Source organism: Globicephala melas, chromosome 10 (assembly GCF_963455315.2).
Source record: "Globicephala melas chromosome 10, mGloMel1.2, whole genome shotgun sequence".
In the NCBI taxonomy this organism is placed as follows: Eukaryota; Metazoa; Chordata; class Mammalia; order Artiodactyla; family Delphinidae; genus Globicephala; species Globicephala melas.
The window spans coordinates 45,832,848-46,258,362 of record NC_083323.1 but is presented as its reverse complement, the minus strand read 5'-3'; the positions used below and the strand labels follow the sequence as shown (position 1 = coordinate 46,258,362).

At 39.2% G+C, this 425,515-nt stretch overlaps 2 protein-coding genes across 3 annotated transcripts; both read right to left on the bottom strand.

Annotated features, from left to right (window-relative positions):
- Positions 1-17,403: 17,403 nt before the first annotated feature.
- Positions 17,404-135,325, bottom strand: PTPRB (protein tyrosine phosphatase receptor type B). 2 transcript variants are annotated; one of them, XM_030866282.2, is made up of 34 exons: positions 134,593-135,325; positions 132,931-133,326; positions 123,537-123,787; positions 106,945-107,218; positions 94,794-95,069; positions 93,634-93,891; positions 91,757-92,020; positions 89,395-89,664; positions 88,125-88,385; positions 79,432-79,698; positions 75,227-75,490; positions 70,945-71,208; positions 70,149-70,412; positions 69,092-69,355; positions 66,669-66,938; positions 62,817-63,080; positions 60,735-60,998; positions 59,710-59,991; positions 55,826-56,104; positions 55,161-55,310; positions 52,707-52,950; positions 46,137-46,243; positions 43,161-43,260; positions 42,239-42,322; positions 42,121-42,138; positions 41,917-41,998; positions 40,260-40,350; positions 39,437-39,513; positions 37,405-37,539; positions 35,991-36,113; positions 35,641-35,804; positions 33,942-34,077; positions 24,987-25,107; positions 17,404-23,055 (listed from the first exon to the last, which is right to left on the bottom strand). In XM_030866282.2, the coding sequence occupies exons 1-34, from the start codon at positions 134,645-134,647 to the stop codon at positions 23,033-23,035; spliced, it is 6,642 nt and encodes a 2,213-aa protein (XP_030722142.1). In that variant the 5' UTR covers positions 134,648-135,325; the 3' UTR covers positions 17,404-23,032. The 2 variants fall into 2 exon arrangements, with proteins under 2 accessions (XP_030722142.1, XP_030722143.1); XM_030866283.2 differs by lacking the exons at positions 123,537-123,787; positions 132,931-133,326; positions 134,593-135,325 and adding an exon at positions 107,560-107,698.
- A 104-nt stretch (positions 135,326-135,429) lies between these two features.
- Positions 135,430-389,985, bottom strand: PTPRR (protein tyrosine phosphatase receptor type R). Its single transcript, XM_030866278.2, has 14 exons — positions 389,561-389,985; positions 368,288-368,586; positions 252,127-252,240; positions 248,993-249,148; positions 241,602-241,712; positions 230,901-231,163; positions 182,294-182,480; positions 179,408-179,492; positions 169,925-170,004; positions 169,360-169,497; positions 156,507-156,617; positions 155,037-155,194; positions 151,354-151,467; positions 135,430-136,523 (listed from the first exon to the last, which is right to left on the bottom strand). Exons 1-14 carry the CDS (start codon positions 389,610-389,612, stop codon positions 136,430-136,432), a joined length of 1,962 nt encoding a protein of 653 aa, XP_030722138.1. The 5' UTR covers positions 389,613-389,985; the 3' UTR covers positions 135,430-136,429.
- Between the last annotated feature and the right edge of the window lie 35,530 nt (positions 389,986-425,515).

Below are 425,515 nucleotides of genomic sequence, written 5' to 3'. Positions count from 1 at the left end.
GAGGAGTTTGGGAGCTAGCTATTTCCTTTTAAGGAAGCTCCACCCATCACTGTACTCAGAGTCCATTCGTGAATACTGACTACATAACTATACCTGGCTTCAAGGACTGCTGGAACATGTTATCTCCAGCTAGATGGACATATGTCCTACTAAAACTCTGGGGGAAAAAAAAAAAAGGAGAGAGTGAATACTACAGTAAAAGACAGGAATGATGGGCAGCTGTCCATGGCCGGTGCCATGATGAACATCTGAGCAGGGATGACAAAGATCTCTTGCCCTGGCAGGATATACAGTCCTTGGTAAGACTTTGCTCTCTGGGAGGAACTCCCTTGACCACTGCCTTCTGTGGCCTCTAATTGACTTCCAGGAAATTCTTGCTCTTCAGATCACGTAGCCACGTTCGAAACTTTTGGGAGGCGTCACAGCTTTTGCAGGCCCCTGCCTGCTGGTGGAGATTTGTAGACCTAGATTTCTTTAGAGACTGAACAAATGTAGATTTTTATAGTTTATAGGATTGTTGTTTAATTGACTGTTGTACGGAGTCTGACTCCATTTTCGATGTTTGACTGATAACAGCTTTCCCTTTCTGCTCCCCATTCCCTTTCCCCTTCTGTTCCACATCTGGGCAAGCTGATTAGAGAGCCTGGGTACCCCCTGCTTTGGACTGGCTGGGAAGTTCAAACCACACAAGCCCTGGCCTGCTCGCAGGAAACCTCTCCCTGCCCCACACCCTAAGAAGAATAAAAGCCAAGCGAGTCAAGTCATTTTTGGATCTCCTCGGGAACTGCCCCACTCTCCCAGAAAGTGTCATTCATTATGTGAATAATAAACCTTTTCATACCCTCTTGATGTGTGTGTGGTTATTAGTCTCAACACCCAAACCAAATTTTGGGTAACGGGGTCCGTCTGGCCTCTGAGGGGTGCTTACAACATTGGTGATAAAATTTCATCAAAACATGGTTTTTGGTCTTTTTGCTTTCAGTTTTGTTAGTTCAGATGAAAGTATTCGCAGCCAAAGGGCTACTCTCATTATATCTGGAGTTCTTAAGGTAGCAGCATCTTATTTACTGTGTCTGTGCTTGGCCTGTATCTCCAGCCCTTAATCGAGTGGCAGCCGCTTTGAAGCCTTCTAGAGAAGTGGGTTTAAGTAAGAATGCAGTGCCCTTTAGCTGGTCTTTTCTGCTCAACTGACTTCCATTGTCCAGCCAGTAGTACTTAATGGAGACTTTTGAGAAAAACTGCATAATAATCTGCTGTTTGGAGTATAGAAGCCGTAGGGCTACAGGATATAGGCCCAGCTCTTGTAACAAAGCTGAGTTACCTAGTTGTAACTAGTTTTTCTTGTTTCACTGTTTTTCACGGTTCTTCACTATAAAAAACATCATAGCTCTGCTTTTCTCTAACTACTTTCCCCATAGCTACATGTCTGCCTTTCAAGTTGCTAGTGCCAGTTTTACCTAATGGTTAGTCAAAGCATAACAAGGGTCTCTAGTTTTCCATCTTGCAGTATCTATTTCCTTGCTGCCTGGCAACAATGCAAAGCCACATATTTTAGACTTTTGTTATGATGGGGATATAATTGACATTGCCTTTTTCTGAATGGTCTCATCTGATGATCTCAGCTGGTGATTCCCAGATCTATTATCTCCTGCCCTTACCTGTTTTGAGCTCTGAATGTATTTGCAATAGCTCTGATGCATTCTTTTTTTTTTTTTTAACATCTTTATTGGAGCATAATTGCCTCACAATGGTGTGCTAGTTTCTGCTCTACAACAAAGCGAATCAGTTATACATACACACATGCCCCCACATCTCTTCCCTCTTGCATCTCCCTCCCTCCCACCGTCCCTATCCCACCCCTCCAGTGGTCACAAACCACCTAGCTGATCTCCCTGTGCTATGCGGCTACTTCCCACCAGCCATCCATTTTACGTTTGGTAGTGTATACAGTCCATGCCACCCTCCCACTCCGTCACAGCTCACCGTTTCCCCTCTCCACATCCCCAAGTCCATGCTCTAGCAGGTCTGTGTCTTCACTCCCGTCTGATGCATTTTTAGGTCTCTTTCTCAAGTGTGGTGATGGGCAGACAATGCAATGACGATAAGTAATGGGACAAAATATTACCAAACAACATGGATAAGGAACCGTTTACCTGGCTCAGATAATTTGTCCTTTTGAAAAATTACTGAAATATATCAATCCATTATAACAACATTTTCCTAATATCTCAACATTCCTGATACCTGCTGTGCAGTTCAGAGGCACTGTACTCTCCATGGTCCTGTCCCATGGCTTGGGCCTCTCCTTTCACCATATTTGTAAATCTGGTTCTTATTCATCAGATCTGAGCTTAAATATTGACTTTTCCTAGAAGCCTTCACTAAATCCTATACAAGTAGATTTCTCCTGTCATCCTCTTCCTCTTCATCCTTCTTTCTTTCTTCCTTTGTAGTACCTACTGCTGCTTATACTTACTTGTTTACTTGTCTATTATTTATCTCTCTCATTAGATGATAAGATCCGTAAGAACAATGTTGATGGAATTTTTTCCCCACAACTGGCATAGTGCCTGACACATTAAGGTGCTAAATAAATGGATAAATTCTCCCCAGATGCATTATGTCCTTTGTACATACTGTTTCCACGTCCTTTCCAACAAGAAACTAATTGATCTTTTTATCCATAATGTCCACAATAATAATAACCCCCAATTAACTCTTATTAAGTGGTTTCCACGTGCATCTAAATGCCTTGTCAAACCGCTTTCTAAGTTCTTCACCAAAGCTGGGCAGAGTAAGACACTTAGCGTAGTACCCAGGGCATAATTAACCCTGGAAAAAATTAAAATTAATGAATAAACAAATATATATTGCAACTGTAGCCTTAAAATGAAAAAGTTATAAAACAGATAAGCTTATGTTTTTGTATTTAAATATCATATGCTATCCTTTAAACAAGTGAACCGTAGAATAATCATTCGACTGTTATCACATTATTCTAAAAGTTAAGCAGCTTAATACAACAAACACTTATTTTCTCATATCGTTTCTGAAAGTTAGGAATCAGGAAGTAGCTTAACTGTAATTCTAAATTATTCTTGGTGAAATTTTGCCACTTAGAAAGATAAGTGCATGGGTTAGGGTTATAGTGGAATAAATGGAAGAAGCAGGGGTTCAGCAGAATGATAGTGGGGAACTTTTGATAAGACACAATTGTCCATTAGCCAGGCACCTTAGAATAAAAAGTGAGCAAAGTTCAGTTGTCTGCATTTTTTGATTAATGTGAAGAAGCTTCCAAAGAAGCTATTGGAGACTTCAGGAATAGACTTTTCAATAGCGTAGATAGCTTTCAAGAGTAGATACTGAAGCATATGTAACCCTTGCCCTTTCCTCACTTTTTGTGAATAATCTTAAGCCAGAAAAAGGGGATTTCACATGTAAACAAAGACTGAAATTGGAAATAGCCCCATTGCCAGATCTTAACACCTCCTCAGGGAAAATTTTCAAAGAGCCCCGGAGACCTAAGACTTAGAATAAACCAGTATTCTTACATATAAAACTACTATATGCTTCAAGGGAGGGAAACAAAGATGTCTGTAGATGTTGTAAACAGAAAAGATACTGGAAAAGCAACTGTGATAGTTAACAAGCTGAAGAAAGGAAAAATAAAGTGAGTGAATAATGAAGGTCCTCTGAGAGGGGCGAACCAAGTACCCACTTAGCCCTTTACTCTTAAATTTCACAGGTTGAAATTTCTTTAAATATTAAATGGCAGTTATGCAAATGTTTTTTTGATAATGGACTGCAGGAGAGAAAAAAGTTTTCCTCAACACTATTAGGGTCCCTGGCTAGGTCTAAACATTAAACTGACAAAAGACAGATTAACAGGAGAAATGCATACAAATTTTTACATGTACCTGGGAGCCTTCACAGGAGAATGAAGACCTGAAGAAGTGACCAGAGCAGGAAGCTTTTATACCTTTTAGACAAAGAAACAATAAATTTGTGAAGAATTGACAAGATAAGGGGATTTGGGCTAGGGGTAGTAAATGGTAAAGAATAACTAGGAAGATAAGGGTTAGTTTAACAAGGCTGGTTGGTTCAGATTTCTCAGCCCCAAATGTCTTCCTTCTTCCTGGTACAGGGAGGGTACCTTTTACAAGGGAAATTTATCTCCTGCTTTTAGGGGACAAGGGCAAGTGAGGGGGGAGGTCATAGTGACCTTCTTGCTTCTGCTGTTTTCTCAAACTCCTTCAGCTTAAGATACTTAATATGCCAAGGTGCCATTCTGGGGGATAGCGTGTTCTGAACCCCATCAGCATGCTACAGTACCAACCTGAAACTCAGTGGGTGAGGGTATAGACTTGTTTAGGACCTCAGGATCATAAATAAAATAGCCATTCTTTACTTCCCTCCTGTGGTACTAAACCCAAATGCTATTTTATCATGGGGTTACATATTCTAGACTCATAAATCTGTGCTATGCTTTCTTTAATAGTTCCTTAGTTTAGATTGAAATGGTTAATCCCGCTCACCCTTTCCTGGAAAGCTGAGCAGTGTGCCTTGACAGTTATGCTTCAGTGATTTATTTAATGAGGTGCCCTCCTGCCTTTTTTTCATAAGACCCTGACTAAGACCTTATAGACCTTAACTTTCCTTGCAATTCTGTTCTTACCCAATATATGGATGACCTCTTGACCTTTTATTAGATTCTGAAGATGAGTTGAGCTCTCTCAATTAATTTCATTAATCTTCTCAACAGTTTTAACTCAAAAAGGACTTTAAGTTAGAAGGAATGTTATAATTTTGTCAAAATAAAATGTATCACCTATGACAAGATTTATCCCAAGGAGGCCAGTCCATCACTTTGGACAGACTAAAAGCCATTCAAAAATTTTCCAGGCCAGTTATTCAGACTTAATTCAGAGTAAATTAAGAGGATTTCCTGGGTTTGATAGCTAGTGTAGGCAGTTTCCAACTGTTCTAAAATCACTAGGTCTCTTGGTGATTTAATCAAGTTATCAGTAATCAAAATCCTTCCTTGAGAACGTAAACAGGAGCTGACATTTTGTGATTTAAAATTAGCTTTTCAGATGCAAACTATTATATATAGATTGGATAAACAAGGTCTCACTGTATAGCACAGGGGACTGTATTCAATATCCTGTGATAAACCATAATGGAAAAGAATATGAAAAAGAATATATATATATATGTATAACTGAATGACTTTGCTGTACAGCAGAAATTAACACAACATTGTAAATCAACTATACTTCAATAAAATAAATTTAAAAAAATAAAATAAAACGAGCTTTTTAACATCTTTCTACTCTGGGTCAACTTAAGTATCTTAAGCCTTTCGACCGATTCATGCATAAACAATCTGGACGAACCCTCAATGTTTTGACTCAGCTTCATGTTATTTATCAGAGAAAAGTTTACTATGGCTTTTTTCTTGACCCTATGTTAAAAGTTCCACTTCCTGGTTGCAGGTTAATAGTCACTAAAGCTAAATTAGTGGAGGCTATTGCTAACTAGTAACTCCTTCAGACTTGCACCCTCATGATATACAGTCTTTGTTGCCTACTGAAAAGACACTCTATTTCTTAGCAGGTAGCCTTACCTCACGTAAAATTCTATTATTTTCTCCCTCACCCGTTTCCTTCCCTGGTAGTAATACTTTAAATCCTGCTACTTTCCTTCTTTTACCGGAAGGAGTAACTCATGACTATCTAACCTCTGTCCAAGAACAGTCTATGCCCTGAACAAATATATTAGAAACTCATCTAGAAAACTCAGAGTTAACCTTGTTTGTTCACAGGTCATACCCTAAGATGAAAACATTAAGGGAGGTGGAATGAACTGGGAGATTGGGATTGACATATATACACTAATATGTATAAAACAGAGAACTAATAAGAACCTGCTGTATAGCACAAGGAACTCCACTTCCCTGTACAGTAGAAACTAACAACATTGTAAAACAACTATACCCCAATAAAAAAATTTTTTTTAATTAAATTACTAGGCTGGATATGTCAAAACAGGTCCCAACTTACTCCTAAAATAATGATCCTTTACTGGAGCCAAAGTCACCCAGAAGGCAGAACTCATTGTACTCACCAGGACTTGTCAACTGAGTAGACATAAAGACAGTTAATAGCAATGGTGGGAGGTGGAGAATGTTTTGGAAATAACAAAGGATCTTGATCTATATAGGAAAAAACAAACAAAAATGGTCAAAAGACTAAGAAACTCTAAAGTGTTCTAATGTTTCTTAAGGAGGTGGAATGCCATATAAAAAGGGATAATGGGAAGGTTGAAAGAAATGCCCTACCAGCTTATTATGTGAGACAGGCAACTCCTTCTAAGGATCCTGTTTCCATAATGCCCTGGAGGGCCAAACCTTTGGAGAAGTTCAAAGAATCTATTACAGAATACCAGGGATTGGCTCCAAAATCGGAAAAAAAGCTTACTTATTAAGGACAATAATCAAGATTTTTCTCATGACCTTCACCTTATTGATTCATTATCTTATGAATTTGGTTCAGTCCCAATAAATTCTGCACCTTAAAAGAGCTACCTTAAACCACTTGAATGCAGATTCCCCAATCCTACAAACACTCTTTCCTTACTTTCTCTTTTTGTGTGACTACCAAGACTTTGTCAAGGTGGTCTCCGTTGCTGCTGTAAATTTCATAAACTCACCTCTGTTTGCTCAACAGCTTTTTCTGGGATCTCCAACAAAATTCATTTTGTTGGAGTCATAAAGCATTATTTGGTTTCTTTAAAGCTTATTTACTATTATTAACCATATTGTCTAAATCTCTTTCTTGGAAGTGTGTAAAGACATTTTAAGAAGCGTATTTAGGGCTTCCCTGGTGGCGCAGTGGTTGAGAGTCCACCTGCCGATGCAGGGGACACGGGTTCGTGCCCCGGTCCGGGAAGATCCCACTTGCCGCGGAGCGGCTGGGTCCGTGAGCCATGGCCGCTGAGCCTGCGCGTCCGGAGCCTGTGCTCCACAATGGGAGAGGCCACAACAGTGAGAGGCCCACGTACCGCAAAAAAAAAAAAAAAAAAAAAAAAAAAGCAGCGTATTTACTCTTCTGAGCCATTTAGTTAAGGTAATTGGTGAGATCATGTGTGGAAGATAACATATGCAAAATGCTTCATGCTTAATAGAGTTCCTGGCCCAATATGTTCAGGTGTTCGGTGAATGTTAGCTAATTATAATCCCCTAACTCCCCAGTCCTTCCTTACCCAGATCTCCGAGCAGCCTGCAAAATTAAGCCTCCAGGTTAATTGTCTCTGATTATAGAGTTCCGATTATAGGTCATCACTGGTTTCTCTTGATTGGCAAGGATCATCTGTTACCCCTCCCTCCCTCCCTCCCTCCCTCCCTCCCTCCCGGTGTTTTTTTGTTTTTTTGTTTTTTTTTTTTTGTTTTTTTTTTGTTTTTTTTTTTTTTGCAGTACGCGGGCCCCTCACTGCTGTGGCCTCTCCCGTTGCGGAGCACAGGCTCCGGACGCGCAGGCTCAGCGGCCATGGCTCACGGGCCCAGCCGCTCCGCGGCATGTGGGATCCTCCCGGACCGGGGCACGAACCCGTGTCCCCTGCATCGGCAGGCGGACTCGCAACCACTGCGCCACCAGGGAAGCCCCCTCCTGGTGTTTTGACTCTGTTCCCTTTCTGACCCACCAGCGAGCTGAGGGAGGAATTCAGTTCTTTATATTTGCACTCCTTAGGCCCCCTCAAGGTGACTTTTTCTTGGGGGGCACTGCCTGAGTGGAGGTCCTCCGTGCAGTGACATTTGATTTTAACAATGAAAAGTGAAAAATACTTTACCCCTGATATTTGAACAGATTTCCTTTTCTGCCACTTTTCCCAAATAAATGAACAAACCTAACAACTTCTCTAAAGCATTTTGGATGAGGTTGTGTCTAAACAAGGAAATCTTGATTAAGCTACAAAGTTAATGAAATTGGAATTCTAGAGGAAACCTCAGAACTTATTTTTAATTAAAGAGCTACAGTACCATGGACATAAAAGGTGATATAGGAAGGAGGATACCCGGGGAGGTTTCCATACTGTCCCATATATCAGAGACCAAGAGACACCAAAAGCACTGCAGTATCCTCATTAGTTCTTTTTTTTTTTTTTTCGCGGTACGCGGGCCTCTCACTGTTGTGGCCTCTCCCGTTGCAAAGCACAGGCTCCGGACGCGCAGGCTCAGCGGCCATGGCTCACGGGCCTAGCCGCTCCGTGGCATGTGGGATCCTCCTGGACCGGGGCACGAACCCGTGTCCCCTGCATCGGCAGGTGGACTCTCAACCACTGTGCCACCAGGGAAGTTAGTTCTTATATTTCTCGTTAGTTCTTATATTTCTCCTTTCTGAGACAGCATACCCCTAAATGCCAACTCTATGTTATTATGAAATTCAAATCTACTCTGAAATTTAAAGAGGTAACAGATGAGATATAAATGTGTGAATAAAATTTCCAAGCCCCCCCCAAAAAAATGTTTAAAAGAAAAAAAGTCCTACCGAGAGGCTTACTTTGCCCTTTATAATTATTGGATGAAATGATGAGGCTGACAACTTCCCTCCCTCACGGGGTGAATGGGTTGCAATGTTTGTGTGGTTGGGCTGTAGCGTGGAAAGGTTTACTGATGGCAAGTGGCATGCTGGTAAATGTTTGACACTCAGCCATGGCTGAGAGAGATGCCCCCATTCATAGCCGTTACAGATATCTGTGGTGTAAATCCACCCACTGTGGCTGATCGCAGAGCCATCAGTGTCACACCACTGAACTCGGAATTTGGCATAGCTGTGCAGTGGCACACCATTATAGTTTTTCACCCATACAGATCTAGTAGACAAAAATAACCTCAAGAGCAGAGATAATAGTAAAAGGTGGTAAAAGAATTAGGAAGTGATGAGTTTTGAGTATTTATTGCCTTTGTTTTTAATATGATTTATGAAGTTGCAAGTTTATGTAATTTAATTTTTAGTACTGGCTGTGTTTAACAGCTGGTTCAGAAATTGTAACATTTGGCTGTTGTGCACCACACCAAAGCACCACTGTGGGAGCTGAGTGTGTCCCTCTATCTCTGCTTTCCCAGTTGTGGTGTATTTGCAGTCCTTATTGGCCATGAGGGCTATTTCAAAGCCGAAGGCTCCGTGTTCCACCCACTTTTTCTTATAGTAGAGACTTTGTCTCTAATAAAAACATGTGGTCCCATTGAATCTCAGTTGTAGGCAACAGCTGATCTCTCTGGGTGGGGCAAAGGTGGCCAGGTGGACTTTCAAATGCACACTCTTCCAAAGGGGCATTATTACCTCCAGAATCTGAGAGTTGGCACGGGAAGGCAAGAAGGAAGCCTGAACCGTTACAGCTACAGTTAGGTGTTGGGACTATTATGGGATGATCTATGTAGGGACAGAGCAATGGCCCTTTTCTCAGAGTGATGTGGACCCGGCTGCTCAAATACATTAATGTTCCAATGCAAATGACTCATTTTGTAGGAACATTAAGTTCACAGCCAATTTGTCAATATAAGAAAACTACCACCTCATTTTTTTTTTAAACTCAAAAAGTAGTGTTTAAATTTTATGAGTTATAAATTCCATTTCGGCAAAAGACAAATTGAAACACACAAAGGTGGTATTGGAGCCTCCCTGGCACCGTGTTCAGCTTGGCCGCCATATTTTCCAGGATGGTTAGGGGACCTTAAACTGTCATCTGAGGATTGTTAAAGAAATTTTGGGTTTTCCTAGAGAAGACTAAAGGAAGACATGGTATCTACTTACAAATATTTGAAAAGCCGTCATGTAGAAGAAGAGATTAGAACTTGTTTTACAACTTATCATGGTAGGAGAAATAGGGGCTTTGTATTATAGAGACTCCAGCTTCAGTTTTGGCTTCATCACTTACTGCTTACATGACCTTGGACAAACTATATAAACTCTAAACCTCAGATCTGTTATCTGTAAAATGGGGTATATTAGTTTCCCATTGCTATTGTAACAAACTTTCATGAATTTAGTGGCTTAAAACAACCTAAATTTATTATCTTACAGTTCTGGAGGTCAGACTCCGAAATGGGTCTCACTGGGCTAAAATCAAAATGTCAGCTGGGCTGCATCCCTTCTGGAAACTCTAGGGAAGAATCCATGTTTTTTCTTTATCCAGCTTCTGGAGGCCATCCACATTCCTTGGCTTGTGGCCCTTTTCTTCCATCTTCAAAATCAGAAATGTTGCGCCGAGTTCTTCTCACACTGCTATCATCTCTCTGGTTCTGTTTCTCCTGCTTCCCACTTCCATTTATAAGAACTCTTGTGGTTACGCTGGGTCCACCCAAATAATCCAGGATAATCTCTCCATCCCAGAGTCAGCTGAGTAGCAGCTTCATTCCATCGGCAACTTTGATTCCCCTTTGCCGTGTAGCCTAACATATTCATATTCATATCTTTCCAGGTCCATTATTCTTTCTACCATATGAGGATAAAAATGTCATGAGTGTGTATCTAAGATTCCATGCAGGTGAGAGATCATATGCATTTTGAGGCAAACCCAAACTAGTATCAAGTTCAAAATAAATCCAAGTTTAGGTAAGGAGAGACTTTATTTGAAAACACTACTGCAAATGATGGGTAGAGTGGAGAGGGATGGTTGTAATGGGAGAAGCAGACCGTTGCAAGAGGAGAAGTTCCATCCATCAGATTTGCAAGCATTTCCACTGTCAGGCAGCAAAAGGCTTTTCTTTTACAGAGGAATAAACAAGGTTAGAAAGAACTGTGTGTGGGGAAGTGGGCTGAGCTGGTGATGGTGTGACTAGATAGTTGATCAGGGAATGTTGTGCCCTGAGCTCAACCTGTTCTCAGGACAGCCGTTCTGGAGGGGTTGTTTGCTGGCTCAGCTATGAGTAGATTACTGATTTCTCTGAACCCATTTCCTCATTGTAAAATTGTGCAAATACAGAGCTTGTCAGCAGGCTTCTGTGAACCCAGATGGTCTCAAAATTCTGTGCTCTTCCAGAGAAAAGACCAATGATTACAAATGCAAACTCAGTCTTTACAAAGTCCGCTTTAAAGTTGAATCCTTTTAAAAAGCTGCAAATTTATTTTCTGAAATATGATTATCTATTTAATGACATGAAATCATCCTCAAAGAATTTAATGAAATAGCTTTCAGATTTTTGCTTCATTATTTTTTATAACACCAGAGCATAGTGTAAATGCTCTGATTTAGAAACTTTGTGAAGGGGACCCAGCAATCTGTGTTTTATTAATAAGTTCTCCAGGTAATTCTGATACACACCAAAGTTTGAGAACCGCTGGTAGATTGGTTGACACCCTCTCTGAAGCCAGATTGCCAGGGTTTGAATCCTGACTGCTGTTTATTGGCTGTGTTATTAGGGTTCATTTTCTCATCTCACAGGGTTTTGGAGAGGATTGAGTTAATTAAGTGTGTGAGAATAAAATGAATGATTCCCGGCACTTTGTTGAAATGTGTCTATTTCAATTATATAATTACTCCATTATTATTATTATCATCATAATATCTGGAATCAATCTCAAATTTGTTCACTTGGTGCCTTGGAGAGCGTGTTCTAGAAACTATGAAGTCTCATAGAGAACACAGAACAAATTATTCCAACATAATATGGCATTATGCATGACAAATGAAAAATGTCTCTGTGGGTACAGAAGTAATGCTGGGGTGAAGCAGAGTTTGGGGAGACAAGTTAGCGAACTGGTGAGCAGTCAGATAACCAACAAGGACCTACTGTAAAAAAAATAAATTAAAAAATAAAGGGTCAATGGAGGTCACTGCCATTTTTGAGACTTCCGGGTATAGGAAAAAAAAAAGAAAAGGAAAAAAATTTAAAACATGTCTGAAGAGGGTTATAAAAATTGCTTAATTCACAAAATAATGAAAGGATTTCTTTAAAAATATTTCTTTATAAAACATTATAGGCAAATTGATCTGATAATGAGCCCGAGTTGAAAGTTATATGAAGCTTGTCTTCGTTTCTCGTTCCCGTCTGCATCTCTGCGACTCTACATTTAACTTTACTTGTATGTAAATCAAAGGGCTATGTTTGTGACCCTTTGTGAGGGTGAAGCCTGGGCTAATGACCTTCCTGCCCCCTGTGCTGGGTCCTGGGTGTCAGAGAAGAGGTGAGAACGATTTCAGGGGGGAGAAAAAGGAATATACCAAAGCAAAAATGTACAGAACAGCAGCATATACCCTAGAAACCACAAGCGTTTGAGACAGTGAAGCATAAATTGCAGGGAGAGGAGTGGCTACAGCTACAGCTGGGGAGGAAGGCACAGGCCAAGTCATCAAAGGCTTTCTATGGCCACTAAGGATCCTGGACTGCATCTTGTGTATAATTGGGAGGCACTCGTCAATTTCAGGAGAACCATGGTCAGTTTTGTATTTTAGATCAATCACTTGGGTGGCAGTGTGGAGGTGGGGGGGACTGGAGTGCCAGACAGAGGCACAGGGACCATACAGAGGACCTCTGCCTTTGCTGAGATGATGAGATGTGAACCCAGGCAGACGGTGATCTAGAGAAGGGCCGGCTATCTAGAAGGTTAATAGAAACAGCAACACATACAGAAACTGCTGATGACTTGCTGTTTGGAGATATGGATGGAAAAGACAGCTCGTCCTTGAAACTTAATAAAGTCACACAGCTTTTAAGTGGGCCTAAATATACTGCTCTACCCCCAATCCTGTGGCAAGCTGTCCATGCAAGTGTGTGCACAGCCTTGAGTGCTGAGGCCCTGGGAAGCTGCTCAGAGGTGGTGGGTCCAGGGAAACCCCAGTGGAGCCAGGAAGACCGCCCACTTCTTGGTCATTCGTCCCTTTGCTGAGCTCTGCTCATACCCTTTTGAGCATGCCATCCGTTTCCTGCTGGACCTCTGTCTGATGGATTGGTGCTATCTTTACCCAAGTGGAAGTGATGAGTGAGAGTTCTATCCCAAATTCCTTGTTCATGGCTAGGGCCTGGGGGACACAGTGGCAGTGGTACCTTTGAGGTCCTGACCTCCCTGTCCTTCATTCCGTCTCACTCTTCACAGCCTAAGTCATGCTTGCTTTCTTTGTCTTGCTTGTTCTAAACAGTGTTGCTGAGGCCCGTCCCTGTTCCTCTCCTTTCCCCGCCGGTTCAGCAGTCATCTGGGCCTGACCTTCATAGCCTCTAGTTGTTAGAATCTCTGAGAGTTGGAAGCTGCCTTTTAGGGCCCATTTCTTCCACCTTATTTGGGGATTCCTCTCTGTGGTGACTTCCCTTTCTTTATGTCTCCCATCCTGTGTTGACATGCCACTTCTGCTCGGGACAACCACTGTCCCTTTCCCCTAAGAATTGACTGTCATCCTGAGAATTGTTTACCAGCATGTTTCTGGGCCCCAGAGGGAACAAATGGGATTACGTTTAGAGTAGATGACTCTGCTATCATGTTCAGTCCACAATGCTGGGGGGGACATAAGAATCAAGGCTAATGGATTCATGGACCTTTTAGCAAAAGTGAACAGGGTCAGGCTGGAGGGAAGTGATTTGCAGCACATAAATGAGTCTGCAAAGCTGAACTGAAAGCTCAAAGTTGAATTTAATTCAAGCTATGGAGATTAATCAACCTTTTCTCCAACCTGTGGGATGGGAGGAAGTGGTTAAGAACACAGGCTTCAGAATTACTCTGTCCATGTTCAAAGTAAGACTATGACATTTGCCAGCTCTATGACATTTGCCAGCTCTGTGACCTATGGCCAGATACTCACTCTCTCTCTGTGCCTCAGTTTCTTCATCTGTAGAATGGAAATAATTATAGGCCCTGCCTTATTTAGTTTTGCAAAAATTAAATGATATAACACGGGTAAGGCTGTACAGAGTGCTACCTGGAACATAATAGTAATAGTTGCTAACGTTTATTAAGTGCTTATTATGCACTAGGGGTCAAAAATATTACACACTACTCTTCCTCTTTGTCATACGGGGTTCGACAGAGTTTCTTCTCAAAGAATTAGATTTGGCTGACAAGAAACTGCAAAGCAGAGAGGCTCCACGCAGAAAAGCATGCATCTGATCACATTGGGGGCTTGTTAAAAACACATTCCTGGGCTTCATCCCCACAGTTTCAGATTCAACAGGATTGTGAGGGTGTCAGTCTGAGAATTTGCATTTCTAACCAGGTCCCATTTGGGGACCAAACTTTGGGATACACTGGCGTAGAGGTTAAGAGGCCGCATTTTGAAGTCAGAAGGATTCAGATTGGAAACTGAGCTCTGGCATTGTATGGCCTTGGGCAAATTACTTTGTCTCTTTAGACTTCAGTTTCCGTGTCTCCAATATAAGTCTAAGAACTAGGCTGTGTGAAGAGTTAAATTAGATGATACTATAGTTAGCGCATAACATGCATTAACTATTATTCCTATTCTTCTGCTAAATTTTGGGCACTATCCTGGTCTTCTCTGTGCCTCTACTTTATTATCTATAAAGTAGAAACATTCACTAATCAGTAGTATATGGCAGATGAAGGCACTCAATAAGATAATAGCCTTGAGTCAAACTATTAGTGACCATTCTAGAGATTAAACATGCAGTCCCCTTCTGTAGCACTTTAAACAGGACTTGGAATGTCTTCCTCTTTTTTTTCTTAATATTTATTTGTTTACTTATTTTTTGCTGTGTTGGGTCTTTGTTTTTGCGTGTGGGCTTTCTCTAGTTGTGACAAGCTGGGGTTACTCTTCCTTGTGGTGCGCGGGCTTCTCATTGCGGTGGCTTCTTTTGTTGCAGAACACGGGCTCTAGGCGCGCCGGCTTCAGTAGTTGTGGCTCGCGGGCTCTAGAGCGCAGGCTCAGTAGTTGTGGCGCATGAGCTTAGTTGCTCCATGGCATGTGGGACCTTCCCAGCCCAGGGATCGAACCCATGTCCCCTGCATTGGCAGGCAGATTCTTAACCACTGTGCCACCAGGGAAGTCCGGAGTGTCTTCCTCCTAAATGAGAAAATCCTCTGCTACTGCAAGGGGTCTAAGACTCCCAATAGAGCCTTCAGATTCTAGCTCTCACCTTTAATTTTACTCCCTCTTTGCCTTCTTCCTCATATTTTTCCACCAAAGCGGGAGCATTCATTTTATTTCTCTTGGTCCTGGTTTGCCTTTATTTATTGCTGATGTGTTATCCTTTGCAGGTAGACAGTTGTTTCCTTCCCCAGCCATCTGTCATGAGTCGGGAAGGAACACCTACCTGAGTGAAGACTGGGTCAGGGTTCACTGGAAAGTTCTTTAGGAGTGAAATATGGCTTGAACATTTAATTTATATCTCTTACAAATGGTATTTTCTTTTCTTTCCTTTTATTTATTTATATTTTTTGCGGTACGTGGGCCTCTCACTGTTGTGGCCTCTCCCGTTGCGGAGCACAGGCTCTGGTCACGCAGGCTCAGCGTCCATGGCTCACGGGCCTAGCCGCTCCGTGGCACGTGGGATCTTCCCAGACCGGGGCAAGAACCCGTGTCCCCTGCCTCGGCAGGCGGACTCTCAACCACTGCGCCACCAGGAAAGCCCACAAATGGCATTTTCTGATTGAGGTTAGATTTAGGAATGTTCCCAGACTTCTGAACTTTTCCACTTTTCATGCCCTTTGTTTCTATAGTTGTATTGTCAGCTTTTTGGTTCTGATTTTTGTTCTTGTTTTTTACCTTATCTCCTCTGCAAGCCGTAAGACACAGAAACTTCTTAGCCACCAACAGCTTGCAGCAGGGTAGCAGAGACAGGAAACATATTTCATTGCTGGTTCTTTCTTAAAGACTGAAATAGATGCCAAGTTTCTTCCTGGGATCAAGAGCTCCAAAAGCAAAGAGAAAAGCAATTTAATATTAAGACACTTTACACAAAGGTTCTTGCATCATTACAATAAACCCCAGAAAAAAAGGCAAGCTTTACTTAGATCAACAATTCTTTAAAATAATAGTACAATTTTCCGTGGGAGATACTGGGTTAGGGAGATATTTTAGTGAGCATGGCCTTTGGTGAATGTTAACGCCTACACAGAACCATCCCTGCACGGTTTTTCTATGTTACTCAAGCTTGAATTTTACCAGTTAATTTTGTACACGTCTATTATGAATGCTCCTTTTATTGGCAACATTAAAAGCCTTGCCAATTCTTTCAAAATCTAGTGGCAGAACCTCTTCTGGGTTTTAGGTGTTTTGATTTAATTAGCCTTAATAAAAATGTTTTATAATAGTATTATGTTTAAAAAATCATGTTTTCTCCTTTTCTGTTCTATACTATTTCAGCTTTAAGATTGTGACGACTTTTGCTAAAGTATGGCTCTAAATTAACAGTCTGAAACTTGTTTAGCAAATGGATGTCTCCAGACATATGAGATGCAAAAAATGAAAGGAATAATCACACACAATGTTTCAAGTTCCACTGAAGGTTCTGTCTCAGTGTTGGAGATGGCTTCTGCAGCCACTGGGTCTGAGAAGCTTTCTTCTTTGTCTGTATTTACGTGTAGACAGGTCTTCCCCCACAAGTAATAGGAAAACAAGTTTCAATTCTAGCACTATCCTATTTTGCTGTGTCATTTTAAACTTAGGTCTTGGTTTCCATTATTGTCCATCCCTAAGGTGGCCCTTCCAGCTCTAACATTTTATGATTGTGGAGGATGTTATCAGCAGAGTTACTAAGTGATTAGTTCATATCATAAGATTCTCTTTTTCTTTAAGAGTAAATTCCATCAAACAAACAGCTACTTTGGAAAAAAAAGAAGGGTCAAGCCTCATAGGGCAAATTATTTTGCTAACTTAATCTGAATCCAGAAACTGTTTTTCAAAAAAAAGGATGGCTTTGATTTAATGGTTTTACATGTAAATCTATTGCACACTTTTAAAAAATAAAGATTTCTGTAAGTAAGTTGTAGAAAAATGAAATACTGGAGTTGTGAAGGACACTAATTTTTCAACTTAAATATGAAAAAGACAAAATAATAATTCTGGAGATAGACACAGCAGCTCTTAACTAAACATCACACCACCCGCTTATATGTGAAGTGCCTCTGAAGGGCTCAGGGGATCCAGCTGTGGCAGCGCCTCTGCGAATACACCAGCACTGTTGGTGAAAGATGACATTTTGGTTACTAATGAACTAAAGAACTGAAACCAAGAATTTAGTTGGAGAGAGATAACCAACTCAGCACTCACAGGAACAAAGGTTAAGACAACCATGTTCTTCATGATGATGTCCCAGAAGATTTTTCTCATTTAGAAGCAGTCACTTCTGACCTTTTTCCTGAGCAGACAGATGATAGAAATTGATAAATGAGAAACAGGCAAATAGAAGACAGAACACTTTCCTTCAACAAACAGTTTTATTCCTGTACTAGTGAGAAGGTGTGTAAGACACTATATAGATTTTTTTGACCATAGTTACAAATATGAAAATATATTAAGCAAATACATAACTTAAATAGAAAGATGAAGGAAGTGCTTTCTTCAAATAGAGTTGGTTAGAGACACAATATTTTGGGGAGGTACTACCATAAGAAAAGCATAGAATCATCTACTGCCATTTTAAATAACCAGATTTGCAGAGAAAGAATACATGGTATCAAAAACGTAAAAGTGCTCTATTATAAAACATAATAAGCTCAGTTGCTAGATGTATTTACATTATTTATTTAAGCTTCACACAAATCAAGGAACAGCCAGAAGAGCCTCCATGGACAATAACGTTATTAGATATTGACTACCTAACATCCGAAGTATTGGGCCAGGTGGACATATATACACTACCAAATGTAAAATAGATGGCTAGTGGGAAGCAGCCGCATAGCACAGGGAGATCAGCTCGGTGCTTCGACCACCTGGAGGGGTGGGATAGGGAGGGTGGGAGGGAGACGCAAGAGGGAGGAGATATGGGGATATATGTATATGTATATCTGATTCACTTTGTTATAAAGCAGAAACTAACACACCATTGTAAAGCAATTATACTCCAATAAAGATGTTAAAACAGAACAAAATAAAAAAAACAAAGTATTGGGTCAGGAGCAATTTCCCCTCAAAAGAAGTGTATGTTGAATGTCTATGAGCTGTGCACTAATTTCTATAAGGCGGGAGTAGAAATGAGTTTAAAGACTTGGTTCTTGTCATCGTAGAGTTTATAAGCCTGATGGGTCCCACCTGGGAAACCAGAGATTAAGGACTCTTCAGGTAAGAATATTGGTGTACCTGGTTGTTAGTGTGGCTGAGATTAGGAGATTTCACGAAGGCCACTGTAGACTCTCCCAGTAGCTCACAGGGGAACACCACCCAACTCTAGGGCATACTCCTAAAGCCACAGTTGCATCTGCTCCTTTCTTGTTGGGATGCTTACCTGCTCACTCAGCTATGAAAACACAACATCTCAAACATAGCAAAAAGCTTGCTCTTAGGATGAAGATAGTTTTTCTTAAAAGCAATTACTTAAGGCAGAAAGCAGCCATAACTAAACTCTCTTGTGAATATTCTAGAAGGAACATGTTACATTTGTCTGATATTATTCACCATTTTCAACAACTTATTTTGGTATCTTACATAAGATCATGTACAGTGGCATATAGGTTATAAAAATAATCTTTGGTAACTCTGTTAATAGATCTTTTTATTTCTATTACATAAACCTTTATTTTAAGAGCATTCACCAACAATTTTCTTATTTCATGAATGCAACTATATAGACAACCTTTAAAAAAATAAAATGCCTCATTTTTGTTGCATACATTTATTCCTAGGGAGCCTCCCTATAAGAAGAGTATTCTTTTAGTCAGAAATATTTCCATTGCTAGAAACATTTTTAGAACAGAACAGATTTTTGCTATTATCATGGCTGCATTAAATGTTACCCTGCATTTTAACTAAAATGGCCAAACATTTTCAAAGGCATCATCCACTACAAGAATCTAAGGTGGTGTGTTCAGAATTCCAAACTCAGTTTCATCAAACACCTGGTCAATTCACAAAACTAAATGAATCAATTCAATTGCTTAATCAGCTAAATCATCTGGCCAGCATAGTCAAAGTGAACCACCCCCCCCCCCCAAAGGATAATACGCCCTAACAGAAGCATATGACATCTCCAAAGAACAGTCTGGACATACAGAAGGAATGGCATTTCCTCCTCCTGATGGTGTCTGCTTAGAGCCCCCTTTTCAAATATTTTTCCTTCTTTACATCATTTCACTCATTTTCTGCAGTCACGGTTTATAGATTTTTTTCCCTTGATGTGAAACAATCTTTGAATACTTGATATGATTTGAAATCTCAGGTTAAAAATACTCAGAACCTTAACAGCGCATTTGGGCTGATAACAGCCTTTTCCACTCTGTCTCTTCAGAAATGAGGTACTATTGAATCCTTGCTCACAGCCACTTTGGGGAGGATCAGCCATTCCTGCTTGCCACTGTGTCTTGATGATCAATTACTTTCATTTCTTCAGCGAAATGGAACCTGGAAAGTCCTTGAACTGCTACCTCAAACAAGCAGCTTATTACCTATTTCTTTTTCCCACCAGGGCAGGTTTGGTCTGGCTTACATGTGTGAACTAAAACTCTAGAGCACCCCAGAGTTGGGGCTCAGATTCTATCACTCACTGTCATCCAGATCTGGCAGGTTTATGATTCCAGGATTCCAACCTTAGAGACGCAGAAAGCTAAGTGAATGAGAATTTAGTATATATACGGCTGATAGCTTTCTTGCAAGAAGTAAGGAGAGTGTTTAAATACAAGAACCTAGATCCTGAGACACTAAGAGAATCAGAGTGTGAAGTACAACATGTGAAGTCTAATTTTGTATTGCTGGACATCTGCTTAGTGGTTTCATATTATTTTCACATGTCATGTTGGGCTTTCTTCCAAGATGTAATAAAATTAATTAAAGACCCTCCCAAATAAAACTGTCCCCAATATGCTGTGTGCTGTGGCCATTTTAGTGTTTAAAAGTGAAATCATCATCATCTCTTCTATAATGTGGAGCCTGAAAAGACTATGAAATACCAAAGGGTATGAGGAGATAAGATGAACAGAAAATAAAATCACCTTCTACTAGGAAAGCAAACACATTCAAAAGGGAGAAGGGGAAGAGTAGTGAAAAAGAGGGACTCAGAAGTGTTAAGGGCTGGTGAATTATTTAGGACAAGTATGTGCAGAGCCAGACAGGAAGATGAGCCTTAGAAAAATCTGATTCAAGAGCTGAAAAACTGGCTGCTATCCAGAGAAAACAGAATAATACGAAATTGATTTAATGAGTAGAGATTAAAGGAGTTAATTATAAAGAACTTGGATAAATAATTATTAAGATGCAAGATGGGACCCTTCTGAGATTTGATAGCTCAATAACACTTTGAAGGCTTGATGATTAAAGTGTACCGCACAGGTGCACTGCCAGGATGCCCACCACGACAGGAAACGGAGTGTTTACCAAGACATAACACATCATGGGATTAAATTAAAAGACATCCAATTGAGCTGAATGTCAAGGAAACCTTTTTTTCCTCCTCCTAAATTTAATAAATAGATCAACTAGATTATGTATTTAGTCTTCGGTGGTGGTGGAAGGGAAGATAGTGAAATATTTGTTGCTAAGGAGATTTAAAATTAGACAGGTGGAGGGTAGGAATAAATATGTCCTGCATTAGACCAGAAGAACATACAGTTTTCCCTTGTCACGTCCATTTTTATGACTCCGATTCCACCCCAGATATGCCAGGGTATTTACTTTTACAGACATGTATGTTTTTTATGGTTTGAATTCTTGATTTGTTCAATTAATTGCTTTCTCTTTTTGGTCCAGCGATTTGCTAGAGAAGCAGCATCAGCTCTTGCCAGTGTGTGGTCCGCGGAAGGCTGCCGCTGCCCTGGTGCTCGGTAACCTCACTGCCTCACTGAGGCCCTCTTTCAGGCTTAACTGAAAATAGTAACAATAACCCCAGCATTATTACTGTGATGCTTTCTCTGTATTAAGTAGAAACGTGTAGTTTCTAGGACAGTGCCTAGCAAGTTGCAGGCACTAAAACTTTTCTGAATAAATGAAAAGCCAAAAATGAATTTCTTTCCATGTCTGAATGTGCTTTGTGCCCAGCGACGTTAGCTTAAAATTCTGTTTTTCTAAATTTCTTGCTTTTTCTTATTAATACAGGGAAAGTTATTCCTAACAGACACCACATCTCATAAATCTCCGACCTTTATTTTCTCCCTGGTGGTACCGCTGCCACACTCACATGTATGTTGTTCCTTTTCATTTCTAGAAGAGCCACCTGGTTTCCCGAAACAGGGTCAGAGACTAACACTGTCATTTCACAAGGGCATTGAGCACAATGATACTGTGAAAACTTGGAATCCTCTTCGCATTCATTCTTATAAAGTTTTTTCCTGTTTCCATAAACTTCAAAGAGCCCTGGAAATTTTTCCAGTTTGGGTGGAGCTTTACTTAACTATAAATAACTCTTTTAGGAATATTTAATGATTTTCCATTACTATGCCAAGGACACCCATTGTATTACTTATGGGACTCTATAGTATATAGCAAAAATATACATTTTGAAAAGAAATGGACTCTTTCTGCAAATGAAGCTGTGAGATCAACAACCTTGATTTCTAATTCTTAAGTTTATTTCAGAGAAATTTGTAGTGAGAAAAAGGCAAACATTCCTGACTCATCTCTCAGATAGCCATGAGGATAACCGTGCAGATGCCTGTCAAATTCTCTCCAGGAAGACCCTCGGAACTGGACCTTGGGGAGGGCAATGCCCACTTTCTGACTCACTGAAATTTGTTATAGTCGAAATAGGCACACACACTGAAGATCAACTTGGTAGAGTACGTAGTGCTTTTTATATTAAATGCAACTGAAGGTGTCTACCCTATATTGTGACCTCAATGATTTACTAAAAAAGGCTTTTGGAAAATTTTATACTAAGCACCACTGAATTTTTGTGTTTTTTAAATTAACGATATATGATGTTTGAGGACATTTCTATAGACATTGATGTTAGGCCCTTTGATCAGGAGTATAATATGCCACCGCAATATTCTTTTAATGGGAAAACCAAGTATGACGGGTGCAATTTTGACTTTTCCAGGAATGCAGCCCCCAAGAAATGAGACAAAGACGAGCACGTGTCCCTTGGGCAACACACACATCCCAGTGTGGGAGGCGGGTTCGCACAGCACACTGTGGATGCAGTGAAACAGTTTCCCATCACTATGGATGGCACTCTGCATGGTGACTAGGTTTCCAGTCAGGAGGGCAGATGGCATGCTTCTTCATAGGGGGAATTCATCACTTCTGTTTGGGTCGTTCTCTCTCAGAACCCTCAGCCCTGCAGCCTGGACTTGCTCAGCAAGTTACGTGGCCCCTGAGCTGACCACGTTGGCTTGAACCTCAGGCAGGAGAAAGGGGAGAGACTAACCACCTGAGGGACAACCACCGATGTAACCTTTGGTGCTGCTTGATCGCATCTCCCCGGTCCTTTCTTTTGATTGTTATATTTGTCCAAATCGCATTTGGATCATCTTTGGATCCTAAGATTCATGGGACGGCAGTGCAGCCAAGCCCGCTGTACTCCCTGCTCTGTCCAGCCCTGCCCTTCATCCTGTCCAGTAAGGATTAAAACGGGTAAAAACCACGGCCCCACCACAGCAAGCACCTGCGTACACTTTTTACCAGTCATCCTGTGATACACGTTGAATTAGTTTATGTAGAACAAGCCATGAACACTTTAGTGTGGAAAAATAGTATTATATAAAGCTTAATATTAAACATTATGAAAAAATACATATTTACAGAAGAAACTACAAAATACAACTATGTACAATAATATCTGTTACCTTTAAATTACATAAATTCTTTAAAATTCTCCAGATTAATAAATTATACATAGTATCAACAGAAACAGCTGGCACCTCTGTAGGGCATGAAGCAAGTTTTTAAAAAGAAATCACACAGTGAATAGTTTTGATCCAGGAGATCTCCGGGTGCATTCTCAATGCCTTGAATAACCCGCATCTGAAAGGAAGGACACCAGAATTAGAGGCTGTAGCAGGGTGTGTCACAGTTGTTTCTTCTGTGTATGAAAATGACAAATGGCAAAGACTCACAGAAACGACGGAAACTCAATATGGTTTAGGATGAGACCATCCCAGGTCATTGCATTCAGAACCATAGATTACTAGAACTGGAAAGGACTACTGATTCCAGTCTATCCCCTCTGGCTTTACAGGTGAGCCCACAGACCCAGAGAGGCACAGAAACTCACTCAGGGTTACACGGCTTGTGAATGCTAGTTAGTTCCAGAGCTGTTCCTGAATCCTAATTTTCAGATGCCTGAAGCTAACCGTACCATAGTTAGCTTCTTTCAGGAGCACCCAGGATCACACTAAAAAAAGACTCTTAAACAAGTCAAAACAATACAAAGGAACCTCCAAGATCCTCCAGAGCCCCCTCCATCCTGGAGCTTCTTAAAGAATCTGCCAGGCAAAAACCTCAGTTTACTACACAGATAAATTAGGGGGTAATTATTTACAAAACAAAAGGATTATCTGATTTACAAAGAACTCCCTTCAAGTAGCAGCCCTCTTATGTATGGGTGCTTTACAGGTTATTAACTATTTTACATACTGGCTAGATGGGTGGGTATAGAGGGTGCAGAGAACTAAATAAAACTGAAGAGCATTTAGAAATGGTGATAAAAGAGCTCTAAAATAATGTTTGTCTCCCTCCCACAAAAAATAAATCTATAGGTGGATATTGGTCCGTGTGGCAAGAAACTGAAACTTATGACAACAGCTACATGAGTGAACATCTTGAAGTGAGCACTCCAGCCCCAGTCAAGCCTTCAGATGACTGTAGCCCTGGCCAATGTCTTGACTGCAACCTCATGAGAGACCCTGGGCCAGATCCACTCAGCTAAGCCCCTCCCAAATTCCTGATCTACAGAAACTATGAGATAATAAACATAGAGGTAAGCTGCTAAGTTTTGGCGTAATTTGTTAGCTGGTAATAAATAATACAATGTAACTTCAAATTTGCAATTAGCCAATGTGCTAAATTAGATCTTAATGATGGTCCTGAGTAGGAAAAGGCAGACCCTTCATGTGTCAATTAACTATTGTCTGATCAAAGCAGTGCCTTACAAAGTTTATACATACTTTTTACTGAATTTGTCATTTAAAAAATGTAACGTGCTTGTTCTAGGAAATTTAGAAAAAACATAAAATGGAAGAAAAATCATATATTATTTTACTGCTCAGAGAAATTTATTTAGTATTGTGGTATATTTCTTTCCAGTCTTTTCTTTTCCCCTTATGTGTTATTTTTGTTTGTTTTACGTTCTTCGTTTCTTACTTAACTTATTTATGAGAATATCTATACTATTGTAATATCTTTAAAAATATCATTCTTAATGACTGCATCGTGTTCTACTCAGTGGACGCACTGTGGTGTACTTAGTCCTCCACTGTTAAACATTTAGATTTTTTCACTCAGACCTTTAACTATGAAAAGCTTCATGCATAAAGCTTTTGCAGTACTTAGGGTGGCAGTAGAAATACTGGGTGAAAAGAACCTATTAAGGACCTTGATACACGTGGCCAAGTTCTTCTCCAAAGGGATTGTACAATTTGAACTCCCAGTTGCTATTTCAAAGCATCCTCCTTAGCACTGAGCCTTATCCCTTAGAAATGTTAAGCCGAGTCCTGAGTAGAGGGCACCCCAGGCCTAGGAAGAGATACCACGTGAAATCTGTGCTCCACTATGGGGGCTCTCCTCCCCACTCTGCCTCTCTTCCCTGTTGCCACTTTGTGAGGGCATTTCCCTCAAGCCTTTGGGTAGAAGAAGAGATGCGCGGTGCACGTTGGAAAAGCTTGAGGTTTTTAATGGTTTCCAGATCCACTGTATTTTGATAAATAAACTTATAAATTAGTGAAGTAAGCTCCTACCTCTGTGATACTCTGGATTCACATTTTCGTAGATTGGAAACAAGGGGTTTTCTTGTTCACTCCGTAGCTTCCTTGCTCTGAGAACATCTCTTACACACTGATGTAGGTATACATACTGACACTATGAAAAAGCAGAAGACATGTCAGAGGAAGGCAAATTTTCAAGCATAAGAAAGACAAGGGGGGGCTTCCCTGGTGGCGCAGTGGTTAAGAATCCGCTTGCCAATGCAGGGTACATGGGTTCGAGCCCTGGTCCGGGAAAATCCCACATGCCGCGGAGCAGCTAAGCCCGTGCGCCACAACTACTGAGCCTGCGTGCCTAGAGCCCGTGCTCTGCAACAAGAGAAGCCACCGCAATGGGAAGCCCGCGCACCGCAACGAAGAGTAGCCCCTGCTCACCACAACTAGAGAAAGCCCGTGTGCAGCAACGAAGACCCAATGTAACCAAAAATAAATAAAATAAAATAAATTAAAAAAAAAAAAGTAAGACAAGGGAGTCTCACCAAACCTCAACAGTAATGGGATTCTATATGGTTAGCAAATTTCTTGATCATCCCTTCACTAATGGTCTCTAGTATGTAGAAGAGTGACTGCTTTCTATTACCACAGAGGATAGAATAATGATAATGGGCAGAGAGGTGGTGTTTATTCATCTTTTTTTCTGTACGTGCGGATTTAGAGTATGTTCTGTGAGGGCCTACAACTATGTCTGGCCATAGTAGGTCCTCCACAAATAGTTATTAAATATACAAATGAATGCCAAAAACTGTGCAATGCATTTTACATAAATCATCTCCTTTGATTATTTTGACAGCCTCATATAGCAGATATAATCATCCATGTGAGTGGAGACTCAGAGAAGTTAAGTAACTGCTTCAAGGTCACATAGCTGAGAAATGGGACCCTAGGATTTAATCCTGGGTGTGTGAGCCCAAACTTCATGTCTTTTTCACTACACCAGTTTTCTTAGATGAAACCTAATGTCATTGCATTGTTGAATGAGAAAATCATTTCACTGCATACTGTGCTATTTCATTCCCTTTTGAGGGGGAGTATGGTGAGAAAAAGGAGGTGTATACAATAGGTGTGTACATCTTGGTTCTCTCAGCATCTGAGTCTGACTCATGGAAGAATCTCAGATATGTTGGCTGACTGCAGAAAACCACAGAGGCTTACACAGTGAGGACAGACCCACCTGTCAGCTCTCTGGAAGCTACTTTTTTTTTTTTTTTTTTTTTTTTGCTGTCCCTTTGGAGAAGGTTGTGCTCTCCTTTGTGCAGCTTTTCTTTATTTTAGGAAATGCTTAAATTCTTTACAAATAGAATGATATTTTTATGCATGGTCTGCCGATGATGGCTCTGCTTCAAGAGATGAGAATTCTTTTAGTTCAAATTTCTAAGCTGCTTCGACACCTCTCCTTGGGTCAGAATTTGAGCGAAGAGTTAACCAGATGTAATGTTTAAAATGAGTTATAAAGAACAAGACAAAACTAAATTTCAAGCTATGAAATCTGGTCACATATCAGAGTTATTTTCATAAAAAGAGTCATGGACACTAATTCAGCACACTCTCATTTCGACCTGTATGAAAACAAGTCTATCCGGAATTTTTGAAGCAAGTATTGTAAGCAGAATCTAAATATAATTATGTGTTTGTGTGAGAAAGTGACAAATTTTGTGTTGCTTTGAAGCCTTATCAGACTCTCCTAGATTGGAAAAGCAATTTCTGTCTCCTCTGAATGTCTGTGTGGCCCATTTACCAGGGCATAGTGATATGGGTCTGGTCGTTGCTGACCTAAGTCACCACTTGGGTGCAGGAGCATCGTGCGTCTTGTCTGTGGTTTAGAAACTAACTACTTTGAAATAGAAACAAGTATAGAAGAGTCAGTGTTTTGGTGACCAAAAGCACACCACAAAGACCTCCACTGACAACAGAAGCTCAGCCATAGGCGGCTAAACTTGTGCATTGGGCCCCCTTCCTTACTACCAACCGAGCTGTCTAATAAGGGAATGAATGATTGAGTTTCTGTGCCTCTCTGGGTCTGTGTCAGATGAGGGACCCTGGGCTTGCAGTCTGCCACCAGCTGGCCTAGATGGGGATCTCAGTTTCCCCATCTATAAAACAAGGAGAGCAAGGTCTCTTCTACAGCTAACATCTTTTGACTATTAATGGTTTGTATTAGACTTCGTATTGCTGTCAATTAGATGGATATTGAAAAACATTACTAGACCCTATATTTAAGGTGATCCATGTGGTCAGCTTTGGAGTATTATCAAGGTTTGAGACACAAAGGGAGACTATAGAATCTTACCTCATCAATGATCTTTAAAAGTGAACAAGTATTTATTTTTATGGGTTGACACTAGGCATTGCCCCTGGCTGCATGGTCATCTACTCATTGGACCTCATCATATAGGTCTGGTATAATCATTAGATTAGGATATTTCAAAGAAATCAATCAATCATAAGTGAGGCCTGTGTTAATATTAATAACTATTCTCTGCATTTCTGCTCAGAAACCGCGCTCACTTGTTATGAGTGTTTTATGACACCTTGATCTTGAAAATTCAAGAAGAGTACTCTCCTGAAAATGGTTTTTAGTATAGGCAATCATTTTTGTCATCTTGAAAACAATCTACCAAATTATAGACTGACACTTCCCTGTTTTCTCCCATCCAAAGTATAATTCATATTTTCAATTCTACTGGGATACTAAATGAGTTTGAGAACTTAGAGTTTGGCTGTGAATGAGCTCTCGTACCTCTATGCTACGTCTTATTAATAAATTCTTCAACGGTGATCCACCCTGGGCTTTGAAACCAGTTAAAATTCATTAATTTGCCTTGTCTTAAATATAAATTCTTCTTTTCCCTACAGAATACCCCTTTGAAAATGATTACTACTAAAACCTTCAGATTGTTAATGTGCTTCCCACTTTCTTCTTTTCTTGTGAATTCCTTTATTCCTTATTCACATTTCATCTCTCTTCTTTGTTCTTGGATCTTTAAATCTTAAAGGCAGTTACAATACTTGACCTAGTAATAATGGTAGTTCATGTTCTTCAGTCAAATACTGGGTCTATCCTACTGGTAAGGGCAATACATTGATGGTTTCTTTTGGAAAACATACAGTCAAATCGGAGTACAAGAAAGCATTAAACTTTAGAATCAAAATCTACCCTGAATTTCTCCCTGGCTTGTGCTTTATTAAAACTTTCCTTTATTATTATTATTTTTTTGTTGTGCTTCTCTCTCTCTCTCTCTTTTTTAAACATCTTTATTGGAGTATAATTGCTTTACAATGGTGTGTTAGTTTCTGCTGTACAACAAAGTGAATCAGCTATATGTATACCTATATCCCCATATCCCTTCCCTCTTGTGCCTCCCTCCCACCCTCCCTATCCCACCCCTCTAGGTGTCACAAAGCACCGAGCTGATCTCCCTGTGCTATGCGGCTGCTTCCCACTAGCTATCTATTTTACATTTGGTAGTGTGTATATGTCCATGCCACTCTCCCACTTCGTCCCAGCTTACCTTTCCCCCTCCCCGTGTCCTCAAGTCCATTCTGTATGACTGTGTCTTTATTCCTGTCCTGCCCCTAGGTCCATCAGAACCATTTTTTTTTTAGATTCCATATATATGTGTTAGCATATAGTATTTGTTTTTCTCTTTCTGACTTACTTCACTCTGTATGACAGACTCTAGGTCCATCCACCTCATTACAAATAACTCAATTTCGTTTCTTTTTATGGCTGAGTAATATTCCATTGTATATATGTGCCACATCTTCCTTATCCATTCATCTGTCAATGGGCATTTAGGTTGCTTCCATGTCCTGGCTACTGTAAATAGTGCTGCAATGAACATTGTGGTACATGTCTCTTTTTGAATTATGGTTTTCTCAAGGTATATGCCCAGTAGTAGGATTGCTGGGTCATATGGCAGTTCTATTTTTAGTTTTTTAAGGAATCTCCATACTGTTCTCCATAGTGGCTGTATCAATTTACATTCCCACCAACAGTGCAAGAGGGTTCCCTTTTCTCCACACCCTCTCCGGCATTTATTGTTTGTAGACTTTTTGATAATGGCCATACTGACTGGTGTGAGGTGATACCTCATTGTCCCACTTTATTCTTAATGAAAAGTAGATAAAGTCTAATGTATGAACTTCACATCATAAAAGATCATTTTTCCTATGTCCAGCCAGCTGGTGAAGCCTTAGTTCCATTCAACTTCACCAATAGCTGTAGTACGAGATAATATTTATAGGATTATACTTATAGCCTTTCATGGTCTCTGAATGCACAGTTTAGCAGAGGGGCAGGTATGTGGACAAATAACTATAGAGTGATAAACGTAAGACAGAACTGTTTATAAAGCTTCACACATGAGAAGAAGCCATCAGGTTCACTTTGGAGGGAGGAAAATATGGAGCTAGAGAGAAAAAGCGACATTTGTTAAGAATTTGAGCAAAGAAATAGGATATTCCAAATGATGTAAATAACACAAAAGTTCAAATATATTCTGAAAGCTGTGAGGAGTCTAGTGTAGTTAAAATGTAGGGTGCATAGGTCATGGGAAACTCCAGGACAATCCCCCAAATGAGCACTGAGTCCCATAACATCCCACTGTTTCCTCCTCGTGGGAAGCAGATGAGATAGATGGACAGTTACTATCACCTATTGTTCTTTAACAAGTTATTGCTCCGTCTGAGTGTCTCTCTCAGAGTCAGGCTGCAAACATGCCCCAAGCCAGGCTAGAAGAAGGAGGGACACACTCAGCAGCTAAAAGAAGGAGGGACACACTCGCAAACTCCCTGTCTAATGCCTCCTTGTTTAGAAACCTTTGCTCTTTAATATATTTATCAAAACTTGTGAAGCCCTGCACCCCTTTGTCTCTCAAATAAGGTAGAATAAAGTTGAGGTTGACTCTCTCTGCGGACCCAGAAAAGTAATACAGGGGATGTCAGAATGTCCTTTTTCCTTTGCTGGAACCATCACCCACAAGGGCTCAGCTGTGGATCGCACCCCTTTGCACTCACTCTCAGAACCAAGTGAGCGGTGCCGGTTCTGAGCATCTAAGACTGTAGAAGGAGCCCACCTTCAGCAGAGCCTTCAAGCAAGACAGATAATATCTGGATATTGTTTGGGATTTTGTTTGATAAAGGAAAAGGAAAGAGAAAATTTCTATCTTATTGCAATCTTTATTCAGCATGATCAAAAGAATTGTTGATTCTGGCCCAGAGAGGGAAGCCTTCCTTAATTTTGACAGACCCTAAAACAGTGGGGATGGGTGGCGTTATGACGTGAAACTGGGGAAATAAGTTGGAACCAGGCTACGAAGAGCTTGAGCTTCATTTTAAAGCAATGAAGAGCTTTCCACGATTTTTATGCAGGGAGTTGACACAGCGAGAGAGCACTTTGGTGGTGGCAGTGGTGATGGAGCTGTTAGGGCAGAAGCTAGAGGCAGGAGAGCCACAAGGAGGCTACTGCGAAGGCCCGCTGGGAGTTAGTGAAGAGCTGGGCAAAGGCAGGGGTGAGAGACTAGAACAAGGAGAAAGATGCTTGGTAGAATGTACAGGGCTTAGTCACTGCTCGGATGTAACTATGGGAACTGCGGGAACAGAAGTCAGATCCCCAACCAGGGATCAAACCTGGGCCCCCTGCAATGGAAGCACAGAGTCCTAACCACTGGACCGCCAGGGAAGTCCCTGTTGTTTACGTTTTTAAAGAAAGATAATGAGTTCGGTTTTGAGGGTTTTGAGTTGGAGATGAGATGACTGTAAAGCTTCCAGGTGGAACTGCCCAGGAGGCAGGTACTCAGGTGAATGCTGGGGAAGGAGAATGAGATTTGGGAGATGTGAGCACCTACGTGGTTCCCAAAGCCACGGGAGTGGAGGACATCACAAAGAATGAAGATGGAGAGAAAGAAGAGCTGTGCCTTGAGGACAGACCCTTGGGAACTCGAACACTGAAAAGGCAGGCTGAAGAACAAGAACCATAGACTCCACAGAGGTTAGGAGGAGAAGGGGAAGAGAACAGGGGAAAGAGGAGTTATGTCCAAGGAGGAGGGAGAGCTTTGGCATATCGTGTTGCCCCTGCCCTGGAAGTTAGCCAGTGATATTTACAGTAGGGGGTGCCTGCTCTTTGCCAAAATGCATCTCCAGAGTTCTGAGCAGGTGTACAGAAGTGATACATGGCCCAAGAAGCTCTGACAATAACCAGGGAGCCTGAATCCCACCCCCCGCCACACACACACCCCTTGCGATTATTTATAATGTGATAATCTCCTCTTCTCCAAATTACAAATTAAGTATGGTTTGAGTTTGTGAAAATGAAAACAAATTAGTAATGGAACATTGATGCTGACTTTTTAGCAGCATAATTGTAGGATATTTGTTCATTCATTTAATAGATTAAAAAAATATTGAGGTTAGGGCAAAGGAAAACAAGTTCCTACCCTCTAGGAACTTGTAGTCTTGTGGAAAAAGCTGAAGGAAAACAATTATGATATAGTGTGATATAATTCCACAACCCTTAATTAAAGAACAGAGCTAGACAGTGGTCATCAGTGGCTGCCAAAACCGTTAAGCGAAAGGCTGATGGGAAACGTTACAGTGGATGACCATTGTCATTTCATCAGCATGGAGAAGAGACACAGACAGGAACTGCCTCCTGATATGATGCAACAGGAAGTACTCAGCACCACCCACGAAGCATGTGGTGGTAAAAAGGAACCCAGACTTCATGAAGTCTCTAGATCTAATGACCCACTGACAAAAATTATGGGAAATAGAGGAATACATTACCTTACGTTATGAAAAATGGAATACATTATGAGGAAGCAGTCAGCCACATTCAGAACGTGGGAAAATCTATGGAAAATGAACTGATTTCTTTAACAAATAAATGGCACAGAAAACAAATCAGAGGGAGGACTGTTATAGATGAAAAGAAATTTAAAAGAGACTTCAACCAAACGCAATGTATGGACTTTGGATTCTAACGCAAACTAAGTGTAAGAAGCAATTTTTGAGATAATTAGGGATATTTTAACACTGACTAGATATTAGATGTTATTAAGGGATTATGATTAAAATTGTTAGGTGTGATAATGGTACTGTGGTCATGATTTTTAAAGAGTCCTTAACTGTAAAAAAATATATATATAACTGTAAAAATATATATGTAGTAAAATATATAATATTATTAATAATGCATAATATATAAATATATAAAATATAAAAATATATTATATTAAATATATATGTTTTTAAATACACAATATTAGTAGGATTTGCTTTAAAATATTCCAGTGAGGTCATGGGCTGGGGGAACAGTGTATGTGGGCTATAAATGCAAAAAGAACACAGAATACTGATAACTGTAGAGACTGAGGTTTGGACATTCATTATACTATTTTCCCTAGTTTCATGTATTTTTTAAAAATTTCATAATAAAATATTTAAAATTTTATTATGGAATTGGGGATAGAGGGTCCTGGGTGTGGACCCTGCCTGTATGAGGCAATGACGACAGTGTTTTCCCAAACGTGTAACAGAATATGAGAATCTGCAGGATATTAATATGTGCTATACAACAAGGGGATCCAGGGGCTTCCCTGGTGGCACAGTGGTTGGGAATCTGCCTGCCAATGCAGGGGACACGGGTTCGAGCCCTGGTCCGGGAAGATCCCACATGCCACAGAGCAACTAAGCCCATGCACCACAACTACTGAGCCTGCGTTCTAGAGCCCGAGAGCCACAACGACTGAAGCCCGCGCGCCTAGACCCCATGCTCCGCAACAAGAGAGAAGCCACCGCCATGAGAAGCCCGTGCAACGCAACGAAGAGTAGCCCCCGCTCGTCGCAACTAGAGAAAGCCTGCGCGTAGCAACAAAGACCCAACGCAGCCAAAAACAAATATAAATAAATAAATAAATTTATTTTTAAAAAAAAAGAAGGGAACCTTGGGGGGGGTCAAAGCAGTTCCAGCAATAGTGGGCTCAACCAAGCTCGAGGGGAGCCTTTGCTGCAGGACATCTCCGTTTTGTGGAGCATGGCCACCTGCACAGCTTTCATGTATCCTGTGACTAACAGGGGACATGGTAGCATGAAGAACTTTTCACCTTTTTGACCATAGGCAATTTTTTTCTTTAATAGAGGACTTTGCAGAGCTACTTGGGAAACACAAGGGCAAGAGAACTTGGGCCTGGTAAGGCAATGATACAGAGGAATGACAGGCTTGGTCTCTCTGAGGACATAGATTTGACTCAGGCTGTGGGGCAGGGCACGTGGGGCTTAGGGCTTGTGATTCTCTAGAACAGGGTTCAAGTCCCAGCTCAGCCACTTCATAACGGTGCAAAGCCCTTTAGCCTCTCAACTTCAGTTTTCTAGCCTGGAAATGGAAAATAATACTTCTCTCATCTGTTTTTTTTTTTTTTTTTTGGTGAAAACTTAATGAGATAACATGTTCAGAAATGCCCTGCAAATGTCAAAGGACTGTATAAATGGAAGCATTTATCCTTCACAATTAATGTACACTCCTTGGTGTGGGGTTGCAGCTGGGGTGGGCTGAAGGAGAGAAGAGATTAGAATCTGTTTCCTCTTTACTAACTGAAGTTCTTGTGCTCAATCACCAGCCTATCTTAAAATGACCTTCATGATGAACTAGCTGACCTTTCTCCATGTTAATGCATTGATTAAAAAAAAAAATCCATTTTTCTTCCTACCCACCTAAAGAAGATGGGCAACCAGTTCAGTAAAGATAAGAATATACATCATCCTCAAGGTCACTGAAATTGGTTTCAAAATAAAAAGTCCCAGAAAACATCAATATTCAATTCTCTTTCTTCTCCTAAAGAGTCGTAGTTCTTTCCCCTTATCAGATTAAAACCCTGGACATTTTAGAGGAGGGAGACAGACAGGCTGGTCTGTGTCCTTCAGCCGGACTCTTACCTCAGTCTGGACCATGTGAACCCTGTGAAGTCTTAGGTCATGCACTGCTCCATAAATGTCCACAGAATCTTTGGAATCTAATTGCTGGAGGATTCGGTCCAATGCGATAAAGGTTCCAGTCCTACCCACACCGGCACTAGAAGAGAGCGTAAAGAAAGACTGAGCCTTTTTAATTAAACTGGCCTTTCTGGACTGCATCCAGAGACTCTAGCACAATCTTTCCTTTCCCTTCCAAGTTAGAGGAGACTATAGGAATACTTCTTTCTCTCAATGTGCTCTCTCAAAGAAATATAACCCAAGGCTCTGGCCTTCCATCTTTCCTCCTTCCTTCCTCCATCTTCCCACCCGGCCAGAGGTAAGGACTTGCTATGTACCATTTCCATGCATGCTTTCATACTCTTCCTATATTCATGTAAATCCACACACAATATATTCTTTCAGTGTGTTTCCAAAATTTACTAAAATGGTAACATGTTTTATGTATTCTTTTGCTAACATTTCTATTGAATATTTTTTTGAAATTTGTCTACATTGTTACATGTAGGTCTAATTTCTTTTGTAGAGTTCAGAAACCACCACTAATCCATTCCCTACTGATAGACAGTGAGATCATTTTTAGTTTTTCTCTATTGCAAATAGTTTTTCTCTATTACAAACAATGATGTTGCAGTGAACATCATTGTGCACATGTGTGGGGATTTCTCAAGGGTTGATATGTAGAAGCAGAACTGCTGGATCATAGCAATATGAACACCTTCAGCTTTACCAGGGATTGTCAAATTGCTCCCTAAAGTGATGGCACAACCTGGGGATTTTTGATGCACATATTTTAAGATAAAGAAGAACAGTTTTTCAGTGGTATTGGGTGAAAATGCCCGCCATTCTTTAGAAAGCAGGAAGCTCTTGAGAGCCTCACGTTCCTATTAAAAGCATCAGGGTTCCAATGACATATAAAAGCTGGGCTCCTAGGGTACTGGGCAGATTTGGAGAAAATGAGTACATTTGACATTTCTCTTACTGTAGCAGTTCCCTGCTTTTTATTTATTAGTGCCATTCAGTTAGGGCTATCAGAGTGTTTCTGCAAACATTAATTAGCTAAACACCAGGCTCCCCAGGGAGAAAGACAGTGACAGACTGCTTGTTAGCTTGATTTTATGGACGTACAGACTGAAGCAAAGACAAGTCAAGAGAGAACAGAAATTTAAGAGCAAAATTGGGTTGCCACATATGGCAAGTACCACTTGACTTGGCAGGAAGTCTAGAGCAGGGATCCTGAAGGCTGGTTAGGTTTTACACAGGTGGAGGAGAGAGAGAAGGCCATTCCAGGAGTAAGAATGGTAAGAGGCAAGGATGAGTGTGAGCTGTCTCCTCCCTGGCTACAGTGGGAGGGGAGCCTCTGAGCATTTGGATAGGGGGGTGAGATGGGGCCTAATTATGAGGGACCTGGCAGTCACAGAAGAACTTTGCATTTGCTATAGTAGGAAAAAGAGCAAGAGGGAGAGAAAGATGGAGAGTGAGGGTGAGAGACAGTGCAAAGGAATGAGGCTGGAGAGGAGGGGGTGGAAGACGGTGGAAGAACATCCCCTGGGCCTCTGTAGACTGGTTGGGTAGACAAATCCTCCAGCCACTAGATTCTTCAGGCTTACACCCTTATTTCTACTCCTGGCTGCCACTTTGTTGGCTCCGGGGGGCGGAGTACCTGCAGTGCACCGCGGTGGGCCCGGCCCCCGGGGTCCTGTTGATGTAGTCCCTGACAGTTCTCACAAACTGGATCAGGGACTGGGTGGTCTCCGGGACTCCGTGGTCTGGCCACACCGTATAGTGAAAGTGGCGGATGAGTCTGTGCGCGTCCAGCTGTTCCTCCTGTAAGAGCAGAGCGACTAATAAGAGGAACGGCCCGAGGCAAACCTTCAAATTTGACAACCGTGCCCATGCAGGGATTCCTATGAGCGAAACTACAGGAGGAGAAACCAACAGAAAATAGGATTGACGGGTGTTCTTCATCTGCCCAAGCTGTGTTATTAAACGAAGTCAAACAAACCAACATACGCTGCATATCCGAAACTCCCGGATGGTCCACTCGGGCAGCACAGACTCCGAGAGCATCTGCAGGATGAGGTCCCCGTAGTAGAGGGAATCCTGGTCCGCTGGCCAGTAATGGTCACACTTTACCTAGAGGAAGGCGGGCAGGAAAAAAAAAGTGAGTCCGGAAACGCGCCTCCTCCATGAACCTGTACTTTCCCTCCTCGAAATGTCTTCCTGAGTTGGAATCCAGGGTGAGCTGCTGAGGCAGTCTGACCATCTTTTTCGCATTAACCTGCTCATGGCCAGGGCTGAAGCTGGGCTGCTGCTCCAAGTGAAGGAGAGACACCGTTCAAGGAGCAACACCCCCCCCCAACCTTTGGATTCATTTTCCTTTCAGGTTCAGTGTTCTATGGCTTTTGTTGAGTTTTTATTGATTTCCTCAGCATTTCAATTCCACTAGCACATAAGCCATGTCTTACAATTTCTCGGTTTTGTTTGTTTTTCTGAAGAAAGATCCAGTTGCAAAGAGGAAGGCATTGTCTCCCTGGTCCTTTTCTGTTTATATTTTGATATCGTTGTCCCAACCTGGGTCCAGTGCCATGTGATCTTTGGAAAGTCAGCACATTTAGCCAAGCTCACATTCACAGGTGGAGACAGGCGAAAGAAGACTGTGGACATATAATTACTGCGCACAGTTACTGGGCACTTCATGTAATCTCTCTTTCTAATCCTCAAAGTAACCATACAAAGTAGAGGATTATAAATGCCAGTACAAGAGGTTTGCTTAGTTTGCCCAGATAACTACCTTACTTTGTTTCTGCAGACACAGCCTAAAAGTCACTTCCCCTTCTTTCCTGAAAGTAGGCACAGCGCCAGTGACTCGGCCAGTTTATCTCTTCTCTCCATACAGCAGAGAATGGAGCAGACGAGAGGCCAGGTAATCCTTCTGTGTCATGGGCGCTTCTGATAATCCCAGTTGTCAAATGCAAACATCTTTGACTGAAACTTCAGACCCAGAATCAGAATTGGGCATCACCTGGGTTTACGATAGAGCCTTTTATAACCAAGTGGTTTTAATTCACTAACAGTGTTCTTACATGACCCCTACTTGGCTTTTACGGTCTTTAACTTCTTTTTATTCTTTTTTTTTTTTTTTTTCTGTACGCGGGCCTCTCACTGTTGTGGCCTCTCCCGTTGTGGAGCACAGGCTCCGGACGCGCAGGCTCAGCGGCCACGGTTCACGGGCCCAGCCGCTCCGTGGCACGTGGGATCTTCCCGGACCGGGACACGAACCCGCATCCCCTGCATCGGCAGGCGGACTCTCAACCACTGCGCCACCAGGGAAGCCCTGGTCTTTAACTTCTGATGGAGATGGGGAGTAGAATTACACCAGGTGGAGGAAAGCGAGGTTGGTATGTCAGGAAGACCGTTTACTCACTCGGCCCTTCTCCACACACTGGGTCACCATGACGATGTTGTGAACATTCTGTTCCCACGCCATTTTCCAGAAGTCATCCTTGGTGCCGGGAAGAGGTCCCTGAGTAGCGATGTATTCTCTCCTGAAGTTGTTGCCCTGCAATGAATTTACAATGTGGAGAGTCAGAAACAATGGGTCTCTTCACAACTCTAAACAAAGGGTTAGCTCTGTAGATTAGGTGAGATGTAAGTCTTTGCCAGGGCCCTGACTTGAGAAAAAAGATACTAACACGCGTCAAGGCTTGGAAGCAGGAAGGACAAAGGCCGGAACACTGAACTACTGTTAAGAGCCAAGTTGTTTTTTATTAGGTTGTGTTTATTCTTAAAGGCAGTGGAGGACTCAGGCAATAATTCAGATAACACTTCACCCTCAATTATGAGTGTAAATATATATACTTGTGTGTACGTGCGCGCGCACGCGTGTGTGTGTGTGTGTATGGACTGTCTGAGGAACTAACATTGATCAGGCTCTTTCCCTATTTAACACAGAAGAGTCTTAGTCATTTCAGGTACTTGACTTTGGGTTGTTGGTAAGAGATACCATGCAAGGGAAACTTAAGGGAAGAGAACCCACTGTTTATTGAGCATCCACCCTATAACATGTTGTGGGTCAGGATTTTCACAGATCTTATTTAATTGTAACCACAACTCTATGAGCTAGGATATTTTCACCCACACATCCTGCACTCCAGCAGCGTGGAATTACTTGCAGATCCCAGTAAAAGCTCTTTCTCTCTTTGCCTCTCCTCAGGACCTCTACGCTGTGTCACCTCTGCCGCCCCCATCCCCGCTCTACCCACTGCCTCTCGTCTGGTGAATCCTTATTTATCCTCCAAGTCTCAGCATGGTGCCTGCTCTGCTGAGCCTTCCTTTATCTTTCTTCCTGTTGGAGGATGTTCTCCCAGAAGCTCCTGCAGCAACCTATAGCCTCTCGCTACTCAGAGAGTGGTCCTCAGACCAGTGGCACAGGGATCATCTGGGAACCTGTTAGAAATACAGAATCCCAGGTCCCACCCCAGTCCTGCTGAATCAGAAGCTGCATTTTTTTTTTCTTTTGGCCGAGACGTGCAGCATGTGGGATCTTAGTTCCCCAACCAGGGATCAAACCCGTGCCCCCTGCAGTGGAAGCACAGAGTCTTAATCACTGGACCGCCAGGAAAGTCCCGTCAGAAGCTTCATTTTAACAAGACCCGCAGATCATGTGGATATATGTTAATGTCGGAGAAGCACCATACTAGCCTGTCAAGGGCATCGCCCACCTTGTCATTTCCTGATGCCACAACTCTGCTGAGAGTTCCCTGAGGGTTAGGATTCCATCTGACCCTCTCCTTGTACACAGCTCAGAGTCTGACTTACAGTTAGCACTTTACTATATAGTGTTTATGGAGTGAATGGAGGATTATTTGAGGTAAATATTATCCTCACTTTTTTTGGAAAAGGAAATGGAGGCCCAAAGAATTGACATAACTTGCCCGAGGTCCTAGAGTCAGCAAGGGGCAGAGATGGGATTCAAACAGGGTCTGTCTGACCTTAAAGCTTTTTCCACCGTAGGTGCTGTAGGAAGCTGGAGAAATGCTAGCCAGAATCTGAGCCCAAAGGTTTGACACAACCTTTGAGTTGTGTCTGTGGTTTTCAAAAATCCACATAACTTTGAATCAGCTTCCCTAGCTAGGCAGCCTTAGCCGTGGAGGTCTAGCTTCCTCAGGGAGCTCTAATCTTGACTAAGGGCTGCAGAGCGAAAATGACCTTTGAAAATGCCTCCTGGGCTCATTATAATCATATGTGACTATAGCCATTTTGAAAACTGGGCCTTAGCAGTGATTGAATAGGACAGCCTGTGTTTTACGGCAATCAGACATATCTTTTTTTCTCTAAAACTGACATGTTTCCAGACCTAAGAACGGTGGGGGCGTGTTGGAGGAGGGTTGTCTCCAGCATAGCCACCCGTCAAAGCTTCATCCCAGTTACTACGGCCCCGTGGTTGGTTCACTTACAGGGATGTAGCTGGCATTAATATAGTCAGAGCATGGGTCATCATCCACATGGGACAGCTTCACTCGAGAGGCATCATCTGCAAGGAAATTTATTGACAGAGATTTGTCAGCGAGTCATGGTGATTCTCCTACTGTTTACAGAATGCTTGGTATTTGATGTGCGTGAGCTCTGACCCCCCTGACAGCCCCACAGGGGAGGTATTCTCATCTCCATTTTGCAGATGAGGCTTAGACAGGATCACTCACTTGCCTCTGGTTGCACAGGTGGCCCAGAAACACACAAGCAGACGAGCCAAATGCTCTCTGAAGCCCCCTCTGTGCTTTCCTTTGTAATACCATATCATTTGCCCGACGGAGTGGCCAGCTCCCTTTCACTGCTAGAATGAATACAGTCCAGAAAAACTAGCTTCTATTGCTTCACCTAATTGGGTAAGGATAACATATAAATATAGTACATATATAAATAAACAAACAAACAAACAAAAATATATATAAAATTGCTAACTACAGACTTTAAGTAAACCCAGCTTGGCCCTTATTGTTAACCCTGTTACTGCTCTTAGGCCTCTATAAGGAGAAGCATTAGGACCACATGGTGAAATGTCAACAGCGTAAGAGGCCTCTCAGAGCCAGAATCTCAGCTGGTTGTTATCTCCCTGGAGGGAAGTGCAATAACATACAGGTCATTTCTTTTTAAAGACTTTTCAGAGCCTCTGATCTCCCATATCCAGCTATACCATATTGCTTTGCCCCATTTTACTCGTGGAAAAGAGAAAAAATGGCTAGAGGAAGACAGTATTACAAATTTCAACACAAAACTTACAGGGCAATATATTGTTGTATCGATTTTTCCCTCTATTCTCTGGCAAGAGTGCAATGTCACATGATTGGTTTCGACCCACGTCTTTTAGGTCCTGTTAGGTCAAAAGTAAGTTTCCAGGTGAAGAATGTGAGATAGAAAAGGGCAAATCAGACAGTCCCTGAGATACATAATCCTATAACCATATGTTACACTAGCTGCATTTGTGGAATGTCTCCTATCCAACCTCTGTGCATCAGCTCTGATCCCCACGAGAGCCCCACAGGAGGTAGTCTCATCTCCATTTTACAGATGAGGCTCAGACAGGATAATTCACTTGCCCCAGGTCACACAGGTGGCAAAGCTGGGAACTGAATCCAAAGCCTGGGCACTTTTCACCAAACCACATTGTCTCCCAGGCCAGCAAAAAGCCAGCTTAAATAACTGACAGCAATCTGTATAAAACAAACGCATGAAAGATGCTCAGCATCACTAATCATTATAGAAATGCGAATCAAAACCACAATGAGGTGTCACCTCACAGCGGTCAGAATGGCCAGCATCAAAAAATCTACAAACGATAAATGCTGGAGAGGGTGTGGAGAAAAGGGAACCTCCTGCACTGTTGGTGGGAATGTAAATTGATACAGCCACTATGGAGAACAGTATGGAGGTTCTGTTCTGTTTTTTAGTTAAAAAACTAAAAATAGAATTACCATACGACCCAGCAATCCCACTACTAGGCATATACCCTGAGAAAACCATAATTCAAAAAGAGTCATGTACCACAATGTTCATTGCATCTCTATTTACAATAGCCAGACATGGAAGCAACCTAAATGCCCATCAACAGATGAATGGATAAAGAAGAAGTGGTTCATATATACAATGGAATATTACTCAGCCATAAAAAGAAACGAAATTGAGTTATTTGTAGTGAGGTGGATGGACCTAGAGTCTGTCATACAGAGTGAAGTAAGTCAGAAAGAGAAAAACAAATACCTACGCTAAAATGTATATATGGAATCTAAAAAAAAAAATGGTTCTGATGAACCTAGGGGCAGGACAGGAATAAAGACACAGATGTACAGAATGGACGTGAGGACATGGGGAGGGGGAAAGGTAAGCTGGGACGAAGTGAGAGAGTGGCATGGACACATATACACTACCAAATGTAAAATAGATAGCTAGTGGGAAGCAGCCGCATAGCACAGGGAGATCAGCTCGGTGCTTTGTGACCACCTAGAGGGGTGGGATAGGGAGGGTGGGAGGGAGGCACAAGAGGGAGGGGATATGGGGATATATGTATACATATAGCTGATTCACTTTGTTATACAGCAGAAACTAACACAACATTGTAAAGCAATTATACTCCAATAAAGATGTTAAAAAAAAAACAACTGACAGCATTGGTTTGCATTTGAAGTTTGTCAATTCTTTCTTACCATCTGGTCTGGGTAGTGCTTTGTCTGCTGTACTATTCCAGAGATCAAAATGGCCTCTGAGACTAGGTGGTATATTGTGCAGGGAATGGATTCAGGCACAAAAGAATGCTCAGCTGAGACCTCAAGTGCCAACCTAACTCCTGAGCCCAATCAGCCTGTGATTCCACAGTGAAGGCTTGGAGGGAAATCCTGCTAAGGACCAGGGGTGCTAAAGCATCACTGCCTCTGAGCTGTACCTCGTATTCCTTGGACAGAAGGTAGTTGGAGTCGGCCTGCAGCTTCATGAAGTGTCCTTCAAACTGATTTACTTTTATGGGGCTATAGTTAAAAACATAATAGAAGGAAAAGAAAATTACTGAAGAACAGGGAAAATGCCATACCCAGCCCCAGTTACATTTCAAAAGCAGATAATACAGTAACTAATGAGTTCTCTCTCTTACCAAGAAGTCTTCCGGTTACTGTGAAGAAAAGCCAAAAGGAGAAAGATCTCATTAGCAAATGTCATGTAATACAGTCAACTCATCCTTCAATAAATGAAGTGAAGGAAAACGTGCTCACCCTTTTTGGCCCAGGTTCAAGTGGACAGACAGTGGTCGATCCCGACGAATACTCAGGCGGGCAGAGGGCCTTTCTCGACCATGGCTGCAACCCAAGGGAGAGGACTTATATTCTGATTATGAAATAATTTAAACAAATGTCTCCATGTATGGTAAGGCTGTGCATGTTTGTGCAAATATGGATTTTTCAGTACGTGTATATTTTACACTCAGCCAACATCCCTTTGAGGGAGGGAAAAGTGAGGGAGCACATAAAGAAGAAATAGATTTTTCCCACTCGGAAACCATCCTGCAATAGCTGGAGATTTGTCTTCTGGTTTTTGGCTACAGGTCATAATCACTTCCCACAGTCTCAGTAAAGCTTTCTATAAACACACACACACACAGAGTAAACCTTAGAGGCAAGACACGACTGGAAGAGAGAGGACGTGCCAAAAAAAAGAAATTCCCTACGAGAAGAGGGCATGGCACTGGGGTCACATGCTGTTTAGTTCTTTTTGGTCCCTTCTTAAGTTAGCATGGCAGATATGAGCCACAAAATGGAGATGTCAACCATACTTTTCAGCATATTTCAGAAAAGTATTCGGGCACACAATTTGCAGACATCTCTGTCTTCGGGAGGTAACTGAACCACACACACGATTTTTTTTCCTGTGCCAAAGGAGCTATTTCACATCCAAATGAGGCTACAGATGGCCCCTCAGTCATTTGGTGAGGGCAAGACTCAGCAGTGGTTATGTAGAGAGGCTGAAAAAAGTGAGTCATGGTTTTAGGGTTTGATTCTTGTTTTTCTGAACAAACAAAGGTGATTTAACCTGGAGAAATTAAATGATTTTTCCCTCCTTACTTTTCAGGCTAAAGAGCATTTTCAGTTGCATCTTTAAAATTGTGGACCCAATTGCCAAAGGGATCTTTGTACTCACCTGGCTTTCTGTCTGCAGATTAATAAGGCAACAACAGCTACCAGCATGCCAATTAAGAACAGACCAGCACTCACACCTTCAATAACTCCAAACAAAGGCTCTACAATAATCCAGAGGGCAACAACAAACCCAGGTGGGAAAATTAGTGTTAAAGAACCAGTAAGATAGCTATTGGAACCCTATCTCCCTAGGAACGTTATTACAGAAGGATTCAAACGATGGCCACACTAATGCATTTACTATCGAAAGGCTAAGCGGTACGCAGCTGAACAGATGAGACATTGGCTACTACCAAGTGACAGCAGGTTGGTCATTATACTTTTGGAGTCAATGGTGTTCAGCTTATAAAGGAATTTGGGACTTCATCTATGCTTGTATGTAAAGCTTTGGGGCACTTGAGATAAAGGCCAGCAGTTTGCCACCAAGGTAAAGATGCTATTTCACTTGTATGAAACGTGTTTTACAGCATCTGGGACATTGGCAAATCCAGTGAATGGCTCAGAATTATTTTAATGAAATGCCATTTTTATTATCTGGTTCGATACTGCCACTGGGAGTTTATGAACAGGTAGCCCATTTTAAAAACAGTCTATTGAAATATAATGCATATGCCATACTATTTACCAATTTAAACCGCGCAATTCAATTATTTTACATTCAATTTTATAACATTTTCATCACCCCCCTAAAAGAATCCCCAATGCCCCTTAGCAGTCATTCTTCATTCCCTCTCCCTAGACCCTGGCAACCACTAATCTACTTTGCCTTCATAGATTTGCCTATTCTGGACAATAAATTGAGTAATAAATATGCGCTTTGTTTGTGATTGGCTTCTTTCACTTAGCATGTTTTCAAGGTTCATCCATGTTGTGGCATGTATCAGTATTTCATTCCTTTTTATGCTGAATAATATTCCACTGTGTGGATATATCACATTTTGTTTATCCATTCAGCCATTGATGGACATTTGGGTTCTTTCTATTTTTTTGGTTATTATGAATAAAGCTGCTATGAATCTCCATATACGAGTTTTTACTTTAATTTTTCTTGGGTATACACTTAGGAGTGGAATTGCTGGGTCACAGGGTAACTCTAGGTTTAATATTTTGAGAAACTGCAAAACTGTTTTCCAAAGAAGTTACACCATTTTGTTGATACATTCTACAAGCAATGTATAAGGGTTCAGATTTCTCCATATCCTTACTAACGCTTGTTATTGTCTTTTTGATGATAGCCATTCTAGTGGGTGTGAAGTAGTATTTTATTGTGGTTATGATTTGCATTTCCCTAATGTCTAATGATGTTGAGCATCTTTCCATGTGCTTATCGGACATTTATGTATTGTCTTTGGCGAAATGTCTATTCACATCCTTTACCCAATTTTAAATTGTGTTGTCTTTTTATTATTGAGTTGTAAGTGTTCTGTATGTTCTGGATACTTGACCTTTATCAGATATATGATTTGCAAATAGTTTCTCCCATTCTGTGGGTTGTCTTTTCACTTTCTTTATGGTGTCCTTTGAAGCACAAGAGTTTTGAATTTTAATTAAGTCCCATTTACCTAGTTTGTTGTTGTTGTTGCTTGTGCTTTTGGTATCATAGCTAAGAAACCATTTCCTAAGTCGAGGTCACAAAGATTTACTCCTGTTTTCTTTTAAAAGTTTGATCATTTTAGCTCTTACATTTAGGTCTGTGGAGTAGTCCATTTCTGAAGTTGCATTTTAAGCCCTTGGATTTGTTTATTCAATGTGCTTTTCAAGACTTACCAAATCAACACAGTCATGTTTCTTTTACTGTGGTTAATATTCTTTTTCGGATATATGTTTACTATCTTCCTTTATTGGACTACATACAATTTTTGTTGTATAACAATAATTTAAATAGGGAAGAATTGTGTTTACAAATCCCTTACTTAACATTAAATTATAAGCAAACACATCTAAATCCTCCTGTGTTCTGATCCCTTTTTGGTTTGAAAAGTGGGAGATTATCCCTATATTTGGCATTAATAGATGGCAGTGTTTGTGAGGCTGAGTCATCTTTTGTCCTACAGCATGAGAGACTGTTTTAGCTATAAAGAAGAACTTCCTGAGACCAAGCATTGTGGAAGGCTGGGTACAGGGAAAGGCTGGGCAGATAATGGTATCAAAGAACAATGTGCTAAAAAATAAAGCCATTCTCAGCATGTTGGAAATATTCTGAATCCGAGCAGTGCAGAGGTTAAGAGGTCAGGCAGAAAGGGCCAGAATTGCAGCTCTGCTATCTTGGGCAAGTTACATAAACTCTTGTATCTCAAATCCTCACCTTTAAAATGGGGATGATAATAAGATCTACCTCAAAAGGTGGTAGTGAGGATCAGGTATATTCTAAGCACGATGCTTAAAACTGCTGCTCCACAGGATGAAAAGTAAAATTAGCTACTATTATTACTCAGGCTTTCCCTCTAACATAAATTTATGTAAAGCCAAGTTAACATTTTGTATCATGTAAAAGCAACGTATAATAAACAAAAGGGAAAAAGTCACCTGTAATCCCACTACTCTGAGATATTCATCATTAATACTTTGGTGTTTTTTCCTTCCAGTCTTTTTTTCCTATGCATTTCTATGTATATATTTCATATACACATTCCCACTAACGACTTGAAAGCCTTTTGTACCTACTTCTGTTTTGGCCTGTGCAAGCTCTTGATCTGAATGTTTTTTTAAAAAATTCATGTTTAATAGGAAAAAAAATCTGGTATTTCTTTCTACCTTCTTTACACGATTAATCCCCTTTCAGTCCATTCTGCTACAGAAGTTGTGAAATTCCTCTAATCCTCATCAATCCATGATCATATAAAGATTAAAATCCAAGCAAAAATAAATGTTCCCCTTACCACCATCAGCCAAGTCCCCAGATCTCCCCACTAGAGGCTCTTGTAGGTGACATGGTGTTTGGCAGACTATGTAAAGTCGATGGAAAGGTTAGCCTTACCTGACTCAGTGGTGATGGGCAAAGAGAAAAATGTGTCTGAATAGAGTGGCTTTGTGAATTCCTTCAGGTCCTCATCAAATAGCTGGGTAAAGGCCCGAATGCTGATTCTGAAAAGAAAACCAATTTATTTAAGTACAAATTCGTGACTCACCACAGTAGGGTCAAGGAGAAACAGGGTGGTCACCTGGTCAATATGTATGTAGGGTAGGGTATGAATTATGAAATCAGATAGCCCTGGGTTCGTGCATTCATGCATTCATTCATTTATTCATCAAATATTTATTGAGCCCCTACTGTGTGCCAGTACCTGTCCAGGAGCTGGATATACTGCAAAGAATAAGTCCCTACCACCTCGAGGTTTACATTCTTGAATGTAAAACTAAGCTTAGTAGGCTGAAGTCACAGGGCGATATGGGAACAAAAAATCACTTTCTAACATCTAGAGTATGAGCTACCTCACAGGCAGTGAGCTTCCAGTCATTGAGGGTGTGTAAGCAGAGACTGGAGAACCAGCTCTCAGGGAATCTGTAGGACAGCAGCCCTGCACTAAGTTATAGATTGGCTTGGGTGACCTCTTCAGTATGTTCTATCCTGAAGTTTCCTAGACTATAGGTTTACTGAGAGTATGAGGATCAGTTTATATGGGAAAACTTTTTCTAGGGTTAATTTAAATCGTAGGAAAAGTAATGGACGATTCTTTTTTCCTTAAAAAAAAAATCTAGATTTGCTCAACCCAAAAGTATCTGGGCACATCCTGTAATAATGCTGAAGCAGTACCAACATTAGTACCAGCCAGGACAAATTGTTCCGACCTTTTGCCCTCTCCTTCTCACTCATGCCCAGGTCCAGGTATCATCTTCAAGCTGATACTCATCAATTTCCATTTCTAAAAAAACCTTCCAAGTCAAAAGTTGTACTTCCAGGAATAACAGACTGTTGATGGAGGTATTGTGCAATGTCCCCAAAGGGTAACAAGCAGTCAACACACATTAAGTGGGAGGGGAGGAGTTGGTGTGTGTTGCTAATGTATTATACCTTTGGACATTGAAAGGAGTCTCTCCCATGAAAAGAGTTTCTTTTACAACCCTCAGAATGGGAGAAAATATTTGCAAACGAAGGAACTGTCAAAGGATTAATCTCCAAAATGTACAAGCAGCTCATGCAGCTCAATATCAAAAAAACAAACAACCCCATCCAAAAATGGGCAGAAGACCTAAATAGACACTTCTCCAGAGAAGATATACAGATTGCCAACAAACACATGAAAGGATGCTCGACATCTCTAATCATTAGAGAAATGCAAATCAAAACTTCAGTGAGGTATCACCTCACACCAGTCTGAATGCCCATCATAAAAAAACCTACAAACAGGGCTTCCCTGGTGGTGCAGTGGTTAAGAATCCGCCTGCCAATGCAGGGGACACGGGTTTGAGCCCTGGTCCGGGAAGATCCCACGTGCCGCGGGGCAACTGGGCCCGTGAGCCACAACTGCTGAGTCTGCGCGTCTGGAGCCTGCGCTCCGCAACGAGAGGCTGCAACGGTGAGAGGGCCGCGCACCGCGATGAAGAGTGGGCCCTGCTCGCTGCAACTAGAGAAAGCCCTCGCATAGAAACGAAGACCCAACACAGCCAAAAATAAATAAATAAATAAATACATTTATTTAAAAAAAAAAACAGAAAACCTACAAACAGTAAATGCTGGAGAGGGTGTGGAGAAAGGGAACCCTTTTGCACTGTTGGTGGGAATGTAGATTGATACAGCCACTATGGAGAACAGTATGGAGGTTCCTTAAAAAACTAAGAGTAGAACTACCATACGACACAGCAATCCACTACTGGGCATATACCCTGAGAAAACCATAATTCAAAAAGAGACATGTACCACAATGTTCATTGCAGCACTATTTACAATAGCCAGGACATGGAAGCAACCTAAATGTCCATGAACAGATGAATGGATAAAGAAGATGTGGCACATATATACAATGGAATATTACTCAGCCATAAAAAGAAACGAAATTGAGTTATTTGTAGTGAGGTGGATGGACCTAGAGACTGTCCTACAGAGTGAAGTAAGTCAGAAAGAGAAAAAGAAATACTGTATGCTAACACATATATATGGAACTTAAAAAAAAAAAAGGTTCTGAAGAACCTAGGGGCAGGACAGGAATAAAGATGCAGACATAGAGAATGGACTTGAGAACACGGGGAGAGGGAAGGGTAAGCTGGGACGAAGTGAGAGAGTGGCATGGACATATATACACTACCAAATGTAAAATAGCTAGTGGGAAGCAGCCGCATAGCACAGGGAGATCAGCTTGGTGCTTTGTGTCCACCTAGAGGGGTGGGATAGGGAGGGTGGGAGGGAGATGCAAGAGGGAGGAGATATGGGGATGTATGTATATGTATAGCTGATTCACTTTGTTATGCAGCAGAATCTAACACACCATTGTAAAGCAATTATACTCCAATAAAGATGTTAAAAACAGTTTCTTTTATTTGTATAGTGATTTGTAAGTGTGAAGAACTTTTATAAATATGATTCTATTTGACCATCTCCAACCTCTCCAATATAAGAAGGTTATGATATTATTTCACAGATTTGGAACCTGAAGCTTGGGGAGATTCCATTTCTCACTCAAGATCATAGAGAAAGCTGGTAAAAGAGAACCAAACTCAGGACTTTCTGACTCGTAGTCCAATTCTCTTTCTCTTATTTCCTCTTGGCTTAGTTTTGGTTTAACAGCAGTGACTTCTGTTGGAGGGGTGGCAAAAAGGGCCTGGAGTAGGAAGCATAGGGCTTGAGGTCTAGCTCTCACTGTCACTGATTAGGTGAATGGTTCCCAAAGTTCTTTATGCCTCAGTTTTCTCAACTGTGAAAATAAAAGCATTGGGTATAACAACCTTGACAGGTCCTGCTCTGGAATTCTGGGATTCGTAGGTGCAAATGCAAAGTACAAAATGGATGCAGATGAATAAGGGCCTTTAGGAACCCTGGAAGGAGATAATGACTTACTGTAGGCTTCGCTTAAAACTAGCAGGTCCACAGGAACTCTGCCCTTAAACCCTTCCAGTAATGGACACCACAACCACATCTCCTAGCCCAGCAATTAGCACCTATTCAGAATCCTGTCCCATCCTATCTTCCTGCTTTTGTCTTCCCCACTACCCCTCTACATGACCCCCACTTTCAAATGGGAGTATTTGCTTTTCTCTAAACAATCTGTGTATTTCTGCCTCTGCACTGTGAATCTCCTCTTGCCTCTATCGCCATAGTTTCAAATTCTTCCCTACTTTTCAGCGCCCAGCCAAAATGATACCTCCTTCAAGAAGCCTTTTGAAACTTCATAGCATTTATTTACCTATACCCTTCTTATGTCCTTCAACATTTCTGCCCATATTTTACAGACATGTCTTCTGTTTATGTATATAAGATTATTTTAATGAACTGATATCTGATAGTAAGTTTTTCAACTTTACATGTGTCCAAAATCAGAATTCTATAGCACAAAGTTACAGATCACGTGGTTCAATTTCCTTCATTTGAGGAAAATGAGGTCAAGAGAAGCTGAAACCTGATCGTGGTCACATTGCTATTCTATTTAGAATAGAAACAAAAACAGATCAGCACTTCCCCAACCACCAAACTGCTTCTCACCCATCATGATCCGCCCATTCTCTTCCCATACGGAACAACGCTAATTATATACCCGGATAGTAGGAACCCAACAATGAATGGAAACACATTATACATTCGTTGACATAATAAACTTGCATATCAGCTAAACCTAGCATTTCTCATTTCTTTTCAATCCTAATTTTTCTTTTTCCATGTTCCTTCCTGTCTACCTGTTCTCTCTGAAGAAAAAGATGCCTGAGAGCATTGAGGATCACCATGGTGATTATCGTCGCGAGACAGGCAGAATTCTGCCTGCACAGAGCCTGGGTTCAGCAGCTACCACACGGGGGTCACTCAGCGTGCAGTTCTCTGTGCTCGTATCAAGCATCATCTGCCTGGCATGCTGTTCACAGGAGTGAACGAAATGTGGAGAAATAGAGGAAAGCTGTGTCCTAGAAAACAAATTAGTGCGGCAGGAGGTGATTAAGCTATAATAAGAATGTGTAACCCTTCATAGAGCATCTTGGCTCATTTCCTTGTTTGTTCATAACACTTAATGGCGTCTCTTTTGTGCCCGGTACTTGCCATATTGTTTTGTGACCGATGTCACGTCTGTCTCCCCTATTGGACTGTGAGCTCTTGAAGCCTAGTGAAGAGGGTAGGCTATTAAACAAAGGGCTAAAAACCACTGCTAACTGGAGGATTAGAGGGGTGTAGAGACTGGGTGCTGTGGAAATGTAGCTGAGGGCCCTGCTGCCCAGCTGTGGGTTAACAGGGGTGGCGCGGGCTAGTTGCAGGTTGAGCTGGCCTTTAAAGTGTATGAAGCAATTCACCAGTCAGACGGGAGAGTGGAGGGCGTCCCAAATAGAGTGAAAAGGATGTGCAAAGGCTCAGGGGGCTAAGAGAGCCAGATTTAAGGGAACTCAGAGGAACAGGGCAAAGCAAAAGGGCAGAGTGTACTTGGGGCAAATGGCGGGAGACAAAGCTGGCGGGGCAGGCAGGAGGGAGGAGGCGGGGGCTTTGTGTGCCCTGCTCTGGAATCTTCACTTGCTCCTGGAAATGAATGGGAACCACTGAAAGACCTTAATCTAGAAGGGACATGGCTAGGTTTGATCTGTCACCTACATGACTCCTCAGGACATTCCTGTGATGTTTTGCAGATGAGGAAAGTGAGAATTAGAGAACTGAAATGCCATTTACAAGGTTACACAGCTGAAAAGTGGCAGTGCTGGAACTCCAATTGCAGGGCCTCTTCCTAGGACCTTCCTATGGACAGGAAGGAGTGTGCTGGGAGACTGGGGGCCTGGTCCACACATGAACTCTCTCTAGCTTCTTGTTCTCTTACTTTTTTTTTTTTTGCAGTACACGGGCCTCTCACTGTTGTGGCCTCTCCCGTTGCGGAGCACAGGCTCCGGACGCGCAGGCTCAGCGGCCATGGCTCACAGGCCCAGCCACTCCGCGGCGTGTGGGATCTTCCCGGGCCGGGGCACAAACCCGTGTCCCCTGCATGGGCAGGCGGATTCTCAACCACTGAGCCACCAGGGAAGCCCCTTGTTCTCTTTCTTAAACATAGTAATGAGTCATCTTCTCTCCTTCTCTTTCAAAAAGCAAACCAGAAAACAAACAAAAACAGCCTCAACTTTCCAACCCACAAAGAGAAAATAGCCCTTAGGAGACTTTTCCTCAAATTTCCTGGAGCCCAAGTGACCAAGGAGCTGAGGCATCTCTTGATTCTAATAGGAACTAAAGGACCCTGGCGTTCTGATCTCTTTTATATTTCTCCTTTGCTCTGTCTGAGATCTCATCTCCTTCAGGTAAGCTCCTATGGCCTTTTCCTCAAGCAAATGTCACTAATAAGTGTGTGTGTGTTTACTTTGGAGGTGCCAACCTTGGCTGTGTGGCAGTAGCACTTTTGTGGTGAGTCCTGGGCAGAGGTAGCTATACAGAGTTCCTGCTCAAAGTGAGTCCTCTGTTTTAGGGCAACTGTTGGCCTGCCTTTGTTGATGCAAGGGAGGGGCTAAGAATGACATGATGCCGTGTCACTGTCTCCTTTTGGAGCTGGCAGAAAAGTTTCTGCTGAAATTCAGGGGTGATACTCAAAATATGCAAGTGTTAATAAGACCTGGACACTGCCAACCAGAATGGACACTGGCCCATAGAGAACCTGACTGACTGCCATACTGGCTGGATATCAGCTCTGCCAACACCCAACAGAGAAGGCACATCCTCTGCAGAAGTATTAATCTTGGATGTTATCTTATATCCAAGATGGAAGCCTAGGTTCTCTATCTCTTGGGGATCCTGGTTTGGGGGGCTGTGTATACTTATACCTGCTTTCGGGGAGCATAGTGTAGATGAAGGGCACAGACAATTCCTACAGATGGAAGGGCCTGTTGGCTGTAGTAGTGCTCCCTGGGGCCAAACCAAAGAGCTGCTCCTTTTCATCTGCCATCTTACTGGGAGGAGAGGGTGCTTCCACTCATTCAGGGGCCTTTCCCTTCAAGGGTTCTATCTGGACCAAAGAGCACTTTCGTCTTTTACGCCTTAGAAGGTAAATTCCAGTCCTCACTAAAAGTGGAAGATAAAACCTCATATGTCTTGAGTCTCCCTGAACTCAATCTTTCTATTTGGACATTTTCACAATTGTTAACATGGTAAGTAAATTGTCTGATTCATACTAGAGAAGTTTTAGGAGAAAGGACAATCTATTAAGAACCTTCAATTCTTCACATAACGAATGGGAGCTTTTGCACCATGCGAAAGCCTTCTTTACACATTACCTGTGAATGCAGGCAGGAACACAACTTTTATAAATTACCTAGTAAAATGTAGAGCACTCTTGTAACGCAGGTTATTAATCTACAGGAGCTCGTGTGCATCAGAGGCCCAGACAGCTGAGCGCCCAGTGATGGAGCACGTCCCTTCTAGCAAAATGACGGTAACACATCTAACCTGTAGGCCGTGCGTGGCTTCAGCGGGCCGTCACAGAATTTTTGCTGATTGGGATCACATTTTCCACCCAGGCTCTCCATCTCTGCACCAAGCTTAATGTTAAAACTCTTAGAGTTGCTGTCAGGACTTTCCGCACATTTGCTGGCAAAATAGTCAGTCTGGTACACCCGAATGGAGGCATTGTGCCTGTATTCCAGGTAGGAGGGCAGAGGGTGCTGCTGTTCTGGCTTCAGCTCATCACTGCCTGGAGGGAGAAAACCCACAGTGAAGCACTGACTTCCTTGTGACTTCAGTCATGTCTAACCAGGTTTCTGAGGTTACCTCCTCACCCACTATCTCTAGTCATCCCTGGAGTGCAGAATCTGTCATCTCAAAGGATGCTATGGAATTCTCCCAATGAAATTAATTTAATTCACTTTTTCTAAAATAAGCAAAAATTAAAAATAAATAGTGCATATACAAAATTTTATATATGCATATTCATCTACACCGACACACACACACACACACACACTATCATTTTTCTAGTTAAGAAAATATGTGTGAACGAGAGGGTGGCTCACGCATCAAATGATAATGTGTCCGTAACTCCAGAAAGTTGGACACTCCCCACCGTGAGAGTCAAGCCACTCGAAAAGGTCTCTACCTTGCCAATAACCATTGTAGCTGAGCGAATAAGGAGATCCCTATGACCTGGGAAATAGGGAAGAGATAAGAGCAATCAGGTCTGAGGTCAGAGCAGTCGCCTCATAGGCACGCTCCCCGTGCCGTGCCCAGTCTGATAATTGCTCCGTGTCCTGCTCTGTTATCTTGAGTACAGCTTAATCCTGGCTTGAATTTGGTCCCTCGTGCAGAACACTTCCCAGAACTCTTCCCCTGTCCACCCAGCCTGCTGTGTGTTTTGGCACTGCAAACTCGTTTTGATGTTGGCTGGAGGAAAGCATAATTAGGAAGGAAAATATTATAGAGATTGGATACCATTTACAGTGAACTTTAAGGAGTGGTAGTGTGGGGCTTCTTTGTGTCCTGGACTCAACCTCAATTTATTAAACTTTTATTGTTTAATAAAATTTGCTCAAAAATGAATGGATCTTAGAAACATTATCCTGTTGGCAGTAATTAAAAGGAAGGTTGCCTTTAGGAAGAGTAAATATGCTCGAAATGACACTTATGTGAGAGGGCTTGTTATCTTAGACCACCAGGGGGAGCACAGCCCATCTCCATGGACATCAGTAATTGAAACCCACCTGGCTGGAGCACACGAGGCTGAATTCTGGGGTATTACTTTTTTTCAGCTACTGCCTTATATTCAGGTAGGAAAACACTGTCTTCAGGGCAGCCTACTTAAATTTAAAGTCTCTCTACAGTTCACCTATTTATCTCCAATTAGGATGTGTGAGGAAACTTGGAATGCAGCACTGACCCTTGAAATTATTGAATTAATTATGCATAACCAGCTCTAGTACAATTAAATAAAATGTAAAAATACACAGTGAGAACGAAATACTGTTTAGCTCCAACATTTGTCATGGCAGGTTTAAAGCTTCCCACTGCCCACAAATGGGTTAAAATAGTCAAAATAGTCTGAGATGCTTAAGAAACTCCAGTGCAGCACCTTAAACAATTTTGAAAAATATAAGACATGTAGAATATATTAATGTCATTCCAGACACAGACATCTGTTTTGGAGAAATAACACACAAGACCTCAGTGGCAAATACACATATGGACATGTGTGTCCCCAGATACAGCACTCCTGCAGATGATTTGATAAATGCTGATGTAATAAGCTCTAAAGATCATACCGGGTGGTTGTATGGAATGTTATTATAAGAATTACCTAGTATTTCCCTGATCCATAAGAACTGGGTAACACTGAATAATTTAGTGGACTAGATAATGAAACATATTATTGAAAATTCAGTAGAGAAAGGAGGAATGCTCTTCATGATCATTTTTTCCCCTCTTTTAATCTTTTGAATATTTTTGTGAATTGGTGGGTGGTTTGGGAGTGTATGATTGGTGCAGGTATTGAGACAGGAAATGGAGAAGGCAGATGAAGCATATAGCTGCTTAACGGCAGAACAAGGGAGCTGAACGGGACTGAATAAGTAGCAAAGAAAACTGAATGAGTCAATACATGCCATGCACTTCCAACAGTGCCTGGCACATAGTACGGGCTCAAGAAATGATGGTTACTGTTATTACTGATGTAGTTGCTACTAATATTACTCACCCATTTAATAATTAAACCCAGCAGATAATAGGCTTTATTGCGGAAAGAACCTTTGAGCAGTTTTCTGTTACACCTCCCTGCATCCAGCAGAGAGAAAGTGAAATGACTTAAAAATTCAGTTTTCTTCTTTTAAAAACTTGTCACAAAAGGAGCTCCCACAGTGACTTTTGGGAAAGTAATCCTGTGTCTTACAGCAGAGTTAATTCGTGATCACTTACCGTCAGCCTCTCTCACCACCACTGTGAAGTATTTCACAGCTCCATTGGTGTCGCTGAACCAGCTGCAGTTGAAAGTAAAGTTGATGGAAGATTTGCTAATTAGCACATCCTTTTTATTCACCCGAATATGTGGAGGTGGAGGAGGAGGGCCTGGAAGAAGGGTGGGGAGGGAACCAAGAAGGGTCACAACTATGCTTTTACGTATAAACTATCAGTGAAATGAAGATCTCTACTCACCTACATCAGACTGTGTGCGTGTGTGTGTAATGCTTGGAATCAAGAAAACCTCCTCCTCTCCTGAAGGGAAGCAGGCAGAGGAAGTGATTTGCCAGTAGCACATTAAACATAATGAAAGAGGCAGCTCCTCAGCAGGATTTCCTGGAGTTGTAGCATCAAACTGCTTAAAAGCTCCATTATGGCTCTAACTGTGTCAGGCAAAGAGATGTATTTAAATACTAACTCATTCAGGTTCTTTAAGATCATTTAACTTGTTTGCTGCCAGGATGCGTTACACAGAGAAGTGTTTCTACTTCCCAGAGCCTTTCAGATCCTCTTCAAGTGACAACAAGACACACTAATGTGGGTGAGCCATATGCACGTGAACAGGGGTGGTGGATACCACAGAGAAAGGCACACGCCCTGTGCCCGCCTCCGGGGACACTTACGGTCTATCATGGTGATGGTGCTGTCTTCGACCACCTCACTGCTCATGCCGGCTGACTGCACCTTGATGGACACCAGGTATCTCTTATGGGGCACTAGCATCATGATGTTAAGCAGAGATTTTTCTTTCTCCAACTTTCTGGAGAACTCAACTTCTTGAGTGTCCATTTTCCGGCACTCAATGCTGTACCCATCAAAGTCAGAATCGGGAGGGATCCAAGAACAGGCAATGGCCGTGGAGTTCTGAGGACGGCAATGCAGATTCTGTATCTTGTCTGGCTCTAAAGGAGACAGGAAGAGACACTTTTCACAACTCTGTGAGACATCCTTTTAGCTCCTTTGGCTCCAAGTAGCTCAGAGACCTAAACAAATAATTCTCAATCTTCATGTGAATTGTCTTTCATAGATGTCCAAGGGGATTTCTGCCTAGGAGACTCCACTTTGAGAAACACTAAACATTAAAATTCTGTCCCTTTAGAAAAATCACCGGGTACCATTGTGACTGGAAACACGTGGGCACTGAAATCAAGTGGCAGAAGTCAGATAGAAGGTGGGGCAGAGTAGCCGAGAGGTGCAGCTTGATCTGCCTGAATTCAAATTCTATTTGCCAGCGACCACTCGTGGGCAGGTGATTTAACATATCTGTGCCCTATCTGTAAAGTGGGGAAATGAAGAATACCTACTTCCTATGGTTACTGTAACGACTCAGTGAGCTGAAACATGCACAGCCACCCAGCACAGTGGCTGGCGCGCTAACTGCTCAATAAATGTTAGTTCTTAAAATGAGGAAAGAAATGGCATTGCTGACGTTTTTACCTTCTGCATCTGGCTTCTGTCCCTGTCTTCCATTTTTCGCCTGCCCCTCCCTGCTCACACGCCATGCTCCAGGGACTGAACTGCTGTGATTCCCCACATATGCCAGACTCTTCCATCCCCCTGTTTCATCCCCCTGTGCTTACGGTCGTTCACTTTCCTCTGCCTGACAGAGTGCCTGACTCAGTAGGGACTTGAATGGCAGCTGATTTGTTCCTGTGAGTGACACAACCATGAGTCTGAAAGAAAAGCAGTCACGTGACCGTGCAAGTTAACAACCAAACCGTGTAGGTTACCCCGTTATATATGCTCTTCTGGGAACTATGTGTAGACCTACTTGGCCCTCCCAGCGGCAGCACCTGTTGCTCTGGTTTGGAGCACGACCCCCCTTCCCCTGACACGTGCTTTGTTACAGGAGTCACTGTCCTCACCAAACACTCGGCATCTGCGTGCTACTGAGCGAATTCCTGTCTCATATCAAGGTCTATAAATGTAAGCTAAGTCACAGCAGGTTAGATGAGGATGATTTAGGAAAAAAAATCAAGCCGAGGATTTTTCAGGATAGAGGAAGAATTGGCCTTTGAGGCAGACAATAATTGTGTCTTTTCAAACATTAATTGCGTGTTAATCTTTTGAGCTCCCTTCAAACCAAGTCACAGCTGAGACCCAAAGACACCTCCTCTTTCAGCTTTGGAGAAATTCTTTGAAAACATCCTGCCTAATCCATAATTCTGATAATTTACACAAAGTATAATATGGAAATTTGCTTTGATCTCTTCCCTCAGTTCCTTGTCTCTCCTCCTTTTCACCTCTAAATCCTGCCTGTTTTCCAAGACTCAGGTTACATCTCCATTCACTAAGAAACAAGTACCTACTGTGTGCGATGTGCCCTTCTAGAGACTGTCAACAGAACAGAAGTGAATAAGATATTAGCTGTAACCTCTAGGAAGGGAGATGAGTCCAAACCAGTCATAATACAAGGTAGAAAAGAGAATGTACCAGAAGAAATGGGGAAGAGGATGCTGTGTGAAGTGACAGACAACTTTCTGCTTCCGGCGTTAGCGGTGGAGTTAGCAAAGCCTTTCTGGCAGAGATGACACCTCGCCTAGATATTGGGAGAGGGGCATTTTAGGCAGAGAAAACCACGAACCTGGGCACCAAGGGTGGTGCTGGGAGGAGTGGGAAGGTGGCTGGTGGAGCAGTGCAAGCTGTTCAGCATGGCTGGAGTGTGTTTGTGAGAAATGGGGCACTGGAATGATTTTACATGAGAATTCTCAACTTCTGTTTTGTTTAATCCTCTGGTCTTCTGTTACCCACAGCCAAACCCAATCTGAACTAATGCAACCCTCACAGTTCATTCCGCCATTCCCCGTAAAACTCAGCATCGAGCCCCTCTTGGCGCCGGCTGCTTTCCTCTTGGGCACGCCCCATTTGGTAAATGCTTCTCTTAAATTCTAGCATCCAGGACCGAATACAATATTCCAGATGCGATCTGACCAGCCCAACCTCAACTGAGCTCTCGGATTCTAACACCTGTGATTCAATCACACAGCCCACAATACGCCACTGCAAACCCCTCTTGATCTGGCTATAAACTAAAACTCTTCGTTCTTTTTCACATATTTCTCTTGACACACACCTATCTGATCCCAAACTGCTCTTTGGATACAATATCCAAAGAGTTATAATTTTTGTAGCATGAATGTTTGTTGAATTAACATAACAGCTACTGGCTTAAATTTCTAATTTTCAACTTCGTATTTTATCAATAACCAATAACTATTTGATCTGATCTCAGAAACTACATTTACTGGGTATTATTGAAAAATAAATATTTGGATTGAGGTTCCTATACCAAAAACTTCTGTTTCTTTGAGGTCTGTGGTATTTATCTCAAAATGCCTTGTGTGGGGGCTTCCCTGGTGGCGCAGTGGTTGAGAGTCCACCTGCCAATGCGGGGGACGCGGGTTCGTGCCCCCGGGAGGGTCCCACATGCCGTGGAGCGGCTGGGCCCGTGAGCCATGGCCACTGAGCTTGTGCGTCCGGAGCCTGTGCTCCGCAACGGGAGAGGCCACAACAGTGAGAGGCCCGCGTACTGCAAAAAAAAAAAAAAAAAAAAAAAAACCCTTGGGGAAGAAACTGATATGTACTTTATTGTTGAAGTATTTTCATCTTTAGAATTTACAGCAGTATGTCCTAACCAGTCCCTCTGTTTCTAGTTTGCCCCTTTCGATCTGTTCTCTGTTCCACCCCCATAGTGACTTTCTAAAATGCAAATTTGATTATATCTCGGCTGAAAATCCTTCAGTGGCTCCAATGGACTGAGGTTCAAAATCATCACCATGGCTCATAAGACATTGTATGACCTGTTTCTCCTAATCCTTACCTATTATCCTCTGGCCAACTAAACTCCTTTCTATTCTGCCTCCTGCCTGGTTTTGGAATCTTTTATTCTCTCTACCTGGAACATTCTTTACTTCTTTCTTCATCTCCACCCAGTGAGTCTTACTCTTTCCTTGGGTTTTTTTTTTTTTTTTGCGGTACGTGGGCCTCTCACAGTTGTGGCCTCTCCCATTGCGGAGCACAGGCTCCGGACGCACAGGCCCAGTGGCCATGGCTCACGGGCCCAGCCACTCCGCGGCATGTGGGATCTTCCCGGATCGGGGCACGAACCCGTGTCCCCTGCATCGGCAGGCGGACTCTCAACCACTGTGCCACCAGGGAAGCCCTTTCCTTGGGTTTTGATTTGGATGTTTCTTCTTCTAGGAAGCTCCCTTTTATTGGGTCAGATGCCTTTACCCTGTGTTTCTCTAGTGCCAAATACTTCCTTCATCACACCCAAAATGTCTTGTTAATGATAGTACCTCCCACTCAACTGTAAGCTCCATGAGGGCAGAGATTATTTCTTGTTGTTAAAGTTGAATAAATGAACAAATCTATATAGAACTTCTGTCTGAATTGAAATCTAACCTATTTCAGGTAAAAATGTGGATTTAAACCAAGCCCCATTGGAATAAGATGTTGCAACACATACTTCCTCCCCACTTCATCTGAGAATCAAGACATGTCATACTTGTCCTCACAGATCCAAAAATTGGTTTGCTGTAGGTTTTCCAGGAATCACCACTGACAGTCTTGACACTGAATTGATAAGATCTCCCTGGACGAAGGCCATACACGATGCGTCCTTCTGATTTTCTGTTGCTGTAGGGGTTGAAGACTGTGACGGCATCTCTGGGGAACCACTGCAGCTCAAAGTCATCATAGTCTGTCCAGTCCGGTGGCCCTTTCCAGGTGATGGCCAACGATGTGTTCGCAACATCAGCAAATGACATAAGACTGGGAGGACTTGGGGCTGTATGTATGAGCAAGTAAAAAATCATGCAATCACTTCTATGCCATAACATATATAAATAAGATAGCTGAGCGACATCAGACATACGTTTAACGTACTTCATAGGAAGAGGTAATATGATAACATAATAATAAGAGCTTCCATTGACAGTGTTTACTACGTGTGAGACACTGTCCTCAAGTGTTTTATGTACATTTTCTTTAATTTTTATAACCAGAGGGTTTTTACCAGGGTGCTGTGGAGCATGAGCTTGCCCTGAATGGATTACAAGTATGAGAAGATATTTATTCCATCAGATTTGGGGATGTGAAGGCTAGAGTCCACAGACAGTTATATCCAATTGCAGAGAGCCTTGTTCATTGACCCCAGGGTGGTACACAGATACCAATGTTATCTGTGTGTGCCCAAGAAATAAGAAAATTTAGAAAGCACTGATCATAGTAACACAATGATGATGTATATGACTATCCCCATTTTACAGATAAGAAAGCTGAGGCTTAGAGATGCTCGGTGACTTGCCCAGCTTCACACAGGTAAGTAGTAGAGCTAAGCCAAGGACCTAGATCTTTTCACCCAAAGTCTGTCTCCTTCACCCATTCTATCACAGAGCCTTCCCAAGTTCAGGGGCTAGCACATGGTACATCATTACCGATTTTATTTCTTATTAATAAAACTGTAATTAAAACATGCCTGCGGAAGCTACTTCCCACCAACACTTGGCCATTGGCCACTGGGCTTCTTACCTGTTCTGCTCTCCCCCGTGACCTTGTTGCTGAGATCTCCACTATGAGTTATCACACACAGCGTGTATTTCCTTCCGGGAACGAGGCCATGGAAACGCCACTCCGTCAGGTCCTTGTCTTTCCAGTTTTCCTTCTTTGTGCCATTGGGGTTATAGAGAATCAGTTCATAAAAGTCGAAGTCCCCAGAGGCTGGACTCCAGCTGAACCAGAGACTGTCTGTCATGTTTCGATTGGATCCCTTGAGGTTACTCACAGAGGCTGGGACTTAAGAGAAGGACAACCTTTACTAAAAACAAGACAGATAGAAACAAAGGCATTTTGGCCCACAGGTGAAAACATGAGCTGTGTTGGGTGTACAGGTGAGTAGCGCTTATTGTAGAGTCAGATTTTGCTTCTACTTCAGGTCACTTGAGTTTAGGGGCATGTGGTCTAGAGACCTGGCACAAATTAAAATAAAACAAAGCACAAGAGGTGGTGACTTCTGTATGCTCGCTACATGTCTTCTGATAAACATATAAAGTGAAATCTTCAGAAATGACTAAGACTGGTCAAATAGTTCATAACTTAGGATATAAAAAGCCCTGAAAGTTGTTCATAAAATGTTCCTGCCCCTTCCAGTCTGGCCCATCTCACTTGGGCCACCATCCCATAACATCCCTCTCTGGGCCTCTTTACTTCCTCTCCATCCTCTCTTAGGTTCTCAGTTCTCTCTCTCAGCCCTTTCTTCCCCCAAAATCTATACTGATGGAACCTCACTTGGGAAGTGAAGTGTTAACAGTCATTTCTACCATAGTATAAATTAGTCAGGCTGGCACTTGTCCCGTGTGTATGTAAGCTTCATGATTCTTTGGAGAGTGAAGACTGTTGCCCCTTGTTGGAGGAATTTTAAACATTAATGAGCAGATAAGGGAAGACGTGCCTAGGGCAGATGGCCCTGAAGATGGTAACATCTAGGAAATTCCACTCATGGCTTATCCACTGCTCTTTTTCATTCCCTCAGAAGACAAGCTGAGAACTCCTGCTGAGTGACTAAAATGAGCTCTTCCCATGGCTCCTCTCACCTTCGGGTCTCAGCTGAAAAGCCTTCTCTGTCTAAAGGGGTCTCTAAGTCTTGTCCTGCCGAGTCACGCTGTGTCATAACATAATGTTTATTTCCTTCAGAGGATTTAAGGCGTTCCAAAATCATCACCCTTTAAAATCTGCAGTCCCGTCCCCTCCTCCTCTCTGCTAGTGTAGAGCCCTGTGAGGTCAGGGGCCCTGTGAGTCTTGTTTACTCTCCTAGTGCAACAGTGAGCCCAGTGCCTGGCACACAAGAGCACTCAAAAACAACTGTCAATTAAGAATAAAAATTGGGGACTTCCCTAGTGGTCCAGTGGCTAAGGTTCAGCGCTCCCAATGCAGGGGGCCGGGGTTCCATCCCTGCTCAGGGGACTAGATCCCACATGCATGCTTCAACTCAAGAGATCACATGCCGCAACTAAGACCCGGCGCAGTCAAATAAATAAATAAATATTTTCAAAAAGAATAAAAATTGAATAGAAAAAATGAGATAATGGACTCAAATTATGGAGAAAGAGTAGATTCAGTTTCTTATTTGCAAAACCCAGAGATGTTTCTCTCTCTCATTTTCCTGGAACTCTTGTGTTCACTTCATCTAGTGCTGTGTTTCTGATTCACAGCAGTCTTTGCTTGTTGGCCCCATTTGTAGCTGCCCTTCTTTGGACCTGCTCTCCACTCCATCTATTTCCTGTAGAAAGCTGAAAGGCACAGCTTGAATTGAGCCCTGATGGGTTATAACCCTCGCGTAGCAGTTTGCTGGCAAGTAGAGGAGCCAGATTCATTTTTCTCACTAAACTCTATGAGGTAAGCACGTGTAGGAAACAAAGCAAAAACCAGTGCAAAAACTATTCTGATATATAATCAAAGGTCTGATTTAGGGTCAGAAATTTCATATAAAGGTCACAAATTTCATACAAAGCTACACCCTGGGTAGAACAGGAAACTAAGGACAAATCAAGGAAAAGCCAGTGAGTACTGTGACAATTTCCCTGCTATTCATTACAGCTTGGGTTCAGGTCTTACCTGTTCTACCGAATATGGAAGACTCATTAGACAGCTCCCCACTGTGAGTTACAATCACCATTTTGTACATTCGACCTTGTAGCAAGTTCTGGAAAGAGAAGCTCTGGACTTGCGGGCCAACTTGAGCTCGCTCCTGAAGAGTTCGATCTGGGTTGTACAGAAAGATGTTGTACCATTTGAGCTCCCCCTCTGAGGGGGTCCAGCTGAAGGACAGGTGTCTGGTGGCGTTCTCTGTGATCCTCAGGTTGGTGACAGCTGCTGGGACTAGAAAGGTTGAGGAGAAAGAGAATGAGACTGAGTTTTGGTACAGCCCACCCTGACCCAGCCCGGGGTTGGTGCCTAGATGGCCACACTCCATCAAGCAGCTCAAAACACACCATCCCTGCCTTTAAGAATATTGACTACATGGAGACCCCAGAGCAAAGAAATCCGAATAATGTGAATTAGCGAGGCTGAAGCCGTTAATGTTAAAAAGCAAAACCACAAGAGAACAACAACAACAAAAAACCCCACTAATGGAAAACTATCTTTAAAGACATTTTTTGCATGTAAAATAAATGTTAGTCTGACCTGTGTGACTAAATGTTTTTCCAGTACTAGGAACTAGATCAGAGACCAGCAATCTATCTCTGAGTGCCCTCTGAGAGCTAAGAAATGACCATTGGAGGGAAGGGCAGTGGGAAGGAGAGACTAGGTATGAAAGAAAGGGAAAATCAGGCAGAAAGAGAAAACTAGATTCAGAGACATGGGAAAGAGAAGGAAGAGGAAAAGCCAAAACCATTTTTTAAAAAAGGTTTACATTAGGATTTTGGAACCTTTTTGGCCTTCCGTGCTACCTGCTGGCAAGGTGAAATGACCTGCTTCCAAACTGTTGGCACAGATGCTGTCTGATACCATGGAAGTCTTAAGATGCCAGTGGAAATAGAACAGGACATCTGTCTCCTCTCTCCTGGGTTCTCTTCTCCAAACACTTTCTCAGGCTCTTTTGCTTTTCCCCTCTCCTTACGCCAGATCCTTAAAAGTTGGTATTTCCCATGGTTTCAGCCTTTGTCTCCTTCATATTCTATAACATTAGCGAAACAGTCAGTCTCATTCACTTTATGGCTCGCTATGGCCTGCATGTTTGTGTCTCCACCCCTACCCTCCTGGAAATTCATGTTGAAGCCTAAAGGCCAAAATGATGGTTTCAGGGGGTAGCGAATGGAAGATGATTAGGCCATGAGGGTGGAGACCTCATGAGTGGGATCAGTGCCTTATAAAAGAGACCCCAGAGGGCTCTCTCATCCTTCCCACCATGTGAGGACACGGTGAGAAGATGCTCGCTGTGATCCAGAAAATGGGCCCTCACCAGACACCAAATCTGCTGGAGCCTTGACCTTGAACTTCCAGCCTCCAGAAATAATGTCAGTTGTTTAAGCCACCCAGTTTACAGTATTCTCATTATAGCATCCTGAACAGACTAAAACATGGATTTAACTAGAATTTTTGTCCAAATCTTTATCTCCAGCTCACTTTTCTGAGCTCAGGACGCCTATTATCAATAACCTATTGATCACCTCTCTCTGCAAGACATTCAGACATCACAAACTCAGTTCAGAACTGAGCCCTGTATCTTTTTCCTTGACACTCTCTCCTCCTGCTTCTCTTATCTCAGTTAATAGAATCATCTTCTGCCAGGTAGAAACTGTAGAATCTTCTTCTGTTCCTCCTTTTATACTCTGCTCAGCCTCCAAATGCCATCTTACCTAATGCAGGACTATTTCTTGACTATATCTACTATTCTGCATCAGGGCCCCTGCATTAGTTTTGCTTTGGACCCTTATCGTTTCTATGACTGCCATCACCTTAGGACCCCAGTTACCTCTCTGACCACCCCCCCTCACTTTGCTGTCACTCACTGTGCTCTACCAATAGTGGCCTCATTGCTGCTTCTCCAACGCCCCCACCTCAGGTTCTTCGCCTTGCTGTTTGCTCTGCTTCGGGATGCTCTTCCCCAGATATCTACATGGTCCTCTTTCTCACTTCTTTCAGACCTTTACTCAAATGTCACCTTCTCAACAAAACCTTTCAGGACTGTACTATCGAAAATTGTTAGCGTCTAGCACTTGCTAACCCACTTCCTGTTTTAATTTTCTCCTCAGTATTTATTACCATTTAACGTACTACATTTTTTACTTCTTTATTTTCTTCATTGCCTTTCTCCCCTACTAGAATAGAGGCTTCATGACTATGAGGGCTGTTTTATTCATTTCTGTGTATCCAGCATTTAGGACAGTGCCTAGCACACAGTAGGTGATCAATAACAAGTTCATTTATGAGCCTGTCTCCCCACCTTTGGTCTCTTCTCCATTCAATCTATCCCCCATCGCCATCTGATTTACCTTTTTCTTTTTTTTTTTTTTTTCGGTACGCGGGCCTCTCACTGTTGTGGCCTCTCCCGTTGCGGAGCACAGGCTCCGGATGCGCAGGCTCAGCGGCCATGGCCCACGGGCCCAGCCGCTCCGCGGCACGTGGGATCCTCCCGGACCGGGGCACGAACCCGTGTCCCCTGCATCGGCAGGCGGACTCCCAACCACTGCGCCACCAGGGGAGCCCCTACCTTTTTCTTTTTTAAAGTACAAATTTTTATTACAGAACATTCACTGTCTGGCTGAAAAACTTTTATTGTCTCCTTTTATTTATTTTATAAGATGAAAAATAAATTCCTGAGGAAGGCACGCCAGGCACTATCTAATCTGGCCCGAACCCGTCTTTCCAGCCTCACGTCTCCACCATGTAACACACACTTCGGCCACCGCAAAATCTCCCTGCTCCTTCTCACACCTCCCTGCCTTGGCACGTGGTCATCTGTCTGCACTGGGTGTCCTTCTAGCTTTTCTCCACGTGGAGAATTGCTTCATCCTTCATGACAGTACTGAAAGGTCACTTTCAAGAAGACTTCCCAATTCCACCTGACTCCATGCTCCCCTTGATGCTGGACATTCCTCTCTCACAAACAACCCTTATCACAATGTACTGACATTATTTGTCCATGTGTCTGTCTCCCCCAATTGTCAGTCACTTCTTCCAGGGCGAGAAGCATGCCTAACTTAGCTTTATGTCCCTATCGACATCAAACCCCTTTCAGACCTGGGTGCTTAATAAATAAATGATCAGTTAGACCAGTGGTGCTGTCTGAATGATGGCCCCCAAAGATGCCCATGTCCTAATCCCCGAACTTGTGAATACGTTACCTTATGTGACAAAAGGGACTTTGCAGATGTGGTTAAGTTCAGGATCTTGAGATTATCCTGGATTGTCTGAGTGGTGACCAATGTGATCACAAGAGTCCTTAAAAGATGGAAGAGGGAGGCAAGAGAGCAGAGAAGGCGATATGGTGACAGACACAGCGGTTGGACTGAGGCCACTGCTGGAAGGAATGTGAGTGGCCTCTAGAAGCTGAAAAGGGTGAGGAATGGCTTCTCCCCACGAGGTCTCTAGAAGAAACACAGTCCTTTTGTGACCTGATGCCTTGATTTTAGCCCCATAAAACCTATTTTCAGATTCTGATCTCCAGAACTATAAGATAATAAATCTGTGTTGTTTGAAGCTGCAAAGTTCGTGGCAATTTATTACAGCAGAAATAAGAAATGAATAGAGCCAGTTTTGATGCAAAATCTGAATTGGAGTGTGGTGGGCTGAAAGCTGTGTGAATAGGCCGACTGGCGGAAGTGGCAAATCACGGTGAATGTCCCTGCTGTGTCAAGAAATATATATCATCTCCCAGTGTTGCTTCATCCCTTTGGCCCTACAGTTCTTAAGGAATAGCAAGACAGGGAGGTGTTGTACGAAACAACAAGCTGTGCGAATTACCTGTCCGGCCTTCAGTCTGGGCTTCCTTGCTAAAGAGGCCTCCACTGACGGTTAGGATCTGTATCTTGTATTTCTTTCCTGGTGTTAGGTCTTCAAATTTGTGCTGTTTAGTCGTGGCTGCCTCTGATGTGTTACTTAGGAGGATCCCATTTTCACTTAGAAGCAGGATATCATATCTTTCTGCCACGCCAACAGCTTTCTGCCAACTTACTACTAAGGAGTGACTGCTGTATGCATTGTCTGCAGTTATTCCCTGGACGGACGCTGGGACTGCAAAGAAAAGAGAGGCCAGTTCCATCACTTAGGGTTAAGTAACCAATTGAGAAAAACTTCCCTAAATCAACTGCAGATGGAAGATGATGCCTCATGGTTGCATCATCGACACTTTCCATGTGCCCTTAGGAGAAAGTATTTCTTGGCCTGAATAATCTGTATAACTGCTTAGATTCTCTTTTTTTTTTTTCTCTGATTTAGACGGATCTTGAAGTCAAACAAGTAGAAAAATTAGTGGAAGTGACACTGATAAATATGCAGAGAGATGCATATCGATGTATCTAGAAAGTGGAAGAATGCTGAACAAATTTACATTCAATGAATACAGTTTGGATGACTGAATGGTGTTGCTTGTTTAGACTTTCATTCCCAAGATTAACTCAGGTCAAAGCTTTAAGCGTTGACCTAAGCAGTAGCATATAACAGTGTTTGTACTACAGCTCCTGATGTGAAAGGCCAGATAGTATTATTTGTTAATAATATTTTATGTCCTAAGCTTATATTTTTTCTCATTCTACATAATATCCTTAAGAGATCTCATACACTCCCATGGTTTGAATTGTTAGCCATGTGGTGCTGACTCCCAAATTTAAACTCTCAGTTCAGATCTCTCATCTATTTTTGCAAATGACATCCCTCTCTGGATGTTCCACAGACACCGCCCCCCCAACCCTCAAGATGCCCAGACTGAACCGCTCATCTCTCTCCCACCACCTCCTCATTGCCCTTTGTTGGTCCAAGTCTTGGTCCAAGTCTTGATCCAAGCCAGAAACTTGTCACACTCACCTTTCTACAGAATCAGACACGAGTCTTGTCATTCCTGTCTCCTAAATCTTACATCTCTTGGGTCTTTCCACTTCTCTCCTTCTCTTCCTCACTAGCCTAGGACACTATCATCTCTCACCCACAGTACTGCAAGTCTCTTGTTTCCTCACTTCCCACTGTTTCTAACTGTACACAGTGTCTGGCAGATTCTCATAGCATGCCATGCTGATGGCCCTTTAATCGCTATCCACAATTCTAAACCCTTTAACAAGGCATACAAGGCCCTTCGAAATTAGGTCCATCTACCTACTTGGCCACATGGCTCACATCGTTATTCTAGCATAAGTAGTGTATAGCTCCGCAAATGTGCCATGCTTTCTCTTCCGTCCAGGCCTTTGCTTTTCTGCTGGAACCAGATCAACACATACTTCACCAGGATAATTTCTTAGTATCTTTTAAAATGTTACCTCCTCCTGGAAGCCTTCCCTGACTCTTTTTGTTTGCTCCTATAGTATCCTGACATTACTTTTATTTTAGCACTTATCATGCTATACTTTAGTTGCCTTTTACCTGACTCCACTATATTGTAAGCTTCTTTGGTCAGGGGCTCTATCTTGCTGCTGAATTCCCATTTTCTAACATAGTGCTTGACATATAGTTGGAGATATACGTACATGAAACAGACACAGAGAAGGGCACAGTACAGAGGCCCATGCCCCACAACTAAATAAGTGGTCATGAGAACGGAAGACATCTAGTACATATTGTATCACAGTAGAGAGAGCATGACGCTTGGAGCCAGACAGACCTAGATTTGAATTATAGCTCTAGGTCTTATTACATGTATCCTTGATAATGTTTTATAAACTTTCTAAGCCTTACTTTCCTCATCTATAAATTGAAGATAATGATCTCTACCTTGTAGTATGGTTAAAGATCATTTTAAATGCCTGGCATTTATAGTGGTGCTGATAGCTTATGTTTGTTTTGAAAGTACTATGTGAATAGTGATATTAATATAAATAAACAGATACATTATTAATTCATCACCTAGATGGCATAGGTGTGTTTTTCTTTAAACAATTTTGAGAAAGGGGTAAAATTTTGAAACACGCAGAGTTAGAGAATCAACTACTATATCCCTTAGCAAGTATAAAAATCTATTCACATGATTTCGTTTCTAATTACCTTTCATTTGTTTTTGAATCACTCTATTCAGAAACAAAAATGCAAAGAAAAAAAATATGAGAAAGGCTCTTGAAACCACATTGAATTGTACGAACTTAGTGGTTTTGAATTTGGGTATTTTCCATTTGTGAGTGGCCAAGCCCATCCATCGTCCCATTATGGAGAACTATTTGGCCCTTCTCCAGGGGGACGCTTACCTGTACGCCCGAGCGCATCTACCTGGTTCTTCTGGGACCCGCTGACCGAGGCGATCACGATCCGGTACTGCTCCCCAGCCTCCAGCCTGTGGAACGTGTGCTCAGAGACAAGCTTGGGGACGGTCTGAGACTCAACCTTTTGATTCTGCCTGAACGCTGACACCGTGTAGGAATCCACGTCCCCTCCACCTGGAGTCCAGTTCACCGTCAGGCTATCTGTCGCCCCGTTGGGAGAAACGTGAATATTTTTGACAACACTAGGAACTAAAAAAGAGAATAAATTTAAAAACCATCACTTAGAGAATGAACTGTGGAAATTTTCAACTAAAAGTTTCGTGCTTCCTACCTTTTGGCATCTACTGAAAAAATACATATGAAAAATATTGGTATCAATCTACCATTTTTCTCTGACTTTTCTGCTTGAGCTGAAGTTGATGGGGGAAGTTTAGAGGGACATCAAGGCCAGTGAGTGGAAATGAAGAATGCCAGTTATATAGTGGGCGCTAACTAGATTGACTTGGTCCAAATCTTGGTTTTCTTATCTACTAGTTGTGGGACTATAGGCAAACTGCTTAACCCTTGTAAGTTTCAGTTTCCTTACCCGAAAAACAGCAATGATAATAATAGCGACCAGCCCACGAAATTGTTAGGACTGAACAAAATGTACATATAAAGTACTTGGCTGTGTGTCTAGTTCACAGTAAACTCTTAATAAATGTTAACTATTATAGCAACACTCCTAATAGAGTTCCAAAGAAGGACTATCCAACCAACCAATCAGGTTATTTATATTTAATCTGTAAGCCTCACAGGCAACAGCTATTTATATCAATTCAATGTTATTTTCCAGAAAGCTTTTTTTTCTCCCCCTACATCATACTTTAGTTTTGCTAAACCAGCTCGGACAACATTATTGTCACTATCAAGATAACCTTCTCCCTTCTTGCCACCCCCCAACCCCTTAGCCCTTTAAATCCTCAACCAAAACGCCTGGCTACCCAACATGCTAAATACACCACAGTATCTAGTCAGGTTCTAGAGCCAGATTTCCAATTACCTGTGAAGCCCTCAATGAAGGCTGACTGCTGCACATCTCCACTGATCGTCAAGACAAGAATTTTATACTGGCGCCCTGGTGTGAGGGAGGTGAATCGATACTCAGTTGCGGTATTGACAAGGTGAAAAGGAGGAAATACTTTCATATCGTTGAAGAGCAGTTGGATCTCATACTGGTCGACGTCCCCATCAGCTCGTGTCCATGTCACCTGAAGGTCCTCAGTGCTCCTGTTGTGCAATGTGAGATCCTTAACAGCCTCCGGGACTATGAGAAGACATTTCAGGGAAGTGACTGATCAGAGTTTACTACACAATAATTTATGAATCACATTCACAGAACTGGCAAACATCTCCCTTTCCCGAATAAACCACTTCAGCTACTTCATGCATAATTAAACAAGAAAAATTGGAAGCAACTATTACAATTGTAATTTTTTTTCTGGCATAAATCTTATATGCTAAGTATTGGTAGAATATAATTGTAAAATGAGTTTTGATCTCAATCCTAGGATAAAACAAGACATCTAGAACTTTAAATGCCACAATGCAGGAGGACAGGGAAGAAAAATGAGAAACTTGGTGTTCCTGCTACCCCACTATGCTTGCTTTCATCTGCCAATAAATATTCTGTAATTACAGGCCATGGCTTGGCTGAACGATGTTGGCTCCAACTGAGACTAACTGGGAATGTAATTTACTGATCAGTAAGCAGAGAAAATTCAAGGTTCAGATAAATTATTTACTCGATGACCTTCAAGTCCCAACCAACTACCAAATTTTGCAATCTTTCCACTTACTTGTTCTTCCATTCCCTTGTTCACTGGCTTCATATTGTCCACTTTTTGTAGTAACAGTGACACTGTACAACCGTCCAGGGACTAGCTTAACAAATATACACTCGTTTTCAGACTTGGGAATGCTTTTCGTCTGAATGAAGTTGTTTTTGTTTTTAATGGTGACTTCATAGTGATCAAAGTCTCCGGTGGCATGTACCCAGGATACCTTTAAATAGTCACTCCTGGCTGAGTTGCTGATACTGACTCCTTGGACCTTGTCAGGCACTGCAAAAGAGAACAGAAAACAGCTAGGGATTTAATGGTTCTGAGGGAGCAATTGATCACAGATGACAACACGGGACGATAAAGGAAAGTGAGTAGATTTTTACTGTGTGCATTTAAAAGAAAAATCTTAGACCTTCAGATCACAAATTTCTGGAGGGGAAAGATTGTTATCAGTTTAACTGATTAAATGGATCTTTTTACAGACCTGATGAATTAATTCTAATCCTGTTCTTAGCCTACACAAAGTGTCATGTACAAAACGGAGCATTAAACATAATAACTGATGATTAATATGAATGATGGCAATGATATTAACAATTCCAGCATACCTTGGTGACTCAAGATATGACACTAAGTTACCAAGAAGAGTATAAACAATCCAAAAGAAAAATGGAAGATGAGGAAACACATATGGTAACTAATACATGAAAAGATGTTCAACGTTGTTGGTGATCAAGGGAAATGCAAGTCAGGGCCGTGGCACAATACCATTTTACATCCATTTGGTTGGCAAAACTAAAAACTTGATAAAACCAAGTGTGAGAGAGGATGCCCATCTACAGGAGATTGGATGAATTAAATGGTATATGAACACAGTGAAATACTATACAGCAGTCACAATTTTTCTTAACTCAAAACACAAAAATATGGATTTTGACCTTAATATCAAAACACAAAATATGGATGAATCTTATCAAGATAATACTAAGTGAAAAATCTTAGTCCCCAAAGATTACATACTGCATAAAAAATACCTTTTTTTATATTAAAACAACTAAAATTTAAAAAATATAATTTTAGGATTACATAAATAATAAAACTGCAGGATGGAAGGCAAGAGAGAAAAATAAGAGTGAAGATGATGGTTACTTTGGGATGGACCAGTGAGGTGTGAAATACATGATCTGATATAGATTATTATCAAGTCCCTAGCTTTTATTTTGGGTAGTGGTTTCTCAAGTACATATTAAATTACTAAAAATTATTAACTAAATGTCTAAATTTAATTAAATGCCATAAAAACAAATAGCAGTGGCAACTGACCCACAGGATCCTGAACCAAGAATTATGATTAATCCAACTTTGTGCACCTGACATTCCCCATAAACATATAAACAAACGAACAAACCAATCTGTGCACCCATGGGTTTTTTCTCAATTGATCAATCAATCAATCAGTGCTTGTTAACAGGAACACTGTAAAATAAGGCAATTCTGTATTTTGAGCATGATATTAAGCATATTCTATTTTTTCATTTGGGGCTGTATTTTAATTCAAAAGTAGGCCCTAGATTCATTACTATTTGGCTATAACCGGATTTTATAAATAATAATGAGACGGAGCATTGAAAAGAAGTATGAACTCAATCAGATCCAGGGTCCTAAATTTCTATCTTAATACTAGCATGTTCTCTGGACTGGGTAGCCTCTGTCTGTGTCTGGTTTATGTTAAGGGATTTCTGCTCTGACCACATGCCACGCCTATGTCCAAGTTTTCTCTTCCACTTTCTTCCAAAGCATGAAATGACCCAGAAATTTCAATATTTTGGTATCTAAGCTACATTTTTCATGAAGCTTCTTAACACCTACAAGTTGCATTACTATCCTTTGTTGGCTTATGTGTGCTGGTTTTTGTACTGGAATATATCTCACCACAGATATGCAGCAAGGGCAGGTGTGCTTTTTTTCAAGATATTTATCTGGAACCAATCAGAGTGTTGCTAGAATTTAGTCATCACAGACTTGTACAGAAGAAATTCTGAAGTGACACTGTAAGTATGGGCTAAGAAAGGTCAACGATCCAGGCAATTTACTGAAGGCAAAGCAGGAAGAAAAACCAGACTGAATACCATGCTAAGTCAGTAAGGGGCTCTCCAGGTGGAACTGCGGGTAATTTGTGGGACTTGCCTTGCTGTATGGTGAGATGATGTGATACGGAATAAGAAATATTGACACTTTCACCCGAAATGTAGAAGGCATTGAGACAATCAGCCAAAATCAACAAGGCAACAACTCAGACACGACTCTCCAGTTAAACTGACTTGTCAGGGGCAGTGGTTTGCCTTGATTAGTCACGTGCCAAATCCAAGTTCATGTTGGTAAAGCATCAAAAGGGTGCTTTGAATAAAGGATCACTTTTCTTGCATTTAAAATCAATCCTAGCACAAGGCCTTGCAATATGAAGGTCATGTGAATAGGAAACATTCATGAATTGACACCAAGGGGCAGCAAGGGGCTAGTGGTTGGATGACATATCCTTTAATTGCTGGCAATTTTTAGGCTCCAAATTAATCAACAGAAGACACTGACATAAGGCTGCTTTGTAAATAAAAATCAGATCTCAGTCAGTATCGCGCTTATCAGCACAATACGTAATAATTTGAGGGTAGGGACTATCTCTTTATATTCCTGACTAGTGCTTTCAGGGAGAGCATGACGTAGTGGAAACAGCCCTGGAGTGCAGTAGGGCTTGGCTACTGCTCAACCGTGTGACCTTGGAGAAGCCACAGTTTCTCTCTGGGACTTTAACTCAAATGAGATGGGATTAGATCATTCTTTTTTTTTTTTTTTTTTTTTTGCGGTATGCAGGCCTCTCACTATTGTGGCCTCTCCCGTTGCAGAGCACAGGCTCCAGACGCGCAGGCTCAGTGGCCATGGCTCACGGGCCCAGCCGCTCCGCAGCACGTGGGATCCTCCCGGACCGGGGCACAAACCCATGTCCCCTGCATCGGCAGGCGGACTCCCAACCACTGCGCCACCAGGGAAGCCCGGGATTAGATCATTCTAAGGACATTTTCAATGCTAGCATGCTGTAACAATGTAAATCAGTGGTTCTTAACTTTCTGAGGTCACAGAAACTATGAGAATCTGATAAAAGCCATTCACTCTCTTTCCAAAGAAATGCACATACCTGCCCTATCCCCAACAAGTTCACGGACAATTTGGGGGTTACTACTTTCCTAAGGTCTACCCACGAAGCACTGGGTGAAAACCCCTGATCTAGGGGATTTCTGATTATTCATTTACCAAACATTCATTACTCAATGAATGACTCTGGAGCCTACTAGGCTCCAGACCCTGTGCTGGGGCACTGGATGGTGTCAGTTGTCCCAGATTCTCATGGAAAAACTGACATTTTAAAATGCAAATATCAAACCATAGATCAGCAGGAAAGATTTGATAAAATATTAACCTCACCTTAAGCAGAAATCTCAGATGTAAACCCCAGGAAGCATAAGTATATTAGGAAAACGGTAGTTGTCTAAACTTAGCTCTTTCCAGCACATCGAAGACCAACCAGGCCTGCAAAGCCTTTGCTAAGAGTTTGCTCTTAGTCTCAGAATTATAAAGGTTCACATCTTCACCTTGTGTGAAAAAGGATGAACAGTGGTCTTGACCAACAGACATTTCAGGAAGGATTTCAGGACAGAGAGCTTTGTAGGCTCTGGAGTCATTCAGAACTGGGTTCAAATCCAGGATCTGAAGTGCACCGGCTGTTTAACAAGTTAAACAGTTGGACAAGTTACCCTGAACCTTGGTTTTCACCCAGTGCTTCGTGGGTAGACCTTAGGAAAGTAGTAACCCCCAAATTGTCCGTGAACTTGTCGGGGATAGGGCAGGTATGTGCATTTCTTTGGAAAGAGAGTGAATGGCTTTTATCAGGTTCTTATCAGAATCTGTAAAATGGGAATAATAACCACAACTACCTCAATAAGGACTTTATAAGGATTAAATTAGTGAACATCCATAGAGCCAGGGTCTAGCAACCCTAAACAGAAATACCTGTTACTATATTTGAATATACTATGAATTCTAGCCACGAAAATGGTGTTCATCTTACTTTAAAGGTAACATCTGCTCACATAAGGAACTTCTTGTGTGAAAATATGAAGATGCCATAATAATGTGATCTCAACGGTCTTTAATCCCCTCATTACAGAATTGCTGCAGATCTGTGATGCCCTGAACCACATAGCCGGCTGGCTCTCATAGAGCCTGAACCTCCTGAGATCCTCACCTGTCCGCTCTTGGCCGAAGGAGTGATTTTCATACTTGCCACTCCTCGTCGTTATGGTCACATTGTAGAGGCGACCCGGGGTGAGGGAGCTGAAGGAACATTCGCTGACAGACTTGGCAATCACGAGGGACTGAACCACCCTGCCATCGTGGGAGAGTGTCACCACGTAGTTATCCACGTCTCCAGGAGCAGGCAGCCAGGATATACTGAGGTAGTCATTGCGACCAGAGTTGTTCACCCTTACTCCACTCACACTGGAAGGGACTGGGATTTGACAGGGGGAGAAAATTTAAAAAGAAAGGCACAGTCAAAAGTCTGAGTCATCTATTGCGGTGGGCAAAAACAGTGTGGACTCAGGAGATCTGATTACCTATGAGGTCAAGGAAGGGTGACGATTTCACTGTAGCTTCTGGAAGCTGAGAGTTCTTACATCATAAGATTAACCAAGATAAAAATCCAAGGAAGTCTTTTGGATGCCTCTTAAATACAAGGATGCTGTTACTGCATTTTTATGGTGTGGTTGTTTGTAAAGTATTTTAAGTGGAGGTTTTTTTATGTGAACGTGTCAGGAAGTCCCCTATGTAGGAAAGGGAACAGACATTAACTATCTAAATGAAAGAGCTTGAACCAAACCCATCAATAAAGAAAGGTTTTTGAGGGGAAAGGTGAAGAGTGCAATAGCTTTTCTAAAAGTCTTAGACATTGGGATAGCTTCGACCTTCTTGTGATTAATTTATTTATTCCTGGGGAGTCTAATCATTTACACAGGGGAAGGGGTTGTATTTCCCTTCGCAAAGCATTTCCTGCCCTCTAGTGGTGAGAAATAAACCTAAACGCCTATCCTGGAAGCAATAAGTCTGGAGACCGGACTTGAGGGCAGAAAGACATGCTGTGGCAATAATGGCCTTTCTAATGTCCACCATAATTATGTGCTTCTCTCAGTTGGGGTTTTAGCGTCACAAGCATTTACTAAGAACCAACTATTTTCCAAGTATACAAAAATGGAAAAGATGTGGATGACTGTAAAGAGTTCCCTGCCTAGAAGTACAGTCTGCAAATTAAGAATCATGGTATTGAATAATAGTTGTTCCATGTATTAGAAATAAATGCATGACAAATAGTACTGTCAGTAGTGAATATAAGAATAAAATATATAGTATATATGAACTGCGCTACTGTTTTCATCATTGGTTGACTGACTTCAGCTATATATTTTCATATAATTGTCAATATCCCTACATCACATATAATGGACGGGATTCGGCTAGATGACCTCTGAGAATCCTTCTCATCTAATATGCTCTGACTTTGCGGTTTAATCCCCAAAGTCTTCTGTGCATTTACAAGCACTTATCCATCACCAAAATTATAAACAGCACTCTACTAAATAATTCTGCTAATGCTGTTCCACGCATATGGACATTTCCCAGATATAACATTGAACTTTTAGCCATTCTATTTATGTATTGATGCCTTCCGTCCTTTTTTTTTCCCTGTCCTTATTTCGTCCATCTAACCATCTGTATATCCCTTGGTTGTTCTCAGAATAACTATGCTTGTTTTTCAAAACTGCTGGGAATATTTGCAACTATTAACATTTTACTAGAAAAGATATAATTATTAAAAGTTTCACCAAAAATATAAATTCATGTTTACAAAAAAGATATAATATTTATTTTTTTCTTTAGAATGAGCATTTTCTCAGGTTAGAATTAGATTTGTTAAGCACATCTGATATCTTCAATTTTAAATATTTTGCCACCTTATCTAAGCTGGGAGGGTTTATATATATGTTTCAACTCTGTGGAAATATAAGTGAATTATTTCAACCTTGACTAATACTTCAGTAATTTGAGTAGATGGTAATGATTATCTAGGTTTTAGCCATTGAATTTTTTTACAATCTACCATGTACAGAATTTACTAATTGAGGCACCTTTCAAAATCTCTAGTTATTGTGCTTCTATAGTAATATCCCGTTTTTCTCTTTTCTCATGATAATGTCTGCACTCAATGTGTTTGAATAAAATAACTGATGTTTATATTTATTCATATCTTGTCCTCTCCTTAAGACTTTATTATCATTCTTCAAAGAATTTCTTGTCTCGTTTTTGCATACTTCTGTTATATAATGGTCAAATATTGATACCTCTGTTGTCATTAAAATATAGGTATAAAAATAATTACAAGTCCCACTTATCAAGTGATCTCAGATATCAAACTATTTTAGTATAGCACCATACGCTGCAGAGTCCTTGTGGTATTTTAAGTTGGGAATTAACCTGTGTGGCGGCATCTGACTACTTGCTCACAAAACCATTTCCTTTTCCTCTTGGACACACAGCTAGACTGTATTTCCCAGCCGCCCCTGCAGTTAGGTGTAGTCATACAACTGTGTTCCCGTTAATGGAATGTGGGTGGAAGTGATGTGTTTACTTCCAGCTTTAGTAGTCTTCCGCCTCCCCATAACCTCCATTCTCTGAAGAAATGGAGAGACCTCTGAGAACCTAGAGGAAGGAAGAACCACAGATGGTAGGAGCCTGGGTCCCTTAATTACTGCTTAGAGAAGAACCAACCAATAGAGTTGTCCCGTCAGGAACACCCACATTGTACAGTTGTATAAGCAGGAAATAAGCCAGCCTAATCTGACTAATACAACTGCAAGTCACTGGGAAATGGATGCAAGATCCTTTTCAACTCCTCTCCACAACTTGTTATTTCTCCTTCCCCACTCTGACACCCGGTGTTGGGGTGACTTACTGGGGATGGAAGAGAAAATGAAGCCTTAGATAGATAAGTGAATGGCAGAGCTAGCACCAGAATCTAGGCCTCTTGATTCCCCAACTAAGCTTTTCAGTCCCTCACCCCCAATTATGCTACATTGATGGATGGTGCCAAGAACCATTAAAAGAGAAGAAGGAAGGTATCAGGAAGAACACAGGCAACAGTATCAGTTGCCACAGAATGACAGAAATGGGCAGACATCAGTGAATTTCTACCTAGACTATAAAATATCTTTTCAATGACTTAGTTGCTCTTTTGGGAGAATTAATGAAGTTAATGGTCCTTGGGTTCATTAAGCAGGTGAGATTCATGATTTTGGAAAAGGATATATCTATGGATACCTGACGCTGATACTCAGAATCTGAGCATTGGAAATATAGAGGGAGGAGACTGACATCCAACTTAACATAATCATATGAAATTAAACGGGCAAAGTCACTGACCTGAATTCACTAATAATTATTAAAGCTTCTATTGGATTTATTTAATTGTATATCTTTCTAAGAAACTGGAACATACATTTTATATTGTTTGTTTATGTTCTTTCTTTGTGTTGTGTAGAAAATTGTATTCCCTTCTCTGGTGCTGCACCTCTGCCTGACACATATGACCACATGACATTTGATTACTTAGCTCTCTGCCCTATTTGACTATGAGCTCTTTAAGGTCAAGCAACATTGTTTAGGTGGCGTACAGTATTAAGCACGTTTAATGTTGCTTGTGAAAATATATGGGATTGGGTAATTTTATTAGCTTAACTTTTTTTGTTTGTTTGTTTTTGTTTTGTGGTACGTGGGTCTCTCACTGTTGTGGCCTCTCCCGTTGCAGAGCACAGGCTCCGGACGCGCAGGCTCAGCGGCCATGGCTCACGGGCCCAGCTGCTCCACGGCATGTGGGATCTTCCCGGCCCAGGGCACGAACCCGTGTCCCCTGCATCGGCAGGCAGACTCTCAACCACTGAGCCACCAGGGAAGCCCTATTAGCTTAACTTTTGACCATGAAAGTTGGAGATCATTTTTTTTTCTGTCTTGAAACCAAGAATATGAAAGAGAATGGAAGATACTTTTTTAAAAAAGTTCATGACTTGTTTACCTTAATCGGACATAAATATTTCAAAGAAAATCAGCTAGATGAAGGAATAAGCTTAGGTAGCAGATGACTATCATGTCATCGCAAAGGGTTTTCTAGGAGTTCTGACACATGTATTGGAGATTTTAGAAAATTTAGAATTCATTCTCTCCTACTCTCACCCATCATCCAATTTCCATTCCTGGGAGATCAACATGTACTGTCTGGATAGCACTGAAACTTGGCTTTTAGGAAGATCAGAGTTGGGTCTGTCTTTAGGATGTTTTAAAACACCTAGGATATACCCTGGAGGTTCCACGTGCTCAGATCGCCGTAGGTCACACTCTTCTTACCTGTCCTTCCCTCCACCACCACTTGTCGGGAAGAGATTCCTCCGCTTACTGTGGTTACCACCATGGAGTAGAGGCTGCCCGATTTGAGGGAGTGGAAGCTGTATCTGCTGGTCTCACTGGAGACACTTTCATTTTTGATGACCACGTTTTCATGGATCAGTAAGACTTGGTAGAAGTCTATGTCTCCCAATGCTTGGGTCCAGTTAGTGAAGAGACTGCTTGTTGTCCCTTGGTTGGCCACATGCAAACCGGTCACTTGGGCAGGCACTAAAACAGAGTAGACAGGGAAGAAAAAACAGATGATACTTCGTCACCCTAAGGAAGTGTAACAAAAATGAGTAAAAAATGGAGACAGTCTTGAAAATGCTAAAAAAAAAATATATTTTTTGATATAGACACTCAGCTTTATTTCCTGTGAAATATGGAGAACTATTCCCCTACAGAGACTCTACCATTCTGAAAAAGCTGCTTATATGGGAAATCAAAATTATTTCAGATCCAAGGATAAGATGATGCAAGCCTATTACGTAGTCTTGATTTTTAAATTTTAAATAATAAAAGGCTGCTATTTTTTTTATTATATGATATTGCTTATATGTGAATTCTAAAAAAGAATACAAATGAACTTATTTACCAACAGAAACAGACTCACAGACATAGAAAGCAAACTTATGGTTACCAAAGGGGAAGGAGAGGGAGGGATAAATTAGGACTATGGGATTGGCAGATACATAAAATGCTGCTATTTTTGAAGACTGCTTACTTAATGTTATTTTATCTGTCCCTACCCCGTGAGAACTCAAAGCCACATGATCTACTGGAGCTAATGGTTGTTACGGGGTGGTATTGGGAAATCCCTTTAACCTGATGATTAGATTGTAGTCTAGGAGACTGGTAATTCTTTATTGGCACATTCTCAAGAGGACTATTCTTACACATGAAAATGCTACAATGCTATATGTTATAGTATTATATAATAATAATAATGATAATGAAAATGATAACAACTGATTGCCTGTTATGTGCCAGTTATGGACTCTATGCTTTACAGATGTTATATTATTGGTTACTCATTCAAAACTCTATAGAGTTGATTTTTTAAATTCCCTTTACAGAGGAGGAAACCAAGGATCATAATGTAAGTAACTTAGCCTATACAACAGTGCGAACAAATTGTCATTCTGGCGTCCAAAGCCTGATTTGTCTCACCTGTGAGCCTGTACCCTTTACCTAATTAACAACTACTGTGACTTTTAACCTGTCCATTGACAAATCTTTTACACAGATCTTGAAGTTGGCACTTGATCAACATACATCTCTTTTGTGCCTCTTCCCAGAATTATGATAATCAAAGGGAGTGGAACCTTGCACAACGCTTCTCAGAAATCACTGACTTGTGGATTTAGGTACAAACATACTTATTAAAAGACATTACTGTACATGGATCAAAAGATTCAATTCCAATTCTAAATTTCATATGGAAAGCAAAGGAATTAATATGCCAAAACAGTTTTGAGAAAGAAGAATAAAGTTGGAGGACTAACATCATCTGATTTCAAAACTTCTAGAAAGCTACAGTAATGAAGACAGTGTGATACTGGCAAAAAAGTAGACACATAGACTGATGGAACAGACTTGAAGGTCCAGAAATAGACCAAACACATATATAATCGATTGATTTTTTTTTAATAGAGATGCAAGGGCAATTCAGTGGAGAAAGGAGAGTCTTTTCAACAAATAGGACTGGAATTATTAGATATGCATAAGCAAAGAAATAAACTTCCCCCCATATCTCACACATATACAAAAATTAACTCAAAATTGATTATACACCTAAATTTACAACCTAAAACTATGAAACTTCTAGGAGAAAATTTTGGTGACCTTGTGTTAGACAAAGGTTTCTTAGGTATGACACCAAAAGCATGATTCATGAAAGAAAAAACTGGTAAATTGACATCAAAATTAAAAACTTATATTCTGCAAGACATACTAATAAATTAATGAAAAGACAAGCCAGGGGAGGAGATCAAGATGGTGGAGTAAGAGGACAGGGAGCTCACCTCCCTGTCACCAAAAATATATCTACATGTGGAGTAATTATCACTGAAAACTAATTGGAAACTGGCAAAAATACTCCTGTACAACCAAGACTATAAGAAAGATACACACGTAATAGGGTAGGAAGGGAACAGAATTGATTGGGTCAGGACCTGTGCCCCTCAGAGGGGACTCAGAGGACAAGGAGATGACATTGGTGGACACTCAACCTGGGGAGTGAGCAGGTTAAACCAAGTTTGGGCATCTCAGTCCTGGTGTCCTACATGAGGAGACAAGCCCCCTTAGCTGGTTGGAGAACTGCTGGGACAAAGAGAAGAGCTGAGGAAGTCTGGACTCCACTCAAGAGGGGCACAAACATGCTGGCTAACCCCCAAGGCAGAGTAGAGAAAGGTCTGCTCTAGTGGCTGCCGAGTTTCCCATGACCACCTGGGACACGTACCAGCCCAAGCCAAGCGAACATTCCGACCCCACTCACTTCATGCCACAATGTGGCACTGGATCTGGGGCAGCCATGGCTGGGGAAGAAACTTGACTGTGGGACCCAGAGGTGACAGGGAGCAGCTCCACCCCGGGGTGGAGGCTGGGTGGGGCAGCACGTCTATACTTGGTGCTTACTCAAGCAGTGCCTCAGACTACCCAGATTTCTGACGGGGTGGCCACTCCACCACAGCTAACCTCCAGATACACGTAGAGCTCACATGGGTCCCACCTGCCCTGTGGAGCATTTCCGCGACAGGGTGGGGGCAGCGGATGCAGGCAGTAGTGATCAGGTGGGAGAGACAAAGGTGGGACCTTTGTCACAAAGATGTACCAGAGGCTGCATCTGAGTGGAGCCATAGACACCTACACGGGCAGCACATTGGAACTCTGTCTGCACACAGGCCCCACTTGCTTCAGCACTCCCCTCCTCTGGGGTAAAGGTCCCGGTGCTGGGAGAGGGAAAAACACACACTTAAAGTGAACAAAGTCAGCTCGAGCCTGATCCTCAGGGTTTCTGCCCAGCAACTTGGGATCAGACCCCACCCCTGACAGGGCAATGATGGCCACTGAACAGAGAGGAAGTCCCACCTCACACCTGGCACCAGCTCTAGCCCCTCCACCTCCAGCCCAACCTCTACCAAGGTGACAGCTGCCAGCTATCACCCTAAAACAACACCCTGAAGAAAGATGTAACTTGCATTCATGTCAAATCCAGCTCTCTCACCAAAGACACTGGGCGAACACAGCCCGTATAGGGAGGCTCCCACATAAGAACACCCCTTTAAGACCACAATAGGTAACTGTTTCACCTAAATTCATAGAGGCAGAGATAAGCAAAATGAAAAAGCAGAGGAACTACTCTTAAGTGAGAGAGCAAACAAAACCCCCTAAAAAAATAAATAATGAAACAGAAATAAACAATTTACCAGGTAAAGGATTAAAAACATTGGTAATAAAAATGTTAACTGAATTAGGGAAAAGAATTTATCTAAACAGTGAACATTTTAACAAGGAACCAGAAGATATAAAAAAGATCCAATCAGAAATGAATAACTCAATAGCTGAACTAAAATAAACGTACTAGAAGGAATGAAGAGCAGACTAAGTGGTACATAAGTGATCTGGAAGATAGAATAATGTAAATCACCCAATCAGAATAGCAGAAAGAAAAACAAATTTTAAAAATGAAAGCAATTTAAGCGATCTCTGGGATAACATTAAGTGTACCAACATTTGCATTATAGGGATCCCAGAGAAGAGAGAGAGAAGAGGACTGAAAATGTATTTGATGAAATTATGGCTGAAAACTTCCCAAACTTGAAGGAGGAAACAGATATCCAGGTTCAGGAAGTGCAGGGGGTCCCAAACAAGACAAACCCAAGTAGAGCCACACCACATATCGTAATTAAAGTGGCAAAAGCTAAAGAGAGAATTCTAAAGGCAACAAGAGAAAAACAAAGAGTCATATACAGGGGAATCCCCATAAGGCTATCAGCTGATTTCTCTGCAGAAATATTCCAGGCCAGAAGGGAGTGGCATGATATATTCAAGTGCTGAAAGGGAAAAACCTGCAACCTAGGATACTCCACCCAGCAAGATTATCATTTAGAATAGAAGTAGAGATAAAGAACTTCTCAGACAAGTAAAAACTAAGAGTTCATCAATACTAAATCTACCCTAAAAGAAATGTTGAAGGGTCTTCTCTAAATAGAAAAGAAGTAAGAATCTAAATGAAAGGGAAAAATCTCACTAGGAAAGGCAAATATATAATAATGATGGAGGATCAACTACTTAAATAAGATAGTACATACGTTAAAAGACAAAAAATTGTAAAAACAACTATAATAACACTATACAGTTAAGGGATAAGCAGAAGATGTAAAATATGGCATCAAAACCACAAAATGTGGGGGAGGAGAGTAAAAAATGTAGGTCTTTTAGAATGTGTTTGAACTTAAATGACTACCAGTTTAAAACAAGTAGATATAATTGTAGGTCAGCATATGTGAATCCCATGATAACCACAAATCAAAAAGGATAAAATATCTAGGAATAAACTTAACCAAGGAGGTGAAGTATAAACTCTGAAAACTATAAAAACATTGATGAAATAAACTGAAGACGATACAAAGAAATGGAAAGACATTCCATGCTCTTGGATTGGAAGAATTAATATTGTTAAAATGGTCATACTACCCAAAGTAATCTATAGATTTAATCCTTATCAAAATACCCATGTCATTTTTCACAGAACTAGAACAAATAATCTTAAAATTCACATGGAATCACAAAAGACTGTGAATTGTCAAAGCAATCTTGAGAAAAAAGAACAAAGCTGGAACTATCATATGCCCAGACTTCAGATTATACTACAAAGCTACAGTAATCAAAACAGTATGATACTGACACAAAAACAGACACATAGATCAACGGAACAGGATAGAGAGCCTGGAAATAAACCCACACACCTATGGTTATTTAATCTATGGCAAAGGAGGCAAGAATACGCATTGGAGAAAAGACAGTCTTTTCAGCAAGTGGTGCGGGAAAACTGGACAGCTACATGTACAACAATGAGATTAGAACATTTCCTCACACCAGATACAAAAATGAACTCAAAATTGATTAAAGACCCAAATGTAAGACTGGAAATCATAAAGCTCCTCGAACAGAACATAGGCAGAACACTCCTTGACATAAATCGTAGCAATATTGTTTTTGGATTTGTCTCCTAATGCAAAAGAAATAAAAGCAAAAATAAACAAATGAGACCTAATTAAACATAAAAGCTTTTGCACAGCGAGGGAAATCACTGACAAAAAGCCAAACCTATAGAATGGGAAAAGATATTTGCAAACGATATGACTGACAAGGGGTTAATATCCAAAATATATAAACAGCTCGTATAACTCAGTATAAAAAACCAAACAACCCAATCAAAAAATGGGCAGAATACCTGAATTTTTTCCAAAGAAGACATACAGGGGGCTAACAGGCACATGAAAAGATTCTCAACATTGTTAGTTATTAGAGAAATGCAAATCAAAACCACAATGAGCTACCACCTCACAGCTGTCAGAATGGCTATCATCAAAAAGTCTACAGATAACAAATATCGGGAGGATGGGAAGAAAAGTGAACCCTCATGCACTGTTGGTGGGAATGTGAATTGGTGCAGCCACTATGGAAAACAGTATGGAGGTTCCTCAAAAAACTAAAAATAGGGCTTCCCTGGTGGCGCAGTGGTTGAGAGTCTGCCTGCCGATGCAGGGGACACAGGTTCATGCCCCGGTCTGGGAAGATCCCACATGCCGCGGAGCGGCTGGGCCCGTGGGCCATGGCCGCTGAGTCTGCGCATCCGGAGCCTGTGCTCCGCAACGGGAGAGGCCACAACGGTGAGAGGCCTGCATACCGCAAAAAAAAAAAAAAAAAAAACTAAAAATAGAACTCCCATATTACTCCCAGTAATTCCATTACTCCCAGTAATTCCACTCCTGGGTATATATCTGGAAAAAATGAAAACACTAATTTGAAAACATACATGCACCCCAATATTCATAGCAGCACTATTTACAATAGCCAAGATATGGAAGCAGCCCAAGTGCCCATCAACAGACGAATGGATAAAGAAAATGTGGTATAAGGACTTCCCTGGTGGTGCAGTGGTTAAGAATCCACCTGCCAGTGCAGGGGACACAGGTTCGATCCCTGGTCGGGGAAGATCCCGTATGCCACAGAGCAACTAAGCCCGTGCACCACAACTACTGAGCCTGCGCTCTAGAGCCCACGAGCCACAACTACTGAGCCCGTGTGCTACAACTACTGAAGCTCGCACGCGTAGAGCCGTGCTCCACAACAAGAGAAGCCACCACAATGAGAAGCACATGCAGTGCAATGAAGAGTAGCCTCCACTCACTGCAACTACAGAAAGCCCAGGTGCAGCAATGAAGGCCCAAAGCAGCCAAAAATAAATAAGTAAAATAAATAAATTTATTTAAAAAATAAAAGACAATTTACCTTTGAAAATACTGTTAATGAATGCAGTCCAAGTCCATGCCATTGTTAAAAAACAACAAAAAAAAGAAAATGTGGTATATATACACAATGCAATATTACTCAGCCATGTAAAAGAATGAAATTCTGCCATTTGCAGCAATGTGGATGTACCTAGAGAATATTATGCTTAGTGAAATAAGTCAGACGGAGAAAGACAAATACTGTATGATATCACTTATATGTGGAATCTAAAAAATAATACAAATGAGTGTGTGTGCAAAACAGAAACGGACTCACAGATATAGAGGACAAACTAGTGGTTACCAAAGGGATGAGGAAAGGGTAGAGAGGTAACTTAGGGGTATGGGATTAAGAGATACAAACTACTACATATAAAATAGGTAAGCAACAAGGATATATTGTATAACATAGGGAATTATAGCCATTATCTTATAATAACTTTTAATGGAGTATATTCCATAGAAATGCTGAATCACAATGCTGTACACCTGAAACTAATATAATACTGTAAATCAACTATACTTCAATAAAATAAAAAGACAAGTCATAGACTGAGAGAAAACGTTTCAACACACATTTTTGACAAAGGACTTATTCTGGAATAAAGAATTCTCAAAACTCAATGATAAGAAACAAAGAACCCTATTAAAAAATGGGCAAAACATTTGAAAATATAAAAGATAAGTGGATGGTAAATAAGCATATGAAAAAAATGCTTGAAACCATTAGTCATTGAGAAAAGGCAAATTAAAATCACATGAGATACCTCTACACATTTATTAGAATGGCTCAAATTTAAAAAACCAAACAAACTGAAAATACCAAGTGTTGCTGAGAATACGGAGGAACTGGAAATATCATACATTGCTGGTGGGAATGTAAAATTTTACAACCACTTTGGAAAGCAGCTTGGTAGCTTCTTACAAAGTTAAACGTTCACTTACCATATGACACAGCAATATGAGTGGTGGGAATAATGAAAATGATCTTAAGTCTAAAACAATGCCTTGGACTTTCATTGCTGGCACAAACCATGAAAATCCCCCCAATACACGCAACTGCACATGTTGGATAAAACATAAAAATGTAAATGCATGAATGAGTCGTCAAGAATGTAAGGAATTCTCAGAGACCTGTAAGAAAGTGACAGAGAGGTAACTGGATCACTGAAGCAGACTGTCACCATGAGGGCATCTTTCAAACATAAATTTAAGCTTTGATTTTATAGCTTTGCAAGAGCTATGAATAGGACTTTCCCAGGGTGAGGAACCTCATAGGTGACTCTGCAAAATATTGGATCCTGAAACTTTATATTCTAAGCATAAGTGAAATAAATATTTCCTCTCTATTCCCCATATACTGCAGCCTCCTTAATACTAGGTGGAGAAGAAAAAATTTCCACTGAGAATTCATAATGTCAGGACGGCTTCAGTGAGTTTGCAACCCAAATTCATAAAACCCTGGGTGATCAAAAAACCTCAAGTTGACAATTTAGATTGAAATAGGTCTGGGTTGATAGAAATCCTGTGCACCTGAAAGAATCAAGTGAAAAGAAAATTCTTTCTGAAACCCACCTTCAAGAAAGGCCCCAAAGAATTCCCACAGAATAAAATCCCAAGGTATATGAGTTTAGAATAAAACATCACAAACATTTAAGGCAGTAAGCACCATGAGCAAAAGGCAGAGAACTCAGTAAACAACAGCACTGACTCCTGAATATTTCAGATATTATACTGATCAGACAGAATGAAAATAAAAATCATTAATTTGCTTATAGCAATAAAGGAGGAGAATGGAAAGAGCAACAGAAAACTAAACATATTTGGAAGAGAACCAAAGAATATGTTTAACAGTGAAGAACATAACAATTAAATTTTAAAACTCAGTGGGTGGATTTTAAAATAGATTAGATAGAATTAAAGAAAGATAGATTAGATAGAACTAATGAACTAAAACTAAGAGCTGAGGAAATTATCCAGACTATAGCCCAGAGATCAAATACATGGAAAACATGAAAAAAAAATGTATACAATGCCCAGTACAGAACAGCCCTTTAATGAACATTTATAAGTTGAATGTTAGACAATTCAGCAGACAGGATACTTTTAAAGCCTAAAATTTATAAAAAATGTTACCTGTTCTTCCTTTGGTTGAAGATGAATTTTTTAGGTCTCCACTAATACTGCTGACTGTAGCTATGTATTTTCGTCCAGGCACCAGGTCAGTAAAAGTGAATTCTTTGGCATCTTTGGGGAGCAACTTGTGGATGAGTAAAAGGTCTCTGTCGATTAGTGAAATGATGTATTTCTCCCATTCTGCTGCAGGGGTCTGCCACATGACACCCAGTGACGTTTCATTGGCGTGTTTGACACGAAGCTGAAGGACGGCCAGGGGGACTGGGGAAAAAGCAATGGACATTCGGGTCATTGATCAACTTGGATACACTCCAGTATTCTTTAGAGATCTTTTCTCTTCCATCCACAGGAGTGTTCTAGTTGAGCATTTCTCTTCTGAATGCTTCTGAGCATTTAGGGAAAAAAAGCTAATCACAAAAAAACTTTGTTCGTGTAACATAACCAGAAATAAGGACTCAAAAGAATACTCTTGGAAAATACTTTACTGGGTCATTTATTTTTGATCATCGTCCAGCAGATATTAATATCTGGAAAATGAAGAGATAACTGGAAGACACAGAGGGCAAGCTAAAGACGTTTCTTGGTCCATTTCTTTGACGTTCTTCTAAGAACATTGCGTCAGTGTAGTTATTTCCTTATTATCAGGCAAGACTAAAAGAGAACATATTTGAATTTCACTCCAAGTATGCAGCATTCCATGTCACAGGGATTTTCATAGAAATGTTGAGTTTAGTAGGTCAACTCTCTTATTTGAAAGTTGAGGAAATGGACTCAGAGAGGTTGTGACTTGCCCAAGGAATTACAGTATAATGGTGACAGCAAGAATACCAAAACCCATGTCTCAGTAGCCTCCCTCTCCTCTGCCCTAGAATCTGAATATATTCCTCTCCACTTTAACAACTCTTCCTCGGTACCTGAAAATCCCCCATTAGTCAACAGTGGGTCAAGGCAGTGGTTCTCTAACACTGATCACCAGCAAAAGGTTATCAATTATCTACTTTGTGGGGAGGATTCTCTCAGATTGTTTCCTTCCTGTTCTTTTGGTGTTAGAAAGGTCTTTCTTTTCAAAAACAATGAACCTATTAGTGGAAGTGATTTCTAATACTCTAATTTGACAAAATTAAACATTACCAACCTATTTCAGTTTGTCAGTCTATAATGTCTCAAATACAGGGAACCCTGGGATATGACATTGACGGTTACCTGGCTTACTTGGAAGAAGGACCGAATTAAGGTTCCATCAGTCATTAACACCTTGATATTTGCTTACCTGTCCTGCCATGGCAACGCTTAGAATTCTTCAGATTTCCGCTCTCAACAGTGACTTCGACCTCATACTGTCTTCCCGGTATGAGCCCCACATCACGTATGACGTAGTGTGTTTCCTCCTTTCCCACGGTGGTGTTGAGCAGCACCGAAGAATCATTCAAGAGCAGGATACGGTACTGCTCCCAGTCTCCAGCAGGGGGCGACCAGCTCACCACCAGGGACCTTGTAGAACCATTGCTGTTTGCCTCCAGGTCTCCAACTTCCTCTGGAACTAAACAGTGAAATGATGTCAAAAGGAGATACTAAAATCCAAAAGTAAGGATGCTCATTCACTTTTCATGGGCAACAGTAGATAAGAGACCTAATAGCTGCAATTCAAAACATTTATATCGAATGGCCTTGAGGACGCAGGAAGGGGGAAGGGTAAGCTGGGACGAAGTGAGCGAGTGGCATGGACATATATACACTACCAAATGTAAACTAGATAGCTAGTGGGAAGCAGCCGCATAGCACAGGGAGATCAGCTCTGCTTTGTGTCCACCTAGAGGGGTGGGATAGGGAGGGTGGGAGGGAGACTCAAGAGGGAGGAGATATGGGTATATATGTATATGTATAGCTGATTCACTTTGTTATACAGCAGAAACGAACACACCATTGTAAAGCAATTATACCCCAATAAAGATATTGAAAAACAAAACAAAACCCCCATTTCTATCCCCTCCTGATGTTTGTGAATTGCAAATGAGCATTCTGGAGCCATTGGACACTCGAGAAATGCATGTTAAAATCATTTTAGTAATATATCAGTAATGTGATCTTCTGTGACAGTGTTAATAACCTAGTGATACAAACGCTGTGTTTTTCTGATTGCATACCAGCCCTAGAGACAATACTGATGTTGCTTATAATGATGGTGACAGTGATGAATGTGGCATCTTTTAGAAGAGACCCTGGATGTGTGGTCACAAAACATGCCTCTCTTCCAACGGAAAAGATTAATCTTGCAATACAACTCTGATTTTATTATCCTTTGCTCAAAAACATTTAAGGTTTCTCCATTAACTACAGAATAAAACATCAAGTCCTTGGTGTGGTGTTTGTAGCCCTCCCAAATCAGACCCCATATCCTGCCAGTCTTCACTCTGACTACTCCCTGCAGCCCCCCTCCCTCGTTCCCCACTCTTGAATGCTGGCCTCCAGTTTCGCGTTCTGTAGACCTGTAAGTCTCCTGGTCTCTTCCGCCTCGGTGCCTTTGCTTGTGTTATTCCTTCCACCTCAAATGCCCTTCCCTCTTTTCCCTCTCAACTTGCCAAGAGCTTCATATTTTTAAAGTACCAGTTAAAGGCCATTTCCTCCCAGAAGTCTTTACTGATCTTCTGGAAGAGAGTTTGTTTCTCTTTTCTTTCTGACCATATATATGGCTCTTACTTGGGATCTCCAATAGCACAGACAATGGACTCTGGAATAGGACAGCCTGGTTTAAACCCCACCACTTATTGGCTGGATGACTATGGACATGTTATTTGACCTCTTCGAATTATCTATAAACTGGTGATAATATCAGGACCTCTCTTGTGGTTTTGGTGAGAACTGAATGAAATAATGGTGTAAACTGTTTAGTCAGTGCCTGATCCATGGAAATATCAATATCATTACCATTATTAAAATATAATAATATTTTTATTTTGTGTGTGTGTATTTTATTTTGTGTGTGTGTGTATTCTACATTTGTGTGATTAAAATGTAACTTCCTTAAAATTGAGGGTCAGCAAAGTAAATATTTCAGGCTTCTTCGGCCACATATGGTCTCTGCGTCATATTTTTCTTTCTTTTTTAAAAAACTCGTTAAAAATGTAAAAAGCACCCTTAGTTTGGGGCTATACAAAAACAGGTCACAGGCCATATTTGGCTGAAGGGTGCAGTGTGCTGAACTCTGCCGTCTTAGTAACTCTCCAAGCTCATAATACGGTAAATTACAGGAAGAAGGCACTGGATAAATGTTTGGTGACATAAATAAAATAATTTATGGGAAACATGGGTAAGTGCTAACTGGCCTTCATTATAAGAGTCGATCAGAAATGTTTTATTCATTAGTATCAATGCTAATTCATTTATGCTACTTAAGTGGTGTGACATGAAATAGCACAGGGCATCACTCCAAATACATTTGCTTAAATAATCAGACGAATGCAATTAACCCTCGCTTGACTCTGTATAGCGGGGCCTGGCCCACAGACACCCCGAGTCATGTAGACCATACTTCCCAGGATGGGAAAGGGATTTTCCTTCTAACTTATCCTGTTCTAAGGTGGGTCAGAGAGTGATTTGAGCCAACTAAGGAATTTCTGGAGCCTTAGACTCACCTGTTCTGCCCACTGCCATCTTATGAGCAGACAATTCACCAGAGACACAGCTGATGGTGACTTGATAAAGTCGTCCAGGGGCTAAGTCTTTAAATTGAGTTTCAGTAATCTGGGGTGCTAATATTCTGGATTCTTTGATGGTCCCTTGGTGAGACAGTGTAATGTTATAGAAATCCACATTTCCAGAAGGTCTTTGCCACTTGACTTTTAAAGAGGTCAAAGTGCCATCATTTGTCACCTTCAGATTTGAGACTTCCATGGGGGCTAATTAGGAAGAAAGGGAAAGAGACTTTAACTCAGGATATCATACCACTCTTATGGCCAAATTTCGCCCTGTGTCTTAATCTCTACAAGTCACACTCCCTGCTCTGAAGAAAACAACTTCACAAGGTAAAAATAATACTGCAAAACCAAAGAAAGGTTGTCTGGCTAGTGGACAGAGGACAAACATGGCAGTCAGGAGCCTAGATTCTGCCTCAGACTTGGCCATTGGTTGGCTGGGCAACCCTGGGCAGCTCTGTCTATCTTACTAAGCCTAGGGGTCCTTACTGCCTCATGATGGCTTGATCAAAAAAAACTTAAAATGGCCTTTTCCAGTTCTGAAAATCTTTAAGTGGAATCCTCAAAGAATGTCATCTGCCTAATTTCTTCCTGTCTTTATGTATTTAATAATAGCAAGTACATAATAAATAGGTTGGTTGACTGATTGGCCATCATAAATTTTTTTGTGCTGAAAATAGTTTCTTTTTCATATTGAATCATGATAAAGTTAAAGCTTAGGAGTTGTGTCATTATTTCATCAGAGGAAAATGATTACAAAGGAGAGACATTTTGGTGAATATATTTTCTACCTTTTGCTTATGCTATAATTTTGGGCCTCACTAATGGCATAATATAAATTCACAATGTTTCATTAAAATAATGGGCGTGGCACATTGCTTTTGCATATGCCAGTTAGAAGTGCAATTTGCTCTTGATATACATAAATAATTCTTAAAATATATGGTACATTTTTGTTGGGAATATATATATATATATCTTTGAGGTGTGATACGAAAGGTATGTAAATATATAGGTGTCCCCAAATATCTTTCCCACCAACCTATTATTTCAGGAACTCTCCTCCCTAGAGTAATGTCTAAGGCACTACATATTTTAGAGTTTCTCTTAAAATTACATAGCTTCCCAAAGGAGGGGATTTATTAACACATTAGACCCACCAGAAGCATTAGAATGCACTTGAATGTAAGCTCCATGAGGGGAAAGACTTTGTCTCTCTTGGACATTGTTATATCCACAGTGTCTGGTATATAGTTTACACCTAATAAATATCGATTTAATGAACTAATGAATGAATAATATGTATATAAATGATTCATTAAAACTTAGCACAGATTAGTTTTCTGGCTATGTTAGGCTATGAGAACAGGTTCTATGGAATTGGGTCTCAGGAGATGTTTTGTTGGATAGAGGGTTTGGGCAATGGCTGTTTCTTTATACAAAGACCTAAGAGTAGGTCTTTGTATAGCACTGAGAAGAGTAATCCTGGTTCATTGTGAGTGATGTCACAAAGGCAGGGGATGATGCCTGTTTAAGTGAAGGAAGTAGGAATCCTTAACTAAAAAGAGAAGCTAAGATTATATCAGTGATTAACTCTGCTATTTCACAAGGTTGTCAAGGACGAGCCTAAACTTTAGAATGAAAGGGAATCCCTCTTTCTCTAAGTAGAAAAGTGGATACATATTAAGGTCTTCTACAACATATGCATTTCCATTTGTCCTATACTACCATTATCCAAATAATTTAATAAACCTTGTTTATTAAACATTTCCTTGATTTGCGTTTTATTCTTGTTCAGAATAGCTAGGGAAACTTACTTGTCCTGGCTGGTTTCCATCTGTAGTTTTGCAGCCCTGCAGCCTCGGTAACAATGGTGACATTATAGAGGTGACCAGGTATCAGTCCATGAAAAGCATAGGAAGTAGTAGCTTTGTCCACGGCAAAACTATGAACTAGAATTCCTTTATCCATTAGTATCAGCTGGTATCTTTCCACGTTCCCAGAGCCACGTGACCAGGAAATCAGGAGAGAATTCGTTTTCGCTGAAATACCAATATCTTCCACTGGCGATGGCGCTAGTGGGATACAATGCATTTCCAAACTGTCATTCATAATTTCCTTATAGAAGGTATAGACGCATTTCATTTGAAACCACACATCCATTTATGCTTCTCTGTACATCTAACTTGTGTAATAACTAATGAAAATAGCACTCTTGAAGTTTTATTGGAACCTGGATTAATGCTCTTTTCAAAGTCCACAGCCTAAAGCTACATCATAGTTTATCTGTCTCTCCCACTTAATAGGTATCAAGGTAGATTTTGTCAATGAAGTATGATGTGGCATAGCGGTAAAGGGAAAAGAGAAAGGAAAGAACTGTAGACGTTGAAAAATGGAAAGAGAGCAACAGAGCAGGAGAGAAAATGAGGGGAGAGTGAATGATAAGAAAGTAAGTTATGGAAGGAAATGGTAATGTGTCATTGATTTTGGGATGTATGGGTGCAAGAAAAGACTGGTTCCAAACATAGGAATATTCAGGAAACACCATGACTTGATGTTAAGAGAAGAATATACAGGGGAGGGAAAACATTTAAAAAATAATTTTCATTTTGCACAAACTCAGAAAATGAGGCAGAAAATCCTGTTGCCTAACATTTGAGTTAGAAGGGTCATTAGGAAACATCTTCCTCATTTTGGAGAAAGTTCCAGTCCCAGAGAAGTTCCATGACTTGTTCAAAATCACCCAGCAAGCTAGCAGCACAACCCCACCTCCTTGTTTCCAGTCCAGTCTTTCCTCTGTATCAAACAGAATTTATTTGTCTCTCTGTCTATCTATCTATCTACCTACCTACCTATCTATCCACCTATCTATTTATTGTTGATCTTGGGGCATTCTTACTCCCATTTCCTGAATGTAATATAATTTCAAAAGAATCATAGACTACTAAATACGCAACTATCCGTAAACAGGTCTTACCTGTTGATCCATTGGCATAAATTGTAGAGGAACGTTTATCCCCAGAAACAGCTGTGACGGCAATTTTGTATTTACTACCAGCAGTGAGGTTTAAAAATGTATATTCATTCTGTGAAGTTCTTTCTTGAATTTGGGCCCCCTGTGTCTTTTGGTTATCATCAAGTAACTGCACCTCATACCAGGTGACTTTCCCGGAAGAAGGAGCCCACCAGACATGCAAACTGGTGGAAGTACTTTTCTCTTTATTGACTTCCAACCTAGCAGGAGGTAAAGGATCTGCAGAGCAAAAAACAAAAAAAAGAAGGTGGCTTGAAGAATTTTGCAGATACACGCTTACCTTGCTGTAATCCAGATGCATTTTCCTTCAAAACTTTAAGAATCTGCAGCTCATGATACAAATGGGCATTTTATGCCACTCCTAAACTTACTATTTTACTTAAAAAAGAAATCCACCTTGGCTACTAGTCATATAAGCTCCTTTTTTTTCTAATAAACCTTTTTTTTGTTACGACAGCTCTGAGCTTGGAAATCCAAGCAAGGTTATATTTTCTTTGGCTTACAAGTTTTGCACTTTTCAAACATTGACAAACATCCAGGCTCTGCCTGGATAAATACTGAAAATCTCAACAGAAAATACAGATATTAAGAAATAATTTTAAAATGTGTATTTGTACTAAACTTTCCCCTTTTTAGGTTGTGGGGTTTGGGGGGGTTATGTATACAAAACGTTGGGCTGTTTTTAGATATCAGAAAACCATGAAAGATACAGACCTGATTATGAGCCTAGGCGAGGTGTGCTCACCAAAATGAATTCTCCCAACAACTGGGATTCCCTATGTCCCTAGATTTTCTAAACTTGAGTTCTGGGACATTTTGGAGCTGCCAGAGCTCCCAGAGCAGGTGGGTTAGTCCTGTACCTGGCTGTTTACTTAGTTTCAGTTCTCAAAGCCATGGGTCAATTTGAGAAGTCCTGTTTCCCATGTATTGAATCTTCACTGTAGAGCTTGAAATAGGATGAATAGCACGTCTCTAGGTTAGGAGCTAAATCTATAACATTTAGTGAGCAGATGATGCAGTGGGACCATCCGAGAAATGAGGCTCTCCCTACCCTGAATGTTGGGAGTAGAAACGTTGACATTTACATATGAGTAATTTTCAGAAGTCTTATGTGGTTCTTGGTCTAGAAAGTGAGATAAAGATAATGGAGACTAAATTTCAAGAGTCAGGTTAGATGTTTTAGTGACATGGCTATAGAGATCTCAGTTCTTTACCTCCTGGTAAATTATATCTTACTCATGAAAGAAATTGAGGAACTCTAGCATCTACTTAGAACAGTATATGTTTTAAGAAAGTCTTCACTTGTGACTAACATTAGTACAAATAGGAACAAGGTAATCTTATTCTATATTCAGAAGGCATTTATAGCCAGACAGCTCAGTAGACTACGGGTCACCTATAGACTCCATACGTAGGCTAGATAAGGCCAAGCCAAGACAGAAACTTTGAGAGCCCAAAGCACAGGTGAGCTTAGAGGATCAGGTTGTGTGGTTTATATCCTAGAGCACAGGTTCACCTGAAGAGTGTAGGCTCTAGAGTCTGGTGGCCTGGGCTTGAATCTGGGTCTCCCACTTTGTAGCTGGGTAGCAATTCCTTAACCTCCTCGCGCCTCAGCAGTCTCCTCTGTGCAATGCTGATAACAACGCTATCTTTTCAGTAGAATTGTTATGGAGATTAAGTTGAGTATTTTATCTAGAGCACTCAGAACAGCATCTGGCACATAGTGAGTGTTCAATGTTAGCTAGTATTAGTATTAGTATTCCGCCTATAATTGGGATGATCTTGTCATAGAGGCAGGGAGGTGAAGTGGCAGAGAGCATGGGCTTTGGAGTCAGAACTCAATTCAAATTGCAGCTCCCTCATGTATCAGTAACTTGGGGAAGTTACTTAACCTTCTAAGCCTCCATTTCCCCCTCTGTCTGGGGAGTGTAATAATAGTACTTATATTCTTGGATGTTTGGAGGAGTAACAAGATAGAGAGGAGACTTTACATGGTACACAGTGGGCACTCCGTAATATAAACTTATTCTGTCTACATGATCATAAAAAGAAACTTCCTCTGAATCACTGACAAAATGGAGGCAAAAATGGAATACCATTTCTTGGGAAACTAAACTGATAATAGCTTTAATTGCCTTCTTCTTCTTCAAAAAAAAACACTTGGAAAAATCTTATCAGTTTATTCCCATGAACTAACATTCTAACCCTTAAGATAAAATAAAAAAAAAATTCCCAAGATGATTTTCATTTATGGGTTCTTGAGGAAAAACAGTACGGGTTTTTTTGTGTGTGTGTTTGTGTGTGTGTGTGTGTGTGCGGCAATATTATTTAAATTTTCTATCCTACATAACACTCTATAATTAAGGACGTCATCATAAAAGGAAAGGACATAATTTCCCCTCACAGCAAGTTTTCTTGTTACCATGCGATTCTAATAGCCAGAGAAACTCAAGAGCAACCTTGTCATAGCCAACTGAGGTGACACATTTTTGCGGAAGAGGCATTTTAAGGACAAGGATGAGAGGGACAGCTGCTTTCCAGTGATTGTTCAAAAGGGATCAATACTATCACTTACATGCACAACCCAGCCAGATAAAGGTTAAAGAAAATGATCTCATGATCGGTATAATCTAAACATATATAATCTGCAAAATATGATCTATAGAAAATGAATTTTAAGGTTGCGTGCCTAGAGGGTGAAGTTCAGAAATGCAGACTTTATCTAATCTCTCTGAGCCAGAAAACAAAACAGTCAATCCTTTGTACATCCGCTAGAACAAAGGAACAATGAGATTGGGAAGTGCCTGGGCTGCAAGAACCTGCACTGGAAACAAACACTTAAAACCCCATTTATGCTGTGATAAAGCCCTTTGCTGGCAGTGGTCCACTATTGCTATGCATGCGGCAGGAGTTCAGTAGTTTTCAGACTTTGTTTCAATCTAACTAAGCCCAAGGAAAACTCTGCTGTATTAAAAAAATGTTTTCAATATTTTATTAGAAATAAATTAGATACTTCCATCAGGGTGCTATTTTCATCTAGCATCTATCTATCTATCTATCTATTTATCTATCTACCTACCTATCTATCATCTACCTATCTAGATATCTAGATAGATATATGAAAGAGAGAGTTTTAATGCTATTTGAAAATTTAGTTGTAGGTCTGTAATCTTCTGATCGTGTGACAGGTCATATGTAATTGGAAAACGCTACTTGACTTACATAATTTATGCTGATGGCTGGAGATATCAATGCACACGTGTGCATTTATAGCCTTTCTGGTTTTCCCACCCACTGCTCTCATACATACAGTAACCAGTGAAGTATTATAAGCTTTGAGAACTGTTGAAAACCATAAATCAATAATTTAATCTCAATCAATATATCAAAATTGATCATTAGCCATCAATTTAAGACATCTTTGTATTTATTTCCAGAAGGATCTGGAATATTGAATGCCAAATGCAAAATTCCATAGCATTCAGCTGCTGTATTTCAATGAATCTACCAGTATCAGGAAGCCCCAGAATTTCATAAGTAGGTTTGCTGTCAACCCACTTTTTCTGATAAAGTTTAGCTAAATTCCTGAACCAAAATGGATTCTTCCTTTTTTCCCTTTTAAAAAAATCTGACTTAAGAAGAGGGAGACACCCATATGTATAAAATGGAAGTGATATTTGCTTTAAAAATTCTTTTGTATGGTCATTAAAACATTATTATCTACTGCTATAGGAATTTGCAGAGTGTTTAGAATTCAAAATGATAGTATTTATTTTGGAAATAAACTTAGCCTTACAACAAGAGAGTAGGGAATCCATAAGTTAGTGCCAAAAACTTTTTTTGAAGTCATAATAGCGCACAACATATCTGTGTAGGATCTGATCGTTTACAATGTGTTTTCTTAGTTGTAATAAGGGTCAGAGGCATTAAGTGACTCATTTACATCACATAGGTAACAAGTAATTCAGCTGAGCTTCTAACACTTGACTCCAAGTCGTGAGATCTTTTCTATCACACCTTAGTTGTCCCAGGGTGGAAAATGATGTCATGAGTCGCACAGTCAGTATAACAACAAAAAAACCAAACCAGATCTCTATGAAAAATAACAGACAAATTTACAGGACTTTCATTTGATAGTTTGGATAGTGTAGCATAGGTAAATGAATAACAACACTAATAATAGCTAAATCTAATCCTGCCGCCAGGAAAGTTCCATTGATTTTTTAAAACTAATGTTTTTCTTCTCCGTTTCTTTTTTCCCCCTAATCTTACTGCCTTAGCCTGGTGTTCCATCACCTTGTGTCTGGATTACTCTGAGTTTTCTGGGTGTCTGCCTTATTTTCTCTCTTTTTTCCACTATTGCCGAATAACCGCTTTGTATCTCTCCCATCTGCCATCCTCATCCCCTAGGGAGCACCAAGAACTTTTCATGAGATAAAGTCTAAGTTTCTCCACAGGAACTCAAGGTCTCCTCAACCAGGATATTATCCTCCACCCACCTCTCCAAAACACACCTTATCTTTCAGCACTAACTCCAGGACAAGAGATCAATTTTTTATGGATTACAGATTCAATTTCTGTACCTTTACAGGAATTAGGATACAATTCTAGTTAAAAGCAGACTGGCTAGGAGACTGGAAGCTGCATTTATGTAGCATTCTATATAAAATGGAGTGAACATCAACTATTCCTATAAACTAATTGCTTATTTTCTCATGGAAACCAGGGTAAGGGTGGGGGAAAAGCCACAAACCATTCCTTGGTGCAGGTTTTTTAAAATGGGCAGAAGGAGAAAACAAGAAAGCAATTGCCCACAATCTGTAGTTAATTAAATAGATTTATAGAGATGTAATTTTCTTTTATTTTTGTAATTGTTGCTGTTTGACTATAGTCAGCTTTCTGACTTATAAGATGATATACTATATTATGCTAATATATCAGATTAACATGCATTTCATTTATCAACTTTATACACTAAATATAAAGTTCAGGTAGTGAGGAACTTTCAAAGTTTTAACAGCATCGCAATTAAAGCAGCTTTGACAATCATTTGCATCATGATTAACACGAGTGAGGAATGCCACGTTATTTTATGGGTCATCATACTTGGCTTCTGAGAATCTACAGTTTACTCAGGCATTTAAGACATATGTGAAAAAGGTAAACACAAAGGTAACTTATCAGGGAGGCTGACTTTGACGTCAGACTAAACCTGGTTCAAATCTCAACACTATCACTTCAAACAGTGACTTTAGGCAAACTGCTTAACCTCCCCGAGGCTAAGTTTCCTCATCTGTAAAATGGGACTAACAATACTTACTTTACAGAGTTGTAAGTGTTAAGAGGTAATGGAGCCAAAGTGTTAAGTGCAGCCCTGGCGCATGGTGGGGCCTCAGTAAATGGCAGTTGGTGTGAGTATTGCAGCTGTTCTTGCTGTTAAGGGTAACACAGGTCAGCACCAATGCTGAATATGCAAAAGGAGAATGATACCAAGGGGAAGGTCTCAGAGGTGGGCTTGAAATGAACTTGAGCAAGTTGGAAGGTCAAGTAGGACGCAGAAATCAGAGAGAAGAGAGGCCATTGCAGAATGAGAGAGCAGTTTAAGCAAAAGCACTGAAAAGCTCACTTCTGTCGAGTATTAGAGAACCACGTCAGCACGGAGGGGACAATGACAGCTGACAGAGACTTTAACACCCTCATGCCGTCATCCTTCAGCAGCCCTACTCCTCCTCTCTTTGATATTAACAATGGAGGTTTTCTTGGGAATTCCCTGGTGGTCCAGTAGTTAGGACTTGGAGTTCTCACTTATGGGGCCCCGGGTTCGATCCCTGGTCCAGGAACTAACATCCTGCAAGTCACGTAGCGCAGCCAAACAAACAAACAAACAAGAACCACTTGAGGTTTTCTCAATATTATTTAAATGCTACATAAATGCAGTACAAAGGGAAATCCTTTGGCCTCCTCTTCCAGACTGTTGCCTAGAAGCTGCTCTCATGTAGAAATTCATGAGCTGTCGCTTGATGTGTGCTGCCGAACCTGGACATCTAGATACTAAGGAATTACTGTCAATGTTAGGTACGATACTGACATTGTCGTTATGTTAAAAATAATGCTTATCATTCAGAAATGCATACTGAAATATTTATAAATGAAATTAAATGATGACTTGGACTGTGTCAAAATGATATGCGGCGGGGGAGTGGGTGAGGATATAGATGAAACATGATTGTTTGTCAGTTGGTAACTGTTGAAGGTAGGTGATGAGTACATGCTCGTTCCTTATACTATTCTGTTTACTTTTTATGTATTTGAACTTTTCCATCTAGAGGAAGAAAAACAAAATCAAAACCCCAAATCCCTGGAAATCTGTATGTATACCTACCATGTTAATTTTAGTTGCATAGATTCATCTTTGTTTATACACATTCATACATTTAGAATGGGTTTGACCTCTCCTACAAGGTCAGAAAGTGGTCAGTATTATCCTTTATCCCCCAGGGGGATTCCAGGGAATTGGTGTCCAGGAATGGAAGGTGCAACAAATTTTCTTCCATTCTGTCTGGACAAATTAGATTTTATTTCTTGCTAATCTGTAGAATGCCAGGCCCACCTACAGAAGTCAGACAAATGGAAGAAGCTTCCAAACACACAAAAAGTCAAGTGCAGAGAACTAGGTTGGTTGATTCCCTATACAGAGCTCAGCTTGATCTTAGAATTCCTGAAATAACTATACTGCAAATGGCTGATTCCTAAATACTGAAGTCCATCACCAGAAGTTCAACACAATCAAAATCAATATTATTTCAGTACACTAACACACATTTAATCATTATTCTACTGTTGTGTAGGCTAAGTAACTATAGATTTAAAGTATTTCATAATATATTTTTTTCTTTTTAAAAGTTGAATTGAAAAGTAACAACAAACTATCATATGTAATCTGAAAGAACAAAAACCAACTTAAAAATTATGTCCATTCTACAGAGTAGTGGAAAGAATTGGAGTTGGGGCCAGTAAATCTGGGTTCAAGGTCTAGGTCTACCATATATTATTAGCTCTATGGATTTGTGATTAGTTAATTCTTAGGAATGTCAATCTCATCTCCAATCTGAAAGTAATAATAGGAAACTTACTACACACTTAGTATGTGACAAAAAGTGTTCTAGAATTTATGTATGAATCAATTAAAACCTCAAAATGACCCTAGGAAGTGAGCATTGTCTTTATTATTGTCCCTATTTTATAGATTAAAAGAGGTGAGGAACTTGTTCAAGGCAACTTGGTTGGTAAGTGATGGAGGCCGCTGCTTTCAGAACTCAACTCTTAACCACCTGTGCCTTCACGATACTCCCTCCACAGGATTGCCTTGTGGCTATAATTAAACAATATATGGTCAGTATAATATATATTTTATACTCTTACCTACTAAACAAGGTAGGTGAAAGTATTTTACATACTATAAAAGCACAAGACAAATATTAGAAAATATTATTTTCTTCCTGGGAAAGACAACAAATATTCCTAGGCATTACAGATTTAACCAGGCATAAAAAGGAATGGTACCAAAATCTTAATGCCAATGAATAATAGAAAAACGATGTCAACAGCTCTTAAACTTCAGTGTGCATTGATTGACTTTGATATTTGTTTAAAATCAGATACCCTAGGCTCCACTCTTTCTAAATTCATTATATATGAGGTAGAAGCCAAGAACATGCTTTTATAACAAATTCTGCAAGAGAGTTTAATGCCAGTAGCTTACAGACATTATTGAGAAATAATGGCCTGTGTTTAAAGCCATGTAAGTGTTATGGACTGAATTGCATCCCTCTAAAGTTCATATGTTGAAGCCTTAACCACCAATACTTCAAACTGTGACTGTATTTGGAGATAAGACCTCTAAAGAGGTAACTGAGTTAAAATGGGATCTTTAGGGTGGGCCCCAATCCAATATGACTGGTGTCCTGAGAAGATTAGACACAGACAACACAGATGGACGACCATGTGGGGACATAGTGAGGTGGTCATCCGCAAGCCAATCAGAGAAGCCTCAGAAGAAACATGCTGACAACTTGAGCTGGGACTTCTAGCCTCCAGAACTGTGAGAAAATAAATTTGCTGTTTAAGCCACCCTATCTGTGGTGTTCTGTTACAGAAGCCCTGGTAAACCAATACAAGAAGCAACATTTTGAGGTGGAAATAATAGCTGATATGGTGATTTGGTAATTAAAGCTCTTAAAATTTTTTTAAATTAAAGAGAGGAAGGAGCCATGTATAAAGAGCTAAATTTTTTTTTTTTGCCTTTTGCTCTAGGCTGATTAATAAGTACCTGAAACTGACTAAGAAGTCATATGCCACTAAGGTATTCTTCCTGTAGGTAAAGTTCTCTATGACTAGACTTCTTCCCTGGGCTCCACAACTTACCCATAACCCAAGGAGAATAGATCATATTTTTAAATACATTCTCCCACTAAAATATTCATTTTATTTACTAATATTTGTCTGTTATCATCTACCTATTCATCCATAGACCCACTCATTCATCTCCCCATTCATTCATCCATCTACCCATCCAGTTAATATTTATTGAACACCTACCATGGGTTAGATGCCATTTTAGGTACTGAAAAACTACTTCTTATTGGTGGGAAGATAAAAATCCCCCCAAATTTCTAAATGAAAACTCTACAGTTTCATTTAAACAAACTCAAATGTCCTTAGGATACATTCAGGTAAGGAAATAAATGAAGTGGTCCAGGGGGATTCCAGTGAATTTGTATCTGAAAAGAGAGAAACCGCAACTCAGCTCTAGAGAGTTCTAGGCAGCCTGGCCGAGTTTTGCCAGATCTTCCAGTATTTTAAGAGAATCCATACATCTGGTATTTATGTGAATTTTCTGCTCAATGCTGGTGAAATAATCTGAATTTTTCACAAACATTATGTGAGCCAAACAAAACACGTCTATTATTTAGACACCCAGACACCCCCAGGGGCCACTTTGCAGCCTCTGCTCTAGACTCTGAGGACACAGTGTTAACAAAAGTGTTGAGGTCTTCAATATCTGTTACCTTCATAATCTATTTCTGATGAATTCACAACTAAATAATTTGGCTTTCAATTTATTACAGTTGTTGCATTGACCATTTATGACCGAACACACCTGAGAGAGGCAGGGCAAGGTCTTCACCCAAGAAAGAAGTGGTAAAGCTCTGTCACCACTTTCATCCTGACCTTCTGTCACCTCTGTACAAGACTACAAGGGCAGAGACCATGCTTTGTTTGTCATCTTTATAAGCTCACCAATCACTGCCTGGTGTAACTCCCTGCAGTACCCATGCCTGATAAATGTTTGCTGGACTGAACTTGAATCCACATAGGTTTTTCAATTCTGATTTTAAATCTGGAGTGAAAACTGATTGGTGCTGAAATAGTTCTGATTTAGTTGAAATTTTTGATCTTTAAGGTCATGTCTACATTATGTTATTTTAGATAATTTACCAGGGTAAACAACCAGACAAATCACACTTGGAACGATACAGAATGATTACAGAGATAATCTAAGCAACTGTTGTATCTCCAGCCAAATCATGCCTTGCTCTCACCCTATTTTACTCTATACTGATAAGATAGGCATAATGGAATAAGAAAAGCACAACACATTTGAGTGACTTTTTTTGTTTGAAGTTATATCTCAGACTTAATATTATGCTACTAGTTGATCCTGCTTTAATAACAGTAAAATATGATTTCTGACACTCATCTTTGTAGCTTAGCAGTTAATATAGAGGAATACTAGTACTTTCTCTTAACTTAAAAGAAAACTCAGATATGTCCTTAAAATATAGAAAGCAAAAAAAAAAAAAAAAAAGTGCTGACAAAAAATAAATACCAACCAAAAATATTCTCCCTGAAACATTAAAAAAAAAATCTTAACTTAAAAAAGTTTATTTAAATAAAATTATTTTAAAAATATAGAGAGGGCTTCCCTGGTGGCGCAGTGGTTGAGAGTCCGCCTGCCGATGCAGGGGACACGGGTTCGTGCCCCGGTCCGGGAAGATCCCACATGCCGCGGAGTGGCTAGGCCCGTGAGCCATGGCCGCTGAGCCTGCGCGTCCGGAGCCTGTGCTCCGCAACGGGAGAGGCCGCAACAGTGAGAGGCCCGCGTACCATCAAAAAAAAAAAAAAAAAAAATATATATATATATAGAGAGAGAGAGAGAGAGAGAGAGAGAGAGAACTCAAGTAGGGTTATACCATCACACAAATAAGTATGAAAAAATTATTATTATACAAACATCACTTTTGGTCAAATTTCATTCTTCACATTTGGCATGGAGCTCATAAAATTTGTGGTGAAAAGTATATTTGTGGTACTGTAAAAAGTAACTCCTTAAGAAAAATGATAAGACACTGAACACTAACAATTGGGCATGCTAACTCTTTTTTAAATTAAACATAGTCAATAAAATGCAAACATTTCTTACATTTCACAAATGTCTCTGGACTTGAAACACCTACATGCATAATTAAACTCAAAACATATTCTAACTAGTAACACCCACAGTGAGTCCTTTTTCATCAATGTTTTTTCCAAAAAAGTAAAACCTCTGGGTTAAATCAGTATATTCTGGCTTAATGTCTTCATCTTTTCTCCCAGAAGCTTCTGATGGCTCACCTGTTTTTAAACATCATTCTGCCCCATTCAATACAGACACCTTATCAAATGTAAAGAACACATCTGGAAGTTCTATGTCACAAATTTCACATTATTAGCAATCTGAGTGTTCACATCTTCACATACCAAGAAACCAAGAACTTTATAACTAAAAACCCAGCCACTTAAACTCCTGAAAAATGTTCTAATTACGTGGTTGATTTCAGTCTCTCTTTGATTCCCTGTAAAAACACAACCACATTCTTAACAAGTGGTGTCTCTTTTCAATTCAAGTTCCTGCAAATCTCAGAAATTATCTAACATTCCTCTGAAGTAAGTCAAGTGATGTAATTGGGCATTCTTAATTAGTAAGAGAACAATTCATTGACTTATTACCAGGACCTAGTCACATTTCCTGACCTTACTGTAACTGCCCTGATAACGGACTGTTCTCTCACCTCTTCAAAGAACTATAGCTAAAGAAGTGATCTTTGTTCAGGTTGAATGTGAAAGAATAGCAAGGACGACACATTTCTAAATTTAACTTCTGGAATTTTTCAGTTAAATTTGACTTTCTCCATGAAAGTAAGGCTTCTCTATTGCAACAAATACGTTAAAAGGAAGACTAATGAAGTCATAAAACATCGAAGTCATTAGAGAATTCCGAGCACATCTGAGGGTGGCTCTGGGGATTAATGAGGTAACATGCATTGCAGCCCCTACCTAAGTAGGCACTTGGTTGGAACCTGGACCTGAATGACCAAGTATAACACTCTCATTTTACAGATAAGAAAACTGAGGCAGGAAAGACAAACTCTTACCACATACGCATGGAAGGGTTTACCAAAAGTGAACAGAAAATGATTGACTTAAGGTGTAGAGTAACCAAAAGATGATCTGTGATACTGGCGTGGTTTTAGTTACACAAGTGATAAAAAATAACTTTCATACCCTCATCTCAAGGGACTTTTCTGATTTCCCCCTAAGAGTGACTCTATTCCTGATGATTTTATGTCCTGGTTCCAAAAATAAAACTAAGTCGAGGAAAGTCATATCCCTAATCATTGCACTTCCATTATTTATTCTAAAAACATTTACTTAAAATTATTCCAAGGCTTGACAATTTAATGCGATGGAAGCTCAAACCACATCACTTTAACAAATTCCCTCCACAGCCCACAGTTTCTCTTTGCTGCTCTCCCCGTTTAAGTGGCTAGTCCGCTGTTTTCAGCACTAAGGAAGTCTCTGAAAGTCAACCAAGCTGCTTCTGGCCAGATCTGAGGAGACTAGAAATCTTTGTCAATAGTTATCTTCACAGGTGTTTTTACCTTTATTATTATTAGTATTTTGTATGCCTGGAACTCAAGTGAAACATCAGCTTGAAAAGGCAGGGCTCAGCCGGAAGTGGCCTGGCCGTCCAACCGCACCTGTCACTTTTTACCTGTTTGCAAGACCACAGTTTTCTCTTCTCCATCCAGAGACATAATACTGAAATTATAGATGGTTCCCGCTTGTAAATCCTTGGGGTTACATCCATAGATGGTGTTGTCTATCCGCACGGGGTGGCAGCACGCGACCCCCGACGTGTCACTGCTGCAGATGAGGCTAAAGTTACAGGGTGACGCCAAAGTTCTCCACTGGAGAGACACGGACCGGCTGGAGACCCTGGACTCTGTCAGGGTGAAGTTGCATCTCACTGGCTCCCCCAGTCCAGTCTGAAAAGGAAGCAGAACAACAGCTGAAGCCCGCTGTCTAGACCTGCCCAGAGACGAGTCCGTAGCAAGCTGCCCAAACTGCTCCACTCACCCCTGGCCCCCAGCCTGAGCCCATCCATCCTTTGGCCCCCCAGCCAGAGAAGAGGCCCGCAGCCCAGGAGGGTGGCCACCTTCTCCCTAGCTGCTTTTTCTCCGGAGCAGCTGGAAAGAGAAGGTGGCTTGTTGCCTTTGACAGTGGCACGAGCTGTCAGTCTGGCTGGGGGCTCAGAAAAGGATGGCTCATTCTTCCCCAGGGAGAGGAAAAAATTCCGCCTGCGGGGACCTCTTCTCGGGTCCCTCACCTGCAGCAGGCTCAGCGCGGTCCACAGGGCCAGCCCGGCTCCATGGCTCCGCATGGCGCTCAGCGGTTCCCCCTGACTCGACCGCTGGGCTGGGACGCGGGGCGGCCCCGACGGCCTGCGGAGCGGGGACCACTTGTTGCGCGCGCTCAGCGCGCCCCGCGGGCGCAGAGCGCTGGCCTCCGGGCTGACGACGCGCGGGGGCCGCCGCCGCCGCCGCCGCTGATGTTGCTGCCGCCCCGGGCCGGCTGCGGACGCGAGAGGCGGCGGGGGCCGGCAGCGCGCCGCCCTTCCCACGCTGCCATTCTGACCCGCGCTGCCTCGCCCCGAGCCCCGGCCGCGGACTTCCGCAATCAAAAGGCAATTTCCTCGTCTCCCGGCAAAGGAACAATGCGCCGGCGAGGGAGGGAGCCCCGAGGAGCCAACGCCTGAGGCTGCCAAGGGGGCCCGAGGCGGGCCAAGATGCCCCCGCCTCTCCCGCCGGGGGTCCCGGCCGGGTCTGCGGAGCTCTGCCTCCTTCTCCGCCTCCCCGCCCGACTTTCACTTTTTCCCAGTCCGTGGTCCTCAACACCACCGTCTCAGCCGCAATAAGACTTGCGCCCTCTCACTTTCCATCTCCGCACCCCGCCCCCTCCCTCCTTCCACACCCTGCGCCTGCCGCTCCCTATCTTCCTCATCTGCTTTCTCCAGGGCCTCTTTTCCCAGGATTAAACTTGACCACAGCAGATTTCTCTAGGTCGCCTCACTCTTTCCTGAAGCCTTTTATTAGAGTGCTTTTGCCCTTCTCACCTCAAAGCATTCATTTGTCCCAACGTGTATCCCCCTGACACCATCAAGAGAGAAAGACCCCGAAAGGATGGTGTCCATTGTCAACTTGACCTTCATTTTTTCCTGCTATTCACTTTCCCCTTTCTCTTGTGTAGAGGTCTGTGCCCTCCCTAAATCTTACGCACATGGTGCTAACCAAGAACAAGTATAATCACCACCAATCGTCCAGCCCACAAGCAAAGCAGCTTCATCACTGACCATCCAGTAGTTAAAGTCATTTCATCCATAACTGTCCAAGCAATATAAGAAAGCAATACGAGCTCTCGTTTGTGGAAAATACGCTTGACGGCTCAGCTTCCCACATATTACAAGAAAGTGAAATTCACTTAGTTTTTAGCACTAACTTTATGCTAACTTTTAGCAGCTGCCTCAGTACCTGAGTGATCATGTATCTGAAAATGGATTTTAAAAGAGTTCCTGATAACCGAAGAACAAAAATGTTTAATTGGTCATAGGTGATAGTAGGAAAATATTGCAACAACCTTAATAATGTTTGACTGCTTTTCTTTGGGTGTCATCCCTGACAACTGCCGGAAGAGAGGAGATTTTTCAAAACAATATTTGAGCTACATCAATGGGAAGGATGGCATATTCTTTTCTTTTTCAAATAGATTATACATAAAGCTATATTATTGACTGCTATATCAAAGGTACCTACGTGGAGGAAAAGCAGAAAAAAACGAAAAAGTGAAAATTATTTCAATTCTTTTAGAAAACTTGTGTTTTTAAAAAATTTTTTTAATGAAAAGATGAAGTTTCTACTCCTTCGAAGATTCTATGGGCTTTTAATCTGCAGCCAGACTAGAGATCTTAAATTTCTTTTTCAAGTTAGCAGACACTCAAAGAAGTTCAAACCTAAAACACGTGTGTATTTCTAGGAAAATGGAATCTTTCTTATTTCTCTGCCCAGGTCACTTGTCTTACCAAAGAACTTTTGCCCTCCATATTTTGCCCCCAACTTCAACGAATTTTCACAGCCTGGCATTCCTTCCGGCATCATCAGAGATACTCCTCTTCTCCCCCCCTTAGAGACTGCAATCCTACAGGCTGCCTCCAGCCTTTACAGGGGTCTTTTTCAGCTTTATTCCTTTTTCACATTACTGTTTTCTTTTCTGGCTATATTCAGAAGACAATGTGATCTCCTCGTCTGTAAAACTGCAATAATATCTACTCTAAATACTTCCCAGAGCTGTTATGAAGAATAAGATCACATATGTTAAAGCACCTTTGCAAACTTTAATGTGCTGTCCAATTGTCAGTTTGCCTAGTGATAGGTTGCATCCAAATCACACAGTTTGCTCTCTTTCAAATTCATCCATCACATAGGTCCCACTTACCTAACTTCTGCTGCCCATCCTTCTCTTTGTCAAAAACCAAAGAGGTTTTTACATTTTTCTCATAGATTGACCCTCAGATTTGAAACATTCCTTCCCAAATTCACTAAATATCCCTCTGTCCTTTGCAGAAATCTTCTATAAATCCTGTCTTTTTCAAGTTCTCCAAGGTTTCTCACATATTTTTTTTAAACTACATGTTACCAACCTACTATACCTTGACAGTTAATTTTAAAATAGTATTTGATATCCAATACACTGTCTGACTATAATGCAGTATACTGCCTTATAGTAGAGGCAACTGCAACAAAAAGGCAAAATGTGAAGAGGACTAATCAAACAAGGCAATAACAAAATATGCTCGTAACACTCTTCAGATGCTTCCAAATTCTGTTATTAACAGTGACCTGCTAATAATAACCCTGGGAATAGGAATTAGAAAAAGAAGGAGCAATTTCTTCAAATACAATTATTTAATTTTTGATCTATCAGAGAGACATATACATTTAGAGTCTTGTGCTTTTTATCTATTTTGATACCAATGTATATGAAGAATTATAGCAATCTGTGAAGGAAAGGACTGGGAGTCAGAGATATTTCTTTCCCAAAGGTATATAACAGCTGGTTCTTTTTTTGGAGAATCTTAAGGCTCACAGCAAAGCTCCCAATTAATTAGTGGGTCCTAAATAACCTATAGGAATGAATATACTACGAAACAAGGAGAGAAAGTTTACACTCAGGTTTTTACTGATTACATTTTAAAAGCTGATTTACCTTTTAAAAACACTTATATTAATATGAAAAATTAGAGAGATGTGTAATAGATTCAAGGCAGTAAGAAACTGGGAAAAGCTGCCAGATAACATCTCTTCCTAGAGGAGTTTATTTGAAACTACTGTACAAAGTACAAATAAGATGATTCATTTTATTCTTTGTTCTCATCTTTGTTTGGAATTCCTCAACTTCTTTTGAATCTATTTATCCTGTGTAATGACACTACATTTGCTTTAGAAGTTACTGCATTCCAGGAATTTGGAATCAGCCTCTCTGTAACTTTTCAGGGGACAACCTCTTCTCTTTGCCACTAGGAAACCTTTCCCAGACTGCAGGGGAAGGGTGGGACTGCTTTTGGTTAGACATGAGTGCCTAATGTTAAACCGTTGGTTAAACAGCTGCCTTTTAAACAAATAGTCATAACAATTAATGAATAATTGTTCTAATTTATATATTCATTAATTATGATTTCATGGATGAAAGCATGGCTCTTATCATGTCATGAACATACATGTTGAATGATACAACCGATCATCAGGGGTTCCAGGGTCACATTTTGAGAGCTGTTACTTTACATCAGGGTTTGAGCTGGGTGCAGAGAAGGTTGGGGGCTGAAGGGAGAGTGGATTGGTAAAGTTGATTGGTTAATTCAAAATCCTCACTCATGACCTAAAACGCCTTTCATGACCTGGCCCCTGCTTACTCCATGCCTCTCTCCTGCTTGCCTCCTATGCTCCAGTGGCCTGGGTCTAATAATTCATTTACTCATTCATTCAGCAAATATTGACTGAGCACCTACCGTGTGCCAGGCCCTGGTTTAGGTTTTGGAGACACCCCCAAGAAGCTGACTCTTTCCTGCCCCAGGGCCTTTGTGCCTGCCATTTCCTTTTCTTGGACCACTCCTGCCCAGGAGGTCTGCTTATCTGTCTTTCTCCCAATCTTTAGGTCTCAGCTTAAACACATCTCCATGGGGCCAGGCCCTTTCTGACCTCATAGGGGAAAAGTGTGCTGTTATCAATCTTCATCTCAGCAACCCATTTATTTAATTCTGAACGTTAGTGACACTTGGTAATAATCCAGTTATTTATATGTTTGTATACAGTCTGCCTTCCCTAGCCATATGGAGAATTCCTTTAGGGCAGAGTCTTTGTCTGTCTTGCTCTTCTTGCACAGAGTTTGGCATACAGTGGAGTTTCAACAAATATTTGTTGAGTGAGTAGATGAATGAATGAATGATTGAATGAGTGAACCTTTGTAGCTGCTCAATAAATATTATTATCTGAATAAACACTGTAAACAAGTCCTTCTAGACATATTCCTGCCGGATGCCTCAAATATCATCTTGAAAGGGAGGGAGGGATGGAGCAGAGGAATAAAAGAGGGAAGGGCAAAGGAATAAAAGAGAGGAAGAAGAGAAGATTGATTTTGAAGAGGAAGAGGTGGGAAAAGATGAATGGGAGGGAAGATGAAGGGAGGAAAAGGAGAAAGGGGAAGGAGGTAGTAACATTTAGGACAGTGGTTCTCAAAAGCTAGTATCAGCATCATCTGAGAACTTGCTAGAAACATAAAATCTAAGGGTCCTACTACAACCTGAGGAATTTGAAATGTTCTGTTGGAGCCAAATAATCTCTGTGTGTGCCTGTGTATGTATGTGTGTGTGTGTGTGTGCGTGTGTGCCTCTGTGTGTGTGTGTGTGTGTGTGTGTGTGTGTATTTAACAAGCCTTCCTGCTCTAGTTGGTGAAAAAGAGCTATCCAAATTCCAAACAAAAGCCTTAGATTGTCAATCCCCTACTCTAAACTCTGATCCAGTTGTCATTTTTTTTCTTTTTTTTTTTTGCGGTATGCAGGCCTCTCACTGTTGTGGCCTCTCCCGTTGCGGAGCACAGGCTCCGGACGCGCAGGCTCAGCGGCCATGGCTCACGGGCCCAGCTGCTCCGCGGCATGTGGGATCTTCCCTGACCGGGGCACGAACCCGTGTCCCCTGCATCGGCAGGCGGACTCTCAACCACTGTGCCACCAGGGAAGCCCAACCCCTAGATATTTTTAAAAAGAAGAAAGCCTAGCAATTAGGTTATGTGTCAGTTAAAAACAATTACAAGATGGCAAAATCCTTTTCTCCGTTTCAATCTGAAACTGTTTCAATAATACATTACAGCAAAAGTGAATACGATTTTTAACCTGCAGCCGGTGTCATGCATTTAAAAAGAGATTTATTAAAATTTAAGGTAAGATAATTTTGATAAGCAATTTTTAAAAAAGGGCTGTGACTTTTGTGTTTAGAGATACTGTTCTGGGATATGTATATTTCAAGGAATCTTTCTAGCTTCCTAGGTTGTAACCTTCCTAGGTCATAGCTCTCCTGGAAAATGGAAATCATACAGGCATTTGGGGGTGGTTTAATGAGGGGGCGGATAAAATGAGAAGGTGCATGTTATATTTATAGCACCTCCCTGGCTAAAGGATGATAGTATGTTAGATAGTATGATTATTAGTACTAATAATAGTAGATGAATAACAATAAATCATGGATTCTGAGCACCCAGCAATGCTAGAGAGAATGACAAAGTCCACGGACAAGAATGTCTTTCTGAGAACATCCAAATAATCATAAATTACCATTGCTGTCAATCCCATACTCAAGAGAAATTCCTCAAGAGATCAGCACAGAAGACATTTACCGGCTGCTCTGACTGTCGGCAGTGCCAGGATTTTTTTAAATCCTGGAAGGGAGGGGTGGGAGTGCTGGATGTGTCTCTAACAGCAGCTCCACCATCTCTCCCAGACACATCTCTAAGGTTTCTTGGTATTCTCTTTCTACATCAATTTTTTACCCTCTTCCCTTCCCCCACTTTTTTTTTTTTTTTAAATCTGGAGGAAATGAACTTTGCATAGCTCTTGTCAGAGCTTTGTAACTGTACACAGACGAATGACTTAAAACCAGATGTGACTGTAAACGAATCACTTTTTCAACCTCAAGCACTTCTGCTGCATCTTCATTCCCACTTTTCCGGTGCTACTACCCCACCCTCGGAAATGAGTCGGCCCACACACGAACGGAATCAAGGCGTTAATGCGGCCAGTGGGGCTGCCTGTATGGGCGTGACTGCTATACATTCTGGTTTCAGGAGCAAGGTCATGATTCTCGTGACTATCCAAGCCCTAGGATAGTAAATAAACAAAACATGGCTAACATTGGCTTTAAGGGAAAGGAGAGTAAAAACAAAAGAAATGATCACACATCTCATCTCCCTTAGACAGTGATGATTGGAGGGTAAAGATTCTGTCTTCTTTTTTTCTGTGTATCATGTCGTTAGAACATCATTTCACATGAATTCACTGGAGCTCGCAAACAGAGGGCTCCCTATTTGACCAGCACATACGCCTTTTCTGGCTTTTATAGTGTGATCTTAATATAGTTTTCTAAAAATGGAATAAGCAGGTAATGTTGAGAAAAACAGGAGATTTTAAAGGGGAAAAATATCTGGATTTTTCACTTTTCATTAAAAAAATTAAAAGGTGGAGGCATGCTGGGCCAGCATTCTGCCCACCTTGTCCACACAGCGCATCTCAGACTCCCCTGACTGTTGAAGCTGAGAGTGATCAAAGTGGAAGATCAAAGGATCTTACCATGTTTTTCAAAAATATAATGATAAAACCATCAGCTAGATTAGAAACCTCTTGATGGAAGGAGTCATGGCTCTTCGTTATCTCTCCCACATGTCCAGGTTGTGGAGACTCAATGTCTGTTCATCTATTGACAGTAAATATTCACAGCTCACCACTAAACAAGGACATGGCTAAGTACTGGGGAATCTTAAAAGCAATTGTATTCTTCGGTTGCTCCAATGCAGACCTGTAACCCTTAGCATCACAGAATCCAATAATACCTAGCACCTAAGCCTTAGGATAGGCTAGTGCACAAGCAGCCTCTGACTCCATGGAAGACCAAATCCTTCTAGAATAATCCAGAGGTCATTGGATTCAGGCCACCAAGGTCAAAACTCTTAGCAAAGCATCTACTGCGGTATCCTCTCCACAGCTTTGCTGTCCTGGGCTGGAAGTACAGCCTTGCACAAAGAGGAGCAAACAACAAATGTTTGCAGACACACAGATGAAGGGCAAGCACCTGGTAAAGCTACACTGGTGGTGTGTGTTCATTGGCCCAGATCTATTAGAGATCCAGATCAGAAGAGCTTTGATGAAAAAACAGGTACCTCCTGTGTACTTTCCAAATAAAAATCACCCTAGTGGTGATCTCATCTGGATTTTTTAGTAGGATTCTGTTGCCAGCTCCCCCAGAGGGTGGGAAGGATGAAAAGGATCTTCCCTTCAAAGACAGCCCCTGGAATTCATAGCATTTCCCCTTTCAGTGACTTTTCACTGTATTTCATAACTGGTTTTCAAAGCTGTTATTCTGTGAGTGGAATGAATACGTGGGCACAACCAATATGTAACTGGGGTAAATTACAGGGATTTAAAGTACTTAGCAATCTTTTCCAGAGTTTATTTATCTTATCTTCATACTTATCATCCAGCTCATTCACCAGTTCTGACCCTTGGATTTACTGCTCTTTCTTGCAAATTCATCATCATTTCTCACGGTGTTTGCTCTCCTCTCCCCCCATCCACCCCCTCTCTCCTCCTGGTCCTTGAAGAAGATGGACAGGTCTTTGTAAGTCTGAGCCACTGGTCTACCCCTAACTCAGGAGCATGCCTTGGATTCTACCCTATAAAAGCCCTTAAGCAAAATACTCTTTTTATTTTTTAAACTTTTTTGTTTGGAAATAATTTCAAACTTACAGATAAGCGGTGAAAATTATATGGAGTGCTACGACATATCCTTACCAAGACCCACTCATCTTTTTTCTTTGAGCATTCCCCCACATTTGCTTTATTATCATCTTTTTCTCCCTCTATATGATACTTTTACCTAAACCATTTCAGAGTGGGCTGCATATCTTCTGAATTAAGTTTGTAATCTCAGTAAAGATATCAAATTTAAGAAATGCAAAAATTGATACAATGCTTTAATCCACAATCCGTATTTCAACTTCGCCAGTTGACTCAAGCATGTCCCTTTAGCATTTTTCGTTGTTGTTGTTTTTTGTCTGTTAAGGAGCCCACCCAGGATCCTGTGTTATATTTAGTTGTCAAGTCTCTTAATCTTCCATAATCTGGAACAATTCATCAGCCTTTAAAAATGATTTTTATGACACTGACTTTTTTGCATGATACAGGTTAGTTATTTCTATGGTACGTGTTTACCTCCATTTGCATTTGTCTAATGTTTCCTGATAATTAGATTCAAGTTATAGATACATCTCCAGCAGAACTGTTCCTCTTCTCTTGTGTTCAATGGTTTTTTCTAACAGGTTGACTATTCAATTATTCTCCAATGGATCATAAACATAATTGCACATTAGAATCAATGGGGAGATTTTTACACTCTGGTGCTGATGTCCTGTGTCAGTAAATTCTGATTCAGTAGGTCTGAGGGAGAATTTTGGAACCTGCATCTTCAAAAAGCTTCCCAGGTGATTCTGATGTATGTAAGACCAGGGCCGAGAGCCACAGACTTCCTATCTCAATTTGTACATCCTGGTTTCTCCTTCGATCTCATTTCCCCTCCTTTGCTATGTTCTCTCCTCTCTGCATCAACCCTCATCTGGGCTTGACCTCAACTGCTGAGAGAAACCCATGTGTCAGAGAAATACTGGCAGGTTAAAGAGCCCATTTCAATGCACATATTCTGTTTGATGGTTGCATTTTATGGGCATGTGATTTATATTGTGACAAAATATGAACCCAGTCTTTTGGTGCACAAAATGGAGCGTCAGGCAAATCCCCTATAACTAAAAGAAAATGAAAGAAAAGAAAAATCCTTGCGATTTTAAAGCCAGAGAGGGTCGAGCGAATTGTAAACCATATTATGCTGTTGGCACCTAGTAATCCATATTAGTGGGCCATCTGAGAGAACTGCAGCCCTTTGTCAGAATTAGACTTGAATGATGCTAATTATAAATTAGGGTCTTCAGGAACACATCCCTCCCGCAATATCGTACCCGCCAGAATGGACTTCCTGTACTAGGGGCAGTCTCAGAAAAGTCTGTTTGTCTTTTATCCCATTCACTCTGGACAATCTAAGAACTACCCTTGGTCCTGAGGAATCATTAGGAGATGGTGTGGGGTGCTTTGTTTTGCTGCATCTTTGTACTTCTCCTTCTAGGTGTTTGTCTCAGTGAAGGGGAATATTGTCCCATCTTTAGTTCTGGCCACAGAGCGGTGGTGGCAGTGGAGAGACTCCCCTGTGTTTAAGTAGCACGATAAAGGGCTCTGGGGTGGGAGGAGGTGGAGGTGTTTTGCATTTGCCACCGCACTTATTTGGAGACTCACGTTGGTTTGTGATGTCTCTGAGGGCCAACTGGAAGGAAGCACAGAGCCGTTAAACTCAGACCAGCACCACAATGGCTATTCATGAACTGAGGAAATGTGGTCCGTCTCCCGGGCCCAGGCCAGGGCAGGGTGGGGAAGGGAAGAAGGGGGTGTGCCTTCAAACCAGATTGAGGGATGTTGAGTAGAATCAGAACCAGCCAGTAACATTTTTAATGCATGTTCAAGGCTTGATTCCTTTGAAAGCAGTTTCACATAATAACGCTGGTCCATCTGGTTCTTAGAACAACCCTGTGATGCAGGCAGGGTAGGGGTGATGAAACAACAACAGGAAGTTAGTATTGCTTGCGAACATTATTGAGTACTTATCGTGTATAGCCAAGGCACTAAGCACTTTTCTTAATCAGATTTTAATCCTCACAACTGTTTTATGAGGCAGATAGAGTACCTTAATTATCCTTATTTTAGAGAGGAAACAAGTATGACGAGTGACTAGTAGGTGACACCACTTGCATTTACACCAGCTTTCTCTGACGTGAGAGCCCTAGCTCTTTACCGCTTTATCAAACCGCCTCCCCCCGAGGTCACATGGCTGAGAGGGGATCCAGACTGGACCTCTCTTGAGAGTTCACTGCTCAAATGATAAATGAAGGCTGCTCAGATTTTGATGCTAAACAAAATTCCAAGGCCTGGCTTCCCTCCCTTTGGAGGACACTTCTGCACATTTAACTCTTCCCCTTGTATCTCATGCTCAGGTCCCCAAAAGATTGACTTCCTGCTGCCTCCAGCCCTGACTGTCTCTCCTTGCCCATAGGGAATAGCTAATACATGCAGGGTACACTTCTCACACCTACCTCTGGCCTGATCTACAACTGGACTTGTGCACAAGCACACAGGATATCTCTGTGGATGTAGTACGCAGGGATGCCTGGCTGAGGGCGTGCACAGGTGCTGAAATCCAGCTGATGTTCCAATACAGAGTCTCGTGCATTCCCGGTGGAACCATGTGCCTGGAACCCCCTTTTTCTAGAACACAAAAAGCCTAGAGTCTAGCAGCAGTTCTCTATCTCCCCAGGCTCCACTCACCCACCCTGGGTCCCATTCCTTCAATGTTGTACACTCTGCAAAGTCACAGCAGGAGGCTGGAATTAGATACATTAATTTCTGCTACTTGATTGTTTAGCTTTTATGTCGCCACCCCCTCTCATCCCCTCATGACACATGCACAAAAGTGCCGTCAGTGGTGGGAAACTAAGGCGTTTAGAAGTCCATGGGACAGATATTGTGGGTGAAGGACAAGATTTATCTCGATCAGTGGTTCTGGAATTTAAAAGTACACCTCTGTGTGACTTAGAGGGCTTGTTAAAACAGATTGCTGGGCCTTACAGCCAGAGTTTCTGATTCAGTTGGTCTAGGGTAGGGTCCAAGTGGTTGCATTTCTAACAAGTTCTGAATCTCGGTCCATACTTTGAGAACCACTGAGCTAGATATTTCCTGACTCATACTGTAGACAAGCTTCTTGTTCCACCAACTTTGTCCTTGTAAAGACACACACTGCCACATAATACTGTGATGGTAACAATAATAACAGTAGTAGCTAATGTTAATTAAACACTATTTTTCCAGGCAGTACTGTAGGCACATGATACATGTTGATTCATTTAATTCATGTCCAGGTTGAGAGGAGAGTTTTGAAGCCATGTACTGGGTCAGGTTCACAACCTTCCAAACTGGCATAAGACAATGTGACGAAAGAGAAGGAAAAGGAAAAAGGTAGGGAAAATGCTGCTCCAAAGAGAGTCAACTTAGGACAACTTTGCAGTAGCATTAATGAGTGATGCTGGATTCCAAATCATGTCCTTTTGGCATTTACCTTCATTAATAAGAGCTCTGTGCAAGAGAATAAGGTGACTAGATGTGCAGGGTGTGTGTGTGTGTGTGTATGTGTACTCTCCTCCTTGCTCTGCTATTCTTTAATCATTTGACCTTGGGTGAGTCCTTGCCTCTTTAAGTTTAAACTAGGCATCTACAAAATAATAATCAATTAATAAATACTATGGTAGATTGTTTAATGACCACAGATTCCTCCCACCCAATATGTATGCCCCTTTTCAATGTGACTTTGCAGCTCTTCCCATCAAGAAGCGGGGTCTGTTCCTCCACCTTATGAATCTGGCCTGGTTCGTGATTCCCTTGACTGGTAGAATGTGGCAGAAGTAATGTGTGGTTACAGAGCCTAGGTCTCACTAGGCTTGTAGCTTCCATGTTTCCTCTCTTGCAAAGCTTTCTGAAACCATCACGTAAAGAAGCTGGTATAGTCGAGTGGAGGATGAGAGGCCAGGTGGAGAACCAAGCCTGCAGCCACCATCAACTGCTAGCCATGCAAGAGAGGCTATTGTGAAACTTCTAGCTCGACGCTGAATGCAACTGCAAGGGTGAGCCCAGGTGAAACCAGCGGAGGAACGCCCTCGCTCCCTGCCCCAGCCAACAAAACCGTGAGAAAAATAAGCTGTCATTGTTTAAAACTACTAAGTTTTGGGGTAGTTTGTTACACAGTGATGGAAAATGCATACAAGTACCCACCTCCCAGAGTATATGAAGGTGCTTAGCATAGTTGCTGGCACACAAATTTTAGCTATTATTTTTATCCCTTAGATTCTCTTCTTTGCAAATGGTGTATAGCATCTCTTCATGTTTCCTTCCTCATAACTCAAAAGAACTCTTGATGGAAGGGAAAACACAAATACATTCCACTTTCTCATTGAAAATGTATTGTGATATCCCACCCTCCATTCCCAATCCTACGTTCCAATCCTAATTCATCCTTTGCTTGCGGATCGAGAACACTGCTCACTTCATAAATGTGAGTTAGTAGTAATGACATTGCCTTTCCAAGTAAAAGGTCTTAGTATTTCAGTTCTTTTTCTTTCTTCGCTCGATTTCTCTTTCAGGTCAAGTGTGCTAAATTCTACATAGTGGCTACATATGTATGGGGACAAAAGTAATGACAGATAATCTAATAGTGTCAGTGATTAAAATAACAAGTAGGAACTAGTGTCTGTTTCTGGATGAAGACTGCATTTCAAAACATGTGTTTGAAATGTTCATCGATATATGTTCAGTATCTGTATGTGTGAGAATTATTACAGAGCTCTCATACTAAGTCTTTTATTCAGTCTTAACAGATTGCTGATCCTATACTCAATGATTCTATGTGCTTCTGTAATGCCATCTTTATTATTTATTTTTCACATCCCCCACAATGTCTGGCAGATAGTAGGTGCTCAAAAAACAAGTATGGAATGTGTGATTGGATTGAAGTGATAAAATTCCCAAATTTCTTAAAAAATACTAATTTTAGGTGAAAGTTTAAATCACTTCTAACTTTCCATCCTGTCCCATCTCAGCTCTTACACATCCCTCCCTCCCCACTCCCCCACCTCTTATTGGTTTAACTCCTATACTCCGTGAAGCTCAGTTCAGATATTCCCTCCTCCAGAAGACATTAACCTACTGCACACTTACTAAAACCTCCACACTAGTCAGGAACCTCTCTCTTGTATTCCACAGAAGCCCGTGTAATCTCCATCTCCCTCAACACCTCAGCAGGTGGTGAGTTCCTTCAGGGCAACAACTTGTCATTCATCTTTGTGTCCCAGTAAAAAATAGCAATAACAGCTATTCCTTCTTAAGTGCTTACTAAGGATCAGGTACTGCGGTAAGCGTTTTACAGGCATTGTCTCTCCTGGCCTTCACTACAGCCCTAAGAGTTGGAGGTTCATTTTATAGACGAGGAAACTGAGACTCGGTCACCAGCTAGTAAGAGGCAGTCAGACCTTTGACCTCAAAGCCCGAGTTCTTAACCACTCTGTTCTGACACTAGTTAAGTTGTCAGGAAATATTTGTTGGATGCATGAACATTTTCCAAAGTCACTAGACAGTCATCATTGCTTCCTTCTCCTTTTTCTTTTACACTTTTTTTTCCTTTTTGGTGGTGGGGGGCAGTTGAAGGGCGATTAAGAGATGAAATGGGAGAAACTAGAAAGGAGAAAAAGGAACTGAATAATTAGCCCCTGAATGAAACTATATATATATATATATATATATATATATATACACACACACAGTATTAGATAATAGAAACATATTAAATACTAGATACACACAAACTTCGAATACGTAGGCAATATAAAAAAACATAGTTACTCAGCATGACCATCACACCTTGGCAGTAGATGGACATTGGCAGTAGATGTGTCATTTGTTACCCAAGTGTTCAACAGTTCCACCCACTTCTATATCACTTCAATGAACTCAATACCCTAGCACTCCATCCCATTCTCCCCATTCCATTTCACTCCCCTCTGCTTAATTTCACTCCACTCCATTCCATTCCATTTCACTCTCCAGTTCCACTCCATTTTGCTCCATTCCACTCTACACCTTTCTTTCCTTTCCTTTCTACACACCTTTATTAAGCATTAAGCATTATGTTCAGGTGCTGGAGCTACAAAGTTGAATAATTACAGTCCCTACCCTCCAAAAGCTCACATTCAGATTTTTCCTATCATCACCGACCACTCCAACTCATGGCCCAACTACAGTAAGTCAATCCAAAATCCTCCCAAACCAGGAGCTAGCTGATAAAGAAAATAACTGACACACAAAGATTTTCTTTACACAAATCCAAGCGATTAGGTTGAACAATTTTATTCCTCTCTAATACTCTTCTAGGTGTTGAGGCAGAGTACCTTGCAAAATTACTTTTAAAGGACAGGGATTTTACCTCCCAAGTGACCCATTTTTACTTTTCAAAGTATTTAACTACAGCTGTTTATAACAGACTGTTATAAAGTAAATGCTCGCACTAAATCAAATGATGATCTAGCAGGGTTGCCTCACCTAAGGCATGAGAGTCATGGCAAACTGCGGTTTTAGAAACTGCCTTTGGAAAGAGCATAGCTTTTATACATTCAGCTTCCGAGGACATAGTTAAGGTTTTGCCTGAGCTTCAAGAAAAAAATGGAACATGAGATCTTTGGCTGCAGTCATTCTGGTGCTCCATCTGGGAGCTCATGTAAACTTTAGAGTGAACTTCACTTTAGAAAAATACTAAAAATCAAAAACCAGAAAACCCTACAGAGTAGTTGCCACAGCCCAAGGCTGCAAACCTAGCTCTAGGGCTGGACCACGTGGGCTCTGTAACACGGTGCTGGGTCGGCCCCCGGGACTGGTATGCTGGCAACAGAGCTCTAGGGCTGGCTGTCCTTGACTCATTGCAGTGAGCCTGGACATGTCTGGGAGCTCTCTGTGTCTTTGTTTCACAATGGTCCGACTTGGGCAAAGATGGGGAAATATTCTTTTTGCTAAAAGACAATGCTTTAGTGTTCAGGCAGATATGTTTCTATTGTAGTTTTTATTCAGCATGTTTCTTATTTGACACAGTTTTTTTTTTGTACTAGTATCTGTCTCTATGTGTATATCTGTAGGTATACTGATAAAAATTAGTACATATATACTGATATCACTACATGTATACTGGTATGTATCAGTACATATATATATATATACACACACACACATCAGTACAGAAAAAATAGATATAAATTTTTTGTTTGTTTGTTTTGGCAGTACGCGGGCCTCTCACTGTTGTGGCCTCTCCTGCCGCAGAGCACAGGCTCCGGACGCGCAGGCTCAGCGGCCATGGCTCACGGGGCCCAGCCGCTCTGCGGCACGTGGGATCTTCCCGGACCGGGGCACGAACCCGTGTCCCCTGCATCGGCAGGCGGACTCTCAACCACTGTGCCACCAGGGAAGCCCTGGCTCTATTTGTTTTGTGATCAATAATGAGGTATGTGTTCACTAGTCGGGAGTCATGTGCAATATTCATTTCTGCACAATGCAAAAGAAACCAGAGCACTAAAATGCATGTCATATGCATAGTGTTGGGCTTTTACTCTCTAAATTATTTGGATTGCTTATTAGGAAACAGCTAAATATTGCCAAATGAAACCTTAGCTTTTAAAATTTGTTTTAATTACACTGTTACTGTCTAAAATGATAGCCTAAAACCCTGAGTGGAAAGCAAAACTGAAGAGATGAACATCTGAAATGGAAACACTATGTGAACAGACTCTATGGCTGTGTCATTGCTGCTTCTCAGCCATTTATCTGTCCTCTTGCGGATGTTGATGTGAAATTGCTATGAGACTCAGCTTATCCTCCTCCATGTTCACAAATCCATTATAGTGATTGCTGAATCTTCCATTGCTTTGTGACTCTCTCCCCTCCCTTATAAGCATAAACGATTGTGAAATATATCCAGGGGGACCTGCAAGGGACTGATTTCAAATTTTATTTCCTGGTTTTAGGTTATCGTAAGCCTATGAACCCTGACGTCGGTTCAGAAATGTGGCCAACCTACAGGAGTGCAGTTATAATTCTCTTCAGCTTATAAAGGTGTAGCAATTTTAATTCTATCCCAAAGATTTTCTCATTACACAGAATGCATTCATATACAATTAGCACCCAGGACACAGAGTGCCTGATCTCCCGCTTGAGTAGCAGTATTTCCAGCAAAGCAAAACTTTTCAACCAATGGGCTTTCTGAGACCTTACCAAACCACACTCCATCCCCTCCCCTCTCCCCTTACCTCTTCAGTGGTGCTGGAGAAGGGTTGAGTAGTCCAGGGAACCCAAGATGTAGTTCCAGCCATCTGCAGATTGGGGTGCTGCCTCTGGCTGCTGTTTTGGCTGTAGTTTTCTGTAGTACTTCTCGTGAAGGTCTCTGTGGTATTACTAATAAGGTGTCCCGGGCTATATGGAAGTGCATTAAAAGTAGTGGGGATTTGGGGAGGAGTTGTGTTTCTAGTACTCCTTACTGAGACTTCTGCTCCCAGGCCAGCTGAGGTAAAGAAAGGACAGTTGCTAAAATTACCCTCATGTTTTAGGGATTCTTCACATAAAAGCAACTTTACTTAGAAAAAGACCGCTTTAACAATGGGCATGTAGATAAGCTTCAGTTATACGAAAAATAGAAGATACTTTGAGTATGACCATACTCATTTGCCCTGTCCATTTCACCCATCTATCAATTTTATCCATCTATCAATTTTACAGGGTGCAGGGAGAGTTGTGGAAACTGTGCTATCAGGGCTATAACTGTGCTATAAGCATACAAAGAGGCTCAAAATGGAAACGGTATTTTTTAACATTTAGCAAGATGTAAATATCAGCTGTTCTCTTAAATGTAAATAAAATAATCATTACCATTAAGCGTCTTTTCCTTGAGATGTGGAGGGTTGTGCAGAGTACCCTGTATACAGTGTGGCCAAATTTTAGCAAATAAAAATATGTGATGCCCAGTTAAATTAGAATTTCACACGAATAACCAATAATTCAGTATATTTAATAACCTCCCCAATATACAACATTACATTATATTATATTATATATTAGGAATATGCTTATGCAAAAAAATTGTCATTTATCTGAAATTCAAATGTAACTGAATGTTGTATATTTTATCTGGCAACCCTACCTGCACATCTACCAGATCTAGGCTTTGATAAATGTTTAGACATTCTCCCTAGTTTCTGTTTGTTTTTATCTTCTTGAATCCTGTGCCAATATCACTTCCATTGTGCCTGGCAGACCAGATTCATTTATCCCTGGGGTGTCTTCTATAGGACAAACCCAACTGTACTATTAGCAATATGCCTTTACAACAAATTCCAAGAAGCAGTCTTAATTCTGCAGTCTTAATTGAGTTAGGTGTTAGAATGTCCTTTTACATAGATATTGATCTATTGTTGGGATGTAAACATTTCTGTATGTGGAGATTAGTATTTTGGTCATTTTGAGCTTTGGCCAATGCCAGTCCCCTGAGTTGACAGGGGATTTCAATTTTAGCTGTGACAATTTTAGCTCTCAGACCCTCAAAAAAAAAAAAAAAAAGATTTAATGATGAGGTGAGGACAGAGACAAGCTTCCAAATACCTAGCATGTAATTATATGTCTTAGCATGTCAACCTATGATTACTCTTCTTCACTAAGGAGCAGTTGGTAAGTTCTCATCCTCAGAACTATTTTTTTTTTAGTCAGCTTACAGAATTAATTCAATGGATGAAACAAGACTTCCCCCAAATTCGGTAAATGATCAAAACACTCTTGAAATTTCTTCTGCAAATAACATAGCTTATCGCCATTGCGTGTAGCTTTGGAATATCTTGTGGAAAAATTTTTACTCTTCTGTAATTGTCTTTAATTAACCTTCTAAATGTATTTTTAAAACCCTCCAAACCAAACAAGTCCATTTTCCATTTTAGGCCACCACTTTTTTTCCAAAGAAAGGACCTACAGAATATTCAGGTCCGGTACCCCTTCACTTTGTGCCTATGTTTTTAACTTGTGCTATTTAAGAAGCAGGAAGGAAACTTTAGTCTTAACATTCGATTTCCAAATTTCATGAATTTCAAAGCAGTGATCTGCAAACTTTGCTAGGCATCACATCACCTTTGGGGCTTGTTAGACAACTGAAGCCTAACCGCCCTACCACCTTCCACCCCCGAAATTGTGATTTAGTAGATCTGGTGTGGGAACCAGCGCCTGCATTTCTAATAAGTTTCTCAGGTGTAATATACATCCAAGTATATAATTTTATCCATATATACAATAAGAGGCAAAGCTGAATTCTAATCATTTCTTATGTGGACATTGAAGGATTATAAAGTAGATGACAGGAAAGAAAATCCATCATAGAAATATATAAGGTGATGAAAATAAGTTCATCTTTCCATTGCCTGAACTCTTTGTTGAAATGGGTGCTATGAAATTATACTAAAAATAGTAGATCTTTGGATGTTTTGGGTTCTATAATTCTTCTGATGTTCTTTGAAAAGGTATATACATTTTACAGTTCATGAAAGAACAAGATACATTTTGACAAATGCAAGGAAAAGTTCTTACACAATGGAACAATATGTTGAAGCTATTTTTAAAAAGCTTTATTGTACCATTGCCACTACATTGTTTCCACATTATACACAATTCCTCTTAGAACACAATTCAAAATAAGGCAGACCATCCTGGGTCCAATCTCAGAAGTTTTAGCACTTAATGTGTGAAAAATAAAGTTTAGCACTGATAGCTCACCTATAAGATGATTTGCAATGACTGCATCATATCAAGCCCATATTTCAAATACATTTCTTAAAAAAGCAATATGTATTTTAGTTTATTAATTCATCTATGATTGCCTCAGAAAAAATCAATAATAGAAATGGAATTTTTGTATGATGATAATAAAGACAAAACACAATTTGTTAGTTTCCCCTGTTTTAAATGATACAAAAAACTTTCGAGCATATTGAAAGAAATAACTTGAATAAAGCTCATTTTGGAGATAGAACATTTTAACTACATTGATACTTTCCATTCTGTAGGAAGACACCAAATGTAATGTGCCCTTTAAAAGTGCGAAAATAATCTGGAGAAGAGTTAGGAAATGAAACAGAAGATACCTTAGAAAAATGATGATTTGTGTATATATATCTATACATAAATATTTACATTTAATATATAAAATATTTTAAACAAGATTGGGATAGAATAAAGATAAAGTGAAAGGTCTGGGAATTATAATAGTCTAAATAATTATTAGAAATGGTAAAATGAATAATTAACATTTCAGAAAATGTAGCCAATGAAATAAAGGATACATTAAAAAATACACATGCCTAAAATTTGAAAAGGTGAGTAAGGAAGTGAAAAGTTGTTGAAAAGAGTACCAAAGATGGAGAATTTACAAACAACGGGAGACACAACAAATGAGAAGGCATACATAATCAGAGGTTAAATTTTTTTTTTTTACAGACCTTAAAAAAGTTGCAAGATTAGAAAAAAGTAAAATTAATAAATGGAAATTGATACCAGGACATAGCATAGTAAAACATCAAAGCATAGCATAGTAAAAAAAGTAGGTTAAAAAAAATAAATGAAAGCTTAGCCAATCAAAGAAATACTTTTCAAAAGCCAATTACTACTCAACTACTGTACTATGGGTTGCCTTATGAAGATGTGCCTGGTTTATCCTAATGCCCCATGCTTTCTTTTGGGAAGGTACAAACACATACATTGGAAAAGGATAAGATGGTGGGGTAGAAAGATGGAGGGGGAAGAATGGCTTAAAAGTTCATGGCTACCAGGCTGTGGGAGAGACATGCTGAGCCAGAGGCTACTTAAACAGGGTCAGGGCAAGGGCAGATGGAAAGTGGGTGAATAACTTGGTGTGTCCAGGGCTGGCTCATCCATTAGGCACATTGGAACATTGCCTAGGGCCCATGATTTTAGGGCCCATGAAATGATTTAATTTCTTTGAAAATAATTTTTCATAAAGAACTTTCACAGTCAAAGAAAATGTTAAAAATTTTTTTCACATATCATGAAAGAATGAGAATGTTAGGACACATGAAAATCTATTAACTTATTTTATTTTTCCCAGTGGAGAAAGGGACCCACAAATATATAAGAGCACATATGAAAGTCATTTGTGGCCCTGGTTACAGGGCCCTGATAAGTTCATTGATGTGTCACAGGTTGAAAATCGTTGGGGGACTCTGGATACTGTGTTAGATATTTTTTAATGATCGTATAAAGCATGTATTAATAATCATGACCAGATGATTTTCAATGATCATGTAAATAAATGGTTAATTGCAGGACCCATGTTGTTATAATGATGCTAGGAGAAAAACTCTAAAATGGCTGTGACAGCCAATTTGGTCAAAGTAGAGTCTGTATATACAAAAGACACTTTCGGTTTTGCTTTGTTCATTTCCCATCAAGCTCCCTGTATTTACAAGCACTCCAACAATCCCTAAAGGAAATAAGTTACTAAAACCCTGTCTCCCAAGAGCATACATGATTGTTTACCTATTACAATGCTTATTCCCTCACCTGTATGAATACAATTAAACAATTACTTTAACCAACAGGTATATCAAGCCAGCCAACAGTATGATTTACTTCAGCAGTGAAATCTCTTTTAACGATTTTACTAACTCAGCTATATCAGGGATATTGAAAATATGTCTGCAAAAATTCGCCTGTCCTCAGATAAATATGAGAGCTGAATGAATGAATCTGTAGTAGATGCTGAATAAATGTTGACTGGTTGGCTGACATATACAATGTTTCTCTTCATACAATATGAAACATCTTAGTGAAAGTAACAATTTTAGACAACCATCCAGGTGTTTATACTTGTAGGGAGACTTGGCATTCCTTGGAATAGGTATCCAAAGGCTAGACGGAATTTTGTACTCTTCATCCAGAAGACCTAGAACTACATGAGCATAGTCTACCTGCCAATAGATTTGTGCTGGTGCTGTGGAAACTTTTCAAGTTTAGAATGCTTTTATTTCCCTCTCCTAAGGATTATTTGCTTAGATATGCTTGCAGATCAGTAATATCCTTTGAGTAGATTTCTCTGTTACCCATATAAAAGAGGGGGCCAATGAATGAGTTATTTTCCAGATCATGTAGGTCCATAAAACTTCAATGATTCGGCCACTGTAATCTTTGTTGTCTGCTTGTGGTGTCAAGACTATTTCCGGTTGGAATAGATGCAACTGTAACTTTTGATTTAAAAATTCTTCTTAACTTGGGAAGAAGAGAAAAGTAACAGTCATGACTTCAATAGTGGCATAAAGTAGTCCTTAGCTTTCCTTTATTGTTCCCAATAACTTTGATATTCAGCACCTTTTAGAAATTGAAACATTTACTAATTTAGACAGCATTTATTGACCAAGGGAACCAAGATTACCTTGAAAGGAGATGAAGATTTCTAAGTTATGATCCCTGTTAACAGGTTTATAGCACAGTAATTTAGTTTTTCTAACTCTTTTCCTTTTGCATCTCCTGTATATACAAAAGACTTGGTCATGGAAAAATGATCTTTTCAATTGAATTTCTAGTGAACTTTCCTAGAAATGTACAAGGACCCCCTAAACTGTAGACCAATATAATTTTCACTTTAGCTTATAAGGTTTTTGCTATGCAGGAAGCCCTTTACTTAGGAGTGCTATGTTTTAAGAGCTTGTAAATTAGAGATTTGAGCCTCAGAATGCATTTTTACTACTAAAGTAATAATAATCCTTAAAAAAGTCAAATGTGTGATTATTTAAAATTGCTATACTGTTGAACAAAACACAATTTGGTTTTTCCTTATTGCATTATTGACCACTGCCTTGTGTGAATTTATAGAGACTGAGAAATTATACACAAAATATTTCTAAAAGTCATACTCTTAATACAGTGACTCTAAGGATGTAGCTATACAATATAACACCAAAATATAGGGAGGAAAAATTAGAATCTATCAATCACTTGTTTTATTGACACCTTGCTAAAGGTAAGATGGTTTCCAGATAACTGGATATCTGGCAACTGATTGACAAAAGAATATATGTGGAGAATGAAATTTTGTAATTTTTAGCCAGATGTGTTGGCATTTTGGAGGCAATTCTTTTTATTATTACTCTTACTATTCAGAATAATAGCTATAAGCCTCTAATTTTTAAAAAATTGATCTTAAAAGTTTGAATTTTTATAAAAGAGTCTGTCTACCAGGTACACTTTTTTTTTTTGTCCAGGATGAAGATGTGTAGTATATTCTTTAAGGGTAAACTTGAAATTCAGAGGGAATGGCAAAAATCTCAATCCATCTTTTCTTTAGTTTGGTATTCTACTATGTACTGGTGATCCTGGTTCTACACAATCTATATATTCTTTTTAATTAGATTCCCATTAATTAGGTCCCATTAAATTCTATTTGTCCATTAAAAGCTTGTTTTAAGGGGTTTTATTTATTTATTTTTTAAGTCTTTATTGAATTTTTTACAATATTGCTTCTGTTTTATGTTTTGGTTTTTTGGCTGCAAGGCATGTGGGATCTTAGCTCCCCAAGCAGGGATCGAACCTGCACCCCCTGCATTGGAAGGCAAAGTGTCAACCACTGGACCACCAGGGAAGTCCCAAGGGGTTTTAAAGAAATATAAATTATATGAAAAATTTTAAATACAGGTCAATTTTACATTCTTCTCCTAATAAAAAATCATTGCAGTAGCGCTGATTATTTGAGGAAATCTGACCCTACTTAGTATAGGTCCTTCTCTCAAAAACCTTCACCTTAACTTTTGAATTGAATTTTAACCCACTTTGGAAGCCTATTCAATTCACCCTCCCTGTATAGAGGGACTCGAGTAAAGGAGAGGTAGAAGAAGAAAAAAGGTGTCTTATTGAGAATGAAGCATAGCTAAATTATGACAAAATCCAGTGGGCACTCAAAGGATTGTTTAAAAAATATCCAATTTAAGAATTATCTTTTAAATGAAAAAAAAAAACAAACCCCACAGTGGCTTAATGTGACACACTGGCAAGAATATATATTGGAGGGAGGGGTATTTTTTTTTCCTACTTACACTCTATTGTAATTAATTATTTACCTATTTGCCTTCCCCATTATCCTAAGAAGCAAGATGTATTTAGTGATTCTCAACTTCGGCTGCACATTAGAATCACCTTGGAAGCATTTAAAAATTATAATGCCTGAGTTAGTTGGCCTAGAGGATGAAGCCTGGCTATTAATACTATTTCAAAGGGCCCATTGGGATTCTGATGTGAAGCTTGGGTTGAGAATCACTGGTGTAGAGTACTTCAGTTACTAGCACGAGCTCTGGCACCTAGTAGGTAATAGAGAAATATTACTTAGATACTTGAATGGCATCATGAATGTTTCCTCTATGAAACAAATATGAAATGTATGGTTCAGATTTTGACCTTCACAGGTATGCTTTTACTGAAGAACCTAATTTAAAAAATCACATCCTATGGATTAACAACATGCATATTTGTACTGCTTAAGAGTACAGTATTTAGTTATCAACTCTTTAAGAAAGGACATTTGGAATCATTCATCACAAACATCTGCATGCAATTTAATTTTTCACAATGGACTCTCTAGAAAATCAGTGAGTGTTCATGCTATGGGTCAACCAATATTCCGTGTGGATTGAGAAGAAAAATGTGTCTGTTAGCTTATAACCATGTTAAGGCAAAAGTATATATTGTACATATGCATATTCAAATATAAGATTTTTTTTAAACTAGAATCATGCAAATTTTAGCTCTGCTTTTTCTAGAAGTCCATTTTTTTTCCAACACACATTATCAGGCATTTTTGGATATGGAATGTTCAGTGGTTAACTGTAACTGATATATTGTATCTACTTTACTTTTGAAGTGAAGTCCATCACTGGGCATGTTTTGTATGAAGGTCAAAGGAGATAGTTTTTCCATGAATTATCTTCTATCTTAAATAACCCATATTTTTTCCATGAATTTTCTTCTACCTTAAATAACCCATATCTACTGAATCCATATGTGCTTTTAAAAAGTTCTAATGAAAGAATATTCTTCTAAATAAGGTTTGATTAGGATTTGGGGAGGAATCTCACTTCTTGTGAGAAGAACTGAAATATTTACAATGTTTCTGTGTTGTTTAGGACAGGCCTAGTTAGATGAACTACAGGAAAGGAATTGTATGAACTGGTGCTATATGCTGTATACTCTCTGATAAAGTTGAATTTTCTAATTAACTTTTACATGTTTTTTATCTTACTCTCATATCAGAAATTTTATAAGAACAGGGACTCTTCTTGTATTGTAGAAGAGCCCATGCATTTAACTGGCACCTAATTAGATGTTTGTCTAATTTTTGAAGTGAATGAATGACAGATAACTGTTCAAAGATCAGTGTGGTGAAAAAAACTCATATAAGCCTCAAAAATCAACACCTAATAAAAAGATTTAAAGGTACAGTGGATGTTGATCCCCAGATGAGGTGAATCAAAATTATTTGGGGAACTTTTAAAAAAATATCAAGTATCATGCCCAAATATAGATTTCTTGGAATCAAATCTTGGAGATGGTCACAGAGGAAGAAATGATGGCAATGATTCCCTCTACTCCGTCTCCCCACCAGATGATTCTGGATGTAGCCAATTGGGCAAGAGTCTGTGTAAGCATTTGGGAAGTACTATAAAATGGAACATGTACTGGTTGAAGACTCAAGAAACTTGGGTTCTAATCATACCTCTGCCACTTAATTATCTGGGACAAATCCCTTAACCTTGACAAATTTTAATCTTAATGAACGGCTTCATTTCTACAGAATTCCTCCAGTGACTTATACCTAATATGTAATAATTCTTTTATCCTTCATGACTTCCTAAAGCAAACCTCTAATAGAGGAGTAAATAAGCAATAAGATGATTCAATAAAACAGAAAATTAAGCCATATCCACAAATAAAAATTCCTAGTGTAGGACTGAACTGTATGTTGTACCAAAAATGTATGCACGTGTATACAAGTTTTTATATGTGTCCATCAGCTAGGTTATATCCATCAATGATCAACAAATTAGAAAACTCTGTGGCTGCACATTGGTTCTTACCATTCCAAAATATGTTATCTCCAAAAAATATCTACCCTTAAACATTAGTACAAGAGATTGTCAAAAGCATAATTTATTATCTTCCCAGTCTTAGCAAGCACCATTATGATGTTGTAATAGTTCCTCATAATCAGAGAATAGAAGTGTCTAAATCAGCAAAAATATTAATTGCCTGATCATTGGTTTTAGTCATTGCATATACATATGTACGTAGAGCTACATACCCACATTTAGTAGTACTTAACCAAAGTGCTTAATGTCTGGAACAAAAGAGAAGCTCGGGAAATATTTGTTGAATTAACAAAAGAAGCAAGAAAAAAAGGAAGGAAGAATGAGAGATAGAAAAAGCTGAGCTTATTTTAATGAAGATAATGAAGTTTTCCAAGTCAGTGGGTACCATGTGATCCATTTCCATTAGCTTATGAATCTTCCATAGGAATTTTGTTGGGGCATGTGGACTTCCCTTGAATGTGAAAAAACAAGACATTTAGCAGAAAAACTTTCAGAATCGATTCTGAAAGGAAGAGCTCACCTTTTTTAGAGCAGAGGCTTTCATTGACTGGTTTTCCCTCTTCGTTGACATCTATTTTCATCCAGCTGTGGAGGTACTTCCTGCCCTTCTTGACCACTACCCTGAAGCCTTGTTTCTTGAGAAAGAGAGAGGCATTTTTCACCTCAAGGAACCCTTCCGTCTCATAGCAAGTCCATCGAGGTGCCCGGGAGCAGGGGGCAAAGATGGCGGATCGGGAAGGGCCACCAGAAGAATCAGAGATGCCCAGGCACAGAGCAGATTTAACATGAAGGAGCTTTCCATCCTCAGTCCACATCCACTGCTGGTTCTGGCTGGTCCCATTGCACAAGTCCATGACCACTCTCTCATTTTTGAAAAGGCACTGTTGTTTCTGGACATGGACAATCTGAAACCCCTCTGGAAGATGAGAAGCTCATCAAGTACTACGTAGCAAATCATAAGGCCCACCAGGAAACAAAAACAACCCACCCGCAAATCAGCCAGGTCAAAATACGAGGTTTACTTATCTTTTGCAATTGCTATCATTTCAAGTGACTATTCCCAGATTCAACACATGTGATTTAAAATCCCAAAGCAGACAATGTCAAAATGTCACACTTAGCTCCCTTTCTTTTCCTTTCACATGGCTTAGGGAAGAAAATACACCCCCACTGAAATAATGAAAGGAAGCTTGGAAAAGAAACAAAACCATCCAAAGAGTATGGTGCGATATTTTAGCCCAAATAATTAAATATGTTAAAGTTATAAAAAACCCAGTTCCTGTTTTAACCATTTCACTCCTTCCACCTCACCTCCATCCCCCACTCTAAAAAAGCAACCCTTTTTCCAAACCTTAAATTACTATTGCAATAAGTGTTAGTATACAAATGGACTAGTTTGAACATAATTTTTAAAAATTGGATATATTTATCCACAAATAAAATTTCTCATTCCTCTTAGCACACCCTCCTAGCTAATAGCAACCAAATGAAAGTATTAATTATCACAAACTAATTTTTTTATAATCCTAGGGAGAAGCATTTCTCTATTTTGTGACAGTATCTACAGTCTTCCTTCAAATGCTAATAGATTAAAAAAATCACCTCTTCTCCATGTAAGGAAACTAAATACCCAATTGTTAAACATCAGGATTAAAAAATGAGATATTCAGGCTCAAAAACCATTTTCAAGGTGCTTTTACTTAATTTTCTCAGCTCGCCCATGAAAATATTCAGACGTTCCAAATAACAACTTCCAAATAAAACACACCACAGTTCCCCAACCCCCTTTAAATCATATTTCGCATATTTTCTTTCTTTAACACAAAGGAAACAAAACTAGAGCCTGACAGGGAAAAAGCATGGAGATGCCACAGACTGTTACATAATGATACATTCTTCCCCCCTCAGGGTTGCTTTACTCTCTGCTGTAAGGATGCCATTTCAGGAGCTGCCTGAGGCATTTGGAAGACACAAGAGAAGGCCATTTATTTTCTTTTGGAGAGAAATCTCAACTGTGTGGGCATGGCAGGCTCTTTTTATTCCCCCTCCTCATTGTCTTTGGCTAAACTGCCATGGAGACCCGGCTCCATTTCCGCCTTGTTTCAGACACTTTTCAAAGGACAGAGACTGCACTGCAGGCTGTTGGAGAAATGCCTCAGGAAACTGAGGCAGACCCACTCACCTGAGTTCCCGAAGATGAAGCAGGTAAGAATCGCCACGTAAAATTCAGCCTCCATTTTCCACTTAACGACTGTTCATGCTTCGCTTGGAGGAAAAAAAAAATCTCCCAGATAAGAGAAGCAAAGACTAGGAAGGAAATGTGCCTTCATGGTGGGGGGAAAAGTCAGTGACGAGCACTTCCTCCTATTGAATTGTTTGGGGGAAGTTTTACACCAGTTGTCCTTTTCTGTTTCCTTAGAAAGAAGGGATTATGATCGCCTCTCTTTTTTTATGTAGAAAATATTCCAGCCTTCAGGAGCAGAATAAAACTTGTAAGTTTTCTTCTACCATCCCTGTGGCACATGACTACTTAAGCTCAAGAAGGAAGAAAGGAATTGTAATCTTAGGTAACTGAATGTTCCTACATTACATCTCTTCAGGTGATGTGATTCTGCTGAACAAACAGAAATCGTGTAATTTATGAGAGTCTGCGACAAGCGATACAAAGACATAAACATGTACTGTTTGTATAGGGATAGCTGGGAGCCTATCGAGGAAAACCACATAATGATAGCACTTCTAGATCATTATCTCTCAAGTGTTGACAATACTACAGTTTGAAATAGCCATCTCCACTGGGGAGAGGCAGACTAAAATTAAACCCATCCCACTATCGACTTCAGGCTTTCCCCAAAAGATAATGGTCTCTCTTCAAATAGGAAAAAAGAAGTCCATGCCTTACTCAACATTTAGTATTAAGAGTAGTTTATTGGCAGTAGGAAACAAAGTCAACATTAAATGCATTAGCTGCATTAAAAATTCATATTTGAGCAGAACATCTAGTGTTTGCTGAGTGTAGTTTTTTTTTTTTTTTTTAAGCTTTATTTGTCTCTTGAGGATTAAATCCTTTCAGAGATTTAAGGATATCCATGGCAGCATCCTTTTAAAGAACCTCTGGAAATGAGACAGGTTACATCATTCCCAAAGGCATCTGCCTTTTGCGGGGAGAGAGATTTCAGGTAGACAGCATATTCAAAAATTCTTTCTTAGTAAAAGAGAGACAAGTATTTAAAATTCGTAACACATCATAGTTGCTACAAATTTGTTTTTCCCTTTGAAAGTAAAATGACTCACAATGTAGAAATACAGTGGGTAGAATTCTGGAGCAGAAACCACCTCTATGCCCAATAGTAGAGAGTAAATACATATACACCCAATGACAATCATTGTGCTCTGTAACTGATTGGTACGAGGTACTGATAAATACACATTTAATAGATAATATTTTCAAGACACATTTCCATATAAAATAGTTACTGCTTCTGATTTTTTTTTCGAAAACAAGGACTTATTTGTTAAAAATCCATTTTCAATCACAACTTTAGCGGCAAGATTCTGGTAACTGAGAAAGGAATTAGCACTTAAAACAGGAACAGTTTAACAGCTGACAGTCCATTCACAAGACAGAGTTTTTACAAACATAAAAGCATCTAAACACACAATAATAATTTCTTCAGCAGCTCTTCAAGTCGTCATCTGATGACATAAATTTCATACATATATTCTGTGTGGCAGATAGTCAATACAGACAAAACAAAATCCTCCTTAGCTGTGTGAGAAATCAATCATACCTCCATCAGCAAAGGACCTTCAAAATAATTTCGGGGATGCTTACAAATGCATTCATATACACAAGAGGCTGGCAGTCTTGAATATGTTGCCATCTTCCACAATCCATGCCCCAGCTTGGCTTCACATCTTCTCTTTGCTTCCACTGCAGGAAGCTCCTTCCAGAAGCCTCAAGTGGGTAATTGACTAATCACCCCTAGAGAGCGATGGTCTGGTAAGTCTTCAGAGAATCACTGGACAGTTTCTGCCGCAAGTCTGCTCTCGTACAGGCACAGAGCGTGATGCACAAATTCATACTGCTCACTGGTTTGGACCATTCCACCCCTGCAAGGAAGAGATAATATAATAATTTATTGCTAACGTCCCACAGTCTCAAGAAACTCAGCGACCACACCCAAACGCAGGTGTTAGCCTAAAGACACACAGAACAGTTGGCCTGGTGATTCTTGTTACCTCTCTTACCTACGTCCAGATGACCCAACTGGTGAATTTAATATGCTAATGTATATAAAGGGATTAACACAGTGCCTAGTACACAGTAGGCATTTGATTAATTTTACCAACATATTGTCACTGGAGAGGCAGTACAGCCTCATGGTTAGGTACTTGGACTTTGGAACCAGACTGAGTTCAAGTCCCTCCTGTGCCAAATCTTAGTTGTGTGATCTTGGCCAAGTTCCTTAAAACCCTTTGTGTCTCAGTTTCCTCCTCTGTTAAAGTGGGAGAATAACAGCACCTATTTCATAGGATTGTTTTGAGGGTTAAATAAATTCATGTATCTGGAGTGTTAGTATTACTTCTCGGGTGCCTTATCATTCATTTTATACAGATTTATGCACTTGGATTAAAATTGATTGATGTAGGTTTACTAAACAAAACTCAACTGTGAAATGTTGCTCTTTCTACGAGTAAAAAAACTACCTTGGAATGGTCTATTTGAGTATGTTGTGTGGAAGCAACCTTTGGGGGTGGTGTGCCGAGTATCTAAACACAATAGCAGATACTATGTATAAAATAGACAACTAATGAGAACATACTGTATAGCACGGGGAACTCTACTTAATGCACTGTGGTGACCTAAATGGGAAGGAAATCCAAAAACGAGGGGATGTATGTATACGTATAGCTGATTCACTTTGCTGTACAGTAGAAACTAACACAACATTGTAAAACAACTATATCCCAATAAAAATTAATGAAAAAAACCCACAATAGCAGGTGGGTCCTTATATGAGTTGGAAAGAGAATTGGTTCTTGCTTTTTTCCCTTTGTCATTTTCATTATCATCCCTAGATACCTTATGGTTTTTTTTTTTTTTTTTTTTTTTTTTTTTTTTTGCGGTACGTGGGCCTCTCACTGTTGTGGCCTCTCCCGTTGCAGGGCACAGGCTCCAGACGCGCAGGCTCAGCGGCCAGGGATCACGGGACCAGCCGCTCCGCGGCACGTGGGATCTTCCCGGACCGGGGCACGAACCCGTGTCCCCTGCATCGGCAGGCGGACTCTCAACCACTGCGCCACCAGGGAAGCCCAATACCTTATGTTTTAGCTTAGTAGAAGGTATCTGACTTCATGAGAAGTAATGATGCTTCTCGTTATACTTTTATACATAAAATAGCTATACGGCATTTTGTTTTTTTGATAATGGTTCTTTTACGTGGCAAAGCTACTGATAGTTGTGTAAACGTTACATATTTTTTCTGCTCACTGAATAACTACATCCCTATTAGTAACTATTTGAAGTCTTATCATCTTCATAACTCTACAACCAATGCTACAACCGATTTTAAACTTATGTTTTAGCTAGTTCTTCCTAGTGGCTGTTGTTACCATTCGAAATAATTATTTTGAGGCCTTTGAGCTCTTCAACTTAAAAAACGAAATATACTGCCTCACTGTAGTGTGATTTCTAGTTAATGGTAATAACTAAAACTGGGCTTGTACCTATGTTTACTTGCCCACCTCTATAAACACAAGCTCACAAGATACTAAAGCAGTAAGATTTCACCCTTTTAAACTAAGCAGTGATATTAAGTTAGTAACACTTCACCCTTTAAGACGACACTAAATTGGTCGACATAATGCCCAAATGATGTATTTGGCAAGAAATAAAAAGGTAAATATACGTTTTTTGGTGACTGCAACTTATTGGCAGAAATATTTCATCGGTCCTCTTCCCTAGAACTGCACATTTTGTTGTACTGAAGGCAACTTTCTGGCCAAAGTGTTCCTTGATCCTAAGTTGACAACAGGAATGGCCAACTGAGGATGTGGTGACTTTTCCTCTTCTTAGCTGATGACATCTGGGCACACCTAAAAACAGCAGGTGTCCGGAATATGCTGGCTTTGACTGTGAAGCTTGGGAGATCCAGCCACGGTAAATATTGAGGCGGCTCCAGGGAGCTGAGAGGTGCCTCCCTTCCTCTGGCATCCTCACAGCTCATTAGTCCCCCTCCTTGAGCTGCAGATGGTATGTGGAGCCTTATATGTGCTCCATCTCACAGACTCTGGTCTGTGAACTTCTTCCCACCATTTACTTCACACTGAGGCAAGATTTTCCCCTGATTGTATGCTCTGGTGAACACTGGTATTTACATGTCCAACTGGTGAATGAATGAAGGCACAGTCTAGGTTTTAATTACCATTTTTACCCCAGATAGGTTAGCAGTGTATTTTAATGCTTGGGGGATACTTACTATGACATTCTGTTAACTAAGTCAATGTTGTTTCTGCCAGTGAAGTTGGAGAAGATGGGGAAATGAACTCATTAGTTGTAGGCTAGCAAAATTCTTGTGGGTCTCAAGGCTTAAGGAAGGTATAGGAAAAGTTAGGTTATTTCCCACTTGTTTTGAAAAATAAAAGGGAGAGCACTGACATCAGAGGGATCCTCTGAGATCATGTATTCCAACTGCCAACAAAATGTTGCCTTTCCAAAAGGGAGCAGTCTACATGGTAGATGGTCAGCTAATTTCTGCTGGAGTGCTCAGGCTTTGCCAAGGTTGGCAGGGAAACTTCTGAAGGCATCAGAACGAATCTGCCCCTCTCTAACTTTCACCCGCCCCATTGGTCCAACTGAAATAACCCCAAAAAACCTTAAGGCTCCTCTTATAGTCACACAATAGTCTCTAAATGCTGGAAAACAACCATCAAAGTCCCGTAATCTTTTCTTCTCTAGACTAAACATCCTGTGGTCACTCAATATTTCTATGCAGGCTGGTTTCCCTGTCACTCACCAATCTAGTCTCCCCTTTCTACAGGCTGTTTTTATCAAATATGACCTTCTTAGAGTGTTGTGTCTACTCCCAATGAGATCCAGTCAGTGGGAATATTTTCCCCCTTGAACTCCACGTTATAGACCAATGAGTTTGCATCTACAGGTGCACTGGGTGGAAAGATCCCACAGTGCCTACCTAGTGCCTGGCGCTTTGCAAGCATTTTAGGATAGTAAGTGAAGCTTTGGGTTAATGAAAAAGTCCACAGGATTTTTTTGAATGTGAAAATTACAGCTCTCTTCCATCCTGTACTTATGCTACTGAGTTTTTTCAAACTAAATGCAGAACTTTTTGTTTATTCCTATTAACTTCAACTTGTTGGTTTCAGCACAAAGTTCTTATTTACTGATATCACTATTTCTATCATTCAGTATATTAGCCTCTATTTCTCACCCCCAGATTAGTGTCTCCCAGATAGTTAACAAGCATGCCTTATGTCTTTTTTATCTGTCATTTATAAGGTAGTAGAGAAAGACAGGGCTAAGACAGGGTCTTTATTATAAGTAATTTGATATCGTGTGATATACTGTCTAATCCCATTCCAAAATTATGTCTAACTAGGTTTTAGATCCTTTAAGAGCAGGCATGATGTTATAGTCTTTGCATATTTGCAAAAGTGAAAAGCACTTACTAGTCCTAAGTAAACACCTGTCAAGTAAGTTACCCAGGCCATGCTGTCTCACGTTATACGAAAACATATAAACTCCAGACTAAAAGAAGGCAAGGGACATCCCAGAATACATTAACTGGAGGCTGACTCAAAATCAGGAACTCATTACACTCATCTTTTAAAATATTAAATTTCCAATTGAATATATTGGTATGTAGAATTCTCTGTTGATCTTTGTAAGAACTTGAATTCTAGGATTACCCTGCAGATCTTATTCTGTTATGGGACAAATACAGTCTTCTTTAGGCTGGCCATAGTGAAAAATACTCAAGAAGCTAATATAGTGCCTATATACAAAATACATTTATGGAATAAATAAACAACGTGAGATTAATCATGAACCCTCAAGAGAGCCCTGTACTGATTCAGCCTCCAGGAGAGCTCTGACTTGGACTGCAGGTACCTTTCAGGTCAGACAGGGCTCCATGGACTTGCTGAGGCCTGGATCTATAAGTTCCTAAGCAAGCTGGTCTTCGAAGGTAAGAAGCAGGGATGCTCTTTTTATTACTTTAAAAGGCATTATCCAACTCCCTTTTAAAGAGCAGGCACTAAATAATCTTTGACCTCCAACAGATCACAGTTTAAACTTGACCAAAGTTAAGATTTTAAAAGATTTCCATGGTGATCAAGATGCTGCTTCAGTGGAGAAAAGTTGTCATCAGTCGGGCAGCACGCTGACATCACCACCATTACCTAGTACATTATATTAAAGCATCGTCTTCTCATTGGAGAATCCTCTTTGGGCACAAATCTTTTCCCAGGGGGTATAATGCATTAAGCTACAATATCTACTGCCAAACAGCAATCAGATTATCAAAAAAGGGTGAGGTCATATAAAAGCAGGGCAAGGCAACCCAGTTAGCTGTGAGAGTCACTGTGAGTTTGAAAAGGCACTTAGAATGCCAAAGCATCACGTTCATTACCAGTAGGGACCAAAGTGTGTTAAGAGGTTAAAAGGCACCATACACTGTTGTCAAGACAAATCCTGTCACTACCACTTACTAGCTGCTTTACCTTTATTACATAATCTTTGCAGTGCTGTTCTCTTATCTGCAACATGATGAGGTATTCAAAGAGTACCTGCCTCATAGCACTGTTGTGAACTATAAATGGGACAGTCCATTTAAACTGTTTATTAGCACATAGCTAAGCACTTGCAGGTACCATAGTGCTAACTGTTTTTATTACTATTACTCTTTGGTGCTACCTGGTCAAACAGGACTAGTTGGAAGGCTCTGGGATGAGTCCTCTGAGGACCTTGTAGAACTAAGAGCACACCTGGCAGAGGACAGCTCTGCCATATTGCTCAGGTTGGGCAAGCCAAGATGGAAAGATCCCAATATGTTTCTAAATATTAACCAGCCTAGAAGCCACCTACAGTGGAGGTAGATGACCTAGTGGCAAGAAGTGGACTTGGAGTCTGACAGAGTCAAGTTTGAATCCTTGCTTTTGAACCTATCAGCTATAGGATTTTGAACAAATCATTTGTTCCTCCCAGCTGGGTTTTCCTGACCTATAAAATGACATCAATGACAAACCTCATCAAGATTGTGAGGATTAAATGAGTCAGAGCCTATCAATGTCTAGCCAAAGGCTATTCACAGAATTCCCAGGAGCCCAGGGTTCTACAGTGGTGCCTGTAGTGGAGAAGGAGGGTGGGCCTTTAGGACTGGCTTCTAATCACAGTTTTGACCAGGGCAGCAGTTCTCCTTTTTACAGTTTTTCTTTTTCTTTCTCTCTTTCTTTCCTTCTTCCTTCCTTCCTTCCTTCTTTTCTTTTCTTTCTTTCTTTCCTTCCTTCCTTCCTTCCTTTCCTTCTTTCTTTTATTAATTATTGTTAATGGTTTTCCATATTGGTGTTTTGTAGAAGATTTTGTCTTCCCAATGTTTTGTTTCCTGTTGTTCACTAAAAAAAAGTTTAAAAACCACTGGCCTGGCAAACGGTGTTTACCTAATAAAGTTTCACTTTTTGCAAGGTTTAAATGAGATAATCCATAAAATGCTTAGCACAGTGGCATTTAGAGTACTAAATAAATGCCACGTGTTCTATTTCTTATTCTGTTGGTAAATGCTTAGTTAACATAAGCCCTTAGGGTGATCATGCATCTGGTTTGCTTGGGACAGTCCTAATTTACTCCTGTAAATGGTGTAATTTTTTTTTTTTTTTTTTTTTGCAGTACATGGGCCTCTCACTGTTGTGGCCTCTCTTATTGCAGAGCACAGGCTCCGGACGCGCAGGCTCAGTGGCCATGGCTCACGGGCCCAGCCGCTCCGCGGCATGTGGGATCTTCCCGGACCAGGGCACGAACCCGTGTCCCCTGCATCGGCAGGCGGACTCTCAACCACTGCGCCACCGGGGAAGCCCAATGGTGTAATTATTAATAAAGCCCCATTTCACTCTCAGAAGTGCCTGGGTTTGGATGACATATTATTTGTTCACCCTAATTCTGCCCCATTTCATGCTTTGGAAGAAAGTCACTTCTTTTACTGCAGAAATGGTGTTGGGTGCAAGGCTCTGATTTCTTTGTGGCCACAGAATATGAACAGTGTGTATGGCCAGGCCAGAGAGGATTCAGATATACTGCCCTTCCAGAAATGTCAGATAGCACATGTCACCTTAGCCCCGTCGAACAAAAAAATCAGTGTCTTCTCGGACGCTCTGCAGAAAAGCACATAGCTTTGTCAGCTGAGGGTAAACTCAGGTTAGAAGAGAAAAAACTATATATTTTTTCACCTTCGCTACTGGGAGGGTGTGTTGAAAAAACCCCTTCCAGATGCCCAGGAGAGAGATTTGGTTTTTAACATGTTAAAATTGTGACCTTTTGTGACTATTAACTCACACGTACAAAGAGCAACAAGCCTTTCCTGCTGCACCGCCCAGAGCGTATCCGGTCTAATCAGTAGACAGAAGAAATGCTGCAGCGGTGACTCACTTCTGGGCTAACAATGGAACTTACGCTCCTTGGCTTTTTATTATTTTTGAATCTGGAATTCTTTTGGTAAAGTTTGGTACAGTAAATTTAGAACAAAAGTTGTGGATGTTAATGTGCCTCATGGGTCTGATAGCTTGGGCATGAGTCAAACAAGGCTAACGTCTGGGGCTGAACTTGGGGTGTCTCAGACAGACATCTTCCCTGTGTCTATATACCATGTCATTTCAAGGACGAAGAACTTAAACATTTTGATTGTTTCTGACCAGGTGTTTTGAATATAGATACTTTTTTCTACAAAGTATTTGTAGGGCATAAAAGCCAACACAAGTCAAATGATAATTCAATGCACTAGCATACCTTGAGTTCCATTTTTTTTTTTCCTGAAAACTAGCCAATCTTCTTCTGAACACCCAGGTTAACACTCAATTGACTCCTAGCTGAGAAGAAGGAAAAGGTCGTCCTGACAACCACTTGGAAGATTCGGTTGGCATTATCTGTTTTACGAGAGGACGTCTTGTTGTGGTCTCAAGAACTGTGATGTCAAGTAAATCCAAACCAATTTCTAAGCTTTACCTTCAAGTGTTCTGAAAATAAGTAGACCAAAATGTTCAATCCCTGATCTTCAAATGAGATCGTTGAAATTCACTAATTAAGGGGAATCTCTGGGATTAGTTGGGATTGCAGAAGGATATGGCTAAATGTAAGACAAAGGTTGGTAAAAATTATACCAAGAGGTGAAAATGTTAGCTTTGGAATTATTTTAACCTAGTTTTGCTAATATGGACACATATTAGGAAACTGGTGGCATATGTATTCCTCTTCTTAGGTTGTTATAGTTAAAAAAAAAATCGTCAAACTAAAGTGATTAATCAAAACATTTAAACAATGATATGACGCACACTGGAAGCATTTTTTCTATCCTGTCTGGGAAGCCACAAGTAAGGTCTTTGGATGTCATTCCAATTTAAGGCCTCCAAGGTAAGGATGTATGTACAAAGACAACTGCAGATTTCACTACTGACTCTCAAAAGGGTGGATTAGACAGATTGTTTCCTGTTTCTGGGGAAGGAAAAAAAAGAGGGAAAGAGGAGAAAAAAAAAGGCTTTGGGATCACAAATTATTTTATGTGTTTCACTTCCCAAATTCTGTTTTCAAGTTCTTCCAGAGTTCAGAGGTGTCGAGTGGGATGAAAAGAAATACAGTGAGGAAAAGATTGCCTGAGGTCAACCTACAATGGAACACGTTCTTTGCCTCCCTGCCTAGACGTCTTCTGGTGTCCCCACCTTGCTCCTTAGTCATTCTCCATATGCATGTGAGGCAGTCTCTGAGTATCCTGGGCCATTTTATTATTATGCATTATTATTATTACTTTTAAAGGGACAAGTGCATCTCTCAGACTCAATGTGTAAATGACCTTCATCACTATCTCACATCATGAAAACAGTATACACAAGCCTAAATGAATCTCTTGTAGCCGGCTCTAAATATGATGAAAGTGTTGGTTTAGCTTTAATAGCAACTGGAATTCTTAATTCGGTGGTATCGTCACAATAATTTAGTGATATTTAAGATGAGAAGATTTAAGCAAGCCATGGAAGGGCTAAATAATAAAACAGGATTCATTTATAAGCATTATGGGATTCAAAGTATAACCATCAGGCTGGGGTCCACGAAATATTCCACTCTTGTAAAGGGGTCCTCAGACCAGATGAGGTTGGAGGCTTCTGATATGCACCACTTCTCTTTCTCCATATGTAGACACAGAGGCTTAGAGTGACAAGTGGTCACACTGGAAATTAGGGTCAGAGCCAGGATTAGCACCAACATCCTCGACATCTGGTCCAGGAATCTCTGGCACCTCTTTCTCTAGTGGCTGCCTGCTCCCCACTCCCACCAGCCAGTGCTCTGTCCCAATTGCCTGCTACTACCTTCGTCTTTTAATTAAAAATGAATATCATGGCAATGAAGGAATGATCCATGAACACACTGCTAAATAAAACACCTGTGGGTGCCCTGCACTGAATCTGAACTCCTATTTGGAAAAAAGAAATCCCATTTTAGTTCAAAATATGCTCAAAAGTATTATTAATAGGAGAATCACAGACTCATGAATCTGCAGTGAGAACTGTAGTATCTATTAATAGAAGTTGCCTGAAAGCCAATAAAAATAATGTCTTGCCAGAGAGTGAGGAATCCACTAAATGGTTCTGTCATTGTTGTTACACTGGAAACATCCATTCAGCATAACACACTCATCTCTAAACCAGACCATCTGAATTTATTGCTAAAATGCAGACTTGTGATCTGAGTACAAATTGCCCGTTTATGTTATGTTGAATAACAATGATCAAGCATTGTAATTTTTTTTCTTTCTTTCTTCCTTCTTTCTCTCTCTCTCTGTTTTTTTTTTTTTTTTTGATAAGGTCTTTGATCCTACTCAATGCTCAAACTGTTGATTTATCAATCATGGAAGCCATTTCCAGTACCAAAACCACTTTCTTTTTCTTTGCTGTGAGCCAGGCTCTGGACTTCTCAGAGGAGGCACATAAAAGTGGTGGGGGGTAAACTATAAAAAACATGCAATGTGCAGCCTTGGATCACTGGTGGGCAGAGGCCATTGCTAAGGAGGGTATGGGAGGATAGGAAAAATTCTATGGAGCTGGACCCTGCAGAGTACAAAATATTAGCCCTCTGATATATTGGCTCTGTCTTTTGTAGCCCTTATTATGCTCAGCTGGATGCTTCCAATTAGTCCCACCCTTTCCTTTCCCCTTTTTAATGGTCTCCACCCAGGCTCAAATTCCTACGCCGTCTCTAGTCTTCTCTTCGCCACCAAACTTCTTGAAAGAATAGCTTATATTTATTATTTTACAACTTCTTTCCCTCCCTTTTAGATAGTGTCTGAGGAAAGTTTTGTGTGGTCAAATAAATGTGAAAGAGTCCTTCAAGGAAGTGTAATAGATTTCCATGCTGGGGGACACTTCAGATCCTTTAATGCTTTAATACTTTTTGTGAATATCCAAGTGGAGAGGGGTTCTAAGAAATATAGCATATAGCTTTTTCTCAAAATGAATTGAGAAGCTTTTAAATTTTATTTTATTATTATTTTTTTTTGCCTGAGTACAGGCTAAGAGAGTCTGACACTTAGCGGGTTCTCATAGTGTAATTAATCGTTAAAATGTGCCCTGAGAAACACAGTCTGGAAAAGTCTGTTAAGGAATCCAACTTGCTCCACCCAGGTGCCTGATGCATGTTCAGCAGTAGATGTTTAGTAAATGTTTGTTGAATGAATGACCGTATGCATGATTCAGGAGGACTGCTCTGAGCAGAGAGCGTGGGTGACTGTTCCACAGGACACAGAATTCACACCCATCTACAAACATCCATCCTAAAACATCCCCCGACAGGGTCGACTGCATGGACTCGACATGCTCAGTCACACCAGCCCCATCTCCCTGTGCTGAGAAGGACCCCGTATTGGCTTCAAGCTTTGCTGTTGCCACCCTGAAACAGTTAATCATTTTTAAAAATGGGGCTCCACATTTTCGTTTTGCACTGGGCCCTGCAAATCAGGTAGCGGTCTTGCAGCTCTTCTGCCCTCACCTCCCCAATGCCCAGAGCTGTCTATCAGTCTCCTCAATGACAGGGCCTCTTCTGGAGCCCTCTCTTCAATTCCTCTTCATCAAGACCTCAGTTCTGAACGTCTTCCCGATGTGTGGAGTTACACACTCTCTAGCTAACATACCCTCTAGCTAACATACCCTAACTGGAAAAGGATAGATCACCCTGTTTAAAGTGTTAATAGCCAGGAAGACATAAGGTATCACTCTCACCTCTCAACTGTAGGTTCAAGAAACTTGAAAAAGGAATGACTCTTTAAACCAAAGGTTGGCTCTCTAATAGTAGTCTTTTAAACATTCACTACACACAGATATTTTAGGCACCCTCCATAGATAGATATTTTGGGATGAGGCAAATTCTCCATGTTCCTCAAATTATATTTTTAAGGCAACTGCTGACAATATCACTTTATCTATTCATGAAACAGCTCTCCTTCATATTAACCATTGTTTTAAAAATTATAGTGTCATTGCATTTTTTTTATTGGCAAAGAATGATCAAAGAGCTAAGTTTTTGTCTAGCAATTCTGCAATAAACATATTCCAAAAGATTTTTTACTATCAAAAACAGTCGTACCTTTTGAGTTAGAAATCAGAAGTCCCAGATGCCAAAGAGGTCTATTTCACTAGTTTTCTCAGCTAGGTGACACTGGGCAAGTTACTTGCTATCTTGAATTCTTTGTTTCCTTATTTTAAAAAAGTGAGGCCAAGGAATATCTCTTTTCTGACTCTTGGGTTCACTTTGGGAGTTAAATGAGGCATGTGCTTTGAAGACCATGGTGCAGTGACCATCATTAAATAAACCTCTGCTGTCAACAGTGCATTCTGGAATGTTTTGAAGACAAAATTGAAGGCAAGGACCGCCACAGAGACCAGGATTGGGTGCAAGGTTTGAAGAACTGATGAATAACAATAAGCTGCAAGAGCAGAAGGACAGGCATTTGGATTTTCTGAGGCCACTTTTCCCTTTACCAATATGAGTTAAAGCCATGGTCGACAGCAGCAGTCACCTACAAACTGGAATTCTGAAAGTGAAGTATGACAAGAAAAGAATGAAAAAATGAAGCAAGATGCAAGAAGGATGGAAAGAAGTTGGATGGAGACAAAGAAAGGAGGGAGTTTTCTGTTTTGCTTTTTATAATAACTAAGGAAGTGCACAACAGAAGGAAGAGACAAGAAAAAGAAAATCTGTTAATCCTGTGAAGGAAGGAAGGCAAAGGAAAGACTTTTCAAGGAAAGTTTCAAGGAGACGATCTGCTTCATAAACAACAGAAGCAGCGGCTCAGAATTTATGTAGAAGGGATCTTGATGAATAAATCAGTTAGAATGATATCAAGACACATATTGGCAGTAATTCAGATCCAGGGGGTAGGGAATCCATAGGCTTTAGATCAGCAGAGAAGTTGAATATGTTTTGAAAATCCTATCAGGAGTAAAAAGACAAGCCTTGTGGGAGACCTTGGTGGTGATGGAAGGCCAAGGCTAAAAATTTCTGCCCATTTGCTTTAGGAAGGAAGGAGCCGATAGAGGAGGCTTTGTGATATGGTTTTAAAAATGTATTTGTAAAAAAAAAAATGTATTTGTGATTCTCTTCAAAGCTAGAGAACAATTTGGTAGACTTGACAGAGTAATGTGACCGGGAAGTGGAAACCAAGGTGGAGGTCAGGCTATAGAAGCCAGTGGGGGAGGAGGGAGATGGGAGGGCGAATAGACAAGATCTAAGAGTAACAAGAGCCCAAACAACGAGCAAACCAAGCCCCCCTTTTTTTTCAGGGTGTTGTTCCAAATAGGGTCAGAACAGGTGTTGGACATCAACTTGGAGTCCGTTTAGATCTATGTATTTGGCATTCATGGAGCTCTGGCTCTAGCTAATAGGAAAGTGGGTGCACGGACATGAACTGGAGTCCCTGGGGGATATGTGGGTCCCATGCAGGAGCCTTGTTTACAGAAGCACAAAGCAGAAGAGATCAAGGTCACCGCAGACTGACTGGGTACTGTCCCTCACTCTCTGACATAGGTCTGACATAGGTCCCCTCTTCTTGGTGAAGTTAGGTCGCGGAGTCTGAAGTGAAGCAAATGGGTCCTATTCCAGTTGGGGTGGGCAGTAGTGGATGGAAGGCAAGGGGGTTTCAGGAAACCAAGACAGCAATTATAAGAGGAGGGGGAGAGAGAATTGAAGCTGATCTTCTTATGCACAAAAAGTAGACATTTTTGGAAGTAGTTACATGCGGGGTATGGAAAGGCAGAAGTGGGGAGGGGGGTAGAGAGAGGGTAAGAAACCTAGACTAAATGTTCTACTCAGTACTCCACAGGTATAATCTCCTCTTAATGTTACTGCAACCCTGTGGCGTATATATTATTAGTTCCAATTTATAGATACATGTTCAGGTTCTTGCTATATTTATTGATAATAACTGTGGCTAACCTTGGTTGCATGCTTAAGTGCCAGCCACTTTACAGATTATCTCTTAATCCTTATAACAACATAAGAAGTAGATACTATTATTACTTCCATTTTCCAGATGAGAAAATCAAGGCATGGGGAAGTCTTATAATTTGCCCAAGGCCACACAACCAGGAAATGGTGGGAGCCAGGATGCAAAGCCAGGTAATAGATTTCCAGAGTCCCTAATCTTAATCATCAAGGTAAACAGCTTCTAATAAGCCAAAGTTAAGAGAAAAATAGAGGGAAGATACACTGACAAAGACTTAGAAATTACTATTTAAAAGGAAACAAAGAACGATAGTGATGGGGAGGGAAAACCTCATCTGGAAAGGAGATTTGAATGTTTAGTTTTTAGAGACTGGAGAAACTTCACTGATGATTTTAATAGTAATGAAGATGATAGTAACGAAGTGAACATTTATTGAAAGGCTTCCCGGGTGCCAGACTCTGTTCTGAGTGCTTTGTATATATTTTCTCGTTGAATTTTCTGAACAATTCTTTTGTCTCTATTGAAATTCTAGGACCTAGTACCTAGTAGGGGCTCAACAAATATTTATTGCATGACTTAAAAATGTGACTTTTGTAGTTTTACTTTTAGGAAACTCTAGGTCACAGGGCTAAATTCCAGGAGGCTCAGATCCTGTGACTCTTGTTTTATTACCGCAGAGCATTTATCTCTGTCTGAAATCGTCCTGTTTATTTCTGTGCTGTTTATTATCTCTTCTCTTCTCTCTGTTAGCATCTAAACTCTAGGAGAGCAGAGCCACACTCATCTCTTTTAAGTACGTGCAGCATCCAGAAAAATGTCTTGCGTTTAGGAGATGATTCATAAATATTCGCTGTGCGAATGAAAGAAGAGAAACCATAGCTCAGCTCTCAGAACAACTCTTCATCCACGATAGCACAGCAAACTGCAGAGCAGGGAGGTCCACTGCTCATGTGCCCATACAGCATCTTCCTCTCTGTGCCTGCTCTCAATGAGCACCTGTGCACGTTCTCGGTCACTGACTCAACTGTTCATTTCCCCAGGCTTAGTTGTGGAGCAAGGAAGAAAAGAAATTACTTGTTTGTTCTGTTTCCAGTGCATAAACAGACATCATCACAAAGGTGATCAAACCATCTATACATAAAAATGACTCTTCCAACTCACACCCATTAGGATGGCCACTACAAAAAACAAAACTAAACAGACAGAAGTTGGAACCCCTGTACACTGTTGGTGGCACTGTAAACGGTGCAGCTGCTGTGGAAACCAATATGGTATTCCTTGAAAAGTTTAAAATATTACCATATGGTGCAGCCATCTCATTTCTGGGTATATACTCCAAAGAACCTCAAATAGCTATTTGTACATCCATGTTCATAGCAGCATTATTCCCAGCAGCCAAAAGGTGGCAGCAAACCAAGTGTCCATTGACACATGAATGGATAAACCAAATATGGTATATGTGTACAATGGAATATTATTTAGCCTTAAAAAGGAAGGAAATTCTGACACGTGCTACAGTATGGATGAATCTTGAAGATATTACGCTAAGTGAAAGAAGCCAGTAACACAAGGACAAATACTGCATGATTCCACTTACATGAGGCACCTAGAGTAGCCAAACTCATAGAGTGAGAAGGTAAATAGTGGTTGACAAGAAATGGGTACTTGTTGTTTAATGGGTACAGAGCTTTTCAAGATGAAAAGAGTTCTGGATTAGGTTGCAGGACAATGTGAATGTACTTAACACTCTGAACTGTACTCTTAAAAATGGTTAAGATGGTAAATTTTGTTATCTGCATTTTGTGCAATTAAAAAAGGAACAGTGAAAAAAAAGACGATTCTTGGTATTATGACATATGCCTCATTTTTAAGGATCAAGATCCTAAAGTGAATGATTCACTTAAGTCCCATGAAAATGCAAAGTCCCTATGGAGGAACAGAGGTGTGAGACTAAGAAGGAACAGCTACCACCATAAACAACCTGCAGCAAAGACAAGGAAGGGTTAAGCATAAGCTCTTGGCTTTGGACTCCTGAGAGTGAGTGTTGCAAATAACAGTTTCTTCGATGGCTTTTTAATGTAATGTACATTCCTAAGCATTTTACACAAACCTCTACAGAGAGTTAGGACTTCAGAGCCTGTGGTGTTGACAAAGTCAGGCTGATCGGATTAGGTTGTGACGATGACGCTGCTCTGAAGTGTCTCTCACCCTCTGCCCCTGACACTCACCTGTCCACACGCAGCTGGCAGACGATGCTCAGCACGTCCACAACTCCTTCTTCTCTCAACTGTCGACAGCCGATGGATGTAGCAATAAAACACCCCGTCCTGCCTATCCCTGCACTGAGAAGAAAAGGTAACGCATTAAAAGGTGCAGGAAAAATAGCGAAGGTAAAATATATTCTTTTAAAAAGGTACTTTTAAAATTGGAAACAATTGCGATTAATAATAGTAATTACAGCAGCAACAGCTCTCATGTACTGAGTGTACAAACCCGGCTCTGTGCTGAGTGCTTTAACGGCAATTCTTCCCTTTAGGTCTAAGCAGTAGGATGAATGGGGTGGAGGGAGGTAGTAGGGGGGGAGAGAATAGTGAAAAAGGTACTAGTTGTTCTACAAAGAAGAATTAAGGCCTGAAATTAGGTAAGGTATGGGCAGTAGCAAGGAGGGGAAAGACTTATACACATCATAAATGTGAGTGTGGAAGAGTGGAGCTGAACTGTGAGAAAAGCAAGAAGTCCAAGGTGACTCGCCTGGAGGACTGGAAGAATGGCAGCGTTTGTCGAGAGGAAGGGGGAATTCTGGAATGAGGGCTGATTTGAGGGAGAGAGTGGGGACGTTGGTCTTGGATATACTGATGTGGAAGATGCTAGTGAATAACTGAAGATTCAATTCAGTTAAGGAGAGAGGATGTGGCTAGAAGCACATATTTCCAAGTTTTCTTTCTTTTTTTTTTTTTTTATCAAGGTAACAGTTAAACAGACATACTACCTGTCATGGAAGGTTTACTCATGAATCTCCTTCAGACGGTAAGTCATCAACTTAACAAACAAGCTTTCTCTCTCTCTCTCTCTCTCTCTCAGCAATTTCAACCACAAATGTAAATTTCTCTCAGATCTACACTTAAATTCCCCAAGTTTCTCCTAAACTCTAGATTGGCATTCCACCTCCTAGCTGGCACTCTTGCTGTTGCTTTTTTACACTTGCTGCATTTCAATGTATCTAAATTCAGTGTATCTAAAACAGAATTAATTATCTTTTTCCTCAATGGCATTACCAGGCAGCCACAAGTTTTCCAGCCTAGAAATCTTGGAGCTATTTTCAACATCTCCCCCTCTCTCAACTCCCACAACCAATCTGTTACCAATTCTTATATTTTCCACCTCTGCGGAGCTGTTGTGATCCATGCTTTCCTTTCTATAAACTGTGCTCACGTTTTTGAAATCTTACTTTATGATTAGCAATGATCTCATTATGGTTTCCCAGGCTCAAGACTCTTCCTGGGCTAATTCATGATATACACAGCTACTAGGTTCATCTTTCTAAAACAGGGACCGGATCATATTACGCGCTACTCAAAAACTGTAGATGGCTCCCAGTGGTCACAGCACAATGTCTAAGCACCCTTCCATGGTATTCAGGCCCTTACATAATATGACTGTGACGAACTTTCAAGCTTTTTGCTGTCAACTTTGTACCCTTTGCGTCATCGTTTTCATTTGAATCATTGCAAAAAACTCCTATTTTCTAATTTTTCTTTTTGTGTTAATGGATATTTCTCCAGTCAGAAATGCCCTCCCTACCACCTTTTAAAACCACAAACATTGGACCTCTTTTCAAGATCCTGTTCAACTTTATTCCAACTTTTAGAGGCTTTTTCAATCCTCATGGTTTGAATGAATAATTCCCCTCTTGGCACTCAAGTAGCACTATTTCTCCTACATGGCATTTACTTCCTGTTGAATGTGGGTGCAGAGGAATTCAGATGAGGCATGAGTCCCTTTTAGTTGAAGTGTCTATGGAGACTTTGTCTCAATAAAGAGACAGGACTTGAACTATACCCTGTGAATGGCAGGCATTTGGGTTATCATGAAGGAGAGAGAATGTTCCATGGATGAGAATGGTAAAAGGAAAGAATTGCTGCAGAATAGAGTGACAATGAGTAGGCTAGTTTGGCTTAAAGAGAAAGTTACATTAGAGGAACAGTGGGAAATAAGACTGGGAAGGTACAGTGGGGTCTATAAAGGATCTTAAATGGAAAGCTGAAAGGTTTGGACATCATCCGGTAAAAGAATGGTAGTCTTTTTTCTTCCTTTTTTTTTTTTTTTTTAGAATTTGTTGAAAACAATGAGTTTTCACTCCCAGGAAATTCACCTAACTTCATGTACTCAAATCTGTTCAAGTCATTTCAAGTTCACTGGCCCTCATAGCTAATCCACAGATCCGAGGTTGAGAACTTCTGCTCTAGGGAATGGGAAGCCTTTGAGAAGTGTTGAGCGTAGACTCCATGTGATGAAAGAGGATTTTAGGCACCTCATCCAAGAGGAGTGCACAGAATAGGCTGTAGTAGGGGTGGAGCATGGGGAAGTGGGGTGTGTATGTGCAATTAGACGACTTCTTCTAAAATACATGGGTGAGGTCATAAGGGCCTGAACTTGGGTGGTTGGGCAGGAAGTGATGATTATGGGAGAAGCTTTGAAGGGAAAGCCAATCTGGTGACTGATTAGATATGGAGGCTGGAATTGAGAGAAGGGCCAAAGATAACTGTCAACATTTGATGTTGAGTGCCTGGAAAAAAGATGGTCTCATTCTTAGAAATAGCAATCAGAAGGGGAGCTGGTTTCACAGGGGAAATGGTAGGTTCATTTTAGACATCCTGACTGTTTTATGATTTGGGTGGGGGACACTTCCAGCCCTAAAGTATGGCCAGTTAGGTATTTTTCTTCAGCCCCGAGCTAAGTTTAGGATGAGGCCTAATGTTAGAAACTAGATAATGATACTTTGGATAAACAGACATGTAGTAAATTTTACCCTTAATTAAACCACAAAGGTTCAAAAGAAGGCTAAAATTATAATCTAAAATAATATATTTTATTTCTTAACAATATCAAAAACTATCTTACAAGACTTAGGAGGGTCAATAAAGTAACACCAATTATTTGGAGAAAGTATGGAGACTAAATGGCCAGTTATATAAATAACCTTAAAATATATGCTTTAGTTTGGGCACACTAACGGGAAAACAGGGGGAAGAGGTATAATTTAAAGGAGAAGACCTTTAAGCTAGACGTTAGGGAAGGGAACCACTGCGGACATCTGTCACTGTGTTGGCCCAGCCTCCAGTACCGCATGTTCTGGCAACAGCACTTTGTTCTCCTTTTGGCGAATTACCACTTGCCCACTTCCCATTTCATAAATTTATTTCCATCTGTTTTTCATGAGGTAACTTTTAGAATAGTTGACTGGTTTTCACCAAATTTGACATAATAATAAATGTTATCAAGATACAATCCTAGTAAAGTCCAGGGGCCATCTTGAAACAACAAAAGGCTGTTGATAATTAAAAAAACCATATGTGATTCCTAGCATACGTGAGACTGATGAGACTAATTGAATCCATCTACGTTTCAAGGTAGAGGACTGAGTGAATAAGTTCTCCTGTTCCCTGAGCTATTAATTAGAAGTGATATTTTCTCCACTGTGTGACTGTTCGCTGAAAATATGCTAATGATGTCACTTCATTTCTGTTAAGTATCATCTCGGTCAAGCCACAAGTATGAGGAAGTTAATCATTTTCAATACATATTTAATTTATCAGCCAAGTCAGAACCAGGAAGTAAAACCCAACTTCCACCTGCTCTATGACTTTACAAAGGACAGCTGCTTAGGCAGAAAGGACAGCTCATCCCTTACCTGCAGTGGACAATCACAGGCCCTCGGCCCACGGAGGCAAGTCTGTCTTCTTCCACATCCAGCATGAGCTGTAGAAGGGGCTGGGCACTGGCTGGAGTCTTGTGATCAGGCCATGAGGTGTACCAGTAATGCTTCACGTGTTGCGTGTGACTTCCTTGCTGAAAATAGGAACAGCCACCAGATGCTTCATTGTCCTGTGGAACTAAAAGTCACCCAAACCACAATACTGAATGCCTTCTATCACTCCCATCTTGCTGGCAACTGATTTCTAGGCGGAAAAAAAATCTAGGAGATTTTTGAAGAATACTCTTTCACCCTGAGAAAACTTTACTGTAACTATGCTGATGCCAAAGTTTGACAGCCTTGCTCTGTTAAATGATAAATATGTATTTAGTACATATGTTTAAGATATATTTAATATAGAAAACATACATATGCTAAATATATGTTTGTAATTTGTTATAATAAACATAATGGATGTTAGATGAAGATATAGCCAAGAAAGAGTCAGGATATAGTGCGTTTCCTGCTCTTTGAACATTCCTGAGACGTTATTATAAACATATTGACCAGTATAAGAACGCTTAATTTTATAGTCAGTCTCTCTAATAATTCTACACTCATCCCAAATTCCAGTTTTTCACAGCAGTGAGGAATTCCTGTAGTAAAGGAGCGACAAGGGGGGTCACTAGATTAGAAATGCTTTGAGTGAGGGTCCATGCACATCACGTCAAAACCCAGTGGGGGGCCTGGTGTGGACGAGGCACTTGAGAACACCGTGTTGAACAGGTCTCAGTAAGTGCCTCGCGGCTCTGCATCTACCCTCTTCCTCTCTGCGGTGATTCTGTCCCAGTAATGAGGCTCTAGATAGAACTGGAATCTTTGGGATGATTGCTCTCCAGAAGTAAAAACAATACCATGGCAACATTCCTCAGCATCTGCTGCCCCAAATTTAAATAACTTTTCTATGACATAATGTGGTCCGGGAAAGTCCCCATAAATGACTGTGACTCCAGGTTTTGGGAGATCTCATCAACACTTCAGGCTTTTCTTGCCTCCCACAAGCGCAGATTTTCCCTTTCACAGTTTCCAGGCCTTACTTAAATCTGCTTAGACCAAAGGGACATTAAAAAAAGAAATCATGGTACAGTCTCTAGCACAAGCCTTTAGTTAAAGGCATTCAAAAGGTTAAATCAGAGACGTCATATTTATGCAGAGTAGAAGACCTGAGCCTCCCACTTAGTGAATTTCCTTAATTGCTGCTTATATTAATTTAATAATTCCACATACTAATAGTGCCGATAACAAAGAAATCCTTAAGGGAGTGATTATAATTTCTCCTTGATCTTGACATTATTTAATTTATTTAAATTGAATCTGCAGTACTTATTAGGATAAATAATTTCAAAGTAGAAATGTAATCCTCCAACATCGTCTACTTTGTAGATAGCTACAGCTCCACAGTTTTACCTTTAAGACAAGGTTTCGAACGGTGTAGTTATCACATTCATTTACATTGATAACCAGAACCTCGACTTTCCCATATATTCCTCTCTTTTCTGGCCAGTAAAGCACACATTTCTGGAGGAGGGGAAAGAAGAACAAATATTAAAGAAGCAAATATTAATGGTTTTCATTGGCCTTGGAGTATTTTTTATTCAAGCATCTGAAAATTTTCTATTTAGTTAATCTAAAAAAGTCAAGTATCAATTTTTACAGTTCTGTAAATGAGCTAAAACCACTGAACCATATATTTTAAATGGGTAAGCTTTATAGTATGTATAGTGTAGTATAAATTATATCTCAATGCTTTTTAAATAAAATATCAATTTTTACATATGTCTGCCCAACACTATTAATCCCACACCAAAAAATAATTAAGGCAAGATTTTCCAAATCCCCATAGAGAAATTAAGGACTAATTAAGAACTGAATTAAGAATTAGGAAACTAAGATCCAAATATTAGAGTTTATCCTGTGATGACTAGGATTAAAACGAATGTTTTCCCACAGTGACTGAGGCAAGTCACATTTCCTGCTTCATCCAAAAAAAGTCTCTAATTAGAGTATCTGTGATGTGTTAGGTGCCACAGGATCCAGTTTCCCTTGTATGTAAAGCAGATGTAATGACCATTAATACACCTAAGGTATTATATTTTCTAGGACCGATGACCCTTTCGCCTATGGGATCCATTGAAATAAATGTATAGCAAAATTATTTAAAAAATCTTTATGATGGATCCTCTTTGAAGGGTTTAAGAGCAGTAATAATAATTACATGGCGAGCAAGAAAATATAATGTGGTGGTTAAGGTGCAAGCTTTGGAGTCAGAGAGCCTGGGGCCAAATTTTGGTGCTACCATTTATCTGTGAATCCATAAACAGGATACTTAATCTCTCTGGACTCAGTTTCCTCAAGATTTAATACATGGAAAGCACTTAAGACAAAGCCAGGCATACAGTAGGCATTAAAAACATGATGTTATTATTATTATTGTTATTTTACAACTACTCAGTTATGGAATGGGTTTTTGATCTAAAGTGATTAGATTATTACTTAAATATGCATTAGACCATGCATTAAATATTATATTATTTTTATGATATCCAAGCTACATTATTTAAAAAACTACAAAATGAGACTCAAGCATACATATAAGCTCATATTATTTATTATTTTGCCTTTTAAACAACTGCAAAAGAGCTATTAATTTCTTGCCACATATTTTAATGACTAAGAATGTAAAGTGTGAAAGTTGACGTTTTATTTTCAGTGCCCAGGGAAGCAATTTAATTTTAGAAATATTGTTTAAATAGAATTCATGATTTTCTTTCAAACACACATGCATATTTATAGAGAAATTCTTTCACTTCTTGCCTTCAACAGGGACTTTGAGGTCCTCAGGACACTTGTTTCTTTACATCTATGTCAAAGGCACGTGACCAAACTTGAAAAAAATTAAGTACTTATAGATTTAAAAGAGTAGCAGCAAAAACATTACAGAATTACAGAACTAAAGGAAAAGACACATAAAGTATCAGAAACACACCTCTGGGGCTCTATCATGCTAAGTACCAAGTACCCTATGTGATAAAGCCACAAGGAAGTCACTTCACCTAGTGGAATCAGTGTTTTTCATCCACTACAATAAAAACACATTTGCATCCTCTACGTTCTGGTCCTTTTCCAAACAAAGTAAATCATTTTCACCTCTATTTACACGCCACCCCACACCCAAGACTGTCAAGCAATCAGGCTAAAGGCTTACCCTGGCTAATATAACATTAACATTAAAAAAAGAAATCTTTAGCACAGGGAACTATACTCAAAATCTTGTAATAACCTATAACGGAAAAGAATCTAAAAAAGAATTATACATATATATATATGTATATATATATGTATAACTGAATCACTTTGCTGTACACCTGAAACTAACACAGCATTGTAAATAACTATATTTTAATAATTTTTTTAAAAAAGCAATCTTTTAAAAATACAGCAATTTCTTTCCCTCCTCATTTACGAGTTGCCAAATGTCTCAAATTCCCCCAGTTTGTTAAAGGTAATCATACTAACCAATTTGCCTGGTTTCTTTCAATGGAGCATCAATTATGTCGCTGCAAGACCCGAGCTATTTTGTGTCTTAAAACCCATGCCTCCTGGATGAATTCAAGAAGAGTGACAAAGAATCTTGAAAAAGGTACTGAACAAAGAAAGTGGCATTCAGTGGCCCAGCAGTCTGGCATACGTGGCCCCATTGTCCAAGATCACGTCTGAGGAGCAGGCCCCTCTTTGGGAAGGTGGCTCTTGAAACCGGTAAGAAAAGCTGCGAGGCAGGAGCTCTCAGCCTGCACCCTGACTCTTAACAATACAATCCAGGCTTGTGCACCTACTTGATAAATGGAAGCGCTGCTCGCTTCTCTCCCAAGCTTGCCGGGGCCCTCTTGAATGTTTTTCTTGACTCTTTACCAAAAATGAAATTGGCAGCGGGCTCCCAGTAGACAATGCAATGTGACTTGTTCATTCAAACAACCCTTAATTAGCATGGCATCTCCTTTCTGAGATACAATAGCTTATTTCTACACACCGAATACATTTTTTCCCCCTTTTAGGAGAACGTAGAAAAAGAGACCAGAGAAGTGTGGGTGCTTTTGAATATGAAGTGAGGGAGAGTGGCAAACGTAGTTGTTTCTAAGAGCACAAGTTCATGTTCAAATTATTTTTGTGAAGAGCTTTTTAGGGTTTCTTTATTGTGGTGCTAACAATGATATAAAAAAGGAAAATGCAAGGAAGGAAAATGCTCTCTTACAGATAATATTGTGAAACCATAATAATTGTAGGTAATTCGAAATAGCACGCTATCTAGCAGTATGCAACCCCAAATCATCACTATTCTTCTGCTAGATGGGCTGATTCTTGCAGTAAAATTGTCTATTAATTCCAAGAATTCATAATTTGGAGGACAAAGAGGTTTCCAGAAGGTCATGTGTCTCTTGTGCAAACAAGCAATTAGTGAACCCTAACTAAAGATTCTGGACATCAACCAATGTTTCATAATCAGTGGTTTACAGCAAAAGTAGAACGCAATGCAAAGCAAACTGATATTTTTATAATCTTTTTTCTTTGACCATCCCTCTCACACCCACATTAGGACTATTTGTGTATAAAGAAGGAACAGGTCTAGCTAGTATTTTAGTTGCCTGAAAAAAAAATCTATTTTTAAGTTACTTTCTTTTTAAATTCCATGCACTTAAAATCAAAGAGATTTTGCTCTATGAGCTAAAGACTATCATCACATAGAAAGTGGCTCTAAATAAACAAAAAGAAGATACTCAGTTGCATTTGGGTTACATTTGCATATAAGACAGAATGGGTCAGATTGTCTAAAATTATTATGGTTTTGGTTACTCTAATTCTTAGTGTTCCAATTAAATATTAGTAACATAGGTGCAGCAATTTAATATTAAAAGCACCTTCACCAACCTTATATCACTGAATCCCTTCCACGATCATTTGCGTTAGGTAGAGCAGAGAGTAGATATTGTTGTTATTATTATTTTTTTTTATCATTTTACAGCTGAGAAAACTGAAGCTCAGGTGTTTTCATAAGGTTTTCTGGGACCATCCTCTTGGGGCTAGGACCCTCTGAGCAAATATCACTTTATACATTCAAGTTTCTGTCTTTGATTTCTGCACTAATAACCGACACTTCTTTTTACAGCAATAACCAATGCCCTCTCTTCCCTCTATGAAATATGCTGATGCTCGTGGAACACTGAAAGCCCTCTGTCCGCTCTCTTACTAAGTCCAGCAAGTCTGTCACTATCTGCTGAGCTGTATGTTCAACAAGTGGTATTTATATCCGAACCTCTTAATGACAGTTGTACTTGTTATTAGAGCCCAGTAATTTTTTTTTTTTTTTTTTTGAGGTACGCGGGCCTCTCACTGTTGTGACCTCTCCCATTGCGGAGCACAGGCTCCGGACGCACAGGCTCCGTGGCCATGGCTCACAGGCCCAGCCGCTCTGCGGCATGTGGGATCCTCCCGGACTGGGGCACGAACCCGCGTCCCCTGCATCGTCAGGCGGACTCTCAACCAATGCGCCACCAGGGAAGCCCAGAGCCCAGTAATTTAATGAAACTTTACATAAATCAATGAAACATGAGGGTGGAAAGAAAAAAAGAATTGTTCTATGAAATAATTGCATAAGTTAATTAGGTTTTCGCTGGGGAGAAAAAGTAAATCAGCAAAGAAAACTGTGGTCAAATCAGGTACAGGTGAGACCATTATAAAAGGGCAAAGTTTGAAAATATAGACAGGATTCTGCATTCATATTGCTTTACAAATTTTTCTATGTTCTCTCACATTTCAAAGAAAAATGGGACATTTCAATGACGTATAAAGGGCATAATTTACACAAACTATATGACCGAGAGCCAATATTAAAAATAAAAAAAGACAGTCCCATAATAAAATAATGAACAAATTTGAATGTGAACAAATGTACCTGTTTTAAGACAAAGTAAAACATTAGAGTTTTTTTGTGTGTTTGAGTCTCCACTTTTTTTTTTTTTTGGATTAACTGTGTCAAATAAGAAGGCTTCTAACTATAGTTAGAAGTAAAGCAGGCTACAGCAATTGAATAGAACCTAGCAGATTAAAAATTAAGGTGCCAAGTTATATTTGGAATGTAAGCATGTTTGAAAGGACAGGTGAGTAATTTTTCTTAGGGGCCGTCAGCCTCTGAATTTCTGGCTACTCTTAATTGCTTGGGTAGCATAACTGTCAAGCCCCTGGTCTTTCAGGAAATGAGCTTAGGCTGCTCGGCATTGCTGGGCAGTGCTAGGTCAGGGTGCTTCTCTAGATACCAAATATCTAATTCTGGTCTTCCAGGACAGCAGAATACCAGTCAGTGGGTCTCCACTGTCTTGCAAATTACCCTCCCTGACCTTGTTTGTACAGACACTCTGATTATGGGACTTTGCTCGTTTCTTTTCATTCTTGGTACAAAATGTGAATCCTCTTGTCCACCCCACACTTCAAAGACTGACCTCTAACTTCAGCATGACTCCCCCATCACAGTTCCAATCCACACTTTCAAATTGTCCACTACTTTGTTTTTTTTGTTTGTTTGTTTTGCTTTATTTTGGCCGTGTCGGGTCTTAGTTGCGGCATGCTGGATCTTCGTTGAGGTACGCGTGATCTTTTGCTGCGGCGCACAGACACTGCCTTGGGGTGCGCGGGCTTCTCTCTAGTTGAGGCGTGCAAGCTCAGTAGTTGTGGCTCGTGAGCTTAGTTGCCCCGCGGCACGTGAGATCTTAGTTCCCTGACCAGGGATCGAACCCACGTCCCTTGCATTGTAAGGAGGATTCTTTACCCCGGACCACCAGGGAGGTCCCCTTGTCCACTACTTTGAATGAGCAGATCTGACACTTTTTGTTTCTTTAAACCAAATCAAAATGCCTTGTTCATCTCCTCTTTCCTTCCTGGAGAGAACGGTTAGAGATTTTAATCTGGACTGTAAGCAATCCCGCACACTTTTCTCTGGCCACAATCACTGCTTGGACTGGAACTTTCTCCCTTCCCACCCTAAGTAGGGAGAAGATTTGAGGAGCGTGTATATAGTGGTGAGGAGTTGGGAGTCAGGTTGCTAGCCGTTTGCCCTTGGGCAGGTTGCTTAACCTCCCTGTGTCTCCGTGTCCTCTTTTAGTGGGATTTACAGATACGTTTATTGTAAAGATTGCTTTCTAAGCACATTGTTAGTGCTCAATAAATATTACTTATTTGGAAGATCAAACAGCCCAGTTTCTAGACTTTCTATGTATATTTGGTGAACTTTCTAGATTATCTAACTTAAACTCTAATTTTTTTAGCTAACTTTAAATAGCTGAGAAGATGTATTTTCATTTCATTCATTTAGAATATAACATAGAATAATTAACATTTAATTACGAGTGTTTTATCAGAAAACTTTATTTTCTCTTCAAATGTACAGCTTAAAAAGGTCTACTTTATTTTTAAGTATAAGTTACTTATATATTGAATAGCCAGTCATTCCCAACTGAATACCCATCAGATTTTATCATGAAACTTAAGGTCAACATGGGATATAATTAATACTTATATTGCAAAAAAACCCCCTACCTTTTCTGGATGTATTTAATTAAGTAAAGATATCTAGAGTAGCTGTGGCTTGACTCAATGAAGTCATTGCTTATCTTCTTTTGTATTCACAAAATTCTTACAGGCTGCCATTTATAAATTTTAAAATGACCTCCTTATCTCATTGCAAACTGTCTTCCATCTCTCTTACTCTACCATATGTTTGTTTTCTCCACCCCCCATAGCACCTAACATTTTGTACCTGTATACAATATTTTAAAATTTTGTTTCTTGTGTATTGTGTCTCCCCTTTTAGATTGTAACTCCATGAAAGGAGGGATCTTTGTCTGTTTTGTCAATAAAGATATAATCCAAGCACCTACACTGGTGCTTGACGGTTGACAGTTGATAAATATCTGTCAAATGAATGAATGAATGTGCACAAATACAGCATTGGATGTTTTATAAAGAGGAATGTACTGAATGTCTTCAAGGTTAGCTGGAGAATTCCAGATGCTAAAGATGTGATACAGTTAGATATATTTCTGGAAAACATGTTTTTTCAAAAGTCCACAGCATTTAGCCAGGTCGTTGGGAATACGTTTTTTCAAAAGTCCACATCATTTAGCCAGGTCATTTCACACCTAAAAATATACATTAATTAAATAATCAAAGATGTGGGTAAAAAGATTGGAAATGACTTAAATATCTCTTAATAAGGAAATGATTACATACGTTTTAGCATGCACACAATGAAATTCTAGCAGTCATTTAAAATCATGTTTTTTATGAGTTACTAATGACATGGAGAGCACTCATAATATAATGTTAAAAGCAGAATATACAATGAATACAGAACCCTCTTTTATTCTCTATATTCGTCAGCAAAATTTAACATTCCCGTCCTATCTCTCTTCACTCTCTACTATGCCCAGACAACATCAAACGGCTCAATTCACGCATGCTATGTGGTGTCTTGTCTGCCTCTGTGTGCTGTTGCTTTGCCTGGTTTATGTTCCCTGGTGCACTTACTTACTCTGCAGCCCCTACTGAAAAACTGTAAGGCACCATATGAGCTGTACGGACAAAGAAATGTAATTAAAATAAATCCTTTCCATAATTTTACCAGAGAGAGAAAGGAAGGGAATGAAAACAGAGAAGACTTAAAACACGATTTATTTATTTCACTTTCTGAGGTCAAACTGCTTGCAAAGTGTGAATAGGTCAATGGGCAAAATGGGGTTTGTAAGTATTTAAGTCACATAGCTGAATCCAGATGAAAAAATGTAAATATTAAGAAAGAATACGGCTGTGTTAAATACTTGAGAGAAGTATTTTGTTAGGCCAAATGACCAAGTAATTCCCTCATTTCCTGAAGATAAATTCAGTGTCTTACTGCTCCCTGAAGCCAACAGTGGGTCCCTTGTCTTCTAATGTCTTGTACCCTTATTTGGCCCGTTTATTATGTTGGGGCAGTGATTAAGTACATGAGCTTTGGAATCAAATAAACCTGTACTAAAATTTGGACTCTATCACTCACTTACTTTGAGGCTGTAGGCAAATGGTCTAAGCTCTGAGCCTCAAGTTTCTCATCCATAATATAGGGATAGTAGATCGTGCTTTGTAGAGTTAGAGTGAAAATGCACAGAATGAACTGTGCTTACTACGTATATTTAATAAATGGCAGTCAGTAGAAAATATCTTCCACAGTATGTATACTATGACCAACATTCATACTGCTTCTCTTCTTTCCTAGGAGAAAGTCTGAGCTAGTCTGAGGACTTTGGAAATATGCAAATGATTCCTGTCCTGCTTAGATTGATCTAACTCCAGCTTTGCAGATTTTGGCCACTGTGCCTTCTCTAGTCAAGCAATAGTTCACCTTGAAAGTTTGAACACTGTGTTTCCAATGTTTTATTTCTTTCAAAAGGAATTCCCTTCTTGAGATTTATCTAAATGAAGAAATCAAATTTACCAGCAATAAAAATCTCTTCTCCTTTCTTGCCATAGAAGATAACTGATTCTTCAGCTCTATTTTAAAACTTTTTTATTCTCATTTTATAAAGTAACTATGAGAATATTGGGATTATTGAATAAGAACTGGCAACTATTCACTTATTCCTTTATTTATGTATTAGAAAATAGAAAGGTTCATGAAAATATAAAGCCTGGGAATTTCTAAAGATAACTCCACCTTCACATATTTTTGGAGGAAATGATTTTTGTCTGTTCCAAACAATGACGCTTAACACAATTGAAAGTTGGCACATTTTTGGTAAACAGCATCTTCCTGGCAGTGTGAAGTCTACTGCCTATTTCTTTTGAGCCAGACTTCTCAGTATCATTTTGATCTGTAAAACATCAAAGTTTCCTCCATAGTATTGTATTTACATCTTTAGAGAATCTGGACGGAAAGGAATTTTTATTTTAATTTAATGGGTAATCAACAATAACAGAAGTCAAAATCTTTACTGCAATATTTGGAATTATGACTGGCCACGGGAAAGTACATGTAGCAAATTACACATAGAAAACATGTAACATAATCTATTTACTTTGATATTTCCAGAAGATATATCCCAGACATTTAAAAAGGCAAGAGGCTAAAAATGGTAAGAAAAAAATAATACCTCTTCAATTTCTGAATTATGCAGCCAAAGAGAAAAATAAAAACCTCAATCACCCTTTATGTGGCCATTATTATTATTATTACTTTTTGCGGTACGCGGGCCTCTCACTGTTGTGGCCTCTCCCGTTGCGGAGCACAGGCTCCGGACGCGCAGGCTCAGCGGCCATGGCTCACGGGCCCAGCCGCTCCGCGGCACGTGGGATCCTCCCGGACCGGGGCACGAACCCGCGTCCCCTGCATCGGCAGGTGGACTCCCAACCACTGCACGTGGCCATTATTTTTTTAAAATTCTGGCTTTTCAAAAGATCTACTTGGCTCTCCTATGGAGAACGTGAATTCTGAGAATGGTACCAACAGGTTAACTCCAAGTATGATGCACTTGAAAAAGAAAGAACAAGATGGGCTCTATTCCTCCGCACATTCAGAATGGAGATGTCTGAGCATCATCAGTAAATCAACTCAGTGTCACTTTGAAATACATATTTATCTCATACAGCAGTTCTTTTAGAATCACAACTTTGGTCTTGGGGACAGAAGGGAAGAATATAACTGTCTGTTGGGGCTTTGGCATATTTGCCAAGTGTTCAATCTATCTTTGTTGGACTTCTTTAAAATATGTCACATCCTACTCAACTTCTAGGGAATTCTTTCTCACTAACCATCAATCTTGGCTTCTTCTGTCCTGATGAAACCCTGATTCAAGAACAAGTTAAAGCACTATTGGTGTATTTCTGACTTTTTGTCTAAGGCAACAAATATATCACAAAATTTGAGGATTGAAATGCTCAAGACACCAAAATTATAATTTATCTTACACAGTTACTACAACCTATTTGCTAATCCTTGTTAGATATTGTTTCACATATGCTTTGCCAAATATTAATCCTTAATAAATATGTAAAAAGAAAGTAATGTTTTCTGTGGAAAATATAACTTGTTTCAAAACATTTACATACTTATATTTATGTAACTGCATACATCACAGTGCTTTTTCTATGTTGATTTTATAAGATTTTATTTTTAATAGAAGAAATAGAATTAATAAGGGTATGAATGTGCTTTGAGAAAACACATCGTGACAATCTATTCAGAAAATTGTAATTCAAACCAAAGTGGGCAGGAGTAGTACAGTCTATTCAGATCTAGGAAATGTTGCTAAATCCTGTGTGAGTTCTGGGTTGTCTGTGATTTTCTCTCGTTCCTCTGTGGGTATTATTCTACTGATTTTTGGCTATTGAGAAGTCAATTGTTAGTCACTCTGGTTGTTAAAATAGTCTCTGTAGTGTTTTTCAGTTCCACAGATGTGTCTAGTTGTGGATTTATTTTTACTTATCCAGCCTAGAATTTACTGTGCTTTTCAAATCTGAGAGCTCAAGTCTTTCACCAGTTTTGGAAAATCTTTAGCCATTATTTCCTCAAATATTACTTCTTTTTTTAATATTCTCCTTTTTCATCTTCTAAAATATCCATTAGACATATATTGGACATCTAAATACTGTCCTCTATATGTCTGAAACTCTCTTTCATATTTTTGGTCATTTTGATCTTCTAGGTAATTTCCTTAGTTCTATTTTTTAATCCAGTAATTATTTATTCAGCTGTGTCCAGCTTGCTAATAAAACTATCTCATGATGTTTCTTTTTTTCATTTTAATGTCTGTATAATATTTATTTCTAGGACTCTTTGGTTTGTTTTTAAATCTTCCTAGTCTTTTGTTGTTGTTGTTTTTTTTTTTTCTCGGTACACGGGCCTCTCACTGCTGTGGCCTCTCCCATTGCGGAGCATAGGCTCCGGATGCGCAGGCTCAGCGACCATGGCCCATGGGCCCAGCAGCTTCGCGGCATGTGGGATCTTCCCGGACCAGGGCACAAACCCGTGTCCCCTGCATCGGCAGGCGGACTCTCAACCACTGCACCACCAGGGAAGCCCTTCCTAGTCTTTTTTGATAGTAACTTGTTCTTTTGTCAAGTTTTTAAATTTTATATTTTGTGTGCTTAATTATAAAACAGCCTCTATTATTTCAATTTCTTGTGGGTCTATTTCCACTATTTGTGGCCTCTTCTGCTTTTTACTTATGTTGCTTATTTACATGTGTGTCTCAGAATTTTGACTTCTGAGCTTACGTTTGGCTGGGCTTTTTCTTTTGAAATTCTGTGTAGTGTATGCCGAGAGTACATGCATCCAGAAAGTTTTTGCCTTTGTTTTTGTAAAGTGCCACAAGAGCATTACCAATGCAGTATTACTTTTTATATTATTACTTAAATGAATATAAATTAGTTTATAAATGATTTATATAAATAAAAGAATCACTAATGTATATTAATCATTTAACACTTGGTGTTTCCGGGGTTTTGAATTCTGAATACTCGAGAGTACCTCTTTATTGATCCCACGAGAAGGCCAGACTTCGCTGGATTCATTTCCTCTTATAATCCTATTTTGGTAGGTAGGTTTATTTTTGTGGTTCACCCTTTCACTGAAGGCCTAGCCCTTGAAGGTGTTCACTTCATGGAAGGTCTCAGTTCCAAGTCCTGGTTCCTACAAGCCCAAGGCTTTGTCTCCAGTTCTTATATTGTCATTAAAACACAAGTAACCTGTAATTCTCTGGTTTTATGCCTTTTATTCAGTTTTTGACTGATTTACCTTTTTCCTCCCAAGCTCTGCTATGCATGCTGTATCATATTTCACCCAGTATGACTGGTTTTTCAGATTATCTAGTCTGCCATATTACATAAGTTCTATGTATGTATGTATGGGTGTATATACACAGACAGTACACCTTTAAAACTTGAAGAATATTTTCCTACCTTGAAGGTAAATTGTCGCAGATATTAAACAACTGTGCAGGAATTGTCAGTAGCTTATTATGTTGACAGATTGATAGTGGGTGAAACACCTGAGAATATTAGGTTATTTTTATTATGCCACCTCAGGCTTTCATATAAGATTCATAGAAATGCATTTATTTAGTGAGCATATAGTTAATGTAGTATAAAACTTCATCTACTGGCCAAAAAATGTACTTTTTTTCCAGGATAAATTTCAGAAAAAGATCCTTTATCTATTGCAGCAAAAATGGAAGAAAACAACAAACTTTAAAAAACTTTAAATTGCTGTTTGTGAGCCTGAATTTTCTTGATTAGCAGCAGAGTTATAGTATAATCAAAGGTTATGACTCACCAAAGGAGTATAAAGGAAAGTTCAGTTTTCTTAAATTCTGATTGTCCTGGTGAGGCCCTGGTATAGTAATTTTGACAAGCAAATAATCACAAATGCTGACTAAAATCAGACTGGAACTTATCTCAATAAGATGCCATGAGATGTTAAAGGAAAAAAGAAAGATGCCATGAAATGTAAGCAGTGCCTAGGAAAGCACCCTTTAGGAATTACACAACTTTATTTTTATTTTATTTTATTTTATTTTTGTGGTACGTGGGCCTCTCACTGTTGTGACCTCTCCCGTTGCGGAGCACAGGCTCCGGACGCGCAGGCTCAGCGGCCATGGCTCACGGGCCCAGCCGTTCCGTGGCATGTGGGATCTTCCCGGACCAGGGCACAAACCCGTGTCCCCTGCATCGGCAGGCAGACTCCCAACCACTGCGCCACCAGGGAAGCCCTAATATGCTATATTTTTATGAAATTATGTTTTTTGTTTGTATCTCCCCAACTAGAAAGTTAAAATCTACCAAGGGCAGGAATCTTTGTGTTTGTTTACTAATATATTGCCAGCAACTAAAATAGTATCTCAGTTAGTAGGTGCTCAAAAATTGTTTGGGATGTAAATGAACAATTTTTTATTTCCCTGCCTCTAAATCAGAATGATAATTCATGGCCCCTCATTTCCTTACAGAGATACATGGGTACAAATGTGATCCGTGTATGCCAAGTACATTGATTTAACTGAAAGGAAGTCGTCATTCATAGAACACCAATTACCGTTTTTTGGAAGCATTAAGTGGCCTAGCCTTTAAATGTCTTAATGTTTCCATCTTAAATCTGTTATTAAGTATACGGCAATTTTCCTTAAACAATCTCTCTTCTATAGCAACAGAAAAAATATAATGTTCCGTACTTGGGTAAAGGTCATACCTCATTTTTTTCCTTGAGTTTTGTGATCATAACAATCACAGGACTGTCTTCCTGCCAAACCATCTGCCAGAAATCATTCACGGTGTTGATCATGGGGCCCTGCGTGGCGATGAACGCTTTCTCTTTGCCACTGTAGCCCTAGTGTGAGAAAGGAGACAGAAATGTTGGCTTTGAAGTTCATGCCTTGCACTGAAAGTTTAGGTGAAAGATCTTCAAAACAAAATAGCTCTGATAATCCAAAAGCAACACAGACTTTTGCAGCTTTATTGATTCTAGCACCACAATTCTTGGGGTTGTTCTCCCAGCAAGTCAGGCACAGCATATGGTACTGAGGTTTCTAAATCTCAATCCTCCCCAGAGCACCTCAGAGGGAGCACTATAGCCACAGACACACAGGAAAGGAAGACTTACTATAAATGACCCACTACCAAGGTTGATTATGACCAAGCAAGCAAAAAAAAGCAACAAACTTGCTAGTAACCAACTCTGAGGGAAAATAAAAAAACAACTAACAATTCTAAATAGTAAATTGACATGCTCATCAGAAAGAAATTTATTTACTTACCCTAATATAATTAGCATTAATGTAGGTGCTCAAAGAATTAGTTACATTTTTTGGTCTTAAACATACTCTGCTGAGGGGATCTAATGAAGAAAACAAGAAAGACTGTGTTAACCAGATTTACTCTTTTAAGTTTCTTAGAACATCAATAACCAGTACATAGCACACTTATATACTGACCATCTGGCATGTGTCAATGTTTTTTGTTGGTGTGGCTGTGTGTCTGTCTTTTTTTTTTTAACATCTTTATTGGAGTATAATTGCTTTACAGTGGTGTGTTAGTTTCTGCTGTATATTTGCAAATGAAGCAACTGACAAAAGATTAATCTCCAAAATATGTGTGTCTGTCTCTTGATCTGTGTTTATTGAGGGACATTTGAGACCATCTTTACCCCTTGTCCTGACACAGATCTCGTCCATAAGCCCAAGATGATGAGTTTCTACTTTACGCCATTTTTGGTGGGTTTCAGATTCTTGACCCCATTTCTCATTTACGCTCCTTTTCTTATTCTTTGCATTTGGAATTTGCACCATATCTCCCTACTCAAGTCTCTCTTCTGTCCTCCGCAACAGCAAACACTTGGTCCAGTCCAAATCTCCTCTCACTACCTGGAAGAAGCTGTCTTTACCATGTGTTTGTTCACTGACATCACAAATATCTGATATCGGATAGATTATTACAGTATTAAATTCTAAAATCACTTTCCATCAAGAAGAGTTGAAAGGCTCTTTGTGAACCACGGTGGTGATTTTTACCAACATTTACGTAAATAATCCCTTTGTGATTTCTTTCACCCAGTTACACTCTGAGCCTCTTGAAGGCCAGGATGGGGATTTTTCATGATCTGTGTAAGACCTGGTGTCTAGCACAGTGCTTATATATGTAATAGACATTCAGTAAATGTCTATCGCATTGATTTAAATGGCTCCTTCCATTTTTTAAGAAGTCAGTTCTATGCATTCCTCTCTAGCAATTGCTCTGTTGTTCTTCTTCTCCCGACAGGTGAAGTCTGAGTGTGTATTTTGCCCACCTCCTCACCTACACTTCAATCCTTCTTGCGTACACTCCAATCTATCCTAACCCTAGTCTTATGCAGACACGGCTCTTGCTCTTGCCGCTGGTGACACTTTTGCTACTAAACCCAATGGTGGTATTTATTTTTTCACGTCCTCTGTGTAGAATTAAAAAATTGTAGATCATATATCTTTTTATGGAGTTTTCTATGGAGTTTTCTCTTCCCTTGGATGCTGCGTCACAGCATTCTGGGTTTCCTGCTACCTATTCGATGGTCTTTTTTCAATCTTTTGCTTATTTCTTCTGCCTCCTTTAGTTTATTTATTTATTTATTTATTGGCTGTGCTGCACGGCGTATGGGATCTTAGTTCCCCAACCAGGGATTGAACTCGTGCCCCCTACAGTGGAAGCGTGGAGTCCTAACCACTGGACTGCCAGGGAAGTCCCTCGTCTGCCTCCTTTAATGTTGCTGATTCTAGGATTCAACTTGACCCTCTTCTATGCTCACTTGACACTGCCTTGTTGGGTGATTGATTCATCCCCATGATTTCGTACCCATATCCTGCAGACTCCCAAATATATATCTTACACCAGACTACTCTCCTCACTTATAGACCACATTTTACATTTTTTCATTTCCTTCTGGATATACTACAGCTTTGTGAAACTTCATATGATCACGTGCTCCTGACAGCCCTGTGTTATTCTATGTTGTGTGTGCTACCACAGCTCCTGAGTCCATGTTTGAAAACTAGTTGGACTAGTCTCCATATTCATGTTCTGTCCATTTGGTTTTCTGAAACTCGCTAGGATTTATCTTGCCTCCCTCTTCCCAAGGCTTTCTTCTTAGGCTAGGACCTGAGCATCCCATCTGGTCTAACTGCCTTCAATCTTGTTCTTTACCCACCCATCCTTCTCATAGCTGGCAAGGCGGTCTTTGTAAAATAAAATCTGATCGCATCATTCCCTTGCCTAAATGCCATCCATGGTTCCTAATTGTCCACAGCAGTATTTCCCAACTGTTATCTGTAAATCATTTCTTTTATAACATATAGAATTAGGTCATATAACTTGTAAATTAGATCATCCTTAAAAAGGGGGTTCAGTAATCAAATAAATATGGAAAACACTGAATTCAACAAACTTGAACAACAATCTTTTCACTGCAGAATTTCTCAGGGTCTATATTATGCTAATATACTCTGTGAATTTCCAAGAAGGTATTATTTATAAACTTATTTGCCCACTGCATTCATTTTATTATGAATACTTATTGACAATTCGACAGTCCAGAGCAGCATTGCCCAACAGAACTTTCTGTGATAATGGAAATGTTCCTTATCTGTGTTGCCCAAAATTGTGACCACTAGCCATGTTGGCTATTGAGTACTTGAAATGTGGCTAGTACACACTGAGGAACTAAAGTTTTCATTTTATTTAATTTTAATTCATTTAAATTTACTTAGCCATATGTGGCTGGTGGTTGCTCTACTGGACAGTGCAGATCTAGGGGATGAAATCTCCTTAGTGGGTCCAACAAGTCTTTATCTTTCCCACAGCCTCATCAGTAATCACTTTTCTACGTGTACATGCTCTAGTCATATGGGCCCAGGGAAATCTCTCAAATACTCCACATCCTTGCAGAGTCTATGTTTTTGCATGTATTGTTTCCCTGCCGTCTCTGCATGGTTAAAGTCTTCCTCATTTTTCAGAGAGCTCAGTTCAAGCAATACCTCCTTTCGGAAGCCCTCCCTTGTCCTCCTGGTGGAATTAGGCATTCCCTTCTTTGCTCAGGCTGCCTGAGTTTTATTTTAGAATTTAACATCTTGTATTTTAAGTGCTTAAATGTTTGCTTGCCCTCAATGGTTTGTGATGAGCCCCTTGAGAGCAAGGGCTGTCTTTAATTAACGTTTGTATCCTTTGTGATTTCTATTTGGTATGTGGCTGAGAGAGTGTTTAACATTAGAATTAATTTCGATTAGGAAGAGTTAAAACAATGCTTTTTTTCAATTTTTTTCTTTTCATAGCAAAGGGGACAGGAAAACTTCCATTACTTTTCAGTATCCACTGATTATTAAAAGTTTCCACAAACGCCCTAAACCACTCAGACTTGAAAAGAGGCCCACTTCCTTCAGTTTTTATAATGCCTACGATATATATGATCTACTGGGAACTCAACCCGAAAATTGCTTAGAAACAGGTGTCCTGTCACGCTTAATTAAGTTTATGTTGTAAATTGGTAATTTATAGTATTTCCAAGTATTCAGAGATTTCCAAATATTAAAACAAAAACAAAAACAAGAATACAACATATGATGGAGTAGGGGAAAATAAATTTGGCTCCAACCAAAGCCTTTTTAGTGTTTTTAGTCTAATAAAAATGTCAAGGATTAAAAAAACAAAATTTTGTCATCATCAGTTATTATTTTCATCTTTATTGTTATAAGTTTATTCATGTGATACATTTTAAGTCTACATATTAGTCAAATTCACTATGATAATTTTTTTCAGAATTGGTATTTCTGAATTATATGTTAAATGCTTAGCATACCATTTATGATTCATCTGGGCAGTATCAATAATAACTACAAATATTACATTGAGCACTGATGACTTTTCCTCCCTGTCTTCTGCTCTTCCCTTTTTATTCAGTATTTCCTTCTTTCCTTCCTTTGCTTTCTTCCTCTTTCATTCCTTTTTCCCCTCCCTTTCTCCTTAGATCCCTTTCCTCCCTTCCTCCCTCCCTCCCTTCCCTTCCTCTCCTCTACCTTCTTCCCTCCTTCTTGTTTCTTTTTTCCTCTCAACAAATTATTGAACACATAAAGTTTTGGTGTATAGAACACATGAAATTTCCCCACTTTGATCTCTTTAAAATACCCTCTGGCAATCTTAAGTCTTCTTTTTAACAGACAAAATGGTACCTGGATTCTGAGTTGAAGATTTCCTCTCCAGGAGGAAATGTGTTTAAGGTTTGAAGTCAGAGAAGAAGCTATTAGATGAGGGAAAAGTGTATCACTCCCAGTGATGGGCAAAGGCAGGAATGAGAGGAATAGGATAGTTTTCAGAGATGAATTTAAGATAAGTGGGAAATGGAAGGAAAGCAGGGACTGGCCACACCTTCAAGATGATTGGGAATCATCTTCAAATTTGTTGGAAGAGAGAGAAGACTCTAGGCCTGTGTTGTCCATTACGGTAGCCACTAGCCACATGTAGGCAAATTTAAGTTAATTAAAATATAATAAAATTTAGAAGTCAGTTCCATGAGTGCACTAGCTATACTTCAAGTGCTCATTGCCACATGCAGCTAACGGCTATCACACTGGAGATACAGAATATTTCCATCATTGTAGAGAGTTTTAGTGGACAGTGCTGAATTTGGCAATGCAGTGATAGATTATGTGAAATTCACTTTTTAACATGCATGTGAACATTATAAGAGAAAACAGGGCTCTTCAATACTGTTTTTGAAACTGTAAACATTTCTCTCCAAGGTTAGTGTTCTTATTTTCTGGAATTGTTTCTGGGGTTAATGATGGATTCAGTTAGGTAGAGAAGGAAAGGAGAAACTAACATTAGCTGAGGGTTTACTATTAGTTGGAACTTTCCTAGCCATTTTTCATACCTTTATTTGATTCTTTCAATAGCCTTACAGGGTAGTATCACTATTACTATTTTTAGGGACAAAGAAAGGATGGCACAGAAAGATTAAGTATCTTTCCATAAATTGTAAATGTTTTTGCCAGGATAGGAAATCAAGTCTAAACTCCAGTATTTTGCTGAGTCACACAACTCGTTGCTTTAATGAGTGGTTCACTTATTTGTATATTTACTCTGTTCTAGGCACTTTATACAGTGAAATGGAAAACATAATGTAAGTAGGAAACATTACTAGACTTTAAATTTTTAAATATAAAATGATGGTCCGAGTAAATAGGGTTTTAAATTTTGATTTATATTGTTTTATAGTTGTATAAATAAATTGGCTGCATGGAAAAAAATATACATAAAATTTCTTGTTATACTTCTTTGTTATACAAATAATTTCACATTGATATATGATCAGTTTTTTCCCATTGCTCTTGTGTTTAGGACATAGATAAATTTTTATCACAAATATTTGTTTATATTGTAAAGTAATTTGATATAAACTTGACCTAAGCACTTTAATCTACCACTTAAGAATGTTCTGAGCCAGGCTGACACTGTCCTTAGAAAAAAAGCTACAATTTAATTGGTTCTTGGCCATCCATATTTCTGCTGCAAAACATCCTCCAAATTATACAAACTCACTAATATGTACAAAGCTGGAAGCTTTTAAACTTGAGAGTTTATTGTAGGCTAAAACAATAAAAACAACTGTAATATTTAAAATATTAATCATTTTAAGATTATTATTTTATGTAATGTTTCAAATTTACGCCATATTACAGTCTAAAATAAACCATAAAGAGCAGCTTTTCATATTCATTCCAGTCTTTTCTGATGATTTTCCAGCCAGTGATGTGGCTTGTCCAAGCTATATTTACTAGATTATATTCTGTGCAACAGGGGGTGGGTGGGGTATTCAGGCTATAGACATTTTCAACAGAAAATCTGTTATTTGCAACATCAGTTGTCAGCACAGGTGCCCTGGTTCAAGCGACCCACCCAGTTCTGGGAATGGAAAAGCTGACACAGGACTGTGAAGCAGTTGTCTGATAGCATCTGGCAGGAAACAGAGAAGGCTGAACTTTAAAATAGTCCTAATAATTTCCAAATCCTTCTGAGATTAGGTGGTTAAGTATAATACTTGCAATACATGTATATGCCCTAATTACTTATGGTTGGTAAATTTCAGATGAAAAGTCCTGAGAGAGAGTCGGGGGTGGTGGGCGGGGGCGGGGGGGGGGAGAGAGAGAGAGAGAGAGAGAGACCAGTTGTAACACACAGCACTTTCATCCCCTTCAGCCAATTATAGTTATAAAATATCTTTCAACAGTGACTATATCTTAGGTAAATAGGTTTAACTATACAGACCAATTAAAAATATGTTACAGTGGAGTAACTGTTACAATGTGTTTCCGAAACAACTCCAACAGAAGGGGAAGCCCAAGGACACTATTAACAGTAATTCTTGCTCTATTACTATAAATATGAAGAATTTGGTGTTTTATGAGTGAATTAATGAACTGAATTATGAATACTCTACTCTTTCAATGTCAATACTCTAAAACAAATCTTCGTGGCTCCATCTTTCCAGAGCTATTGCCTTGAGATGTTTATGGATTTTTGCCCAAATCCCAACTATATCTTTGTTTAGTGATTGACAATATTGCTTCTTCTCCAAAGTATTTTTGCCTTTCTAGGCAGAATTATTCAGTCCTCCTACACCGGTTAGGCAAGATCTCTATTCAGGCTCTTACATTGAACATAATTACTTATTTACATGTCTCTCCTCTGGTCTGTGACCTCCTTGATCTTATATGCTGCTCCTTATTCCTTACTGGTTCCGGGCATCTAGCTCACTGCTTGACATCGATAAATTTCATGGAGTTAAATTTAGTTTTAACATAGTCTAAAAGTGTTTCTCAAAGTGTGGTCCTGCTATCACCTGTATCAGAATCAGCTGGGTGTTTGCTAGAAGTACAGATTCCTGGGCCCAACAGAACCCACTTAGACAGAATCCCCAGGGTGGGGCACAGGACTGGATTTTTAACAAGCACTCTAGGTGATTGTTATGCACAATGAAGTCTTTTGGTAACAGCTTTTTTGAGATATAATTCATATACTATACAACTCACTCGTTTAAAATGTGCCATCACATAATTTATTTTTATTTGTTTAATCCACAGAGTTGTGCAACTATCAGTGGTGGAAAGCATGGGGGCAGATGTGTTTGGATTTGAATGTTGCTTCTTTACTATCTATAAGCCTCACTTTCCTCCTCTGTAAGAAAGGAACAATAATATCTTTCTGAGTTAGGATGAGAATAGCTAACATTGAGCACTTTATCATGTGCAAAGCACTGGGCTCTACAACAACCCTGTGAGGTGGCTACTACTACTCCCATTTCACAGATGAAGTTAAGACATTTACCCACGGCCATACAGGAAGTGGTGCAGCTGGATATGAACCCCAGCAGATTGGCTCTGGAGGCAGCCCTATAGCTACTAGACTCTTCTGTAAGGGTACAAGATAGTATATAGAATGTTTCTAGCAGGGATGGCATTTTAATTATCTCCCAAAAAAACTCATACCCTTTAGTAGTCATTTCTCATGCCTCTCACCACTAGGCAACAACTGTAGTTTCTATGTCTACAGATTTGCCTAACCGGACACTTCATATAAATGGCATTATGCAGTATGAGTTCATTTGTGATGGCTTCTTTAAAAAAAGAGGTACCTCATAAAAAAAAATACCTCATTACTTTAAAAAATAATTAATTAATTAATTTTATTTATTTTTTTGGCCGCATTGGGTCTTCATTGCTGCACGCGGGCTTTCTCTTGTTACGGCAACCGGGTCTACTCTTCGTTGTGGTGCACGGGCTTCTCTTTGCGGTGGCTTCTCTTGTTGTGGGGCATGGTCTCTAGGCACTCGGGCTTCAGTAGTTGTGGCACGAGGGCTCAGTATTTGTGGCTCTAGAGCACAAACTCAGTAGCTGTGGCACACGGGCTTAGTTGCTCCGCGGTATGTGGGATCTTCCCTGGACCAGGGCTCTAACCCGTGCCCGCTGCATTGGCAGGAGGATTCTGTTTTTTTTTTTAGCATCTTTATTGGAATATAATTGCTTTACAATGGTGCGTTAGTTTCTGCTGTATAATAAAGTGAATCAGCTATACATATACATATATCCCCATATCCCCTCCTTCTTGCGTCTCCCTCCCACCCCTCCTATCCTACCCCTCTTAGGTGGACACAAAGCACCGAGCTGATCTCCCTGTGCAATGCAGCTGCTTCCTGCTAGCTATCTATTTTACATTTGGTAGTGTATATATGTCCATGCCACTCTCTCACTTCGTCCCAGCTTACCCTTCCCCCTCCCCGTGTCCTCAAGTCCATTCTCTACATCTGCGTCTTTATTCCCGTGGCAGGTGGATTCTTAACCACTGTGCCACCAGGGAAGTCCAGTACCTCATAACTTTTTATTGCTGAATAACATTATGTTGTGTGAATATACTACATTTTATTTATCCATTCATCAGTTGATGGATATTGTCATTATTTCTACTCTTTGGGCTATTACAGATAATACTGTTACAAATATTTGTGTACAGCTTTTGTGTGGATACATGTTTTTATTTCTCTTGTGCATATACCTAGGAGTAGAAAGTCTGAGTCATATAGTCAGTCTAGGTTTTACCTTTTGAGGAACTACCAGACTGTTTCCTCAGTAGTTGTACCGTATTACATCCCTACCATCAAAGTATGAAGGTTCCAATTTCTCTACATCCTTGCCAACACTTTCTATTGTCTTTTAAATTATAATCATGTGGTTATGAAGTGTTATCTCACTTCGGTTTTGACTTCCCTGATGCCTAATTGTGTTGAGTATCTTTTCATATGCTCATTGGCCATTTGTATATCTTTTATGGAGAAATGTCTATTCAAGTCCCTTGCTCATTTTAAAACTGGGCTCTTTGTCTTTTTATAATTGCGTTATAAGTGTTCTTTATATATTATAGATACAAGTCTTTTATTAGATGTATAATTTATAAATATTTTCTCCCATTTTGTGTCATTATCATCTTTTTAGTTTCTTGATGGTGTCCTTCGAAGCACAAAACTTTGAAATTTTGTTCAAGTTCAATTTACCTATTTTTTTCTTTCGTTGCTTATACTTTTGGTGTCATATCTAAGAAATCATTGACTAATTCAAGGTCATGAGATTTACATCTGTTTTATGTGAAAAGTTTTATAGCTTTAGCTCTTACAGTTAGGCCTCCGATCCATTTTGAATTAGTTTTAGTATGCTGTGTGGGGCAGGGTCCAACTTCAGTTTTTTTTGCATGTGGCTACTGAGTTGCTTCAGCATTACTTACTGAAAAGACTAGCCTTTCCCCACTGAATTGTTTGACACCCTTAGTGAAAGTCACTTGACCATAATGTGTGCCACAGTAAAGTTTTAGAACCATGTGTCTACTGAAATTATGAGCAGACCATTATTTTAAGAGTAATACAAGATAAAGTTATTAACCTTAGACCACTTTAATGATTATTAGTCTTTTTTTTTTTTTTTTTTGGCTGCACCACTTGCGGGATCTTAGTTCTCTGACCAGGGATTGAACCCGGGCCCTGGCAGTGAAAGCGCAGAGTCCTAACCACTGGACCACCAGGGAATTCCACTTTAACGATTATTAGTCTTGAGATGTGTTTGCAATTCCAAATTTGGTGTGTATATGGAAGTTGTGAGGATGGGAAATGGTGAGGTAGGGGTGGATGGGGAAGGCTTGCGCTTTACAACACAAACTATTTAATTCAAGAAACTTACTTGGCAAAATGGTCTTATAGCGATTTTTAGTTCCATGACATGGAATGTCAATTTCTTTGGGATCCACAAAGTTCATTGGTATTTCCTGCAAAAATAAATGATATCAAATACTGTATTTAATGCTGTCACAAAGAAAATCTTCACGGGGGGCCATCTGATCCAGAGCTCTACTGGACTTCAAAGTCATTTATGAAACAACAGACTACCACCTCTGGTTGACCAACACCCTTCCCTTCATAAACACATCAGCTGCACCCTGACAAGCTGACTCCAAGAAACGGCTTTGTGTGTTAGAAAGTATTATTTGATATGTAGTTCTTAAAGAGACATAGAAAACTTTGGTTAGGTTTTAAGAATCCTGTTCTGACATAATTGCTGGAAATATATAAACAGGCAGCTGAAAAATTGCTTTTTCTTAAACAATGTATTCAGATTTCTTCCTATCTTTGTGTAGATTCAGTACCAAAAATTTTATTATGATAGATTCTCTTTTAACAATAATTGTGACTCTTTTAGGATTATGAAAACCTTCCTCCCCAAATGGTAAATATAAAGGGCATTTTTGCTGATTTAAGTGACGATGATATGATGCATTTTTTTGGATGAAGAAATGGTTTATAATTGTACTGTTCCATTTGTGGTTGTAAATGCAACATTTGTAGTGAAGGGCATTTAGGCACTGTCCTCTCGCACTTAACAAGAACACAAATATTTTTATTAAGTCAGAATATATGTCAAATGATGGAGGAGGGAACAATTAAAGCAGAAGTTGCTCTGTGTGTCAGACAGAAAAGGTGGGCGTCTGATGCTGACTGGGACAAAGGAAACAAAAAGCCAACGTTTTCAAAAGGGTCTGAACAAATATTTAAGGAGTTGATTATACAAAATAGTATGTTTTCTAACTTAAAATTCTGCAAAGGATTGCTTAGATAAGGTCAATGTGCATTAAAATACCTTTTGTCCCTAGATCACATAAAATAATATTTTTGTTATCTACACTTTCTCCTACAGAAAATAGAACTTGACAGCTTAATATTCATTGAAATGAAAGAAATTATCTACAAATTTATTTAAATTGTCCTTGTTTTCAGTCAATCTGAAAATTCAAGAAAAGCCTGACTACTGTGAATTTAAGACTCGGTCCAGTGAGAGGAGTAGCTTACTTTTAAAATATTGTTTCCTAAGCTTGCATTATTTTAGGTATTTACGATATTTATTCCTACTCTCTGCTCCAACTAAATGTTGTAAGTTCTCAGTTCCAAGTTACCAAAATAAGCAAAATTGTTGAATGTTCAGTAGAAACCACATGTTCATGCTTGGGAATTTCCAACAAGTTAGTCTGTTTTAGCAAAGCCGTGAATATCTTTATTCCTCCCCGATCTTTCCTGTTTTCTGACACACACTGACAATTTGTCATCATCCAGCATTATCTCTCTCCTCGGCATTCCTTGCTGGCCTCACCTCTCAGGGAAGTAGACTGTGTTAAGGGCTTATCTCATAGAACAAAGAGCTATCTGTGGTTGTAGAAAAGAATACTAGGTGTACCCTTGGCCACTTCTGTGATCACTGACTGGTTCTTTTATTCTTCCCAGTTCTCCTTTTTTTCATACATAAAAGATGATATGCTATGAAGTCTAATTTTTAAAACAACATGCTTGTATTTTAATAATAGTTGATGAAGCTGATAGATCTAACCTATTGTTGTCTCTCGTCATTAGGGTGGTTGCAAACACCTGAACTGACCCTGAAGTCGTCAACTTATTATACCCATCAGCTATGGCTTAAATGTACAACTGCTTTAAGATGCAAGGGGTTCTATAAAATGGATATTCCCCTTGGGCAACAGTGAGACCTAAGAAGGTCTAATCTGTCTCCATGCTCTCTAGATTGAAATGTGTGTTCATGCATTATCACCAGCAACACTGATGGGTCAGCATCATTTTTAGCTGAATGAAACTCACCATCATTTTTAGCTCACATTGGGTCTTCCTCTTGTGTTCCTTATTTCATTAAATGACAATACATGCACGCTGTTGCTCAAGTCTAAAAATGGGGGTGTTATCCCTGACTTTTCCTTGGCCGCCTTAGCCTATTAAGCCCACTTCTTGTAGGTGCCTATAGACCCTCCCAAATTTTTTTTTTTTTTTTTTTCAGTACGTGGGCTTCTCACTGTTGTGGCCTCTCCCGTTGCGGAGCACAGGCTCCGGACGCGCAGGCTCAGCGGCCATGGCTCACGGGCCCAGCCGCTCCGCGGCATGTGGGATCTTCCCAGACCGGGGCACGAACCCGTGTCCCCTGCATCGGCAGGCGGACTCTCAACCACTGCACCACCAGTGAAGCCCCCCTCCCAAATTTTCACTGCTACTATTTTAGTTTTGACCACCATCACAGCTCCACAGGATTATGTCTACAAGTCTCCAAAATACCTCTTTCTAATGCTGACTCTACTGCAGATAGTGATCTTTTTAAAACACAAGATAAGTCCAAACCCTTAAATATGTATTAAGACTTGGATTTCTTTTATATCTGAAACTCATTTTCTGTCACTTCCCACCTTAATTTCAATGCTCCTGTCAAACTGCACAATTTAATTTCCTGAACAGTGACAGCAAGGCTGTTCCTTCATCCTGGAATGCTCAGCTCCTTCTTGTCACTTTGCCTGGCCAGCCCTTAAATACTCTGCCGCAATTCACATTCTAGTTTGAACACTTACCAATAGTTGATGAGATGCAGGGTGGATCTAAAATCCTTGCACTTAACCTTTTGAACTGTAACCATTTTACCGTAAGCTGCCTGAGTGGAAGACAGTGTCATTTTAGAATGTGCCTCTAGTGCCTAGTATATCAAAATACCTACTGAAGAGTGAATCATAAATAGCAGGCTCACCATGAATTCACTTTGGAGTAAATGTGAACTTGCCACGACGTCCCTGAGCTGTGACCTTGTGAGAATACGGCTGGCTGACTGCAGATACTCCATTGCTACCTTCTCCCGTGGGGTTGGTGTGGCCACAAAGGGTTCAACATTCCCCAAGCTACTCATGTCCAGGGTAAGAGATACGTTGGACCCTCGTCTACATTGGAGAAAAATGTTATTAGGTTTAAATACTGCATGAATTATTGTGAGCAGATCAGTTTGTCTTTCTGTACATACATATAATTCAGTGAGAACTATTACAGAAATAAGGACCCAATATCTTCTTTTATGGTACCATAATTGACTATAGCAACTACTCATAGTTTCTTAAGAAACGGACAGTTTTGTTGTTGGAAATAACTCTGAATTGAGAAAATGCACTATAGTTTATTAAGGGGTATAGTTGCTACAGAAATAATAACATGGCTAATAAATTAAGTGAAAAATTTAGGAAAAGTAAACACAGCATTTGAATTGAGGAATGAGATGTAACGCAAACCTACCTTATTTATCTGTATATCTGAGAGTCCAGTATATAAATTCTATATCCACCCTAATTCTTCTGATATCCATATACCATACCCATGATTTTATTGAACACAGGAAGCTCACAGGAGAAAAATAATCTTTTTATTTTAGTTCAAATGATTGTCATTGAAATAGAACTTAAAAGTTTAAAATGTACATATTTTTTATAACTTCTGATTTATCCCTAAAAGATAGGTTTTTCATCCTCCATTTATGTATGTATGTAACGTATATGTAGGTCTATGTGTGTAATTGCATATGCATATATGTATTTATTTAATTCTGTGATAAACTTACCAGGGACCATAAAGACCACAGACCCTCGTACTAAATTACAATTGATTCTTCCTCTGTGATTTCCCTCCTCTTGTTGGGAGGCAAGGTGGTGTTCTTCCAACATATAAAGGCTCCTTGTGTCCTGAAAGAAGGTGTGAGTGCCTCTTACTAGTAATATTGGCTGTGTGGAACCAAGAATTAACTATAAAATAGCATATGCTGAGGGTCAAAGTCAGAAATTGTACTTAAAGAAACGTTAAATTTAAAGGGGCCTGAAGTGAGCATCAGGCGATCAAATATGGTGCCAACTGGTTGGTGTCCCAAGGTAATAGAGAACCGGCAAATACAGGTCAAAACAAATGTGAGTAGAGAGAATACAAGAAGACACCAGGCCCAGCATATTATTTCCTTGGAATGGTATTTTACATGTATGGAACACTACCTCAGGAAATACTGAAGTGGCTACAGCTTAATTTTAAGGAATGCAAAATTGTTAGAACATACAACAAAAACCCCAGTAAACAAAAACATATCAGTTCTTTCCTCCTATGAATCTGCTTCTGGTCGTAGCTTTGGTGTCATTCTATAGTTTGATATATAATGTTGTCATTTTTGTTAATTTCTAAATGGTTTGTAATTGTAGTTTTAATTCTTGCTTTAACTCAATGGTAACTAAGTGTTTGCCCATTTATTGTCCTTATTAATGTCTAGTAAGAGTACATGCAAATCAGTGAATGGATTTCTAATTACTGGAATTTCTTGATTCTTTCTTTGAGACAAATACTCTAAAAAATTTTCTAAATATTTCATACATACTTCTGCTGGCAGCTGCTTTGTTTATCTATCTATGTATCTATTGACATATATCTCTATATATCATATATAAGCACATATGTACATATATAGCACCTTATATATTATATTATGATATATTATTAAAGATATTATTCCAATCTATTTTTTTCCTTACTTTTTTCCTACTGGATTTCTCATAGCCTGAGATATGTATGTGACTCTTCCACAGTAACTGTTTTTGTTATTTTTCCTTATATTTCTAACAGCTTTTACTTTATATATTCAGCCATTACGTTATTTGATGAGATTCATAATTATATCTTCACTGTAAATTTTATCAATATCAAATACTTTCTCAATTTTATGTTTGGCCTCACATTTGACTTTTGCTTCCCAGTTTTATTGAGACCCAATTGACGTACGGCATTGTGTTAAGTTTAAGGTGTTTGACTTACATATATTATAAAATGATTATGCACTAAATTCAGTTAACATTCATCACCTCATATAGATACCAAAAACAAACTTTTTCCCTGTGATAAGAACTCTTAGGAACTACTCTCTTAACACTTTCAAATACTGTATACCACATAGCAGTGTTAACCATAGTCATCATGTTGTACATTACATCCGTAGTATTTATCTTATAACTGAAAGCTTGTACATTTTGACCACTTTCATCCAATTCATCCTCCCTCCACCCCTCACATCTGACTTAAAAAAAATTAATATTGACATACCTGCTTTTTTTTTTCTTGGCATGTTCCTGAAAATCTTTTCTAGTTTCTATTATTATTTTTAACCCTTTTGAATCACTGTACTAGGGATTAGGGGATAGCATTTTGGACACCCCATAAAATATCACCTACCTGATAAGAGGGACGGTTGCCCCCCACCATGTTTTCTTTTTGGTGGCTGCTGGTGGTGACCGACAGGGCTCCTTTCTTTCTGAGTAGGGGGGAAACAGCTGAGGAGGAGCAAAGGGTGGTTCTCCTTTCAGGCCAAGAATTTTAATCTTTTTTTTTTTTTTTTGCGTTACGCGGGCCTCTCACTGTTGTGGCCTCTCCCGTTGCGGAGCACAGGCTCCAGACGCGCAGGCTCAGCGGCCATGGCTCACGGGCCTAGCCGATCTGCGGCATGTGGGATCTTCCCGGACCAGGGCTCGAACCCGTGTCCCCTGCATCGGCAGGTGGACTCTCAACCACTGCGCCACCAGGGAAGCCCTTTAATCTATTTTTAATGGGAAAGTGGTTTTTAAAGTTTCTCAATCCAGTTCTTTTGGCCTTTAAATTGCAGAAATTCCTTCCTAATTCTGATAATAGTTTGCCTATTGGTCTTAGATTTTAGCGTATTTGTGAGAATTTGACTTTTGCTGGTTACATAGATAGTTGAGTAAGGAGCTGGGAGAAGCAGCTTAGGGGACTGCTAATCAGATGCCATTTTAAACCACTATTCCATTCCGTCCTTTTTCAGCCCTAAAATACAAAAGTATGTACAAACCTGTGAACTGAGGGATACTCAGTGCTACAATGGTTTAGCAGAAAGTGAGGTCTCTTCCGTCCAGAGTGGTCGGAGCAGATGTATGAATGAGGATGAATTGAGTTGGGTCTTGAAGATAAAAGATAAATTTTGAGTAGATGGTTATTTCAGAGAGAGAGTCTGGCAGGAAAAAAAAAAGTGTGGGAGCAGGAAATGATAAGGCATCTTTGAGAAATCTCGTATCATCAGTTTGAGCTAGAGTTCAGTTGTGTAAAATGTATTTTGGAACCAGGGGGCAGGGTTATGTAGGAGAGTTGAAAGAGAAGCAAGAGTCATAGAAACAAGAGTATAAAAAGCCTCCTGAATCCAGAAAAGAGAGAATTCAGAGCATCAAGTTATATCAGCCTCTGTTTTGGCTTCTCGCAGCATACTCTGCCGAAACCTGGAGGATTAAAAGCCTCTGGGATCCCTGTCTAAGGTCTTTTTGATCTTATGAGTAAATTTTCTAAGGATTCTGTGATAAACTGAGAGCGCTGGAAGCATTTTCATGCAAACTGACTTGGTCAGGAAGAGCCACTTTTGTTTGTCAAGGGAAGGAAGAAGGAAACGAATATTATTTATTCAACATCTACTATTTGCCAAGCACTGTTCTAAGCACTTCCACATATGGTATCTCAATCTTCAGAGCATCCCTCTGAGGTATTATTTTCCCCCATTTCACAGGTGAAGAGATAACTCATAGGAACATGATAGCAGAATAAAGATTCAATCCAAGTTAGAACATAGAACCCAAGCTCTTTCTGCTTTGCCACCCAAAAGCAAGGGTAAGGTGGGCAGATTATGTTAGACTGTGCAGTGCCCTATGAGAGTAGAGTTGGGGTCAGTTGTTGGGGGGAAAGTTAGGATTACTGAATTATAATGTGGAGACAGTGCAGTATTCAAGGTACAAATTCAATCTTTACAGGCATACTTGTCTGGGCTCAAACCCTGCCTCTCTCATGTCGTCGTGGTGGACCTTTGGTCTGGCTATTTAGACTTGTTACATCTCAACTTCCTCCTCTTTTGTGAAATGAATAATTCAGTGTACCTACTTCAGAGGATTAGTACAAGGATTAACCAGATAGTTTAAGTAAACTGCTTTTAAATAAGATGCCTGGCTACTAATAAATTTGGGTCATAATGAATAAAGTCCTATATAACTCTCACCTTCTACTTCTCTAAGAGACCCATTTTAAGAGATCTTCACAAAAACTCGAAAATTCTTTACACTGAGATTAACGTTTTGAAATCAATGGATAGATTCTATAGCTTGTCACTAAAGAAAAACACATCCTTCTTGATAACCTCTTTCTCTTAAAATTTCTTTTTATTATGGCAAAGCCATCTTCCCTGAACCCTAAACAATTCCAGAACACTTCACCTCAATGCCTCAGACAATGTCTTAAAGTTTAATTATGGAGTCGAACTGGTACAGGCTGTTGACCTTACAGAAAACACTTTCCACAAAACAGCCCTTATCATGAGGGCTCTTTTATCCTGGCCATGAAATATTACCATATGATGTCATTAGCTTGGAAAAATCTCTGCTTTTGTTAATTCTTATTTTCAAGGAACAACCAATATCTAGGTTAACTGAAATATAGTGGAATTAGGAAACAGAATCAGTAGAATCCACTTAAAAAGGTGTACACTTCTTAGTCATGTCTTGGGTTGGAGAGAAGAGATTAAATACACATCCACATATATATATATATATATATATATATTTTTTTTTTTTGCGGTACGCGGGCCTCTCACTGTTGTGGCCTCTCCCGTTGCAGAGCACAGGCTCCGGACGCGCAGGCTCAGCAGCCATGGCTCACGGGCCCAGCCGCTCTGCGGCATGTGGGATCTTCCCGGACCGGGGCACGAACCCGCGTCCCCTGCATTGGCAGGCGGACTCTCAACCACTGCGCCACTGGGGAAGCCCCACATATATTTTAAAGTGTTAATTTTTCTGTTATAAAAGTAACACATGTTCATTGTAGAAAATTTTAAACTTAGGAGTTTCAGGGACTTCCCTGGTGGTGCAGTGGTTAAGAATCCGCCTGCCAATGCAGGGGACATGGATTCGAGCCCTGCTCAGGGACAATCCCACATGCCATGGACCAACTAAGCCCATGCGCTACAACTACTGTGCCTGTGCTCTAGAGCCTGCGAGCCACAACTACTGAGCCTGCGTCCCACAACTACTGAAGCCCGTGCCCAGAGCCCGTGCTCCACAACAAGAGAAGCCACCGCAATGAGAAGCCCGCGCAAAGCAACGAAGAGTAGCCTCTGCTTGCTGCAACTAGAGAAAGCCTGCTCACAACAATGAAGACCCAATGCAGCCAAAAGTAAATAAATTAGTTAATTAATAAAGCTTAAGAGTTTCAAAAAAGAAATTAAAACCACTCAGTCTCATAAACATCACTAACATTTAAATTGACGTTTCAAATTTGCGATTTTATAGGCAGTACTGGGAATGATTTATTGTTTTAATTTTTATTTCTTTGGTTATAGATGAGGATAAACACTTTCAAATGACTATTGTTCATTTATTGGTCATTACCTTTGAGAACTGTCTGTTCATCCTCTTTCTTAATGTTTATATTGTGGCATTAATGTACTTATTATTGATTGCTATGATAAGTAAGATACTATTTTTCAGACCCTATTGCATATATACATCTTATTGTTACTTTAAAATACTAAGGATTTTTTTTAAAGTATATTTACATTTAGTCAAACACATTAAATTCTACAAATTAAATATTAAACTAAAAAGGAAAAGGTATCAATCTTTTCTTTTGTGGTTTCTTGCATTGCTTTAAAATCCATAGAAATTCTTCTCCTGGAAGTTTAGATATTTTTTAAAAACTTAATCTTTTAATCGATTTATAATTTATTTGGGGGTATGGTAAAGGTAAGAATAACCTAGGTTTTGTTTTTTTTTTTCCCCAAATAGGTTATCCATGTTTCTAACACTATTTACTAAACAATCTAGAGAAGGGATGTGTTTTATAAATATGGGAATATTAGGTTTTTAACTAGCTATCCCTGACTAATGATCTGGAGGAGAAAAATACCACTTTACTGAACTAAGAGAACGTACTTCTTCTCCACAGTATCCATAAACCAAATGGTAAGAAGTGAGGTGAGAATCAGAAAGACATCTCAAGAAGAAGACAAAACCGATGTAAGAAATTAAGAGAAAATTTAAACTAAGGGATGGGAACAAAAAATCTAAAGGATTTAGAGAAAATAATCAACAAAAATAACAGAAGGAGATCTGGACCTTTAATAAAAACGGAATGCGGAAAACTAAGAACACAAAGTCTTATTAAAAACTTTGCTTCTTTTTTTGTTACGTAACTCTGGCAAACTGTTTAGAATTTTTTTATACCTTATGACTGCTGTTGGACAAAAGGGAACATAATGAAAAGCTTTATCACACTCCCACTGTAGCACCAATTTTTATTTATGCCAAAAAATAAATAAGAGGGAGGAAATTCAAAAGATACCAATGCAAACAATTGAAGGAAAAAGCAAATTCTTAAGGAAAGGTAAAAGGAATGCAATAAACAGCATGCTAATTACAATTAAGTAAAAAGAAAAACATGTATAAATATTATGGGCCAGGGCCACACATTCATTTCAGCAAGAGAATATAAACATCTGTTGAAATTGTTCAGTTTTTGCCTTGCTGTTCCTAATGACCAAGAGGTGAAAAGAAAATACAAGCTAAAAATACAAGAACAGTTGAGTGCTGGAATATCTCAGAAACTAGGCATTTCTTTTCCTGGTAGTTGGGACAATATGCTGCAGTTCAGAAGCTGGATTTAGGCAGAAAGGCTACAGTTTCCAGCATTGTGACCATGGCTCTAATCCTCAGATATGGCTGCTTTTTGCGGTACCTTGGCCACCAAGAACAGTGAGACTTCAAGTGTGGCCCCTCATTTTGTGCCCAACAAAGAATGGAAATGGGAGTAAGAGAACAAAATGAAACAGTGATCCTTCTGCCTGGAGTCCAGAAAGATGTACTTCTGAAACTACTGAGCTATGAAATTACATTTCAGTGGGAAATGGTGGCAGCTGCTTATCTCGAAGCACTTGAAACGGGAATGGAAAAAGATGCATCGAAAAATTATGAGAATAATTTAGTACAGAATGAAGGTGAACAGTTCTCTGAGAACTTTTCCAGTCTTATTTTTTTTGTTCTGTCAAAAATATGCATAATTTGTTCAGAGCTGTCTATCAGTATACACATCTAATCCTACATGATGAGAAGAAAGAAGTTTAATATTGAAGTCCTCTCCAGATCTGAAATGTTGTGAGTCTGAGACCTTCAGGCCAACAGTTCCTCCCTGTGCATTAAAATCATAATGATCACGAACCTGATAATCTTGGCTTGATTGTTATGGTGTGCTTAAGACCCCTGCCCACCTACTTGATTTTTCTGAATTCGTTTTGCTCATTAAATTTGTCCACATATTAAGTTTTCTAGGAGATTTCTAATAAAGACAACAGAAAAAGAAAAGAAAAAGAAGCTCTAACTCATTTGAATAACAAAAGAAAAACATCGAGATACAGAGATGGAATTCCTTTACTATGCATAGATTGACTGGCCTCCACAGTTCTTTTTTTTTTTATGAATTTTTTTTCTTAATTAATTAATTTATTTAGGGCTGTGTTGGGTCTTCGTTTCTGTGCGAGGGCTTTCTCTAGTTGTGGCAAGCGGGGGCCACTCTTCATCGTGGTGCGTGGGCCTCTCACTATCGCGGCCTCTCTTGTTGCAGAGCACAGGCTCCAGACGCGCAGGCTCAGTAGTTGTGGCTCACGGGCCTAGTTGCTCCACGGCATGTGGGATCTTCCCAGACCAGGGCTTGAACCCGTGTCCCCTGCATTAGCAGGCAGATTCTCAACCACTGTGCCACCAGGGAAGCCCCTCCACAGTTCTTTGAAACTCCAGATTCTATGATTTTTAAGTTCTAAGGGTAATGGAATTAATGAATGGTTTGCTGTTTCCTTCCATCTCTTTACCTTCAAATAAATTATGTATAGTGCTAACCCCTATCCTGGATCTCTTGACAGATGAGAGGGCAAATTAAAAAAAGAGAAAAAAAAAGAGAAAAAAAAAAGAGGAGGATATGGAGTGCTAAGTTAAATTGTGACAAATTCAAAGCTCTTGGAAAGTTAAATGGTGACATAAATGCAGTATTACTAACTTCTAGAAGCTGAAATAAATGAATAGGTATTGTGACCATCTATAATAAAATTTCCCAAAGGAAATCCTGTAGGCAAGACATGTATTAAGTATAAAAGATACCAGGCCCAGGCCCAGGAAGATGAAAAACAAATTTCACTCTAAAGTAAAAAGAAAAATCTTACAATGTAGAGAAAATTTTTGGTTTGATAAATGATTGATTTCCTTACTTGAAAGCACCTGTTTCACTAGGTAGAACATTCCTGACCCTTTTGAGTGATTAAATAAATATTTTTTAATTCATACAATGATATCTGACCTTTTATATATGTACAGCATGAGGTAAAATTTACTACACCCTTCTTTCATTATTTTAAAAAATAAAAATCAAAACAATCATTAAAAAAATAAATTGAACTTGTTACATTGTTCTTTGAGCATTGACCTTGGAATCTGAGTTTAAATCAATGCTCTGGGGCTTCCCTGGTGGCGCAGTGGTTGAGAGTCCGCCTGCCGATGCAGGGTACATGGATTCGTGCCCCGGTCCGGGAAGATCCCACATGCCGTGGAGCGGCTGGGCCCGTGAGCCATGGCCGTGGAGCCTGTGCGTCCGGAGCCTGTGCTCTGCAACGGGAGAGGCCACAACAGCGAGAGGCCCGTGTACCGCAAAAAAAAAAAAAAAAAAAAAAAAAATCAATGCTTTGCACTTCACTAAGCTCTTTCAGCCTCAGACTCCTTAATCTGCAAATGGGGACAATAATAAAACTCACAGGATTTGTTCACATTTTAAAAGATAAAGAAGCAAAAATATATGCACATTTCTAGCCTAATAACTGGCATATAACATAATATGTGAATGATTATAGTAATTAATAATGATCATGTGATAATTCTTATTTCACTCCATGCACACATGGCTGTGTGGCAGCTATATGGCATACACTGATAAACATTTGAAGAAGGCAAGGTTAGGAAAGTTGGTTAGTGATGAAGAGTCAGTAGCAGTGTTACATATGCAAAGTCAGTGGTCACCTACGTTGGGACCATTTTTCATTCCTCAAGCCCTTAAAATTCTTACCTTAATAACTTTTTTCAGATTCAAAAATAATGCATAGTCACCATGAAAATTAAAAATATAGATACAAGAAAGAAAAATATCCTATAATACCAACATGAAGAGTAATTGCTAATAACATTTTAAGTGTCTGTCCTTCAAGTTTTAAACATGTATATATATGCATGACAAAAATCTAGATTTTTTAGTCTACATATTCTTTTATGGCTTGCTTTTAATTTAACTAAATATATCACAAATATATTTATTTGTGTCTTTGTGTCTTCAAATTTATTTACACACGAATTGCCAACACTATATAGCACTCCATTGGACGGATGTATCAGTCTGTATGTACCCCTAGGTCTGAAGTGGGTTTCTTCTAGACAGCATATATACAGGTCTTCTTTTTGTATCCATTCAGCCAGTCTACGTCTTTTGGTTGGAGCATTTAATCCATTTACATTTAAGGTAATTATCGATATGTATGTTTCTATTACCATTTTCTTACTTGTTTTGGGTTTGTTATTGTAGGTCTTTTCCTTCTGTTGTATTTCCTGCCTAGAGAAGTTCCTTTAGCATTTGCTGTAAAGCTGGTTTGGTGGTACTGAATTCCCTTAACTTTTGCTTGTCTGTAAAGGTTTTAATTTCTCCATCGAATCTGAATGAGATCCTTGCTGGGTAGAGTAATCTTGGTTGTAGGTTTTTCTCTTTCATCACTTTAAATATATCCTGCCACTCCCTTCTGGCTTGCAGAGTTTCTGCTGAAAGATCAGCTGTTAACCTTATGGGGATTCCCTTGTATGTTATTTGTTGCTTTTCCCTTGCTACTTTTAATATTTTTTCCTTGTACTTTATTTCTGATAGTTTGATTAATATGTGTCTTGGCGTGTTTCTCCTTGGATTTATCCTGTATGGGACTCTCTGTGCTTCCTGGACTTTATTAACTATTTCCTTACCCATATTAGGGAAGTTTTCAACTATAATCTCTTCAAATATTTTCTCAGACCCTTTCTTTTTCTCTTCTTCTTCTGGGACCCCTATAATTCGAATTTTGGTGTGTTTAATGTTGTCCCAGAGGTCTCTGAGACTGTCCTGAATTCTTTTTATTCTGTTTTCTTTATTCGGCTCTGCTGTAGTTATTTCCATTATTTTGTCTTCCAGGTCACTTATCTGTTCTTCTGCCTCAGTTTTTCTGCTACTGATTCCTTCTACAGAATTTTTAATTTCATTTATTGTATTGTTCATGATTGTTTGTTTGCTGTTTAGTTCTTCTAGGTCCTTTTTAAATGTTTCTTGTATTTTCTCCATTCTATTTCCAAGATTTTAGATCATCTTTACTATCATTATTCTGAATTCTTTTTCAGGTAGACTGCTTATTTCCTCCTCATTTGTTACGTGTGGTGGGTTTTTACCTTGCTGTTTCATCTGCTGTGTGTTTCTCTGTCTTCTCATTTTGCTTAACCCACTGTGTTTGGTGTCTCCTTTGCACAGGCTGCACATTCATGGTTCCCATTGTTTTTGGTGTCTGCCCTCAGTGGCTAAGGTTGGTTCAGTGGGTTGTGTAGCCTTCCTGGTGGAGGGAACTAGTGCCTGTGATTTGGTGGATGAGGCTGGATCTTGTCTTTCTGGTGGGCAGGTCCATGTCTGGTAGTGTGTTTTGGGGTGTCTGGGACCTTATTATGATTTTAGGCAGCCTCTCTGCTAATGGGTATGGTTGTGTTGCTGTCTTGCTTGTTGTTTGGCATAGGGTGTCCAGCACTGTAGCTTGCTGGTTGTTGAGTGGAGCTGGGTCTTGTCGTTGAGATGGAGATCTCTGGGAGATTTTTGCCATTTGATATTATGTGGAGCTGGGAGGTCTCTGGTGGACCAATGTCCTGAACTTGGCTGTCCGCGCTCAGAGGCACTGCCCTGACACCTGGCTGGAGCACTGAGAGCCTGTCATCCACACCACTCAGAATAAAAGGGAGAAAAAAAGAAAAAGATAAATTAAAATAAAATGAAAAAGTTATTAACATAAAAAACAAAAAATAAGTATTAAAAATTTTTTTGAATTAAAAAGAAAGAAAGAAGAGAACCACCAAACCAAAAAAAAAATCCACCAATGATAACAAGCACTGAAAACTATACTAAAACAAACAAACAAACAAAACCGGACAGACAGAACCCCAGGACAAATGGTAAAAGCAAAGCTATACAGACAAAATCACACACAGAAGCATATGCATACACACTCACAAAAAGAGAAAAAGGGAAAAAAATATATATATCTTTGCTCCCAAAGTCCACCTCCTCAATTTGGGATGATTCGTTGTCTCTTCAGGTATTCCACAGATGCAGGGTACATCAAGTTGATTGTGGAGATTTAATCAGCTGCTTCTGAGGCTGCTGGGAGAGATTTCCCTTTCTCTTCTTTGTTCGCACAGCTGCTGGGATTCAGCTTTGGATTTGGCCCTGCCTCTGCATGTAGGTCGCCTGAGGGCATCTGGTCTTCGCTCAGACAGGACAGGGTTAAAGGAGCAGCTGATTAGGGGGCTCTGGCTCACTCAGGCCATGGGGAGGGATGGGTACAGCAGAGGCCAGTGTGACACTGCACCAGCCTGAGGCAGGCCATGTGTTCTCCTGGGGAAGTTGTCCCTGGATCAAGGGACCCTGGCAGTGGTGGGCTGCACAGGCTCCAGGAAGGGGAGGTGTGGATAGTGACTTGTGCTCGCACACAGGCTTCTTGGTGGCTGCAGCAGCAGCCTTAGGGTCTCATGCCTGTCTCTGGGGTCTGCGCTGATAGCCACAGCTTGCACCCGTCTCTGGAGCTCCTTTAAGTGGCACCGTTAATTCCCTCTCCTTGCGCACCAGGAAACAAAGAGGCAAGAAAAAGTCTCTAGCCTGTTCGGCAGTTCCAGACTTTTCCCCGGACTCCCTCCCGGCTAGCTGTGGGGCACTAGCCTCCTTCAGGCTGTGTTCACGCAGCCAACCCCAGTCCTCTCTCTGGGATCCAACCTCCAAAGCCCGAGCCTCAGCTCCCAGCCCCAACCCATCCTGGCGGGTGAGCAGACAAGCTTCTTGGGCTGGTGAGTGCTGGTCGGCACCAATTGTCTGTGCGGGAATCTCTCCACTTTGCCCTCTGCACCTCTGTTGCTGCGCTCTCCTCTGTGGCTCCGAAGCTTCCCCCCTCCGCCACCCGCAGTCTCCGCCCACGAAGGGGCTTCCAAGTGTGTGGAAACCTTTCCTCCTTCACAGCTCTCTCCCAGTGGTGCAGGTCCTGTCCCTATTCTTTTGTCTCTGTTTTTTCTTTTTTCTTTTGCCCTACCCAGGTACGTGGGGGGTTTCTTGCCTTTTGGGAGGTCTGAGGTCTTCTGCCAGCATTCAGTAGGTGTTCAGTAGGAGTTGTTCTACATGTAGACGTATTTCTGGTGTATTTGTGGGGAGGAAGGTGATCTCTGAGTCTTACTCTTCCGCCATCTTGAAGCTCCTCCTCCACTTGCAGAGTTTCTGTTGAAAGATCAGCTGTTAACCTTATGGGGATTCCCTTGTATGTTATTTGTTGCTTTTCCCTTGCTGTTTTTAATATTTTTTCTTTGTATTTAATTTTTGATAGTTTGATTAATATGTGTCTCGGTGTGTTTCTCTTTGGGTTTATCCTGTATGGGACCCTCTGTGCTTCCTGGAGTTGATTGACTCTTTCCTTTCCCATGTTAGGGAAGTTTTTGACTATAATCTCTTCAAATATTTTCTCAGACCCTTTCTTTTTCTCTTCTTCTTCTGGGACCCCTATAATTCAAATGTTGGTGCATTTAATGTTGTCCTAGAGGTCTCTGAGGCAGAGGTCTCAATTCTTTTCATTCTTTTTTCTTTATTCTGCTCCCTGGCAGTTATCTCCACTGTTTTATCTTCCAGCTCACTTATCCATTCTTCTGCCTCAGTAATTCTGCTATTGATTCCTTCTAGAGTATTTTTAATTTCAGTTATTGTGTTCATCACTGTTTGTTTGGTCTTTAGTTATTCTAGATACTTGTTAAATGTTTCTTGTATTTTCTCCATTCTGTTTCTGAGATTTTGGATTATCTTTACTTTATTACTCTGAGTTCTTTTTCAGGTAGGTTGCTTATTTCATCTTCATTTATTGGTCTTGTAGGTTTTTACCTTGCTCCTTTGTCTGTAACATATTTTCTTGTCGTTTCTTTCTTTTTTTTTTTTTTTTTTGATGGGTGGGGCTGTATTCCTGTCTTACTGGTTGTTTGTCCTGAGATGTCCAGCACTGGAATTTGCAGGCAGTTGGATAGAGCTGGGTCTTGGTGCTGAGATAAGGACCTCCAAGAGGCCTCACTCCAATTAATATTCTCTGGGGTCTGTGGTTCTCTGTTAGTCCAGCAGTTTGGACTCAGAGCTGCCACCTCAGGAGCTCAGGCCCAACCTCTGGCCTAGGAACCAAGATTCCGCAAGTGGTCTCTGGGGGTTCCTCCCATCCCCTTAGGTGTCCTTGGTCCCCCACCAGTGCCTGGTAGGTGCCCTAGTTGTGTGGAGACATGAATTCCATGTCCTCCTAGTTCGTCAACTTGACTCTGCCCTCCAATGGATGTGTCATAGTTTACTTAACTAATACCTTATTTTTGGACACTAAGTTGTTTTCAGTTTTTCACCATTATAGACAAGACTACAAATGAATATCCTTGAATCTAATGTTTGTATATTTCCATGATTATTTTTAGGTCAAGGAGTTTTAAAAACTCACTCAAAATCTCTGAGTTTGGATAAATCACTGGATACATGGAGAATGGAAGAAACATGAAGACTGACTCTTGGGGTTCACTGACATTGAATTAGCTTAGACCCTCTTCATCTCTTGTTCAGACTTTGCAGTAGCTTCCTAGCAAACTTTCCTAACTCTAAAGTCTCCTAGTCCAATGCATTTTGTTCCAGATTTCACCAGAATGATGTCTGAGTACTGAAAAAATGATAATAAAACCCATGTATAGCTGCCCTTGGACATGAATTGCTTTCTCATCTATTCCCTATATATTTCCCCAGCCTCATCTCCTCTCACATCCTTATCTAGATCTGTGCTCCAGGCAGGCCAATCAACCTGCAACTCTGCTTTCTATGTCTGAAATGCACTTGCCCAAATGCTATGGTCTCTTCCCTCTGAATCCTCTTAACAATTTTTTTCCAAAATGTCTCTAGTAATATCATATTCACTAGAAATGATATATCTTAAAGTGTGAATTCCTTGAGGGCAAAGATTTTGACTTTAGTCTTCCCTCTGTATCTAGTCTTGAACACATGGAAAGCAACACTTTTGTCATATGCATGTATAAATAGTTGCAAATGAATTGGTTACGGTAATTCTATGTGTAATTACTGTGCTCCACTGGCTTTTCCAACTCTCTGAAAACAGGGGAAATGGGAAATCATGTTAGACAGGAGTTTGAAAATTTAAAATGGAGAGCCAAGCTTATCTAGGTACTGTAAATGTTACAGCGGGTATTTAGTTTGAGTCTTAATGAATATCAATGATGTCTGAGCATTAACATCCTAAAGTGCTATGGTGATTTCGTTTGTAAAAAAGAGAAAAAAAAGTAGTGCTTTGTCTTGTATCCAAGTATGATTAATTTTTTCTCTTTTTTTGGCATTTGGTATTGTTTTGACTGTCACTCATGGTGAGGAGGCTGTTTCCCTTTTAACAAAAGAACAAAATGACGGTAGTTCTAATTTTAGTTCCCAAGTTTACTTTTTCCAAGTTCATATGTTAAGAAAAAGATGATGCTGAGGAAACATTAATAAATGTCAATGAATAAACCATTCTTTCTGAAATGAGAAATCTTTCTTTGAATTTTAGCTGATTTATATACAAACATACATACATACACACTCACACAATGATGTTTCCTAAGTAACACAATACAATTAATAACTCCCTGTCTCTTGAAGTAACCAATTACCAAAGAACCCTTTTAGTACTGAACATTACAACTCAATTAAATACATTCACTTACTTTCAAGACCAGAAATGACACACACGATTACAATGACCCATACAGCCCAGCTAAAATGCCAATCATCAAAAAATATACAACTTCTCAGATGCTTCAGTTTTTTTTAACAACATCTGGTGGTTCAGCCCAAGTTTTTTAAACCAAACTCTGCAATTCTTACAGAAATCTAGCTGCTTTTTAGTTTAAGACTACTTTTTAAGTTTTAACTAGCAATGAAGGCACAGTTTTATTCCTCAGTGGTACAACATGAAATATAGCTATAAAGCAACATAACTGATATTGCTAAGTCTGTATGTAAGAGAATTTAAGTGCAAAAATGTAGTAGAGCTGTAAGTATTTTCACCTCTGGCTGCAGCTAGAGTGAATGCTGATAGTACATCTCAGGAAAGAAACCTACATAGAAGATTCAAATATTTTGCTGCCTGTTACGGAATAGAATAATGACTAGGAAGTTATAGGGGTAGAGAATATTTATTTATCTTTAAGAGCACATTGCTTTATACCAAACCCTCGAAGTTCCTTTTAATCACTGGAGAAGAACATTCATAAAATTAAAATTTCACAAAGAAAAATTTCACATTTAATGGAAAGAATTAGATATTTTGAAAAAGTAATTCAATTTAATGTCTATCTGAAAGCTTCTAGAAGTCCTTCTCAGTTATTTGATGTGAGAAGCAGGTGTCTTAAGCCTTTAGCTGGAGTCCATCATGGTCTCCCTTTACCTAAAATGAACTCAGTCAAAATTATGAAAATCTACTGCCTCCAGAGCTTCCCCAGATGTTTATCCAAGAACAGTAATTTATTTAAATATACATTCCTGTGTTTGTTCAGTGTTCATTTAAAAGTGCACCACCCAGCAATGCCGTCGCGGGCCTTGGTCAGTTCAAATGCTTTAGGAATAAACCAGGATGATGGTGGCCAGCTAAAGTCATTGGCCTTTCACCTTGGAATTTTGGAGTAGGGAGTTGCTTCCTCTTGGCCAGTGAAGAGTAAATGATTTTGCTGGGTTACTTTGTGGCCATGGATTGTATCTAAAGTGCCATCAGTTCTCAGGTGGAAGGAAGGCCTCAATTACCTGGAAGAGTTGTGTTAGTGATAAACGAAGAGAGTGACACTTGATCATGAGGATTTCATTCTTGCCAATGTAAATACACAATCATGCTATCAGTCACGCCTACTACAAGGATAGATGTTTAAATATAAATTATTGAACAAAGTTGCTAATAGTTAAAACAAGCCTTCCCCCCCTCAAGTAACTGGGATTTGTTGATCTGATGCCATTCATAATAATTCATTTTTATTTCTGGGTCTTCTCTTATCCACTGTCAGATGAAATAAGTGCAAGATAACTCTGAAAATAGAATAGCCATTCACCCAAGGAGAGATATCATGCATACCAGACAAAGTAAAGAATTCTTACTTTGGATTCTGTGTTTTATTATCTATATTATGTTCAAGGAGCAGATGGACTGGTAAAAAATAAATATTTCTGGAATGCAAAATGCCATACACATTTTTAAGAGTGAACTGAAATTTGTCATGTAAAGGATACTTTTATACTTGTTGTAGGAAATACATCCCTTTCCTTTTCCATAAATAAAAATGTTCTAAATTATCACATTTCAACCAAATCAAATAAAGTGGAAAAAATGTCAGAAGCACCATCCAACTAATTTTCTAGAAATAGCCAACATTTTGCTATAAAATTAAAGTTATATATACTTCCCCCTTTGTTATTGAGGTGTAATTTACATACCATAAAGTTTTCTTTTTTAAAGTGTGCAATTCAATAGTTTTTCGTAGAGTTTATATGTCGTGTAAACAACACAATAATCAATTTTACAAGTTGACCCTTGAACAACATAGGAAAATCCACGTATTTATTGAAAAAAAATCCATGTACAAGAGGACCTGTGCAGCTGAAATCTGTGTTGTTCAAGAGTCAACTGTATAACATTTTCCTCACCCCAAAAGGAACTCCCTACTCATTAGAGGCTACTCCCCATTCCTCCTTTTCCCAGTCCCTGGAAACCACTAATCTACTTTCTGTGTCTATGAATTTGCCTATTTTGGACATTTCATATAAATGGAACCATACAACATATGGACTTATGCATCTGACTTCTTTTACTTAGTTTAATGTTTTCAAGGTTCATCCATGTTGTAGTAGCTATCAGTACTTCACTCCTTTTTACGGCACAGTATATTCTATTGTATGGCTATACCACATTTATTTATTCATTTATCAGTTGATGGACATTTGGATAGTTTCCACTTTGGGCTGTTATGAATAATGCTGCTAGGAACATTTGTGTACAAGTTTTTTTGTGTGTGGCCATATGTTTTCATTTCTTCTGGGTATACATGTTGGAGTGGGATTGCTTGGTCATATGGTAACTCTAGGTTTAACTTTATGAGAAACTGCGAAATGTTTTTCTAAAGTGGCTGACCATTTTACATTTCCACCAGCAATATATGAGGGCTCTAATTTCCCCACATCCTTGCCAATGCTTGCTATTGTCTATAGTTTTGATTGAGGCTATCCTAGTGGGTGTGAAGTGGTCTGTTATTTGGTTTTGATTGCATTTCCTTAATGACTAATGAGGTTGAGCATCTCCTTATGTGCTTACTGGTGACTTGTATACAGTGCCTTCTATGGAGAAATGTCTATTCAAACACTTTGCCCATTTTAAAACTGGGTTATTTGTTTTTTTTATTTTTGAGTTGAAAAGTTATTTATACATTCTGGATGCTAGACCCTTATCAGATATAAGATTTGCCAATATTTTCTCCAATTTTGTGCATTGCCTTTTTATTTTCTTGAGAGTATCTGTGATGGTTAATTTTATGTGCCAGGGGATGCCCGGATATTTGGTCAGTCATCATTCTAGGTGTTCTGGGGTGAGACTAACATTTAAATCAGTTGACTGAGTAAAGTAGATTGCCTTCTTTCCCTCCATAATATAAGTGGGTCTCATCTAATCAGTTGAAGGCCTGAGTAAAACAAAAAGGCTGACTTCTCCTAATTAATAGAGAATTCTTCCTGCCTGACAGCCTTTGAACTAGGAAATCAATTTGTTCCTGCCTTTGGACTTGAACTGAAACACTGACTCTTCCTGGGTTGCAAATCTGCCAGCCTACACATACTGGAACTACATCAGCTCTCTGGGTCTCCAGCTTGCCCACTCACCCTACAGATCTTGGGACTTGCGAGCTTCCATAATCACGTGAATCTCTTTACATACGTGTGTGTGTGTGTGTGTGTAAATACATCCTATCAGTTGTTTCTCTGGAGAACCCTGACTTACATACTCTCCTTTGAAGCACAAACATTTTTATTTTGATGAAGTCCAAGTTACCTATTTTTTCTTTGGTGGTTGTGTTTTTGGTGTCATAACTGAGAAATCATTGCCTAATCCAAGGTAATGAAGACTTACGCCTATGTTTTCTAGGAGTTTTACAGTTTTATCTCTTACATTTAGGTATTTGAGATGTAGTAAGGCAGAAAGATACATACTTTGGGGTATCATTTGTATAGAGTTTATGAAAAATTATACTATATATTGTTTATGTTTTATATATTATTTATGATATACACTACATATTATGCTATATATGAGATACATATTTATCAAGTAAAAGTGTAACAATAGTTATGGGAACGATTAAACACCAAATGTAGAATAGTGATTGTCTTTGAGGGATAGGAAAGGGAATTAGATTAGTTAAAAGCAACCAGAGTTCCTATTGTATTTATAATAAAATGTTTTATTAATTAAGCTTGATGGTAGAAGCTTATATTTCATATTGTAATACTGTATATATTTGTAAATGAAATATATCATAATAAAAGAAGCCAGTGTAATATCAAGAATCACATGAGGGATGCTAATTAAAGCTATGTCCGCGTAGCATAGATTGAAGTGTAGTTTTGTCACTGCTTGGTTATTCTTACATAGACACTCAAAGCTACATTCCTGGCCTTAAAGACTGTGTCTACTTACATTATCATTCAAATAATGTGGTTACTGTTCCACTCCCACTTCATTCTATCTTGAGTAGACATACCTATGCTATAAATATCTATTAATTCAAAGAAAGCAATAACTTAATTTTTAAAACATTAACAATTATAAAATTAATATGTACTTACAGTAAAGTTTTCAAATAAAAAAACGGAAAAAAAAGTCCCTTCCCCCTTAGTTCCTCCCATCTCCTGATTTTCTGGTTCTACTTTTCAGAGCTCACCACTGTTCAGGTTCTTATGCACTCTTTCTGAAATTATCAGTGCATTTACAAAGAGAAACGTGTATGTTTTTTAAAATATATTGGATCATAAAATTCCATACAGTTTTGCAACTATTTTTCCATTTTCCATTATATATTAGAAAGCTTATCTTATTAGAGTAGCAATGTAGATTTCATAAATAATAAATATATAATGATGTATATGTGTTGATGAATATCTAATAATAGCTATTTACCTCCAATTCTTTTTGCTATTAAAAACAATGTTACAGGGCTTCCCTGGTGGTGCAGTGGTTAAGAATCTGCCTGCCAATGCAGGGGACACAGGTTCAAGCCCTGGTCCGGGAAGATCCCACATGCCGCGGAGCAACTAAGCCCATGCACCACAACTACTGAGCCAACGCTCTACAGCCTGCGAGCAACAACTACTGAGCCCATGTGCTACAACTACTGAAGCCTGTGTGCCTAGAGCCTGCGCACTGCAATGAAGAGTAGCCCCTGCTCGCCACAACTAGAGAAAGCCCATGCGCAACAGCAAAGACCCAATGCAGCCAAAAATAAATAAAATAAGTAAATTAAAAAACCCCAAAAACCAGTGAATTGTTTAAAAAAACCCCAAAAAGGCAAAACAAAAAACAAAAATACAATGTTACAATGGATACTCTTGAACTATATCTTTGGTTATTTGTGCAAATGTATTTGTAGGAACAATTATGAGAGATATAATTAATATAAGTTTCTGGTATATATCAAGTACAATGAAAGTAAATTATCTTTGTTACTTAAGAATTACAAAAAGCAACCTCTTTACAACTTTAATTTCCCCCTCCATCAGCTTCTAAGACTTTAAAACAGGATAGAGTCATTAGAATATTGGGATTATGGACACACTATAAAATACTTGGATTGATTTCACTATATTTGCACTTTATCTCCCATTTTCAGGTAGAATTATTAGTAATTTTCAATTTTTTCTATTGTTTACCCTTGTAAGTGAAAAAAAGTAGGTGCACATCCACTGAAGTTTATTTATTTGTAAATTATATGTGTGTGTGTGTGTACTGCAAATTATAAAACATTTACAAGGTTTGAAATAGGAAAGGGCAAGATAAAAACAAAATTTTTTTAATACTTTTTTTACACCCCAAGGACCAGTCTGCACATTCCCTGGGGTGCACATACCCACTCTGAGGCCTTGCCTCAATTATCTAGACTTACATATGTGTGTGGTGGCTTCTTCCAACTGCTTTGGATATGTAAGAGCGTATGCACTTGAGATGCTGCAACAGAATATCTACCAGATCAGCCATTATTCATGAAATAACTTTTTTTTTTTTTTGGTTTATCATGGAAGCCACTTCAATCTGCCCTCTGGATAGGCAACTGGTAGTCACTAAGTTTTCACCATAAGAATTTGCCATCCAAATGACATCTATAACTGTAAAGAAAAAATTAAGATGTTCTAAACTTAATATTTTCAGCAGCACTTCTCCAAGGCAGATGGCAGTGGAGAATATGTAAAAACAGGCTTTTAAACCACAGCTACAAGAATATTCCTTGTTTCTCTAACAAACTATTCTCCTTCAGATATTGTTTTATAAGTTAATTCATTATTTCTCTGCAACAGAGACCTCAACATAGAAATCCTAATATTTATCTAGACAACTCTTAACCTCTGAGATATTCAATAATGACATTTTAATTAGATGCCCAGGACATGTTTCGTGAATGATGTGATAATGAACAAAGAAAATATGTATATTTATCACCTTTCAGAAAAAGGGAGAACATAAGACTAGAATGACTTTAAATACCAACTAACTCTGTCATCTGAGCATGCTAAATGGTCCTCAGCTATACCAGTGACACTTCATTCTAAAAATGGTCATTTCTGATGATGAGTAGACTTAAGAAATATACAAATGAGTCTACTTACTAAAAGACTCTTAACAAGGGATGACAAAGTGTAGGGTCACCAGATTTAGCAAATAAAAAAACACAGGGGGACTTCCCTGGTGGTGCAGTGGTTAAGAATCCACCTGCCAATGCAGGGGACATGGGTTTGAGCCCTGGTCCAGGAAGATCCCACATGCCATGGAGCAACTAAGCCCGTGCACCACAAATACTGAGACTGTGCTCTAGAGGCCGTGAGCCACAACTACTGAAGCCCACGTGCCACAACTACTGAAGCCTGCACACCTAGAGCCCGTGCTCCACAACAAGAGAAGCCACCACAATGAGAAGCCCGTGCACCGCAACGAAGAGTAGCCCCCGCTCGCTGCAACCAGAGAAAAGCCCGGGTGCAGCAATGAAGACCCAACACAGCCAAAAAGAAATAAATAATAAATAAATAAATAAAAACCTCGAGAATATTTAAAAAACAAAACACAGGATGCCCAGTTAGATTTGAAAAATAGCTCTAACTGCCAAATTTTTGTAATTTAATGAAAAAAGCTGAATAGAGGACATTTAGGGTGTCCTGACAAAGTCAATACAAGACGCCAGAACAAAATCATTAAAATACAGGACATATATATATATACAGAACGCCTGCCAACACGACCAGGGTGGAACATAATTGACCTAATTTCAATTCCTTCTATGCATCTGTGCTTCTCTTCTACATGCGTCAGAGATTTGTAGACGTGGAAAAGGAAATAAGAATTAAGTACCAGGAGATTTTCAAGACTGACTAGAAATAAATTGGTTCTTATATTTATCATGATGTTTTTCATTGATTCCAAAGAAAAAAAGTAATATTTGCTTTTACTGGTGCACCAATTATAATATAAAATGTGATAATAATAACATAAAACTTATAGCCTAACAATATAAAACTTTATATTCCTGTAATAATGCTTCTTGATTTCTGGTATGAATAGGGATCCATGCTAAGAAATGAAAAATAAAATCTTCTTTTAAAAAATCCCACACAGCGACAGTATTTGAAAGGTCTCTCAAATGATCTGATTCAGAACGAGTTTTAGAAAATCTGTTATTTTGATTTGAATATTATATTATTTGTATCAATAGTATTTGGAACTGCTTCTTGACTGCTGGACATTTGGAACTATAATGTACTAGAAGCCTTAACACTGGCAGTTATATTTCTAAGAAGGATTTATTTTTTTAAAAAAAAGACAAATGTCATGGTCCACTGCTTTATATACAAACATACACCCTTTTTGTGCCTTACCATTTTGGGTTGACTATCTGGTAGAATATTTTGAAAAGCTGAATGTTACATTAATTCTTTGTATTTCATGTGAAGAAAATTTATTCACTCTAAAAACAGTCTTCAACAATCTAAATATTTTGAGTTCGAATTTCAATATTATACGTAGATGAGGTGAAATATTTATAAAACATAAGAAATGCAATCATAATGGGGAATAGAAGAATACATAATTTTGTAGATTAAAACGTTTACAGCAGTTTGCATTTGTTTGAAATACTGTATAGAAACAATTTGAAGATAAGTCCTTTGAATTTTTTTTTAAACCTTCATTTGTCTGAATTATCAATGTATGCATTTTCCACCAATAATTCTCCATGTCAGATGAGGACAGTCAGAACTGCAAATGATATAGAAATGAGACACTTAAGACAATCTGTTCCTGGAGTTCGGGTCCACACCTAACAAATTCCAAAAGTTCTTCAGACCTCAGCAAGTCAAAATACACTACGGAAATCGTTTGTGACAGGAACTCTTGGGCCAAGCTTTAAGTAATCAGTATCTGGTTAGGACAGGAATCACCCAGTATCCTGTGGAGGAAAACAGCTGACATGAGGGCCATTTCAGCTTTCCCTCTTATAATCATGCTTTCTAATGTACTGCCAATTTGCTCCTGGGCTGCCCTCGATAAGGCCTGTAGCATTACGGGAATCCAGGGTTCACGAATGCAAACTTCTCAAGGCTCCCACCCCCATCTTTTCCTGCAGATCATTTCTACAGTGCAATTGCGCTTTATCACAGAAATCCCTTTTATTTATTTATTTATTTGCAGTACGCGGGCATCTCACTGTTGTGGCCTCTCCCGTTGCGGAGCACAGGCTCCGGACGCGCAGGCTCAGCGGCCATGGCTCACGGGCCCAGCCGCTCCGCGGCATGTGGGATCTTCCGGGACCGGGGCACGAACCCGTGTCCCCTGCATCGGCAGGCGGACTCTCAACCACTGCGCCACCAGGGAAGCCCCAGAAATCCCTTTTAAATGCAAATCCTAATGAATCTTATAAGACTCCCTGATTAAACTGCATCATTGTTTTGTTGGAGGTGGGGGGGGGGGGAAGAAGGTAACACTTCCTTTCTTTTTTAAACTGAAAACTGCAAAGGCAGAAACACCCAAATTCTGTTGCTTCCATATAACATAAACCTTTATCATCGCTAACAAAGAAGAAATAAAACCCCTTCTGATTAATACCAAACCAGAATCTTCTAAAGGCCATGAACATCGTAGCTGGGTAACCCTGTTGAGTACATTTGCTGTCTGAACAAATACAGGGACTGCCTTCTAAGGGTGATAAGGTACCCCTGGGAGGGAAGGCTTCTCAGACTCCCTGTGAGCTTTAGGATCGTTACATGGTCCTCTCCTTCTTTGATTTGGCTTTAAATCTTAAAATGGCAACATATATTGTAAATCAACTATACTTCAATAAAATAAAAATGTGAAAAAAGGCAACATATTCCTCAAGCAGGATTTTTGAGGACAGAGAAACGATCTGCTTAAAGGTCCTTTGAACAAAAGCAAGAGCTCAACCTGCTATTGACCCTGAATTTTCTTCTGTTTGTGGCACACAGGTGCCACCTAGGGGTGGAAAGCGGCACCACCGGCTCTTCTCCAAGTGGGATGGGTTTATGACCGCTAGAAGGAACAAATTCTTTCGTTTTAGAATGTTTCTATTTCTCCACTGACAAAATTGAACACAGCCCAATCATGAATACAGAAAAGGCAAAAACAGAAGAATTACAGGATGCCTTGGGCATCAGGAGAGGCAGGAAACAGGGAAGAGTGTGAGCTTTGGTGGTACACAGACATGGGCTCAATCCCATCTCTGCAGCTTGTGGGTTCTATGATGTTTATTGTGTCTGCGTCTCACTTAAAATTGAGACTATAAAATCTGCCTCTCTGCGATGGTTATCAGGAGCAAATGATACTACATAGTTGAAATGCATCTTGTACAGTTCCTGACACATAGCAGCTGCTCAACAAATCTTAGGTATTGGCAGAGCCATATCCAGGTTTTTCTCGTTTCTGGGACTTTTTCATATTGGTGTTGACACTAGACCATAATAGTTTATCCTATATTTAAATATGCCCAATAAATGATCTCACTGCCCCCCACCCGCGTATCTTTGCCCCAGCAACTTTTTCTATCTGGGTTCAGATTAAAGTGCAGGTTGGGTTCTTCACTGTATAGGGTTTGCCTATACAGAAAGCCACCCCAGAACAGTAATGCTTTCTATACTAAGCAAGTCAAGAGAAGTTAGGTACTTAAAACACATGTTTTATGTAAACAAGATCATCCAGAAAAATACACTTGCCATAAGTTCTTGAAAGAAGTGCGTTTGCAGATATTTATCTATTGTTATCTCTATTGCTTGGATGCCCCACAAAAGCTCTTACTTATTCACACTACTGCCAAACGTCCTAAAGCTCTCAGCTTAGTAGGTTAGAAATGATGCTAAAGAACCAAAGGAACAGTTTTGATTACGATCAAAGTCAGTCCACATTGCACACGGGTATATTGCACACATTGCTATACCTGGACAGTCCACTGCTGTCCAGGTATAGACACTCCTCTATCCTGGTCTAACGTCTGATGAGGGGTACCCACCACTACTGCGGACAGCCACCTGCCTTGGGCATAATCCTTTCCACTGCTGATGGGGATGCAGGTGGAAAGAAGAGCAGGTGCACAGCAGATTGCTCCTGTTCAAATAGACTGTCATGCATATCAAAAGGGAACTGATATGAGCGCAAGAGGAGAGATTTGTAAGTGCTTTTCAAATGCATTTTAGGTTTGCTACAGGATTCTATTTGGGGTCACCACCAGATTTCTTATAGGGCCTTGGCAAATGCTTAAAAATACTTACTTAACGTCTTGAGTTTTCCTTCTACTTGGTTATTGGTAAAACCGGGATTATAGCTCTGCAAAATGGGTAGGATTCAAAACATTGCAAAATGCTGCTAGCCCTTCATCTTTATTTCACAGCCCTAGCCTCTCTATGGAAGATATTTTAGTGAAAAAGTACAACAAGTGGATCAAAATTCCCCCTACTAGTGCATCAAGGAAAGAAATCTTTGGGAGGGCAGTTGGATGATATTGAATTTGCAGGGTTAGCAAGGGCAGCGAACTCTCAACGAGCATGCTTACCAATTCTGTGGTGTCTCTGTGGCCTGAGTCAACCCCAATTTTAAATGTATCCAATTTTTGGTGTGGAAAATATTAGGAAAGAACAAACTAACAGAGTTTGTTCTCAAAATACAGGAGACATGGATGTATTTCTACCCTTTGGGAAACTTGCCCTGGTTATGGACCCACCACGGACACTTCCTCTCCCACCCACTTCTTTCCTGCTTCGTTACCACCACAACCCAGGGTACTTTTAGGTCTTGCGCCTAGGACTTGCAAACGCCTCGGGTGGATAAGAATGCTTTTCCTGTATAAGAACACAAGACATTTTAGGAACAGGAAAAGCCTATCCGGTCCAACATACCTGCCCTTTTTAGGTTTATCTTAATCTCACCTTCCTGCATTGTTACCTTCCTTCATCTTCCTACACAGAAAAAAAAAAAAAAAAAAAGCATTTCTTGTCCATTTCTCATGATCTTTACTATCATTAGACCTGATAACATCAGACATCCATTTTAGTATCACTGTCTTTAAACTAATGATTTCTAAAAAAACACTTTGCAAAGCAAGTAGACAGCGGATAATTTTTCTTTCATAGAGTCATAAACCGTGAGTTTGAAAGAGGAGGCTGCACAGCAGCTTGGCTTCGAGGGATGGGAAGGTCATCTGGCTTGATTTTATGCTTAGCTTTTAATTTTGAGTTCTGTTACTTGTCATGTTCTGGGTACCAACATTTGCTTTCAGTGTGTTTAGTGATAAGGGGTATGTTTATGCAGAACAGGACTTACTATGGAGAAAATATGCAGGTGGCTAAAGTTAATCACAAACAGCAGAGACCTGTTAAAAAGCTTACCATTCTCTGAGCCCTTCCTTGTCCCTGTTCCACATTTCATCTCTGGAATTTACAATAGGGTGAGGTAAGCCACTGACCATCATAAAAAAGGTGAAATATTTATTCAACAGATGTTTCATTACTCGAGAAAATTCACATTTTCAATTAAAAAGCCAAAAGATGGGCTTTCCACGCAAGCCCTTATAAGGGATCCTTGGCAGCATTTATTTTTAGTGCATACAAGTTTTTTGCACTGAATTTTTACTTTTTAACTGTGCAGGTCAACAAATCACTGAGAAGACACCAAAACTGTCTGCCAGATGTTGACCACTGATTAATGTGTCTTAAGGTCAGCCAAAAGGGAAGAAAATATGATGGGTGGAGCGTGAACAGCCAGCACAATCAACATCTGACCAACCAGGGTTTCCTGTCACCTTGGGAAAAAAATTGATTGGCACTGGTTTCCTGTGTACAAGTTAAAAACCAGTAGCAACTGCAGTAACAAGAATAAACTACAGATAAGAGACTTGGAAATTAAATCAAGTCATATCACCAAAACTTCAGCTTGAAACTGAGCAGAAAAGTCCTAAGATGACTCTTAAGGGCACTTTTTCCTTTTAAGTTATTTTATATTTAAAGTATATTGACTTCTAGTTTTGCCATTTCTGGCAGTCTGAAATCATTAAAAAGGACACAAGAATTATAACTTATGTTAGGGGTCATATATTTTGCCCAAGACTCAATATTTCCCATCATCCAAAAGATTACATTTTACTAGTGCACGGGAGTGAATTTTTGTTTCAGGTTTTACTCTATCTTGAATGATAGCTTTCAGGGGGCAGAGGAAATCTTTTCTACAAGGACAGTCCAAGTGTACAAGCAGATTAAATATTATGAGTATTATTTGTAATCTAACCGTTCAAAATCTGGAATTATGGAAGGCAAAACAGAACCGAAATAGAACCAAAGCGTCAACAACATTCACCTTTTTAGGTTTTTTCTTATCCCCTTTGCTCCTGTTGCCATCAGCATTAAACAGCATTCTTATTACAGTCATACGTGTTTGGTCCAGCACAGTTTTATTTGCCATCAGTGTGGATTCTGAAATTTTATTTCTTATTTCTTTATTCATTCATTCACAAATACTTATTAAGCACAAATACTCCATATATCTAAATACACGGAGGCACATCTATAAGCTGAGGATATGACAAATTAAGCAGCACCGTTCATTTGCCTTTTATTTTTTAAGAAACTGCAGTCAGAGACTCCAAAATGTTAGACAAGTATACAAAGGGATAGGGGCAAATTGTTGAGGACTAATGAAATAGGGAAGTAAAAATGTTTGCAAAATATATTATCTTTGAAAGACAGTTTAAGTTGAAAATTGTAAGAAATGGCCATTTTAGCGATGTTTTTTGGTAGTTAGTTCATATCTTCTTATTCTATTTTTCTAATTTCAGAATCACTCTCAAAATTCATTCATTCATTATATAAATATACACATATAAATTATAAAATACTCCTCATACTGTATTTTAGAATTCATGCTTCTTCTGCTATTACTACCAGGGTCGTGGTTAAGAGTGGATTATGGAACCAGACTAGCTGGGGTTCAGATTCAGGTTCTGCCCTTTAAGACTGTGTGATCTTGGGCAGTTTACTTCACTGGAATGTACATCAGTTTTCTCATCTGTAAAACGATGATACAACTAATACACTTACTTCATTAGATTATTGTGAAAATTAATTGAGATAACATACGTGAAACACTTAGAAGAGTACTTGGTACATAATAAATGCTATGTAACTCTTACCTGGCGTTTTTAATATTATTACTGCTACTACACTTCTATTGCTGTTGCTTCTGTTGCCAAGACTTTTTTCAACACAGCTGCTACAATTACCACAGCTTTCTCTGCAGTTATGGCGATTGTGGCTATGGACTCTCTTGTTATTGCTATTGCTGGCTTACCTTTGGTAGCTAACACTGCTGCTGCTACTGTTAGAACTATTGTTGCTGCTTTTTCTTGCGCCTGATGCTACCATTGCTGTCATGGTTATCAGCAATTACGAGAGGTGTGGTGTGTGTGTGTGTATGTGTATGTGTGTCTGTGTAATTCTAGAGGGACATACACAAAATGTTAATGGTGGTTACCTCTGGTGGTGGGACTGACCGTGAAGTAATTTCTATGTTTTTGTTTTGCCTTAAATATGCTTTCAACATTTCTGCAGGGTAAGAACATATTATTTGTATAGTTCATTAAGAATCAAAAAAAATTAATAAGGGCTAGAGATACACCAAGGTCTCATATTTACCAATATTTTATACTGCCTTATGGTCAATACTACCTTTCTGAGAAAGGAAGGGTGTCGAGGGTACTCTTCCCAGTGCACAGATGGCATCTTATATATCCTCCTATTATAACGTCTGCACGAAGAGACAGGGCTGGGAGACACGATTTATCTGCCATCTAACTACGCACTAAGATCACATAAGACATTTAGTCACTGACTTATTTTGTTATTTTTATCTCATGTCAAACCTTTCCTCATTTATCTTCATGTTTAAGAAGAGATATTTTTGATAAGAGAAGAGATCTTTTGTATATTTTAGCCTAACTGTTCCCAGGAGAATGCCCTTGGGTTGGCCCATAGCTCAGTTCTGAACAATTAACCTGACATTATCCAGAAAACAATCCCCTCAAGTTCTACTAAGAATAAATAAAGCACAATAGAGTAAAATTATCCACTAAATCTAGGAAAAGCAGCCATATTTTAGTCAGGAAATCTAAATCTTTTCTTTTCAATGAATTACGTTCTTATGCTTCTGTCATTAAACCTTTAGTGGAAAAAATTCTGATTCCCCAGGTATTGATTTTGGAGCTGAATACTGGGGAAAAATGTGCCAATAGCCAACTTGGGTGAGTTTGTATACACTGACAATTGTCCTTGCCGTACAGTACGAACAGTTTTAGTAGAACAGAGAAAATGGAGGAAAAGAATGGAAAAGCATTCAGAACAAGGTGATTTTTGTTTAGAATAATGACAAAGGAACACAATCTATTTACTATTTCCCTTACCAACTGTCCCGAAACTTTAAACATCAAAGGGTTAAACATGTGGCTCTGAGACAGGTGAGCCGAACGATGACTTTATTTCTTGACTATTTGTCAAGGTCTAGGATGAATGGATTCACACTTCAGGACTCTAGCAAAACTCTGATTGAAGGCAAACTCAGTAAGTTTGTCTCTCTTTGCTAATGGAGGGCCTTTCTCGGGCCTAAGCCTGAATAGGAAAATCGTAGTTAAATAGTATTGCTTCTTATGTAGACTCACATCAGAGATTGATCATTATGACAGGTGATGTTTTCAACATAACTTTTAGACATCGTCCAGGGGACCCAAGGTGAAACCCAGTAAAGAATGATGCCTCTCCCCCTCCCCCCCATCCTCCTCCTCCTTTTTTTAAGACTGCTTAATCTTTTTGTTTATATTTTAGTCAATTTAATTCAGGAATATTTCATCAAAAATCCAATTCAATGCGACAAATATCTATCATGTGCCTATTGTAAGCAAGACATTCTCAGGCAAAAATCAGGCTTCAAGTTTGGGTAGAAGTTTAATGCCCTAGAAATGTATGTACAACAGTTGACAGCTTGGGGTCTGGAGCCAGACCACCTGTATTCTTCCCATGGTTCTCATGACCAGCTAGGTGCTTTGAGCAAGTGACAAAACCTTTTGGGGCCATGGTTCCTGCTGTGAAACAGGGATAATAATAGTAGGATTGTTCTGTATTTGAATTATACATGTAAAGCATTTGGAACAGTGGCTGGAATGTAGGAAGTGCTCGATAAAATGTTAACTGTTATTACTATTATCATCATGGGATAGCTTGCATTTAAAAAGTAGGGTTCCTTCCTATTTATTTCCATTTCCTCCTTTCTATTTTTTTTTTTCCAAAATTTTGGTATATATAGGGGAGAAGGTGGGGAAGAGATGGGGGTGGGGTGGGATCAGTTTTTGGTAGAAAGAATACGTATGTTAAAATTCCTACTAGTGTTAAAGATGTCACATATTATTGCTGTATATTTGATCATACATGGCTGGCTTCTGATTGCAATATAGTGGAAGAAGGAAACTTGAAACTGTCTCACAAATTTTTAAGGGCCCCATTGCTGGATGAGACTGAGTTCTGGGTCCTAGTCCTCATTTTTCCTCTCTCAAAAGATTAGAACACTCTGACACTCATTTTTGTTTGTTTGTTTTTTGCAGTACGCAGGCCTCTCACTGCTGTGGCCTCTCCCGTTGCGGAGCACAGGCTCCGGACGCGCAGGCTCAGCGGCCATGGCTCACGGGCCCAGCCGCTCCGCGGCATGTGGGATCTTTCCGGACCGGGGCACGAACCCGTGTCCCATGCATCGGCAGGTGGACTCTCAACCACTGCGCCACCAGGGAAGCCATCTGACACTTATTGATACAAAAGTCCTCCGGGACAGAGATTTTTGCTGAACATTAAAAAACGGAATTACTTTTGAGAAAAGGTGATTGAAGACTTTAATTATAATGATAAGGTAAAATACCAACATTAGAATGGATTATAAGGATAAAAGAACAGAATAATTAACTTTTAAGCATAAATGATATATAACATATTAAAGTTAATCCGTAAAGAATTATAAAAGAAAACTTCATACAAGAACTTCTAAGAGAAATTATCAGACACCTTTTTTTACTGCAATCAGGTTTCCATGTGGCCAATGAAAAATGTATCTGAGAGTAAGCAACAGCTTTTCTAGGAATTATTTTTGGATTTATATTCATTGTAAACAGCCCTAGAAAAGTCTAAAAATGTCTCAGATACACTGAGGGGAATGATAGGTGGGTAGAACATAGTCTAGCTACTTCACTGCACCAATAAAGAGGAACCAGACCCGAAGAGTCATAGAAAAGTTCTTCCAAACAGAGCAACTGGCATGAACACAAAAGTGCCAGGGTGTGAGAAAGACACATGTACCAGAACATAACGTGACCTGTGTTCACCCTCAGGTCTCTGACTCCACCTGAAGAGGTTTATCCCTATCTGAGGAAACAATTATATTGGTGGTCTTCAAACTCTTTTCAAAACTTGGGGCTCTAGGTTAAGAAAGAAAAGAAGACCTTTCCTGCAAAGCCAATATGCAGAACAAGTGTATGCAGAGCTGGGCTCACTGGGGAGCCTGAGGAGGGCCCAGGCCCCTCCAGCCCACCTCTCCACTAAGGCGCTATGGGACATAGTTGAAAACCACTGATTTAGGTCAAAATGTGGAATAACCTATAGCTAGCCACGAATCCAGCCACGATTCAATGAAGAACCCAATTCTGACAGATGGTTCCCATAGGATTTACAGCTCTTTGTGAACAAGTCATTTAACCTTGTCTCAGTTCTTTCATTAGTCAAACACTAAGGAGGGCATGTTCCGGCACCCACATCTTGTGATCCGAATAATTTTAGTAATAAATTCAGCTCCAGGAGCCCAGTGTTAAGTGAGCAGGTAAGAGCTATTGGGGGAGTGTGGGGCGAAAGTGAACCTGGGTTTAGACAATCATTGGGAAAGTTTCCAGGTTTGCAATTGATGAGATTTCAACTTCAGAGCTCTGCTTCCAATAAGGTGTGTGACCACTCTTTCCATGACAGAAGCTCTGCCACCAGCTGCATAATTACAGGAACATCCCCGGGATTTGGACCAGGACTGCTAAGATCATGGTTCTCAAACGTGAGTGATTTAAATATGTAAATATATAGTAATTTAAGTATATTTGAGTATACACAGGCACTTAAATACATGTATGGAAATGTGCACATATTTGAATATATGCATTTAAATGTATATATTTTAAAATATATACGTATGTGTTTATATTGATGTATATCTATCATGTATATATCTATATCTATATCCATATCTGTTTCCTCAACTCTGCTCCAGAGCTATTGAGGTAAAGATTTGAGTTTGTTTTGACTCTAGAATATTTTCTATCTAGAAATTCTATCTAGATAGAAAAAAAAATTTTTTTTTCTATTTAGAATATTTAGAAATTTTACAAATATCTCTAGGGGAGGATGATATAAAATCAAGTTTGGGAACCCCTGCTCTAAGGTTCTTCTCAACTCTAAAATGTTGTATTTTTGAATTTTCAAGAAGCCCCTAGAGCTCTACTATACCACCACCCACTTCCAGACTGTCACCATGCCCACCACGACCACTGCCACCAACAGCAAGTGGGAATGAGGGAGGGGATTCAGTGTTTATTAAGGTCTAATGTGCCCCAGGCACCTTGATAGACAATATGAATAAAAATGATGTAAGACATTATCCTTATCCCACGGAGCCTACGGTTTCATTTACTGAATTACACAGTTTAGTATTTTGAAGAATAATGTCTGGGGTCAAATAATCATGTTTAAGCCATGTTTTAATTATTTTACTTATTAATATTTTTAGGCTCTTGGCAATCTAATGCCGTTTGATTTTGTGCATACCCTCCCACCTCGGGGCTGGATGACACGTAACAAACGTATTTCAGCGAGACTCCTGACACCATATTCAAGATTTCATGAGACACCCTCCCCACCCTTGATTTCACTGGTATCACTGCAGAGGATGTACAGCCGAGCTTGGGAATTTCTGTCACACACAAGAGGAGCAGATTTTCACTTTCAGGGTATATTGTTGTTTCCGTGCTCCCCCTACAGGTCATATATGGAAGGATATTTAAATTAGAAATCTTTGGGTCACCACTTCTTAAAAAAGTATTTGCTGAGCATGTCCATCACGGCTCTCAAGGATTCAACATTTAATGCAGGAACCAAGTGCTCTAATAATATCTCTGTGCACATGCTTCCAAAATATCTACCAACCAAGCTCTTGGACTCAATCTGCCCAAATAACAAAATACATAAATTCTCCCCCAACATCTAGTATATGCATAATACTTTATTCCTTACATTCTTTGATTCTCACCCATTCAACTGGAAGGCAATTCACTCTACTCTGAACTGCTCCAGTACCTAAGCCCTTCCCTTATACAGATTTTGGCTAAAATAGGATTTTTTCCGATATATTTAACACTCCATGAATTATGAGGATGGAGTGGGCAATAGAACACTTTTAAAGTTGAGATAATACACTGTAAAGGCTGGTTTAAAAAGTGAAATAAAACAGAGCAATGATGGCAAATCAAGCCTTTATCACCAAGGTCAAGATTATAAGGATCATCTGGAACAAGAAGGTGGCTGGAAGAGTCTTCCCTCTGCAAAATGTTCATGATTGTTTTTTTTAAAAAAAGAAGGTGGACGTTTTAAAATGCCTAATAGGAAAGTAAAGGCAGGGATAAGGAGAGTCACCCGTACAAAGCTCTACATAATGTTCAAAGATGAAGAAATCTTGCCTCTTCTGGAGAAACTTGAAATCTTGTTATCTGAGACCTCTGTCTAGATTTCTAAACCATTATTTTACAAATGTGGAACCATTCAGCTGCATGATGCTTCTTGCTCAAATGTCTTGATGCATATTTGTGCTGTAATAACAGGTTCAGGATAGACCCTCTTTAATTTTACAAGACTCTTCATTAACCAGGAGCAGACAGGCCTAAAAAACTTTAAAAAATTCATTGGTCACATTAAGTGGTTGGAGAAAGTAAGCACCCAGGAATGAAACAGGAAGTGAGCAGCTTCCCCTGCCCTGGAGCTTTCTAGAACTAAATGGACATTTCAGAGCTGAAACAGATGACTGAGGCTAACGTTGGATCATTTAACCAATATTTAAAGAACCCCAACTATATGTGTGGAACAAGGAAGTCAGAAAACAGATGAATGAGCTCTTAAGAGATTCAACATGTGTGTGTGCGTGTGTGTGTGTGTGTGTGTGTGTGTGTGTGTGTGTGTGTGTGTAGGTATTTGTAGGGTCAGGAAAGGGAATTTAAGAATAGTACAGATCTGGAAAAGCTGCTTTGAGCAACGAGAAAGAGAGCTGATTGGAAAAAGACAGACTGTAAAAAGGATGCAGTGTTGAGTGTCCATCAGAGACTAATGTGGCCAAGGATACACATTGGAGGTCTATTCCTTCAGGCTATACAGCAGGTCTTTGCTATACTTCTAACGTATTCACTCTCATAGATCCTTTAGCACTCAATCACTTCTACTCACATTATTGCTTAAGGTGGGTTTAAAAATTCCACTGTGTTTCTCAGAATCCTTAGGTAGACTAAGGATTCTCTCAGGAGAAGAATAGTTGCCTGGATAGAGATTTAGGAACAAGATGCTAACTTAAAATTAATTACTTTTTAAACCAGCCTTTAAAGTGTTTATCTCAACTTTAAAGGAGCCAAAATTCAACAGCAAATAAAACATAACAAGAGTAAAACTAATCAATCAGGAGACCATACTCAGAGCAGGAGAACGAAGGTTTTTAAGCTCCCCTTAGTGGCCTGTGGTGCAGCGTGCTATCGACGACAGGCAACAGGAGCAGCTCAGAGACCCTCGTGGTGGCTCGTGAGGCCAGGCAGCACCAGAGACTTCTCTCTGTAGGGCAGTGGAGTGATGATAGGGATCATCTGCTCTTTCTTTCTTTTTTTTTTTTAAAGCATTTCTTTCCATAAAATGGACCTAATTTTAAGAACTTGTTCCTTTTTTCATATAGAGACTTAACAAATATCTATGGAACATGTACTATGTGTCAGGCATTGTGCTATAGACACCTCCTTGTGGGGAAATCAGATTCAAGAGGGAAAAGGTGGGAAATGAGAAATGAGGCAGGCAGGCTTGGGAAAGGGAAGAATTATTGAGGCTTGTATTTAAACCTCTGACTTAGGAAAAAAATTGACTCCTAAATAAAATGATTCATATATTATAAGACATACTAGGCAATAATAATTTCATTTGACACACTGTCCTTAAAATTACTTGTGGATTTAATGAGACATGAAAGTGATTGGAAGCTAAGCAATTTTAGAAAGCACATCATATTTGAAAACGTTCACACCAATTTGTTATTTCTCAAGTTATAGCTCTTTCATCACTACGCTGAGACCTTTTTCTCTAGTATCTGCCAAAAGAGATCATGCTTCATCTGCCAGAGAGGACATTAAAGTCATTATGGATTGTTTTTTATTTTTTACAAAAACTAGAGCCAGCTTCCTTTTCCCTGTATGAAACTAGCTAGTAACAGCTTCAACATGCGGTTCTCCACTAGAGGGCACTATTTCCACACAGTACTACAATTAGATGGGCTTCAACTGGGGTGGCTTCAGAACTTATGAGAACAGAGCCCTGACCTATGTTTAAATCACACCCAGATAATCATGGCGCGTTGCTCAATGGAGATGACATTTTAATGTTTGTAATATACTTACAGGTGAAAACCAAACAAACCCATCAGTTGAAAAATAATTTTGCTAAAGTCATCTGCCATGAGTGATCTGTGATTTTTCAGTGTTTTGCTACAGAGTCATGTATCAACAGCTGGGAAAATCTGATGAGAACAGAGTGGAGCATCATTTCATAAGAAAACAATGTTCAAGCAGTTCATTAAATGCAAAGAGTGGGACCCTGAGCTGTAGCTTCATGACACGTTTCAAATAACTCCAAAAGCGAACGTCTCTGCCTACAAGGTAAAAATCTCCTGACACAGTAACTGAGATTCAGAGCTGGTCTTTCCCCAAATAGGAAGCCAATACTCTGGGAACTGTCTGTGCCTGCCCTGATTAAAATGCTTCTACAGAAACAGCTATTCTACCTAATCCAGTCAACCTGTACATCAAGATCTGGAACATGGTCCCCTAGCAAAGACTTGAATTCTGACTTTAGAGAAAGATAAATATCATATGATATCGCTTATATGTGGCATCTAAAACAAAATGATACAAATGAACTTATTTACAGAACAGAAACAGACTCACAGACTTAGAGAAAAAACTTATGGTTACAGTGGGGGAAGGATGGTGGGGAGGGATAGATTGGGAGTTTGAGATTGACACGTACACAGTACTATATATAAAATAGATAACACAGGGAACCCTGCTCAATATTCTGTAATAACCTAAATGGGAATAGAATTTGAAAAAGAATAGATACATGTATATGTATAACTGAATCACTTTGCTATACACCTAACACAACAGTGTTAATCAACTATACTCCAATATAAAATAAAAATTTTAAAAAGCAGTGCATTTAGAAATATCCACAGTAAAACTCTAATTTGATCACGGGAAGAGGAATTGGTGAACACGAACCTCAAACAATTATACCGCACAATCTCTTCTTTAGGGTGAGGACAAGAACTCTGGAGAAATGCTACCATCACGCAGCTAGGGGAAGCATATAACTCTCTCTAAAAATAGGTCATATGCTACAGAATGGCTCTAAGAGTTCCCAAAAGGTAACTGGAGTTTGCCCCTCATAGCGTGAGTGGACATGGAGACCACCTAGGAAAGCTGGAAGCCAGTGTCAGGATCAGGTTGCAAGTTCATGGATGTTGAAGGATGGGGGGCGATGGTGTGCTGAGAAGCCCTTTCTGCTTGAATCTCAGGACAAGGCAGCCTGTGTGATGGGTGGTCTGGTGGAAGATATAGTAGTAAGAGGACCCAATGGGACTTCTGTTACTCTGCCAGGGGCCACGAGTGAGAAATGAAGGAAGGTGGAGAGAGGAAAGGAGCTATTACAGTGATTGCTATTAGAGCTGCTTCCAGGTCCGCACTCTTGGGGCTTACTCACAAAGGCTCAAACATTTCAGTCTGCTTGGAGAGAAGCTAGGTCTGTGCTTGCCAATAAGTAATGACCAATTTTTACCTTTTTAGGCAGAACTTTGCTATATTTAAGTCCTTAAAAATACATCTTGATTTCTGCTCTACTCTCCCTGGGTTGTATCCACTGTCATTTCTTTCATTTACCACTATTACCTTTTGTCTCATTTGCCATAAATTTTTAGGCAGATTTAAAACCTTTTGCCTCCATTTTTTCAATCCCAGTGTTTTTTTTTTAAATAATAAAAGAACCATTTAAAGTTTTTTTCTAACCCTTCAGAACTCCAATCCACCTTTATAAAAATGGAATTGTGTCTATCCTACACATAAAGAAGAAAACAGCTTGAGGTACACCATTAATGCAGGGCTGGAGTATGTTTCCAATGCCTCCCCAAATCTGGACATCCCCATAAAAATATTTTATAAAGATATGATTATAAAATAAGAGAAGCTTAAAATGTTATCATCTGTATCATCTAGGAGGAGGTAGGACAGAGTGGATATGTGCAGATTTCGGAGCCAGGCTGTCCAGATTTGAATCGTCAACTCCATCTTTATTTCTTTGTGACACTGTGCATGATATTCAATCTCTCTAGGTCTCTGTTAGCTCACCTGCAAGAAGGACATAAAAATAGTACCTGCCTCAAGGGGTGTTGTGAAGAGTGGATGAGATAATATGTTAGCCTGGTGGTTGGCATGTGGTAGATGAGCAGTCAATACGTTAGCTTTTATTATGCGTTCTCTCTTCCCACGCATGGGCAGCAGCTTGCTGGAGGAGCATGGACACGTGCCCTCCCTCGTCCCCTGTCCACTACACACACACAGCGACATGGGCTCAGTTATTATCCGGGCTGTTTGAACAATAGAGAGACCTCCCTGCCACAATCCTTGAGAACAGTTTTCAACTTGAGTTTTCTGGGTTATTGCCTCATGTCTTTCTCTCCGCTTTCTTTACTATATCCATGTTTGCCGCCATCTTGGTCCTTTGTGTTGGAGTGGCACCTGGTCTCTAGAACAGGAGCAACCAAGTGCAAGAAAAAACTGAGACCAACAGTGAGCTTCTAGACTGGCCATGAAATGTTTAACTGCCTTGAGTATTTTAAAACTACCTCATAAAACTGAATTCTAGGGGAATTCCCTGGTGGTCCAGTGGTTAGGACTCCATGCTTTCACTGCCGAGGGCCCGGGTTCAATCCCTGTTCGGGGAACTAAGCTCCCACAAGACGCACAGCACAGCCAATACATACATATATACATAAATAATAAAACTGAATTCTACTTGACTTAGAATCTGAGTGGTGGTGGTGGGATGAATTGGGAGATTGTGACTAACATATATACACTAATATGTACAAAATAGATAACTAATAAGAACCTGCTGTATAAAAAAATCAATAAAATTAAACTTAAAAATTAAAAAAAAAATCTGAAAAACATTCTGAAAGCCAAACGTGAAATTTGCTGAGAGGAATAACAGCATGACACAACATGATGTGCCTACTTACTAAACATATTGATTTGTAATGTATTTTTCACTTATTTTCCATAAAAGATGGGAATGTGCTCCCGCCCCCCAACAATATAGGGCTAGTTAGGAGTACAGCCTCTGGAGCCAGACTGCTTGGGTTCAAAGTCTATTGTCAGCCTCACACCCCCGGTAATTTACTATTCCGTTATTTCAGCAATAACGTAAACTCTCTGAGCATTAGTTTCCTCACTGTAAGGAGGGGATAATAAGTCCCTTGTGAGGATTAAATGCGATAAGGCACGTAAAGGGTCACTACATCTTATCGAGTTGTTACTTTTAGTGATGTTACTTGGCGTTCAGTAGGATTGACTTCTAAATGGTTGTTTGCTACGTTATGATCCCCATACTGTCAGGCTGAGAAAACAAGCTGTGGTTGATAGACTGTGTTGCATGGTGTGGGTCATAGGTTTCGCTAGAATGAACGGTGTTTGTCTGAAGGAGGCTATGTTGCATGTGCATAACAGCCTGGAAAGATCAAGGAAACCTAGAATATAAACTTAGCTCTGTTATAACTAGTGTTGTAACCTGTGGTAAGTGTAGTAAAGCTGTTGGTGTCCCACCTAGATCACCTTTACCGGGCTGGTTCCCCTCCACTGTTGCTGGGAGTATTGGCCATGGATGGCACACAGCTGCCACTTCTCTGGAGAAATCACCCTTGGCTGTTGAGAGTGGCCTAGTCCAGAGGTGCCTGGGAAGTTATGCCTCCACCATCCCCAGGTGGCCTGACGTCAATGGCTGACTGACATGGGGTACAGATGCCCCGCCCACTGGCCACAAGGTGGAACAACTCATGCTCCATCTCTCCCTGTGTGATCAGCCTGAGGCCAGACGTCAGTAGAAATCACCTCTTTGCTTGGCTTCGTCTCCTCTGTTTTGCTTCCCTTACTTTCCTTTAGGTTTCTCCTGGAACCTTCCTCTCCAATCACTTGGGACAAGAATCCTCGTCTCAGGCTACTTTTGGGGAACCTCACCTAACACCTAAAAGAGGAGATTCTGGGTCTCAGTTTCACATGACAGAAAATGAGGGCGTTGAATCCATTTTTCACCAATGGGTCCATTTCGTGAATACAGATTTTAATTTCCCGAGTATTTTGTATGCTTTGTACCCTCATATTCAGTTGTATGCATTCTACACTCTTTCCCGTACTGATATAGCCAAAGGGAGATCAGTTGAGGAACAGTTAAGTATATATCGCCTAAGTTAAAATTTTTGAGCACTGAAATGTTTTTCTGCTAGGGAGAGCAGGGGACAGAGGTCAGGACATTGCCCCTTGCCTGGAGGAAATTACAGTAAACAGAGGCTTTGAGCTTAGGTTGCTTCCGCCACTGCAGACATCTTTCTGGCTGCGACAGAAATCTCCCAGGCTCCGCCAGGTTGAAACCCCTAAGAAAACCTTTCAACTCACATACCTGGGTGCTGTATCATCACTTGCACAGTATTTATGGACACCAAAACAAAGCATGTTATGGTACAGTGTAAAGAAAAGTTAGAGAATGATTGCTCATTGGGTATCAGCAACCCTTGGGGGCCTGGGGAGGCCTTGGTTATGATAGGAAGAAAACCTCCATTTATGCCATATTCCTACTGGCACACTCACTGATTTCTGAGGCAAATTTAAGTCAGGAGTGAAACTGCCTTGTTATAATGAGGCCACCCCTCCTTTCTGGACGGTTCTCTAATTGTCTTTGCTTGCTTTTTACCTCCAATAAAAAATCAGATGAGAAAAATGAGGAAATAATGTGAATCTACCTGTTGATTTCCTTTCCATAAAATTGGCTATTAGTCATACAGTAGCCTAAAGGGGAAATCTGCAGAAACTCATATGTACAAGTTCTCTGTCTTCCTACGGAAGAAAATGTGTCGTTCTAGGGTCTGAATGTGATCTCTTGTTTACTGGGCATTTGGAAGCTGGCAAAAGCCAGCTATAAAAGTACAGTTCCCTTGAGAGTGACAAGTGAGGAATTTGAGGAGGACAGGAATGGGACAAAAGAACAAGGAACAGGAGCTAACTGTGGCCTCCTGCTATGCCAGCCATGTGACATTTGTTGTGTGGCTTAACTGTCACAAGAACTGTGCAGGGCATGTGCTATTCTTCTCATCACAGATGAACAAACAAGTTCCAAGTTATACATGGAGTAGGTGTGGAGCAGTCATCTGAATGTGTTTCCCAAATTCATGGACTCACTATGGGAAATAAGTTCATCTGTTAGATGAGAATAGATTTAATTTGGTATTAATAGTTATTAAATAACATTAAATGGCCCAATTTATAAACAGGATGAGAAAACCTGTAAGTCAATTGACAGTTAAAAAATATTTATTATGTCAAATGGCAGGTTCAACTGTATCAATTCAGTTTAAAAAAAGTTTCCCTGTTCCTGAGTTCAAAAATATAACTGACCGAGTATAGGCTTGTGGAATGGAATCAGAGAATAAAAAACGAAAAGAGTACTAGATTTACGTTCCTTTTCCTTCTCAGAGGCACAATACCATTTTATATTGCTTGTTAATTCTATGGTACCCTTTGAAAAAAGGTGGAACAGATATTATCATACCTATTTTGTAGATTAGGAAAGCTATACCAAAAGGACTTAATTAACCTGTTGAGTCACTTATTTAGTAAATGTCAAGTAACATTAGCACAGAGACTCAGCCCTGTAGTTTATCATTAGGCTATTTGTTTTTATGGAATTAAAAAAAATAAATATATGAGATCCTCAGATGTAAAGGAGCATTAATGAATTAACTCCATAATATTTTTCAAGTGTTTACAATGTATCAGGCTTACAGGAACCATGGAACACACAAGAATATCTTGAGCCTGTACCTGTCCTTAAGATTCTCACAAGCTGGTGAAGGGACAGGACAATCCATCAGAAACCAGTTTCAGTCCCTTTCTAAATTATTCTTTAATTAAAATCACTACTAGAGGAGCGGTACATGTGAAAATTCAGAGGTGTTAAAAATCACCATGGGCTTCGGTAGGTGTCATGGACAAAGGTAGAAGGTATGTTTCGTGTTGGGATTTGGAGACTAGAGAGAGATATAAGAAGGCTGAAGAGGAGCTAGGTGAACAAAGGAGTACATGTGGACAGGGACATGACACACTGAGAACAGACTGGAGGGTTTATTTGGGGGCAGAGTGGCAAACAGATTTGGAGAGAATGATCAGAGCCAGATGGTACAGGACCTCTGAGGCTCAGCAAGGTATTCTGTGCCTTATCCTATAGGCAAAGGGGAGCTATTGAGGATTTTTACACAGCAACAGAACATAATGCAAGTATTCCTATAGCGAGATAAATCTGAAGAGTGTATAGTATGAATTGAGGGAGAGAAAAGAATTAGGTCAGACAGAAAAGATGAAATAAAGTAATACATGTGAAATATCTAACACCATTAGTCCTGATGTCATTTTTATAATCATAAGACATAATAATTCAAATATAAAGCTAATGACAGCTGGGTCCAGAGTGATGGTTACAAAGAGAGGAATTGATAATGAGAAAATCCAAGTAGCAAGAATCAGTATGACCTGGTGACTAGTTGGAAATAGGGAGAAATGAGGGGACTGCTCTGTCCCTCACCTTATAATTCTTTAATCTTCAGAACTTTCAGGGTATATCCTTTGTACTCAGTTAAGCATATGCAATAAGTCTATATTTTCTCTTATTTAATTTTAATTTAAAATTATGTTTTATTATCAATTATGTCAGAGTAATACATTCTCTCCATCAGGGATGACAGATTTATATGGCATGACCCAAAAGATTTTTGGGGACAAATGACTCATAATACAGCCTTTATGGTCTCATGGTGATTTTAATGAAGCCAGACTTTCATGCAATAAACAGAGGATTATTATTTCACTCCGGGATCAGGAGATGGAAGGCTGTAAAACACAAGGCTATTTTCAAAGCGCCATTAGAACATATAAACATAAATTAAGTTTTAAGGCTTAAAACTCTCATGAAAGTTTTCTTACTACATGGAACACTGTATGTCTCTCATCTTTTATCACTCTTAAAACTCATCACTATGTCATCTTAGCAAGGGAATTATGGTAGAAAAGCAGGGTGAAAATAGGGATGGTGGAATAAGCAAAGTGTTTCCCTACAACTACTGGCCGTTAACCTGAGAATTATTCACTATAACACTCATTCATTCATTTAAGCATTTATTTCCAGGAGCTCTTGCTTTTTAGGAATTATGTTCTATATGAAAGAGACAAAGACAATTCAATCATGTATGTGCCCTAAAGAAGCTTAGAGTTTACAGGGTAAGACAGATTAGTAAATGAAAATTTTACCTATACCTAAGAAGTTTATAAATCCTGTATGCACACAAGGCTATGGGACTCGGGTAGAGAGGAATGGAGGAGACCGAGCTGAATCCATGTTGGTAGGTGGGCTACAGGAAGAAGGGAAGGAGGTAATGGCTTACAAGAGAAAGTGATGTTTGAATTACCCTCTCCATATTCCTTGCCCATTGATCACTTCTACTGCTCACCCCAGGACCGCTTCTCTCCTTTCTGGGTAATCCAACCACAGCCTCTTCTTCTCTTACTGCCTTTTACATGGTTGATTCCTAAAGGAGTACCTCCAGCTCAATCTACCTGTTTGATAAAACTCTGAAGTTAAGGGGAGAAAGGAGTGTGTGTGTGTGCCTAAAGGTAACCACCCAAGAACCGGAAAAGTAATGTCTTGGAGGCCAAAGAAAGAGAGTTTCAAAGAGGAAGTAAGCATTAGGGTTGGATGTGAAAAGAAACGAAACGTGTGCTTTGACTTTGGTGGTTATACCATTGATATACTTGGCAAGCATATGTGAGAGAAACAGTGGATGCAGGACCTGAAGAAGACCGATGAGGCACCAAATAAACTCTGCTCATTTAAGACACATCTGAACAAGGAAGAGAAGACAAGACCATAGGAGGAATTGCATTAAGGGAGTTTCTTTGATACCAGAGAGAACCATTTTCATGCTGAGGGTATAGCATTAGCAAAAAGGTTGCACTTGAACATAGAGGAAGAAATTTGATGGAGTAGTCATCAGCGTTGGGAGGAAAGGACATGGAGCCCTTGTGGAAAGAAGAGCTTTCTCCTGCTCTGAGGCAGGAAGGAAGTGGGAGGTGATGGGTGGGAATGACCAGGGCGTAGGGAATCCACTTAACACTGATCACACACTTACTCTCTACAGTCTCCCATGTGGACCAAAAGATGAGCAAGACACCATCCCTGTGCTCTCCTTTCTCAAACATTCACTTCATTTAAATGAATTAATGGATACTTAACCTTATGTTCCTCGTAATTCAAACATGCCCAGCAGTAGCCTATGAAGGGCAGGATGCTGGGAATAGGTACTCCCCGAAGGACTGAACCACTGACTTTGCTCAGAATTGGTGGTGCATGATGATAATAAAAATTAGTCTGACTTTCAGTCAGTTTTATGATCATATTTAAATCATCTGTAGAAAGTGACCCTCTTATCACTTTCATCTGAGCAGATCTTTTCTGCCACCCTGCCCTTGCTACACCACCAGTACTCAGATGCCTGCTTCAAGGTTTCTCTTTGAAGCAAACATAAAGGCATGAAACTAATTTAGGTAACAAGAGTAAAAGAGCCTGAAGGAAGTGAAGAAGTCAAGTTTAACCCCTTCATATTACAGAAGAAGAAAAACGAGGCCCAGATAGGTGAATGATTCATCTGAAGCCACTCAAACCAAAAATGGCAGAGCTGGGTCTGGAGTCCAGTTCTCCTGACTCCTAGTTGGCCTTAGGGAGAAAGTCCATCTTGTCTACCTTTCCAGACTGCAGCTGAGACAGCAATTTGGTGGCATCCAAGTAAGAGAATGGTCCATGTAGACTCATGGATTCATAAGGAAACCAAAAAGTCTTTTGGGGAAGGAGGTAGGAAGGATGACTTGATTGTTCTCCATTTCCCTTCCATTATGGAGTCAAAGTGTTCTCCTTTTATAGAACTCTGGAGATCACTGCAACAAATCCCTTTCTTTTCACTTCATTCATTATTCTTTGACAATACTTTCAAAGAAATTTGAATTACCCACTTGGTCTTTTGCAGTTCTTAAAGCCCCAAACTATATTTTCTGAAATGATATATGGGGTGTGTGTGTTTGTGTGTGTACGTGCATGTGATGGAAAATATAATAAAAATGTGTATACATGATCTAAAAACCTAAGGCAACAACAAGGACAGTGACAGAAAATGGAGATCCAGGAAAATAAGTGGAGAATGAACCTGGGAGAGTACCCTGAGAAGCTCTTAGTTCCCCACTACCCTGATGTGCAATGTTGGATATAATACCAATCATATTTTAAATATAAACATGAAGCTTCTTATTTTAAGACATACCATGGGAAAGCTTTGCTTAATATTTTGGGGAAGCAAAGAATTAGCCCCTCATTTAAACATTTTGCATATTCTAGTTTTCCTATTTAAATTTGCTTTAAATGAGAATGTATCAGTGTAAGTACATCACAAAGGCAGGTAAGGCAACAAAGATAATGTCATGAAGCTTGAGATATTTACTGTTTGTTTTGCTCAAAGGAAGCAGAGGGAAAACTTTATAAAAATTAATTTGTGGTATATACTCCTTCTACCTTACTACAAAGAATGTGGTCTTTGGTGGGAAAGACTCTAAGTTTATTTCCAGTCTTTCTATCTACCAGAGTTTTGATGACGATTAAACAAGATTAAATGGTTATAGAAGTTGTCCTGTAGTTGATGAAGACTCGGCTTGGGTCTATACCAGCTTATGAAAATCAGATGTGACTAAAAGATTATTGATAACAGAGCAAGACTCTTTTAGGCGGCAAGAAAGACTACTTCCTCCTGGTGTTTATTTGGTTAAGGTTAGGGTTCTACCCAATATGCCAATCATCTCTAGTTCTATCTTTTTCAGTTGGTGAATACTCTACCAAAAAAAAAAAAAAGTGAGGAGGGATCTTCAATATGGCGGAGGAGTAGGACATGGAGATCACCTTCCTCCCTACAAATACAACAAAAATACATCTACATGTGGAACAACTCCTACAGAACACCTACTGAATGCTGGCAGAAGACCTCAGACCTCCCAAAAGGCAAGAAACTCCCCACGTACCTGGGTAGGGCAAAAGAAAAAAGAAAACACAGAGACAAAAGAATAGGGACAGGGCCTGCACCAGTGGGAGGGAGCCGTGAAGGAGGAAAGGTTTCTACACACTAGGAAGGCCCTTCACTGGTGGAGACTGCGGGTGGCGAAGGGGGGGAGCTTCGGGACCGTGGAGGAGAGCACAGCAACAGGGGTGCGGAGGGCAAAGAGGAGAGATTCCCGCACGGAGGATCGGTGCCGACCAGCACTCACCAGACTGAGAAGCTTGTCTGCTCACCCGCCGGGAGGAGTTGGGACTGGGAGCTGAGGCTTGGGTTTTGGAGGTTAGATCCCAGGGAGAGACCTGGGGTTGGCTGTGTGAACACAGCCTGAAGGGGGCTAGTGCACCATGGCTAGCTGGGAGGGAGTCCAGGAAAAAGTCTGGAACTGCCTAAGAGGCAAGGGACCATTGTTTCTGGGCGCGTGAGGAGAGGGGATTCAGAGCACCGCCTAAACGAGCTCCAGAGATGGACATGAGCTGTGGCTATCAGCGCGGACACCAGAGACTAGCATGAGACGTTAAGGCTGCTGCTGCAGCCACCAAGAAGCCTGTGTGCAAGCACAGGTCACTGTCCACACCTCCCCTCCCAGAAGCCTGTGCAGCCCACCACTGCCAGGGTCCCGTGATCCAGGGACAACTTTCCCAGGAGAACACACAGTGCACCTCAGGCTGTTGCAACATCACGCCAGCCTCTGCTGCCACAGGCTTGTTCTGCATTCCGTACACCTCCTTCTCCCCAGCTTGAGTGAGCCAGAGTCCCTGAATCAGCTGATACTTTAACCCCGTCCTGTCTTGGCGAAGAACAGACGCCCTCAGGCAACCCACGTACAGAGGTGGGGCCAAATCCAAAGCTGAACCCCAGGAGCTGTGCGAACAAAGATGAGAGAGGGAAATTTCTCCCAGCAGCCTCAGAAGCAGTGGATTAAATCTCCACAATAAACTTGATGTACCCTGCATCTGTGGAATACCTGAATAGACAACGAATTATCCCAAAATTGAGGCAGTGGACTTTGGGAGCAACTGTAGACTTGGGGTTTGTTTTCTGCATCTAATTTGTTTCTGGTTTTATGTTTGTTTTCATTTAGTATTTAGAGCTTATTATCATTGGTAGATTTGTTTATTGATTTGGTTGCTCTCTTCCTTTTTTTAAAAACAAAATATATTTTTTCTTTTTCCTCTTTTTGTGAGTGTGTATGTTTATGCTTCTTTGTGACTTTGTCTATATAGTTTTGCTTTTACCTTTTGTCCTAGGGTTGTGTCTGCCTGTTTTGTTGTTGTTTTTTTAGTATAACTTTTAGCACTTGTTATCATTGGTGGATTTGTTTTTTGGTTTGGTTGCTCTCTTCTTTCTTTCTCTTTTTTTTATTATTTTTAACAATTAAAAGATTTTTTTGATTTTAATAACTTTCTTTTCTTTCTTTCCTTCCTCCCTTCCTCCCTCCCTCCCTCCCCCCCCCTCTCTCTTTCTTTCTCTCTCTCCCTTTTCTTCTGAGCTGAGTGGCTGACAGGGTCTTGGTTCTCTGGCCGGGTGTCAGGCCTGAGCCTCTGAGGTGGGAGAGCCGAGTTCAGGACATTGGTCAACCAGAGACCTCCCGGCCCCACGTAATATCAAACAGCAAAAGTTCTCCCAGATATCTCTGTCTCAACGCTAAGACCCAGCTCCACTGAACAACCAGCAAGCTCCAATGCTGGACAACCCGTGCCAAACAACTAGCAAGACAGAAACACAACCCCACCCATTAGCAGAGAGGATGCCTAAAATCAAAATAAGGTCACAGACACCCCAAAACACACCACCGGATGCAGTCCTGCCCACCAGAAAGACAAGATCCAGCCTCATCCACTAGAACACAGGCACCAGTCCCCTCCACCAGGAAGCCTACACAACCCACTGAACCAACCTTACCCACTAAGGGCAGACACCAAAAACAACGGGAACTAAAAAAGGTCTGAAGAACATAAGAGCGGTAGAGGAATAAAGACACAGATGTAGAGAATGGCCTTGAGGACACCGGGAGGGGGAAGGGTAAGCTGGGACGAAGCGAGAGAGTGGCATGGACATATATACACTACCAAATGTAAAATAGATAGCTAGTGGGAAGCAGCCGCAGGGCACAGGGAGATCAGGTCGGTGCTTCGTGTCCACCTAGCGGGGTGGGATAGGGAGCATGGGAGGGAGATGCAAGAGGGAGCGGATATGGGGATATATGTATACGTATAGCTGATTCACTTTGTTATACAGCAGAAAATAACACACCATTATAAAGCAATTATACTCCAATAAAGGTGTTTAAAAAAAACAAAAACAACATGTAGGGGGATCCCGTAAAACCTCTTACCTCTCCTGAAGTCCTATGGGCTTCATTTTGAAAGGAGAAGGGCAGACAGAGGTGGTGGCTTTGATCTCAGGAGTGTATTGGCCTTGAGGGTCCACGACCACATTCAGTACCTTTGGAACCTGCTCAGGTTGGACCATACTGTTGGCTGTCTTGGCCTCAGACTGTGCTGGCTGTAATGCAATGGGTGATAGGTGGATCTCCTGATTTTTCTCTTTATCTTGTCTCAGGGAAAGCTGAAATTTTTCTTTTAATCTGTAAAGAATCTATAGAAGGAGATATAAAGGGTTCCTGTCACATTTTTTCATGTTCAACAACAAAGTATGATCTCCTCCATCCCAACCTAGAAGACAAACCAAAATAAGGTTTGATGATAATACAAGGAAGGAAAGCTTTCTGGGATGATTTCTCAGTTTTATGGTATTGAGGATTTTCCTCAAAAAGATATGCTATTTGTTTCTCGTTATGGAGGACAAACATATTAAATATATACATACATGATCTACTCCTCAAATATAATTCAAAAGAAAATATGGCTAATTTTATAAAAGTGTCAGATGTCAGTTTGATCACATGTAAGCTCTTACTCAAAGTGACTGAAATGGAAAACTTATAGAAGGAATAGCCATGAAATGGGGGTTTGTGACATGTATAGAAACAGAGATTTGTATCCAGTACAACAAATACTTGAAAAAAATTAAATTTAGGATATGTGTCAAAGAATAATTTGGGCAACCAGCATTTCCTTTCTTACCCCTTGCTCCTTTAAATTTTTAATGCATGTAGAAAAACCGCAGAAGTATCATGTTCCTTCATTCTCAGAGCTCTTTCTGGAATTGGCTAATTCAATCCAGAAAACTTTTAAAAGAATTAGACTGACTTTGCTGGGACACTTCAGTGGACCAAGTTTGTCCTTCCTGTCCTCAGTCTTCCCTTTTTATCAGCCTTCCCCCCCCCACACCTTTCTCTCCTTTCTTTTAAAAATACTTATTAACTGTTATATTTTTATATATTTTTAATTTATTTTATTTTTTCAGTTTTATTAAGATATAATTGACATGTAACATTGTACATGTTTAAGATGTACCATGTAATGATTTCATATTTTTTCTCTTTTCTTGATAATAACTCCTTTACTCCAGTTCCTACAGAGAGTAGATGTCCTTGTGTTTCTTCAAGTCTGTTCTCAGGGAGGTGATTTGATAAGTTATTCACATGAAGTGGTGACTCAACCTGTAATCTGCAATTACAGCACTGATGACAGCAGCATCATAAAAAACCTTAGGCCAATCAAACTCCCCTGTTTAATTTCTGGAGTCCATTAGCTGAATGACTTATATTAGGGGAGAGGGCAGTCCTGGCACTTGTCAACCACATTTACTCTAACTAGACTTGAGGCTAATTTTTTCTTTCCAATTGCCTTTAAATTCTAGTCACCTCTATATTTGAAATCTATTGAAAATATATAAGATTGAAATATATATTTTTTCTTGTTAAAGGATGAACACTGATGAGAATTTATTTCAGGAAAATTTTAGAAAATCTTTGTCCGGTATTCTCAGAATATACTGGTAAAGAACAGTCTATTTGACAAAATATGATTATAAAAAAAAGAATCAGGATGAAATAAAAACACAACAATCTAAGATGAGAAGGTATCAGACTGAGATTAAGAAGAAAAGAATTCAAAGAACTGAAAACTCAGCAGCAGGGTGTAAATCTTCTTTTAAGCAATAAAGAACAGAGCTGACAATGCAGAAAATACAGTCAGTGGTGGATACGGCAAAGTTGAGAGACTGCCTGGAATTTATAGCAAAGGATAAACAAATGAAGATGAAAACAAGAGAAAAGACGGGATATGGATGTCAGAGAAGAGTCATGGTAAATAATAAACAAGAATAAATGAGAGGGAAGCAGGTCATTCAAAACTATTTTTCAGTGCCCACTTACGTTATGCCTTGTGTGAGGTACAGGGTATTCCGTTGTGAACAGAATAGAGTGTACCCTCTTCTTATGGAATTTAGGGATATGGAATGAAAAAAGTTCTTAGTTTTATTTTTTTTTAAGTGTGTCAATTGAAAGAAGAGTAAATGTGAGAAGAAAATCGAGCAATTTTTGTGACTTGAGAAAAAACGAACATTACTGAGGATGCATGAACCCCGTACCTAGATAAATTGATGTTCATGTGAATAAAGCCAACAGAAAGAATTTCTCAGATACACAGCATCTCAGAAAATATATTACCTGTCTACTTTTCTTGAAAATTTTACTCAAAATCATGAGAAATATGACTCAGAATAAAGAACTGAAGACGTAGAAATTGTAATATGAAAGGGAGCTCTGGAATTATTTAAACACAGAATGAAAATGAAATTTAATTATGTCTCAGTTCCAACATCTCAGGTTGTGATAACAGTAAAGAAGTTTGAGGAAGGCAGAGAAATAAAAACTAGGGGTGAATGTATGTTAAGTGACTTTTTAGTTAGGGATACAGAGGGAATGGGAGTTAGAGCGGTCACTAGAGGTCCTTCTGACCTAATTATACATTAAAGAAATTGCAGTCTAGCTAAATAACGTTTAGCTGCCGGTCCAAAGTCAGCAGTTAGCCGTGGCAGAGCCAAACTCAAAGGCAGCTCTGCCTCACAGGCCTGATCACTTCCCACCCCTTACATGCTCTTCGCCACACCATCCTTCTTAAAGATTGACTCTGAAATCACATCGGCTGCCGATGTGATTCTCACCACTGGGTTTCAACAGCACCAAATCTGAGTATATCTTTTGTACATTGAAAGCTCTCTTTAAGGAAAAGGACTCTATGAACATATAAGGTGTAACTAGATATACATATTAAAATATGAAGATGAATACCCTTACCCCGTGCATAATGCCTAAGGATGGGGAGGTTTTTTCCAACTTACTGCTTCTTTTCAGTTTCTATAACCCTCAAAAGGCAATTTGCCGCCATTCTGCACAAACAAAAACCACACTAGAACAATATCAATCAGATGACACATCTGTGTTAAGCTAAATATCTAATTACTAAAAAAATGAGGCAATTAGAATTTAAGGTGGGACAGCTTTTTATTTTTTTAATTGTAAGCAAGTTATTTTCCTGAATGAGAAAAACAGACATATCTGTAACTTTACAAAAATATATTTAATAGAAGATAATGCATATATTGTATATTCTAAGTTTTTCACATCTAACTATAATATGTAAATAAAACACTCACTTGCCTGTTTACATTTGGGTTTTGGAGAAGCATATTTCAAAAATGGAAATGAGAAAGCCAAGAAAATGTTGACCTTCTCCCTATTTCCTGACAGGTGACTTTTATGATGATGTTAGTGTAAAACTAGTTCAAGTCCGAAGTCCTTCTTTACCATTCGTGAGCTTATGTTCTTGATGGAGAACCTTTGCCACATATTTTACAGTCATCTGTTTACTTTATCTCTGTTTAGAGGTCAATTTTTTTTTTTGCGTTACGTGGGCGTCTCACTGTTGTGGCCTCTCCTGTTGCGGAGCACAGGCTCCAGACGCGCAGGCTCAGTGGCCATGGCTCACGGGCCCAGCCGCTCCGCGGCATGTGGGATCTTCCCGGACCGGGGCACGAACCCGTGTCCCCTGCATCGGCAGGTGGACTCTCAACCACTGCGCCACCAGGGAAGCCCTAGAGGTCAATTTTTAAATCTATATCTAGGTAGTACGTGTAAAAACTGATTTATACATCTTTAATTAGGGAAAAGCAGAACTTGGAGAATATACAGTGTTTCTAAGCAGAGAGATTTGGGCTGTCTGACAAAATGTGGAAAGAATTGGAGAGGTTGCTACTTGGCAATAGAGCAATTGTCATGGAATTAAGCTCTAACCGAGTGTTTCTCAACCGGCAGGGATTTTGCCCTTCAGGGGACATTTGGCAACGTCTGGAGACCTTTTTTGGTTGTGGTACTGGGGTGTGTGCAGGGTGCTACTGGCATCTAGCGGGCAGAGGCTGGAGAAAATGCTAAGTATCCTACAATACACAGGACAGCCCCTTTCCCCCCGACAGAATTAGCCAATCCAAAGTGTCAGCAGTGCTGCTGTTGAGAAACTGGCATAAGGGATCTTAAAAATAATCTGGTATAATCTCTTCACTTCACATTCAAACCCAGAGCAGCTGAATAATTTATGGTAGGTTAGAAATGAAGTCTAGGATCTGGGCTTCCTGACTTATGCCTGTAACCATTCTACTCTACTGTGTCTTCTAAATCCCCACAGCTTTCTTCCCAACCTCTTTTCCAAAGCCTCTGGAAAAGTGATGTCAGAAATTTTTCTCTGCACAGATAAAGATCTGGAATATACCATATGCATGTTTCTCTATATGAATGCACTTTGTTTCCAAACTCAACCTAAAAGCTGCCATAGGAATGGCAAGTCTATATATATATATATTTTTTCTTTTTTTCTTTTTTTTGCTGTACGCGGGCCTCTCACTGTTGTGGCCTCTCCCGCTGCGGAGCACAGGCTCCGGATGCGCAGGCTCAGCGGCCATGGCCCACGGGCCCAGCCGCTCCGCGGCATGTGGGATCTTCCTGGGTCGGGGCACGAACCCGTGTCCCCTGCATTGGCAGGCGGACTCTCAACCACTGTGCCACCAGGGAAGCCCACAAGTCAATATTTTTGACTTTCCCTTTAAGAGCTTGTTGTTTCAATCTCGGGATGCAATAGAGTCACTTGGTAATTTGAAAAAAGAAAGAGAATGGAATATTGAATGAAAGGATCTGTAAAACTCAAAACTATAGCAGGAGAAAAAAATAATAGCAGGAAGAAGAGAACCAGAGAAACACAGTAATGAGAGGAAGCTAAAAAAAAAAAATCCTATAAAGTTATTTTGCAGCTTATAATTTTCATTTAAAAAATCTTATTAAGTGGTACACCTTAAATTTACACAGTGTTATATGTCAAATATATTTCAATAAAACAACACATAGGTGGGTAACACACAAAACATCTGCTTGGATTAAAATATGTTCAAATCTCAAAATGATGCCACCAACTAACAGTCATAGCATTTGTCCTTTGCAGTAGTTTACAGTTAGTTCTGAAATAGTTCATTCATTCATTTCTTTTAGTTTAAATGTGAATCAATTGTTACTACGTTCCAGAAACAACATTGTGGATGCAAAGATAGCACACAATCCTCGCTTTTGGGAGTTCACTGGCTTCCAGAAGAGAGATGGGTAAAAATGATGTCCAGTACCAGATACTAGGTGCAAAAACAGAGATGTGTCAACAGCAGGTATGGTGTGGTACACACTTATCACCTCTGTCTGGGTTGAATGTCTCTGATTAACACAGGCATTCCCATTTATTCCTGGACCCCTTTGTGGCCAGAAACAGATGTTCACAAGATAGTGTGACAGGACTGGAAGAAACTAACAGTGTGACTCCTTTATACATGAGATCGCGGTAAAGAGCCCAGACTTTTAATCCAGATAGACTTGGGTTCGAATGCCAATGCCTCTCCTCAGACACCCACACACATATACCCACCCACTGCTTGTTCTTGGTCAAGTCACTTATCTTCTCTGATTCTTGGTTTCCTCTTCAGTAAAATTAGGAAACTAAAATACATTAAGTGTTTATACATAGGGCCTATAATTAATAATACTGTATTGTATACTTAAAAGTTCGCTAAGAGGATAGATCTTACGTTAAGTGCTCTTATCACAACACAAAATAATAATAATAAATAAATAGGGCAGGAGGAAACTTTTGGAGGTGATATATATGTTCATGACATAGATTGTGGTGATGGTTTTATGGATGTGTGCTTATCTCCAAACTCGAGTTGTTTACATTAAACATGTACAGCTTTTTGTATGTCAATAAAATGGTTTTAAAAATACATTGTTTAGTACCAGGCAGTAAATTTAGTACCAGTAAATGGCAGTAAATTTAATACCAGTAAATGGAAGAAAATAATCGTTATTATTGTTATTATTATTTTTCCTATTATCGAGAGGGTTGTATTTTGAGCTAAATGGTTTTTATTAACCAGAAAAAAATTGAAAATTAGTTTGAGACATGCCTACTTTGGTAAATGGTTCTGTAAACAAAGCGTTTCAGCTAGGAACCTAGTCCCATTTTCCTCAATCCCTAGGAATTATATATAACATATTAGAAAAGTATGGCTATTTATGTCCACCTTTGACATGCATTTTCTTTGTGATGCTTGGGCTGTAGTAGGTAGTCTGATAAAGAATTTCCTGCCTCAGCTACCAAGACCATGACTAGAGAAACTCTTTGGATGACACATGAATGGCTCTTCTATGGGTCTAACAAGCCAGAGCTTTTATGGACCCAAACAGCTCTTTTTTATGTGTTTTCTAAAATTGCTTTTCAGTAGCGATCTGGTTTATAGACAGATCTACCTACATTCCATAAATACCTTTTCACTTGTTAATAAACCTCTAAGTGCACTGAAGATCTAATGTAGTTGATAAATGGTGTTCTTTCTATTATTTATTCCAACTTAGGGACTAATTCTTCTTAGTAATATATTCCTCCACCTAAAGCAGACTGAATGGATTGGAAGTTGCCCACACATCTTTTCTTGGAAAATTGTATTTGTCTATTTGTTGCACCACCCACTCTACATTCACATTTGAGAGGTGCTAAATAAGTCACACATTTGAAAATGTCATGCATGTCTAATTTTATGCCTGGCAACACACATTTTTTCTTAAATTTTAAGGAAAGTAAATAATATGCCACATTTCAAAAAATTTGCCAAGGCTTATGTTATTGTTACAGAGCACATAAGCCTCCATGACAGCAATTCACCTATATAATTTCAGAATAAAACCACATGCTTTTCATTTCTATGATATGAGAAAGGCTTGGACACAAATAATGGCATTCGATCTTTCATAAACATAATTAATGCCAGAGGGAAATTTCTGAGTGATATCTTTTCCTTTGCCATGGAATCAACAAAATTATGGGAAACAGAAACCAGAATATACTTGTTTGAAAATCACAAAAGTGATAGTATAACTATTACTGACAGATCCAAGGAAAAACTTACTTTAAATCAAGATCAGTATCAAAAACATTTGAACAAGTACAAAGATAAGCTTATTTTAGAGAATCACATTTGACTAGTCCTTAAATGTGAACTGTTTACTTGTCAGTGGTTAAGCTGTATCAGATAAATATAACTTCATCTTAATCCTGTCTATCAGGTAGTATTTATTTTTCCATCAATATTAATTCCTTTCTGTACTACTGGTTCCCCTGTTATTTTATTTTATTTTTTTGCAGTACGCGGGCCTTTCACTGTTGTGGCCTCTCCCATTGTGGAGCACAGGCTCCAGATGCACAGGCCCAGCGGCCATGGCTCACGGGCCCAGCCGCTCCGCGGCATGTGGGATCTTCCCGGACCGGGGCACGAACCTGTGTCTCCTGCATCGGCAGGCGGACTCTTAAGCACTGCGCCACCAGGGAAGCCCCCCCTGTTTTTTTTTAAAATGACTCTTTCACTTTAAAAAGTAAGACAGTGTTTGAAATATATCATTCTACTACTTTTATTTATTCAAGAACTGTTGGAATACAAATCAAAATGTGTTTCTTCTCTCTCACTACTCGCCATCTCCAATGCATTCCTCTCCCAGGAAATGGAAGCACCACCCATCCAGGTAGTCAGTCAAATAATGTAGGAGTCACCCTTCATTTTTCTCTTTCTTCCTCCCAGAGAATCAGTACACAGCAAGTCCTGTCAGTTCCACCTGCAGATGAATCTCCATCCTTCACCCCTCTCCATCTACACCACCACCCTCTACTCTGGGCCGCCATCATATTTCTCATCAGCCTAATACAGCAGCTGCCAGAAGGGTCCTCCTACTCCCACACTTCACCCCAAGCTCTGTCCCCGACCACTTGCCACCAACAGAGACCACAATCTTTTAAAATATACAAATCAGATCACATCAAAGCTCTGCCTAAAACACTCAGCTTACAGCCTTCTCCTGGAAACCAGCGAGGCCCAGCTGCCCCACCTGCCGTATCCTCTGCCAGGGAGCCCCTTCCCTACATGTTCGTATGTCTCAGATGTCTCCAATTGCTCCACTACCTATTGCTTCAGCTCACTATCATCTCTTCATGGCCCTTAAGGCTTTTGAGTTTCTACAAAATTAATAAACTTTATTTTTTAAAAGCAGTTTTAGGTTTACAGAAAAACTGAGCAGAGAGCACAGAGTTCTCATATACCGCCTCTCCCATAGCTCCCTCAGCAACTTTCCCTGTCATTAACGTCCTGCATTCGCATGGCGTACTTGTTACTCTTGAGCCTACACTGATATGCTATCATTAATGAAGTCTAGAATGTGGATTAGGGCTCACTCTCAGTGTTGTACATTCTATGGGTTTTGACAAATCCCTAATGTCATGCACGCACCATTACAGTATCATACAGAATAGTCTCACTGCCCTAAAAGTCCAACTATTCATCCCACAGCTTCTGGCAACCACTGATCTTTTTACTGTCTCTATAGTTTTGCCTCTGGCAGAATGTCATATACTCGGAATCACAGAATACGGTCACTACTTGATTTTTTAAAATGTTCATGTAATTACTGTCTGGGTACCCCTCTGGACTATAGGACTCATGAACACAGGGACCTCATCTGTCTTGTTCCTTCCTTTGTCCACAGGGCCAACAACAGGCTCACAGAGAGCCCTCTGCAGGAATTCCTGGATTGAATGAATGGATGAATCTACCTACCAGCCCAGTAGGGAGCGATCACCTTCATACTTCTGAAACATTCCTTTCTCAGTCTGTTCTAGTAACTTTGGAGTAGCCTTATTTAGATTTTTGAATTTTACATGGATGTTTTGCAGACACTGGGAAAGGAAGAGTTAGTTGTTCCCTGGCCCCAGGTAGTTGAGGGTGTGGCTACTACAAGTCCTGTTACTACTTGCGATCAGTATGTCAGGCAGGAGTTCATCCAGCCATGGTGGATACAGGGGCGCTCCCTGAGCTGGAGATGCAGAATCTGGACCATATCTAACAAGTGAACGGTTGCTCTGCTCTGTCTCTCTCAGCCCTCTAGGACTCACCAGCTGCTCCGGAATCTGCTTTCCCACTTTCCTCCTTGCCTTTGCTCTTCTGAATTGTAAGTATTTACTCCCTGAATAATCTCTATTTTTATCACTCTGTATCCCTTTCTATCCTCCCCTTCCTTCCAACGTTCCAAGCAGAAAAATACCCTAATTGTGACTTATGAGAGGGAGGACAACACTCGAGATTTCCTTTATTTAAAAAAGAAGAACCACATATTTTAAAACACAAGGAACCATAACAAGGAACCACACCCTCTCTACCTAAAAAATGCCCAGGGGTCTCTGCCAAAATTTCCATAAAACCTCCAACTTTCATTAAAATTCTTTACCCTTAATCTCCACTATTTAAGATATAAAAATCTTAAATTATTCTTTTGTTGATATTGTCACAATTTTTAGAAATCTTCTCTCTTAGTGCCTGGCCCATAGGAGATGCCTCTAAATTCATGATAATAGAAACTTCAGAGTGCATGGGAGCTTGTTACTTTCTGTATTTTAGATTCTAGGAAATATGCCCATCTTCACACTATTCAAGGCCTTAATTGTTTTATATCCTTCAAGTTGAGACCCACTCAGCCTCTGTTTTCCAAACGGAGCCCTAACCTTTCTAACATAAACCTCTTCCAGGAGGAGGAGCAGAAATAAACAAAATCCATTAAGACACTTCGCAACACTATTGCTTGTGGGAAGAATAATTAGCATGATGTCTTTGGGGGGGGGGGCTGTTAAAAACTAAGGAAGGAATGTTTTTAAAAATGTGCAAAATTAAAAAGAACATAGCACACAGGAAGAAAAGATATTAAAACCCATCTGCAAACTTTAAATATTTTAAGTTATATCACAGAATTTTCAAAAGAATAGGAAAATCTTATCATTCTATTAGAAACGTACCTGTTAACTCATTCAGTACCAAAGAGCACTGCCTAGTCTAGTGTGTTTAGGTTTATTTGGGGTTCTATGTTTTTAATATGAAATACACTTTTAAAGTCTTCATATCTATAATTTGTAATTTACAGAGCTATTTGCAGTGTATTCTTTCATACTTTTACGTTATTCATTCACCTAAAAAATTAGTTGATTATGGATTGTTTAGCCCTTTAGCCTATAATCATCTCCTTTTCATGCCTGGAATTTCATATATTACTTTCAAGGCCCTTTAAAAATAAGAAAACCTTATTTTTACTCATTAAGAAGTAAGCTTGCCCCAAGACATATTTCTTTATAAAATTTTCCCCAAGTTGCACAAAGATAATATAAAAGAAGAAATAAAGCAAGTCCAAAGTGTACCCATGAGACTTAAATGGCTTTGAGGATTCCACTGACCTCGGTAAATCACTTTCTAAAACTTCGTTCTCAGGGTTGATCAAGTTACGAAAAGCCTCAGTGCAATTACAGCCTTATTCTGCAGGTCAGAATCCATAATTCCGTAGGTTTTCCTTTAGCTATCACTCTGCTGTCAGATGTGAGATATTCCCAACCTATCAGGGTCATAGTCTTGCTTCTGTTCTCAGTCTTTTCAACATTCTTTTGAATGGCAATATATCAAATATATTAAGCAGTGGGCTCAGTAAAGGATAAAATATATAAAGAAGCAAACTTACCATCAAACACGTTACTATAATAACAAATATGCTGAGAAAAATGACAACAGCATAAAATCCTTCTTTGCTCCAGATTTTGTCCGCTTCATGCTGCCCTTGTAAAACATTTTTCTTTGAAAGCAAAACAGAAAGTCCGATGTTAAATGAGAGCTTGAGGAGACTGGCGTTCTTATCAGACACTAAACATATTTTTAGCTTGATTCCATTCAGTGTAGAACACACCTACATCCCCCGCTGCCAGAGCTGCTTCTCAATCTGATCTAAGACATTGGATTGCCGTTCTTATACGTTAAGACGCTATTTTATCTCCTGTACAGGAGCAAGCATGCCCAACATGGCATATAGGTCCTTAGGCTTTGTGAGTGTCCCTCAGGGTCTCTCTTGGAAACTACCTGGTTCACAGGTGAGAGAGTTCTGTTCTTTTCTGTGCTGAGGAAATTGTTTATGAAGCTCTCCTTACTCTGCTTTCAGGCTCCTCCCATAACATCAACACCCTGCTTTACGTGCTGTAATACTGCTCTCTGCTTTTAAACAGAAGTGAAACAGGTGCAAACAAAATCTCATGATGCATCAAGAAACAGAGCAACAATGTCGGCATCATTGCCTTTTTTTTGTTTTCTTTTATGAAATCTTTTTTTAAAAAATGCAGTCTATTTTGTCAAAATCTGATTAATGTACCACTTTAATCACATAAATTGTTAGGGTTTTATATTTTATTTAAAGCAACAGGGAACACCAGAATGTCCAGAATTATTTGGCACTATAAGGGAAAATAGTTTTACTTTAATTTATTTCTCTCTTTGTTTATTTACTTAGCTTACTATTTGAAGGGTGGAAGGGTAGAGAAAAAGCATGAATAACATGTGAATGAGTGGTTTAGTTTTATTTTACCCATTCTTTTTAAAAAAGCACATCTACTAAAATCACATCTTATAATAAGGCAATGAAATTTAATAATTCAGTGAAATTTATAGATTTATGGTTAAAGAAAATTGAGCTTGAAACCAAATGGTCCACAATTAGGAAAAAAATATAAAGGCTAAATCAAGTCAAATGCTCCCACTCATCTAAAATTACATTTTGTTGGAGTCTGCTTTTTCCCCTTTTGGTTGAGATGTCTCTAATGATTAAGAAAGCCTTGAGAAGCATGATAGTGGATGATGAAAGGCCACATGGAGAGTGGCCCTGGAGAATGAGAGGTCGTCTTGTGCATTCCAGCGTCAGATGAATTCCCAGCTTAATGTAACCCCTGGGATGACTTCAGCCTATACTATGTGGAAAAGAAGAACCACCCAGCTGATCCTAGTCAACCTACAGAATCATGAGAAATAAATAGTAGTTGTCTCAAAAAGAAAAAAAAAAAAAGCCTTCAGCAAAACCTGTACTTGTAGGTGTCTGAACCTGGAAATCACTGTTAATTATTTTTCAAGACTTAAAAAAAATAAAATGCATTCCACATTTGTAAACTAGACAAAAAGAAATATTTGCCTTGAAAAATATTTTATGAAAACTTTTATCCTGAAACTCAAGCGAGTCTTGGTGGGGAGTTGAACAAAACAGAATGGAAAGGATCTCTGAGTTCAATTGTGGTTACAATAACTATGTGAGGAAGACTTCTATTGCTTGAAGTAGTTGAGTTTCCATTTCCTTTGCTTGTAAAATATAGATATGCTCACTGTAATATCTTGCCTTCTTTAAGACACAGACACATTTATAGATGCAAGAAATGATTTATGCATGTTTTTAAAATACATAAATGGTAAGTTGATGGAGAATCTGAAAATACTTGCTGGATGAAATGAGTAGAAACCAATATGTCCTGAAAAGGAAATCTTGGGGTCAAGTGACAACGTGTCTTTTACTCATTGACCTTAGCCAGATCATATTTTATTCCTATGTCTCTGTACACATAGCTGGAAACTAAGAGAAAACTCTTGTAGAAATCAAGTATAAATATGGAAATGAGTTTTTTTGCAGGCAAATAAATAGCATCTATTGCTTGCTATAAAAGCAAGCCACTTAAGCCTTCAAGTAGGTAGCATAAACTTGTCAAATTTAAGTGTGAGAATCTGAGCTTTAGTTCATGTAAAATTTGGATTAAAAAAGGAGTGGTTAGGTGGGTGGAAAGAGATTTTGTGTTCCTAACCTGATTTGGTTCCTTTCTTGTTTTTCCTACTATAGTTCCACACCTCCTGGAATACCAACAGGTTCCTTTCTGCTTAAGACAAATCTATTTTGCTTTCTCTTTTAACCAAAGCAGTAACGATGGAGGAATTAACCTCCCACCTCTCCATCCCCCGCCAGCACTTAGAAAGACACATGTTTTGAACTCCTAGAACTTAGCCACTGCACTTTCTTGGTAAATAGATTTCCTTCTGAGTCATGCTAGCCCTGCTGAGCACTGCTATATTTGTACAGAGATCTAAAAACCTTGATAAGGGCAGGGTAATAAATGGAAAAGTTTGTGGTTAAGATCCCACAAGTCATAAGATTGTAATTCACAAGAATCTCCAATCTAACCTTTGTATAAGGTTAATGTGATGCCTTTCACATTTTTTTTTTTTTTTTTTTTTTTTTGCGGTACGCGGGCCTCTCACTGTTGTGGCCTTTCCCGTTGTGGGGCACAGGCTCTGGACACACAGGCTCAGAGGCCATGGCTCACGGGCCCAACCGCTCCGCGGCATGTGGGATCTTCCCGGACGGGGCACAAGCCTGTGTGCCCTGCATCGGCAGGCGGACTCTCAACCACTGTGCCACCAAGGAAGCCCATTCCTTTTACATTTTGACAGGGGACTGCAGGTTCAATAATTCAGAGGCTCCATGGCTGGGTCAAACCAATGCGCTGTATCATCTTAACGTCTTATGTCACAACGATATCACTTTCCCTTTAGCTTTGTGGCAGTGAAAGAAGCTGCTGGGTTTTGTTTTGTTTGATTGTATAAAATTTGGGCAGTTTCTGGTACCGATAGCAATGGCTTCTCTATATCCTGTTTAATAATTTGATATACTAGAGTTTTCTTTTCTTTTCTTTTTATTAAAACCAATTCTGACCCCAAATGCTGGGAGAGATGATACAGAGACTTTCAGAGCTACATCTCTTTAGAGACATGGAGCACAAAGAATAAGAATAAAGTGGAAATGTTATAAATTAGCTGGTTAATTAATTGATTTAGGCAGATAAGTGAGTTGTATCCTACAACAATATGGTTTTGTTAGATAAATGCCAAACTTCCACTGTATCATGCACAAGGTAAACAATTCGGTCTGAGAGATCTGACCCATGTTAACATTGATTGCATTCCTCCTCGGCACTGTATGGCTAGGACTATATAATTCTTTAGACTGCTGGCTAATGTTTAAAGGAACAATCACTAAACTCGTGGATTATGATTATATTTATTTGGTATGATTTTTTTTCTCTTTGTAAACATGCCATGAAAGTATCAGTCAGTATATTGTCCTGTTATTTAAAGAAGGTAACTTCCTCCTTTGAAATATAAGACCTGTGAAACTGTGGTAATTTGCAACTGAACAACAAAAAAATCCTAAATCATTTTTTTCACTATCATTGCAAAATTACTGCTTCAATAGACATTTAAGTTTGTAAAAACATCTAAAAATAGAAACTAAAACAATGCATTTAATTTTATTTCCCTGAGATTTAACTTATTAGGCAAGAGGAAGTCTGGTTTTTAATTTTTAGGAGCATCTTATTATAAAATAATATTTGAGGTCCTCCAATGTTCTAGGTACCATATATAAATATATAAAAGAAATAATGTCTTTGTCTCTCAAGAAACTTAAATTTGAAATAAAAATAGATGAATAAGCGAAAGGAAATCTCTATTTGGTAACTGTCTTTGTTTCCCAAGAGTCGTTTCTGACTTAAATAAAATCAAGCAAATAAAGAAATGGCAACAACAAAAAACACACCCTTCCCTAAAAGTAATTAATAAAAGTGTAGGAAGAGATGCTTTGAGACAGCATTCACCATGTTCTGTAATCCATGTAAAGGATGAAAACCCCAAATACCAATATTCCTTTTTTTGTTCTGGTAATAAACATGTTACCATAACAGAGCTATAATTTGGAGATAGAAATGTGAAAGAATGGGTTGAGGCATAAGCTGTTACTCCACATTCACCACAAATGATGAATAAAGAAGTGGGAAAACTCACAGAATACCTATCAGCTTAAACAACTATCAACAAATGCTTTTGCGGCGCCTCTGGGACTGTATGTGTCTGAAGCTCCCTCTGAGGGCCTGTGCACACTGCAGACGGCTCTCTCCTGTCTGCAGTTAGAGCTTCCGATCAGAGGGTACCGCTGGGCCCATTCTACAAGTGACAGAACAAAACGCTCAAACAATACACCAGTCCCTGATGAAATGCTCCTTATATCCAATTAAAATACTTCCCCGTCTCCTGTAATATAATAGTTTCTAGATTCTAGATTGCCTAGATTTTTAGATTCCCAGAATTTTATAAGAAAATATCATATTTTGATCATCAAATACTTTCATTATTCAAATGCAATACAGACCTATGGTCTATTGAGGGCTAATCGTTCTGTGACAGGCATTCAGGCTAAGCTCCTTGCCTTCACCAGTCTGAGGTATGTTGGAGGACCCCCAAATACTTGAGTTTAATTAATTTTTTGGTATGGTGAGCTTCTCTTGGTCTGCAAAGCTGGCTGACTCACTAAGCTGCCATACTCCTAAAGCCTTCAGAATGGCATTTAAACTCAGAATAAAGCAACAGGGTGAAATGCTTATTTTATTCACTGAAAGCTTATGGGAAGCAGAATAAATTAATCTAATGGTCTTTTAAAATTTTAAAGAAGAATTGTCCAGAGCAAGATGTGTGGAAGTCAGTCTGTGAGGGGCTTGAACTGTGGGCATGGAGTTTGGTTTGATGTACAAAAGGGAGCCCCTTCAGAGTCACATGCAGGGAGGGCTGGGGAGGGGTCTGGGTGTTTAAGCTCATGTTGACCTTTCTCCTGGTCTCTCTGAAGCATGAAGGGACCTCCTCTTTCTCAAAACTCCCATGGCACAGTGCGGTTATGTTATCATAGCCCTGTATTTTCCTTATCTGCTTGTCTCTTGTTGCCTTATTAGAACTCATTGAAAGCAAAAATCTTATTTTATTTATGTGTGTGTTTGCTTATTCATTTATTTTTCTGACTTTGGACACCACCTAACCCAGCGCTTGGCTATTTGTACGCCTACTGTATGCCAGGCCCTGAATGAAGGCACTGAAGACACAGATAAAATGAAATGAAATGCTCTCAAGGAACGACGGTGCAGAGATGGACATGAAGGCCAACGTGGGGTATGGGGTTTTTGTATAAGCTCCATGAGAACACAAAGACAGCGCCCACATCTGTGGAGGTACAAGGGAAGGCTTCACTATACAGTAGACTGATCTTGAAACATGAAAGGTGCACAGATGGACCAACATACACACAGGCTTGGAGGGAAGAAATGATGTGGGGTGTCCTGGTGCCTATTAAGTTTGGAATGGCTGAAGCATAAACTAAGAGAGTGTTGTTCAACAGTGATAAACTCAGCACACAAAGAACCATATACCACATTAAGAAATCCAGACTTGATTCTACAGGATTTAGGAAGCCAAAGAAGAGTCATGACATTAGGAGGGCATGGCCAGATTTGCTTTTAGAAAAGTTACTCTGGTGGCAAGAAAGAAAACACTGTGTGCATGTGTGGATGTGTGCATGTGCACGTGCGTGTGTGAGCTGGGGTTGGCAGCAGAGACAGCAAGGAGGGAAGCAACACTAAATGCAGGAAGACCAGTTGGAGGTTGTTATTACAGTCGTGGTTCAATGATGAAATACATTTTCATTCTGCAGTCAAATTACATTTGTTCAGTGCCTACGCTTTGTGAAGATTTCCATGTTTTTTTTTCTTTTTTTTTTTTTTTTTGCGGTATGCGGGCCTCTCACTGTTGTGGCCTCTCCCGTTGCGGAGCACAGGCTCCAGACGCGCAGGCTCAGCGGCCATGGCTCACGGGCCCAACCGCTCCGCGGCATGTGGGATCTTCCCGGACCGGGGCACGAACCCGTGTCCCCTGCATCGGCAGGCGGACTCCCAACCACTGCGCCACCAGGGAAGCCCTTCATGTATTTTTTTTAAATTTAAAAATTTTATTCATATTTCAAGTTTATAAGATAAGGACTCTACCCATTTTTCCTTTCCTTTCCTTTTCTTTTCCTTTCTCCCTTCCTTCTTTTTTTCCTTCCTTCCTTCCTTTCTTCCTCCCTCCCTCCCTCCCTTCTTTTTTTCCTTCCTTCCTTCCTTTCTTCCTCCCTCCCTCCCTCCCTCCCTCCCTTACTTTTTTCCTTCCTTCCTTTCTTTTTCTATACTCATTTAGGATATGAAGAAACTGAGGCTCAGAGAGGTTGATACTATGTAAAGACAGACTTAATCTCACAGAGATTAAATCACCCAAGGTCACACACATTTTAAGTGCTGGCTTTGGGATCCAAGCTCAATCTTGTACCAAAGCTTTTTATACCATACCTGTGGCATTTGCTGTAATGAGAGGCAGTGTGCTTTACTGCAAAGGGAAATAGACTAGGAATAAGGTATCTAGATTTTAAATATTGCTTTATACCTCATTTGCTTTGTCACCTTGATGAAATCACTTAATTTCTACGGGCCTTACTTTCTGTATCTTTAAAATGTTCGCATGTGTTCCCTCAAGGTCTAATGCTTTGATTCTGTGAATTTAATTACATATGTTTGGGATGATGTTCATTCTAGCAAGTTTGGAGTGGGATGGAGTAGGTGAAGTAAAAAAGAGACTGGATTTATTCAGGAATGAGAGTATTGGAGTGGTGGGGGAAATCTGAAAAGTGCCGAATTTAGAAAGCACTATGAAGGAGATATTCATAGTTCTTAAGACTGGGTTCCTCAGCAAAAGAAAAATCACATTTCAAATTAATCCCAAGGTAGTGGAAAAAAGGGACCATTTTGACAATGACGGCAATGAGGAGTAAACCTGTTGAGGAGGAAAGATTTGAGGGTGTTTTTGGGGACACCCAAAATTCACTAAAATTCAGTAAAAGTAATCAATTGACAAATATATCTAAGTGGCTTTTCTTCTGGACAATATGTTGGATAAGTCAAAATAAATTATAAGGCCATAAAGATTGGAGAAGAAAGTGTCAAAAAGGGAACTCTGACATGAAAATGAACTTCCTTAAGGAAGAAACATACGCAATGTGAAATCAGAGAATTTTGACCCTTAGGGAGATTTTTATATTATCAAATAACACACGATAAACAGCTTTCATCTCAAAGGCTCCTAAATTGGGTCATGTCATGCTAACCGTGCAAATTTTTAAATGAAATATTCCATGAAACAGCCTACCTCGGGGGAGACTTCTGTAATTCCAAACTGGGATAAACTTTGATGCAAAACATTGATATTAAGTGAACGCAGCACTTCCTCAGACGGCAGAGCATCAGAAATTCCTGCTTTCCCGTTTATGGGAGACACAAATAGTTCAACACTGTTCTTCTTTCCCTAGTAAAAGCAGATCATTTGTATATGTTAATAGACATTTTAAACAACTTTGGGAAATATTTTTGACTTCCTTCTAGAAACATTAAAGAAAATCAGAGCTTTAGGATCCTAAAAGACATCTTGGAGATCACCTTTATTAGGTATTCCTGGTACACTTAATATTAGCAGCCCAAAGCCCGAAATCTTCAAATGGCCTTTCAATTAGTTGACACCTCTAGCTTTGTAATTTTATATTTCATTCGATGCTGGTTTATTTTCCATTCGGTATTGTAATTTTTGAGATATATTGTTCAGATGGTTCCTGAGTAATTGTGTTTAAAGAAGCATTTTAAAATCAATTAAATGAATTAAGTAAAACCTGATGTAACAGTACAATTATTAGACATCACCACCCCATATATATATTTTTTATAACTTGTATTAATGTGAAGGCTGGACTAAGGAAGGTGATGCTGTCTTTGAAGTTGCTTCTCTGATCCTGTTCTTCACCTTAAATAAGTCACACTTTTAAGATCTATTGTTTGGTAGAAACAATGTTATGCAATGATATCATGTTACTTTCCTATTAGTATGACCTCATTACCTGAAACAGAGAGAGAGGATTTCTTACCTTAAATGGCTGATATGCCACATACCCATAAAAAACAAACACTACACAAAAATGACACTGCCTTTGATAGATTCTCTTTGACAACTTATACAAAGCACTTATAAAAGAAAATTGTTAGTCTTTTCTTTTTGATACATGGAGTTCTCTCCTGCTAGAAAATTTTCTTTTTTTTTTTTTTTAGAAAGTTTTCTTTTAATGCAATTTATCAGAAGTTCAGCCACGTATAAAATGGAGTACTACTAGTCATCCAGGAAAAATGTTCCCGTGTTTGCAGTGAACAACAGACAATGACTAAATGTTGCATAATACTGATGTGAAACATGTTTATAATAATTTAAATAGTTTATGACCTAATAACAACAATAGTAGGAAGAGAGCACTTGTTTTGGGCTTGTCATGCTCCCATGTGCCTTAAATCTGTTATCTCCAGGACAGAGGTATTAAGTTATTTCATTTTGTAAATGAAGGAACATTAAGTAGCTTGCCTTAGGTCATAGAGCTGGGACACGGCCAAGTTGGAAATGGAGTAGAATTCTGTGTCTGTCTCCAAAGCACACGCTCTTAATCACCGTACTCTGCTGCCTCAGGTATCATTATAACTTAAACTATTATAAGAACTACTCTTAGAAATAGACATGCATAAATGCTACTAACATTCTCTGAGGATATGCATATCCCTCTCTGGGTGTGGCAAATCCCTCTTTTATCCTTTCAAAGAGCTATTATGCTCTTTAAATCTATATATGTAAAAGTATATCTAAGATATCTGAGTATATATATAAAATCTAGATCTAGATCTAAGACATCTATAATACCTCACTTCTCACTTGAGCAAGGTACACTGTGGATATAAATAACCTATTTCACTCTTTCATGATAATGGGAAATGCTGTATTTCTTCTATGCTATTGAGTTAAAAACTTTGTTTTTTTTTAAAGCTTATTTAGTCCCAGAAAATAGTTGACTCACAGAACAAAAGTTGTTATGGGGACGAAAACAATTCACCCTCCACACAGAAAAAAAGTGAAAAGAAACAAAAATTCTAAACCAAAATAAAAGCAAATTCTTCTCCATAGTGGGAAATGCAGGTGTTGATGCAGTATAAAACTGAACTCAAGCAGGAGCGTAAGGATTTAAGGCAAGGAGAACAAGAAGTCCTTGCTTAAGTTTCTAATGCAGGGGAAATTAAGAACAATTTTAAAACTGTTAAAATGATTCTAAAGTCCTTTTTCACAGGAACCTCGGATAATTAGCCTTTTACAAAGAGAAAGTCGTTAAGATTTGAATTTGCTTTTCTTTGCTCACACCCACCTTCAAGTGCAGATGGGAACATGTAGTTGAATGATATCAAGGTCCCTAAATACTGAGGAGAAGGGGGAAAGAAAGGATGTGGGTGATAGATCGGTCTAAAGTGAGCCTTATACGAAAGGTCCTTTGGGCTTCCTTCATCCCCACCTCATACCCATCCAAGTTTTCTCTCGACTTTTTCAAGGCTATTCTTGCATTGTACTTGGACTGCTGTCCTTAAGCATGGTTCTTCTTTATTCAAAATCCTCTGCCTATGTGTTCACTATCCTTCATCCTGATATATATATATTTTTTAAGTTATTTATTTATTTATTTTTGGCTGCGTAGGGTCTTCGTTGCTGCGTGGGCTTTCTCTAGTTGGCGGCGAGCGGGGGCTACTCTTCGTTGTGGTGTGCGGGCTTCTCATTGCGGTGGCTTCTCTTGTTGCGGAACACGGGCTCTAGGCACGCGGGCTTCAGTAGTTGTGGCACACGGGCTTAGTTGCTCCGCGGCATGTGGGGATCTTCCTGGACAAGGGATTGAGCTCGTGTCCCCTGCATTGGCAGGCAGATTCTTAACCACTGCGCCATCAGGGAAGTCCCTCAACCTGATATACTTGAAGGGATTTTAATAGATGCTGTCTGGAGACAGTGCCTTACCTGATACAGAAGGTTTCCGTCTTAGGGAGAATATTTTGGGAGTAGTATCCGGTTGGTGAGACAAGTATTTTGGGCCCTTCTATTCATACCTACCAGGATAGCTAGTCTTGAACTACGAGAAGGTTGACAAACTTTTTCTGTAATGGGCCAGACAGCAAATATTTTAGCTTTTAATTTAGACAATCTGTTGCAACTACTCAACTCTGCCATTGTAGTGTGAAAGAAGCCTTAGACAATATGTAAACAGATAGGTGTGGTCTGTTACAATAAAACTTTCTTTACAAAAACAGGTGTCATGCCAGATTTGGCTCATGGACCATAAAACTATAGCATGGGTGTTCTTAATTACTGTTCATTATTCTTGAGTCCTGCAATAAAGATCAAAGCTTGTCATCTGGGAATGCGAAATGCTGGCATCTTACAATGAGGCGATTGATGTGCACTTGCTGGGGCAAGAGTCCTAAAGCTGCGGCCACTCCTTGGCGGAATATCCGAAGCAAGGTTATGTTCAGCCTATTTACATCCACTTGCAGTGTCTGGAAAATAAAAAATTCAAATTACAGTAAATCTTTGATTTTGGACATTCAGTTCCTGACGGATGACTGACCACAACAATTCCTGTGACTTTGAGAAATTCACACTCATCGTGCTTTATTGCATTTTTAATGCAGATAAAAAAATTATAGGGACATTTTATGTGAAATTTTAAATGGTCTTACTTAAGAAGATGGTATATTGTATAATAATGCAATTTGTCTAGTTATAATCAAGAATCATATGAATGATCAATTCATAAAGAATTTCACTGAAATGTGTGTTGGTTTATTTTGCTTTAAGTCCAGATGACAGAATGTAATATGCAGCCAAGTATATTTCAGTAATCCAAGCCAGAGGACATCTTTAATTTGTGTTCACACACAGCCACAGAGAGGAAGATGCTGTGTAAGTTCCGTAACACCAGACTTGGCAGTTTCTCTATATAGTGATTTGCTGCCAGTGCAAGGCAAAAGAATGAGCTGCAATAATGCATTTTCAAACTCTGGTAAAGAAGTCAATGGAAGTGATGATTAAATCTAAGGTAAACAATTCGTATTCCATTGCTTGGACAAACACTCTTAATTTTCAGGTTGTTTTGGAAAAGGACAAGTAAATATTTTAAAATTCCTAAAATATAAATCAAGTTATGCAATTAACACTACATCCTTAATTTAAGCCACGGGTGCTATGATTACATTTACAACATAAACTGGTTAACTATGTATTTCCAAAAATGCACCATAATCACTTGAAACAGATACTTTACAAGGTGGGGAAACCAAACCTTTATATGCATTTCTTATTTTATAATGCTTAATTTGCTAACTTGACCATAGTAGGTTATCAGTAACTGTTGGATGTCTGCAATATCATTTGTTCTATAAAGTGAGGCACACTTCTATGTACACACTTCTGTGATAAAGAGATTGGCTTACAAGTGTAACCTACTATAGTGCAAGAACTCTCAGAGGACCTTGCCCAGTTTGCTGTAGAAGAAGAATAATACTGTTCCCATAATTTATAGTTTTGTTAAGAAATAATAAATCCTCTATACATAAAGTTGGTACAAAATAAGTGATTGGAAACTGTACCAAATACTTATTGCTACAGGAATCAGAGGGAGTTGAGGAGGTCAAAAGAGATATAATGGTTTCCAGTCAAAATGGCAGCCCCAGCTAAAGCTCTAGACTGCTGCTGTACATTAGGATCTTTTAATACTTGCATAGGGGCAGGGGCCATAGAGCTTGGTCACGTTAGGCAGCTGGAACTGGACTCCTGGCAAAAAATTGAGATCCACAAAAGGGAAGAACTATTGAAAATTCTACCCAACACCCCAACTATAAGGTACAACTTGCTCCTGGGAGGGGAAAAGGAGAATTACGCTGGGAGTAGGTAGAAAAGTGACATTAACACCATCCGTAATAATTTTTTTATTAACTAAAAGTCATCTAATGGTTCACAATTGTTTGCTATATAATCCTCTGTACTTTTCTCTAGTCTAAAAATGTTTCCAATATATAAAAACACATTTTCATGCAGAAAGTAAGACTTGAGCTCAATCCTGAAGGATGAGTAGGATATGGAAATGCAGTAATGAGAAAAACATTATACTTTTAAGCATGACTTATGTTTTATGGAAACATGCTTTATGGAAAATCCAAGAGATTAGAAAAACTAAATCCACCTGGTGGCTCCGAGAAACAGAGGTTTCCTTTTATGCAGCAGCTTACTTGCAGCTCTGTAAGGCTGTGGAAATTGCCAAGAGATTGGAGTTTCTTTGCAGAGATGGGTTCCTTGGTTCCTGCAAACACTGCTGAGGAACCACTGACTTCTGGCTCACCAGCAGTGTTTGTCAGGCAGGGTGAGCAGGGCAAGCACAGCCCTTGATTCCCACGGGCAGGATTTGGAGCCAATGGTCTATGCTGGGAACTGAGAGTCAAGGGGGTTGTGCACACACTTGAGAATTCAGTTCCCAGGGCCATGATTAACGAAGCTTGTAACTGTGGAAACAGTATTAAAGTCTAACTTCCTTAGATCGAAATGGTGTATGGAAGTGAAATGGGAACTCAAGATTTAAAATCATTCAAAATGGCAACTTTCCAAGAAGGTAGAACAGTGCATTTAAAACAGAAATTTAGATTCCCTAACTAAAATGAAGAAGTGAGTTGAAATAATTAGATTAAAACTGCAATCATCTGGTTCATTGCATCAAACATTTGAATAATTTGCCTCAGTTCTCTGCTTGCCTGTGAAAAGCTGGATTGATTCCAGAGCACATACATGTATTTCTAACTATTCATCGTAAAATAGTGATGCTAAAATACAGTACAAACAAAAAAATACGTATTTGAGGGCCTAATACATGACAGACACTAGGTATGATCACAATTTGAGAAAAAGAAAGGATCCTAGACAAAACGAGAATTTTATTTCAGAGAAAATAAAATAAATATGACTTCCTATAATAAGAGGATATGTGTTACCACCTTCCTCCTGGATAGATGCTAGAAATACATAGCTTCTTCTCATCCTATTAGATGAGATCATAACAACTATGATAGAATATAAATTTCCATGGCAATGACAGTGTCACAACTTCAAAGTTACCATATAACAGTACAAGATATATTTTAGTCTTATTCTAAACCCATTTGGTCATTTCTATTATTTAACATACAAATGACTGAAATTTTTAACTTTAAAAGGGATTATAATGCTCTTTCCAAAGGTAAATGCTAAGCCACTTCACAGTAATGAATTATACAAATAGAGTTACTATCCAAAAACAAATGAGTATTTGTATTGATATTACAAATATATAAACACACAGAAAAAAATAAACATAATGAAAATTCAAAGATTTCAGACTCCATCTGTATTTAAGTTTATTGGACCTCTGCCTTGTAAAGAGATTCCTGAGTCAGTTCCTTTTATCTGGGGCCCATGTCCCCTCACCCACTTCTGCTTCCTCCTACAAAGGAAATACCACTGTGTAATATGACTTTCTTTCTTTGGTCACCAGACAGTCCACTAAAGTAGCTGAAGCCTATGAGCCTTAGACATAAATCAGCTTGAGGAAACTGATTAAAATGTAGTACTTGAATTTAGGCACCAGCATTATGTTTAAACTTTAAGTATGTGATTGGCTTTTAGCTATTTATATTTAAAGGACAGTTGAATTATTTTTGCCGGAGAGGGGGTCAGGTTTCAAATGTTAGTTACCTCTTGATGCTATAAGGTAGCCTGGTCTGTCATCTGATCACCCCCAGTAAGAGTCAAGATCACCCCCAGTAAGAGTCAAGATCACACCCAGTGGCCCCATTAGGGAGAGGAAGGCCAAAAAGATGTCCTCAAAGCTCCTCAAAGAAGTCCAGTCTCGATTCCCCACAGCAACAAACAAACCCAGCTTCCTTCAGGACCAAGCCAGTCAGGAGGAATCCACTCATCTCCTTCTAACTTTAACGTGTGCTCACTGCTACTCGGGATCTCTAACTTTATTCTTGGCAAGGAGTCTCCCCTGTATGGCCAGCAGTTGGATTGGCAAGTGATCCCCAGGAATAAAAGCAAAAATTTCTCTGTCTCTGAACAAAGAAGAAAGCCCTGACCTATTGGAGGCATTTTACACCATCACCCAATCCCTTCTTATAACTCTCTGTGTTGTCCTCTACTATTACTTACATACTAATGATTTTTATTTCCATATTTCACGTTCCCACCTTTCTCAGAGTCCTACATCTGTTTCCCTCCACCTGAATGTTCCACTTATGCCTCAAACTCGGTATTACCCAAACTGAACTTATCTTTTTCCCCTCTCCTCATCCACAATCAAATTTACTTCTAATTCTATATTTCATATAATGTGATGAAGTACCATATTTTGAAGTCATGTTGACTCACTCTTTTACCTTATCTTTCACCCTACCATCGTAACATCCAATTAATTATCAAGTTCTGTCTATTCTACCCTCTAAAAATCTCTTGAATGTTGAATCCATCTTCTCTTCATCTGTATTTCCACCATCTTCGTTCAGGCCACTATCATGGCTATCTGGACTATTTGAATAGAATCTTCATGGGTTGCCAATCTTCTATGGTCTCTAATTCATTCCTCATATGGACCTGTGCAACATTCTGGCTCAATTAAGTCACTATTCTGCTTAAAATACTTCGAGGAAATCTCATTTTTTAATGAATGGTCCTAACTCCTTGGTTCACTGCCATTGTCCTGTCCTTCCAGTCTTACCTCCCAAACCTATCCACCATGTACATTATACTCCAGCTGTACCTAAGGTGTCTTAAACATGCCATGTCTTTTTGTATTGGGTCAGTGCGTATGTGGATCACTAGCTAAGCCTTCTTCCTTCTCTTTGGAGACTCAGCTCGAGCACCATTCTGTCAGATTTCCATGACCTCTCCTTCCCCTTCCTTTGCTTGCAGCTTTCAGTTCTATGTTGGACTTTACTTATTCTCTGTTTAAATTTTTATAATAAAAAATTCATATTTATTACAAAAAATATAAAGTACAGAAAGATACATAGTAAAAAAATGAAAGCATGCTTGTCTTCTCCTAACCTTTTATTCTAATCCTCAGAAACAACAAACAACAACAAACAATACTATTTCTTGTGTATTCTTCCAAATATTTTTGATGCATATAGAATGTAAAATAATATGTATTTATTATACATGTTTATTATTATTAAATACAAATAGGATTAAACTACACATGTTGTTCCATAAGTTGCTTTTTTCACTTAATATATAAGTGAGATATATTAATATATTTAATATATGAAATATATCTGAGATGCATTTCTGTATTCATAATATATACTGTTATTGAATATGTTTTGAGTCTCATCTAATAATTTCTTACTTTTAATAGTTTAGCTTATCCCATTGACTTTTATTATTTTAACAGATCTAAATGTGTTTTGTTATTTTATGTTATGCTATCTTTTAAAATTTGTTTTTATACCTCCTTAGTTTTCTGTCTTTTGCTAAGTGGTCTGGTGTTTTTTTGGTTGTTCTATATTTTTTTTTCTTCCTGTGCCTATAATCATAATGTTAAATATTGCATGATAATATATATTAAATCTTTATTTCTTGATATATAAACTTCAGAAAGTATTTATTAACTGCTGCTATGAAAAGTGAGAAAATGTACATCTCTTCCCACCAATTCTCATGATCACTTTCCAGTTTTTATAATTATATTATTATTGTTGTCTTAGTATATTTTATGGTGTTTATATTATATTCTTTATAACAGAGACTACTCACCAAACCGATTGTCTCCTCCTGGAACCTTAGCCCGTTTATATCTTGGTGGAGCCATGTAATAGTGCTCACCAATTAGTGTAAATGAAAGTAAAGTGATATTTTCAGTCTGAGGTAGTCTTCTCCACTCTCTCCTCTCTTCCCTCTGTCTGCAAGCTGGATGGTTCCAGGATGACCCTAAGCCTGTAATAAAACGGTGGCCCCACACAAAGGAAGATGCCTGGGACCCGAATCACTGCATGAAGCAGAGGCCCTGCCCAACGCTCCTCACTAAACAGTAACATGAGTTAAAAATAAACTTCTACTGCATTAAGTCACTAAAACATTAGGATCAGGTTAGCATTAGTTACACTGATGAATATATTCTGTAATTATAATTTTTAAAGTCTATAGCATTAGTTACATATCCAAATAGTCATGATCACGATCAGCTCTTTTTTAGAAGGGTGAGCCATTCCTGAATTCTTTATTTTGATGTATCTCTTATTTAGCTGGATGTCATTACCAAAAAAGCTTCTTTCAAGCAGGGTTCGTGAGTGCTACGTTTCCTGAGGCACTTGAGAATGTATTTATAGTGGCTTTAACAATAAATGACAATAAATGACAACTTGGCTGAATATTAAATTCCTGATTCAATCTTTATTTTTATTTTTTGCCTTTGAACTCTGCTGCTATTATTCCAATGCCTTCTGGCTTTGAAAATTGCTACAAAGAATACCCTGGCCTGAGGCTAGCCTGTCTTTTGGATAACTTGCTTTTTCTGCCTGCAATCTCGCAAGAGTCTTTAAAGTTAAAAAACTTCACCAGGATATTTCCTTGGTTTGATAGTTTCTGCAATATAGTATGCTCTTGAAGTCTACATATACCAGATGCCTTATTTCAGAAGTATTTTCTCCTATTATATATTTGAATGATTTTTCTCCTAAATATTTTTTGGTTCATCTTTAAGGACACATTATGCAATTTTATATTCTTTCTCTTTAGCCACATTATGTACTTATTGCCTCTTACCACTTGTATATCTTTATTCAACTGAAATTTTCTCAGGTCTGCTCTATATCCTTGTATGTTTTCAGCAGACTCTGATCTAATCCTTTTGTTTCTAATGTGATTCTGATTCTATAATGTGTGTTTTATTATTATCTTCATTTATCTTCTGAGTTGTGCCAGTGTACTCTTTGTGATGCCCTCTTTTAACTGTTTCAGACAGGAAGTGACACAAGACTTTCGTTTATAGTTTCATGATCTTCTCTATCCATTTTAAAATCTATTTCTCCCAAAGAGTTCATCTCCCTTTCTCTTTTAACATCCTCCAATAACTTTCTATTACATTTAGAGTTAAATTCAATTACATGGCTTACAGGGCCTTACTTTATCTGGCTTCTGTTCCTTCTGAATTTCATCTCCTATCTCCCTCTCAAGCCACTCCACACTTTTTCCAGTTCCTCAGACAAGCTGTGCTCATTTCCACCCCATGGCCTTGGCATCTGCCTGCCCGCTGGAGAGATGTTCAACACCACTGTATGGTGGGTCCTTTTGATCGTTCAGCTCTCAGTTTAAATGTCATCTCCTCAGAGAGGCCTTCCCAGCCTGGCCATTCCCTATCACATCACCCTGCTTTATTTTCCTCATATCATTTATCACTATCTAACAGTTTCTTGTTTATTTTTTTGTTTATTGCATATCTCCCTTTACTAAAATGTGAGCTCCACTGGTGTGGCAACTTGCCATTCTGGTTCTCTGTTATATCTCCAGGACCTGAAACAATGCCTGGCATTTGGTAGGTATTGAATAAATCTTTGTGAAATGAAGGAATACATAAATCATCATACTCAACGTTGCGTAGTTACTACATTTGACCTGTGAATGACATGTGTTTGAAAGGCGTGGGTCCATTTATACACAGATTTATTTCACTAAATATGTACTACAGCACTACCCAGTGCAAGGATTGGTTGAATACAAGGATGCAGAACCTCGGATATGGAGGGCCGACTGTAAAGTTATACTCGGATATACGACTGCACGTGGGGTCAGCTCACCTAAGCCCCGCATTATCTGAGGGTCAAAAACTGTAATTGGAAGAATCTGAGTTCCATGATAGGGGTAGAAAGGGTTACAAAACCAGGGTTATAAGCTCTTGAGGAGGTTAATATTTGGTTAAGTAGTTCACTTGAAATGCCTAATCACTCAAAAAACATGAGTAGATTTAACACAATTTATATTTGGCTTGTTATTAATATGCCTCTGATACTCTGACTACTACACAGTTCAGGAGGGAAAAAACAGTTTATTTCATCTAACCAATTCTTTGAAACTTGTTTCTAATAGGCAAAATCAATATAAGTTTTCTGAGTCATGTGCTATATTGGTTGTCAATGGCACTCAAACTTAATCAGTGTAAGTGTCTATTTCTTGTGACTAATTTGAGAGTTTTAAAATTTATCTTTCTAATTATAAAAATTAAATATGCTCATGATAGAAGATTTAGAAACTGCAAAGAATTAGGAAAAAGAAATAAATATTATGCATAATAGTTTATTCCGTCATCCTGAAATAAAGCTTGTGGTGCTTTTAGTGTTAGCTGTTTTCTGATATGTAGGTAATATAATGTAGAATGCATATATATACCCATGTATATCTAATATATAGTCATACAAATGTTTATCCATTTTAATGTGATGCCATAACTATCACATTTTTACGGCTTTTCTCTTTCCATGATGTTAGGAGGAAACACTTATTCCCCAACGCTGATGTTTTATTCTGTGCGGTGGCAGCTCAAATACAGTAATTGTCCTGGTGCCTTCCCTCCTCTGTCTCCTCAGGGGAGGGAAGTGACTTGTATAATTGGTGCATTTGGAATGAGATACTGGGGCATGTGTAGCTCTGTGCTTTCCTTTTGGGGTCTTCTTGCCTGTAAAGACACTAAAACTTAGCATTCTTTTTTTTTTTTTTTTTTTTTTTGTGGTACGCAGGCCTCTCACTGCTGTGGCCTCTCCCGTTGCAGAGCACAGGCTCCGGACACGCAGGCTCAGCGGCCATGGCTCCCGGGCCCAGCCGCTCCGCGGCATGTGGGATCTTCCGGGACCAGGGCACGAACCCGTGTCCCCTGCATCGGCAGGCAGACTCTCAACCACTGCGCCACCAGGGAAGCCCAAAACCTAGTATTCTCATTGCAAGTAGTAAAGTAAGTTGCAAAGGCTCTGTCCCTTTAGGTGAGGCCACGGTTGGCCAGTACTCCTGTGACTGGTGGGTAAATTTGCCTAAGAAGGAGAGGCAGCCATAGAAGTATACTGTCATGCTCCTAAGTCACATCTCCAGCAGCTCTATCAGCAATAAAGTTATATTTCTTATCTCCCCAGGTCTGCTTCCTCTGTCTTTCTGAGTCAGGAGAAGAGGGATGCTATTTCGTATGCCCCTCAAACACCAACTCATGGTACCACAAAGTTAGACGTTACATTGCACTCTGTTGCCCAGACCCCTAAAAGGCAAAAAGGCTCTAAATCTTTTCATGTTAGTTGACCTTGATTTCAGCGTGGATATTTACAGTGGCAGCAGGGTTAGAGGAAAATCAGGTGTATGGTGCTGTGGAGTCAGGAGCAGAGCTTGCAAAAGAAGTGTGTCAACACTGCTAGATGCTGCTGAAGGTTAAGAAAAATGCAGACCAAGAAAAGGCTCTTGGATTTGTTGATGAGGACTAATTGGTGGCCTTCAAGTAGTGATTCTCAAAATGTGGTCCACAATCCACTGGAAGGCCAAGTGAGTCTTTGTTGGAACTTATCTGAAAGTGTGGGATCATTGTGTGGATATACGGGTGCCTAGGGTACAATTCCACAGACTTTCTTTTGTCCCAAAGGGTCATTTAATGGGTTTTTTAGGGTTAGTACAATTTGATACTCATAAAATAAAATTAGTGTGTCATTAGTGTATATTGAGACTTTGAGGGGGTTAAGATGTGATTGTATACTGAAAAAACAGGCAGAACACCACGACCAATTTTTGCTGAGGACAAAGGAGAAAGATAAGATGGTAAATAGATAGAAAAATCTTTTTCCCTCAGGTGGGAGGAACTTTGAGCTTTATACTATAGCAATAGTACTTCAGGTGACTTAATCTTTCTTTTTAAGATCCTTACACTGTGATGAGCTACCCCTTTTAACACATGATATGCCGACACTAGTTTTGGTCAGAGTAATGTTTTGAGACGTTTTGAAAACAATTGCAATGCCAACTTCATGAGTTTCTCACATCCTGGGCTCTGTTGTAGTTATGGCCTGCTAAAGCAATCGATAAGCTTATCAGTTAAAACAATTTATGAAGGAGCTAAATGCATATTGGTAGTAAGTGAGAAAAAGTATCTAAATTTCTCATTTAGAAAGGAAAGACTTAGTGGACAAGGGAGATATTCAGGAGGTTCTTGAATTATGATCTCACACATTTAAAAGCTTTTGCCTACTCTGTTTTCTAATAGCTAGAGAGAATGTACATGACTTTAAATATTGTGTGTTTGGAAGTTGCAGGTAGGTGAGCAATACCAAATAAGAAAACTTTGACACAATATAATAGTTAAGAGCATGGGTTAGTAAGACAGACTTGGATTTAGCCTGGGCTGAGTGGCCTTGGTCAAATTATTAACTCTCCCTGGGCCTCAGTTTCTTTGTCTGTCAAATGGAGATGATAACTGCATCCCTTTCACAGGGATTTTGAGGATCACATAAGTTATCAGACACGAAACAGCTAAAACTGACAGATAAAAAGGGCTCCATAAACTTTGCTTAAAGATATGGATTTATCCTTCATTGATGTTAAAAACAACTAAATGATCTGCTTCTTTGGATACGCAGTACAAGGGGACATTGAGTTGAAACTTTGTTGATTAAATGAAGGTCTTATACTTATTTCCTGGAACAGTAATAATATTAATACACAAAGAAGTGGCCTGATTGGACGTCCAGTGCTTACATTTACTGATTTAACAATCAAGGAGTTTTAGCCAAAAGTCAATTAGGAAATCTAGGTCAGAGGAAAAAGCAATGGTCAAAACAATTTGATTTTGCTAAAGTGATATAATTTTTGGAAGAATATATACCTGAGGTTTAAGGTTAAAATAGCACATTTTAAGAAGGGTTCTTTGATTCCAGAATCTCTACTTCTATTTACTCCCTACTCCATCCACCCTTTCTAACCATGGCTGTGTGAGCTATCAGATCAGATCCCAAATTGTACAGAAGACTCCTTATAGCTACTGAATCAAATTCATATTCATCATCCTTTTCTTTTTTTCTCTCTACTACAACAAATTAAATATTAATATTGAAACAGTCAAATTTAGTGACTTAGATTAGAAGCCCTATCCTACTCATTTGAAAAGCTTTTTATAAGCTATTTATTTCTTCACTTCATTAATCTCTCTTTTCTATTTTAATAGTACCTCTTAATTAGTGTTCCCTTTCACATCCTCTAATAACATTCTTGTAAGAAAATCTTTTCTTTTGCCTTTAAAGATTCCTATACTTCAGCAATTAAGTTAAGAACTTTTATACATTGTTCCGAAAACTTTAAATTCTATATAATTTTGAGTAAACCCCCATCCTTATCATTAGCTATTTTAAAAAATCATGAAATGGTTAAGGTCTTGACTTTTCCAAGTACAAATTCAATGGAGGAGATAAGGCTTCCAAAAATTAGAAAATAACACTTTATGTACTTTTATGATACTATCATTCCCATACTTTGTGATTTTGTGTCCATTTACCCTTAAATGGATGAAATAGAGGAAAACAGAGGTTTAATATAAATATAGAGGTTTAATATAAAGTTCTTTGGAGACAGGAGAAAATCATGATTTATCCACAAATAGATATTATCCTGAGTACAGTAAACAAATATAATAGCAAGTCACTGGCTTTTAACAGAGTTTTCAAGTCTCATTATTATATGTTCAAGTCAACAGAAATTTCCACATTCATCTCCCCTGATTATGTACTGAATATTATTTCTTCTCCATTATTCTTATTCCTGTGTTCTCTTTTGGTCTCCTCTAAATTGTTACTCTCCGCTTCCTTCAGTATCTCTCATGCTGGGGCAGACACAGTAACCAAAAGTTTGAGTGGAAAATGGCTGGAATCGAGGCCAGGCAGAAACTCTCTGGACAAAAGCCCAAAGCTCAGGCAAATGTTGCCTGAAAAACGAGGTTAGACAAATTCAGGTTTCTACAACCAGCCCTGTCAGGATGACGAAATTCTAATCACCACAGCTGTGACCGCTCCATTCATGCAGCTTTTCTGAAATGGAGGAGACATTTGACTATCGTATCCAGTAAGAATTGAGACCAAACTGACTTCTAAGTGGCATTTAGGGATGCTTGGAAATAGATGTCCAAAGGCAAAATAATAATCCTTCAAGCACTTTGCTTCATAGTCAAAAAGTGATACTGTCCCAAGCCACCAAGAATATAAATACTACTTTAAAAAAATGAAGAAATTATCAATCGTTACAGGCTACTGGGTACTTTATTCCAGATGTGGGTAAAGTAGGGAGATGGCTCACTTTTATTTTCATGGGCTTGTATTCAATCAACAGGAATTTATTCTTTCGGGAATTTCGACTTTTTCACATGCAAAATCTTGGACTGTGAGGTGGCAGGGAGACCACACAGGCTCTCAGACATCAGTCTGATCAAAAGGGTGGTTTGGAGTCTAACATCCCTGGAAGGACGTTATAAATTTACTTTCATTTCCATTCCCTCCATGATGTAGTTTATGTTTCACTTCAATGACTGTAATAGGATTCTGTTTTTCACTCTGCTGGTGAACCACCCAATTCCCCAAGAAACATGGTAAAATAAAACGAGGTTTATTGGCATGTGTTTGGGGATGCAAATAAAAACTCTATGATTTAGTGTCCTTTCAACTTTTATTCTCGGTAATCTTGATTTTTCTGTCACGATGGGAATTAACCATTTTCTGCATAACTAAAAATGAACAGAGAGAACGTGGAATAAGTTTTAGTCAATGTTCTTGTGGTTTTTTTCATCTGCAGAATGAGATGCCAAAATAATAAGTGTATAATTTTCCACAATGTGTTATTTTTGTGATTAGCACTCCGAGAACCATCTCATTTCTGGAAAATAAAGATTCTGAGTGAGGTTGTCTGCAGCATAACTTTAATGCACAGCATGACTGTGCCAATTTCATCCTGTTATTACTTCTCGATCTTCCCAGTAATACTCTTTTTTTCCTTTCAGCATAATTGGGGTCATGGTATTTATTAGGATTGCTATATCTCTGAGCTAATTATTAAATTGTTAAACAGAAGTACATGGATTGATCAGAAAAACAAAGGAGACTATATGACTCTTATTCCTCCTTGTTACAGCTAAATATAGAAATGGCTAATATCATATAACACAATCTAGCATCAACTATCAACTGAATAATTCACACCAGCAATTTAAAAAATAAATTTAAGACTGTGGAAGCTGTAGGGAAAGATATTTTGGTGTACAAAATTAAGAAGCCACATCTTCTTTAAGGCTTTAATTTCTATTAAATGACAGATTTAAACAGGTTAGTCCTCTTCATATTAAAAAGACATTAAAAGAAAATCACTAAAAACTTTTATTTCTCTTTAATCTAAAATCTTGCTGCTAAACCTTAAACCCCTCTTTGAAATTATTGCCAAGCCATTATTTGGCATTATTATCTCCTCATGTTTCACACTAGAGACATACAAAAAAAACAAAAAACAAAAACCTGACAGCGCTATATTTTGTGGCAAATAGAGACTGACTTCTTGAATCCAATGATATATTTGGGGCATCTTGATGATTGTTTTCTGCAACATTGAATCAGACAGGAAGTTAATCCAATTTTATGATTAAGATGGATGGAAACACCAGATGCACTATTTTTTGACATTGTTATTCATCATCGCAGACCACAGATAAAATCAGAATAAGCCATAATTTTTTTTTTTTTTTTTTTTCTTTTTGGTACGCGGGCCTCTCACTGTTGTGGCCTCTCCCATTGCGGAGCACAGGCTCCAGACGCGCAGGCTCAGCAGCCAAGGCTCACGGGACCAGCCGCTCCGCGGCATGTGGGATCTTCCCGGACCGGGGCATGAACCCGTGTCCCCTGCATCGGCAGGCGGACTCTCAACCACTGCGCCACCAGGGAAGCCCATAATCCATAATTATGTACCAACACCAGAACCACTATATTATCTTTAAACACTCAAACTAAATTCTTATTTTTAATGCTTGTACACCCAGAACTTCATACAATGCCTAAAACACAGTGGGAACTCAATACATATTTTTTGAAATAAACTTAAGTGAACTAAATAGTACTTTGTGAGGCTTTTCATCTGAGGATAGCACTTTCTGTACAGATTAACTAATGAATTCACACATAATTTTTAATGAGAGCCCTAATTCTTATGAGGACAGCCAAGCTTTCATAATAAGGGTCTTGGTTTACCGGTAGAAAACAACAAAGCTGAGGTCCCCGGTTGGGAATTAGACGGGGGATGTCTCCTGTCCCGCACTTACATTCATTGGTCCCCCACATACGATTACAATGGAAGATACTGACTAGTCTTTTAGTGAAGTCTACGTGCAAAGGCAGGGTCCCCAAGATGCGGTATGATAGAAAGTCTGGATTTAGTGACTAAGCCCATTGTTAGCTCCCCTTTCCTTTTCTAGTTATCATAAATGCAAGGGGTCATCTTTTCCCTAGTGTCAGTGTAGGGACTACACCAAGCAAAGCCAAGGAAATAGCTGCTCCGCTCAATACCTTTTATGAAAATTTTCAGTTCTGTCCAAGTGAATGTATTTGTAATTCTATTCTCTTTAGGATGGATACAAAATTTTTTATAAGAAACTTCTTGTGATGGTGGTAAGGTCTTTACTGTTCAGAGATATTGAATAATTGCATAGCATTTAATTTTAATTTCAAACTTTGAGGCTAAAGCTGTTTCCCTGGATATCACAAAGACTCTCTGCTGACTTACACGCTCACAGGAACAGATACAGACAGAAATCGCAATATTCACCCTCTTAACCTAGCACTGTAAATGTCATGAAAGATTCTCTTACCTGTTTGGAAATTGACTGGAATGTTGTGGTAAGTTCGACTTCCATTTGCTCTCCTTTTGTTATTTCCTCACCTTAGCAAGCTGGACTAATCATAAAGCTTTCTAAGCTCACGTGCTGAGATGAAGCCTCATTCAGTCACCTGGAGGTAACTGCCTGGTACTATTTCTAGAGACATTGCTGATCCCAGGCCTACTGTAGCAGCCTGTGCAGTCCCAAGAGGTACCCCAGGTGCTTGCTGTTTCAACAGTTTATAAGAATTGAAACGCATGATTTTTTTTCCATGGCCATTAGCAAAACAATAATATGAGCACTCTATGGGCTATAGACAAGGTGAGTTGCTGAAGAGTTTTTTTTCTGTCTTTTAAAAAAATATATGTTCACAAGATATTTTCATGATAAAGTTCTTCTAAAAGTTTCACTATTTCCTCCAAAATTTCCTACTCTGTGCTAGAGACTTTACAGATATCTCATTTCAACCCTCACCAGGACTTAAATAGCAGGCATTATCATTAATCTATTAATTGACAGGGAAATTAAAGTGATTTAGGCAAAACCCAAGTAATGAATGTGGTGTTCAAATACAGGTTGGTCTGATTCCATAATTGATAATTTTTTCCACATTACACCATATGCACACCATTATGCTTTAACACAGAGGGATTTCAGATAAATGATTATTGTAATTATTATTAGTGAAATATTTGGTTTAAAAAATAGGAGAGAATGAAGATAATTTCAAGATATGATCTCCGTCTTTAAGGAGCTATCAGTCTGTTAGAAAAAGCGTAGTTGAAACAGTATAGGGATTCCATAAACTATGGCCACCAAGATATGTGGCATAACATTAGCAAGGTTGGAATAAAACTTAATCATTTATACATTATGGGAGGCATGGGAAATTTTTTTTTAAGGCAATAGGGTACTGTCAAGAGTCTTAAAAATGTTCATGATCTTTGATCCAGTAATTCCCCACCTGAATATTTATCTTAAGGAAATGATTTCAATGAATAAAAAAATAAACAGGCACAAAGATTTTCTTTGCAGTATTATAGTAAAACATCAGAAGCAACTTAAAGGAACATTGGTGCAAATGGATAAATATATTATGGTACATCAAGGGCAGGTAATTATTGTATAATTCTCTCTCTCTTTCCTGCATCATTAGCTCACCCTCTCTATCATGTCTTTCTAATCTGCTTTCAAATATGCTACAATACTTCTTTTATTAAAACAAAAGTCAAACTGAAAGATCTCCTTGTCCAGCTATCACCGCTTTTCATTATTCTCCTTTCAAACAAAGGTCTAAAGAGAGTTGTCCGTATTCACTTCTTCCAGTTCCTCTATTCCACCTCCCTTCTCCCTATATTGGCTCCTGCTATATTAAACCAGGATTGCTGAATCCAGTGGTCAATTCTCAATCTCCATCTTACTTGACCTATGAGCAGCCTTCAACACAGATAATTTGTTCTTCTTCCCTGATGTTCTTTCCTCACCCAGCTTCCAGGATGCTACACCTTCATCTTCCTGACCTCTCTATACTGGAGGGCTCAGTCCTTAATTCTTCATGTCTTCTTTTTCTTCTAAACCACAGTCTAAAATTAATCAGGACCTTGCCCTCAGAACTCAAGTCTTGTATACCCAGTTGCATACCTGACATACCCACTTAGATGGTTAACTTGAGCTTGTCGACACTGAGCTCTTGATTCCTACCCTACCCACCTCCACCTCAAATCTGTTCCTCCTTCAATTTTCTTCCTCTTCACAACTGACAACTTCAATCTTACTTGTTAAGAAAAACAGGTGTTATTTTTGCCTCCTTTCTTTCTCTCATGCCCTACAATTGGTAACTCCAATTGAACAATATTCAGAAGACCACTTCTTACCACCTCCACCATTACCACCCTAACTCCTATCATCTCTCACTAGGGCTATGGCAATAGCCTCCTAACCAGTCTCCTTGTTTCCACTCTGACTTCTAGAGTTGATTTTCTGTGCAAAGCCAAAGTAATTTTAAACCATAAATTAGATCATGTCAGGACCTTCCTAAAACCACTCCAGACTGAAGACTCTTTTCCAGTAGAAAAGATCTTCTACATCTAAAGATATAGAGGAACCATAATGAGATGGGTAGGAAAGGTAGAGATGCGATATGGACCAATACCCGCAGGGAAGTGACCCACAAAAGGAAGAAAAATCACAATTTCAGAGGCTCTCCTATAGGATCGAGGGGTCCAAGTCCCACATCAGGCTCTCTAGCTTGGGGTTCTTGCACTGGGAAGACAAACCCCAAAATACTTGGATTTGAACACCAATGGGGCTTGCTTTCAAGACAGCTAGAGGGCTGTAGGAAACAGAGACACCATTCTTACAGGGCACACACAAAATCTCACACACTCTGAGACCCAGGACAGAAGCAGTAATTTGAAAGGAGCCTGGGTCAGACCTACTTGCTGATCTTGGAGAGCCTCCTGGAGAGGTGGGAAGCAACAGGGACTCACCCTGCAGGATAGATGCTGGCAGAAGCCATTTTGGGGAGCTCATTCCACCACAAGGACACATGCTGGCAAGCACCATTTTGGAATCCTCCCTATAGCTTATTATAGGGAGGGGGTCTGGCCCCACCCACCAGCTGGTTGGCACCAATTCTGGCAGCCCCCAGGCCAAGGAGCTGGCCACATAGGAACACAGCCACACCCACCACCAAGCCAGCTGCCTTGGGTCCCTTTGAGACCCCCAGTTGTCCCAGAACCCCACCTTGTCCACCAGAGGGCCCAGGACTGGCTCCAACCACCAGCAGGTCAACACCAGCTCCAAGACCTCCACAGCTCTGCAGCCAGCTACACTGGGACCCAGCCCACCCATCAGCTGGCTGACACCAGCCCCAGTACCTCCCCCAGGCCCTGTCCCTGCCCACCAGCAGGCCAATACCAACTTCAAGATCCAGGCCCATGGCCAGCTGCTCTGTGACCAACACCACCCACCAGTGACCAGCAGCCTCTGCACAAGGCAGAGCCTGGCAACCAATCAGGCTGGGAGCCAGCATCAACTACCAGTGTGCCCACAGTAGTTGCCCTGCCACAGCAGAAGGGCCCATGCAGCCAACAGAGGGGGCACCCCAAGAACATATAGTTCTGATGACCACAATGGATTCCACTGCTGGACCCCACAGGACATCTCCTACATAAAGCCACTCATCCAAGATCAGGAAATATAACTACTTTACCTAATATATAGAAATAAACACAGAGGATTAGGCAAAATGAGGCAATAGAGGAATATGTTCCAAACGAAGGAACAAGATAAAACCCCAACAGGAAATCTAAGTAAAGTGGAGATAAGCAATCGACCTGATAAAGTGTTCAAGGTAATGATCAAAAAGATGTTCAATGAATTCAGGAGAAGAATGGATGAATGCAGTGAGAACTTTAACAAAGACTTAGAAAATATAAAGAAGAACTAAACAGAGCTGAAAAATACAGTAACTGAAATAAAAAATACACTAGAAGGAATTAACAGTAGATTAGATGATACAGAGGTACAGATCAGGACATGAAATCACTCAAGCTGTACAGAAAAAAGAAAAAAAGTAAAAAAAAAAATGCGAAGAGTTTAAGAGATCTGTGGGACAACATCAAGTATACTAACATTCACATTATAGGGGTCCCAGAAGGAGAAGAGAGAGATAAAGGGGCAGAGAACATATCTGAAGACAGTTGCTGAAAATTTCCCTTGCCTTGTAAAGGAAACCAACATCCAGGCCCAAGAAGCACTGAGAGTTCAAAACAAGATCAACCCAAAGAGGTCCACACCAAGACACATTGTAATTAACATGGCAAAAATGAAAGATAAAGAGAGAATCTTAAAAGCAGCAAGAGAAGAGCAACTAGTAATGTACAAGGGAACTCCCATAAGGCTACCAGCTGACTTTTCAGCAGAAACTCTGCAGCCCAGAAGGGAGTGGCATGATATACTTAAAATGATGAAAGGAAAACATTTACAACCAAGAATACTGTATCTGCAAGGCTATTACTCAGATTTGAAGAAAACATAAAGAGTTTTACCAACAAGCAAAAGCTAAAAATGTTTAGCACCATGAAACCAACTTTATAAGAAACGGGACTTCTTTAAGAGGAAAAGAAAAGGCCACAAGTAGAAATATGAAACTTATAAAGGGACAACTCTCATTGCAAAAGGCAAATATATAGTAAATGTACTAGAACAACTTCTTATAAAGCTAGTAGGAAGGTTAAAAGACAAAAGTAGTAAATCATCTATATGTAAAATAAGTAGTTAAAAGGTACACAAAACAAAAAGATGTAAAATATGTCAAAAACATTAAATGTGAAGTTGGGGGAGAGTAAAAAATGCAAGGTTGTTAAAATGCCTTCAAACTTAAGAGATCATCAACAAATAATCATATATAATTATAATTATTATGTTATATATAATTATATATAATATATAATTACATATAAACATCATGGTAACCACAAACCAAAAATTTATGATAGACACACCAAAAAGAGCAAAGAATCCAAGCATAATGCTAAAGATTGTAATCAATCACAAGGGAATAGAGCAAAAGAAGAAGAAAAGAACAAAAAAGAACTACAAAAACAATCCAAAAACAATGAACAAAATGGCAACATGTATATACCTATCAATAATTACTGTAAATGTAAATGGACTAAAGGCTCCAATCAAAAGACACAGATTTGATGAATGAATACAAAAACAAGACCCATCTGTATGCTGCCTACAAGAGACTCACTTCGATCTGAAGACACATACAGACTAAAAGTTAGGGGATAGAAAAAGTTATTCCATGCAAATGGAAATGAAAATAAAGCCAGGGTAGCAATATTTACAACAGACAAAATAGACTTTAAAACAAAGACTGTAACAAGAGACAAAGAAGGACATTACATAATGATAAAGGGATTGATCCAAGAAGATACAACAATTGTAAATATATATGTGTCCAACATAGGAGCACCTAAATACATAAACTAAACATTAACAGACATAAAGAGACAGTAACACAATAATAGTAGGGGACTTTAACACCCCACTTACATCAATGAACAAATCATCTAGACAGAAAATCAATAAGGAAATACTGTCCTTAAATGACACATTATAGCAGATTGACTTAGTAGACATATATAGAACATTCCATCCAAAAAGTAGCAGAACACACATTCTTCTCAAGCACATATGGAACATTCTCCAGGATAGGTCACATGCTAGGCCACAAAAAAAGTCTCAGTAAATTGAAGAAAACTGAAATCATATCAAGCATCTTTTCTGACCACAATACAATGAGACCAGAAATCAATTGCAAAAAAAAAGTGCAAAAATGTGGAGGCTAAACAATATGCTACTAAACAATGAATAAACCACTGAAGAAATCAAAAAATACCTGGGGACTAATGAAAACAAAAACACAATGATCCAAAATCTATGGATCACAAGCCTACCTCTGGAAACAAGAAAAGTCTCAAATAAGTGAAATAAAGACTAAAAAGTCAATAGAAAAGATCAATGAAACTAAGAGCTAGTTCTTTGAAAAGATAAACAAAATTTATAAACCTTTGGCCAGACTCATCAAGAAAAAAAGAAAGAGGGCCCAAATCAATAAAATCAGAAATGAGAAAGAAGTTACAAGTGACACCACAGAAACACAAAGCATCATAAGAGATTACTATGAACAATTATATGCTAATAAAATTGACAACCTAGAAGAAATGGACAAAATCCTAGAAATATACAATCTCCCACGACTGAACTAGGAAGAAATAGAAAATATGAACAGGCCAATTACCAGTAATGAAACTGAATCAGTAATAATAATAATAAAAAAACTCCCAACAAACAAAAGTCCAGGACCAGATGGCATCACTGGTGAATTCTACCAGCATTTAAAGAAGAGTTAACACCTACCCTTCTTGATCTATTAAAAAAAATATTCAGAAGAAGAAATGCTTCCAAATTCATTCTTCAAGGCCAGGATCACCCTGATACCAAAACCAGACAACAAAAAAGTAAATTATAGGCCAATATCATTGATGAACATAGATGCAAAATTCTCAACAAAATATGAATATTACCAAACCAAATTCAGCAATACATTAAAATACACTTTCATGGAAATACATTTCCCTTGATCAAGTGAAATTTATCCCAGAGATGCAAGGAGGGTTCAATATTCACATGGCAATGTGATACACCACATTAACAAACTGAAAAATAAAAGTTATATGATCATCTCAATAGATGCAGAGAAAGCATTTGACAAAATTCAACATCCATTTATGACAAAAACTCTCAACAAGATGGGTATAGAGAGAACATACCTCAGCATAATAAAGGCCATATATGACGAGTCCACAGCTAACATCATACTCAATGGTGAAAAGCTGAAATTATTTCGTCTAATATCTGGAACTAGACAATGACGTCCACTCTCACCACTTTCATTCAACATAATAGTATTGGAAGTCCTAGCCACAGCAATCAGATAAGAAAAAGAAAAAGAAATAATAATAATATATATGATAATATGTATGATAGAATATTACTCAGCCATAAAAATGAATGAAATCTTGCCATTTGTGACAACATGGACGGACATAGAGGGTATTATTCTAAATGAAGTAAGTCAGACAGAGAAAGACAAATACTGTATGTTTTACTTATATGTGGAATCTAAAAAACAAAATCAATGAACAAACACAACAAAACAGAAAGAGACTCATGTATACAGAGAACAACCAGGTGGTTGCCAGAGGGGAGGATGGTGGGGGGGATAAGAGAAATAGCTGAGGGAGATTAAGAGGTACAAACTTCCAGTTGCAAAAAGATGAGTCTCAGGTATGGAATGTACAGTGTGGGGAATGTAGTCAATAATTATACAATATATTTGTTTGGAGATAGATGGTAACTAGTCTTATCCTGGAGATCATTTTGCAATGTATAGAAATATTGAATCACCATATTGTGTACCAGGAGCTACCCTAGTGTTGTTGGTCAATTACACTTCAAAAACAAACAAACAAACCCATGGAAAAAGGGATCAAGTTTTTGGTTATCAGAGGTGGGGGCTTGGGGGAGGTAATCAAAAGGTGCAGCCAGTTATAAGTAGGTGCAGACTTCCTAGTACTTATAAATAAGTACTAGGGGTGTAATATACAACATGATAAATATAATTAACTGTGCTGTATGTTATATGAGAAAGTTGTTAAGAGTAAATCTTAGTTCTCATCACAAGGAAAACATAGTTTTTTCCATATCTTTTATTTTGTATCTATAGGAGATGATAGATGTTCACTAAACTTGTGGTAATCATTTCATGATGTATGTGAGTCAAAAAGTCATACAGCACACCTTAAACTTATACAGTGCTGAATATCAATTGTATCTCAAAAAAACTGGAAGGAAAACTTTAAAATAATAAAAATTAAACCCCTCCAGAGTTCCTGCTTGATCTCCCTAACAGCATCCCTCCTCCCCATCCCACATCCCCTTCTGACCCATCCCAGCCACCATCTTCCACTACTCTTTCTCTTATTTCACTCCTCACATCCTGATCTTCTTGCTGCTCTTCAAACACAGCAAACTCCCTCTCCCATCACAGCCATTGCATTTACTATCTCACTGTTAGGAACCATATGCGGGGCTCACACCCTCATTTTACTCAGATCTCTACTCAAATACTACCTTTTCAAAGATGCCTTCCATAATCAGACAATTTTAAAATATCATCTTGTCTGTCACTGTCTGCCTCCTTACCCTGCTTGCTTTTTTTCCCTCAGCACTTTTCATCATTGATATATAATACTCTCTCCCTACTAGGAAGTATTACTCAAGATAGCAGGGATATTGGCTATTTTGCTTCCTGATGATTCAGAGTCTAGACAATGACTAGCTTATGGCAGAAGCTCAATAAATATCTTTTGAATGAATGAATAAAGCAGATGCATAATTTAAGATTAGGTAAAATAAGCATAATGCAAAGTATGGTATGCTTTATAACTATATAAATATGTTAAGATTTGTAAAGTGGTACAAAGACATTAAAATAATTCTGAGTAATGGTTTTTGAATAAAATTTTACAATGTTGGGCTAATTTCCAAGATTTTTAAAATATAAAGTCACCATGTATATCTGGGAAATGATATCAGTCAACGGTTACAGAGAATGCAGTTGCTTTTTTTGAGAAATGACTAGCTTCAGCCACATATCTCAGAGGAAAATAACCACAGTGATTTCAGAGTTAATACCACTCATATACATTTGAACATTATCTCCTATTCAGTATAGCACACAAGATAAGTGCAGCAATTCAGAGTCAGAGGGTCTGGGTCTGAAGCGTAGCTCTTCCACTTAATAACTAGATGACTTTGCTGTACTTTCTTAACCACTATCAAGGTCAGTATTTTGTAAGACGATTTTTTAGAGCAGTTTTAGTTTCGTAGCAAAATTGAGTGGAAGGTACAAAGATTTCCCATATATCTCCTACAAACCCCCCCACATGCATAGCCTCCACCATTAACAACATCCCCCCAACTGCCCACCCCAGAAAGGTACACTGGTTACAACTGATGAACCTACATTACACATCATTATCATCTAAAGTCTACAGTTTACATTAGTGTTCACTCTTGGTGTTGTATATTCTATCGGTTTTGACAAACGAATAATGACATATATACACCATTATAGTATCACAGAATATTTTTACTGCTCTAAAAATCCTCTCTGCTTCATCTATTCATCCCTCCCTTATCCCTATCCCCTGGCAATCAATGAGCTTTTTACTGTCTCCATAGTTTTGCCTTTTCCAGAATGTCATATAGTTGGAATCATACAGTCTGTAGCCTTTTCAGATTGGCTTATTTCACTTAATAATATGAATTTAAATTTCCTCCGTGTCTCTTCATGGCTTGCTGGCTCATTTCTTTTTAGCACTGAGTGACATTCCATTGTCTGGATATACCCACATTTATTTATCCATTCACCTACTGAAGGATATCTTGTTTGCTTCCAAGTTTTGGCAATTATGAATAAAGTTGCTATAAACATCCATATGCAGGTTTTTGTGTTCTGTGTCAGTTTTTTGTACATATCTTGGAGGTCCGCTAAGGGGATTAATTGAGATAAAGCTTCTAAGATGTTTATCATGTTGTCTGGAACCTAGTAAGCATTCATTAAATATTACCATTATTTGTTTTGCTATTTTAAAGCTCGGCAGATATTTTTGCCTTTATTTCACAGACAAGGAAACTAAAATTAAAAAAAACCTAAATGACAAACAAAAAGTGGCAGAACCAGAGCTCATAACCAGGACTTCCTACTGTAACTTCAATTATTCTATTATGTCATGTGTCTATTCTGCAGGAAGCAAGCAAATGTAGACCCACTCTGCTTAGTATGGAAAATGATGCTTTGTCTCTTTGTGAAATTTCCTGTTATATCTCTTATTAAGATTATAATTTACCCTAGATTTTATACAACTACTAACTCCTATATCACAGGATAATTACATTTCCTTACTAATGAACTATTTAACAATGAAGAGATGAGAGAGGAGAGGGTGACTAGTTCAGTGAGCTATGTTGTCTCTAGATCACTTCATAGGTACCAAAAGAAGATTCTGGAAGCATACATGGAATTTTAAAAATCCACATGTAATCACATTATTGAAAAATCTTTGTAGAAGATGTTGGTTGAGAAACTTAGTTGCCAAAAATATAGAACTAATATGAGAGGGACCACGGCTTGAAATAATGATATGTGCATCTGGGGATTCAGGAAAATCTGGCATAATTAGAAAACGGATAAGCTAGAAATAACCTTGTGTCTTTTCTATTTACATGAGAGCCTAAGAAGCTTCTTGGGGCAAAACCTCTAGTAGGGGAAATGGGGGTTGGGTCTCAAGAGAGGGATTTAAGGACAATGGACTTGGGTGAAATGGAAGAGGAGGAAAGAGGAATTTAGGTTTAGACTTGTTCCAGTACCCTGGGGAAATTAAGCCTGAAATAACAAAACATCATTTTGGGCACATACATAACCGAGGAACACACAAGAATGGCGGAAGCAAGGCAGTAGAGGAGTCCCCTTCCTTTGGTGTTACACAGAACACAGCTTCAGCCCACGGAGGGCCCATGCAGTAGTCAGGTCACATGGGTCCTCAGTCAGGAGACTCGGGGCCTTGAGCATCAGCAGCAATCAGACAACAGTGTCCTTGGCACCATTATCAATGGCATTAGCATCAGCAGTGGAAGTTTCCATACAGACACAGGCAGATATCACCACTGCCAACAGCTATGGCTACTTGGAGACACAGGAGACCCCAGAGCAGGTGGCCCCAGGGAGCAAGGGCAGGAGACATCTGTTCTGAGTATGTCATGCAAAACTAAAAGAACTGTGCTTAAGAGAAAAAGGTAAATATCTTCTAGGGAGTCTCAGCAAATATGAAAGTTGAAGAAGAGAATTGAAGAAGATAGAGATGCGGTAATAGTATTTATGTGCATGAGGAGGTGGGCAGCAGGGAGAATGCCAATAATTTCTATTATAATGCAGGTCTTATCACCATGCTGGTAAGACTAGGGCAATATGGGTTGTTTTTTTTTTAACTTTTATTGAAGTAAAGTTGATTTAAAATGCTGTGTTAATTTCTTCTGTACAGCAAAGTGACTCAGTTATACATATATATGTGTATATATATATTCTATTTCATATGTTTTCCCTTATGGTTTGTCACAGAATATTGAATATAGTTCCCTGTGCTATACAGTATGACCTTGTTGTTTATTCATCCTATATATAATAGTTCGCCTCTGCTAATCCCAAACTCCCAATCCTTCCCTCCCCTACCCGCCCCCCGCAAATATGGGTTTCTTTTGGCTTTTTTTTGGTTTGCCACATACTCCAACATTCTATTCTCTGTCACTTTTCAACTGCCTCACTCTTTTTCATCATTTGGATCTCAATTTAAATGATGCTTCCTTAGGGGTTCTTTTGTTACAGTCCCCAATTTAAATTAAACTTCCTATTTCCCAAGCTGAAATTGTTTCTAAATATGATAACTATTATAAAGTACCACTCAAAGTCTCTAGAAAGTTCAAGCAAATAATCAGGATGTTGGAATAGCCTCCAACAGAATAATAAGAGGTGAGATAAATCTTCGATGATTTTCTAACAAACCATGAATGAAAATTTCATTCCAGAATAACATAAAATAAATCCACTGAATTGTGAGAATAAATTCATGTTTGTGATTAACTCATCAGAATTCTTCTGAGTATATTATTTTTCAATTTTGTATTACCATATGATAAAATATAGCTGCATCATTTATTATCCATACACCTCATTAGAGTGTATATATCATTTATTTGTATTACATTAAACTAGAGAACTATATGAAAACCTCAAAGTTTATTATTTCCTTTACTCCAAATGCATTGACAACGTTTCATGATTTATTAACATCAGTAGAATCATTCTTGATATAAAAAGAAAACAAAAATCTGAAGTATTTCTGGTTATTAAATGTATTTTATTTGACGTACTTTCTTTACAGTGTTCAGTTTTTGAGTACTGCTGGCTGTCATGTATTTTGAGGAAGGCGATTGCTAAATAACAAATTTCCAAAAATATTTTATAGAGTCCTGTATATCCAAAATGTGTTCAGGACATTTTTAATAACAGATAATCTGTCTTTTGGTTCATTTGAACATCCTGACATAGGCACAATAAAAGTGAGTTTATTTGAACCTCACTAGAGTATACAGATTTTTTTACATGACAGTGTTCTCAGCCTTGTGAAAAAACATTGACTCTATGACTGTGAATTAGATATTATCAAGTGCCAATTTGTATCACTAAGGTAAAAATGGTATGTGATTTATAAATGTTTTGGTTTAATATAATCAGTAATTTTATCAGTGCTGAAGATAATCATGAAAACTAAGGAAAATTACGTGCAGAACAATAAATTTATTAGACTCTTGCCATGGATCTGGAAATGAATTACTGAGGCAGAAAACATATCTCTTCCATTTGAGAATTCACACTGCTAGGGGATCATAATAGGCATTAAGTAAACTAAAAACTAAATTAGCTAAACACCACATAGGCTGGGTCTCCCCATTTTAAAAATCTAGTTTGATTTTTAAAAATGTTGACTAAGTTGTCTAATCAAAATCGTAAAGAACATATAAAAATAAGCAATAACTTATCAAGGAGTATGAATACGTCAAGTCCCTCTCTTTGCTCTTTCCTACTCTTTACTTTTTCTGAGTCTGCTGCTTGTTTTGTTCCCCTGTCTTGGAGTGGATGTTTACTTGATTCACTCAATAAATATTTATTGAACTTCTAATATATGCCAAGCACTGGATACATTGAACATACAATGGTTATTAAGGCTCCATCTCTGCCCCCACAGTCCTTTCCTGCTCTGATCGAAGGCAAATCCCTCCACTTATGCTCCCATCCCCTGTCGTATTCTTGAGAATTTTGTTCCTCTTCTGTCTTCTGCATTATCAGTTCCTGTCTCAGTACCGGATTATTCCTATAAACATATAAATATGTACAAGCCATCTTGAAAGTTAAGCCTTCATAGAGTCCATATCTTTTTTTTTAAGTTTTTAATACTTTTATTCAACAAACATGTAGACCTTAGTGTGGGCTGATACTGTTAGTGTTTTACAATGATCAGCCCTTTCAGTTCTTATGAGAACCTGCGACGTAGATACTATTATTTTTCCTATTTGGCAGATGAGGGAGTTGAGGCAAACAGAGGGCACGTGATTTCTGTCCAAAGTCACAAATCTAATTAGTGAAAAATCTAGGATTCAAACCCAGGTTCCTGCTCCAGAATCCATGCTTGTGAGCCTTCTGCTTTGCTGCTTCTAGGGGACAGTTGGAATAGACATGATATAAACAAAGATTCAGTAAGGCACCTAAGCATTATGAACCTGAATGTTTTCCCCTTGAATCTTTAGCTTTTTATTAGCTAAGAGGTAAAAATATCTTCAGAGCATTAAAGTCTGGCATTTGACATATTCCTATTTAAAAAGAAATTGAAACAATTTTCAATTAGTGAGGATATGCGGGAGGACTCTGCCCTCCATGTGCACTTGTTGGGACCAACCTTGCCTGGTCTGTGCACTGGGGACTGGAGACAGTCCGCTACCCACTAAGGGTCTCCAGGAGGAGCACATGCTTGGGACATGATGGGTCCTCAGGGCTGAATGAATAAAAGCCACACCTTATCCTTCCATCCCACAAGGGGGGCTTGATTCAAGTACTGGGGGAAGACAGCTTAGTCCTGCTTCTAGTGGATCCCGAGATCCACCCTTCAGTCTCTCATGGGCCTTTCAACTTCAACCCTGCTTCACTGTACCCTTTCCTTCATGTGGCTTTTACCAGTTCCACCTTCCGGTTTCACCACGCCTTTATTGTCTTCTACTTTCTAATCATTTAGTTAACATATATCTTATTTAACTTATATCTATTGGGCAACTACCATGAACAGGCACTCCACTTACAGTTTCATTTTAACCCTCGTAGAGTTACAGAAAACTCCTAAGTCATCTCAGTTTATGTCATGTGCAAACAACTGTGTCAACCAAATATTCCATGAACTTTTATAAGAGGATTCATTAGTTTCCTATGGCTGCTATAACACATTACCACCCACCTGGTGGCTTAAAACAACACCTCATCACCTCTCTTTCTCTTCTTCTCAAATCTCCCTCAGCCTCTCTTGTTTAAGGACACTTAGGATTATGCTTAAGGCCCCTCTGGATAATCCAGGATAACTTCTCCATCTCAAGATCCTTAATCTCATCTGCAAAGTTCCTTTGGTCATATAAAGGCTCATTCACAGGTTCCAGGATGCAGATATCTTTGGGGCCATTATTCAGCCTACCACAGATGCCCAAATAGACTTATTTATATTTCTAAGAGTAAGATATCCATTTTCGTGCTCAGTGGACAAACCAAAACCACAAAATGTCAACTGACGTTAAATCTACACACCCAAAAGATAAAGTCAATAACGTGTTTCCTCTTTTTAGTAAAATAGACAGTCTGAATGCAATTAAGCACCATCACAGTTGAATTATGTAAGGAGCCATTTTTTTCTTCAGTACCATTCCAAAGAAAGTTACAGTATGACAGTGTGACCACAAGTCTCTATTTTTAACCTAAATTTTGGAATCATCCGGGCCATTATGAAACTTCAAACTTTCCTTTTGAAAAAGAAAAAAAGTCTCTTGACCTTTGGTTATTTCTTAGAAAGTATGGTGGTTTTAGACATGTCCATAAATTTTAATGATCCTACCAGTAAGAGAAAACTTTTCTTCCTTTTTCTCTCCTAGAACCTCGGTGGACCTTTGTGACTACAACAACTAATGAAATACAGCAGAAGTGACATTCCATGACCTCCAAGACGAGGTAAGAAAAAGCCATGCAGATTCTGCCAGTTTTTCCTGCCAGGCTCCCTTTCAAGCCCTGAGCTTTTCAGAGTGTAACTAACTGAAGCGCCACGCTTGAGGGATCCCGTGGAAAGATCACCGCACTGAAATGGAAAGAGATGCCTGAGGAGCGGCGGCATTCCCGCCCCAGCTGGCAAGTCCCCACCCGAGCCCCAAGTCTTCACATCTTGTCTTCCAGATGTGAGTCCATATCTTTCTCTACCGATTGTCCCATTTCTTTGTTCTGCATCACATGAAATACTTTCGAGGAAATCATCTGTAGTCTCTGCCTCATCCTTATCTCTGTTTCATTCTTCAAACACTCTCATCTAACACAGACCCCAACAATAGAAAGAAACCAGTCTTGTTAAGATCACCAGTGACCTCCATGTTGCCAGGTCCAATAGACATTTGTATATCCTAATCTAATTCTCAGCAGCTATTTGGCACGGTTGACTATTCTTTCCTTTCGAAACTTTCTTCTCTTATCCTCTGTGGCATCATACCCTCCCAGCTTTTCTTCGACTTCAGTTGTTTTCCTTCTCATTTCTTTTGCTGACTTTTCTTCCACCCAACTTCTAAATGTTGATGAACCTTACGGTTCCTTCCTGGACACTTTCTATTTTCTATCTATACTCTTCCTTTAGGAAATATTATCCTGTCCCAGGCTTTGCACACTCCTTGTATGCTGATGTCCACCAAATGTCTATTTACTGCCCAGATCTTTCCCCTGAGTTCTGTAGACCCAGATATGTAACGGTTACCTGACATCTCCATCAGGGTGTCTAAAAGGAGTCTGAAATCTAATCTGTATGAAATTGAGATTATGACTATTCTTAAACCTGTTATTCTTCAAACTTTCCCATTTTAGTAAATGGAACTATTAACCATCCAATTGCACAAGATAACAACCTGAAGCACCTACGAATCCTTTCTTTTCCACCACACCCACTGTATCCTCAAGATCTCTCAGTTCTGCCTCCAAATACAGAAGAAATCTTCCCATTTTGGTCTATCTCTACTGTCAGCACCAAGTTCAAACTGCCATTATCTATATCTTGGGATATGATATAACATCCCTGCTTCCATTCTTGTTCCTTTCCAATCCGTTCTTCACATAATATCCAGAGAGATCTTTAAAAACTGTAAATAAGATCACATATATTCCACGCAAAAACTCTTTAAGGCTTCCTTCCCATTGCTTTTAGAAGAAAGTCCTAATCTCTCACCCTGGCCTACAAAGCCCTCCATGTCTATGTTTCCAGCTCACTTCACTAACCTCATCTTTCTCTCTTTCCAATGCTCCTGCCACATTGGCATCCTTTTTGCTTTGCCAATGCTTTTACTGGCTGTTCCTTCTGCTCGTAATGTTGTTCTGCCAGATCTTGAAATTCTGCTTTACTCTCCTTCTTCAGGTCTGGCTCAAGTGTCCATCCTCATGGTGGCTACTCTCAGCATCTTATCTAAAGAAGCACCCCACTCCCACCCTCAACACAATCTCAGTAACCCGTGTGTTTCTTTAATAGGACTTATTCTGATCGCTAATGACCACAATTTTGTATTCACTCTATATATCTGTCTGAATGTTAGCAATTTGAGGAGTAAGCCACATTTGCTTTGTTCACCCCAGTGCCCATCATATTTCCTGGTAAGTAGATGCTCAATAATGAGAGATGAATGAACATATAATATAATATATATCATAAAATATAAGGATTTAGGTTAAGATCCTGGATCTCTCACTAATTGTATGAGTTGGGTAGTCACTTTGTATCTCTGGAGTTCAGCTTTCTGAGGTTTAAATGGATAGAGTTGACTCTACAGTCTTAGATTGCCCATTGTGATGGTTAATTTTATGTGTCAATTCGATTGGGTCACAGGGTGCCCAGATATTTGGTTGACTGTTATCCTGGGTGTGTCTGTGAGGGTGTTTCTGGATGAGATTAACATGTGAATCAGTAGACTGGGTAAAGCAGATTGCTCTCCCCCACGTGGATGGACCTCATCCAATCCACCGAAATCCTGAATAGAACAGAAAGGCTGAGTAAGAGAGAATTTGCTCTGTCTGCTTATCTGCCTTCAAGCTGGGACATTGGTCCTCTCCTGCTTTAGGACTTGTACTTCGACTAGAACTTATACCATTGGCTTTCCTGGTTCTCAAACTCATTCTGGAACTATACCACTAACTCTTCTGGGTCTCAGCTTGCTGACTTCAGATCTTGGAACTTCCTAGCCTTCATAACCATGTGAGATAATTCCTTACAATAAATCTTTATAGACACACATACACACACACACACACACACACACACACACACACACCTCCTATTGATTCTGCTTTTCTGGAGAACCCAGACTAATACACCATCTAATAATACTGACATTCTATGATGAAAAACAGTTTTTTCAGCTTTCTTGTGATTGAACTCTCCTTTCTCCCACATCCTCCTTGAACTTGTAGGAAGTTTTGTCTTTCATCCTATAGACATGAGGGTAAAACACAGATTCTGTAAGGGTGTAGCAGAGTAGATTGTGGTTACCAAATTGAGAGATGATTTATCAGAAACCTGTAAGAATCAGTTTGTTTTTAACCCACCTTGCTGAACAGAATGCTCATACAACTGAAATAACTGTCACCCTTTACTTTAGCTCTCCCATCTGACAGCAAAGAAAAAATATTCGGTTACGTGGAATTCTCATTGAAATCAACTGAATGATAATAGTAAAACAATTATTGAATTATTCACAAAATACAAGCAGCACCAACTTAAAACAGCTGTCTTTGCAAACATAATTGGTTAAGTTGATACAATTTTATAAAGGGTAATATTTTCACAGATGTCCCTTCATGACTGATAAAATATTGTTTCATGTACTCCATTAGGCAATGATGAGCAAATTATATTGAAGAGAGCTGTGTAGAAGAAGCCATATTTTATGAGATGTTCATTGATGTATAGTTATAGGAATTAGGTATATGACCCAACGCTTAAATGGCTTTGCATACTAATGGCAATGACTGGGCAGTGAATTTGTAATTAGTTCCACATGCACTGTTATATGTTTTGCAAATATCTGTTAGATAATAGTTAAGGAGCAAGGCGTGTTTAAGTAATCGGATCTTAGAGATTAACGTTGTCTTACCTCTCTCAATTTACAGATACATTTTACCAAACTCAGAGGAAAGTATTAGTTTTCCAACTGAGGTCACATAGCTATTGGGATACCTGGAGCTCTTACCCAGGTTTTCAGATTTCCATGCCAGGAATCTTTTCTCTTTGCTTGCAACATTTGCAATTAGTGTCTATACTTTGAGATACATTTTCAATGCATGATTCTGTGAGAACATAATAAGTAACTGCTTTCAGTAATGAGTAAGTTTGTGCCAATAGAGTGCCTCGGAAATTTCTTAGTTTACAAAAAAAAATTAGGCCTGAAATAGCAACATAAATGTAACTACATATGTCAAAATTACCTACTTCAACTCATGTGAATGAATGAGTATTTGGGTAAATTATTATCATGTAGGTTTGGTTTATATTACATATCTACAAAGAGTAAAAGCCTAATGTAAGAAGGTTAAACTGTTAATTTTGTCTCCAAAAGCAAAATTTAGAAAGAATTATCTATCATATCTTATAAAAGTAAATTTTTGATTTGGGGTCATGCTGAAGTTTTGTCACTGAAGCACTATATGCCAAAGAGAATGGTCATGTTAATTTGCTATCTTGTCCCTACAATTCCTCAGCACCCTGAAAATTTTATCACTTCAACACCTTCCGGCAAATGGAATTCAAGGACCTACTCTGGGCGTAGGCAGTTAGCAGCTTCAGATCACAGATAGAAGAATAGTGAGGCAATAATGAAAAGAAGCATATTTTGAAGTTGTCAGGTCAATAGCAAGTCCAAATGTCCGGAATTGGATACTAAATATAAATGGAAACACCAAGAAAAAGAGAGTACGAGTTACAGTAGATAGAGGCCAACAGGCACTACTTTTCAAACATGTGAGGCTCGAAGCTCGTAGTGAGAAGATGTATGGAAGATTCACTGGACGACTAGAGACTTTTAATACAATTCCTATGGACTCTAACGTGGGAATTCTGGGGTAGGCCAAGAAGACAATAATGTCCATGAAAAAACAGAATGGGAATCATGTGGAAGGAAAAAAAGGACAGGATAGTGTCTGAGTAAAGAGGTTTTTCTACCACTCCCTATCATCTATCAGAAGACAGAGCAGTTTCTTCTTTCTAAGTGTAATTAGGTCGTTTCTATGTATTTGACAAGTAAACATTATAGAAATGACAATTATTCTAGAGAAATATTTGTGATCCCTCTTCCCGATTGCTGATAAAACGGGTGTGTGTGTGTATACACTTACATGCATGGCAGGGACTAGGGTAAGAGGCACGTATGGTACAAAATGTAAGGAGGCTCTCACTGTCAGGGCTGAGTTGATGTCAAGCGTTTGGCGTTTTGGGGATTAGAAATGGGACTAGAATCAGAAAGTCTGCTTCATGACCCTTAGAGTGAGTGTCTCCTTACATTTTGTGCCTTCCGTGCCTCACTTCTCACTTGCCTGACCCTGGTCCTGGCCCTGTGTGTATGTGTGTGTGTGTGTGTGTGTCCTAACTCCAAATTTGGGCCTTTAATCCATGGTAGGCTCTTTATAGTTAGGTGGGTTAGGGCTATTTTGTTTTAGCATTTGAAGATCCCTGATGCTAGCTACTTACAAAGCAAGTAAATTTACCTACATTTAATAACAATATTATATGACTATCTGTCTCTTTACAATGGAAGAAAGTTTACCCGAGGCCACATGGGAAGTTAACAACAGAAATGGGATTAGAATCAGTCTGCTTCTTGGTTCTTTGCTTCCACACCACCCACCACCTTCACATCCAAAGACAGACTGTTGACAGCCTTGAGGAATGTGTGAACACACTGAGAACCACAGGCCATTGCACTGGTGTTTGTAAAAACTGATGTTTCAAGATGATTGCTTTCACAAGAAGAAAGCTTTATTTTTTGTGTGTGTCATTGTGAAAACATTAAAAATTAGTATAAAGAAAAAAATGAAGATCATTCATAGTTTCTCTAAAAGGAAGCAACTAATATTTTATAGTTCTCTCACAGGCTTATTTTCTCACACATAAACAAGATACGATATATTCTTTTTTTATTATTATTTTATATTCTTTTTAATTATAGCTCTTATGTTACCCTTTTGTTTTCACTTAATATGTCATTTTCTCAGTCAAAATATGGGTTTATTGTATCATTATATAGAATTTAAAAATGTATTTAATTAATCCTTATCGATGGACATTTATGTTGTTTCCATTTTATCCTGCAACATTCTTTGTGTGTTTCTTGAATTACTTTCTTAGAATTGATTGAATTAAAGTAACTGGGTCAAACTCTATGATTTTTTTTGTAGGACTTCTGATAATTTTGCCAAATTGCCTTCCAGGGAAGGCACAGAATGTGCATTTCCACCAGTAGTTTACTAGTGTGGCGCTGGCTGCCTTTTCACAGTACTAATGCTTTTCTGTGTTTGAGATAAGCCCACTCATTTTAAATTTCTACTGCCACCCTGTGTCATTGGTTGTTCTTATTTCTAGAGCCATGAAACACTGAAATTGATTAATTCAGTCATTCATTCATTTTTCAAATATTTATTGTTCACATGGCAATTTTTAAATATGATAGAGGAAAATATGAGTGAGATAGTCTTCTCCCTCAAAAAAAAATCTACATTTGACAAACAACATCAGTTAATCTGAGGCACTGGTTTAAAGAGTCATGGGCTCTTTAATCCTCAAAACAACTAAATGGGGTAGATACCATTATTGTTCCCATTGTATAGATGAGGAAACTGAGGTGCACTGCTCAAGATCACATAGCTTGTAAGTGGTGGAGTTGAGATTTCAGTTCTGGTAATTTGACTCTAGAGCCTATGCTCTTAACCACAATGTTACAATGTGTAATAGATATACATAAATAACTCTAATATTAGAAAAAATATGTAGTAAGATAGTGTGTAAGTTCTGGCCAGAAACAGAATGTGGGAATGTAATTGGGCTGAAGCAAAAAAATAACTTACATGGTAATAGATAGACCCTGATGCTGATGAGGTCCCTCCCCTAGCCAAGTGTATAAAAGACATTGAACCTGCAGTTCTGCCCTCCTCAGATCTGGTAGATTTCTTGCCCCCATAGGCTTGAATTGACCCACCAATTATACACATGAATCATGAGGGTTTAGGGAGAAACTGGGGAGCTACGTCTACTCATTTGCTTCCTAATCCTGTGTCTATCCTTGGCCCTGCTTGACTGCCTGCTTGGGAGCCATCTGAAATGAAAGCAGCTTTGAACTGAGTCTAAGTCATCATTCTTGCCAGTCTTTGCATCTGGGCTAGGAGTTTGGGTCTCTCCCACCCAATACAGGACGATAACAGTTAAAATACTATAATAGCTCAAACGAGGGACTAGATATAGTTAAGGTGATCAGAGATGATTCCACTACATCTCTTGATGGGACGGTCTTGATGGGCAGGACTTCAGTTTGGAAAGGGATGAGGAGAGCATTTCAGTAGAATCCACAGCAGGAGGCTATGGCTATAGAAAGAGAATGTTGTTTTGGGGCGGGGTGGGGGGGGTGATAAGAAATCCAGTTTGACCAAAGATATCATCATATACATAGGGTATAGTGGTAGGAAAGAATGCACTAGCAAAGCAGGTTAGGTCCAAATCATCAAGAGCCTTGACTGTCAGGCTATGCAGTTTGATTTTGTAGGTTCTGGGAAACCACTGAAAGTGAAACTATTTGGCTCAGCAATAAAAGTCCTCTCTAGGAGAATCTCAAAATCCCTTTGTAAATTCTTAGCATACTACTTCCCCACCAGCACACTTATACATTCCCTTAGATCCACACATTTTTCTCAATCCCCAGACATGTCATGTCATTTTATACCCCCTCCCTTTCCTTTCCTTATTCTGTTCTGAATTGTTTTGTAGCCTGCAACTCCTTTATCAAATTTTATTTATCCTAAAAGCCTCAGTCTAAGTGCTCTTTTCATGATATCCTTACCCCAAATCAGAAATTGTTCTTTTCTTCTCCTACCGCTGATTTCTTTTTGCCTTATTTAGTTGGTCCATGTGGGGATATTACTGGGAGATTGACCCGACAGCAATTCTCAAGTCCCTTCTTTCTCCCTTGCCACTTCCCACAGGGGGATTGGTAAAACTGAGCGTTTATATCTGAGCCTTCCTTACAGCTAAGTGAGGCCAATGGCACAGCTCTGACATATAATCAGGACGCTTAGCAAGTAACCTTATGCTTCCTTATAAAAGAGTCAGGCACCAGAGGGGAGCTCTCTGTGTCTTCCTCATGCTTTGAACATTGACATGATGCTCGTAGATGGGGCAGCTATCTTGTAATCATGAGGTGGAAAGCACAAGGCCTGAGCACACGCCATGGAAGGCAAAGTGAAGGGATGGGACATTGTTGAACTACTGCATCTGATCAAGACTGCTTATCTATAGACTGCTTATCTATGTGAGAAATTAAAATGATTTCTTGCGTGAGCCTCTGTTAATTGAATTTTTTGTTTTTCGCTGCTGAAGGCATTCCTAATTGATACAGTTTACTTGTCCATCTTTACCACTAGATTATAAATTTTGGGTTCAATATATGTTAAATTCCTCAATGGAAAGTTTCAAATATCTTTATCTTTGTATTTACTTTATATTGTCCCAACCTTTAGTACAGACCCCCAATAAGTGCTGAATTGATTGAATATGGTTTCATCTATCAATGTGATTAATTCAACTAACAGTGAGAGGGAGAAACTAAACATAATAACTAAATAAACACTGCTTAATATTGTACTTTCTTTAAAGATACTGTGAAACCCTTTTTTAGATTTTAACATTGTCCCTTATTAATATATTATTTAATCTGGGCAAAGAGGAGCTTAGAATGTTAGTGAGCCAATTTCCACCTTATTTAGATGAACTTTGGAATGGAAGGCATATTAGTAATTTGTTGTTGTAAGATATCACAAGGAAAAGATAAACAACTAGCAGCAGTCATGTAAATTCAGCTGGACTTTCCCAGTGATGTCATCACTTTTTACTGTTTATGGCTCCTTGTGTGCACTATTCCCCTATAAATACATCCAGGTAAGCATCTGCTACGTTCATTAAACCCTAAGAATCTGCTCTGAAGTTATTTTCAGATCCTGTCCCAATAAAAACATCATCTAAAATTAATAAACAATTGCTGTGGTTGCATGGGAGGATTTAAAGCACATACAGTCCCTAGAATTTATTTTGTAGCAGTTAGCAAATGTTAAGGGGTGGAACTGCCCAGTATATTTTCTAACTTTGAGTAATAATACTAAAAAAATTTAGTCATTAAGAATATAGACATAATATAATTACCATTACTTCCATAGAGGTCTTTTTCCTTATTTTCCAGGTATGTGCAAACATTAGTAGTAAAATTCATAAACGTCTTTTAGAATAATCATCTAACTTTTAAACAATTATTTGAGTATAAGTTTTAAAGGATAATCTTCTTGAATACTGACTTAGTGCAACAATGCTGCTCTTATATACAATAAATATGAAATCTATACCAAAAACTCATGCTGCCTGGAAATGCTTGCTGAGAAAACATTTCTCTGATCAATGTGTTTGGGACTTAAGTAGTTTCTCAACTAGAATGAGGATGTTGTGGGAAGACAAAGTACCTAGTATTTAAATAACAATGGAAATCTCAGTGCCATGCACGTTTTTTTTCCCTTAACAAATAGCATAATTGTGTGTCTGTCTTTCACAGAAAGACAAAAGCTCTCTGAGCCAATTAGCTTTAAGAACTTGTGGGTAAGAAAATCAAACCTAATTGAAATGCACTCCAGAAATTCTATGACTGCATATCCTGTCAGCATTAACTAGGATTATTCTCCTAAAGGGTAAAGCATGTTAGTGAATGTGCAATGAAGCATCTTACAAAAAGGCATTGTTCCCTTGAGTATCATTGTGATTTGTCAGGGACAGTGAGGACAGGGACATGAAGATTCACTGTAATAAAACCTCACGTCAATAAAAAATGAGACGAAAAGGGTGTCTTCAGTATAGATGTTACGTATTTGCATTTGATGGACACAACTACGGTTTCGGAACCAATGCAAAACTGACAAGGAGAGGCTCTACTCTGAAATAATAATTTCATGGGACATTATTATGAACTGACAGGTGCCTACAAAATATGATATCCTCATCTTTATTTTGTTTGGATTTTATGCCAGAAGTTCAGTAAATATGTCCCCACATGTGAAATTCTTCAAGCAGCTTTAAAGGAAAAATGAAAACAGAGAGGACATATATATAGTCTGGCTGACTGAATAAGTTAAGGTATGCATTCTCTAATATACTTCTGTGGTTTTTTTTTGGGGGGGGGTGGAAATCTGCCTACAAAATGCTCAAAAGCAAATGTTTTGGCTGTTAAAGAAGTACCCCCAATTGAACAACATTGTTAGTTAGAGGTTGGCCTCCATGCAAAACACAGCAGAAATCTTGGCCTTTCAACCCAGGCCATCCTGTCTCCAGGCCACTTTCATTGTATATTTCCAGATAACTGAAGCAAATGTAGGTTGTGATGGATATTTCTGATTATTAATAACAACACCAGCATTTACGGAACCTTTGCATGCTCTAGTTCACTGGAATTTTCCAACACTCCTATTCAATAGGTTTCATTACCATGTCCACTCTGCCAAAGAGGAAACTGCAGAGGAAGAGCAGAGAGGCCAATGACGTGCCCAAGGTCAAATAGCTATAAACAGTGGACATTAAGGCCCAGCTCTGCTTCTAGAGCATTATCCATTATGTTGCCCTGTAGAGACTTTACCTGATTTTTCACCTGACTTGGCCTGATTCCAAAGCAGCAAATATAGCAACATTTTGATGGGTTCATTTAGCATTGACTAATATTTACATCAAGAGTTTCCTGTTTTAGACATTACTTCATTTTAGCTTTTCAGCTCACTTTATTTTAATCAGGATCCCCTTATAAGACACGTTGTGCAGTTGGTAGGGCTCGTCAAGGTGACCTTTCTGCTATGTTTTAAGGATCGTTTAAAATTCTGCTTTTACTCTTCACCAGTTGACCTTTTTTGTCACCTTTTCTTCTATTCTTTTCCCCAATTAGGGAAGCCACAAAATCCCAAAGGTGTTACATTAGAAGAGTTAGCTCACAGTGTTGTGAAATGCTGTTCCAAATGCCAATATAATTGTACAAGAGCCCCTGGCAGTAGAGAGGGTGAAAGAAACACTTGAGTAATGCATGAAGCATTACCATGGGCACCCATGTTACCCCGCAAAAGGCAAGCTCTAGAGATGCACCAATGCAAATCATTCCAGAACACGAGATCTATCATGAAACATTAACATTGATATACTATCCCAGGCGGACTACTTGTGTAAGTGAGTGACTCTCTAAAGTGCTTCAAAGGAGAGGAGAAAGAAAAATCCATAGGCCCACTCCATTTAATCCTCCAAGGAATAGGTTTATTTTCTGCTGCCTGATCACCTCTAATAATATTGCAGCACTTTTAGAAAGGATGGATGTGATTTCCCTAACCCACATCTCCTATCCGAGAAACTGCACTAACAATTAACTATTAATGACAAGAAGAAAAGAAGCTTTCTTTCTCTTGGCAGTCTATCACATTGAGTGGGTAGCTTGAGAAGCAGTTTGGTGTGTGTATCTGTCCAAAGGATATTATCTTAGGGGTAAGAAAAGCACACTCTTCAGAAGGTGCCCTTCTCATGGGTAAAACTGGAGCTAAATGGTTTTCCCATTATTACTGCAGATGCATTTCCATTTTCATAGACGGTGGACAGATTAAAAAATTCACTGAATAGAGTCAGCAATGAGAAAGTTGTACCACCTGCTTTCTGGATCTATAAAATCAACACTTAGTTTTTTTAAAAAATATTTTATTGAAGTATAGTTGACATACAATGTTGTGTTAGTTTCTGCTGTACAGCAAAGTGATTCAATTATACATACATGAATCAACTCCTAGTTTAATTGCTTGATTATTTGGGTATTCTTTCTGAAAATCAATATTTGAGTACCATATTAATTTTAAATTTTAGAATCTGGGAGAAAGAATTTCAGCACACTCTTGACATAATATGCTGCACTTAAAACTTATTCAATTTATTTAAACTAAAACACACACACACACACACACACACACAGATACACACACACAGAGTTCACCCATTTCTTCCACCCCACCTCCTGTCTCTGGCAACCTGTCTGTTCTCTGTATCTATAAGCTTAGTGTTTCTTTTCTTTTCTTCTTCTTTTTTTTTTTTTAGGTTTCATATATAAGAGAGATTATAGAGTATTTTGTCATTCTTAGTCTGACTTATTTCACTTAGCATAATGCCCTTGAATTTCATCCATGTTGTTACAAATGGCAAGATTTCATTCTTGTTAATGGCTGAATAATATATTTGTCTATCACAATTTCTTTACCCATGCAACCACTGATATTCACATAGGTCGTTTCCATGTCTTGGCTATTGTAAATAATGCTGCAATAAACATAGGGTGCATATATCTTTTCAAATTAGCGTTTTCGTTTTTTTGGATAAATACTCAGAAGTGGAATTAGTGATCATACGGTAGTTCTATTTTTAATTTTTTGTGGAACCTCCACACGTATTTCATAGTGGCGGCACCAATTCGCATGAGGGTTCCCTTTTCTTCACATCCTCAGCAACACTTGTTATTTCTTGTCTTTTTGATAGCAGCCATTCTAACAGGTGTGAAGTAATATTGGGTGGGCCAAAAAGTGCCTTCGGTTTTTTAAGTAAAAAATAAAAGACACATTCTTCATTTTCACCAAGAACTTTATTGAACAACAATAAGGTGGAACAATTTGTTCCACTACCTTCTGCCGTTTTTCAGGCAACTTCATAATTCCACCTTCCCAAAACTTTTTACCTTTTTGAGCAAACAACTGTTTCAGGTGCCTTTAACAGTCTTCCAGGAAACTGAAATATTTTCCATTAAGAGAATTTTGTAAAGACCTTAATAAATGGAAATCCGAAGGTGCAATGTCTGGTGAATACGGAGGATGAATCAGAACTTCCCAGCCCAGCTGTGACAGTTTTTGCCTGGTCATCAAAGAAACATGCGGTCTTGCGTTATCCTGATAGAAGATTATCCGTTTTCTGTTGACTAATTCTGGACGCTTTCTGTCAAGTGCCTCTTTCAGTTGTTCTAAGTGGGAGCAGTACTTGTTGGAATTAATCGTTTAGTTTTCTGGAAGGAGCTCATAATAGAGGACTCCCTTCCAATCCCACCATATACACAACATCACCTTCTTTGGATGAAGACCAGCCTTTGGTGTGCTTGGTGGTGGTTCATTTCACTTGCCCCACGATCTCTTCCATTCCACACTGTTGTACAGTATCCACTTTTCATTACCCATCACAATTTGTTTTAAAAACGGCACGTTTTCATTACATTTCAATAGAGAATCGCGTGAGAAAATATGGTCAAGAAGGTTTTTTTTGCTTAACTTATGTGGAACCCAAACATCAAAGCGATTCACATAACCAAGCTGGTGCAAATGATTTTCAATGCTTGATTGAGATATTTTGAGTATGTCGGCTGTCTCCTGCGTGTATAACGTTGATTGTTCTCAATTATTGTTTCGATTTGATCGCTATCAACTTCAACTCGTCTACCCAACTGTGGAGCATCGTCCAGTGAGAAATCTCCAGCACAAAACTTCAAAAACCACTTTTGACACATTCGATCAGTCACAGCACCTTCTCCATATACTGCACAAATCTTTTTGTGCGTTTCAGTTGCGTCTTTACCTTTCTTGAAATAATAAAGCATAATATGCCAAATATATTGCTTTTTTTCTTCCATCTTCAATTAAAATGTCTACACAAAAATTCACCAATTTTGATGTCTTTTTTAAAACGCACGCTGATATGACAGCTGTCACATACAATCTAACAAAATTGTTTCGAATGAAGTTAAAGACAACTCAGTGCTACTAGAGCCATCTTATGGAAAAAACTGAACCAATATTTCATTGTGGTTTTGATTTGCATTTCCCTGATTATTAATGATGTTGAGCATCTGTATGTCTTCTTTAGAAACATGTCTATTCAGATCTTCTGCACAGTTTTTAACTGGATTTTTTTTTTTTTTTTTTGGCTATTGAGTTGTATGACTTCTTTGTATATTGGATGTTAGGCCCTTGTCAGATATATGGTTTGTGGTTATTTCTTCCCATTCACTAGGCTGCCTCTTCGTTTTGCTGATGGTTTCCTTTGCTGTGCAGAAGCTTCTAAATTTGATGTAGTCCTACTTGTTTATTTTTGCTTTTGTTGCTTTTGCTTTTGGTGTCAGATTCAAAAAACTCATCTCCAAGGCCTATGTCAAGGAGCTTACTGCCTATGTTTTCTTCTATGAGTTTAGGGTGTCAGGTCTTACAATCAAGTCTTTAATCCACTTGGAATTAATTTTTGTGTGTGGTGTAACAGTGGTCCAGTTTCATTATTTGGCATGTGGCTGTCCAATTTTCCCAACACCATTTATTGAAGAGACTATCCTTTCCCCATTGTATATTACTGGCTCCTTTGTTGTAAAATTAGTCGGTCATATATGTATGGGTTTAATTCTGGGCTCCCTATTCTATTCCACTGTGTCTGTTTTTATGCCAAGACCATGCTGTTTTAATAACTATAGTTTTGTAATATAGTTTGAAATCAGGGATTGTGATGCCTCCAGTTTGTTCTTCTTTATCAAATTTATTTGGCTATTCAGGGTATTTTGTGATTTCATACAAATTTTAGGATTGTTTCTTCTATTTCTGTGAAAACTATCATTGGAATTTCGATAGGGATTGCATTGAATCTGTATATTGTTTTGGGTAGTATGGACATTTTAACAATATTAATTTTTCCAATCCATGAGCATGGAGTATATTTCCATTTATTTTTGCCTTCTTCAATTTCTTTCACTAATGTCTTATAGTTTTCAATATACAGATTTTGCACCTCCTTAGTGATCTTTATTCATGGGTATTTTATGCATTTTGATGCAATTGTGAGTGGGACTGTTTTCTTAATTTCTCTTACTGATAGTTCATTACTAGTGCAAAGAAATGTAATAGATTTTTGTGTACTGATTTTGTATTCTGCAACTTTACTGAACTTGTTTACTAGTTCTAAGTTTTTTGATGGAGTCTTTAGGGTTTTCTATATATAATATCATGTCATCTGCAAATAGTGACAGTTTTACTTCTTCCTTTCCAATTTAGATGCTAGGATTTCCAATACCATGTTGAATAAATGTGGTGAGAGTGGACTTCCTTGTTTCTGATCTTAGAGATAAAGCTTTCAGCTTTCTACCATTGAGTATGATGTTATATGTGGGTTTATCATATATGACTTTTGATATGTTGAGGTGTGTTCCCTCTATAACTACCTTGTTGAGAGTTTTTTATCATAAATAGATGTTGAACTTTGTCAAATGTTTTTCTGCATCTATTAAGATGATAATATTATTTCTATCCTTCATTTTCTTAATGTGGTGTATCACACTGACTGATTTGTAGATGTTGAGCAATCCTTGCGACCCTGGAATAAATCCCACTTGATTATGGTATGTGATCATTTTGGATGGTTTTCCAATCAGGGTTGAGAACCATTGCTTTTGCCAATCTCTCTTTTGCTATAATATGTGCTGCTTTAAATTTTTAAAATATGCATCAGAACTAAGCTTTTCATCTTTTTTTGCCCAAGCACAAAAATTTATCATCCTGTTTATGGCATTAGCTAATGATATACCATAACTCTGAGTCATTTTCCTTTCAGAATGCTGACATTCAAAGTATAAAACAAATCTTAGAATTAAATGAAGACTATACCCTCTTGACAAAGTCTTCTAGAATATGAAGGATAATTTCACCACTGACCTACGACAAGTCCTTTGGGAAACCTTCTGAAAACTCTGATTGTCTCAAAGCAAACATTTTACTTTCTTGCCAAAACAGAATTTAAACCTATTAGACATTTCCCTATCAAAATCCATTTCCTGTGTCATTCAACCTAACTGATTAAATTTTTAAATCCCATGGATATTTGGTTTCTTCAAATTTAAGAAGTCTGGAATTACGTTTTTAGGCATCATGAAGTGACAGGGACTGATTTACCCTCTTGCCTGAAACAAATGCAGAACCGGACAAATATATGAAACTATGGTTTTCAGACACTGAACAACAGGTAGCACAGGACAGTGATCCCTGAGAGAAGAAACCACATGGGGAGAGTCTTACCAGTTCTCAGATTGCTGCCTGTAAAGACGAGAACCTGAATGGAGCCCAGAGCTGTCGCTGAGTTCAGAATTCAGGAAGGGGAAGGAGGCTAGATTTTGCAGGGTAGGGTACTAGGGAATAGAAGCTTCTGGGAAAGGAGATAGCTACCTAGAGAGGTTGTTCCAGAGATCAGTACAGGGTTCCCCTTGAATCTTCAGCTAAGTCTTGATTAGCACACAGATGGGACAAAGCTTCCTGAGGCAGAGGGAAAAACCACCAGAAAGGAATGGGAGAAATAGTCCTCAGAGCTCACACAGGGCTGGGAATAGCTCCTGTTTCCACCAGCCAGAGCATCAAAACCTTAAAATACACAGGGTACTGGTTAGAGTATTCACAATGGTGTTGCCTCAGTAGTGGGGCAAAATTAGTCCTAGGTCAAGGTCCACAAACTTTTCTTTCTTTTTTTTTTTTTTTGACATCTTTATTGGAGTATGATTGCTTTACAATGGTGTGTGAGTTTATGCTGTATAATAAAGTGAATCAGCTATACATATACATATATCCCCATATCTCCTCCCTCTTGCGTCTCCCTCCCATCCTCCCTATTTCACCCCTCTAGGTCGTCACAAAGCACAGAGCTGATCTCCCTGTGCTATGTGGCTGCTTCCCACTAGCTATCTATTTTACATTTGGTAGTGTATGTATGTCCATGCCACTCTCTCACTTCATCCCAACTTACTCTTCCCCCTTTCCATGTCCTCAAGTCCATTCTCTACATCTGTGTCTTTATTCCTGTCCTGCCCCTAGGTTCTTCAGAACAATTTTGTTTTTTTTTAGATTCCATATATATGTGTTAGCATATGGTATTTATTTTTCTCTTTTTGACTTACTTCACTCTGTATGACAGATTCTAGGTCCACCATCACTACAAATAACTCAATTTTGTTTCTTTTTATGGCTGAGTAATATTCCATTGTATATATGTGCCACATCTTCTTTATCCATTCATCTGTCGATGGACACTTAGGTTGCTTCCATGTCCTGGCTATTGTAAATAGAGCTGCAATGAACATTGCGGTACATGACTCTTTTTGAATTATGGTTTTCTCAGGGTATATGCCCAGTAGTGGGATTGCTGGGTCATATGGTAGCTCTATTTTTAGTTTTTTAAGGAACCTCCATACTGTTCTCCATAGTGGCTGTAACAATTTACATTCCCACCAACAGTGCAAGAGGGTTCCCAGCTGTCACTGTTTGAAGATGTCATGATACTATACATAGAGAATCCTAAAGATGCTACCAGAAAACTACTAGAGCTAATCAATGAATTTGGTAAAGTAGCAGGATACAAAAGTAATGCACAGAAATCTCTTGCATTCCTATACACTAATGATGAAAAATCTGAAAGAGAAATTAAGGAAACACTCCCATTTACCACTTCAACAAAAAGAATAAAATACCTAGGAATAAACCTACCTAAGGAGACAAAAGAACTGTATGCAGAAAACTGTAAGACACTGATGAAAGAAATTAAAGATGATACAAACAGATGGAGAGATATACCATGTTCTTTGATTGGAAGGATCAACATTGGGGAAATGACTATACTACCCAGAGCAATCTACAGATTCAATGCAATCCCTATCAAACTACCAATGGCATTTTTCACACAACTGGAACAAAAAATTTCACAATTTGTATGGAAACACAAAAGACCCCGAATAGCCAAAGCAATCTTGAGAAAGAAAAACGGAGCAGGAGGAATCAGGCTCCCAGACTTCAGACTATACTACAAAGCTACAGTAATCAAGACAATATGGTACTGGCACAAAAAAAGAAATATAGATCAATGGAACAGGATAGAAAGCCCAGAGATAAATGCATTCACATATGGTCACCTTATCTTTGATAAAGGAGGCAAGAATATACAATGGAGAAAAGACAGCCTCTTCAATAAGTGGTACTGGGAAAACTGGACAGGTACATGTAAAAGAATGAAATTAGAACACTTCCTAACACCATACACAAAAATAAACTCAAAATGGATTAAAGATCTAAATATAAGGCCAGACACTATAAAACTCTTAGAGGAAAACATAGGAAGAACACTCTTTGACATAAATCACAGCAAGATCCTTTTTGACCCACCTCCTAGAGAAATGGAAATAAAAACAAAAATAAACAAATGGGACCTAATGAAACTTAAAATCTTTTGCACATCAAAGGAAACCATAAACAAGACGAAAAGACAACCCTCAGAATGCGAGAAAATATTTGCAAATGAAGCAACTGACAAAGGATTAATCTCCAAAATACACAAGCAGCTCATGCAGCTCAATAACAGAAAAACAAACAACCCAATCCAAAAATGGGCAGAAGACCTAAATACACATTTTTCCAAAGAAGATAAACAGATTGCCAACAAACACATGAAAGGATGCTCAACATCACTAATCATTAGAGAAATGCAAATCAAAACTACAATGAGGTATCACCTCACACCAGTCAGAATGGCCATCATCAAAAAATTTACAAACAATAATGCTGGAGAGGGTGTGCACAAACTTTTCTTATGAAAGTTCATATAGTAAATATTTTAGACTTTACAGACCAAGAGGCAAAAATCAAATATATTTTGTAAATATTTACATAACAAGAGAAAAAACTCCTCACCACACTCCCCCATTTGACTGATTGGGCCATCCCATGCAGTAGGCATGTTTTATATCTAATTGCCATCTGCTGGAGACATTCTTAGGATGAAAGCACTAGCCTGAGAGGAAAGGTCAGTCTAGTGTGTAGTGTTATGGACTGAACATTTGTGCCCCTCCCCCCTCAAATTCATATGTTGAAACCTTAGCCCCCAGTGTGATAATTTTAGGAAGTGGAGCCTTTGGGAAGTAATTAGGTTTAGATATGGTCATGAAGGTGCAGTCCCCGTGAAGGAATTAGTGCCCTTATAACAAGAGATCAGAGAACTTGCTCTCTTTCTCTTGTGATGATACAGCATGAAGGCAGCCATTCTCAAAAGAATTCTCAGCAGGGACCAGGAACTGAATTGGCTGGCACCTTGATCTTGGACTTCCCAGCTTCCAGAACTGTAAGAAATAAATGTTTGTTGTTTAAACTACTCAGTCTATGGTATATTGTTATAACAATCCAAACTAAGACAGGTAGCCACCTTGGTCAGTTTCACTCTCTGTCCAGTGACACTCAGATCCTGTTGTGCCTGGTTCTCCATGAGGCTGTCTTAACATGGGCAGCTTGCTGGAGGGGAGTGGCCTTGATAAGTTGCTGATTCCCTGACTGAGAGTCTACCACTTGATGCTTTGAGGTTGCCAACAGTGAGGCCTCCAACTTAAAAGTGGAGTCTCATGCCAGGTCTGAATAGCAGTGAGGCACGGCCACCAGCAAGGTGGCAGGCTTTGGGGGTGAAGAGGGATGTCCTAGTTTTGTCTTTGTGGTTCACAGTGTTTGAGTGGTGCCCTCAAGACATACAAAATCAGACAGTGGGCTGCATTTGGCTTGAAGATTATAGCTTGATGACTCTTGCCTTAGATTAAACATTGATCTGGTCCTACCTAACAATAAGTCTTGAAAAAATCAACAAAGTTTTGAGAGCAAGTCTTGAAAGAATCAAACTTTTTATAAGTAACTTTACTACTTGGAAATTTAGCAAAGAAACTTAACAAAGCTCAAAATATTTAAGAAATAAAAAATACCTAGCACCCAACAAGTTAGAAAATAGAAAATTTTCCAATAGAAAATTTGCAAAGTATGCAAAGAAGTGGGAAAATACAACCCATATTGCAGAGGAAAATTTAAAAAATAGAAAGAGACCCAGATGACACAGATGATAGAACTAGTAGACCAGGGCATTAAGAAAGTTATAACAACTATACTCCATATGCCCAATAAGGTAGAGGAAATCATGAACATTCTAAGGACAGATACTGAAGATATAAAAAAGACCCAAGTCTCACTTCTAGAGATAAAAATTACAGTGTCTAGGATAAAATATACAGAGGATGGGATTAAAAGCGGATTAGACCAGGCAGAAGAATAGATTAGTGGGTTTAAGGCCATAGCAATAGAAACTATACAAAATGCAACACACAGAGTAAAGATTGAAAAAAAATGAGTAGAGCCTCAGTTAGCTGTGCGACAAATTCAAGTGGTCTGATATTTATTTATTGGAGTCCCTGAAGGGAGGGGGCAGTCAGAAAAATATTCAAGGAAACAATGGATGAAAAATTTCCAAATTTAATGAAAATCATATAACCACATATGCAAAAAGTTCAATGAAACTAATGTAGAAGAAATGTAAGCAAAACTATAATATAGAACCTCATTCACAAAATGGTTTAAAAATGTCAGAAGCCAGATTGTCAAAACTGAGTTTGCCATGAACATAGGCATTTGAAGGAAATACAAATATATTAAACTATAGAGGGGGCAGATTTAGCATCATGAAAATTAAGACTTCAAAGAGAACATAGAACTTCTGGTAATTTGTATGTGCTAAGCAGTTCAGGTTGTTAATTCTGACCAAAATTATTGGTATTGAAGCTGGGAAAATGGTATCATTCATTAATCCACAAACATTCTTTCAACAAACACTTGAGCTCCTGTTTTTGCAGAAGCACATTAGGACACAAAAAAATGAACACTAGCCCTGACCTTAGAGATCTAATAATCTAGTTACCTTCCAAGTGTTATGGCTGAAACAATTTTACAATTGTTTGACAGACACACAAGTAGATTTTAGCTGTCTCTTCCTCATTTCCTTAATCATATATTGCACTGAACATGAAATTATTGCTAATTTAGAAGAAACGCTCTTTTCCCAAGTTATCTATATCTTCTTAACATGTGAAATCATTCTCTAGGTGCATGACGTGGGTGGTATTGCTTGTGGTAAAAATAGTTTTCTGCTTAGTCACCTCTTTAATTTTTCATTCTTTATCTCTAGCACAAATGTTTTCTGAAGCTTCTTATCTAAAATTTTATGACAAGTAAAAATGTAATAGTCATGCCATAGAGCACAAATATTTACAAACAAGTAGAAAATGAATGAGCACACCCTAAGAAGAATGACCTTTATATGATATACAAATGTGAAAATGAATAAGCATTCCTCAAGAAAAATGACCTTTAAACAAATTTATATACTGTAGTAGTAGTCATCACCATAAAACGATAGCCAAGAATAGGTAATAAAGCAGAAAAGAGTTCAGCCTTGAAGTACTGAAAAGTATGGTACAAGGACTCACAAGGGGTCCAATGGAGTCCATTGGATCAACAAGATGATCTAATAGAGTCAAGAAAGAGATTATTAGAAATTTTATACTCATTTTTACTTGGTTTTTTAGAGTTTTCTTTTTTGGGTAAGTTGTATAATATACATAAAAAACTACTACACCAGTATATACTTATTATATAAATAAACCAGCATACATACATTAGGGAATATGATAATATTTTAAACTTATGTTTCAAAAAAATATTTGGAAACCACAGGTCTATACAAGTTATTTTTAAATATTATTAGAAACATCACCCTTTTTCATACAAATGCATATGTAAACCCCAAAAATAAAAAGGTAAGAATATACATATTTTAAAATACATTAAATTAAAAACTATTTTCCAACTTACAAGTTCTAACATTTGGTTTTTACAAAATCAATCAAGAAATCGATGAGGTTATTTGATCTGAAATGAAGGATTATGGATAGTTGTAGCATTTTATCAGCCACAGCTTCTGGATTTATTTCTATGGATTTTGCAGAACTCATAGATAAGCAGCTATGAATGATCACAGTTTAACAGCTTATCTCATCCAGAACAGGGCTTTAGTAGATCCTCAATACTACTAGCACTGCTAAGTGGATGGATGAACAAATGAATAAATGCCAGAATGTCTTTCCGTTCAATAGAGATAGCAGGAGAAACCTTAACATCTACATAAAAATGAGTCCAGCAGGCAGCACATTTTAATGTGTTTGTGGGCTGCAATGTGTCAAAATTTAGCATATGTACTTGTCTTTTAAAATAGTTTAAAATTTCTTTTAGAAGCTTAAAGTATATGAAAAAAGCAAAAATGAAAGATTTGTAGACCTTCTGCCCTAGTTTTCCAAGGAAAGCAACAAAAAAACACTAATCTGAAGATTCCTTCCCCCTTCCTTCCTCCCTCCCTTCCTTCCTCCCTTCCTTCCTTCCCTCCCTCCTTCCTTCCTTCCTTCCTTCTGTCCTCCTTACCTCCCTTCCTCCCTTCCTTTCATCTTTCTTTCTTTGCTATAAAGAACATTACAGGGCTATTTGGCAATGAATAGGATGTGTGTATTAGGTAATAGTATCAATGTTATTTTTCTGCTTTTAATAATTATTCTATGATTAAAAAAGAGAGTATTTTTGTTACTAGAGACCATATACTGAACTACTTAGGGTTAAAGAGCTCAACATGTTTGCAATATATTCTAAAATGGTTCCAAAAATTTTAATATATTTTAAGTTGATATCTACAACTTAAACTATCATGAATTACTTGCTCAAGAAATAACCATCAGACATCATTCTTCTATTATTTTGGTACACAGTGATGCTCAATAGGCTGAGAAAAGACTGAGAGGGGCTCCAAAGGAAATGCCAGTTCAGATGCCAGATTGATTTAAAGGAGGCCAGGCCTTTCATACAATACATATTCTCTAAGAAAGGAGATGGGTATATGTCAAGAGATAGATTCAAAGGATATATTTGATACACACACATATCTTTATCTATCTATCTATCTATCTAGAAAGAGAAAGGAGAGGGAAAGGGAGAGAGAAAGAGGGAGGAAAGAAAAGGAGGAGGGACAGAGAAAGAGAGAGAGAGAATGATAAAGCCAATGTAAAATGTTAACAAGAGGGGAAACTAAGTGAAAGGTATATGAGAGTACTATTCTCCTACTTTTCAGGAAATCTGAAATTATTTGTAAATAAATAGTTACATTAGAAGATTGAAATTGATAACCTAGAAGGGACTGATACATAATGGGGCTGCTATGGTTTAAGATTTTGGAGTTTCTCTACTTACATCTTATAGTGATTGGAGTTATAGCTGCTTCATAGTTCTCATGTTGACCTGAAGGCCTGTTTCATTTTACCTTATGGAATACTTTACCAAGAATCTATATCGTCACCCCAAAAGTAACAGATATCAAATGAATATAAAATATTTGTATTGAAGATGTCTTCAGAAAAAAATAATAAGAATAAAAATAATAAAAAATACCTCATTGATCCGTAAAACAAAGACCAATTTTAGATTAGTTGCCTATTTTCCACTTTTGAACGTGAGACATGATAGGGCTTTATCCAAGCTTGTAACTTGATTTAACTCTACAAACATATATTGAGAAAGATCCCATTTATGTAGTGAATACACAAGTGAAAAAGCATGAACCCTGACTTCAAGGAGATCACAGTCTTCCACAGAAAAGGAAGAATGAAACAGGATAAAGAGTAAGTAGGAAAAATTTGGCACTGGCCAACACTTCTTCCTTCCTTCCTTCTTCCCTCTCTCTCTCCCTTTCTTTTTCTTTCTTTCCTTCTCTCTCTCTCTCTCTCTTTCTTTCTTTCTTTTCTGTTTAGAAGAAAAGTTTCATTCTTTGACCAAAGAACAGAGAGGTGTGAGCTTAAGCTCTACAGCACAGGCTCTCTGCTCTCCCAGACAGGCTTGGGGACAGGCCATGGGCTGGGCTGCTTTATAGGGTTTTCTTCAGCAGGAAGGGGTTTGGCCACAGCTGTGCCAATAATGCTCCAGATCTGGGAGCGAGGGCAGCGTCTCTGCACACAGCCCACCTCACCGCGCCACCTTGAATCACAGTGTTGTGTGCAGTGCTTCTGCAGGCCCACGGAGCTGAGGTGTCTGCACAGCTGTTTAGCACCAGGAACTCTGGTCTCAAGGGCCAGGTGCAAGGCCTCTGAACATGGCACCTTATGAGCAAGTGAAACTGGATGTGGTTAGTAGTGTAGGCTCTGCAGTCAAAATGCCTGGATCCAAATCCTGAATCTTCAGCTTATAGCTGTGACCTGAGACCAAATCCTTAACATTTTGGGGCTTTCCCTTCTTCACCTATAAAATAGGGACACACATACTACCTACAGGTAATAGTTGTTTAGAGAATAAATGAGCTGACATATAAAAATGCTTAGAACTGGACCTGATACATAATAAATAATAGAAATTAGCTCTTATTACTAATGCATACAACAGTCTTATGAATACTACTATTATGTCCATTGGGGGACATAGAAGCTGAGGTAAGAAAAGTTGGAAAATCATCCAAGTTTAAAGAACCGATAAATGGTAGAGTTGTAATTCAATACTAGGCAGTCTTATTTATGATCTGTAATTTACTCGGCAGAGGAACTGGGTGGGGCAGCAAGGGTGCTGGAGAGAGGATTATCTAAGATAAGACAAATAAATGCTAGAGCAAAAAAAAAAAAGGCAGATGATGTCTCGGATATTTAAAGGTCATTCTTTCCTGTCCTTACCTTCTAACTGCATTCATGACTTTCTGAAACAATCCTTTTCAACCTATGACTTTCTAAAAGAATCCTTCCTCTAGCCAAGCTGCAGATTCCTCTCACCTTCGCTGTACTGTTTTCCTTACCTGGAATGCCATTTCTGCCTGCTCCTGGATGAAGCTGGATTGACCCTATCCTGTCTTTCTTGGCCTAGCTCATATCCTCTCTCCCACAACTTCTGCCATCATATGCTCTCTGGAGCTTCCCAGAGAGAAGTACCTTGTTCTGTCAATACCATCACCACCAGCCTCATGGTCTTTGCTCTCAATGTGATTTCAAAATCCTCTCTCTGCCTAAGGAAGCTCTTACTCTTCTTCAGAGCCTAACCTAAGTGCCTTTCTCTCTGTGAAGTCGTCCAGGTCTCTGCAGGCTGAGTTAGTCAGTCCATGCTCTGTGCACCCCTTTCCTCCTGAACTTCTCTCTCGCAGCATTTATCATCAAGTTGTCACTGTCTATTTCTAGGTTTCTCTCAGCTTAGTCCTTGAGGTCAAGGATTGTGTTTCACTCATATCAGGGTCCCTAGCACCCAGCATAGGTCAGAGGTATCAGCAAGTATGTGTAGATTAGACAAGCTGAAGGAAATTGAACTGAAGTGAGCTTTGGACAATAGTTTTTGAAAAGTATTTTCAATACTTTTTGTGAAGTATTTATGGTTAGGGTCACAAGTAGAGTCACAATCCGAGTAGACGTGCCAGTGAGCTGTGATAAGAGGGGTTGCTGGAAAACTTCAATTGTTCAAAAATTTCACTTCAATTTATTTTGCATTGCCTGAGAGTCCTACTACAGAATGTAAATGTTTTGTAAGATGTAGACCTTTAAGTCATTATTCCCTGGTAGGAACCTTTAGGTCTTTTCCTCTTTATGACCGTCAAAGAGAGCCTTAAGGAAAAGGCAGTTTGAAAGGGAAGGTGCAGGTCAGTTAAGGGCATAGCGTGGAATAATTGGGTGGAGCCCTGGAGTAAACATAGTACAGAGACTTGGAGAGGAAAGGATGCTGAGAGTACACACCGCCTCCTCATGTTTTGCTTTCTGTCAGACTTGTTTGTACAGTGGCAGTAGAGTTAAATAGTCCAATAATATAAATGTGTACACTCTCAACATCATAGCACTATTTAAAGCTATTCTCTGTATTCAGTCTAAACTACACCTATGAAGAGAAGCTCTCCAACTACCACAATCTAATTTTGTGAAATGTGAACAAAGAGCAATTATTTTGTAAAAACGTAAGCTAAAAGTTAGAAAAGAATGAAAAAAGGTATATTTATATGTGGAGTGAAGAATATTAGAAATAGCTTGAAATAACATGAGAGAAATAAAAAAACCACTTCTAATGAAGCAAACTGGCTGCATCTAAGACTCAGGGAGTGTATGTTTATGTATGTATCAGCAGCAATGGTTGATGTGTGCAATTAAAACACGATGGAGGACCTGCTCAACAATAACCATAAAACACCACTCTGTTCTATTGTTTTGGTGCACAGTGGTACTCAGGAGGGCAAGAACACACTGAGTGTGACTCCTGACAAAGGCTCTCTCCTTGCCTAAACTTTAGGCAGGCTCTTCTGAGCTCTTTGCACTACTAGGCCCACTCCTTGGGCCCTTCTTCAGCCTACTGAGTCCAGCAGGCTGGACCCTTGCCTCAATATCTGATCAATTTTCTCAACCCCACATTGCCCTCAGCAAGAATCCTGTTAAATAGGTTTAGCAAGAATTCCCCTACGTCTTAAATTTCCTCTTAGTAACTTTCCATCCACTGATCACTCCTTGTGCTCAATGGCCATAAATCCTCAGCTGTCTTCATTGTATTTGGAGTTGAGCCTGGTTTCCCTCCCCTACTGCAATACAATCGTCTGGCCACCTATTGCAGTAGTCCCAAATAAAGTCTTCCTTACTGCTTTAACAAGTGTCAGAAAAGTTTTTTCTTTAACACTCCAAAATAAATGTCAGTTCAAAAAGATTAAGGAAAATGCCAGGCATTATCCATATAACACTGTTTCCCCCAAGGAAGGAGATGTCCATCTTTCAAGAGATATTTCAATATTTGTCAACATTGCTCATATAAATGCAAAATATGTTGAAAGAGATCATCACTTCTTTCAGCCTTGATCCTGACACAAGAATAAGTTTGGCGTACTTACGAATCACTGCGAAGACTAGCGAGGCTGGAGCTTACTTGGTGAGGGGAGAATAGTAGGGGAAAATCTGTATATTTATTGAGTAAAATATTTGTTGACATATCTGATTTCTGTGGTTAATGTACACAATTTCAAATACTGATAGAAAAATCAATCTTAACATTCCAGGAAGCTCTCACTTATTTAATAAGCATTCATTGAGCATCACTGTATACAAGGCATGGTGCTGGGCATTGAAGGAAATACAAAGGAAAGGCTGCTTTTGACGAGGTGACAATTTAACCCAACTTGGAGAACAGAGAACCCAGAAAGTGGCATAAAACTTGAACAGACTTGAATTACCAATTGGTATCCACACAAGTGAGGGGTAAAGACAGCAAACGTTTCCCTAGAAGATGGATGGAGTTTGCAAAACATACAAACAAGAGAGTTATGCTTTGCTACATCATAGAAATAAACAATTCATGCTGCCAGGAGAAAGACAAGTGGAGATTAATGCCAGAACCTAGGTTTAATTTTCTCTCAATTAAAAAAAAATGAATTTTAATGCTCATGAAAAACATGTGTCATGCACTGTAGAGGCTGAGCCAATTCATAATTTCATGTCTCTGGTATCAGACACATGGTGGGGAAGCAGCCAAGGATAAAGCAAGAGGTGCCAGGATTCTGCATGCAATTAGACAGCAAGCGTGGTGCCTCTTTTCTCCCAGCTCACATTTATATAAATAGCTCCTCCCTCCTTCCAGAGCTGATCTGAATGAATGCAGAGGAAGGAAAGTAAATGACTTCCTCCCTCAGTACCAAGGCAGGATCGCCAATAAACAGTCTCTGAAAAAAAACATTTTAAAATGCTCTTTTGGCCTTTAGAAAATTGCCACTACAGAAAAAGGCACTGTCTTCATGTGACAGTAATTGATTGAAATGTCCTCTCATCTCTTAATTCATTGGTTGATTAGAGCATAATGCCCATAAAATGCAGGTCATGGGGCTTGGATCCTTCTTAAACCAATTTTGTGAGTGTGTTTTTTATCCTTGGGTTTAATCCCTTTCCCCTATAGCCCAATTTTTAAAAACATCAAGTAAAAACATTTTGGGCTCACTTCCTTTTTTCCCTCCCTTTGCCTTTCCCCCAGCAATGCAAAGTGTGCGCTTGGGTATACATGTGCACGTGTGCACACACACACACACACACACACACAGAGTTGGCGTTCTTCTATTTGAAATAACATGGCTGGTACTATAGGATTACCCAGAATTTAAGACTATCATTTACTTAAGCTAGAAAGACAATGGAACAGTAGAGGTATTGTTGTAATTTGCATATAACACTATGCAGTTATAACAATGAAAGAAATGGATGGTAAGCTACTGAAGCACATTCTAAAACTGACCCACAGACAGGGCAGACCAGTGATGGAAACAACTATCTGGAAACCTAGACCCTGTTGTCAACTCTCACTCAAGTTAAAGCATCCAGCTTCACCGACCACAGCAGCTCAAAGAAAGCAGAGACAGTGATTAGCCAGAAAACTGCCCTGGACCTAGTTCTGACCCAGTGACAGAGTGATCAGCTCCTCCCCCTGTATTCCCACAGTGCTCTGTATTTATTTTATGTTAGTAGTAGTTTTTTTTTTTTACAACTTACACTTATCACACTTCCCTCCTAGTTCTGTTTAGCTTGAAGCTTCATCTCCCTCCCTCTGGTTCCCACAGGGTGTGGTGGCAGTGGTGACGGCTGGGATCTCCAGGAGAGGGCGAGACCTGACCCCAGCTAAGGGACGTGGCAGCTGCCTGTCCAGGGCCAGGGCCTTTCCCCGGGGGATGTGAGACCATATAGAGGTCTCAGAGGGCAGCAGCAGCTGAGAGAGGGCCAACGAGGGCAGGACAAGCCAGAAAGGGGCTGCCCCTGCTGTCTTGTCAGGAGTTGGATGTGGTATTCAGCCTGGGGCCCCAGTTCAACTGGCTAGGTGCCCATGGGAGTGGGGGGCAGGGCTCTGTGAGCGGCAAGCAGTGGAGACAACGCAGCAGTGAGGGCAACTCTCCTCTACCTGCGAGGGGCAAACGTCTCCTCCCTCCAAGCATTCTCGGAGCCCTTAGCATCGATGGAGCTTCCCACCTCGGACAGAACTCCGTCTGGGAAGCTGCTCCTCGCTTCGATGTCCTTCCTCTGTGTCCTCATAGCATCCTTTGCTTGGTCCTAACTCACCACTCAACATTCTCTGTTGTATTGTCTGATGAAGAGCCTTTTGAGCCAGGGGCTGTATTTTATTCACTCTTGCGTCCCAAGGCCTCACACAGTGCCTGGCATATAGTAGCCACTTAGCAAATATTTATTCAGGTTGAAGGAATACATACTTTTGAGCAATTTAAATGTTTAAAAAACGTAAGGGATGATCACGCCATAAACGTTAGTATCTCCATTGGGAAACTGATGGCTAAAAGCTACAATGAAGGGTATTAAGGAAAATTGTATTTGATTACCTCAAAAAAAGCATTATCACACAGGTGAAAGGACTCTCCCATATATGACTGAGCCTGGTTTCCACACACTGCTTGGTTCCCAGCTGGATCACTGTCTCCTTGGTCTCAGCAGCTGCCTGGCCTGGGAGAAGCCACAGGGTGGCAGTGTGGCCGGTGAGGTCAGCTGCTGAGGCTTACTGTTTGCATGTCCTCCTAGCACTAGAAAGCAGGGACATGGTTGCAAATATTTGTCTCTGTCTCCACGAGGGAGCATCTGTGTACGAGTAAAGATGAAAAAGCACCATTCCATCGGGACCAAACAAAGACGGCTCTCACATCCAGCTTTGACAGTAGGCCACTAGAATTAATACTCACTAGCATCATTCAATGTTCATTAAGTTTTCTTGAACTATTCTAAGTGCTTTTTATACATTTACTCCTCATATGTACCAGATCCATCAAGGGCTAATTATGTACCAAATACTGTAATAAGTCCTTTCATGAAGTATATAAGGAGTTTATATGAACAGTATTATTACGCTACTTTACAGGCAGGGAAATTGAAGAGAAAGGTTAAGTTACTTGCCTAAGTTCACCTAGACAGTAAGCAAAGGAGGCAAGATTCCACTCCAGACAGCCTGGTTTGACAGCACTCACTTAAAATCACCATATTATCTTGCTGCTAACAAAACTGCACCCAATTCCAAATATACGCCTCATAATTCTACAGAGCCAGAATCAGCCACCGGCCATCTAAAATGTAGGTGCGCAGGCCTTGGTTTAGTGCTAGGCCTGGGACTGCCTTAAAGCAGCAGTGAGAGGTAGTGTTATCTGGTCTCTTCTCAAATCCCTTCCCTATCAGGCCCCCGTTGGAATAAAAATCTCCCATTCATCCTCGGTTCTACCATGGAAATGCATGTCTCTGTAATAGCCCTTGTTACAGCCTCTCTGCCTGTGATCCCTTGTGGGTTCTGTGTTGCCCTGTTGGAGGGCAGGGAGTGTGTCTTTGCCTGCTTATATCTCCCTCAGCATCTCACACTGTGCCTGGCACACAAAAGGTCCTCAGTAAATAGGGGAAGAGACGATTGATATAAAATAAACATTATACTCGATACTTTAGCAATCTCAGCTCTTTTCAATCTAGAAAAGATATCACGAGTCTCTTTTTACTAAATAATAAGCTTTTACAAATATATATATATATATATCCCCTGATTTAAATATATTGATGATCAATCTTCTTTTTCAGAAACGATGTTTCTCTACCACAGTGGATTTTAAACATTTTTAGCCTGGGACTTTCTTTCTTTTTTTTTTTTTGCAGTATGCGGGCCTGTCACTGTGTGACCTCTCCCGTTGTGGAGCACAGGCTCCGGACGCGCGGGCTCAGTGGCCATGGCTCACAGGCCCAGCCGCTCCGCGGCATGTGGGATCTTCCCGGACCAGAGCACGAACCCGTGTCCCCTGCATCGGCAGGTGGACTCTCAACCACTGCGCCACCAGGGAAGCCCAGTCTGGGACTTTCTGAAGTCCTGGGTGAACCTCTACTAGAAAAGGAGGAGTTGAGAGAGAAAAGGGAAGAAGAGGGGGAAGAAAGAGGTAATAAAGGAAGGAGAGAAGGAATTGGCAGGAGAGATAAATGTCAGTGGTATCAAAATCCTAGGTTATTACTAAGATAAAGGCTGAAATTTTGGTAACACCTTTCTACCAATTAATCTGGAAATGGAATAGTGCTAATAGGGTGTGGAAGAGAAGGAGTGAGGTGCAAATGGAACGGTGATAGTGGACAAGGTGAGAAGAGGGTGGGAAGGGTCGGGCACTCACACCCCTCCCCTTACACCCAGCAATGGGGGTGGTGCTAACATTGAGAACAACTTGTGCTAGTGGGCCCTGCTGTGTCATCTGCTCCCCGACTCCTGCCTGGGAACTCCTTGAAATGTCTGTTTAAAAACACTTGAGAAATACCTTCTATAAATCACATAGAGCTAAGAATCCAGTCTTTTTATTCCCCCTGACAAGATGCATACAGCTAGGCACAATTAGAGACAGGGTGATCATTTATCTTAAGTTTTCCCCCAGACAATTCTGATTTAAAATATTGTATCTTATTGACCCCATAAGCACACTTAAACTTGTCAATTCATATTCTGGGATTTTTGGTTTGAGGAAGAATACACTCAACATCAATGGATCACATGAACGCTCAGAGATATGAGTGCCTGAAAAACACTTTGAGTTCATTAGCTCTTTGCTCTAGATCATGTTCAAATCTCTGCCAAAAACTCTCCAGTGACTCTCATTAGGTCCAAAAGAAAATCTTAAAATCCTTGCCACCTCTCGAGGCCCGATGGGATCTGCTCTCTACCTTCTCTACCCTTTAATCACTACCTTCCAGTCATATTGGCCTGCTTTCTATTCTGTGAACATGCCAAGCTTATTCCTGCCTCAGGGCCTTTGCACTTGCTCTTTCCCCTGCTTAGAATGTTCTTTCTTCTATCTGAAGCTTCTCATGATGAGCTTCTCCTCATGGTTCAGACCTTGACTCAAACGTCAGCTTTTCAGGATGTCTTCCCCAATAGCCTTGCCTAAACTAGCACTACCTGCCCCACTCCAGACACCTCCTTGGGTATGGCCCTCTAATATCACCCTCGTGGCATGTATCATGGCCTATAATCATCTTATTTATATAGTTAGTTGCTGATTATCTGTTTTCCCCATCAGAATGTAAGCTACAGCAGGGCAGGGTCCGTGTCTGTCCAGCTCCTACAACAGTATCTGGTACAAAATAGGTACCTAAGACACAAAGATACAAAGAGTCGATATCCAATAAATATGTGCATGCTAAATGACTAAATAAAGGTGTATCTCTTCTCCTTCGGTAATTAAACACATGGTAAGGTACACAACATGCCTTAAAAACCAATGAGGAGGCATAACAGTAGCCTAGCATGTGAATATCACTAAGAAGCCCATTCCTGTCTCCACATCCTTTGCCCTTTTTCCTCCCCTTCTTCCTCTTGTCTTTACAGTTCCTCAACCTCTGAACTAATAGTGCCTTTTTAGGAAAACATTCCTTAATCCGTGTAGCGTTTGCTATACAAACTGCCGCAATATTCAAAGATTACCTCTAAGTGACTCTCTCTCGGGAACAGGATGAGAAGGAGAAGAAAATACTTTCAAATATGCTCTTTGGTTTCCTTTTTCTCTCTGCACATTTTTCTCTCTGCACAACACTCATACACCACCGGCTGTACGAAGGTAAACAGATGGCTCACATGGCCGCATTCCCATGCTCAGCCTTGACCATGTCAGGGTTATTTCTTAGCCTGTAGTACTTTCTGACACCTACTGTTTGCAAAGTACTTCACAGCAATTTTTATAAGCTAGAAGAATGTAGCTAGTTTTCTGCATTTATTCAAACTCTGATCTCCTCTAAGTCTGTCAACAAATGCACAGCAGCACCTAAAGCAACATTAGTCTTGTTATAAATTTTCACAAAATGAACCGGTTAATAATAGCTGTTGATAGCGCACTGTGATTAAATCCTTGATTTTTCACATTTTTGGGGGGAGAATTGAACTTGAAAGTCAGCTCTTCTAACTCCTGATATTTACTCATTTGAAAGAAATATTTATTGGATTCCTTCCGTATTTCAGGCGCCAGGCAAGGCACAGAGGATACAAAGTCTAATGAGATATGTTTCCTTCATAACTTTAAGGATCATGTAGTCCAAACCTATGACTATTGCACATGGAGACTGATGGAAATGTGGAGGGAGCTGTGGAAACACAGAACATTGGATGCCCTTGGACATGTAAGCCCCACACATGCAGGGACTTGTCTGTTCTGTATCTCAGCACCTAGAACAGGGATGGGCACATTATAGTCACTCAATAAAAACTTGAGAAAGGAATTAATAGATGAATGAATCTAAATCAGATTGTGCTGTCTAGTAAGATTTCTTGGATGGAGGGTTGAGAAGGAGTCTTCTTGAGAAAGAATGATAGGAAAGAACATTCTAACTGCCCCTGCCCCTATTTTGCCCTGAGTCTTCCAGGGCTGGGGGGAAACCCTCAGGCTATTACAAACCACTGTGTGTGATGATGAAGCATCTCTAAAAACAACTTGGGTATGAATGCATTTACTTACGTACTCTTTAAATGAGAATTCTGTGTGTATTGATGGTTGGGTCTGAGCTTTTCTCCCTGACACACTGCATTTCAAAGACAATTGTAATATTATTTGGCATAAGAAAATGGGCCCCTTGAAAAACCAAGAAAAGTTGTCATCGAGTCTCTTCTTTCTGAATGGCACTTTTGGACTGAAAAGTGTTTTTTGAGTAAGGACGTATTAGATGAGGACCTTCACCTCCCACTCATAAACCAACCTTCTGAGGTGTCTCGCCTTTTGTGGTCATGCTCGTCAGTCAATTGGTGTTGTTGGCTGAGAGTTTCACGGGTTGAGGGTGGTCGGGCCTGCCCATGACTTCTTAAGAACTAAAAATTATTTTCTATATTAGCATAAAATTTTATAGTGTGCTTCTGAAGAACAAAGTTGGGGTACATTGAGCAGATATTATATTACTCCTCCTATTTTAGCAAATAAACTTGAGGCTCACATTGATTAATTGATTTGCTGAAGATCGCAAAGTTAGACAGTGGAGGAGCTGGACCTTGATCTCAGGATTTGGCTCCAGGTCTAGTGCTTATTCTCCTGCTCTGCATTCCCTCCAAGGGAACAGCAAGACTGGAAGCATCAGTGTAGCCACCAAAGACATAAAACAAACAAAAAAGTGCAGCATGAGGTCCTGAGGTTGAAAGATCGATGCAGTAGGGTATTCTGGCCATCATAGCAACCTTATGTGCCTGAGGATGATGTATTAGTTCAAACAGGATAGGTGATGCTGCAGTAACAAAGGGCTCCACATGTTCAGTAGCTGTAACAATAACGAATTATCCTCCCTCATGCACTTCATATATAAAAGATTCACCCCTGGGCTTCCCTGGTGGCGCAGTGGTTGGGAGTCCGCCTGCCGATGCAGGGGCGCGGGTTCGTGCCCCGGTCCGGGAGGATCCCACATGCCATGGAGAGGCTGGGCTCGTGGGCCATGGCCGCTGAGCCTGCGCGTCCGGAGCCTGTGCTCCGCAAGGGGAGAGGCCACAACAGTGAGAGGCCAGTGTACCGCAAAAAAAATAAAATAAAAAAAAGATGCACCCCATGTACAAATGATGCTCACTGTAATATTTCAGAGACCCAAGCTGAGGGAGCCTTCATTTGACATGCTTCCATAATCTCAGAAGCAAGGAAAAGAGTATGGTTGATGGTACAATGGCTCTAAAGCTTCTGCCTAGAAGTGACAAATATCACTCCACTCCAATTTTATCGACTAAAGCAAGTCACATGGCCAAGTCTGCCATCAATACTCTCCCAGGGAAGAGCAATGAATCCTCAATAGTAGTGCAGTCTACCACAGTTGCTCGAGCAGCTTTTGTTATCTTTTAAAGCTGTTAACAGCTACGGACAGCAGCTTTGACAAACCAGCACCTCTGAGTCTAAAAGACATCACTGATCTCTCACCTGAGCAGGCTGTCAACACTCCGTGCTTCTGCCAGAGGATATCTTTGTGCAGGGATATGACCTCTTTGCCAGAGAAAAAAGGCTGCCATCAGGGGCTCTAAGGTCTCTTTTATATCCAAATGAGCTGTCTGGAGTGACAGGAATCAAAGTAGCTAGGAAACATTTTACACTTAAGACTAGCCAGCCACTAGTCTTAAGCTCTGTGAAAGCAGAGACCCTCTCTATTTTGTTCACCAATAGATAGTCAGTACCTAGCACAGTGTCTGACGTATACAGTGGTGATAATAGCTAACTCATGTGCTAGCCACTTTTTAAAGACTTTGCCTGTATCAGCTCTTTGAATCCTCACAGCCCTAAGAAGAAGGTACTGTTATTATTCCCACTTTACAGATGAGAAAAAGGTGGCCCAGAGAGGTTAAACAACTTTATCAAGTTCCCTTAGCTAATGAGTAGTGATTTGAATCAAGAGAGTCCACACTTTTAACCCCACAACGCAAAGCTGAAAATGATTAATGTTGAATATAGTAATTAATTCTTCATTTTATTTGTGAATTTGGGGATAGGGGTAGATTTTAAAAGCATTTCGTTGGCAATTCACCAGAAGGCACTACCTCTCTATTTTGGACCCAACAGTCTTAATGGGCTAATAGTCATAATCATAAATCAATAGTCTAGGTAAAGGCTCAACTAAGTTCTTTCAAATATTATTTTGGCATTCTCTGTAACAAGGAGCCAGGCTGCAGAGAAAAGTGAAAGGTGATTCTTTGAGCCCACCCACGGAGAAGATGGAATCAGAGGAAGTTAGGGCTTCCCAGCCCTCCACTCAGCTATGGAATGCTCTGGCTTCATTCTGGGTGAAGTGTTCTGTTGTTACAATTGCTACAAAATAGAGCAGCCCACACAAGTGTTACCGTTTTTGTTTTGGCTGGTGTCCTGCAGAGCTGGCTCTTGGAGAACAGATGGCAAGCTGTCACTTCAGGCCTGCCTTTTGGCTCACCTGCATGTAGCCACGTGATGCTTTCTATTTCCTAAGAAAGCATTTCCTTTCTCAGGTCATATTTATAGTCCTGACACCTCATCGCTCCTCCTAGATCTCTTAAAGTCTTAACGGTCAGGAAGTCTTCCAACATAGATCTTACCACTTACACCCAACTAGGTTTCTTCTAGTAGCACCCTAATTACGTTCAAATCTGATGCTGCCTGTTCTGGTTCACCAACATGCTTAGTTTTAATGCTAACATTCTGAAACAAAATCTTTCTTGCCCAACTTTAGTGTCTCCTTCAAGATCTAAATATCAGATGCAGGCAGACCTCGGAAATATTGCGGGTTTGGTCTGAGGCCACCACAATAAAATAAGTACTGCGGTCCAGCGAGCCACATGCATTTTTTGGTTTCCCAGTGCATATAAAAGTTATGTTTATGCTATACTGTAGTCTATTAAGTGTGCAATAGCATTATGTTTTTTTTTAAAAAAATGTACATACCTCAGTTAAAAAAAATACTTTATTGCTAAAAAATGCTAACCATCATGTGAACCTTCAGCAAATCATAATCTTTTTGCTGGTGGAGGGTTTGAAATATTGTGAGAATTACCAAAATGTGAACATAGAGACATGAAGTGAGCAAACACGGTTGGAAAACTGGTGCTGAAAGACTTGCTCAATGCAGGGTTGCCACAAACCTTCAATTTGTAAAAAACTCAGTATCTGCGAAGTATAATCAAGCAGGGTGTAATAAAACGAGGCATGCCAGCATAACCTTATCTTACCAAGTTTGTTATTCCCAATGCCTGGAATAGAATAAGAGAGCAGAATTTCTTGCTCACTACAGCAACACTTTATTTAAGTCATGGCAATGCAACTGTCCCATATGCTGGAAGCTCTCTGATTCATTGGTAAATGATTTCATAAGCTTTTGCATTTCTGTAGATCAGAGGTTGCAAATTCAAATACCAACAGTGAGAAGACAAGTAATGTAAATGAGTAAAGCCAGCAGGGCTTGAGAGTAATGGTGTGAAATAGAGTTGAGGTTCTATCTACAGGACCAGCTGTCCGGAGCTCTGGCCAATTGTTGCTGTGTGGGAAAACAGGCTCTATGCTGCCAGAGCTGATTCTTCAAGAGAAGTTCAAAACTCAGATTTTTAAAAATGTGAAAACCTCTGATTTTTAAATGTTACCTCAAATTGAACTATATTATGGAGAAAGGACATTCCAGGCAGAGAGAACTTGAGAGAATGTGGTACATTTGGAGAAACTCAAGTAATTTCATGTACTAGGGTGGAGTGCAGAGAAGGCAATAGCAGGAAATGGGGCTGGAAAGTCACGTGGATTTTATCCTGTAGGCAATGAAATTCTAATGAAGGAGATTAGCGGTTATATGGCACTGTTAGATTCACATTGATATTTGAGTGGTTAAGAGGATGGGTCAAGGAGGAGAAAACTGGTGTCGGGACAGGAGTCAGGAGGATGTCACCACAGTTCTGGGGAACATGTTGAGGACCTCACATTGACAGGGATGCAGAGGACATACGGATTTGAGGGTGGGATAGGGAGGGTGGGAGGGAGGGAGACTCAAGAGGGAAGAGATATGGGGATATATGTATAGCTGATTCACTTTGTTATAAAGCAGAAACTAACACACCATTGTAAAGCAATTATACTCCAATAAAGGTGTTAAAAAAAAAAAAGAGCTCATAGGAAGAGAAGAAGCAAGAAGTGGCGACAGTGAGGGGGAAGGAAGTATAGAGGCTGCCACTCAGGTTTCTAGGCTGGAAGTGAGTAGTGAGTGACTCCTGTCATTCACTGAGGTTGGAAAGATAGGGGCAGGAGTAGGCATGGCGGATTCATGGTGGGGGGAAAGTGGAGGTAAGGAGTTCAGTTTTTGACAAGTTTTGTATGATGTGCTATGAGACATCCAGGTGGGCTTGGAGATAATTTCTGGGGAGACGTCAGTGTAAAGACAGTGCCTGAAGTCCTGGGAGTGGATGGTGAGATAATAAACAGCGTGGGAACTGGAGCTGAAGCACAACAGCCCTCAAGGTGGGGAGCAGAGAATAATGACTCAGGGGTTAATGAAGACAGTACTCTCACTTCCATCACGTATGCCCTCGGAGACCTGAATCCCACAAACAAAAAGCCTCCATGGGCAGGCGAAAGCAACGCTTTCCTGTCCCTACACGTTGCAGTGATTTGGATATCTAAGCTGACAAGTGGCAAGCTCACGTTGCACGTGGCAGCCCAACGAAAGACCCCTGATGGAACGAAGGGGTGACATCTGTAATGATCCCTGAAAAGGCCCCCAACAGTACAGATTGACTACACTGAAGAAGCTTTTCTGGGGCTGCTCGATCCCTCCCATGCAATTCTGCTTCAAATAGCCCCTGCAGCTATGCATTTGATCACACCTGGAAAAGGGTGTACAATGAGTTTTGGCCTTGACTCCATCAGAAGGCTTTCTAGAGATTCAGGCAGCTATTGACTTTTAGGCCTGCACAGGCACATTGTGGGGGACAGAAACCTTGCCTTTTGCCATAAATATCAGCCTCATGGGGCTTGGGCTAACGTTAACTGCAAAGCACCACATGGCACTGGGGCACCAGAGGCACCCTTGCGGTTATTGTGGGACTCTGGTCGTTCCACAGTGCCTTGGTGGCCTTTAGAATATTATAACCATTTTTGAAACTTATTTCTAAAGAAAATATATTTACACTTAATCTTATGTGATCTTTTAAATTAAAAAAAAATAATTTTATTAAAAAATTTTTTAAAGTGTTTTACAGGGCTGCAGGCTTTTGCTCCAGATTTATGGTGACAAACTCGAAGGCAAGGAGTTGGGGCCTTTTAAACACTAGTTACCTGGATTCCTTGCTTGGCGCCCTGTAATAAATGCTGCACTTTCCTTCACCACAACCGGGTGTCAGCAGATTGCCCTTACTGCATGCCAGCAAGTGGACCCAAGCTTGGTTCAGTAACAATACTATATTATTTCAGGTTTATAGAATTGACTTGGAACTCATTTTTTCATGACCTTCAAAAAAAATTTTGGTGTTCAATTGAGTTTTGTACTACTAAAGGGCTTTCAATCTGTGAACTTCTGAAAGTCTTAAAAGAGTTTTAAAATTCTCTTCCTACTCTTGTATATGTATATGCATATGTTTTTGTTTCCTCTGACTTAGTATAAACTCATCTGGTATGTGGAATTTGCAGAACTGGTTAGCCACATTACCAGATGATTATTTCCTTGAGCATTTTCAAAATTAAAGTAACCTTGTTAGTAAACAAAAAACAAAATGGTAAGAAGAGATAAAAGGAGATGTAGCTATAAATGTAGGTCAGTCAAAAATCCAAGATACTGTGTTCTGCATTGAACTTCTATACCTGGTTCCAGTTCTGGTTTTCCCAAGTAAAATTCCCCCACTTTCTTGTATGTAGCTTTCAATCAGTAAGATGAAGGATGCTGGGCTATATAATCTCTAAGTGTTCTTCTATTTCTTATATTTTACATTGCTGAGGCCATTGGCTGCCTTCACAAGCACTGATAAGTTACTTTGACAGAAAATAAATGTCCCTCATTTTGGTGGAATATTATGATTTTCCCCATTACAAGTTCAATTTATATATTTCTTTTGCTGATTATTACAGGGAAAGCTATTGACCTGGAAATGTCTCTTCTTTACTTTGATCCGGAAGTCTGGACCTCATTTCTCAGCATTCCCTTCCAAAACAAACAAACAAACATTTCAAAATGCTAACAAAGCATCTTCAAGATATCAAGAATAAGTAATCCAACTGGGGGTGGTATCCTCAAAGGTTCATCCACATGACTGCTGCTAATCCTACATTATGACTCATGTGTTACCAGGAATGAGGTTGCATATTGACTACTTAATATAGATTTGGTCTCAAAGCAATCTAACTTGTTTAAGTAGAGTTACTAGCTATATAGCACAAGCTTTATCTACAGTAAAGGTCAATAACACTAAAACATAAAACCTGCTGATGTCATTCTTTCTTAATGCATTTTGGCAAAGGATAAAGCTCTTGGGTACTGTCGGCATAAAGATTTGTGTCACACACATCATCGGTTGAGATTACCTGGGAGTGGAAGAGAAGAACCCGGGCTATTTGGGATCTCAGATTATTTGGTTGACTAGGAAGGTGACCATTTAAATACAGACTATAGGAGTGACAGACAACCATAAACCGAAAATGATATCCCAGGAACATAGTGGAGAAAGACTGTAAAGTGGTAGCAAAGGCAAGTAAAGCCACGATGGGCAAACAGAGATACAGAGCGGGATACAAAGGAGCAAACAGGCAGCCAGAAATGGATCAAAACCAGGCACATTACAGCAGGAGTAAGGTGAGGATATACATACAAAGGTCTGGGACAAATCTGGTTTGACTGGTAGGAATTGTCCTAGCTCTCTACACAAAGATTGCTAATTACTTCCCCAATATCCAGACTCTCCATTTCTCTTAACTAATAGAAAACTCCAAATTTTAACTGAACATGTGGCCACCTATCTACAGATTACATTTCCCAGGCTCTCTTGCAGCTTGGCTATGTAACTCAGCTCTGGCTAATGAAATGTCAGCAGAGGTAATGTGTGCACCTTTCTGCATACCTTTGAACAGAGCTGTTTGCCCTCTGTTTCTTTTCCCTACTTATGGACCAGAATGTGTATACTGTGATGCTGAGTAATGTTGTGACACTGTGATGTGAATGTGGATAGAATTATCTCCTAAAGTAGGGTGGGGCGGCAAGAAAGACACAACATGGGTCTCCGATGAACTTATAGATCAGAACTTTTCTGCCCACTTGATATGCCTCTCAGGTCAGATTTTTGTAGGAAAGGAAAGTAAAGCCACTGGACTGATATCCTAACTCAGTCAATCTTTTTTATTCCTCCTTATTCTGTATGTGTGGACATATATGTCTTAAAGACATTCAATACATCATTGATCGTTTGAACGTGACTACCACAAGTCAGATGGCTTAAATCGCTAAAGATTAAGGGGAAAAAATCTTGGGAATATATAACTGCAAAATAGGCTTCATCTGAAGCTATACATGTTATTTTAAAACTATTATTACAATCTAGTTTAATTGTATCAATATTGATTTGGGGTATCCAAGTGAGGAGGATAAAACATTCCATGAGAAATCATTTCATGGTCTGCAAACCCCTTTCTTTTACTGGTATAAGAATACCCATAAACAGTTAGCAAGTAAAAGAAGTGATTATTGGATTATCAACCTTGTGACAGGGACAAAGAACCTGGTTATGATATGGTTCTGGGCTTACCCTCTTGGTGACTGACTGGTTGTGCTCACATGTGAGCCAGGTATAGAGTAGTGGTTGGTACTCTTATTGGTGCTAGAAGCAGATATAAACCACTGCTATTTCAAAACCAAAGTGCCTATGCCATGCTACAATATTAATGCCCTCTTCTTGGCTTGATGCTGTCTGATAAATGTGATCCTGTCTTTGGATTTTGCAACATAAATTAAGTAACCATGGTCACTGGATTCTGATCTTGTGTTTGTTCCTGAATGCCACTATATTAATTTAATATTGTTGCCAAAACAAAATTACCTCAAATCTGTTTCCTTAAATAATACAAACTTTCTTATAGTTTTGTAGAAGAAGTCTGACATGGGTTTCACTGACTAAAATCAGTGTCTATCGGACCACATTCATTTCTGCAGGTGCCAGGGCCAGGGAGAATCCATTTCTTTTGCCTTTTCCAGTTTCTAGAGGATGTCATGTACCTTGTGTTGTGGCTCCCTCCTTCCATTTTCAAAGGCAGCAATGGCACACTGAGTCTTTCTCATGCTCTATCACTCTCACATTGCCTCTCTCTTCCACTTTTAAGGACCCTGGTGATCACACTGGGCCCTGGATAATCTCCTCATATCAGGGTCAGTTTATTAGCAAACAATTCCATCTGCAACTTTATTTCCCCTTTGCCATGTAAAGTAACACATTTACAGTTCCAGGAATTAGGACGTGGATATCTTTGGGTCATTATTCTGCCTACCATAAGCATTTCTGAATTAAATGGATTAATTTCTGAGTCTCTGATTGTAGCTGGACTACTTCTTCAACTTGACTCTTTCCAACACAGGATAGAGATTTATGTGACTCTGAACAATTAGGATGAAAGCACACGTAAGAGTTAACCATGGATCATCCCTGAAAACCAAGGGGAGCACCCACTGCAAATTCTTCTCCCTTTTAGAATGGCTGGGGCGCTGTGGGAGGGGCAGGAGTTGTCCTTGTGTCTCCATTTGAATATTCTTCACTACCTAGCATGAGATTAAGATTAAGCGAATTCCAGAATATTCTCCTCCACCAAAATCATCAGGACAGGGGTAAGATTTAACAGAGATACCATGAAGTCATCATGCATTCAAGTATACTATGATCAATATGGTCAGATTATCTTTCTCTCCGTCTTGAGTTTTTACAGCTTTGTTTTTTTTTTTTAACTGGCTTTACCTCAGAAATAAGAGACCCTTGCAATGAAGTTCTTTTGTACTCTCAGTAACTAAGCCTGCTTTAGTTGGTCTTAGAGAAATTCCTGCACTGAGACTTTTCTCTGCCCCAGAAGAGCTGTTCAGTGGAAATTCCATACCAGCGCTACTGCCGTTGGACTCAGACTCCAGTGTACCAAGATAATACCACAGTGCATAAATAGCGGCGGCCAGCCTTCACCTGAACCACCTACTGTGAACTACTGTGAATCAGCAGTAGAGTTAAGATGCAGTGCCTCAATATGCTACATGACAAGAAGATCTAATTTCAAACTTATTAATATGATATGGGTGACTCAATTTCCTATAGAGGTATCACATAGTTTTCTACATTTCTTATTTATCTCCATTTGCATCACAAACTGGATATCCCTCACTCCCTGGCTGATTCTCTCAACCCCGACTTGGGTGACCTCCCCAAAACGATTAACATCTCTAGAACAGAAGTCTCACAACTTGACTCCCTGACTCTGAGTACCAGAGTCCATAGGAAAAGCTGAAAACTGGGACATAATTGCACAATATGATGCTTAAGGTTGGGTAAAGTAAGAAAACCTTTGCCATAGAACTGAAAGTCTATTGAAAATAATGTAAGGCTTGAAAGTGTACATTAATCCTGATTTACAATAATATTTACAAAAATATGTTACAAAATAATTTACAAAAATATATTAAAATATTCAACACATTCCAAATGTTTCACTTAAGCTGAATAAAAGCAAAGACAACTTTCCTCCCAATTTAATAGAGATTTCTGATATCAGATTACTATTTATTCATTTAATTGCTCATGGCATTAAGTTTCACTATGAATTCAAAATCCAATTAACATTCTATTAGTGAGAGTATATGTGTGGGCACACAGTACTTATGAAACAATTTACTAATACTTGTGGATAAGCCTTTCTGTTAACATTCCCATGGTGCTCTATTAGTATTAGCATTGCCAATTTTCTTTATCAACACTCAGGTCTCGTATCTTCAAATTTAATTTTACATGTTTTCAAAAACCAAATACAATGTTACTACTTTCCCTGAAGGAACTCAGGACCAAATTTCCTCTCTAAAAGCCCAATATAGCAATTCCTATGGAAATGAAAATATACTGTATTTGTAACCAACTACTACCACTTTTTACATGACTTGTGAATTTTGCTTTTTCATATGAATATATCAATATTTTACCTTTTCCCCATAATTCTCTATAAGCAACATAACAGATTATAATGAACACAATCAGATCCATAAAATCATTGAATTGCTCAAATACTGTTCTTTTGGAAATCTTTGTCTAATGAAAACTCAAATATCTATTTACTCTTGGTTGTTCCCAGTATAGGGATTCGCTGACAGATGCTTACTGGTTTTACTTATGGCATATTAGTTTCCTATGGCTGTTGTAACAAGGTACCACAAACCCGGTGGCTTAAAACAACAGAAATGTATCCTTACACAGTTTTGGAGGCCAGAAGTCTGAAATCAAGGTGTTGGCCTGGCCGCCCCCCCCCCTCCAAAAGCTCTAGGCAAGGATCTATTCTTTGCCCTCCTCCGGCTTCTGGCAGCTGTATGCGTTCCTTGACTTGTGGCCAGATCACTCTAATCTTTGCCTCTGTGGTCACATTGCCTTCTTCTCTTCTCTGTGTCTTCTCTTCTGTCTGTCTCGAATTTACCTGTCTTTCTCTTATAAGGACACTTGTCATTGGATTTAGGGCCTATCAGAATAGTCCAGGAGCATCTCAAGTCAAGATCCTTAACTTAATCACATCTGAAAAGACCACTTTTCTAAATAAGGTAACATTTACAAATTCCAGAGATGTGGTGTAGAGAGTTTTTGGAGGGCCATTATTTAGCCTATGACAGCATGATATTTAAAACTATTTTGCTTGAAATCTTCTAGTTTTTCTTCCTTATAATTCCATTGTTTCCTCAGTTTATTTGAAGAACTAGAGCTAATCCTAGAAAAAAATTTGCATATATACTCTACTTAAATATTTTAAGAAACTTGTTCTCATTAAGTTTGGAAAACATATTTTACTCCAGGAGTTGAAAGAAATTACCCATAAAATGAAAAAAAACCACAGAAATACTTGTACTAAAATGTGACAATTGTCTGTATAATTGACTTTGTTACACTGAGAGCAGAGACTGGCAAAAAGTAGTTATTTAAAAAAATGCGTTGATTGTTGGATTAAGACATACAAGGAATGAACTAGACCTTTACTTGTTCTGCAGTCTCACTACTAACTGTTAGTTTTAATGGTTATGGTTCTCTTATCCCAGAAATGTAGATTGCAAGCTAAACAGTCTACGAAAGTCTTTGTGAACTTAAAACATTTAAAAATATTTAACTTTCTCATGAAACTTGTGAATGGCTGATATTTATTGAGCGTTTTTTGTGTGCTAGGACTATCTGTAGGAGGACATGAATGTCTAAAATGGCAATGTGAATATTATATGCTCATAGAAGCTCTCAGTGATATCTCCATAATTAAGTGCTTTCAATGAACTCTCCAATTGCTCTGTAAAATATAGAGCAAATCTCAAGGCCTGCTGAATGCTGGTGATAAGTGGATTCACTTCTAGTAGGTCTGTGTGATTCTGCACCAACTCATTGTCTGTTCACTAAAAGTCAGTCGGGTGTGTTTCCAAATCTGTTTATGCCAATTGCATTTATTATTGTCATTGCTGTAATTTAAGAACTCTTATGTAGGATGATTAAAATAAGTACCAAAACCCAGATTGTTTTTCTTTTTAATTTTTATTTTATACTGGAGTATAGTTGATTTACAATTTTGTGTTAGTTTCAGGTGTACAGCAAAGTGATTCAGTTATACATATACATGTATCTATTCTTTTTCAAATTCTTTTCAAATTCTTTTTCAAATTCTTTTCAAATTTAGGTTATTACAGAACATTGAGCAGAGTTCTCTGTGCTATATAGTAGGTCCTTGTTGGTTATCTATTTTAAATATAGCAGTGTGTACATGTTGACATGTACACCCAGATTGTTGTTATTTCTGTGAAAACTAAGTTGAAAACTTTGAAAGATTTAAGACACATATGTAGCTAAAAAGAATCCCTGATAAATTAGGTTTAGATTAGAAAACTGTACTAGACTAGGAAAAATTACAAAATTCTAGAAGGATTCTGTACTCATATTGTATCTTTTAGGTTCTCCTTTTTTTTTTTTTTGCAGTACGCAGGCCTCTCACTGTTGTGGCCTTTCCCGTTGTGGAGCACAGGCTCCGGACGCACAGGCTCAGTGGCCATGGCTCACGGGCTAGCCGCTCTGCGGCATGTGGGATCTTCCTGGACCAGGGCATGAACCCGTGTCCCCTGCATCACAGGCAGACTCTCAACCACTGCGCCACCAGGGAAGCCCTGTTTATTTTTTTATTTGAGGCATAGTTGGTTTACAATGTTTCAGGTGTAGAGCAAAGTGATTCAGTTATATATATAGTCTTTTTCAGATTGTTTTCCATTATAGGCTATTACAAGATACTGAATATTGCTCCCTGGCTATACAGTAGGTCCTTGTTGTTTATCTTTTTTCTATATAGTAGTATATATAGTAATGTGTATCTGTTAATCTCAAATTCCCAGTTTATCCCTCCCCCACTTTTCCCCTTTGGTAACCACACTTTGTTTTCTGTATCTGTGAGGCTATTTCTGTTTTGTAAATAAGTTTATTTGTATCATTTTTTTTGCTTCCACATATAAGTGATATCATATGTTATTCACCTTTCTCTGTCTGGCTTACTTCACTTAGTATGATAATCTCAAGGTCCATCCATGTTGCTGCAAGTGGCATTATTTCATTCTTTTTGATGGCTGAGTAATATTCCACTGTACATATGTACCAAATATTCTTTATCCATTCATCTGTAGATGGATATTTAGGTTGCTTCCATGTCTTGGTTACTGTAAATAGTGCTGCTGTGAACATTGGGATGCATGTATCTTTTTGAATTAGAGTTTTAGTCTTTTCTGGATATATGCCCAGGAGTGGGATTGCTAGCTCATACAGTAACTCTATTTTTAGATTTAAGGAATGTCCGTACCGTTCTCCATAGTGGCTGCGCCAATTTACATTGTAAATTTACAATTTACATTTACATTCCAATGGAATGGAATGGAAATTGAAAAGGTAGGAGAGTTCCCTTTTCTCCACACCCTCTCCAGCGTTTATTTGTAGACTTTTTGATGATGGCCATTCTGACCGGTGTGAGGAGGTACCTTATTGTAGTTTTGATTTGCATTTCTCTAATGATTAGTGATGTTGAGCATCTTTTCATGTACCTGTTGGCCATCTGTGTGTCTTCTTTGGAGAAATGTCTATTTAGGTCTTCTGCCCATTTTTTTGATTGGGTTGTTTGTTTTTCTGATATTGAGCTGTATAAGCTATTTGTATATTTTGGAAATTAGGCTCCCGTTGGTCACATAATTTGCAAATATTTTCTCCCATTCTGTAAGTTGTCTTTTGGTTTTGTTTCTGGTTTCCTTTGCTGTGCAAAAGCTTTTAAGTTTAATTTGGTCCCATTTGTTTATTTTTGCTTTTGTTTCCGTTACTCAAGGAGACTGATCCAAAAAAATATTGTTGTGATTTATGTCAAAGAGTATTCTGCCTACGTTTTCCTCTAGGAGTTTTATTATAGTATCCAGTCTTCTATTTAGATCTTTAATCCATTTTGAGTTTACTTTTATATATGGGGTTCCCACTCCATTTTAAAGACACTAAAAGTAGAAATTAGATATGATAAAATTTGAGCATGGTTTTTATAAGAAAGGTAACATGGTAACTTAATCAGTGCATTCATAATCAAGAGTGGTCTAAGGTTATATAATTGAAGCTAAATAAAATAAAATAAGACTAAAAGATATATCATTTTTTATTATTCCCTACTCTAACTGACTTAGTTAGTCAACCAATTATCAGTTTTGATTACATTACGTAAGAAGGTTCATACCAGATTTGGACTTGAATTATATGATAGTTTTCGCTGACTTTAAAATTAATCATTTGGATACTGTGGAAAGACTAACCAGTGGACAAATATTTATGAAAAATAAAGCATCAATACAGTTTATATGTACAATATATGCCTAGCACTGTACTAGGTATGGTATGAAAATATCAGAGAAGTATAAATCATGTTGCATGCTCTTAGGGAATTAGAAATTGGTTGAGGGTAAGACCACAACAATAACATAAAAAAGATCAATAATCAATACATAAAGGCCAAAAGTCTGAGGTACATTTTTTAAGTATAATAAAAAGAACATAAAAGGGAAGACTTTGTGGGCTACAGGAATCAGACAAAGTTTCGAAAGGGAGATTGGATCTGAATTGGACAGTGAAGAAAGAAGAGTGGGGAAGTTAGGGAAGATAGCTGGAGGGAAATTGGATGAGCAAAGGCAAAGAGGTAAAAGTGAGGATAGTGAATGAAGGAGCGATAAGGGGACAGCTGATGTGAATGCAGTTGGTTCAAGCTCTCATTAAAGTTCTGAAAATCATGAAAGCAGATCATGGAGGGTGCCAGGTGCTCATTTCCTTCTTCTAGGAAGATTTCAGTGGGAGCTGAGAGTTGAAGGAATATAAAAGTGGAGGGAGGGACTCTCCTGGTGGCTCAGTGGTTAAGAATCTGCCTGCCGGTGTGGGGGACACGGGTTTGATCCCTGATCCGGGAAGATCCCACATGTTGCGGAGCAAATAAGCCCATGCGCCACAACTACTGAGCCCATGTGCCACAACTATTGAAGCCCGTGCGCCTACAGCCCGTCCTCTGTAACAAGAGAAGCCACAGCAGTAAGAAGCCCACACACCGCAAGGAAGAGTAGCCCCCGCTCGCCGCAACTAGAGAAAGCCTGCGTGCAGCAACGAAGACCCAATGCAGCCAAAAAAATAAATTAAATTAAAAAAAAGAAAAGTAGAGGGAGAAAGAAGCTTATAGGTGTGCACAGGAAATTTCTCCCAAAACACAAAGCTCATGATAAAAACAAGCAAGAATATTGGAAGTACTTATCTTGGTTAGAAAAATCAAACGGGGAAAAAAAAGGAAAGAAACAATACTGAGCCATAGGGATTGCACTGGACAGAATCTTAATATATGTTTACATCATCGAAGAGAGGAGACTGAAAAGTCAGAATCATGGCAGGACACATTTGGAAAGGATTTGTCTATGGGCTTAGAGCAGTGACATTTAGCATGCTTTTCCATATTCCTTTACGATGACTTCTCTGTTCTTTCTGGATTAATCATCTCTATCACACCCACGCCCACTCACATACCTACAATGCATATACTTTTTCATTAACCTAAAAAGTCGATTATTTCCTTTAAGAACCACCTGAACCACACCATGAATCCTAGGTCTTCACTGACTAAAATGCCCAAGAAAGGCTTGAAATCCAGGGCTGTGCTTTGAGCCTAGTAGTTCTATAAATGGCCACATGAATAGAGCCTAGGGAGCTAAGAGAAAAATGGAAAGTCTAGAAAGAAAAGAAAGCAATTCGCTTAATCCTGGCATCTTGCTCTGGGGAGTCATTATCACTGAAGAACTGTCTGGTGATCTATCTTTTCGATGATTTTCTGGAAAAAGCTCATGCACCTGCTTCCCTGTTCCTGCCTCCCCAAAAGATGAAATGCCAATTAATAGGATTTGTCAATAATGGACTTTAGGTCTAATTCTCCCATAACCCTAATGCTTGGAAGCAGAGAATTTTTAAATTTCAAACTCTGTGGCTTTAAGTACCAGATGGACACCTAGAGATCCCAGAAAGACTCAGCAGAACTGGGAAACTTGACTGGATTTTCATTTGAAGAAGTATTTGTTCTATTTTTTGTAAAGACCAGTTTAGAAATAGTTGGAACATGTAATTTGTGTTACTTGATTTGCATAAACATAATGATTTTCAGTGAAGATAATTTGCAGTCAGTTGATTTTGGAGTACTCCATCTTGTCACTGAGATTCTGAAGAGAAAACTATTTCATGTGGGCATAATCATAACCTATTACTACCTAGAACTAAATGTATATGGGGTCATTACGAGGAGTTATAAGAAATGCCTACTCATATTACAGATAATGGGAGAAATGCCTTTAAAATTAACAGAGCTCAGATGTTGACTCAGTATAGGCCTAAACTAACCATGAAACATCTCTTAAAAATAAAATATAATGAATTAGTGTGTAGACAGCTGTACTTGCACTCAGTAATCTCCATTTGCAATAATTATCCGGTTCTGTGATCAAATTTCCTTCTCAGTACTATTCCCTCTGGATGTTTATATGCTCATCTGTGTTCATGCAGATTAATGGATATTAAATTGTAATGATCAGATTAGAGACTTATCTGATAATTTAAGAATGGAAATGTACTTTGAATGCTATTTAGTTACTCTTAGATTTTGAATAATGTAAAATAATCATTTACAATTCAGATTATTTACAGCTATACCAAAACACTGGGGCAGAATATGTGACAGATGCTTAGAATTATGATTTGAATCTGGGAAAATAACTCTCAAATAAATTTCTGTGTAGTTTCCATTCAACCAAATACAATTAACAAATTAAATAACCCTTAGTGGGAATTCTTAATTGGGTATTTCACAAATATTTACTGAATAAAGGTAACTTGTGACTATTTCATCTTGGTATAAGTTAAATAAAATTTTGTGATCTAGCCCACAACCCTAATCACCATTTATAATTTTGTGTTTATGTGAAAACATGCCCTTAATTCTAAACAATTGACTCATCAATGAATTTGGGGGACATAACATATTTAGCCTGGAGAAAAGAATACACAGATGGTACTTAATAGCTACTGAATTATTTAGATGACTATTACTTGGAACAAACATATTAGTAATTACTTATATAGTTTCCAAAGGTAGAAATTCCAACAGTAGCTGATAGGCATAAGAGGGAAACTTTTTTTTTTGCGGTACGTGGGCCTCTCACTGTTGTGGCCTCTCCCGTTGCGGAGCACAGGCTCCGGACGCGCAGGCTCAGCGGCCATGGCTCACGGGCCCAGCCGCTCCGCTGTATGTGGGATCCTCCCAGACCGGACACAAACCCGTGTCCCCTGCATCGGCAGGCGGACTCTCAACCACTGTGCCACCAGGGAAGCCCAGAGGGAAATTTTTGATCAAAGAAAGAATTTCCCAATAGGCAGAGCCGACCAGAGTTAGACCAGCTGCTTTGGATAGGAATAGCTCTCTCACTGAAGTAGATTTTTTTTTGCTGTTGTTCTTTTTTTCAAAGGTATGTTGGCTATTTTAGGTCCTTTGCATTTCCATATACATTTTAGAATCAGTTTGTCAATTTCCACAAAAAGTCCTGCTGGGGATTTCTATTTGGATTTCACGCTGAAGTAGATTCTTAAGAAAAGGTCAGATAGCCTCTTAGCAATGATAGTGTAGAGGGAAACCCAGTCTGGAAAGATTGTTTAGCTTAGCTGCTAAGGTTTTGTCATTTTGCAGTTTGCCAAAATAAGCCTTTGGGATTGTCTGTGGATTTTATTCAACTCAGCTACCAGTTACTTTCATTAATATAGTGTGACACTTATTTGTGTAGTAACACGTCACCATGTTTGAGAAGAGGGACATCTGGTGGATGAAATAAGCAAAAGAATAGGGGTTTTGTTTTCATATTCATATTTTAAGTGTTTTTGACATTTCCATGGGAAAAAATTATAAATCTATCTATATAAATATGTTGACAAGTAGCAATAATTATTCATGATCAGGTGATTTGGGTAAGATAATTGTTTAATCTAGTCCTTTAATATTTATTGAATGAATGCCTCTTTAGTCATTTTTCTTTCATCAATTCAAACTAGGCTCTTTGAGGATGAATTTGCTTGTCCTTGTAAAACATAAGCATGTGACTTTCTTGGCTACCAATTAATATCTGTTTTTAAGCTCAATCATTTAGCAGAAGAAATGGCATACAAACAAACATAAAATACCCAATTGCCTAAACTATAAATGCAACTGTTTTATTTGCCTTTGCCGAAATATTCATCTGAGTTTTTTGCTCTCATAAATTTGAAATTAATTCAAATATTTAAGTAGAGTAATACATTTCTCTATGGGAATAAGGTACTTTTGTATCCATTCAAGAAAGAACAATACAGCAGCAGTTTAGAGCCAGCTTGCCTTGATTAATAAGATGAATCCAACTCTGTTGACTAAAATGACTACCTAACTCCTTAGTGATACTTTCCATCATTAATATCTACACATAAATAAATAATTGCTAGAAGAATCACTCTTGAGAGCAGGGCGGACATTCTATTCTCTGTATCTGGAAGAGAGTATACTGTCGGCACTTAAATATTTGGTGAGTGAATCTCTTCAAATCCATCTTAGCTGGGAGTGATTTCACCCTTCTTTGAGCACTCAGAGCTCTCTACTCTTTTTTAATTTATTTTTTATTTTTATTATATTTTTATTGGATATAGTTGCTTTACACTGCTGTGTCAGTTTCTGCTGTACAGCAAAGTGAATCAGCCATACGTATACATATATCCCCTCTTTTTTGGATTTCCTTCCCAGTTAGGTCACCACAAAGCACCAAGTAGAGTTCCCTGTGCTATACAGTAGGTTCTCATTAGTTATCTGTTTTATGTATAGTAGTGTATATAAAATCAATCTCCCAATTCATCCCACCCCCCCCTTTCCCCCTTGGTATCCATACTTTTGTTCTCTATGTCTGTGTCTCTATTTCTGCTTTGCAAATAAGGTCATCTTTACCATTTTTCTAGATTCCACATATATGCGTTAATATACGATATTTGTTTTTCTCTTTCTGATTTACTTCACTCTGTATGACAGCCTCTAGGTCCGCCCACATCTCTGCAAATGACACAATTTTGTTCCTTTTTATGGCTAAGTAATATTCCATTGTATATATGTACGACATCTTCTTTATCCATTCCTCTGTTGATGGACATTTAGGTTCCTTCCATGTCCTGCTATAGTAAATAGTGCTGCAATGAACATTGGGGTGCATGTATCTTTTTGAATTATAGTTTTCTCTGGGTATATGCCCAGTAGTGGCTCTCTACTCTTTTGGGGGATAAGAATTGGTGTACCTCTCCTTCTCATTCACTCATTCATTCATTCACTCTTTCAGTGCCAGGCCCTGTGCAGAACACAAAGGCATTTTGCAAGGTATCTTCCTTCTATAGACTTTTAGTTAAAAGAAGGAAGATACTGCCCCTATGTTGCTTTGGACAAAATACAACCTCATGTATTTTGTCAAATATACAAATAAGCTAGTAAACTGCTAACTTTTCTGAGTGTTTCTTCCTAAGATTTTTTTTTACTTATTCCTTCCCCTCTTACCTCAGTCCCATATACTGCAATTTCATAAAAAACTGTTAACATTTGTTGGGCATTCATTATGTTCAGGCACTGTCCTAAATACTTTATATATAAGTTATTTGATTTAATACTCAAAATAACTTTATAAAGTAGAATTTCTAAGAACATTAAATGCTTACTTTTTTTAAATGAGGAAACTGAGGTTAGGTAATTTGCCCAAGGTAAGAGGGCCGGTAAGTGGGCAAGCCAGTATTTGAACTCAGGTAGTTTCTGGTCCCAGAGATGCTTTTTTAAACTACTGCATTTATCCTGACTCTAATAATGACCCTTGGGAAAAATACCCAGACAAACACAAATTATTAATTAATTTCAAGTTACAGTAAGAATGAAAATGGATATTACAGTGATTTTATGGAAAATGGGGAAGTATTCTAAAAGACAAACCAGGAGATGGAAACAAGAAGAACATCCAAAGTCCTACGTGGAAAAACCAGAAAAATGTAGTAGGTAGAGGTCAAGAGTGCAGCCTTGGGAAGGAGTCTGGGTTTATATGCCAGCTCTCTTACTGACTAGATGTGGAACTTAACTGCCGCTCTGCCCTTGTTCCACTAATCTGAAAAGAAGAGGGATGAGAGAACCCACTCTGGAAGTATTTGTGAGGATTAAAGAAGTTAGTATGTATCAAGTACTCAGAAGACAACCGGCCCACAATAGCCACTAATATTGCTATTGTTGTAGTTCATCATATTGAAAACACCCTCCATTATACAATGACCTATTATTTTTTGTGTTACTCTATAGAAAAAGTGCCTATTATAAATGCAAGATGCCATCAATCTGGAGATCCATCCTAATGTTAGAGATGGTGAAATGTTACAAAAAAGTATGTCTCGGAATTGATGAAAGACCATTTTATTATTATAGGCAGAATAGAGAAGAAAAAAGAAGCCATCTGGAGAATTAACTGTTTGAGTACATTAACATTTTCTTTTTTTAAATTCTATTTTTCACTTTCTCTTCATATGTTTTCAAAGATTTTGTGCCTGATCATCAGCTTTTAGTATCATTTTTGTGGGAATACTACTTACGTTTAGATGTAAAAGTTAATTGCTGTACTAAGTCCTCTGAAGAAAGGCAGAATGGTCTAAGAAGGAAGGCACACAATGTATGAGTGTGTGAATGTGAAGGGGTAGAGAGTTGAAGAATGTGTGGATACTCTAAAAGCTTTTCAAATCAGTATCCAAAACTACCTGGCAAATATGAGAATCAGAAAAATGTAAAGGGCTGAAAAGTTGAATCAAGGGTCAAAATGAGTTGTCAGACTTAAGACAAATCAATTATTCAAATTATTCATTCAACAGATATTAAGTTAACCAATGTGAATTCAATATGCTCTATGTGCTCTGTGAAGGATATAAAAAACATGGAAGACATTATCAATTACAGGAAGAAAAAAATACCTAAGAGAAATCTGGAATTAAAAGTGTGTTTAAAAATGGCATAAGTAGGGCTTCTCTGGTGGTGCAGTGGTTGGGAGTCTGCCTGCCGATGCGGGGGACATGGGTTCGTGCCCCGGTCCGGGAAGAACCCACATGCCGTGGAGCGGCTGGGCGCGTGAGCCATGGCCGCTGAGCCTGCGCGTCCAGAGCCTGTGCTCCGCAACGGGAGAGGCCACAGCAGTGAGAAGCCCGCGTATCAAAGAAAAAAAAAATGGTGTAAGTAACTGTGCCCATAACATAGTTTTCACATTGTAGCATAATGCTTTCTTGATTAATACTGTATTATTTCTTTTTGTACTCTGATTACTATCAGAAGGACTTAGCACTCATCAAGCAGAAATTGGGGAACTACTCAGGAGAGGCTCATTCCGTATTGAAGTTAATCTAAGCCCCTTCATGGAACTTAAGTCAGCCCCAGAGGAGGCTCTGGATAGACTGTGAGAATTTAGAAGAGGCAGCATTAGCATGGTGTAGTGGAATAGATATTAGTCTAGGAGTCCAAGTAATTGAATTCAAGAAGCAGCCTTGTAACAAACTAGCCGTGTGACGCTGCAAATTACCTTATTTTTCTGGGCTTCTGTGCCCTTGTTTGTACAAAGCACAGACTGAATTTAAGATTTTAGATTTCCTTCAATCTCATACTCTTCAATTTTCTGATATTATGATTTACATGATGAGAAGGCAGGAAAGTGGCTGCTGTCAGATGCTGGGCTTGGAGTATATGCTTTATGCTTTATCTGATTCATTGGTAGGATCTTATGGCTCTTAAAAGAAGTTCTGACCTCATGGGATATTACCTTAGCAAACATCTCCTCTATGGACCTGATAATAATTATGACTACTATTCCGGAGCTGCTGCCTCCCTGCCTGATCTCATTTATTCCTCACTACAGTCCTCTAGGGTATGTGTTATGACTTCCATTTTATAAAGGAGGAACAGAAACACAAAAAAAGATGATTAATAATGATAGTAACAATTTTTTGTGCTTACTGTCTGTAAGTACTGTGCTAAGGGCTTTTCATACATTAACTCACTCAATCCTCACATCCACCTTATGAAGAAGGGGTCTGCTGTAATTCCTAGACTCACAGCTGAAACATCCAATGATTAAATAACCCACTCATGTTGAGACAGGCTGGCACCTGGGACCTGGGACCCTTTACTGAAGTGTTTGGACCTGAACAAACATCTCCTGGAGCAACAGAATACAAAAAAACTATAAGGGACTAAGAATAACTGCATGCACGTGCAGTTGGGGCAAAGTACAAACAGTAAGATACAAAAAAGCCAAAATCCCACTGCCACTTCTCAGGTGCCAGGAGCAAAAGCAGGGTACCACGCATGATCCCTGCACACAGCATCAGCAAGGGGGTGGGCAGACCACCTAAGACAACCCTCCTGCCGGACCCATCGATCTGCCCCCACCCTCACTCCATTTAAGGGACCTGCTCACCCCCTATCAGGGAGCGAGCAAGGGCATCTGTTACTTGTTCCTGCTCCCTCGTGTGGTAGCAGGAGACCCAGTAAAGCCTTGCCTGAATTTCTCATCTGGCCTCTTATCAATTTCTATTGATTAAAGAGTCCAAGAACCCAGGTCGGTAACAACGTCACATGGTTGATAGTGGAGAAATAGGATTCAAACCTCAGCAATCCAATCGCAGAATCCAATACCTAGCCGCTGCACATTCTGCTTACAAATATGCACACAATTAATAATAAGAAAAGCGGGAATCCAGATTTGACTCCAAAACACAGATTTTTAACTTATATTAAGCAATACTGCCTTGTCTCCTTGCCAGGCCACATCCCCTCCCCTCCCCAACTCCCTCCTGGATTTGTCCATGTCTCTGGCTTTCCCACCCACCTTTACTCAGTTTTGATCTCTGACCTGACTTGTGACATTGCCCTAACCCCAATTATGTTTTTGCTTCTTGTACAGGGCTCTGTGGTCCTATTGTGCTCACCCCAGGACATCCTATCTTTGGCTTCACTGCTTCTAACTTGGCATGACAGTTCTAGGGTCTCAGGCTTGCTATAGGACCCAAGTCAAGTCAGCCAGCAATGCCATAACCAAAAATAGAAAACACTGATCACATATGCTTATGAAAAAATTTACTATAGACCAACAAGTAGGAATGATAAGGAGCATAAAATTCCAAGTTTAGGAATGTTTCTGTCCTTCACTCTTTGTATATCAGAAAGTGAGATATAGCTCTCTCTCTCCCTCTATATCTCCATCTCTATCTCTATCAGACTGAATCAACAACAAACCTCTGAAATTCCAGTAGTGAAAATGTCATTATTACTATTATCGGTGTTAGAGTTTTTCTATCAAATCTTAACACTTAGAAACATCTGAATCGTTTTTCTTATTTTCCATTCTAAAATTGCATACAGGTGAGAAATGGTCATTATTTCGAAGCCGTATACTGGGAAGGAATTATTTACCCTCCCCTTCCCTTGCCATGATCACGTATAATTCCCAGTTTGACAGATAAGGGTTTCTTGGGAATCTCATTCAACCTGTGTGTGACACTGAGCGATATTAAGGGCTTGCAAAGAGGAGTGGAATTGATAAGAAGGAAAATGCAGAGCAAAGCCGGCTGCTCCTACCAATATAATCTAGTAATCTACATTTATACAAAATCAGAGTAGCACAAAGACACATACTACCTTTCGATTTGATGGGTCCACTCTATGCCATGTGCCCTTTACATCGTTTGGCTGAAGTAACAGGTGCATCTTCATTAGACCCACAGAGGCACATGCTCATTGTTGCACATGCAGACACGGCCCTCTCAGTTCATTTATTCAAGCTCTCTAGCTCACTTTTCTTTGAGAAGGACTACTGACCAGTGATTTGTTTTCTGTTTCCTTTTATGAATCTGACAAAATCTGACCTTGTATGTGGGCACTTGAGTGCAGAGCTCGGCTCTGGATCCAGAGTGCCTGGTCTGAATTTCAGCTCTGCCACTTATTGACTATGTGACTGGGCAAGTTACTTAACTCTTGGTGCCTGTATCCTCTCCTTTATAAAATGGGGATGATGAGGCAGTACCTACTCCTAAGAGTTATCTACCTGTTAAGAATTTGTTGTGAGAATTAAATGAGCTAATATTTGTAAAATGTTGAAAACAGTGCTTGGCACATAGATGGTACTTGATAAATATTAGCTGTTAGTTTTACCCAATGAGGTATATTAATACAGACAGGGGATGCAAACTCAGACTTCTTCTGGGACCAGAAATGTAAAATAAGTGACTTAGGATGGGGCCTAGGGAAGGGTACAGAGTCTGCTTAAAATCTTCCAAATTCTGACTTCTTTTTAAAGCACTGTGAAATCCAAACAAAACATATCTGTTGCTGAATTTAGCCTTGTGTAGAGAAATGTGGGCTCAGAAATTCTTCCCTGAGGGATGCAATAAATATTCGAGTCCTCTGCAGAATTAAAGAATTTCAGCTTATCCTTTTAAAAAAATTTGTTGTGATGGTTGTTTTACATCCAGGAAGACGGAACCATAAAACCATCAAACGCAGGACTGCAGTTTAGACACAAACCCAAGAGCAATAATCATTATGTAAGGTCAGTAAAGGGTTTTGTTGGTGTCAATAACTAGAGCTGGCGGCTCCAGCCTCAACTAGGGCAGCTGGGAAAGCTGTTGAGGAAAAGCACTTGTGAAATGAGGGAACTCCTATAACATCCACGGTTTTGACAGTGACCGGTAACCTTGGGGCCATGAGAAACAATGTAGGAATGCAAACTGAGCTGGGGAGTGACTAACAGCCCACAGCTCTGTGCCCTGCAGATAGAAACCACCAAGAAGGCAGCAAGCCTGGAGAGGAGGAATATGGGTTTAGCCTCCAGAAGTCATGCATTCCAGCTCCAGCTCCAGTAACTGTCAGCCTTGAGCAAGCCTCCTAGCCTCTCAGAGCTTCTGCTGTATATATTAAAAGATGATCACTTTTGACCTGACTACCTCACTGAGATACTTTAAATACCACATAAACTCGGGGTGTGAAAATGGTTTGGCAACTGTTAAGTACTGTACGAATATAGTTTTTCTTTTAAAGGCTTTCAGGCCAAATTCCATTTAAACAACAACAAAGCAGTGCATATGAAAACCTTCATCTAACAACGTGTTTTAAGACTCCCCCCATGTCCTACTTACACTGAGAATATTTGATACAATTGAAGCTATCACAGGTAGTTGGAGATAATCTTCTGAAGTTGCTTGTAATAGAATGAAATCTGTACACTTTAGTAAACAGAGGAAAATTTTCATCCACAATCCACAGCCTTTTCTGCTCCCCAATATTTTTTCTCCTCTATCTCTTTAGGCAAGTATTTTAAAACAATTTAGGAGAAGGCATATTTTAAAAAACTTATTTTCAAGGTTCAATTCTTTGAACTTATATAGCTTTGACAATTCATTCATATGCTAATTGATATACAAATATCATGAGGCACTTAAACGCCCAGGCTGTGGGAATATATTGATTAAAAGATGTAATCTCTGCATCTAATTAGTGTCATTTATGGTGGGGAGACAGACTTGCCAACAACTACAGGACAATGGTAATGGCTTACAGTGAAGGTACATGAAAGAAAGTGAGTGGCATGGACATATATACACTACCAAACGTAAAATAGATAGCTAGTGGGAAGCAGCTGCATAGCACAGGGAGATCAGCTCGGTGCTTTGTGACCACCTAGAGGGGTGGGGTAGGGAGGGTGGGAGGGAGGGAGACGCAAGAGGGAAGAGATATGGGAACATATGTATATGTATAACTGATTCACTTTGTTATAAAGCAGAAACTAACACACCATTGTAAAGCAATTATACTCCAATGAAGATGTTAAAAAAAAAAAAAAGAATAGGAGCACAGAAGAAAGACACCAAATGTCACACCGGGGGTGTGAGAAGAGAATAGGCATTTTCCATGTTAGCAGATGCAGCTTCATACACACAAGCGCAGGTAAGAATGAACATGGTGAATTCTCCCATGTGAGTAGTTCTGTTCAAGCAGAGCACAGGAATGTAAGTGAGACTTAGAGGGGGTGGAATCGGACACGTTTTCAGGGCCAAGATGGTGAAGGGCTACATGTGGTAGAGTAAGCAGTATTTGACGGTGAACTATTGAAGACTTTTGAGTCATATGAACAGATTTGCCCGTGAGAATAATCACTTCAGCAATAACAGAGATCAAACCTGGAGTCAGGAATGCTAGCTTGAAGGCTACAGCTGTAAAAGAGCAGGAAATTATAAGTCCCTAATTATTGACATTGCGGTTGGGATGGCAGAGAGTATATAGATTAGAATTATTTAGGGTTGGTGTTCAATTTGATACAGTAAGTGAGACATGGCTGGAGGGGACGAGAGAGAGAGAGAGAGAGAGAATATAGTGTCACTCTGTAGTTATGTTTCGGGAAACTGGGTGGATATTTGTTACCAAAACGTAATAATAGTCAGGAAGATGGGGGAAATACGTGGGATATGATTTTAGAATGATTACCTTTGAGGTACATGTGTAACGTCTGAAGGGAGATATTGATGAAGAGTTCGAATGATCAAATAATTGTATTAACAAATGGTGGTTGGTTCTGGAGCTGTAGAGAAGAGTCTATTGTGGAGACATACATTTGGAGAGCCATTAGCAATTAGGTATTTGATATCTTGAGTGAGAATGATATTGACTAGAGAGATACATAGAGTAAAAGAAAGGACTGGGATAGACCCCTGGGAAACAACAGCCTTTAAACGGTGATTGGGAGGTGGAGGAAGAGCAGACAGAGAAGCAGTGGAAAAATCAGCAGAACAGAGTGTCATGAAGAATGGAATAGTCAACAGTATCAAAATCTCCAGTTACACAGGAGTGGACAATTATTGGCTTGGTCAGTCAGGTGACTGAGACCCTTATAAGATTGTTTCATTGGAGAAGTGAATGTGGATCCCTACTGCGTGGATTAGTGGAAACTGAGAAAGTGAAGGTAGAGTCTTTCAAGATGACTGACTTTCAGACTATAAAATAGAATATATAGTATTTAGTACTTATTTTATCTTGCATGAAATAAGCCAGGAAGCATAAAATATACTGTTAACATATTTGGGAGATGGATGTTGGCAGTGGTGGGAGAATAAAAATAATTTGGTTAAACTTTTGAAATCTGTACACAATGAATATGATTGGCCACTTGTGAAATTGTCTATGAATGTGTGATAGGAATTTGGGAACACATAAAAGCCTAATTAACGTGACAAGATTTAACTCAGGGAGACAGGAAAAGAATCTATGCAAAACCTGGAAAGCAAGAACATAACTCAATTATATTGTTTCTCAACAATAGACTGCAAGATAAAAGTCAGCCTGGGGCCACAGAAGAGGAACTAGTAAGACACAGAGGTTAGTGGCATTTACCTAGCTGGTGGCAGCCATGGGGTATGCTGCTCAGATCTCCCTTCAAGAGAAAACCTGTTGCTGATGGTCTCCAGCTGCTGTGCTTTCAGGCTCCACCAGAATTTCATGCTGAGGTCATACTCTCTCCTCACCATTCCAGTCAACCACTGAGCTCAGCAGGGGCACAAAAGCCAGGCCCTTCCTGCCCAATGTGCGACTCTGTTTACAGGCAATCTTTCCTATGGGCACTCGTTCCCCATCAGGCTGGCTGAGCCTTTCTCAGAGCTGTGCTTCAGTCTGAGGATCTTCTTAGCCAATCCTTCCTTATTTCCCTCTCATTTCACAGGAATGGTCCTACAAACTGCCCTGTTCTTTTACTCTAGTTTCCTAGTCAATTCTCAATCCAGTTTTCCACAGTGACTATTTCCACCCTTCTTCATTGTTCTCAAAAGCTCTCTTCCCATCAGTGATAATAAATCAGAGACAACTCCCCTGGAATTCCACTATCATACACACTGGTGTCTTGTCATCCATTTCAGGCTCTTGGTCTTTTACAGTGGTTCTAATCAAAATGACGTCCTTTCTTCTATGTGGGAACAAATCCTCTGCCTGAGAGCTCTGGCTTCTCAGAAATGCTGCTCTAGGGACTTCCCTGGTGGTGCAGTGGTTAAGAATCCGCCTGCCAATGCAGGGAACACGGGTTCGAGCCCTGGTCTGGGAAGATCCCACATGCCGCAAAGCAACTAAGCCCATGTGCCACAACTACTGAGCCTGCGTGCCACAACTACTGAGCCTGCGTGCCACAACTTCTGAACCCCACATGCCTAGAGCCCACGCTTTGAAACAAGCGAAGCCATCATAATGAAGAGTAGCCCCCCACTTGCCGCAACTAGAGAAAGTCCGTGCACATGCACAGCAGTGAAGACCCAATGCAGCCAAAAATAAAAGGATAAATAAATAAATTTATAAAAAAAAAAGAAATGCTGCTCTAGCCCCTTTCTCTCGATTCAGTCTTAATCTCTTCTTCTCTCTTGGTTGCTTTCCATTCTGTATTAGAACATTGTTGGGGGAAAAAAATTTCCTCTACATTTCTAGGTTCTTCTGGCTAGTCTAGTAATTAAATTGCCATAAGGTATGTTGATAGGGGAAATCACATTTTCATTTCATATGAAGAAATATGAGACTCAGAGAAATGGCCAAAGCAGGCAGCTTTATACCTTTAAGGTAAAGAAACAATGTGTTTGTGAAGAACAGACAAGACAAAGAAATTTAGGCTTGGGTACTGATTAGTGAAGAATCTAAGTAGAGTTTGTTTACACAGCGTCCGGACCCTGAATTCTCTACCCCTGGTGATAAGGATGTCTCTCTACCTCCTGGTGAGAAAGGGTACCTTTCAGAGGGGAGATTTATTTCCTGCTTTCAGGGGGACAAGAGGAGGGTCAGAGTGTTCACCTTGGCACGTAAAAATGCTCAACCAGTATTTGCTGAGTAAATGAAGGGCTCCTGTGCAGTAGGATTTAGAGTAGGACAAGACTACAGCAAACTAACAGTGATAAGAAAGTTCCACAGAAGCAGCTCCTCTTGGCCTAGCAGGAAATGAAAGGTGAGATACCCACATGGGGAGAAAATGCCAGCTAGGAAGGAAGATTAAAAGAGATCTCACAGCACAGTCTCTAAGGGCATTTGTTAACATTATGGTTAAACCATTTCCTTGCCATGGGTTTCTGTAAAATTAATTTCACATATCGTCTTTCCCATTCCTAGAATTGATAAGTATTTAATTTTGAAATGTTTTCATATGGTGGCTCTAAAGTTGAGCTTGAGAAACTGCCTGGCAAATAGGATAAGCTTTCATAGAGGTCATCAGTCAGATTGTGAAATCTATAAAACCATAAGGCTGGGCTGTTCTGTTCCAAATATCCTTGTGGAGATTGAATTCCAATGGCATCCATGCAAACCTCCCAAGGCCTTGTGGAATGACTGGGATTGATCTCAGTCTGGGCTGTGTTCTGGGTTATACTGAACTCACTCAGGTCACACAGAGACCTTTGTTTAGTCTGGGCTTGGGTAAGCAGATGTGTCCATTCTCCCCATCCCAAGTTATGGTCCTTTGCCTATAGGAGTTATGACCTTGTTGAAGGACCATCAATCTCTTTCATTGTATGTGCAAACACATCACTGTGCACATAAGCAGGTGGCTTTAATTGGCTACTGCCTTCCAAATCTAGTTCTAGAGGAATAAAATTTGGATTTCAAAACCAGGCTGTAAACTTAAATTCAGAATGGAATGATCCTCAGACTGTCATGCTCTTTTAAGGAAGAATTTTAAACAGAATAACATCTGGTCGGAGGGTGAGGGCACAAGGCAAATATATCAGTACTGCTCATGATCAGACCTTTCTTTCCCACACCAATCTAGTCAGTATGACAAAGTTTATGATTAGTGGTGGAGAAAGTAGGGCGAGTGCCCACAGTCCCCAGGAAAAAGTGAAGGAGTGTGCAAAAAGTTATAAGAGCTTGAACATTCTCCAGGGCCTACTTAAAAAGAAATGTCTTCACAAGTTTAAATGTCTTCAGCTTTGCAGCCTTGGAAAAGTTACCTGTTGGTGGCATACATGAGCCTCAGTTTCCTCATCTGTAAAATGAAGATAATGATCCCTCTTTTACAGACTTATAGGTATTATAACTAGCGCTGTTAAGTGTACATAACTAGTAGACCTAATTATTTGTATTAAAGAAGGGAACTAAGATGGTTAGGGAATTCAAAGGGTAAAAACTAACGAAATTATATAAATAACTTCAGAACAATAAAGTATACCAACCATTCCATCTATTGTTTAATTTATCAAAAAGAAAGAAAGAAAAGATCAATTAATTTATCATTAATAATAGCATCTCATTTGGGATCTAAAAAAATGTTCAAGTTTATCATAGCAGTTGATGAGTAAGTATACATAAAAGGAAGACGGGGGCTTCCCTGGTGGCACAGTGGTTGAGAGTCCACCTGCTGATGCAGGGGACACGGGTTCGTGCCCCGGTCCAGGAAGATCCCACATGCCGCAGAGTGGCTGGGCCCGTGAGCCATGGCCGCTGAGCCTGCGCATCCGGAGCCTGTGCTCCGCAACCGGAGAGGCCACAACAGTGAGAGGCCCGCGTACCGCAAAAAAAAAACCCCCAAAAACAAACAAAACAAAACAAAAAAAGGAAGATGGAAACAGGATGGCATGAGGATTGGTCTAGTGTCAAGGTTGCTGTAGAATATGTCTTCTTATCAACAAATTGCCCTAATCCCTACTTGGGGCCTAACACTATTTTTTGCTTTTCTATACAATTATAGCTCACAATAACTTATGCTGTATCTGACTAGCATTGATCAGAATGAAAATAAAAGATAAACAATGTGCACTGACCAGAAGATGACTGTAATTAAATAAAGTCCCACGACTCAACATGACTGTGTAAGTATGTTTAATATACCAGGCTCTCAGCCTCCTAAAATTAATTAACTCCCTAATGAAAGTTGTCTATCAGAATTACCAGTTTTTTCAACAATATAGCCATGACAGTTTTCAATTAAGATTCAAAAAGCCAAGTCCTGATGAGCAAGGAAACCATAAATGATTTATGAGTGTCCTACTTTTATGTAATGTGACATCTATTATTCTGATTTAATCCCCTAGCATGCTTTTTAATTCGTAAAAAATTAATGCCAAGGCTATTTTATAAAGATTATACCCACTTTGAAGGTAGTTATTCCAGGAAGCATATTCTAAAACTAAGAATGCAATCTTTACAAATTTAGCAATCTGATTCCTCAAATGCCTAATTAAATATTAATAGTTTCTTTTTGCTTAATTTACATCCTTTTCAGTCCAATGATTCTAACGAACCAGTCGTTATCATTTCCTTTTGCTTTATAAGAGGGTGAAGTATTTCCCAGGTACTTTTATTATTGTTTCCCATTCAGAATGGAATGACTCAGGAACGGCCACTCGTTGAAAAACATTCAACACTTAAAACGGTTCAGTCCCTGTTCAGAACGACTTGCTGGGAGTATGAAGCCGTCAGAATTCTTGGTTTCCTTTGATCTTCACTTTGGCCACAATGCTATTTGACAAACTCTCCTTCATTAAATTCTCCTGTCATACTAGGATCCCAGATTAAGGCAGCATTCTGCGCGAGTGTTTTAAAGATAGCCTCTCTGAATTAAAGGCAGATGAAGCAAAATTGTAAGGATACAAAAGATAATTTCAGAGGCATCCCAAAATAGCCAAGCCTCATGTAAAACGTAACTGTGCACTGGAAAATCAGGAACTGAGATTCTCCTCCATGCCTCAGTTGCTGCGTTATTTCTGCATAATCATTTTGCATGTAGCCAGACTGGGAGTTGGTCCCTAATCCACAGCATGACCCATTTGCTCAAGCATCTGCTGCCAACTTTAGACAGACCATTTCTCTTGATTTGAGTTCTCAAAATGAAAAAACCCTCAAGGGCTAGGTTCATTTCTTGGGAGTGCTCTTTGCAACAGGCCATGTCGTAGGTTCCTGGTCAGGTTAAGGATAGAGTGTTGGCTTAGAAGTCTTTCTGTGGTCCCATCAGCTGTGGCCAGGAACAGAGAGGGTCACATGATCGATAGGGTTGCTTTTCCAGGGCCTATGGGAGGGCAAGCCCTCACAGCAAACTTGTCTCTATCAGGATTGCAATTTCTAACTCATTTAAAGATGCAACATTCATTTATAAGTAAGTTCTCATAAATGTTAGCTACCATTATGAATATGTCACTACCATCATTTATTCGTTCATTCAGTATATATTCATAAGTCATCCACTAGATGCCAGTCACTCTCTGAGACTGTGGACATAAAGAGGATGAAAGTCTTTATCTGGAATAAAGTAGATTCTAAATTTTAAGAAACTGATATACTTATGAGACAGTCTTAGGAAGAGGGAAAAGAAGGTCACTCTCCCAATGACAGGTAGAAAATTTTGCCTCCAGTGCAATGGAAATATTGAACAGATGATTAGGAATGCTTGGCCCAGGTGTTGGTGGATCAAAGGCTGCAAGCCAGGCTGAAAAAAGAAATAGCCAAAGGGAAAATCCAACCAATCTGCAAATGTCAGGATGATGCTGGATGACAAGGATCATTCTCTGCTTTGCCCGGATACCCAGGGACTAACAGAAAGTTTTCTAGTACATATAGAGAAAGTTACTGTCCCTGCCTTAATTATCTGAACAAATGTTCTCTAATATGCATGTTAATGCTGTGGTTTGAGAATCATGATTGTAAACTCTGATACTTAAACTACAGGGTCCAAACAGTTAAAATAAGTGAAATAGGCCAGTGTAATTCATCATCAGACAGTGCCAGGGACTATGATGAATGGGAAAGCACAAACTATCTAAAGTGGAAAAGTGGAAGCTGTTAATGCAGCCATTTGAAAACACGGCACTGTGATGCCAGATCTCCCAATTAAAAAAAAATTTTTTTTTAATTTTTATTTTTTCTGGTTCTTTTTAAAAACATTTTTTATTGGAGTATAATTGATTTACAATGTTGTGTCAGTTTCAGGTGTACAGCAAAGTGAATCTGTTATACAAATACTTATATCCACTTTTTTTAGATTCTTTTCCCATATAGGCCATTACAGAGTATTGAGTAGAGTTCCCTGTGCTATACAGTAGGTCCTTATTAGTTATCTATTTTATATATAGTAGTGTATATGTGTCAATCCCAATCTTCCAATTTATCCCTCCCCCGCTACTTACCCCCCGGTAACCATAAGTTTATTTTCTACATCTATAACTCTATTTCAGTTTTGTAGATAAGTTCATTTGTAACCTTTTTTTAGAGTCCACATATAAGGGGTATCATGATATTTGTCTTTCTCTGTCTGACTTATTTCACTCAGTATGAGCATCTCTAGGTCCATCCATGTTGCTACAAATGGCATTATTTTGATCTTTTTTTATGGCTAAGTAATATTCCATTGTATATATGTACCACATCTTCTTTATCCAGTCCTCTGCTGATGGACATGTAGGTTGCTTCCATGTCCTGGCTATTGTGAATAGTGCTGCAATGAACATTGGGGTGCATGTATCTTTTAGAATTATGGTTTTCTCCAGATATATGCCCAGGAGTGGGATTGCTGGGTTATCCCAATTTTTAAAGAAATACTTGAAATGCCAATTTTTGCATAAAACCCCCAACTTAAGAAAAAATGCACTGAAGTGTATTCAAAATTTATCTGTGGGCTGCATCCAGATTGAGGTCTACCAAATTGAAAGTCCTGTTTGACAGCGAGAAGCACAAATCGGCATTGCCACTCACACTCTTGCCTTGAGGAGGGACACGTGAGGGAAACTCTGAATGCGGTATCTCAGGAGATGCTGGGGCAGTCCTGAGCTGCCCAAAGTGGGGTATCATTACCAATGGAGAAATCACCAGGATCAGTGACTGTGGTATGCTGAACAATAGGCCCCCAACGATGTCAACATCTTCCTCCTATGAATGTGACTTTACAGGGCAAAAGGGTCTCTGCAGATGTGATTAAGTTCAGTATCTTGAGATGGGAAATTACCCTGGGTTTTCCAGGTGGGCCCAGTGTCATCACAAGAGTTGTTATAAGATAAAGGTAGGAGGGTCAGAGTCAGAGAGAGTGAAGGAAATATGATGATGGACGGCTGGGTCAGAAGGAAGCCATTGCTAGAAGAAGGCCATTAGCCAAGGAATGCAGGTGGCCTCTAGAAGCTGGAAAAGGCAAGGAACCATTTCTCCCCTAGAGCCTCTGGAAGGAACCAGCCCTGTAGATTCCCTGACTTTAGCCCAGTGAGACTTATTTTGGACTTCTGACCTCCAGAATTATATGATGATACAAGTGTGTTGTTCTAAGCCATTATGTTTACAGAGATTTGCTGCAGCAGCCATAGGAAACTAATACAGCAAGATGGAACTTCCCAAAGAGTCGGGCATCCTCTTCCGGTCCAGAGAGAAAGCTGTGGGAGAGTTAGAGAGGGAACTTTATCACAGACTCAGGCCATGAATTCCAGAGCTTCCTGGCACCAAGGGAACCTACTATCTATTAGAAGGCCCTTGACTTTCCTTGCACAGATAATTCTCCTCTTGCTAGAGCCCCAGGAGAACAGCTACCAATCATCTCCAGTCCTGACCAGACCTTCCCCAAAGCCCACAGATGAGAGGGGATGCAGAGCCATATGGTGGAAAAAACACTATCTTTAAAAATCAAACGAGCTACTTTCTGGGTGACAACCTCTGTGAGCCTTGATGTCATTATCTGTAAAATGAGAATAATAATATGACATAGCATTATGAACTAGAGGGATGAAAAGCCTCTACCATAGTGTCTTATGAACAGTGGGAACACAATACATGGTAATTCCTTTATTGTTACCCTATATTCTCTAGATTCAACATTATCACAAGGTTGAGTTTTCTACATATCCTTAGTAAATGGGCAGCTCAATGGAAACAACAACAAAAATCTTTCATTCTGATCTTCGTACTCTATTCCCTCAAACACAGAGGGAGAACAGATGCTTCTGACACTGTGGAAATGGTACATTTACAATACAACCTCCTGTCACTAGAATGTCAGAAGAATGAGAGGCTTCTAGAAAAGTCCACCATGCTTAAGCCATCCTGACAACCATCATGTACAATACACACAGTGTGTTACTAGAGCTTGTTAAAGAAGAGCTTAATTATCGCAGCTTCCAACTATGTGCTTATAGCATTCAGCAGCCTTTAGGCTTTGCAAAGATTCATAGTGACATTTGCACCAAGGTTTTCAAGGTTTATTGCATTAACTGATCAGAGGATATGTAAAGTGGTGTGAATTCACAGATTTGATCATAAAAAAACAGGCAAAGGACGTGAACAAATTTTGGAATGGATTAAAAATACAGCCAACACTTGTAATATAGAGGTTCGGTGGATTTTGAAATCCAAAAACAATGTCACAAACTCAAAAGATTTCAGGAGCCAGGCAGGAAACCCAAGGAGTAAAGGAAGAAGGATGTACCATCTGCAGGGCTAGTACAGACTGAGTTGTAGGCCCTGCTTGAAGTCCTTCCCCTGGGATTTCCATCACATCCCCGGAGCCAAAAGACTCATCTGTGGGCTGACTTCAGTTCACAGACATGGAGCATATGACCCCTCTGACTAATGGATATTTTGCTAAAAAAGTCAACAGTGCCAAACTCAGCCTGAGGGAAAAGAAGGATGTGGGAGCTGTTTGTCTTCAGAGCCATCCCTACATCAAATCACCCTCACTGCCACCTCTTAGGTGTCCACACCCTGTACTTCCCACTCTGAGTTTTCAGATCTCCACTAACCCCAGGCCTGATTTAGCCCAACTTAAAGAATATTCCAGGTCTAGATCACTCTCTTTGTGGGCAAGATTATGTTATTTGAAGACTCATTTATTCCTTTAGGACAAGGCTAGGGATCTACAGCCCCTCACGTACAGCAATATACATCATCATGCCAGGATCGATAAGGCATGCTACAGAAGTAAACAATTTGGTGGCAATATCTGGAAAATTTATATGGGGAATATCTCAGTACCTGAGTATTGCTAGATATCAAGAACTTATTCACCCCAGATATCCTGGAAATTCAGTGCCATTATTAAATTATCCTCTACTGGTGGAAATGTAGACTGTGACAGAGTATATATTTGGGGGCAGGGATCTCTCTTCACTTCATATCACACCTTGGCCTCATTTTCATAAAGAGAATAATAATGGTCAGTGGAGAAACCTGAAAGAATTCAGAGAAGTAACAATACGAGCTTTCAGAGTGGCTCTTTTAAACTTATTTTTGAAAACATAGATTTCATCTTTCTGAACAAAAGCCCATGGAAATAAATTGAATAACCTGACTTCTTAACTTTGAACTCATATAGATTTTTCATAAAGACCATGAACAGAATTGAAGTGATATGTAATTCTTTTTTAAGTTCACTCTAGTTTTTAAAGGTCATTTATAATGTGGATGTAAATAGACTTTTTTTTTTTTTGTCTGCGTTGGGTCTTCATTGCTGTGCGCGGGCTTTCTCTGGTTGCGGCGAGAGGGGCTACTCTTTGTTGCAGCATGCAGGCTTCTCATTGCGGTGGCTTCTCTTGTTGCGGAGCTCGGGCTCTAGGTGCGCGGGCTTCAGTAGTTGCGGCACACAGGCTTAGTTGCTCCGTGGCATGTGGGATCTTCACGGACCAGGGCTCGAACCCATGTCCTCTGCATTGGCAGGCAGATTCTTAACGACTGCGCCACCAGAGAAGCCCCGTAAATATAACTTTATGTTCAGAAACAGTTTTTATTTCATGTTTGTAAAAATATTTACTCTTATTTCTATAGAAGGTCATATAGTGGCACATAAAATAGGCTTCACGAAGACAGGTGGGTTCAGTGCACAGACGCTGGAAAGGGTCTGCCTGAGTTCAAATCTTTTCTCCATGACATATTTCCCATCTTAAATGTCTTTTGAAAAAAAGATGGCAGAAACATCCTGATGCCTAACAAGTCAACTCTTCCATTCTTTTTGGGCAAGGGTAGAGGTGTGACAATAAAGATCTCTAAATGTAATAAGTTTGGTAGAGGGCTTGGTCATAGACAGTATCTCAATAAATTATAATAAATTATAATCCATCCAGAGATTCCTACTACAAGAAATACAACACTGAACTTTAAAACAATTTTATGATACCTGACATTGGTGCCTAAACAATTATTTCAAAGTGTCTTCATATGCATTGATTCATTTGTTCCTCACCAAAATCCTTGTGAGGGAAATGGAACAGACATTAATATCCTAATTTTTCATAAGAAAAATTGAGATTCAGGTGATCTGGTTCAAGATTCTTCAGTCCCTGACGAGCTTTCAGTCTCAAGTGAGCCACCTCATATTTCTGGTCCTATCTGAAAAATAAGTGAGTTAGACAGGTAGGTGGTGTGTAAGACCACTTCCTCTACTAGTACTTGTGCAAATTTAAAGATCAAGTGGTGGGAACAGGCCAGACTTAACTGTGTGGTAAATTGATCAGGCCGCCAACTTGTGGAGCTGAGCTTTGAGACTTTACTCCTCTTGCCAGTGCCTCGATAGTGATGGAACCCTGAGAGAACGCATGCCAATCAAGATGCCTGGGAGAGCTGGGTGTCTAGTGATTTCATTTACAAAGAGAAGTGATTGCACAGGAACCAGAATTCTTTTTTTTTTTGTTATTTGTTTTTGTTATTTTAATTTCTTGGGAACCAGAATTCTTAAAACCCATTTTCTTTGGAGTATTTTCATCCTGAAGTTAAGCTGGATGGGAGGGCTAGTCTTGAACAGAAGTCACCTTTGTTGATTCTAAAATCAAACCTAGGGGTAAGAGAGGAATAAAGACACAGACCTACTAGAGAATGGACTTGAGGATATGGGGAGGGGGAAGGGTAAGCTGTGACAAAGCGAGAGAGAGGCATGGACATATATACACTACCAAACGTAAGGTAGATAGCTAGTGGGAAGCAGCCGCATAGCACAGGGAGATCAGCTTGGTGCTTTGTGACCGCCTGGAGGGGTGGGATAGGGAGGGTGGGTGGGAGGGAGGGAGACGCAAGAGGGAAGAGATATGGGAACATATGTATATATATAACTGACTCATTTTGTTGTAAAGCAGAAACTAACACACCATTGTAAAGCAATTATACTCCAATAAAGATGTTAAAAAAATAAAATAAAATAAAAAATAAAATAAAAGCAAAAGGAATTTAAATGATCAATGAAAAAAGTCTTTAAGATAGCTGAAGGATTTTCTGACTATGCATGAAACTATGGAATCCTTTGACAAAGACTCCATTCCCTGGGAGAGTGCTGGGTGTACAGGACCACACTCGGCATGTATTCTCTCTCCTTTTGTGAGCCATCTTCGCTATCTTCTACTGGGGTCATTTGTCTAGGCTACAACTTTACCCTGAGACTATACCAGGGACATGGTCGGGGGAGGTAAGAAAGAAAATAAATGTTCCCAGACACCAACACTCAGGACAGTATAAAGACCAGAGTCTGTAAATTTCAGTGACATGGTGGCAGGATGCAGGGAGAGTGAGTGACAAACAGAGCTTGTCATTAAAGAATCTGTCAGTATGTCATGATGGAGGTGATCACCCTTTTCTAAGCTGGTGATTTGAGGTTATACATTTTTCTTGCTGTGTGATAAGTGGGTTCTGAGGCTATTAATACCCCAAGCACACTGAAAATGGTGTCCAGTGGTTATAAATAATAGACCCCAGCCTTTTAACTGCTGCTCATTAGCTAACTTTTTTGAAAACAAATTTTTCTTAAGAACTGAATAATCACTGAAGTATCAAGCTAAACTCATAAACTGTACTCTTTGGGTCTTCACTGAGAGTTTATTGGCTGATGTTTAAATGTTTAGGGCAAATGCTGTCCTCTGGTTTTAAAGTCCAAACTTTTCAAACATATCAGAGACAACCAAGCAGGTAGGGTAGAGGCAGGTACAGCCAGTGACAGAGACATTCAGAGAAGTAAGGAAACTCACAAAACTAACAGACTGCACACTGTAATAAAGGAAATCAACTGATCTGCCGTCATCCAGAAAGGGCAAGTTATTCTTGGTAGCTTCTTTAAGAAACTAGAAGTAATAATGAGATATAAATTTATACCTATCAGTCACAAAAATACTGATAACATCGCTGCTGATAGAGATGAAGGGTGGTTACTTAGTACTTATTGGTAGAAATGCAAATTACTACTGTCTTTGGGAAACAAATCCAGCTATATACTACTTCAGTCTGGCAATATCACTTTTGGGAAACTATTCTGTAGAAATAAAAGCACTAGCATGTAGCAGCATATGTACAAAGATGTTTTTATAACGTTATTCATAGGGCCAAAAATAAGGGTGGAAACAATGTGAGTTATCATGAATAGAGAAAGGGTTGAATAAATTATGGTATAACCGCATCATGAAGTAGTATGACCATTGACTAGAAAAGTTTTCCATGAGTATCAGTGGGACAGAAAGGAAAAAAGAGCAAAGAAGTATTTATAATATTATACCATTTTTGTGGAACATAAAATGACAAAAATTCCAATATAGGTATATGTATACATGTACATATATGTGTGTGATCATGCATGTATATGGATATGTATGTATGTGTGGATTATATGAGCATGAAGAAAATAAATAAAAGGATACATATTAGGTTCTTAGTATGAATGACCAGGATAATATGGGCGTTCAACAGAAGAAGATAAAGTGGATGAAGGGAAGGAAGACAGGGGAAGGAAAACACAAAACATACTAAACAAGAATGATTACAATAAAAATAAAATGATTTCTCACTTATGTAGAACTATGCATGCATACGCTTATCCACATATAAAGAAACTAGGGAAAGATAAATGAAAGAGTTAAATGTGCCTTGTAAAAATGACCATGATATATCGTTAAGTAGAAAAAAGAGAGACAGCCACAAAAAAGTTATTTTTAAAAGGAGGCGAATATAAACGTTTGAACACAATTAAAATTTTGTATAGCAAAATACACCATAAAAAAAGAGAAATGAGAATCTCGAAATAAATCTATGCAACCCATATGGCAGACAAAGGGATTATATCTCAATAAACAGAGATTCTACAAATTGTTAAGAAAAAGATAATTAACCTGATACACAAGTAACAAATAAGCTATTGCATGAGAGGAAATAAAATATTCAACACACATGAGAGATGCTCAGTCTTTTACATGGTCACGGAAATGCAAATGTAAGCAATAACGAGGTGCAGTTCTTTCCCCCACTCCCCAGATCAGCAAAAATGAAAAAGAATCAACAATCAGCTGCTGCTGGAGAGATTTTGAATCAGTCAGGTGTCTTTATACATTACTGGTCAGAGGGCGAATTGCTACAACTGTCCAGAAAATAATAATTTGGTAATATATTAAATACTCTTGGGATAAATAATCTCTCTTTTGAAAATCTCTTATTCATATATATAAAAATACATAAATGAACAATATATACGTATGTACATACTATATGTACAAGCACATATGTGCGTAAATATATACATACATATTATATACACACATACGTATATACGTTCTTTTTTCTCTAAGGGTGTATATTAAAGACACTTATTGCAGCAATTTTGTCATGGCAATTACAAAACACATAAAGAACAACCGAATGTACACTGAATCTGAGGAACAGTTTAAGAAAATGTGGTATATAAAAACTTCAAAATTTTAAATTATTTAGAATTAGTCTTCTGTTTAGAAGAAATAAGTCAAATTTATATCTAAAAGACTTCAAGGTATATCTATGACCTGCTATTATTAAGCAAAGCAAGCTGTAGAGTCTGACCCAATTTTTAAAAAACAATTGAAAACACTATATATGCATTTAAAACAAAGAAATGTGTAATATAAATTTAAAAGATTCACATCCCTACATAATTATAAAGGTAAGCTTCAATTACCTAGAGTATGTGTTTATATGTGTGGAATCCTTATTACCTGATCTTCCCTAATAAATTGGGAATAAATGATGAGGTTATTAATTATTAGGTTATCAATAAGTTAGTCTGCATTTGGATTAATAACACCTTTAAAAAATAAAAGTCTTTTTTTGTAACAGAAACTACTGACAATACAGCAAGTGTTAAGATCCTGACGGCAATTAATACATTATTTTACTTCAGAAAATTCTAGGCAAAAAGAAGGCATTGCATCTGGGAGCATGACAAGAGGTGAACGCAGAGCAGGTGTTAGGACATTCTGGCTGACAGAAGAGATGGTTAGGCTTTCAGCAGATAAGAATAGCAGGTGGGAGTTTCACAAGACAAGGCCAATGGCAACATGAAAAGCTACCAGGAGGTAGAGGTGTGGGCTGGCTGTGACATCCGAGTTGAAAGACAGAACTAGTAATAAGGCAGGTTTCCAGGCTCAGAGAAACTGAAGTGCTGGTTGGCCGAACAAAGCAGACACTCAAGAAAGGAAGGTGATGTCAAGAACCCAGGTAATTAGCAATGGAACTTAAGGAGGGTTTTAGTCAGGGCCACCACGTGTGGTTGTGTGGGCTGTGTGATGCACAGCTTCAGGGGATGCTGTTGGCTTAAGCTACAGTGCGAGGGGTACCTCCTAGGTATGTATAGCAAGGCAAGAAGCCCATTACAGTCCTGGGATTTTACCCCAAGATCAGAGTAGATCAGCAACAAAACTGACAACCTGCTGATTATCACCATCACCATCATCACCACCACCACCGACAACATGACTGTGCTGGCTGACATTATGACAATGTGCTATGCTTTACAGAACACATTCACTGGTCCTAGAAAGAGCCAAAGAAGGTAGCCAGGTCAGATATTACAATTGTCATTAAAATGGAAGAACAAAGACTCAGAAATGTTCACTGACTTGCCCAAGATCTCAAAGGTAGTCAGTGGCAGAACAGGCATGTGAACTCCAGACATCGCCTTCTAAAACCATTCTGTTCCCACTGTCTTAAACTGCTCACGATGGGAATGAAGATTGGTCCATGACATTGGGACTGGGTTGAGGTTGGGGCCTGCTGAGCAGTGAGCCAAACAGATCATCATACGCATCGTAATTTTAAAATATGAATTATATTTTCTTATTTTTTCAAACCCAAGGGGTAAACAAATTCTCCTTAGAAGGGGATTTCCTGCTGTGTAGCATTCAGACTCAACTTGTCCATACTGATTTCTATTTTGTTGTAGTGACTATTTGTTTAGACAGAATATATTACACAAAGGATTTATGGCAGCTTACAAAAACACATATAATACAAAATAAAACTGAATAAAAAGTAAGGAAATGAAGAAATTGAATTAGAAGGAAAATGAGTGAAGAAAAGAAAACAATCAGCCAAGAATGAGGTTAGTTCACAAAATAAATAAGGCCCTCAATACAGTTCTCTCTATTTGCTAGAGGTAGACCACAAATTTGGCTCTCAGCTTTTCAGCAGTCAAGAGAAAGAGGGAAACATGATTCACAGCATTTAAGAGATACAATTATAAGCCAGTGGCTCAGGAGAAATACAAGTATTCTTGGTACTAAGACTAGAAAGCTCTATTTTCCATGGTTTCCTATAATGCTAATAATAGCAGTCAGTTTTTATAAGGATCTTACTATGTGTCAGGCATGACGCTAAGTGCTTTGAATGCTTTATCTCCTTCAATTCCCACATGAATATCATAGTATTATTAGTATCATTTTTTTTTTACAAATGAGGAAAATGAAATACAGAGATGTTAAGTAAGTCCCTGAAGGAAACACAATTAATAAGTACCTCATTTGGGATTCCAACACAGTTCCGCGGACTCCAAAGTTATGCTTCTACCACACAGCTTCCATTTGGGAGCTATACCTTGATCCAATCCCTAAGTAACCCTGAATATACAACAGAACCCCTCAATATCCAATCTAATAGAGTCCCCACCACTTCCTCTCTGCCACATAATTTCATTTTGTTTTCTTCATTGCACTTACCACCATCTGAAATATCTTCAGTTGCTCGACTTATTTTACTGTCTTTCTCCTATCAGAACGTGAACTACACAGCTGCAATGATCTTGTTTATCTTGCCACTCTTGTATCACCAGAGCCTACTTTACTGCCTAAGACATAGGAGGCACTCAATGATATTTCTGAATGAATGAATGTTTCAAGGAGCAGGTATTAATTAGGTGTTCATCAAACCTTTTGCATGTCTGAGGATCCAGTTGCCCCTACTTATTCTCAGTTCCTTCTCCAGTCTCCATGATTTATCTATACTAGTTACTCACCAGAAATATATTGTTTTCTATAACTTGGCTATTTTTCATAATCCAGCTTGGCATAGATTTGATTTTATTCAGTTGATCTTGTAATTTTAAAAATTATGTTTAAGAATAAAGATGATACCATTACTTGTCATACATGAAGAAATTTTAAGACATTCATTTGCCCATAAAAAAATGATTGCTGATTTCTAAAAGTCTACTTTCAAAGAATTTGCATAGAGGCCTATTCCATACAGATTTTGCTATTTGCTGCCCAATAATTCCTATTTAAAAAATGGACCAGGGGCTTCCCTGGTGGCGCAGTGGTTTAGAGTCCGCCTGCCGATGCAGGGGACACGGGTTCGTGCTCCAGGTCCGGAAAGATCGCACATGCCGCGGAATGGCTAGGCCCGTGAGCCATGGCCGCTGAACCTGCGCATCCGGAGCCCGTGCTCCGCAACGGGAGAGGCCACAACAGTGAGAGGCCCGCGTACCACAAAAAACCAAACCAAAACAACAAAAAAACCAGACCAGTTCTAAGCAACTTAATGGCTTAAAGCACAAAGAACCACATGTTAACTTGTTCTGGTTAAACACCTAATTCTAGTTGTCATGTTTTCAGGCAGGAAAAGTAGTCAAATTCTTAAACAGTGCAGCTTCACTAGGTCAATAATGCTCCCATTATTAGAAAATTAAGAGGCTTTTGAACTATAGACACACGAACACATAGAGAGCCCCAAGATATTCAGAATAAATGAACGACATTCATAAATGCAATCCAGGAAATCTGGGATTAAGACTGTTAGCCCTGATTGTCTTAAGTCATATGCTCAGTGTTCTCTAAGTCCTTCCGGCTCTCTTGGAATCTGTATCACATGGCTGTCATTTCCAGAAAGGGGGGCAAACAAATCTCACAAACATCGCTCCCTGCAATCTTAGGAACTGTCTGTGAACATCTGGCCTATCCCTCAAAAGTAGGTCTCTTTGCTTCTTGTTTCTTGAAGTTTTCTGTTGCTAATTTACTGTTTCAGTTAAATGACTAAATCATATGAACATGTAGGCTAAACTGAAAGATATGTAAAGTTGATGATGTCCTCTTGATTTATTTTTCTGGATTCAGGTGGTCCAAATGTAGCAGACAGGTAAGGAAAGAAGCAACTTGGGCTATGAACAATGGCTGGATTATACTTTCATACTTCAAAAAGAAAATTTGGAAAATGTATAAAGTACAAGATAATGACCCATCTCCTCTATGAAAACACAATAATAAATGGCTAAGGTGCTGTGATATTGTGATTTATAATAAGAAAAAATATTTTGGTCTTCATCCACAGTTCCTGGCACCCTCATAGTTTCCTACATAAGAGCAATGGAAACATCTTTCTTAATTTAGTTTTGTTCCCAGTTCCTGAACTAACTCAAGTCATGAAGGCGAAAGAGGTATGTTTTGTTATTCATAACAAGCCCTTTCACCCACACCTGACTTTATGTTAATGAGGTGACTTTTGGACCACCCATCCCCCAAAAGATGAGGGCACGTTGCCAGGAGAAATAACCTAATGATGAGAGGGACAGAATTTTCAGTCCAATCCCCCAGCCTCTAGGGGAGGGAGAAGGGTTGGAGGTTGAATCCATTACCAATGACCAATGATTTAATCAATCGTGCCTATGTAATGAAGCCTCTATAAAAACCCAAAAGAACAGGGTTTGGAGAGATTCCAGGTTGGTGGAGGTGCTTGGAGAGTGGCTCACCCAGAGAGGGCAGGGGAGTGCTGTGTCCCGTCTCACATAACTTGCCCTTTGCATCTTTCCATCTGCCTTTTCCCAAGTTATATTTTTAATAATAAACTGGTAATCTAGTGAGTAAACTGCTATCCTGAGCTCTGTGAGCCACTCCAGCAAATTAATTAAACCCAATAAAGGGGTCGTGGGAACTCCAGTTTATAGCCAGTTGATCAGAAACACAGGTAACAACCTGGATTTGTGATTGGCACCTGAATGGAAGCGGGGGGCAGTCTTATAGGACTGAGCCCTTAACCTGTAGAATCTGGTGCTCTCTCCAAGTAGATAGTGTCAGAACTGAATTAAATTGTGGGATACCCAGCTGGTGTCGCAGAATTGCTTGGTATGGCAATTCGCCCCCTCTTCACATTTGGTGGCCAGAAATGTCATGAGTGAAGTATTGAGAGTAATGTAGAGAGTAGAGGAGAAACACAGGAGGAATTCTTCCTTTGCTTTTTGGTGTTAGAAGTGGAATTTGCTATAACAGTTCTGGTTCACGAAAACATGTGGTTTGGGAAGGAAAAGGATGAAAGGGCAGGGGATAAGAACATTTGATTCCTGGGCGGCCACGTGGTCAGCCATGGTATGAAGCAGCAGCTGTGCTGTGCTCATTTACTAAAGATAAAAGTTACCAGTGAGTAAGCTTCATAACTTTGCTTAGGGAGACAACCTTCCAGAGACTTTTAGCTCCTATGTTTTCTTAAAACAAGAGAAAGGAACAAATTATTTCTACCATCTGAGTTACAGGGATCATCTTGAGAAAACGAAGTCATTTGCTGAATGGTGCCAATCCCATCCTGCACCGGCAAGGCCAGATGCCCAGAAAGCCCAGTTTAATTATCCATTGGTAGTTAGATTTTAAATACAGCATTGTGCAGTAAAAAAAAAAAAACAAAAAACTAAGAATAATTTATAGGTATTTATGATTAGAGAGGAACAGAGAAAGAAGGAAAGAAAGAAAGAGGTACAAAGTCATTCACAGAGGGTGCAAGAGAACAGTTCTTAACAACTAGCAAACCAAAGGTAATTTTTGGACAAGTAAATATTTGCTCCAAAGAAAAGATATCCTCTTTGTTTATCTGCAGACTCCATTTGTTTACACATTATTGTGAAAAGTTTGGACTAAAAGAAGAGTTTTTAAGGTCTAACGTAATGAGACACAGTACTTTCCATCTTCTTCAATGAAAAGTCCTGAAATACAATATGCTCTTAACAGAACATCCTTTTTTTGTCCTGCTAATTTCTTTGGCTGCTTTAAATATTTCCCTTGCTTGAGATTTAAGGTCTATGGAACACGCATAATTTGGCCAAGTGCAAAAAAATAGATACCATATTACAATTATATAGAGAGTTCATAAAGAAAGTAGTTTCCCTTAAGATAAGCTCCCTAATTCTCTCAATATTATTAAGTAGGTAGTTGCAATGAAAAAAAATACTCTATTTGATATATTCAACATTTATTTCTCCTTCTCAGAATTAGTTGCCTTAACTTACTGAATGTGTTGGGAATATGTCAATACATAGAACTGTAAAATCTATTACACAATGGAATTTTTAGCAGCTCATAAAAGTGATGCTATATAACGATAGTTAATGACATGGAGAAGTGTCCATAATATAAACTAAGTAAAAAAAACTATAAAACCTTATGCATGCAGATTGCATATTTTTATAAAAAATGGTCTACATTCACATATATATAAAAGACCATATAGATACATATATCAAGATGAGATTGTTATCTAACAGTTAAGGATTATTTTTACTTCCTCCTTTTCCTTTGCTATATTTCTAAATATTCTGAAACTCTATGAAAATATATTCCTTTTGGAGTTAAAATAAAAACATTACTAAATATCCAATGTCCAATTAGTATGATCATTAAACCAGTTCTCTTAAGACATCAATCATCCTAATGTTGAGTCTAATTATGCAAAACAAACAGATGTACTACGTGGTCCAGTGTTGAAACTTCACACAGACATTGCCTAAGCTTGACCTCTAGCTTTCCAGAATGTGTTCCAGCATCCTCCTTGCTGCTTTAGTAGCTAGAAATGTAGAAAAGCAACAGATGGTGACAGTTGTGACTGTCAGGATGCCAAGCTCAAGAATGGAATTTCTACTTCAAGATGATTTTGCAGGGGTACAATAATATCTGGAGAATCAAAGCACAAAGTTTTCCAAAATGCAAACGTTTGGGACTTAAAAAGAAAGGTGATTATGTAAGAAGCTCTTATAGTTTAACATTAAGCCTTTAGGTTAAGAAAAGAGTAGAAAGTTAACCAGATACCTGAAGTAGATTACAGAATTTCTTCTTCTAGACTTTCTTAAAGTGAAATCTAATTTGACATTATAATTCATTTTTTATGATGATCTATAGGATGGCCATTACAGGTCTTTCACATTTTAACCTCTGGCTCCAACATGAACACCTAGCTATCGATGACTGTATGTTCAGAGCATGAGAATTTACATTATCATTAGCTTAAATAGAATATAATTCATGAAGTTAAATTTTCTGTTGGGAAAATTTATACTTTCCCAAAGCAAATCAAAAAATTAACTTACATTAAACATTACATTAAAAATTAACATGTTTGAGTTTTGAAGTCACACAAATCTGAATTCTGCCTCTAGCACTTTTTTTTTTTTGGATCCCCGACTCTACTAATTTTTTTTTAACATCTTTATTGGAGTATAATTGCTGTACAATGGTGTGTTAGTTGCTGCTGTATAACAAAGTGAATCAGCTATACGTAGGCATATATCCCCATACACCCTCCCTCTTGTATCTCCCTTCCACCCTCCCTATCCCATCCCTCTATGTCATCACAAAGCACAGAGCTGATCTGCCTCTAGCACTTTTTATTAAGCAATTAACCTGGAGAAAGTTATTGATTTAGGGCCTTGATTTTTTTTGTCTGTAAATTGTCATCTAATCATGAGGGGCTTTTTTTTTAATGCTCAAACGTTCTTTGTTGACACAATTTCTTCCACCTTTACAATATACGACGCAATTTCAGTAGCCATATGGTTTCAGCACACAGCTACCTCTCCTGAAGTTTACACGAGGTCCTTAAATCCTCATGTTCCCTGAACTTTATAGGTAGAAGTGCATAACAAGCAATGGCATAATACAAAGATTCTCCAATTTTGCTTTGAAGACTGTGACACCTAAACTCCAAGATAGTCCCCAATGATCCCTGCCTCCTGGTATTCATGCCCTCTGCAGTCCCCTCCCCATGAGTGTGGGCGAGACCTAGCAACTCATTTCTAATGAATAGAATACAGTGGAAATGATGGTGTGTGACTTGAAGACGAGGTCATACATGGCACTGTGGTGTCTCTCTCTCCTCACATATTCTGGGGGAAGCCATGTCTGAGCAGTCCTGTGGAGAGGTCCACGTGTTGAGGAACTGAAGCCTCCTGCCAATACCCATGTGAGCGAGCTTGGAAGTGAATCCTTCAGCTTAGTCAAGTCTTCAAAGACTTAGCCCTGCCTGACAGTTTGACTGCAGTAAGCCCTGAGGCAGAACTACACAACTAATCTGCTCCCAGATTCCTGACCTTCAGAAACTATGTGAAATAATAAATAGTCCTTGTTTAGAGCTGCTAGATGTTGAGGTAATATGTTATGCAACAATAGACAACAAATACACAGACCAAATCCAAAATGATAAGGTGGTAGGGTCTACAGAAAAAAATGCCATTTTCAAGGTAGACGTAACTACATTTATTTGAAAATCAAGGAAAAGAACTACACATTTGATTGTTTTAATAAAAGTACTACCATATAAAACCATGGCAGAGATTTTTCTCTCAGGCTTTTATATTCATTCCTTCCAGGAACTTGGGTCTAGTGTCCCAGGACAGCATTGGAAGGCATCAGAGTCACATCCTACACTGCAGTAGACTTGTGTCTTATATCCATGTAGTATTTTGGACTTGGTATTTACTATATGGCCCCGAATACCCTTGACACATAATAATTCATAATTTTCCCAAAGCCTGCATTTGCTTCCCATGTTCTGTGAGTTTGCCCACCACAAGCAACTCACTTAGCCTATGTACTAATGTAGCTTTTCTGGTCCCCACCACATAAGCAGTCACTATCAAGAAGTATACAGGTTACAGTGGTTTTCACAAATTTGAAACATTCTTGGGATAAAATATCCTGGGTCCAACAGATTGCCCTAAGTCACAGTCCTCATAGGCAAACAGTCTGGGTGTTAGGACACAGCCCAGGTACCTTAATTTTCTCCGGTGTCAGAGTGAATCTGCTGCCTTTTTGGGCCACTGTCAGAGAGTTTAGAGTATGACTTTAGTCACCCTGTTTTTGTACAAGAATCATATTCTTGAGGCCAAGTTGTAAGCTGTCATATCCTCATTATTTCTTGAAGGGGCTATCATGTCTTAGTAAAAACTACAGTCTAGATCTCTGCTTTAGCATACATTTAGCTGCTATCTGGTGTCTATTCTGCCTTTGGTTGTTAATAGTGTCCCAATTTTTATTCAGGTAACCTCCCCTCTCATAAACAGATTATGGGTTTTTAGGGATGCTCTCAGGGTAAGGCATATGGTTTAGGTTTGAGATAATTTGCCTTATTTTACCACCTGGCCACAAACTGTTCAGGGATGAAGTAAGTAATTAACTTAAATTGGTCTATAGGGATGCTCAGGATATTATTGACAGTTGTGAAAGACTCATTCTTTCCCACTGAATATGAACCTCCAAGGATAAAACTCCAGGAGTTTCAGGAAACCATGATAAGATGAAAAAGAATCAGTCTGAGAATAAAGTCACTCCATGGAAAGCAGAGATGGGAGATTGATCCTGGCCAATTATTTGAGCCCTTGATCAAACTACACCTAAAGCTAGATATACTACAGAAGTGTTGTTATTTGAACCATGAAATGTTCTTTAGTTTTGATTGGGTTCTTGTCACTTGCTACAAAATATTCTTTACCATTAAGCCTTCCCTGACATGGAAGAATTCCAGGGGTAGTTATACAGCTTAAACTCACCTTTTGGGACATTCACTATACTAATACAAAATTATGATTAAACTAATTTGTCTATTAAAAAACAATTATTTATGCACATCACATAACACACTAAATGCTACAAAATTTATTTACTGTAGCAAAGAAATGAGAAGGCAAGACTTTCAAAGCCCTTCAAACCACATCTAGGAATTATCTGTTTACCTGCAAGATGAAACTCAAAAACTTGGTCAACAGCAGAACCAAGTTGAGGAGAGGCATAAACCAGAGCTCAGGATGTAACTGAAACACAGAGTTATCCAGAGCTTTTGGCTTTAATGGTCTTTGAAATCAACCACTTGATAAAAATCTTTGCAAAGAATGTTTTGTGTCAAAAAACAAGGGAATGTCTGTCTGGGTGATGGTCTGGGTGAGTGGTGAGCAAGACAAGAAGCTTCAGGATTCTAGGAATCTCACAGCGACCATCTCAGGCTCTTGGAGACTCCCCATCATCTTCTCATGTGCTCACAGAAGTCTTCCCACTGCCCCCAAAACTGCCACTCTATCTTCTCTTTTCTCCTCCTTTCTCCTTCTCCCTCTCTTCCCTCCTTCCCTCCCTCCATCCCTCCATTCCTTCCTCTCCTGTCCCCTTCCCTCCCCTTCCCTTCCCTTTCCCCCTTCCCTTCCCTCCCGTCCTTCTCCTCCCCTTTCCTTTCTCCTCCTCCTCCTCTTCTTCCACCTTTCCTCCTATTCCTTCCCTTTATTTTCCTTCCTTCAATGAAAGGACTAATCCACAATCTCCCCATCCTTTATATTCCAAAGCCTACCTATTCCCCAGTTCTCTCGGTTTTTCTCCTTCATCACTTTAAATATGTCCTGCCAGTCCCTCTGGCTTGCAGAGTTTCTGCTGAAAGATCAGCTGTTAACCTTATGGGGATTCCCTTGTGTGTTATTTGTTGTTTTTCCCTTGCTGCTTTTAATATGTTTTCTTTGTATTTAATTTTTGACAGTTTGATTAATATGTGTCTTGGCGTATTTCTCCTTGGATTTATCCTGTATGGGACTTTCTGTGCTTCCTGGACTTGATTAACTATTTCCTTTCCCATATTAGGGAAGTTTGCAACTGTAATCTCTTCAAATAGTTTCTCAGTCCCTTTCTTTTTCTCTTCTTCTTCTGGAACCCCTATAATTCGAATGTTGGTGCGTTTAATGTTGTCCCAGAGGTCTCTGAGACTGTCCTCAGTTCTTTTCATTCTTTTTTCTTTATTCTGCTCTGCAGTAGTTATTTCCACTATTTCACCTTTCAGGTCACTTATCCGTTCTTCTGCCTCAGTTATTCTGCTATTGATCCCTTCTAGAGTATTTTTAATTTCATTTATTGTGTTGTTCATCGTTGTTTGTTTGCTCTTTAGTTCTTCTAGGTCCTTGTTAAATATTTCTTGTATTTTCTCCATTCTATTTCCAAGATTGTGGATCATCTTTACTATCATTACTCTGAATTCTTTTTCAGGTAGACTGCCTATTTCCTCTTCATTTGTTAGGTCTGGTGGGTTTTTATCTTGCTCTTTCATCTGCTGTGTGTTTTTCTGTCTTCTCATTTTGCTTATCTTACTGTGTTTGGGGTCCCGTTTTTGCAGACTGCATGTTCGTAGTTCCCGTTGTTTTTGGTGTCTGTCCCCAGTGGCTAAGGTTGGTTCAGTGGGTTGTGTAGGCTTCCTGGTGGAGGGCACTAGTGCCTGTGTTCTGGTGGATGAGGCTGGATCTTGTCTTTCTTGTGGGCAAGTCCACGTTTGGTGGTGTGTTTTGGGGTGTCTGTGGACTTATTGTGATTTTAGGCAGCCCCTCTGCTAATGGGTGGGGTTGTGTTCCTGTCTCGCTAGTTGTTTGGCATAGGATGTCCAGTACTGTAGCTTGCTGGTCGTTGAGTGAAGCTGGGTGCTGGTATTGAGATGGAGATCTCTGGGAGATTTTCGCCTCCCCAGGTCTCTCATACTTTGCCCAAGCTAAAATGTTCTTCACCCAGCAACCTATGCTGAACTTGCTGAACTGGAATAGCCTGCAGCTGCTTCCACTCTACCATTTTCCCTCACACCCCGGGGTTCCCTCCTTCCTAAAGTGGTAGCCTTGTGGCCTGATGTATATTGATGGAATTCTCAGCACTCATTTGGTTAAAGTCATTTTTTTTCTCCTACCACAGCCTTGACCTTGAGGACATTCATATTCCCTGTATATTGCATTTGTACAAAAATCTTAATAACAGCTTCTTAATTGAACCTCTGGAATATAATTAGAATGCTTTGGGATAAACATTCTAATTGTGCTGTCCTCTCCTTGGAATAAATAAACTGCATATTTTCCTGACTCTAAAAGAAAGAAGATAAAGGAAAAAATTCATTTGTGGACAAATGTTCTTATGAAATGCTTTGCGCCAGAAACTTGGAATCAGGAAAGGAGGAGGGATACATGCATCTTTCATGTTCCTGTTAAATTTTTAATTTTAAAACTCATGGTTTTGATGATGTCAGAAACAAGTGAGAGAGAAAGAAACAATTGATCTCTCCTCTGAGCTAGGAAGATTTAAAAGTTATGTACTTGTATATTTTGGAAGTTGGGAGTGGCTTTTTACTCTGGCTAAAAGAAAATCACAATAATTTCCCCAATTCAGGAAATGGATACTCATTAATACTGCTCATTTTGGTATAAATGAAGCCACAAAATAATTCTTTGGTACCACAAGAATTCTTTTGGTACCATATATTACACACACACACACGTATGCAAACACATATCAATTACTCAACCAAATTCATTTAGCAGCTGAAATATCTCCCTTTCATCATGTACGTTCTATTCCTAAATCTCTTTTCTGTAAAGCATGAACCTTCAAACCCGCTGATACTTGGTTAAATGCTGACCCTCTGCTTTTTTCGAGTAAGCTGAAAATTATTGATTTATTTAAAAATAACTCCACTTCCCTGGTTTTCCTACTAAATCACCATGTGCATAAGTAATGTAAGTGGATTACAGGAAACATTAGCACTAGCAATGGTTGTTGCAAGCCACCAGCGCCATGGCACCGTTAGAGACTAGATCAAGAGAGGTTAGGGAAGGCTAAGCCGCAAAATCGCCCATTGCCTTCATGTCATCCTCACCCAAAAGAAAAAGCACAGCTTCTTCATGAATCTCCAAACCACAAATGAGCTAAAAGTGAAAGGACCTGCCAGAGTTCCTCACTGATGCCTTTTATTCTCCATAATATTAAATTAACTAGACAGTACATGACATTATAAGATAGAACAAACCTCTTGAACCGTAATTCACAGCGACTTTAGGAGTTGACGACTATGGGTGGATGATGGTCAATAGAGGAAATATCTCTCCTGAGCCTGAGCATTAGCACAGGCATATCCAGATACAGCGACATTATTAACATCATTTGTCTTCACTCAATAGACACAGTGCATGGCTTTCACCTTCAGAACATCTGTTACTCGTGTAAATGCAGAAAATTTGTTCAAGTATTTCAGGAAGCCAAATCACCCACATATTTTCTCTTAACAACAGCTCATCTTATGTTCTCTATTTATGATTCTTATTGGCTTACCAACATTTCTCCCCAGACATTTCCCAAGCAAAACTAGAGACTCCATTGCACTTGTGGATGCCCCAAATGATGGGTATTTCTAGATACCCCGAATGATGGCCAGATCATAATAAATATTGAATGGATGCTAGTTGAAAACATCAATGAATGGATCTTTGATTCTCAATACTAAGTGTCCTATATGTAGTAGATTAAAAAAATAAATAAAAGGAAAAAAGCTTATTAATTTTAATTACATTAGGTTTATAGAGAGGTTGCCAAAATGCAAACATGGTTTCATTGAATCATCCTGCCTTAAAAGTCAACATATTTGGTTATGGTTGGGGGCAGAAATGCAATTAACAACCATTTAGCTACTGACTTGTAGTTTTAATGTGGATCCTCCTATTGTAATTTTAAACTCGAGAGGGACTATAGTCCAAACAGTGTGTCAACCTTAGCATGTGTTTAAACTATGATACATCCACAAATTGGGAACCTCTGGCCTGGTTACATACCCTAAGAATACAAAAATGGACCCATTACATCACCTTGATTAATAAAAGGTGATGCTTGTTCAGTGATATTAGGAATATTATCCATCAATTACTTCCAAACCATCTTATCTACTCCAGTTATAGAAAACTCTCCTCCCTGTACATCACTCTCTCCCTTTCAGGGTCTCTTCATTTCTTGTAATTTGAGTCAAGTGACCAGAAGATCTTTAATAAGTACTATTTATTTACATAAACTGAGACTCAGGCCTATCTGCTTAGAACAGATTATCACAGAAGTCAGGAGGCTCCATAGGATATGATCCAACATAACTGTAAGGACTTCCTGAAGCAATTTTTTGTTCAAATTATTAAACACCTACTATGCACCTTGCATTGTGCTGTGTAGAGAAGATACAGACAAGGTTTCTTATTTTATGGGCTTACATTCAAGAGGAAGCCAACAGATAATAATCAAGTAACAAAAAAGAAATACCAGAGAATAAGAAGTGCTATGGTAAATAGTCATTGAGATCCAATGATAACTATTCACCATTAGGTTTTGTTTGTTTGTTTGTTTTAAAGTATCAACCACAGAGGAAACCATCAGATGAGTATCAGTTAAATGCAGTACTTACCACCACAATCACATTTGCTGCTGGGATTGGCAGGTTTTCCACTTCAAGGTCTTGACCAGCCATGGCCAGTAGATTGAGAGATGGGTCATATGCAGGTCTAGGAAATGCTGAATTAACAATTTGGTGGCGTTTGCTTATTTGAGCTTTAGAAGAGGAATGGTAGCTATGTTTCTGTATGTTTTGTGGAGCTATATCCAGGCTCTTCTCAATGTCTTGTGAATGGTGATAAATGAAAGCTGGCTTCCCACTCTTCTTCTGATGAATTGCCAAAAAGTGATCATTATTTCTTGAAAGGCACCCTGAAAGGGGGAAGAAACAGAAACGAAAATCAAAGACCTTATTCAGTAAGTTGAATAGAATATCTGATAAAGAGAATTACCCGTTCTTAGGAAGCTTTAAGGCTTGTGAAGGATTTAGATCAGTTCATCTCCATTTTTGTCCCTGCTCCATTATCCCCGACAATGAGAACACACTTGGTGGTATGGAGTCATCTCAGAGACTTTGGGTGGACAGAAGTGGGTATAGTCAAAAAAGTTCTATTTAAAAGATATTCTAATGCCTCTTTTAGTTAGGAATTTCCTCCTTTATCTAAGCTCATGGTCGTAATACCCCATTGAGCATCTCTTCTTGGATGTCCTAACTGTTCCTCAAATGACAACCATTTGTATCATATTCAAGCTTTCTTCCCTTTAATCAATAGCATTTCACACAATTCTTATTTTATACTTCTTTTATCCTACTTATAATCAACTATGTCCAATTTTTAAGATACTTATAGACTATTTTAAGCTGACTCAGGGAAGGAATCTGAGTATATGCATTGTGGTAGCAACTTCCAGTTGTGTAATGATATCCATTCTCTCCTTCTTACTTAGTAATATGGCCATCTAGATAAAGTAGTACATCTCCTTTATTTCTTCTGTTAGGGAAATATCCACTGACTTGAATAACTTTTTCCTATTTGCCATTGGCCACAGGAGGAAACAGATAACATACACATGTGAGTCAAAAGAATATCACTAGGTCAAACACCAATTAGAAAAGTAAGTTTAAGACCTTCTGTATAAGATGATACGCAGATTGAACAGATCACAACATAGTAATGCCGCCCACACTGTCCTAGCGACCCTAGGCACCGCAGATTTCCCCTGGGTATGCCTATGGCAACAACCGCTGTACAAGTGCTGTCCTTAGAAGATTACTTCCCTCCTTTTATAAGAATTCTGGGGTGCCTAGAATTCTCACTGAATATTTATAGTAGAGGAATTGCTAGTTTTTACAGCTTTTTCCATCCATCAAGCCTCTGTGACCAGTATATATTTCTAGCACCTTCAGCAATCCTGTCTTACCAGTATGCTGTCAAATTTCACTTAGAGATAGGAAGACAGGTTATTTTTTCAGTCAGCTCAAGTGCTTTCATCATGATATAATAGTTTGGGAATCACTGGGTCCCAGGGACTTTAGGCTTTTACAGCATTCAAATCACAAATACATTTCACATGAATTCTGAGATAGTCATATTGGGTTGGCCAAAAAGTTCGTTCGGGTTTTTCCTTAAGGTGTTACAGAAAACCCGAACGAAATTTTTGGCCAACCCAAGAGAAACTAGTCCTCATGTCTTCAATCCTGAGCATGCTGAATTGACTGTAATTTTTTTTTTAAAAAAAAATCAACCTACCATAATTTGCCAAAGATGATGATTGGACAGTGTTACCTTGAAATGACTGTAAACTTTGTTTCTCTGAATGAAATAAGATTTCCTCAGATTTGGAAATGACATTGTCATTAGGAACATATGTAAATGAATATGGTCCTTCACTGTTAATATTCTTGCAGTTTTTGTTTGTTTGTTTTTTTGCGGTACGCGGGCCTCTCACTGTTGTGGCCTCTCCTGTTGCGGAGCACAGGCTCCGGAGGCGCAGGCTTAGCGGCCACGGCTCCCGGGCCCAGCCACTCCGCGGCACATGGGATCCTTCCAGACCGGGGCACGAACCCGTGTCCCCTGCATCGGTAGGCGGACTCTCAACCACTGTGCCACCAGGGAAGCCCTATTGCAGTTTTATTAATGGAGACTAGTGCTAAAATATTTTAGATGTATATTAACTTTCTGACCACAAATGTTTGTTTAGTATTTTACTAAAAGTAATTCACTAAATGATACTGTAGTGTCCTACAGCATTTCTATACTACAGGTGAAGTTTCCTCCCTCCCCTATTAAAGGACTGAGTCTGACATTGTGAAGAGCAACAATGACATGGTCACCTTGGGGTTAAGAAATAGAGCACATGTATTATTTTTATCCTAGTTGACTTTTTAAATACTCCTCATTTAAAGATGGTCTCTTGTTTCAGGAAAGGCATACTGCATACTTGAATGAATTCGGGTTTTTCACCTGAGGGATTGGCTCTTCTACCAAAAAGAGGAATCTATAACATTCAGTAGCATGGCAGCTGTATCTAACATGATAGTGCTATCGAAATAGTCATGTTAATAAAAACTAACATGCAAAAAAAGCTTGCAAGATTCAGGAAGCAAAAAAAAAAACCCATAGTGGGGGATGGCAAAGAATTTCACTAAGAAAGAGAAGCGGCTCAGAAGATCAGAGAATGCAGATTTATAAGGAAGGGAAAAATGAATGAAGAACTGAGAAAATTACACAGTTATCTTCAATCTTTCTTTTTATATGATCTCAGTCACAGAAAACCTTTTCAGAGCCACCTTATGTAAACAGAATAGGTGAGTCCAACTAACAGATGTCTCTTGTGCTAAAATTGGCCTACAGGGAAAGGTAAAAAAATCTAATTTTAAGTGCAGTTGAAACACAACTAACATTTCCCAGCCCTATCCCGTCATATATGTGTGAAAGGACTTAGTCCTGCTTTGTCCTTGAGTAATGAGAACCAAGATGGCAGCACAATATTAGGAACCCCACCATAGCCATTAGGTAAGAAAAAGTTTTCCAAAGTGTTGTGCTTAGATCCCTACATCAGAATTACCTAGGATATTAAGATGCAGATTCCCAGATCTTAGCCTAGAACTACCATAGCAGACCTCTGGATACGCAGCCTACAAATCTGGATTTCTAATTGAAATTTTCTCACTTTCCAACCCTAAAGTTGAGGACCACCAAGCTAGTATCTGGAATAAGTTTTAGTTTTTCTGTCTTCAAACATTACCCCTCTATCATCACCTCCTTCACTTTGACATTATAAATATACTCAAGTAAACATTTTAGAAATGTTAAGATTGAGATGTCTGTTAGATATCAAAGTGGAGATGTTGAATTAGAAATTTAATAAATGTTTAGTTCATGGTTGGAGAGAGAGAGATTTGTGTCATCCAATACAGATAAAATTTAAAGTCAAGTGACTGGAGATTGATTGAGAAGAGTATATAGGACAGAACTCTTGGTAGAATTACAATACTTAGTGTCAAGGAGCTGAATGAAATGGAGCCAGCAAAGATAAATGAGAAGGAATGGTAGTAAAGTAGGAGGAAAACCAAGAAAGAGTAGTTCATAGAAGATTAAGAAAAAAAATGTTTTAGAACCTGTATGCATTATAGGGTCTTAGACAGAAGCAACTGAAAATCAATCTTATAGTGATGTCTCTAGAAACTAGAATATAAATGGAATTTCCACGTGTTTCCATGCAAGCTAAGTCACACTGAAGACACACGCATAGACTTAAAAAATTACAAGGCACATGGTGACCATTGCCATGAGAGATGGTCAGAAGATGGAGAAGTAGGAAGATTCTTATCTAAGAAAGAATAAATAAAAGAGAAAAATAAAGGGGCCTTCAAAATAAGTTAATTAAAACATCCAAAGAGATAAAAGAGAAAAATAAGAATAAGGGATTTGAGGAAAAGAGAACAGGCATGTTTCAATCCAAGTGGAAATCGTAGAAATGAAAAATATCATAATTGATGAAATTCAATATATGGGTTAGACAGCAGACTAGACACCACTGAATAGAGAATTGGTAAGTTGGAAAAGTTTCGGTAATAATTCAGAAAGCAGCACAGAGAAATTAAGAGAGGAGATAAGAAAAAGAAGGTAAGAGTTTGTAGTGGACTCTTCAGATGGGACTCTAAGACCCATACCTACTGGCATTCATGCCCATTGACAGTGAGCAAGATCTTGCTCTTGACTTACTTCTAACCAACAGGTGATGGGATGTCATTTAGCATTCCTGCTAAAAAAGATGTGACTTCTGTGTTGCTGGGAAACTCCAGCTGACTTTGATGAAGCAAGTTGCCATGTTGGAGAGGTCCATGTGAAGAAGGAGGCTTCTAGCCAAAATCCAGGGAAGAACTGAGGCTCTCAGTTGCAACAATGACTGAGGAACTGAATCCTGCCAGCTATCATGTAAATGAGCTTGGAAGCCAGTCTTTCCTCAGTTGAGTCTTCTCCTAGGAGCCTAGTGCAGGCCAACACCTTAACTGAAGTCTTACGAGACACCTTGAAGCAGAAGTCTCAGTTAAGCCACGGCCAGATTTCTGACTCACAGAAACTGAGAAATAATAAATATATATTGTTTTAATCTGATAAATTTTAGGGCAATTTGTCATGCAGCAACAGGACACTAATGCAGAAAGACTGAGTGATACTGAGGATAACATGATAGGTTATAAAATACCTTTAACAGCATTGAAGACATGAAGCATTAGAAAAATTGAACATTTTACAAGATTTAAGGAGGGAAGTGATATTATAAAATTTATATTTCTCAAAAATTACTCTGGCTATACAAGAAAATGGATTGGGAGGAAGCAAGACTAAGTGCAAAGGTACCAGGTAAAATATTTTAGATGACAGAATAGCCCAGACAAGGTGGCAGTAGAGGGATAAAGCAGAGACAAATTCCAGAAGTGTTAAGACATAGGAATTGACCAAAAAAAAAAAGGGGAATAAATTCAGTTATTGAGTTAATGTTGTAGGAAGGAACCAACAGTAGATATTTAAGGATAATTCTATTTCTAGTCAGCAACCCAATGTATGGAGGTGCCCTTTACTGAGACAGAGAAATGTGATTCTGTGGTGCCTACAATATAAAGAAGCAGAAACATCTAGAAAGCAATTATGTTTATGTGGAACTCAGAAGAAAGTTCTGGACTAGAGATAAATACTTAAAAACCATAAGCATAGTAGTGGAAAACTGAGTGCCTGAGTGATGAGACTGCCTTGTGGAATGAGAAGAATTATGAGTTTGCAGCAAAGACCCAGAGGAGACCACATTTAAGGAGCAGCTGGAGGATGAAGAAGAAAAATTAGAGATTTTGGAAGTATGGAAGCCATGGGAAGAGTATACCAAGGATCTGTGATTGTCAGTGTCCAGTGTCACTGACAGTCTGAGAGTTCAAACAAGACAAACCTGAACACTTACATAGGATTTACTGATTTAAAATTCATCAGTGGACAGCTGAGCATGGATATTCAGAGGACCCGATTCAACACAGAAAAGGTTTGGGGACAGCATTCTAGAAGCACAAAGCAAAGCACCCTCCCTGTTGAGTCCCTGAACAAATTAAAATAATTTTAAAGGGTTTAAAAGGGTATGAAAGATTCTGAGTCTGGGTAAGATGGAGCAAACACACTCCACCTTGTTGCTTACATTAAATAGAGCTATAAAACCTGGACAAAATGCATAAAACAGCTATTTGAGAACTCTGGAAAGTAAACAGTAGCAGAGGGATTGGGGATGAAGAACAGAATTCAAAATTCCACAACATCAGCAGTAAGTTTACCATCTCCCCCTGCCCCCAGTATCCTCTAGGCAACCCGTAGTGGACACCAAAGTGCAGACAAAGACATCTCCAGGAGAAAATAAATACAACACCATAATTTGTGGGATGCAGTTGAAGCAGTGCTTAGAGGAAAATTTATAGCATAAATGCTTATATTAGAATTTAAGCTTCCACTTTAAGAAATGAGAAAAAAGAAGAGCAAAATAAATGTAAAGTATGCAGAGGAAAGAAAGTAAAAAGTTAAAAGCAGAAATAATTACATTGAAAATAGGAAAACAATAGAGAAAATCAATGAGACAAAAGCTGATTCTTTGAAAAACATCAATAAATTGATAAAACTCTAGCAAGATTGACAAAGAAATACAGAAGACATAAATTACCAAAATCAGATGAAAGAAAATCACTAAATACCCAGTAGACATGAAAAGGATAATAGGAGAATACTATGTACAATCCTTTGCCTATACATTCAACAATTTAGATGAAATGACCAATTCCTCAAAACCCACAAACTAAAGAAACTCACCCAAGATGAAATACCTGACTTGAATTGTCCTAAAATTATAAAAGAAATTGAATTCCTACTTAAATTTGTTTTCTGAAAAAGAAATCTTCAGGATCAAATAGTTTCACTGGTAAATTTAAACATTTAAAGAAAAAATTAACTTCAATTCCAAACAACCTCTCCCAGAAAACAGAAGAGAAGGGCATACTCCCCAAATCATTTGTGAGGCCAAAATTACTCTGATAACAAAACAAGAAAAAGTCAGTACTAAAAAAAACAAACAAACTATAGACCAATATCACTCATGAATACAGATGCAAAACTCCTCAAGAAAGTATTAGCAATTGAATGCAGAAATATAAAGGCTAATACACCATAACCAAGTAGGGCTTATTCTGGGAATGTAAGTAAGGCTGCTTCAATATTTGAAAACCAATCAATGTAGTCCATCATATTGACAGTCTAACAAAGGAAAATCACATCACACCCCTTGATGCAGAAAAAGCATTTGACAAAATTCACATCAACGCATAGTAAAAAAGTTAAGCAAACTAGAAATAGAAGGGAACTTCTTCAACCTTGTAAAAGGCACCTGCACAAAACCCCACAGCTAACATTAGGTTTAATGGTGAAAGACTGAATGCTTCCTTCCCTTAAGATAGAGGACAAGGCAAGTATGATATTCTTAAAACTTCTATACAATGCTGTACTGAATGAAAGTCCTAGTTACTGCCATAAAACAAAGAAAAGAAGTAAAAGGAATCCATATTGGAGAAGCAGAAACAAAATTGTTCTATTTGCAGATAGCATGATTGTCTCTGTATAAAATCCTAAGGAACTCATCAAAATTTTTGTAGATCAGGTGAGTTTAGCAAGTTAATAGAATATAATGTCAACCTATGAAAATCAATGGCATTTTCTAAGCTAGCAATGTACAATTCAAAACTGAAATTTAAATAAATCTACAAAAGTTGCAAAAAATAAAATATTTAGGTATAATTCTAACAAAACATGTACAGGATATATATACTGAAAACTACAAAACGCTGAGAAAGTAAAACAAGAAGACCTGAATAAACAGACAGACATAATGTGTTCATGAATTGGAAGACTCTACATAATGAGGATGTTAATTATCCCCAATTACAATGAAAATTCAAGCAGAATTATATATATAATATACATAATTATATACAATACATATTATATATAATTTTATATGTTCTCTGAACAAAGGCAACTTTGTTCTCTGATCATTTTGTAAAAGGACAATCATTGTTTTTCAAGGATTGCCAGCACTTTCTTCTCTAGAAAGGAGATATAAGTGGATAACATCATGGAAGTCCCTTGGGAATTTCTACATGAGCAATGACAAGGTTCTCATTTGATTTGTAAATGTCTCTCAGGCAAAGTTAAAAATACACAAGTACCAGTGGAAGTTTACTTAGAAAATGCCAATTAATAGTACTGAGAAAGGAAAGAAACATTTTTTTTTCAAAAAAGCAATGGAATAAGAGAAAAGGGACCTAGATTGTTGCTTCAATACCCACCCCCTGTCATCTATGTAAACTCGAGCATGTGTCCTCAACCGCTCTAAACTTCAGTTTTCTCATCAGAAAGCAGTGAGAGGCTCACGTACCACAAAAAACAAACAAACAAACAAAAAAACCCCACTCTTCCAGTTATTCTATAATTCTATTGGTAATGCTAACCCATGAGGTCACCACGGCACTAATCTCCAGTTAGAAGCACCCACAGTACCAACACTGAATCTTCCTGGTGAACACTATAGCCATCCCAAGATGTGACAACTGAGGTCTGTTAGAATAACCTCCCAGGTATAACTTGTGCTCATTCCTACTAATCTTAATAGCAAATTATATCAGTGTTTTGAAAGACTCCACTATGGCTCTGTCTGTATATAAAGTTAATTTTGTAAAATTCAGTTTGTGTGTCTTAGTTATGTTCTTACAACATACGTTATATGTATGTATGTATATATTTATATGTGTACACATTTGTCTTATATCCTGACACCAAACAACCAATCTGACAAAAAAAAAGTACATCTTCAGACCAGTAATTCTGTCATAAAAAGTAAAATAAAATATGTTTCTAAAATATAACAGATACAAATTTTAATTGAATTATAATTATATTTATGAAAATTGTAAACAATCATGGGCCCTCCAAAAAAGAGCTTGTTATTGAAAGAACACCTCCCTCCAGAAATGTTTTTCCTAAAATCTAGTCTATGCACTGGTCTCTAGGATGTGAAAATATAATCCCGTGATGAAGCTCTGCGTCTTCTTCTGATACTACTTAAATGCTTCACATGTTTGGCCAGTGATGTACCTAGTATATCTAAAATAAAAATAAGAAACGAACACCAAAGTAACTAGTCTTATTTTTATAGAGCTGCCTCTATTCTTCTCCAAGTAGGAAAGGCCCTGAATCCTACAAGAATAAGGAATGATTTTAATTAAGGCATCTTGAAAACTCTTCCTGCATGTTCTTTGATATAAACACTCCTTCACATTTCCTCAAATATTCCATTAGAAAATGTGGCTCCTGCGCCCACGTACAGCCCACTGTAACTACTGTGGGTGACCCTCAATTCTTCCTATTTATCCCTTCCAATCAAAGTTGAGCTGCACAGTGGAGAACTCTATCTGGGAGTCACAGAATGGAAAAATGTGTGTCTGCCATGCGCTGGTGGCAAAATTACAATGAAAAGAGTTTCATGTTTCCTGGGTTTTGCCCAGCTTTAATAGCATTATATTTCATCTGATAAATGTATTACAGAGTGAAACATAATACACTTAGGACAGCACTCTTTGGGGCAGCGTGACTAGACATAAGTCATAAAGGAGAAATGGGTGAAGACCACTGGCCTCGGACCCTGCTGAGTGAGACTTACGTTGGCTCAGACAGAAGCGCCCCAGTTCCTGAAGAACTGAGTTGGAGGATGCCTGGAGGAGAGGCTGACAGGAGTGAATGCTATCTCTTAAACTTCACAGCCATTAAGAGAAGACTTCTGTCAAGATATGCCCTCTGGGGAAATGCAGAAGTGGGGAAAAACGATCATAGGGTTACAAAGCTGAGAAACACGAGCCTTTGCAGAAATCATAGGAATCGCGTTCCAAGTGCACTTACTGAACCAGGAAGCACCAAGTACATTTGTAAAATCTGATATTTATGCCTCATTGTTATGCAAACAGTTAAAATATTACTATTTATAAATAGTTACAGGAATTATAAAATATTACCATCATTTTTACAGTAGAGTTCTCCAGATGACTTAAAAGCCTGACTCCACTGCAGGACAAGGAAAAAGAAATATCTATTTTAAGAATAATTCTCGTGGTAGATTAGGAATTATATTAAAATATAGCAAAATGAATATTAGAACATATAAAAAATTACAATATTGTCATAGCAATGATACTACAGAGACATAAAGCCCCGAATATTAGGGCAAGAGGAGGGTGAGGAAGGAGGTCCACAGTGGCCACTTGAAGAGATCCCTGGCCTAGTATCCTTTGCCTGCATTTAGGGATTTGAGGGGCACTTGGTAGGCCCTTCAGGTCAACACTTGTACTCCATCCTGCCCTAGTCCCTTCATCCATCACTTGAAATTAATGCCACTGGTCTAAGGTACTGCTTTCTCATGGGTCTTTGGACAAAATGAACATTGGCTAGGGAAAGACCATCCAATTAACAGCTATTTTTATCAGGAGTAGATCAGTGTGTCACATCTCTTCTAAAATACAGCTAGTTGAGGAGAGACCTCTCCTGCAATGGGAAGCAAGAACTACAGACTTTAATCGGGGCGGAGAGGAAGAAGAAAGTAGGAGGTTGAGGTTCAGCCTGAGCACACGGCTCCAGAGGGTGAATGTCAAGACATCAAGGGTAGGGGTGGGCGGTTGCCAGCAGTGAGGGCTGATTTTAGGCTGAAGTATAGGAGACCGGAGGCACCTCTGCTTCAGGCACGGGGCAGGACTGGCCCGGAGGCGTGGACTCTGCACCCGCTGAGAATTTATGGTCGACTCAGCAGAATTTAACACTAGGGAAGGCAGGATGCCTGATCCCCAGAATGCACATGTGGAAACTCTGATTTCATGAAGCCTATACCCTCCCCTGCCACACACACACCAAAGGTATGTGGACAGGGCTCTCAAAATGGAGTTTGCAAACCCTACAATGCACAGGGTTTTCAAGGTGTCCGTGGACATGGAGAGGGTTCAGCATTAGAAGTGGGATATTTGGACTCCTGTTGGATGTTGTGAGTTCAGACAGTTTGTAGAGTGAGACAGCAGAAGGGATGATGCTAGAAATCCTACCCAAACCCTAAGACTAAGAGATACTTTACCAGGAAGACGGTTGCCCATGATTGCAGTGCCTCTGGGGGCTACAGGATTTTTTTTCTCTTAGATTCTCCACTTTGGAAAACAGCATTTATTTCCTCCAACACAAACTTGCTAATTATGAGCATTTTTTAATTTATAAGGCAAAGGTTCTACAAGGATTTTTTTTAAATGGAGGCATGAAAATCAGATTTTCATGGCAGGCACTCTTCACAAAAGAAGGCTTTAGGGTGATTTTCTTTTTAGTGGGCTGACAGTCAATGTGCACATTTTTTTCCTTTTCAAGTATATGGAACCTGAGATATAGGACCAATGAAAGTCTCCACATGCTAATACGATAATTCTTACAACTACTAGCCATTGAATGTATTCAGTGTTCCAGCCCCCATGCTGTGGGCCCTTAGGAATTAGCTCTTTCAATCCTTAAACCACCTTACGAGGTAGTTACTATGTTATTAGCCTTTTTTTTCTGATAAGAAAAGGGACGTACAGAGAATTTAAATAGTAAACAGCAGAGATGGGATTCAAGCCCAGGCAGTCAGATTCTAGAACTTTTTAATTTTTACTATGCTACATGAGTTAGAGTGTATTTTTGCTGTTTCTGTAGTACAAGCATGTCATTGCAAACAAACTTTCCATCCTAAAGGGTGAGATGATTATCTTACATAAGGCACTTGGGATAGAGTGTAGCACATCATAGGGACTTAGGAAATAGTCCTTTGTATTTTCCTTCTTTGCTTATAAGGAAATCTATTTGTTTCTTCCCTATAAAATATAATGTTTATCTTGGTAGGAGACCCTTTTATTATATTTTCATAGCTTCAGTTAATGTCCAGATTTAGGAATTACAGAGAGATTTGTGGGGGAGGTGAACTGGGATGGGGGGAGGACGTCAAACTATTTTACTGAGGGGCTTGGTGGGGGGTATTGAGGAAGGGCTGGGAGAATGAGATCTGATGTCTTAGGCTTGGCCAGGCTCTCTCCAGCCTCTCGGTGGCCAAAAGCAATAGGTGGATGTTTTGGAACTTCACAGTCCATCACAAACCTGCACACTTAGTAAGCCTCACGCCAAAGGTAGAGGAAAACTATGCAGATAAGATCAAATTGAAGAAATGATTTGAATTCAGAATCTCTCTCGGGCATGCATGCTTCTGCAGCATTGGCTCACACACAAAAAGAATGAGAAATTGCTCCAAGATACTAGTTGACCATTTAGCATCTGACCTCTCCCACCCCTAGTCAAATAATACCTAACACTTACATGGCACTTACTAAGACAGCACAGTTTATTTTACATTACATTATCCTGTTTAACACACAACAACAACCTTATAGTTGTATAGTACCTGATCTCCATTTTAAAAAGAGGAAATTGAGACTTGGAAAGATTAAGTTGGCCTAAGTTACAGAGATAGTAAGTGATCACGCCTGGATTTGAGCTGGACCACAATATATGTGCTCTTAACTACTATCTTATTCTGCTAAAAGTCATCTAAAAATATGGCATTTACTCCTTTATTTCAATTTTCTTTTTACTTCTCTGCTTACACCATTTCATTTTCTTCCAGGGAGAATAAAAACACCGTCTTGAATCAACAAGACCAAGAAGGTGAACTACTTTAACTTAAAACCACATCTTTATATTGACGGATTGATGGCCTTTCAAACTAACTCATCATGATGTTTGGCATACTTTGTATTCAGCATCTTTCCCAGGTAAGTGAAAGTAACCCTAGTGATGGGAGCTGACTCTGTGCAGTTATGGGCATTGCTTCATGTCCCCTCTAGTCTTCATCTGGAACTGGATCAGTACTGCAGTGAAATAGCTGTAGAGTCTTATTCTATACATGTTGCTGTACAGGCCAGTAAATCACTGTGAGACACTCTTACTCTGTGCTCATTTATTGATCTTTTCCAAAGAATCAGTAGTTTAGGGCTGCCTTAAGCCATTCTGCACATTTAAGTCAGCAAATGTACATTGCTTCAGGTCTGAACTAAGACAGAAAATAATTCATATCCCCACTGAACTTGGCATCTACTTCAGTGCAATTAGACATATTGATCTAGACGTACTGCTTCACGTAAACAATTAGTTTTGTTTTGTTGTTGGTCCATGTGGTTGCAATTTTAATGGATATCAACATCTTAATAAATTGAAGTCAAATAAGATTTGATTATGAGAAAAGTCTAGATAGCCATTATGAATAAAAAATTTAAATGGAAAGTGCTCATATTCATAATATAAATTTGCTAATTGTCATTCTGTGGCAAGTATCATCTCAATAATAGGCACAGTTATATTATTTGGTCAATAAGCATTAGGAAATTTGATCTTAAAATAATATATTACCATTACATTTTTTCAGGCTATTAAAATCCCTTTTGTTGGGAAACATCAGTGCTACTCTAAGTGTGTCAGCATTTGTCTAAGTACTTTGAAGATGAAGAATGCACTCATGGCCAAGTGGGATCTTTCAAAATCATCTTTTAAAGGGAAAAATGGCTTTCTCTACCTTTTGAATCAGACTTTACAGACACCTTTTAAGAGATTTAACAATAAACTTACCATGAAACATAACATCCATGTTATCATTAATACTAATGGCAATAAATGAGCCTTTGATGTGTGATCCCATCGGCTCATAAAAAGTGACTTTTTCTAATTCATAAACCAGTCTCCATTCTTCAGGTATAAGCATGGCTCCCATAAAAATTGTTTATGGTTTTATAAAGATTTTGTCTGTATATAAAGAGACAGAAAAAATGTATAAAACCATCCAAATACTCAGAAATTTTCTGTGATCGTTTGGTTTCTGTTTGGGGGAATTAAGGGAGGGTTGGATTATTTTTGGTCTCCGTTTATTGAACCCACTGCCTCACACTCCCACCTGATTTTGAATGTGTAAGTGGCTCACGTTTGTTATTACAAGGTAGCTGATAACCAATCAGTAATCAGAGTCAGGGGTTCTGGGTCCATTCCTTAGTGCAAAACTATCATGCTACGTACCTTACCTAATTATCTGGTCTCTTTAAAATAAAGACATTCATCTCACTCCCATCCTGAAGTAGTACTAGAATATCATATAGGAATGTCTATCTATCTAGGAGGAGTTCAACAAACAACGCCACTACAATAAGCATCATGCCTGTAGAACACAAACTTACCTTAAACAGACTATGTTTAAATGAAAGCTTTTCTGCCCCATTTCCACTTCTTTGTAACCAATAAATGTAAATTGGATTGAAAGAGCAGTAGTAAAGTCAATTCTACTCTTTATGATCAAAATGAGATACAATCTGTCAATATAAATTAATCATAATTTATTTTGTCTAATACATCCTGAATATGTTTAGTCATTCATTCAACATTTATTGATGGTGTACTAGATAACAAGCACAGTTCTATGTTATTGGTACATAGAGATAAAAGCTACAATTCTGTTATTGTCCTCAAAATGTTTAAATATTCAGGTTAAGTGTATTAATAGAGAAATATACAGGGCCTAAAAGGAAAACCTAGGAAAGCTACTTGAATGAGGTGGGGTGTCACAGGAAGGGTTCTCAAAGTAGGCAATGACCAAGATTTGAAGTTGGAGAAAAGTTATCTAGAAAAAGAAGCAGAGTTGGGTATTTAAGATAAACAGAACAGTATGTGAAAAGGATGAGAGGCATGGCAAACCAAAAGAAATTTGCTCTTAGTATGATAATAGTGTGCAAAGCAGAACATGATGACAGGAAATAAAGATGGAGTTAGTAAAAGATTTTCCCATGCTAATAAGTTTAGGTTTATTCTAAGAGAAAAGGAAATAGCTGTATTAGAGAATCTTATAAAGAAAGAATGTGATCGGGTATGCTTTTTCAAGTTTTACCTCTGATATCATTATGAAGGATGGATTTGATGGTAGGTTATTGTGAAATACTATATGAGAAATAAGGACCTAGCACAAGGCAGTGATGTGGACACGGAAAGTGGAGAAGAGTTGGTGAGTAGACTTGGTGACCTTTTGGAAGAAAACAGCAAAGGTAGGGTACAAATGGCGAACTTTCAAAGACATGAACGTGCCCCTGTATGCCAGCTGTTGTATTGTATTACTGTACTTTTCAAGGTACTGTACTGTAAAATTTTAAATGTCTTCTTTATTTTTTGTGTTTGTTTTTTATGTATTATTTGTGTGAAAAGTATTATAAACTTATTACAGGACAGTACTATAAACCTATTTCAGTACAGTACTATATAGCCGATTGTGTTAGTTGGGTACCTAGGCTAACTTTGTGGAACTTTCGAACAAATTGGACTTATCAACATGCTCTCGGAATGGAACTCGTTCATATGTAGGGGACTTACTGTATACATATACCTATGCCTCAAATGCCAAAGAAGTAGACAGGTTTGTCCTAGTGCCTTAAACCCTGCTTGTAAATTAGCTGTATGAATCCTTTCATATAACTATAGCCATTCCCATATGTACAAAGCATTTTACTAAGAAGTAAAAATATAGCCAACCAGCAAGGCACTGGGCTGTATAGCATCTGGCAATCAGTTGGAAGGACTTTGCCACTGAGTTTATAAGTAGTTCAAGCTTACCCCCAGTTGCCCTTCAATTCCCAAAGTAGCAAAGTCTGTTTGAGATGGTATGTCCCCTGGGCATGTGAGACTCCTGGGGAGCAACTTGAGTTTTGGATAAATGAGCTCTGCTGAAGTTCATGCTGGAAGTGGCTAAGCTGACAAGGTGACTTGCATGAGTGCCGAGAAGAAACTAAATGCAAAAAGAGGAGACCAGAAATATTACTGTGTTGTTTTTATTTATTCAATGTATTTATTTAATCTTTAGGAGTTTTATGCCAGGCACTACTCCCCACCCCCAGTGCTAGGCTGGGCAGAATCTGCAGTAGAAACAGCAGTAAACAAAACAGACCTCTGCCTTCAAGTTACTTATATTTTAATGGGGAGAGGGGGAATCATATTAACAATATAAATAAGTAAAATATTTGGCATGATAGATGGTGAAAGACCTCTGGTAAAAAAAAGTAAAGCAGGAGCAACACTATTTACAACAGCCAAGACATGGAAACAACCTAAATGCCCATCAACAGATGAATAGATAAAGAAGATGTGGTATATATACATATACAATGGAATATCACTCAGCCATGAAAAAGAATGATATAATGCCATTTGCAGCAACATGAATGGACCTAGAAATTACCATACTAAGTGAAGTAAGTCAGAAAGAGAAAGACAAACACCATATGATATCACTTATATGTGGAATCTTAAACACGACACAAATGAACACATCTACAAAACAGAAACAGATTCACAGACATAGAGAAGAGACTGGTGGTTGCCAAGGGGGAGAGGGGTGGGGGAGGGAAGGACTGGGAGTGTGGGATGAGCAGATGTAAACTATTATCTATAGAATGGATAAACAACTAGGTCCTACTGTATAGCACAGGGAACTATATTCAATATCCTGTGATAAACCAGAATGGAAAAGAATATGAAAAAGAATATATATGCATAATTGAGTCACTTTGCTGTACAGCAGAAATTAACACAACATTGTAAATCGACTATTCTTCATAAAATTAATTTAAAAAGTAAAGCAGGGAAGGGGTATCAGAGGGTTTTTGGGGGGTGGGATATGAAATATTAATTAGGATAGCCAGTGAGGGCTTCACTGAGAAAGTAACCCTTGAGCAAAGACCTAAAATTGAGGGATTAAGCCATGGAAATACAGAGAAAGGATAGTTCAGGCAAAGAAATAAAGAAAACTTTTTTGGGAGGTGGGCAAGTGCCTGGCATCTTCTTGGAATAGGAAGGAGACTACTGTAGCTGGAGAGAGACAAAAAAGAGGAAAGCAGTGAGAGATATCAGAGAGGTAATGGTTGGATAGAACAGAGTAGAACTTGGGCCAGTGTAAGGACTTCGTTGAGTGATTTTGAACAGGAAAAACCAATTTGGGAGTTCTAAGGGACTCTTCTTTGAGGAAAAGACATCTTAGAACATATTTTCCTATCCGTCTACCCTTTCTTTTGAGGGTGATGTTTCTGCAAATGACTTCCCTGATCCTCTTGATCCCATAGGAACTCTTCCCTCTTAAAGACTAGAGAAACTGACTATGCACTTCTCTGGGAATGAAGAGGCATCTTCAGAAGATATACTGAAGGTAGTCTCTGTGCCATCCAGAAAGGCCAATAGTAAGAACAATGTAGAAATTTGAAAGAACCTTTTCCAGAGCCTGATGAGAGAGTAATCCATTGACATCAGCTTCTATGTCTTATTAGCTATTCAATAGGAAAAAGAAAGCTTTCACATGATAATTTTCAAGACATTCACTCCTTTGCAACTACAATACTACCCAATAAATATCATCTCCTGAAACAGAATATAGTTCTTTGGGAAAAGAAAGAGAAGAAACACTGAAGAAAAGCTATCTATGGCTCTTCCACATAATATTTTTGCCATCCATATTATTGGGTAGCTTTTAGCTGCCTTCTTGTATATTCCTGAAGTGGTCTTTTCAACAGAAGTTGATACATTATGTTGGTTCACAGAAAGGTAAAGAATGGGATGGGCAGAAGACCTAAATAGACATTTCTCCAAAGAAGATATACAGATTGCCAACAAACACATGAAAGAATGCTCAACATCATTAATCATTAGAGAAATGCAAATCAAAACTACAATGAGATATCATCTCACACCAGTCAGAATGGCCACCATCAAAAAATCTAGAAACAATAAATGCTGGAGAGGGTGCGGAGAAAAGAGAACACTCTTGCACTGTTGGTGGGAATGTAAATTAATACAGACACTATGGAAAACAGTATGGAGGTTCCTTAAAAAACTACAAATAGAATTACCATATGCCTCAGCAATCCCACTACTGGGCATATACCCTAAGAAAACCATAATTCAAAAAGAGTCATGTACCAAAATGTTCATTGCAGCTCTATTTACAATAGCCAGGACATGGAAGCAACCTAAGTGTCCCTCGACAGATGAATGGATAAAGAAGATGTGGCACATATATACAATGGAATATTACTCAGCCATAAAAAGAAACGAAACTGAGTTATTTGTAGTGAGGTGGATAGACCTAGAGTCTGTCACACAGAGTGAAGTAAGTCAGAAAGAGAAAAACAAATACTGTATGCTAACACATATATATGGAATCTAAGAAAAAAAAAAGGTCATGAAGAACCTAGGGGTAAGACAGGAATAAAGACACAGACCTACTAGAGAATGGACTTGAGGATATGGGGAGGGGGAAGGGTAAGCTGTGACAAAGTGAGAGAGTGGCATGGACGTATATACACTACCAAACGTAAAATAGATAGCTAGTGGGAAGCAGCCGCATAGCACAGGGAGATCAGCTCAGTGCTTTGTGACCACCTAGAGGGGTGGGATAGGGAGGGTGGGAGGGAGGGAGATGCAAGAGGGAAGAGATATGGGAACATATGTATATGTATAACTGATTCACTTTGTTATAAAGCAGAAACTAACACACCATTGTAAAACAATTATACTCCAATAAAGATGTTAAAAAAAAAAAAAGAATGGGGACAGTTAGTGAAAAAGAATCTGGCACCACTATCTCAATGGTGGCCTCAACTGTCAGAAACAGTGTAGGATTTTATATAGTGTGCAATCACAGGCCTGGAAACATAGGTTTTTTACCCTGGCTATACTGTTAATTGGCACTTTAAAGTAATTACCAGCTATCATTTACTGGATCATAGTTTTCTCACCTGTACACTAAGCAGTTAGATGGACAATAATTAACACTTTTCTTGTTAAAGACATCTATGAAAATCAGCCGCCATAGATAAGAGTTGAGTCCAGGTTCTCTAACAAGTTCCATGCTCAGTAATTCGTTAAGGTTATCTTACCCAGAGATGTTAATTACACAGCATTGTACCCCCTCTTCCCCTTTTTGTTCCCACAGACATTACAAACAGATACAATACTTTCCACTGTTAAAGCAATCAGAACTCAGGGTTGGTCAGAATTTTTTTTTTTAATTTTTTTTTTTTTTTTTGCATAGTGACTCAGGAGTTCATGACCAAATAATTAGAGATGACGCTCAAGCTGAAAACAGTTTGCTACTTATCATTAGGAGAATGACAATTGAAGTCAACAGTTCCTAGTATAGCTACAAAGAGCACTCACATCCTGGCAGCCAATTTCTCCCATCCCAAAAGGGGTGTAACCTGTCATCAGTTCCACCAGTATAAAGTAGTTGCTGGTACCCTGGACATAACCAAAATGGATCAATTAGCTTTTCAGCCAAAGAGGCCTGACTCTATAGAATTCATTTCCCTTCTTTATAAAGCTCACTTCTCTCCTGAGAGGAAAACCTTCTGCAAGAGAAGCCAAATCAGACATTCAACAAGCAGAGACAATCACTGACTTCTTGATCTTTGCCCTCCCACTTACTCATTTTCTTATTACCCAAATCTACAGGAGCTGAGATCAAGAAATCTGGTTTGTCTCAGTTCTAATGAAAAGTCCTAACAATGTTATTTAGATAACTGTGATGAATTTTAATCTGATGACAGCTTGTGACCCACAAATTGCTGTTTAAATTAAAATGCATTCAAAATGAAACTGGCAAGACAACCACAATATTAAACTTGTAATCTGCTGTGAAAAAACACCTATCAAAAGCACTACATTAAATATGAATATAATTAATTTCTATACAGCATCTTGCAATTGAAATCTGAAGATAGTCTTCAATGCATTGCCTTATTAAATTCAAATTGATTCAATAGTCTTTTTTTTTTTGCAAATTAAGAAGTCAAAGTAGAGTTGGACTGGTTTGTCTTTGGTAATATACCCTTTTGGCAGAACTCCATGTATAATCTAGGGCTACAGATGCCTAGGTTTCTCCTTTAATGAACAAAAGTCTTCTATTTCCTCATCCCAAATATTCATCTACAATAAATTTAGAAATGTTTTCCACCTGCTTAGTTTTAAGTTTATCTATAGCTTTTATAGCTTTTAAGCTATAATTACTCCAGATATATTAAATGTTATCTTTAGAAATGTTATATATTAGCTTTAAAAATAACGACACTAAAATTTTTCATGGATCAGCTAAATCAGCTAAATTGATAGGAATTGAGGATTTTTCAGTAACAGATGTTTCTATCAGTGCTACAATAAAACAATAACGTAAATAAACCTCAACCCAATGTGTATATTTTCATCCTATATTTCAACATTAAAGAACTGTATGTGGTAATGAAAGTATTCACTATAACTGTTTGCAAATAATTTAATAACCAAGTCATAGCTATTTCTTAGTTTTCAAAAAGTGTCAAAGAACTCCTGAAAATTCCACAATATAACATCATAATTATACAATTAACATGGGTACTTAATTATAGCCAGAATGTCCCTAACCATTACTTGTTCAAGAGATTCACAATATGTTAAAATAGTATTAGCTAGAAATAAGGAAGTACCATATTTCACTCTCATTATCACCCACATAGAAAAGGACTCACCCACACTCTTTTTAAAAGATAATACAAAAATTGTAATTTTGCAACCATTATTTTTATTCATTACCCCTGGAATGTAGTACATACTCTATAAATGTTGGTTGAAAGAATGAATGAACGTCTGTGGTTGGATAACAGGCAAACTCTAGGAAAATACCTAGTCCTTGATTGCTACAGGGATACTGCATGGACAACTGCTGTCGCAGCAGGGTTCCTAAAATCTCTCTGCCATATTCTATTTTGGTTCACGTGTGTGTAAAAATGATAAAGGATTCAGTCCAGCAAGTCCTTGCATTACACAGAGGCTGCATGTATCCAAAAAGCAGGGTCTGTAGCAACATCGCATATAAAATTCCCCAGGTACTTCCTAAGGTTTGCTTCCATACAAAACCTGATACTGGTATCAAATATGTTTATATTTGGGAATTAGTCTCACTGTCACTCCTGGCTAGACCTCATCTAATCTGTCCCAGGGACAGTGCCGACCCCGGGGTTGTCAGCTTTGAAACTGTGATTGGGTTTCTGTCTAGTGCCCTCGCAATCTGACCATGATGCTGAAAGAGAAGAGAGGGTCTTATTTTAAATCTTTCGTTCCTCTCATTGGTTTAGAAAATTCGACTGACAAGAGCAGGGGCCAAAGGAGCCTGAAGCGGCATCATTAATGCGAACCATGTATTTCGATCTTTGCGGAGGAGATGTGGTCCATCAGGTTACAGCCAGTGCGCCCCTGTGAGCTCTCGCTAAACCAAGAGACCTTACGGATGTAGCCGCTGCAGTAGAAAAGGTTACATTCAGTAGGATGTCTTGTCTGCCTCCTGAAAAACTGACAGTCAAGTGCAGAGCCTAGAAACAAAATCTGGGAGTCTACATGGAGGGGAGGGGTGGAGCAAGCCAACCTCTATTCGTACTGCAAATGTTCATACGAGGTAAGGAAAAATCAAGAGCTGATTTTAGCTTTAAGTTTTCGGCCGCAGTCTTCCAACAGGTGCATGACTCCCTCACCGCTTTCCTGTCAGCACTGTCCTGCTTTGCCTTCCTAAGGCTTTCTTCGCGAAGCAGGCTTTTCCTACAGCCCTCAAGCATGTGCAGTCTCCCAGCGCATCCACATCTCTGGCTCTATGCCCGGCAACCCCTTACCTGCAGCGTGAAGAAGCAGGCACAGCGCAGGGAAGCCAACCGCCCTCCGCATACTGTTTGCATTGAGAGGTGGAGGAGAAACTCAGCCACGCCGCCACTTCAGGCAAAGTGTTATTGGAAAGAGCCCCCGCCGATGGTCCTCTGGTCTCCGGGATTCATTCGCAGGTCCTCGGCTCGGGCTGGCAGAGCCGTGTGTGGCGCCCACAGAAGGAAGCACCAGCTTCGCCTCCTTAAGAGAGGAGAGGAAGAGGAGTAGGATGCGGCGGCGAGCTGGGCGGCGCAGGGCGGGGACCGACGCCCTGGGAGCCGCTACTGCTCGGCCTTCTGGAAGCTCCGCAGGCGCGGAGGGGAAGGCGCGGGGGGGCGGGGCGCACTCCCGCGCCAGCCCTGGAGCCCGGGGCCAGCGCAGCGCGAGCAGCAGCTCCGCCGCGCCGCGGCTACTGAGCATGCCCAGCGCTGGCCCTCGCGCCGCACGCACGGGAGTTTCAAAGTGAAATTCCATTTCTCCGGGTCTTAGCTGCGGCTGCGAGGGGAGCAGGCTCCACCGCGGGGCGCGGGCGGGGCGGGGAGAAGCATCTTGGGACGGTTGTCAGGGGTACAGCATCTGTCCAAAACGTGGGGGTGGGACTAGATGAAGGCCCCATCTGAGGAACCAGAGGAGAGAGCCTAAGAAAGTGTCAACCCCTACACCCACCCTGCTCCTTCCCCAAATCTTGGTTTACACGTGGACAGAGCTCATTGCTAGCAGTTGACGCTTCCTGGGCCGCAGATTGCCCAGCTTCTCCAGGCTGCCTATGGGAATAGAGTACAGGTGTCTTCCGCTAATCAGGATTGCCAGGGGGAGCGGTCATGGGGCAGCCTGCTGGGTGTAAGCAGTAAACGTGCATCCTGGGGGTGCCTTCTTTCCAACACGGTCCCTTTTCTCTTTCGCCTGTCTCCAGCGCGGTCCCTGTTTTTAAACTTTCTCAAGCTCAAAGTCAATGACCATAGTGACAGAAGTGGGATATATCCATGTAATTGAAGAGAAGAAGGCACCTTTTTGTTTTTTGGAGATAATTATCTTCAGTCTCCATTTTTACTTTCTAAGGGGAAAGATAATAGAATCACCTCTGTAACTGGTCTCCTGCCGTGCAGCTCTGCGTCTCTAGGGAGTCTGCACCAGGCTAATACAGGTGTTCCTCCCCCCTCATCTGTGACATTGGAGTGTGGAGATGCTTCTGTTACTCCAGTGGCTAATTACTCCTAGTCATGAAGTCCCTTGGCCAGACTTTCTCCATTAACTATCCCAGCAACTCTTTTCTGCCTCTGTGTCTTCATGGGATGCTATTGCCCCTTCCCCAGTTGCTCCCACTTGCTTCAGTACCACATTCAAGTTTAAAAAGGTCTAACCTTGATCTCACTTTTCCAGAAAGCCCTGGGCTAACTCCAGATTACAATATTTCTCTTCCACACTTGAATGTATAGACAACATTTGCTAAGCATTGCCTCACAACACAGCCCAAGGCTCCCTAGGAACTTCTGCATCTTTGTATTACTTAAATTGAACACAGTGGTTCTAGGTAAATAAGAGGTAGGAGTAAGTGCTTGTTGAATTGAACTGCATATCTCATTCAATGCTTTCTTCCTCCATCCTCTGTGAATTGGGACAACTAATGGGAAACATGCTACCCACAAGAGCTTAAATTAGACAGGATGTCACAGGATCAGAGCCCAGGCAGTATCATTTCCTTTATAATTTATTTTATCTCTAGCATTGAGAGGCAAGGCTAGGAATTACACTCAAATAGTTGAGAGAAGGGGGAGAATGAAATTTATTTTTAATACGTTGACAGGACTTCTATGCTGAAAATAGAGATAAATGCAGCTTTACTACTCCACCTCGTCCACTTCCCCACATGGGTGTGTCACATACCATTTCTGTGGCACTACTGTTTCGCCCAAAATCTCTCTAAGCTGTAACCTCTTTCCCTACTGTAGATTCACTTTTCCCCAGTATCCTCTCCCCACAGCATATATCAGTTTCTAACATACCAAAAGAATTACTTATTACATCTATCATTTATTATCTCTTTCCTTACCCCCCTTCCCACAATGGAATCCAACCTCTACAATGGCAGATATCTTTGACAATTTTTTTTTTTTTTTTTTTTGCGGTACGTGGGCCTCTCACTGTTGTGGCCTCTCCCGTTGCAGAGCACAGGCTCCGGACGCGCAGGCTCAGCGGCCATGGCTCACGGGCCCAGCCGCTCCGCGGCATGTGGGATCTTCCCGGACCGGGGCACGAACCCGTGGCCCCTGCATCGGCAGGGCGGACTCTCAACCACTGCGCCACCAGGGAAGCCCATCTTTGACAATTTTATTCTCTGATATATGCCAACTGACTAGAACAGTAGTGCCTCACACAAAACAGGTGCTCAAAAAAAGGAATAAATCAAAAGCAATTAGCTGATAAAATTCAATTTGACAATTATCCTGACCCTTTGGAATTCTTACTAAGTAGATATTTAGCTGTGTTTAAAAATTAGAGGAGTAGCCCTTCTCATCTAACATCAGGTACTAGAATTGCGGCAGGGCTGAGAGGTGAAGTGAAATAACTGTAGTCCACTTACAGTGGATGTGCTTCTCTTATTTTCTTCCTCCCTAAAAAAAAAGAAAAATTTACCACACTTTCATAGCTCTCCAAGAAGAAAATGCACATACGGTAAAATGAAGAAATGCTGCTATAATGCCCTGAACCCTTTGCTTTCCCACAGATAATCCCAACATTTATTTCGGGGGGGGGGACATTTAAAGTTTCAAATAATATACTTTTTTGTGACTTTGCCAAAAAGCATTCAGCCAGCTATTTATTTTGCCCAGGGGTGCAGGTAGCTGAATTATTAAACTGTGCATGAAAATCCCCTTCACAGCAAAATTCCCAATTTCTAATTCAACTAGATATACTACTAGAATAGTTCAGCATGGTAAAAATAACCTCCAGATGTAATTTTGGTGACTGGATATTAATTATTAATTTACTTGTAAAAGATAAAGGAGCAAAAAAATTCATATTCCTTGGTGAGTTGACCTAATATACCCTCAATAGATTTGATCCCATGACATGTGAAGTCAATGGACAGTAAGTGAATTAGCCCATTAGTGAAAAGTCAATCCCTTATTTCTTTGAGACATATTCTCTGTGAGTCCATAGATGCTGCTTTCCCTTGACCTGTGATCTAACACTAGTGAAGGCAATTTGGTGTTTTAGAGAAGAACCTTGGTTAACAAACTGTGCCAAGGTTTTAAAAAGTTCCAATGTAAAGAAGCATGGAAATTAATATGAGAGAGCCATGCAAATTGGTACTGGCCTACAGAGCTGTGTCCTAAAGGAAATCATTTACATTTTGAAAGAGAAACAGAAAATTAGTCATGTGGACTTTTTCTCCCCACAAAATGCACAGTCTCTGTTTCTTATGAAGTGAGAGTCAGGAAGAATTTATACAGGAAAGAAGCCTTTCAGAGCCTGTCCTCAAACCAAATATAACTGCTATGAGCTTCCACATTAACATGTCTATAAATGGATGACAACCATTCATATTGGCCATCTTTCCCCAGGACACTTTAAAGAAATTGGATCCATTGACTGTTAGAGTTTCCTATTTAAATTATTTGATTATGATTATGATTTAAATATAATGAGAGCTAACACTGTTTACTGCTTCCTGTGTGCCAGGCTCTGCTCTAAGCATATGGATGTCCCATTTAAACTTTATAACACCCCTACAAGGAGGCATTATCATCATCTCATTTTAGAGATGAGACAATGGAGGTACAGAGAAGTAACTTGCCCCAAATCAAGTAGTAGGTAATCAACCAAAAGGTAAACTGGTAGAGTTAGGATGCGCGATCAGATAATTTGATACCAAACCACTGTGATATACTACTGCACATATAATAAACATAAATAGTGACAGTTGTAGGCAGCTCACTAGAATTAGATGAGGGCCAGAGCAGAACACTGACCCTAGACCTGGCAGTAAAGGTCTGGTGAGACACACCCACAGGAGATGGTCTCCAGAAAGGTGAAGCACTGCTTGTGGCAGTGGACTCCGGGGTGTAGCATCTAGTGAACAAAGACACACAGCAGGCAGAATCACGCTTAGAAGAACTTAAGGAGAAGGATGCTTAAAGTAATGGAGAGCAGGATAGAGGAGTTTATCTCTTTTTTTTTTAATGGCTTGACTTTATTTTTATTATTATTTTTTGGCTGTCACACAGCACAGCTTGTGGGATCTTAGTTCCCTGACCAGGGATCAAACCCGTGCCCTCGGCAATGAAAGTGCGGAGTCTTAACTACTGGACCGCAAGGGAATTCCCAGAGGAGATTATCTCTTCTTGGAGGGTGGCAGCAGAGGTGGGAATGTGTAGCAGGCAAGAAGCTGTTAGTGGAGAACAGTAAATGAGCCGAGCCCAGCTGGATGAGCAAGTTCTAACTGCTCTGCATGAAGAGAGGCTGTGGGATGGTGTGAGCTGGTGCAAGAGACGTGAGACAGTGAAATGACTTCAAGGAACTTACCAAAGTGTACAGGAGCAATAGGTGACAATGCCCAACATGTTACTGAGATCCATAATGTACTTACCCTGCACCATGCTTCACAGAGCGACTTTATCAATCACGAAGTCCCTTTCCTTTTGCCTGAGAGATATCTACAGATAAGAGGGAAAAAGAAGGGCAATAATTTATCTTTACAAATTAAAGAATTGATGTGAATTAAGCTGTATTCAGAGTAGAATGGCCCAGGATCAAACGGAATGAACTGGAAATTCACGGGGGAAGACATGTTCAGATGAGTGGCTTCACCATTAATTTTTAAAAATATTTTTCCTAACCACAAAAAAGCAGAACAATCTACTCCTCTGTATGAGCATACAGTGAAGAAAATGGTGAAATAAAAAGTGCACTAAGAATGAGGAAGAAAAGCATTACAATTTACAAAATATATATTTTCACACCAAACTCTCGCAAGAGCTCTGGGAGGTGTTACTCTCCTTTTGTGATGGAGGAAGAAACTGAAACTCAATAACGCCAGTAATTTGCCCATGGTCATCCAGCCAGTAGGTGGCGTAGCTGGGATCAGAAGTCAGGACTGGTGACTCTAGCACTATGCTTTAACAACTCTGTTGTACTGACTCCCTGATTAATGGAAGGACTTAACTTCAAGACTTAAGTGGAAAATGCAGTGTTTTCAACTCAAGAAACAGACTTCAATCAAGATGGTTAATGACAATTAAATTTTACAACCTAACACAGCTCTAGTTTTGCTAAGATTTATCTATTTAAAGTGTTTGATACACGCACACGTACACAAATACATAAAGACAGCAATATGTATTCTAAGAAAAAAATTAGGTACCCCAAATAAGGTATATATTCTTCTATATACATGTGAAATATGCTGTGCTAGTAAAATACAAAATATCAAAGATAGGAAGGCTATGAGTACCTATAGATTCTTCTATTGGTTCATCGTTAAAATTTTATTCAGAACGAAGCATACACTTTCCTGGGAGCTAGCCCTTGGTATCAGTGTATTGTACTGTCACCTACTCTGGCACTGCAAAGGTCAGATTCAGCCAAGATGTCAGTAATAGATTTATAAACCACTGACTCTCCTGCATTAGCTCTCTGTCCATCCCAAGACACTAATCAGGATGCACTTACCCCATGCATCATCCTCAGCAGCACACAGATGTGAGAGCCCTCAATTATGGCTTAGGCCAGCTATGTAGGGCCAGTCAAATACATTTCCTACATTGCTTGATCATTCTCTTGGATCTCCTTGAATGAGGCCGTTTTGGAACAGCTCATTCAACCAAAAGCTCAAGACACTAAGAATATCCAGGGAATGTAGCTATAGCTTGATTAGATCATTTAATGCCACTCCATTTCTGTTACATTATTTTCTCCCATAACTATAAGATGATGTGAAAGAACATGTCCCAAATATGGGCCTTCATGCCTCTCACTGACTGCTCACTCTTAGAAACTAAAAGTCACGGTTCTCTCTGTCTTGTAGTTCCTTCTTTCCCTCATTCTTGCAGCTGTATGTCCACAGGAGAGAAGAGGATAATTTATCAGTCTATGCTTCAGGGCTGAGAAACATTTTTAGATTAAAATATTCCTTTGTGGAAGACCTACTCCTCCACAACATGGTAGGGAGAGTTAGAAGTAACCTTACTAAAAATGACTGTAACATGACCACTGATATCCTCAAATAACTAAGCAGTCATCTGTCTGTGACCATGATTTTGACTTATTCAACAGAATCCATGTGTGCGGGAGCAACACCAGTATCTCTGTTCAGTGAATATACTAGAAAATATTATTTGAAGTCAAGTTATAGTGGGATATGCTACATCACATACATTCCAAAAACAGTGAAATAATCTGCTGACTTTTCATTGATACATCATTTGATTTCAAATGATTTAAAAAAAAACATATACTGAGTATCTGTGATGATCCAGGAAGTGTTTTTAGTTCTTGGGATGTATTATTGAAACAAAAAAGACAAAGACTCCTGCCCTCATGATGCTTGCATTCTAGGAGGAAGCGTTACACATTTAACAGTAAATATAAGAAAGAACTAAATTATATAGTACAGTGAAAGTTGATAACTGCTATGGGGAAAGGAAAACATAGATCAAAGTAAGGGAAATTAGGGGAGTGAGGATGGGGACAAAATGTGAGTATAAGGAATTTGCAGAATTAAATAGGATCTTTAAGATAAGCCATGTGGAGAAGGTAAGCAAAGAACAGAGCCTTGAAGTTGCTGAAAGAGTTATCAAAACAGACCCCTGGTTAAAGAACTTTCCAGGAGAAGGGAACAGCTAAAGGCTCTCATGAGTCCATAGATATTTTAACCAACTTGGAAAACCACTCTGTGTCAGAAAAAATTTCCAGCACGACTTTAAATATACTATGCATGTCCAGACAAATACAGTAGGAAAAATGTCAAATTAGACTAAATGAATAATTCTCCACCAGAATTTTTAAATTAATTCTAGTTCCACTGATTCCAAATTACAGTAATACAACTTTGCAAATAACAAAAATTCAGAGATTGCAACTACCCAATGGACACAATCACATGGAATTCCACTCTTTATTTCATGCTTTTAGTATAAAATAAACATCTTATTAATTTAGAAATGTGGGTGCATATGTTGATATTTTATTCGCCCGAAGAGACTTAGAGAAAAACTCTGTGAACTACCCTTATACTAAATTACCAACAAAAGAGTAGATCCAACGCATTATGGACGAGAAATCTAAGCAGGAAAAGAATGAGAAAAATACCCGAGCAAGCATTTTTGTGTTCTCAGTTTCTTGCTTGGTAAATGGCATCAAAATATGTGGGTTAGGTATTGTCCAAATGCTGGAGAATAAAGATTTTACAAATGTCCTGTTTCTTAGAGTAACTTAAAAAATAATTTTGATTTTTTGTTATTTGGGGATAGAATAGAAAGTAACCTCATTTTACATTTTAATAAAATGTCTTTTTTATTCAAGTCCATATAATAAGGGCCCACCAAAATACTACTTTGTTGTTAATACAGATGGAGAAAAATATAAATCATCCCTCTTAAAAGGAGTCATCTGGACCCTCTAGTCTTAGACATACTCTGCTTAGAAAAGAAAGTAAGTAATCTAGCCTAGATTTTGACTGCAGAACTTAAACTAAATCATATTTTATATTAGGTCTGTTCCAAAAGTGAAAGTCACAAAGATTGAAAAGTATACTCCCTTCAAAACCAAATTCAGTAACAAATGTGGAAATAAAATTAATTGAATTATTTTTGAATTAGTTGTAAACATAATTAGATAGCAGTCTAACTTTACCACACTATTTGTAGAAAGTGGGCAAAACAGACACCATATTTCTGAAATTTACCCTTATCTAAATTAATTGTCTCCAGTCTGAGTTGAACATTCTAAATTACAAAAGTAAAAACATCCATTGAACAACAGACAATACAAAAAGAAAGAAAAAAGTGTGGCCATGAATTCCATTAACTGGTGATAAACACTGGTAGCATTTTGGTACGTCTAGTTCCCTTCTACTCCCACCCTGGGGAAATATGGGTCTGTGCATGCATGTATTTATAATTATTATTAACTTTAACTTAATTTTTACACCAATGACATCATACTATGGATTTGGAGACTGTTTCTTTACCTAATAGTATTGTGGGAACACATTTCCATGTCATTATTTTTTTTTTTTTTTTTTTTTTGCGGTACGCGGGCCTCTCACTGTTGTGGCCTCTCCCGTTGCGGAGGACACGCAGGCTCAGCGGCCATGGCTCACGGGCCCAGCCGCTCCGCGGCATGTGGGATCTTCCCGGATCGGTGCACGAACCCATGTCCCCTGCATCGGCAGGCGGACTCTCAACCACTGCGCCACCAGGGAAGCCCTCCATGTCATTACTTTTAATTGTTGCATAGCATTGCACTATGGCATTCCATTTTTGACTTCTTAGTTTTTAGAGCTCTTCTTCAATTAATGTGAGCTGCTTTACAAAGCAAGAAAAGGCATTCAAATGATACTCACTTACCCTGTAAAATATTTAGAAACATGTACAGGAGAATGAATGTTCTAATATTCCTAACATAGCCATGGCAGTTCTAGTACTGGTGAAGCCATTGCCCCATTAAAAGAGGAAATTCTAAAGTGTCAAACCAAGTGTCAGGAATAGGACATCAGGGATTTTGAGTTATACCTCAACCCTTAGCCAATTAGGAAAAACGTAAATGTGTACATTCCAATCAGACTCCTGCCTTTCCTAAGAATGATGAATAAAAGCAGGAGGTGGATGAGGAGTATTTGTTCCCTTTTTTATTATCCCTGGATAACTCAGTCGACTAACGCTGAAATTATCATCACAAAAAATACTATGGGGTAAAAAGGACTGAATTGTATAAATAGGAGCTATAAGTAATTGTGTATTTCCTTTCTTTTAAAAAATTATTATTATTATTTTTGCTTCTGGTTTCTTTTTAAAACCTTAACAATACAGCTACCTCCTCATGCCTATTACCTTCCTGCTCAAATGTAATGACTCTCATGATTTTGTAGTTCCTAATCATACCTTTAAACTTTACTGTAGTATCCATAAACAATATGCAGTAGTTGTTTTATTTTAAAATTTACTAACTAGTATTATATTCTATAAAGCTAAATTGTTTCCCATATTTTCCTCTATTAAAAACGGTTTTTTGGGGACTTCCCTGGTGGTCCAGTGGTTAAGACTTTCCAATGCAGGGGGCGAGGGGTCGATCCCTGGTTGGGGAAGTAAGATCTCACATGCTGCGAGGCTCAGCCAAAAAAAACAAAAAAAGTTCCTTAAAAAAAAAAAAAAGGATGGGTTTAAAAAAATTTTTTTAATACATCTTTGCACATGTTTTCCAAGCATGTTTACCATAGTTTATCTAAGGCACACACATAAAAGTTAAATTGCTCACTCATAGGCGGTCAATATCTTTACCTTCAAAGCACTAAGGTACTCTATATAGTGCTGGTAGCAATTTATTTGCATTCACAAATTTGCATTCAAAAAATTTGCATTCACACTAGCAATGTATGAAAGTATCGATTTTGCTATAGCTTCACCCACACATAAGTATCATACTTACCAATTATTTTGCCAAATCAATACATATGAAATGGTATCTCATTTAAAAAATTTGTCTTTTCTTGACTATTAGCACTGCCATTTTATTATTCATTTTTTGTTTGTCCCCCCTTTTTACGTTTCTCTGAGCCTCCTTTCCTTCCTTCTTTTGGATTATTGAACTACTTTTAGTATTCCATTTAAGCTTATCTATTGGCCTTTTGGCTAACACTCTTCGTAACATTTCTTTAGTGGTTGCTCTGGGGAGTAAAACATATATACCTCCTGTTCACAGTCTACTTAGAGTTATTATTCTGCTGCTATTTCAAGTAAAATGTAGAAGACACACCCATATAGGTTCCTTGAACCTGCCCTTGTAATTCTCATATATATTACTTTTACATACATTGAAACCCATCATAAATGTGATAATTTTTGCTTTTAACAGTCATACATGCTTTGCAGATCTTACAAAATACAGTCCTTTATATTTACCCAGATATACACCGTTTATCCTGCTTTATTGACGTTTACTCGGTGTACAAAAAACTGCACACATTTAATCTTCTACGTAACGTGGGTTTTTTTTTTTCCTGCTTTCAAGATTTTTTTTCTTTGCTTTTGAATTTCAGCAGTAATGTGTCTTGGCAAAGGTTTTTTTGTTTGTTTGCTTTAGTTTATCATGTTTGGAAGTACTGAGCTTCTTGAATCTATAAATTTATAATTTTGTACAAATTTAGGAAAATTTTAGCCATTATTTAATGCAGATTTTCTGCACCCTTTTCCTCTCCTTCTGTGACTCCAATGATATGAATATCAGTCCTTTCGATGTTGACCCGCATTTCCCTGAGATTCTGCGCATATTTTTTTCTCTCAGGTCTTTAGATTTTATACCTATATTTCTATTGTCAATTTTACTGACTCTTTCGTCATCTCAAATCTGCAATTAAGCCAATCCAGTGAATTGTTACAAATACTGTGTTTTTCAATTCTAAAATTTCCATTGGATTCTTTTTTGTAGTTTCTTGGCAGAAAACGTCTATCTTTTTATTCATTTCTAGTGTGTTTAACTTTACCTCCTGGAAAACAGTTACTGCTCTGACGTCTACTGGTAACTGTAATATCTGAGTCATCCTGGGATTTGATCTATTGATTATATTTTTCACTTGAAAAGTGGTCACATTTTTCTGGCTCCTGGCATATCAAGTAATTTCAGATTTTATTCTGGACATTTTGAATACTATGCTCTTAAGCCTTGGGATCCTATTAGAATCCTCTGGACAATGTAAGGTTAATGTTAGGTTCTGTTAAGACTGCAAGTTCTGCCTTGCCTTCTGGGCTTGTAGTGCTTCTGATATCAGTTCAGTAGGTGAAGTCTTTGCTAAGCTGCTTTGGGTCAAGGCCAGTGCTTTCACTGCTCAAGGAATTGTCTATGACGGGTGGTAGTTTAAATTGTAGCTCAGTGCTCAAAGCCTCTGTTATGTTGTTTTGGGCCTGTCCAGTGCACGTGGAGCTCAAGGGTAAGCATGGGCCTTTGGCAGGTTCAGAACATAGAATCAGAAAGGTCCATTCTCTTTAGCAGGAATCTGTTCTCACCCACCCATGATTTGGAAGCAGAATTTATATACATGATTAGGGCATCCTCTTTCTTTTTTTTTTTCTTTTTTTTTTGCGGTAAGCGGGCCTCTCACTGTTGTGGCCTCTCCCGTTGCAGAGCACAGGCTCCGGACGCGCAGGCTCAGCGGCCATGGCTCACGGGCCCAGCCGCTCTGCAGCATCTTCCCGGACTGGGGCACGAACCCGTGTCCCCTGCATCGGCAGGCGGACTCTCAACCACTGCGCCACCAGTGAAGCCCAACATCCTCTTTCTTGTTCTCTCTTTAATGGGGTTCTTTCTTGATTTTAAGGTAGCAGAAGTTGCCCCAAACTCCACTCACTAGTTCTTTGTTCCAGAAGAACTGCAAGCTTTTTAATGGAGTTCACGATGCCCTCTTTACTAAATGCCACAAAAGTAACTCACTCTTTGCCATTCCCTTCAAAATGCCACCTCTCCTCCACAATATACCTAGTTTTATCTTCTTTTCTGTGCTGCTAAGTTCATCTTGTTTGCATCTTTTGTTCACTGTTTATAGTTAGTATCTGCGAGAGCGTTGGTCCAGTAGCACCTAGACCAAACCAGAAGCGTTAACTCAGCATCTTTACACTTTGTACTTATGACAGTCCTTCAGGGGTTCCACGTACATGTAGAAGTATCTCACTTTTCAACTCGCTGTCTTACTCAGGTTTTATTATTTGTCTGCATTGGGAATTAAAGCGCAATTGCAAAACACGATAGAACTAATTTCCCTCTCCTCTGTGCCACCACATCCACTGCCATTCTAAACTTCTGTCTCAATGCCAAGTTGTGCTTAGTACCCTGATTTCCACTTCCCTGTTGATTTTTGTCATTTGGGGATACTTCTCTCTTTACTTTGAATTTGGCTCTACTTTAAATTTAACTGTCACAATTTATTCACCACTTCCAGGTCTTTTCTAACAGAAGGCTTATGAAGAAGTTAGTTTAGTCTACCATTTTGTCAGAATGAGAACTCTTTCTTGGCCTTCTTTATTATTTTGTTCTTCATTTCGGAACACTCTGAAGCAGAAGCATTATATATACTTGCCATAACAGGCACTGTAACTTGGTAGAAAAGACAATGATGATGATGTTAGTGATTATAACTTCTACTGAAACAAAAATCCCTATAACCACAAGAAAATGGGAGTATTTCTTTTCCTCTATCCAAATGCTGCTTTACAAAAGTGCAATGTATACGGTACAGCTTGGTGAGATCACCATGGTTTACCACTAGCTCATATTATCAGCAGGGCATTGTTACATAAGTACCAGCATGAAATCAGGTACTGTTCACTCAGTATTAGGCGGCTGAATCAGGAACACGTTTCTCTTCTTGTATTGTCCTCAAGAGCTCTTTAAATACACTGAACAGGTATATAAAAGTGAATTCAGTTACTCAGTGCCTTCTGCTTACTTAGTAGGCCTGAAATGGCTTCTAAAAATTAGTTATAACTGCAATCATAGTTTATGTCTGTTTGGCTAAAAGAGGCCAAAGACCTTTTCAAAATCTAGAGCAAATAACTGGGAATGTTTATTTGGGGGATGGAGAAGGTCAACACGAAACTGTATTTCCTCAATAACTTTATCATTTCTGCTTTATTAAAAAAAAAAGACAGAGTGAAACTCCATGCCTATAAGATGTGCCAAAATGCTGATCTCTGTTTTGGTCAATCAGGATATGGTTCTCTGATGCCCTCCGCTCAATACCTATGCTCGCGCATTTGTTTCTCTCTGTTCTATCACCACAAACACACCATTGGCTTCAGTCAGCTATTTTATAAATATGTGTGTTTCTTGTCACTGGGAGACCAAATAAGCAAGAAGATGTGGATCAACAGAATGTCACTCTATTCTCAGAAGAGAAGGACTTTTCAAAGTAGCATAATCCCCTTACATCAAAAGTATATCCAATAAGGGGTTAATATCCAAAATATACAAAGAATTCATACAGCTCAACATCAGAAAAACCAAACAATTGGATTTAAAAATGCACAGAGGACCTGAACAGACATTTTTCCAAAGAAGGCGTACAGATGGCCAACAGGCACATGAAAAGATGTTCAACCTCATTAATCATCAGAGAAACGCAAAGCAAAACCACAATGAGATATCACCTCACATCTGTCAGAATGGCTATTATCAAAAAGACAACAAATAAAAAGTGTTGGCGGGGGTGAGGAGAAAAGAGAACCCTCCTGCACTGCTGGTGGGAATGTAAATTGGTGCAGCCACTATGGAGAACAGTATGGAGATTCCTCAAAAATTAAAAATAGAACTACCATATTATCCAGCAATCCCATTCCTGGGTATTTATCCAAAGAAAAGAAAAACACTAATTCAGAAAGACACATGCATCCCAATGTTCACTGCAGCATTATTCACAATAGCCAAGTTACAGAAGCAACCTAAGTGTCCATCAACAGAAGAATGGATAAAGAAGATGTGGTGTATATATACACAGTGGAATACTATTCAGCCACAAAAAAAGAGTGAAATCTTGCCATCTGTGATACAACATGGATGGACCTATTGTGCTAAGTGAAATAAGTCAGACAGAGAAAATCAAATACTGTATGATTTCACTTATATGTGGAATCTAAAAACAAAACAAATGAATAAACATAACAAAACAGAAACAGAATCATAGATACAGAAAACAAACAGGTATTTATCAGAGGGACAGGGAGTAAGGGGAGAAAAGAAAGAGAGGAGGGAGATGAAGAAGTAAAAACTTCTAGTTGCAAAATAAATGAGTCACAGGTATGAAATGTACAGTGTGGGGATTATAATCAGTAAGTATATAATACCTTTATATGTTGACAGATTATAACTAGACGTATCATGTTGATCACTTTGAAATGTATTGAAATATTGAAATACTATGTTGTGTAACAGGAACTAACACAGCATTGTAGTTCAGTTGTACTTCAAAAACAAACTCACAGAAAAAGAGATCTGATTTGTGGTTACCAGAGGTGGGAGGTCGGTGTGGGGGGAGGGGGAATTGGATGAAAGCAGTGAAAAGGTACAAACTTCCAGTTATAAGATAAATAAGTGCTAGGGACATGATGCACAATGTGATAAATACGATTAGTACTGCTGTGTGTTAATACATGAAAGTTAAGAGAGTCAATCCTAAGAGTTGTCAGCACAAGGAAATTTTTTTCTAGTTCTTTAATTTTGTATCCATATGATATACTGGATGTTCACTAAACTTACTGTGATCATCATTTCATGACGTATGTAAGTCAAATCATTACACTATACCCCTTAAACTTATACAGGACTGTAGGTCAATTATATTTCAATAAGACTGGAAGAAAAAAAAGGAGCATTAGCGTTGCTCTCAAGGTTGATGTACCTGACCGTTGCGAGCCACTGCGATCTGCCGTGTGTACTGCAGTAATCTGCAGGTCATTTGGGAATGCTTCACAAGTAGGCATTTGCTGCACATTATACTACACATGACTTGAGGAAGGTTTCTGAGGAAAGTTTTCTCTTGAGTGTATGGTTAAATAACTTGCTAAAAGAGGAAAAGGACCACTTTGCATTTTGATATGTGGATCAATGCTTTTGGGACCGATTTCTGAATTTCTTGAAACTGGAAATCCTCAGTGCTTTGTTAGTTTCATAGAGATTAAAATGCTATTTTCACTGATCAGATGGAAGATGAACTCATGTCGTATGATTCTTTGAGGTTCGCTGGTGCAACATCTTACCAAGTTCTAGAAAACCACAACCCAGTAGAAATCTAACCGAGAAGCAGAAATACAAGTAAGGGCCGGTATTCCATCTCTGATGTGTTGGGTGTTCTCTTTCTCTCCTCATCCTATCCGAGCTATTGTCAAAGGATCATAAAGGTAATCTCTTCCTGAAACTCTCATAAATAAGACAGATTGCTGCATAAAATTTGCCAGAGACAGGCCACGGTGTTTCCCTATAATGAACTTTTAAATACTGTTTCAACTACTCTTTAAAATCATGCATGATTTTCATAGATAAATTTCATTTATGAAACCTGACTGTGAGTGAAAGGAAATAACCATAAGATAGGCAGAGCATAACAAGAAATAATTTGGGTTTTTCCCTCTTCTAGATAAAAGAGAGGAAAGGAAAATATATACTGCAATTTGATTACAATTATATACTATCTATTCTGAGCAGTTATTAATATTGTCTGATGAGTCAATTCATAGTCCACTTAACCTAACCCCTTTTTTTTTTTTTTTTTGTGGTACGCGGGCCTCTCACTTTTGTGGTCTCTCCCGTTGCGGAGCACAGGCTCTGGACGCTCAGGCTCAGCAGCCATGGCTCATGGGCCCAGCAGCTCCGCGGCATGTGGGATCTTCCCGGACCGGGGCACGAGCCCGTGTTCCCTGCATCGGCAGGCGGACTCTCAACCACTGCGCCACCAGGGAAGCCCTAACCTAACCCTGAATGTCCAACTCAGTTTCCACATCCTGTATGAAATCTTTACCTGCTTCTCAGCATACACTTATCCCTCCCTTCCCTGATTCTTTTGGCCTGAACTGCATATACCATCCGTTGTGCTAGTTCTTGTATGAGCTCCTCAAATCAAGGGCAGGTGTGCTCTCTTATGCAAGTTCCTGGTGCCCAGCACAGTGCCTCGTACATAAAGCTCCCAGCACACTGCATTTAAGTTTGTGATCGCTCCTCGGTTTATTCCCAAACTAGACTGTAAACTCCTTGATGGTCAGGATCATGGCTTATTAGCTGTGAAATGCCTGGTATACAATAGCTAATCATAACTATATTCTGAATGTATACATATGTGCGATACTAATGTATACAAATTCACGAAGTATACACACGAACTGTATGAAACATGCAATATATGTAATTAAATAATGATTATGAACTATCTTACATCTCTGATTACACAAGTAAATTCCTTCAGATTAAGAACCATACCTTACCCTCCTCTTACTGTATCCTTACCCTGAAAGCATCAGAAATAAATTCACTAAACACTTTTAAAATTGAATAATAAGGTATAATTATGAGGAGCCTCAAAATTTAAGCCATGATCCACGTGTCCATAGTGATGTTCAAAACCCCTCTCAGTTCTCATCAAGAAACACTAACTGAGCACTTACTATGTGTCAGGCACTATGCTACTCATTAGGCTAGAAGAATGGAGTAAAAGAATAAAATAGGGAGGCAGCTCCTAAGGAGCTTATATTAGGGTAAGACTGACACTTAATATACTGTCATAAGTAATAAATATGGATGTACACTGGATATTTTGTGAGCACAGGGGAGCACTTATTCCAACCTTGGGTTAATGTATGACTCTCAGAAGAAAATAACACCTTGAAAGACGAGTAAGCATTAGCCCAGAATAGAAAGATGGGTGTCCATCTTAAATGGATCAAAGTGAAAGAAGGCACAAAATGCTGAAGGAATATAATGTATATTTATCAGAGTATGAAATATGAAGTTAAGAGTGAGGTGGAATTAGATGTAGAGGACAACTGGATCAAGACATAAAAGGATTTATATGCCATTCTAAGGAACTTAAACTTCTTCCCATGGCCAACGGAGAGCCTCTCAGTGTCTTGAGGCCTGGAGTGGTATGCTCAGGTGTCCACTGTAGGGACACCGCTTTGGTTGTGGGAGGGATTGATTAAGGAGTTGGAGCAGACTGGAGTAAAAGAAAACAGGAAGCTACTGAAATTTTACAGGAAGAGATGGAGAGGGCCTCTACTTGGTTGGCAGAAGTAGGTATAAAGAGGAACAGAAAGGGAGTACATTCTAGAAACATTCTGAATATATGATTGACATGACCTGGTGACGGATTGAAAGATGGATATGTAGGAGAGAGATGAGTCGAGAATGACTTCTGTGCTCCTGGAGAAGACTGGACCACACACCAGGAGAATCAGAGTACAGAGCAGAGATAATGAGTCCTGTCCAGTGCAGGTGTACAGCCTATATTTAGATATCTATGACTGAATCACAGGGTAGAGGCTAGAACTGAAGGCAAAAGCATATAGGTAAAAGATAAAGACATCAGACTGAATCCGATAACTGATGAGCAGTATGTGAAGACAAAAAAGCAATGCGTTTTCACAATGAAGTCCGAGTAACATCAATATTAAGGAGAAGAGAGATGATGAAGGAGACTTTACCTGGCATGAGTGTAAGAGGAGTGTCAAGTCTTGGACAACATCCAAAGGCATGAACGATTAACAGTAACCAACACTGTCGGGCAGGTATTACTCCGTTCCTCAATGCAAGCATTTTAGCAATGCTCCTCCGTGTTATACCTTGCCATCACACAGTTCCTATTTCTAGTAGATAGCTTTTTAAAGATGAGACTGTCTTTAAGGCACTAAGGATGCGCTAAATCATAATGCATCACAGAATGGAGAAGGGGTAGAAGCATTTGTTCACCACTGTGACCTTCCCAGTCATGCTGGGAGAGCAGAGCAGGCCTGTGGAGGTTCACTTACCGAAGAGTTGATGCCAGCTCAGCATTAATGGAAAGCCACAGATGGTGAGCTGTACGTGATGGGCGTACCCTCCCTGAGACACTTTTGGCAAACTGATGCTCTCGTGGATGGCTATTTTGACTATACCTTTGAAGACCTTAATACTGTGTCTTGATGTATATTCGATGTGGATTTTTAATGTATCTTAGAGTAAACTCTCTGCACAGCTATAGTCTTTTCTGAGCCCCGAAGGGATGTTATTTGTGAATCTTATTAAAAATTAACAGGAATCTATTTCCCATGCTGTGTCTGTCATAGATGAAGAATGGCATGTGTTGATAAGCACAAGCCATTCATTGCTTTCTGGACCCTGAGGCACTGGAAAGCAACACAAATCGCGTGATGGGACTGGCAAAGCTCAATGATTTATCTAAACGATGTTCAGAATTTCACGTGTCAATAAAAGCTCCTTGGTGACTATAAATCCAGAGAACTGTATTCCTCTTTCAAAGGGAAAAATATATTATTCCATGAATTGGGTTCCAATTTATACATTCCTGACTGCACCTGCTTTTTATTCAGGCTTTGTATATTAGAACAAAACCACTCAGGTCAGCATACCACCAATGATGGTTACAGAGTTTGAGAGAGGGCACCTAAGATGAGAATTAACTGAGAAAACCTCGCTAATACTACAGAATCCTTGTTGCAACAGACCATTGTTTAAAGTATTCAAGTTCAATTCATATCCTGCTACCTTGCAAAAATGAGAAGAATGACACCCTCCCCATCAAAACTAGAAATAAAATAAAAGCTTTATGAAACACAGCCTAAAAGTTCTGAGATAATTTTTTCCATCACATGAATATCACAAAGAGATTCAGTTAGAATATCCTTCTCTGTTCATTTCAATATAATTCCCAAGATTATCTGAAATTCAGGGCAAGATAATGATGAAGAAGCTGCAGAAACTTTAAGATGCATTGGACAAGTTATTTATTCTCTATAACCTCAGTTTCCTCGTTTGTAAAATGAAAACAGAATCCTCTGGTGTTAGTGGGAGAACCACATTATATAATGTATATAAACAAAACTCTTAAGATAGTGCTTAGTACATACGGAACAGATGATTAGGGTGGGTATTTTTATTATTATCATTATGGAGATTGCATTAACACTCATTCACTACTTGTAAGTTCATTCTCTCATCTACTAGCAGGAGCCATGGAAAGAATTAAACAGTGAAGAATAATCATGAGAGAAAAACACAAAATGGACTAAATGATATTCATTAAATTTACCTATAAATTAGGAAAAATATTTCTATTATTCAATTTAATGGAGAAATATATGTCTATAGAAACACAGTTTGAAAAAGCATTTCACAAGATATAAAGTAATTAACACACTCTGAAAGATACAAACTACCTTCTATCCAGGGAGAAATTCTCTCCTGCCGTAAGTATTGAGTCTTCATAGAATATTTTGAAATGTAGAATATTTCCATTCAATCTTTTCTACAACAAAGAAAGAAATAAGAAATAAATTACTGCGATAATTATGTCTGTTTCACCAATCTCATTCTTGTTCAAGGATATGTGCATTCGGTGTTGTGATTTTTATCTCATGTACATAGAAATATAGCCATGTTTTCCGTAATTAAAATTGCTTCTCCTTTAAGTGGGAGTTCATTACATCAGCATGCATCATTTTTTCAGGCGTTCTGCCACCTGAACAAATTTGAGAAACCCCAAGCTATGGTATGAGGATGGCTAATTTCAGGAGTAAGCTGTAAATCTCCAGCAATGAAGAATTATGCTGAGTTTGAAGGACTCCAGTGGAAGACATGATGAAGTGAGGTGGTAGGAAGACGGTATTGTCATAATAAGGGGTAGTTAAACAATCAGGATACAGTGCTTGGGTACTTTGTAAAATAGTTCCCACACATAAAAATGCACTGACTAGATGAATGCTGGTATCCCACCAGAAGAGACAAACACCATGACAAGTGTTTATAACAAAGAAACATTCCCAAGCATCACGAGGGAAAAATCCAAATAATCAATATTTATTCTTAATGAAAACCTGAGAAAAGCAGGTAGTAGCAGGAGAATATGACTTAATTATAAACAGAAAAGATGAAACGTTTCTGAACCTGACACTATCCCATGAAGAGTTCCAAGAACGTGACATTTAGTAGTCAAGGAGCCATTGTTACGAAGGCATTCACATACTCAATTCACACTTACCTCATCCTGGATTCAGAGGTAGACAAGATGCTGCCTAGGATGACAGATCTCTTAGTATATTTGGAAAACAGATGAGAAAGTAAAACAGTCACTGAACAGTGACTTAACTGATGTAGGGTCACAGATGAGGATCACCTCACTTGGCTTGGGGTTGCCAGAATACTTCCAAGAGGAGAAGACACTTGAGCTGGCCTTGAAGACATGAAGGAATGCCTGGAATGACAAGAAAGGATAGAAAACATTTCAGTACACAGAGACTCAGAAGTACAAGAGTAGACAAAGTAACTAGGAGGATAACAAGTAGTGTTTCATTGCAGAATATACTGTGTTGAGTAGGAGAATGTCTGTAGGAAGATAACAGGGACCCCAGTCATGAAGCCTTATATAAAAAAGTGATTCAAATATGTCTGGAGTCTAGCTTCTTCTGGAGGGCTGACTCCAGTGTTCTGTGTGTTCTGGCCCAACAGCAGAAGTCAATAGTGTCTCTTATCCATGGCTTGCAATACTTAGGCCACAAGGGCAAATACCAGAATCATCTTTGAGAGGAAATGACCAGCAAATTTTGAGCCAGGAATTTTTGTCTAAAAGTAGCAGGGGATCTTGAGCCAAGCATGAGAAGTCAAGATCTAATGCCAAATGGGAATCTGAGAACTACACAGCTGAGTGCAAAGAGCAGGAGGACAGAATGGGCCAATTGTTATCAATTGGGATAAATTCTGGAGGAAGCTGAAAATCCCACGATGGGATGTTTCAGCACTCTCGGCGGTTTGCTTATATGAGAGGTTGGTCTGACGATCCACAGTAGACGAGTTATTTGGCACACAGTAGGCTCTCTATAGGGTGTGTGATTGTGTTATACCATTTGTCTACTTAGCATATGTGCCTATATGTAATGATTCAGCTTAGAGCCAAGAATCTCTAATGGCAGGTAATCATTTAGGATATTTACTAGCCACATGAGTATCTTACCCCTTCAAAATAATTCTGTTTGTCACTGTACATCAAGTCCTATTATAGCGCCCAGAGTAGACGTTCTCTGAACTGAACTGAACTGAAAGAGCCCTCCAATGCAGCCTCCCCGCCCTGCGAGTCCCACCCCACCCATTGGAAGGTCGACCGAAATTGTGGCAGATCAGTGATTTCTACACATTCCTCAGTTTCAATTTTTAAATGGACAGATTCGTTTTTAAAGCAATAATAATACAAGCATCAGCCTTATATCAAAATTAAAATAAACAGTTTTATACAAAACAGTAAACTAAAGTTAAGAAAAACATCAGACTGTATAACAAGATATTGAAGAATGCTTTACAAAGCACTATCTTCATAACAGCAAAAAAAGATTTTTTATCATTAACAAATCATGACAAAGAATTTTTATGATTTAAAATGGGTTTTCAGTTTTACAGATTATTTGTAGATGTATAACAAAACCATGGAATTTTGAGAGCTGAAAGAAAAGAGAGAGCTTGTCTGACTCAATCCCTTGCTATTAATGAATGGAGACCCACAGAATGGTTTACTCCAAAGTTCTTTTTGTGCAACTCTTTTTTCAGTACTTGATGATACACTAAAATCAGGTACATCAGAGTCTTTATTTTCCTTAATTACACGTTTTTAAGTAAAGGCATTGTGCAAAGGTGAATATCTTGGCATCTCCATACTGCAGCACAGAGCAAGGCGTTTGATACAAAGTCAATGAATATTTGTTGGATGAATGAATAAGTGAATGTATGTAGTCTTCATGTATGTAGTCTGCCTATGTATCACACGTAGGATTGCTATCTCACTCATTAATAAGCTCACTAATGTATATCCATTCTCTGCATCGTCTATACTAGACTTCATCCTAGAACTCCTTACTTAGTGATGGATACCAGGTACCTGATTTGTTCCATGTTTCTGAATCTAGATTTCTTAAGACCGATGAATTCATTTGGTCAAAGGTTTCCCCATCTCCTATTCCTAGAAGCTTAACACAATTATCTACCCCTAAGGATCTTACCTTTTTCAGACCAATTCTGAAGACTGGTTGATTATGGATTAATCCCAGCATTAGAATCTCAAGGGAAGCTAAATTGTTTTATACCTGATCCTTCATATTTTTATGGCAAAGATTTGAGAATTTGCTTTGAATGCATGAAATTGCCCTAAGATGAGACATGCCATCAGCACTAAAGTAAACAAAGTCTGTTTCCAGCTAATGTGAAACTGACCAAGATGGCAATCTGAGTTAACACTTCCTTTTTTTTTAAAAACTATTTACTCAGTACCATTTATATTGACATATAACATTATAGTAGTTTCAATTGTACAATGTAATGATGCCATATTTGTATATATTACAAAATATCACCTTAATATTGTCTCTATACACAGTTACAAAAATTATTTCTTGTGGTGGGAACTTTTAAGATTAATTCTCTTAGCAACTTTCAAATATGCAATAGAGCATTATTAACTACTGTCACCATGTTGTACATTACATCCCCATGACTTATTATTTTATAATGAGAAGTTTGTACTTTTTGACATGTGTGCTCAGTAACAAATTTTTACATAAAATCCAATTAACCCAGAAGGTCACTTTAATACTGGTGCTTCCTTGGGAGATTCACAGAAATATTGGGGAAACCAGTTACCCTCTTGGCCGGTATCGTTCTCTGAAAGACTTGTCTTTTTTTCAGGAACATTTGAAGTGTATCCACACACTTTATTTCCATATCAGTTTGGCTAATACCTGACATACATTGATTGGCACATATTCCAATATTGGTCCAGATAAATATTACTCCTGGGTGGGTAGAGATTTTATTTCAAGATGAAGAAAAGAAACCTGGAAAATGGAGGTGATTTTCAACACCATTTTGTATCTTTATTTCACTTATATTTTTCTAATACGCTGAAATGTGAATTAACACTTTCTTTGATTTGAATCCAGAAGAGGCCAGGTTGAACCACTAAGCCATTCAGAAAAACTGTCTAAAAGACATAATCCACTAGCCAATGTTCTTTGTAAACAGATGACCAGAGATACTGGCTTAATACTAAAAGAATAATCAATACTTTTTTTCATTAGATTTTCTTGCAGAAGATCCCTGAGGTGAGGGGTCAATAGGGTATTTATTCCTCAGAGCTCACAAATAAATAGGGTTGTGTGGGCTAAATATTATTGGGATTGTGATCTTCGGTGGGACCACTGCTTGAGACATATTCTCCTGCCAGTAAGAAGGGGAGGAAGCAGCAGTTGATAACAGTGGGAGTCTTAAGTTATGGGACAGCAAGTTATCGCCATTCCCTTGCTTTCGTATTCCATAGAATTCACTATGCAAAGCTCTGACAATGCTGTTGAATGAATGCTATAAAGACAGAATTTTCAAAGAATTCTCTCTGCGGCAGAAGATACAATGGCAATTTTTTTGATGTTTTAATTTTTGTTCTTATTTTCAATAGAAAATGGAAATTAACAATAGTACCATTCTTCTCACAATTTGGATTCCTTCCCTCTCAGTGAAACTAATTTCTGTGCCTGTTGGTTATTCATATCGTAGCAGAATAATTACAGAAAAAAATGCTCACCTGTCATTATGCAATGCTCTAGATGAAAAAACTAAGCATCTTTCTTTTAATAACAGAAACATGTAAAATATAATAGGAAGGTATCCTTTACAAGAACAGTTTATGTTTTCTCTAAGGCACCTGTTTTATTCTCCTATGAGATTGTATTCATGTTTCAAAAGTCTTATTCGTCAGGATATTGAGTAACTTGATAAGTTGCTATTATTTAGAGCATATATTAAATAAACATATTTGCAATGAGTTGACTGAAGAATTTAAATTCATTGGAGTGTTATGATGAAATAGATTTCTTTGTTCTAGTAGCTGCCCTCCACTATCGTATGTTGAATCTAACCTTCCCATTGGGTAAAAGATCTCTTCATAATATCTTGGGTCAGATTCCAAAACTTTCCCGATATGTATTGATGTTAGAATTTTCTCATTTCAATATTTAAGCCAATATTTAAAACTATAACACCAAACTCTTTATTAAGTTTGTCTTCATCCAATGTTTCATGCTAACTAGACATGAGCTAAGCACTCTGCAGATGTTATTCCCTGACAGAACACTATAAAGTAAATATTTTCATTATCCCCATTTTACAGATGAGGAAATTGAGGTTCACAGAGGTTAAGTTACTTGTACAATATGCATAATAATGAGCAGAAAGTAACCTTAGCTGCCTAATTCCACAGCCTGAGAAATTTCCAGTAGAATACAATAATCCATAGTAAAGGTTTCATATCACCATTTTATGACAGACCATTTTTTAAAAAGAAAGGCATTTGTAATTGTCTGTAATTGACATTCCTTAAACATGCATCTTGCTTATTTCCCATGAGGCTCCAGACGTTAAAAATCTATAAATTTATTTTCTCCCTTAAGAAAAAAGGCCCTATTTCATTTTTCTTCAAGAACCTTTGATGTGACCAATTTCTAACACCCAATCATTATAAATACATCAATAGATCAGCAATGTCAATATTATTAAGTGTTTTATATGTGGACAGTATTAACTGTAAAATCAAGATTCCTTATTTACAAGTTACATAGCTGAACATAACAGAGACCCTTTGGCCTTTACTGCTTCTTTTCCATGTTATTCAAAGAGGTATAGCAGGGTTTTGTTTTGTGGGTTTTTTTTGACAGTCGTTCCAAAAGTACACATTTCCTATTTTGCCACATTGATTCTTTTCTTGGACCTATGTTCTCTATTTCCTTTGGTTTCTGTTTGACTTCTAAAGCATCAACAACTGTTAGACATTCACTTAGCTTGTCATTCATCCACCGTTTTTACTTCCTTGGCCAATAGTTAACCTTCAAAACCATGTTATCTGGAATTGCTGACATGTGTATTTTCAATTTTCCCCAAGCACTCCCTTAGCAGTTTTGTTGTAAAGTGAAGACCAACACGTTCCTTTTCAAAGACCAACTTAGAAGAAGCTCTGCATAATCTCCCTTTCAAAACTCTCATGATTTTTTTTCTCTTCTTTTGATAATACATTACTTTTGTTTTACTGCTCAAGTCTAATGTATACCTGAAAGCCCTTCTAAGTGTTCTTGACATTAGATCATTTACTTTGAACAATACTTGATATTAAATACTATATGACTTGGAATTCCCCAAAGAATTTAAAGAATCTTAGCAGATATGAAAAACGTTCATGTTTATCTTAACCAAAATAGATCAAGGTGTGTAATGAGATCCTTTCAACTAATGCCCATATGGTCATGCAAAGTTCAGCTTACCTTAGCAACTCAATTTTTTAGGGTAAACAAGTTTAATTGTTGCTATAACTAGGCAAGTGGGACCCTCAAATTCAACATCTATCATCTAAAATTCCAGCGCTACTACTTATTTGCCCAATAAATTATCCAGATCATTTAATTTAAATGGAACCTTTAAGGTTTTGACTGTTAATCTCTACTTCACTTTACTTTTTGACCCCCATCTGAATAATTGTCCTTTAAGCAAAGGTACACGGAAATAAACTGTAACAGACACTTTTTAATTCCATGGTTTTAAGTGTGATTGGTGTGTATAGAGTTTACCATGTGGAAGATATTGAAAAAGCAGATGGGGGAAAAGGGAAGTTGGCCAGGTTATTGACTTTTCTTAATAGACTTTATTTATTAGAGTAGTTTTAAGTTCACAGCAAGATTGAGGGGCAGATACAGAGAGTTCCCATACACTCCCTGCCCTGATACATTCGTAGATTCCCCACCATTATCAACATCCCCTGCCAGAGTAGTACATTTGTCACAACTGATGGGCCTATACTGACATAACATTATCACCTAACAATCATAGTTTAGATTAGGGTTCACTCTTGGTGCTGTACATTTTATGGGTTTGGATACATTTATAAAGACATGCATTCACCATTATAGTATCGTACAGAGTAGTTTCACTGTCCTAAATATCCTCTGTGTTCCACCTATTCATCCCTCCCTCTGCCCTAACCCCTGGCAACCACGCATCTTTTTATTGTCTCCATAGTTTTGCCTTTTCCAGAATGTCATATAGTTGGAAGCATAGAGCATATGGCTTTTCCAGATTGGCTTCTTTCACTTAGTAATATGCATTTAAGTTTCCTCCATGTATTTTCATGGATTGATAGCTTATTTCTATAATACATGGAGAAGAGTAAAGTTCATCACTATGTCAATCACCAGGAGTAAAAGTCCAAACAATTCTGCCCTTTGCATCTTGGTGTCAGAGTCACCAAGGAAAACACAACACAGTCAAGCACTGGATGGAGCCACACTTTACTTAGATAGAAAAGAGACAGAGCTAGATCAGCTTCAGCAGTGGGTATTGGTACCCCATGGCCAGAAGGTCTTTCCCCTTCTCTTGCTACAGTGCAAGGAACCCCATCCATTCTTGCTTGGAGAACAGATAAAGCAGTGGGGTTGGCCAAGTGCCATATGACACATACTGTTTAAGCAAAGACAAAGAGTAGTCACTAAGCCTGAAACAAGGAAGTATATTTCCACACAAGGTGATAAGCCCAGCACAGGCTGTGTGGGCACTTTAACTCTTGGTAAGGAAGTGTTCCAGGCCCTAAGGCCAGCCTTGTGCAGACAAGTGGGGGCAGAAAGACTGAGTGCATGAGACTGCCATCTCCAACAGATCGTTTGTGTTTTTATCAATGAATTTTAAGAATTCTTTGTATATTTTGAATCTGCATTTGCAGAGCAAGATTTTCAAAGGCCTTTCTATTGCATTATTTCATATAATTTTCATGATGATTCTGTTATTCAGACAGCACAGTTATTCCTCTCTTCATCAGGCAAATGGTGAGACCAAACAAAGAGAGGTTACACTGAGAACATAAACAAGAAGATGTAATTCCTTTATCTGGGACACCAGCTTACTATGGAATCCAGCTTGCTTTCCTTGAGACCACTGAAGAACTTTAATTCTCTGAGTGCTATGTAGTTAGCAACTGCATTAGGAACTGTCTCCAAGTTCATTCAAATACTTTCAAATTTCCCTGTTTTCCTATCCTTCTTTAGGCACTTTACCTGACTTACAGTGGGAAAAATAAACCTCCAAAATTGGTGGGCTTGACTCATGTGCAATGGAAAATGACTCCATTGGTTATGAGGTATGATGTGAGACATCTGCTAGAATAATTTGGCTACTACTGGCTGTATGACTCTTTTATTCTTTGTATTTTTAGTGATCATTTTATGTGACTTAATTATTTTCTCAACTATACTGTAAATGCCTCTAGGGAAGAAATGATAATTTATACTTTGTATTCTTAGCACCTACGCTTAAACATAGGTAGTCACTAAAATGAACTTTTGTTGATGATGTTTATGTCGAACAGAGTTTGATGTATGCATGCAATATGGATCCAACTGTTTCCAAATGAATAAAAATTGCTGAATGAATAGCTTCTTTCAGGTTACTAAATGTACCATGCAACCTAGGCATGGCTCAACATCTGCTATATTTGGGCTTTTTATATTGTATCATGTTTCATATAGGAAATGTTGCTATAATACTAACTTTATGATGTTTTTCTCCATTGCTGCATAGTATATTTTGATCTATATGAAGTTCATTCATCCAGAAAACACTTACTAATCTGCTTTTATATGCCAGACACTGGATATGAGCTCAGCACATAGGATATGCATAAAACTGGCTCAGACTTTAAGAAACTTTACATTTTGTAGTTAATTTAAAACATGCTGTGCATTCCTTATTTCTTCTATTTCCTCTTTTGCTTCTTACTTCCCATTTCTCCTCAACTTTTCTCATGTTTGTTTATATAGTTTAGCAGCAGCTGGTTAATACCAAGAAGGCTTCCATTTATTGCATATTCAGAATACCTGTGCTAAGTGCTCTTCACACAATGCCTCACTGAATTTCATTTTAAGCCTTGGAGCAAACCTACTAGGTGGCTATTATTGTCACGTTCATTTTACAGCCTAGTAAATAAAGGTTTGGAACAGCTGGGTAATTTGCATAAGACCTATAGCTCATGTGGGAGAGCCAGGATTGAACCCAGGTCTTCTCTCTTCAAATTCCACTTGCTTACCCACTAGGCCATTACTGCCATTTAAGGATAAAGTCACTCATTTATATAATGATAGACCTTTGGTATTTTTCTGATGTACGTGAATCAACAGAAGAACATGTAGAGACTAGGAAAGATGTAGAGAGGGGCTTAAAACAATATCCAGGAGGGCCAAAGGAAGTGACATTATTTAGGTGGAAAAAGAAAACTGACGGGATATAACAACGTTTTGTCTTTAGGGCTGTCATGTGGAAAAGGCATTTTACTTGTTGAACACTACTCCAAGGATAAGGCTAAGAGAAAGTTACATGTTAAAAAGAAACAAGTTTGGGCTCGGTATGAGGAAAGATTTTCTGATAGAATTGTTATAGAAGAAATTAATCCAGAAAGAAGAGAATGCAATTTGTGCAGAAGTTCAAACATTATAGTGTTATGGAGGGGCCTCAGCAGGACGGGGAAGTGGAAGAGGTAGTGACTGTGGTCCTGCCTCTGACTCCAAAGGCGGAAGAGCTGAATCACTGGTGGTTCTAGCCTTAGAACATCCCCCAGGATTAGCCCCACCGAGCAGTAGATGTCACTGTTTCATAGAAAGAGAAGTAAAGAGGCACCTTTCTGATTGTAAATAGGATGCTTTAGAAAGATGTATTCAGATCTCCCTCTATTTTTGATGGAGAGGAGATTCTAAAAACTATTTGGGATTAATGTTGTAGCTAAGAAACACGCAATGAGAAATCCAAGATTGTACAGCATTTTGCTGAAGAACTTAGGCTTTATTTTTATTGGAAGGCTTAGCTCAACATTGTAGTGGAAGATTATGCTTGTTCCAAAGAGTCTCCATGCATAAGATGAGATATAATAAAGGAGAAAAAGTCTTGTTCTGATGGTGCTGCTGGTATTAAGGGTGATATATATGTACACACACACACGCATTTTGAATCAGTGCTTTTTTTATCTTCCTTTCTGTCTCTCTGTTCTTTCTGTGCTTAACCCAAGCTCTTTAAGGAAAAGGGCGTGACATGAGGCATATTGACTAGGATTTTGCATTTCTCACTTTGTAAGACACTCGAACTGAGATCACCATGAATCAAGTTCCAGGCAGAAGCAGCTTTTCTTGGCAGAGTTATCTGTAAAACCCGAAGGTTGGGACTGAAGTGACTTCTCAGCCTCAGAGAAAATTACAGGGTCACTGACACTGTTTAGCAATAGGAGACAGCAAAGCCCTCTGGACCACATTTCAAATGTACCCTCTTCCCTCTGCTTTGTCTCTTCAGTTCAAAGATCCCTACTGGAGCACAGATCCTCATCTGACCTGTTTCCCTGAGGAGGTTTTCTCAGGGTAGAGGTTTCTTTCACTTCAAAGAGACTTCAAAGACAGCGAGAAGGAAAAGAGTAGAGGGGGTCCTTTAAACCTGCTCTCTGCATTGGCTGTGAACTACTCCAACCATGGCTTCCTAAGAACTTATAAATATATGTAACTCCTGGTTCATTTTCTTAAGAAGCTTATATTCTCAGAGGAGGGATGCAACGTAGACAAATGACATAATAAAAAGTGGAATGCACCCTAAAAGTAGAACAAAGAGCAATATGTTTTAAAATAGGAAAGTGAGCTGGAATAATCACAGAAGGTTTTTTATGGAGCATATGAAACTTTAATTATAGTGCTGAAGGACGAGCAGAATTTTGATACATAGAAAATGCAGAGGAATGACATTCCACAAAAAAAGAAATGGTCATAATGTAAGTTCAAAGGTGGAATAGAAAGGGATTTGGGGCTCCTGTTCAGATTGGTTGAAATGTAGGGTTCCGAAAAAGGAAATAAAATCAAACCAAAATCATGATCATGATATTGCTTTGTATGTGAGAACTGACACTGAATGATTTTCAGGAGAGAAATAATAGTTCTAACAGGGATGCTTTAGCGAGATTATTACAGTATTGATTTATGCTGTCACATCATTTGCTATACAGTGGTGATCTTCTTCGTAACAGGAGGCCAGATAATCTGTTGAGAGTAAAGAAGGTACAACTGGGTTCTTTAAAAGAATGTAGATTTGGGGAAGTTACTATGGCAATTTCAATCTAGCAGGAGAGAAATAAAACTTGGAATGAGGACCAAGCAGACTGAGGTCAGAGAGCACAGATGATGTAGCATGAGTTAGTAGCTGCCAACATAACACTGTAATTAGCAGTACTGGAATGGAAACCTGGAAAGCAGATGGTGGCAGCAAGTGAAGGTTAGGAATGTGCATGGTGAGTAGGGTAGAGAATAAAGAAGGAATTCTAGGGTTTAGAGAGGACAGGATTGAGAATGGCTGAATCCTAGCTTCTGTTCAGGTGGAATGGTAAATAAAGCTTATATGGCTATCTACCAGTCCAAGGACCTATGTGTGCCAGGCAGTAGGTTAAACAATTAATTTTTACACACTCTGTGAATTAGATGTCGAGGTATTCATTTTACGGACAAGGAAATGAAGAGTTGGTAAAGGACTGGTACGACTGGTATGGGACAGAATTAGGATTCTAACCCAGGTCTGCCCGATGGAGACAGAAGAAAGCAGTTGGCGGTTTCCTCGAGAGTGAAGGTAGTGGAAGGAGTGGTCTCTTTTGGAGAAGTCTGGGTCAAAGCACGCCAGGGGGCTCTTAGGATGTAAAAGGAGGGTAATCCAATACATGCCGAGGGGAGCTCAGCTATGGTTCTGATAAGTATTCATTTCATATCTTAGATGCTATGATAATGGGATTCTTCAAAATTTACACAGCATGGTAAGATTGCCTCAGCCATGGTAAAAATAATAATAAATCTTAGGATCCGAGTGGCTTTCAGGAGGACCATGAGCTGACATTCCAGTGTTATTGTTGGAATCGCTCACGATCCTGTGAAGGAAAAAGACCACTTTGACCAGCAGGAGTGACTCTGCTATAAGCACAGGCCCATCGAGAGATAGCCTCACGTTGTGAGTAGGAGTACTAGAACACCTGAGAGCACACGGCTGAGAGTGGGAGACAGCGCCAAAGCAGGAAATAGGAGACGGAGGCACGTGCAGACCAGGTCTGGGGAGGGGGGGGCGGCGGGACATCCTCCTGCTGGCCCTGCCTGCTTGGCCGGTCCCAGCCACTACAGAGGGATTTGCAAAGCAAGTCCCACGGGAGAAGGAGCGCTGAAGCTTGGTCCCCTTCTTGGCTCCCAAGGCTGCCCTGCTATAAGTGTGGTACTGCTTATAACAGACACTAGTGGTGAAGAGCATGCACTCTGCAGTCAGAACTGCTTTGGGTTCCCAGCCCTACCACTTCCTAGCAGGTAATTTTGGACATCAGCTCTCTCATTTCTATAAAAGTGGGACTAAGATATCTCTCTCTCTCATCAGCTACTTGATATTAGCCCAACAACTAAGAGTACAGTAACTGGCACTTTGCATGAATCAATAAATGGTAGTGGCTACTTGCTGCTAGTAAATGATGGAAAAAAGGAAAGAAACTGTCTAACAATAGAAGTTGGCTTTACAAATTCAGACTACTTTGTATAAAGTCACTAAATAGTATTCATGGTAGGAGGGTTGGAATAAAGTGAGACACAGGGTGGGGATGAATTACGGATTGTTCTTTTGGCTTTTTTGTGTATTTTATGTTGCTTTTGTAATTAAAAAAAAGGAGAAAAAAGGGGTTGAAAGCAAAAGCATAGCTATAAGGAACATTTTTAGGTTTATGTTTCACACTGTTCTCTAAGTCTCAAATTCAAAATGCTCCAAAGTTTACAATATAACACTTTTGGTTCATTTAGTGTTTTCACTTCATTATAATACCATATACCTAGTGATTGCAGAAGAGATACATTTGCTCATATATACCTTTAGGGCTCAATCTATATGACTCCAAATCTTCTCCGCTCAAAGACAACTGATCTTTTTTTCTTCTGTTTCGCTTCACTTCTTGTCCATATAGAAACATATACCACATATTGTAATCATGACGAATATAGAGACTTCGTATTCCTTTTCTTTCACTTAACGCTTTTCGCGTTGCCCCACTGCCTCCATACTTAAAACTTTTCACGGCTGCTTAGTAATATTCTAACAAGAACTGTGATCTTATCTGTCCATTCCTCTGAAGTGTAACATTTCGGGTCCTCCCACATTTTTACAAGGATGAACCAGTCCGGCTGCCACACACGTTTTCACAACTATAACCTTTTTCTTCTTGTGAACTGTTGCCTTAGGATAAGAATTTTCAATGGTAGGGAAATATTTTCTGGTTCTTAAAATTTACTGTCAGATTGTTTTTCAAAATGACTGTGCACATTTACAGTGCCAATCTCCTGGCAGCTGCCACAGCTGCTTCATCTTCTGGCCCAAGCTCACAGGATCCCTATTATCATTTTAATTTTCGTTTCTTTAATTACTAGCAGGTTGAAGCATTCTAATTTATATGTTTACTTTCTTATGTTTCCTCTTAGAGCTCTGATATTTACAAATAAATGTAACCTTTTGAAATGTGACTGGAGACAATAAAGTCCTTTTACTGTTGGCGTTTCTCTATTTGTGTTCAATTTAACCCAAAATATTCATTCCTCTTTTCAAGTGCCCCCCAAATGCCAAATGCCATAATTGGAGAACAAAAGTAGAAAACAAATATATAAATTGTTTTGTTTCTGTGTCATTCCACAGTCAGGAAAGAAACCGAAGGCCTCAGTAGGTCCTTTCTCAACGTTCTGAGACCTGACGGCACCAATTCAATAGTCTTCTGATGAAATTAGTTTGGGGACATTTAAAACAGTCATATTCTGGACAACAGATTGGATTACTGACCAGGATCAACCCTTAATGGGCCAGTTAGTTTGGTTGTTATAGCAACAAAATTTGATTTGACATTTAGTTATTCAATCAACGGCTCAGCAATAGACCTGCAAACAGTACATTCTGTTGAGACTGAAGGCTGCCTTCCCCTCCTTTATAAACCTTATGCCAACATCCATTTGAAAATTTTCAGAGCTTAGTATTTCATCTGAAAAATTTCAGGGCTTAGTATTTCAAATTTGAAATGTGTTCTCCACCGCTTCCTGAAAAAGGTCTGAGCTCTTCCTTGAGACATCTGTGTCACCTTAAGTCAGAAATCCTAAAAGATGTACGTGGGTGCACAACTGGATATAATACTATGCCACTCACTAGATCTGAACCTTGGGAAGCTGAGGGGATTTGATCTACTTTACTCAGTTTTATAAGAGAACCAGAGAAGATGGCTGCCCTGGAGGATCAAGTAGTTTCTCTTTCTTCTGGAGCTTCCTGAGTTTTACCCTTCCCTTCATTAATCATTCTGAAATTGACTCTTCCTCACGGCTCATTGAGTTAAATGGGATCAATCACAACATTTCAAACTGTTGTGATGTCATATATATGTCAACACAGACCTAAGAGGTTACATATACTTTTACCATTTGGGGTAAATGCATTATAGATTGGTAACCCAATATGCTAGTAACCCCTTAGGGAAGTAAATATGGTATTTAACTGTAGCTCTAAAAGTAAAACTATACCTGCATGTCTGTTTGTTCCACTTAAAAGAAGTTTTACCTTCTATCTTTAGCTAAATGTTACTTATACAACTACACAAAAAATGCATGACATTTTTCATCCAAGAACCTATTTTGAATCCAAGTTAAAACTGTACATGTATGCATTTATGAAGGCTTAGAATTAAAATAAGAAACTTAGGGGTGGGGGTGATGCTTGATTGAAGCCAACTTATGAGGTCCACCACCAGTAAAGAAGCTATAAATATTGTCTCCTGCTGCTTTTGTGGCAACATTAAAAAGTGTGTTGAACTGAATCTAATGTATCTTCCTGTGAGTTCTTCCACAAATTATGATACACATTGTAAGTATGTATATTCTATTTAAGAAAACAATGATCTAGATACATTTTGATTTTAATTTCTGAGCTTCTTTATGAGGGGTCACTTTATTTTTGCTAATCTTTGTCCAAGAAGACAATGCCACCACCCATCAACCAATGTACAATATACATTCTGAGAGCATTTATTTGCTTTTCCAGTAGTAGGGATGGATTTGGTTTCTTACATGTTATTCTACTTTCTGTTTCCAAGCAACAGTATACACGGGAGAAATGGTTAGAATTTAGAGCACAACAAAGCTAACTGACCCACAAAATGATTGAACCCAGAACACTGTCCTGTTCAGTTTGCCAAGTCAGTTTTCTGTTACATGGTAGCCTTTTGCATGGCAAGCTGGAGTTGGTTACTCAACCTCATTTCTTTAAATCAAGGAAGAACTAATGGTCACTTGTAAACAAGGTTGCTTCTTTCTACTTGCTTTGCTATTGACTACATGCCTGAACAATTAAGCAAATTTAATGAAGCAGTTTTTTAAAAAGAACTTTCTTCTAACCTTTTTCATAATATCAAAAAGCTGAGAGGTCGGCTGATAGCTCCTGACTTTGCTTGGATAAAGGTGTTACATTATTACACTCTCATGCAAGAACTTTGTAGCCCAGAATACCGAACCAGCTCCTAGACGGAGAGAAGTTTCCTAACTATGTGTCCCTATGTTTTTTTAAAGAACACATTACTTCTATTTTTTTTTATAAACTAGTTTTAAACTGAGGTCACAGGTAGTGTTTCAAGAATCAAGGTCATGTGGCTTAGGGCTTTAATTTTTGAGGCTGACATATTCCACAGATTGATACTGATCTCTCTCTCTCTCTCTCTCTCTCTCTCTACTCTCTCTCTCTCTTCCCCTCCTCCTTCTCCTCCCCTTCTTCCTCCTATTCCAATCTTTTCCCCCAAGCCCCTCTCTTAAAACTGTTTTTGGTATCAAATGTTTTCTTTTGGCTGTTCTTACTGCATTTGGAATGAAGCTAACTCCATGATTGCCTTGGGATTGCCTATGGGGATTCACACAGGCTCGAGCAACCTCCCTGAACAGGGTGATGAAAGCTCCCTCAAGCCCCTCTACTAGGAAGGGTCTCCTGGGCATCTACCCCACAAACTCCATCAAAGCACAAAATGCAGATCCCCAATCATATACCTGACTCTTTTCTTGAAGTTACCTACCTTTGTTCATCTATTTCTGCTCCCTAGGTTAGAAGGTAAAAATTCATTTTTGTATAAATACTCTCATGGTCATTCTTTTCAGTTCTATATCCTTCCAAAGCTCCCTTCTTTGCATCTGGACAACTCCAGAAGAGTGGTGCCAGGGCATTTGATATGTATGGTTTACACTGTGACCATTTAACCATGCTATTCAGCTACTTATGTCAGCCATTAGTCTTATCAGTTTAGCTGACATTACTTTAAAGCTTTCAAATCTCGTTCAGCTTTAGTTATAGCTAATATAAAAAGAAGATTTGGACAGATATGAAATTCAGTGCTACAGATAAATGGATTCATTTAAGAGCTGAGCAGAAGATGACTTTCCAATAAATACCCTGTCTGTCCTAAATTCTCAATGAATTGTGGTGTGACCATGTAGGCGTGCACACTCTAAAATAACAAGGGTTACCATTTTTAAAACAAATGCATATGGATAATTCAGGATCAATAATCACACATATTCTATTTCTGATATCTCAGACCACTGTCAGGAAAAGAAAAGGTTCATTTTGGAAAGAGACCTTACTTTTTTCCCTCACACTCTGATGATGAAAAACACTTGATCTTGGCTTTCTTGCCTGGAAAAAAGAGCGCCTGTGCAGATTTGGATTTAAGTCCTGGCTCTGCCTCTAGTTGTTTTGACCTTCAGCAAGTCACAACCTCCTTGTCTGTTTCTTCAACACTGCGTGAGCAAAGTAGATTTTCATAACCCTTTCAGCGTAAAAAGTCTAGAGCTAATGCAAAACTGAAAGGATCCATCAATTCAGAAATAATTAAACCATTT

Coding starts and splice junctions, on each gene's coding strand:
- PTPRR (XM_030866278.2), bottom strand. CDS start 389,612: ATGCGGAGGGCGGTTGGCTTCCCTGCGCTGTGCCTGCTTCTTCACGCT. Junction 182,481..230,900: donor CCCATAGGACTTCAGGAGAG/GTAAGAGGTTTT, acceptor TCTCCAATGTAG/ACGAGGGTCCAACGTATCTC. Junction 151,468..155,036: donor CCTGTGATTGTCCACTGCAG/GTAAGGGATGAG, acceptor TTTTCTTCTCAG/TGCAGGGATAGGCAGGACGG.
- PTPRB (XM_030866282.2), bottom strand. CDS start 134,647: ATGGAGGCTGAATTTTACGTGGCGATTCTTACCTGCTTCATCTTCGGG. Junction 89,665..91,756: donor GATGGCAGTGGGCAGAACAG/GTGAGTCTAAGG, acceptor TTCACTGTTTAG/TTCCAGAGGAAGTTGGAGAC. Junction 42,323..43,160: donor ATCTGCAGACAGAAAGCCAG/GTGAGTACAAAG, acceptor CTTGGGTTGCAG/CCATGGTCGAGAAAGGCCCT.